This window comes from Schistocerca serialis, chromosome 7 (genome assembly GCF_023864345.2).
Source record: "Schistocerca serialis cubense isolate TAMUIC-IGC-003099 chromosome 7, iqSchSeri2.2, whole genome shotgun sequence".
Lineage (NCBI taxonomy): Eukaryota > Metazoa > Arthropoda > Insecta > Orthoptera > Acrididae > Schistocerca > Schistocerca serialis.
Genome location: NC_064644.1, coordinates 129,121,078 through 129,697,793, shown reverse-complemented (window position 1 = coordinate 129,697,793; position 576,716 = coordinate 129,121,078). Strand labels below are relative to the sequence as shown.

Here is a 576,716-nt window from a genome sequence, read left to right as displayed (position 1 = left end):
CTTGCTCCTGATAAAGAAGTGTGGCAACATGCCCTACAACTGCCAAACCCATCGTTGTCGGAAGTTCTAAGCATTGCTCAATCCTTTGAAGTGTCTCATGCTGCTGGCGCGCAAATAGACGCGTGGTGTGATGTAGGCGCTGTACAGTCAACTTTCGACACGGACAATTTGCCTGTTTTACAGGAGAACGAAGATGTGGTGGCGGTTCACTCGCGTAAACAAAGTCGCGTTGGGCCACAACGCTCACAGCGAAAACAGCAACCACAGAAGCAGGTTCGTTCCGCACTTCCTTCTTGTCCACGTTGTTTTGTACAGCATGACAGGGCTGCGTGTCCAAAACTTTGGGCCACGTGTAATTCATGTAGGAAAAAAGGCCACATTGCTTCTGTGTGTCAGTGCCCTAAAGTTCCTGTCGACGAGGACGAGGCATCGGACATGGATGTTAACTGTGTGCTTTCTCAAACAAATAAGTTGTTGGTTACTGTTCGTGTTCTGGATAAAGACATTCGCGTGTAAGTGGACACTGGCTCTGCAGTAACTCTCATTAATTCTCGCACGTATTTGGAGTTGGGCTCCCCTCCCTTGTCTCCAGTTACGCGAAATCTGAGAACTTATAATAAACAGAAAATTCCTATCATTGGCCAGTTTGATGCTTCCACTGCCTACAAGTCTGTTGTTAGGCCCCTCACGTTTTATGTGGTGGATCATGCGGGCACTGAAAACCTGCTCGGTTATGATGCTTTCCAGTTGTTCGGGTTCTCCATTGATGATGATGTGCACCTCATATCTGAGGATATTCCATATCAGCAGCTGGATGGATTGTGTTCTGAATTTTTGTCCGTGTTCTCTGCTGGTCTGGGTCGTGCCAAGGATTTTGAAGCCCACATTACTCTTAAACCTACAGCTCGCCCTAAGTTTTTCCGGGCACGCCCTATTCCGGTGGCGTTGCGTGCACTTGTCAAGGCTGAGATAGACAGGTTAACAGCTTCAGGGATTCTCCTTCCTGTTACCTCCAGCAAATGGGCATCGCCAATCGTGGTGGTTTCTAAACCAAACGGGAGTCTGCGATTGTGTGGTGATTTTAAAGCCACTGTCAACGCTCGGAGCCTCATTGACACTTATCCTCTTCCCCGTCCTGAGGAGTTATTTACCAAGCTCGCTTGGGGCCAGTTCTTTTCCAAACTGGACTTATCAGAGGCGTACCATCAGTTGCCGTTGGATGCTTCTTCCAAGGAATTTCTCGTCATCAACACTCCTTGTGGGTTGTATCAGTACCAGCGGTTACCATTTGGTGTCGCTAGCGCGCCGGCCATTTTTCAGCGATTTTTGGAACAGCTCACGGCTTCCGTTCCCGGCTGCATAAACTATCTGGATGACATTGTTGTCACGGGGGCCTCCACTGAGGAGCACCTTCGCAATTTGCGTTCACTGTTTCGGGTTTTGCATTCGGCTGGGTTGAGGTGCAATCTGGACAAGTCACAGTTCTTCCAACCCTCCATTGTGTATCTTGGTTTCCACTTGTCCCGTGAGGGTATACGTCCTCTACGTCAGCACGTTGCGGCCATTAACACTCTACCCCGGCCGTCTACGGTCAAAGAACTTCATGCGTTTCTAGGCAAGATTGCTTATTATCACAAATTCATTCCATCTGCGGCGGCGATAGCTCATCCTCTGCATCAGCTGTTACGCAAAAACATCCCTTTCTGTTGGTCCGACGAGTGTGAGCAGGCTTCTGTCCGCCTGAAGGCTCATTTGCAGTCGGCGCCTTCTCTTGCCACATTCCGTCCGGGTCAGCACTTGGTTCTGGCGACTGACGCGTCACAGTATGGCCTAGGGGCTGTTCTTGCCCATCGGTATGAGGATGGGTTGGAACGACCCATCGCCTATGCTTCCAAGACCCTCAACGATGCGCAACGGCATTACTCTCAAATTGAAAAGGAGGTGCTTGCTATCATTTATGCTCTAAAAAAGTTCAGCGTTTTTTTTGTATGGTTCTAAGTTTCACCTCATCACCGACCACAAGCCGCTGGTCTCTCTGTTCAGCCCATCGGCGTCGCTTCCGGATAAGGCAGTTCACCGCCTGCAACGTTGGGCCTTATACTTGTCTCGTTTTCACTATGAGATTCACTATCGCCCCACGGCCCAGCACGCCAATGCTGACGCATTGTCGCGATTGCCGATGGGCCCCGACCCGGTTTTCGATCGTGATGAACTACTCTGTTTCCACATTGATGAGGAAGAACGTCATGCGGTCAAGGGTTTTCCACTTACAGGTTCGCAGGTTGCGTTGGCTACTGCGCGGGACCCGGTCCTGCATCAGGTGATCGGTTGTGTTCAACAGGGTTGGCCGGACAGGACCACGGGCCGGGCATCGGATCCCCTTTGCAACTACCATGCCTTCGTCTGTCTGTTCGTGATGGTGTTGTTCTTCTGGCCACGGATGGCGCATCTCCACGGGTCGTGGTGCCAGCCTCTCTTCGCAAAGATGTCCTCAAACTGTTGCATGAAGGCCATTGGGGTATTTCTCGGACTAAGTCCCTGGCCCGCAGGCACGTTTATTGGTCCGGTATTGATTCGGACATCGCCCACATGGTTGCTGCATGTGGTCAGTGTGCTCAACAACTGGCTGCACCTCGTACAATGCCCTCTCCGTGGCCTGATCCGGCGCAGCCATGGGAACGGGTGCACACTGACTTTGCCGGCCCCTTCCTCGGTACTTATTGGCTACTCTTGATTGACACCTTCTCGAAGTTTCCGTTTGTTGTTTGATGTCCGTCGCCCACCACTGCGGCGACGACGCTGGCTTTGTCCAAAATCTTTGCGCTAGAAGGTCTTCCATCCACGATCGTCATGTACATTGGTCCTCAGTTCTCTTCGCAGGCCTTCCGTGATTTTTGTACTGGACAAGGGATTCATCATGTTACAGCACCGCCCTTCCATCCGCAATCGAATGGGGAGGTCGAGTGCCTTGTCCGCACTTTCAAAAGCCAGATGAAAAAATTCCTTAGTGATTTTTCCACAGATGACGCTCTGCTGCAATTTCTGAATTCTTATCGCTTCACACCTCTGGGTGATCGCAGCCCTGCTGAACTCTTGCATGGCCGCCAACCGCGCACTCTACTGCACCTGCTTCACCCTGTCAGGCCTTGTGCTGTGTCCCCTAGTGCGGGAAAATACTCGGTAGGCGCCGACGTGTGGGCACGAGGGTATGGATCTCGCCCTAAATGGATTCCAGGGGTGGTCAAGGCTCTTCGCAGCCGCCGGCTTTGTGAAATACGTACGGACGACAGCATGGTTGTTCGCCATTACGACCAGATGTGCCCACGAGTGGTGGCCACGCCAGTGCCACCGCCCCTTCCTTCGCCCCGCCCCTTCCTTTGCCTCCACCAGCCTGAGAAGCCAGTCCTGTTGCTGCTGCCGATCTACCGTACGTGTTGACACAGCCGACGTCGTTACCGCTTTCGAGTACGCCGGAACCGGCCCCAGTCGCGACGCCGCCTTCTCCGGGACCCATCTCGCTGGAGCACACCCCCAGGTCCACGACACCTATGGATGCTGCTCCGGAGTTTTCACCCATCATCTCGTCCAGGAGGCATGTTCCACGCACGAGCTGCCATCCTGGACATTTTCGGCTATACTCTCGTGTCTCTCTGCGGGATCTTCTCGGGGCCTCACAAGAGGCCATGGATGTCTCCGCACTGTCCATGTCTCCAAGGAAGTGAGTGTTTTTTTTTTCAAGGGGGGAAAAGTGTTGTGACAGTGCCACGACATTTAACAGTGCTGCCACGACAGTACGCGCAAACGGCGATAGAGGCGCTCTGCAACTCGGCAGAGCGCGGGAGGGCCACCTAGCTACAAACGACGCCGGCCGTATGTCACGGTACGGCAGTTGAATAAGAGATACTGAGTTGTTATCATGTAACCAGCTATTGTTTCTAAGTGAGTGCGTTTGAATATCTACGCAATTATTGGTGATTAAAGGTTATAACAATTAACATCTTCGGAAATGGAAGATTAATGAATTAACAATTAAAATTAATATAAATAATTATGTCACACCAGAAAATGTATAATTAAGATCTGCACATAATATAAAGTTGTTTGAATTAACAATAAAATTAATATCAATAATCATGTCACACCAAAAAATGTGTAATTAAGATCTGCGCATAATTTGCATAAAACAGAAATTAGATACTAAGATCTGCACATAGTAATGGGAAGGATAGAAATGGAAAGTGGTTCCATTTCAATATCCCCTGAAGAGCTTTAACGGAAAACTCTTCTACGACCAGCAAGTGGATTGTATGTGAAATTTGGGAAAGTAAGCAAAATTCCAGTACCCATGGTAGACAAATGAGAGTCAATGAAATGATATATTTGTGAGTTTTAAACCCTACTTTCAAAATGCAGACTGAATCGTGTGCAGCACATTGTCAAACGTAAACCGTAAAAGACAATTGTAAAATGGTGTTAAGCATTTATTAATGTAGAAATACAAATGTGCAAGCGCAAAATCATACATAAAAGTTTTAAATGGTGCAAAGCATCAGTGAAATTAATAAATGAAGTAGATGAGAGTCGCGTCGTGTGAAGCACAATTACAAGCATAAATTACAAAACTGTATTAAATGGTTTTAAGCACCTGAACAAAAGTAACCAAAATGCTAAAGTTACGAAAAACTAGTAAAATGGCATGAAAAAGTTTGTTCTACAATTCTATAAGGAAATTGGCATAGCAAAACACTATAAATTTTTCCATACAGTGGTGTGAGGCAATGAAACATATTTTATCAAAGTTGACAGTGAATATTTACTAGAATTAATGTAACAGAATTTAATAAGTATAAGCTACCATGTAAATTACTTACTGAGGTTTTCTTTTTACATTAATTCAATTTTGGCAGAGACCAAGTCTCTTGCAGAGAGGTGTCTGCTCTCAAATTTGGTCCTTTAAATTCGCTAGTCTCAGGTATCTTACTGACTATTCAGTTCCTGAAACTAGTTTTATTAGGTTCCATTCCACTTGAATATATTGCATACACAATCATTTAAATCAGAGTCTTTATAACTTAAACATTACACGTTCTCTATTTATCATGTATTGTCTCTCAGATACAATGAACGTTTCTTTATATTTGCATAATGTTTTTAGTTCTGGCATGAAATCAGACAGACTACTTTTAAGCCAAATCCAGCTACAGTATATATACAAAACATAGAAAATACGCTAAACAAGATAAATGAAAATGGCACAAAATACAAATAAGAAAAATAATCGTAGGATAGTTCTCCTTCTGACATGTCCCCCTCAGTAGTTATGGGAAAGTCAAATCCAGATATGGTATCGAATAGCCAAGTCAAGGTAATCTCAATGCCCCGAATCTAAATAGCTTGCTCAACTTATCTTGACAAACATTTCACGTTAACGGTTTGGACAACGTAAATGTGTCAAAATATCCACGGGTGTGCTGCCGGTCTATAGTGTCCAACGGGCACAATATTTCGGCGATCATACATGTCGCCATCATCAGGTGAACTGACGGACTGAGCTCCTGTGAACGTGCCGGCACGGAGATCCGTACGTTATGGCTGCTCAGAGGGAACTGGGTTCGGTCGCGGCGGCGGCCGATTTAAATACCCTCCGCCCGCAGCGCGCTCCCTCCGCCGTCCGCGTCCCGCGCCACGGTCGCGCGGTGGAACAGATTGCGACGGCGTCTGAGATGACGTCGGAGTGATGGCTCTGTCCGCCGTGGTCGTCACAACTATACGTTTGCTCGATTTACTCTTTATTAACCCAATCGCTGGTTCCCAAGCCTTGCTAAGATTATAGCCACAGTCACGGTTTATGAGGTCGTCATTGGTGCGAATTTCGATGGCCTCTCTAACAACGCTGTCCCAGTATCTCGACATCTGTACCAGAATCCTCGTGCGGTCATATTCCATGGCGTGTTTTTCCGACAAACAATGTTCAGCGACCGCCGACTTGCTCGGATACATCAGGCGAGTGTGCCTCTGGTGTTCACGGCATCGATCCTCGACGGTACGCATCGTCTGACCAATATACGACTTGCCACATTGACACGGAATCTGGTACATGCTGGCCTTCCTCAAACCGAGGTCATCTTTGGCGCTCCCCACCAGTGCACGAGTTTTATTTGGAGGACAAAACACAGTTCCGACCCGGTGTTTCTTCAGAATGCGAGCGATTTTCCCCGAGAGTGCGCCTGTGTATGGAATAAATGCAGTGCCTACCTCCTCCTTCGTGACTTCATCCATCTCAGGAGGTTGTGCTGCAGTGGTTGGGCGGAGAGCACGTTGAATCTGCCACTCTGAGTACCCATTTTTTCGAAATATTCAGATTCAACGTGCTCTCCGCCCAACCACTGCAGCACAACCTCCTGAGATGGATGAAGTCACGAAGGAGGAGGTAGGCACTGCATTTATTCCATACACAGGCGCACTCTCGGGGAAAATCGCTCGCATTCTGAAGAAACACCGGGTCGGAACTGTGTTTTGTCCTCCAAATAAAACTCGTGCACTGGTGGGGAGCGCCAAAGATGACCTCGGTTTGAGGAAGGCCGGCGTGTACCAGATTCCGTGTCAATGTGGCAAGTCGTATATTGGTCAGACGATGCGTACCGTCGAGGATCGATGCCGTGAACACCAGAGGCACACTCGCCTGATGTATCCGAGCAAGTCGGCGGCCGCTAAATGTTGTTTGTCGGAAAATCACGCCATGGAATATGACCGCACGAGGATTCTGGTACAGACGTCGAGATACTGGGACAACGTTGTTAGAGAGGCCATCGAAATTCGCACCGATGACGACCTCATAAACCGTGACTGTGGCTATAATCTTAGCAAGGCTTGGGAACCAGCGATCGGGTTAATAAAGAGTAAATCGAGCCAACGTGTAGTTGTGACGACCACAGCGGACAGAGCCATCACTCCGACGTCATCTCAGACGCCGTCGCAATCTGTTCCACCGCGTGACTGTGGCGCGGGGCGCGGACGGCGAAGGGAGCGCGCCACGGGCAGAGGGTATTTAAATCGGCCGCCGCCGTGACCGAACCCAGTTCCCTCTGAGCAGCGATAGCGTACGGATCTCCGTACCGGCACGTTCACAGGAGCTCAGTCCGTCAGTTCACCTGATGATGGCGACATGTATGATCGCCGAAATATTGTGCCCGTTGGACACTATAGACTGGCAGCACACCTGTGGATATTTTGACTATCAAATACGCCGGGAGAAACTCAAGAATCACAACGTAAATGTGGGTTTACTATAAGCATTGTAGTTAGTGTGAGTGTGGATTTAGAATCGATAACCACAACATTGTTCCCATCATGTGTTAAAACTGTTAATATCACAGCATGTTTGTGCTAATTGCACAGTGCCAAGTAAGGTTTTATCTTCTTTCGGAGTCTCAGGATACACACCGTCATCTTGAGGTTTCATGAAGAATAAGTTGTACATAGATGCAATAGGTGTGTTAACTGTATGACACAGCAACAATAAGTTACCCTGTACAATGTAAGAGAAATTTATTAAAGTAGTAAGACAAAATCATCAAAATAACTTAACCTGTTTTTTCCCAGTAATATTATCCAAGTTATGTCACTGAAATTGTACAGTCTAAGTCCAAGTGTCAATTTTTATTTTCAATCTCAGTAGTGTTAAACTCATTCCTCTAAGGAAACCATCTCCTCCAACTCACAATATCTCTCATATGTACTATGCAAAGTTAAAATCATATAACCTAAACACATAAAAAATCATTAAGTTAAAACTACACCCCCCCCCCCCCCCCCCCACCTGTTGATAAGGGTGAAACAATATGCAATACGTTGCCATACACAAATGAACCAATCCTAACAAGTTAAAAAAAACTCAAGTGATATCAACCAATGTAACATGTTCATTCAAAAATGTATATCACAAATATTGAAAAGGCTGGTCGTTCACTGACCAAATCATCCAAAAATCCTAAAGCTTTACAAGGCACCCACCAGAGTGATGGTATCAAGCGAAGTCACCAATTCGAAACTTCGCAGAACCAATTCATTCCCCTATCTGCTGCTGTCACCCCTGGATCGAGCATGAAAAACACCTTCAGAGTCAAAATTCCTGATAGCTTTGTCAAATGTCATAAGCTGATGTATAAATGTAAAACAATTTCTTCATCAATCAACATTCTCAAATTCTCAATCCAATTTGTCTCAGTACCGAAAAGTACTTTTCAAATGTATCACTCACAGGTTTTCAAAAGACAAAATTCACCACTTTCAAATGTATGCAAAACAACAACAGAAAATCAGATGTATCAATCTGTATATGAGTGATGTGCTACTGAAGTGTAACTTTATGATACACTACTGGTCATTAAAATTGCTACACCATGAAGATGACGTTCTACAGACGCGAAATTTAACCGACAGGAAGAAGATGCTGCGATATGCAAATGATTAGCTTTTCAGAGCATTCACACAAGGTTGGCACCAGCGGCGACACCTACAACGTGCTGACATGAGGAAAGTTTCCAACCAATTTCTCATACACAAACAGCAGTTGACTGGCGTTGGCTGGTGAAATGTTGTTGTGATGCCTCGTGTAAGGAGAAGAAATGCGTACCACCATGTTTCTGACTTCGATAAATGTCGGATTGTAGCCTATTGCGATTGCGGTTTATCATATCGCGACATTGCTGCTCGCGTTGGTCGAGATCCAATGACTGCTAGCAGAATATGGAATCAGTGGGTTCAGGAGGGTAATACGGAACACTGTGCTGGATCCCAACTTCCTCGTATCACTAGCAGTCGAGATGACATGCATTTATCCGCATGGCTGTAACGGATTGTGCAGCCACATCTCGATCCCTGAGTCAACAGATGGGGACGTTTGCAAGACAACAATCATCTGCATGAACAGTTCGATGACGTATGGAGCAGCATGGACAATCAGCTCGGAAACCATGGCTGCGGTTACCATTGACGGGGCATCACAGACAGGATGGTATACTCAAAGACGAACCTGGGTGCACGAATGGCAAAAGTCATTTTTTCGGATGAATCCAGGTTCTGTTTACAGCATCATGATGGTCGCATCCACGTTTGGCGACATCGTGGTGAACGTACATTGGAAGTGTGTATTCGTCATTGCCATACTGGCTTATCACCTGGTGTGATGGTATGGGGTGCCATTGGTTACACGTCTTGGTCACCTCTTGTTCGCATTGATGGCACTTTGAACAGTGGACGTTACATTTCAGATGTGTTACGACCCGTAGCTCTATCCTTCATACGATCCCTGCGAAACCCTACATTTTAGCAGGATAATGCACGACTGCATGTTGCAGGTCCCGTACGGGCCTTTCTGGATACAGAAAATGTTTGACTGCTGCCCTGGCCAGCACATTCTCCAGATCTCTCACCAATTGAAAACTCCTGGTCAATGGTGGTTGAGCAACTGGCTCATCACAATATGCCAGTCACTACCCTTGATAAACTGTGGTATCGTGTTGAAGCTGCATGGGCAGCTGTACCTGTACACGCTATCCAAGCTCTGTTTGACTCAGTGCCCAGGCATATCAAGGCCGTTATTACGGCCAAAGGGGGTTGTTCTGGGTACTGATTTCTCAGGATCTATGCACCCAAATTGCGTGAAAATGCAATCACATGTCAGTTCTAGTATAATATATTTGTCCAATGAATACCCGTTTATCATCTGCATTTCTTCTTGGTGTAGCAATTTTAGTGGCCAGTAGTGTACATATGGTTTAAGCTGCACTGTGTTTCTCAATCAAAACACTTTCCTGGATCTAGGATAGATGAATCTGTATGCATTGGGATGTGGCATTTCACAAATTTCAAGAGGACGTAAACTTTTGATCTCCTTATTTATAGCTTTTGATTTCTCATAACTTTTCATTAACACCAGATCACCAACTTTGTACTGAATCACCTTAACATTTTTGTCATACCTTAACTTCTTCTTGCTGTGATACATCTCCATATTTCTCCTTGCAATATCTTCTCTCTTATCAGGAGACAACTCAGAACACTTGGGAAATGTTGCTAGTTCATTCAATAAATTTGTTGGTTTCTTATTGTAATGTATCGTGTAAGGAGAAAATCCAGTAGTTATGTGTTGCAGATGGTTGAGAATATCCTAAAATTGTGTTACATATGAGTACCAATCTGAATGATCTTGGAAACAGTAAGTCCTACAAAGTCGACCAATCTCACACATGTATCTGTCAGTAAGATTGCAAGATGTTGAGTAAATGGAAATGCAAATATGATATACTGATCTGCCATAAACTGTTTCCATATATGTGAGATGAACTGGCTTCTATTGTTGGACAATATAGCTTTAGGTTTGCCAGCATTGGTGAAATAATCATTTTCAAAGCACTGTATAATTTTTGTACTGGTAGCCTTTTTCAATGGGTAAAATTTAACTAATTTACTAAACAAATAAACCACAACAAAGATATAACTGTATCCTTCTTTGGAACGAGGTAATTGTCCAAAGAAGTCATCTCCAAATAACTCAGATTTACCTTTGGGTATAATGCTATTTAAAAAATCTTTAAGGCACTGATTTGTTACCTTTACTCTCTGGCATCTGTCACAAGAAGCTAGCCAACATTTTACTCTCCTGGATATATTATGAAAATAAACATTTTCTTGTAGCTTTTGAGTGCATTTCATAATACCACAGTGGACAAAACTCTCATGTATAAACTTGATGAGTAAGTCTATGTGCTGTTAGGGCCAACATAGCTTCCAGATATCAGAGTTTGGTCTGTGTCTCCTGAACAAAATACCCATGTGCACCTGGTAATACTGTCCAACTTTATCCTCACCTTTCTTACTGAGTAAGCTTTTCACTAGTTCCAAGTCCTCATCTTGGTTTTGGTGCCTCTGTAATTGTTCACAAATTTTTCTAATTTCTCTCTCACATTTCACTCCCTTAATGAACATAATTCTAAAGTTCTTGTTCTTCTGAATCTCAATATTCTCCTGATCATTACCAACTGACAACCTAGATAAGGCATCAGCAACAGAATTTTGCTCACCGTTGATATGGGAAATAGTGTAATAAAATTGCTGAAGAAATAATGCCCAACGAGTGATTCGGTTATGGTACAGCTTACATTCCAGTAAATAGCTCAGAGCTTTGTGATCAGAGAATACGATGACTTTATGTCCAGTGAGATGGTTCCTAAATTTCTTGAAACCCCACAAAATAGCAAGAAACTCTTTCTCAGTGACTGTGTAATTCCTTTCGTGTTTAAGTAAACTCCTGCTTGCAAAACTTATTGCATATTGTTCCATCTGACCATCAACTTCTTTCTGCTGAAAAATATAGGCACCAAGCCCATAATCACAACTATCTGCCATAAGGCAAAATGGTAAGGAAAGATCAGGCCTACATAGAATCTGACTATTGCAAAGCTGTTTTTTGATTTCATCAAAAACTGTTTGACATTCTGTGGACCATTCCCATAATGTGTTCTTTTTCAATAAATGAAGTAAATATGGTTCATTCAGAACTTGTGATCTTATGTATTTATGATAGAAGTTACATAATCCATAGAAGGATCTCAGTTCCTCTTTATTCCTGAGTCTGGGAAAACTGGCAATAGCTTTAATTTTATCTACATTGGGCAGAAATCCTTCCTCACTGATGGTGCGACCCAAGAGGTTCGAAGATTTAAGCCCAAATCTACATTTAGCTAATTTGAGGGTCATACCTCCTTTTCTGAATTTCATTGCTACCTTCTTAATTGTCTTGATGTGTTCATTCCATGCACTACTCATTATGAGAATGTCATCAACATAAATAACCAGCGTGGATAGTATCTCACTACCTAACACTAAATCCAAGGCTCTTATAAATTCTGCAACTGGAACATTGAGACATAACTTTTTCCAGAGAATAAAAAGGTAGTGTATTTTCTGGAACTAGGATCAAGAGTGATCTGATGGAAGTCTAATGTCAGATCCAAACAAATAAAGTACCTGGCACCTTGTAACTTATTTAATAATTCTTCCATTGACTCTGGGTGATCTGTTTCCCTTTCCAAATATTTGTTTAGATGTCTGGAATCAAGTACAAGCCTGACTCCACCATCTTTTATGGATACGACAACAAGAGGGTTGTTGTACTGGCTTATGCTTCTTTCAATAGTTCCACACTCTTGCTACTTTTGGAGTTCCCTCTCCACAATCTGTTTCTTATATGTAGGTACTGAGTATGGACTTATGAAGGGCTGATGCCACTTCAGCTGAAGCTTACAAGAATAATTCTCAACTTTACCTGGCTTTTCACTGAAAATATCTTCAAACACCCAAAAATCTTTGAACTCTCTCCGTACACTTTCAAGTTCAGATTTTTTGTACTCAGTAAGCCTATCAGTCTCATTGACCTTATCACTAACCAAATGTTCAAAGTCCTTAACAGTAACATCAACACCCGTAAGATCATCTAAAACTCCTTTCTTTACTTCTACCTCATAGCCACACACTTTGTTAGTTGTAGAATCAGCAGTTCTTAGATATAGCTTAGTATGACCAGAAATTTGAACTTTGTTCTCACAACAGTCAATTCCATACTGAACCTCTGAATTAATCCAGTCAAAACACATATTATACTTTAAGATCCAATCTATTCGCAGGTGTATCTCATCGTTGATATCACTGATGATCAGACAACCTTGCTCAAACACAGGTTTTCCTATATGGAAGGTAATTAATGCTTCTTTATTAACCACTTTGCTGTACTTACCAGTTGCACCTTTGATTTTAACTCCTGAGATAGGAAACTCAATGTAGTCAGGATTATTCTGTACTCTAAATTTATCAGATATGATTGAAATTGCACTGCCAGTGTCAGACACAAACCTGTCCAGTTACCCACCAATATCTCTATGTATGGGCTACCCGTATAATTATGTTGTTCTGTAACATTATCTTCTCTCAATAAAACATTCTCAACCTCCTTAAAGTCTAAGTCACATAACTGGTTTACACTATTGTTGGACATTTGTATAGGATGAATGGGTATCTCTATGTTAAGGACATCTTTACTTAATTCATTTGATTGACAATTGAAGATGGGATTGGTGCGAGCAGTTAACTGACTGTTCACATCAAGTTGATGATCATTCATATTATCTGTTGCAACCTCCCCACAGTTTCTGAAGTGTTCGTTAATTCTACTGTCAGTTTCAGTATGTTGACTACTTTTGTCCTGGTTTGCTACAATGCCACTTACATCAGTTGGAATTAGTTGGCTTTTCTGCATTGAATAACTGGTATGGTTATTATTGAATATTTCTAAGTACACCACTTGAAAGGCCTCAAGTGAAGGAAGTATTGGTTTTCCTGGTTGTGGGAGTTGTGGTTATTGTTCCTATTACCATTCCAATTATTGTGATTGTTGTGGTTACTGTTGTTGTGGTGGTTCCTTCTGTGTCTGTTATGAAAGTTCTGCTGGTTATGATTATCAGAACCACCATTATGGTTACCATTTCTGTTATGTGAATTTTTGTATCTGTCTTCCTCATCTAAGCTTTTTCTAATTTATCAACATGCCTTAAGAAATTATTAATTGTGTCATCAGGACTGCAGGCTAGGCCCCATTGAGCTCTTCTGGGCAAACGTCTTCTTAAAGCACCTATAAGTATTAAATCATCTAGCGGTTTGTCAAGATGAGCAAGCTTGCGCAGCTGTCTTTCACAGAATTCCCTCATCAATATATTACCAGGCCTGTAATGGCTACCATTTAAAAATGCACTTTTAATGCTGGCCTGTTTGTCTGCAGACCAGAATTTGTTTAAGAATAGCTGCTCAAATTCTTTAAATGTAATTTTAGCTTGAATATGCTAACTGGCTCAAGACAGGGCTTCACCATCAAGAAACTGTTTTGCTAATTTTATTTTAGCCGAGTCAGACAAGCCAGCACGAAAGCTATCTCTACACTGACAGATAAAATCAATGAGATGCACCTTAAAATCCCTGGGAAAATATTTAAGCAATAAGTTGCAGGATGCTACAAAGTTACCGTTAACTTGTAGGTGCACCATAGTTGATTCTACATTGTTCAGACGAGATTCGAAAGTTTGAATATTTTGAGAAACAACACTTATTTTATGGTTAACATTTGAAAAATGTCCCTGCATTTGATTATCATTCAGTTTTAGTCTTTCCTCAATAAAGGAGCTTTCTTGCTCGATGTATTGATTGATAACCTTAAACTCTGCATTGTGTCTATCGAGTTCTTAACATGAGATTCTGCATTTTACAACCTGTCAGTAACTGTTTGAAAATCTATGGCAGTAGATTCGCATAGCTGACTGATTTCTAACATATTCATTAGAGTCTTTAATATCTTGTTAATTGTTCTAACAGATTCATTCAGGTAGCAATAGTATGATTTAAACCTTCAAATTTGCTATCAATATCCTCTCTCAGGTCTTTAACATCCTTTTGTAGACCTTGTTGCAGATCCTTGTTATTTTGTTTTAATAGTTCTGCTAAGTTTGCTAGTAAACCAGATTCTTGCTCTCTTGATCCGAATCCCAAAAATGGTGGGCTTTCCAATGATAGCTGCCAGTTTGGTGTCGACATGTGGGTTAGTTGTAATGGAGTAGATGTTTCTCCTGTAATGTCTATATTCTCGGAGCTAGAGGGGTGATGGTTATGGGAGGGCACAATATACACAACAGCAAATCCTAACCCCAAACTTTGTCACATGCATTTAACACCTTAGCCTCCGATATAGTCACTCGCAAACTCTATGAAAAGGAATTGAACAGAAAGTTAGTTACTGAAAAATATCATACTCATCTTTTGTGTGACAGTCCTGTGATGATTTGGTCACCCTTCACTTATTAAGTTCTTTTATTCGCAAATCCATGTGCAAATTTTGTACATGGCAACACACTATTATCTGCAAACATACAAACATATTAAAGACCACCTTTGTGCAATCCCAGCACCTCCAACACATTGAAATGTTCCTGCTAGCTTGGGAAGCATTCCAATTACTATTGGTGTGTTGAGAGGGTCTCTCACGTTAAGGATTACACTGAATAGCAACATTTGCACTTACAGAATTCACCCAATTATCCCCTTCCTTGTTTCCACTCCAGCACTACACAGCCTCCTATTCCACCAATGCATCCATTAATCTTTTTAATTTCCTCTACTTCTCTTACTTACTGCCCCTGCCCCCTCCGTCAGACTTCCTGACTGCATCTAACACCCCTGTCCTGTCCTCACCACTTTCCTGCATGCTTCCTGCATGCTCCCACAAGCAGCACTACACAGTGCCCCACCCCTACCCTTTTATCCCACCACTTCCATGACTCAGCTGCCTCCTTACCCCCACCACTCACAGGTTGCTTCTCCCATCAGACGCTTTTGCTCACACTTTCGCCTCAATGTCCAGAGACAGAGGTCAAAGGCATGCGTGCACATGAGCACTTGCACTTACACACACTTGCACTCGTGCTCGCATTTGTGTGTGTGTGGCTTTGTGCTTGCATGAATGTGTGTGTGTTTCCTACTTTAGAAGAAGGTCTTTTGGTTGAAAGCTCAAATGTGTGGATGTGTGGCAATCGTGTTGTTGTGCTTGTCTACAGCTCAACATCTCCTCTATATGATATTGCAGTGCCTGTGTTATTCTGATTATGATGCAAAGTTCCTTTGGACATGCATGCATGCACTGTGGCAACCACAGCTGCTACGAGACACACCAAATAAATTTGCAGTTGTGAATAAGGACTACAATCCATCAACTGGAGAATGGAATGACAACAAATTTCTTCCAGACCGGCACTCGAACCTGGATTTCCCACTTATCGCGAGCTGTCTTACCATTTGGCTATCAGTGCATGACCCATGGCCAGACCCAAACTTCTATATGTCGTCAGCCTTGTGTCTGCGATCTGTACTCGTACATCCATTGTGTATATTCATGTACAGGTCAAAGTTACTTGCCCAATATCGGCAGATAATTATGTTATTGCAGTGCCTGTGTTATTCTGATTATGATCCAAAGTTCCTTTGTACATGCATGTATATCCAAAGGAAAGGGCACTGTGGTGACCACAGCCATTACAAAACACAACAAATGAATTCGCAATTGCAAATAAGGACTACCATCAGCTGTAGAATGGAATGACAACAATGAAAATTTGTGCCGGCCCGGGACTCAAACCCGGAATTCCCATTTGTCAAGAGTGGTCACCTTACCATTTGGCTACCCGTGCATGATTCACAGCGAGACCCAAACTTCCAAATGTCATCAACCATGCGTCCACAGCCTGTACTCCTTTATCGGCTATGTATATTCCCATACAGGTCAGACGTTTTACTAGAAAGTCGCTTGCCCAGTATTGGCAGTTATATGTGATAGTGCAGTGCCTGTGTTATTCTGACTGTGATGCAATGTTCCTCTGGACATGCACATATGCAATTATGATCCACAAAAAATGCAAGTAACTAATTAAAGAAATTAAAATAGAATGGAAAAATAGTCACAACAGGTTCAAATAATTGTGTAAGGTGCTTCCAGCATTACTAGGTTATTTGCAACTACACACCATCTAGTGTACAGTGGAGAAGGTTCATTGCAATTGTAAAAAGAATGGACTTGTGGCAGATACTGCTGATGTTACTGGGAATTCAACTCACAATCACTGCAGATGGACATGAAACATCACTATAACAGCATTTGAAAAATAAAGGCATTTGGTGAGCACATTGGTTTTCTATTCTTTTCAAGCAATTTGAGTATCAGATGTTTGAAATATTGTAATTATTGCTGGTAACATATGGATAACCCAGTGTAATATAAAATTTTAGCTCTTTTTCTTTGTTCCAGGAAGCCTCCTAAATGCCAACCAACAATTTTCTCTATATATTTCTTTCAAACAACTTATTAAACTCTGCATACATTATTTTGAAATAACATAGCTTATTACTTCTAACAGCAGACAATGAAAAAGAATGCTGCATATATTCAGCAACTGGACCACATAACTCCTCAGACATAGAAAACTCGCAGACATTCACATAAACATTACTCTCAGACACATGGCCATTATCATCTCTTGCCGCTTGTATTAATGTGTGTGTTTTTTCTATACCTAGCAAGTGACTTTGTCCAACAATGGAAACTCCAGGTAGGAATATAAAAAATGTAGGAAAAGATAGATTGCTACTTGCCATACAGATGGCACATTAAGTTGGAGATAGGCACAATTGAAAGACACTTACAAATAAGCTTTTGGCCATAGCCTTCACCAGAAAAAGAGAAATACACACTATCTACTCACACAAGCAAGCACATCTCATGCACACATGACCACCAACTCTGGCAGCTTGGGCCAGAATGCAATATCAAATGGGATGGAAGCAGCAGTTGGGAGGTGGCAGGGAAGGGGGAGTGAAAATGGAAATGAGCGTACGGCATTGTGGTCCAGGAGTCCCGCATTTGGGGAAGTTCGGTCGCCAAGGGCAAGTACTTCCTGCATTTGATACCACATTGAGCGACATGCGTGTCAGAGACGGGTATGAAATGATGATGATGACAACTCAACACCTAGTCCCTGAGAGGAGAAAATCTCCTGCCCGAGCGTGGAATCGATCCCAGGCCCCTTGGAATGGCATTCCGCTGCGCTGACCACTCAACTAATGGGGGTGGATGGAAGAGGGAGTGATAGCAATGTATGGGTGGGGGGAGAGACGAATTGTACGTGGCAGTGTGTGCAGGGACTAGAATGTTAACAGGCATAGAATCAGGGGTTGTGGGGCAGGGAGGTGGGGAAATCGGAGCAAAAAAAAGAGGAATCGTAAGAGATAGGTGGGTGCATTGGCAGAGGGCAGCAAACAAAGATGATGGGGAAGGCAAATAGGGAGGTCATAGAACCGAGAAGGTGGAAACTTTTGGATCGAGGGTGTGCGGAATATTTTACCACATGTTCAGGCCAGGATTATTACGGGAGCGGAAAATGTGCCATAAGGATAACTTCCAAGTGCAGAGTTCAGAAAAGCTGATGGTCAAGGGGAAATTCAGATGGCTTGGGTAATGAAGCAGCCATCGAAACTGAGCCTGTTGTGATCAGCTGCTGTGCCACAGGATGGTCTACTTTGCTCTTAGCCTCAGTTTGGTGATGGTTGTTCATTATGGTGAACAGCTGATTGGTAGTCATACCAACATACAAAGTAATGACTGCAACAGAGCTGGTAAATGACATGGCTGCTTCCACAGGTGCCCCAGTCCATGGTGGGGTAAGATAAACCTGTGACAGGGCTGCGATAGGAAGCGATGGTTAGGTGTATGGGGCAGGTCTTGCACCTGGGTCTTCCACAGGAATATTATCTTTGTGGTAAGGAGTTGAGATTGGGACTCTGATGGGGATGAACTTGGATGTTGTGGAGGTTGGGTAAGTGATGGAACAACACTTTAGGAGGGGTGGAAAGAATCTAGGGTCAGATACTGGTTCTTGGGGGCTGATGGGAAGATTGGATTTGTGAGGGGAAATGGCATGGGAGATCTATTTGTGGACTAGGTCTGGGGCGGGGGAAGGGGGGATTTGCCTGTGTGTGGAGGTTTTGGTGAGATATTCAGCATACTGGGCATTTGTCACTGCAGATACGCTGTCCATGGGTGGCCAGGCTCTATGGGATTTTTTGATGTGAAATGAATAACAGCTGTCAAAATGCAGGTACTGTTGGCTGTTGGTGGGCTTAATGTGGGCAGAGGTGCAGATGGAGCCGCCAGACAGGAAGAGGTCAACGTCTAAGAAGGTGGCACACTGGGTTGAGGAGAACTAGGTGAAATGGGTGGGAGAGAAAGTGTTGAGGTTGTGGTAGGGGGAAAGTACGATGTCTTGAATGAAGGTAGGGTCTCTTGGCCATGAGTCCAGATCATGAAGATATCATCAATGAATCTGAACCAGAGCAGGGGTTTGGTGTTTTGAGAGGCTAAGAGGTCTCCTCTAGTTGGCCCATAAACAGATTGGAGCAGGAGGGTGCCATGCGTGTACCCATGGCTGTGCCACGAATTTGTTTGTATACCTTCCCTTCAAAGGAAAACTAATTGTGGATTAGGGTAAATTTTAGTAATGTGTATGAGGAATGAGGAAGTGGGTTTGGAGCCTGAAGGACATTGGGAAAGGTAGTATTCAACAGCAATAAGACGAGAGATTTTGGTGTCTAGGGAGCTGGCATCAACAGTGATGAGTACAGATGCAGTAGTTAAAGGAGTGGGGATGGTGGAGAGTTGGTGAAGTGGTTGATATCTTTGATGTGGGATGCTAAATTACATGAAACTGGTTGGAGGTGTTGGCCAATGAGGACGAAAATTCTTTCAGATGGGGCATAATAACCATGCACAATGGGGCATCCAGGATTGTTGGGTTTGTGGATTTTGGGGAGCATGTAGAAAGCACATGTGCAAGGTGTCATAGGTGGAAGGAGGAAATGAATTCAGGGGAGAGATCATGGGGAGGGCCTAAGGCTTTATGTGGGGATTGGAAGTTGTGTTGGACTTCTGGGATAGGATCACTCTGACTGTGTTTATAGGTGAAGGAGTCTGGTAATTGGCAGAGGTCTTCCACCAGGTAGTCACTGTGATTCATAAAAGCAGTGGTGGAACCTTTGTCTGCAGGTAGGATGATTCGGTCAGGATTTGTTTTGAGATAGTGTATGGCTATTATTCCTTCTACTGAATGGATGTTGTTCTGAGAAAGGGACCTGAGGAAGTATGGTGAAGCTGAGTTGGAGTAAAGAATTCCTGGAAGGTGACCGGCAGTGGGTGGTTGGTAGGAGGGGGGGAGAGGATCATGGTTGGGTGTTGGTATGAACTGAGAGAGGCAGGTTTAATGTTAGACTTAGGTTGGCTTTGGTTAGAGTGGCACAGACGTGTTTCCATTGCAGGCATTGGGAGAAGAACAGTAGGTCACTGCAATGGAAACTCTGTAACTTTGTAATGCTACACATTCATAGATTAAAACTATGCAAAATAATGTCATTGAAACTATTATCTACACAGATGTGGCAGCTAGAGAGGTTTCTCTCATACCCCGTGTATACCAATGATCCCAACAGATTTACTCATTCACTTTATGCTACTGTAGTAAAAACCAGCTGTGAGAAAGAAAATGAAACCAAACATTTCACAGCACAGCATTTTCTCCCTTGCAATCAGTTTTAATAGAAAACCTGTACAATGTTATTTAAAAAAAAATCAGTCAAGAACTTTGAGACTTTTGCTAATAACATTTCCCCTTTATATGTAAGTATAGATTATCATTTCCTTTGGTAGAAACAAACACATAAATGAGTAGAAGATGAGTTATCTAGAAGATGAGTTATCGACAATTATGGTAAAACTTAAGTTATTGATGAGAAACAGTGTTTGAAACAGAAGAATCTCAAACCTACACACGGTCGCCAAAGGAAGCTGCTACCACTTGCATGTGCGAGTCATGACTGAAAACAACGAGCATGATAGGGAAAAGTGGAACATACTGAGCTGTGCTCTATTTTAGCTTCAACTTGTGAAATAGTAATAATCCTGAGTTTAGATTGTCTTGTATTATTTTTATACATATTTACAAGTGACAAAAATTTCACTAGTAGTGGTATATCATACTTTTTATTGGATGAGTAATTAGAATAACAAAGGGGAAATTAATGGTGCTTTTAATTCCTCTACCACTTTCTAATGTCACTTAAGAAAGAGGGACACAAGAAACAGTCATAACTACATAAATTGTAGCAACAGTAAGCATTTTAACATGTATAACTTGTAAGTCAGCAATTCTTCTAGAACACAATGCCTTCTAGAGAAAGGGTGCAACATTATTTTAGAATCAACTATATTGAAATATTCTTCACAGGATATAATTCCAGCATACATGTTTGATGTTCAGGTGACGTAAGTAGTGCACACTTATGTTTGAAGTCCTTCCATCTTTCAGCAAATATCTGCTGCTGTTCCACTGGAGCCTTGCAATTGTTCACTGAAAAAAGATTGAGTCATAAAATATTCAACCTCACTTGTGGAAGGTACATTTTAGTAGTACAATAAATTCGTTATATTTGATCTTGCTTTAGCAGCAGTAGTAGTTTTTGCATATTCTTACTTCATGTCTGTTGTACTTTACATTGTTTAAGAATTCTGCCACTGAATATAAGCAGTGATCTAATAAGAATGCCCTTAGGAATTTGTGAAACAGAGAAAATGAAGAAATAACTTTAATTGTATGTGGCAGACTATTGTACATTTGTATTGCACTATTTGTACTGGAGTTTATAGGCTGTTGTCCGTACTGACTGAACATGGAGGTTTTTTTTGGCCTGGTATTATGTTCATGTACTTTACATGTTTTATTTATCTCTTTGATATTTTTCCTCACATATTTACAATTTTCCAGAATAAAAAGACTGGGGAGAGGGGGGGATGGAAGACTTTTAAAAGGAGACCTACATGAGTCAGTATGTTTTGCATGGTGCATTGCTCTTACAGCTCTTTTTTGGGTCTGGAAGATTACTGAGCTAGCAGCTTTGCCACCACAGAATATAATTCCATACTGCAGAATACTGTGGAACTGGGCAAGTTATGCAACTCTAACAGCGTGGAAGCTTGCCTTGTGTGCAAGTAAGTGTAGGCTGCAGCATACTTTTTTCATTGTTGTATTCATTTATGTTATATGTGTCTGCCATCTAAAATAATTTTGATGCCTTATGCCTAAAAATTTTGTTTCCAGTTAGGGTGTAATTCCACTGGTGTTCATTGTCACAGAAGTGTTGCAGGCCTCCTCCTTCAAGCAGAAACTAAGTACAGTTGTTTTGGAAGTGTTTATTATTAGTTTATTTCCTCCAAACCAGTCATTTAGCTAGTCTGTAGATTTATTTATGTTTCCTTTTAGCTGTGTTTGGGTTTCCCCTGTAAGAAGTATGCTTGGGTCATCTGCAAACAAAATATTTAGGTGTGATTCTATGCTTACATCTACATAATTTATATACAGAAGGAAAAGAATAGGCCCGAGAATGGATCCTTGAGGGACTCCAGTTTTAATTATGCCTGCATCTGAAAAATATGTTCTAGTACTATCATTTAGTTCATATGTTATTATTACAGTACTTTTTGTTTTCAGTTTGTAAGGTATGAGGAGAACCATTATAATGCGGATCCTCTTATTCCATACTTTTGGAGTTTTTCCAACAGGATTGCTCAGATCTAAGAAAATACCAGCAGCATTTTGTTTATTATCCAGTGCTTCTAGATCAATTTCTAAGAAATTATATATGGGACTGGTTGTAGTTGACTGGAATACTCTCTTTCAAATTCTAAAGGCGGCAGGGATAAAATACAGGGAGCGAAAGGCTATTTACAATTTGTACAAAAACCAGATGGCAGTTATAAGAGTCGAGGAGCATGAAAGGGAAGCAGTGGTTGGGCAGGGAGTGAGGCAGGGTTGTAGCCTCTCCCCGATGTTATTCAATCTGTATATTGAGGTCCGCCGATGACGTTGTAATTCTATCAGAGACAGCAAAGGACTTGGAAGAGCAGTTGAATGGAATGGACAGTGTCTTGAAAGGAGGATATAAGATGAACATCAACAAAAGCAAAACGAGGATAATGGAATGCAGTCGAATTAAGTCGGGTGATGCTGATGGAATTAGATTAGGAAATGAGACAGTTAAAGTAGTAAAGGAGTTTTGCCATTTGGGGAGCAAAATAACTGATGATGATTGAAGCAGAGAAGATATAAAATGTAGACTGGCAATGGCGAGGAAAGTGTTTCTGAAGAAGAGAAATTTGTTAACATGGAGTATAGATTTAAGTGTCAGGAAGTCATTTCTGAAAGTATTTGTTTGGAGTGTAGCCATGTATGGAAGTGAAACATGGATGATAAACAGTTTGGACAAGAAGAGAATAGAAGCTTTCGAAATGTGGTGCTACAGAGGAATGCTGAAGATTAGATGGGTAGATCACATAAGTAATGAGGAGGTATTGAATAGAATTGGAGAGAAGAGGAGTTTGTGGCACAACTTGACAAGAAGAAGGGACCGGTTGGTAGGACATGTTCTGAGGCATCAAGGGATCACAAATTTAGCATTGGAGGGCAGCGTGGAGGGTAAAAATCGTAGAGGGAGACCAAGAGATGAATACACTAAGCAGATTCAGAAGGATGTAGGTCGCAGTAAGTACTGAGAGATGAAGAAGCTTGCACAGGATAGGGTAGCATGGAGAGCTGCATCAAACCAGTCTCAGGACTGAAGACCACAACAACAACAAACAACTACTTTGGTTATAGATTTATTTTTCTGAAAACCATGTTGGGCATTTCTTATCCAGAAATTCCATTAACCTATTATATGTTATTCTTTCAAATTATATATATATATATATATATATATATATATATATATATATATATATATATATATATAAACAAAGATGATGTGACTTACCAAATGAAAGTGCTGGCAGGTCGACAGACACACAAACAAACACAAACATACACACACACATATCCATCCACACATATACAGACACAAGCAGACATATTTAAAGACAAAGAGGTTGGGCAGAGATGTCAGTCGAGGCAGAAGTGCAGAGGCAAAGATGTTGTTGAATGAATATCAACAACATCTTTGCCTCTGCACTTCTGCCTCGACTGACATCTCTGCCCAAACTCTTTGTCTTTAAATATGGAACTTGCTCTTCAATATATCCTCTCTTCCCATTATCCACCAGGCCTCAGTCTCTGCTAATTTCAAGTTGCCGCCACTCATACCTCACCTGTCATTCAACAACATCTTTGCCTCTGCACATCTGCCTCGACTGACATCTCTGCCCAAACTCTTTGTCTTTAAATATGTCTGCAGGTAAGTCTTTCCGCTCCTGGGGTTGGAATGACTCCTTACCCTCTCCCTTAAAACCCACATCCTTTCGTCTTTCCCTCTCCTTCCCTCTTTCCTGATGAGGCAACAGTTTGTTGCGAAAGCTTGAATTTTGTGTGTATGTTTGTGTTTGTTTGTGTGTCTGTCGACCTGCCAGCACTTTCATTTGGTAAGTCACATCAACTTTGTTTTTAGATATATATTTCCTACGTGGAATATATAGGCGGGATAAAATAGTATAGCAGATTACGGTAAAAAGGAGAAGGTGAATACAAAGTGAAACTACTGGCAAAAACAAAAAGAGGAAAATAAGACGACAGAAAAGATTTCGAAATGCAACAGTGACAATAACAAACGTAATTGTTGGATTCAAATTAATGATATCAGTATAATAGAGGGAAACATTCCCACCTTCCTGATGAAGCAACCGTGGGTTGCAAAAGCTTGATATTTGTGTGTGTGTTTGTGTGTTTTTTATTGTCTCCTATCAACATACCAACACTTTCTGACTGAAGATTATTGTCTGCTTTAGGTTCACTACCACTAACAAGTACACAAACATAAAACAGTGTCTGTATATGTGTGGATGGATATGTGTGTGTGTGCGCGAGTGTATACCCGTCCCTTTTTCCCCCTAAGGTAAGTCTTTCCGCTCCCGGGGTTGGAATGACTCCTTACCCTCTCCCTTAAAACCCACATCCTTTCGTCTTTACCTCTCCTTCCCTCTTTCCTGATGAGGCAACAGTTTGTTGCGAAAGCTTGAATTTTGTGTGTATGTTTGTGTTTGTTTGTGTGTCTATCGACCTGCCAGCACTTTCGTTCGGTAAGTCATCTCATCTTTGTTTTTTTATATATATATATATGTATGTATATGTATATGTATATGTATATATATGTATATGTATAAAAAAAATTGTAATTTGGAAACAGATACCTATGAAGTAGTGAAGCAACTTCAGTCACTTAATAAACCCAAGTCTAACCTGTCCAGATTCTGTAACAATTCAGTTCCTTTTGGAATCTGCTGATGATATAGCTCCCTTTTTGCCCCTAAGGTAAGTCTTTCTGCTCCCGGCACTGGAATGATTCCTTACCCTCTCCCTTAAAACTCACATCCTTTCGTCTTTCCCTCTCCTTCCCTCTTTCCTGATGAAGCAATCGTGGGTTGCAAAAGCTTGATATTTGTGTGTGTGTTTGTGTGTTTTTTATTGTCTCCTATCAACATACCAACACTTTCTGACTGAAGATTATTGTCTGCTTTAGGTTCACTACCACTAACAAGTACACAAACATAAATCAGATTAGTCTGAAATACAGTATTACATGTGCCATATTCTTTCACAGTACTAGTCCAATCCGTTATTTTATCCAAAGGCACTGCTTTCTGATCGCTATAAAAAGGGCGGTACGCCATTTCTAGTTACAGTTGATTCTGAGTCTGTTGACGGTAAAGTAGTTTTCAGACAGTCTTTACTAACAGAGGTTGATGTTCTTTAGTATTGTGTTTGTGAGGAGAAATTTGCTTCAGGTGAGGAAATGCATATTCATGTTTATTTTAAGACTTCAAATATGTATTTGTTGTCTGATAGGAGAATGAAATTAGAGTGGTTATTTGGACTTATTGTAGATTTATTTGACATTCAGTCATGTAAGAGTAGGAAAACTGCTCTCATATATATTACTAAATATGATCCAGAGCCATGTACTAATTGTAAGGCTTACAGTTATTGCCAAAAAAAGAAGGAATGTTAGACTAATTGAGGTACCAATGTTAAAAAGAAAGTTGTGTAAGCTATAACGAGCAAGAATCAGTATTTTAAACTTACAACAAATATTGATGCTTTTGTAACAAGCAAAACATTAAATTCCCAAAGCAATCATGAAAATAAATCTACATCTACATCTGCATCTATACTCTGCAACAACTGTCAGATGCATGACAGGGGGTACTTCCCATTGTACCAGTTATTATGGTTTCTTCTCATTCCATTCACATATGAAATGCAGGAAGAGTGACTGTTTGAATGCTTCTGTGCATGCAATAATTATTCTAATCTTATGATCTCTATGTGAGCAATATTAATGGATTTTAGTATATTCCTAGAGTCATCATTTAAAGCCGGTTCTTGAAATTTCAATAATAAGTTTTCTTGGGATAATTTATGTCTATCTTCAAGTAGAGTTCCTTTCTACACAGTTCTTACAGAAGGGTGTGAAGTTTAAGTGGACAGGGGAGTGGGGGAGTACCAGGAAGCATTTGACAAGTTGAAGGAAATGCTGACATTGAGTCTGATTCTTGTTTTTCCAGGTTTTGAGAAGGAGCTTATTCTGGCATGCGACACATATAATCAGACACTGCGGTGTGTTCATAGCCAGTAACTTGAGGGGAAGGAGCATCCTGTGGCCTACGTATCAAGACAACAGAATGCAGTAGAAAGGAATCACTCAATGACAGAGAGGGAAACGTGTAGTGTGGTTTATGAGGTTGCATATTTTAAGTGTTATCTCTATGGGCAAAAATTTCATGTGGTAACAGACCTCGCCACTTTTAAATGGCTGCTGGAACTGAAATATCCATCTAATAGAATTGCAAGGTAGGCTTTAAAGCTTAGTAAGTTTGACTGTGGCATCTTACACAAGACAGGGAAAAAGTGTGATAATATGGACGCACTAAGTAAAAAGGAGGCAATGGTGAAAGTCCTGGGTCATGATCCTGCAGCATGGTAGAAAATACAGGACACTTATGGTGATTGTAAGTGGTACTGGACACAGGCACAGTTTAGCACACATGATGGTCTTTTGTGCAGATAAATGAGGTTAGGACAACAATTAGTGGTGACAGCAAAGCTAAAGGAGAAAGTATAAGGGAAGTGCATGATGATGTATTGTCTGGTAACAGTGGATGTAGGTAGATGAATAGGAGAGTGCCAGGGAGGTATTGGTGGAAGGGAACAATGAATTATGTAGACCAGTATGAGAGAAGCTATATATAGTGTGTGCAAAGGGGTTATTTGAGCCAGAAGCAGATACAACTGTAGATATTGCCAGAAACATCAAGCCATTTTCTGTGTTGGAGACTGATATCATGGTACTGTTCAGTTGAACACCAGCAGGGAACATATTCATTCTAATAATAATAGACCATGTTTCATGGTATGTAGAAATGGTAGCCATGCTGAATCAGCAGGCTTGATAGTCATGCAAGTGTTGTTGAACAACTGGATTTTGAAGTTTGGTGTACTCAAAATGATAATGCTGACCAGGGCACCAATTTTATGTCAGATCTATTGAAAGAACTTTGTTGATTGCTGAAGGTAAAGAAGTTGTGGATGAGCATGCTGCATCTGCAGGCAAATGGGAGGACAGAATGTGTGCGGAGAATGGTTGGTAAGATGCTGGGTTACTATATGAACTCACATCATCAGGACTGGGATGAATATCTGGGGTATGTCATCTGTGCTTACAATCCAAAAGTCCACATGAATAACAGGTTGTCTCCATAAGAGATAGTATAAGGATGGAAAATGCCTTTCCCATTTGATTTGATAAAGGTGGGAAAGGAAAGAAATGGTGAATCAGTGCATGAGTTCATGATAATGGTTCGGGACATGTGGAAATAAGTGCAAAAAGCAAATGGAAAAGCAGGAGGAGGCAGTGAGATGGATGGCGAGTTTGTCATGATACAGAGTGGGGTAATGGGAGATGCTGTCGAGCCCATATATGCCAAAAGGGGAGACCAAGAAATTCATCACCTGGTATCAAGGGTGACATGAGGTAGCAGAAGCCATATCACCTGTCAACATTAAACTTCAATTGCCCACTAATCAACTGTGCACACTGGGCATCTGTGGTTGTTTAATGGATGTGCAGATGGAATTCTGGCTATTTTGGAAGGAAAAAAGGGGAAGCAGAAAAGGTAGAGCAAAGGGAGAAACAGTAAGATGTGATTGAACCAGAGCGTGAAGTGCCATATGTGTTGCGATTTAGGAGGTAGTAGGAAGTATGTGTAATTTTTTTCTATTAGCTAGTAGTGACTGACCATTCCATTCTGTTGTAATTTAGTTATGTGTTTGACTTTATGTCTGTTATAGAGACTGCTAGGGGCAGCAGTCTTTCGAAAATGGAGGAAGGGCGAAGGTGATTCCTGTCCTCTGGTTACCAAAAATGGCAACCTTGGCCCTGGTGCATCTCGTCATCCTCATCGGGGTGAATGCAGAATGATCAATGAATGCGATATCAGGGAATTGAACTGTAAAGAAATTGGCAGAGGAGAATAAAGCAATGGAGGCATGGCATGTGACACAAATATAGAGTTTGGAAGGGGTAGTCCTGAACAATGCATGGCTACTTTGTAAGTTGGCACAAAAGGTGGAGAAGTGTGCTAAAATATCAGAAGACATCATGAACCAAAATCTAGGAGCATTAGAGGGATGCTTGGAAGTGCATTATACCAGGATCATGTTGATAAGACTTTTGCAGGTAGTAGCTGACAGTCTGTGGGATGTGCAGGGAGTAGTGACTAGCCTGGAGGAAGCTTTGAATCACACTTTATATGGGCAGCTGAGCACTAATTTGTTTCTACCAGACCAGTACTTGCTGGGATTATACAAAGTGCAGCAATAACTGCCATCAGAGTTAAGTTTGGTAATGGAACATAGCAAGCAATACCTACCATTTTACTACCACATGGCACTGGCAGAAGTAAAGATTGACCAAGCACAACAATGGTAATTTGGAAACAGATATCTTCGAAGTAGTGAAGCAACTTCAGTCACTTAATAAAGCCAAGTCTAACCTATCCAGATTCTGTAACAATTCAGTTCCTTTCGGAATCTGCTGATGACATAGCTCTATTTTTAGTAACCATATACAATGACTCACTAGATGAAAGACTAGAATTTGAAGAGGTCACTCCAATCTGTAAGAAAGGAAAGACAGTTAATCTGTTAAATATCCCATGTCACTCACATTGATTTGTAGTAGGATTTATGAACATTTACCGTGTTCCAGAATTATGAAATATCTCCAAGGAAATGATCTATGGATGCGTAACTAACACAGATTTGGACAATGTTACGGTATATTGATAATTTTCACTTATGGACCGTCTGACAGCAACTGAATAAAACACAATTTTAGTGCCATACACGTAATTTGTGTTTAATTCAGTTGCTGTCAGACGGTCCATAAGTGAAAATTATCAATATACCGTAGTATTATGTGCAACTGAGGAGGACAGGACCTCAAAAGTTGGACAATGTTGTTTCTGTAAAACATAACTGGATTTTTTTTTGCCTGAAGTAGTGAGAGCTGTCAACAAGGAATCTGAAGTTGAGTCTATATTTCTAGATTTCCAGAAAACTTCCCTCACAATGATCTTCTAATCTTCTAATCTTTGTGTGAGTATGCAGTATCATCTCATTTGTGTGACTTGATTCAATATTGCCTCTTTAATAAAGTCACAGCTCATAGTAATTGATGGGAAGTCATCTAGTGAAACAAAAGTGATAACTGAGGGTCCCCAAGGAAATGTTTTAGTCTCTCTTCTGTTCTTAATCCATATAGACAGTTTAGGAGACAATCTGAACAGTCAGATTGTTTGCAGGTCGTTCTGTCATTTACCACATAGTAAAGTCATTATAAGTTCAGAACACATTGTAAAATGTTTTAGATACGATATCTGCATAGTGTGGACTGTGGCAGTGGACCTTATACAATAATCCATACTAGCTGGCCTTAAAACCCCCACCAAAACCAAATGAACCCTGGTTACAATCTATCACAAAGCACCTCCTGTCCTACATAAAATACAGTAATCACCTCCTGAAACGTCTAAATCCACTCCTATCTCCCACCTGGAACTCTCTTTGTCATGACTGATGTGCACTTTACTTTACACAGACATCCCTCATACACTCACCCTCTCAACACTAGAACACTATTTCTTCAGTGGCCACCTGAAAGACTTCCTAAAATCTGATTTATTGTTACCAAAGCCAAATTCATCCTCAGCCACAACTACTTCACTTGTGATGGTTAGACTTCCAAACAATCAGGGGAACTGCTGTGGGAACCAGTGTGATCCTGCCCTATGATAACCTTTTCGTGGGAGGCATTCCTCCAGACTCCGAAGTTGGGCTCTTGGGCTTGGTACTAATTTATCAGTGACATCTTTGTGGTCTGGACTCATGGTGAAGAAGAACTCCACTTCTTGCAACAATGTAACTGCTTTTCTCAACTCATATTCACCTGCTCCTTTTCCAAACTCAGTGCCACACATGAACTCCACCTCACTGAAGTCCACACCCAATCTCAGTCCATATGAAATCAACCAATAAGCAACAATAAATACACTTTGACATAATTACCACTTTCACATCATTCATTTCCTTACAGCTTAGGTATCAATGACAAATGCACCTCCTCCACCACCAAATTCCTCAACTCTTACACCAACAACCTCTCCCAGGGGCTCTATTCTGTATCGTTCATACCGATCAGCACAATGTGTTAGCATGTGTAGTGATGTCATTTTCAGTTCATGACTTCCGTATATTTAAGGAATGAAAGATGAAATTGCTGTGTGTGAAACAACTGACAGTGACGTATGTATTTTTTATTGTCACAAATAATTTAACATTTTTTTCTGAATATGTAGCAATTTCTGAATGTGTGGTCACACAGGAATCTAAGAGCACAACTTAAATTATTGCAAATGAAACTAGCAGCAACCGTCTTTATACTCTTTATTGTTGCAAGTATAAATTAGCCATTGGATCATTAACAATAGTAGACAGAGATGAAAGATCCCTGCCATAATACACTCCTGGAAATTGAAATAAGAACACCGTGAATTCATTGTCCCAGGAAGGGGAAACTTTATTGACACATTCCTGAGGTCAGATACATCACATGATCACACTGACAGAACCACAGGCACATAGACACAGGCAACAGAGCATGCACAATGTCGGCACTAGTACAGTGTATATCCACCTTTCGCAGCAATGCAGGCTGCTATTCTCCCATGGAGACGATCGTAGAGATGCTGGATGTAGTCCTGTGGAACGGCTTGCCATGCCATTTCCACCTGGCGCCTCAGTTGGACCAGCGTTTGTGCTGGACGTGCAGACCGCGTGAGATGACGCTTCATCCAGTCCCAAACATGCTCAATGGGGGACAGATCCGGAGATCTTGCTGGCCAGGGTAGTTGCCTTACACCTTCTAGAGCACGTTGGGTGGCACGGGATACATGCGGACGTGCATTGTCCTGTTGGAACAGCAAGTTCCCTTGCCGGTCTAGGAATGGTAGAACGATGGGTTCGATGACGGTTTGGATGTACCGTGCACTATTCAGTGTCCCCTCGACGATCACCAGTGGTGTACGGCCAGTGTAGGAGATCGCTCCCCACACCATGATGCCGGGTGTTGGCCCTGTGTGCCTCGGTCGTATGCAGTCCTGATTGTGGCGCTCACCTGCACGACGCCAAACACGCATACGACCATCATTGGCACCAAGGCAGAAGCGACTCTCATCGCTGAAGACGACACGTCTCCATTCGTCCCTCCATTCACGCCTGTCGCGACACCACTGGAGGCGGGCTGCACGATGTTGGGGCATGAGCGGAAGACGGCCTAACGGTGTGCGGGACCGTAGCCCAGCTTCATGGAGACGGTTGCGAATGGTCCTCGCCGATACCCCAGGAGCAACAGTGTCCCTAATTTGCTGGGAAGTGGCGGTGCGGTCCCCTACGGCACTGCGTAGGATCCTACGGTCTTGGCGTGCATCCGTGCGTCGCTGCGGTCCGGTCCCAGGTCGATGGGCACGTGCACCTTCCGCCGACCACTGGCGACAACATCGATGTACTGTGGAGACCTCATGCCCCACGTGTTGAGCAATTCGGCGGTACGTCCACCCGGCCTCCCGCATGCCCACTATACGCCCTCGCTCAAAGTCCGTAAACTGCACATACGGTTCACGTCCACACTGTCGTGGCATGCTACCAGTGTTAAAGACTGCGATGGAGCTCCGTATGCCACGGCAAACTGGCTGACACTGATGGCGGCGGTGCACAAATGCTGCGCAGCTAGCGCCATTCGACGGCCAACACCGCGGTTCCTGGTGTGTCCGCTGTGCCGTGCGTGTGATCATTGCTTGTACAGCCCTCCCGCAGTGTCCGGAGCAAGTATGGTGGGTCTGACACACCGATGTCAATGTGTTCTTTTTTCCATTTCCAGGAGTGTATTTTTAGACTATGCCACCATATATGAAACATTTAGATTCATCAGATGTATGTTATAAACTACAAGGAACTTCAATAGCTGCACTTGCCATACACTCTCAAAAAGGTGTTTTTTAAATTTTGTTTTTATGAACCAAATCATTGATATATCACATAGGGAAATAGGCTACTTCATCATTTGGGTCTCCAGGAGTGAGTTACAACCACATTCTATGCATCTTCTTATCCTTTGACACTCTCTTAAGGTATTTTTTGGGTTCATGGAGGTATGTTCCGTCTGTGCAGCTAATAAAAGAAGTGAAATGTGTGTGGCAATAAAGAAACTGCCTTCAATTAGTTGCATAGATGGAATGCACCTCCATGAAATATGAAGCAATAAGGAATGATGGAAAACTGAAAAAAATGGCGAATTTTTTGGGTGTTTATATAGATGTATTTTACAATGTGGTACTACACTCTGTTCCTTACTCATATTCTGAAACATAAAATCCAAAACAAGATGTCAATGTGAATGAGAATGAAATGACGTAATGTGACATTTATGACAGTTTATAGAATGCAGTCAATATCCTATCATTATCATACATTCATGGAAGCTCATGGTCAGCAAAATCTTAACGGAATTACATACTCTAACCACACGTTTTGGTACTGTGAAGAATAGCTTGACTGTATCGGCTGCTAGACGCTTTGGGTTCACGCCGCTGTGGCGCTGCAGTGCTCATGTGCAGATCTGAGGCAGATTGCTTTTGATTGGTTGGCACAAGGAGAACTGACAACAGTGTCTCACTTCCAAAATGCTTACAGAATAATGCTGGAGCTTTCCTTCAGAAACAAGACCATTCGGTGTACTTGCGTACTGAACTGATCAGCCAATTGGCGGAAAGATACAGAATAGGGCCCCCGGCCTTCCCTCTTAATCTTAAGACATTCCTCAGCCCTTATACCTACATTATTTTGAAGAGGCAGTGATTTACAACTTCTAGAAATTTTTGGAATACCATGATTTCCTCACAGCTGTATTATCACTGCATTAAACAACCAGTTTTGATTTAAAATGAACCATCATCAGGTATAATGTGACACCATAATGTGATATATGACAGACCATACACCAAACTTCCTAGACACGCAGTTATCCCCATTTCAAAATCTTCTTTATGAAGCCATCCAGTACTACCCCTCCAGCCTCACTGCCAGACACCAAGTCATGCCCTGGTACCTGGAAAGTTCTCAATGGAGAAAACATTGGGAAAATTGTCTTGAACTAAAAGGAAAGTAAATTATTTTCATCAAAAATAATTTCATATGCTCAGAAAGCACTTTCAGGCGGCTGAAGGGTTATTGTCACGACGTCAAAAGTAGATTTACATAACATATTATGAAGTTAACAAATGTAACCAAATTAATCATCAGACAGATTACATAGGGACTGGAGGTGTATGTTGTTTATTATATCATAATTTCTATTTAATACGTGAAGTGTCATATGATTCTGAAGCACTCTCAGTAGTCCTTTGGCCAATGTTTGTTTGATGAGTTTTCTGTCATTTCACAGACACAAGAGGCTGGCATTGTTGAAGCAATTACTGCTGGGGAACTGAGGGGGTGGGGGGCAACTCCTCTTGCTACTCGCAATGCTTGTTTGCTGCAGTATGGGAATCCAGGATCTGTTCATCTTGAGGTTTTTTTTCTTTCTTGTTGAAGCTATTGTCATGTTTGAGTATTTCTATAGCTTCCCAGAGCAAGCTCTTCTCTACAGCAGAGAAGTTATCACTGAAGAGAAGAGCTATCAGACCTGTTCAGTGGCCATGAGATCAATGCCAATCCACCATCAGCAATGGAGGATGGAGCTTTGACAATGCCAGCCATTTGTGCTGATGAAATGCCAGAAAAATCATGAAACATACATTGGCTGAAGAGCCTGAGTCAGAAACCAACAGGAAATTTGTCAACTGGCCACAAAAGTCTTAACAATTTTACTTTTGGCTGTGTTTGAGGGTAGCTTGTTACTGCCGTGATATCAAAAGCAGATTCAAGTATGGAATAAGCACTCTTTTTAAGTGCATAGGGCCGGGTAAAAGTTATAGACTGTGCTCTTGCGCCATCTTGCATTCTGCTTGCTTACATTTATTAACTTTATACTTCCATACTTGAATCTGCTATTGTTTTCATGGCACTAACAGGCTAACCTCAAACTAACTTTTATCTGCCCGTATGCACTTCAAAAACAGTTATTTTTTATGTATAAGTGAAAATGCCACTTACCTTTAAGGTAGAAACCAATGTACAAAGCAACAGATGTAGCTGGATTCATAAAAGGATATTTTGGGCGCAGAGATCCAACAGAAATAATACACTGACTTACAATGTCTGCTGCAAACTGTTGCAGGAAACCAAGAATTGGGAACAACTGGACCTATAATTACAAAGTTTATTTTGAAGCAAGTGTGTGGCATATTTTTACAATTTTGTAATTATAATTTAGGTGATATTTGTGCAAAGGGAGACAGTGATTTCATTGTTTAATGGGAAAATAATGTTAATCACACTGTCCATTCAGTAGCACTGCCACACATCCATATAAACTAGCTCACCAGTACAGTAAAATAACTGCCAATTGCAGAGACATACAAATTTGCACAAAATTAAAATTTTACTTTAAGAAAAAGAGTGGACGTTAGGCTTTTTGCTGAAAAAGTGTAGGAAGTGGGTTTTATTAAGTTATATCAATTAAGGCAAAGGTAATGATTACAGCAGTACACTAATCTTTTCTGACAATTACTGACACTTTAACTGCAGGAAAATCTTAGTGCATATGACATATGAAAATTAGTGTCACTGTTGTATGTCAAATTAAATTTCATATCCTGCACTTCTACAGTCAATGCAGTCAACTGTCCTTGTATAACACACAGTAGATTATTACCAAAGTCCAAATGTCAACATAGTTCTATTGAGATATTGTGCCCTTCCTTAATTTATTTGTTTGAGATATGGTTCACATTTTTCTTGAAGGCAAAACTGCACACCGTTTTATCAAAAGCTATTTTATTACAGGAAAAACACTTGAAAGGTAGCTGATGTTATATGAACACATTCATGTAAACAGACATACAATGCAAATATTACACAAAACCCTATTGCAGAGGACACATATTTCCTTCTGTATTATATTCTTGAACACTACGTACACACTGATGTTTTTCTCAGTGCAAACATATTATTACCAATTAATTTACCAACCAGTTTGTTTCATGCATGGATGAAAATTTAGTCATAACATTCCAAGTGTCATCATTGGCTTTATCCACACTATATAACAGTAACTACTGTTACAGAAGGAAATCATTCCTATAAGATCGGTAGTTGGATGTACCAGTGCAACATTATATTAAATGATGGAATATTTGAAATAAATATGTTAATCCTGCCTCTGCTAAACTTCTGACTTTACCACAGAAAATTAATTTCCAGGATGCAGATATTATGGCCAGCTTAATTAGGGGTTTTGCAAGCGCCAATTTTTGAATCACTGGAGCTAAAATGTGTGAAATTTTGATGAGTGTTCTTCTCAACTATAAGTATTCTCCTACATCAAATAATTTTCTGTTTGATGATGATATTCTGATGCAAAATGAACAAATCTAATAATTTTGCTTTCTATTGGACATGGATAACAAATTTGTGCAATAGATGCAATGGACAAAAAAAGTTCAAGATTTCTTCATACACCTAAACTCTATCTACTATATAAAAAAAAAAAAAAAAAAAAAAAGAAGAAGAAGAAGAAGAAGAAGAAGGCTAGCTAGTTTAGTTATTGTGGCAGTAAAGAAATCAGTATACAGAGTGCTGGGTCTACGCTTATATGCAACAGTCTCTATCTACATATCTGAAGTTGTCTTTTTTTGTCACACAGAAATGACAGTCTAAGGATTTAAGGTCCATGGAACTCAGGGGATGAGACAGAAGGTGGGCATTGCCAAAAAATACTGTATGTGAAAATAATTTTATAGAAGTATGGGTGATCAGTTCAACAAATCAAATATGCGTTTCACCAAAGAATGTCCATATTTCTGGAATAGATTAAGACCATGCACAAAAATACAAAAGACACCCATCTGCACTGTAATGCACTGTCTCTGAGAATATGAGTACTCTTTTAGAGAAATGTGGCCCAAAATAATTCAGTCCCATCAGAAAGGTAAAGCACCTACTTTACAATGTTAAAGATGATCAAGACCTCTGAAACTAGACTGTTCAATATATTTTGTGCTAATTTAGCATGTTGCATTTGGAACAAATTAATATAACACTTGAGGAAAACAACAAGGAACATTATAAACTATTAAAATTATATAAAATTTCATCTATGTCACTAAATCTAAATGGACCACTACATTACCTGTTTTGCCTGTATATCTGGATTATTTAGTTTTATTGAGTGCATGTCCTCACTGATATATTTCTGTGGATGTCTCATGAATGTACGTAAGTATTCTTCAGTGGCGAGTAAAAATGTTCTGTCTTTATATTCAACAGCCAAATGAGGCTGTCCTTTAACAAGCACTCTATGCCTTGAAAGCAAAACAAAGTTGGATTATTGTAGCATTCACCTAACTTTTATCTGATGTTCACACACTAATTTATGGTCTAGAGAGTATGTCATAACTTTGGGGTCAACATTTTACTGATGGTAGAAGATCTAAAATTTGAGATGAGGAACTAATTACGGAAGATGAACATTTGGTTTTTCTTTTACAGACAACTTTCACCTTAACCTCACAGCAACTAGTGAAAGTGATGACTGACAGTTTCAGTGTATTGTGTCAAAGGAAAATTCATACAACTAACTAGTGCCCATTGCACAATGATTATATAGGCATGACCACCACATAATTGGCTGAGTATAGGAATGGGCATAGAAGAACTGTCCACCTTGAGAACATACAGTGCCCAGTAGCTCAAAATGCTCTACAGCATATCTCAAGTGGTCTGAGTGCTCACTACGACATATGAGCTATTCAGATCCCCCACCTGATACTAATTTTCCTTAAGTCTAGAGATGGAAACCTGCCCTTCTACACACCCTTGCATGCCAACACCCTCCTGGGATTAATATTCATTAAACACATCCCCCTCCCTTTTTCATATATATCTACTTTATTGTGACTCCCTCTCTCTTTCCTAATTGTGCTATTCATTTCTGTTCCCCCTAACTTACCTTTACTTCTAACAGTGGAAGCTTGAGGTTGGAATATCAACAAGATAAGGAGAAGGATAGAGTGCTACTCACCATAAAGATGACACATTGAGTTGCAGACAAAAGACAAAAAGACTGTTACAATTTAGCTTTCAGCTAGAGCATTTCTTCAGAAAGGAAAACACACACATATTCGTTCACATAAGCAAGCATGCCTCTCAGACACATGACCACCCACCATCTCTGACAAATTGGACTGGAATGCAACTGAGACATTGAATGGAAACAGCAATTTTGAGCAGTCAGGGAAAGAGAAGGGTAGCAGAGTGCAGGAGGAGAAAGAGATGAGTGCTGTCTGGCAGTGTGCAGGGACTAGATGGAAGCATGGCAGTGTGCAGGGACTAGATGGAAGCATGATGACTGCCAGGCATGGTGTCAGGAGTCTGCAGGGCAGGGAGGAGAGACATGGAGTGGAGAAGCATAGGACCAGGGAAGGGGAAAGACAGGTGGGTGCAATGGTAGAGGATGGCAGACAATGAGGTTGAGGGGACATGAATGGGGAGGAGGTGATAAGGACAGAGGGGGCAGTAACAATTGGATCGAGGGTATGGGGACAGTAGACTACCTTAGGTTGTGGCCATGATAATTTCCGGCTCAAGGAATGTGTTGTAAGGATATTTCCATCTGCTCAGTTCAGAAAAGTTAGTGGTGGAGGGGAGGATGCAGATAGCCCAAATTGTGAAGAAGCCATTGTAATAAAGCATATTATGCTAAGCTGCATATTGTACCACAAAGTGGTGAACTTTGCTATTGGCCACTGTTTGGCAGTGACTTCATACTGGAGGACAGCTGCTTGGTAGTCATACCATTATAAAAAGCTGTGCAACAATTACAGGAGAGCTGGTGTACATTGATCAGCCAGAACATTATGACCATCTACCTAATAGCCAATATGTCCACCTTTGGCATGGATAATAACAGTGATGCATTGTGTCATGGCAGCCCTGAGGCCTCAGTAGATTGCTGGAAGGAGGTGGCACCTCATCTGCATGCACAAGTCACCTAATTCCTGTAAATTCTAGGCAGGGAGCGGGGGGGGGGGGGGGGGGGGGGGGGGCCATGAGCTCTGATGCCACATTCAATCCTTCAATCACATCCCAGATGCTTTCAATCAGGTTCAGATCTAACAAGTTGGGGGCCAGCACATTAACTGGAACTTGCCACTGTGTTCCTTGAACCACTCCATCACATTTCTGGCCTTGTCACGTGGCACATCATCTTGTTGAAAAATGCCACTGCCATCAAGAAACATGATTGTCACATAGGGGTGTACGTGGTCTCCACCCAATGTACGGTACTCCTTGGCTGTCGTGGTACCTCACACGAGCTCCACTGTACCCACTGATGCCCACATGAATGTTCCCCAGAGCATATTGGAGTCACCACCAGCTTGCCTCTGTCCCGCAGTACAGTTGTCAAGGAGCTGTTCCCCTTGAATATGATGGATTTGTGCCCTCTCATCATTATGACAAATAAGGTATCAGGATTCATCAGACCAAGCAATGTTCTGCTACTGCGCCAATGGTCATGTGCCCATTTCAGTCATAGTTGCCGATATCATGGTATTAACATTGGCACAAGCATGAGTCATTGGCTGCAGAGGCCCATCATCAGGGGTGTTTGGTGCACTGTGTGTTCAGTCATACTTGTACTCTTTAAGTCTAAGTTAGTTCCAACACAGTTCACCATCTGTGCTGTTTTACCAGTCTGGTCAGACTCAAATAGACTGTGTACCTTCCCCATTCTACACACAGACAACACACTCACTGATAATATGTGCACTGCGCATGTGTCTGACTAGCAGTCATTCCTCACCAGGTGATGCTGCTATTACCTGGTTGGGTTTTTATTGATAGTAGGTTGGTCATCGTAATGATCTGGCTGGTCAGTATATGACATGGCTTTCACAGGCGGCGTGGCCACTGATGGGGTAGAACAGTCCTGTGGCAGGAGTGGAATAGAAAGTGTGGCATGAGGGATGGCATGCCCATGGTCTTTCTGTTATTGAACACTACCTCCCCTAACATCCTCCAGACTCCAAACCCATTACCTCATTCCTTATACAACTTACTAACTTTGTCCTAACACACAACTACTTCTCCTTTGAAGAGAAGCTATGCAAACAAATCTGTGGCATGGCTATTGACACCCACATGGCACCCTCCTGTGCCAACCTGTTTATGGGCCATCTAGAGAAAACCTTCATATCCTTCTGAAACCCCAAATCCCTGGTCTGGTTCAGGTTCGTTGGTGATAACATCATGATCTGGGCTCAGCACCACCCTATCCTCATTCTTCACAATCTCCCATGCATTTCACTTGCTTCTTCTCAACCCAGCATGCCAGCATCCTACATGTTGACCTCCTCCTCTCTGAAGGCTCCATCCATGCCTCTGTCCACATTAAACCCACCAACCACCGACATTACCAGCATTTCAACAGGTGTCATCCCTTCCACACCAAAAAAACCCTCCCACACAGCTTGGATGGCATATTTAAAGTGACAAGAACTCCCAGACCTAGTCTGCAAACAGATCTTCAGTGCCATTCCCTACATACCACCAATCTTTCCAAAAACCTCAAGAACCAGCTGCAAAGGAGTGCCCCCTATGTCATCCAGTAACACACCAGACTAGGACAAGTGAACCACATCCTATGTCAGGGCTTTAATTACCTATCAGCACATCCTGAAATGAGTGACATCCTACCCAAGATCCTTCCCACCCCTCCTAAAGTGGTGTTCCATTGACCACCCAACCTCAACATCATCCTAGTCCATTTCCATGCCACTCCCAATCCAAAACCCTTTCCACAGAGATCATATCACTGTGAAAGACCCAGGTGCAATACTTTCCCAGTACACTCACCTGGCACTTCTGATTCCAGTTCTGTTACAGGCTTATCCTACCCCATCAGAGACGAGGCCACTTGCAAAAGCAGCCATGTCCTATACCAGCTCTGCTGCAATCATTGCAGAGCTTTTTGTGTTGGTGTGACTACCAAAAAGCTGTTGACCAGGATGAATGATCACTGACAAACTGTGGTGAAGGGCAAAGTTGACCACCCTTTGGCACAATATGCAGATGAGCATAACATGCTTGATTTCAATGGTTGCTTCACAATGTAGTGATGCAAGGGGCACCAAATTTGTTATAAAAGTCAGTACATTACTCAATGGACTGTATTTTTCAGTACAGGTATTTCATTAATTCCAAGCAAGTGTCAGTTCGTGATGTCAACGTCTAGATACAAGTTGACTGTAATCTGAATCCATTTTAGCAAACTAATAATTTCTCTTAGGCGATAAAATTTTAATACAAGTTCTTGAAGTTTATTCAGAATTGGAAATGTTTAATTAGTAATTACATGCCATTATTTATTTGTTTAATAAAAAGGTGTTTTGAATTTTATATGCATAAAAAAGTGTGAATTTATGTGTGACTTTTACTCTGAGTTGAGTTATCACTTAGAGTGCTAAAAGTGTGTGTGTACAGTTTGTTGACCCATGTGGTGAATTTTATTTTGTGATCTTGACCCAAATGGAGAGTAAATCCAGTTTCATTTAAACTTTACATGAGATAGACACATCACGTTATTACAAATGAGTCATTTAGCCATTGGGGAAAACTGAAACCTTCATGCTTGATTTGAAATATGTTACATGCCAGTGCATGATAGAGCTGTCCAGTAAATAGCATACAATAGTTGTAAATGCATTTGGACTTAATGCACAAAGTTGGAAATTAATTTTGAGACAAGTGCTGATTTTGACAAAAAATGAACTGAAAGTTTATTCAAAATATCGAGGTCCAAATTTAATTCAGACATGTATCACCTTGTTGATTACATTGCCTAGCAACACTGTAAAGCAGCTTAATTAATTCATTAGAACAATTTGCGACGTAGTAGGGCCCATTATACACACAAAATGTTACATGAAGTTTGCTGACGGCATGAGAGTATTGAAACATTAACAGCCCAGTTAGACTCACTTAAAACATGCATTCTCCAGATGAATTTGGAATTACACATGCATACAAAAATATGTAACTCGTCTATAAAAAATTGTAACTGCAAAAATAATTGCTTGATTTCATTTACTTCAAAGTGTAGAAGATCTGTAAATGAAGGGAACAATTTCCATGAAATGAGCCTCAAGTAATTAACAAGATATGTAAATGCATTATTGTAATTATGTATTTGAGGAATTATACTCAAATAGTATCACAAATATGACCCAACATAAAACTGTACTTGCTGTTCTGTAGTAACATACATTTATATATGTATTTTCAGTTTTTATATATTAATTTTAATTGTTAGTTAATCAAAAAATGATCCTAAACCATGCTGAGTATTGTTCAAGGTTGTTTGGAATATATATATAGGGGTAGTCAGTCATATTGGCATAGGGTGTCAGTACTTTGTGTGTATTTGGACGGAAAGCATGTAGCTTGTTGAGCATGATTCATTTCATTATTGTATGTATGTTAAAACTTATTTCATATTTGTCAAGATGCTTTTATTTACTTTGAGGTCATAGTAAATATTCTGCTGTAATTTATACTGGATTAAATATTCATTTAACTTTATAGTTAAATCCTACAGTCACTGTTTTCCAGGAGTTGTGCTGCAACAGATCACCAGCAATGATCAGTACTTTAACTTAAATCAAAATTAATTCATAGTAATGTTTTAGTATGAGAGTGTTTTTCTTTCCATAAATGCCAATTAACTGGCAGTTTCAAAAATTAAATTATTAACTATTGTGTAACTTCATTGATTGACCTACACCACTATGGAACTTGTTGTATCATGTCTCTTCACACGAGATCTCAAGAACCTGGGATAAACAAGAAGAAGGAAAAGACTAAAGAAGAGGCATCGGTATAACAACTCAGATGCTCCCTTCCATCACCAGCTTTTCTGAACAGTGCAGGTGGGAGTTATACTTGCAACACATTCTCTGCTACTGAAATTATCCAGCCTCAACCTGTGGTAACTTGTTGTTCACACACCCTCCACAAAACAGTTTCTGCCCCCACTGTCCAATCAACTCCTCCCCATTCATGTACCATCACTCTCACAGTATGCTGCCCTCTACCAAAGTATCTGCCCATCCCCCCCTCCCCCCCCCCCCCCCCCATGCCCACCTCTCTGCCAAACAGAATCCCAACAACACTGTGTGTGGCAGTCTGCAGGCCTCCATCTAGTCCCTGCATGCTCCACCAGACAGCACTCTTCTCTATCCTCACCACGCTATGCCTTCCCCGTCCCTACCTCCTCCAGACTGCTGCTTTCAGTTCACTGAGACAATTGCATTTTTCTGGATATGATGGTCATGTGTGCATAAGGTGTACTGGCTTATGTGACTAAGTGTGTGTGTGTGTGTGTGTGTGTGTGTGTGTGTGTGTGTGTGTGTGTGTGTGTATTTCCTTTTCTGAAGAAGGCTTTAGCTGAAAGCTAAATTATATCAGTATTTTTGCTGTGCCTGTCTTCAACTAGATGTGTCATCTTTATGATGAGTAGCAATCTATTATTTTAGTTGCAGGTTTCCTACAAGTATTTATACCACTTTCCTTCTGTCAGACATGTTTTTAATCACAAATATATAAAATATATATATAAAACAAAGTCAACAAACATGTATTGCTTGCTTATTGTTATTTATAAGCCAAACACAGAAATGCACACCAAAGATATGATTTAGTATTACAAAGATAATCATAAGAGGCAGTCAAATCAAAACTGAACACCCACCATAACACACTATTTGCATGACAGTTGGCTGCATTTTTTTTATGGTTCAGTATTGTCATTCATGTGGCAGGGGAATGGCTTAGTGCTACATCAAAGGGCAAAAAGTTGTTAGGTTATGACCTTGATTGTTGATGGACTGGTATACTTTGTTCATCCAGTTGTTCACATGGTGGCAAGCAAAGAAGAGCGGAGAAGTATGTTTCATTTTGAGGTGGCTGACAGTACCGATGTACATAAAATTCATTGTTGCATGTCCACTATGTATGGTGAACACTGTGTGCTCTGGATGTGTGTGCAAAAGTGGAAGAGATTCTGCAAAGGGCACACATCACTACAAGACTATCTGTGCCCAGTACAGGCCATCAAGCCATTACTCCTGATGTGAAGGGAGGTAACCAAATGGTGGTGATGATGCTGGTGATGGTGGTGGTGGGGGGGGGGGGGGGGGTTGGTAATGGGGTGGCAAAAGAAAGGGCATCCTTCCACCCCTTAAACTAACCTTGTCAAAACTGTTAACAGCCATGCTGAACCTGCATCAATGCAGGACAAAGTCACCAAAAAAGAAGACAAAGCTGAGAATTTAACATGAAACTTAGCACTACAACACATAGGTGTACAGTGTATCAATCAAATAGTACCTTCAGTTTTAATATTTTTATACATACCTAGCATAAAGTTAAACAAAATTAGTATCTAACACTCCAGAATGACACCACTACAAATTTAATTCTTGTAGCCTGAAGAGCCAAAGAAACTGGTACACATGCCACACAGAAGTGGCATGGTCTCGACTAATGTCTGAAGTAGTGCTGGAGGGAAATGACACCATGAATCCTGCAGGACTGTCCAAATCCATAAGAGTACAAGGTGGTGGAGATCTCTTCCTAACAGTGTGTTGCAAGGCATTCCAGATATGCTCAAAATGTTCATGTCTGGGGAGTCTGGCGCAAGCTGAAGTGTTTAAACTCAGAAGAGTGTTCCTGGAGCCACTTTGTAGCAGTTCTGGTTCTTTTGGATGTCACATTGTCCTGCTGGAATTGCCCAAGTCCATCGGAATGCACAATGGACGTGAATGGATGCAGGTAATCAGACACGATGTATATGTACATGTCACCTGTCAGAGTCAAATCTAGACATATCACAGGTCCCATATCTATCCAACTGCACACTCCTCACACCATTACAGAGCCTCCACCAGTTTGAACAATCTCCTGCTGACATGCAGGGTCCATGGATTCATGAGGTTGTCTCCTTATCCACACACGTCCAACGCTCAATACAGTTTGAAATGAGATTCTGAGACTCACCCAACCAGGCAACATGTTTCCAGTCATCAACAATCCAACATCAGTGTTGTTGGGTCCAGGTAAGGCATAAAACTTTTTGCTGTGCAGTCATCAAGGATACACAAGTGGGCATTCAGCTCCGCATATCAATGATGTCTCGTTGAATGATTTGCACACTGACACTTTTTGATAGGCCAGCATTGAAATCTGCAGCAATTTGTGGAAGGGTTGCACTTCTGTTATGTTGAATGTTTCTCTTCAGTCGTTCTTGCAGGATCTTTTTCTGGCCAAAGCAGTGTCAGAGGTTTGATGTTGTACCAGATTCCTGATATTCACTTTACACTCATGTGGGAAAATCCCCACTTCGTCACTACCTCGGAGATGCTGTGTCCCATCATTCATGCACTGACTATAATGCCACATTCAGAATTGCTTAACTTTTGATTATTATAAACCCAAATGTAATCATTGATGTAACAAATTATCAATATGCCTGTCTTTATATGATACCACCTGACATAAATCATCAATCTGCACCTAGCTACGAACTGATTTAAACCTCCACGTCAAAAATCGTGGGTGGCATTGAATTTGACAACACCACTAAATTCAAAATTTTGCATGTAGCAACTGATCCACAAAAATCTATGACTGAATATGTGTATATATCTCTTTGTGTGAACTTGTTTGTATAATCAGTCAATACTATGTGGAAGTATGATATGGAGAATGTGACTGCTGAATTTGTTGTCAAACTACCAATGAATTATTTTTGCACTTTATAATACCTATAATATTTGGTCATGAATTTGTTTTTCTATCATTTCTGTCTTGAGGGAAAGTGAGCTGGGTAGATGAAATTTCTAATGAAGTGCTCTACCAGCTGAGCTACCCAAGCATGACTCATGACCTATCTTCACGACTTTACTTCCGCCAATACCTCCTCTCCTACCTTCCAAACTTCACAGAAGTTCTCCTGTGAAACTTCATTGTGGAAACATCTCCCAGGCTGTGGCTAAGCCATGTCTCTGCAATAACCGTTCTTCCAGTAGTGCTACTCCTGCAAGTTTGACAGGAGAACTTCTGTGAAGTTTGCAAGGTAGGAGACAAAGTGCTGGCAGAAGTAAAGTTGTGAAGATGGGTTGTGAGTCATGCTTGGGTAGCTCGGTTGGTAGAGCACTTGCCCGCAAAAGGCAAAGGTCCCGAGTTTGAGTCTCGGTTCAAGATACAGTTTTAGTCTGCCAGAAAGTTTCAAATCAGTGCACACTCCACTGCAAGGTGAAAATTTCACTCCGGGATTATCATTATTAATTTATTTTGTGATGACGCAGTGACACAATAATATCGGTTCCCTGTGCAGTAGAGTGAACAATAATATCTGTCATGAGACATTATCTGTTGAACTTTTGACCAGTGTAGACCATGATGTAAATAAAGTAAGGATTTGCCTACCACACTCAGTGTACCATTTGTTATGTATGCACTCCCACTGATACCACATTTCCTACAGAGGTGACACTGTATACCACACCGTATCATGGTTTTGTGCAAATCTGCCGCACTGGCTCGGGACTTGACAGTGCTGCCACTGTTTGCCACATCATCTCACCATGTCGATGACAGCACTGAGGATATTTCACAAACAGAGTAACAATGTAATGTGAACAATATATGTGACTCCCCCTTTGCCTATCCTGCTCCCCTCCCTCTCAGGTCTATGGTATGATCCTGCACAGTCCTTTTTTACAATTAATAAAAAGAGCCTTATGATATACCGAATTATCTGAACAATTAACCGTACAAGACGGTCAGGACCAGTATATGGAAATAACTTAAGGCATGTTTACATGATGATACTACTTTACAGAACAAAGTTTTGAAACTGTGCTACCAGCTGCAGTACATATGCAGCACTTGCTTGCACAAGTCGCTGATGAAACTGAACAGTTTTGTTCCACCTGGTTTTGTGGCAACACAAAACCAACATGTTAACAGTTAGGCTGCCAGCAATATTTAAAACACAGCATGCAATAGCCTCTGTGTGTCTGGAAAAGATTAGGTGTGGTTGTGTCCAGAACTGGAACAAATGCATTTCTATAATCAATTACAGATGAAAGGTAACCTGACTCTTTATTTGCTTATTTCCATAATGATATTAATTTCTTGCTTGTGATTGTTTATTACTTAAGCACAACTACCACAACTGAGTAACAACTAACTGCTTTGTCATAACATCAGCCTTATATAGAGTTTTGACTATACAGTTTTCAGTTTTATTATGATTAATGTTTTATGTCAGTTACAGTGAAAAAAGATTAATATAAATAAATTCACATGTGACATCAATATCAATACAAAATAAATAAATATTTTTGTTTAACTGTTTTGACAATTGCAAAGCTTTTCTATGCCTAATTTTGTAAAATAAATTCATTTTTAATCGCTCTTGCAACATTTAAGTTGTAATTAAAAAAGAACAGTACTTCAACTCCTGATAATAGTGTTAACTCTAATTCTAACTTACTTTCAGTCTATGAACAAAAAGTTTTTCCAATATGTACTGAAGACTAGTAAACTGAAAATTGTTTATGCTATGAACAATCAATTACATTATTACATAGGTTTCTATTACATTATTTTCTTTAGTGGACTGATTATTATTCCTAGTGTTACTATACAATGATTAGTACAGGTTGAAAACTAAGACATGACCATACATATATGTTTACATAACAAAATTACGGTGTAGAAGGATGTTTGTTGAAGAAACGTATCATATACTACAACCAGTTGGTTTCAGTATTACATTACAACATATTAGTGACTTCTATAATACTCGCAAATAACTGCTGCTGTTTTGTACAATAGATAAAAAGTAATGTCTCTGCCTAACTACTACAAAGCAATCAGTGTATTTTGCTCAAAAATTATTTCCATCACAAAATGGTCAAAAAATTGTTGTAAGTGTGTGAATAGACTTAAAACTTTTAATTCTGAAAGCATGTAAAAAATTGTGTATCTAAATCAAATATAAAAATTACGTTATTACTAGTTTTAATTTTGAGCCATCTGCAATTGGGCCAAACTGTTGTGAAGCTCACACAAAATTTTACCACTCTCTAATGAAAATTTCCTTAATCTTTGAAGTTTTTGTATCTTGAGCTCAAACTTTGCAGAACTTAGTCTGATTATACAGGGTGGTCCATTGATAGTGACAGGCCAAATATCTCAGGAAATAAGCATCAAAAGAAAAAAACTACAAAGAACAAAACTCGTCTAGCTTGAAGGAGGAAACCAGATGGCACTATGGTTGGCCCACTAGATGGTGCTGCCATAGGTCAAACAAATATCAACTGCATTTTTTTAAAATGGGAAACCCCATTTTTTATTACATATTTGTGTAGTATGTAAAGAAATATGAATGTTTTAGTTGGACCACTTTTTTCGCTTTGTGACAGATGGCGCTGTAATAGTCACAAACGTATAAGTATGTGGTATCACGTAACATTCCACCAGTGCAGACAGTATTTGCTTCAAGATACATTACCCATGTTAAAATGGACCATTTACCAATTGTGGAAAAGGTTGATATCATTTTGATGTATGGCTATTGTGATCAAAATGCCCAACGGGCGTGTGCTATGTATGCTGCTCGGTATTCTGGATGACATCATCCAAGTGTCCAGACTGTTCGCCAGATAGTTACGTTATTTAAGGAAACAGGAAGTGTTCAGCCATATGTGAATGTCAGCCATGACCTGCAACAAATGATGATGCCCAAGTAGGTGTTTTAGCTGCTGTCATGGCTAATCCGCACATTAGTATCAGACAAATTGCACCAGAATCAGGAATCTCAAAAATGTCGGTGTTGAGAATGCTACATCAACTTTGATTACACCTGTACCATGTTTCTATGCACCAGGAACTGCATGGTTACAACTTTGAATGTCATATACAGTTCTGCCACTGGGCACAAGAGAAATTACGGGACAATGACAAATTTTTTGCATGCCTTTTATTTAACGACGAAGTGTCATTCACCAACAGCGGTAACGTAAACCAGTATAATATGCACTATTGGGCAATGGAAAATCCACAATGGCTGTGACAAGTGGAACATCAGCGACCTTGGCAGGTTAATGTATGGTGTGGCATTATGGGAGGAAGGATAATTGGTCCTCATTTTATCGATGGCAATCTAAATGGTGCAATGTATGCTGATTTCCTACGTAATGTTCTACCAATGTTACTACAAGATGTTTCACTGCATGGCAGAATGGCGATGTACTTCCAACGTGATGGATGTGTCCAGCACATAGCTCGCGTGTGGTTGAAGCGGTATTGAATAGCATATTTCATGATAGGTGGATTGGTCGTCGAAGCACCATACCATGGCTCGCACGTTCACCAGATCTGACATCCTCGGATTTCTTTCTGTGGGGAATGTTGAAGGATATTTGCTATCGTGATCCACCGACAATGCCTGACAACATGCGTCAGCACATTGTCAATGCATGTGCGAACATTACGGAAGGTGAACTACTCACTGTTGAGAGGAATATCGTTACACGTATTGCCAAATGCATTGAGGTTGACGGACATCATTTTGAGCATCTACTGCATTACTGTGGTATTTACAGGTAATCACGCTGTAACAGCATGCGTTCTCAGAAATGATAAGTTCACAAAGGTACATGTATCACATTGGATCAACCGAAATAAAATGTTCAAACACACTTACGTTATGTATTTCAATTTAAAAAACCTACCTGTTACCAACTGTTCATCTAAAATTGTGAGCCATATGTTTGTGACTATTACCACAAAGTGAGAAAATTGGTCCACCTAAAACATTCATATTTCTTTATGTACTACATGAATATGTAATAAAAAATGGGGGATACTATTTAAAAAAAAAAAAACCACAGTTGATATCCATCTGACCTGTGGCAGTGCCATTTAGTGGGCCAACCATAGCGCCATCTGGTTTCCCCCTTCAAGCTAGACAAGTTTCGTTCTTCGTAGTTTTTTCGTTTGACGCTTATTTTGTGAGATATTTGGCTCGGTCACTATCAATGGACCACCCTGTAAAGTGAACATCTGTGTAAAATTTAGTGCCAATTGGGGATAGTTAAGTGGAACTGATTCCTAAAATTTATCCAGTTGATGTGGAATTACCCTTTACTATCTTGATTTTCCCTCATGACCTCTCCTATCTACATCAAACCCCACTAATATTCCCTTGTGTCAGTCATACAGCTTTCATTTAAAGGTTATGTGGTGACTATTGATAAGTTAAAAGTGTGTTTTATCTGTGAACAACTTTCTTTGGTTGAGTCTGATGACGGCGTTCTCACGCGCTGTAACACTCATGTTTTCTGCTGAATTGTGTCTAGTTATTCAGTATTTAATAAATCTATTTCCACTGAAATTTGTATTATTAGTGATGTAAGTTACCTTAAATGAATTAATAACCACATTATTATCCTGGTCGTGCCTTTATGTGTGGGTCTTACGTCTTTCCTATACAGCATCTCCAATTTCTGCAGCTGTCCAATTATTTCTAGCCCCACTTCCATGCTGCTTCTTCCTGCCTTAATCCTATCCTTCTTCATTTTCACATAACTCAAAATGTACATTTACACACCATATAAAGTGAAGGCCACAGGCCTTCATGAAATTCACGTAAAATTCAATATTATTTACGCAAAATGATGTCATTCTTATAGGAAAACAGCATCTCATATTAATAAATACAGAAATACATCGTTTATTTTATCAGTCACACCACACAAGTGCAGAACTACAGATCTACTCACAGACACAAATTTGCTCAAGAATATTTTTGAAGCCCAAACAACTTCTCTGCAAAAGATTGATGTGGAATCTGAAAGCATCAAATGTTTGTTACTTCATTTTTATTTTTATTATTATTCTAATATTAAAGTCAGTCAGAACTGGTCCTTTTGTTAACGTATTAATATAACTTTAATGTTTTGTCTGCAAAAGTATATTGATTCTTGCACAGGATATTTTTTCAATTAAGTGTCTGTTTATTGGATTATAACTCAATACAGTTAGAGCAAAATTACATAAGAGAAATTTTTATTCAAAGAAAGGAAAGCAGGAAGATCAGAGTTTTCAATCCTGGCAATACCGATGGCTTCAAAAATGATGTACAACCTCAAACCTCAAATTGCATAAGAATTTGGAAGGAAATTGTGTGTCCCTTTCAAAAAAAGTCTTCAGGGCAGTATCCAATACAGTTGATTTTGTGGTTTTGATTAGTATAAGGGAAGGGCTTCTACCATGGGCATTTTTTTGAACCATCATACAATATCTGGGTTTTTGATGTGCTTATTTAACCATTTTATGACTTGTCTTATTTTCCATTAAATGAGTCAGAAACAATCAGTTTATTAAAAGGTTGTAACAAAGAGCTAATTTTTCAAAATGCTGTATTTGGCTCAAGGGGTATTGGAGTCTTTTAGCATGTAATGGGACACCCTTTTCTAACATTACCTTTGTTCTATAGAAATAACCGATTCCATTTACACTATTGATTCTTGTATAGGTGAACTTTATATCAACTGTTTAACTGAATGAACTTCATATGATTTTGTATACAATGTGTTATGTTTTGGGCTAAAATATGTAAAAAGAGATTGATTTGTTAGAACTCTATATGTACAGTTAAAATTACTCTTCTTTCTGAAATATTTGAAATTACGAAATTTCTGGCATACTTAAAATTCATATTATTAATTGCACAATCTAACGTGAATTATTAAATTTATTTCTTGATTTGTCTATAAAATAATGTTATATCTTGGAGGGTATTCTTTTTTTGACAAGAAAGTTTGTAAACTCTTTTGTTTTGTAAACTCTTTGAAAACTGTTAGTACTGCAGAACGTAAGTAGTGGTGGGCATGCCTCTGATGGAAGTAGACGTTTTTCTACGTTTGTCAACAACAATGTAATGATGATGATTATTATTTTTTTTTTAAATTTGCAAAATGTAAAGATGGTGTGATATTTAATAATGTGACAAAGAATGTAATTCAAGAAATGTACAGGCAAATCTTCATCAATTATTCAGTTCAACAGGAACGCACAACATTATAAAAATTACAGCTTCAAGACTGTACCCCTGGACACAATAACTGGAGCCAACAACAAGAGGAGAAAATGAAGATAAGTAAAAAGTTCTTCTTTCATGTATCTTATGCCTCTTGAAGCTTTCGAAACTTTTATAGACAGAGAATTTTAATAGAGATGTGTGGGAGGGTAAGATTACAAGTGTGGGCATCAGCCATGGTCTGTGGACTGATAATGAATTTTTGTCTGTTTCAGAAGAAGAAAGGACAATTATTTTTGTGGGAGGTTTTTATGTAAATGAACTTCAATCACTCGACAAAAGAAGAGTCTAGAGCTCCCCAGCAAAGTCATAACAACTGTGACGAGATAATATCAACAATGACTGACCAGATGAGTTGAAAGAGGACTTGACAACTACGATGAAGGACATCAGAAAAGATAAGTAAAAACCATTTGTGAAATTAAATTTTCTTGGTGGACTCGTGATTGCTAGGAAAATGAATAGAGATGAGGGTAGTGATGAAGTGAAAGCTGTAGGGCCCAGCCAAGACATGTTTAAGCCAAGTGAAAGTGTAGTCAGCAAAGAAAGAGTTAAAACTGATATTTTGCAGTTGATTTTAACAAAATTAGAGGAAATGAAAACAGAACAGTCTGAAAACAATAGCAAAATGGACAGGGTGCAACACCAAATAGACCAACTTGGTAATCAGGTTTCGGTATTAAAATATGGGTTGTCAGATGGATTAAAAAGTGTGAATGAAAAAGTTTATGTCTTATAAAGTAAATTTATTGTTTTGGAAAATAAGTTATTTGCACAGTCTTCACAACAGGAGAAGAAATTTAATGATGTCAGAGTTCAACAGAAGATTGAAGAGGAAAAAATGGAACAGAACTTTAGTACTTTAGGTCAAAAAATATTAAATGTTGAAAACAATATGCGAAGTAATGTAGATGTTTTAGATTGAAAAATTTCATTACGTCAGGATACTTATATTCTTAAAAATTATTATTCAAACAATGGTATTGCATGGTCCAACATTCCAATCAAAAGTTTTCAGTCAGACAATTTACATCCAGTGGATTTTCTAGACCAATGTAGATGTAGTTCTGTGTCAGGCATGAGTGATGATCAATTAAGTTTGTTAAAAGGTGCCTTGAAGGTGAAGCTCTTTCTTGGGTAAATCTAAATTTAAGTCAGTCAGAAACATACCAAAGTTTCGAATTAAGTTTTTTAAATAAATTTTGGTCAGAAGCTGAGCAGGGGAGAATTAAAAGTGAATTTTTGAATGTTCCTAATTATAGGAATAGGGACAATACACTGAAAGAGTTTTGTAAGAATCAACTCAAGAAATTAACACACCTTGACAGGCCATTTGATGAAATTACATTGATTGATGCCCTTGTACCGTTGATAGGTCACATTGAAAATGTAAAGCATGATTTTTGAACTCTAACTGCTCTGACAAGTCACCATGTTAATGTTCCAGTCAGCCTTTATATGTTGTACAGTGTACATGTGTATCTTTCTTTGTGCTGAAATGTACGTATGTGTAGACATTTACGGGAATAGTTTGTTGCGTATACAGTTATCCGTATTCCCATTTCCCATATTGATGACTATGAAGTTTCTATGTCTTCTGTGACTTCCACACTGGCTGTGTGGAATCAACAGATTTTACGTTCAACACCATGGCTGCCCCACTCAATGTTTTATATGGGGATTTGGAGGCTCAGCTACTACTACCAGGCCACTCCAATCCCCTGCCAATGGTTTTTTCGCTACTAACAGACAGTGATTCATGATCCGCAATGAAGTTAAGCTCAAACTATGCAGATCTACAATGGCCAAGTGTTACGCCATTACCTCAAACAATGGACTCAGGTTTCGTGTCGCCGGACTGTATATGCCAACATTTGGAAGATGAAGTGAACAATTTCCAGAATCGTGTAATGATCAATTGCTCTTGTAGTGTTCAAAGGGACTCAAATTTGCACACATGCTTTGATCCTCTACGCATTGCAATGCCGGTTACAGTAGTGTCATGTGTAATGCTGCCATTCATGCAAAATGCACACATGGTCAACTGCTATCAAGCTATGCCAGTTTTGCCTTCCTCACAATTTAATAGTGGACATTTTTATACATCAAGTTTGCCAGGCTCAACCACCACATGTTGCCCAGTTTCTCGACCAGTTGCATTCAAGCACACCCGACGGTGCTTCGCCATCCAGGAACATTGTACCACGACAATGTGACGCCCAGAAGGTTTCACCAATGATTTATGGTCCTACCACATGGGGTGCGTTTCCGATGTGCACAGAAAACTCTCGCTGCTGTTGCCACACCAGGTAGCAACCACCCCCTCCTACCCCCATCCCCCATCCCCCCTCTCTCTCTCCCTCACTCACGGGAGGCCCTGATTCTGACCATGCAGCCGCACGCTCTTTCCACAGTACCGTCTGTGCCTGCCGTGCCGGCCTTCCACATCACTTCTGAGGTGGACAATTTAAGTACTGTGCCTTTAACCTCCAGCCCAGTTTACAGGGCTACCTCACGTGCTGCACATCCTTTCGTTCCCATGGTACCAACTGTGCCGGCCGCATCGTGCTTCCGTGACACAGCAGGGACATTGCAACTGGCCGTTGTTCAGGATGTGTTTGCTATATCACGCCCACCCCAGCAGTGCCGGGTTACAGGACAGACTATCCCACCATGGGACAGCAGGCCTTCCAAGATATTCCGAAACCTCCCTCATCCCCCCTGCAACTGCAATCCACAGTTCCTTCACATGATCGACTTTCATCAGCAAACACCAGCACGGTCACTCATCAGGCTAGTTCAAAAACATTCATTTGCGTATGACGATTCATGTTCAGTGATCTCTGCACCTGCCACATACCCACTATGTGCAGTGCCATGTGTTTCAGACAGTGCTTCTAATGACAGTCGTGCACACGATGCAAACGCACCCACCATGCAGGTAGCTGCCCCGTGTGTTGGTAAATATTCCCCTTCTCTCGGGTGCCAACCATGTGACTCGGTGGCCATCACCCTTCCCCGGGTGACACCAACGCCTCTCTCACCCGCAACTGTTACTCAAGGCAAAGCTAACAACAGACAGTCACTGCGCATCCCGATCTGCTCCGTGCTGCGTGCGCAGCTGACCTCTCCAAAAAAGCGCCCCCACGGTCACGTAATAGGCATGTAACTTTCGTGCTGCCTTTTCCCACTCGCCCTAATGGCTACACCTCATCGCACCCCTCTCCTCCCAAAACTTCACATCAGGATGTTACTCAGCCTTGTGTGCAGTTCTTAGTCTCTTCCGTCAATGACGGAATGACACACAAGTTAATTACCACTGCTGGCCCTCCTATTAGGCACAAGGTTAGATGCCTCAACCCCATTAAGTTGCGTGTGGCCCGGTAGCAAACTAACGAACTTCTGGAGGCAGGCATTGTACAGGGATCGGACAGCAATTGGTCTTCACTGATTCACCTCGTCACCAAACACGGCGGTTGTTTTCAAATGTGTGGTGATTACAGATGCTTAAATGCTCATACTGTCATGGACAATTACCCAGTGCTGAACATGAATTATTTCACCCACATGTTATTGGGTGCCACAATCTTCAGTGTGATTGCCTGTAAACGGGCCTATCACCAGATTCCTGTAGCGCCAGAAGACATTCCAAAGACTGCTATCATCATGCCACTCAGCTTGTTCCAATACAACTTCATGCCATTCGGCTTAAAGAATGCGGCACAAATGTGGCAACGTTTCATTAACTCAATCATATGACAGTGCAAGTTCTGCTTTGTATACCAGAATGACATCCTCATTTTCAGCAAGTCGACTGAAGACCACAAAGATCACTTATCCCAGGTCCTCCAGACCTTGAACACCAATGGTGTCGAGATCAACAAATATAAATTCCAATTTTGCCAGTCTTCTGTGACATTTTTGGGTTACACCATCTCCACAGACGGAATACAGCCTCTCAGATCCCCCGTGCAGGCTATCATGTCATTGCCACACCCAGTTATGTACAAAGAACTCTGATGTTTCCTGGGTACTACAAATTACTACAGCTGACATCTACCTTCTGCCACCACCATGCAGGCCCCACTGACGGACTCGCTGTCTGGCAAACAGACTTCGGGCCTTAAGCCAGTCCGTTGGACTGAACCTATGCTAGAGGCCTTCAGGGCTCTAAAGACAGTGTTAGCTCACGCCGTCATACTCGCCAACTCCAATCTGTCTGCCGAGTTGTTCATCACTAAGGACGCCTGTGACATCGCAGTCAGGGCAGTATTACAGTAACACAAAGGCAACACGCCTTCACCCCTTCATTTCTTCACAAAAAAAACTGTCTACAGCACAAAAGAAATATTCCGCTTTTGATAGAGAACTTCTGGTGATCTATGAAGCTGTCAAACACTTTCGCCCTGACATTGAGGGCCATTCTTTCTTCATCCTTACTGACCACAAACCTCTGGCAGATGCCTTCTGCAACCCTCCCAAGGACCCACCCTCTCAGCGTATCTGCCACTTCGACCTGGTCTCTCAATTTACTACAGACATACGCTACATCAAAGGCACGGAAAACATTCCTGCTGATTTCCCTTCACGAATCAATACTGCCTCACGCATCGTCGATTTATCCAACCTAGCCGCTCTCCAGGCCTCTGATGAGGAATTTCAAGCTTTCCTCATGGATCTTCAGACATCACTCGTGTTTATCAAAGCAAGTTCCCCAGTGTTTCAGACAAAGTGTGGTGTAGCTCATCTACTGGCACTCTGTGGCCATTGCTCGCTCCCACATTGCACTGACAAGCCTTTGACGCCTTGCATAACCTCACCCACCCTGGCATTCATGCCACCACATGCCTTGTCACCAAGCATTTTGTTTGGAAAAATGTTAAGCAGGACTGTCAAACCTGGGCACGCAACTGCACTTCCTGCCAACGCAACAAAATCGGACACCACACCTCCCCCCCCCCTCCCGCCCCCTCCCCCCCTCCTGGCAAGTTTCACATTCGTCAAGGACGTATTTGTCATGTACATATCGATATTATCGGCCCTCTGTCACTGTCTGGGGGCCACAGATATATTCTCTCCACAATCGACCACATGTCTCGTTGGGTGGAAGCTGTTCCTATACCCAACATCACAGCAGAAACTGTGGCCAAGGGATTCGCCTCATCATGGATCACTAGGTTCGGTTGCCTGTCCACCATTACCACCGACCAGGCTCAACAGTTCGAGTCTGCACTTTTCACGATCCTATGTAACCTTTGCTGTATTAAAAAAAATCCATACAACAGCCTACCACCCACAAAACAATGGTTTAGTGGAATGATGGCACTGCACCCTTACAATAGCACTCAGGTGCCATGACTGCCTCTGGCCTGAGGCACTTCCTTGGGTGTTACTCAGTCTCCGTTTGGCCTTTAAACCTGACTTACAGGGAACCATCTGCCTCAAGCACCTGAGGATTTCCCCACTTCCCCAGACTTTATTAGTAGAATGCACACGCACTTAAGACATGTACGGCTACACCCGCCTGTCAGTCATTCCCTGCCTGACACTTACGTGCCAACCGCACTCAACACATGCTCCCATGTTATGCTCAGGGATGAATCTGTTACACAACCCCTATAACCACCATACCTCAGCCTCTTCGAAGTACTCTGGATGGGTGAGGCAACGTTCAACATTATGGTTAAACATTGCCCGCAGCCCATTTTGCTACACAGGCTCAAGCCTGCTTTCGTGGACTCCAATGCCACTCTGCCATCCCAGTCGGACCATCCGGAATTTTCCATTGCCGAGCCTGATAATGAGTTAGCTCATCCAATGGTAGTTTCTTCTCCTTCTGATGATTCATCACTGCAGTTGGCGGGTTCCCCAAGCATGTCGTCATCAACCCCATGCACAGGTTTTGATCACGTTTCGTCTACTGGAGAAACTTGCTCCCCGACTTTCAACCTGTGCTGGAATGTACCACCTAACCACGTCAACGATGTGTTGATTGTTGCTTTCGACAACCATGTGCTCATGTCCCTTACAGACAGTGCAGACTCAACACTCAATGAGGAACTAAATATCAAGATAGCGCATAGCCTGTCTCTCCCCTGAGAATTCAATCCATCAATAGTTCATGCGTTCATCTCCTCGGATGGCTTGATCTGCATTAGGGGCTGGCACACTCGCACACCGCACCCCATGATAAAGTTCTGGTCAGCCTTTGTACCTTGTACAGTGTACACATGTATCTTTCTTTGTGCTGAAAAAAAAAAAAAAAAAAAAAAAGAAAATATATATATATATATATAATAGAGGGAAACATTCCATGTGGGAAAAATATATCTAAAAACAAAGATGAGCACGAAAGTGCTGGCAGGTCGATAGACACACAAACAAACACAAACATACACACAAAATTCAAGCTTTCGCAACAAACGGTTGCTTCATCAGGAAAGAGGGAAGGAGAGGGAAAGACGAAAGGATGTGGGTTTTAAGGGAGAGGGTAAGGAGTCATTCCAATCCCAGGAGCGGAAAGACTTACCTTAGGGGGAAAAAAGGACAGGTATACACTCGCGCACACACACACACACATATCCATCCGTACATACACAGACACAAGCAGACATTTGTAAAGGCAAAGAGTTTGGGCAGAGCTGTCAGTTGAGGCAGAAGTACAGAGGCAAAGATGTTGTTGAAAGACAGGTGAGGTATGAGCGGCGGCAAATTGAAATTAGCGGAGATTGAGGCCTGGCGGATAACGAGAAGAGAGGATATACTGAAGGGCAAGTTCCCATCTCCGGAGTTCTGACAGGTTTGTGTTAGTGGGAAGTATCCAGATAACCCGGACGGTGTAACACTGTGCCAAGATGTGCTAGCCACGCACCAAGGCATGTTTAGCAACAGGGTGATCCTCATTACCAACAAACGCAATCTGCCTGTGTTCATTCATGCAAATGGACAGTTTGTTGCTGGTCATTCCCACATAGAAAGCTTCACAGTGTAGGCAGGTCAGTTGGTAAATCACGTGGGTGCTTTCACACGTGGTTGGAGGGTGCATGGGACAGGTTTTACACCGGGGGCGGTTACAAGGGTAGGAACCAGAGGGTAGGGAAGGTGGTTTGGGGATTTCACCACCACCTACTCCAGTCCTGTAACCCAGAAGGTGTACGATCAAAGGCAGACATTTATGGGAACAGTTTGTTGCATATACAGTTATCCGTATTCCCGTTTCCCATACACTAAAAATGAGATTACCAGAAAGGTTGCAGTGGGATCTAATATATGGACCTGACAATTGCCTTGAACAATTTTTACATGTTGACAGGCTGGACAGGGAAGTAGAAAAAAGCATGTTTCCATAACATTTGTAACGATAGAGGTACAATGGTAACAGCTGCAGAAACAGAGATAATGATAATTTCTATCTGGGTCAAAATGATATCAAAGACAGAAACTTTGAACATGAGCAGAATAGCAACAATGGGGGTAGCCATGGGTGGTCAGAAGCTGAACAGGGGAGAATTAAAAGTGAATTTTTGAATGTTCATAGTTATGGGAATAGGGACAGCACACCAAAATAGTTTTGCAAAAATCAACTTTAGAAATTAACAAACCTTGGCAGGCCAATTGATGAAATGACATTGATTGATGCACAAAAAAGGAGATTACCAGAAAGATTGCAGTGGGATCTAGTACATGGACCTGACAATTGCCTTGAACAATTTTTATGATATGTTGACAATCTGGATAGGGCAGTAGAAAGAAACATGTTACCATAACAATTGTAATGATAGAGATCAGAATGGTAACAACTAAGAAACAGAGATAATGGTAATTTCTATCAGGGTCAGAATGGTAACAGAGGCAGAAACTTTGAACATCAGAAGAATAGGAACAATGGGGATAACCGTGGGTAATTTAATAGGAGAAACAATCATAGAGGAAACTATTCAGGAAACAGCAGTCCGCCTCATTGAAGGTCGACAGTTTTTTGACACAAGAACATGACCCCCAATTTACACTTACAAATAGACAATAATAAAAATATTAATAATGTGGTATAGGTATCTGAAGTTGACCAGAAGGAATATCAGATTTCTCATTTATGTTTTGAGCAAGAGTTTTGGAATACTATGTTTAATTATAGTAATGTAGATACTAACCCTAAACCAGAAAGTGAGAGTAACAAGAATTTTGATGCAGTGTGTACTACTGATTTCTTCTCTTGGTCAGAAAACAGTGTTATTGATGTATGTAAAACAGATGATGACTGTATTGGATCTGAATTAGGTGGTATTTTTGATGTAGATGTGAATGAGAGCTATGAATGACTGAGGTTGGTAAGTCTGAGACTGGTAGCTTATTGCAAATGAATGTAGGTGAGGTGTGTGACTTTAATGGAGATGAGACTTGTGGTGTTAATGATATTACTGATGAAATAATTTTGGAAGAATGTGATGATGATGATGAGTACCAGGTATTTGTGGTGTTTCAGAATAATGAAGTTTCAGAGTTATTTGCAAATATAGGTAAGGTAAGTGATGCATGTGATGATGTGAGTGAGAATCATGGAATAGCAGTCCATGCAAAGCAGTTTTTCATTAATGTCAAGCAAATTAATGATCCAAACAGTAAAGGTGAGTTATCTGTAAGTGTAGAGAATAAAGGTGAAAACGTTTTGAAATTTATTTGGAACCAACTTGATGATAAATATATCTATAAACAAAGATGATGTGACTTACCAAATGAAAGTGCTGGCAGGTCGACAGACACACAAACAAACACAAACATACACAGTGTGTGTGTGTGTGTGTGTGTGTGTGTGTGTGTGTGTGTGTGTGTGTGTATGTTTGTGTTTGTGTGTATGTTTGTGTTTGTGTTTGTTTGTGTTTGTTTGTGTGTCTGTCGACCTGCCAGCACTTTCATTTGGTAAGTCACATCATCTTTGTTTTTAGATATATATTTCCTACGTGGAATGTTTCCCTCTATTATAATCACAACTTGATGATAACATAGATAAATGTGCATTCTGGAATAAGTTGCTTGTGGTTTGTCAAAATTTGTATCCAAATTGGTGGAATGAAGTGAAAGAAGATCTAAGTAGGAAAAGTAATTTTGATAGTAATAGATTTTGTGTTGCTTCTGTAACAAGTGATGTTAGTTGTGCTATGGAACCAATGCAGTGTATTCAATCATTACCTGCCTGACAACATATGTAAACATAGTAATGCAATGATACAAATAGAGTTGATAAAAGTCTGTAAAAACAGTGTAGATGTAGCATTTGATGAAATTGAAAGTGATCTTTTACATGAAGTGTCCAGTAACAATGATGATGATTCAGATTTTGGATGTCCTTACATTAAGGTTAAGATTGATCAGTGGGAAGGGAACTGTTTGATTGATACAGGTAGTCCAATTTGTGGTATACCTGAACAATTTAGAGACAAGATTAAATAAAGTAAGAATTTTGTGGAAATGCCCATTGTGTGTGTAAAGGTAAGAGGAGCTACAGATAAGCAAAACAAATTGGTAAAATCTCAGGTACGTTTAACATTATGCATAGAGGACAAGATATATGAACGTGGATGCATAATGATACCTTACCTAGAAGAAAATACTCACTATGTCTGTAGATTTTTAAGACTATCTAATTGTGTTTTGTTTGCCATGAATGTAATATATAAGAGCATGTTGGGTAAGAAAAGAGGAAAGAGGACAGAACAGTATTATAAGGTACACAAAGGTATTTTATTCAGGAAACATAAGACTGAGTCAGAGGAATGGATGTTATGTTGGGCAGAACAGTGTGTTGATACTTTAATTACTTATAAACATGAGAGTTTTGGTCATTGTGGATCAACCAAATGCATACAAATAATTCAGGAAAACATCTATTTTTATAACATAGGTAGGAGAATCAAGAAGAAGATTGTCAGCTGTGACAGATGTCAAAGGGTGTAGGTAAGTAACCAAACAAGTAGAGGACAAATACAAAACATACTGGCTAATAGTAAGCTTGATCTTGTGTCTGTGGATATTTATGGATTTTTACCTAAGTCTAAGAATTGATTTTGTTATGTTCTTGTGGTGGTCGATGTATTTTCGAAGTTCATGAAGCTGTTTCCTCTTAAGAAAGCTACAAGTAAGCAAATCATCTCTAAGTTGAAAAACACATATTTTTGTTGAGTGGGTATTCGTAAAACAATTTTTCTGATAATGGTTCTCAGTTTATATCACAAGCTTGGAAAGATTTTGTTGATCACACAGAAGTAGGACATATTCTAACTTCGGTGTAACATCCTTCGAGAAGCTCTGCAGAGAGATGTACTAGAGATATTGGAAGACTGCTTAGAACATATTGTAGAAAGAATCATACCAGTTGGATAGATTATGTCAGTGATTCTGAGGATATTTTGAACAGCTTACAAGATTCTTCAACAGGTTTTTCACCATTCGCAATCATATTTAATAACAAACCAGCTAATTTTATATCTGAAAATGTTGAGCTTCCGCCGTGTAAAATTCGAAAAAAAAGAGGAAGGGGAAGATGAAGGGGAAGAGGAAGAGGAAGAGGAAGAGGAAGAAGAAGAAGAAGAAGAAGAAGAAGAAGAAAACGGGATAGGAGTAAGCAGAGACATGATGGTAAAGGTAGATTTTCTAAGTTTGAGGTAGGAGATCTTTTGATGGTGAAAGCCAAAGAGAACTCTAGTGTTGACATCAGAGATAATGAAATTTTTCGGTATTTACATTGAACCATTTGAAATTCTTGAAAACCCACATCCTAATGCATATAGACTTGTGTATCCAAAATCTAAGAAGTTGTCTGGATTACACAATATTACTGAACTGAAAGTGTATAGAAATGATCCATAAGTATTTGATTTTTGTTTGTTTGTTCTTTTTCCATTGTCACGAATTTAGTGTGTAAGATCATGTAGTTTTTAGAGTTCTATCTTATCCATTGACTGACTTTAAAATATATGTATAAGCATAAGACTAGATAACGGTGTCTTGTTTGTCTGGAAGTTAGTATGTAAGATGATGTGATTTTTAGAATTCTGCCTTACTTGTTGGCTGAGTTAAAATCTATGATGCAAAATATAATTATGTTCTGCATTAGATTTGTGCTTTAGAATTTGATACATATATGCCATAAAACTAAATTAGATTCTTTTGCTGTTTTGATATGGGACGAAGTTTGTAATCTGTACTGCAAAAATTAGGAATAGTATCTGAACATATCTGTGTGTAATACCTTTATAGTCCATTCCTTTTCAACGCATTTAACTCTGAATATTAGTTTCATATGTCAACAATTTTTAGTCGCACCTGACATAAATCCCACATAACTGATTTTGAAAAATGACTCAATGAAAGCATATGTCGTGTGATGTGAAGGAGGAACTGAACAGCATCTATAGTACAAAAAGCAATGTTTCAGGATCTGATGTGAATGCTAGACAGGAAGTTACCTACCCGTTGGAGCATGTGATGGGAACTCCAAGTAGGAAACTGAAAGATGTGGGTGGATCCCCACACTGCTGTATGGCTGTGCCCTGCTAGTCAACTTGCAAGAGATCATGGGTGCTGGGTAATGTACTTGAACGTCTGTCAACGGGACCTCTGTTGTGACTGATATTAGTGAATTGTTAGTCAAGACTGCTAAAGACAGTGTTATTCAGCATAAATGCATGTTTTTTCAAGTACAATACATTATGTAACTTTAAATCAGTATGTAATTTTTTTATCATTTGTAAGTGAATCTTCTAGGTCTTTATATATGTAGGTTGGTTTGTATGGACAATTAGAAAATAGTGTGGAAGACATTCACTAATGTAGACAATCTAACAAGATGTATTCATGTCTGCCTTCATATATTGATTTTGGTTCTCAAACTACTGGATTGTATCAACATTCAAGCTAATTATAACTTTGTTTACCTCTGTTTATCCTGAATATTGCAATATTGTATCTGACTGAAATTTGAGTTGTGGACAGATTCCTGCTTAGCTCTGTTTCGGGTACCACTGGTCATCACAACTGTGTGTGTGTGTGTGTGTGTGTGTGTGTGTGTGTGTGTGTGTGTTTGTACTCAAGGAGAACATACAACCACTGATTGAGGCTAGATGCTTCTTATAATTACTCTTTCCATATGAGATGATTATGAACTTTATTAATTTTGTTGTGTTGAAGCACTTAATGCTGGTTTTTATCCGGTGTGGTTTGGATTCATGGGTCAATCCCTACATCATAAACTTAGGCCCTAATATTTTCCCATTATTTTGTTCTTTCATGAGTCAACATATCCTTGAATACTCTGGTTTATGTGGTTGATTGATTCCTACTCATGGTTGAGTATATTCTTCTGGTCTGGACTCATCGTTGTTTCTCGAGTTGGCTCACTTGTCGTACACTTAGGATCTGAAATTTTTTCTCTTCTCTTTTGAAGATTTTGAAGGCTTCATTGTATAGATGTTAAATTAAAATTTATAATTCTAGTAATTTTCCTTGTCTCTGTAATTGTTTCTGTAGTTTACTGGTGTAATGTTGTAGTTTTGACCTTGCATTATTTGTCTTGTGACAGTATGTTTCACAGATCTGAAAATCTGAATACCATATCCTCATATATGGATATATTATGATTTTTATAGTAGATATTTTTCTTATGTTTTCTGTAATATGTTAGGTATTAGATACTTCTATGCATCTATACTCTATCCTGGATATCAGTTTGTACACTGTTTGGCAAATCTTACAGTCTGTCACAAAATATTGTAAACATACTGTCTCTGAATTTTATAAGGGGGATATTGTAATGGGACACCCTTCTCTAACATTATCATTTTTTGAATAGAAATAACCGATATCATTTATGCTATCGATTCTTGTATATCAGCTGTTTAACTGAATGACTATCATATGATTTTGTATATGATGTGTTATGTTTCAGCTAAAATATGTAAAAAGAAATTAATTTGTTGGTGCTCTCTATGTACAGTTAAAATTACTCTTCTTTTAGAAATATTTGAAATTACAAAATTTCTGGCATACTTAAAATTCATATTATTAATTGCACAACCTAATGTGAATTATTAAATTTATTTCTGGATTTGTTTATAAAATAATGTTATATCTTGGTAGGGATTCCTTTTTGGTCAAGAAAGTTTGTAAACTCTTTTGTTTTGTAAACTCTTTGGAATACTGTTAGTACTGCAGAATGTAAGTAGTGGTGGGCATGCCGCTGATGGAAGTACACTTTTTCTAAATTTTGTCAACAACAATGTAATGATTGTTTTTTTTTAATGTGGAAAATGTAAAGATGGTGCGTTATTTAATAATGTCACAAAGAAAGAAATTCAAGAAACGTATAGGACATCTTTATCAATTACTCAGTTCAACAGGAACCCACAAAATTACAAAAATTACAGCCTCAATAATGTAGCCCTAGACACAATAACTAGAGCCAACAACAAGAAGAGAAAATGAACATAAGTAAAAAGTTCTTTTTTTGTATAGCTTACACCTCTTGATGATTTCAAAACTTTTATAGACAGAGAATTTTAATAGTGATGCATTGGAGAGTAATATTACAAGCATGAGCCACATTTTAAAATAAGTGAGCAAATCATATATTACAATCAGACTTTATTGAACATAAACACAGGGCTAATAAACCAAACATCCAAAGAAACACAAATAAGAGTAATTTTTCTGATTAACAAATTAGGCCTAGATATTCATGTTAATAAACATCAAAAAGCAAGAAATTACTTTCATTGTTTTAATCCTATGTAGCATTTCTATATTTTTAATCTCTGTTGCTATACTGAAATGCCCATTACAGAGTACCCTGAGTTATGATCATGATGCATTATCATCAACTGGCTCAAGGTACAGCTTTCCTCCTACTTCAATAAATGGTTAACATAACCTAAAATAATAAAATGGCAGGAAAATTCACAGCATGATTATTAAGATAATTGTCTATCATAACGTAAATGGTTAATAATTATGACAGACAATGATATTAGTATATACTTATAAATGGTTAATTGTTAATAACGCATGGTGCATGCATTATCACTAAGCGTGTTGTCCATGTGTAGAATGGGGAAGGTGCGCGATCTATCTGAGTTTGACCAAAAGCAGATTGTGATGGCCTGGAGTCTTGGCATGAGAATTTTAGAAACTGCATGACTTGTGCTGTGGTGATTGTCTTTAGGATGTGGTGAAACCAAATCCAAATGTCATGGAGTTGGGTGGCCACCATCATTACACATGCCAGACATCATAAGCTGGGCAGACTGGTAAAACAGGACAGGCAGTGAACTGTGGCAGAACTAATATCAGACTTTAATGCTGGGTAGAGTACAAATGTGTCCAAACCCACAGTCCACCGAACACTTCTAATGATGGGCTTCTGCACCCGACCACCCATGCATGTGCCAATGTTGACACCATGATATTGGCAACTATGACCGAAATTGGCGACCATCAGTACTGGACACTAGCACAGTGACAGAACATTGCATGGTCTAATGAATCCCTATACCTTCTTCACCATGCCGATGAGAGGACGCGAATCTGTCATCTTCCATGGGAACAGCTTCTTGACAACTGTACTGTGGGATGGAGACAAGCTGGTGGTGGCTCCATTATGGTCTGGGAATTATTCACATTGGCATCCATGGGCTCAATGGAGCTTGTGCAAGGGGCCAAGATGGCCAAGGAGTATTGTACATTGATCGCAGACCATGTACACCCCCTCATGATGATAATGTTTCTCAGTGGCTGTGGTATTTTTCAACAAGACAATGCGCCATGTGACAGTTCCAGATTTGTTATGGAGTGGCTCAAGGAACATGGAATGGTTCAAGGAACAGTAGCAAGTTCCAATTGAGTGGTGGCCCCCCTACTCGCCAGATCTGAACTCAATTGAACACATGTCAGATATGACTGAATGTGGCATCAGAGCTCATTAACCCCTTCTGGGGATTTACAGGAATTAGGTGACTTGTAAGTGCAGATGTGGTGCCAACTCCCTGAAGTAACCTACCCAGGCCTCACTGCTGCCATGGCATGATGCACTGCTGCCAAAGGTGAACATAATGGCTATTAGGTAGGTGGTTATAACTTTCTGACTGATCAGTGTACATAGAGCTGGAATCCTATTGCGTAAAGAAACAAAGAACTTGCTTTTGGGTGACACAAATGATGATATACAGGGTGAACATTAACAAAACCAACAAACTGCAGGGACACATTCCTGACTGGAAATGGGGGAAAAAATCCTATCAACACATGTCTGGAAATGCATCGTCACCATGGTAGGTAGCACTGACAAATGAAAGTTCCTGTGACAATGTGTCCTGTGTTCCTTGTGTGTTACAGCCTCTGTGTTTGATGTGTCATACTGTAATTAGCAGAATGGGTTGGTCCTCGTATCAGGAAAAGCTGAGATGGTGTTTATGTACAGCCAAACAGATGGAACTCAAGAGGCAGCACAGTTTTCAGACACATGAATGCGCAGGAAGATGCCACACTATGCATACACCAGATTTGGAGGACTGGGTTCCTCAGGATACTGACGTGGACCCTATCACAAGCTCCAGGCAAATGGCCTGCTGACCTGCATAAATCAAAATATGATTATGTGTATCCTGCATGACAACTGCTACTGTCCCTGTCACCTGCAATGAATACCAGGATTATCAGCAGTGGATTTTCCTTTATGGGAAGGATTTTGTTGATGGATTTTTCACCAGACCATCACAATGCTCAGGGTTCTATCATCAGTTCTCTTTACTGATGAAGCAACGGTCCATGTGGCTGCCCCCGTTGGAGGTTTGAGTCCTCCCTTGGGCATGGGTGTGTGTGTGTTGTCCATAGCATAAGTTAGTTTAAGTTAGATTAAGTAGTTTGGTCCCATAAGACCTTACCACAAATTTTTGATGAAGCAACTTTACCAGGACTGACATTTGTTGTTTTTGCATAATCATTCTGTGGACTACAGTCAATCATTGGGGAATTGCTCAGGCATCTTGTCAGCATCGGTTCAGCATCAATGTGAGGGCATTATTGGCAACCACATACTTGCACCGATTATTATACCACAACACTCTGATGGAGGAATGTTCCTGGACTTCTGGTGGAATAGTCTACCTGGGCTGCTTGAAAATGTGCCTTTGGCAATAAGACAGGTTAAGCGGTTTCTGCATGATAGAGCACCACCCAACTTCCACATTAAAATTTGCCAACACCTCAACAACATATTAGGACATGGAGGGCCTGTAGCATGGCCTGCTAGATCACTTGATTTAAACCCCCTGGACTTTTACCTCTTGGGGGCATCTGAAAAGCACTGTGTACGCTGAACCAGCTCCTGATGTGCATCCCTTCAGCAGTATGTGCATGAAATCTGTGGCACTCTACATCTACATGTACACCTATATTCTGCAAACCACCATGATGTGCATGGCAGAGGGTACATCCCAATGTGAGAGTTATTAGGGTTTCTTTGTGTTCCATTCATGTATAGGGAATGTGAAGAATGATTATTTGAATGCCTCTGTGCATGCAGTAATTATTCTAATCTTACACAATCCCTGTGTAAATGATACATAGGGGGTTATAGTATATCCCTTGAGTAATCATATAAAGCTGGTTCTTGAACTTTGTTAACAGACTTTCTCCAGATAGTTTACATCTGTCTTCAAGAGTCTGCTATATTAGTTCCTTCAGTATTTCTGTGACACTCTCCCATGAATTAAACAAACCTGTGAACATTCATACTGCTCTTCTCCATATACATTCAATATACCCTGTTAGTCCTATGTCATATGAGTCCCACACACTTGAGCAATATTCCAGGATTGGTCACACAAGTGATTTTTAAGCAATCTCTTTTGTAGATAGATTGCAGTTCCCCAGTATTCTACCAATAAACTGAAGTCTATGGTATTTCCACACATTTACTGATTTCAACAGCAACTCATTGATGTTATAGGATACCATGTCTTTTTGTTTTGTGAAGTGCAAAATTTCACATCTCAGAAAATTGAGAGCAAGTTGCCAATATCTGCAGCATGTTGAAGTCTTATCAAGATCTTACTGAATATTTATGTATCTTCTCTCAGATAGTACTTCATTATAGATAACTACACCATCTGCAAAAAGCTTGATTTTACTATTAATATTGTCTCAAAGGTCATTAATATACAATATGAACAGCAAGAGTCCCAACTCACTTCCGTGAGGCACACCTGAAGTTACTTCTACACCTGATGAAGACTCTCCATCCAAGATTACATGCTGTGTCTTCTCTACGAAAAAGTCTTTTGTGGCGGCGTTCGTAGCAACAAACAATTCGCTGTAGCAACACAGTAGTGAACTCCGTGTCTACAGAAATCTGTCTAGTTCGAGTCGGAGTGGCTAGGTCAGCGTCGGCTGACGACAGACAACAACTCTGCTGCGATGAACACACGACTGACTAGCAAGTACACAATTTGGAGGCGAGTATACAACTGAGTGGCGAATACAGAACTGTCCTAGCGCTCGCGACTCCAGCGCTTAAGAACCCAGAAGCCAGCGGTGGCGCGCGCAGACTTGCGGCGATTTGCTGTCTCGCTGGCGCTGCTTATGCGGACGGCGTCCGGACTTTGATACTGCCAACGTTTTGGCAGCGGGCTCGGGTGGCATTACTGGCTAGGATATAACACTCCTCCCCCCCAAATCGCCGCACCGTCGGTGAGTAATGACGTGGTGAGCGTCGACGGCGGGGGAGGGGTCTGGCCGCAGGCGTAGCAGAAGAGACCGCGGCGGAGACTGTTGTCGGTGGCAGTCCCCGGTCCGCACCCCAGCATTGGCTGCGCGGGGCCTCGGGAAACACCGACTGAAAACAGAGGTCAGGGTGCACGCCTGTGACCACGGGCGCAGCTTCTGGTACTGGACGCGACAGGGCATCGGGACCCACGAAGAGAGGCAGCGTCTCCTGACGCTGCGTCGACGGCTGCTGAGTGGGCGCCGGACAAGGCGCTGCGGTGTCAGACCCCTTGGGGGAGCCCAAGGAAAGCGGCTGCAGGGCAGGCTGCACAGCCACCGCTTGGGAAGGCGGCCCGGCTGAGGGGTCGACGTCCATCAGCTCCGAAGGCGGTGGCGACTGAAGAGGGACCGCAGGCGCTGGAGCGACCACCTGGGGCGCTCCCGGATGAAGCTGCGCGGGAGGCATCAACGGGACGGGCTGTCGGCGTGGTAGTGGCGATGGCTGCTGCTGCTGCCCTGGGGGCGGCAGCGAAGTCGGAAGGCGTGGCTGGAACCCGCCGCGGACCAAATCTGTGGACAAAGAACGAGCGGCAGAATCCGGGCGGCCAGTGTGGCGCAACTAGTTCTGATGCCTCCTGTGCACCCCAGTAGCACCTTGAACAGTATAAAAACCGCGACCCTGGACACTTATCACGGTACCACGTTCCCAACGACGGCAACCGTGATAAACTCTGAAAAAAACGGCGTCGTTGCGCTGAAAACGCGTGCGATGCTCAGAAGCGGCGGGTCGATCCGGGGGGTGCAACAACCATAGTAGGGTGCAATGATGACGGCCGTGGAGAAGCTCCGCAGGCAAAGGGCCGTCGCGTGGCGTGGTCCGGTACGACGACAGGAATGTGATGAAGGCCTGCTGACGAGAGTGCGTAGCACGAAGGCGGTCCATATGATCCTTGAATGTACGTACAAAACGTTCTGCTGCACCATTCGATTGAGGGTGGAACGGTGGAGTAAGAACATGGCGAATGCCATTGGCAGAACAAAAACTTTCAAATTCAGCAGAGGTAAATTGTGGACCATTGTCAGACACTAAAACTTCTGGAAGACCCTCAATACAAAAAATTGAAGTCAACGCCTGTATAGTTTGGGCAGACGTTGTAGACTGCATGGGCACAACAAACGGAAAATTGCTAAATGCATCTATCACGATGAGCCAACGAGAATGCCAATATGGACCAGCGAAATCAATATGTACTCGCTGCCAGGGACCGGCAGGGCGTGCCCACTCAAAATAGCGTTGAGGCGGAGCAGCTTGGTGTTCGGCACACGTCGAACAATCTGTAGACATCTGCGTAATCTGCTTATCAATGCCGATCCATGTACAATGACGGCGGGCAAGCTGCTTGGTGCGGACCACTCCCCAATGACCTTGATGCAACAAGTCGAGGACCTTGGATTGGAGCACTTGGGGAACCACTACACGAAGCTGGTCATTCTCGGTGCGTAACAGCAAAACTCCATGCGAGACAGACAACAGATGACGTTGCGGATAATAGCGACGAACCACAGGATCCGATATGTCCTTTGCCTTGGACGGCCAACCATGTTGAACAAAACGTAATAGTAAACTCAGATGAGGATCCGTAGCTGTCTCACGTGCCACCTGACGATAATTAATCGGGAAATCCCGGAGGGATTGATGCTCATCGGCGTCAATCTGATGGCAAGAGTCGTCAGAGGAATCGAAGACATCATCCGCAGCAATCGGCAATCTAGAAAGCGCGTCAGCGTTTGCATGCTGAGCTGTAGGGCGATACAGTATCTCATACTGGTATTGTGATAACAAAGGAGCCCAATGTTGTAGTCTCTGAGCTGTCCGCTGAGGAACTGGTTTAGACGGATGAAACAGTGACGTCAGGGGCTTGTGATCTGTTACTAAATAGAATGGTCTACCATAGAGGTAGTGATGGAATTTTGTGACACCGAACACAATAGCCAACGCTTCCTTGTCCAATTGGCTATAATTACACTGAGCTTTGTTTAGCAATTTAGATGCGAACGCAATAGGACGTTCGGTGTTACCGACTCGGTGAGACAACACAGCACCGAGGCCGAAAGAAGAGGCATCACAAGCTAACACCAGAGGCTTGTTAGGGTCGTAATGGACCAGACAACAATCATTCAATAAAGCCTCTTTAAGCTGCTGAAAGGCTGATTGGCAATCAGCTGACCACACAAACGGAACATTCTTACGGCGGAGACGATGCATCGGTGCAGCAATCTGTGATGCATTAGGTATAAACCTAATATAATACGTCAATTTGCCGAGAACTGCTTGCAAGTCATGCAGATTGCGAGGGGCGGGCAAATCACGAATAGCTGCTAAATGTGACTGGGAGGGATGAATGCCTTGAGCATTAATAACATGTCCCAGATACTCCATCTCCGTAAGGAAAAATGAACATTTATCGATGTTGCAACGTAGGCCTGCCTGAGACAACACTGTAAACAAACACTCCAAATTACGGAAATGTTCAGCAGGCGTCCGACCGGACACAACAATATCGTCTAAATAGTTGCAACACAATGGCACATTAGCCAGAAGTTGTGACAAAAAACGCTGAAAAACAGCTGGAGCTGACGCACAACCAAAAGGCAAACGCAGAAAACGGAACAACCCCAACGACGTGTTTATGACAAAATACTGTTGTGATTGCTCGTCGAGGGGCAATTGCAAATATGCTTCACGGAGATCAATTTTGGAAAAGAAACGAGCTTCCCCTAACTTATCCATCAGCTCGTCCGGTCTAGGCAATGGAAAAGAATCAATGACAGTCTGAGGATTAACTGTCGACTTAAAATCAGCACACAAACGTAACTTGCCAGACGGTTTCTTTATAATAACTAAGGGAGAAGCCCACTGGCTCGCTGAAACGGGTTGAATAACACCGTTGTTTTGCCAACGACGAAGTTCATCTTCTACAGGTGCCCGGAGGGCGTGAGGCACTGGACGAGCACGACAAAATCGAGGCTGAGCATTATCTTTTAACGTAATATGAGCGGCAAAGTTCGCAGCACAACCTAGTTCGTCTTTAAATATGTCACTGTATCGTTTACACAAATCGGTTATGCTGTCTTGAGGAACAACAACAGAATTAATTTGCAACACATTGTCTTGGATAGACAGGCCAAACAAGTCAAAACAGTCTAATCCGAAAATGTTTACACTGTCTGTAGCGCGGAGCACTGTGAATGAAACTGTTTTTGTATTGCCACGGAATGTGGCTGGCACGCTACATACACCTAACACAGGAATTTGTTCGCCACTATAAGTAGCCAAAGAATGTTTTGCCGCTGAAAGTTTAGGGCGGCCGATAGCCGCATACGTAGCACTATTTATGAGAGTCACAGACGCACCAGTGTCTAATTGAAAATTGAAGGTCTTATCCTGGATGCGTAGCTTCACAAATAGTTTATTACACTGTCTCTGGATCGGTGCAGTGGAGGCGGAAGACACAAAATCAGCGCGTTTACCGCGTGTTCACTGCTTACGACAACTCGTGGGTTGGGCGGGTGGAACAACAACTCCCGCTTCACTTGCAGTCTGTACATTACTTTTTACAGCGTTTAAATTACGCTTGGGTCGCATAGCAGAGGGCTGGGTGGGTGGCTTATTGCGAACAAGTTTATTACCCACACGAACCGTGGAAGAGTCTTTAAACACGACCTTCTGGGCGGGCTGGCTTTGAAGAACATGAATATCCATGGGCTGGGCAGCACTAGAATTGTTCTTGCGTTTACGCAAACAAACAGTCTGGATGTGTCCTTTCCTTTGACAAAAGTGACAAACCGTGTTTCTTAACGGGCAACGTTCATGAGGATGAACAAGAACACACTTAGGGCAAGACTTAACTCTATCATTTTGCACACGCGGCTGACGAATGTGTTAAACATGACGCGGCCGGCTAGTGTTTACAGTCTGACTCTGCCGGTGGGGCCGCGGGCGTGACATGACTTGCTTAGCACAGGCAATTTGAGAAATACATGGCTGATCTAACTCACACTCAGCATAGTCAAAAGTATCTTGGGCTTCAATGATGTTCATCACAGTCTCTAATGACGGGTCAGGCAACTTTAAGATAGCAGCACGAATACGAGAATCTGCAATGTTTTGAGTAATAGCGTCTTGTAACATGACATCACTGTAGGAAGCTCCACACACACAATTAAATCGGCACTGACGGGTGAGGCCCCGTAAATCTGTTAACCACTGTTTATTAGATTGATGTGGCAGTTTCTTTAATCTGAAGAACTTGAATCTGGCTGCTGCCACATGAACTCGCGACTCGAAATACTCAGCAAGCTTATTAACAACAACGTCATAGTCTAAAGCTTCTGGCTTGGATTCCGGGAACAACTTACAAAGTAGTCGATAGACTTCCACGCCTGCAGTGGAAATTAAATAAAGCTGCCGCTCAGCACCTGTGATTTTGTAGACTGTCATGTGCGCCTGCAACTGCGCGAAATATTCTCGCCATTCTTCTCGTGATGCATCAAAAGCACAGAAAGGTGGTGCTGCCTGTGCTTGTTCCTTTTGTGTAGGAGGATTAGCCACTTGTTTGACGATTGCTTCCACCAGACTTTGTATTTGCTGACTCTGTAACAAGATCAACTGTTGTAATTCGGCAGACATAGTGAACACAAATTAAACCAGCCCCCAAAATTTTATCGCTATAATTAGTATAACCAGAAACAAGTTGAACCAGCCCTGCACACGAGTTCGGAAGTCCTCGTCGCCAGTTTTGTGGCGGCGTTCGTAGCGACAAACAATTCGCTGTAGAAACGGCTTACGAAGTCACCGCCACACTTTTAATAGCGGGCCGACCGGTCCGCTGGAACAGTGAACAGAAAGATGAAAACCCAAACACTCTGATTAAATAAAAGTCGGTACTTATCTTTATTAACGAAGATATAGCAACACAGTAGTGAACTCCATGTCTACAGAAATCTGTCTAGTTCGAGTCGGAGCGGCTAGGTCAGCGTCGGCTGACAACAAACAACAACTCTGCTGCGATGAACACACGACTGACTAGCAAGTACACAATTCGGTGGCGAGTATACAACTGAGCTCAGAATACCTTATAAGATTCTACAACAAGTTGATGTCAAGGATATTGGATGGTAGTTTTATGGGTCCCTTCTACTACCCTTCATGTAGATGGGTGTGACCTGTGTCTGTTTCCAAGAACTGGGCATGGTTTTTTGTTTGAGAGATCTATGGTAGATTATATTGAGAAGAGCAGCTAACTCAGACACAAATTCTGTATAGAATCTGTCATGGACTCCTTTGGGGCCAGGAGCTTCCTTCAATTTTGATGGTTTCAGTTGTTTCTCAACACCATTGACACTCATACTTATTTCATTCATCTTTTCAGTTGTACAAGGATTAAATTGGGGCAGTTCTCCTGGGTTTTCCTTTGTAAATGAACATTTGAAAGTGGAGTTAAGAAATTTGGCTTTTGCTTTGCTGCTCACAATTTCAGTTCCTGTCTCATTCGCCAGGGACTGGAAACTAACTTTGGTTCCAGTCACAGCCTGTACATATGACCAGAATTTCTTTGCTTTTTGTGAACTGTCATTTGACAATATTCTGCTACAGTAGTCATTGAAGGCATCATAAATTGCTCTCAAGACAGCCAAACATGTTCTATTCAGCATCTTTCCATCTATAGCTCTATGCTTTGTTTTACACCTTTTATATAGTAATTTCTGTTTCTTTAGAAGTTTCTTTACAGTTACTGTATACCATGGAGCCTCCCTCCTATTATGAACAGTTCCACTGCATGTATGTCTATCCAGCATGTGGTCAACTATTCCTTTAAACTTGATTCAGTGTTCCTCTATATGCTCCTGACCTGTGTTGAAAATTTCAAGTTCCTCATTGAGATACAACATTACTGATTTTTTTTATCTACACATACACATCTTTTTGCTTGTTTTAGTTGCCATTTGTACTTTGATAATTATTGTTGCCACAACCGCATCATGGTCACTGATACCAGTTTCGATGTGAATATCCTCAAAGAGGTCATTAGATCCTATATATTTCCACTATTCTTATATATCTATATATTTCTTAACTTTCTGTTCTAGGTGTTGCATTGAGTAAAGTTTCACAAGATGACTTACCATGTCCACTACTAAAAAAAATATAATTTCCCCAATAAACTGTCGGATGGTCATAGTCTCCACTGATGATTACAGTACGACTGAGGAACTTATGTACCAGTGAACTGAGGTTTCTCTGAAGTTTTGATTACATCACAAGATGAGTCTGGTGTGTGGTAGAAGGAACCAATTATCATTTTATGCCCAACCCTGATACAGAGTCTTGCCCAAACAATTTCCCATGCAGCTTCAATTTTTATCTCAGTGGATTTGAGTTTTTTTTCACAGTAGCAACAAATACACCATCTCTATTTCCCATTTGCCTATCCTTTTGATATACACTTAAATTTTCCTCAAAAATCTCACTGCTATCAATTTCAGTTCCCAGCCAGCTTTCTGTACCTAGTATTATGTAAGCTTCACTGCTTTTCATGAACACTTCAAACTCTGGCACTTTGTTGTGAATGCTTCAGCAGTTTACCACTATAATTTTAATACTCTCACCTGTGGGAGGCATTTGTTGTGATATTACACTGACACTTCTGGATTTCCTACAGCTATCACTATGTGGATTGGATGGAAAGTCACCTAATCTAAAAAAAAACCCTTGTATACATGTCAGATAATCAGCTACCTGAATGGCAGCATCTGATGTGTAGTGCACATCTGACCCATTTAGGGGGACCCTACAAGTTCTCAACTGTACAGCGCAAGTCCAGGAAGTCACAGCCTAACTTGTCACCTAACGTTCAAAATCTCTGGTTTGGTCCTTCCACTTGATTCAGGACCAAAAGGCCATGATCAGTTCTGGGGACAATGCTGCAAATTGTGAACTTTGTTGAAACTCCATGCACAATGCTGGTCTTCTGAACTTTCTCTACCAGTTGCAGGACTGACCGAAGTATGATCTCATAACCCAAATGACAGGCGTAATTTGTTCCAATATGTGCTACAATCTGCAGTTGGTTGGACCTCGTTCCCTCACCAGCTGCTGGAGTAGCCTCTTCAACATGTTGAACAAGGCCTCCAAGCCTACGCATTGAGTACACACGGGGTCCTCTGCTGTCCCTTGTGATTTCCCCAAAGGGGTACCATTATTCCTCATACATTTGAACTGCCAACAGTTAATACGGCCCTACACTTTTGCACTTGCTTCCTCTTGACAACAGACAAAACAGGTTTCTTCGGAACAGGTGAAGTGAGCCACACACAGATGAAGCGGGCCTCACAGTGTCATTTTCAGTTTCTGTAAAAGACAGCACCTCAAACTTGTTGGTTAGGGGATTGGTACAACACCCTGAAAATTGACACAAAGAAAGCAAAAGTATTGGCACTAGGAGGAAATAAAGAAATTAAAATTATGCTGAATGGAGAAATATTAGAACAGGTGCAAAATGTTAAGTATCTTGGAAGCAGGATAGACACTGACTGGAAGTGCAACACAGAAATTAAAACAAGGATAGCAATGGAAAAAGAGGCATTTTATAAGAAAAGGAGACCATAGACATAAATTAAAGGAAACTTTTCTGGAGTAGTCTGGACAGAGAACTCAGGAAAAGACTCATAAATGTCTTGTATGGAGTGTTCTTCTGTTTGGCACTGAAACATGGACTTTGAGGAAGAAAGACAAAGAAAGACTGGTGGCTTTTGAGATGTGAACATGGCGGAGTATGGAAAGAATAAGTTGGATGGACAGAGTAAAACATGAAGAGGTACTGAGCAGAGTGGGAGAGAAAAGACAGTTACTAGATGTAATAAAAAGAAGAAAAAGAAATTGGATTGGGCATATATTAAGAAAGAATGACAGTCTGATAAAAACAGTTTTAGAAAGTTATGTAGAAGGGAAAAGGAAGTGAGGAAGGAAGAGATTTCAGATACTGGATGACGTGATGGATGGTACAACATACAATAGCCTTAAGAAGGAACCAATGGTTTGCAGAAAATGGAGAGGCAAAGGACCTGCTAATATAGCAGGAAACTGATGGTGATGACAACATCCTGAGTCCTCCCTGGTCCCTGTCCATCCAATACAGGATGTCTAGATGTACCATAACATGCCACTCACAGTCAAGTGGATGGGTAATGACAGATCCTGAACTTTCTGCAGAGGACACAGGAGACGACATTACTTGAGGTACAGTTATCACAGGCTCATGACTCTTGGGAGTTCTTCCAACTCACACTATTTGAAGAGAGGCCAGAACATGCATCATCCTGTTACAAGTGTTTATAATGTAACTCATTCAGTGTATATAGTATTCTCTATAATGATGGGAATTACAAAAAATGCTGAATGAATCGAACAGGGTACCAGTTCTGATAAATCCATGATGCAATGTGTGAACATGTTACACTGCCTCACATAGAGGCCACTTCAAACATCTGTTGTGACATGGATGTGATGCAGCTCTTTATTGTGTTCTGGGACAATTTTTTTTTTGTTGCACACAAACCATCCATTTCTGGATACATGTTCATAGGACGTTTTTTCCTCCAGATCCAGTCAGGAGTCCATCCCTGCAGTTTGTCAGTTTTACTGATATTCAACCTGTATGTAGGAAATTGAAATAACTGCTTCTTGCTCCTGTAACAACAGCTGGCTGTACTCAAATCTTTGTAGGAAACCTTTGGTGTGAAAAAGACTGTCGTTAGAGAACAAAGGCGGAGCTACAAGATTGTATCGAGATACATGCCAGCTCGAGGTACAGGACTCTCTCCTACTCCCGTGAGCAACAAACATTAAAATTTTTGAAAACTATTACACTCACTGTTATGTCACTACTATAGGTCAAAAGCAAAAGCAGATAGAACACTGTTTTGTGATATCACATACATTGCTGATTTTAATGAAACTGTTATCAATCATCCTGTTACAAGTGTTACATAATGTAACTCATTCAGTGTATATAGTATTCTCTATAATGATGGGCATTACAAAAAAATGCTGAATGAATCGAACAGGGTACCAGTTCTAATAAAAGTGTGTCATTCCATCAATAGAGAAGGAAGCTGACAAAGAAAATCTAGTGAAAGAAGTAATTGGGCAAGATTCCTATCCACCAGAGAACATCTCCATTATACAGTGGGTGGCTATTTATATTTACATTAATTATATTGGGAGTACTGGTGAAAATCCTTCCTTAATATTTCAAAAAATGAAATAGGAATGGGAAAAATTATTTTGTCACACTGTGTGTGCACTTTCACATGCCATACTAGGTCTTGTAGAGTACACTCATAAAAAGTTCAGTTTTTTAACTGGCAATTTTAAAAACTATTTTAAATCATCACATTATTGTAAGAGACTCTTTAGAACACATGTAGATACAGCATTTTCTTCTCCTTAAGGAGAATTAAAAGAAGAGGAAAACAAAACTGTGAATAAAGCCATAAAGTACATACTCTAACTGAAACATGGAAATTACTTTATCTTCATGTGCATGCACATCACATAATATCTTACTGAAATCGTGTAATATCTTACGGAAGATTTTGGCAGTAAGTTACAACACAGTAGCCATCCTTAAAAATGTCTTTCTTGATGTTCATGACATTAGGTAACTCAGCAAACACAGAAAATGGAACATCTGTTGGCACATTAGCTTTACTGATAGGCTGCACGTAGAGGTATGGTTTTTTGTTGAAGGTCTTTTGGTGTGCCATGCACACCCAATAGAAAAACCCCTGCAATAGATAACCAATTTTTGCAGTGTACCAAAAGTACATAAAATGATGACACAAATTAAATTCATATTTTTAATTAAAAGTAATGCTTCTAAATGAAATCCATTCTGTGAAATCCTTAATACTATTGTTTGAATGGTGCTTTGCACACTGATTTAAAAAAAAGGAAGACTTGGAGATGTAATGAAGCCCAGTATGACAATGTTACAAAGTTAATTATGATAAAAATAACTTCTTACAATATGAAGGCAAATAAGCTATTAACTGCATATCTGATAGCATCTGTCAACACTGTGTTGTAACATCCCTAAAGGAAATTTAGCATGTTGTGTTGTTATACAGAAATCTAATGTTCTACAGTTGCACCAAAAAAGAAATACACATAATTTTAATTTACAGTTGTTGAAATTGTTGAGTTAACTTATCCCTTATTGTCAAAAGAAAAATCCTGGACTTATAGAAGGTTGTTACACAGGCATTCAAGCCTTCCTTCTTGAAGAGAGCAAGAAAGATTGGACTTCTCATTCATTGATTAACTTCTGCATTCTTGAACAATGATGGTTTATGTCAAGGCAACACTTCTGTTTGTCACTAAATATAAACCACATGCAGTTGTCAGCCATGTTGTGGCTCAGTCTGGCTAAATGGAAAAGAAAGAAAAGAGGAAGTACATGTTTCTATCTATGGAAATCAGATATACCTCCTAATCTCCTTCTCCTCTCCATCTCTGCCCATCTCCTCCTCTCCCTCTCTGTCCATCACCTCTTCCCTCACTCTCCATCCATCGTCTCCTCCCTCTCTCACCATCTCCTCCTGCCTCCTCTCTCTGTGTTCATTACCTTCTCCATCCTTTTCCTGTCCATCTTCTCCTCCCCCTTCTCTCCCAATCTTCTCTTCCATCCTCTCTCTGACCTTGGGCATTGTTTATTGCTATTGAAAATTCAGATTCTGCAGTAGTATTCCTGTCATAACCTGATAAACCATAAATACAACTTTCCTGTTTGCTAACATTATTTCACCATCATATGTTTGACATGTATATTAAAAACATATAGGCTTTAAAAATATACAGCCTATATCTGGCTGAATGTTCATAAGAGTTTTTGAAGTAAACCAGTCAAGAATGTTTAGAGAGTTGTGGTAGTAATGTTTCATCCTTAGATATTACATATTTATTTATATATTAAATGTATTTAAAAATATGTATGTAAAAAACATGCATGGATTCAAATGCAATCTTGTATTAAAAATTTGAAGCAATCAGTGAAGAACTTTTCGAGATTTAAGATTTAAAACACATGAACATTTACATTTTTGTACAGGTTTCCACATACAAGGGTAGGAACTTAAATAGTAGCAACTATTTATTCACAACTGATACAAAAGAGTTACATGTTTGCACCTGTTACTGTCCTTCAAAGTAGTCACCAGCATTGTGTAGAACCTGTTGCCAGTGATGTGGAAGTCGTAGGATACTGTTAGCAGAGTCTATTCTGTTGATGGTGCAAATGGAGCAGTCTACTGCCTGTCGAATCTCTGGAACAATTCTGAAGCGAATTCCACGAAGTGATTCCTTCATGTTCAGAATCAAATCAAAGTCACAAAGACTTAAGTTCGGGGAGTATGGTGGATGGTACAGTACTTCCCAGTCCCATTGACCGAACAGAGCAGCCATAGCTTGCACTGTATACGCCCGTGCATTGTTGTACAAAACGATGGGTAGGTTGCGCAGGAAGTGTCGCCTTTTCTTTCTCAAAGCTGGTCGCAGGTGATGCTCCAAAAATGAGCAATAATATGACTTAAGTCTTGTGACTTTGATTTGATTCTGAAGATGAAGGAACCACTACGTGGCATTCGCTTCAGAACTGTTCCAGATATTTGACAGGCAGTAGACTGCTCCATTTGCACCATCAACAGAACAGGCTCTGCTAATGGTATACTACGACTTCCACATCACTGGCAACAGGTTCTACACAATGCTGTGACTACTTTGAAGGACAGTAACAGGTGCAAACATGTAGCTCTTTTATATCGGTTGTGAATAAATTGATGACACTATTTAAGTTCCAGCCCTCATAATTATTATGTATATATTTATATATTTGTATACTTACAAGGTGGTGCACAAAATATCCAAGAACTTCATGGTAAAAATCAGAAAACTCTATTTATGTTTTAGTGATCACCGTCACCTTCAAAGCAGACAGCTCAGACATGTACACAACAATCCCAGTGTTGTTCCCACTTTTGGGAGCATTTATGGAAGTCTGCAGGGTGAAGGGTGTTCAGGATCTGTTGCGATTCCACTTGGTTGTCTTCAATCAAATCAAAAAATTGACATTAAATGAAATTTTTGTCATTGGGAACAGGGAAATGTTGGATGGGACTAGGTTTGGTGAGTAGTCAGGGTGGGGACTGTTGGCATGTTGTTTTTGGCCAGGAATTCTTCCACAATGAGCAATATGTGCATGGGTGCACTGTCATGGTGCACCAAACCACATAGTTTTTACACAACTCTGGCCATTTGTGCTGAACACTTTCCCTCAGTCGCCTGAAAGCCTCATAGTAAAACTGCCCATTGAACAGTCTGACCAGGTGGAACAAACTCCTTATGCACTATTCCGCAAACGTTAGTTGCTGGGAACTTGTCGATCTTTTATTGGCCTTGGAGAAAATGACATTTCATTGTGATGATTGCTGCTTCATTTCAAGGTCATGACCACAGACCCAAGATTCACCACCTGTTATGACTATGGATAAGAATTCTAGACATCCTGGAACTCATTGTTGCAGCTCAGTGAATGTCTGAATCTTGAGGTTTTATTGGTCAATGCTGAGAAGACAAAGGACAAAGCTTGTTGCAATTCATCTCATATTGAGTTCATTGGCTAGAATTCATTGACATGTACCGTAAGACAGCCCATGTATATTACAAATATCGTAAATTGTCTGCCTTTTGTTTCTGTGGATCACATCACACACTTTCATGATCATTTCCAGTGTTACACATGTTGATGGATGGCCAGAATATTTGACATCTTAAACAGATTTGCGGCCTTCCTTGAAGCACTTGAACCCCCAAATGTTCTTGTCTTACTCAGAGCACTGTCACTAAATGCCTCTGACAGGACACGATGGGTTTCAGCTGCAGTTTTCTTCAACTTGAAACAGAATTTGATGCAAATTTGTTGCTCATTCATGTTATTCATTTCACAGTTTGCAGAAACACTGACACTTGTCCTGATGCGCACCATTACACCTCACAACTGCATGTGCCAAAGACGACACAACTTGTGCCGCATTAGCTAAGACATTTACCTCGATACATCTGTCATACTGCTATTCGTTTGACCAGTACAATGAAATTCTCAGATATTTTGGGTAACACCTTGTATATGACACTCCTGTAGATGCACATATTTGAAGGAAACATCATGTAAAAATTTCAAAGCAGTTGGTGAAGAACTTTAGGAGAAACACAATTTTGAACAACCATTTACACTTTCATTTATATAGGTGTAAATATATGTTAAAAAACAAAGAAGCTGTGACTTACCAAATGAGAAAGCACTGGTGGATAGACACAATAAAAAACACACAAACACACACTCAAATATCAAGCTTTCGCAACCCACTGTTGCTTCATCAGGAAAGAGGGAAGGAGAGGGAAAGATGAAAGGATGTGGGTTTTAAGGAGGAGGGTAAGGAGTCATTCGAATCCCGGGAGCGGAAAGACTTACCTTAGGGGGAAAAGGGAAAAGGTATACACTCGCACACACACACACACACACACACACACACACACACACACACACACACACACACACACACGCATATCCATCCACACACATACAGACACAGGCAGACATGGTGTAAATATATGTTTGTTCAAAATATAAAATCTTTAAATTTTTTGCACTGATTGCTTTGAAATTGTGATACAACATTGCATTCAAGCATGCACATGTTTTTGTATACCTACTGGAGGGCAATACAGTGTAGATGTGCATGACATGTTGTTAGCAAAAAATCATGTCAGTTTGTTCAAAATCGTAATTCTCTGAAAGCTCTTCACTGACTTCTTTGAAATATTGACACATTGGTGAATTTAAATATGCACTTGACTATAGGGTGAATATTAATAAAACCACTAAACTGCAGGGACAGAGTCCTGAATGAAAATGGAGGAAGAAAGGTCTTATGAACATGTGTCAGGAAATGCATTATTGCCATGGTAGATGGTACTGACAGATGACAGTTCCTCTGACCATGTGCCATGTGATCTTTGTGTGTTTCAGGCTATGTGATTTACGCAGCATACTGTAAGCAGCAGAACGGTCTTGTTGGGAACAAGCTGAGATGGTGGCTGTATACAGCCAACCAGATGGAAACAGTTGAGAGGCAGCATGAATATACCGAAACAAGTACCACATCACACAACATTTGAAGACCCTTTTGGGTGTTTGTGTGACAATGGGCCCTTTTCTACAGGATATTAAGATGAACCCTAATACAAGCTCCAGGGAAGTGGCCTGCCAACATGATGTAAAACCAAGTACAATTATGTGTATCCTTCATAACATTCACTGCTATCCCTACCGCTTTGAACATATTTTGTGACCAAGCAAGGTGGCACAGTGGTTAGCTCAATGGACTCGCATTCTGAAGGATGGTGCTTTAAACCCCTATCGGTCATTCTGATTTAGGTTATCTGTGATTTCCCTAATTTGCTTCAGGCAAATGCTGGGATGGTTTCTTTCAAAGGGCACAGCTGACTTCCTTCCCCATCCTTCCCTAATCCAATGGGATGGATGACCTTGCTGTTTGGTCCTCTCCCGCAAATCAGCCAACCAACAATCTGTTGTGATGTGGATGCGATGCAGCCCTGTACTGTGTTACAGGAAGATTTGTTGTCATTACACACACACCATCCGTTTCTGGACACATTTTCATAGGACCTGTTTTCCTCCATTTCCAGTCAGTATTCCATTCCTGAAGTTTGTCAGTTTTATTAATGTTCACCCTACATACATGGTGTTTCCATAAGAGTATGCAAAAATTTAACAGGACATAGAGGATGCTCCACTGAACAGTGTGAAGTGGGGAACCTGGGGTTGGAAAAGCCAGCTTAAGGAGATGACAGGAATAGAATCACATTACTGTGTACTTTTTTATTTACATTACCGTCACTGACACAATGAACATATCACTTGCATTGTACCTTACAAAATATTCTGAAACTGATGTCAATCAACCTCAATGCAAGCATGAGATTGGAAAAACAAGATTTTGATGCCTCCTGACAAATATCCCTGGTGTGTTTCAAATCACATGACAGGCAGCTACAATTCAAGCAACTAATTCCATCTCTGTAACCACTTATGTCTCTATATAAATGACTTCAGATATCCCATAGGATATCATCAAGGGGATTCAGGTCAGATGACGTTGCGGGCCATGGAATAGGACCTTCCCATCCAATCCAGTGACCAGGAAATACTGTACCAGTACTGCTCCATCATATTGTACGTTACGTCTCTGAATAGCATTGAGTAATGAATGGGTCTTTCATTGATTCATAGCACATTCTGTTGTGGGACAATATAAATACGATACAACAGAGTCACCTTATGGACAAACAAAGTAAAAAAGAACCTTCATCATGACATCCTGATAATCAGTCTCTTCCTGCTTGTTTCTCTGCAGAAAATAAAAAAATTACATGTAAATAAACAGCACAGTACATATAAACTTGTACCCATGTTAGTTGTAAACAAGCTGGAAAACAGTAATGTTAGACAAAGCAGTAGACAAGTTTACTTTCATATCCCCTTAAGCTGGCTCCTCCAACCCAGTTACCCTACCTACACCATTTCATTCCAAATATGCATGGGTTTACATTACATTTTTATTTATATAGATTAATAATTTAGTGTGGTTCAATGACATAATGCAAGTCTTTCAATTGGGTGCCACTTGAGTGACTTGCATGACCCTAACCTAGCCTAGTAACTCTCCAGAGGGTTGGGAGCTAAATGTGTTGTTCCTGGTGAACCTCCACACCATAGAGAGGTGAAAGCAGACTAAAAAACTTCCATAATTTTGCTGATTTGACACATGCAAGCATTTTACCACTAGACCACCAGGCTTGATGTAGTTGGAATGTTAAGGGCATCCATCATAAGGGATGCCCTAACATGTTCAGCTATGTTAGACAATAATATCTTTGATTACATTTGCAACTTTTTATGGTGATTCTCTCATCTGGTGATTGTCCTGAGTCACCCAGAATCTTTCAAATGCATAATTTCTTTTTTTTTTCAGTGCTGTGAACAGCTTCATATAGTTTATTTTCAATGGCCCATGTTGCAATATTTTTATCTATTTATTCATTTTTTGTTAGGTTCTGCAGGATTATTTGAGCTGGGGCAACTTGGTCATGTAATGAATTCAAGCTAATGCAATGTTGATTGTAAAATATATTAATAACAGTATTTAAAAAAATTAATAAAATATGAAAAAAATTGTGAGGTTATATGCAAATAAATGGTACATTACAGAGAAAAGTTCTCAGCTACTGTAAAAAACTCATGTAGAAAATAGAAGGAGTGTGCCCCAAGGAAACTTTTCAGCTTGGGTTTGAGTACTTGGAGTTTATCTTTCAATGTTTTTCAGTTTTGCTGGAAGCCTATTGTAAATGAAACCTACTGAATAGTGCACAGGTTTCTGTGCAATGCTTAAGGAAGTGTTATCCATGTGCATAGTGTTTTTCCATATGGTTGTCACTGAATGATATTTTCATTTTCTTCTGAATAACTGCTGTGAACAGCAAAGTCCATGATGGGATATGTATATATAAATGGATGACACAGCTAGAATTCCAATATACCTGAACAATGACCTGCATAAAGTATGCAAACCAACACAACTGATCAGTGTGACCACCCTCTCATGAGCTAAGAATGTTTTTGATGAGTGCACAGAGCTGGCCCATAACATAATACCATATGAAATAAAAGAATGAAAGCAAGTGTGTTTTAGCATCAGAGAATGTGAAGATCATTCTTACAGTGAGCCTAGCATCTTCAGTTTCTACACATATTTAATATGATACTTCTTCCAAGAAAGAATTTCATTTTCTCTCAGTCCTAAGAATTTGAAATGATTGACTTCACTGACTGTCTGACCAAGACAGAACAGTAATATTTCACTTTTACAAGAGTTCTATGTTAGAAACTGTGTTCATTCCATCACAGTTAAGACTGAACCATGGACCTAGGACCTCACTGTTGGTGGGGAGGCTTGCATGCCTCAGCGATACAGATAGCTGTGCAGTATGTGCAAGCTAAACAGAGGGGTATCTATTGTGAGGCCAGAAAAATGTGTGGCTCCTGAAGAGGGGCAGCAGCCTATTCAGTAGTTTCAGGGGCAACAGTCGGGATGATTGACGAATCTGGCCTCGCAACATCAACCAAAATGTCCTTGCTGTGCTGGTATTGCAAATGACTGAAAGCAAGGGGAAATTACAGCTGTAATTTTTCCCAAGCACATGCAGCTTTATTGTATGGTTACATGATGATGACATCCTCTTGGGTAAAATATTCCGGATGTAAAATAGGCCTCCATTTGGACCTCCAGACAGGGACTATGCAGGAAGACGTTATTATCAGCAGAAACAAAACTGGCATTCTACAGACTGGAGTGTGGAATGTTAGATCCCTTAATCAGGCAGGTACATTAGAAAATTTAAAAATGGAAATGGATAGGTTATAGTTAGATATAGTGGGAATTAGTGAAGTTCGGCAGCAGGAGGAACAAGAGTTCTAGTCAGGTGAATACAGGGTTATAAATACAAAATCAAATAGGGGTAATGCAGGAGTAGGTTTAATATTGAATTAAAAAAATTGGAACCCAGATAAGCTACTAAGAACAGTGTAGTGAATGCATTATTGTAGCCAAGATAGACATGAAGCCCAAGCCTGCCACAATATTACAAGTTTATATGCCAACTAGCTCTGCAGATGATGAAGAGATTGAAGAAATGTATGATGTGATAAAAGAAATTCTTCAGATAGTTAAGGGAGGTGAAAATTTAATAGTCATGGGGGACAGGAATTTGATAGAAGGAAAAGGAAAAGAAGGAAAAGGAGTAGGTGAATATGGACTGGGGGTAAGGAATGAAAGAGTTAAGCTGCCTGGTAAAATTTTGCACAGAGCATAACTTAATCATAGCTAACACTTGGTTCAAGAATCATGAAAGAAGGTTGTATATGTGGAAGAGGTCTGGACACACTGGAAGATTTCAGATCATTTATATAATGATAAGACAGAGATTTAGGTACCAGGTTTTAAATTGTAAGACATTTCCAGGGGCAGATGTGGACTCTGGCCACAATTTACTGGTTATAAACTGTAGACTAAAACTGAAGAAACTGCAAAAAGATAGGAATTTAAGAAGGTGGGATCTGGATAAATTGAAAGAACCAGCGGCTGTAGACAGTTTCAGAGAGAACATTAGGGAATGACAGACAAGAATGGGGGAAAGAGATAAGTAGCAGAAGAATGAGTAGCTTTGAGAAATGAAATAGTGAAGCCAACAGAGGATCGAGTAGGTAAAAAAACAACGACTAGTAGAAATCCATGGATAACAGAAGAGATACTGAATTTAATTGAAGAAAGGAGAAAATGTAAAAATGCAGTAAATGAAGTGGCCAAAAGAAATACAAATGTCTCAAAAATGAGACTGACAGGAAGTGCAAAGTGGCTATGCAGGAATGGCTAGAGGACAAATGTAAGGATGTAGAAACATTATCACTAGTGGTAAGATAGATACAGAATACAGGAAAATTAAAGAGACCTCTGGAGGAAAGAGAACCACTTGTATGAATATCAAGGGCTCAGATGGAAAACCAGTCTTAAGCAAAGAAGGGAAAGAAGAAAGGTGGAAGGAGTATACAGAGGGTCTATACAGAGGTGATGTACTTGAGGGCAGTATTATGGAAATGGAAGAGGACATAGATGAAGATGAAATGAGAGATATGATACTGCATGAAGAGTTTGACAGATCACTGAAAGACTCAAGTTGAAACAAGGACCCAGGAGTAGACAACATTCCATTAGAACTACTGACAGCCTTCGGAGAGCCAGTCCTGACGAAACTCTACCATCTGGTGAGCAAGATGTATGAGACAGGCAAAATACCCTCAGACTTCAAGAATGATGTAATAATTCCAACCCCAAAGAAAGAGGTGTTGACAGGTGTGAAAATTACCGAACTATCAGTTTAATAAGTCACAGCTGCAACATATTAAAACAAAATTCTTTACAGGCGAATGGAAAAACTGGTAAAGGCCAACATTAGGGAAGATCAGTTTGGATTACATAGAAATGTTGGAACATGCAAGGCAATGCTGACCCCACAACTTATCTTAGAAGATAGATTAAGGAAAGGCAAATCTTTGTTTCTAGTATTTGTATACTTAGAGAAAACTCTCTTTCAAATTCTGAAAGTGTCAGGGATACAATACAGGATGTGAAAGGCTATTTACAGTTTGTACAGAAACCACAGAAACCAAATGGCACTTATAAGAGTTGAGAGGCACAAAAGGGGGCAGTGTTGTAGGCCATCTCCAATGTTATCCAATCTGTATATTGAGCAAGCAGTAAAGGAAACAAAAGAAAAATTTCGAGTAGGAATTAAAATCCATGGAGAAGAAATAAAAACATTGAGGTTTAGCTGATGGCACTGTAATTCTGTTGGAAACAGCAAAGGACCCAGAAGAGCAGCTGAATGGAATGGACAGTGTCTTGAAAGGAGGATATAAGATTAACATCAACAAAAGCAAAATGAGGATTATGGAATGCAGTCGAATTATATCAGGTGATGCTGAGGGAATTAGATTAGAAAATGAGACACTTAAGTAGTAGATGAGTTTTGCTATTTGGGAAGCAAAATAACTGATGATTGTCAAAGTAGAGAGAATATAAAATGTAGACTGGCAATGGCAAGTAAAAAGTGTTTCTGAAGAAGAGAAATTTGTTAACATTGAGTATAGATTTAAGTGTCCGGAAGTCTTTTCTGAAAGTATTTGTATGGAGTGTAGCCATGTATGAAAGTGAAACGTGGACAATAAATAGTTTAGACAAGAAGAGAATAGAAGCTTTCAAAATGTGGTGTTACAGAAGAATGCTGAAGATTAGAAGGGTAGACCATGTAACTAATGACGCAGTACTGAACAGAATTGGGGAGAAGAGGAATTTGTGGCACAACTTGACTAGAAGTAGGGATCGGTTGGTGGGACATGTTCTGAGGCATCAAGGGATCACCATTTAGTATTGGGGGGCAGTGTGGAGGTTGGAAACCATAGAGGGAGACCAAGAGATCAATACACTAAGCAGATTCAGGAGGATGTAGGTTGCAGTAGTTAGTTGGAGATGAAGAAGCTTGTGCAGGATAGAGTAGCATGGAGGGCTGCATCAAACAAGTCTCTGGACTGAAGACCACAACAACAACGACATTTCACTCCACCATGTGACTGTAGCCTCATACCACTGAAATGATGAGTGAAATAAGTATTTGTATCAGTCATGTTGAGAAACAGTTGAAATCATTATAACTGAACAGAGCTCCAGGGACCAATGGAATCCATGTCAGATTCTGAATTTGTGGATGAGTCCCTCTTCCAATTATAGTCTGTCATAGATCCTTCAAACATAAAACTGTGCCCACATATTGAAAGGAAGCACAGATCACACCAATTTACAAGGAGAGTAATAGAAGTGGTCCACAAAACTACTGTCCAATAACCTTGACATAAATTTGTTGTAGAAACTTAGAACATATTTTGAACTCAAACATAGTAAGGTATCTTGAACAGAATGGCTTCCTCCCTGCCAACAGTATGGATTCCAAATACATTGATCATGTGAACAGATCCAGATAAGGGGAGAGGCAAACTGAGGTACTTACCTTGGGTGGCAATTTCAAGGGGTGCCAAATTCATATTCTTGAAGAAGAAAAAAAAAAAAAAAAAAAAAACAAAAAAAAAAAAAAAACGTTTCACAAAGCGGGGTGGCAAACTGAGGTACTTGCCTCAGGTTGCAATTTCAGGGGGGTGCCAAAGTCATATTCTTGAAGAAAAAACTATTTCACAAAGCACCTAGAATCCAGATGTTGATCTATTGATTATTCGTATGATTTTGAAACACATTCCTGTTGGTTTTTTAATATTTTTGAGCACATTCTAAGTTGATATCTGAACTAATCATAAGTTAATCTTTGAATGCATGCATAGTGTACATGATGTCTCACATCTAGAAATAAAAAACTTTCATGCAGACAAAAGGGGATGGGGCTATGCGATCTGAGCCAAATAAGCCTGAATGAGTGAATGCCAATCTCTGTTTGTTTCTGTAGTTGTTTGGGTGTTATAATTATTAGCAAAATCCACAAATTCAGACTACCATAGTGGAAATAAATGACTAAAAGGAATTACAGGTAAGGAAGGTTACATGTTAATCATTTAAGTGTAGCCAAGAAAATGAAATTTTGACAGAAAATTTTTACCAGAGCGCTATACTACTAAGGGCCAGTTGTACAGTTCTGCTTATCAGCCACTTAAGTTCTATATCAGAATAGTGGGGAAAACGCATTGTACGAAAACATAATAATGTCTAACAAGACAATAAACATGAGAAAACTAAACTAGTGATTCTGGCAGGGTTAGTTAAGTTAACAAGAGAATAAGTTTTGAAAATGGCAGGAGTAGTTATAGAATTAGTGATGACAAAATTGTTTGTTAGAATGAGGAAGGAGAAGAAATGGGGATATCACACAATTTATATGGAAGGATATGACCATTTCAAATTTATATAAAAATTTTCTACTGTATACTACTTTTTGGTCTCATGCTTGAGAAACTGGAGCATATGAATGAAATATGAAAACTATTTCCTAACATAAAACTCTTTGCTTGTAACAGGCTCAATAGGCATTTGATATTGGTACTTCATGAATTACATTCTGTCGTTTTATTTATATAAATGAGATAGATAAAAATGACAATTTGTGCCAAAACAGTCTCACTTATTTGGCTTGTGTTAAAATTGCTGCAATATTGGAAAGGCCTATTTCATTTTATCTAGCAGACAGTGACAAAATAGACGTAAGCAAATTGAGACACCACATCAGTCTTGGATACTATTTGTATTAACAGCTTTTTCAGTATTAGACAGTGACATTTTGATTTTTCATGTAGCAAAATGTTTGACAAACTTTGATGAGGTAACAGATTCTTTTGCAGAAAGGAAAGCATGCCATGTTAAGCTGTAACGAGATTAGAGAGAAAAAAATGCTGGGACCTGAGGATCAAAGAAATGTGTACTGTCTTGCCTGTCTCTTATCTTAACTGGTTTTATGTTTCCTATATTTAATTTTATGTCATGCAAAAGAGAAAGTTATTAGTTAATCGGCAATAGAGAGTGCAAATTTTCTGAAGAGTTCTTGTTCTGCTGGTCACATATAATCCTGCCCAGTATCAATTGCAAGTTTTTCTTAAGGGGGATGTCAGACTGGCCAACTGGGAGCAGGAGTGCTACCACAGAACATTTTACTTTCCACAGTCCTGAATATAGGTTTGATGGCTTCCATTACAAAATTTATCCGTCTGAATACCACAGTTATGTGTGATTGAAGAATGCCGTGTGAAGAGGCATGGCACTTCACATTTGCACACACAAGACCAAATAAGTCATACATTTCCTTGAACATGTATATTTTGTATATCAAACTCTTCAGAATGATGAACATATTTTTGAATTTTTGAAAATGATGAACATATTTTTGTAAAATCAATTTTTTTTTTAAATTTTTGACATCCTATCTTAAATGCTTGAGTGGGGGGGGGGGGGGTGGAGGGGGGAGGGCCCTTGTGTGGTGCCACTATCAAGTCTTTGCCCTGGTTCGGAAGTATCCTAGATCCGGGGCTGCATGTGAAGCTCAACCCACACTTATCTCATTTGACACACTGAAAGCTGTGGATCGAGGCATTGAGGTAGATGCAGTAATTCTTGATTTCCTAAATCTATTTGACTCAGTACCACATCTGCACTTATTGTCAAAAGTATAATCACATGCGTTATCAAGCAAAATTTGTGATTTTATTGAGGATTTTTTGGTCAGAAGGACACTATGTTATCTTGAATGGAGGATCATTGTCAGATGTGGAAGTAACTTCAGGTGAGCCCCAAGGAAGTATGTTGGGACCCTTGCTGTTCATCTTGTATATTAATGACCTTGCAGACAATGTTAATAGTAATGTCAGACTTTTTGCAGATGATGCAGTTATCTACAACAAGGTAATATCTGAAAGAAGAGATACTGATAAGATTTCAAAGTTGTGCAAAGACTGGCAATACTTAGAAATGTCAAATTGTACACTTCACAAAATGGATCATGGGTAAATCAGCTGATAGGACTTCAGCTTGCTGGTAGAATACTGGGAAATGTAATCAGTCTACAAAGGAGATTGATTACAAATCACTCATGTGACCCAATCTAGAATATTACACAGGTATGTGGGACCTGTATCAAACAGAACTAACAGGAGATATTGAACATATACAGAGAAGAGCAGGACAAATAGTCACAGACTTATTTGCTCTAACCAAGTATCTAGAACCAGCTTTAAATGATGACTTCAGGAATATACTACACACATCGCAAATGAAAGACATTTATTTTAACATACATGCAAAAATGTCTTTCACAGTACATTATAACAAGAAGTCAACAATGGGTGCTTTAGAGCTTACAAACATGACAGTCTGCATCACTGACATTTACTCCTCGTATTTAAATCTCCCCCCCCCTCCATGAGCCATGGATCTAGCTGTTGGTGGGGAGGCTTGCGTGCCTCAGCGATACAGATAGCCTTACCGTAGGTGCAACTGCAATGGAGGTGTATCTGTTGAGAGGCTAGACAAACGTGTGATACCTGAAGAGGGACAGCAACCTTTTCAGTAGTTGCCGCGGCAACAATCTGGATGATTGACTGACCTGGGCTTGTAACATTAAACAAAACGGCATTGCAGTGCTAGAACTGTGAACAGCCATAATTTTTCCTGAGGGCATGTAGCTTTACTGTATGGTTAAATGATTTTCTGGCATCCTCTTGGGTAAAATATTCTGGAGGTAAAATTGTCCCCCATTCAGATCTCCAGACTGGGATTACTCAGGAGGATGTTGTTACCAGGAGAAACAAAACAGAGTGTGGAATGTCAGATCCCTTAATCGGGCAGGCTAGTTAGAAAATTTAAAAAGGGAAATGGGTAGGTTAAAGTTAGATATAGGTGGAATTAGTGAAGTTTGGTGGCTGGAGGAACAAGATTTCTGGTCAGGTGAATACAGGGTTATAAACACAAAATCGAATTGGGGTAATGCAAGAGTAGGTTTAATAATGAATATAAAAATAGGAGCATGGGTAAGCTACTATGAACAGCATAGTGAACACATTATTGTGGCCAAGATAAACATGAAGCCCATGTTTACCACAGCATTACAAGTTCATATGTCAACTAGCTCCACAGGTGATGAAGAGATTGAAGAAGTCTGTGATGAGATTTAGTATTGGAAAGCAGTGGGGTGGGTAAAATCGAGGAGGCTAAAAGTTGGGAGACCAAGAGATGAATACACTAAGCAGATTCAGAAGGATGTAGATTGTTATAGGTACTTGGAGATAAAAAGGATTACACAGGATAGAGTAGCATGCAGAGCTGCATCAAACCAATCTCTGGACTGAAGACCACAACAACAAGAACTTTTAAATGTAAAGGAGATGTGGTAGTACTTGGAGATTTCAATATTGGTTTCCTAACTCATAGAAGTGGGATGATGGACTTGAAAATTTTGATAGACATGTACAGCCTTGTTCCAGTGCTCAATTTACCCATCAGAGTAACTCCAAGTTCAACCACCTTAATTTGTAACATTTTTGTAGACCAAAGGACAATGGAACTCTTTAAACAGCAAAGGATCATCAGGTGTTGATAATACTTCCAATAAACTTCAAAAAGTCTGCTCAGACCAGTTATACAGTATTTTGAGACACATATTTAACACTTCGGAGATGAACCTGAATGTAGCTTGGGCCACAACTTTGTGCTAAAAAGACCATGCCAGAGTACTGGTTGGGCTGTGATTTCAATATGTAAGCCAACAGTTGTTGAAAACTGGACTCATTTCATATCAGAACAATATACGGAGATCTCGCTACCTCTCCCTTTACTGGTGCTGCCTTCTGTTGTCAATTTCTAGAATTTTTTCAAAAGAAATATTATCGAATGTAAGAGCTACTGTATTGAATGGCTGAGCCAATATGGTTGCATTGACATAATTTCATACATGCTTTTATAAGGTATCACAGTTTGCTGTAAATATGGTACAAGAAATTCTGGATGCTCAAGAGGAAGAAATTACTCAATAACTCACAAAAAAACTGCTTTCTTGGGAGGAAACTACACTTTCAGTCATCATTATTTTAAAATTTGTTATCTATCAAAGAATTAAAGTAAATACAAAAACTAAATCTTGAAGCTTGGTCCTTTTTTTAGTATTTATAATGCTTGAAGATACATCAATTACATATTTGCCAGTAGTGCTTTAAATAATGGCATAATTGGCCGGTTCCCTAGGCCCAATATTCTTTTAGGTGTCCAGTCTCCAAATTGTTAATATTTCTATGTATAAGGGCCTCTTCCCAGAAGCAATGAAGCTTGCTATAGTGAAGCCTCCACACAAAAGGGGAGACACAACACAACTCACAAACTATTGTCCCATCTCTCTCCTGAACACATTCACAGAAGACCTTGTGAAACAACTGCATTTGAGAATAATGAGGCATCTCAACATTTCTGACACCATCTGTGAAAGACAATTTTGTTTCAGAAAAGGTATGTCTGCAACTATTTTCTTTCTCGAATGAAGTACTACGTGGATCACAAAATACTTCTCAATAGAGCATGCCACTAAGGCATCTCAGGGGCAGTGGCAAGAATGGCTAAAATTCTATGTCTAAGACAGGAAGTAGAAGATAGTTTTTGATGAGAGCAGCAAAGCAGCTGAGGGGTAGAGTCCAACTGGGACATTGTACTCCATAGACTCCTACAGGAATCTGTCCTGGGTCCTTTACTGTTTCTCATATGTGGTATATACACCGAAGCACCAAAGAAACTGGTACAGGCATGCGTATGTAAATACAGAGATACGTAAAAAGCAGAATATGGTGCTGAGGTCGGCAATGCCTTATTAGACAACAATTGTCTGGTTCAGTTGTTAGATTGGTTAATGCTGCTAGAAAGGCTGCTTATCAAGATTTAAGTGAGTTTGAATATGGTGGTATAGTTGGCGCTTGTGCAATGGGACACAGCATCTCCGAGGTAGCAATCAAGTGGGGATTTTCCTATACGATCATTTCACAAGTGTACCATGAATATCAGGAATCTGATAAAACATCAGATCTCTGATAACTGCTGTGGCTGAAAAAGATCCTGCAAGAACAGGACCAATGACAACTGAAGAGAATCATTCAACAAGACAGAAATGCAACCCTCCACAAATTGCTGGAGATTTCAATGCTGCGCCATCAGTAAGTGTCAGCATGAGAACCATTCAATGAAACATCATCGGCATGGGCTTTCAGAGCCAAAGGCCGACTCGTGTACCCTCGACGCCTGAGCAACGCAAATCTCTATGGCTCGCCTAGGCCTGTCAACTCCAACATTGGACTGTTGATGACTGGAAATATGTTGCCTGGTTGGACAAGTGTCATTTCAAATTGCATCAAGCGGATGTTTGTGTATGAGTATGGAGGCAACCTCATGAATCCATGGACCCAGTATGTCAGCAGGGGACTGTTCAAGCTGGTGGAGGCTCTGTAATGGTGTGAGGCTCATGCAGTTGGAGTGATATGGGACACCTGGTACATCTAGATATGACTCTGACAAGTGGCATGTATGAAGGCATGCTGCCTGATCACTTGCATCCATTCATGTCCATTGTGCATTCTGATGGACTTGGGCAATTGCAGCAGGACAGTGAGACACCCCACACATTCATAATTGCTACAGAGTGGCTCTCCACAGACATGAATGTTATTGAACATATTTGGGATGACTTGCAATTATGTGCATACAAAACATGTATGTTCACCATGCCTGCTGATGATACTATCATTGTCATAAGAGGCTGACGCCAACAAATTAACAGGAGCACTCAAAGTAAACTCACTAACAGTAAACATGAGCATAACTAATTGTATCCAATCCAGCTCCAATCATAAAATCCCTGAGGAGTTACCTGTTGTATACGGCAGTCAGCAAATGCAAAGGGTATACTGTACCTCATTCTCAGGCCTCCACATTTAATTATAACAAATTGTACGTAGGCTGTGCTCACAGTGGTTCTGATATTGGTGGATTCACCTGATGGCTGACATCAGCTGGAGATGGCCAATTTTGTCAAATCAGTATACTACTATATTTGCGGTCACACTATTGCTGATCTTATCGCCTGAACATACAGACATTGGATGAAAATTGGTGAAATTCAAATCACTTTGTTTTCTCTGGTCAAACTGACTGGACTGATGTTCTTACACATGAAATATGGAGCATGAGAAACTGATAAGTTTAATCCAAGAAAGAGTGAGTTCGTGGCGGGATTAGCTGGGATGTCATCTCTTTCAGACTATAAAAAGGATGTCATCAGCTTGAAGAGATGAGAGTACTGGGAGGTTACAAGGGATACTGTAATAATATAACTAATTTGCTGGATGTGGTAATGTTTACTGTGGAAGAACAGTTGGGGTGTAGCAAGCACAAGTTAAAATATTTATGGAGTCACTTTCTTGATAAAGAGAGGAGGCAGCATATAACAGTTTCACATTGAATTACTTAGTTACATAATTGCCTATGTCTCAGTGCATAACTTGGTACATATGTTAATAATGTAAGGTGTGCTTGTCTTGCTAATCATTGGATTTGCTGGGTATCTGATCACTGAAATAGGAGTACTCCATAAACATAAGAGCTCTTCAAAATAGTTCAAAACTCAAATTTAAAGCATAGTACCAGGGATAATATTTTGGATATTAAAGAACATGTTTTATATAAAAATTAAGTTGTAAGAATGTTTGAGAACCTCTGCATAATAAGTTATTGTCTTTTATTGTGAAGGTACTGTTCAGTTTTCGATCTACATAGAGCAAAATGAGTATTTTGTATGCCACACCTTTTAGGCAAAGACATGATTAAACAAAAGAAGAGGGGTGAAACTGCCAAAAAGTGGAGTGCCCTTAAATATGTAAATAATCTGATGATTGTCTACAAAATAATATAAGGTATTTAGTTTTACGTATTTTAATATTGTAACATTGTAAATGCATGATGGCCATGTTTAGAAATAATATATTTGACTAATGTAGTGTCACATGACCGGACACAGGACAGAGGATAGAGGACAAGGGTCGAGGTCTTTTTGATCGTGGTCTGTTGGTGCAGTAAGGTCGATGCGGCTAAGAGCCGCCGACATAGTATCACAGTATACATAGAGAGGCTGTGACACACTGTTCAGTGCACCCGGTGGTGGCACATTATACTATTATCTGTCATGCTTTTGGAAGTCATAGTGACTAAAATGAGGAAGGATTGCTGCATGCAACTGGCATTCAGAAATGGGTCTTGTAGCATCTATTTGCTAGCTGTGTGGAATGATATTTATCTTGACCTCCATAGTTATGAAAGTGTTGTTAAGGATTTGATGGCAGTTAAATATTTGTGACAAACAAGACTATAAATGTGACTGCTGCTCGTTTCATTCACAGAAATTCAAGTTATGCACTTAGATTCCTTCCTATTCACACCCTTAGAAATCACAACAGTTTCAGAAATAAACAGCCAAGTGTTTGTGACATGCAAAATACAAACATTATAGCTGCTCATTTCACTCACAGCAATTAGATTAGCTTTCTGCCTAACCACTCCCTTTGAAATCATGAAATATTCTGAAAAATATTTGTGACAAGAATGAATATAAATGTCATCATTTGTTGTTTCACTTGCAGCAGTCCCGAAATCACAGAAACTCATTGCTGATAGAGCAGTCTCTTATATGCACATAACATCAAACATTGCAGATTATAATTCCGATACTTGAACAAGAAAGCACCAGAGTGTGTTATAAAAGCAAAGATGACAAAAAAGAAGAAAAATAGTATTTACCAGGACACGAACATACTTCCTTCGACTCCCTACTGTACATCTCTAACAGCACAATCATAGTGATCAGTTATAGTTTAGAAAATCATTGTTGTTCATCTTAGAATATTCTAAGGACCTTTACAGATGAAGTATCCATGTATCCTTAACTGACATTTAATTATGACAAATTGTACTTAGGCTGTGCTCACATCAGCTGGAGATGGCCAATTTTGTTCAAATCAGTACACCACTACATTTGCTGTCACACTATAGCTGATCTTATCATCTGAACATACAGACTTTGGATGACAATTGGTGAAATTCAAATCAGTTTGTTTTCTCTGGCCAAACTGACCAATGTTCTTACACACGAAATATAAAGCATGAGAAACTGATAAGTTCATTCCAAGAAAGAGTGAGTTTGTGGCATCCTGAGAATGAAAATATCACAATCAGGATATCATTCAGGATCTATGGACTGAAATTGCAGGTTTATTTGAACTCTCAAATTGGCAAAATCTTTATTGGAAATTTTAGACACAGATTGTAACCTCAAAAATAATTTGTTCAAGTGAAAAGGGTGGCATATCCTACTTGTTTATAGCTACCGTAGCTGATCTTTTTTTGTGGTAGGTTGTCATTAACTGTCTACAAATTATTATTACTTCTCAATGACGTTTTGTGCCAGTAGGGTAGTGATTCTGTCAATATGAATTGGTCTGCAAATGTGCTGTACGATATATATTTCACTTTTAAGTGCTTTAGGTTTTCAGAGTATCTTATGCTAAACTTTGTGCTTGTCTTTCACTCAAGTGCTAAATGTCACTCATTGAATGTTAAATTACGTACATCTGCACAACTTTACATAAATAAAATGAAACAGAGTATTTATTACTTGCTTTTCAAGATCACCACAAATTATCTCAAGTATGTAACAGAAAATTTCTCCCATCAACTAATGTATTTGTAAAATAGTCTGGTTATTCCAATAACTGAGGACAAAGTGTATGGTACTTGCCACATTCTTAATGAGACAAGAAAGTTCACTCACCTGAATTCAGCATCTTTTTAATTGGCAGAAGCCACTATGCAGCACTTGTATCCAAGCACAAATGTGTAGTGGTATCCATACCACCCTAAGAGGTTAAGATCTAACCTACTTCATACATACAATAGATTCTAACCTAACCTAACATTCTTGACCCTGCCAAAAACTGATGAAGGAGATCGGATGTACTACAACCACACTGTCGGCCGATGTTATCTGGCAACCTCTGGTGACGTTGTCTGCTGGCCGTTGTCAGTGCCACTGTGAACGCAGCCTAAGAGTGACATGTTTGTGATAAATCTTCAATGTGCCATTGCTCTGAAACAGTGTGCTCTCATAACACCCATGCTATATTATGGAAACAATAAAACATGATGAATCCTCTTATAATTATCGAGCATGGAACATCAGGTCACCGATTTCCAATTTCAAATAAATGCCAGTCGAAAGCAGTTGTGGCTTCCTCATTTTAGTCATCGTCATTCTGTGGCTGTTTTAGAAATGAGACAGTACATGCGTGAACTTGCAAGATATGCAACTGATGAATTTCTTTTTGAAATCATGCCTAAAGGTTGTGTAGTGGGTAAATGCATGTGCAAAAGCAGTAAAACTGTGAATATATCTCATTTCATGTGCATAATGCTTAAAAATATAATATGTTGGTTGTTTTGTTCATTTGTCCTATATGCCAGGACAAAACGAACTTTCATGTGTTTAACTTTTATGTGAATTTATTATTTTAGGCTAGGTTTTGTAATTTCCTTATGGACTATCATGTACCATGCTCCTTTATTTTAACTTCCAAAAACATGGTGGAGAGTTGTTCAGTTTGCTTCACCCTGATTGCGATGTTACCTCTCTACGGTATTTGTATCAGCTGCTTGTGCAATTAGGAATGTGTGTTTTTGGAGACATCAGGCACAAAGTCCACTAATGTTGGGTACATCCAGTCTGTTATGTGCTATGGAGTCATCTTCTAGGGTAATCCACCCACATCAAACAAAATGTTCTTTCTGCAGAAACAGGTTGCCCAGACTACATGCAGAGTAGCCCCAAGAACCTTATGCTATAATCTCTTTAACAAACTTGGGACATTTACTACAACTTCCCAATATATTTATTTCATTATGAGCTTCATGATTGAAATCCTGTATACTGTGAAAGCAATGAAATGTGCTATGATCTTAATTCAACAAAGAAGTCTGACACCACTGTGATCTAACTTGGGTACAGAAAGGTGTACAGTATTCAAATATTAAAGCATTTAATTCATTTCCAAATAACACAACAAAATGTCCATGTGGACACTTTGCAAAAAGTGAAGTGCACCAACTCGGAAGGCCCTGGAATGTTGACAGAAAGCATCATTCTGTTGCAGGATAATGCCTGCCCACAGGATACTGAGGTTGTTCTGACTATGCTGCAGAAGTTTGAATGGGAAGACCATACACATCTTCCATACAGCCCTGATCTCTCCCTAAGCAGTTTTAATATTTTTGGAACACTGAGGAAATGGCTTTGGATGATAAGGTGCACACCTGAGTGCAATCACGGTTCTGTAGGCAACTGCAAACAGTTTTCCATGAAGACACTGACCATCTTGTCTGACAGTGGGACAAATGTGTTAATGGCTCTGGTGATTATTTTTGAAATAATGAACAGTATATTTAATTCTTTCCATCTATCTCATTTTCATTTGACAGTCTGTAATACACAACTGACAGATGCAGTTTGCAGAAATATATGACTATTTGCAATTATACTGTGGTAGACAAGAAAGTATCAGTGTTGAGTGGCTCTGAAAGGATACAGTATGACTTAGGAAGAATTTCTATTTGGTCTGATGAATGGCAACTTTCTCTGAATGTAGAAAAATGCAAGTTAATGCAGATGGGGAGGAAAAACAATATTTCAATGTTTTAATAAGGTATTAGTGATGTGCTGCTTGAAACGGTCATATCTAGGCATAATGCTCAAAGTAACATGAACAGGAATGAGCACGTAAGCTTGGTAGTACAGGAAGTGAATGGTTGACTACAGTTTATTGGGAGAATTTTAGGAAAGTGTAACTCATCTATAAAGGAGACTGCACATAGAACAGTGCTGTGACCCATTCTTAAATACTGCTAAAGTGTTGGGATCTTCACCAGGTTGAATTAAAGGAGGACAGTGAAGCAATTCAGAGGTGCGCTGCTAGATTTGTTAGCAGCAGATTTCATCAACATGCAAGTATTATGGAGATACTTTGTGAACTCAAATGGGAATATCTGGAAAGGAGGTGATGTTTTTACAAAATAAAAATGAGAAAATTTAGAAAACCAACATTTTCAGCTGATTGCAGAAAAATTTTACGGCTCCCAACATACATTTTGCATAAGGACTGCAAACACAAAGTAAGAGGAATCAGGACTCGTACAAAGTCATAATATAGACGGTCATGTTTCCCTTTCTCCGTTTGTGAATGCAGCAAAAGAGAAAATAAATAGTAGTGGTACAAAGTACCCTCTGCCATATACCATATGGTGAGCTGCAGAGTATGCATTAAGATCATGTTACCATCTGCCACACATGATATGGTGATTTTCAGACTATATAAGAAGATTTAGGTGTAGAATGAATGATGTTGGTCATTGTGCTAGAAATGATGATATTCCACATGCACTGAACATTGGCCACAGTCCAGAATTTGCACTGTCCATGAATCTCTAAACCATCACATACATAGTATGTGATTGTTGGGTGCCATGTTACTGACAGAAAAAAAAAGAAAAACAGGAGTATTCTGAATTGCTCAAATCACATTTGAGGTTATTTTGATGGGGAAGCCTAAGACTTCCACAGTTAAATAGTAACTGTTGATGAGCCATGGGATCATCACTAATAACTATACAGCAACTGGTAGTCCATGTTGCAGAAACACCTGTCTTCACCTACAGAAGAAAAAGTTCAAAAGCAAAGTTTCTGCAGGAAAGTATATGATGAGAGTGATTTAGTATATAGAAATTCCATGGCTGATGACTTTCACTCCTAAAGGTCAAACAGTGAGTAGCAACAACTACTGTGAGTTACTGAGATTCAAAATCCAAAATCAAAACAAAAAGGAGAGTGAAGCTTTCAAATGCTTCAAGATGATTCCCAAGTGTTTACAGTCGGAAAAGCAATCTGGTACATTCAAATCTTGGTTTTGAGTGTCTAGAGCATACACTATAGAGTCATGACCTACTGCCACATGATTTTTCCAGTGAAGAAGTGACTGTGTGAAAGTAAGTTTTCATTAGGTGACAATGTTGTGGAGGAAGTGTAAGGGTGTGTATGATTCCACAAAGCTTCTTCTAGGAAAGTATTAGGAAGTTTGTAAAGAGATGGACAAAGTGCACAGAGGTTGAGCAATGTTATGTGGGAGTTACATGGCTATACTCCTGTAAGTTATCTGAACAGAAATGATGTTGCTTTCAATGTTGTTTTCCACAAAGAAGTATTTTTTTAAAATAAATTGTCTTTACTGTTTTACTTGCCCTCATATTCGCTTCTTGCCCTTGTTAGAAACAAAGGCTGTTAATCTAAACTCACCTGCACTGATTCCCCTTTACATAAGTCCATAACTCAACTCACTTTTGATCTTACTGGATTTAATGTTCCTGCTTTGTTACTCTAAACACTCCACTTCCTTGAGAGTCTAATGTATCCTTCTGGTAAATTTAACATTTTATTGAATGTATACCTACTTCTTACCTTGCATTCCAATCAAATCTTTGCTTCTCCATATTATTTTATTACAACTTTTTTCTTGCAGAGGTGTGAGATCTGGGCTTTGGCATGAAGAATTTATCATTACCTACCAATACTTAGATGATAATATTTTAGCTCTCTATATTTCCTCTCTCATCCATGTTACTACTACATTTATCACACATTAGGTTTTCATCTGAGGCTCTTAGTATTTTGCTCGCTTTATAGAAGAAAAGAAAAAAGAGAACTGAGAGGAAATATTACATTACACATCTGCTGTGTCAACCAAGTGGCTGCTTCTGGAAGTTAGTGCATACTTCTACAAGTCTCTGTCTCTGTTTTAAGTCAAGAAACCTTCAGTTGAATTTGTTGTGTAGTAAGTGAAGTTTTTGACATACGCTCCCCACATGAATGCAACTCTTAGAACTTCTAAAATGTCTTGGAACAATGTTACAAATAAACATTTAAATTGGAATTCCCACAAGGAAAGGCTAGATAAGAATAGTCTTGGACTCCAAGTGAGAACATAAATGGTGCTGACTTAAACCATTCTTGCAATTGGCTTCACACTGTAGTTTTAATTGTGCTTAGCGTGGCCTCTGGCCTGTTCCTTATGATGGGTGATTGCTTTGGGTTACACAACAAGCTCATAGTTACTTTCTTACCCTCTTGTGATGCTATATCCCTAGGTGAAACCGTGATGCATCTAATTTTGGAACTGTAAACGAATAGCTACCTCTTCCTCCAATTTTGTAGGTAATGTGGCCAAAAAAGGCTGAGTTTCACACTTACGTAGCAGAGGAATGTCCTGCTAACTCTGTGGCATCAATAATACATTTACTAAGGTAACCTCACTTGGCCCATACTTGACTGCTGTGTAGCCATAGATTGTTGAGAACATGTGTAAATGCACCTCCTTTTTCTATGTTTGGAAATAAAATGTAAAATAAATGGTGTCACTAGCCTGCAGACAAGCACTGCACATAAAATTGTATGAATGTGCTTTAAGTAAAATCAAACAGTAAATTTATGATAATAATTGAAATTATTATCTTAAGACATGTGGTTTTGTAGCATAATAACTAAGCATACTGAGATTATACAGAGTTTTAGTTATTTTAAAATTATGTGACATAGTGACTTACAAGCTCAACATGCATTTAGATATCATAGGTTATTTAAGTTTTATCTCACTATGAGTCCAACAAACAAGTATTTAATCAAATGAATTAGAAAAAGCTATAGCTCCATCATTGTTATATTCAAATAATTGCCTATGCAACTGAAGAATAATATTAATCCAGTTCAGCTTATATTAAATGATCCAACTACTGTTTCCTGCCTGAAAATTCTCAGCCCTCCCAATTTCCTTTCAGTCCTTTTGCTGATATCTTATTCAGTTCATCTATATCACTTGGAGGAGGAAAGTTTAGTTATATTCAAGGCATCAAAGTCATGAACCTATTTCCAATACTGCTATTAGTACTCAAACAATTAATGCTTTAGATCTTTCATTTGCAAGAAATTGCCAAATTAATACTATATCACCAATCACAAACACAACATTTTTGTTACTGAAATTACATTATATTCAAGAAGTCCTCCTCTGTCATTTTGAATGCTGCCCATTACTAGAGCTTCATCAGACTGCAAGCAAACTGGACAGTAGTTCTTAAAATGACTATTTCGCCGCACTCCAAATTCATAAGTTGATATACAGCTATGTTCCAGAGATAAGGCTGAACCTGAAAAGTATGGACAATTAAAGTAAAATTCAGGTTTAGACATGCAGTAGCTTGAAAACTCATACACAATTTATTTCTTTATTCACAATTTTAGTAGAAGTGGTTATTACATTATTAAACTGTGGATATTTTGCTTGTGTAGTTATGTTGTCTAACTCTAACAAGAGCATAAATAACTTACAAATGACATAACTAATAAGAGGCTTTACCAGAATGAACAAAATTCATGAACACTTCTAAGGTGGCAGATTTTGTCAGGGAACATGGTTTTTTTCTGGTTTTGTTTAATACAATTTCATGTTTTGCAAGGCACCTGTAAAGTGACCGATAGTATTTTCCACTTACTGATATTGTTGCAAATGAGAATTCTGTGTTACATGTTTCTCAGACATGATAATGTTTGATGGTAGAGGGGTGCTTGCTGTTTATTGTTCCTTTTGTTTTTTATATTTGTTAATATCTATTGTTAATCCATTACTCTGAAAGTAGCAGTGTATTTTAATTTATTTTTCTGTGCACATAAACATAAGACAACTTATTTTTACATTTTACTTATCTCTACATTTAAAAGTCAATTTGTCACAGGTTATGGGCACGGACAAGGAAAATTTAAAATGTCTTCATTGTATGGGTGTATATTTTTGGTTAATCATATTGGAAAAACAAGATGTTGAATGAAACACAGCAGTGGGTTCCATCTGGATCCTTCCCACCAACACAAGTTTTTCTGAACAGTGCAGGTGGAAACTCTCCCTGCAATATGTCTTACGTTGTCATAAATCTCCTGGCCTCAACCTCTTTACCCATTATCCACTTCCCTGTTCCCATTCCAGCACTGCACAGCCCCCTATTCCACCAACACACCCTCAGACTTTTTACTTCTCTCCTTGCCCCTCCCCCTCCCCCCCCCCCCCTCCTCCTGCCCTCTGTCTAACCTCCTGACTGCAGCAAGCTGCCCAACCCCTCTCCGCCTCATTCCTGTATGCTCCCACAAGCAGCACTTTACACCACCCAGATGCCTCTCTCATTATGCCACTGCTGGTCACAGCCTTGCTTCAGCAGCCAGAAACCTTGGTCGTGTGTGTGTGTGTGTGTGTGTGTGTGTGTGTGTGTGTGTGTGTGTGAGTTGTGTTTGCGCACATGTGTTGTCTGTTTTCAACGAAGACCTTACTGGCAAAAGTTCACCTTCTGACAGTTTTTTGTTGTGCCTGTCTGTGACTCAGCATTTCTGTTATATGGTGATTAGCAACTATCCTTTTCATAATATTGTGACTGGACATATATATCTTTATACTTGTTTCAGTGACCCTTTGTACTTTCTTAATCATTGTCACTATAACTGCCTCAAAGAGCTCAGGTGTATTTGTTGCCATTAGATCCAATATGTTTCCACCATGAGTTGGGTTCTGAACTATCTGTTCTAGATAATTTTCAGAGAAGGCATTGAGTAATGTTTTACAGGATGTCTTGTCATGCCCACCACTAACAAAACTGTAATATTTCCAGTTCACTGTTGAATGATTACAGTCTCCACTGGTGATTAGAATAAGACTGGTGAATTTGAATACAATCAAACTGAAGTTTTTGCTAACTTTTTCAGTTACATCAAGAGGTGAGTCTGGTGGGTGATAGAAGGATCCATTTACAATTTTATGCCCACCATGAATACTCACTATTGCCCAAACAATCTTGCATGCAGCTTCAGTATCTATTTTGGTGGGTTTGAATTCCTTGTCTACTGTGACAAATATACCACCTCCATTTCCTATTAGCCTGTCCTTTCTATATAGACTTAAATTTTCCCCCAAAATTTCATTGCTATCAACTTCACATTTAACCATACATTTAACCATTTTTATGTTCCTAGTATTATGTGAGTTTAATCACTTTTCAGGAGCATTTCAAATTCTCAAATTCTGCCAATTTGCAGCAAATACACTCCTGGAAATTGAAATAAGAACACCGTGAATTCATTGTCACAGGAAGGGGAAACTTTATTGACACATTCCTGGGGTCAGATACATCACATGATCACACTGACAGAACCACAGGCACATAGACACAGGCAACAGAGCATTAGTACAGTGTATATCCACCTTTCACAGCAATGCAGGCTGCTATTCTCCCATGGAGACGATCGTAGAGATGCTGGATGTAGTCCTGTGGAACGGCTTGCCATGCCATTTCCACCTGGCGCCTCAGTTGGACCAGCGTTCGTGCTGGACGTGCAGACCGCGTGAGACGACGCTTCATCCAGTCCCAAACATGCTCAATGGGGGACAGATCTGGAGATCTTGCTGGCCAGGGTAGTTGCCTTACACCTTCTAGAGCACGTTGGGTGGCACGGGATACATGCGGACGTGCATTGTCCCCGAACAGCAAGTTCCCTTGCCGGTCTAGGAATGGTAGAACGATGGGTTCGATGACGGTTTGGATGTACCGTGCACTATTCAGTGTCCCCTCGACGATCACCAGTGGTGTACGGCCAGTGTAGGAGATCGCTCCCCACACCATGATGCCGGGTGTTGGCCCTGTGTGCCTCGGTCGTATGCAGTCCTGATTGTGGCGCTCACCTGCACGGCGCCAAACACACATACGGCCATCATTGGCACCAAGGCAGAAGCGACTCTCATCGCTGAAGACGACACGTCTCCATTCATCCCTCCATTCACGCCTGTCGCAACACCACTGGAGGCGGGCTGCACGATGTTGGGGCGTGAGCGGAAGATGGCCTAACGGTGTGCGGGACCGTAGCCCAGCTTCATGGAGACGGTTGCGAATGGTCCTCGCCGATACCCCAGGAGCAACAGTGTCCCTAATTTGCTGGGAAGTGGCGGTGCGGTCCCCTACGGCACTGCGTAGGATCCTACGGTCTTGGCGTGCATCCGTGCGTCGCTGCGGTCCGGTCCCAGGTCGACGGGCACGTGCACCTTCCGCCGACCACTGGCGACAACATCGATGTACTGTGGAGACCTCACGCCCCACGTGTTGAGCAGTTCGGCGGTACGTCCACCCGGCCTCCCGCATGCCCACTATACGCCCTCGCTCAAAGTCCGTCAACTGCACATACGGTTCACGTCCACGCTGTTGTGGCATGCTACCAGTGTTAAAGACTGCGATGGAGCTCCGTATGCCACGGCAAACTGGCTGACACTGACGGCGGCGGTGCACAAATGCTGCGCAGCTAGCGCCATTCGACGGCCAACACCGCGGTTCCTGGTGTGTCCGCTGTGCCGTGCGTGTGATCATTGCTTGTACAGCCCTCTCGCAGTGTCCGGAGCAAGTATGGTGGGTCTGACACACCGGTGTCAGTGTGTTCTTTTTTCCATTTCCAGGAGTGTACTTTGAGAGTTAACTACCAGGATTTTACTACTCTTATTAGTGGATTATGGATTAGTGTGGGGGGGGGGGGGGGAGGGGGGGAGAGGAGGCATTCATTTAGAACTTACACTAACACTTCCGGGCCTCCTACAGCTGTCATTGTCAGTACTGGATGGATTCTTTCCCCCTGTTATGGCCCCCCAATACCTTCAATAGCATTATTTAGATGCCATGTGCATAGTATCCAAAATCTTGAACTTTAACTTAGGGCTTAGTAAATTTAACTTTATTATTCATTGCATTCATTTGGTTGCTTAGCATTACATTTATTTGGTTGGTTAGATTTCATCGATGCGACTAGTTTATCTAAAAACTGTGCTAATTACAAAATACCAGTACTATAAAACTTTGTTATCATTATTCATATGTAAACATATATAGAATAACATCCTGATAAAGTAAATAAAAAATAAATATAAATAATTGAAGCAATTACAGATAATGTTGAAAACATGTTAGTAACTTTTGCACTCAGTTTCAGAGCAATTAGCAGTCATAGTTAAAACATTTTACTGAAATAGAATAATGCATTTTTGCAATCTAGACAGTGCAAATTAATCTTATTTCACTAGTCAGTTGTTCAGAAATGGAAATCTTTAACTGTAACTAATGCAGGTACAGCAAGCAACAAAAGCTGAATGTAGCTTTAGTTACGGTAATGTGATAAAAGAGAGGCTGTTGGAAGCCACTTTAGTCAGCCTGCAGAAGGTTATTAATGTGCCAGATCTATGTCTAATGACAACAGGAAATCTACTGCAGATCCTTTGATGTCAGCTGTAAATTAAAAAAATATGTCGCCTTTTATCTAAATTTGAAAGTTTATACAGTGGCTGATTTTCAGTGATTGACTGTGAACTTGTAAGTAATTTCATAAACTGCGTTGATCTTCAATAATGCTTATGGTGACAATAGGATCAGACTGTCAACTTTTTGTTATTTCCCAATTATACTTACTGTGAACACCTTTTTTGAGACAATATGACTGTTATATTTCAAGGAAAATGTAATTAGAGAACATGATAATGGTTTACATGTCACACATAAACTTTTAGATGACTGCAGTGTTAAATTACTGCACTTGAACAATCACATTTAGGGCATCAACAGAGTGTAGTATGTGACTAAACATTTTTCTGTTTATAAATTACAACTGATGAAACTTGATCCAGCCATAAATAGTAGATTATTTAATATCAAAGTGTAGTTAAAGCATTTTGGATTGCAAACCTGATGTAGACCACATCATTTGAAATAACCTGCTTTTGACAATCACTTTTTGGCAATATTCTATGGAGGTGCAGCTACAAGAGGAGTATTAGTGCAGGTAAATAGGGTTAAGTTACAACCAGTCCCAGCTCTCAACCCTATGGAGCAGATCCAGATAGTCACAGCCTAGCTTGTCACAGAAACCTCGCAGTCTCTGGGTCAATCCTTCCACAATAAATGCACCTAGTGTTCCTCCCTGTCCCTTGTTGCCATTACCCTAAGGTGTATGATTATTTATTGTGCATTTGTACTTCCAATGATTAATGGACCCGATCCCCTTGTGTTTGCCTTCTCTTGACATAGCACAAAGCAGGTTTAATGGACCAGTTTTTCTCCCTTTTCAATTAATTTTAATGATTTCAATGTTCTTCAGTGAATAGAAATTTTTGTCATGAGAAAACTCTTAAATGTGAGCTTACAATCGTATCCTGGTAATGACTCCTTAACATTTAGAATGTATATTAGAGGGTGCTGCATACTTGTTTGCATAATACTGGAGGATGCAACTGTAACATGAAAACCTTCACTCCCTCTTGCATTCAATGCCTGGGTACTACTTGTTCTTTTAAAAAAGTTCATCTTGTCTACCATAAAATTCAGTAGAGAGTAGAGATACTCGAATAACACAGTAGGTATACCCTTCTTGTTAAATGGAGATCCACAGAAATGTGTGTTCCAATCCATTAGTGCCCAGAGTTATTAAGTTTGGTTTTTCTGCTTAAAAATGTTGTGTCATAACTTCAGTTTAATTTTGTTATAATTTCAGTTTAATTTTCACTTGTACAGTCATGAACCCAGAAGGCAACTAAAGTTACCAATGGGCACTTAAGGTACCATAGCAGATGAAATACATTTCCAAATTTTTTACAATGTTTGTTTTTTGAACTGTTTTATTACACATTCTTGCTTTATTTATTTTTTAAAAAGATACTTAAACAGACTAAACAGTTTTGAATTATTAGAAAAATTATCATCTGAATCTTAGTTTTGAGCTACTTCAAAATTTGTGAAACCCCTCAAAACAAACTGGATGAAGTAGTACCTGGCATTTCACACACATATACAAGTCCAACCATGAAAACACAGGGTGGAATGTAATAATATTATGAGGAGGAAAGTTGCTACTCACCATATAGAGGAGATGCTGAGTCGCAGATAGGCACAACAAAAAGACTCTGCCTGAGACTGCAGTCATGTGTGTGAGTTGCATTTTCATCTATGTGTGTGTGTGGGCATTTGTGTGCCTATTGTTGACAAAGGCCAGTGTCCGAAAGTTTAATTGTGAGAGTCTTTTTATTGTGCCTCTCTGTGACTCAGCATTTCCACTATAGGTGAGTTGTGACTTTCCTTCTCATAGTATTATTATCTATGAAAGTCCAATTCTTGTATACCTGGCATCTGCAATACTTAGATTGTCATTTGAAGATGAGATGATCTTTGCTGTCTTGCCTTATATCATCTAATGAAAGGAATCATTATGATGGGCCAGGTTTTGATCTTGAGGTTCATGGGTTTTCAAAATTTGAAGAACAACTTGCCTTTGAAACTGAAGATACAGCAGAGCTTTTCACAGCCTCTAATATAACAACCATCCCTGTACACAGCATATGTCAAAACTCCACACAAACAGAGATCACCACAATTTTTTTTATCCTCATTTTTGTCATGTACATAGCTGTGAACTGAACATTCACATCAACCCTTCCCATATGCAGATCATATTGTTTCACAGCATCAGGTATATTTATTGTTACTCTATTTCTTTCCATTCTGCTAAATCTTTCCACACTTTGTAAAGATTCTATCTAATCACAGTTTGAAAGAACTGCATTGTCATTACATCTCACTGCTGTCATCTGGCTGTTAGATACTAAAATACATTTTCCTCTCTTTCGTTTTCAGACTCATTCTTCAATGGCAAATTCAGTTGCTTTTCAACCTTGTTCACTCGCATTGTCCCTGTGCCATCCATGTTTCTTCTACACAGTTCTTCCAGCAATGAAACTGACATAAACAAATTGCCAAAGTGGACTTTTGTTCTACCTGGAATATTTCCGTACTGAATCAAGTCAATCACTACATCCCCACCCTCACCAAGATCAGTTTTAGGTATTTTCGTATGTGTGCCCAGTAAGGTTCTGCATGTATAATGTAACCATCATTTGCCAATACCCACAGCTTGAAACCAAATCTAACTGGCCTGCCTTTGATAAACTGTCTAGCCCCATGCCTCCCATAATATGATACAATATTCTCATCATTACACACTGCACTGTCAGAGGGAATGTGCTTGAAAGCATCATTGAGAAAGTTGAACAATGGCCTTACTTTATAAAATCCATCTTCATTTATGTTTGTGTGGTCATTCAAGTGTATACATCATAAGATTTCTACAAATCTGTTTTGCCTCATAGATTCGAAAACTAAAGCTACTTTGCAATCAGGTTCCTCCTGCCAATAAATTCTTCTATTTTGCAATTTATGAAAACCTGAGAGAATCAGTATTCCAAGGACAGTGTATAACTCATCACAGGGAACATTCAGATTATGACTACCTTTCGGCGCAGCATATAAATTTGTCTCAGAAATGATAACATTTATTAATTCCTCAGATAAACTCCTTTTAAAAGAATCCAGCAAAGATTTTATTGTATTTTTGAAAGAAAATCTAATAAATGCAGGCCATAAGACTCATTCACTTCTTTTAATTTGGTCCCAAGTTGAGGTGATGGGTTTTATGTGTGATTTGGTCCTCAAGTGTTTGAATGGGATTGGAGCCTCTGTAGAATTGTCAATATCTTCTACTGCTTCTTGTTCTTGGCTTACTCCCCTCACTGTTAAGTTTTTACTTAGCTTTCCACTCTTGTTTCCCTTTGTATTTATAACAGTTGATGTGACTGGAGTCTCTGCGTAAACCTCATTTTCTACCTTCCTTAGCCCTAGACTTACTCCACTCACTGCAAAATTATGACTAGACGTGCACTTCCTATTTTATTCAGTATTTTCAGTAGGAACTGTAGTCTGGATGTCTGCAGAGTTCTCAATTTCTTCTTCTAGTTTACTTCCATCACTCACTACAAAAATTTACCTTGACGTGTCCCTTTTTCCCTTTGTATTTGCAACATACTCATTTTCCTCAAACTGAACTTGTGCCTATGCCCTTAGTATATGTGCAGGGAGATGATATGGTTTTCCTTGAACTTCATCACCTGATAAATCAGGATCTTCATCAGTATCTCCACATTGTACTTCATAAGGAGGAATGATACCAACTGGCCATATTATTCTGTTTTGATCTGCTTCAAAAAAAATTATTATTTTGTCCAAATGTGACTGATCCTTGATGTTCTGGATACTGGCATTTTGACCATATGTGGGGATCTTGCTAGCAATATATCTCAATGCCAAACAGACAGTTCATAGAGACACATGCCATGACTGGATAACCATTCTCCTTTTCATAGATGGCAACATGATATGGTTGCTTGAGAGGTAACACATGAGGTTGCAGAATGGCTGTGACATACTGTTGTGTCATCAATCTTCTCTCAATCATTCCCAGCCATAACCAGAAATTGTTTCCCAGGCTCCCGGTATAGTGATATCAGCAGTAACCATAATGCTTCTCCCAAACATTGGAAGAACGGGACATCTCCCCGGGTCACCACCGTACTTACTGGCAATGGCCATCAGGGCTGTGCAGAACCATTATTCATGGCTGAACACAATGTGGTGCCATTCATTAGCATCCATGCTTCCTGGTCGTGACACTACTCTAGAAGCAGCCATTTGTACTGTAGTGTTAATAGCAGCCTACAAATGGGGTGGTAATTCGCTGAGGACGCAGGAAGCACCTGGCATACTACTGTGCCACCAGAGTTCCCTCAGTCACTACCAGCCATGACCTGAAATCTACTCAATGGATCTCAACATCATGATGCTAGGAGTACCATTGCTATGACTCCCCAAACCACCGGAAGAATGGCACCTCTCCACAGGTCAGCATCACGCTCACCAATGATGGTCATGTGGGGTAAAGCAGAACTATCATTTATAGCTAAACACTATGTGACAGCATTCATCAACAGTCCATGCTTCCGAATCATGGCAACACTCCAACCGCAGTTGTCTGTCTTGTGGTGTTACAGGTAGCTTGTGCATTGGGCAGTGATTCCATTGTCTGGCTACTGCTAGTCTCCTAGCAGTGGTTGGTGATGGCACAGAATGTTACACGTACTTGTTCTAAGATAGGAGGTGCATATGTAAAAGGGCTAGGTGTGCTCTGTGCACAACCTGGTGAATCTCCCTTGTGGTGGTCAGACGTGGTCAGCAAGAACCTTGACAAGTATGCCTGCATTCACATTCCCATGCAGTCCAACATCAGGCTACTGTCACATCTGAATACCCAGCAAATCTGGATACTACATGATTCAATCATATGTCCAAATGGAACCCCACAATTAGGCCCCTTTCAAGCTGTGTCAGGTGCTGATAATGCTATACCACACATATACGTGGCATCTTTGCTTCCTTCACAGTGATCACTCAACATCTTATGCTGTTCATGCCATTTATGTACCCTACTTGGTCTAATTACGACACTGAATATGAACAACACTAATGCACTCTGGTGACCAGTCTACTTGTCACAGAGAATTACAGATGTAATCACTTACATATCTGCCATGGGTGTGTATATGTACGAAATTACATTGGCTTCTGACCATGTATTCTGGGTACTTCAGTGTGTTTTGTCAAACTGTGTGATATAAGTCTGACTGACATTCAAACTTACATGAACATGGATAAATTGAAAAGGTACAATATCCAGACATTGATGGTAAGAACTTTCAGTTATGGAATTATCAGCTGAATATTAATTTTCATGCAGAAAAAGTTCTTGATATGGTGGAGTGCATGAAACCAAGGCCAAATGAGGATGGTGGTAGTCAAAAAGCTTGGGATAACTTAAATACAAAGGTGATGCTTATCTAACTATGGTGATGGTATATGACCAACTGAAATATGTAATGATGTGTGCAAAGGAAGCTGAAATGTGGGCTACACTAAAGAACATTCATGAACCTCAGTCTAAAGTTAATTAAAAGGCCTTAAAGCAAAAGTATTTTGATTATAGAATGTTGCCAACAGATACAATCAGGCAGCACATAACTAAGACAGAGTCTTTGGTACAAGTGTTAGCTGATATTGGGGAACCTATTACAGAAGTTGACAAAAAGGCTACAATTTTGGGAAATCTGTCAGCAAAATTTGGAATTTTTTTGACTCTGTCAGACTCATGTTCTGAAGATCAATTAATGTTCGGTAATTTGACTTCAGATGTAATTATAAATGTTAGACTGAAGCAAGATGGAATAAATATGTTCACAACACCTTTAACTTTTATTACTCATATTACTGGTAATACCCAGCAGTAAAATTGAACCAAAGTTCCTTATACAATCACTAGGAATGAGAAATACTACTAGATAACAGACCCTGTAAGATGAAGAAACTGCAATGCACTTTGAGAGGTTCTAGATAACAGATCCTATAAGATGAAGAAACTGCAATGCACTTCGAGAGGAAAGTTTAGTAAAACTATTTATGTTCAATAAACATTATGCAATTGACACAAACCTTCTAATGTTTCACCTTTATTGTTCAGTGATTTGAGACATTGGAGAAACTCAACCTGAACCACATCATTGTATAAATGAGGTCCAAGGAGGCATTTTTAAGTCTTGATAAAATTCTGAATCTTTAACTGTGGAAATCATTAGAATATAATATTGCCAAACAGGAAATAAATATCATGTGATTTAATATGTTCAAATGTTGCAGGAACAGAAATAATAAAATAACAGTGTGGAGGACAGTAAAAGCATGATTTCAAAGGACATATACTTTGTTAGACAATGAACAGACTGGCATTGTTGATGGGGGGGATGTGCACATGAAGCTCAGTACCATAAAAAGTGATTTTTCTTATAAAAAAGGTAATTTTTTATTTTGATTTGCATGTGAAGAGCAAGAATTAAAATAACTATTTCTGAGCCAAAGATAGAATCTGAAGTAGTGGAGGGGAGTGAAGAGGTATTGGGCATGAAAGGATTAGATAAAACAATTAAGCAAGAAGAGGAAAGGTTTGAACCACCTGGACACATAGATGACAATGTGAAAAATATGTTGGCATGGGTGGTTCAGCTTATAAAAAACATAGAACAAAAATGAGTAACATTAAAAACAATTACTGAGGAATGAGTTCTGGAGTAAGTTTAAAATTTGTGAAACTATTAAACAATGGGGTTCATAAACTTGGGCAGAGAATAGGGAATGTGGATTTGAGAGTTTAAGTTGTGGAAACAAAAGTGGAAGAAGGAGAGTATAGTCTGAATAACAGTATCTAATAAATAATAGAAATAATTAGAATGGACAGAAATGATGATCAGCTTAACACTGAGATTGATTATGTTGAAATAAAAAAAAAAAAAACATCAAAATTTGATCATAACTGTTAAAGCTATTGTCAAAATGGAATGCATTCCTGCTGTAAAAGATGAACCCTTACCTGAATTGTTAAAAGCAGACAAACTTTCAACATTAGTTACTAAAAACTTTTTGTTTTGGAATGTGTGACTTGCAAATGATCTGTGTGGAAATAAGCATCTGATTTTTTCTACACTGTATCTGTTTTAGAAAGAGTATTAATATTTTGAAATCAATTGCAACTTTATTGGTGACTAATGTACCAGAATGAGTTTTGGTTTTGTAACCAGTTCAGGAAATGTTATAGACATGTTGCATCTCTGGACCAGAGTGCCCCACCTTTGTGACTTTTGCTTCTTTCGACTGCTTTGTTCTAGACTTCACTTTCAGCACGTAACTTGTTCTGCTGCCATGTTTGTTATGTATCAGTGATTAATAAATGCAGTTTTGATACTTAGTGTGTGTATCTCCGACCAATCCTACGCTACAACCACAGTGGTGACCCCGACACTGTTGTCATCTCATCGTGAGTTATTTTGTGCTTGTTTTCACCCTTTATGAACTTCATGTGCCAGCCCACATTGTTTTCACTGCAATGGATCTACCAGTGTCTTTCGGTGCAAGTGCAATGGGTCCCATTAACTATGCTTGCAACCATGAATCGACAAGTGTATCTACTTCAAATTTGGTTAAAAGTGAACAATTATTTATGCCCAAACACACCAGTGGCCACCTAACCTTAACCTGCACAACATGGCCACCGCCTAGTGTGGCAGGACAACAACAGCCACAACATGGACTGTGCATGCCAGGGTGGATGACCTTCCAGTTAAGTACATTGTGGTTTATCCTTCATCTATATCGTTACCTTCAGGATGGTTTGACATGCTGCTGAAGTTCCAGAACTGTGCATTGAACATTTCTGTGCACGGGGTAGCACATTCTAATATGCATAGTGTCGCATCACCAGCCCCTTCCCACAGGCCGTCTCGGTGACACCAGTCACCTTGACCATGCTGGCTTCCATGACAGTCGCACCGTGGTTGCACCACACTTTTGTAATGGCACCAGCCATTCCACATTCCACCCATGCTGGTTACTGGGCCGCCCCCCCCCCCCATCTATGCCCCCCCCTCCCCCCGCTGCAACTTCACTGCAACCATCTCCTCGCCGCTGTTGCAGTGGCACACGCTGTTGCAACGGCACAGGGTGTTACACATGCTCCATATTCTTCATCGGGCTCGCAGAACGGACACACTGTGCCGATTTATATGCCCGCTCCCTGTGCAATGTGTGCTGCATGCAGCCACTGTCCCACACAGACCTCTGGCAATGCACCGTTCACCCTGACTGCACTTCCGGCGTCGCAGGCATCCTGCTCTGCTCCTACCAATCTCCGTCTGCCGATGTTGCATCAACATGCGATACCCAGCAGGTTTCCTAAGCTACCTACTTTGCAAAAAGATAACCCAATGACTTGGTTCACCTTAGTGGATCACCTACTGGACATCCACAGCATTTCGGGTAATGATGCCCCTTTTGTCTACCTGGTGAGCCATCTCCACACTCATATGGACCTCATCAGTGCCTTGCTTTTCTCACTGCCTGCCCCACACAAATATTCAACAGTGATAGCACTGCTTATTGAGCATCTTTCTCTATTTCCGGTGGAGGCTATCCACCACATTATTTATGACAAGCACCTCAACGACTGCACCCTTTCGCATATTTGACGGTGCCTACGTGCATTAATCGATCATTACCTGACGCCATGTTCTGGACATTGTGGATGGTCAAGGTGCCTTCAGATCTGCAACTTCATCTACTGTCTAATGTCACCAACCCACTAGAGATTTATTTATGCATCATGGATCAGGCTTACGCTGTCATTCGTCTCCAACACCCCCTGTCACAAACGACATCTCCATCACCCTCAATTGGCATGCCTGCACCTCTGGTTCCATGCACTCCCAGCAGAGGCCAGCACGCTTGCCTCAGCACCTCAGCTGCCAGTCAGGAGCTGCCCGCTAGTGGCCTATAGGAGGTAATGCCAGCGGGTTCCCGACAGCCACCGACCTCACCCATGCAGCAACCCGATCGGCTATCGGCCCCGATGCAGTCAACTGCGGCCCTCTCCTCCACCGCACCGCACCGCCCCGCCCCGCCAATTGGCCTACCCACTGTGTTGGTTCCACACTACTTACAGGGATGCCGTCCACAACTGCTGCATGCTTTTCACCTACCCGAATGAGGCTGGTGGGCACGTTTAGGCACTACATCCCACCACGTTCCTTCACGGCACCTATCGTCTGTGAGCCGTGGCTGCCTCGTGTTATGCTTTGCTTTAAATCTTGGTTGCTATTCTGTGATTAGTCTCCCGCAGTTATCGCAGTTATACTGTTATCCCTCTCTCCACAAGTGGCAGCAGCAGCATGTATCGATATTCGCACCCTTGTACTATCTTTGACATCACGCTTATAGTTTCCAGTTTCCGGCTGTGCCGTGTGCAGGCAGTTGGTTGGTTGGCGTGGAGAAGTGAGGAAGTCTATGTGGTGCATGTCTGGCCAGCGCCGCTGGTGGGGTCCATGCGTAGTTGGAGTGTGAAGGGCTGTTCCCATTGCTATGAGGTCCGTGGCTCACCGATCCTGGACACAACAGTGGAGTCTTCACTTAATCTACCAACCAACCCCAACTGTTCACATTGTGTTGTTTGAATTTTGTTGTGGGCCATTGGGATATTCCAGTGAGCAACAATGTGTGTTTTCAAGTTGGCAAAATTTTAGCCACCCTCCTGTGGAGTTTAACTTAACTTTATTATTTTGGAACTGAAATGCACCAGCACAGTCTTCTGTCTTGTGGCTGTTAATGTTCCAGTTACCTGCCCTGGCCATTAATGTAACTTCCGGCAGCGTATGTTCCTCGTTGTGTTGTGGTTGTCCAGCATGGTGTGTAGTTTGATAGCCGAATGTGTAATTTGTTGTGGGCACCGCTACCTTCTCCGTTGTTCCACTGAACTCCCTGTTGTGTGCTGGGCGGGTGGAGCAGAAGTTATCCTGTCACTTGGTCCATTGACTGTCTGTCGGTTGGGTTGCCGTCAGAGTGAGAATTGTTGGGCCGACTGCCTGTGTCACCTAAGCGAGCGTTTGAATTCCAGGCTGATCATAGGAAACTTCTGAGTGTCGTTTGATGTGCTGCCTTTTCTTATTTATCCTTGTTGTTTGTTTATGTATGGCTTCTAGCCAATTTTAAATTAAAGTTGTTTTGCCCTTACAGCATGAGATTAAATCAGGCTGAAGGCCCAAACCAAGAAATTTTAGGATAAGGCCTTCTGCCTTTTAAAGTTCAAATTCCTGTTTTTGAATCTTAAGTTATTGGCCTTCAGCTGATTTTAAATTAAAGTTGTTTTGCCCTTAAGGCATGAGATTGTTTGGGCCTTCAGCCTAATTTAGAGATATGTTTTAAGGTGAAGCCTTCTGCCTTTTAAAATTCAAAGTCTTGTTTTTGAGTCTTAAGTGATTGTCCTTCAGCCGGTTTTAAATTAAAGATGTTTTGCCCTTGAGGCATGAGATTGAATGGCGCATTTAGCCGGGAATTAAGTTCTAAAATTAATGTTCGCCTTGCTCTGTTTTAATGTTTACTTTACTCTTGTAATGTTTGTCAAATGAATAAAGTAGTATGTTTGAGTGCAACTGACAGCCACTCATTTTGGCCCCTTTCCACAAATTAAACTCTCTGTCCTGTCCTGAAGGTATACCAGGGGATCTCACTGGTAGCAGAGCGTGGTTTTGCTTGTGCTTGCCATTTCAGTTGCTGTCAGTTTCACTCTTGTTCTGTTTTAGTGTTCTATGGCACCATACTGTTTTGGCTGTTACTTGTTTCAGGTGCTTATCATAATGGCAGTCAGACAGTGGCCGGGGATCGGCCTGCTCAGAAAGGACCACCTAGTTTACACGTTGGCAATAAGGGGCCAGCCGATTGAGGGCAGTGTTCTGGAATTAGTAGCCCGTTTTCATGCTGCTGTTCTTCATCCTGTTGATATCACGTCGGCGTTGGTGGGTGAGACAGGAATGGCAATTGAATTTTTGCTTGAGGCTGTTAGAGGCCTTGAGCACACTATTTGCTGTTTTGGAGGGAACCCAACCTAGTGACAGTCAGCTGGAAAGGGTGCGGGCACAACTTATGCTTTTAACTAATTGGACAGTGGATTTAGGCATGTTAGCTTTAGAAGATCATCACAGAAAATTAACTGTTGAGTTGGGAACTTTGGTGAGTGCATTACAGTTTAAGCTTACATGTTTGGAGTTGGATGGGAGGAGGATTGAAGACTGGGACTGGCGCTGTCAGGGAGAGGGTGAGATCCAGCCTGAGTCAAGCCTCTGTCAAGTTGGATGCTGTATTTGCCAAGTTATCTAATCCATTGGCCTATTTCTTCCGAGATATTACTGAATTGTTTGTGGAGTGGCTTGATCAGTTGGAAAAATTATTATGGTTATTGGTTCGCTTAGAACAACAAGCAGCTACCTTTCGCGCCTACACCCTGTAATTTTGTGGTTGTTGTACCCATTAGCTAGAGGTGAGCAGCAGAACCTCCTGTCATGAGCCATAGCAGAAGGCTTTTCCTTGCAGCAATAAAGGGAGCTCGCAATTAGGCAGAGATTGACCTCTGGAATTTGTAAACAGCTTGACTGTCATTACATTTGGGAAGTAGGTGAGGAGGAGTTACATCAGTTTGTCGATAGAGTTCAGACAGCCTCTTTGGCCTTGTTAATTGATTTACCTGAACAAGAGTTGGTCTCTATCAGTGTTAAGGGAATGCACACGGTGAATAAGTCGCATTTTGTCTTCTGTAAGCAGCCTTCAAACTGGGAAAAGCTCCATGATATGGCCATAGCAGCATCCATGTTACCACTTGAGAACAATGTATGTCACGAGGTTAAGGGGTAGGTCATCGGCGCTGATTCTTGAGTATCTACATCCGCTGAAACTATCAGAAGGGAACCCCAGTGCTGTTTCAGGTGCAGCAGCACAGCTCATTTGGTGCAGTCTTGTGTTCAGTCTTGTGCACCCAGAGCCAATAGATTGTGCCAGGCTGGGCTGTGAACTCTATCGAGCATTCAGACCTTGGCGTACTCAAGTGGTCGCTCCTTTATCACTACCCTTGCCCTACTTTTGTTCTCAGGTAGTTGGCGAGCCGATTTGTGTTCTTTTGGATTCTGGTAGTTCCTTTTCATCATTGAGCTTCAAGTGGTTTTGGAATTTGGGCATCTTACAAAACTTCGGTCAGCCCCTTTGATGGTGCAGAGATGTTGGGTGGCCAATGGCCAAGTGTTGCCTCTGCATGGTTGGCTCCAGGGGAGTATATTGGTCAGCGATTTTTCGTGGCCTATTTCTTTAGCCTTGGTTAAGGAACTGCCAGTTTATCTAATTCTGGGGTTTGATTTCATCAATAAAACTGGGTTGGTCTTGGATTATTCTGGGCACATCTTTTCCTTTAAGTTCGCTCCTGAGGAGAAGTTTGGCCTTTGCGAATGTGCTAAACCTATTGTGCATCGAACTGTCGGTATGTTGGCTGTTGAGGCTGTAGCTAATGAGTTTGATCTGGCCTATCTATTGCCCCATCAGGCTTCTCAGTTACGCAATTTGTTGCACAGTTTTCCCCAGCTCCTGAGTGATAACTTGGGTGTTACTAACATTCTTGATTATTATATCCATCTGTCCGACAATATTCCAGTTAGGCAGTCACCATATCGCCTCTCACCCCATAAGGTGAAGATACTCAAGGCTAAACTATCTCAGATGCTCTGACAAGGAGTGATTAGGCCTTCTACATCTGCTTATGCTTCCCCAACATTTCTTGTACCTAAAGATCAGGGGCGCAATTTCAGACCTGTGGTTGACTACTGCTGTTTAAACACTAAAGCTAAAGTTGTCCTTGAATTGGTACCCCTAACTGATCTGCATAATTCTTTTACTTGGTTTGCCAGTGCTAACTGGTTTACAGTCCTTGATTTGAATCAGGCCTATTATCAGATTCCCTTGGCTGGAGAATGTAAACATGTTAGCGAATTTTGTACTGATTGGAACTAAAACAGTTTAACAGAGTTCCTTTTGGGCTAGCGACTGGTGCAGCTGTGCTTACTCGTTTGCTGGATAATGTCCTTGGCAACTTGAAGTTAGTCTGTGTGTATAATTATTTGGATGACTTAGTTATCTATAGCCGTTCATTTCAGGACCATTTGGAGCATATCCAGCAAGTTCTTTTAAGATTACAGGGAGCCAGGCTGACCATTAAGCCTAGTAAGATGAAGCTAGCCAAGCAGCAGGTATCTTTCTTAGGTCATATAGTGTCAGGTCAGAGTATTTGCATTGACCAAGAGTGAACTAAAGCCATACGGGCTCTGCCTCCACCTACTGATAAGTGGGGGATTGCTAAATTCATAGGCATGGTGAACTATTTAGGCGTTTCGTTCCCAATTTTGCTCAGTTGGCGGCACCCTTAAATCAGTTACGCCGGAATGGTGCACATTTTGAATGGGGACCCACAAAGGAGGCTGCCTTTGAGCACATTAAGGCAGCAATAGCCAATCCTCTGGTTAATGGAGTACCTGACTTAAATAAAGGGTTTGTTGTTCAAACTGACGCTTGTAATGCTGGTATTTCAACTGTGGTCCTTCAGGAGTTTGAGGGGCAGAGACAGCTGTTAGCCTACACGTCTCATCGGTTAACTGATGCTGAACTTAAGTACTCTGCCTACGAGTGTGAGGCTTTGGCCATTTTATTTGCATTAGAGAAGTATCACTTCTACCTTGAACATCGGGTTTTGCAGTTAGAAACCGACAATCAGGCTTTGAGCTGGGTGTTGGCTAGGCCATGTAAAACTGGTTGTATTGCCAGGTGGGGGGGCACATATTTCAGCATTTCAGTTTCAAGTGAAACATGTGAGAGACTCTGAAAATATCCTTGCGGATGTCCTCAGCCAGATGTTCACCGAAATTACACCTAGTAAGGGAAACTAGCAGGTAGAGGGAGACAGTTGTAATTGTGTGGTGTTGGGTGAAATTCCCATCTTGTTTGAGGATGTTGCTCAGCATCAGGATCAGGACCCTGTTTGGGCCCCAATTAAGCAAAGTGTGTTGGCAGGAAAACTGTCGGATGAGTATGTTGTTAGGAGTGGTATTCTCTGTAAGAGGGTGGGCGATGATAAGCAGTACAAGATCTGTTTGCCTGTAGCTTTGGTGCACCTGGTTTTTCATTATTTTCATTATTCATTGATGGGTGGCAACTTAGGAAGTTATAAGACTCTCCAAAGAATCAAGGAGCATTTAACTTGGTCCTCCATGGACCGGGATGTGAGAGAGATGATATCCCAATGTCACTTGTGTAATGTAGCTAAACCCAAGAATGCTCTTCAACAGGGTTTGTTGAGTTCTGAACAAGAGTCGTGTTCTATGTACAAGCTCTACATTCATTATTTAGGACCTTTACCTCATACAAAGAAGGGTCATCGATATGTGCTAGTTATTATTGATGCGTTCTCTAGATTTACTTGGCTTCTCCCAAGCCGTAACGTTACCGCTGCCACCACTATTTCTCATTTAACTAACGTCTTCAGTGTTTTTGGCCCACCTAAGCAGCTTGTTAGTGATAATGCTCCTGCTTTTCTTTCGGCTCCTTTCAAGGCCTTCTCCTTTCAATGCCTTCTGTTTTCAGAATGGTGTCAAGCATATCACGACCACCCCGTATTATCCACAGGGGTCCTTTGCAGAGGGAGCTAACTGAAATCTTAAGTCCGCGTTGATTGTTTATCATCAGAAAACGCATAGTAAATGGGACTCCAGTCTTCCTTGGCTTAGTTTTGCCTTTAATACCACCAGTCATGAAGCTTTGCGAGCTACACTCGCCTCCTTGATCCTTTCCTATCCCGTTAATTCCACTCTTTCGAACTTGTGTGGAATTTGAGATCTTATTCCAGCAGATATTAGTCCTCTAGTTATCAAGGAAAACTGGAACTGGGCGAGACGTAATATATTCAGAGCCCATAGTAAACAAGCTGAGCATTATAATCGTAATTGAGAAACCTTTAAGGGGAAGCCAGGGGATCAAGTCAATGTCTGCAATTTCCCAGGTAGGCAGGTGTGTGGCGGGAATCTTAGTAAATTTACTCCCAATTTTCTGGGGCCTTGCACCATCATGCACATTTTAAGCCCAGTGAATCTGTTGGTCAAGGATAACTGTTCGGGTAAGCGGTATCGGGTTCACCTTAGCCAAGTTTAGTTCAGGTAGCTCAGGGATTGAGTCACCCCCTCCCTGTGAGGAGTTTAAGAGGGGAGGTTGAGCCGTGGCTGGCTCATGTTATGCTTTGCATTAAATCTTGGTTGCTATTCTGTGATTAGTCTCCCACGGTTATTGCAATTATGCTGTTATCCTCTCTCTCCATGAGTGGCAGCAGCAGCGTATATTGATATTCGCACCCTTGTACTATCTTTGGCCTCACACTTATAGCTTCCGGCTGTGCCGTGTGTGGGCAGTTGGTCGCTTGGCGTGGAGCAGTGAGAAAGTCTCTGTGGCATGTGTCTGGCCAGTGCCGCTGGTGGGGTCCAGGCAGGGTCAGAGTGTGAGGGGCTGTTCCCATTCCATTGCTATGAGGTCCATGGCTCACTGATCCCAGACATGAAAGTGGAGTCTTTATTTAATCTCCCAGCAAGCCCCAACTGTTCATATTGTGTCATTTGATTTTCGTTGTGGGCTGTTGGGACATTCCCGCAAGCAACAAAATGTGTTTTCAAATTGGCAAAATTCTAGCCGCCCTCCTGTGGAATTTAACTTAACTTGATTATTTTGGAATTGAAATGCACCAGCACAGTCTTCTGCCTTGTGGCTGTGAACATTCTGGTTACCTGCCATGGCCATTAATGTAACTTCAGGCAGCATATGTTCCTTGTCATTCTGTGGCTGTCCAGCATGATGTGTAGTTTGACAGCCGAATGTGTCATTCATTGTGGGCGCCGATATCTTCTCCGTTGTTCCATTGAACTCCCTGTTGTGTGCTGGTTGGGTGGAGCAGAAGTTATCCTGTCACTTGGTCCATTGACTGTCTGTCAGTTGGGTTGCCGTCGGAGTGAGAATTGTTGGGCCGACTGCCTGTGTCACCTAAGCGAGCGTTGATGTTTGAATTCCAGGCTGATCATAGGAAACTTCTGAGTGCCGTTTGATGTGCTGCCTTTTCTTATTTGTCCTTGTTGTTTGTTTATGTATGGCTTCTAGCCAATTTTAAATTAAAGTTGTTTTGCCCTTACAGCATGAGATTAAATCAGGCTGAAGGCCCAAACCAAGAAATTTTAGGATAAGGCCTTCTGCCTTTTAAAGTTCAAATTCCTGTTTTTGAATCTTAAGTTATTGGCCTTCAGCTGATTTTAAATTAAAGTTGTTTTGCCCTTAAGGCATGAGATTGTTTGGGCCTTCAGCCTAATTTAGAGATATGTTTTAAGGTGAAGCCTTCTGCCTTTTAAAATTCAAAGTCTTGTTTTTGAGTCTTAAGTGATTGTCCTTCAGCCGGTTTTAAATTAAAGATGTTTTGCCCTTGAGGCATGAGATTGAATGGCGCATTTAGCCGGGAATTAAGTTCTAAAATTAATGTTCGCCTTGCTCTGTTTTAATGTTTTCTTTACTCTTGTAATGTTTGTCAAATGAATAAAGTAGTATGTTCAAGTGCAACTGAAAGTCACTCATTTTGGCCCCTTTCCACAAATTAAACTATCTGTCCTGTCCTGTGGGTATTGCAGGGGATCTCAGTCTGATGCTGCACCACTCGCTTGAGGGACACAACACATCTATGCCACAGACATGTCAATGGGCATCCACTTTCTCATTGACACTGGTGCCGTCGTTTGTGTAATCCTGACCAAGCACACTCCCAACACACTATCACCTTCTACTCTCGCTTTAATCACAGCCAGTTGTTCTACTACTGCAGTCTGTGGCTCCAACAAGATGCCGCTTCACCTATCACCAGTTCACATCTACCCTTGGACCTTCCATGTTGCTGACATGGATGAACCCACGATTGGGTTGGATTTACTACACCATTACAAAACTTTCATTAAACCTGTAGGCTGCCTTGCTCCACCAGGCATCTGGCTCTACAGTTCCATGCTCACACGAGTTCAGCACTAATTCACTCTCTGCCTCCTTGGCTATGCTTTCCACATGTGCGTCCCTGATCGAGCGCATTACTACACGGCTCTGACCTGTCGGACATGTACTATAAAATGACAAACTATGCACCCAGAATGATGCCTCATACACCCGTATTGCCTCTATCTCTGCTGAATTGTCACACGTACAGCATACCATACATAGCCTATCTGCAGACCCGCAACGAGGCTGTCCATCACATGTCTCTACAGTGCTTCTCACCAATATGCTCCTGTGCCAAGCATTCCACCACCTGATGTGGTTTTCTCACCACCGCAGACAAATCTACAACATGCATCTGCATGCTCTGCTCCTGCATCACATCTTCCATTGCGGACTTCAGCCAATGCCCCACTTATGCTGTCCCTGCTCACCAAGGTCAGTGAACCGACACTACCTGTGAATATCTTCTTGACCCCTATTGCCGACCCTACTACGCAAGTCTCAGCCATCAGTAATGGCACTTGTCATAGGATTCGAACCACCGATGGCCCACCTGTTCATTATAAGGCCAGATGCCTTAACACTTCCAAACTTCTGCACATGAAGGAGATTGTTCAGGATCTGTTGGCGTTGGGCATCCTCTGCCCCTCCGATAGCAACAGGTCTTCACCTATTCACCTTGTTCCCAAAAAGGACGGCACCTTACGCATGTGCGGAGACTACAGGTCCCTTAATGCTCACACCGTAATCAATAACTACCCCATCCTAAATATCCAGGATTTTTTGCAATTACTCCATGGTTCTTGGTTTTTCTCCATTTTAGATTTTTCCAAGGCGTATCATCAGATCCTTTTGCATACACTGGATATTCTGAAGACATCCATCATCACACCCTTCAGCCCATTTGAATACTGTTACATGCCTTATGGATTGAAAAATGCTGCACAAGCATGGCAGCGGTTCGTTGATTCCATTTTGCACCCTCTGCCATTTGCTTATGCTCACTTAGATGATTATATTGATCATTTTCTCCTCTGCTGAGGTGCATCAAGTTCACCACAATGCAATCCGTTTGGCCCTTGCTGCCAATGACATGGTGATAAACCACAATAAATCTCAACTGTGTTCCACATCAGTTACCTTGCTAGGCCATACTGTCTCTGCCACAGGCCTCTGACCAATGAGTTCTCCTGTTATAACCATACTTGATCTTCCTCTCCCCGAACCTTATGCTCAGCTCCATCATTTTCTGGGTATGGCAAACTTTTACTGCCGCCATATTTCCCAAGCTGCCTCCATTCAAATGGCCCTCATCGACACTCTCTCTGGCAAAAACACTACTGGGACATGCAAGTTGGAGTGGACCAAACCCATGCTCGATGCTTTTGGTAACCTTAAAACTGCTCTCACCAAAGCCGTCACAATCGCCCACCTTGGCCATGAGGCCAATCACAACTGATGCCAGTGACTCAGCTGTGGGTGCTGTTTTACAACAGCACACCGCCGACTCCACCCAACCCCTCTGCTTCTTTTCCAAAAAACTGACTAAGAGCCAGCGCAAGTGGTTGGCTTTCGACTGTAAGCTCCTGGCTGTGTACAAGGTGATTAAAAATTTCCATAGTGACATCGAGGGGTGACCTTTCACTATCAATACAGATCACATGCCATTCGTGGATGCTATTTGTAATCCGGCCAATGAAGTTCTGCTGAGGCATTTCCGCCATATGGACTGCATCTCTCAGCACTCTTCCAATGTGTGCTATATCCACAGTGCGGGGAATGTTGTGGTAGACTATCTTTCCCGCATCTGCATGCTAACCACACCATTGAATCTGGAGAAGCTTGCCAGACTACAAGCCGATGATGATGATATGCGGTGAATAATATCAAACAACAAATCATCCCTCAGCCGCATACTACCTGGGTCAACGATCCCTGTCCCTTGTGACACCTCTATGGGCACACTCCACCCCCTGGTCCCTACTGCCCCTCGTCATAGGGTCTTTACTGCCTTGCATGGCTTAGCCCACCCTGGCACGTGAGCCACGACGCAGCTGGTTACCGTGCACTTCGTCTGGCCTGGCATGAAGCACAATTATCACACTTGGAGTGGTGTGTGTGTCCCATGCCAGTGCAGCAAGGTCGGCAGGCATGCCCAACCTCCATTGGGCAAATTTTACATTCCAAAGGGGCATTCTTGGCACATCCATATTGATGTCGTTGGTCCACTCCCCCCTTCTGAGGGCTACAGATACATCTTATTGAGCATCAACTGTGTGACCTGCTGGGTCGAGGCGGTCCCACTTATTGACATCACGGCTGAGACCATTGCCCGTTCTTTCATCTCAGAGTGGGTTGTTCACTTCGGCTGTCCCCTGTCTCTCATGACTGACCAGGGACGCCAGTTTGAGTCTGCCCTCTTTGAACGACTCAGCAGCATAGCCAAATTTCGCACAACGGATTACCACTTGCAGATGAATGGCCTGGTCGAGTGGTGGCACCACAGACTCAAGACCACACTAATGTGCCATGGCAGTCTATGGTCGGAGGCCCTCCTGTGGGTCCTGCTGAGTATTCGCTTTGTCCATAAAGAAGATCTGAACACCTTGCTCTCTTAGACTCTATACGGCAAACCCCTCCTTCTTTTTGCTCCAAGTTCGTCAAGGATTGACCATCAGCTGCAACCGAGAATCTTCCCGCCCTGGTCAAGTGGGTTCGTATGCATGTCACTCACCTCTGCACCCCCCTGTGTTCATCCACGAGGGCCTAGCTTCGTGCGACTTTGTGATGCTGTGTGACGACACTGTGCGAGCAGCCCTGCAGCCACCTCATTCGGGCCCTCACTGCATGGTACATCACGGAATGAACACGTTCATCATCCACCTACATGGATGGCCACAGACAGTGTCTGTTAATCCACTGAAACTGGTGTGGTCGCTCACCGAGCTGTCACCTGATGCTGCCGACCTAACTTTGGCTGGCGCCTCTGTGCCTGTGTAGCCGTTGGAACCATGGGACTCCTGCACCGCTGACACTTACACCCCAACTTCCTGCACCGGCTGCCACCTACAACTGCTGTGCTGGCGCCAAGATTACGAATTCATGTAATGAAGCTTCCCTCACCATGCTCCACACTGCTCTGTGGCGTCTCTGGCACAGAGTGCCCTATCTTTATGACTTTTGCTTCTTTGCACTGCTTTGTTCTAGACTTCACTTTTGGTGCATAACTTGTTCTACTGCCATGTTTGTTATGTATCAGTGAATAATAAATGCATATTCAATACTTAGTGTGTGTTATCTCAAACTGATGTTACATGATAACCACAAACAAATTTGTGGAAATATTATGAATAGTACAAATTTATGCATAACATCTAACTTTGATGAGAAATTGTGCAATTTCAACTTGTAAAATTGAATGACTGCTAAGAAATTATATGGAATTATTTTGAAATAAGACTGTAATAATGGTAATAATGTAGCAAATTCACATTGAATGCTTCATTTTGACAAAAGAATTGTAGTTTTGTACTGATGCTTGTTTCAGAAGAGAGAGTAATTGTAACCTGAGAAAGTAATGCTATGTCAATTTGTATGCAAAGGTCAAGTAATTCTACAGTAAGAAAGCAAATTGAAAGAGACAATTAACATTAAAATATGAAAGAAAAGTACCAAAGTTTGTGACAATTAAGAAACAAAAGAAGTCACTTGATAAATTAATTTGTAGTAATGAAGTGTAATGATGTACAAAAATTTGTTTTCATATTATTTTGCTGCCTTACTTTATCTGCAATGTGGATATTTAATTTTGTTATGTTGTGAGTAACATAAGGACTGTCCTGGATTTAATATTTAGTTAGTAATAAATGAAAGAATACAGAAGTTATTAAAGATAGTATTGGAGGCAGAGACCGAAATGAAAGTCTTTGTTATGAGTAACAGCTAATTTCAGTCATAACATACATAATAAGAAGTATTTATTAAAGATTGTAAAAAAACAGTGCTATAAAAAATCAGAGTATTAACTGAATATAAACTTAATAACAAACTACTATTATATTCTCTTGTGAATTATATTATGTTGACAAGATACTGATAATGTAGTTCAAAATGTTATGTGTAGTAACATAATGAGGAATTGAATGTTATATAACTAAATGCTTTTTCTGTAAGGTGAACTTTACTGCTATAGATGAGGTTTTGAAGTGGTATTATGAGAGAACAGGATTAATGGTGACAATGTGTTAGGCCTTTATGGTGATGATGATGAATATGTTTTATATGAGTAATGTTGAGGTGTAGGTTGAAGAAGTAGTGGTTAGGAATTCAATGTCATCTTGAGGTGTATGTTGAAGAAGCAATGGTTAGGAATGCTATGTCATCTATGGTAGTAAATTAATTTCATAAAATCATGTGGTATGATGTATTGATAAAGTATTTGTAAATTGGTTAATGTGCATCTACGAGAAGAGGTAAATTAAATCTTGAGATTAGTCAGTTTTGCAAATATGACTGTGCAGAGATCTTCTACCTATAAATCTATCAGTGTTACCTTTTTCTATTCATACATTTAGGTCTACAACTTTGTTGCCATCATTTTTTCTCAAAGTTCATGGCTGTATTGTGAAAAACTTACAAAAAACTTAGGATTCAAAGTATCGGCCATAGCTTGCCACTACTTTCTGTCATGTTTTGGGCAGCATATGTATCCTACAGTGGAAGTCTGGGTGTCTTTTGAGATGATTCATGAATCAATCCAATTTTGCACTTTTTCATGAGACTGGTAGTGCTGGTCAGCCAGGTCGTGTGCCACTGGCTGCAAAAGGTGGTAGTCAGAGGGAGCAATGTCTGCAGAATACAGCAGTTGGGTGGAACTTACTATTTCAATGTTTCAAAGTATGTGTTGACGGGTTCTGTGACATGGGTTTGAGCATTGTAATGCTGAAAAATCACCTTTTCATGTGTAACACTGTATTATGGCCTTGTCTTTCAATGCTCAGCTCAAAGGCAATTGCTTTCGATAAAAATTGCCTAAGATTGTTCCCGTCAGTTTCAGTAACAATGAAAATCTTCTCTCTTCCCCCTCCATGCTGGCCTTTGGTGTCAAAATCCCCACTGTTGCAGTGTTGAAACCATTCTCTGCATGTCATTTCAATAATAGGTACCTCACCACAGGTCTTACCCAGCATTTTATGAGCCTTGGCCGCATATTTCTTCGTACTGAAGAAGAAAATTAAAATTTCCTGCAAACAAGGAGAACTGGGCTCTTAAGTTGGCAAATTCAACTGCGAGTAATTTTATGATCCAATCACAAATAGACTAATATTTTAATGGTATTATGTTTATGGATGCCTAAGCTTGTTGCGTGACACTTGCAACCAACCACATGCACAATCATTTGCCACTACTATCATCTACTGCAAAATGGCAGAAATTGTAGAACTAATACCTTTTCAGTATTTGAAAAATAGTAAAATCATTTTATGCATTTTTCTTATGTGAATCTTTTGTTATTCAATAGCCTTATCAATAATTTAAATATGTTAGTAACATGTTATATTTTGAATCAGCCTTCAGTATAGTCACAAAATGATTTTGCTGATATTCTTATAATTTTATGTCTATGACAAGTCCTGATGTTTCTGCCCTTTTTCTGTGAGTGCATAGGCATCTACATGTCAAATTTTGCATCTTCTCAGTAGTCAAAGTGGAGCTTCACACAATTTTTCAGTGATGGGGTTTCTAACATTCCTGAAGAGGCATTGTCCATTCTGCCAATCCGGGTTGTGAATTTGCATATGTGAGCAGTTGGCAACTGATGCAACTCAGCTATATTTTTAAGTCCACCCCTTTTATATTCTTACCCTCTTGGCATACCACAGAAGCCTACCTTTATTTCTCCTTCTATTGAAGATGCATGGTTTGGCTAAATGCCTCCAACAGTACTGGATTTTGTACCTTTATTTCCATCCACTTTGCTTGTTGCAGAGACCAATCAATAATGCTGGGATAGCTGTATGTGTTGTCACTCTACTTAAGGAATTCAGTCAGACACACCAGCCCCAGATTGAATCTGCCTGACAAGTTAACAATCATAGTACCCTCATCCCATCTCAATTACTTGATTCGCAAACATGTACAAAATGTTCACACACTTTCAGATGGATTACATTACATGCAGACACTTGGGGTGCACAAATTCTGTACCAGAGAAGGTGAGTGGATGATGGGGAGGGGTGGCTTGGACGAGATTTTTCAAATCTCATCCAATACAGCTGCCAACAATCAGTCTTTCCTTCTCATCCTGTATGTTAAGTCTCCCCTGACCCACTGTTCTGGGTGACTTCCCAAAATCTATCCCTTTTCCTAGACCTCTCCAGTCCTTTCCCTTCACCCTTCTTCCTTCCCCTTCAACCCTTCTGTCTGAAGAAGGAGGCATTGGCTCTGAAAGCTTGCCAATTACAACAGTCTTTTATGTGTGTGTTCTGTCACCGCTTGGTGAGTAAATTTTTTTATCTATCCAATTAAATAATTTTGTCAATAATTGATTGCTTTCATTGTTACAAAAATAAAAACTGATGAAGAATATGCCACATGCCAAAATGAGAAATTCATATGCTGGCCCTTGCAATCTACAATTTGGGTATACTATGATGATTTCATTCATATCTAGATACTATGTAAGCAAATTATAACAATGCAAAAAATTTAATTTCTTGTTTAAATATTTTGACTTTTTTCTGAGACTTACATTGTTGTTTGGATATATATATCCATCTAGTAGGAATTTTCTTATGTACAGGATTGAGATGGTGACCTTTTTTTATTTTCAAAGAATATTTATGGAATGTGTATTTACATCTTAAACTAATCACCTTACTTTTAAAAGCTAACTCAGAAACCTGTAAGGGCTATGCTTAATCTCATTGATAGGATAACCTCAGGTGTTTAGACCTATTTACCTATGTATGACTATTAAGATCACCTGAAACTAATTTAATGACGTTTTTATAGCTGACATAAGCAAAAAATCATGAAGAACACTGAAGTATGGAACGTAATTCCAATAAAAGAGCCATTGAAACTACCAAGTGAAAATATGGCGAGTAAACTCTTAGCAATTAATGTTGTGTACTACTACCAAAGACACTGAATCACCAAATTAAATTAATATGAGGTCACACTTCTAATGGACAACAAACACTTCATAAAAGAAACAATAATCATAATGCTAAAATAAGGACAATAATGTATGTGATGTTTATGTAAGATGAACTGTTTTGTACTTTTGTAAAATAATTTTTTTTTATGTATAATCAAACACTTATAAGAGACACTGAAGTGCAAGGTGTTGAAAGACTTTATTCATTCTCCTAATTTCTTAAGAAACTTTGCATCAGGTGATTCTATGCTTTGTCCTGTTTGATTTAATTTGTGTATAAGGATATTTTATGTTACTTGTGTTATTATTATAACTGCCAAACAAAATTTTGGTTTAAAGCAAAATATAATATTATTTTGGAATGCAGTTCACTACAGTACTAATTTTTATAAGATTTTATGTACTTAAGGGATTGATGTTGCTTCATTAAATGCAGATGTTTGTGCTTTAGGGAACTGCAGTATCTTGTGAAAGACTATAAGTTTGGACTGTTTCCTGATTGAGATACAGGTTTTTCATTTAATGTAACATAATCAAATGAAATACACTTTTCTAAATCAAATTATATTTGTACAGTAATTCATTCACTTGCTTTTGTGTATAATTACCAACCATTTTCTTACATCATTTATTAAGTATGTCAGTCTTTCAAAATAGGTGACACACACACACACACACACACACACACACACACACACATACTTGTTTCAACTTGAGACAGCTAAATATCTATGAAAAAAAAAAAAAAAAAAAAATTCTAGGTGAAAAGATAATATTAGTAAAGGTGACATCTATATGTAATACAACTGACAACTCCTAGCCATCCCTCCTACATGGAGGGGGGCAACTTTTTATTTTCAAATGTGAGTGCCCCCACATTTTTATTGTATGTTCAGATAATATTCCAAAAAAATATGTAGAGTTTACATAAACCATTGTTTCCCATTTCTGGCAGATGACACTGTAATTGACAACTATCAAATGTGCTTATTTTTTCAACTAAGAAACAATCCATTCAATATAAAATTCATGTAGACCTTTTGGTACCAACAGTTGATATTTTTACTCAAAATTTACTATAGTGTCATAAAGTTGGCTGTACAGTACAATATGGTTAGCTGTTCCAGTGTCTTGTTAGAAACTATGTTTAGCATGATCCAGGAGTAACAATGTGGATGTAAAAGTTTTCTGTTCCCATTTGAATGCTTGATATCAGTGAGTTCCTTGCTTCTCACCATTGGGGTGCTTGATCTCAGTGATATCCATGGAAGGTACACCACTCACTATCACTTCCTGCATGTTTTATCTTGTTACATTGGTTGTGGTTTTATTCTGCTGGCAGCAGCTAGCAGCCAGCAAGAGAGTTATGGTGGTTGAATGGAAACACACACTGAAACCAGACACTCTGATGGCAGTGTTCAAGGGCAGCCCCTGAAATCAAGCATTCTGATGTTTTGACAACTCTCCAAAATCAACCTTGTAAGGAACAGAAAACTAAATTATCATACAAGTAGCTTATCTGCCAGGAATGTCCAGTTCTAGCCATATTAATTTGTTCTGTACAGTCACACCTGCAACACTCAAGTAATCTTTGAACATCAGTGCTAACCACTGGAACACAGAAGTTTACATTTCCATCATAAATTAAATATAGAATCAAATGTGTTTGTTCTTAATTGCAAAAACAGGTGCACTTGATATATGTTGATTACAGTGTGATCTACCCTGAATGGGAAACAATGGTTTTAGTAGATTATACATATTTTTTGGCACACAATTTGAATTTGCAATAAAAATAGGGGGTGAGGAGGAGGGTGGGGGAGAGAGGAGTGTGTGTTCATTTCAGAAACCACAAAGTTGATGCTGCCCATGCAGTGGGGTGGTTAGGAAGTGGGCAGCTGTGGCACAGCCAGATGTCTCCTAGTTACTAATATTAACTTTTCACCTAGGACATTCTTTCATACACTGCATTATTTTTGAGATATTTAGTTGTATCAAGCTAAAACAAAACATCTTGTATATTTGAACATGAGGTCATTCACATTTTTACTTCAGGTTGCTAGTTATAAAAGATCCTGCCATATTCTACATATGAAATAAAGAGGCAATTCATTGAAAATTTTGTAATTCCAATTGTATCTAATAAGTGATTTTGTTTATTACATTAAATTTCATAAAATTTATTATTTCATTTGTTTACTTGTATGTCATGTTTGTCCAATATATATGCTAGCATTATTTTGTATTAATTATTATTTAATAGTCATGGGTGACTGGAATTCGGTAGTAGGAAAAGGGAGAGAAGGAAACGTAGTAGGTGAATATGGATTGGGGGTAAGAAATGAAAGAGTAAGCCGCCTGGTAGAATTTTGCACAGAGCACAACTTAATCATAGCTAACACTTGGTTCAAGAATCATAAAAGAAGGTTGTATACATGGAAGAAGCCTGGAAATACTGACGGATTTCAGATTGATTATATAATGGTGAGACAGAGATTTAGGAACCAGGTTTTAAATTGTAAGACATTTCCAGGGGCAGATGTGGACTCTGACCACAATCTATTGGTTATGGACTGTAGATTAAAACTGAAGAAACTGCAAAAAGGTGGGAATTTAAGGAGATGGGACCTGATTAAACTGACTAAACCAGAGGTTGTACAGAGTTTCAGGGAGAGCGTAAGAGAACAAATGGCAGGAATGGGGGAAAGAAATACAGTAGAAGAAGAATGGGTAGCTTTGAGGGATGAAGTAGTGAAGGCAGCAGAGGATCAAGCAGGTAAATAGACGAGGGCTAGTAGAAATCCTTGGGTAACAGAAGAAATATTGAATTTATTAGATGAAAGGAGAAAATATAAAATGCAGTAAATGAAGCAGGCAAAAAGGACTACAAATGTCACAAAAATGAGATCGACAGGAAGTGCAAAATGGCTAAGCAGGGATGACTAGAGGGTAAATGTAAGGATGTAGAGGCTTATCTCACTAGGGTTTAAGATAGATACTGCCTACAAGAAAATTAAAGAAACCTTTGGAGAAAAGAGAACCACTTGCATGAGTATTAAGAGCTCAGATGGAAACCCAGTTCTAAGCAAAGAAGGGAAAGCAGAAAGGTGGAAGGAGTATATAGAGGATTGATACAAGGGTGATGTACTTGAGGACAATATTATGGAAAAGGAAGAGGATGTAGATGAAGATGAAATGGAAGATGTGATACTGCGTGAAGAGTTTGACAGAGCACTGAAAGACCTGAATCGAAACAAGGCCCGGGGAGTAGACAACATTCCATTAGAACTACTGACGGCCTTGGGAGAGCCAGTCCTGACAAAACTCTACCATCTGGTGAGCAAGATGTATGAGACAGGTGAAATACCCTCAGACTTCAAGAAGAATGTAATAATTCCAATCCCAAAGAAAGCAGGTGTTGACAGATGTGAAAATTATCAAACTATCAGTTTAATAAGTCACAGCTGCAAAATACTAACGTGAATTCTTTACAGACAAATGGAAAAACTAGTAGAAGCTGACCTAGGGGAGGATCAGTTTGGATTCCGTAAAAATATTGGAACACATGAGGCAATACTGACCCTACGACTTATCTTAGAAGCTAGATTAAGGAAAGGCAAACCTACGTTTCTAGCATTTGTAGACTTAGAGAAAGCTTTTGACAATGCTGACTGGAATACTCTCTGGCAAATTCTGAAGGTGGCAGGGGTAAAATATAGGGAGCGAAAGGCTATTTACAATTTGTACAGAAACCAGATGGCAGTTATAAGAGTCAAGGGGCACGAAAGCGAAGCAGCGGTTGGGAAGGGAGTGAGACAGGGTTGTATCCTGTCCCCAATGTTATTCAATCTGTATATTGAGCAAGCAGTAAAGGAAACAAAAGAAAAATTCGGAGTAGGTATTAAAATCCATGGAGAAGAAATAAAAACTTTGAGGTTAGCCAATGACATTGTAATTCTGTCAGAGACAGCAAAGGACTTGGAAGAGCAGTTGAATGGAATGGATAGTGTCTTGAAAGGAGGATATAAGATGAACATCAACAAAAGCAAAATGAGGATAATGGAATGTAGTCGAATTAAGTTGGGTGATGCTGAGGGTATTAGATTAGGAAATGAGACACTTAAAGTAGTAAAGGAGTTTTGCTATTTGGGGAGCAAAATAACTGATGAGGGTCAAAATAGAGACGATATAAAATGTAGACTGGCAATGGGAAGGAAAGCATTTCTGAAGAAGAGAAATTTGTTAACAGCGAGTATAGATTTAAGTGTCAGGAAGGACTTTCTGAAAGTATTTGTATGGAGTGTAGCCATGTATGGAAGTGAAACAGGGACAATAAATAGTTTAGACAAGAAGAGAATAGAAGCTTTCAAAATATGGTGCTACAGAAGAAAGCTGAATATTAGATGGGTAGATCACATCACTGACCTTACGACTTATCTTAGAAGAAAGATTAAGGAAAGGCAAACCTACGTTTCTAGCATTTGTAGACTTAGAGAAAGCTTTTGACAATGTTGACTGGAATACTCTCTTTCAAATTCTAAAGGTGGCAGGGGTAAAATACAGGGAGCGAAAGGCTATTTACAATTTGTACAGAAACCAGATGGCAGTTATAAGAGTCGAGGGGCATGAAAGGGAAGCAGTGGTTGGGAAGGGAGTAAGACAGGGTTGTAGCCTCTCCCCGATGTTGTTCAATCTGTATATTGAGCAAGCAGTAAAGGAAACAAAAGAAAAATTCGGAGTAGGTATTAAAATTCATGGAGAAGAAATAAAAACTTTGAGCTTCGCCGATGACATTGTAATTCTGTCAGAGACAGCAAAGGACTTGGAAGAACAGTTGAATGGAATGGACAGTGTCTTGAAAGGAGGATATAAGATGAACATCAACAAAAGCAAAACAAGGATAATGGAATGTAGTCGAATTAAGTCGGGTGATGCTGAGGGAATTAGATTAGGAAATGAGGCACTTAAAGTAGTAAAGGAGTTTTGCTATTTGGGGAGCAAAATAACTGATGATGGTCAAAGTAGAGAGGATATAAAATGTAGGCTGACAATGGCAAGGGAAGCGTTTCTGAAGAAGAGAAATTTGTTAACATCCAGTATTGATTTAAGTGTCAGGAAGTCATTTCTGAAAGTATTTGTATGGAGTGTAACCATGTATGGAAGTGAAACATGGACGATAAATAGTTTGGACAAGAAGAGAATAGAAGCTTTCGAAATGTGGTGCTACAGAAGAATACTGAAGATTAGATGGGTAGATCACATAACTAATGAGGAAGTATTGAATAGGACTTGGGAGAAGAGACGTTTGTGGCACAACTTGACCAGAAGAAGGGATCGGTTGGTAGGACATGTTCTGAGGCATCAAGGGATCACCAATTTAGTATTGGAGGGCAGCGTGGAGGGTAAAAATCGTAGAGGGAGACCAAGAGATGAATACACTAAGCATATTCAGAAGGATGTAGGTTGCAGTAGGTACTGGGAGATGAAAAAGCTTGCACAGGACAGAGTAGCATGGAGAGCTGCATCAAACCAGTCTCAGGACTGAAGACCACAACAACAACAAGATCACATAACTAATGAGGTGGTGTTGAAGAGGATTGGGGGAAGAGAAGTTTGTGGCAAAACTTGACTAGAAGAAGGGATTGGTTGGTAGGACATGTTCTGAGGCATCAAGGGATCACCAATTTAGTATTGGAGGGCAGCGTGGAGGGTAAAAATCGGAGAGGGAGACCAGGAGATGAATACACCAAGCAGATTCAGAAGGATGTAGGTTGCAGTAGGTACTGGGAGATGAAGAAGCTTGCACAGGATAGGGTAGCATGGAGAGCTGCATCACACCAGTCTCAGGACTGAAGACCACAACAACAACAACAATTTTGTATTCACTAATTAAGCCACAATTAAGAAAAATTAGGTTGGCATTGTTGTTTCTCACTATTTTGTATAATCCTATATATTGTATGCACCAGATTGGGCATAAAATATGAAAGCTTTTTTGTATAGTTATTCACAATAGCTTCCAACTTTTATTTGTTAATTTTATAAGTTTGTACCATAGTTCTGTTAACTTCATCATTAAGAATATATAAATAGGGGGAGCAGAAGGCTCAGAAAAGGTCAGTTGGAGACACTTGACAGACACGACCACTGTGTACCACGTCACCTACGGTTTTGTGACTATGTAGCCTGTTATGTGGAGTGGGCTCCCACCAAGAACAAGTTGTGCAGCTTTTCATTAATAATCCACTATAAAATGACTTGGTACCTGGATTATTTCATGGAATTCAGGTAATTAGATCCAGTTTGTTGATAAAATGGACTGGGATGACAGCAGTGGCACAAAGCTGATTACTCCGATTTACACCAAACTAAGATATGTATAAGCAACTAACTAAACTTTATATGTCACTGCAGAACTAATTACTAAAGTTAAATGTTTGGAAACTGTTCTAGCAGTAAACATATGAATTTTGCCAAAGTTATTTTAGAGTGGTGGAGGCCAGAGTGATCAATAAAAGGTACCCCCATGATCACACATTCTTGATGTCATTGGAATACAAGTATAGCACCAAACTTTTCAAATTCTCTGTTTAATCAAATAATGTTTCAATGATTATTTTTGTTGTATTGTTACACATAGAAATTTACCAGTTTTGCTTTTTTAGTGTATGTGTTAATACATTATTAATCTTGTGAAGAATGTTACTAATTTTATTAACATTATTTTTCAATGGAAACTGAGGAGCTACTTGATTGAGAAGTGGCGGCTCTGGTCTCGTAAACTGGCATATGGCTGGGAGAGCAGTGTGCTGACCCACATGCTCCTCCATGTCCACATCCAGTGATACCTGTGGGCTGAAGATGACACAGCGGCCAGTTGGTACCATTGGGCCTTCCAAGACCTGTTCGGACAGAGTTTAGTTCTTTTTTTTCAGTCTTTTATTATTTGAAAGTAACCATGCACACATCTAGGATGAATGATTGCAAGTTTACAAGTCTAGATGTTATTATTTTGCGCTATTGAGATAACGGTTTTGAAAATTGTAGCTTAGGAAGTAAAACAAAATTTTCCAAAATAATAACTAATGTCTGTTCAGTTTACCATATTATGCTAAATTTTGGAAAGATATTTAAAATTATTATAATCATTTCATGATTATTTCTGTAATTTTTAGAAGAGAAATTGATAAACATTTGTGACATAAACTATTAATAACTTATAAATTTCTGTAAAGGAAAAAAAATCAATCTCTAAAGATAAGTATCTTTGTATTGCTAGTTTTGCATATTTGTTGCACTTTTGATCTTTGTACTGTTTGGATAATAAGTTGCCATATGTACTTGTCACGAATTAATGAGTGTCGGTTGGCTTCAAATGAAGTTGGAGGTGGCGCATATGCATAATAACTAGTTGCTCAGTATTTTCCAGAGCCATGAGGTGCAGAACTGACTAATGCCTTTTGTGGGGCAATGGCCAGGCAAAGATTCAATAGAATGATACATGTTATACATGTGAGTGGACCAGTTGTGATAGGTGGAAGCTCGAATCTTGGCTAGTACCCATGACAACATGGTGGACATTGAGTCTCAATACTTATGCAACAAGCATCTGAGAGCAGATCCTGCAACATGTAGTACACTATTCGAGATATGAAATGTAAAGTCCATAGCAGCATGACATAGCTGTTTCAGCAAGTGCTCAGGACCCAGCTCTGGCATTGTTGCCTCCAAGATAAGTGGTTAAGCTGATGAGAGACTATGAGGTGTGGAGCTATTGTCTTGGTCTCGTTAGCCAGTGATCACAGTAGATAGGTGTCCACATGGAAGAATTGAGAGCCTTAGGTGGAAGCAGACAGAGGCACAAGAAGAGAGAACTTCGCTGCAATGGCTGATGACTACAGCACGATAGACACATATGGAATGGGGCTGGACTGCTAAAACTGATGTGTGATGCAGGACCGCTACTCAGTTCCCCGTGCCATCCCTCACAACTCACAGGAGAGTGGAGCATCTTGAAGGTAAGAAGAGAACTGCATACAAGGTTATGCCAATAGAAGCCTAGCTGTCATCTTGGTCCCATTAATCATTGACTGTATGGCTGTAGTGGACAGATTTCCCTGTCACATGGCAGAACTGATAGCTTTGGGTGGAAGCTGACAGAGGTATATGAAGAGAGAACCTCACAACATTAGCAGGTGGCCATAGTTAGCACATATTGGCACATATGGAATGGTGCCAGACAGCTAAAATCAATGTGCGATGAAGAGCCACCACAATGGATCAAAAATGTTCAGAACATCTATGAATTTTATTACTCATGTTAAACCAGCAGTAAAATTGAATGAAAACATCCTTCTGCAACCAACAGTAATGAGAAATACTTCTAGACAACAGAGTCTACAAGGTGAAGAAATTGTAATGGGCTCTTCATGGTTTAAGACATAATTGTGTAAATAAGGTCTGAGGAGACACTTTTAAGTTTTGTTTCAATTCTGTATCTTTTAAGTGGGACAGCATTAAAATGCAAAGATTGGTTTGACACATTTGAGCTGGTTCAGCCTGATGACTCTTACGTCAGATTGGAGACAACAGAATTGTTAAAGCAGAAGGCATTGGATCAATTTAAGTATCCTTTCTAGGTGAGGAAAATGGCAACCTCATACTCTGGAAAACATATACATTCCTAAGCCAAACAAAAAATTATATTCAGGGGGCACAGTCACAAAAAGAGCAGTAAAAGTTATTTTTGACAACAAGAAAATGGAAGTTTGCAATTCAGGTCTAGTTGCAGCAGGAATGAAGAAGGACAATAGGTGTCAAATGTTGTTTCAACATCTAGATGTACTACCAGCAGATTCTGTTCTTTGAATTCCATGATCACCTGGAACATGAGACTTGGTCACATCTATTTCAGAGGTCTGAAGAATAAGTCTGATGTGAGTTTAGTTCCTGGTTTTAAAATAAAGAATGACAAAGATCTTCATTGTGAATCATGTCAATATGGTAAGATGAAGAGAAAATCATTTTGTTCAATTTTGGAATTGGGATCAAAAGTTCCTGATGAGTTTATACATACAGATTTGAGTGGATGGATGAAATAATTGTGTCTGTAAGGTGCATATTTGCACATACAGAGTGTTCAGGAATTCCCATTATGAACTTCTAGCACCTGCAGAGGGGACTGAACACATAATATTTTGAATAGGTACCCATTTCCTGAAATGTACCATTTCCTTTCTATTATGGTTTCAATTCAGATGTGTAACACGTCCATGTTCACTGAAACTAAAAAGTCTCAGAGTTGCTTGTCCTGGTATGCAACAGGGTAGACAGGATGACGTGTACCATATAGATGTTACCTGATGTCACTTAACATCTGCCTTGCCTGTACAAGCAGAAGGAGATCTGATGGCAAGAGTTCTGTCCACTGCACTTGAAATTGAAGGGACACGATGTGGGATAGAGTGAGTGCACCAGAACATGCTTCATAGGTAAAATTTCTGTAACAATGCTGAGGGTCACCACTTGCTATAAATCATCAGTATTGTTCTACATGTATGGTATAATGGATTCTTTTTTGTTTTGAAATAATGTGAACATGTAATATTTAAGTGTTAAACAAATGTGCTTAAGTGGTAAATGGATGTTTCGTTATGTTTCCTTTCAAATTGTTACCTAATAATTGTACTGCATCATCCCTAATGCAGTTCCTCAAGCAGAAGTGGAGGAGTTAAACATCTGAACAGAAACCATTGTAGAACGGAAACAGTAAATTTCCGGACATGTATTTTGTGTCCAAAATATTATGTACTCACGCCCTTATAAGTCCTAGAAATTTGTAACAGGAATTCCTGAACACCTTGTGTTTTTGAAGAATGACTGCACTTCATACAAATTTATGTATTTTCTTAAATGTAAGGATGATACTATCCCTGTGTTTATGGAATTTCAGAGCCTTACTGAAAGGATTACAGGAAAAATAACTGGAGTTCTGATACATGATGGCAGAACTGAATTCATATAAAAAAAAATCATTACTGTCTCTTTAACACCTGTTCTTGGCAACAGAGAATTATAGTGAAAATTTATTTCATTATTGTTTAATAAAACCATTGTTTAGCTCATATTATGTAAGTTTATTTTCTCCTTGTTTAAGTAAACTAAGATTAAACTGTGATTTTGATCATACTTGACTTACCTTGGTAACATAAGGAAACCTATTATTTTCATGTGTACAAAGTGTGCCACGCGCCCGCTCGTGTTATGAAAAACGGTGCGCCCACTCGAGGGTTAAATCAGTGACTATGTAAGGTGAACACTACTGTTATGCTATATGTAAAATGGTTTGGAAAACCTCCATCTTTAAAACACATGAGAAAGTATGGATGGCAGCATCTGAATGCATTACTGATCAGTTTAGACAAAAATTGGGTAGTAAATCAGAAAAACTGCTACAATGGATGTGGTACAAATTATCATCTCTATAATCTTGAGCAGAAGAAAATTACAACCTCCTGCATTGACTCTTTCAATAAAGAATAAAACCCATGGCTTAAACGTGAACAAAGATATGCTGAATTTTACCTACGGGGGCCCTGCTACAAAAGATGTTCAAGAGGAATCTGAAGAATATGATAGTGATCAACGAAATAGACAACTCTGAGAGATCTATGTAATCTGCAAGTATCTGCTCATTTTCAGGATCATGATATAGCCTGTTCTGCCACTATCATTGAACCTTAAATTTTTGAAGAAGCAAATGCATTACAAGAGTCATGAAAGTGGAAGGAAGGAAGCTTACAGTTTAATGTCCCACCAACATCGATGTCATTAGAGATACAGCACAAGTTATGAATGTCTCAAGGATTTGGAAGAAAATTGGCCATACTGTTTCAAAGGAAATATTCTGGCAATTGCCTGCAGTGATACGGGGAGATCACAGGTTGTTGATTTGAACCCTCATGCTCCCAAACATGTGCCCTGTGTGCTAGCCACTGCACCACCTCACTTAGTATCAGAGTGGAAGCAAGCAATGGAAAATGAAATGGCATATTTGAAGAAGAGCAGACATTGGGATCTGATACCATTATCACACAACTGCAATTTACATGTAAATAGATCTATTGTGTGAAGCAGAATTCTGACGGAAAAACTGATCATTTTATAGCTACATTCTCAACAAAAGTGTGTCTGCTATGAGAAGCCATAAATTATGAAAAGACTTTCTCTCCTGTAGTCTGATATGACTCAATCAGTTTTATTTAGTAATAACAGCATCATGAGATTTCAACATCAGGCAGTTTGATGTTAAGACTGCATTCCTTTTGAGGATGTGAAAGAAGTAGTTTTGCAGAGCAACAGAATTGCTTTGTTCCACAGGAATCAAATTTTGTTTACACATTGAAGAAGAGGCCACATGGACTCCGTCACATCACTGTTAAACTGAAGATATTTACAATTTTTAACAGCTTCTGGATTTGAGAATTGAACAGAGACAGATGCATTTTCTGTGCTTGAACAGATCACCTGGATGTCTACATGACACTTTATGTGGATAATGGATCATCAACAGTTCTCTGATACATGTAGGAAAACTTTTTTTATAATGCTGAGATCAACATTTTAAATTACTATGGGCAATGGAAATTAATTTTGGGGATTGGACATTGAACACAGTCATTCTGCAAACAAGAGCAAACCAATCATTTACTACTTCAGAAGTTCATCATGGATGATTTGCAGCTGAATTCCACTCATTTTGATCCTGAAACTGTGTTGCACAGTAGAAAATCTCATGCAATCTAACACATTGTAAAGGTGATGGGCAACAAGCCCTATCGACACACACTCAATAACTTGAGGCTTGCAGCAACTGTTACGCAGCCAGACATCAATTTCACTGTGAGCATCATAAGTAGGTTTTTACATAATCTAGGTCCTGAATACTGGCATGCTGTTAAAAGTACTGTTAAGTACCTGCAGAGGACCAAGGACCTGAACAAAAATTACTCTACTGGCTGCTGGTCTTTTCTTGTGCTGATTATGCTGGTGACTACGATGGTCACTGGTCACCAACCAGCTATCTGAGCTTGATAGCACCTGGGCTTGTGTAATGGCGTTCACATCAGCAGAAATGTGTGACCAGAATAAATAATGAGGCTGAATACACAACAGGTTCAGTTGCTGCTACAGAAGATGTTTTGGTTATGTGGTTTTCTCAACAAACTTGGTTTTCAGTTAGAAAAACAAACTGGGCTCTGTGCCAATAATCAAAATGCTATTCTTTTGGTTAAAAATACAGAGTTGGTGAAGCTTTACTGAACTTCGAAATTTGATTCTATTTTCAATCTGAGATACTTTTAATAGTTTCCACAACAAAACTCTGTCTCAAAATCTGCTAGAAAATCCAAAAAGATTCTGGTTAGTTGTAAAGTACACCAGTGGCAAGACACAATAAATACCTTCACTGTATGATAGGGATGGTAATGTTACAAATGACAGCATCATCACAGCAAAGTTACAGAACAGTTTTCTGAAATTCCTTCATGGAGTAAATACTACAGAATTCGAATCACGAACTGCTATCATGATAAATAACTTACAAGGGGAGGCCGCCAATTGTGAAATTCAGATTCGATTCATACTGCGCATAATAAAAGCTCATGACCAGAGGTGTAATGTGGCAAAGCACCAAGATGCACTTCTCAGCCATTGTCGAGAAAATCGACATTTAAAAGAAACCATTGCGGGGAAATACTCTCTACGATTAATAATTTTCTACAGCGTCGTGGCGTAGCGTTAAGCACTCGGGATCGTAATCCGAAGGTCGCCGGATCGAATCTCACGCTATGCAACCTTTCTTTTAGTATTTGTAATTCAAATGTATACACACACCCACCCACCCACCCACACCCACACACACACACACACACACACACACACACACACACACACACACACACACACACACACATATATATATATATATATATATATATATATATATATAATATATATATATATGTCTTTAAATATGTCTGCTTGTGTCTGTGTATGTGTGGATGGATATGTGTGTGTGTGTGCGAGTGTATACCCGTCCTTTTTTCCCCCTAAGGTAAGTCTTTCCGCTCCCAGGATTGGAATGACTCCTTACCCTCTCCCTTGAAACCCACATCCTTTCGTCTTTCCCTCTCCTTCCTTCTTTCCTGATGAGGCAAGAGTTTGTTGTGAAAGCTTGAATTTTGTGTGTATGTTTGTGTTTGTTTGTGTGTCTGTCGACCTGCCAGCACTTTCATTTGGTAAGTCACATCATCTTTGTTTTTAGATATATTTTTCCTACGTGGAATGTTTCCCTCTATATTATATGGTTATAATAGAGGGAAACATTCCATGTAGGAAAAATATATCTAAAAACAAAGATGATATATATATATATATATATAAAATTCCTGGCAATCAGTTGCAACAATTATGCATATAACAAGTTGTTGAAAGTCGTTTGTCGTGGAAAAACTGGCGACTTCGAAGATCATTATGTTTTTTGCAAACAAAGTTGTATTTCACAAATGTTATTAATTGTCTTCATAGTATTTACCACGTATAGTTAACGGAAGACGTAGAAACGATTCCGAAACAAAGACGTATAGTGTAAGTCAAACGTTCGAATTAGAATAGAGACCCCACGAACACACATTTGCTGTGGCAGGTATGAAATATAAACTCCGTTACTCACTCATTACACTTGAAGGACAGATGTTGAATGGACCGAATCGAGCTGCCGCATAACAGCGTAGTTGCCTGCTAACTTCGAAAGAAGGTAGATGCGGTCCCTAGCGCAACTTATAACATCGTCGAAAGTCAGTGCGTACGTGAGAGCTTTGGTACATCCTGTTAAACAAACGGAAAAATGGAGGCGGTACAATTGGAGAGCGATCCGGGCCCTTCGCATGAAAGTGATGTGATCGAAGAAGATTCTATACACAGTGAAGTGGTGAAACAACAATTGAAAGATGCGTTGGTGTATTTTGAAAGCCTCCTTCGTAACAGTAATCACATCACAGCAGAACCGTCATCATCAATCAACGAAGAAGCCATGGTAATTGGGGAAGAAATGTTCCAGAATACGCTGAAAATGCTCGCCGAAAAAACCCTCATTCATGATGAGGAAATGATAGACATTAATGGAATCGACAATAATAATGCCTACGAATACATTGAAACGAGTCCCATTGCCAACGAATCATCAGACGAATACGAGCCGGACGATAAGAAAAAAAAGGGTACGACTATATTTCTCTGGATTACAAAATTAGAGCTGTCAATCTGGCCAAAGAACATCCAGGCTGGAGTCTCAAAACTCTACAAAAACAGGGGTGCTCTCGTTTGACAAATATGGGCTATTTATCCAGGTTGGAAGAGCAAATCAAACGTGGCGGTAGCAAATATGATAAATATTGTACCTTTGATTCATGGGTGCATGATCGCTTTGTATAAGCTCGACAAAACTTCCAGCAAGTTACTACCAGAAACCTGCAGCAGTGGGCCTTGGGCGCTGCAACTCAGTTCCCAGGTTTCAACTTCAAAGCTTCAAAAACATGGGTCACCGAATTTAAAAAGAAGCATCGGATTCGGCAACGGAAAATCACAAAATTTGTTTCCCGGAAAGAGACGGCTACCCAAGACGAAATTTTGGCCACAGCGGACACATTTCGGATCCAGACGCGAATGTTGATAACTAACTTCGACAAAGATTTCATAATTAATACTGATCAAACAGGTACGTAAAGAGCGGTTCACAAATGTCATATGACATGATGATAGAATATGATAATCTGATATATGATAGACAACACAGATTTCGTATATTTCTTATATAAACGATATTTTTATATTTTGTTTGTCAGGGTGCCAGTACCAGTCCACGTTCTACAGAACTCTCGCCGAAAAGGGTCAAAAGCTGTCCTGGTAACCCCACACGACATGAACAAGGTGACGCATTCATATACGGCACAATATTCAATCACGATGTCTGGATGAGTCTTGCGTCTTGTTTTCGTATGCCTACAAGAGTCCACAGGTACGTTTGGACCCAGAGTACAGAAGATAGTTGACGAGTATGCCAAGAAGTATACCAACATTGTTATTACATGCTCCAAATCCGGTAAACTAACAACAGGTTTGTTCATGGACTTCTTGCGTAATGTTTTGCAACCATACGTACAAAAGAAAGAATTTCTCCTTCTGATCGACTCTTGGGGTGGGCAAACGAACCCAGCGTTATACGATGAGATGTTCCAGGATGATAAGAAGTTACCAACATGCACTATAAAAGTCATTCCTCCAAAGTGCACTCGTCTCGTCCAACCGTGTGATGTGTATTTTTACCGGCAGGTAAAAAATTTGATCAAGCGCCTTCAAAATTGTGCTTTTTTAATCGAGTGAAACCGTGACATCAACTCCAAAGACACTTGTATAAAAATTCAATCCATCGTCCACCACCAATTGTCTTCTCCGATTTTTGTCGATATGATACAATAGGGATGGTATGCATCAAACCTGACGAACGATAGAACAATTTTTCAGAATGTCGATCAGGTGTGTTTCCCAACAGATAATTTAAAAAACAATTGTTCTTGTAAAAACGCATCATTTATCAGATGTGCTCGATGTTGTGCTGTTTTATGCTTTCCATGTTTCTATGATAACTATCACTCCGGTTCGTGCGATACTCCAGTTACTTCTGGTCACTTATTGTTAATTATGTGTGCGAGTGTATACCGAACTTTTCAATAAATTGTATCCACTTTAATATTATTTGTGATATTGTGTTTTATTTCAAGTATATATATACATTTGAATTACAAAAAACAAATAACAAAAAAAAAAGTTGCATGGCGCGAGATTCGATCCGGCGACCTTCGGATTACGAATCTGAGTGCTTACCGCTGCGCCACGATGCTGTAGAAAATTATTAATCATAGAGAGTATTTCACCGCAACGGTTTCTTTTAACTGTCAATTTTCTCGACAACGGCTGAGAAGTGCATCTTGGTGCTTTGCCACATTACACCTCTGGCCATGAGCTTTTATTACGCGCAGTATGAATCGGATCTGAATTTCACAATTGGTGGCCTCCCCTTGTTAGAACTAGATATCCTAGTGAAGCAACTCAAATCACTTGATAAAGGCAAGTCTCCCAGTCCAGATTGTATAGCAGTTAGATTTATGTCAGAGTATGCTGATATTATAGTTCCATACGTAGCAGTCATATACAACCTCTTGCTCGATGAAAGATCCTTACCATTTTACAACACTTATTTACAATGATCACATTACTGCACTGAATTTGTACACAAGCCAGATTGTATTATTTTACATGATTACTAACACACACACACACACACACACACACACACACACACACACACACACACACACACACACACACATTCTAATAGGAAATTCATCAATGGAGTAGAAGGAGTTGGCTTACCAATAAATCATTTAGGCTCCTCTGGTAGTTAAACTTTTTATTCCTGTTGACAAGTTATTGAAAATGTGTGTTCCTGAATAATGGACACAGACTAAAGTAAGTGACTTTAAATCTTTGTATGGATTATTCTTATTTCTAATGCTGATTCTACATCTACATCTGTACTCCATAAATCACTGTGATGTGCATGGCAGAGGGTACATCATTCTGCACCAGTTCTCAGGGTTTCTTCCTATTATAATCACATGAAACAACTGGTCTAAGATGGCGACGAGTGTAGTGATGCATAGTGAACGAGTGAATAAAAGTTATGTTCTGTCGTAAAAAAGGAATCCTGTGTAAACTGTAAAAGTGAAATCAAAAAACTAAACGAACGCATTTCAAGTTTACAAAAAATTGTAGATGTTTTAAGACGTGAGATTTCGTATATAACTAATGAAAACTGTGAGCTTAAGAAGTTGCGCCATATTCTAAATGATCAAACAATAAAGCCACAAAACGGGAACCTGGTGAGTTATGAGAAGTGGAAAGGAAGTGATAGACAGGCATCAAAGGCAGCAAATGAAATTATAATTACAGATAAAAACAGTTACAGTGTTCTGTCGAATAGTAGTGATGCCTGCAATAAGGATATGCAAAACGCTAGTGAAGTGATGCAAGACAGTGAAACAACATCCGAGTGGATAAAAGTGTCGCTAAAAGGTAATCCCTTGTCCACTAAAAGAATAACAAACTCTGTAAAATCTGTCACAATTTGCGATGAAATCAAATACGACGTTTTGCAACGAAGTGGAAATACAAATAAACAAAAACCGACGTGTGTGACAAAGAAGAAAGAATCAAAAGTCGACGTCTTTGGAGACAGTCACGCCAAAGGAATTTCTCAAGAACTGCAAGAAAATAGTAAATCAACAACAGTCACAGGCATGGTTAAACCAGGTGCTGGTTTCAAAGAAGTGACGGAAAACATCGTAAAATATAACTATGACAAGCAGGACGGTGTTGTAATCTGCGCAGGAGCTAAAGACATTTACGAAAACAATGCTATGAAAATGTATAAACAGCTCTTGAGTCTTTTGCTAGTACTGTCAAATAAAAATATTTTACTGGTGAACTTTACCCACAGGCATGATTTACCTGAATGGTCATGTGTGAATAAGGAAATTCACAGAATTAATGCGAAACTTAAAAGTAGTTGTAGGCTATTCAGCAATGTGAAATTAATTGACTCAAGCACACTTGACAGAGAATGTTTTACGAAACATGGGCTTCACCTTAACAGAAATGGAAAGGCCAGGTTAGGAAACTTAATAAGGGAAGCAATTAAATGCAATTACAAAGTGACAGCCACTGAACTGGGATGGTATAAATCTCCAATAGAAGAAACACCAGCAAAAACAGGAGCAGCACGCAAATGGACCATCCAAAAAACAGTAGCAACAGAGGAACCTATTACTGAACCAACAGCATGAAGAATCCTGTCAGCACCACCACCACATCCACTACCATTACCACCACCACCACCTCCGGCCACAGAAGCACCAGCAGCAACAACAGCAGCAGCAACTGAACCAACAACAACAGTAGCAGCAGCAACAAAACCATCAACAACAGTTGCAGCAACATAACACTGCCTAAGGAGGAGTCAAAGACAACGTACATCTACATCATTAAATAAGGATTTTTTATGGCTTCAGACAAAGAAATGGAAAAGATTGTGACAAATCAGCAAGGAAATTTGCAGATAAGTCACAACTACTATGGAAAAAGCAGCAAATTACCAGGTAATGACAAAAGAAAAAATACTTGCAAAACAGTCAGGATAATGTGTCAGAATATTCAATGCCTCAGAAACAAAGTATTAGATCTAGAAGTAGCTTTAAATAATCTTGCTGATGTCTCTTGTATTTGTTTATCTGAACACTGGTGCAAGGCTAGTGAATTAAGTCTCATAAATATAAGCAAGTTTAATTTAGCAACACATTATTGCCGAAGTGTTTTTAAAAATGGTGGGGTATGCATTTACTCTAGAGTAGGACTGCAGTTCAAAGTGAAAACAGAATTGGACCATCTAAATATAGAAAAACATTTTGAATCATGTGCCATAGAGCTAAAAACCGTGGAGAAGAGTGAAAAACTAGTTGTCATTACAGTATATAGACCTCCACTGGGTGACAAAAACATATTCTTCAAAAAAATAGAAGCAGCATTAAACACTTTTTATAGTAATGAAGTGAAATTATTTTTATGTGGAGATTTTAATATTAACCTGTTAATTGAAAGTGATGAAAAAAGACAGCTTTTGAGTATACTCAGCAGCTTCCACATGAAACCACTCTTTACAGATGCCACCAGAATAACAGAACTGTCATCTTCTCTTTTAGACAATATTTTCTCAAATATGGAGAATGGTATCACTGAGCCACTGAACATAAACTTAGGTCTTTCGGATCACAATACACTATTAACATACATAAATTACTCTATCCCCAAGGCAGTAAAATATAAGTGGGGATACAAAAGGCACTTCTATACAGAAAAAGTAAATACTTTCATCCAGTTGTTAGCTAATGAAACCTGGGAAGATGTCTTTGCACAAACTACAACCGAGGAATCTTTCAATGCTTTTTCTAGTACATTCATGTCCCTATTTGAGATGTGTTTCCCAAAAAAGCTCACAAAGATCAATGTCATGCCTAGGAACACAAGCCAGTGGATAACACCTGCTATTAGAGTATCTAGTCAAACACTAAAACATATCAGTCAACACAAAAAAGATAACAAAGATGAACACTTCACAGATTATGTTAAGACATACAAGAAAATTTACAGGAAGGTGATCAAAAAAGCCAAGACAATGCACAATGACAGTGTAATTGCTGGGTCAGCAAACAAATCAAAAGCTATATGGAATGTAGTAAAAAAAGAAATAGGCCCAAGCAAAAATGTTAGAAATCCAGATGACTTTGTTTTAAAAGATGATCAAGGTGTGCTAGTCAGAAATCATACTTTAGCAAATTACGTTAATGACTACTTCATAAATAGTCCAATCAATCTGCATAAAAATTGTCCTAAGATTAGTAGAACATCAATCCCAGAAGAACAAAGTGTGAATTCATTATTGCTACCCCCCACAAACAAATTGGAAGTTAATCAAATAATAAAAACAATGAAGAATAAAATGTACTCAGGGATTGACGAGATACCTTGCTCAGTCATGATGAGATGTGCTAGTGTCATATCAGACCCACTCTCACACATCATAAACATATTATTTTCAGAAGGTGTCTTTCAACAACGATTAAAAATTGCAAAAGTAAAACCATTGTATCAAAAGGGCAATATACATGAAGTGGGAAACTATAGACCAATAGCTTTATTATCGGTATTTTCAAAAGTAATAGAGACAGTCATGAAAAACAGAATTACAAATTACCTCGAGAAATTCAATCTATTGTCTGTAAACCAACACGGCTTCCGCAAAGGAATGAGTACAGAGTCAGCCATCACCCAATTCATTGAAAATATTGTAACGGGGCTAGATAAGAACAACAGTACAATAGGAATAAATTTGGACCTCTCAAAGGCATTCGATACTGTCCATGATATCCTGCTAGACAAATTAGAATATGTCGGTATATGAGGAGTAGCTAAAAAGTGGTTTCAGTCATATCTCCATAATAGGAAACAGGTAGTAGAAATTGCAACAACAAACAGTAAAAACCAAAGTATTGTTTACAGATCGGATATTCAGACTGTGCCAATAGGGGTACCGCAGGGGAGTGTTCTAGGACCTCTCCTATTTCTTCTTTACATAAATGATATCAAGATTCCAGTAAATGGTACTCATATAACCCTGTTTGTGGATGACACAAATATTGTAGTAACTGACATAAACTGGGCATTGCCAACATCTGCAACCAGAGTTATAGAATATTTGCAAAATTGGTTTGAAGTGAACAAATTAACCATAAATATCTCTAAAACTAATTATATCCATTACAGGAAAGCAAAGTCACTCTCTGATCTAGATCTCAGAATACAAAATAAAGAAATTGTGAGAGTTGCTACCACAAAATTCTTAGGTGTACATACAGATGAAAATTTAGACTGGAAATCCCATATCCTGTATCTCTCACATAAGTTAAGCTCTGCTTGCTTTGCTTTACGCGTTATTAGCTTTGTGTGTAGTAGGGAATGTAGCAGAGCTGTTTACTTTGCTTATATACATTCTGCTATTACCTATGGCCTCATCTTCTGGGGTCATAGTAAGAAAAATCTCAAAACCATCTTCATTCTACAAAAACGAGCTGTTAGAATAATTACCAACAGTTCAAGGCTAATTCCTTCAAAGAAATTATTTAAACAGCTGAATATTCTACCCCTACTGTGCCTCTATATACAGAAAAGCATAATTAATGTAAAACAAAATATTAACAATTTCCAATCCAACTCGGATCTACATACTTACAACACAAGAAAGTGCAATGACATCATATAAAAAGAGTTAACAAGGCTTTGGCGCAGAAACAAACAAACATACAAGGAAGTAGATTGTATAACAAACTACCGGTAAAGATAAAAGAAATAAAAAAATTGTCTTCATTTAAAGAAGCAGTATTCAAATTTTTAATGACCAACTGCTTTTATAGTGTAAAAGAATACCTGGAATAGCTCCATACTAAACAATTATATTTATGTACTCTGTGCCAATAGTAATTTTTATCTGACTGTTGCTATGATCTAAATAAATAATATGTACAAAAGTGCTAGAATTGTATGTGTTGTATCTAAATATCAACTGTGTATTCCATGTAAAAAGTCTTTCTCATACATCAATGTAAATAATCAAAGTTGTACATGCTATTTCAATGTGGTCTGATGTTACGTAGTCTACTATGCACATCTGTATTTTGTATAGTATTGTTCACCCTATATGTGTGTATATATATACTATGTATTTTTTTGACGAAATCCATGCAATGTAAATTGTCTCTGGATGAATAAACTACTACTACTACTACTACTACTACTACTATGGACCACAGGAAGAATGCTTGTTTGAATGCCTCTATGTGTGCAGTAATTACTCTAATCTTATCCTTATGATCCCTGTGTGAGTGATAAGTAGGGGATTTGTGAGTGATAAGTAGCGGATTGTAATATATTCCTAGAAACATCATTTAAAGGTGGTTCCTGAAACTTTGTTAATAGACCTTCTAGGGATCGTTTACATTTATCTTCAAGAGTATTCCAGTTCAGTTCTTTCAATATCTCTGTAACACTCTCCTATGAGTCATGCAATCCTGAGACCATTTGGTTGCCCTCCTATGTATTGCATGAAATGAGCTGTTGCTTTAATAAAGAGATATATTTGTAATGGAATAAATATACTGAAAGCAGTAGTTAATATCCCAAGCTCCCAAACCAGGCACCTGCGAGATGTTCTTGAGTTCACGCCACAAATAATTCTTACTAAACATTTCTATACCTGGAAAATTTTAGCTTGGCTTGATGAGTTACACCAAAAAATAATCCCATATGACATTATGAAATGAAAGTAAGCATAGTATGTCAGCTTTTTCATATTTACACACCCTATGTCTGACAAAATTTGCACTGCAAATAGAGATTTGTTTAGGTGCTTCAGCTGTTCTGTGATGTGCTCCTCCCAATTGAATTTATTACCAAGCTGTAATCCCAAGCATTAGTTAATATCCCAAGCTCCCAAACCAGGCATCTGGAGGATGTTCTTGAGTTCACACCATAAATAACATTTCTATACCTGGAAAACTTGAGCTTGGCTGGACGAGTTACCCCAAAAAATAATCCCATACGACACTATGAAATGAAAATTTAAAAAGGGAAGTGGATAGGTTAAAGTTAGATATAGTGGGAATTAGTGAAGTTCGGTGGCAGGAGGAACAAGACTTTTGGTCAGGTGAATACAGGGTTATAAATACAAAATCAAATAGGGGTAATGCAGGAGTAGGTTTAATAATGAATAGGAAAATAGGAATGCAGGTAAGCTACTACAAAAAACACACTGAACGCATTATTCTGGCCAAAATAGATACAAAGCCCACACCTACCACAATAGTACAAGTTTATATGCCAACTAGCTCTGCAGATGACGAAGAGATTGATGAAATGTATGATGAGATAAAAGAAATTATTCAGAAAGTGTAGGGAGATGAAAATTTAATAGCAATGGGTGACTGGAACATGACAGTAAGAAAAGTAAGAAAAGGAAACATAGTAGGTGAATATGGAATGGGAATAAGGAATGAAAGAGGAAGCCGCCTGGTAGAATTTTGCACAGAGCGTAACTTAATCATAGCTAACCCTTGGTTCAAGAATAATAAAAGAAGGTTGTATACATGGAACAAGCCTGGAGATACTGAAAGGTATCAGATATATTATATAATGGTAAGACAGAGATTCAGGAACCAGATTTTAAATTGTGAGACATTTCCAGGGGCAGATGTGGACTCTGACCACAATCTATTGGTTACGAACTGTAGATTAAAACTGAAGAAATTGCAAAAAGGTGGCAAATTGAGGAGATAGGACCTGGATAAACTGACTAAATCAGAGGTTGTACAGAGTTTCAGGGAGAGCATAAGGGAACAATTGACAGGAATGGGGAAAAGAAATTCAGTAGAAGAAGAATTGGTAGCTTTGAGAGATGAAATAGTGAAGGTAAAAAGATGAGGGCTAATATAAATCCTCGGGTAACAGAAGAGATATTGAATTTAATTGATGAAAGGAGAATATACAAAAATGCAGTAAATGAAGCAGGCAAAAAGGAATAAAAACGTCTCAAAAATGAGATCGACAGGAAGTGCAAAATGGCTAAGCAGGGATGGCTAGAGGACAAACGTAAGTATGTAGAAGCACATGTCACTAAGGGTAAGACAGATACTGCCTACAGGAAAATTAAAGAGACCTTTGGAGAAAAGAGGACGACTTGCATGAATATCAAGAGCACAGATGGAAACCCTGTTCTAAGCAAAGAAGGGAAAGAAGAAAGGTGGAAGGAGTATATAGAGGGTCTATAGAAGGGTGATTGTTCTTGAGGACAATATTACAGAAATTAAAGAGAATTTAGATGAAGATGAAATGGGAGATATGATATTACGTGAATAGTTTGACAGAGCACTGAAAGATCTAAGTCAAAACAATGCCCCGGGAGTAGACAACATCCAATTAGAACTAATGACAGCCTTGGGAGAGCCAGGCCTAACAAAGCTCTACCATTTAGTGAGGAAGATGTATGAGACAGGTAAAATACCCTCAGACTTCACGAAGAATATAATAATTCCAATCCCAAAGAAAGCAGGTGTTGACAGATGTGAAAATTACTGAACTATCAGTTTAATAACCCATGGCTGCAAAATACTAACACGAATTCCTTACAGAGGAATGGAAAAACTGGTAGAAACCAACCTCGGGGAAGATCAGTTTGGATTCCGCAGAAATGTTGGAACACGTGAGGCAATACTGACCATACGATTTATCTTAGAAAATAGATTAAGGATAGGCAAACCTACGTTTCTAGCATTTGTAGACTTACAGAAAGATTTTGACAATGTTGACTGGAATACTCTCTTTCAAATTCTAAAGGTGGCAGGGGTAAAATACAGGGAGCGAAAGGCTATTTACAATTTGTACAGAAACCAGATGGCAGTTATTAGAGTCGAGGGGCATGAAAGGGAAGCAGTGGTTGGGAAGGGAGTGAGACAGGGTTGTAGCCTATCCCCGATGTTAATCAATCTGTATATTGAGCAAGCAGTAAAGGAAACAAAAGAAAACTGCAGAGTAGGTATTAAAATCCATGGAGAAGAAATAAAAACTTTGAGGTTCGCTGATGACTTGACAATTCTGTCAGAGACAGCAAAGGACCTGGAAGAGCAGTTGAACGAATGGACAGTGTCTTGAAAGGAGGATATAAGATGAACATCAACAAAAGCAAAATGAGGATAATGGAATGTAGTTGAATTAAATTGGGTGATGCTGCCAGAATTAGATTAGGAAATGTGACACTTAAAGTGGTAAAGGAGTTTTGCTATTTGGGGAGCAAAATAACTGATGATGGTCGAAGTAGAGAGGATTTAAAATGTAGACTGGCAATGGCAAGGAAAGTGTTTCTGAAGAAGAGAAATTTGTTAACATTGAGTTTAGATTTAAATGTCAGGAAGTCATTTCTGAAAGTATTTGTATGGGGTGTAGCCATGTATGGAAGTGGAATGTGGACAATAAATAGTTTAGACAAGAAGAGAATAGAAGCTTTCGAAACGTGGTGCTACAGAAGAATGCTGAAGATTAGATGGGTAGATCACATAAGTAATGAGGAGGTATTGAATAGAATTGGAGAGAAGAGAAATTTGTGGCACAACTTGACTAGAAGAGGGGATCAGATGGTAGGGCATATTCTGTGGCATCAAGGGATCACCAATTTAGTATTGGAGGGCAGCATGGGGGGTAAAAATCGTAGAGGGAGGCCAAGGGATGAGTACACTAAACAGATTCAGGAGGATGTAGGTTGCAGTAGGTACTGGGAGATGAAGAAGCTTGCACAGGATAGAGTAGCATGGAGAGGTGCATCAAACAAGTGTCTGGACTGAAGACCACAACAACAACAACAACAACAACAATCCCAAGAATTTAATACAGTCACTTCCTCTATCTGTTTGTCATTATATTTTAGTGATATACTGGTGGGATACCTCTTACTAGTTCTGGATGGCATGCAGTGTATTTTTTTAAAGTATAAAGACGAAGAATAGGTCAGAAACCATTTATTATGGCTGCCAACTGTGGACTGCATTGCTTCCACCCCATACTGGCAGACGAAGAAATGCTTCCACTGACGAGCACAAAACAGTCACTATTTACAAAGTAATTGGTTTATTAATAGTGTCTGTAATCACTACTATCAGTTGGAGAGACAATATCATAGACTGCCAAGAGAGAGCAAAATTCTTTACATTTCATTGTGTTAGGCTTAGGACATTAAGTACCATGCATCAAATTGTATGAAAGTTAAGTACCATTTTGTAATATACTCTCAATAAGTGTTATTATTATTTCTTATTGGATTGCCACATTTCTGTTACAATGCTATCCTATCAAACAAGTATTTAATTAGCTAAGGTGCAATCAGCCAACTTCAAGGAACTATAGCAGGGAAACACTGAATTAATATTAGCATTCAGTTATTACAATCACAACAAAATCAGAAGTGATATCTGGTGTTCCTCAAAGAAGTGTATGAGCCCTCTCCTGTTATTAATGTATGTAAATGATTTAGGTGACAATCTGAACAGCAGTCTTGGATTGTGTCACAGATGACGCTGTCTTTTCCCGTCTAGTAAGGACATCAGAATATAAAAACCAAGATATTAGACAAGATATGTTTAAGGTGTAGAAAGTGGCAACTGATCCAACATGTGAGGTCATCCACATGAATACTGAAGGAAATCTGTTAAATTTTGATTACACAATAAATCACACAAATCTAAAGGCTGCCAGTTCAACTAAATACCTAACAATAACAACTATGAAAAATGTAATTGGAATGTTCACACAGATAATATTGTAGAGAAGGCAAGCTAAAGACTACATTTCATTAGAAGAACACAGAAGATGCAAGGAATCCACTAAAGAGACTGCCTACAGTACACTTATCCATCTTTGCTATAGTATTGGTGTGTGGTATGGGAGTCTTAGCAGATAAGATTGATGCAGGATATTGAAAAATTTCAAAGAAGGGCAACTCATTCTTCATTAAATGCAAATAGGGGAAAGAGAGTCACAGATTCGATATATGACTTGAGGTGGCAATCATCAGAACAAAGATATTTTCGTTGTGGTGAGATATTTTCATGAAATTTCAGTCTCCAGCTTTCTCCTCCAAATGTGAAAATATTTTGTTGACCCCAGCTACATAGGAAAAAATGAAAGATTTAATTGTTCAATTGTCCCACAACTGTATGAGTGTGGAACATTAAAGAAATAGTGTGTGTCTGATGAACCCCCTGCCAGGAACTTAATCGTAAATTGTGGAATATTCATGTAGACACAGAGCATTACAAACATACAAACACATAAACCATTAAATATATGTAGACATGTTGAAAATCATAAGACTGAAGTCTGTTGCATTTGTTCTGGCAAACAGTTGGCACATTTGTTAACAAAGTCTTTGATTTAAAATAAATTCCTGTCAATGGAGTCAATGGTCTCAAAAACAAACTCAGTATCACAAAAGCATCAGTATGATTAAAACAAGTGTGTTATATTGAGAGTTATTATCATTGATAACCTTGTTTTGATATTCTCTCATAATGTGAGCACACCAGATGGCACTTTTGTATGTTCACACTGAGGCATTGTAAAATGTGTCTTTAGATATTGTAACTATGTTATGGTTAGGTTCTAATAAAGTGCAATAGTATTGTTTAACACTAAGTTTATTTCACTTTGTGACTGTTGCCAAAACAAAATTATTTATATAATAAAATAAAAGCAAAGAAGTGCATTAGTGTACATGACCTGCTACGTGAAATTTCACACATGAAAGCAATGATGAATAGTGAGAATAATTTATTTAAAATTTCATTCATGAGTATTATCTCACCTTTGCCTATTCCTTGGAAATACTTATTGTAACTATTCATTACCACAAATATTTTCTTTTTTATGTCTTGATACGATTTCCATTTTGAATTATCTTCGGTAATGAATAGCAAATTTTTGTTCTCAAAACCAAGTCGTGCAAGATTCTTAGTTATGGCCTCTTTCCATGAGTTGTATTTATAATGCAGCAGTTCAGCAGAGTAAATGGGAGCCTCTCTGTATAAAGAACATATTCAAGCATTAATGCTTATATAACTTTAAAACAGTTAGTTGTAACACACACACACACACACACACACACACACACACACACACACACACACAGTGAATGAGTGAGAGAGAGAGAGAGAGAGAGAGAGAGAGAGAGAGAGAGAGAGAGAGAGAGATATGTGTGCAAGAAAAAATGTCCAAAGTTAGTGTTATTTTGTGATCTATCACATGTTATAAGCTTCGCCCAACAACCATCAGTACATGTTTGTTTGTCTTTCCTAATTTTTTGTTGTTGTTCCTATCCTGAAATTTCCAGTACAGTAATAACTATGACACAATTTCAAACTGTAACTGTTAGGGAAAGATACAAACTTAGGCAATATTTGATGGATAAGGAAGTTATCAGAAACACAATTCTAATTCTGACACTGAACTTTGGAAACTATGGTTTCCTTGATTTTCATGTCTTTTTTTTATTTATTTTTTTAGCAGCAGATCCTTACTTTCTTCAATAAATATTGATTAAGGTGTAAGAAGAGGATTTACTTTTCAATTTTTGAAGTAGGAACAAATAGGATAAAACTAACAGTAAATGTATGATCATACAAAGAGTAAGATGTACAATGCAATGGAAGAGCTTGAGAAAGCAAAATTGTAGTGTAAGCTGTAATGTAATGTACAGTGTAATTATAATTAAAGTTAAACTTTCAGACCACTGTAGAAATAACACCACTGGACAGAATGATGTCACATTGCAATGGCAGAAGAAAAATAAATAGTTTCAAAATGTAACAATAGATGGCACTGTAAGCATCATAATTTAATAGTGGTCAACTACAAATGACAAATGAATCATACAACAATGTCTAAGGTGTACTTTTGACATTAAACAAACTGTACTACTCAGTGTGCATGGGTGTACAGGTGTGATACCGTAAGCCCATATACCATGACAAGGTCATATCACATCGAATGGGAAAAATCAGTTTTTAACTGTCCTGAGGCCAAAAACTGCATAAAAAGAATCAATCAAAATCAAATTGGATTATTAATTTCCATGCAATTGGGGCAAACCTTGTTCAATATGCTGTCCACCATTTTCTGCAACATGTTGAAATTGAGAAACAGCATGTTCCACAACTGATAGAAGTGTTTCCTGGGTCACGTTCAGAATGTGTTACGCAATGCGTGCCTTCAATGCAAGTAAGTTTGCAATCAGAACAGTGAACACAGCATCTTTCAGATAGCCCCACAGCCAGAAGTCACACGGATTAAGACCAGGTGATCGAGATGGCCAGGATGTAGGGAAATGGCGACTGATAATTCTAGAATTTCTGAAATGGTGCTTCAGCAGCTGCTTAACTGGATTTGCAATGTGCGGAGGTGCATCATCTTGCTTAAAAAGGAGCCCATTCTAACACTTTGGACGACAATTTAAGTGTGAAATAGATATACTAACTCCAATTTCTTTTCCGAGATGACTTACTTGAGATGTTCGGCCAACCTTCTTTGCTGGTTAGCCTTCTGCTGGTATCTCTCTTTCACTTCTTCTCTAAAGTATGCTGCTAGGTACAGGAATTTCTTAAGACTCTGTCTACTTATAAAAATAAGAAGATGTACAAAGTTTCATTTGCATTAACTAACAACATATATTTAAACATCACACATGTTACAAAACCCACTCTTCACATTAAATATATACTGTTTAGTAAGTCTCTTGCATCTCCAAAGATCAGAAACAAACTAATTTACATATATGAGAAAGGTGGTTTAAACACCATGTCCATTCTCAACATGAGTCAGGTTACACTTCTTCCCTTCAACAAGGCTAAGACAAGAGTTTTTCTCAAGAGTACCTTCTCAACTGTTTTCGTTATTATATCAATGGTCACTGACACAATAGCACCGAATAATATAGAAGCTCCATGGTTCTCCCGTAAACTTTCACTAAAACTTCCATGGATCACCAGACAAGTACTTGTCATCGCCGTTCAACCACAGTGTCTACATTCTTCTCGCGACTGAATTTCAAACCTGCACACCCAAACATGTAATTCGCAGTAGGTAGGATTCTATCATCTCTCACTCACATCTAAAATATCGTGTTACTGAGATGATAGAAGGCTGAGTGGCTGTAGAATTTACGCAGAAATTCTCAAAACACTACATAATCCCCCCCCCCCCCCCCCCCCCCCCCCCTCCATGACCTCATCAGACCCACGATATTTTATACACAATCGTTATGTAAATATTTTCACTCATAACATTTCATATCATAACAATATACTTTTCTAATACATGTTTATACATACATCTTTCACTTCAACAACAGTCTTTTTTTTTCTCTCTAGAACAATCATTAGCTGAGTGTTTCTTTATTCTGTTCTTACTTTACTTTGATATCCAGACATGAGCCTTTATTCATGGTTCCGTCAGCTCCCCTAGTATTAGAAACTGTAAGAACTCTTTCCTTATTTTCAATCATAAACTTCAGGTGTTGATGACACATGAGTAATCTACTTTGCGTTCTCTCTCTCTCTCTCTCCTTCTTCTTCTTTTTTTTTTTTTAGTACTTTTCCTTCGTATATACTATTTTTGTAGTTTGGAGGAACTCTGGACAAAATGAAAGTGTTTTTTATTTTTTTTATTTTTTTATTTATACATGAAATGTAACAATGATAGTTGTGCATAGAATTCAAACTCTCCAGAATAATCTCTACAAAATTTGTTACTTTTGTCACGATACTGTCCCCTTCTCCTAGGATCAGTACCTATACCTCGCTTTTGGGTTGACCTTATGAGAGCACTTCCTCTTTCCATTGTGGTAGGTATGCCCCTTTATAAAACATTCCCAATTTTTAGGCCACAGGTTGTTCTATCTCCATGTAGGTACACCTGCCCTATATACTTAGCAAATGCCGGGTCCACCCCCCTTATCCTTTTTGAGTAGGCCTCATGGTTCATTATCCTAGTATATATTCCTATGTATACTATAATTAAGTATTCTCTGGTAAAAATAAAAATCTATTTTACACTTTGCATTCACTTTTTACTATTTCATTTATTCCCTAGAGTTCTTCTCTACTTCTCAACTTCTATACTCTTAGTAAATACTATGTCTGTATATACTATTCAAGACCCACTATCCTACAATTCGTCAGAGTATTTATTAAACTGAGGTTTCCTAATTATCAGCATTACTAATGCCACTCCTGCTTTCTTTTTTTCTTTCTTTGCTCACGTCTCTTCCTTGTCTATCTCTTGCTCATTATTGCTTTATAGTTATACCTCAACTCACATGCTTTTGTCCTCCTTCTTTGCGCATGAGTGCCACTATTCTTTCTTTACGTACACCTTTTCGTATATATATAAAAACACAGCTAGATATAGATATATATATAATAGAGGGAAACATTCCAAGTGGGAAAAATATATCTACAGGGCTATTACAAATGATTGAAGCGATATATATATATATATATATATATATATATATATATATATATATATATATATATATATATATATATATATATATATATATATATATATATAAAAAATATAAAAAAAAAAACAAAGCTTCCATGACTTACCAAACGGGAAAGCGCTGGTAGACAGACACAATAAAAAACACACAAACACACACACAGAATTTCAAGCTTTCGCAACCAACGGTTGCTTCATCAGGAAAGAGGGAAGGAGAGGGGAAGACGAAAGGATGTGGGTTTTAAGGGAGAGGGTAAGGAGTCATTCCAATCCCGGGAGTGGAAAGACTTACCTTAGGGGGAAAAAAGGACAGGTATACAATCGCACACACACACATATCCATCCACACATATACAGACACAAGCAGACATATTAAAAGGCAAAGAGTTTGGGCAGAGATGTCAGTCGAGGCGGAAGTGCAGAGGCAAAGATGTTGTTGAATGACAGGTGAGGTATGAGTGGCCGCCACTTGAAATTAGCGGAGGTTGAGGCCTGGTGGATAACGGGAAGAGAGGATATACTGAAGGGCAAGTTCCCATCTCCAGAGTTCGGATAGGTTGGTGTTAGTGGGAAGTATCCAGAGAACCTGGATGGTGTAACACTGTGCCAAGATGTGCTGGCCGTGCACCAAGGCATGTTTAGCCACAGGGTGATCCTCATTACCATCAAAATTCATGCAAATGGACAGTTTGTTGCTGGTCATTCCCACATAGAAAGCGTCACAGTGTAGGCAGGTCAGTTGGTAAATCACGTGGGTGCTTTCACATGTGGCTCTGCCTTTGATCGTGTACACCTTCTGGGTTACAGGACTGGAGTAGGTGGTGGTGGGAGGGTGCATGGGACAGGTTTTACACCGGGGGCAGTTACAAGGGTAGGAGCCAGAGGGTAGGGAAGGTGGTTTGTGGATTTCATAGGGATGAACCAAGAGGTTATGAAGGTTAGGTGGACAGCGGAAAGACACTCTTGGTGGAGTGGGGAGGATTTCATGAAGAATGGATCTCATTTCGGGGCAGGATTTGAGGAAGTCATATCCCTGCTGGAGAGCCACATTGAGAGTCTGATCCAGTCCCAGGAAGTATCCTGTCACAAGTGGGGCACTTTTGGGGTTCTTCTGAGAGAGGTTCTGGGTTTGAGGGTATGAGGAAGTGGCTCTGGTTATTTGCTTCTGTACCAGGAGGGTAGTTGCAGGATGCGAAAGCTGTTTTCAGGTTGTTGGTGTAATGGTTCAGGGATTCAGGACTGGAGCAAATTCGTTTGCCACGAAGGCCTAGGCTGTAGGGAAGGGACCGTTTGATATGGAATGGGTGGCAGCTGTCATAATGGAGGTACTGTTGCTTGTTGGTGGGTTTGATGTGGACGGATGTGTGAAGCTGGCCTTTGGACAGATGGAGGCCAACTTCAAGGAAAAGTGGCATGGGATTTTAAGTAGGACCAGGTGAATCTGATGGAACCAAAGGAGTTGAGGTTGGAGAGGAAATTCTGGAGTTCTTCTTCACTGTGAGTCCAGATCATGAAGATGTCATCAATAAATCTGTACCAAACTTTGGGTTGGCAGGCCTGGGTAACCAAGAAGGCTTCCTCTAAGTGACCCATAAAAAGGTTGGCATACAAGGGGGCCATCCTGGTTCCCATGGCTGTTCCCTTTAATTGTTGGTATGTCTGGCCTTCAGAAGTGAAGAAGTTGTGCGTCAGGACGAAGCTGGCTAAGGTGATGAGGAAAGAGGTTTTAGGTAAGGTGGCAGGTGATCGGCATGAAAGGAAGTGCTCCACTGCAGCGAGGCCCTGGACATGCGGGATATTTGTGTGTGGGGAAGTGGCCTCAGTGGTTTCAAGGATGGTTTCTGGCAGTAACAGACTGGGTAAGGATTCCAGGTGTTCGAGAAAGTGGTTGGTGTCTTTGATGAAGGATGGGAGACTGCATGTAATGGGTTGAAGGTGTTGATCTACATAGGCAGAGATACGTTCTGTGGGTGCTTGGTAACCAGTTACAATGGGGCGGCCGGGATGTTTGGGTTTGTGAATTTTAGGAAGTAGGTAGATGGTAGGAAGGTGTCGGTGGGGTCAGGAGGTTGATGGAGTCAGGTGAAAGGTTTTGTAGGGGGCCTAAGATTCTGAGGATTCCTTGGAGCTCCACCTGGACATCAGGAACAGGATTACCTTGGCAAACTTTGTATGTAGTGTTGTCTGAAAGCTGACGCAGTCCCTCAGCCACATACTCCCGACGATCAAGTACCACGGTCATGGAACCCTTGTCAGCCGAGGGAATGATGATGGATCTGTCAGCTTTCAGATCACGGATAGACTGGGCTTCGGCTGTGGTGATGTTGGGAGTAGGATTAAGGTTTTTCAAGAAAGATTGAGAGGCAAGGCTGGAAGTCAGAAATTCCTGGAAGGTTTGGAGAGGGTGATTTTGGGGAAGACGAGGTGGGTCCTGCTGTGATGGAAGACGGAACTGTTCCAGGCAGGGTTCAATTTGGATAGTGTCTTGGGGAGTTGGATCATTAGGAGTGGGATCAGGATTACTTCTCTTCATGGCAAAGTGATATTTCCAGCAGAGACTACGAGTGTAGGACAGTAAATCTTTGACAAGGGCAGTTTGGTTTGATCTGGGAGTGGGGCTGAAGGTGAGGCCTTTGGATAGGACAGAGGTTTCTGATTGGGAGAGAGGTTTGGAGGAAAGATTAACTACTGAATTGGGGTGTTGTGGTTCCAGATTGTGTTGACTAGAATTTTGAGGTGTTGGGGGGAGTGGAGCTGGAAGTGGGAGATTGAGTAGATGGGAGAGACTGGGTCTGTGTGCAATGAGAGGAGGTTGAGGTTTGTTGGAAAGGTTGTGGAGGGTGAGTGAGTTGCCTTTCCGGAGGTGGGAAACCAGGAGATTGGATAGTTTTTTGAGGTGGAAGGTGGCATGCTATTCTAATTTGCGGTTGGGCTGAAGGAGGATGCTCTGAACAGCCGGTGTGGATATGGGAGAGGAAAGATTGAGGACTTTGGTTAGGGATAGGAGTTGACGGCTGTGTTCATTGGCTGAGTCGATGTGTAGGTGAAGGATTAGGCGGGTGAGGGCTATGGATTGTGCAGTTTGGAACTGGAATAGGGACTGATGGAAAGAAGGGTTACAGCCAGAGATGGGAACTTTAAGTGTGAGGGCTTTGGGGGTAATGCCAAATGTCAGACAAGCCTGAGTAAATAAAATATGGGAGTGTAATCTGGCTAGGGTAAAGGCATGTTTGCGGAGGGAATGTAAATAAAATTTAATGGGGTTGTTGTAGGGATGTTGTGAGGGTGATATGGTATTAGAAGGTGGAAAGGGTAACATGAGGCTAAAGTGAAAATAAAAATATATAGGAAGAGATAAAGATGTGAAAAAAGTTGAAAAAGTGTTGGTTTGAGATGAGCTATGTTGATCATGTGCTGAACTAAGGTTGGTGAACAACGATGGGTACAAAGTTTAGGTAGTTGTGTTGCCACCAAAACACATTAAAGGGTGAAGAAATTCTGGAAAATTTCTAAAAAACTGCGTGTAAATGTATTCAAAGGACTGGTTATGTACTGGCAGATTATGAAAATGAGGCTAACAATTGTCTGACGAAGAAATAATAACGTGTTTTGGGGGCAACACAACTGCTTGTGTCTGTGTATGTGCAGTTGGATATGATTGTGTGTGTGAGTGTATACCTGTCCTTTCTTCCCCCTAAGGTAAGTCTTTCCACTCCCGGGATTGGAATGACCCATTACCCTCTCCCCTAAAACCCACATCCTTTCATCTTTCCCTCTTTTTTCCCTCTTTCCTAAGAAGCAACCGTTGGTTGCGAAAGCTGAATTTTGTGTGCTTTTTATATATATATATATATATATATATATATATATATATATATATATATATATAAAAAACAAAGATGATGTGACTTACCAAACGAAAGTGCTGGCAGGTCGATAGACGGATGGGTATACACTCGCACACACACACATATCCATCCACACACATACAGACACAAGCAGACATATTTTCAATATTTCCAATTTGTCTGCTTGTGTCTGTATATGTGTGGATGGATATGTGTGTATGTGCGAGTGTATACCCGTCCTTTTTTCCCCCTAAGGTAAGTCTTTCTGCTCCCGGGATTGGAATGACTCCTTACCCTCTCCCTTAAAACCCACATCCTTTCGTCTTTCCCTCTCCTTCCCTCTTTCCTGATGAGGCAACAGTTTGTTGTGAAAGCTTGAATTTTGTGTGTATGTATGTGTCTGTTTGTGTTTCTATCCAGGCTATATGCCCTTGGTGCCAGTTTTGAGGGGGCGCCAGATTCATATTCTTGCAGAAACAATCTTGTTTCACCAAGCGCCTAGCATCCTGGGTTACACAGGGGATTAGAAAGTCATCAGACACTCTCAGAAAGTTAAATAACTCAGCCAGGAAGAATGTAGTACTGAAAGCACATGTGAAATGTTATAGAAGCCTGTACAAGAAAGTAATAATTGCAGCTAAGAAGCTTGATAATGATACCTATATTGAGAAAGGTAACAACAAAATGAAGTCAACTTGGGAGGTAATAAATAAAAATATAGGTAGACACAAAAGAAAAGATAACAGCTTTGTCATTAAAAGTGGGGGTAAAACTGTTAAGGACCCACTTCAGATTGCCAACATATTTAATGAACATTTCACAAATATAGCCATAAATTTAATTAAAACTAAATGCAATTCCAATAGCAAGGTAAAAATCCCCATGAATGACATGACAATGTTCCTTTATCCAGTATCTGATTCAGAGGTACTAAATGCTATAAATAAGTTAAAAAATAAAATGTCATGTGGGTGTGATGGGATTCCTGACAAAGTCATTAAGCAAAGTGCAAGAAACATAGCCTCGCATCTCACTGAAATTATAAATGAATCTTTTAAGACAGGGGTGTTCCCATCAAAACTTAAAATGTCTACTATAAAGCCACTTTACAAGAATGGTGATAAATATGATGTTAGTAACTTTAGGCCTTTATCAATGTTGTCAGGTTTCTCAAAAATAATAGAAAGGATAATGTATCAGAGACTATACAAATTTCTTATTAAGAATAGAATATTGGTTAATGCGCAAAATGGTTTCCGTAAAAATAAATCAACTGAAACAGCTATCTTCAATTTTTTGCAACTTGTTCTAAATTCCATAAACAGAAAGGAATTAAATTGTGGATTGTTTTTAGACTTATCAAAGGCCTTTGATGTCATCGACCATAAGTTACTGCTTAGGAAGTTATATGCCTATGGGATACGTGGAGTTGCCCACAAATGGTTTGAATCATATCTGTCAGACAGGTATCAGAAGGTGGAGATAAGCCAGGCAGATAGGACATATTCATCAAGATTCGAGAGAGTTTTGTATGGAGTACCCCAGGGATCCATATTAGGGCCATTACTGTTTTTAATATTTATCAATGACCTACCAAGTCATCTATCTGAAGTAGAGGCAGTACTGTTTGCTGATGATACAAGTTTGTTTGTTAAAGAAAATAGTGAAGCTGACTTACAGGAAAAAGTCACATTAGCAACAGACGAAGCAGACAGATGGTTTAATGAAAACAGACTCATTGTGAATGCCAAAAAAACAACGTGGATCAACTTCAGACAAATTAAGTCAAACATGTTATATACTTAGAATGCTTAAAAGCTCATGTAATATTAAAACAGTGTTATGTGTTTATTTCTCATTCATGCACAGTTTATTAAGATACGGCGTACAGTTTTGGGGGAACATCAGTCTAACAAAACACTCATTTAGACTACAAAAGAAGGCAGTCAGAATAATAAAAGGTATAGGATATAAAGACTCTTGTAGGCAAGCTTTCAAAGAATTAAAAATCATGACACTACCATCTTTATACATATATGAAAGCATATGTTTCTTAAAAGAACACGAGGAATTTTCTACATTAAACAGAGAATTTCACAACTACGAAACAAGGAATAGGAATGATTTCCACAGAGAAATTCATAAAACAGCTATGTATCACAAAAGTGTACTATACCAACCCAAAATCCTCTACAGTGCTCTCCCCAAAGAACTAAAAATAATACCAAAACTGTACATATTTAAAAGAGAATTAAAAAACATGTTATTAAGCAATAGTTTTTACAGTATTGAAGAGTTTGTGAATCGTTGACAATAAAAGCGCAGTTAATATTTCCCTGACATACTAAATATGTGTAATTGCTCACATTTAAATACTTGCTGTTTCTATGAAAGTGTGAAACTGTTAATGTAAGAATGTAAATAATCTTTGATGTGAGAATTAGTAACTTTTTTTTTTTGTACGTTGTTATCCTACTTGTGTATTTTTATGTTAATGTTCTAAAAGTTCTATTAAAATTGTAATGTCTAAGTGACATGTAAATTCAATTACAAATTTTCATGTATATGTATTTTAAATTGTAATGTTATTGACAAGTCCTATATCATTTCGATGATGTACTACAAGGACGCTAATAAATTGAATTGAATTGAATTGGTCTAGTGATTATTCATATGATTTTGAAATGCATCCCTGTTGATTTTTGAACATTTTTGAACACATTCTAAGTAGATTTCTGAATGAATCATAAGCTGATTTTTGAATGTGTGCATACTGTTCATGATGTCTCTGCCAGGGGAATCCCCATCGCTTCTAGAAATAAAAAACTTTCCCACAGACAAAAGCTAGCTGAGCCAATAAACCTGAGTGGGTGAATGCCAATCATTGTTTGTTTATGTGATTGACAGGGTGTCCAAATGATCAGCATTGTTATAATTATAAGTGAAATCCATAAATTTAGACTACCAGAATGGAAATAAATGATTAATGGGAATAACAGATAAGAAAGATTACGTATGGTCTTCGCAGTGTATCCATGAAAATGAAATATTGATAGAAAGTTTTTGCCAGATTGCTACACTGCTAAGGGTTGTACTGTCTTCAGTTAGCAGCCACTTATGATCTATTCTTGGAATAGAGCAGAAAATGCATTGTACAATTCTGTAATAACGCCTAACCGGATAATAAATGCAGGATAACTAAACCAGTGATTCTGGCACGGTTAGTGAAGTTAACCAGAATAAGTTTTGACAATGGCAGGAATAGTTTCAGAATTAGTAATGATAAGATTTTTTTATTAGAATGAGAAAGAAGAAGAAACAGGACATTACACAAAATATATGGAAGAATATGACAAATCCAAATTTATAAAAAATTTGGTACACCTACTTTTCAATTTCATGTTTGAGAAACTGGAGCATATGAATGAACTGTGAAACTGTTTGATAACATAAAACTTTTTTCTTGTAGTAAGCATAGAAGGCATTTGATATTGGTACTTCATGAATTATATTCTGTCATGTTATTTATGTAAACATGGTAGAGCAAATTTACTATTTGTGCCTAAAAAGCCTCACTTATGTGGTTTGTATTACAACTGCCTATTTTGTTTTATCTAGCAGACTGTGACAAAATAGATGTAATCAAATCTAAAATCCTCACCAGTCTTGGATGCTATTCCTATTAACAGCTTTTTCAGCATTAGACAACAACCTTTTAGATTTTTCATGTAGCTAAACATCTGACAAACTTTGATGAGGTAATAGACTCTTTCACAGAAAGGAAACAGGCCATGCAAAGCTGTAGCAACATAAGAAAGAAAAAATGCTGGGACCAAAGGATTGAAGAAATGTGTACTGTCTCGCTTTTCTCTTGTCTTTATTGGTTTTCTGTTTGCTATAGATAATTTTATGTCACATAAAAGATAAAGTTGTTAGCTAATAGGTAATAAAGACCACAAATTTTCTGAAGAGTTTGTATCAGCCCAGTTACAAAATATTCCACCCAGTATTAATTGTGATTTTTTTAAGGGGGTTAGGATGTCAAGCCAGTCGACTGGGAGCAGAAGAGGCACCAAGGACATTTCCATTTCCACTGTCCTGAATATATGTCTGATGGTTTCCACCACATAATATACATGTTTGAATTCCACAGAGTGAATACACTGACATGTGATAGAAGAATGCTGTGTGAAAAGGTGTGGCACTGCACTTTGGCACACATAAGACCAAATAATGTGTCTTACGTTTCCTTGAACATACACACATCAAAAATTTTTTTACATCACCTCAGCTCCGAGAGTTCTGGAACTTGTAGAGAAAACTGGAATAGAGATCAACATAAACATCACTTCTGCCCTTTTTATTGTTCATGAAAACCACACATTGCATGTTGTACCACCATACAGCGAGACCATCATACGTAGGGATCCAGATTGCTGTACACATCGGTACCTCTAACACCCAGTAGCACATCCTCTTGCATTGATGCATGCCTGTATTTGTCATGGCATACTATCCACAAGTTCATCAAGGCACTGTTGGTCCAGATTGTCCCACTCCTCAACGGTGATTCAGTGTAGATCCCTCAGAGTGGTTGGTGGATCACGTCATCCATAAACATCTCTTTTCAGTCTATCCCAGGCATGTTCAATAGGATTCATGTGTGGAGAATATGCTGGCCATTCTAGTCGAGTGATGTCATTATCCTGAAGTAAGTCACTCATGAGATGTGCATGATGGGTACCTGGATGGGGGTGCGAATTGTCATTCATGAAGATGAATGCCTCACCAATATGCTGCCAATATGGTTGCACTATTGGTTGGAGGATGGCATTCACATGTCGTGCAGCCATTATGCCGCCTCCCATTACCAGCAGCAGCATATGCCGACCACACATAATGCCGCCCCAAAACAGCAGAGAACCTCCACCTTGTTGCACTCACTGGAAAGTGTGTCTAAGGTGTTCAGCCTGGCCGGGTTGGCTCCAAACATGTCTCTGACAATTGTCTGATTAAGGGCATATGCGATACTCATCGGTGAATAGAATGTGATGCCAATCCTGAGCGGTCCATTCGGCATGTTGTTAGGCACATCTGTACTGCATCGCATGGTGTCATGGTTGCAAAGATGGAACTTGCCTTGTATGTCGGGAGTGACATTGCACACCATGCAGCCTATTGCACACAGTTTGAGTCATAACATGACATGCTGTGGCTGCACAAAAAGCATTATTCAACATGGTGATGTTGCTGTCAGGGATCCTCTGAGCCATAATCTGTAGGCAGTGGTCATCCATTGCAGTAGTAGCCTTTGGGTGGCCTGAGCACGGCGTGTATCTTTGTATCTCCTCCATGTAAAAACAACATCACTTGACCATCTAGGCATGGTTGAACCACAGACAACAGGAGCCGTGTACCTCCTTCCCAGTGGAATGACCGGAACTGATCGACTGTCGGACCCCCTCTGTCTAATAGGCACTGCTCATGCATGGTTGTTTACATCTTTGGGTAGGTTTAGTGACACCTCTGAACAGTCAAACGGGACTGTGTCTGTGATACAATATCCACAGTCAACATCTATCTTCAGGAGTTATGGGAACTGGGGTGATGCAAAACTCTTTTGATGTGTGTATATGTTTTATATATCAAACTCTTCAGAAAGATGTGTGCTTCAAAATGAGTATATTTTTGTATAATTGACATTTTTTAAAATTTTTGACTTCCTATATCAAACACTTGATGGTGTGGGGGGAAGCAACTATCAAGTTTTTGCCCCGGTTGAAAAATAGTCTTTCAGAAAGCATAGTAGAAAAAAAATACATCCCAAGAGTGGCAATCCAGTTTCATATGAAACAGGATGTTGTGGAAACAAAGTGTGAACCACAACCAATGCTTTCACAAAATGATGAGAACACTCTGGTGAAATGGATAATAGACAGCTGCAATAAGAGTTTTCCCAGATGTGTGCAAGACATTATCCTGAACATAAAAATGTTTCTACAAATGGATGAGAGGGAAAATCCTTTCAAAAACAGTACACCTGGAGTTGTATGGTACCAAGCATTTCTTTGGAGAGACCCAGAGGTAATATATAGAATTAGTCAAGCTGTGATGGCAGCTAGTACCTGTGTGAGTAGGATATTTGTAATTGGTTCACACAAATTAGTCAATGCCTTAAGGATGAAGGTCTTTTTGATATATTACAGGATCCAACAAGGGTATTTAATGGTGATGAGATATCTTTTTTTTGTAAGTCCAACAGGCAGTTAAGTGCTGGGACAAAAGTGGGCTAAAATATGGACCAAACTGAAAGAGGAATGACTAAGACTTCAATTACGGTTATGTCTCCCTTCTCTGCATCAGGACTGATGGCCCTAGCAATGGTAATTATTTCATATCAAAGGATTCCTGCAGGTGTTCTGAATTCTGCTCCACATTCTTGGTGTATTGGTCACAGTTATTTTAACAATATGAGGCCTATTCAGAAAGTAACGTCTGACCAGGTGTGAAATGGAAACCACTGTGAACATCCAATGAAGCTTTGCACAGATATGTTGAGCAGTGTTTCTAGTATTAACATCAATTGTGTTACATCACTCTTTTCAGTTCTGAGAGCACAGTGACCACATAGAGATGCTTAGAAATAGTTTCTCCTGCCAAGTATGAAGGCCTGGTGGGAAATTTTACCTGATATCATGCAGCCTCCATGCGTTTCCTTCTTGAGGACAGTTCTTGCCCTGGCAATGAAGATACTCCAGCAGCATTTTTGATTGGGAAGTGTTTGATCACCCATAATACACTCCATAATTTGCTCCCTCTGAGTTTAATCTCTCCTCATATAAACCACTGGCTATGAAAAAAACATTTTGGCCAGCGTAGAGAATTGGCAGCAAGCTCAGGTGGCTGCCTTCTATGGCGAGGGTATTGGGAAATTGGTACAACACTATGACAAATGTCTAAGTTGGAACGGTGACTAGGTAGAGAAGTAGCTGGAAGGTGTAAAATGTTCAAATGTGTATGAATTCTTAAGGGACCAAACTGCTGAGGTCTTCAGTCCCTAGACCTACACAGTACTTGAACTAACTTATGCTAAGAAAGGACTCAAACCTACAGCAGGAGGGGCCGCGCAGTCCATGACATGGAGCCTCTAACCACGCGGCCACCCCGAGTGACTGAAAGGTGTAGCTAACTGTTGTAAATAAAACATTTTTTATTTTCACAGTGGTTTCCATTTCGTGGCCGAATGGACCTTACTTTCCGAATAGCCCTCGTACATTTTGTTGACGGCCACAAGAGTCACCTCACGTGCCAGATGATTTGTGCGCCCAGCTTGGTATTGTACTTGTAGCTCTTTATCCTAATGCCGCCTGTATTCTACAACCTGCAGATGTAGCAGAATTTAGGTCAGTTAAAGAGGGGTGGAGAAGAGGAGTTGTTGAATAGTGGAATAATCATCCTGACAAGACCTGATTAAGGATCAGTTTTGTCCGCTCTTGAAAGTTGTCTTAGACAAACATGTGAAACCAGAGAATGATTTCCAGGACTGCAGTCTTGTGCACTGCAATTCAGACCCAGTGAATTTTACAAAAAGTCTTGGCTATTCAAATATTGAATGCGTGACAACAAAAGCAAATGAAATGGGTGAAATACACCAATTAGATTTTGAAATTTTCAGTAATATAGTTGAAAATGAGTTATCACAAAAGTTTGCCAACACAGAAAATGAATGTACAGAGGAACACAGCAATGAATTTTACATTCTCTTTCATATGGGAATGAAGTATTTAATAAAAAAGCAGAAAAAATTTAGAGGAAAGAGAGAAGAGATGAAGAGAAGGACCCCATGGAACAAAATGCCAAAAAAAAGAGATGGATCTTCACAAGTATTTAGGCCTACTAATAACTGTCCAGAAATTAATGCAGGAAGTATGTAATCCTATAAGCAAGGCCTTTGTTATGTGTGTGCTAGAAATATCTGGCCACATAAAGAAGACTCACTAAAGTGCTCCATGTGTAACAAACTTTTTCATGAAAAGTGTGTCCCAAAAAGTCGTTTGGTATATATATCCGAAGTTAAAGAGGATACAGTGTGCAACCTGTGTTTCAAAGTGAATGACAGAGATTCAGACAATAGTTTAATAGGTGAAGAGAGTGAGTAAGTAACCATTTTTTTGCCTTTAATATCTTCATTTTGTTTAACCCAACAATAACTACACTCCTGGAAATTGAAATAAGAACACCATGAATTCATTGTCCCAGGAAGGGGAAACTTTATTGACACATTCCTGGGGTCAGATACATCACATGATCACACTGACAGAGCCACAGGCACATAGAAACAGGCAACAGAGCATGCACAATGTCGGCACTAGTACAGTGTATATCCACCTTTCGCAGCAATGCAGGCTGCTATTCTCCCATGGAGACGATCGTAGAGATGCTGGATGTAGTCCTGTGGAACGGCTTGCCATGCCATTTCCACCTGGTGCCTCAGTTGGACCTGCGTTCGTGCTGGACATGCAGACCGCGTGAGACGACGCTTCATCCAGTCCCAAACATGCTCAATGGGGGACAGATCCGGAGATCTTGCTGGCCAGGGTAGTTGCCTTAAACCTTCTAGAGCACGTTGGGTGGCACGGGATACATGCGGACGTGCATTGTCCTGTTGGAACAGCAAGTTCCCTTGGCGGTCTAGGAATGGTAGAACGATGGGTTCGATGACGGTTTGGATGTACCGTGCACTATTCAGTGTCCCCTCGACGATCACCAGTGGTGTACGGCCAGTGTAGGAGATCGCTCCCCACACCATGATGCCGGGTGTTGGCCCTGTGAGCCTCGGTCGTATGCAGTCCTGATTGTGGCGCTCACCTGCACGGCGCCAAACACGCATACGACCATCATTGGCACCAAGGCAGAAGCGACTCTCATCGCTGAAGACGACACGTCTCCATTCGTCCCTCCATTCACGCCTGTCGCGACACCACTGGAGGCGGGCTGCACGATGTTGGGGCGTCAGCGGAAGACGGCCTAACGGTGTGCGGGACCGTAGCCCAGCTTCATGGAGACGGTTGCAAATGGTCCTCGCCGATACCCCAGGAGCCACAGTGTCTCTAATTTGCTGGGAAGTGGCGGTGCGGTCCCCTACGGCACTGCGTAGGATCCTACGGTCTTGGCGTGCATCCGTGCGTTGCTGCGGTCCAGTCCCAGGTCGACGGGCACGTGCACCTTCCGCCGACCACTGGCGACAACATCGATGTACTGTGGAGACCTCACGCCCCAAGTGTTGAGCAATTCGGTGGTACGTCCACCCGGCCTCCCGCATGCCCACTATACGCCCTCGCTCAAAGTTCGTCAACTGCACATACGGTTCACGTCCACGCTGTCGCGGCATGCTACCAGTGTTAAAGACTGCGATGGAGCTCCGTATGCCACGGCAAACTGGCTGACACTGACGGCGGCGGTGCACAAATGCTGCGCAGCTAGCGCCATTCGACGGTCAACACCGCGGTTCCTGGTGTGTCCGCTGTGCCGTGCGTGTGATCATTGCTTGTACAGCCCTCTCGCAGTGTCCGGAGCAAGTATGGTGGGTCTGACACACCGGTGTCAATGTGTTCTTTTTTCCATTTCCAGGAGTGTATATAATGTAGTGCCAATTACTGTAACTTACCTGCTAACAACCGTGCTTTTTTGGATTGTTATTTCATTTAGTGAAAAATTTCTGTAAAAAGTTATAAAATCTTTGCTTAAAATAACTCAATATGTATACTAACCATAAAAGAACCACATAAACATTACAAATTTTCAACTGGAAAATAAATTTTCCTTGAAATAAAATCTTTAACCATGCCAACAACTGTGCCTTTTACCCATGATTGGGGGAATGGTGAATAGTAAATTGGGAAACTTGGGTGGATAATGTGCATAATTTTGCAGGATATTGGCCATATTGGGGAAAAAAATGATACAATTGAAACAGCATTTGGTCAAGAGATTGAGAAGGTACAAGATGGGCTGAGTAGCAATGTAAAGGATGTGTGCAGAGGCAAAATACACTTGATGGAGAGACTAATAAATCATTAAGAATTTGTCTGGCAGAATTGCAGGCTGTTAGAAAGAGTTCATAAAGACTAGACTTTCGAAATAGAAATCCACGCCAAGGCATGAGGCATCTTAGTGCGAGTAGCAGATTAAAGATGAACATGCTGAGCTAAATTCTCTAGCAGTGGTTTAGGACACCACTGTAATTAATGTACCATGAATTGAGATGAGAAATGCAGATTATTTTGCACATGAGAGAAGATATCATCATATTAATTTTCTAAAGGCATGTAGAGATTGATCTATGCCAGGAATGTTGGATGAAGCAAAGATAAAATAAGAAGCATTTGAAAACTATTTTCTAAACAACTCTTGGAGGGAAGCAAGCAAACATAACTTCATAATCACTTTTAAGCAGACTGAATTACAATAATGGCAGTGTTAGAGCATGGTAGTTTTGTTTGCATGAATTTGGAAAATTAAACACAGAAATTGGTTGTCAGGAATGTTGATGAAAATCACAACAATTAAAATATGGTAGCTGGATTTCCAGTGGAGTGCATAGCTCGATCAGTTTGATAGATGAATTTTCAGATTACATTGACAAGCTGGAACAGACACTAAAATTCAAATCAAAAAATTTTAATAACTGACAGGGAAATGGGAATAAGAATATAAACCAGAGTAACGATCAAAATCATAACTATCATAATAATAACTTCCATAGAAACAATAATAATGATTTTCAAGGCAGAAATAATAATAATGCAAATTTTCAGAATGGAGATCATGATAAGGATCAAAAATCTGAGAGACCAGTAATTCATGAATCACCAGACCACAATAAGAGGTCAGGAAACTGACACATGCTGTATTTTAGGTCTGAAATGGGAAAATAAATTGGCAAGAAAAAGGAAATGTAATGTTGACAATTTAGTTACACATGACCACACAGAAAATGCCGTAAACCTGACTCAAACATTGCATATGGAGGTAGCTAAGAAGGTAGACAAAATGTGGTAAGATTTGAAGTGGCGCAGCACAAAAGAGAACATACTGAGTTAGAGGAATGCACTTTTGAATTAGATAGTGGGATATGGTGCAGGAGAAGAATTATCTGGAAGTGAAATATGGAAAAAAAATTGAGATAGAAGTTAATCCAGAATTGCCAGAAATTGAATATATTGTGAATTCTGATGAGGTGTGGAGCAGTAGCAGCAATTTGTTAGAGAATAATGTTGGTGAAGGCAGCATAGCTATGATATAATCAGCTGGATATAATTTAGTGATTTATTTGTAGATGTAAGGGAACTTGTGTGTGGGGAATGTTATAATGCACAGGCAGATGTTGGTAACAATGTTATTGGAGGAGGCTGTAAGGTATTGGCAGAAGAAAGTGATGTATTGTAAAGAGAGATGAAGATGATGTTTCTGGTAGTAAAGTTAAGTCTGAGGATGCTGCAGGTATTTAAATCGATACTACTGAGGCAGCAACCAGTGCACTTATCATCATAGACAAAGGTGAGCTGGTGGTTTTAGATGAATTCATAAATTCTATGGGTGTATTAGAAATGGATCAGGGGCATATGCCCATAGGGTAAAGGAAACCTCTTGTTTTAGGAACTGACATTAACAAAGAATGGTGTATCAAGAAGGAAAGTGTTTACTCTATTAATGACTAAAGGTCATTTAGTAAAATATTGAAGGTCTTATTACCTCATATGTGCGCAAGAGAAATTTTTATAGTGGAAAGGGGAGTTAAAGGGAGAAAAAAATGAAACAGGCAAAAATTTTGCGAATAAAAATAAGAACAATAAACTGGTAATTTTTCCAGTCACTGGTGTCAAAATTAAAACTGGCCCTGGTGGCATTAGCAAACTGATCAAAAATAAAATTTTATAAAATTTTACATGTGGTTAATGTTATCTTAATACAAGATGTTTTATAATTAGTGGGATAATCAAAGAACTACATATTTTTTAAGTGAACAGAAACCCTTACTAAATGTGAAGCAAAGTACCTTGAGTTAGATTTACAAAGTAAAAGATGAAAAATAAAGTTCAAAGTTAAGTTAACAGGTGAACGAAAAATCATCCGTGTGGAATGAGAGAAGGTAGCTGTGAACCGGAATCCATAAGTGAGCAGATAAGACACAGTACTGAGCTAATTGAAAATATTTCAGCAGTATGAAAAAGATAAAGTGTGTGGTTTGTTGGCCTGATAAGGGGACGTTATCTCAAGCAAACCATGTACTGTGGTTGATTCTGAGTATTAAGTTAAGATGATGCCTCACAAGCTATCAAAGTAAAACCTGTAGCTATTGTTTTGGTAGATAGGGTGGATGTGTTGAAGCATGCTGTGACAAAGCAAGCTGGGATGATTATACTTCCCCTCTTGTTTTGCCATCTGCCTCCTTAAAATTCATTTTGTTATTAACTAATTACCATTAACACACGTGAGTATAATTTGCATTTTCATAAAAGAGAAAGGATGGCCCTTAGTTTTAAAGAATATAACACAAGATCTAATTTTGTGCTTAGTTTTATGTATGTAATTCATTTTCTAGTTTATGTTGATTATTCCTAGTCAGAATCTTTCATTATAGGGTGAAATCAGTAATTGTTTCATAACTTAAATTCTATTGTTGGCTTATAAACAAATATAAATTCTGTACTAAGTATAAACATTTGGAGGAACAACTAAGTATTCTTAAAGTGTCTATTTGGCTCTATTCAAAAACATGTTAGCAAAGCCAGACCTTAATTAATTCCAAAGTAATTAACAGTTTTGTCAAAAGTATTGTTTGTGTAACTAAATATGTTAATTTCATGATTTAAACAAATAATTTGGCTTAACGCCTGTAGTAGAAGGAACTTAAAAAAAAAATTTTTTTTCGATGTGTTCAGTTAATTTAATGAGCTAAGTTTTAATTGTAATTTCTGTAAATTTAACTTCGGACAATGTGTAGTTTCAGTGCCTTTATGGTGAGGATATGTAAGGGCCCAGTTTTTGGTCCCTAGGCAGACAGTTCACAGCCGAGTTTCAGACGAGAAACCTGTGATGATTAGAACAACAACAATATTCCAACTTAATTGTGAAATAAGTGTTACACAATTTGGCTGTGTGTCTGCTCCATACATACCTTTTGTTTTTCAAGAACTGTGAACTTTGTAGTTGGGTTTTTACTGCTCGTAGTAAACTATTGTAGCAGTATATGGAGGTTTGCCTCCAAAATATTAATGAGGCTTATGTAAAGTTAAAACAATAGTGTACTGGCCATATATAACTGTGTGTTATTGTGGGAGTTGTGAACAGTGAAAGTAAACTAGTGTGAAATGCAACTGTGCACCTCTCAGCTACATTATTTAAAGTAGTCAGTGTTGAACTTCCACACCCCATTTTTCAGCCAGTATCACAATGCAGTACATTGACACCGAGGACAACAAATGAAGAAATAAAGAAGGCAAACTGTCACAATGCAAGCACCACACATTCAATAGGGTCAAAATTTATGCGCTCACCTGAGGATGAACTTAATAGTGTAATGAGTACTGCCATGGGTTGCTCACTATATGAAGTGATGATGGGTTGTAAGCCAAAATTCTTCTTAATTGAAATTATTAATTTCCTGCAGAATAATGGCAGCTGAAAGATAAAAAGCAGTCAATGCTGGTCTGGGGTAAATGGCACCAGAAAGGAAAAGAGATATGATGGTTGACATAAGCCAATAAATTGTAACATTGGGGGACAAAGTGTTAGCAAAAACAAAGAGAAATTGAGTAATGTAGGTGGGGGAGATCAAAAAACTCTTTGAGATATATGAAGGACTATTCATTGTCACAGAATATCCACACTCAAATTCATAAAGGATTAAATATCCTAAATCTCAGATGCTATTGCTGTTACAGAATGTAAATGAGTTGTGACTGTACACAGAGAAATGAGACTTGTGTTACAAGTGTGAAAGTTTATGGACCCATAGGTAATCATCATTTTTACGTAGAACTTAAGATTTTTTATGGCATATGACTTGTTTGATGCATCTCTCCATGCTACTCTATCCTATGCAAGCTTCTTCATCTCGAAGTTCCTAATGCAACCTACATCCTTCTGAATCCGCTTAGTGTATTCATCTCTTGGTCTTCCTTTACAATTTTTACTCTCCACTCTGCCCTCCAGTACTAAATTGGTGATCCCTTGATGCCTCAGAAAATGTCTTACCAACTGATCCCTTCTTCTAGTCAAGTTATGCCACAAATTTCTCTTCTCCCCAATTGTATTCAATACCTCCTCATTAGTTATGTTATCTACCCATCTAATCTTCAGCATTCTTCTGTAGCACCACATTTTGAAAGCTTCTATTCTCTTCTTGTCCAAACTATTTATCGTCCATGTTTCACTTCCATACATGGCTACACTCCACACAAATACTTTCAGAAGTGACTTCCTGACACTTAAATCTATACTTGATGTTAACAAATTTCTCTTCTTCAGAAACACATTCCTTGCCTTTGCCAGTCTACATTTTATATCCTCTCTACTTCGACCATCATCAGTTATTTTGCTCCCCAAATAGCAAAATGGATTTACTACTTTTAAGCATCTCATTTCCTAATCTAAGTCCCGCAGCACCATCCGATTCAACTCGACTACATTCCTTTATCCTAGTTTGGCTTTTGTTGATGTTCATCTTATATCCTCCTTTCAAGACACTGTCCATTCCATTGAGCTGCTCTTCCAGGTCCTTTGCTGTCTCTCACAGAATTACAATGTCATCGGTGAACCTCAAAGCTTTTATTTCTTCTCCATGGATTTTAATACCTACTCCGAATTATTCTTTTGTTTCCTTTAATGCTTGCTCAATGTACGGATTGAATAACATCGGAGATAGGCTGCAACCCTGTCTCACTCCCTTCCCAGCCACTGCCTCCCCTTCATGCCCCTCGACTCTAATAACTGCCATCTGGTTTCTGTACAAGTTGTAAATAGCCATTCGCTCCCTGTATTTTACCCCTGCCACCTTCAGAATTTGAAAGAGAGTATTCCACTCAACATTGTCAAAAGCGTTCTCTAAGTCTACAAATGCTAGAAACATAGGTTTGCCTTTCCTTAATCTATTTTCTAAGATAAATTGTAGGGTCAGTATTGCCTCATGTGTTCCAATATTTCTACGGAATCTAAACTGATCTTTCCCAGTTTTTCCATTCCTCTGTAAAGAAGTCGTGTCAGTATTTTGCAGCTGTGGCTCACTAAACTGATAGTTCGATAATTTTCACATCTGTCAATACCTGATTTCTTTGGGATTGGAATTATTATATTATTATTGAAGTCTGAGGGTATTTCCCCTGTCTCACACATTTTGCTCACCAGATGGTAGAGTTTTGTCAGGGCTGGCTCTCCCAGGGCTATCAGTAGTTCTAATGGAATGTTGTCTACTCCCGGGGCCTTGTTTCGACTTAGGTCTTTCAGTGCTCTGTCAAACTCTTCACGCAGTATCATATCTCCCATTTCATCTTCTTCTACCTCCTCTTCCATTTCCATAATATTGTCCTCAAGAACATCACCCTTGTATAGACCCTCTATACACTCCTTCCACCTTTCTGCTTTCCCTTCTTTGCTTAGAACTGAGTTTCCATCTGAGCTCTTGATATTAATGCAAGTGGTTCTTTTTTCTCCAAAGATGTTTTTAATTTTCCTGTAAGCAGTATCTATCTTACCTCTAGTGATACATGCTTCTACATCCTTACATTTGTCCTCTAACCAACCCTACTTAGCCGTTTTGCACTTCCTGTCTATCTCATTTTTGAGACGTTTGTGTCTTTTTGCCTGCTTCATTTACTGCATTTTTGTATTTTCTCCTTTCATCAATTAAATTCAATATTTCTTCTGTTACCCAAAGATTTCTATTAGCCCGCATCTTTTTACCTACTTGACCTTCTGGGGCTTTCACTATTTCATCTCTCAAAGCTATCCATTCTTCTTCTACTGTATTTCTTTCCTCGTTCTTGTCAATCATTCCCTAATGCTCTCCCTGAAACTTTCTACAACCTCTGGTTCTTTCAATTTATCCAGGTCCCATCTCCTTAAATTCCCACCTTTTTGAAGTTTCTTCAGTTTTAATCTATAGTTCATAACCAGTAGATTGTGGTCAGAGTCCACATCTGCCCCTGGAAATGTCTTACAATTTAAAACCTGGTTCCTAAATCTCTGTCTTACCATTATATAATCTGTCTGACACCTTCCAGTATCTCCAGGCTTCTTCCATGTATACAACCTCCTTTTATGATTCTTGCACCAAGTGTTAGCTATGATTAAGTTATGCTCTTTGCAAAATTCTACCAGGCAGCTTTCACTTTCATTCCTTAACCTCATTCCATATTCACCTGCTACATTTCCTTCTCATCCTTTTCCTACTATCAGATTCCAGTCACCCATTACTATTAAATTTTCATCTCTCTTCACTATCTGAATAATTTCTTATATCTCATCATACATTTCATCAATCTCTTCATCATCTGGCATATAAACTTGTACTATTGTGGTAGGCATGAGCTTCATATCTATCTTGGCCACAATAATGCATTCACTATGCTTTTTGTAGTAGCTTACCTGCATTCCTACTTTTTTATTCTTTATTAAACCTACTCCTGCATTACCCCTATTTGATTTTGTATTTATAACCCTGTATTCACACGACCAGAAGTCTTGTTCATCCTGCCACCGAACTTCACTAATTCCCACTATATCTAACTTTAACCTATCCATTTCCCTTTTTAAATTTTCTAACCTACCTGCCCGATTAAGGGATCTGACATTCCATGCTCCGACTCGTACAACACCAGTTTTCTTTCTCCTGAAAACAACGTCCTCCTGAGTAGTCCCCGCCCGAGATCCGAATGGGGGACTATTTTACCTCCAGAATATTTTACCCAAGAGGACACCATCATCATTTAACCATACAGTAAAGCTGCATGCCCTCGGGAAAAATTACAGCTGTAGTTTCCCTTTGCTTTCAGCCGTTCACAGTACCAGCACAGCAGGGCCGTTTTCAATAGTGTTACAAGGCCAGATCAGTCAATCATCCAGAATGTTGCACCTGCAACTACTGAAAAAGCTGATGCCCCTCTTCAGCAACCACACATCTGTCTGGCCCCTCAACAGATACCCCTCCGTTGTGGTTGCACCTACAGTATGGCTATCTGTATTGCTGAGGCACGCAAGCCTCCCCACCAACGGCAAGGTCCATGGTTCATTTGGGGGGAGGGGGAGGGGGGGGTTATTTCAACTATTCCTAGTTAACATCTTTCATTATAGGACGAAGTCAGTAATTGTTCTTAACTGAAATTCTAGTGTTGACATATAAACAAATATAAATTCTATCATAATTACTAACATTTGAAAGACGAAATACTAGCAATCTTTAGGTATTTATTTGGCTCTATTCAAAAAAATGCTAGCAAAACCAGCCCTTCATTAATTCCAAAGGAATTAACATTTTTGTCAAAAGTAATGTTTCTGTACCAAAATTTGTTAATTTCATGATTTAAACAAATTTATTCAGCTTAACCCTCATACTAGAAGAAACTGTTAAAAGGAACCAATTTTTTGATCCATTCAGTTAATTTAATTAGTTAAGTTTTAATTGTAATTTCTGTAAATTTAACTTTAAACAATGTGCAGTTTGTAGTACATATTTATTGTGATTATATATAAGGGCTCAAATTTTGGTCATGAGACAGTCAGTCCACAGCCGAGTTTCAGGTGAGTAACCTGTACTGGTTAGAACAACAAAAATGCTGCAGTTTAACTGTGAAATATATGTTAAACAATTAGGTCATGCGAGAAAAACAGTGACAGTGTTTGCTCCATACATACCTGATTATTCTTCCAGAACTGTGCACTTTGTGGTTAGGTTTTTCTGCTCGTAGATGTTCAATAAGTAACTATTGTAGCAGTATGTGGAGTTTCACCTGCTAACTATTAATGAGGCTTTTTGATCTATTCAGTTAATTTAATTAGTTAAGTTTTAATTGTAATTTCTGTAAATTTAACTTTAAACAATGTGCAGTTTGTAGTACATATTTATTGTGATTATATATAAGGGCTCAAATTTTGGTCATGAGACAGTCAGTCCACAGCCGAGTTTCAGGTGAGCAACCTGTACTGGTTAGAACAACAAAAATGCTGCAGTTTAACTGTGAAATATATGTTAAACAATTAGGTCATGTGAGAAAAACAGTGACAGTGTTTGCTCCATACATACCTGATTATTCTTCCAGAGCTGTGAACTTTGTGATTAGGTTTTACTGCTCGTAGATGTTCAACAAGTAACTATTGTAGCAGTATGTGGAGTTTCACCTGCTAACTATTAATGAGGCTTTTTGATCTATTCAGTTAATTTAATTAGTTAAGTTTTAATTGTAATTTCTGTAAATTTAACTTTAAACAATGTGCAGTTTGTAGTACATATTTATTGTGATTATATATAAGGGCTCAAATTTTGGTCATGAGACAGTCAGTCCACAGCCGAGTTTCAGGTGAGCAACCTGTACTGGTTAGAACAACAAAAATGCTGCAGTTTAACTGTGAAATATATGTTAAATAATTAAGTCATGTGAGAAAAACAGTGACAGTGTTTGCTCCATACATACCTGATTATTCTTCCAGAGCTGTGAACTTTGTGATTAGGTTTTACTGCTCGTAGATGTTCAACAAGTAACTATTGTAGCAGTATGTGGAGTTTCACCTGCTAACTATTAATGAGGCTTTTTGATCTATTCAGTTAATTTAATTAGTTAAGTTTTAATTGTAATTTCTGTAAATTTAACTTTAAACAATGTGCAGTTTGTAGTACATATTTATTGTGATTATATATAAGGGCTCAAATTTTGGTCATGAGACAGTCAGTCCACAGCCGAGTTTCAGGTGAGCAACCTGTACTGGTTAGAACAACAAAAATGCTGCAGTTTAACTGTGAAATATATGTTAAACAATTAGGTCATGTGAGAAAAACAGTGACAGTGTTTGCTCCATACATACCTGATTATTCTTCCAGAGCTGTGAACTTTGTGATTAGGTTTTACTGCTCATAGATGTTCAACAAGTAACTATTGTAGCAGTATGTGGAGTTTCACCTGCTAACTATTAATGAGGCTTTTTGATCTATTCAGTTAATTTAATTAGTTAAGTTTTAATTGTAATTTCTGTAAATTTAACTTTAAACAATGTGCAGTTTGTAGTACATATTTATTGTGATTATATATAAGGGCTCAAATTTTGGTCATGAGACAGTCAGTCCACAGCCGAGTTTCAGGTGAGCAACCTGTACTGGTTAGAACAACAAAAATGCTGCAGTTTAACTGTGAAATATATGTTAAATAATTAAGTCATGTGAGAAAAACAGTGACAGTGTTTGCTCCATACATACCTGATTATTCTTCCAGAGCTGTGAACTTTGTGATTAGGTTTTACTGCTCGTAGATGTTCAACAAGTAACTATTGTAGCAGTATGTGGAGTTTCACCTGCTAACTATTAATGAGGCTTATTGCAAATTAAACAATAGTGCACTAGCCATTTAACTGTGTAATATTGGGGTTTGTGCAAAGTGAAAATTAAAGCATTGTAGAACGCAACTGTGCAACTGTCGGCTACATGATTTACAATAGTGTGTCTCGGAATCCACAACCCATTTTTCAGTCAGTATAGCAATGCAGTACATCAACACCGAGGACAACAATCATCAATCAACAAAGAATTAACAGCGGGTGAGACTGCTACAGTGGGCCTTCATCAACAATATACATAACAGTATAAAATATATTTAAAAACAAAGATGATGTGACTTACCATACGAAAGCGCTGGCAGGTCGATAGAAACACAAACAAACACAAACATACACACAAAATTCTAGCTTTCGCAACCAATGGTTGCTTCGTCAGGAAAGAAGGAAGGAGAGGGAAAGACGAAAGGATGTGGGTTTTAAGGGAGAGGGTAAGGAGTCATTCCAGTCCCGGGAGTGGAAAGACTTACCTTAGGGGGAAAAAAGTACAGGTATACACTCGCACACACACTTATCCATCCGCACATACACAGACACAAGCAGACATTTGTAAAGGCAAAGAGTTTGGGCAGAGATGTCAGTCGAGGCAGAAGTAAAGAGGCAAAGATGTTGTTGAAAGACAGGTGAGGTATGAGCACTGGCAACTTGAAATTAGCGGAGGTTGAGGCCTGGCGAATAATGAGAAGAGAGGATATACTGAAGGGCCAGCTTCATCCTGACCCACAACTTCTTCACTTTTGAAGGCCAGACATACCAACAATTAAAGGGAACAGCCATGGGTACCAGGATGGCCCCATTGTAGGCCAACCTATTCATGGGTCACTTAGAGGAAGCCTTCTTGGTTACCCAGGCCTGCCAACGCAAAGTTTGGTACAGATTTATTGATGACATCTTCATGATCTGGACTCACAGTGAAGAAGAACTCCAGAATTTCCTCTCCAACCTCAACTCCTTTGGTTCCATCAGATTCACCTGGTCCTACTCCAAATCCCATGCCACTTTCCTTGACATTGACCTCCATCTATCCAATGGCCAGTTTCACACGTCCGTCCACATCAAACCCACCAACAAGCAACAGAACCTCCATTATGACAGTTGCCACCCATTCCACATCAAACGATCCCTTCCCTACAGCCTAGGTCTTCATGGCAAACGAATCTACTCCAGTCCGGGATCCCTGAACCATTGCACCAACAACCTGAAAACAGCTTTCACATCCAGCAACTACCCTCCTGACCTGGTACAGAAGCAAATAACCAGAGCCACTTCCTCGTCTCCTCAAACCCAGAACCTCCCACGGAAGAACCACAAAAGTGCACCACTTGTGACAGGATACTTTCCGGGACTGGATCAGACTCTGAATGTGGCTCTCCAGCAGGGATACGACTTCCTCAAATCCTGCCCTGAAATGAGATCCATCCTTCATGAAATCCTCCCCGCTCCACCAAGAGTGTCTTTCCACTGTCCACCTAACCTTCGTTACCTCTTAGTTCATCCCCATGAAATCCCCAAACCACCTTCCTTACCCTCTGGCTCCTACCCTTGTAACCACCCCCGGTGTAAAACCTGTCCAATGCATCCTCCCACCACCACCTACTCCAGTCCTGTAACCCGGAAGGTGTACATGATCAAAGGCAGAGCCACGTGTGAAAGCACCCACGTGATTTACCAACTGACCTGCCTACACTGTGAAGCTTTCTATGTGGGAATGACCAGCAACAAACTGTCCATTCGCATGAATGGACACAGGCAGACAGTGTTTGTTGGTAATGAGGATCACCCTGTGGCTAAACATGCCTTGGTGCACGGCCAGCACATCTTGGCACAGTGTTACACCGTCCGGGTTATCTGGTTACTTCCCACTAACACCAACCTGTCAGAACTCCGGAGATGGGAACTTGCTCTTCAGTATATCCTCTCTTCTCGTTATCCGCCAGGCCTCAACCTCCGCTAATTTCAAGTTGCTGCCACTCATACCTCACCTGTCTTTCAACAACATCTCTGCCTCTTTACTTCCACCTCAACTGACATATCTGCCCAAACTCTTTGCCTTTGAATATGTCTGCTTGTGTCTGTGTATGTGCGGATGGATATGTGTGTGTGTGTGTGTGTGTGTGTGTGTGTGTGTGCGAGTGTATACCTGTCCTTTTTTCCCTCTAAGGTAAGTCTCCGCTCCCGGGACTGGAATGACTCCTTACCCTCTCCCTTAAAACCCACATCCATTCGTCTTTCCCTCTCCTTACTTCTTTCCTGATGAAGCAACCATTGGTTGCGAAAGCTAGAATTTTGTATGTATGTATGTGTTTGTTTGTGTTTCTATCAACCTGCCAGTGCTTTCGTATGGTAAGTCACATCATCTTTGTTTCTAAATATATTTTTCCCGCGTGGAATGTTTCCCATTATATAAAGTATGAAATATTATATATTTACATCAAGTACAAAATCTTATCATTCATATCTACTCAGCTTTATAACAAAAACTTTATCCCACTTAATTAGATTATAAAATTACATAAATACATATAGATAAAATAAAACTATTAAATACCAGTACTTTAGTTAAATAGGCATAGTAACATACGGCACAGAAGTCAGGTGCATAATTAGATGCATACATGGATAAAAGATGTTTAGTTTTATCTCAGAATGGTTTGATAATTATGAATTTTTGTTGAGAGAGTTATGAAGCAGACCTACAGATTTGAGCAAAATTACAGGTATTCATTAATGCTGTAGAAGCTGTTGTTTATTAGTAGATTTTTTAGTTCTTTTTTAAATGTATTAATGTTTGGTATTTTTTTGATGTTATCTGGCAATGCACTGTAAAGAATTTTAGGTTTGTAAACAGCACTGTTCTGATATTCTGATTTGCTGTGCACATCCTTATCATATGTTAAGTACATCACAGTTTGGTTACAGAAAAGAAAAGTAAACTATACATGCCATAGAACTCTTCGTGAGAGACATTTTAGCAGCATTTGAGGACCATGTTCACATACAGGTAACCTTATGTGATCTAAGAAATGCCTTTGACTGTGCTGACCACTTTTGATTTTGCTCACAAAACTTGAGTATTATGAAATATGTGACAAAAGTTTAAAACTCATCAAATCGTAGCTTAAAAAAAGGAAGCAAGTAGTGAGTTCAGAAAGTCGTCTGTCAAACACACTTGAGGTTCAACATGAAGTGCCACAGGGATATAAATTAGGACCACTTCTTGTACATATACACAACTTACCGGGACATACTACAGATGCAGCATCATCGTCTCAGTCAACAGCAGAACCACCATCAGAGACAACAACAGAGCTACTATCACAAGTGGTGGCAGCATCAGCATTGCCAGAATCAGAAATATAATCATCACATTAACAAGTGAAGAAGCAACAATAGAAGAACCAACAACATCAACAGAAGAAACAACAGCAGAAGAATCAATAGGAGGCACTCATAACAAGAGAAAAACTTCACCACCATGCCATCTTAAGGATTTTTAGTAGAAACTGAGAGGAAAAAAAAAACAAAACATTAAGATAAGTAATATACAAAAAGTTGTGTCTGGCCAGTTTAGAGTAGATAATTTTGATGACATCACATCTAGAACAGCAAATAATAATCTTATTATGCATTTGAATATTGGAGGTTTGTCAAGTACTTTGGTCACTAAGCTTCATGATTAAGAAATATTTCTAGAGAGAACAAAATGGTCTGTAAAGGTTATTTGCTTAAGTGAACATTAGCTTAAAGGTGAAAATACAAATTTATTGGACAAACTTACAGATTATGAAGTAGCAGTTAGCTTATGTAGAGACAGTGGGTATGGTGGTTCATGTATTCTGGTTCATTCATTAGTAAAATACCAAATTAAGCAAAATTTAAATAATTTAAATGAAGAACACACATGTGAGACATGAAGCATAGAACTTAAGGACTATAACATGCTGATTATTCAGCATATATGGTACCCATGCTTACTCAGTCTCCTGCAGTTTTCTGGCCAAACTTGAAAATTTACTCCACCAACTCAAAAATTGAAAAGTAATGTAAAAAAATTGTTTTTTGTGCTGATTTTAATATAGATGTGAGAAAAAATGGCAAATTTGCCTTTAAGATGATGGAGCTGATACCCACACATGGTTTTATTCTAAATTTTGTAGAAATGACAAGGGTAACTGCTTTGTCAGCATCCTGCGTAGATAACATTGCTAGTAGCTTAAACTACAGAGTAACAGAAAAATGTGCAGTAAGCTTAGGGATCTCAGACCACAGGGCTCCATTAGTGTCATTACCCTGTGTTAGCCCAAAGCACACAAATAAGAGAATCAGAAATTTTAGACGAGAAAATATAGAAAGGTTTGTCAAAAAATCAGCCTCATCTCATGGCCATTTACTGCTAAGTCCTCAGTAAATGAAAATTTAAATAACTTTCTGGAGGCCTTCTTGATGGTTTTCAATGAATGCTTTCTTTTTATAACTATACAAACGACACACCTAAGAAGGGTTCATGGATAACAAGGGGTGTTCAAATTTCAAGCTTGAGGAAAAGAGAACTTCATATGGAGGTGAAAGTCAATCTTTCGAGGAAGAATGTTTTCCCTACAGACTGAAGTATGCACAAATATGACCCATTTACAAAAAAGGCAGATACTGAAATGAGTAATTATTGACTAATCCATTGTTATCAACATTTTCCAAAATATTTGAAGAGCTGCTTGTAACCAGATAGTTAACTGTAATAATCTGCATAATATTATCCAGAACAATCAGCATGGTTTCCAAAGAGGACACTGCACTGTGCAAGGCATTAATGAACTTATTACAAAATTTAGCAGTAGTCTAGATAAAAATATGAATGTATCAGACATCTTTTGTGACTTGAGTAAAGCCTTTGACACAGTAGACCACAAATTACTACTTCGCAAGCTACAAGCATATGGTTTTAGTGAAAATTCATTCATGTGTATTCCTATTAAACAGGAAACAAAGAACAGTAATAGAAGAAACTGGTAATAGATTCTTCTCAAGTTGGAAAAGGAAAAGGTTTTGTCCTTGGGCCAATATTGTTCTTGTATTATATAAATGACCTGCTGATTAACATAAATTCAGACACTATTCTGTATGCGAATGACTCTACAGCAATAGTCTGTTGCAAGAAAAGTGAAAATTTAATTAGTCATCTTCAGCAGTCTCTGGGTGGGAAATAATGGTCTGGAATTAAATCTAACAAAGACTCAAATCATTCACTTTACCACAAAAAAAAACTGTACAGGATATACCAGAAATACCAAATGAGGGTAATCACCTAGCCACCCCAAACTGTACCAAATTTCTAGGTGTAATTCTGAACAAGAATTTATCATGGACAGACCATGTAGATGCCATGTGTCACTGTCTAAATAATCTAATATTTGCAATGAATGTTATAAGCTGTATAACAGAAACACCAGTCAAAAAAGTTGTATATCATGCATATTTTGTATCTGTGATTAGATATTGTATAATTTTTTGGGGATCAGAGAAAATAAACTTTCAGAGAGTCTTTAGGCTACAGAAAAAAATCATTAGAGCCATGGCAGGTGCAGAAAAAAGACAATCGTGCAAAACTACCACACTACATTGCCAAGCAGTACATAGTACGTCTCTCCCTGTGAAAGATTCCAGAGTTAGGACTTCCCCTCATTTGGATCTCTGGGAGGGGAACACATTGAGAGTACACATATTTGAAAGGAAGAAAGAGACAGTGAAGGAAGGAAAGATAAGGACTGGAACATGGAATGTGAGGACACTACTGCAAACAGGAAAGCTAGAGAATGCAAAACAGGGGATGAAATGGAACAGATTAGATGCCCTAGATGGGGAGAGAATGGGGAGATAGAAAATTGAGATTATAAGCTCTTTTACTCAGGGGAAATCAAGAATGCTGTAAATGGAGTAGGAATATTGATAGGGCAAAAGCTAAAAAATAAGGTAATCAAGGTACAATATATTGATGGAAGATTGATGATGATACAACTGAAGGGTAGTTCAAAAAGATTTGGTGTTAATACATGTATATAAGCCAACCTCCCAGCACAGAGATGAGGAATAAAAGAACTCATAGAGAAAGAAAATAGAAATGCCTGCATTATCATCATAGGGGACTGGAATGCAATGGTGGGTGAACGAAGAGATGAAGATACAGTAGGAAAATTTGGATTATGAATAAGAAATGAGAGTGGTGAACAAATAATTAGTTTCTGTAAAGAAAATTCATTAGCAATGGGCAACACATTATTTGAACACCACAAAAGGAGATGTCACAGATGTATATCAAATTTGAATGAGAAAGATATCAGTTGGACTACATCCTGATACAAGAAAGGTTTAGGAGCTGTCTGAGAAATGTAAAAACTTATCCAAGAGCGGATATAAATTCAGACGACAACCTAGTAGTAGGAGAAATACAAGTGAAGTTGAAAGTAGTCTGTAGAGGTAAAGCAAAAGAAAGAATAAACACAGAAAGACTCAAAGAGATAGTAAAGGCATCAGATTTGGAAAACAAATTTATGGAAAAATGGGAAAGAGGTAGTGTTGATGAAAGTGTTAATGACAAATGGATAACAATGAGGGAAGGACTTATGCACTCTGCCAAAGAAGTACCAGGAATTAGAGTATCCCAATGTACCAGGAAAGAATGGATAACAGTAAACATGTTGAAAAAGATGGAAGATCAGAGAAAGTGGGAAAATGTAGAAACTGAAGAAGGCAAAAAGAGGTATGGGAAACTGAATAATGAATTAAGAAGAGAAATTGAAGAAGCATGGGAAAAATGGATGAAACAGAAATGCAATGAAATGGAGAAAATGGAGAAAGAGGGAAGTATGAAATGATGTATAGATTGGCTAGTGAGATAGTTGTTAAACATAAAAGAAATAGGAATAACATGGAAATAGAAGAGTGAATGGTACTCTGGCAGAAGAACCACATGAGGGTTTGGGCAGATGGCAGGAATATATTGAATGTCTGTATAAGGTGAATGAAATACAAAGTGAAATTAAGGTTGAAGAGGAGCAAGATGTGCTGGAAGATGGAAAGGGATCCACCATCTTGGAAGCAGAAGCTGAAAAGGCGCTGAAGGAGATGAAGAATAGGAAGGCATGTGGAACTGATGATTTGCCAGCAGAACTGTTGAAGAGTCTGGGAAACAAGGCAAAAAAAAAGAAACAGCTACCTCTGTAAAGAGATATATGAAAAGGGGAATTGCCTGAGAACTTCCTTGCAACAGTTATGGTACAAATAGAGAAAAAGAGAAACACTAATAAATGTGAAGAGCATAGGACCATCAGTCTAATTTCTCATGCAGCTAAAGTGTTGCTGAGAGTGTTGAATAGAAGGCTGTATGGCAAGCTGGATAGAGCGATCACACAGGAGCAATTTGGATTTAGAAGAAGAAAAGGAACAAGAGATGCTGTTGGCCTGTTACAAATTAAAGGGGAAAGATATATGGAAAAAGGTAGAGAAATCTTTGCCGTTTTCAAGGATTTAGAAAAGGATTTTGACAGAATTCAGTTGAACAAGCTGATGGATATTTTGAGGAGGAAAGGAGTAGAATGGAAAGAGAGATGGCTGATACAGAATCTATATTTACACCTGAAAGTAAGGATAAGGATTGAAAATGAAATGTCAGAAGGAAGTATCATTGGACAAGGTGTGAGACAAGATTGTTGCCTTTCCCCACTGTTGTTTAATGCATACCTTGAAGAAATTATTGCGTAAGGCTTAGATGGGAAAAGAGGAATATGTATTGGTGGAAACAGAATCGAATGTATAAGACTTGCTGATGACATGGTATTAGTGGCAGAAAGTGAGCAGACAGTAAATAACATGGTGAAACATCTGAATGAAGCTTGTGTGGAATATGGGATGCAAATGAACACAGCTAAAAGAAAGAGTATGGTCATCAGTAAAAGACGCAGACTGTCCAGTATTAAAGTAGGACAATGTACCATTAGCCAAGTAAGTGCATTTAAATATCTTGGAAGCACAATTACTGAAGACTTGAGATGTCACCCGGAGGTGAAAACTCGAACTGCCATAGTGAAGGAGGCATTCAACAGAAAGAGGAGACTCTTATGTGGCAAATTAGATAAAAGTCTAAGGAAAAGGCTTGGCAAATGTTTTGTCTGGAGTGTGGCACTATATGGGGCAGAAATATGGATGCTGAGACAAGAGGATGAAAAAAGATTTGAAGCATTTCAGACGTGGATATGGAGGAGAATGGAGAGAATAAGCTGGATGGAAAGAGTGAGTAATGAAAGAGTATTGGAAATGGTTGGTGAGAGAAGATGCCTGCTGAAGGTTGTAAGAGAAAGGAAAAAGAACTGGTTGGGACATTCACTGAGAAGGGAGTGCTTGCTAGCAGATGCTTTGGAAAGACTGGCTTGTGGGAGAAGACTGAGAGGAAGAAGGAGATACAAGATGACAGATAACATAAAGGGAAGATGAAATTATGCAGACCTGAGGAGGATGGCAGAAGACCGGACAGCATGGAGAACTACCATGTGAAAACCTGCCTTTTGGCAGAATACTAATGATGATGATGATGATGATGATGATGATGTGCAGACTTCTGTTCAAGGCCCTTGATCTTATGGCTGTTCCTGGCCTCTATATCTATGAGACAATTAAGTTTTTTTTTAACAAAACCCACATATATTTGAGGATAACCTGTTTAAGCATGATCAACTCATAGGCTAAAACTGCTGGAGAAGACACCTTACTATATGAGTATCAGGCTGGGAAATAAAGTCTGTGAAAAATTTTAAAATTATGAATCGTAAGAATTTGGACATCATTTAAGAAAATACCTAGCAAGTAAATATTATTACAGTGTAGAAGAATTTATGACTGACTGTCACAAACAACTGTGCCTGATGTTACATTTTATTCTGTCATCCTAAAAAAGTACTTTAAGTAAATACTTACTCTTAATTTTACTTTGTTTTCAACATGATTATTTTAAATCATTTTGTAGTAGTAAAAATTACAAAATACCTTTAATTAATCTGTATACTTACAATTAGAAAGTAGCTTTAAACTGATGAGTCACCTATATCCCAATCATCTGATTGTATCTGACATGTTATCTGACAATAAAGTTTATCTTCTATTCTATTCTATTCTATTCTATTCTATATGCATGCAGATGATACAACTTTTCTGTCTGTAAACCATTTATTTCATAACCCTGCTAGAAGTATAAATTTGGCAACACAAAATGCAGTATCATGGTTTAATGTGACTGGTCTACTAATAGATGAGAAAAAGTCCCAGGTTATGTGGTTCAGTCTATCAAAGACTGTAAAAATAGAAAAACAAAATGCAAAATTTTTAGGTATCATACTTGACAATAAACTAAGGTGGAACTCTCATGTTGAACACATAGTGGTTAGGCTGTCAAGAGTTATATATCTGCTGAAGAGACTGAATGTGTAAGTACAGCACGTTTCACTTTTTTCAATCTGTTTTAAGGCATGGGTTAATACTCCAGTGAATCAGCAAAAAAATAAATGAAATTTTGGTGATCCAGAAGAAAGCAATCAGAGTAACAGCAAAGGAGGATAACAGGAGACACTGTAAAACATTGTTCACTACATACAGAATGTTAACAGTTATTAATCTATGTATTTTTGACAATGTTAACTCTATACTGGCTGAACTACCAAATTTAGGTTAAAAAATCAAAGCCATGACTACAATACAAGGATATACACTTCTCTGCTCTTGCCACAAAGTAGATTAACAAAAACTCACAATAGCCATAACTACATGGCAATTGAAATATATAACAAATTGTCTAAACATGCCACAAGCATGCCAATCAAAGTATTTAATGAAAAATCACACAACTTTTATTCATTATAAGAATTTTTTAGATTAGATTAGATTAATACTTGTTCCATAGATCATGAATATGACACTTCGTAATGATGTGGAACATGTCAGGTTAATAAAAGATGCCTGTACAAGATATTACATTACACAAAATATTGCATGACACTTAATTTATATCTAAAAATTCAGCCAATGAGTAGAAGGAGTTGTCATTTAGAAATTCTTTTAATTTATTTTTAAATGTTAGTTGGCTATCTGTCAGGCTTTTGATGCTGTTTGCTAGGTGACCAAAGACTTTTGTGGCAGTGTAATTTACCCCTTTCTGTGCCAAAGTCAGATTTAACCCTGCATATTGAAGATCAACCTTTCTCCTGGTGTTATAGCTATGCACACTGCTATTACTTTTGAACTGGTTTGGATTATTAACAACAAATTTCATAAGTGAATATATATACTGTGAGGTTACTGTGAGGATCCCTAGATCCTTAAATAGATGTCTGCAGGATGACCATGGGTGGGCTCCAGCAATTATTATGATTACACGTTTTTGAGCAATGAATACTTTTCTACTCAACAATGAATTACCCCAGAATATGATGCCATACGAAAGCAGTGGATGAAAGTAGGCATAGTAAGCTAATTTACTGAGATTCTTATCACCAAAATTTGCAATAACCCTAATAGCATACGTAGCTGAACTCAGACGTTTCAGCAGACCATCAATGTGTTGCTTCCAGTTTAACCTCTCATCAATGGACACACCTAAAATTTTGAAAATTCTACCTTATCTACAGACTTCTGTTCAAAGTCTATATTTATTACTGGAGTTGTGCCATTTACTGTGTGGAACTGTATATACTGTGTTTTATCAAAATTTATTGAGAGTCCATTTGCTGAGAACCACTTAATAATTTTGTGAAAAACATCATTCACAATTACATCACTTAGTTCTTGGTTTCTGGATGTTATTACTATGCTTATATCATCAGCAAAAAGAACTAACTTTGCATCTTCATCAATGTGGAATGGTAAGTCATTAATGTATATCAAGAACAGTAAAGGACCTAAGACCGAACCCTGTGGGACCCCGTACTTGATAGCCCCCCAGTTTGAGGAATCAGCTGTTGTTTTAACATTACATGAACCACTTATTTCAACTTTCTACATTCTTCCAGTTAAGTATGAATTAAACCTTAAACCATTTGTGCACTGCCCCCCTCAAACCATAATGATTTAGCTTATCTAAAAGAATTCCATGATTTACACAATCAAAGGCCTTTGAGAGATCACAAAAAATACCAATGGGTGATGTACGGTTATTCAGAGCATTTAATATTTAATCAGTGAAAGTGTATATAGCATTTTCTGTTGAAAAGCCTTTCTGAAAACCAAACTGACATTTTGTTAGTACTTTATTTTTACAAGTATGGGAGGCTACTCTTGAATACATTACTTTCTCAAAACTTTTGATAGAGCTGTCAGAAGAGAGATTGGGCGGTATATGTTGACATCCAACGTATCCCCCTTTTTATGCAATGGTTTTACAATGGCATATTTCAGTCTATTGGGGAAAACACCCTGCTCCAAAGAGCTATTACATACGTGGCTGAGAATCCTACTTATCTGTGGGGAACAAGCTTTAAGTACCTTGCAGGAAATGCCATCAATTCTGTAAGAGCTTTTACTTTTCAGTGAGTTTATTATTTTACTGATTTCAGAGGGAGAGGTTGGTGGAATTACAGTTGTTTCTAACTGCACAGATATGGCCTCTTCTATTAGTAGTCTTGCCTCTTCTAGTGAAGATCTAGATTCTATTTTCTCCACAACATTTAAAATATGATTATTGAAAATATTTTCAATTTCTGATTGTTTGTTAGTACACTTGTCATTCAGTTTTATGGCACTAAAGTCTTCCTGTGCCCTTGGTTGCCTTGTTTCCCTTTCAATAACATTCCAAATTGCTTTAATTTTATTATCAGAGTTACTGATCTCAGACATGATACACATGCTTCTGGACTTTTTAATAACTTTTATTAGTACCACACAATAGTTTTTATAATATTGAACAATTTCAGGGTCAGTACTCCCTCTTGCTGTTAGATACAGTTCTTTTTTACAGTTGCAAGATATTCGTATTCCTTTAGTTAGCCAAGGTTTTTTATATGTTTTCTTGGAATTTTGTTTAACTATTTTCTTGGGAAAACAATTTTCAAATACCCTTAAAAATGTATCGTGAAATAAGTTATACTTCAAGTTTGCATCGGGTTCCTTATACACTTCATCCCAGTCTAGCTCCTGTATGCTTTCCCTAAAGTTTACAATATTTATATTGTTAACTGAACACACTGCTTTGAGAGTCTGATTTGATATACTGCATGGAGCTATGTCATGTATTGTAACTAGCTGTGCACCTTGATCTGAAAGACTATTCTCAACAGGATAAGCATTTATGTCCTTAAACTTATCTTGGTCTATAAAAAAGTTATCTATCACTGTACTGCTGTTCTTTGTTATCCGAGTAGGAAAATCAATGACGGAGCTCAAATTGAAAGAATTGAGTAATACTACAAGGTCATTCTTCCTATTACACTCTATCAGGGAATCAACACTGAAATTCCCACAAATGATAATTTGCTTCCCCCTGTCTGACAGATAGCACAACAAAGCATCCAAGTTTTCTAGAAATAGCTGGAATTTCCCTGAGGGGGACCTATACACTGTTACAGTTATGAGAGTGCCATCATTTAGTTTAAGTTCAGTGGCACATGCTTCCATATGTTGCTCTACACAAAATTTTTTAGTTTCTAATTTTTTTACACTGTGGAAGCTTTTGACATACATGGCAACTCCTCCTCTCATCATATTATCTCTACTTACATGTGCAGCTAATTTGTACCCATTGATGCTAACCTTTTGCATATCAACTTCAATCAAAGAATGGAAAATGCAGGATGGAATGTAACAATATTATGAAAGCTGCTATATCAACTTAAATATGTAAAAATTAATGATATGGTTATAATAGAGGGAAACATTCCACGTAGGAAATTTATATCTAAAAACAAAGATGATGTGACTTACCAAATGAAAGTACTGGCAGATCGACAGACACACAAACAAACACAAACATACACACAAAATTCAAGCTTTCGCAACAAACTGTTGCCTCATCAGGAAAGAGGGAAGGAGAGGGAAAGACGAAAGGATGTGGGTTTTAAGGGAGAGGATAAGGAGTCATTCCAATCCCGGGAGCGGAAAGACTTACCTTAGGGGGAAAAAAGGACGGGTATACACTCGCACACACACACATATCCATCCACACATATACAGACACAAGCAGCCATAAGCTACATCTTCAGAAGAAGGAAGGACTTTAAGGAACATGAAAGCTGCACAACTGAAATAATAGGAATTGTGATATATGTAGGTAAAAAAGAAAATGAAGTTGCACATATGAAAGACATTTGTTAACATTTAAGTTATTCCTGCTATGTGCTTTCATCTGTTTCTTTTCTGGTGTTATATTTTTACACCAGTCTTGCTTAGCCATGTAAGCAGAAGACTAAGATTCAATTAAATTGTTCTGTAATTTATGTGTCTTTGGTTTGTGTATCCAATTTTGCCAACGTGAGTATTTCACCACATGTTCAGTATACTTTAAAAAGCCTGATGAGATAGAAGAGTCACTTGTTGCTGCAGCATCGAGCATATTCATAATGACTGAGCATGGATGGACTGAAAATGAAATAAATATATACAATTTACAGGCTTATACCTAGGCAAAGGTCCCGAGTTTGAGTCTCGGTCCGGTACACAGTTTTAATCTGCCAGGAAGTTTCATATCAGCACACATTCCACTGCAGAGTGAAAATCTCATTCTGGAAACATCCCTCAGGCTGTGGCTAAGCCATACCTCCACAATATCTGTTCTTCCAGGAGTGCTAGTTTTGCAAGGTTCACAGGAGAGCTTCTGTGAAGTTAAGAAGGTAGGAGTTGAGGTACTGGCAGAATTGAAACTGTGAGGATGGGTCGTGAGCCGTGCTTGGGTAGCTCAGATGTTAGAGCACTTACCTGTGATAGGCAAAGGTCCCAAGTTCAAGTCTTGGTCAAGCATACAGTTTTAATCTGTCAGGAAGTTTCATAAATACGTATAACACCTACTCATGTTATAAAAAATGGCACACCCACTTAAGGGTTAAGTAACCTCAGTAGCATTAACTTCGCTGTCATGAAAATATCTCACACCTATTTGCTATAATCCACTGGCTGTCTACTACACAAAAATGAAATATTGTCAAATAGACTGAATTTACAAGTGCAGTAAATTTTGTACCATAATTTTACTGGAGATATGCCAAATTATAAATATGTCACAAACAAAAGTATTACATATTACTGATCACAAATTTTCAGTTGGTCCCTCTGTGATCAATGGAAGTTGGCTGACTTTGCACTGCTCTGGAATGTTTAAACTCATTTAAGACCTTAGCTATGTAACAGTAGTGGGTGCTGTAACAAGTAACTGCTGTGAATACAGTGTTGATCTGCATGCGATGTTGTGAATAGTGATTATTAATATTGTTTACAGAAATGAGTGAAGAGGCTATGCCTGGTCCTCCTAGCAACTCACCATCAACTCATTTTGTGATGCATTAATCAATTACATGATCGTTTGTTTTATAAGCTATAAGCTGGCTGCTCTGAGAGAAGAATGTGGGGCACGTCTCAGCAAACAATGAGCTACAAGCTGACCACAAGCTTCTGCTGTCAGTATTGTCCACTCAGTGTCCAAGTCAAATTGTGTGACCAGCATTAAAATTGAACAAAAACATCTACCTGTATAAGTTGGCACTGAGTTTCTTCAAGTTCTTTTCACTTGTCCTGCTACCGTACTGAAGTATAATAAATATGTATGGTATTATTCCTAAATTTTCTAAAAGTTGTGACTCTTCTTCTGTATTTGGGAAACCATCCAACACAAAACCTTGTGTTGCACCCCTGAAAGAAACAATTTCCTCACTGAAATGTGGTATATCTGTTGCATATTGAATTTTAGTTACTTCTAAAAGTTAAAAGATCTATTATAATAAGATTCAGAGTGTTTCTTAGAAATTGTCTATAGTGTACCTTCCTATTTACAACTTAACAAGTACAAGGAAAGGCAATAATTCACAATACACAATATACAATATACCTGAGAAATGAACAAATGCATAAAAAACATGTTTTCAAGTCAACCAAACTTAAGAGACTGAAAGAAGCCACTGTCATTAATATTTAATCAGGTACAGCACACCAAATGCCTCATTTTTATTAGCAATATTGCTGCAGGCTTCTGAGTCTAGTTAATTACACACCCAAGCTCAAGACAAGTTTGAAGTGACTATAATAGAAAAACCTTAACCAGGCAAATTGAGATTCTAATTGATGAATGAAGCAGTGAGATGTTACAGAAGAGCTACATGATTATGAGCTATGATCTGTTATTTCATTTTGAAAGTTATAGTTTAAAAGCAACACATCTCTCCACTTCTGGAGCTTCTAATACTTTTTTAACATGAGCTTATTGAGAACATGATACACTACCTTGGAACCATTGTTGCTACTTCAATACTTGGAACTAGAAGGTAAGAAGGAACATGAGCTCCAGATCGAAGTTTCTCTTCTATGGCAATTGATAATGATGATGCAGGTATCTCTTCCAAAGTGTATCTCAGTGACTGTCCAGGTGTAACAACTTTCACACCAAACTCCCTTGACAATTCTTCAGCCACTAATAAGAAGCAAATATGGTGAAAAAATCATTTATTATCAATAAGTTGAAACAATGTATGTGGTTGACCAATGATGTATCAAAGTAATATACTTTTTTACATTATAATGCTTTCATAATGTTTATAATGGCTGAAAGAAAATATTTGTATGCAATTGTGTTGTCATATTCGTACAAAATTAACAATTGATTGAGAAGGAATAGCGAAGGAAAAGTAAGTTGTTTGTGATAAGAATAATGCAGGGTGAGAAAAGTATCCTCTCTCAATTGTTGTTATAGTTCACACACTCCAAATCTCAGCATAAAAGACACATTTACCTTTGAAATCTTGTTTGAATGTAGACAGCTATATTGTCTGTTATTCATTCTACTATTTGAAATAACCACAAATAATAACCCCTTCTTTTTTTACTGGTGTGTCTCTTTTCGTCTTTAAATAGTTTCAAATCTCTTTCATACATTCTTTCATAAGGTTCTATACATCACACTAAGAAGGAGAACTTTCAGGTGTGTGAAATGAGGTATACAATAATAAAAGACAAATCACACAAATTCAGCCTCTAAACTGTATTAACAACAAACTATTATTATACTGTTTAGTGTTGTTCATGCTTATTACAAATAATTTTAATCAAGTGAATTTAACAGGATGCCAATACTTTTAAAAAATCCGCTGCTTTCTTACTTCATCTCCTGTTGGTAGCTTAATATTGATTACACTGTTATTTTGAAAGAAAATGGTTACCAACATCTTAAAATAAACAGTTATTTTTACAATACATCAGTGTTTGTCACAAAGCTGTACAATGAACACTGCTACTCACCATGTAGCTAACAGGAAATTTCAGTTTTTGAATCTAGAGATTCAGATAATTTTTGCAATGAGTGGTTATGAAGTATGTTTCTAATTTTCATTTGAATTGTTTCAGCAGGACTCGAGCCATGCAAGACCAATACCATTAAATTCATAACACTTCAGTTTGGCAAGTAGAATTTTGCTACTCAAAGAATTAAAAGTTTTAGAAAATCAAAGAATGCACCAATGGGATAGTGAGCAAACTGAGAGACAGTTAATAAGTTTTTTGCTCAAGTAAATGAGTCAGTAGTCTACCATAAGCCTCTTTCTTAAACTTTTTTGGGAAGAGTTGAAGAAGAGAGATAAGTCTGTGATTACTTGCAGTTTGCTTATCCCCAGCTTTACAAATACATATTTTTTTCTGTTTGTCAAGAAATGTGTGTTTAGTCATCAGATGACTACAAAATTAAGTGAAGGGTAATCCTATCAAGCAAGCACAGTTGATGTTATGCTAGTAACACCATAACATCTACATGAATTACTATTTTTAGTAAGAAAATGAATTTTGCAATATCTTTGAATGCTGAAACAAATGTCTGTTGGTTGCTTACAGTATAATGTGCTTACAGTACTTTCAATGCTTACAGTACAGCACTAGGAAATATAATTGATCTAATATTTGGTTGTTTATTAGGTTTTCCTAGATAGCTTGCCATATGTTATTAAGTGTGGCTGAAATTTCTCCATGCCCCTCCCTCATCTCTACCTCTATCTGTAGGAGTGCCAAGAGTGCCCCAGTCATGCAGTAATTTTCTCCCTATAGTAAGCCATTTATGTACCAAGTATGGTTGAAATTGTCCCAGCATTTGAGATTTATGCTTTACAGGCCACCTCTTTCTACTATACCTCTTTCTACATACATAAGAGTTAAATATCATTGGGACTGTCATCAACTCAGCAACCTTGCATGTTATGGATTCATTTCTAATTTTAAATAATTTTATATGCTCTCCTTCACATCCTCACTCCGCATCTAAGGAAGCTTGGGGTGTCTTATCTCAATGGTGTGTGAGGTATGGATGTAAAATTACAGGACTGGTGCTGCCACTGAGACAGAAAGATGAGCGACCAATAGCTATGAACTATGAAGCCTTCTCAGACAAGTGAAGCATCTCTAGCATTTATGGAATGATCAGTGTGGTTGTGACCTACATTTGTGTAAGAGATGTTATTTTATTTTGCCAGAAAAATGATAAGGGTAATAAAAGTGCAATAAATTGTTGTGAAGTTTCATATGAATCTTTGAAAAACTGCTGCCACTGGTACCTACCTTTTACAGAAAGAAGTGTAGGACAAAGAATGTTTAACAGGTACACAAGTTTTTGAGTGGTTCACGTGTTTCAAAGACGACCAAGAAGATACTGAAAATGATTCATGCTCGAAGTTCTACAACATCAAGAAGGAATGAAAATATTGAAAAAGTATAAGATGCATCTTTTTCTTTGAAAAATTGCTACCAAAATCCAGGTGCATCTTATACTCAAAATTAATTAAAAAAATGTTTACTGTTTGATTTAAAATTCCCACCAGTCTTAAAAATGGCCATGTATTCAGTGTCGTGAGAAACCTGTCTCCATCTGGCAACATTGGATTCAGCAGGCAGCAGCAGTGCACCGATGCAACGAACATGACTTGCAGGGATTCACAAGCTTCCTAGCACTGTCCTCCCACTCTGCTATCATAAAGCCAGCACACTGTCTAGCCTATGATGCTAAGATGTATATTAGGTTTTTTTCTTTTCTTGCTGTTATTCCTATAAAAATTTTGATTATAGAATCCTTTACCTGAGCACAATCTAATATAGATTAATTTCCCCTGTGAAACCTATTTATTCAGGATAACCAATTTGTTGTTGAAAATGATGTAATTCAAAAGTACAGTATTTCAAAGTTTTCAATCTTGAGGGCATCCATAAAAATCTATTGAAATAATAAATAGATTCAGAAAAGTACATTAGCCTATCTCTAAACTGTAGAACAGATTTTGCTCATTTCAAAGACATGTTTATTTTAGCTTAAACCTAATTAATTCAGGAGATATAATTAATTGCAGATTTCAACCAGCCTAAACTTTCAGTTGATATTGTGACCAAACCACTACAAATTTCTGGAATATGCACAGTTCTGTCATACACTACCAGTTTTTCTTGAAACAAAGTCTTGATAAGTATGTAACTTGCTCCAGTATTTCAGTATTCTCTACACTGTTTGCTCTAGTGTCTTTGTTTGAACTATCCTTGGGATTATTCGAGGATATGAGCAGAGATTATTAGACACTGTGAAAGACTTAACAAGTAACTCTCATAAATGTGACATTGTACCTTAATGAACTATTATCATCATTCCGTGTGCCTTGAACACAATTTGTAGATTTGCTATAGATAATTAACTCTTGATTCTCATCATTTTGGCACAATATAATTTAAAGTTATCCATGAAATGTGAGTACATCATAAATATTTTTGATCTATAATGAGGCCTGGTCTTTAGTGATAGGCATCAAATTATGTGAATAAATACGTGATTTCATATGAACATCTGAAAAGAGCTACTGGATGTAACTTTTTATTTATGAAGAGATATAGTCCTAGCATGAACATTTTAACTTCAAGAAACAATATTACACTAGGTACAGTGCTTGTTTGCTGACTTGCAAGCACAAAGGACAGCATTTAGAAGAGACTTTTAATGTAAAGTAGCACAACTGTGTTTACATATGCTTCTTTAGACAAATGAGGAGCAGTACAAAAACTGATATAGTGTTACGAATGAGTGAGTGCTGAGAGCATAATGTAACAAAGTGACTTTAGTGGGATGTTATTGGAAGTTTACATTGATGACTCATTGCAGAAGGATCACTTTGCTAAGACACATTAGAGAGGAATTTATAAAACATTCAAGTGACTGTTAGTGGAGTATACACTCTGCAGAGAACAAAAATGTGACTGAGTAAAATGTACAATGACTGGTAAAAAAATTTTGGAACAAAGTGACTATTTTCAAATATAACTGGAGCTGGATTGTGAGGTACAACAACAGAAGAGGACATGGAAATTATGAATAACTGGCTAGTCTATAGATAATGGAGCAGCTCAGAGAGCAGCCATATTGAAAATTCAACCAATCCCATGTTTGGTGTGATACAGCAGGTGGCGTATCAGATGATACCAAATAGTACCAAATGGCTTGTGACAAAGCAAGCTGGGATAATTTTACTTCCTCTTGTTTTGCCATCTGCCTACTTAAATTTGTTTTTTTATTTTTTTCAATTTCAACTAATTACCATTAACATAAGTGAGTATAATCTGCATTTTCATAAAAGAGAAAGGTTTGCCCTCAGTTTTAAAGAATATAACAACAGATCTAATGTTGTGCTTAGTTTTATGTATGTAATTGATTTTCGAGTTTATTTTAACTATTCCTAGTTAGTATCTTTTATTATAGGGTGAAATCAGTAATTGATTCGTAACTTAAATTCTATCATTGGCATATAAACAAATATAAATTCTGTACTCATTATAAACATTTGGAAGACGAAGTACTAGTAAAGTATCTATTTGGCTCTAGTTGGAAACATGTTAGCAAAGCCAGACCTTACTTAATTGCAAAGTAATTAATAGTTTTGTCAAAAGTATTCTTTGTGTAATGATATACATTAATTATATCAATATAATAGAAGGAAACATTCCACATGGGAAAAATTATATATAAAAACAAAGATGAGGTGACTTACCAAACGAAAGCGCTGGCAGGTCGATAGACACACAAACAAACACAAACATACACACAAAATTCAAGCTTTCGCAACAAACTGTTGCCTCATCAGGAAAGAGGGAAGGAGAGGGGAAGACGAAAGGAAGTGGGGCACTTCCTTTCGTCTTCCCCTCTCCTTCCCTCTTTCCTGATGAGGCAACAGTTTGTTGCGAAAGCTTGAATTTTGTGTGTATGTTTGTGTTTGTTTGTGTGTCTATCGACCTGCCAGCGCTTTCATTCGGTAAGTCACCTCATCTTTGTTTTTAGATATACATTAATTTCATCATATAAACATCAGAACTTCTTTCATTGTCTACCTCAGTACCATTTAAAAGTTCTGTCTTAATGAGAAAATTAGGTACAATCACTACTCTATTGTCCTGATTTCCTCCATCATCAACAAGAATTTTCTCACCATTAACACTTTTTTTCCTTATCAGCCACTTTTATAGAGTTAAAGTGGGACACTGAGTTAAACAAGATACTGAAATAGTTCTTCAATACATCTACCTGATGAGTGTAGGAACGCCACCTCTGGAGTCTGTTATGGTTCGCCTGCTTTTTTTTCGTCATTTGTTGTCCTCAGTGTCAACCTACTGCATTGCTACACTGGCTGAAAGATGGGGCTTGTAATTTGGACACTGGCTATGGTAAATAATGTAGCTGACAGCTGCACAGTTGCGTTTCACAGATCACAGATGTTTTACTTTCACTTTTCACAACACCCCCCTCATAAACAGATTTAGTATGGCCAGTGCACTACTGTTTAACTTTCCATAAACCTCATTAATAGTTTGCAGGTGAACATCCATATACTGCTACAATAGTTTCCTGTTGAACATCTACTAGCAGTAAAAACATAACCACACAGTTTACAGCCTTTCAAATAAATTGAACAGTCACTGCCATTGCTGTAACACTAATTTCACTGTTAAGTTGATGCAGTGTTGTCATTCTAACCAACACAGGTTCCTCATCCGAAACTCGACCATGGACTGACTGTCTCGTGGCCAAAAATCGGGCCCTTACATATTCTCACATATCCTGAAACTACACACTGTTTGAAGTTAAATGTACAGAAATTACAATTAAAACTTAACTCATTAAACTAACTGAATACATTGAAAAATTCTGTCTTTTTAACTGTTTCTTCTGCTACAAGTGACATATATATGCATTTGTGCACTTTACTACTGCCATATGTATGCATTTGTGCACTTTAAATATGAAGAAGCATACCTGTGTTTTATAAAAACAGTGTCCTAATGTACTGCAGCCATAGTGGCATCATCAAATATTGAATGCAAGATCAGCACCAGCATCGTCAAATATATATAAATAACAGCATACGCATGAGTCATGTTGTCAGTAGCACTACTGTTCAAAACAAGCTGCCCTACAGTAGCCACAATATGTTTGTGTTGCAAGTTCACCAGATGTCAGTAGTGCTTTTCATTATGGTCTGTTTATTGTTTTTAAGCCGTAAACAATCTGCAAGTGTATTTATGTTTTTCCCATATTTTTTGCTGCAGATCTGAAGATGGTCATTATAGACCGAAACCGGTAATCTGTGAACAAAAAGTTTGTGACCATAGACATAAATTAAAGGAAATTTATTCTATATATGGGTCACTGTTTTATTTGTGACAGTGCTGCAGCTTGTGAAGCCTATGAATTGGCTTATGTGAAATCAGGTAAGCTGTTTGGATTGAAAAATGTATTTGATTTAAGACCTTATGTGATTCCTGTAAGACCTATGACACTAAAGAAACTAACCAAGGTTGAGCTCAGTAATGTTGGTGACATTAATTTTACTGATAGAACAAAAGAATTATGAAAGAGTCACAATGTCATTTAGGTGGAGGATACACTGCTCTTTAGTGAATACACCAATTGGTGATTGGTGCCTCCTCAGCTGGCTGAGATCATTTGTCTCTTTTCTGATCTACTCATCTATAACTGTCCTTTAAAACTATTTATAATTACACATTTCTTCAAACACACACACACACACACACACACACACACACACACACACACACACACACACACACACACATATGCACAAACATGCACACTTTGACTGAATCACTTTTAATATCTTAATTACTTTTAATTTGAATGTTTTCCTGGTAAACCCTGTCTTTCAGGTAGCCCCACAACCAGAAATCACAGAAAGTGAGATCAGGTGATCATACCAGCCAAGAATTTGTAAACAACTGGCTAATAATTTGATCATTTCCAAATGTGTTTCAGAGAAGCAGGTGAACTTCACAAGAGATGTGCCGTGGGGCCCCATCTTGCATGAAAACTGTTGAGTTCAATGCATCTCTCTCATGTACAGCAGGTATGACATGCAGGCGAAGCATATCGCAATATTGCTGCACGTCTTTGGTCCTTGAGTACTAACTGTTCAAAAATGAATGAGCCAATGATGATTGTGATCTTAAAGTTGCACCATATGGTGACACATTCACCATACAGAGGAACTTCATGCACAATGAGTGGACGTGAAGATCTCCACACCCAGCAACTGTGTGTGTTCACCTCACCTGTCAGATAAAAATGAGCTTTGTCTGTCCATAGGATGGTCCAGGGCCAGCCCTCATCAACTTCTATCCTTGCGAGAAAGTGGAGAGTGAAGTCAGCATGTCATTATAAGTTCTGTGGTGCAAGATGCTGTATGATATGGATCTTGTATGGATACTATATACTATTTGAGAATGGTTAGAAGCACCTTCCGTAGAGTGGACCACGGGATGTTCAATAGTTGTGAAACAGCAAATGCACTGCCTGATAATCGGAAATTGAGTGTCTGCCACAGCAACAGTAATTTCATTAGTCACCTATGATGCAACCAATCATAAACCTCTTCCTGGAGTGAAGCCGAATTCTCCAGCTGATTCGAACTTTTTCATCATGCTCTGCACAATTTGTGGAGAAAGAGGACCCTTCCATAATCCTTTCAGTTAGCAATATTTCCGAAATGCAGCCACAGCATTACTGTTGTTTTGATAATAAGAGCTTCACCAATAACGCTCTGTTCCTTCTGTCCAAGCTCACGTCAACAGGTAAACAAGTGCACTGTGACTGGTCAGGTGAGTATGCATCACGATGACTGATCACAGCACCTGGTGGCCATAGTTGGAACTAGATGGTGGCACTGTGATTCATGGAAATCATGCACCCAATACTTTGGACATTAATGCTATGAAGTTTGGTACCCATATGGTAATTAGTTTCCATGTTATAACATGTTAAAAAGCGACAGTAGTGATAATTTTTTTAACAGATACCCAAAAAAGAAAGCAAAATAATAAAACTGGCAGAAATGTATCTATATATCTACATCCGGATTCCGCTTCAGCTACTGCTGGGTCTGGGTGCTGACAAGTCCTCTCCATTTGGCTTAGTCCTCCCACCACTTTTCTTCCTCCACTTGCTGCCAGATCACACCTCTCCTTTCCACAGATATTCTCACTCCCATTTTCCACCATGTTCTTGGGTGACCTCTAGGTCTGTTTCCATCCATCTTTAGTTCTACCATAATTTTGGGAAGTGTCTGCCCATGCATCCTCTTAACATGCCCATACCATCTTAATCTCTTTTTTTTCAATTTCTTCTCTCATAATTTCTTGTTTAAGATTCTTTCTAATCTCTACAGTCCTTTTTAATCCATACCTTTTCATTATTTCCTTCCACGCATCAAGTTGTAACTGTACATCTACCTCTTTATCACCCCATATTACCACATCATCTGCAAAAATCATCTTTTTGTCTTTTTCGTTCACTATATCTTTAACTGCCCTATTCATTCCCTCCATCACAACATTAAAGGTGCAGGAGATAGAATACTTCCTTGCTTAAGTCCTTGTCTTATTTCAAAGTATTCAGAGTTCCCAAATGGTGTTCTAATTCTATAATTGTGTCCTCTGTACATTGTCTTTATTGCATTAATGTATCCATCTTCTATATCTATCTTCTTTATTTCTTCCCAGAGTCATTCCCTGTTAACTGAGTCATATGCCTTTTCTATGTCTATAAAAACCATTATCATCCTTTTGTTATACTCCAAACTTTTTTCCAACAGTTGACGGTTAGAAAATATCAGGTCGGTCATGCTTCTTCCTTTCATTAACCCATGCTGTTCTTCACTCAGCTCCTTTTCTATCTTTTCACTTATTTGATTTAGTAAAATTCCTTCAAAAATCTTGGCTGTATGACTCATAAGTGTTATGCCTCTGTAGTTTTTACAAATTCTTTTATTGGCTTTCTCCACACTGTACTCTATACAGCCACTGCATTCCCACTGGACCCGCTGCTATTATCATGTCCACTGATACTTTATCAGGTCCTGGGGCTTCCTCCCCTCCCCCCCCCCCCCCCCCCCCATTCATCTTTTTCACAACTACTTCCATTTCTTCCAGTGTAATTGGTCCTAGTTCTGCTTCCCAACATCTCTCAATTTCTCCATTATTTGTTGTTTCCTCATGTACCTGCTCCTCAGAGTTTAACAGTTTCCTAAAATGTTCTTTCCAGAGATTTTTTATATTCCCTGGATCTTCAATCACAGTATCGTCCTCTGTTTCCATCTTTACTGGTACTTCAAAAGTTTTCCTATTATTTTTCATCATTTTATACAACATTTTCTTATTGCTCTTCACATCTTCTTCATGTTTTTTTGTATACTCTTCCCATGCCTTTTTCTTTGCTGTTTCCAGTATTTCTTTGCACTTCTTCTTTTCCCCTATTTATCTTTTATGGTCTTCGTCATTTCTAGTTCTCCACTACTTTCTCCATGCTCCATTTTTTTCTTCTAACTGCTTGGATTGTGTTATCATCCCACCAACTTGTCTGTCTTACTTTTTCCTTTCCAGATGTTCTACCACATACTTTTTGTGCTGCTTCAACTAAAGTGTCTTTGAATAAACTCCTTTCTTTTTCTACATTGCAGAAAACTTCTTTTGGAAATTTTTGTGTCATTAATTCTCTACACTTCTCAGCACTTTCACTCTCCTTCAGTTTCCAATCGTGTATCCTCATCACTTTCTTCTGTTTTCTATTTTTCACACACTGATTCATTCTCCATTACCCAACCAGTAATTTATGGTCTCCATCTGCACTCACACTTATAATTACCTTACATCTGTTACTTTCTCTCCCCATTCCCTATCTACTCTTGGTTTTTCCATCCCAATTTTATCTGTTGATAACATGACTTTCTCTCTTTGTAAACCAGCTGTTTGCTGTTTTCATTCCATTCCTCTGGCACACATCCAGGAGTCTTTCCCCTTCTTCATTTCTGGATCCATATCCAAAACATCCCAACACTTACTCAAATCCCTTTCTGTCTTTGCCTACCTGTGCATTAAAATCTCTCTATATGGGTTTCTAACTCATTTTCAAAGCCCATCTTCTCTTCTTCACTACATCCCACTTGAGGTGCACAAATCTGGATTACTTTTAGTGTTTCTTTTTGTAATCTCAGGTTTAAGATTATGATCTTGTCTGATATATATCTCACAGTTTCAATACAGCTTTGTACATTACTATTCACCATCACTGCCACACTATTTCTTCCAAACCTGTTACTCCCACTCCACTACAGTTTTCCTCCTCCTCTCAAATTCTTCTCACCTTTTCCCTTCCACATTGTTTCACTTAATCCCAATATATCTGACTTTCTCTCTGTTAGTACATCTGTCATTTCTTCCATTTTTCCATTGAGAGTTAATATATTAAGAGTGCCAATATTTAGCTTATTTTTTAGTCCATTTGGTTTCATCACCTTGTACTGATGAATATCATCAGGTCTCACATCATTCGCACCAGTACTTGTAAAAGCAGTGGGGTCAAATCCTGAGTGGTTTGTTCTGAGGCTCGTCTGTTTTTTGAAAGCAATATATGAAGACTTTCCTACTGGCTTGCTAGGCCTAATGCAAGAAACGATTTTCTGTTGGGGTTGTGTCCCTTAGCCTTTGGAGTTTCTCCTCCACCACAGGGCAGTGGTTCTCTTCTCATTTAATCCTGAGAAAGGAGGGTTGCCTCATGGGATTGGGTCCCTGCCTGAACTTAGCCATCCTAGCACTCAGGCCTACTGAAGTGTAGGATGCCCACCCCTGCAACGTGGATGCATCAGACAGGAATTAACCCAGTGGAGGAATAGGGAAGGGGACCCTACCTCCCTGGAGTGAGGTTAATGATTGTGTATGGTGCCACAATGTATCTATAACATCAGGGATTCCTATCGTTGAAAAAATTACTGAACTTCTTACAAAAAAAGAAAAGAAATTAACTCGATGTGGGTTAATAAAACATGGAGGTGGATTTTAACCATTATTATTGGCTGCATTATCATATTTAACTGCTGCTACTACAGTAGCTGGTACAGTAGCAGAAACAACAATAGGTAAAAAGAGATCACATATTAGAAGAACAAATAAGACATAATTTAGCAATGGAAAAGAAAGCTGGCATCGGTGTGAAAAAATCAAGAACAAAAAGTTTCCACAAACTAATTCGAAAATATAGTAAACCTTTATACGTTTTGATAAAGAGAATCTTAGAATTAAAAATTAAACATTTTACACATGTTTTATGACAGGTGATGTACCTGTTAAATCTAAAAAAATGAACCGGCATAGTAAATTTATTTCTGATAATGCTGACAATCATTGAATTCTTTTATTATATGGCCAAAAATATAAATTTTATTTTTGGTTCAGTTGAGGGGAGTTTACTGAAAGAATTGGTAAATCATTTGGGAAAAAATGTTTTATAACGTCGAAAAAATAAAAAATTTTGGTGAATTTATTTATAGTCATTTATGTTTATTCATATCAAAATACTTTCAGACAATATGAATTACAAGATTTTTAAATTCAATAAATAACACATTTTTGGCAATAAAATAAAATATCAAGAATTAGAAAATTTAGAACTTAAATTAACAACAAAACAAGATTTCTGAGAAGAATTCATTCCGAAAAATAAATAATATTTATAAGGAATGAGAAGAATAGAACCAACATAAGAAACAATCAAAAATTGATAAAAAAATAAAAAATAAAATGAACAACAGAATTAAATTTTAATAAAGAATTAGAAAAAATAAAAAAGGAATAGCTCCAAAAATAGAGAATGTAATTAAAAAATCTCAAAATAAATGAGTTAAGATTATTATAACAACTAAAATTTATATTGATTAGAAGATTAGTAATTGTAAAAAATTCAGTAATTGTCTATGATGCTGTTTCTGAAAAATATTAGGAAAAAGAATTAAGTAATGTTGTTACTAAAGCAGAATGTACAAGTATTGTAACACAAGTCATTAATTAGGTCATGAAAACATATCTTAATGAAAAGATTAATCAGATTCATAAATACAACCAACAACTGAAAAAAATACTTTACCAAAAAAGAATTAGAAAGCTTTTGTAGATTATTTTCCATAAATGGATTTAACTCCATGCATAAACCGAATAAATAATCTTCAAAATAAATTACGTGACAAACAAATAAATGACTTTTCATTCATGAAAGAGTGAACTAAAATTTCAGCATCTTCAGTATACCTTCAATCATAAGAAAATCATTGTTATAGGCAAAAATAAATATAAAAATTTACCATTTAATGATTTAGATATGCCAATAAGGCTGATAAGTTATATAGAATAAATAATAGCAATTATTTATTGGTGGTACACAATTCATTTGTTTTACATGTAAGATTAATCAATCCTATTAAAAATGTACCAGTAATTTAAAAACAATTTTATTAGGTGAAGTCATCTAAATTTCTTGTCTATATCAATGAATAACCCTACTCACCATTCAGGAAATCATATTTGGTGTCTAAAATATAAAAAAAATTACTGACACATATCATCCAGATAGAGCAACAACAAAAAAGGAAGACAAGGAATTTGTTCAATCTGTAAAGCCAAAAAAGTAAATCTCTCAAAAAAATGTAGGTAATGGGATGCAGTCTGAAGACCCACCCTTTACAAGATAATAATGTTCATGAAGAAATAATATGTGCAAAAAGAAGAAATGTTATTATATTTGGACTAGATTATTTATGGCAAGTTGATTTAGTAAAAAAGTATTTTAGAAATTTAGTAGAAATCTGAAAAATAAATAAAACCTATATATATTTATTAACTGTAATTTATGTTTTTTTTCAAAATATTCTTGGACTACTCCAATTAAAGATATAACTAGCAAAAATGTAATTACGCTTTTGAAAAAAGAACTACAAAAAATTTACATACAAATAATGAAAAAGAATTTTTTTTATAAAGATTTCCTAGAACTTACAAAAAATATAATATTAATCACTATTCAACCTTTACAGCATTAAAAGCATCTGTTGTTGAAAGATTTAATAGAACACTAAAAAAAGAATCATGGAAAAAAATTGCTCTTCAAGAAAATAATAAATATAGGTTAATGCAATTTCTAATTAATTGAGGAATGTAATAATACAAAACATTTGATTATAAAAAAGTGTTCCTCATTTACAACAATAAAAATAAACCAAATTTCTTAAATAGGAGATAAAATTAGAATAAGTAAATTAAGAGGAATTTTTGAAAAAGAAGACACAGCTTATTGGTTAACAGAAATTTTTTAAATTAAAAGCATTAGTTATTCCAATCCAGTTACATATAAGTCGAGAAGAAGTGAAGGAAATTTTTATGAACGAGAACTACAAAAACGAATTTTTCAGATAGGCTTATATATCTTGCAAAAAAAATTTTAAAGAAGAAATCCGATTAAGTTTCATTTAAATGGTTAGGATTTGATAATTCCGATAATAGTTGGCTACCAAAAAATAATGTTATAATATATTTAAAAACTTTAATATTTATAAATGTTAAAAATTTTGTTCTTTATAAAAAAGAGGTATAAATTAATATAAATATTGGAATAGGCTGTTCGTCCTAATCACACTCAATAATCTTTGGGTTTCAAAATTATTCAAGCTGATGGTTCAGATTATCCAATATGTGATGGAAAATGCAATACAATATTAATCAAAAAATGGAAAATCCAGGATGAGGCCAAAAATCACATAAAAAGCATCAATCACAGCAGTTTTTAATTGTCCTGAGGCCAAAAACTGCATAAAAAGCATCAGTCAAATTCAAATTGGATTATTAATTTCCATGTGACTGTTGCAAAACATATTCAATATGCTGTCCACCGTTTTTTGCAACAAACTGAAATCAAGAAACAGCATGTTTCACAACTGATCAAAGTGTTTCCAGAGTTATGCTCAGAATGTGTTGCAGAATGTGTGCCTTCAATGCAGCTAAGTTTGCAATCAGAAGACTGAACACAACATCTTTCACATAGCCCCACAGCCAGAAAGCACACAGATTAAGATCAGGTGATCAGGACAGCCAGGCTGTAGGGAAATAGCAGCTGATAATTCTAGCATTTCCGAAATGGCATTTCAGCAGCTGCTTAACTGGATTTGCAATGTGTGGAGGTTGCATTAAAATGATCCCATCCAAATATCCATGCTGTTGGAGAGCTAGAATGACATGGTTGTGGAAAAGACACTCATAGTGCTTACCAGTGACGATACATGTAACAGGACTGGAAGCACCTCTCTCTTCAAAAACATATGGCCCTATGATAAATGATGCTATAAATCTGCACCACACAGTGATCTTTCCAGGATGAAGTGGTGCTGGTTGATTTGCGTGTGGATTTTCTGTTGCCCATATTCAACAATTCTGTGTGTTGTGGAAGTGGGTTTCATCTGTCCACAAAATCTTCCACGGCTGGTCATTGTCCACTTCCATGTAAGCAAGAAATTCTAAAGCAAAAGTCTCTCTTGCTGGCAGGTCAACAGGAAGCAACTTGTGCACATGGGTAATTTTGAATGGACAGCAAAGAAGGGTGTTTTGTAGGTTTATTATGCACTGTACGTATGGATATGTCCAATGTTTGGGCAATTCTCCGTGCACTACATGTTTGCACACCATCACTCATCTCCTCCTGCATTGCTGTGGCCACTGCTTCCACTGACATTGAATCAATTCATTTCCTTCCTGTACCTGGTTGCACCCCAAAAGAACCTGTGTTTTTGAATTTTGCGAATCATTTTCTCCAGGCCCATGGCAGTCATCGGACCAACACCTATTTTCAAATCCTTCAGAGTCAGGAACTTCTGCAGAGCGATGTATGCACAGTCATCATTCTTGTAATACAGTTTTACAAGCACAGCATGATGCTGCATTGAGACACATAAAGCACCATCTATTGACCAAGAAATCAGTCACAGTAGCGGAAATTTGGCAGTAGTCCTACCTGTGGCAAATTTCATCTACTAACAAGCATTCAGGTCTGAGTGGGAGCATTATTGTGATGCAGTTTCCATGATAGGTTTTGCCTCAATTCTGGTCATTTTCTTTGGATTACTTCACAAAAATGGCCTTACTGATTGTATGACTGTAAGGCAGGAACTCATGATGCACCATCCAATTGTAATTGAAAAAAAAAACAGGTAGAAGAAACTTCACATGTGATCAAGAATGTTGATTTTTTTCAGTCTTCATGTTTCAGGCAGTTTCCAATGGGATGACTGGATCATGGTTTCAATGTTATACATGTACACCCATGTTTAGTCACCTTTTATAATCTCCATTAGAGATTCTGGGTTGCTGTCAACTTCATTCAGTAATTCCTCAGCATTATCTATATGATGCTGGTCTTCGCCAAAATTCAACAAATTTGGAACAAACTTTTCAGTTACACATTTCATGCCCAAAATATCCAAAATCACAGCGTGGTATGAGCCAATGGATAAGCTGACATGAACAACAACTTCTCGGATGGTGATATGGTGAATTTCCAGAACCATTTTCTTTACTTATTCCACATTGTCATCAGTAGTTGATGTGCTAGGGAGACCAAAGTGGTTGTCATCTTCAACATCTTCTCAAACCCTCATTAAACTGTTTATACCACTTGTAAACTGCTGTCTCACTTAAAGCAGATTTGCCAAAAGCCACAGTCAACATTTTGAATGTGGTGCTGCATTTTATTCCATTATCCAAGCAAACTTTCATACAAATTCTTTGAACGATCCTTTTTATAAAGAAAAATTCACCAAGCACTTTAAAGCACTGTCAACAATAAGCCAAATATTCAAAAGAGCTGAAAATGTAAAAGTTCATCAAGAACATGTGTAGCAGCACGATTAAAAAAAATTGGATGCATAAAGACGGCGAAATTAAAACCCTTTGTATGTGTCCAGTGCTGTCAGAACTTCTGGCATGCGCCTCTCTGCTACCATGTCAGGAGAAGCTGAGACAATCATTACCATGTTGATACAGGATGAGGCTCCAGACATTGTTACACTGTATATGTGGATACATGGCTTGCAGCAAGCAAGCAATTTTCTAACTTTAAGTATGTGGTATGGCTGTTTGATTGTGTTCAACTGACGGAACAGTATGTCTGTCCCCTTAGATGTTTGTTGTGCAGTGCTGCTAAGATCCAGCGTGGTGTTATGTCTTCCCTCACAAACCTGTCTATTTCAGTTGTGGGGATGTGAGGAGATATTCCACAAGCTTGAAAAACCATGGTCCAGCTGTTGTCAAATTCCAACACATGTTGGTACACATTTCTCCTTCTTGCATGGGGTGTAACATTATCTCATCATAAACAACAAAAATGCAAAACCAGTTTTTGAAAGAGAAATCTTGAGCATAATCTTTCCTTTATATACAGAATGTAGATGGCATTACTCCTACTTGCTTTGTGCAGTTGTGCAGAAATGCTAATCTTTTGCATACACAAGCATGTAGTATACTTCTTACCAATTTGAAATTTTTAGCATGCCACCTTCATGGTTGTACTATTTTAAGAAACCAGCAGTCTACATTCTTATCACAGTGTACACAGAAGGGATAGTTATAAAGTTTTAATCATTTTGAAAAGGTAAAGCTGCAATCAGGAAATATTGTAAAGGTGTTACATCTTCTCTATGTATTCACCATTCGATGTGTTTTCTTTTGCACTGAAGACCTTGGTGGCAGAAGTCCACAAGTTGGCTGTTCAGGACATCTTCCCCCTAATTCTAGTCTGAAAATTTGGTGCACCATCTCTCCAAGAAGACATTGTCATTTTGCGCTGGGAACCTACCACAGGCAAGCATTTCCTAGTGTTCGTGATTTGGACCATCCACAAAAATAAAACACATCACATCTCATTAAGAGTGTTTTGTGTGGTATAGATAAAGGCAGTAAGATGTGGGTGTGGGACTACCTGGCCTACCAAAGGAGTAAATTGGAATGCTACACCCAGCCCTTTTTGGGGACATTTCCTGACAGTTGCTAAAGATTTGTGTACATTCGTATTGACTTGGTGGGGCCACTATCTCCATCAGATGGATTGTGCTAGCTGTTTACAGCTGTTGGTTTATACAAGTATTTGGCAGAAGCCATTCCTGTCACTGATATTTTAGCCAAGACAATGGCAAAGCCTTTCTTGTGCACACTGTCAGGTTACAGGTAGATAATTTGAGTCAGTTCTACGCCAACATTTAGCTAAGCTGTGGAGGGTGAACCACCATAAAATCACCAGCTACAACCCGCAAAGTAATTGAATAGTGGAAAGATGGCACTGAACCTGGAAGGCAACTACATTGTGTCACAGGGACAAATGTTTACATACAATACCATTGGTTTTACTGGGTTTACACATTGTTTACAAGCCAGACATTGGCATGTCTGTTGCAGAAATGTTATACTGCAAGGAAACCTGCATTCCAGTTGATTTAATGATGTCTACAGCTGTAGGAACTAACACATTGCCAATATTTATCAATCAGTTATGACAAGAGATGACTCAAAAGGGCACAGCTCCAAGAAACAGACATGAAACCTGACTAACTTTGTCCGATCAGATGTTTGTTATCAAGCCACTGTTGTGGCCACTGATGGGCCTCATGAGGTTGTTATGCAGAGACAAACATATAATGGAAATATGCCACAATGGAAAACTCATAGTGGTTTCAATAGACATGGTCAAGGTAGCATATATGCCATCTGGAAATTCCCTAGCCACCAACCAAATGATAACAAAAGCACCAACTACTCCAAAACAAAACCAATGTCAAACTTGCTTCCACCAACACCTCAACAAACAACTATGCAACAGCAAACACTGCAAATGCAAACCCAAGCAGGATGTCAAGTGAGTTTTAAACATCCATACATCCTGAGCACTGAACAGTTTAGGCAGGGAGGCCATTTGGTAGATGATGATGATGCTTGGTTTGTGGGGCACACAACTGCACGGTCATTAGCGCCCATACAAAGTCCCAATTTATACACAGTTCAATTTTTTTCACAGTCCAATCTAGCCACTGTCACGAATGATGAGGATGATGATGAAATGATAAGACAACACAAACACCCAGTCACCAGGCAGAGAAAATCCCCAACCCGCCTGAGAATCGAACCAGGGGTAGGTAGGTAGGTAGAGGTATGCCACTAGACCACGAGCTGTGGACGTGATGGATGATGGTGAATTGATATGGCAGTACTGAAAGCTGAGAGGTTACAACACATTGAAGTACTGCTGTGCTGCTGACATCTTTAATTGTTTACTCTTAGTTTTCTTCTGGAGAGAAGATTAGATGCAGTATTCATTGTTTCACAGCAAGTTATGAATTTTAATAATTAATAAACAATTCAGTATTCCGTAATGTTCTTTTTAGCCTGCATTTAATACAATAAATAAATAGTACTTAATGCTCTACATAAAAAACAAGGATCAAAATAATTTATGGCACTTGAGAATTTTATAAGTGTACTCATGTAAATATTAATATGAGGCATTTCTGGAAAGTAAGTACCTCATTGGAAAAGAACTCATAAAAACATTTTTTTTCAAACCAAAATTTATCTTTAGAAGAAAGAGCATTTCTTAAACTATTTTTCTACCTAGTTGCCACCATTTTTCAGTCATTTGCCTTAGCAGGAGACCAACTTTTCCATACCCACTTCGTAGATAGATGCCTCCAGTGAAGGCAGCTGTTGCTGAATACTATTTTTTGCTTTTCTGCTTGTTGAGTTCCTTTCCAGAGGTGAAATCATCAATATATATATATATGTGCTGGCAGGTCGACAGACACACAAACACCCACAAACATACACACAAAATTCAAGCTTTCGCAACAAACTGTTGCCTCATCAGGAAAGAGGGAAGGAGAGATAAAGACGAAAGGATGTGGGTTTTAAGGGAGAGAGTAAGGAGTCATTCCAATCCTGGGAGTGGAAAGACTTACCTTAGGGGGAAAAAAGACGGGTGTACACTCGCACACACACACATATCCATCCACACGTATACAGACACAAGCAGACATATTTAAAGATAAAGAGTTTGGGCAGAGATGTCAGTCGAGGCAGAAGTGCAGAGGCAAAGACGTTGTTGAATGACAGGTGAGGTATGAGTGGCGGCAACTTGATGGCAATAAGTGGCGGCAATTTCCGCTAATTTCAAGTTGCCGCCACTCATACCTCACCTGTCATTCAACAACATCTTTGCCTCTGCACTTCTGCCTCGACTGACATCTCTGCCCAAACTCTTTGTCTTTAAATATGTCTGCTTGTGTCTGTATATCTGTGGATGGATATGTGTGTGTGTGCGAGTGTACACCCGTCCTTTTTTCACCCTAAGGTAAGTCTTTCCGCTCCTGGGGTTGGAATGACTCCTTACCCTCTCCCTTAAAACCCACATCCTTTCGTCTTTCCCTCTCCTTCCCTCTTTCCTGATGAGGCAACAGTTTGTTGCGAAAGCTTGAATTTTGTGTGTATGTTTGTGTTTGTTTGTGTGTCTGTTGACCTGCCAGCACTTTCATTTGGTAAGTCACATCATCTTTATATATATATATATATTAGGTGGACAGCGGAAAGACACTCTTGGTGGAGTGGGGAGGATTTCATGAAGGATGGTTCTCATTTCAGGGCAGGATCTGAGGAAGTCGTATCCCTGCTGGAGAGCCACATTCAGAGTCTGATCCAGTCCCGGAAAGTATCCTGTCACAAGTGGGGCACTTTTGTGGTTCTTCTGTGGGAGGTTCTGGGTTTGAGAGGATGAGGAAGTGGCTCTGGTTATTTGCTTCTGTACCAGGCCGGGAGGGTAGTTGCGGGATGCGAAAGCTGTTGTCAGGTTGTTGGTAATGGTTCAGGGATTCCAGACTGGAGCAGATTCGTTTGCCACGATGACCTAGGCTGTAGGGAAGGGACCGTTTGATGTGGAATGGGTGGCAGCTGTCATAATGGAGGTACTGTTGCTTGTTGGTGGGTTTGATGTGGATGGACGTGTGAAGCTGGCCATTGGACAGATGGACGTCAACGTCAAGGAAAGTGGCATGGGATTTGGAGTAGGACCAGGTGAATCTGATGGAACCAAAGGAGTTGAGGTTGGAGAGGAAATTCTGGAGTTCTTCTTCACTGTGAGTCCAGATCATGAAGATGCCATCAATAAATCAGTACCAAACTTTGGGTTGGCAGGCCTGGGTAACCAAGAAGGCTTCCTCTAAGCGACCCATGAATAGGTTGGTGTACGAGGGGGCCATCCTGGTAGCCATGGTTGTTCCCTTTAATTGTTGGTATGTCTGGCCTTCAAAAGTGAAGAAGTTGTGGGTCAGGATGAAGCTGGCTAAGGTGATGAGGAAAGAGGTTTTAGGTAGGGTGGCAGGTGATCGGCGTGAAAGGAAGTGCTCCATCGCAGCGAGGCCCTGGACGTGTGGGATATTTGTGTATAAGGAAGTGGCATCAATGGTTACAAGGATGGTTTCTGGGGGTAACAGATTGGGTAAGGATTCCAGGTGTTCGAGAAAGTGGTTGGTGTCTTTGATGAAGGATGGGAGACTGCATGTAATGGGTTGAAGGTGTCTACATAGGCAGAGATACGTTCTGTGGGTGCTTGGTAACCAGTTACAATGCGGCGGCCGGGATGTTTGGGTTTGTGAATTTTAGGAAGTAGGTAGAAGGTAGGAAGGTTTCGGTGGGGTCAGGAGGTTGATGGAGTCAGGTGAAAGGTTTTGTAGGGAGCCTAAGGTTCTGAGGATTCCTTGAAGCTCTGCCTGGACATCAGGAATGGGATTACCTTGGCAAACTTTGTATGTGGTGTTGTCTGAAAGCTGACACAGTCCCTCAGCCACATACTCCCGACGATCAAGTACCACGGTCGTGGAACCCTTGTCCGCCGGAAGAATGACGATGGATATGTCAGCCTTCAGATCACGGATAGCGCAGTTGTGGCTGTCTTCCCTGGTCACATCTTTCTATGAATAGGGCATAGAAAAGTCAGTTTCTCGCAAAGACAAATGTCTGAACAATGGTGGCAACTATGTAGAAAATATGTTTAAGACGTGCTCTTCCTCATAAACACAAATTTTGGTTTGATGAAAAGTCTTTATGATTTTTTTCCAAAGTTATACTAACTTTGTGTACATGTCTCATATTAATGTTTAATGTGTCATCAATTTGGAGCTCATTAGGGACAGAGAACTATCTTAGTTGGGCAAACATGGGAAGGGAAGTCTGTGTTCTTCAGAAGTGATACATAGAAAACACATAAAGCCTAAATCAGAGTGGGCAGATATCATTCAAATATTCAAATATTGTGTTCTTTAAACGCATTATGAAGCCCATCCCCCCCCCCCCCCCCCTGTCAGCAGGAAAATTTAAAATTTGTTTGTATGAACCTTAGTGTTACCCAGAATTTACTTGTGTCATGCTAAATATTTTAATAAATTGTAAAGGTGACTTGTAAGGTATGTTTTTACTTTGCTTTTGCGGTATGTTTCTGCTTTGTAATGTGCCAATGCTTAGACACCTATATCACTTTATTTGACATATGACAGGGAGAATAGTAAGCAGATCATTATTTAGCAGCAAAATGCATGTAATACATTTGACAGTTTCACAGTCTCTTTTCCATTACAAAACATGAAATGCGATTATGCCATCACAAAAATTGACAATGTTTTCATATCCAGTTATACCTGGCTACATTCATGCTGTATATATATATATTTAAAAAAAATGTGAAGTTACTTTCAAAACTTTCCAGAATTTTTTTGAAATGATCTCATCACTACTTACACTTTGATTTTCCAGATTTTGGAGGTCCTATAATTGCCAATTTTATAGGTAAGTTTGGAATATAGCTTTCTTGGTTTATGTACTTCATTGGGTCTTTCATAAACAAATCACAGTTTTCTTTGCTAGCTAAAGAAAAGAAGAAATTGAGAAACATATCAAGTCATGGTGGATCTTTAAAAATTATACTTATTATTTATAAAAAGGAATGGAAAACAAGAATGTAAATTTTCCAGGAAACTTCTCAGAAAAATACTATACAAAGACCATAAAAGAAAAAAATATATTTTTGTAACTGTGTTCATGTGTAGCAAAAAACATTAGTCACTGTATTAAAAATGTAATATAGATACATCATTTTTGTAATGGGTGAAAAGTACAGTGTTCTTAATAGAAGTGCAATTGTAATGACATCATCATTCATTATTTATTCAGTGTAATGCTTTGAAATTTTCTTGAAATATAAATAACACTGCAAGTTTACCATGATGAGTTACACAATACCATGTAAATTTTAAGTGACTCTTTACAAGTTGTTCACTATAATTCAACAAGACTGAAATCTTTGCTTTTAACTCTAAAGAAGATTCTGAGGGGAATAATACCCCAGTTTATGTGCTTGCTGCAATTGGGATAGGCCAGAGTCACTGGAAAACAGTGTCATCAGAAGCAGACATCACTACTTTAATGTGCAGACTGTAGACGCATTTAATCATAGAAGGCAAGGTACAGAAAAATTGCTAATGTGCCTCATTTGGGCCATGCTGCACTCAGCTGTTGAGATCATGAAGAATGTAGGCAGATTATCAATTACATTATGGATCTGTGAGCAACTGCCTGCAGTTCATTTATTAACAATTGGAGCATTCTAAGCCTTGCACCTGCAGTTAGGGATAAGCTGCAGCCTTGCTTCCATATGTGGCAGACATTCAAATACATTACATCATCATGACTGATTTACAGGAAGTTATTCACCAACACTAGATGTAGGATGATAGCCATAAGGCAGCTGAAATGGGACACACATTGAGACTACACACTATTTTGTGAGTGTGCTGAGTAGTTCATTAATAAATTGTTTGTCACCAAAATAAGTGAGTGCTTGGAGAGTGGGAAGAGCAATTTGTTTGATATGATTCAAAACATTATAAAAAGAGTGATTAATGGATTTTCTAGGATGAATACTATGTATGACTGAAATGGATCAAAACAATAAAAGAGATACAAGAGGATGTGGACACAGGGTTAGCCTCTATGGAAACAAGGTTTGATAACATGCATATAAAGTTTTCAGAAATGGAGATATTAAATTAACCCCATGGAATACTGTATAAGAACTTAAGGTTTACAACATGGAGCGTTCAGTAACTGTGTATCAATCTGGACCATTATACAAGAATCAGTAAAATTAAATAATGTGAGTAGGGAAAACTGCAATCATGTGAAAGACATTCATGGTAATTTTAATTGTAGATTAACACATGCTAACACATTTATAACAGGTTGACAGTCTCTGTGCGTAGTGGGACTGTATTGGTGACTAGCATTTACCTTCAGGAAGTGAGAAGTTTAGTGCTACCAGTACACATAAACAACAGTACATAAAACTGCTCTAGCGTTTGGAAATATTATCTTGGGCCTCTTACACTTTATGATCCTCCTACTCTTTCTGATGTCTACCTCTTTATCACTGTTTCCCTTCACTCACATCACAGGTGGACTTCTCTCATTCTAGCGACCTGACTGACAATATCTTCCTCTTTAACATCCTCGACCTAAACTCCCCATCACCTACTTGTGGCTCCAAGGAAGGAACTAATAATTTTAAAAGCTATTGTGCTTTAATGTACTTTTGTATGTGTACATAATTACAAACAGCACATTTTCAGGACTGAGTGACTGCGTACATATTTTAACCACATGAAATATAAATATAGACTTACTAACCCATGATTACAGCTATAAAGAGCTACATCTTGTACTAGATGAATTCAGTCTGACTCCACTCATTCATGAGACAGCTACAGAAATTGGCAACAGCAAAAAATGTCTGGATAACATTATAACAAACAAGAGCAATCTTCCCTACAAAACAGCTGTTTTAAAGCTAGCTATACATGACCACCAGGCATTTACAATTGGAGGCCTATTTTTGTCACTAAAAAGAAAAACTACATGAGCAAAGAATCATGTATGAGGGTCATTTCAAACTAAATTGAACAGGCTGCTGATGCTGACTGAATCAAAATTTCATATGAATACAATGGGAGATGGGGATTACTAGACACTGTCTACACCTGAGTAGGAGAGGGAAGACAGGCTGGCTCAGCTTCTTACTCAAAATGTGTGGTGGCCTCCTTTACACAGAGTAAGATCCCAGTGATTAATGTTGTCAGGTACCTTGTTTTGGTTAGAATCAGAACACTGTTACGAAAGGAGTTAAAATAAGGGAAAAGCCCAACAAAATGCTTAAGAATGACCAGAAAAGTAAAGCTAGCTTACTTAATTAGAATTTTAGAGGATTCAGTAATAAAGTAGAACAGTCTTGTGAGTGTCTACAAGACTGAGAGTTCTGAAACAATACATGGTCTGTTCAAAAAAATTATGAAGCCTTCATAATCTTGCACCAATGATGTGTTGAAGTGAAATGTGGTTGGTGTCACTGCTGGAAGTTTCACTGTTGTACGTCTGTTAGGTTTTGTTATACTAAGTAAACTGTTGCGTCACACAGTTCATGAATTTTGAGATGGCAGAGTTAGAGGAGCAATGTGTCTGCATAAAAAGAAAAATTTTACAGAGACACACCAAATGATGTCAAAAACCTACAGTCATGAGAGCTTAAGCCATACTTGGTGTTACGAATGGCTGACATTGTTTAAAAATGGCCGGTTGGAAATTCAAATGGCCCCCGTTCAGGCCATCCTTTGACGTCTGCTGATGACACTCATGTCAGAAATGTCAACAAAATTATGCATGCCAATCAAAGACCAACTGTCCAGAAGAGTGCAGAAGATTGTAACATTTCAGTTGGATCATGTCACAAAATCCTGACACAGCAGCTTGGAGTGTCTCATCTTGCTGTCAAGTTTTTTCCATGGCTCACAACTCAAGACCAGAAAGACCTTTGACTAGTAATCTGTGAAGAGCTTTTGGAACATGAAAATGAGGACAAGATGTTTTTTAATAGAACCATAATTGGTGATGAGATGTGGTTCTAGGGTTAAGATGTTGAGGCCAAGGTTCCATCTTCACAATGGGTCAGGAAAGATTCTTCATGACCAAAAAAAAGCTCATCAGGTTAGGTCAAATGTCAGAGTCCTGCTAATAGTTTACTGATGATGGTATTGAGTTGTTTTGTGACTCCTGCAAGGACATATGAGAAGGAAAGATCCTGAAATGGGGTGAGACAATTCATGGCTCTTGCATCGCAATAATGCACCCACACATTCACCCCTGTTGGTGCATGACTGTTGCATAGAAAATGAAATCACTGTGCTGCCTCATCATCTGTACTCTCCAGACTTACCATTGCTGCCTATTTTTTATTTCCATTGTTGAACACCCCCACTGAAAGGACAAAAATTTGCAACAATAGATGAGATAAAAGAACATTTGCAGATGGTGCTTCATGCAATCTGGCAAGAGGCATACCAAGACTGCTTCTGGAAGTGGAAACAGCATTGTGAGCAGCATATAAATTGTGGAGGAGAGTATTTCGAAGGAGATCATGTGCAATGGGTAAAAGTGAAGCTTAGAAAATTTTTGTGGACAAAGTTCTGGAATTTCTTGAACAGACATCATAGACATCCTGTGCCTGTCTCAGCACCACATAACTACAAGGTTATACAAGTTGAATATAATACATTACCTTCTAGTTTATTACTCATGTTGGACTAATATTGGAAAAGGAGGGGTTGTTATATATATTGAGGCAGAGCACACTGGGAAATTTTGAACTGTTTATGAAATGCAGACATGGATTCCTTACTATGTTGTCTATCAGACAGCAGTAATCAGTTAATGGTCTAAGGTGATTTCAATGTAGGTTTTCTAAAGGGCTCTAATAGGAAAAATGAAGTTTCAAGCTTATAAGGATCCTCCAATTTTATCTCAGTAACTAAATTTCCATTTTGGTCAGATAAAGACAGTAGGAATCCAACTGATAATATTTTCTTTGATGAAGATCAAAGCAAGATAACAACTGTATACTCAGTAACAAATGTCCTCTCTGACTATGATGTACAATTAGTTAAGGTAAGAAAGATAGTACTTTCCAGTGTAAACACTCCTCAGTGGAAATCAGTGTGTGAATGACTCCAGGACAAATGTTATTAAATATAGTTTATAAGAAACGATCTTGAATGAAATTTATAAGGAGCAAAGTACTGAAATAAAATTTAAACTATTCCATGATGAATTCATATCATTATATGACAATAGCTTCCTACATAAGATAACAGAAAGGACAGTTATGCACACCTTAAAACCAATAGGCTCATCATAAATTCTGAAAAAACTGTGGCAGTTAACTTCCACACCACACAAAACCGTCATCCTGCAAACTCTGTCTTCACTATTGAAGGAAAAAATATGTCAAAGGTCAGTCACAAAATCTGTAGGCATTCATGTTCAGGCAAATCTGTAGTACGACGTGCACCTAAACAATTTAAATAACAGAATACAAGCTTCTCATCAGTGCTGACAATGTACCATTGTGATATAAAGTCAGTACTTCTGTACAGAATAATTTTTTGGGGAATCCCACAAATTCTACAAAAATATTTAAAATACAGAAAAAGATTAACAGGGTGATAAAAATAGCTAAATGCAAGGATTCCTATAAACCCCTTTTTAAAACTATCAAAATATTGCCTCTGCCTTGCTTGTATATATACAAAATGCTAATTTTTGCAAAAGGGAGCATCTTCAAAAAGGGAAATCTCTTCAGTCACAACTATGATATACACACTCATGAAACTAGGCAGAAGGTGAACCTACATATGAACACAGTAAATACAAACTTATGCAGAATAGGAGTGTATCATACTGGAGCTATGTTATATAACCATTTGCCTTCTTACCTAAAATGCTTACTAACATTGAATGTATTTAAAATAAAGTTTAAACAGTTCTTGCTTGACCACTGCTTCTATTCTTCGTCTGAATTTATGGAACATCATAATAAGTAAACCTCATTTATCAAATTTTACTTATTGTCAATTCATAATATAGTTTACATTGTGTTTATCATGTTATCTCACTTAATAACTGCTATTGTCACATGGAGAATCAATGTAGTCCACCAACCTACATTATTACGCATTTTGATTATGTCAACAATGTAGTCAAAATAACAACTGTATTGTAAATTAACTAGGTTTACCACTGTCCTTGCCGGCCACGGTGGTCTCGCAGTTCTAGGCGCGCAGTCCGGAACCGTGCGACCGCTATGGTCGCAGGTTCGAATCCTGCCTCGGGCATGGATGTGTGTGATGTCCTTAGGTTAGTTAGGTTTAAGTAGTTCTAAGTTCTAGGAGACTGATGACCACAGCAGTTGAGTCCCATAGTGCTCAGAGCCATTTTGAACCACTGTCCTATATCACATGTACAAACAATGTACTAAAATGATTCTTGGACAAATACAAAAATATTAAGGTTTTTTCACAATACTTTTCATATATGGAGTGTTGGAAAATTTATTATTAAAGTACCTCCTTATGTGCTGTAACTAATCTAATCTTGCCCTCACAATCTCTGTAGGAAAGGGAAAGGGATTGTAGCATAGTCTAGACTCATCATTTTAAGCTGATTCCTGAAACTTTGTAAGTAGGCTTTCTCGGGATACTTTACATCTATCTTCAACAGTCTACAAGTTCAGCTTCTTCACCACTGCTGTGACACTCTTCCATGGATCAAACAAACCTGTGTCCATTTGTACTGTCCTTCACTGTATACATTCAATATTTCCTATGTGTCCCACACACTTGAGCCATATCCCAGGATGCTTTACATGAGTAATTTGTATGTAGTTTACTTTGTAAACTTTTTGCATTTCCCCACTATTTTACCAAGAAACTTAGGTCTGCTAGATGCTTCGCCCATGACGTAGCCTATGACATCATTCCACTTCATATCCCTCCAAAGTTTTACACCCACATATTTGCATGAATTGACAATTGTAACTGTGAATCATTGATATTATAATCATACGCTACTACATTTTTTAATTTGTGAAGCACACACTTTTACATTTCTGAAAATCTAAAGCAAGCCACCAGTCTTTGCCCCACTTAGAAATATTATCATCTGAAATTAGTCAGAGGTTACAATCAATATTGTGCAAAAGATCTTTAGCATACAAAATGATCAGTAAGTGTCCTAAACACCCCTGGGGCACACCTGAGGTCACATCTACATCTGTTGATGACTCTCCATCCAAGATAACTTAGTGTGTCCTCCTTACCAAAAAATCCACAACCCAGTCATAACTATTGCTTGGTACCTCAAATGAACAAACTTTGACAATAAGTGTATATATGATTCCAAGTCAAATGCTTTATGGGAATCAATATACATTCCATCAACCTAACCACCTTGATCCAAGGCTTTCAGTGTGTCCTGTGAGAAAAGTGTGAGTTGGGCGCCACATGATTGTCTTTTTCGTAAATCATGCTGGTTGGCATGGATGAAGTCATACTATTCAAGATTTCTTATTATGTTTGAGCACAGAATATGATCTAAGGCTCTACAACAAATAATGTCAAGGATATTGGATGCTAGTTTTGTGGATCACTTCTACAATTCTTCTTGTAAACAGGTGTTACCTGCTCTTTCTTCCAACTTCTGGACACTATCTTTTATTCAAGGTATCTGAGTTAGATATAGATAAAATAAGTGCTAATTCTGTCACATATTTAGTGTAGAATTTGATAGGGATTCCATCAACCCTGGAGCTTCATTCTGTTTTTTTTTTTTTTTTTTTTTTTTTTTTTTTTTTTTTTTTTTTTTTTTTTTTAACCTGAGACGCCAATTCACTAAAAGCTCCTGTCTTGTCCTGAATGTCTCAAGTTCCTCACTGAGATATGAAACTAATGCTTTTTTATCTCATTTACTGAATGTATATATCTCTACACTTGTTTCAGTTGGCCTTTATACTTTGGTAATCATCGTTGCTACAACCAGCGCATTATGGTCACTGATATCAGTTTTGATGTGGACAATCTCAAAGAGGTCAGGTACACGTGTTGCCATTTGGTCTAATACATTTCCATCATGAGTGGGGTTTCGAATCATTGTAGCATTACATGGGTAATCGTCTGAGTAGCCCACAAAATCTTTAAGCAGTAACCTTGTCGGTATGTCCATTAAAGTCAGATATACTTTGTGTCACATGAGAGTAGGAGAATCAAAACAGGTACTAATGTGTGACGTCATCCCAAGTCGAGATTTTTTTGTAGTGCAATCTTTGCTGAGCGATTGACACTGTACAAGAATCAATAGGTAATGAGTTTTTTTTGACATAGCAGATCACAATGCTGCATTATGCATGATTTTTTTCTTTGAAAAAGATAATATCTTCTTAGTTGTTCAAGTGCGCAGACAAGTTGTAATCGAGCACGGGTCTTCTTTAATTTTAAATAATTGACCTAAAACTGATAATCCATAATCTGGAGTTGGTTTGGAAAACATTCTAGAGAGCCATGGCCAAACTTTCTTATAAATATATTGCATGTGGACTTTGAAATAACGACACGAATTTTGAGATACACAGTAGGCTATCGCACGTTATAGTCGCATGAAGGATTAATTGATACTCCCCATATATTCTTGACATTAACTTGGTAATAATTATTAAACTATTATTGGAGGTTACAGTAGTTGTTCTTGGTGCTTACAGTAAATGGGGTTTGATTTACTGTTTGAATACAACATATATTTACTGTTTTAATATGACATATATTAATCATGGAGTAGTTAATTGATTGATACTTTGGTTAGCAACGAATAAACAGATTCTAATGGAATTACCAGAACGATCATTCCAATCATTGGTGACCTCTACACACACACTAGAAAACTAACTATGCTCGTTTTGAATGACATTTGGAATGGATGAGTTTTGTTTCAGCTCCTTTGGAACAATAAACTTCATCTGAAGTTGAAACTTTATAAACTGTGTCGTGTTCCTTCAGTTCAGTAGATCTATAAAAATTATAGTCTACACTACAATTTTCACCCTTTGGAAAAGAGAGCACTTACCTTTTTTAGAGAAATGTTTCAGCTTTAGTCATCAATCTTCCCAAAATGAAGATAAGGGTGACACTCACAAACAGCACTATGTCATTGTGATCAACCACATATGTACCCCCTTCTCCCTCCCTTTTGTTGAAAAGCCTGGGTTGTAGCCATGGTACAATGAAGGAAAAATGAAGAGGGCATGGACAGCCGAGGAGAAAAGAAGAAAATGATGATGAGAGAGCAAGAGAGAGAAAGAAGGAGAGGGGAGGTCACATCTGGCGCCCAACAAGTTGGCCTGAGTATATTGCAGCACAGGAGACATCTGGCCACAATGTCTAACTTCTCAGGGACCGACCAAATAAGTACTCGTTAATGAAATGCAAGACCCGCAGGTATGAGTAGAGTAGTGAATTGAAACCCATTATTGTATTCTTTTGTGTGTGTTGTCACAACATCAGTAGCAGCAGTGTGTTGGGAGATTTAATTTGTGAAAATGCTTACTTGAAGAAAAAGAGATTTGAATAAGAGTAAGAAAAACATGGGCGTAGGGAGTAGTGATAATGAAACTGAACCTGTGCCACGGGGTGAGGCATTTCAGGAATTAAATGTGGGACAGATATTGCATGAGCTAAGAGAGGGGAGCCATGAAATATCAGATGTGGGAGAGATAGAACCATAAGCACCGTGTTTGGGTGAAAGTGATGTGCATGATACTGAAACAGATAGGGAGACAGGTGCCGCAGCCAGTGGCCCAAGTGAAGTAAATGTGCCCACCAACATGGTAATGGACAGGGACACTAAGATATTTGATTTGTTGGTGGCACTAAACACAGACATGATTTCACTGAAAACAGATATGAGTTCATTGAAAATGGATGTGGGTTCACTGAACACAGACATGGGTTCACTGAAAATGGAAATGGGTTCCCTAAATGAGAAGTTTGAGGAATTACAACTTAATTGGGAAGGACAATTAAATGCTAAGTTCAAAGAATTTGAAACAAAAGTATCTAATATGAAGATGGTATCTGTTTTTTTCATACATGTCCAAAAGAACAGATACCATCTCCATATAGTTAAGGCTAACTGGCCATTGACCTTCTTCCTCTATGCTGGATGCACACACATTGCCTGAACTCTTACGGGACTGGGTAAGATTGTCTGCGGTGAGTAATGACTCTAATGGGCAGGGGCATAATGAATGTAGTGTGTGGACATTAAGTTGGGAATGTGGGTCTCATGGGGAGTGGGCAAGGAATAAATCCCTGCAGTTGCACTGTCCTCTGTGCCCTGGGTGCCTCAGATGGATAGAGCGTCTGCCATGTAAGCAGGAAATCCCAGGTTCGAGTCCCGGTCATGGCACACATTTTCAGCTGTCCCCGTTGATGTATATCAACGCCTGTCAACAGCATAGGGTCTTGATTTAATTATTATATCAAAGGTATCCAAGGATTCAATGAATTACATTTTGAACTTGTGGGGAAAATCAATGAAATAGGCAATAAATGTGATATTATTTCTCAAGTGCATATCGATTTATCAAATAGAGTCAGTAATTGTGAAAGTAGTTGTCTGAAAACTGGTGTACAGATCGAGAATCTGTCTGCAAAAATAACAGATTTCAAAACAACAAAAAAACTTGTAAGGGTATTGGCAAGTATTTAAAGGAACAAACTTCAAAATTGGAGGAAGATCTTAACGAATGGACTGAGGTTAAAAATAATTGTGAATTGAATTGTGAATTGTGGTTTACTAGTCTCATAATGTACATAATCTAAATCATTTGATTCAGGTACAGGAGACACGTCAAAATTTTGGTAAAGTTTTACCATATACATACAACACCGGATTTTAACAAATGGTACTATAACAATAATGCAATATAAAAATACACATACAATAAAAAACTAACAATTACAACTGATTTTAACAAATGGTATCATAATAATAATACAATTTTGTTACACATACAATAAAAGACTAACAATTAATTACCCCTTGCCTCTATGAATTCTTCTACTGAATAGTGGCATTTCTCCCACAGAATCTGCTGTAGCCTTATTTTTAGACTCTCTGGCTCTATATTAAATATATTTTTGCCCATTAGCTTGTTATATATTGTCTTCCCCACATGCTGTGGAGTTCGTGCATATAATTTCAAATGATGTGTGGGTAACATAAAATTATTTTTATTTCTTGTGTTGTATGTGTGGTTAAAATGATTTTCCTCAAATAATGTTTTTCTGCTGTGTACGAAGATTATAATTTCATAATTGTTTATGGAGGAAACTGTTAGGATTTGCAGGTTCTGAAATAATGGGCGACAAGATTCTGTTTGTTGTGCACTACACATGTATCTTATAATTTTCTTTTGCAGTTTCAGTATTCGAGATACACTACTTGCATTTCCTCAGAAAATGATACCATACCTAATGACAGATTCAAAATAACTATGATATGCTATTTTTCGTGTACTCATGTCAGTAAAGGTTGCTAGTATTTGCGTTGCAAATGCAAAGCTGCTTAATTTATTTGATAGGAACTCAATATGTGTACTCCAGTTTAAGTTGTTGTCCACATTTAGTGCTAGGAATTTGACTGTGTTAACTTCTTCCATAAGATGATTGTGATGGTGTATTTTAAGATCCACACATTCCAAATGTTTGGTTTTGAAATGTACCATATACGTTTTTGCAATGTTCAGTTTCAAACCATTCAATTCAATTTTTATTATCACATAACATGCCCTATACAATCAAAGATTGTGACATAGGTGACTTGTCAGTTTTACACTATATATAACAATACTAAAAATAGACAATAAACTGATAATATATATGGTGTAACATCTTAAAAGAGGTATTTTAATTACAATTATAATGCATTGTTGCCATTCATGAAATCTTCTACACTATAGTAACAAAATCTTTCAGATACTTTTCCAGGTCTCTTTTGGTACCTTTTACATTTGGGTCATCCATATATTTCCATATTTTATTTACAAATTCCATGCCCATATAGTATGGGATTTTTCATACGATTTTAAATGGTGGGTAGGTAACATGTAGCTTGTTCTATGTTTAGTATCATATTGATGCAAGAAGAAGTTGCCCTCAAAAAGTTGTGGGTTTCTTTTTGTGAAAGTGAGAATTTCATAGATGTATATGCTTGGAATGCTCATTAGATCCAGTTTTACAAATAAAGGTTTGCAATGTTGCTTTGGTTTTGCTCCCACTATTGCTCAGATGATTCTTTTTTGTAGTCTAAAAGCTCTAAGTAAATTTGTTTTTTCAGACCCCCAGAAAATTATGCTATACCTAATGACTGAAACAAAATATGCATTATATACGGTATTTCTTACAGCTAAATCAGTAATACTATACAAGATATTCATAATATATACAAGGCTATTCAGTCAACCCAGTATGTTGTACACATGGTGACTCCATAACAGGTTTTTATTGACTAACATGCCAAGGAATTTGACACAGTCTGCAGTCTCTAATTTTTTGTCCCTATACCTTATTTCACTTATAGACTGTGCAGATTGTTTTGTGGTAAAATGAACAATTTCCGTTTTTGTAAAATTTAATGTCGAGTTATAGTTTTTTAACCCATGCCTCCACTTTCCCAAGTGTTTGTTCAATATGACGAATTAGGTCTACCTCATTTTTACAACAGACTACAGCTGTTGAGTCATCTGCATAGAGGATAGTATCAGACTGGACCTGACATGGCATATCATTAATATAATATAGAAAAAGCAGTGGCCCTAATATTGAACCTTGTGGAACACCTAACTGAGTGTTTTTCAAGCCAGAGAGAAATTTCTTGCCGTTGATGTTAATAAGTACTCTTTGTTTTCTGTTTGCCAAGCATGATGACATCCAAATGAGAGATTTGCCTTGAAAACCATAGCGTGCCAATTTTTGGAGAAGAAAGGTCATGATTTACTGTGTCGAAGGCTTTGGACAGGTCACAAAAGATGCCTGACACACACATTCTATCATCAAGACATCTGCTGACTTTTGTGACTAATTCATTTATTGCATGGATTGTGCTGGAGCCTTTTCTGAAACCATATTGATTGCCTAAGATAATTCTGTTAGATGAATTGTGATTTTCGATCTGATCACATGCAGCTCTTTCAAATATTTTTGAGAAAATTGGTAACAGTGAGATTGGCCTATAGTTGCCCAATTCATCTTGTTTGCTTTTTTTATGTATGGGCCGAACTTCTGCATATTTTAATCGATCTGGGAAACATCCCTCATCAAAAGATTGGTTGATTATGAAGGAGAGTGGATATGCAATACTGTGACAGACTATTTTTATTATTTCAGTGGGGACCTCATCCCACCCCGCAGATTTTGAATTTTTTAGGGACATTATGATTTTGATGACATCTGAGATGGAAACATGAGAAAACTTAAAACATGTGCAATTGATATCTGCCATTTAACTGGAACCAGTTTTCTAAAGTACCCATTGTGCTCACAATGAAGCTCTGAATTTTTCCTGCATCATCTTCAATTAAAACAGAAGTATCATCAGCAAACAGAACTGATGGGGAATTTATACTTATGGGCAAGTTATTTACATAGAATAGGAACAGGATTGGGCCCGAAATGGAGCCCTGAGGCGCACCTTCTGATACTGTACTCCATTTAGAATAATATATCACTGCATTTGATGTGACACTTACCCTTTGCTTTCTGTTGTGCAAGTATGATGTGAGCCATTTCAGAGATTTGTCCTTAATCCCATATTTGTTTAATTTCTAGATAAGCAAGTCATGGTTCACCGAGTCAAATGCTTTTGAAAGATCACAGAAGATACCCGCGACTTTACTCCTCTGATCCAATGATTTGCATATCTTCTCAGTAAAGTTATTTACTGCATCCAGTGTGTTTTTTCCTTGTTGGAATCCAAATTGGTTACTTACAATAATATCATTTCTTATGATAAAATTTTTGATCTTATTTGCAGCTACTTTCTCTAACAATTTTGACAGGATTGGGAGAATAGAAATAGTGCGATAGTTTCCTATAACTTTCCTCAACCCTTTCTTGAACAGAGGTCTCAGGAAAGCACCCCTGTTCAAAAGATTAGTTGATTATTTTAGCTAGCAGGAGTGCTATTATGTCATATTCTGCTTTAATCACTTTACTTGGTGTCCCATCCCACCCAGCAGAATTTTTATTTTTTAATGACAATATAACATTTTTCACATCCTTTATTGTGACTTTTTTAAAGTCTGTGAGATACTCAGCTTCTTGGTCTAGTCCAAAGGGATTTACATTACTCTGATATCCTGCTACAACTTCTGACTTTGCTACATTTATGAAGAATTCATTTAAACTGTCTGATATTTGAGCTGGGTTTACAACAACATTATCATCTACTTGTATCTTAGTTATTGCATTACAACTGACTTTAACACCTAACCCTGATTTGACAACATACCACACTGCCTTTGTCTTACTATTATGTTGTAAAATAAACTTATTGTTTGTCATTTGTTTTGCTGCCTTTACAACTTTTTTGAATATGGTTTTATAATGTTCACATAAACAGCAAAATGTCTGTTTTTGTTATATTTCAGTTCATTATGTAGTTGCCTCTTTCTGGCACTAGAAATTTTTATACCCTGAGTTACCCATTTAATTGTCCTAGTCGTTTTGTTACATTTGGTTTTAAGTGGAAAAGTTTCATTAAATATTTCAAGAAAGCTACCAATAAATTTATTTAAGTTAGTTCTACTTGAGATACAGCTGTCATAAGGCCATTCAACCTCTCTTAACTTATTGCTAAATATAGTAAGGTTTTTTTCATTGAAGTTCCTTTTCATGTGGCTCTTGTTACATGAAATTTTTTTGTAGAATGTTGGTAGTTCAATGGATAATGCAGAGTGGTCAGAGATTCCTAAATCTAAGCAAAATTTAAAACATCTTCAAACACATAATTTGTTAAAATATAATATATACAGTTCGCTGACTGTGCATTTATTCTAGTGGGTTGCATGAAGTTTGCTTTGAAGCCAAAGTTTTTTATTAAGTCATTCAATTTGGACACATCATTGCTGTCAGCTATGATATTATATTGAAATCAGCAGCTGTTATAATATTTTTTCCTTTTTTCTTTATTAAGATTTTCAAGAAGGCACTTAAATTTGAGCAGGAAAGCTTCAATTGTAGTTTTGTCTGGTACTCTGCAAATAGAAACTACTAAGACATTTAGGTCCCTTAACTCAATACAACAGCTTTCAAATATACATTCTTCATTCAAATGATTAAAATCGTTCCTTATTTCATATTTCATGTCAGAATGAGTAAGTATCCAAGAACCTCCATGTGATTTCTCTTGTCTACAAAAACTGTTAGCTAATTCGAAATTTTCGCTTTTATTAAGAATTTTAATATTACCACACGTAAGCCAATGTTCATTGAGACAGATAACTGTAATATTTTTAAATCCTGAGAGAATAATTAGTAAGTCGTCAAGTTTATGATTTTGAAAAGTGGGCACTGAGACCGTTTATATTCAAATGCATTATACATGGACACTCTTTTTTATTTATGGGTTCAGGCAAAGGCCTACTCTTTCTTGGGTACTGTTTTGGTCTTTCTGTTTTTATTAGCAAACACTGTTTCCCATCCCCATCATTACTTACAAGTTTCCCTTATTATTCAGAATTTTACATGTATCAGCGAACATTTTACTGAGAATTCTGGATCCTAGCTTGTTTAAATGAAGACCATCTTTACCCAAGCATTTATTGTTTAAGAACTTGTTCGGATTTATAAACACAGCTCCTAGATTGTTACAGATTTCGTTTACATCATGGTTTATTCTGTCTATGTATTGATCACTGATGGATCGTCTGTATACAATACCACTCACTACAATTCTAGATGTTTTGTAGAGATTACTGGCTGAGTGAATTAAGTTTTTTGTTTCACTTACAATTTCCTCTTCAGTGTGGTTGAGGAGAAATTTAATAATGCCCGCAATGTGAAATGATCTGAGCGTATCGAAAGGAGACAGTCGGAACATGACGAACTTGTCAGATTGTTTACTGATGAATTTCAGGCAATTAAAGAAGGAGTAATTGAAGAATTGCCGAAGGAGCAAAGGGAGACTAATTTTAAAATGTCCGAGTTAGGTCGGAGGTCATCTAAAAGTGTTTAGACTGACGATAATTGTTCAGTTGACAAACTGAAAAATGGTAGACACTGTAGTGAGAGTAAATGTAACTATGGCGCCATGGTACCTGACAAATTCTATGAAGATTATGAGACTGAACATGATCAGTTTGTTCAGAGAGGGTATCTATCGTCTCTAAAAGTTGAAACCAGCATATTTAAGAGCAGGCAGTTTCCAACCTTTTCATCAGAAAAGGGCAACATCCATCCAAAAATTTTCATAAATAACTTCAAGCATATTTTTCCACATAGTTGGTCAGAACAAGATAAGATTCAGTTCATCGTATCCAAAATCACAGGTAAAGCAGCACTGTGGGCTGCAGAAGCAAGTGAGAAGTATAGAACTTGCTCAGAATTTAAGCAGCTTTTCCTGTCAAAATATTGGTCCAAGAGCAAATAGGAACAGTTGCATAAAGAAGTGTACCAACCCAAATGTTATAACAGCGAGTGAGGCTCACTGCAACAGTATTTTGAAAAAAAAAAAAAAAAAAAAAAAAAAAAAAAAAACATTAACAAAAGGAGATACTGGAGTGAGCCTGTCTCACATCACGAAGTAATACGCATTCTAAAGGGAAGGTTGCCAATTCATATTCGCAAAAAACTGATTAATGTTCCTGATTGTGATGTGGATCAATTTTTGTCTGTAGTTGATTCTTTTGATATGATTTTGGAAGATGCCAAAGTTTGGAATAATAACCAATGATCTGCTACACAGCGTAATGATGTGGGTATTAATAATCATGGTGGTGGTTGTAATGACGACAACACAGATAGGAATGCTAAGCCTACACTACCAGAAAGAAAGCAAATGATGTCTTATGACTATCATAAAACTAACAATGAAAGAGATCAATATAAATATGATGCTTATTATATTAAGAAAAAGAATGGGAATATTCGTAATCACGTAAATCATATCAATATGGGAAAGCCTAGTCATAAACGCAGACATGATAGGTATCCGGAAGAAGATCCTGATAGGATACAACCATGGGCAGATCATCTGCAAGGAGCCGCACCAGCATCACAACCACAAGGACCAATACCAATGAATAACAGACCACTGGAATTATGGAGGGAACCAATACTGAACTCTGAACACATTCGTATACTTCAAGTTCATGAACCACCGATGAAGGCAGCTACTGAGAGGTAAAACTAAAACTGGTCTCCATAAGCCTTCCTAGAATGACTGGGGATGAAAAGGAGGGCAGGCATCATTTTTCAACAGATGTATTGGGACATAATAATGATTTGGACTTAAGGGAAGAGTTGAGTGAAGAAGTGCCAAACATTTCCAATAAATGTGGGTGAATTTTACAACTTGTGATGCAAGCAGTAATAAATGGTATTGATAGAGAAATCTTGATCGACACAGGTACAACAATTAGCGTAATGATGCAAGGTTGTTATAAACAGATCAGCCAAGAAGGGAGAGTGTTGACATTTACTGTTACTGGATGCACTGTATCCGGCATATTTGGAGTGAAAAGACAGAGAGTCTCAAAACAGGCACGAGTTGACATTATAATGCGAGGGGCTTCTATAGAAAATACCTTCCTGATCGTTTCAAAAATGGCCGTACCTTGTGTTTGGGGTCCCGATTTTTTGTGTAGAGCTGGAGCAGCAATTATTTTAAAGGAAGGAACGTGTACGTTGGACTCCAGAAGCGAGGTTGTAACCATTTCTATGATGAAGGGCCAACTAGTCCTGGAGCAATGTTGTATACAGCTAATGGTTAGCTATATTGGTGTTAAGTGCAATATTTCAAATGAAATTTATTTTATCGAATCTTCTGAAGAAGAGATAGATCAAGACACAATACAAGACAAAGTCTCTGAATCCGAGTATCTGACGTCAGATCAGAGGGAAAACTTACTCTGCTTGTTAACTAATTATGCAACAGTATTTAGTAAACTTCCAGGAATCATCAAGGTGCTCAAGTTTGATATTCAAACATATCCTCATGAAGCTTTTTGTCACACTTTCTACTCTGTTCCGTGGTCTAAGAGAGAGGCAGTAAAAAAAGAAATCACTAAGATGTTGGAGTCGGGAATAATAGAGCCCTCTAATTCTCCATATTCGAGCCCTCTCTTGGCTGTCTTAAAGTCAAATGGTGATGTAAGACTGGTTCTTGATGCCAGCAAAATTAACAAAATTATTGTTCCATTACAAATGAGACCAGAGAATTTAGAAGAACTTAATGGAGCCCACTTTTTGACATCCCTGGATATGAGGAGTTCACTTTGACAGACGAGAATCTCACCTGAATCATGGAAGTACACTGCTTTTATCTTTCTTAGGAGAAGCTATCAATTCACAGTTATGCCATTCAGCTTAAACAACAGTGGAGGAGTGTTTATTTCTGCATTAGATACCGTACTAGGATGAGATCTACTTTGACTACGACATGGGAGGAACATCTTGATTTGTTAGAGGAAGTATTCATGAAGTTCTCAGAGTACAGAGTGACGGTGAATTTGCCGAAGTCAACATTCACCAAGAATCAACTAAAGTTTCTCAGACACATAATTATGCCAGACAGAATTATGCCCGACCCCAAGAAAATGAAGGACATCAAAGAGTGTCCATATCCTTGGAGTAAAAAATAATTAAAGTCTGTTTTGGTCCTTGCTTCATTCTTCCGTCAATTTCTGCCTGACCAAATAATTAGCCTAGATTATTGCTATGCACAATTCCTGCACCATCCGAAACTTGAACAAGACTTTTGTATTGCAACAGATGCCTCAGAAACAGGCTTAGGCACCACATTGCTTCAAACAGATGTTCCACATGACCTGAACACCATTAAAATTATAGGGTTTGCAAGCAGAACACTGTCTAAATGTGAGAGAGCATACTGAACCATGGAATTAGAAGTTTTAGCTGTAATTTGGGCACTCAAGAAGTTCAGATATTTTGTTTATGGCAAGAGGATTATGATATACTGTGATCATAAGGCTTTATCCTTATCTTGATGGGTCAAATGTTTCATTCAAGGTTAACCTGATGGGATATTTTGTTACAAGAACACAACATTTCGGTGCAATACATAAGGGGAAAAGACAACGTAATTTCTGATGCTTTATCTCAGTTACCAAAAGGGAGACTGAATGAAGAACATGAGGAGCTATCTTTAAATTTTAAAATAATGGATATATCAGTAAATTATTCTGAAGGTAGCAGAACTGTGTCAAAAGCTGCCACAGTTGCAAGAAGAAGACCTATTTTGGAAGACTATTAGGGATAAAGTTAAACATAAAAATCCTACTAATGCTAAATATAAATATACTTTACAGTCTGAGGTATTATTTAGGAAAGAAAACAACAATGATAGCTGTAACATTTGTGTCCCAAAAGATTATATAGAACCATTACTTTGGTATACTCACCTGAAGTGGGGACACTTTGGGCCTTCTAAATGCAAAGCTAAGTTGGATCAATATTGCTAGTATCTGGGCCTAGAATGGCTAGCAAATAATATTCTGAAGAAATGCAAAACATGTCAAAAGACCAAACCCAAAAACTATTGCAGAGGGATCGAAAAACATCCCATAATACCTCAGCAACCTATAACGCAAATAGCTTGCGATGTGTGTGGTCCGTGTACGACTGCACAAGGGAGATTTAAGTATATACTGGCCTGTTACGACATTTTTTTTCAAAATATGTCAAATTATATCTTTTGCAGAGCAAAATGTATGGACAATGTTAAGGAAGTTCATCATCAACTTCATTACTGACTATGGAAAACCAAAAATGATTCTGACTGGTAATGCAGCATATTATACTAGTGGATTGTGGAAAAAGACTATGAAGGAACACAATATCAAACATATATACATATCACGGTTCTATCCTTGTAAGAATATGATTGAGAGACTATTTTGGGAATTAAATCAATTTATGCATGCGCATACACCACAGCGACACTACCAATGGATTGATTGGTTGCCAAAATTCGAAAGGATCTACAATGACATGGTTCTACTGGATATTCACCAAATCAAATAATGTATGGAAGAAACAAATCTCAAGACTGGTTAGGAAAGATGATCATACACAAGGAGACATTCTGCAAAAAGTTTATGAGAACCTCCAACATCAGGCTAAACTATGGAAAGCAAAATTTGACAGAAGTGTAAAGAAAGTGATCACATATACAGTTGGTGATAAAATACTATTAAGAAATCATCAAAAACCATCCAGAAAGAAGAAACTTAACAAAAAGTGGCAGTATTTATATAGAGGGACATACAAGGTAATGCAGATACCACATGAAGGCAGTTACATATTAGCTGATTGTGACTCAGATACCATAAAGGGACTGTTTCACTATAGAGAAATTAAGAAGTACTTTCAGTAAGGATAGATAGACAGTAATATGGAAATAAACTGCAAAAAAGAAGAATAAAGATGGAATTTGATACTGGGACACCATTAGTGGAATGGAGCCACACAAGTAGGCCAAAAGCATATCATGAATGCTATTGTATATTAGTAGTATACAGATAAGAAGACACATACATAGTAGAAATCATTTGTGTGTGTGTGTGTGTGTGTGTCTATATATATATATATATATATATATATATATATATATATATATATATATATATTGAAAGGAGACTGAATGAAGAAACTCATGAGGAAAAGAAAACAGATTTTCTGTTATATATACGAGGGCAGTTCAATAAGTAATGCAACACACTTTTTTTCTCGGCCAATTTTGGTTGAAAAAACCGGAAATTTCTTGTGGAATGTTTTCAAACATTCCCGCTTCATCTCGTATAGTTTCATTGACTTCCGACAGGTGGCAGCGCTGTACGGAGCTGTTAAAATGGCGTCTGTAATGGATGTGCGTTGCAAACAACGGGCAGTGATCGAGTTTCTTTTGGCGGAAAACCAGGGCATCTCAGATATTCATAGACGCTTGCAGAATGTCTACGGTGATCTGGCAGTGGACAAAAGCACGGTGAGTCATTGGGCAAAGCGTGTGTCATCATCGCCGCAAGGTCAAGCAAGACTGTCTGATCTCCCGCGTGCGGGCCGGCTGTGCACAGCTGTGACTCCTGCAATGGCGGAGCGTGCGAACACAGTCGTTCGAGATGATCGACAGATCACCAGCAGACAACTCAGTGCTCAACTTGACATCTCTGTTGGTAGTGCTGTCACAATTGTTCACCAGTTGGGATATTCAAAGGTTTGTTCCCGCTGGGTCCCTCGTTGTCTAACCGCACACCATAAAGAGCAAATGAGAACCATCTGTGCGGAATTGCTTGCTCGTCATGTGGCTGAGGGTGACAATTTCTTGTCAAAGATTGTTACAGGCGATGAAACATGGGTTCATCACTTCGAACCTGAAACAAAACAGCAATCAATGGAGTGGCGCCACACCCACTCCCCTACCAAGAAAAAGTTTAAAGCCATACCCTCAGCCGGTAAAGTCATGGTTACAGTCTTCTGGCACACTGAAGGGGTTATTCTGTTCGATGCCCTTCCCCATGGTCAAACGATCAACTCTGAAGTGTATTGTGCTACTCTTCAGAAATTGAAGAAACGACTTCAGCGTGTTCGTAGGTACAAAAATCTGAACGAACTTCTCCTTCTTCATGACAACGCAAGACCTCACACAAGTCTTCGCACCCGAGAGGAGCTCACAAAACTTCAGTGGACTGTTCTTCCTCATGCACCCTACAGCGCCGATCTCGCACCGTCGGATTTCCATATGTTTGGCCCAATGAAGGACGCAATCCGTGGGAGGCACTACGCGGATGATGAAGAAGTTATTGATGCAGTACGACATTGGCTCCGACATCGACCAGTGGAATGGTACCGTGCAGGCATACAGGCCCTCATTTCAAGGTGGCGTAAGGCCGTAGCATTGAATGGAGATTACGTTGAAAAATAGTGTTGTGTAGCTAAAAGATTGGGGAATAACCTGGTGTATTTCAATGCTGAATAAAATAACCCCTGTTTCAGAAAAAAAATGTGTTGCATTACTTATTGAACTGTATATGGAAAAAAGAAAGGAGATCATCAGCGACAAGAAGATGACCTGCAAAAGATCACATTGGAGAATTCATTGTCAACTACAGTGAATCTGGACACAAAATGTATTAAGATATTTTTATGACTGTTATTGTAAAATAATCATCAGTAAGGTGCGAAATGGGAGGACGAGCATCATGTAAACACGAGAATGATGGAAATACTGGAATGGTTCACTGACGTAATTTAGGACAGTGGAAGGTACAGTGCTGAAATGCATTAATAACAAGGATATCTTTTATTGAATTAATTTCAGAAATCATTCACCATATAATTGTAAAGGAAAATTAGAGCAGATTACTTTAGCACAAGCAACAACTTGTTGATAAACATTAAGTGTCAAAGAGCCAATACTGACACCAAAGAGAGTAGAAGATGCACTATTTGGAAACAGAGATGACCCTATCATCTAAACTATTAGATAACCCAGCGTTATAAGCGGCCTGTTTAAAATTTGGAATCGCCGATCGATGAGCAGCAGTACCAGGGTCTTCAAATGACGAAGAGCTGAAGAAGATGACCGAGCTGAATTTAATAGCCTGAACAGTTCAGTGGCAGCCGCTGCCTTGGTCATTTTTTCCATCAGAACTGGCTGCAATCCATGCATTATGCAGTTAGTTATAAAAAGGGCTTCTCAACTAATAATGTGAAATTAGTGCAGTGAAGTAAAATTGTGATATTTTATTATGAAAAATTACCTAAAAATTTGGACGGATTTCATGACATTTGTGGTTTATTTAATGGGTAAATCCTGTTAGGCCCCACATTTTATCAACACTGTAAACATTGATGAACAGTGTCCATAACTTGTGGTATGAGTCTGGAAATGACTGGTTCAGAAGCTACAGTACACAACACCATGTCGCCATCGCTCAGAGATACCTCCAATATCTGGGACCTCTTCAAAGATATTGAGGTTTGGGAGGATGTGTAGCATTACATGGGTAATCATCCAACTAGCCCACGAAATCTTTAAGCAATAATCTTGTCGGAATGTCCATTAAAGCCAGTATGCTTTGTGTCACATGAGAGTAGGAGAGTCAAAACAGGTAGTAATGTGTGACATCATCCCAAGTCGAGATTTTTTTGTAGTGCAATCTTTGCTGAGTAATTGACACTGTACAAGAATCAATAAGTAACGAGTATTTTTTTTTGACATAGCAGATCACAATGCTGCATTATGCATGACTTTTTTTCCTTTGAAAAAGATAATAACTTCTTAGTTGTTCAAGTGCGCAAACAAGTTGTAATTGAGTGCGGGTCTTCTTTAATTTTAAAGAATTGACCTAAAACTGATAATCCATAATCTGGAGTTGGTTTGGAAAACATTCTAGAGAGACATGGCCAAACTTTCTTATAAATATATTGTGCATGGACTTTGAAGTAATGACACGAATTTTGGGATACACAGTAGGTTATCGTGCATTATAGTCGCATGAAGGATTAATTGATACTCCCCGTAATTTCTTGACATTAACTTGGTAATAATTATTAAAGAATTATTGGAGGGTATAGTAGTCAATCTTGATACTTACAGTAAATGGGGTTTGATTTACTGTTTGAATACAAGATATATTTACTGTTTGAATACGACATATATTAATCACGAAATAGTCAATTGATTGATACATTGGTTAGTAACCAATGAACACATTCTAATGGAATTACCGGAGGATTCATTCCAATCATTGGTGACCACTACACACACACTAGAAAACTAACTACCCTCGTTTTGAATGACATTTGGAATGGATGAGTTTTGTTTCAGCTCCTTTGGAACAATAAACTTCATCCAAAGTTGAAACTTTATAAACTGTGTTGTGTTCCTTCAATTCAGTAGATCAATAAAAATTATAGTCTACACTACAATTTTCACCCTTTGAAAAAGAGAGCACTTACCTTTTTAGATAAATGTTTCAGCTTTAGTCATCAATCTTCCCAAAATGGAAATAATGGTGACGACACTCACGCATATCACTACATCATCATGACCAACCACATATGCGCCCCCTTCTCCCTCCCTTTTGTTAAAAACCTGATATATAGCCATGGTATGATGAAGGAAGAAGGATGAGGGTTTGGACAGCCTCTACATCTACATCTACATCCACACTCCGCAAGCCACCTGATGGTGTGTGGTGGAGGGTACCCTGAGTACCTCTATCGGTTCTCCCTTCTATTCCAGCCTCGTATTGTTCGTGGAAAGAAGGATTGCTGGTATGCTTCTGTGTGGGCTCTAATCTCTCTGATTTTATCCTCATGGTCTCTTTGCAAGATATACGTAGGAGGGAGCAATATACTGCTTAACTCTTCAGTGAAGCTATGTTCTCGAAACTTTAACAAAAGCCCATACCGAGCTACTGAGCGTCTCTCCTGCAGAGTCTTCCACTGGAGTTTATCTATCATCTCCGTAATGCTTTCGCAATTACTAAATGATCCTGTAACAAAGCGCGTTGCTCTCTGTTGGATCTTCTCTATCTCTTCTATCAACCCCATCTGGTACTGATCCCACACTGCTGAGCAGTATTCAAGCAGTGGGCGAACAAGCGTACTGTAACCTACTTCCTTTGTTTTCGGATTGCATTTCCTTAGGATTCTTCCAATGAATCTGTCTGGCATCTTCTTTACCGACGATCAGCTTTATATGATCATTCCATTTTAAATCACTCCTAATGCATACTCCCAGATAATTTACGGAATTAACTGCTTCCAGTTGCTGACCTGCTATTTTGTAGCTAAATGATAAGGAATCTATCTTTCTATGTATTCGCAGCACATTACACTTGTCTACATTGAGATTCAATTGCCATTCCCTGCACCATGCGTCAATTTGCTGCAGATCCTCCTGTATTTCAGTACAATTTTCCATTGTTACAACCTCTCGATACACCACAGCATCATCTGCAAAAAGCCTCAGTGAACTTCCGATGTCATCCACCCAGTCATTTATGTATATTGTGAATAGCAATGGTCCTATGACACTCCCCTGCGGCACACCTGAAATCACTCTTACTTCTGAAGACTTCTCTCCACTGAGAATGACATGCTGCGTTCTGTTATCTAGGAACTCCTCAATCCAATCACATAATTGGTCTGATAGTCCATATGCTCTTACTTTGTTCATTAAACGACTGTGGGGAACTGTATCGAACGCCTTGTGGTAGTCAAGAAATACGGCATCTACCTGGGAACCCGTGTCTATGGCCCTCTGAGTCTCGTGGACGAATAGCGCGAGCTGGGTTTCACATGACCGTCTTTTTCGAAACCCATGCTGATTCCTACAGAGTAGATTTCTAGTCCCCAGAAAAGTCATTATACTCGAACATAATACGTGTTCCAAAATTCTACAACTGATTGACGTTAGAGTTACAGGTCTATAGTTCTGCACATCTGTTCGACGTCCCTTCTTGAAAATGGGGATGACCTGTGCCCTTTTCCAATCCTTTGGTATGCTATGCTCTTCTAGAGACCTACGGTACACTGCTGCAAGAAGGGGGGCAAGTTCCTTCGCGTACTCTGTGTAAAATCGAACTGGCATCCCATCAGGTCCAGCGGCCTTTCCTCTTCTGAGCGATTTTAATTGTTTCTCTACCCCTCTGTTTTCTATTTCGATAGCTACCATTTTGTCATCTGTGCGACAATCTAGAAAAGGAACTACAGTGTAGTCTTCCTCTGTGAAACAACTTTGGAAAAAGACATTTAGTATTTCGGCCTTTAGTCTGTCATCCTCTGTTTCAGTACCATTTTGGTCACAGAATGTCTGGACATTTTGTTTTGATCCACCTACCACTTTGGCATAAGACCAAAATTTATTAGGATTTTCTGCGAAGTCAGTACATAGAACTTTACTTTCGAATTCATTGAATGCCTCTCGCATAGCCCTCCTCACACTACATTTCGCTTCGCGTAATTTTTGTTTGTCTGCAAGGCTTTGGCTATGTTTATGTTTGCTGTGAAGTTCCCTTTGCTTCTGTAGCAGTTTTCTAACTCGGTTGTTGTACCACGGCGGCTCTTTTCCATCTCTTATGATCTTGCTTGGCACATACTCATCTAACGCATAATGTACGATGGTTTTGAACTTTGTCCACTGATCCTCAACACTATCTGTACTTGAGACAAAACTTTTGTGTTGAGCCATCAGGTACTCTGAAGTCTGCTTTTTGTCACTTTTGCTAAACAGAAAAATCTTCCTACCATTTTTAATATTTCTATTTACGGCTGAAATCATCGATGCCGTAAGCGCTTTATGATCGCCGATTCCCTGTTCTGCATTAACTGTTTCAAATAGTTCGGGTCTGTTTGTCACCAGAAGGTAGTTTTCAGATAAAGCACTTAAAAAATTTCACTGGATTCTTTGTCCCTGCCACCCGTTATGAACGTTTGAGTCTCCCAGTCTATATCCGGCAAATTAAAATCTCCACCCAGAACTATAACATGGTGGGGAAATCTACTAGAAATATTTTCCAAATTATTCTTCAGGTGCTCAGCCACTACAGCTGCTGAGCCAGGGGGCCTATAGAGACATCCAATTGCCATGTCTGAGCCTGCTTTAACCGTGACCTTCACTCAAATCATTTCACATTTCGGATCTCCGTCAATTTCCTTCGATACTATTGCACTTCTTATCGCTATAAACATGCCTCCCCCTTCACTGTCCAGCCTGTCTCTGCGGTATAGCCAAGGAGAAAAGAAGAAGACGATGGCGACGGAGCAAGAGAGAGGGGAGATCACACCATCTATTCTAGATAGTTCCATGGGAGGTATTCAGTAATGTTTCACAGGATGTCTTATCATGCTCACCACTGACAAAATTGTAATTTCCCAATTAATTGTTGGATGATTATAATCTCCACCAGTGGGTATATTATGATTGGGAAACTTAAGTATAGGTGAAGTGAGGTTTTGTCTAAAGTTTTCAGTTACATCAAGAGGTGAGCTTGTTTGTCGATAGGATACAATTACAGTTTTATGTCAACCCCTGATGTGAGTATTGTCCAAACAATCTCAACATGCAGCTTCAATTTCTATCTCAGTCGTTTTGAAAGTCTTGGCTAGTGTGACAAATACATCACCTACATTTCCCATCCTTTTAATATATATTTAAATTTTCCCCAAAAATCTCACTGCATCAACTTCAGTTTGTAACCAGATTTCTGTACCTAGCATTACATGAGCTTCACTGTTTTTCAGGAGTGGTTCAAACTCTGGTGCTTTATTGTGAATGATTCAGCAGTTAACTACAAGGATTTTAACTCTCTTACCTGTGCAGGGCATTCCTTTTGACCTTACACTTACATTTTTGAGTTCTTAAGTTGCTGTTATCTGCACCGGATGGAGAGTCAACTAAGCTAGGAAACCTTTGTGTGCAGCCCACTCACAGAGAGCCACCTGGGTAGTGGCACCTGGTGCTTGGTGCCCACCTGAACCAATTAGATCGATGTACCATTTTCAAGCCCCATGGTGCATGAGTCTTTGAAGTCTCTGGTTCAATCTTTCCACTGATGCAAGAATCTTTGAAGTCTCTGGTGTAATTCATTCACTCGACTCAGAACCAGGGACCACAATTAGTTCAGGGCCAATGCTGAAAATTGTGAACATCATTACAACTCTATGCACAGAGCTTGTCTTCTCAACCTTCCCTGCTAGTCACTGGAATTATCCAAGTATGACCTTGGAGCCCAAGTGACAAGCATTGTTTGTTCCAACATGCATTACTGTCTGAAGCTGGATGCACCCTGTTCCCTCAATGGCAGCCGGAATACCTCATTCCACATGAATGGGACTCCCAGGCATACACACTAAGTGCATCTGGTGTTCCTTCCTGCCCCTTACTGCCATTTCCCTAACGGTACCATTACTTGCTGTATATTGGAACTGTCAATGATTAATAGACTCCTACCCTTTTGTGTTTGCCTCCTCTTGATACAGGGCCAACCCAATTTCCCAACACGTGAAGTGAGTCCCACTGGCTCAGTTTCAGTTTCAATGAAAGACAGCACCTTGAACATGTTAGTTATGGGTCCTCCTTGCTCTCTGTCTACCCTGAAAAAGGATGTCTAGACCTACCATCAACACACTACTCACAGCCAAGTGGACAAATAATGTCAGGTCCCAAACATCCTGCATCCTGCAGGAGACACGGTTGCTCTTATCATAGTTTGTAGGATGGGGGTGGGGGGGAGACAAGGTTTTCCATGCTGTAGTTTTTACGGGTGGGTGAAACTAGATCTGGCATTATGGAGTATTTTTAATATTTTTCAAGATGAATGGCAAATTTTAAGTAGCCATACAAAAGTTCCAGTTCTGACCCTGTTAAGAACCTGCATAATACCATGTTTCAAATGATTTATCAAAGAAAAAAATCTGATTACACTATAATTTTTCTATTTCCTGACAGCTGGGGGGGGGGGGGGGGGGAATTTGTGGACTGGGTTTGAGGGTAGTGCATGTCTGTGAAAGACCTCATGAGATTTTCGGCATACTGGGCAAGGGAATTCTCATCATTGCAAATAAGCTGCTCCCAGGTGGCTAGGTTGTATGGGAAAGATTTTTTGGAGTGGATGGGATGACAGCTGTGGAGGTGGAGGTCAATGTCAAGGAAAGTGGCATGCTGGGTAGAGGAGATGAGGATAGGGTGCCTTGACCATCAGTCCAGAACATGAAGATATCATCAGTAAAGCTGAACCAGACAAGGGGTTTGCCATTTTGGAAGGTAAGAAATGTTTCATTTAGAAGGTCCTTAGAAAGTTGGTATGTCAGAGTGCCTTGTAGTGCCTAGAAGCTCCTGTATTTTCCATTGGACAATACAAAGTAGGGTAGATTGATACTCACCCCATTGAGGACATGATGACTGGACCACAGGCACAATGAAAAAAGTCAGCTTTATATTATTACCTATCAGACTGTATTTCACCATATATAGACAAAACACAGACATATTCACATGTGCATAGCTCACAAAAACATGGCCAATGTCATCTCCGCGCACCAAGGCCCAACTGAGACTGAGGTGAGAAGTGACCTCTCCTGGGGCAGACAGTGGGGATACAAAAGAGGAGTTGGGTGAGGAGGAGAAGGAATAGCAAGGTAAAGGTGGGGGAAGGTGTTGCACTGTTGCTTGTGGAAGTGTCTGCAGGGATGGGTTGGTGGGCTGCTAGTTGCAGAATAAGGAGGGGGTGCTGTGGGAGTGAAAGGGGAGTAAAGAGAAGCAGAGATAGGGGAAAGAACTGTGCAATTGCATTTGGGGGAGCAAGTGAAGGACAGGGAATAGTGAAGGTCAAAGCCAGGGGAGTTATAAAAATAAAATATATTTTGCAAAGAGAGTTCAAAGAAGCTAATGTTGATGAGAGAAATCCAGTCAGGCAGTATTAGCAGACTGAGACACATGCAGCAACAGGGAAGTAACCTTTTTTGTGACATTTAGGAGTTCGCAAGCAGGAGTGAATTTTATTATACCATCTGCATGCTTTAATAGTTTAATTTCTTGAGTTTGTGCGTGTAAATTTAATATCTAATAGCCACAGTTCTCGCGTTTTCATTTGCATCGGAAAGTAAACCAATTTTGTGACATATTACAAGTTCCTGTTCAGGGGAAAATTATTTAGGTTCACCTGAGTGCTTTGGCAGTTAGGTTTTTGAATATCTACATATTACTAGACATAGTTCATGCGTTTTCATCAGGGTATACAGTAGAGTTGCACAGCACGTGCTGATAGTCCGTTTATCTGCATAGTTTAGTTTTCCATGGTATTTAGTATGGACAGGGACTGCGATTGTTGTGTGCAGATGCGAGCCAAGTTGGTGACACTTTGCTCTCAGCTTCAGGCTGTGATGACTTCAGTTACACAGCTTGAGGCTGCAGTGGATGGGCACAACTGTTGTGGGCCGGCCATGGGGATCCAATGGACATCCAGCACGTCAGAGACCTCTGATCGGTCCTCACCGGTGGCCAACCCAGTTACTGCTCGCACTGAGGCTGACCCCTCACCTGTGTTCGAGGGAGAGGTCACCCCAGGGTAAAGCAGGTGGCAAAAGACTTCCCAGGTGGCTGCACGTAAGGCCTCCCCAATTTGTCCAACAAACAAGTTCCAGGTGCTGTCTGTGGCTGACACTGTTGCTGAGCCAGACGCTGTCGCCTCTCCTGTTTTGGAGGAAACCACACAGCCTGCAAGATCCAGGCAATCACAGAGGGTGGGATTATTGGTAGTTGGGAGCTCCAACATTAGGCACATTATGTGGCCTGTTAGGGACTTGGCTGACAAGATGGATAAGAAAACCAATGTGCACTCAGTGTGCATAGTGGGTGGAGTCATTCCAGATGTGGAAAGGGTCCTCCCGGATATCATGAAGAGCACAGTGTGCAGCCAACTGCAGGTGGTTGCTCATGTTAGTACCAATGATGTGTGTCACTTTGGATCAGAAGAGATTCTCTCTGGTTTCGAGGAGCTAACAGATATGGTAAAGGATGCCACGCTTGCTTGCAAGATGATAGCAGAGCTGACCATTTACAGCATAGTCGACAGGACCGATTGTGGACCTCTTCTACATAGCTGAGTGGAGGGTCTGAATCAGAGGCTCAGACGGTTCTGTGACTGTGTAGGCTGCAGATTCCTCGACTTGTGCCAAGGGGTGGTTGGGTTTCGGGTTCCGCTGAATAGGTCAAGTGTCCACTATATGCAGGAGGCAGCTATACGGGTAGCAGGGGCTGTGTGGCATGGACTTGGTGGTTTTTTAGGTTAGAGGGTCTTGGGAAAACACAAGAAGGGCTTCCGCCACAAAGGGCACTGGCTGAACACAGGAAGAATGTAGATACAGGAACCACTGGTATAACAGTTTTAAATTGCTTTAGTTGTGTTGGGAAAGTACCAGAGCTCCAAGCACTATCAGAAAACACTGATACTCCAATCATTAAAGACACCACAGAGCTGGCTAAAGCTGGATACAAGCTCAGCTGAAATTTCTGCAAAGAACCTAATGGTATTCCAAAAGGATAGGCGGTGGCGTGTTTGTTGCTGTCAGAAGTAGTTTAACTTGTTGCGAAATTGAAGTAGATACTTCCTGTGAGTTAGTATGGGCAGAGATCATTGTTGGCAACCGGAATAAAATAATAATTTGATCCTTTTACTGACCTCCCAATTCAGATGATACAGTTCCTGAAACCCCCCCATGAACCATGGACCTTGCCGTTGGTGGGGAGGCTTGCGTGCCTCAGCGATGCAGATAGCGGTACCGTAGGTGCAACCACAACGGAGGGGTATCTGTTGAGAGGCCAGACAAACATGTGGTTCCTGAAGAGGGGCAGCAGCCTTTTCAGTAGTTGCAAGGGCAACAATCTGGATGATTGACTGATCTGGCCTTGTAACAATAACCAAAACGGCCTTGCTGTGCTGGTACTGCGAACGGCTGAAAGCAAGGGGAAACTACAGCCGTAATTTTTCCCGAGGGCATGCAGCTGTACTGTATGATTAAATGATGATAGCGTCCTCTTGGGTAAAATATTCCGGAGGTAAAATAGTCCCCCATTCGGATCTCCGGGCGGGGACTACTCAAGAGGATGTCGTTATCGGGAGAAAGAAAACTGGCGTTCTACGGATCGGAGCGTGGAATGTCAGATTCCTTAATCGGGCAGGTAGGTTAGAAAATTTAAAAAGGGAAATGGATAGGTTGAAGTTAGATATAGTGGGAATTAGTGAAGTTTGGTGGCAGGAGGAACAAGACTTCTGTTCAGGTGACTACAGGGTTATAAACACAAAATCAAATAGGGGTAATGCAGGAGTAGGTTTAATAATGAATAGGAAAATAGGAATGCGGGTAAGCTACTAAAACAGCATAGTGAACGCATTATTGTGGCCAAGATAGATACGAAGCCCACACCTACTACAGTAGTACAAGTTTATATGCCAACTAGCTCTGCAGATGATGAAGAAATTGAAGAAATGTATGATGAGATAAAAGAAATTATTCAGATTGTGAAGGGAGACGAAAATTTAATAGTCATGGGTGACTGGAATTCGAATGTAGGAAAAGGGAGAGAAGGAAACATAGTAGGTGAATATGGATTGGGGCTAAGAAATGAAAGAGGAAGCCGCCTGGTAGAATTTTGCACAGAGCACAACATAATCATAGCTAACACTTGGTTTAAGAATCATGAAAGAAGGTTGTATACATGGAAGAACCCTGGAGATACTAAAAGGTATCAGATAGATTATATAATGGTAAGACAGAGATTTAGGAACCAGGTTTTAAATTGTAAGACATTTCCAGGGGCAGATGTGGACTCTGACCACAATCTATTGGTTATGACCTGTAGATTAAAACTGAAGAAACTGCAAAAAGGTGGGAATTTAAGGAGATGGGACCTGGATAAACTGAAAGAACCAGAGGTTGTACAGAGTATCAGGGAGAGCATAAGGGAACAATTGACAGGAATGGGGGAAAGAAATACAGTAGAAGAAGAATGGGTAGCTGTGAGGGATGAAGTAGCGAAGGCAGCAGAGGATCAAGTAGGTAAAAAGACGAGGGCTAGTAGAAATCCTTGGGTAACAGAAGAAATATTGAATTTAATTGATGAAAGGAGAAAATATAAAAATGCAGTAAATGAAGCAGGCAAAAAGGAATACAAACATGTCAAAAATGAGATCGACAGGAAGTGCAAAATGGCTAAGCAGGGATGGCTAGAGGACAAATGTAAGGATGTAGAGGCCTATCTCACTAGGGGTAAGATAGATACTGCCTACAGGAAAATTAAAGAGACCTTTGGAGATGAGAGAACGACTTGTATGAATATCAAGAGCTCAGATGGAAACCCAGTTCTAAGCAAAGAAGGGAAAGCAGAAAGGTGGAAGGAGTATATTGAGGGTCTATACAATATTATGGAAATGGATGAGGATGTAGATGAAGATGAAATGGGAGATATGATACTGCGTGAAGAGTTTGACAGAGCACTGAAAGACCTGAGTCGAAACAGGGCCCCCGGAGTAGACAACATTCCACTGGAACTACTGACGGCCTTGGGAGAGCCAGTACTGACAAAACTCTACCATCTGGTGAGCAAGATGTATGAGACAGGCGAAATACCCTCAGACTTCAAGAAGAATATAATAATTCCAATCCCAAAGATAGCAGGTGTTGACAGATGTGAAAATTACCGAACGATCAGTTTAATAAGTCACAGCTGCAAAATATTAACATGAATTCTTTACAGACAAATGGAAAAACTAGTAGAAGTCAACCTCAGGGAAGATCAGTTTGGATTCCGTAGAAACACTGGAACACATGAGGCAATACTCACCTTACGACTAATCTTAGAAGAAAGATTAAGGAAAGGTAAACCTACGTTTCTAGCATTTGTAGACTTAAGAGAAAGCTTTTGACAATGTTGACTGGATTACTCTCTTTCAAATTCTAAAGGTGGCAGGGGTAAAATACAGGGAGCGAAAGGATTTTTACAATTTGTACAGAAATGAGATGGCAGTTATAAGAGTCAAGGGACATGAAAGGGAAGCAGTGGTTGGGAAGGGAGTGAGACAGGGTTGTAGCCTCTCCCCGATGTTGTTCAATCTGTATATTGAGCAAGCAGTAAAGGAAACAAAAGAAAAATTCAGAGTAGGTATTAAAATTCATGGAGAAGAAATAAAAGCTTTGAGGTTCGCCGATGACATTGCAATTCTGTCAGAGACAGCAAAGGACTTGGAAGAGCAGTTGAATGGAATGGACAGTGTCTTGAAAGGAGGATATAAGATGAACATCAACAAAAGCAAAACAAGGATAATGGAATGTAGTCTAATTAAGTCAGGTGATGCTGAGGGAATTAGATTAGAAAATGAGACACTTAAAGTAGTAAAGGAGTTTTGCTATTTGGGGAGCAAAATAACTGATGATGGTCGAAGTAGAGAGGATATAAAATGTAGACTGGCAATGGCAAGGAAAGCGTTTCTGAAGAAGAGAAATTTGTTAACATCGAGTATAGATTTAAGTGTCAGGAAGTCGTTTCTGAAAGTATTTGTATGGAGTGTAGCCATGTATGGAAGTGAAACATGGACGATAAATAGTTTGGACAAGAAGAGAATAGAAGCTTTCGAAATGTGGTGCTACAGAAGAATGCTGAAGATTAGATGGGTAGATCACATAACTAATGAGGAAGTATGGAATAGGATTGGGGAGAAGAGAAGTTTATGGCACAACTTGACCAGAAGAAGGGATCGGTTGGTAGGACATGATCTGAGGCATCAAGGGATCACCAATTTAGTATTGGAGGGCAGTGTGGAGGGTAAAAATCATAGAGGGAGACCAAGAAATGAATACACTAAGCAGATTCAGAGGGATGTAGGTTGCAGTAGGTACTGGGAGATGAAGAAGCTTGCACAGGATAGAGTAGCATGGAGAGCTGCATCAAACCAGTCTCAGGACTGAAGACCACAACAACAACAACAACAACAGTTCCTGAAAGGTCCAAAGAAAACTTGAGTTTGATTTCAAACATGTACCTGACTCATACAATAATAGTTGGTGGTGACTTTAATTTACCTTTGATATGCTGGCAAAAATAAATGTTTAATTCCAGAGGTATGCATAAAATATCATCCAAAATTGTGCTAAATGCATTATCTGAAAATGATTTTGAGCAGTTAGTTCATGAGCACACACGAATAGTAAACGGTTGTGAAAATACACTTGACTTCTTAGCAACAAATAATCCTGAGTTGATAATGAGCACCAAAACCGATTCAGGGGTTAGTGAACACAGGGTTGTCGTAGTGAGATTGAATATTGTAATCCCAAAATCCTCAAAAAATAAGCGAAAAATATACCTATTAAAAACAGCAGATAAAATTTCACTTGACACCTTCCTGAGAGACAATCACCACTAATTCGAAATAAATTAACAAACAACAGAGCTGATCCTCCTTGGAACACAAAACGGGCTAGAACACTGTTGCAGAAGCAATGAAACAAACATGCTCAAGATTGGCAATCTTTAACAGAAGCTCAAAATTTAGTGCGGACTTCAATGCAAGATGCTTATAACAGTTGCCACAATGAAACTCTGTCTTGAAACCTGGCAGAAAATCCAAAGAGATTCTGGTCATATGTAAAGTATGTTAGAAGTAAGAAACAATCAATGCCTTCCTTGTGTGATAGCAATGGAGATGCTACCGAAGACAGTGCTGCCAAATCAGAGTTATTAATCACAACCTTCCAAAATGCCTTCATAAAAGAAGATGAAGTAAATATTCCAGAATTCGAATCAAGAACAGCTGCCAAGATGAGGAACATGGAAGTAAATATCCTCGGAGTAGTGAAGCATCTTAAATCACTTAATAAAAGCAAGTCTTCTGGTCTGGACTGTATACCAATTAGGTTACTTTCAGAGAATGCTGATGCATTAACTCCATACTTAACAATCATATACTACCATTTGCTCGACGAAAGATCTATACGCAAAGACTGGAAAGTTGCACAGGTCACACCAATATTCAAGAAAGGTAGTAGGAGAAATCCACTAAATTACAGGCCCATACCTTTAACATCAACATGCAGCAGGATTTTGGAACATATATTGTGTTTGAACATTATGAATTACCTTGAAGAAAACCGTCTATTGACACACAGTCAACATGGGTTTAGAAAACATCGTTCCTGTGAAACACAACAAGATCTTTATTCACATGAAGTGTTGAGTGCTATTGACAAGGGATTTCAGACTGATTCCATATTTCTGGATTTCCAAAAGGTTTTTGACACTATACCATCAAAGCGGCTTGTAGTGAAAATGCATAATTATGGAATATCGCCTCAGTTATGTGACTGGATTTGTGATTTCCTGTCAGACAGGTCACAGTTCATAGTAACTGGCTGGAAGTCATCAAGTAAAACAGAAGTGATTTCTGGCGTTCCCCGAGGTAGTGTTATAGGCCCTTTGCTGTTTCTTAACTATATAAACGATTTGGGAGACAATCTGAGCAGCCGCCTTTGGCTGTTTGCAGATGATGCTGTTATTTATCGACCAATGAAATCATCAGAAGATCAAAACAAATTGCAAAACGATTTAGAAAAGATATCTGAATGGTGCGACAAGTGGCAGTTGACCCTAAATAATGAAAAGTGTGAGGTCATCCACATGAGTGCTAAAAGGAACTTGTTAAACTTCAGTTATTTGATAAATCAGTCTTATCTAAAAGCCATAAATTCAACTAAATACCTAGGTACTACAATTACGAACAACTGAAGTTGGAAGGAACACATAGAAAATGTTGTGGGGAAGGCTAACCAAAGACTGCATTTTATTGGCAGGACACTTAGGAAATGTAACAGACCTACTAAGGAGACTGCCTACACTATGCTTGTCCATCCTCTTTTAGAATACTGCTGCATGGCGTGGGATCCTTACCAGACAGGACTGATGGATATATCAAAAAAGTTTAAAGAAAGGCAGCATGTTTTGTATTATGGTGAAATATGGGAGAGAATGCCACAGAAATGATACAGGATTTGAGCTGGACATCAGGCGTTTTTCGTTGTGACGGAATCTTCTCACTTAATTCCAATCACCAACTTTCTACCCGGAATGCAAAAATATTTTGTTGACACCAACCTACATAGGAAGAAATGATCACCATGATAAAATAAGGTAAATCAGAACTCGTACGGAAAGATATAGGTGTTCATTCTTTCTGCGTGCTATACGAGATTGGGATAATAGAGAATTATGAAGGTGATTTGATGAACCCTCTGCCAGGCACTTAAATGGGATTTGCAGAGTATCCATGTAGATGTAGATGATCTAGCCCTTGAAGCAGTTGCTGAAGTCGAGTACATTTTGTTGAGTAGCATGCTCAGTGACTGGATGGTACAACTGCCTTAAGACCACAGTCTGGCAGTGACCATTCCTTCAAGTAGATAGCTTGTTGGTGGTTGATCATGTTCACAAAGAATGAAGCACTGTGGTTGCAGCTAAACCAGTAAATCAAACGGATGCTTTCACAGTTGGTCATACATTTGATGTTGCAGGTGATATCTGTAAGAGAGTTGGAGTGGGTGGTAGTGGAAGAACATGTGGGACAAGTCGTGCATCTCGATATATTATAGGGATATGAGTCGTGAGGTAAGGGTTGGGAAAAGGGATAGAATAGGAGTAGACAAGGATACTGCATAGGTTTGGATGCAAGACCTGCCTTCCATCCTCCCCACATACCCGCATAGCACATTCCCTTTCTCTGCTTCTCTCCTCTTCCCTTTGACCCCCACAGCACCTCCTTCCCATTCTGTGTCCAGTAACCCAACATCTTGTTCCTGTCAAGTCCATGCGCACTCCCAAAGGCAGCACTCCAGGTATCCTTCTTGTTGTAACCGCAACCAGAACGGTCGTAGGGTGGCTGGGAAAGCACGGCGGGACCAAACGTAGAGCAGCCCGCGAAAAAACAAACGAACGAAATGGACCGACACAAAACAACAACAGATGATGGAGAGAGACCTTACGATGACAACACGCAAGAAGCAATGGGGTGACAGAGACACCCAAACGAATCCAAGACGTCCACTAGTAATGAAAACAAAGAACGGTAAACACGCTGTCTGTTGTCGAGGCGATATGTCAAGACGCACTCAATAATTAGACTTACTGACTGAGGAAGAGACAGGCGCTTAAATACATGATCAGGGGCACCACTATTGGTCACTGGGACCACGTGTTCCACTATGGCACCCTCACACTAAATGTCAGCCAGGCTTACGGTGCAATGGTGCAGAGATCTCTAGGGGTTTTCAACGTCCATGACATCACGCCCGGATTCAAATTCCGCTACACACAGTACCAGATCCCTCCACCCTGAAACTTACGCATAGGGGCGGAAACGCCCTGCATGGTGCTGAGTTGGGTGGCAGTGGGGAGAAGAGCCGGGCTCATCTACCGCCATTGGTGGTGGGGAAGGGATGCCCAAGGTAACCGTGACAACCGACCTAGAGTCAAGGGTGGGTGGAGGGAGCCGCCAATCCACCCGGGGTCAGGAAGGGCTGGTGGCAGGCCTGTGGGGAGATAGCAACCAGGGGCAGGGGCAGCGACTTGAGGACCACGTCCGTACCCGAAGGAGGTAGGGGAGGAGGTGGTGACGCGAGTCCCATGGTGGTATGCGGGCAGAGCTGAGTATGATGGCGATACTCCAACCCTTTTTGATGTCTGCACTGATGTCACATGCCACCCATGGGCCGCGACGACAGTGGCGGACGTTCAACCCACCTTGAGCCCGTACACACGAGTCCACACAGCCATGCCCGGGACATAATTCTGCGAGGGCCTGGACTGGGGGTGGGGAAGATGGCATCAGCAAATGGAGCAGGGTCCATGGCTGTTGCCCATGAAGGAGCTCTGCTGGACTGTGACCATCAATTGGTGTAGTGGAATAGGTGCTCAAAAACTGGATGAGGGCCGACGTGGTTGGAGATGTGTCGACCACCTTTGTCAGCTGTTGTTTAAAAGTGTGGACAAGCCTCTCTGATGCTCCATTGGATGAAGGGTGGAAAGGGGGCCTATGGATATGTTAGATGCTGTTGGCCTGACAGAAGTCATGGAAGGAGGATGCCGTGAATTGGGGACCACTATCAGGGACCAACATGTGTGGCAGGCCCTCAATAGCGAGAATCTGAGCCAGGGCCATGAGTGTAGCCTCCGTGGTGGTGGATGCCATGCAGATGACATATGGGTACTTGGAGCATGCTTCAATGATAAGTAACCACATGGACTCCAAAAATGAGCCTGCAAAATCAATATGGATGTGATCCCAGGGCCGGAGAGGCACAGGCCAGGGTGCAAATGACTGAGGGGCGGTTCCCTAGTGACGCGCACACACAGTTCACCCATGGACCATGTGGTCAATATCACCATCGATACCGAGCCAATACACGTGCCGGCGAGCCTAAACTTTCATATGGGACACACCCCAGTGCCCGCAGTGTAACAAACTGAACACCCGAAGCCACAAATCCTGAGGGATTGCCACCCGATCGGCATTCGACTCCGTGGCTAACAGAAGGACATCATTGACCACGGAGAGCCTGTGGGACAGGTGGCGCCAGATGCTGAAATCAGACTGCATCTGATGAGTAACATAGGAGGGCCACCTGTCGACCACATAGTGTCGCGGCGGGTAGCCGTGGCAATGTTAGCAGCCATAAGAGGCAGACTGTACAGTGCATCCTGGCAAGTGGAATCAATGTGAAAGCAGAGTACCTCCTGTTGGTCAAAGGCAGGATCAGGGCCTGCTGGGGGATGTGACAAAGCATCCGTGTTAGCATAGTGGGCTTATACCAGAATGTGTAAGCGTAATTTCGTAAAAACAACGCCCAGCGCTGGAGACGTTGAGCCATTCACTCTGGAAGGTAAACGTGGGGTCCAAAAAGCAGAACCAAGGGTTTATGGTCCATCATGAAGGTGAAGTTTGCCCCAAAGAGATAGGTGTGAAATTTTTGGACGGCGAACACGATCGTCAGGGCCTCATTTTCAATCTGGGAGTAATTCCGTTGTGCGGGGGTCAATGTTTTAGAAGCATAAGCGATGGGCTGTTCGGAGTGATTGGCATCCTGATGCACGAGGATGGCCCCAGTGCCATTTGCCAAAGCATCAGCCGCTACAACCAAGGGATGGTCCAGAGAGAAGGGAGTAAGACAAGGGGCGGTCTTCAGCATCGCCTTTAAATGGAGAAAAGCCTGGTCACAGGCAGGAGTCCAATCAAAAAGTACCTCTTTGCGATGCAAGTGATTGAGGGGTTGAGCAACGGAGGCAGTCTGGGGAAAGAAATTTAAGTAATAAGTAACCTTGTCCAAAAACACCTGGAGTTCAGATAAGTCCTTGTGATGAGGAAGGGCCTCAATGGCCACGACATTATGACCCGAAGGGTGAATGCCATCTTTGCTAAGCCAGTGACCTAAGTATGCCACTTCTGGTTGAAAAAAACAACACTTGTCCAGCCGACAGCATAAACCTGCTGATTTCATAGTGTGAAATAAGGTGCAGAGGTTTTGCAAATGTTCCTGGCGGGAACACCCAGTGACCAAGAAGTCATCCAGATAATTCACACAGGCAGGGATAGGCTGTGCAAGCTGCTCCAGGAACCACTGGAAAATGGCCAGGCCAAAGAGACACCAATGGGAAGGCGCTTGTACTTATAAAATCCGAAAGGTGTGTTGAGAACCATGATGTTCTGAGATTCGGCATCCAAGGGTAACTGGTGGTATGCCTCAGCCAGGTCGATCTTTGAGCATTGCCAGTAGCCCCAAAGTCCCTACTCAGCTGAAGGAACCCATTGGGTTTCTGTTTGACCACCAATGGTGTCACCCAGGCACTGTAAATCACAGGCTCCAGAACGCCAGCGGCCTGGAGCCGATCAAGTTCCTACTTGACTGCCGGCCGTAAGGCCATTGGAAGGGGCCGGGCCTGGAAAAAGTGAGGCTGCACATCTGGCCATAGGGTGATGTGTGCCTGAAAATTGGAAGCACATCCTAGATCCGTTGCAAACAACGATGCAAAAGCGGATCACAGATCATCCAAGTCCTGAAAAGGAACAGCCATGGAAACGACCCTAACTTCAGAAATTGAAAAGTCAAACAGTTGAAACACATCAAGGCCAAAAATATTCTAAGCCAGTGGATGGTCGACAACACAGAGTAAGGAGCTGGAGAACACGCTTGTATGTCGCCTGATGACAAACTTCCATGAAGGCGAATGGAACCATCTCCATAGGCAACCAAATGATGAGAGGGAGGTGGCATCTCAGGAGAACTCAGCCGGGTATATGTCACCATATTAATCAGGGAGATGGTGGCCCCAGTGTCAACCTGAAAACTGACATCCTCAGTGAAAAGGCGGAGCATGAGGAAAAGCTTCCGCGCTGACAGGTCATCCTGTCGGATGACCGATTGCAGAGTATGGATGGTATCTTGAGGCCCAGGAGGGGTAGGACTGGACTGAGTTGAGCGACTATGACAAACAGAATGGATGTGACACGTATTCCAGTGGTGGGTACAATCAGTTCGAGAATGTGCAGTAAATCACTGTGGGCAAGAGGGAAGTGGGCCAAGCGACTGATGACGAGGGGCAACTGGAGGCGCTGATGCCATAGAGATGTCAGACAATGAGGAATCCTGACAGCACTGGCCTATGCCGGCCGGGCCACGTCGATGTCATGAAGGTGGAACCCGCTGTGATGCATCGATCGCCACCACCTGTGGCTGTGCCACAAGGTGCTCAGTAGCCACTTGAGCAATTTCAAAGGAGTGGACAATGCAGAGAATCTCTCCCAAGGAGGAGTTATCGAGTTTCAACACCATAGTACAGACCTCAGGATTGGGAGCCAGCTGAACCACCACATTCCAGATCAGGGAGTATGCATATGAAGCCATACTCTGCTGATTGGTGCACATAAAATCACAACAGTTGAGACGCTGCTAGTCCATGACCCAGGAATGATACGATTGACCATGCTGTTAATGGTACTGGTGGAACTCCAGCCGAGAGGTGCCCACATGGTAGTGTTGGGAATAATAGTTTGCCACCAAAAGGCATATCACCTGGAAAGAGAGGGCCACAGGATCTGACAATGGTGCCAACTTGTAGAGAAGAAAGAATGTGTCTGGAGAGGCCCAAGACAAAAACAACGACCACTGTAATGAGTCGTCTGTGACTTGAAAAGCTGTGAAATGCTGTTTCAGCCAATGTAAGTAGGTTTCCCAGTCCTCTTTAGCGTTATTAAAAGGTGGGAACAACGGCGGATGTGGGAAAGTATTGGATACCTGAGGCCTCGGAATCTTTTGTGGTAATGCATCCCGGGCATCGACTTTGTCCATTAACAACCACAGCGACTGTTGTAAGATGTCTAATGGGAGCTGCTGCTGCTGCATGAGCTGCTGCTGTTGCTCCAGAAGACAGACCAACTTCACCTCCATGCTAACAACTAGCACTGTTTACCTCACCACCAAAAATGTTGTAACCATGACTGGAACGGTTGCGGGGTGGCCGAGAAAGAGCGGTGGGACCAAATGGAGAGAGGCCCATGAACAAACAAACAAACAGAATGGACAGACACAAAACAATGATTGACGATAGAGAGAGACCTTATGACAACAACATGCAAGAAGCAATGGGGTGACAGAGACAACCAAATGAATCGAAGACGTCCATTAGTAACAAAAACAAAAACGGTAAACATGCTGTCTGTTGTCGAGGCGATATGTCAAGACGCACGCAATGATTAGACTCCCTGGCTGAGCGAGAGGCAGGCGCTTAAATACACAATTGGAGGTGCCATTATTGGCAGCTGAGACAACGTGTTCCACTGTGGCGCCCTCACACTAAATGTGGACCAGGAGGCGTGCGCCGCCACGGCTTATAGCGCGATGGTGCAGAAACCTCTAGGGGTCTTCAATGTCTATGATGTCTGGCACGGATTCAAATTCCGCGACGCATGGTACCAGACCTCTACCTACTCACATCATGCCTCTTCTATACCCCCATTGCCCACCCCAGCAGAGATGGCTGTTCACCGCAACTGGGCCTCAGTGTCTGGAGACAAAAGTGCCAATGTGTGTGAGTTATACTTGCAAGAATATGTGTGTACGTGTGTGAGTTATGCCTGCAAGAATGTGTGTGTATGTGTGTGAGTGTATGTGTGTTTTGTCTGTATCTGATAAAGAACTAAGTCTAACAGATCATAATACCAAGTAGTCTTGTTTCATTGCTGTCAGCCACTCCATTTTCTCTCTATGTACTGAGTAGAAACCTATTCTGTCTCATATAGCTGATTTAAATGTTACATTAGTTTAGATATAACTTGTAGTTTCATATTTTTTCCATGACATTCCTACAACAGCTTGCTGCAAATGTGTAGCTATTAAATTGAGGCATTTTAATTCTATTCCTTCCATGGTGTTCCTTGACATAGTAAATGTGCATAGCTTGTAATCCAATGTCATTTATGTCAGGATTTAGAAGCTCAAATTTGATTCGCAGATGACTCCTGTCATTTTGATTCGAACACTCATTGTTTTGTCACATGCATTTATTTTTGTTTTACTCTACTTTGTTAGCACATAACGTCTCTTAATAACCTTTAACTGTTTCTAAATTTGTTATTAAGTACACAGGTGCTGGAAATCTTTAAACAGTTATTACTTCTAAGATTGGCACTACTGATCTCAGTCTGTGCTTTCCTCTTTTATGAATGATACCAGAAAATAATCATCACTCAGAACAGTTGCTCTCCTTCTTTTAGCGTACTTACTTTGAGATGTTTCTGTAGGCAGGGAAACTTTCACGCAGGGTTACACATCATTGATGTACAAGGTAAACTATGTGTCTTTGCTCTTTATATGCTTCCTTGCTCAAATAAAATTTCACAACTGACTTGGAGTTGTGTAGCTTCACTGACAGCAGTTTTCGTACTTGTTTCTCCAAATAACATGCGCTTCTTGTCCATGAGAGGTATGATTGCTGTAGCATCACACTGCACATTTGAGAGCTTAATTACTATTTCTAAAAATCTTTGTTGTCATAAAGTTTTTCCCTAGAGATGAAGGCTGTGTGTAGTGTCCAATCTTTCTCCAAATTGCTTTTGCCTGCAGTCATTGCATTTTCAAACTGCTTTTATATATTTGGTATTTCTATATTTGCATTTTTCTACTTCTTTGTTTATGCAGGATAATTCTGCCCAAATTTTGACAATGTGGCAATGGGAACGAGAACTCTGGTTTTACACATCAGAAGAGATTATTCAAAATTTTCTATATTAATTTGAATATCATTCAGCTGTATGAAAGATTATCCTTTTACTTATTATAATTGTTGATACTCTCTCTCTTTATGGATCACATTTTAAAAGCAACTACCTACAACAGTAAAGATACATGAGATAGGTTACATGATTTTTATATTTTTTAAGAAGACTACAATATATAAAATGCTTAACTCACATGTAAAGTAAATATATTTTCGATGTATTACAGGAAACATCAAGTCCTTTTCATTTTGTGGAGTATACATTTGGACTGGAATATCTCCTTTAAATATCTGAAACAAAATTCAGATTTTAATTGCCATTAGGGAAATGACTGTATTGTGTAGCATGAGTATAGATAAGAAACACATGTGCTTAAAACATACACAGATACACACACATGAGAATAATAAAAGAGATGCTACAGTATTATGAAAAATAGAAGGAGAATTGTACATAGTATATAACCCAATAATGAGAGACAAATTACATACTGAAACATGAAAATCTGAAAGTAAAATGGTTCACATGGCTCTGAGCTCTATGGGACTTAACAGCTGTGGTCATCAGTCCCCTAGAACTTAGAACTACTTAAACCTATCTAACCTAAGGACATCACACACATCCATGCCCGAGGCAGGATTCGAACCTGCGACCGTAGCAGTCGCGCGGTTCCGGACTGCGCGCCTAGAACCGCGAGACCACCGTGGCAGGCAATCTGAAAGTAACCTAAAGGTGGGGAAATATTTGAAAACAGAGTTTTATGACTAGAAATACAGGTTATGTCAAAGTAATGTATACACAATTTCAGCTGTCATGGAAAACTTACTTTACCAGCTATGAGGTTTTATGAGGGAAAGTAATTTTATGTTTCCTCAACAGATGGCATCAACCTAAGAGTGAAATCCAATAAATTGCTGGAGACTAATATAAAGATGGAGGAAGTATGTTGAGCTTTTAAAAGCAGATGTAGATTATTTTGGTGGTCCTGGAAGTTTAAGTATGTTGCTGTGATTTGGACACTGTGGATACATGAATATGGAATTGGTCTGCCTGGAGGGTTAAGTATTACATATCTGTAACACAAATTCAGGTTCCTTGGAACAGTGCATCATATGCAGAAGGAATGATGATGTTGAGGATGAATGGCTTCGAGTGATGAAATCTTTCATGTGTAAATGCTATTTGTGTGTAATGCATTTTGAAGAGAATTAGTTGTGTTATTTCAATCCATAGCATGTATACCAGCTAAATGACAAAAACTGCAAGGTGTTTTTTGAGTATGAGTTCAGGGGACGGTTATAAATTAAGTGAGATTCATACTTAACAATGTTTGGCCGTATTAAGCACGATTTAAACTTGTCAACTGGTGTAACTGTATGTACTGGTCTGAAGATAATCCCACACTAGTGTTAAAATGCGGTGAATTTGCCTAGTTTGAATGTATGGTGCAGTTTGTCTCCTTGGGGATTCATGGGAGCTTTCCATTTTGAAGGTACTGTAACTGAACAAAAAGGCCTAACCATGGCCATAATTATACTTTCCTCTCCATTTGAAAATTATATACATCAATGACAAGTTTTGCTATGATTGAAGATGCCATTCCAAAAACTTCAGCTCCAGCTGAATCCTCCAAAAGATTGCTACTAACTGCCAACTAACTGCTACAGTTATGAGGCTACTCAAAAATAAAGTAAAAAATGAAATTAAAAAAGAAGTTGTTATAATATTAATTTTCAACATATGCCTCTTCCCTTGCCATGCAGTCATAGCTGCTTTTATGAGCTACCAGACTCATTTGCAGAATTAACTGGAACCATCCATTTACACACAGAGCAAACTAAGAAGTCAGTGTTTTATGTACTTATTAATGAAAATATTTTTGGCTGCCAATAGAGCTTTATGTAATCCCCTCGAAAACAACTGTAGCACACTATCATTCTGTAGGCTCTTCTAGAAGTGTAAGGAATTTTTATTATATGTGTCAGCCACCAGTAGTGTACAAATTATTATTAAAATTATTTAAAATCCAACTTTGCAACTATTAAAAAGTCTTTTAAGTTTTCCATATATGTTCCACATTACTGGTTTAAAACATTACCAGTGGCCTGGACTGAAAGATATTTATTCTTCAGTTAGGTCTATAGGTCTCAAAACAGTTTGTTGCCAAAGATATCAAAGCATGATTTTTACTCATATAATTTTTGTCTAAAATGAAAAGATCATGATGAAATAAAAGTGCAGATTTTAGTAATTCCACAGACTGATTTTAAATGTGCTAAATAACTATGAAGTATTTACAGGTACTTTGATCACACAAATGAAGAATATAGATTCCTGTCCCCCTATCTGAACTAGACAACAGCAGAATTTAACGTGAAATCTTGAATTGTACATTCAACTTTTCTTCCTCAAAGGAAAATCATGATTTTCCTTGTTACCATTCAATTTCCATAAAACTGTAAAAATGAATAGTATATTTTGCAAAAGGTGAGTTACACAGGAAACTAACAGAGACTAACTCAAATTTTTAGACAATCTGCAATCTATTACAGAACACTTCCAGAAAAATACAAGCTATTTTAGAGTAAACAATTCAGTCTAAGTCCAGTTCATGCAACAACAGAGTTCTGCCAATGACAATCAGGACCAAAATATAAACAACATTTAAGTTAGTCACTGTCTTCACCCATTCATCCCCTTCCCATTCCCATTGCAGCACTACACTGCCATCGTTTGACCATCACACCCAGTCATTTTACTTCTCTCCCTCTCCTTTTCTGCTACTTCCCCCCCCCCCCCCCTCCCCACCTCTCCAGTGCCAACACCATCTAATTGTTCGCCACCCCCACCATATTATCTATCCCCCTCCCCACCCCGGCCTCCTCCTCACTTCCACCCAGCCACCACTCCCATCATGCATCGGTGATGCTGCGCACATTATGGTTTCAGTTGCCAGAGACTGTGGTCGTGTGTGAGAGTTGCATTTGCATGTGTGTGTGTGTTTGTGTGCGTGTTGTCTATTGTTGACAAAGACCTTAATGGCCAAAAGCTTTATTTGTGACAGTCTTTTTGTTGTGCCTATCTGTGACTCAGCATCTCTGCTATATAGTGAGTAGTGACTTCTCTTTTCACAATTTTGTTACATTCCATCCTGGATTTTCCATTTTTTGATTTTCAACATTTAACAAACTAATATGCCAATCAGCACACACTTCACTGATTGAATTACAAACTTCTCAGTCTAGTCCTGGGCTGGTTTATATGTAGAAGTCTGACATGGTCTCATCAGAGTGTACAGTGAGAAGGGCAGCGAGTCAATACCCATGGGTGCCACTGCGAAAGGCCAGGCAAGATGAGGTGCAATGAAAGTTACATCAGTTGCCACAGAACAAGAAGGTTCACTGACATCAAAGGAACAGGTGGAAACTGACCTCGGTAGTAACAGCAAAGTTGATTTTGGTGGGAAAATGTAATACCATAGGCAGAGGTTATGGTATACGTGTTACATTTGTGTGGAATGGAGATCATCCTACAGATCCAGACTGGATGGGCCACATTTGTGGGTTCCCACAAGAAGCACCCACCCTTACGGAAAAGGCCTAAACAATGATGTGGGATGGTGGAGATCACAGCATGTCTGAATGAGAGTACCCACAAATCTGCTAAAGAAAACCACAGAAGGTATTAGGTTCAATGTCAGTCATCATTTCTTTGTGAGTGGTGGCTGCATCACAATCTTCCAGTTTTTTGAGTCAATTGTCCAAGAGGCAAAATATATCAGGGACATCTGATATGGCAGAATGGGGCAGTATATAATGAACAGATTGATGCAGGAATTTTGAAAATTGCATTACTCATATAATTCCTGGAATTTATGAAGCAAACTGAAGTAAATTCAGTTTTCTACCTTTGTAACAGTATTATTCAGACAAAACAGATAAAATGGTGTTTAATTGGTAAACCTATTATGTACTTTCAATGAATAAGAATGAATGCTGTACTGTAAAGACCTTGGCAGTTATCTTGAAAACTAAATGAACACACTTACTGCTACATTTATTATTTTTGTGGAACTATTTGAAATGCATTAAATAACATACATTGAAATTCCAGTAAAAACATGCTAGAAACAAATACTTTTACATAATATTGAAGTAATTATGGGTTTTACATGAAGAATTGTTTAGGCAATTAAAACTACACATTTACATGAGTCAAAGAATGTATTTTCATTGAATTATTATCACACAGAAATGTTCACACAAAAACAAATTTGGAATTATTAATCAGGTATCCAAATACTCAAATAACAATGTAAATGTTTGGTATTCATTATTTTATAATTATAAAAGAAGCATGGTAGTAACCATGCATGCCTCAGTGTTGTAACAGATTCTGTGGTGTCAAGCTCATATTACGTGATGCTACAAGGTGTACAACTTTGCTTCTGCTGTTTGCCAATAGGTGGCAAAAACGGTAAGTAGCGGTCGAAAGAAATACATCACAGATGTCAGGCAGTTAGCTTGGATTTCAGTGAACATAACCTCATTCAAACATTAGTCGATTTGTGTCTGCATCATAAAGATGTTCTTGATTGAAAATGTCATTTTACGAGCCTAATTCTCGTCATTTGCAGGAGGTGTTACTGTTTTGTTTCAGTATGAAGAAAACAGCGGCTGAGTCTCATCAAATGCTCTCAAGTATGTATGGTAAGGACACTGTCAGTGAAAGAAGGTGTTTTCAATGGTACAAGAATGGTGATTTTAACTTTGTAGACCGGCACAGCGATGGAAGAGAGAATGTTTTCAAAGATGCAGATTTGGGGTCATTGATGAGTGAAGACTCACATCAAACTCAAGAAGAATTGGCATGATTAGTAGGAGTGACACAGTAAGCCATTTCAAAATGTCCCAAGGCTATGGGCATGATTCAGAAAGAAGGAACTGAGGTCCCGTGTGAGCTGAAACCAAGAGACGTTGAACGGCGTTTGTGTGTTTGTGAACACTTGCTTTAGAGGCAAAAATGGGAGGGATTTCTGCATTGCATTGTGACCATAGACAAGAAATGGGTTCATTACGATAACCCTAAACGCAAAAAATCATGGGGATATCCAGGCCATGCTTCCACGTTGACGGACAAACCGAATATTCATGGCTCCAAGATCATGCTCTGCACTTGATGGGCCCAGTTCAGCATCATGTACTATGAGGTGTTAAAACCAAGTGAAAAAATCACAGGTGATCGTTATCTAACGCAATTAATGTGTTTGAGCAGAGCATTGAAGACAAATGGCTACAATACAGTGAGAGACATGATAAAGTGATTTTACAGCACGACAACGCTCGAACCCACATTGCAAAAGAGGCCAAAATGTACTTGGAAACATTAAAATGGGAAGTCCTACCCTGGGAAGTCCTACCCCACCCACCATATTCTCCAGACATTGCTCCCTCTGACTATCACCTGTTTAGATCAATGGCTCATGGCCAGGCTGACCAACACTTCCGATCTCATGAAGAAGTCACAAATCGGATCGATTCGTGGATTGCTTCAAAAGATGAACAATTTTTTTGACGCAGGATTTGTACATTGTCCAAAATATGGGAGAAAGTAGTGGCCAGCAATGGAAAATACTTTGAATGATACATGTGTAACCAATTTGTTTCATTAAAGCCTCAAATGTTGGGGGAAAAAGCGGTGGAAGCAAAGTTGTACACCTTGTACAATTTTCTAATAAATGTTTTGAAGTTAAATTCTCAGTTTTGCTTGGATCATTTCATAGTCAACACATCCCAAATTGCCTGAAAAGAACTGGCCCAAAGGCAACATATTTAATGGAGGAGCTGCAAAATCAAAAGTTGCACTGCCTTTCATTTCGACAATGGAGCCGGCCGGTGTGGCCGAGTGGTTAGGCGCTACAGTCTGGAACCACGTGACTGCTACAGTCACAGGTTCGAATCCTGCCTCGGGCATGGATGTGCGTGATGTCCTTAGGTTAGTTAGGTTTAAGTAGTTCTAAGTTCTAGGGGACTGATGACCTCAGCTGTTAAGTCCCATAGTGCTCAGAGCCATTTGAACCTTTTTTTTTTTTTTTTTTTTTCGACAATGGATACCAAGATAAATTTTGGGTTGTTTCATTCAAACTGGGAACATTCAGACAGTTGCATCAAAGAACTATAGCATGGGTTGTATTTTAGTGCTTTTGTTGGTTCATGAACTGTAAATTCAAATGGGTGGAAAGAGTTTACCATAAAATATTATCCACTTTGGGGTCAGCTACCACAAGAAACTTAATTGGACAAGTTACTTGGAATATGAGAGAGTAAAAAAGCAAGTTTTTCTGTATTCTAGAAATCAGAAGTAGGCTACTGCACTTCAGATTAGAAGAGGCCTATAGTACCCAGTAAATTATTTACTTATTACTTATCTCAACATAACAAAAGCAATCCAAAGTAGGGATGGCTTGTCAGAAATAGTCAGATATGTACAGACAGTTCTTCTAAGCACAGTGTCACCAGTTCGTGATAGTACATAAGGTTATAATTATCAGCCTCATTGTTGATCAGCACTGATTTTGCAATCACAACTCTTGACACTGTTACATAAAAGCCGCTTGGTGAATATCTCCCACAAAGAATTTCATGTTGCAACATATTTGTTAGCAGAGTATAATAAAATAGATACATACATTCATCTACACCAGCACTAAGCATCTAGACTAACAAAAAGACACATAACCCATCTTTTCATATTGTCAGATTCCCACACAGTCAGAGGAATGAATCCACCTTCTTTCATGGAACCCCTTTCCTCAATTCTACAAGTTTTATTGTGGTGGATATGTCGTTGAACTTTCTTTACATTGTTAACAAATGACACATTGCATATAAGGCAATCTTTGGATACTAATTACAGTATTACCCTTAGAAAGGCTTCCTAACAAGATTGTGATGGAGTAAGGTAACAGTTGATATCGCAGAAATTTCAAGACATCTGTACACAAAACAACATCTAATAAGGCTCTTCAGTTCTGTATCATCATAAAGTAACTGAGATATATGGGAGTGGTTCCCAAACTCAAAAAACCCAAAATAATGGAAGTGGCATAAACCAAGGCAGAATTAATGTGCAGCCTTACCACTTATTAGACTACAGTAACAAATGGGAAGAACCCTGCAGAAATACTGCATGGCTAACAAATCCTGGACCCCAAGCCCTAACACCATCTCAGTTCAGACTGGCTGGAAAGTATAAGTGCACTCATTAAAAAGGGTGCACTCTGGATGTCACAGTAGAGGCCCATCTCATTCAGTTGCTGTATACAGTAGATATGCCAGAAGGCATCCATTGATGGCACCAAAACCAACTCCGTCTGCAGCAGACCAAGACTTGTGCCACCAGGTAGGATGCTGGCTGACACCCAAACAGCAACATCACGATTTGGTTGCACCAGCACTCAAACCATACTGCTCGCACAGGTGGGCCTAGGGAAAAGTTTCCAAGAGAGTGAATTTGTCCATATCAGTATGCACTCCCAGCAGGCTAATTCCCACCTAAACCATGCCCATATCACAACATCTTTCTTATTATGGTTCAGACTGTGCAGACTACTAGGTAGAAAATACACACATACACACACATGTTGTACCATCACACCACTGTACTAACTTCACAATCTGAGACACAATGGGCAAGCTACCTGCCTACAGAATAATGGAGGCCTTGCTGAAGTATTGTTGGCACTGCATGGTGCAAGGGCCCAGTCCACAGCAATGGTGTCTGGGATTACTCCATGCCAGGGTCAAGCACTGTGCCACTTTGTCAACTACATGACCAGAGGCCCTGTCATAAAAAAGCTGGGCCAAGCAACTGTATATACTCGCCACCCAGATCAAGCAGTATTCTGTCTTCAACTGCTGCCTATGCTTAGACCTACTCCACACTAATCAACTGTCTCATATGGGCCACTTTGCTTCATCTACGTCTATCTGCGCTCATTAACTAGCTGCCGCTGGACCTTGAAATGGAACTGTTCAATGTACCATTTTTTTTTAATGCGCATCTTTGTTGTGAACTTTGAATGTGGTATCTTTCAAACTGTGAACAAGAATGGATGTTAGGAAGTTGCATTGTATTTTGAACAGTGTCTGTAGATCAGTTATGGAGTAACATGTTGGAGTACGTCTGTCAATCAATAATGGAATATGGATTTGATGATCATTAAAAACTGATGTGAAGAAACTAACCTGCATCATTATATTATTTCCAAGCAACAACCCAAGCCAAATATATTATAGTAAGCAGAATTTGTGTCTATTTTAGATGAACAGCCAAATGAGAAAGTCAGCATCAATGAGTACAAAGTTGAGAAGAAACAGTGAACTATAACTGTTTAACCTGCACTTCCTCATACTAATTTATATTTATTACACAAATACATGTATTTTAATAGATAGCAAAGTTTTCTACTCAGTATGCATGTGACAGTGCACACTGCCTAATATGTTCCAAAATGCCATGAATAAAAACAGGATTCTTCCAGATCTCATACCTTGGATTCTATTTATGATAGAAAGGTAGGATCAGGTGTTTTGGATAGCTCTGGGCTAGGGACCATTTGTATACCAAACAGAACGATCGACTTAGTGTACTAAATTACAGTACAGGGTCAAAGCATGATTATTACACACCTCCTTCTGCTTAGGCAAATGGAGAAAATCAGTTGGCTCTTTCTGAATTTCATGCAGTTTGTGGGTCTTAAAGGGCTTGTGGAGGCACTACTGTTCATGGGTGGTTCCATAGAAAATCCCAAAAAAGTTTTTTTTGCTATTTCTTCCTACCAAAACCGGATTGCAGATATCAAGAAGGCTAAGCAAAACAAATGACTGAAATTTTTGCAATACATTCCTCAGATATCGATTTCAAACCGTCTTTAAAATTTTATTGATATCTTTATCTGTTTCCAAAATACAAAGAGTCAAAGTTAACTTATTGTGCGCATAAAATACGCGAGTAAAATCTGGTATAAGGCAAAATCTAAACAATAAATAACAGCAGCAAATTGCTCAAATTTTAATGATATATTCTCTAGGCAATTATCCAGAAGTGACTTTTCCTGTTTTCAAAAATCTTCATTAGTTCATGGGCATTTCCTTATTAAAAAAACTTGAAAAAGCATTTTTTTACCATTTTTTTCATCCAAAAACCAAGCCATGGACTGCAACACGGCTAAGCATAGCAAAGGGGTGTAATTTTTATGATATATTCCTCAGATACAAATCTAGAAAAATCTTGGAAATTTTACCAGTGTATTTACCAATTTCTGACATACTGAGGTTCAAATTTATCCTACCACTGCACATAAAATACTCATGTAAACTAAGGTGCAAGGTGAAAATGCAGTTTAAAAGGTGACATAACACAGAAGAATATGATGGGAACCCAATGTGATCTACATTGCTGACACACTGTGAGTACTTTATCTGTGACTTCAACACAGACTTCAGTTTGATCTTAGCAACCATGTTGTTGAGTTGTGTATCTTTATGTGTGCATGTATTTGTTCAATAAAATTTAAATCTACCATACCATGTTGTACCTCACTTGTATCATACACACACCATGCCAGACTCCCACAATGGTGACCCTGATGTTCACAACAACTTTGTATGAATTACTTTTCACACAAATATTGTTGCTACACTAGGGCAACGTGACCTCGGTGTACATGATGTGTTTTTAAATTTGTGTGTCATGACAACGGCTTCCGTTCTAGACATTGCACTGCTACTCTACTGACTTTTCCACTGTCTTTAGACATCAATTGTCCAAGCAAAGTGCTCAAGTACAGTGATTTAACATATGAAACTAGTCCTGAATGACTGAAAGTAACAAACAATCTAGTGTGGAACCTAATCACCGTACCCTACTTGCAAAAATACTATGCAATAATTAGAATAGACTGTAACATTCTGGCTGCAAAGATTTGCATTCATTTGTCATGGACAGCACACCTTACACACCATGCATGAACTTGTTTGATTTGCACTTCCTGCTACCAGTTACTCAGATTTCAGACATGACCATGGAACATACCCATTTCATCTCTGCCAATTTATTTCTAACATGTTGTGTTGCAAATCAAAAATCATGGATGACTGACATAATATTCACATTTTTGACTATAATGCTGGCCACACTGCACCACAGCAACAGCCTCGGCATGCTTCCTTTCACTTATCAACCGAGCCCAACTGACTTCGTCTTATTGCTCCTGACTGTGACAGCACTGCGTCTGTCCTGACTGATGACTTACATACATCAACAAATCCCTACCTTCGTAAGACATGCGCCACACCTCCACCTGTGCACAACACCCTCATCCATGTTGTGCTAAGGACTGTACAGAATTCTGCCAAGCATGCTCCCCTTGTGCCTGAGAGGAACATCCAAGCCTGTGCAGAACGCTGCCAAACGCACCACGCTTGTGGCTGTGCAGATTGTCACTATCCTTTTCACACCCTGACCTGTATGGAACATCACCAAGTGCACTGTATTCTCACCTGCACACAGCATGGTCAATCATACTTGTGACTGATTGTGCTGTACTCTGGCAGAATCACTTCAGCCAGCACTTTGGATCATACACCCCTGCTGCAGCTCAGCACAGTGATCTGCAGCCTGTGAAAATAAATGAGCCTACACTGTGCAACCACCCCTCATGTGCTGCCACGTCTGTGTGGGAACAGTTCAACGACACTTTGTGAAAGTGTCACCTATCTTGTAACTACTTGATAGTGCCCACAACAGATTCACCTATCCAAGAAGACTATTCTAATCACCACAACACTCCACAGGGCAGTGAATCTTCTCTACAGCACTGGTAACAACTGCTACTGAACTTCACATTTCCAATTGGGCACATAAATGTGTTCTGTGGAGGTATCACCCCCCACTCATCCTGCTTCTGACAAACTACCTTCCAGCAGATATAAATTCTGACATCAAATTATTACGACTTCGTGGCTCGTTGACAATGGATGAACTCAAGGCATTTGCGGCTGCATGAAGCTGCCGCTTTGTCAATCACAGCACATTGATCCACGACCCAGAACCCACTACTGTCTCCATCTCACTGCTTTACAAGGACATTCTCTTTTCAGGACATCATAAAACCAGATCTAGTGATGGACTTTTTTCACCAGTTCCACCTTTCCTCAGCTGTACAACTTGTACATTGACAGGGGCCACTGCATCCCAAGATCTTTCACCCTATTGTCTCTAACCCTACCCAGAAGACAATTGTACAACAACTGTCAACACACCCAAGCAGAGTGCCTCATCAGCAGAGGTGTTCTTGGTGTTTTACTAAAGCTACATTGACTGTCGTGCATCATAAGGTGCCTTCCATATGAAGAAAATGTTGCAGCCACAATGTAATAACAACACATCCAATGCCCTCACAGCAGCATTCAAGCTGCTCACTGCCTTGACAAACAATCATCATGTCAATGGGAGTGGGTGTGCACACATGACCCTGGTTCCACCAACCAGTGATGCCTACCTGACGTCCAAGCATGCCGCCTCTCCACTCTGCCCAGCATCTGTGCCATCACTGTCCAGGCATACAATGAAACACACAACTGTTTACTGTATCCTGTTCTTCTCCCTGCCACCAAGCTACTCCACCTTGCATTCGGGAGGACGACGGTTCCATCCCGCGTCCGGCCGTCCTGATTTAGGTTTTCCGTGATTTCCCTAAATCACTCCAGGCAAATGCCGGGATGGTTCCTCTGAAAGGGCACTGCTGACTTCCTTCCCCATCCTTCCCTAATCCGATGAGACCGATGACCACGTTGTCTGGTCTCCTTCCCCAAACCAACCAACCAACCAACCTACTCCACCTTGGATACCTTTAGGTATGGCTCTCCAGCCATACTGCATACTTCTGCCACATCCCTCCATGGCTCACCAGAACACAGCTCAATCATCATCCACTGCCAATCTTCACATGACAACACTGACTAAGTTCACGTGGTTCCACATTTGATGACCACACACCCACCACAGGTTGACAGTGCTGTACACTGCCACATTCAGGACACATCAGAGGAATTGAATATAATATGAAGCCATTTCAACCACTGTCAGTAACCTCCAATTTCACTGACAACTTTGGCACCTCTTCCCGACACGAGTTCAATGCAACAATGTGGGCTCTATGGGTCTGTCTATGCTGAATTCAATCACGACCTGTGCACCACCTATGTCCCATGTGGGCACACTGGACACCTCTCACGTCAGCCATAGCTATACCGCCTGTTCAGTGCTCATACCGTGCCCACTACAGCTTCCAGAAATGGCCCACTCATGTCTCAAAAGAGCCAGCCACAACACGATTGTTCAGGCACATCCATGCAGCATCATCTATGAGCAATGTTCCAGCCATGCTAGGTTCCTACCCCAGTCATGACATAGTTGGTCATGCACATCTGTATGAAGATGAATCAACAGTGCACTCTCTCTCCCCCCCCCCCCCCCCCCCCCCGTGCTCTGCTCTACTGGAGTGGGTGTGGGAGTGTGGCAGTCTCTGTGGGGGACACCCGCTGTGATAAACATCACTGATGTATTCTGAGTGCAATATCTGTGACTTGACCAGAGATTTCAGTTTGATGTTAGCATCCATGTTGTACAGTTGTGTGTCTTTACCTGCGTACCACACTTTTATGAGCTCTATATTTTACATTATTACATGATTAGTTACAACCCATATTTTTACTGTATTTTTTCCAAAGAAGCATTTGTTGATTTCTTTTATCTTTCGTGACCTCAAAATTCTTTTACAAAATAATATTTCTACTGTCAAAATTGACATTTGGTACAATTGTTTTAATTTTGAAATTACATTCATTTATCAGTTAATATTGAGATTCGATAGTTGCCTGTACATGATTTATTGTTGAACTAAAATCATGAACAATCATGATTTCTTCAAACAGCATTAATTCAACACAGCTATAAATTTAGTTTTATAACCACAAAGTATCCAGCACTTGTGTGCTTTTTCCATACATTATTAATTTGCATATCTATGTAAAAGAAATAAAAAAAAACAAAGTGAAAATCACTTTTTCCCATTAAAAGATGATACTCTTCTACTCAACATCACATTAAAACACCAAACTCCCAAAAGACAAGCATTTTGTTGTCAAATTTATTGTTATGAGAGACATGGTTCTCTGCCGAAGATGGGATTGACGAACTACAGCAGAGGAAGAACCTGGTGGTGATACAATAGCTTCTTTATGACTTCTTCACTAATTTGTACAGTTTGGATTCCACCATGCAATAGGTCACAAGTTGCTACAGATGGGCATCAGAATGAACAAAACAAATGTTTAATTAATCCAGCCAACTCAAACAGTCACTCAAATGCATTTCCATCATCAAGTAATATTCTGGTGCTGTAGTAGAAGGTGAGGTAACGGCTTGAGGTGCAGGAACGCAAGCTGCTTACACAGACGAATGCCGACAGGTGTATTGAGTTGATGGTGCAGGTGCGGACACCACACATGGCCAAATTTTGACTATGACATAGAGCAAGGCTGTGATATCTTGTACTCTGTGGTAGGCTGCAGCAGCCCAGTGGCAGGGGGATGGTACTTCCTGGGGTCAAAGTCTGGATTGAAGGGCAGTGGCAGGCAGCTGGTGCAGTGTTGGCTACTTGGGCTGGCAGACGGGTGGAGGTCCGTGGGTCATGGCCCAGCAGTGGGAGAGTTATAAGAAGGACTTCAAGGCTACATCAGTAGGCTTGTAGCAATGACTTGAAACATAGTAGACATATTGTATGGCCCTGCCATGCCAAGCATTTCGTACTTTTCTAGGCTGGGGTTTAAATGCATCTTCTCACTGCTGAATTCATGGAAGGGATGGCATTTTGTTAACACTCAAAATCATCTGGGACAGGGCAATGGCCAAGGCATTGTGTAACTGGCAGTATGTCAGCTATAGTATCTTCCTAGAGGCTAGTCTGTGTCCCAGGTCATTTGCATGTAAAGCATGGTGACAAAGAATCAGGCACACAGTGAGGAGTATTTCTGTCAGCAGCACACTGACTGCAGCTGCTTGTGTTCCAGCTACAGTACTTGCACTGTCTACAGGTCCCATTATGTCTTTACCCCTACACATATCCTCCATTCTATACTCTTTCATTCTCTGGTATTCTGACCATTACTCCATCCAAATCACTCCAAAATTTTTCCTTCTCGTCCTCCGAACATCCCGCTTGGGGTGCATAGGCTGTCAGCACTGTTACCATTTCTCTGCCAAACATCATCTTAACATACATGATCCTATCATTTACTCTGATGACTTCACATACCTCTTCTTGAAGGTCTCTGTGCAAAATAACTCCAACTCCATTTCTTGATTCTGGGCTTGCACTACTATAAAGTGGCTTATAGCCTTCAGCTAAGATCTTTGCCTTATTGCCCTTCCACCTTGTCTCTTGCACACACAAAGCCTTTATCTTCCTCCTCTGAATCGTGTCTACTATCTCTCTTCCCTTTCCCGTCATCGTTCCCTAGTTTAGAGTTCCCACTCTGATCTTGAACACCTTTGGATCCTTCGCAAAACGCCTCCCCCAGAGATATGAATGGGAGGCTATTACTCCGGAACATTTATCTTGAGAAGCATCCATCATTCCTCTTGTTTTGGCAATGTTTTTACAGCCAGATGCCCTTCCTGCCGCCAACCCTCTTCCCTTGTTAGAGGGGTGGAGGCTTGCTAGTTTTGGTCTGCCCTGGGTATTTTATTTCCCCAGTACTCACCATATCTGGTGAGGCTTCCCCTATCTGCCACCCAGGGAGGTGCCTGATGGGAGACTACAAACTCCAGAGAATGAAAGAGGGGATCTAAATGGTCATGTTGGAGGAAGAAAAGGTGGGGAAGAGAGGTGGCATAGAGGATGGGGGTATGGCGAGAGAAATGAGGAAGGAAATAAGATAGTGGAGTTTGCAGTGACTTTTGATCTAGTGATTATGAATACCTACTTCTAAAGAAAAAGAGAAAAACTAATAGCATACAGGAGTGGTGAAAATAAAAGCCAAATTGATTACATATTATGTAGAAGGAAAAATAGTGGGGAGGTGTGAGATATTAAGGTCATATACGGTGAAGGAATAGCAACACAACATATGTTGATTGTAGCAGATTGTGAGATGAAAGTATGTAAAAAGACAGAGGCACATAAATAAATGTGAAAGGAAAATTAATTGGTGGAGGTTAAAGGATAAAAATTTTAGAGAGGAGTTTAGTGAAAAAGTACTGGAAAAGGTAAAATTGGCAGAGAGTGTGCAGGAGTGATGGAAAATAAATAGTGCTGTTATAAGGAAAACTGGGGAAGAAGTGTTTGGATTAACTTTTGGGAGAGGGGTGCCAAAAGATAAGGAAGCATGGAGGTGGAATGAAGAGGTGCAGAAGGTTGTGAAGGAAAAGAAAGATGGTAAGAGGAAGTGGCATATGTCCGTAAGTGCTGAGGATGGGCAAGCATACAAAAGTGCACAGAAGGAGGCAAAGCGAGCCATGGCTAAAGCTAAAGCTGAATCAGTAAGGGAGGCATATGAACAACTACAGAAAAGTCAGGATATAAGACAACTGATACGGATAGGCAAATCAAGAGATAAAGCTTCTAAGGATCTAACAGCAATAAAACAAATGAAAGATGAAACAGGAATAATTCTGCATGACCATGGAAAAATAATCCAAAGGTGGTTAAATTATTTTGAGAAATTGCTGAATGAAGAAAATTTAAGAGTGAAAACTGAGGAAGGAGGGGCAAATGAAGGATTAATGATGGATGTAAGTAGAGATGAAGTCAAACGGGCAATTGGAAAGATGAAAAATGGGAAGGCAGTTGGCCCAGCCCAGATCCCCATTGAGGTATGGAAGTGTCTTGGTAAAAAGGGAATTGAGCTCCTTTGGGATTTAATGAAGAAGACTTGGTGACAGGAGGAGATGCATGACGAGTGGAGAACTAGTGCACTGATCACAGTATTTAAGGGGAAAAGTGATGTGCAGGATTGCAGTAACTATAGAGGTATTAAACTGATGGCACATACAATGAAAATTTGGGAAAGAGTTATAGAAGCAAGATTACATAAGGAGACTGTGGTGTGTGAAGAACAGTTTGGGTTCATGCCTGGAAGAGGAACGACTGATGCAATACATGCTTTAAGGCGGATAGTGGAGAGACACGGGGAGCTACGAGCCGACCTACATATGGCTTTCATTGATTTGGAGAAAGTATATGACAGAGTCCCAAGAGACGAAATATGGAGAAGCATGAGAGAGCAGTGCATGCCAGAGAAGTATGTGAGGTTAGTGAAGGAAATGTACAGAGGAGCAATGACACAGGCAAGAAGTAGTGTGGGCATGACAAAGGTGTTTCCAGTAAAAGTAGGGTTACATCAAGGGTCTGCACTTAGTCCCTACCTCTTTGACCTGATTATGGATGTGCTGGTGAAAGATGTGAAGAAGGAAGCACTGTGGAATATGATGTTTGCATATGATGTGGTTCTTTGTGAGCAGAGCATCGACAGACTTGAGGAAAAGCTGGAGGATTGGAAGAAGGCACTAGAAGAAGAAAATTAGCAGAACAAAGTCAGAATATTTAGCACTGAAGGATGTGCAGATGAGGTCTTGCAAGATCCAGGATGATGAGCTGAAATCAGTCTGCAAATTTTAAACTTAAATACCTGAGGTCATACTTACAGAGGGACGGAGGACTGGAAAGCGAGATACAACACCGAATGAATTGCGGTTGGAACAACTGGAGGAAAATGAGTGAAGTCTTGTGTGAGAAGAAGATGAGCACTGGGTTGAAAGGGAAAGTGAACAAGTCGGTGATAAGGCCTGGTATGATATACGGGGCAGAGACATGGCCAGTCACAGGAGCCCAGGAAAGGAAGATGGAAGTGGCGGAAATGAGGATGCTGAGGTGGATGTGTGGAGTAACAAGGAAGGACAGGATTAGAAATGAATTTGTTAGAGGAGCTGTGAAAGTGGGACCCATGGGGAAAAAGATACAAGAGAGCAGACTAAGGTGGTATGGACACTTACAGAGAAAAGGGTAAGAGTATATCGGAAACAGAATTGAAGATATAAAGGTTGAAGGAGCGAGAAGGAGAGGAAGACTGAAGGTGAGGTGGAAGGATAAGATATCCAGGGACCTAAGGGAGAAAGGATGGAAGAAGGAAGAGGAAATGGATAGAGTACTATTGAGGAGAAGGTTCCAGAAGAGCAATGCCGACCCTATATGACGTGGGACAAGGCAACGGTAAAGAAGAAAGAAGAAGAAGAAGAAGAAGAAGATATTCTCCATCCTACAGGGTGTCCCACATAAAACCAGTATGTCTCGTGACTGGGATTTAAGTAACAATGAACTAACTAAAAATTATAGAGAACATAATGTTAAAAAGCATGTAGTTGCCTGTTTATAAGAGATTCTGAAGTGGTGACCATGGGCATCCAGACATTACTGACTCTGTATAATGGTATTACCAGCAACACACTGTGGTTCTGCAGGTATGATGTTGTTAATTTATCTAGTAATATTCCATTTAAAATCATCTATTGTGTGAGGATTTTCAGCATACACTATGCTTTTTTGTGTGCCCCATAAATAAAAATCACACAATGTTAAGTCCAGGGACTTTGGAGGGCCAGAGGCATCTACTGAAATGTCTGTCTTTGGGGAACACTTTTGTGATGTGGGACATACTTTGACTGAATGTGTGAGCAGTTGCTCTAACTTGTTGGAATACTGCATACAGCTTCTCTGCATCCATTAATTGTGCATAGAACGAGTTAAAGATCTCTAGATATCTGACACTGCCTAAGATGTAACTGAAAAATAGTCGGCCAGTAATGCACACTTTGGACAATACACACCAACCACCTACCTTCCATGAGTGGACATGCACTTCATGCAGAATATGTGGGTTGTCCTGCAACCAGTATATGTAATTCTGGAAGTTTACATAACCTGACAAATGAAACCAGGCCTCATCTGGCATGAAGTAAAGCAAGGGATCCAAGTATACTTTAGAAACTGATGTTGACAGCCAGTTACAATAATGAACTCCTTTTCCCTGATCCTCAACTTTCAACTCTTGCACCATACTCATATGATAGGCTTTTAATTTCTTATCTTCTAGTACTTGATGACACAATGTACAAGATACACCAACCCACTGTCATAACCTCCTTGCTGACTTGCAGGGATTTCTTGTAACACCCACACAAATTCTGTCTACAGTTTCAGGGGTCCTCCCTGTCACTTGCCTATTTCTCTGCACATTCTGAATGGATCCTACAGTCCTTCATTTCTTATACAGATCTTGAATAGCACTTGTTGGGAGTTTCCCACCAGGATACTATGCTTGAGACATTTCTTTACATTCCTTGATGGAGCCTCTCTTTAAGTAACACTCCACAATATCAGTTCACTATTATAATGCAAACTACCCCATTTCTGTAACACCTCACCTCAGCAATATGAGCTTCTCACAACAACTGACACATGAACACACAGCTGCACTCAAATTTCTGATAAAATGCAGTGTAGCCAACTTTCAAGAGTGTGTTGCCACTTCACAAGCAATTTGACTAGAGATGGTTAACTGGTACGTGAGGCAGACTGGTTTTATGTGCGACCCGCTGTACAAAGGAAATTTTCCCTCAAATTTTGCTTAAACATGAGCACTGTTTCATTTACAACTATTCATGTTCTATTTTTCTACCTTCGCTCAATGGTATCACTATATCATTTGCACTATCTTTGCTTTTATTCTTGGCGGTACCTTATGGCTCCACTACATAGTTGGGTACAGGTATAAGAGTGGTTCCCTAGTACAATGACCTAATTTGCTCTCATCTACTTCTTGTATCTTCTTCTACAAGTTTACACTAAAACCTATTACATATCGTTAACGACTAACAAGAAAAATAGATGTGACTACGTAGGCTTTCCCGGCGTAATAAGTCTTGAAAGTCTTTTCGGGTTTGCTGCCGGATCCTAAAATCAACTTGACTCGATATTTCGGTGATCCAACTGTTCGCCATCTTCAGGAAATGCTGCTTCTGCTGATGAGTCCCGCTGAGAACTGACGCAAGATTGCAATTCAACGTCCTATATAGGCCACCGTTCAGTATACGGCGCATGCGCCGCCCATCACGGTTTCTGACTTCCAAAACAGGGAGGTGGCGCCGCCCTTAGTGATATATCGTTGCCAGCAGTGTTTCACTAAGGGCGGCGCCACCTCCTGTTTTGGAAGTCAGAAACCTTGATGGGCGGCGCATGCGTCGTGTACTGAACGGTGGCCTATATAGGACATCGAATTGCAATCTTGCGTCAGTTCTCAGCGGGACTCATGAGCAGAAGCAGCATTTGCTGAAGATGGCGAACAGTTGGATCGCCGAAATATCGAGTCAAGTTGATTTTAGGATCCGGCAGCAAACCCGAAAAGACCTTCAAGAAAAATAGATGTACCATGGGCTAAGTCTTTGATTAACCTATGGGGAACAAATCTGACCAATGTGAACAGAATAGCAGAAACATTGCCCATTGTTTTGGTGAAACTGACCTGGGTGAACTTTGTGGTTTGTGCACTGTCTTTTTGTTCCATTTTCTTATACCTTAGCAATTCAGAAAAGTTAATTTACAGCAGCAGGAGATCCATGGTAACCTCGCTTTGCTCATGGTTTCAATACATAGTGACTTGAGAATCTGTCCAAACTCATGTAAACTATTATCCTTTCCACTCTTTTTTTATCCTTTAATAACTCCTCTCACTCTGAAAGACTTATCCAGTGACTCCTCTTCAACAGCTCTCTGATACCCCTGATGCAGCTACAAGCACTATACCAGTCTCGTCTTTGCTGTAGAATAAGCCTAACATTTTCCCAGCCAATGGTGCTGTCTCAGCCACTCCTGTGCTGAATATTAATCCAATAATTCCTTAACTACAGGGACTATATCAGCCCCATCAGTGTCATACAATAAATAAATCTTTCTAATACCTTTACTTCCACAAATCTGACAGACTTTCCGACTATGTCACTTCTTTTGCTTGGTAAGCTATTGCTGGTTGTTTTAGTGCTATCATGAACATTGCTCCTTGGGGACATGGGGCAGTTTAAATGAAGATGTCATGGCCAATAATGCCATGTAGAGCTTCCTGAAGAGATGAAAACTTAGGCTTCCAAGGTCAGCTAGATGAGCTATGTACTTTCAACAGTTGACCTGTAAATGCAGCACATTAAGGGATAGGGATAGGGGGCTTGAGAAGGGATCACCTCCTTTAGTTGAGTCAATATATTTAAGAATAAAGCGAAAATTCAGTGAACCTGCACAGAATTATGAAGGATGGAGAACAGTGATGACCGGTTGGGTCTTGTTAAGCAGTACTTGCATTCTAAATGACTTCCCCAGAAGGAAACATATTATAAGTGACATTGCGGCATGCTTTTTCATTGTATGAAAGGTTATGTGACAGACTGGAACCTTTTTATTCTGTATCACCTTGCAGATACGTTGATAGATATTATAAAGTGTATCAAAACTACCTGGGAGGCAGCAGTGTTTAACAGTGTATGTTGGATGGTCAGAAGGAGTTGCAGCAACTAAGAGCAGTGAATTGGCTATTGACAGCAAACACAACAAATGTATCTCTGAGACTGGAGATCTTCTACAGTTCTGTTCTAGTCTGTTGTTGATGTACATACGAGGGCTATCCACAAAGTACATTACGTTTTGGAATTAAAAATAAATAAAGTATTGGACACTTTTTTATTATATACACATGAAAGCCACACTTAAATACTACTTTTCTACATAGTTGCCATTTAAATTAAGGCACTTATCGTAGCGATGGACGAGCTTGGAAACTCCTTCGTCGTAAAATTCGGCTGCCTGCGCCTTCAACCACGTGGTTACCTCTTCTTGAAGCTGTGTGTCGTCATCAAAATGCTGCATAGCCAACCACTTCTTCATTGCTGGGAATAAGTGGAAGTCGCTCGGTGCCAGGTCAGGACTGTACAGCAGATGAGGAAACAACTCCCACTTAAAAGATTCGAGAACTTCACGAGTGGCACTTGCCGTGTGGACCCGGGCGTTGTCGTGAATCGGCAAGATCTTTGAGCCCAACTTTCCCCTGCGCTTGTTTTGTATTGCTCTTCTGAGGTTGTGCAGAGTTTGGCAATACCTTTGAGAGTTTATTGTAGTGCCTCTTTCCAGGAAATCCACAAAAATCACACCTTTTCTGTCCCAAAAGAGGTAACCACGTGGTTGAAGGTGCAGGTGGCCGAATTTTATGATGAAGGAATTTCCAAGCTCATCCATTGCTAAGATAAGTGCCTTAATTTAAATGACAACTATGTAGAAAAGTAGTATTTAAGTGTGGCTTTCATGTGTATATAATAAAAAAAATTTCCAATACTTTATTTATTTTTAATTCCAAAACGTAATGTACTTTGTGGATAGGACTCGTATTTATTCCATTATGTCTGTTACATCTTGATAATAAATTAACTTCATACAAGAGTTCGGTGTTCTGTTCTATGACAGCTGCATATAGTAATGTCAACTCACAGTGTATCTGTGCCAGTTATTAGTTTCAGAGAGTACGTGCCACATCAATACCAATTCAAGAGCTGATTCAGAATGAAGAAGCTACTGATTCAGAATGAAGAAGCTACTGATTCTTGACAGCTGATAGCTGTAGATCTGCTTGGTCTACTCCCAGTATCTAGGAGAGAGTGCTTCTATGTTCTACATCTACATCTACATATATACTCCGCAAGCCACCCAACGGTGTGTGGCGGAGGGCATTTTACGTGCCACTGTCATTACCTCCCTTTCCTGTTCCAGTCGCGTATGGTTCGCGGGAAGAACGACTGTCTGAAAGCCTCCGTGCGTGCTCTAATCTCTCTAATTTTACATTCATGATCTCCTCGGGAGGTATAAGTAGGGGGAAGCAATATATTCGATACCTCATCCAGAAACGCACCCTCTCGAAACCTGGCGAGCAAGCTACACCGTGATGCAGAGCGCCTCTCTTGCAGAGTCTGCCACTTGAGTTTGTTAAACATCTCCGTAACGCTATCATGGTTACCAAATAACCCTGTGACGAAATGCGCCACTCTTCTTTGGATCTTCTCTATCTCCTCTGTCAACCCGATCTGGTACGGATCCCACACTGATGAGCAATACTCAAGTATAGGTCGAACGAGTGTTTTGTAAGCCACCTCCTTTGTTGATGGACTACATTTTCTAAGGACTCTCCCAATGAATCTCAACCTGGTACCCGCCTTACCAACAATTAATTTTATATGATCATTCCACTTCAAATCGTTCCGCACGCATACTCCCAGATATTTCACAGAAGTAACTGCTACCAGTGTTTGTTCCGCTATCATATAATCATACAATAAAGGATCCTTCTTTCTATGTATTCGCAATACATTACATTTGTCTATGTTAAGGGTCAGTTGCCACTCCCTGCACCAAGTGCCTATCTGCTGCAGATCTTCCTGCATTTCGCTACAATTTTCTAATGCTGCAACTTCTCTGTATACTACAGCATCATCCGCGAAAAGCCGCATGGAACTTCCGACACTATCTACTAGAACATTTATATATATTGTGAAAAGCAATGGTCCCATAACACTCCCCTGTGGCATGCCAGAAGTTACTTTAATGTCTGTAGACGTCTCTCCATTGAGAACAACATGTTGTGTTCTGTTTGCTAAAAACTCTTCAATCCAGCCACACAGCTGGTCTGATATTCCGTAGACTCTTACTTTGTTTATCAGGCGACAGTGTGGAACTGTATCGAACGCCTTCCGGAAGTCAAGAAAAATAGCATCTACCTGGGAGCCCGTATCTAATATTTTCTGGGTCTCATGAACAAATAAAGTGAGTTGGGTCTCACACGATCGCTGTTTCCGGAATCCACGTTGATTCCTACATAGTAGATTCTGGGTTTCCAAAAACGACATGATACTTGAGCAAAAAACATGTTCTAAAATTCTACAACAGATCAACGTCAGAGATATAGGTCTATAGTTTTGCGCATCTGCTCGACGACCCTTCTTGAAGACTGGGACTACCTGTGCTCTTTTCCAATCATTTTGAACCTTCCGTTCCTCTAGAGACTTGCGGTACACGGCTGTTAGAAGGGGGGCAAGTTCTTTCGAGTACTCTGTGTAGGATCGAATTGGTATCCCGTCAGGTCCAGTGGACTTTCCTCTGTTGAGTGATTCCAGTTGCTTTTCTATTCCTTGGACACTTATTTTGATGTCAGCAATTTTTTCGTTTGTGCGAGGATTTAGAGAAGGAACTGCAGTGTGGTCTTCCTCTGTGACACAGCTTTGGAAAAAGGTGTTTAGTATTTCAGCTTTACACGTGTCATCCTCTGTTTCAATGCCATCATCATCCCGGAGTGTCTGGATATGCTGTTTCGAGCTACTTCCTGATTTACTGATGTTCGTAGTGCTGGATAGTTATTCTAAATATGTAATATTTTATTGTATTTGGAGGGAAAGGACAAAAGTGCTAGTGGACAAGCTAGACAAAGACTAGTTCATTATAATATGGAAACCAAAGACATTACTATTAGATAATGGTCTGCAATTGACAACAAAGAAATTTAAGAACTGTGTGAATTATAATGGCATTAAACACAATAGAATCTTTAACAGGCCTCTTCACTCAGTTGGCACCAATGATAGAAAAAGCAGCTAACAAAGCAAATATAGGCATTCACTAACAATGTGTCCATTTGTGTGATAGTAGAAAAAGAGCAAGTGGCTGTTATAAACAATATGTGTTACTTAAATTTTGTTCTTTTTCGACAGGTTGTCTAGTTCAATGATCTTGCTTCCTTCAAGAGGAATGGGTTGTTGCTTTCATATATGTGCAATGACATGCAATAATGAACCCAGAACTCAGATTTCACTTTGATTTCTTTTTAATGTGCTCTGATTATTCACTTGAAAGTACTCAAAACAAATTACACAATTTGGAGAAAACATTTATAAAAATCAATATTCAGTACAGCTCATTATGATTGCTCACATCCCATTCCACGAACTGCACAATACCAGGCCATCAGACAACTACTGCTGACGTGTTACTGCTTGCTATATACACAAATCAACAAGTGCAATGAAACATAAAGTCACAGCTCAGAGATCATAAAATACATCAAACTTTTGTGTTACAAAGATATGTGTAAAGTATTGATATGTTCGATATTACTTCCAAAAAGGTACATATAAATTTAACATTTAAATACTGAAAGCAATAATTATATGAAAGAATGACTGTTGTATTAACAGTGCATCAAGAATGTAAATACTTTAGCATTTGATGTATCATAATATACAATATTTCATGAAAAATGAGATGTGCTGAGCAGTTCCACCAGAATCACATTGTACAGCATTCCCTCCAAAAACTAAAAATGCTAAGACACCACATTTTATTAGGCAGTGGCACCCTACCAGCTCCAACAGGTGCTACATATTTTGATCTCTATTACAATAAGACACTTTTATTACCATACTTCAAATTCTATTACACACTTATCAAACAATGTAAAGTACAGGATGGAACAACAACAATATTACATGAAGGGTAGGTCACTACACGTGATACAGAGGATCTGCTGAGTTACACAGAGGCACAATGACAAGACCGCTATACATTTTAGATTTTGGCCAAAAGGCATTCTCCCAACGTAGACAACACAACTCACACAGACATGACCATTGTTCCTGGTCACAGTGGCCTTACTGCTGGCAGCAACTGTGCTGCATGGGAACAGGGTGGGTGGTAGGAAGAAAGAAGAGGCATGGGGTGGGGATGTAGAGGGATAGAAGGGTAGGGATGGGGGATGGTAAGTGCTACTCGAGGGAGCATGCAGAGACATGGTGGGAACAGGGCAGGGCTGCTAGGTGAAGTCAGGATGTCTGTGCGTGGAGGGGGGAGGGGGGGGGGGGTGAAGTGAAAGAAGTAGAAAATGAGAAAAAGACTAGTGGGCACATTGACATTGGCAGAATAGAAGGCTTTGTAGTGGTGCAGTGGGAACAGGGAATGGGACAGGCAGATGAAGTACAGGGACTATAGCTCTGATAAGGCATACTGATAGGTGCACTGATATGCTGATACTGCTCTTGTGCCTTGTCTCATGTAGCAGTCTCTCTCCAATGTTAAAAAATGGCAATGCTGAGCATCCATAACTGTCTAGTTCAAGTGGCAATAGTGTGTCAGTAGCAAGATGGTGTGTAGGTTTTCGTGCAGTTTATGTCATCTATTCTTAACTGAATTTTAACTTTTGGCAAAAAGTGTAAATCTGGTATTATTTGCACTATTTATTTATTGCGTGGACATGTCTGTATAAGATGAAAATGGAAAAGCAGTAAGAAAGAGAGATTTTTCTGTGCCATATGGTCAGTTTACAAATAACTCCTACAGGATGCACTTCGACCTTAGAAAGACTGTGACTGAAACATAACTGAGACTCGGTGGCATAGCAAATCCATAATCCACAATATCTATAAACATTTAAAACATTTGGTAGACAATGATGGTGAAGTGTTAGTATCAACAAGAACACTCATTAGGAAAGATCTGGAGAAGGTAGACCTAATCAATAGTGATGATCTCAAGAAATGTAGTGATATGTGCTACCAAAAGAAACAATCATTCTAGCATACAGGCTATTTATCTTGCAGCTTGTGACATTGGCTTAGGAACTATCCAGTGCATGTGTAATGAGGAAAAAACTTCTCCCAGGAAAAATATTGAACAACACAGCTCTTGAACCAAACTAAATTGCTTTGATAAAGACAGTGTCAGGTGGACAGTCTATGAATTTTATGTCAATAGTGAATATCCAACACCAGAAAAATTAAGAAAAAAGTTAATTGAAAAGATAAATTTTACTGGCTCTGCTAGATCTGTGGGATGCATATTAAACTATACAGGATTCAAATACAAGCATCAGAATGATGATAGACAATTTTCACTTGAATGTATTGGCACAGTGGCCTCCAGAAATAAATTTTTGCATACAATGAATTCACTGCATATTTCAGGAGAAATACCACATATACTCAATCTGAATAAACCTTAGATTAGTCGAAAACATTTGAGCCAAAGTGAGGCCTTAAGATATCAGTTGGGAAAGAGGCCGAACTGGCTGTTGTGCATATGGCAACAGTGACAGCTGGTTTTCTTAAAGAAAGTAAATTAGTTAACAGATGTAGCAAAACAAACAAATCAGAATATTGTCGTCTGGGAGTGAACACAGCCAAGTTTAAAAATAGGTTTGAAACTAGTTTTTTGAAGTTATTGAAAGAATGTTTCAACATTATCATGGAGAATGCCAAGTATCATTCACTAGTCATGAAATGAGCTCCAAAAATGTAACACAAAAAGTTGACATACCCGCTTGGCTAACTATGAAAAATATTGCCTCCTCATCTACATGCACAAGAACAGATCTGTTCAACAATGTTTCTTTAAACAAAAAAATACCCTATTTATGAGCTAGATATACTGGTAAATGAAAGGCACTGAGTGTACATTTACCAACTCCTCATTGCCTCCTAGCAGAACATGACTGAGCTCATTTGGACCCAAGTCAAGTGAGAAGTAGCCACAGAAAACAACAGGTTTAAAATTGCATATGTTGAGTGCTTACTTCACAAGATCTGGGAAAACACCACAGCTGAACAGTGGCAGAAATGTGTTTAGAATTCAGAAAATCTACAAAAAGAAGATTTTGGGAAATAACTCACCCAAGCCACTGTAATCAAGCCTATAACCATCACCTGCAGCAACCAGAGACTATGAAAGCAATGAAGAAGAAGACAAACAAGAAAAATGCAATGAGAAGGAGGACACAAGTGAAGACAATTGAGATAGAACATCTAAGACAATGTACAATTTTCACTCAATTTACTGAGTGGTTATTACATCAACATTTTGTAAATAATAATGTAATAAAATATTGCATTGCAAACAAATTGTACTGTTAGTGTCTGGTATTCACCCACAACCAAAACCCATATATATTTATATCAGATAGGATTCCATAGGGAACAGGTTTGCTCAGCAACTGTACAATGAACAGGAAAACAGGTAGGTATTTACAGCAATCAGTCACATAGTAATCTAGTTTTATTGTATATCTGAATTTCAGTTATGTTATAGCTAACATCAGTGTGTTTAGAATATGTCATATAGAGTAATTATGAACTTTCATCAGTGTACTAATTTGCTCGAAATTCCAGTAGTTCTATTTTTTACCATGATATGTATTCTGGCATTTTACACACTGTAGATTACAAATAAGGAACTGAATGACAAGGATTTTAAAACTTTTTTAAATTCAAATAATACATCCTTAAAATAACTACATAATGATATAACAGACAAAGCCTAATCAGTATTTCATCACAAAAACATAATTATATTGATTTTTACCACTGCAGAAACAATTACAATAAGTAACAGAGCTGTATGTGACTACTGAGGACATATGACTCGTGCTGTGGCAATAAGACACTCAAAGCCACCTGCTAGTATGCTTGAACAGAGCTATAGCAAAGGATGAGGCCAGGGGAGTTACAGGAAAGTAGGATATATTTTGGGGAGAGTTCCCATCTGTGCAATTCAGATAAGTTTTTATTTTGGCTGGAGCCACAGTTTTGTTAAATTTTTTTGAATGACACTACTGCCATTTATAGTAATTTTTATTTTATTGTTACACTATCCAGATTTCAGTCTTAGGCCATTTTCAAGTACAAAAACTAATTTTTCATATGAATCAGCTGTCTTTTGACATATAAGTTTTTGTATTTGAAAATGGCATAAGACCAAAATCTGGATGAAAAAAAAAATTATTACAGTCAAATGGTGGCAGTATTGTTCAAAAAATTCATATAAGCTAGTGATGGTAGAAAGGACCCAGATAGTGCAGACTGTGAAACAGTCACCGAAGTGAAGCACACTGCATTGGGCAGCATGTTCAACAACTGAGTGGTCCAGTTATCTCTTGGACAAACAGCTTGTTAGCTGTCATGTTTGCTACGTTCTCCCATAATGATATCCTTCATCTTTTGCTCTTTGATCTGCTATCAGTCAGACTTTATTATGAAAAGGATAGTTGGTACTCATCATGTATCAGAGATTCTCAGCAACAGGGAGGTCCACTTGTTTGTTGGCCACAGTTTTTCAGTGGCCATTCATGCAGACAGACAGCTCGTTGGTTGCCATCCCCACATAGAATGCAGCACAGTGGTTGCAGCTTAGCTTGCAGATCATATGACTGGTTTCACAGGTAGCCCCACCTCTGATGGGATGGGTGATGTTTGTGGCCAGACTGGAGTAGGTGGTGGTGGAAGGATGTATGGGATAGGTCTTGCATCTAGCTCTATTGATTTGATTTGATTTGATTTTTTATTGGTCCAGTTTTATCATCAGCACAAAATGTACAATTGATATTGGACATGTCAATGATAAGTTACAATAATACACAGTATTAGCAAAATAGTATGCAAATTAAAAATAGGTACCTATTACAATTAATTTTTTATGTATTCAGAAATACTCTGACAGAATAGAAACAGTGCTTTATTAGAAATGCCTTTAGTTTAGCTTTAAATATTGGATGAGTTGCATTTTTTATTTCCTCTGATATCTTATTGTGTAGTATTACACAAATGTTAATTATGCTCCTCTGATAGGTGGTTGTTCTGTGGTATTTTTGATGTATATTTGATTTGGTACTATAACTGTGTACATTTTTGTTCTGTAGCAGTTAGCCTGTTTTCAGGAGGTAGTCCCTAGTGAACAAGATAGAATCATAAATGAATAAACTTGGAACATTTAGAACACCAAGCTCAATAAAATGGGATTTACATGTCTCCATCTTTTTAAGGCCACAAATTATTCTTAGAGCTCTTTTTGCATTCTAAAAACCTTTACAATGTGAGTTGAGTATCCACAGAAAATGATTCCATATCGGACTAGTGAGTGGAACTGTGCTTAAAATGTCTGCAGTATTGTTGTTTTGCTTGTTGTAGCCTTTAAAATCCTTAGGCCATAGCACACAGGTGATAGTTTTCTAGACAAGTTATTTGTATGTGTGTCCCACTTTAAATCTTGCTGTACCCATAGACCCAAACATTTTGTGATGCTTACATTTTCCAGAGGATCATTTTTTTAAATTGTGCTTGAATAGACTTTTGATTAGTTGGAGGAATTAAATGAAAATAGAAACATACAGTTTTTTCAGTAATAATAATAATAATAATGTCATGTGACTAGGGCCTCCTGTCGGGTATACCATTCGCTGGGTGCAAGTCTTTCGATTTGATGCGACTTCGGCATCTTGTGCATTGATGGGGATGAAATGATGATGATTAGGACAACACAACACCCAGTCCCTGAGCCAAGAAAATCTCCAACCCAGCCGGGAATCGAACCCAGGCCTTAGGTTTGACATTCTGTCGCGCAGACCACTCAGATACTGGGGGCGGAATTTTCAGTGTTTATAATGAGTTTGCTTTTTGTGAACCACTCAGAAAGTCTTTTCATAGAACTTTCTGCTGTGGACTGCAAAGTTTCTGGTCTGGATCCAGTGAGCAAATAGGATAGTTTTTTTGGGACTCACATATTCAACTAAGTAGTCCACATAAATCAAGAAGAGTAGTGGACCTAAGATTGAGCCCAGTGGTACACAATATTTCGTTGGTAATTCGCTAGAAAGAAAGGAGTTGTTTCTTGCTTTATTCATTTTGTTGAATTCATACTGGAATGATACTTTCTGCCTGCGGTTTTTAGGTATGAACACAACCAGCTATGTGCTACACCTCTTACTCCTCATCTTTCCAATTTTTCGAGCAGAATGTTATGGTCCAGGGCGTCAAAGGCTTTTGACAGATCTAGAAAAATACCTGCAGCTAATTTATGTTGATCAAGGGATTTTAAAATGCAGTCTAAGAATTCGAAAATAGCTATCTGTGTAATTTAGACTTTCTAAAACCATATTGTTGTACTGTAAGAGGTGCATATTTATTTATGAAACTTAAAAGACTGTCATAGAAGAGTTTTTCTAGAATTTTTGAGAAGGAACTTAACTGTGACATGGGTCAGTAGTTTGATATTTTTTCAGAAGAAGAACATTTTTTTAGCAGTGGTGAAACTTTTGCTATTTTAAAATATCTGGGAATACACCAGTTTTTAAAGAGAGGTTGAAACTTTTTCCCAAGGGGTTTGCTATGTGGTGGGCATGTGTTTTTATTATGAAATCAGGTACTTCATCAAGACCACTTGACATTTTATTGCTTAATGATTTAATTTCACTTATAATTTCATTGGGGTTTGTTTCATAAACATACATAGAAGTAGTCGAGATCACTGACTTGCTGGAGAAACTTGGGACTGGTCCTTGACAGTGTACTTGAATGACGTCTTCAGCTTATGAAGTGAAGTATTCATTGAATTTTTTCACAACTGAATTTGGGTCTGTGACTTTTGAGCCTTATAGTGTTAATGATATGTTCTTTTTCTTTGGCGCTGAACTGCAAGTTTCTTTCTTTATAACTCTCCACGTGGATCTCATTTTGTTAGACGAATTTCTTATCAAATTGTCATTCCACACAATATTTGCATCTTTGACTACTCTACCATATATTATTTTGTAGGCTTTTGAATAATCCGTGAATTCATGGGTTACTCTATATTTCTTACAACAGTACTGCAGAAATCTCTTTCTCTCACTGGAAATTTTTATGCCTTTAGTTACCCATTGCTTATTATTGTTAGGTTTTACTGTTTTTACTACTTTTGGAAATGCTACATTAAAATAGTGAAGAAAGATCCTCTGAAAACTCACTCACATGCTATCAACATTGTTCTGAGTGGTGATGCTTTTCCAGTTTTCCTTCGACAGTAAGAGATTACAGGGATATGAGCCATGAGAAAAGGGGTTGGAAGAAGGGGTTGTGTAGGAATGATCGAGTATATTGTGTAGGTTCAGTGGGTGGCAGAATACGAGTGTGGGAGAAATGAGAAGGATAGTGGGCAGGACGTCTCTCATTTCAGGGCTTGATGAGAGGTAGTTGAAACCTGGCTGAGAATGTAATTCAGTTGCTCCAGTTCTGGGTGTACTGAGTTATGAGGGGAATGCTCCTCTGTGGCCAGACAGTGAGACTTTGGCAGATGGTGGGTGACTGAAATGATAAAGCATGGGAGATTTGGTTTTGTACAGGTTGGGAGAACAATTACGGTCTGTAAATGCCTCAGTGAGATCCTCAGTATATTTTGAGAGGGACTGCTCATCACTGCAAATGCGATGACCACAGGTGGCTCCATTGCATGACAGGGACTCCTTGGTGTGGAATGGGCAGCAGCTGTCGAAGTGGAGATATTGTTGGTGGTTAGTAGGTTTGATATGGACAGAGGTAGTGATGTAGCCATCTTTGAGGTGGAGGTCAACATCTAGGAAGGTGGCTTGTTGGGTTGAGTAGGACTAGGTGAAGGAAATGGATGAGAATTTGTTGAGGTTCTGGAGGAATGTGGATAGGGTGTCCTCACCCTTGATCTAGATTGCAGTGATGTCATGAGTGACTCTAATATTGTTACAGTCCATCCTGGATTTTCCATTGTTTGATTCAGTCAGACTTTGCATGATGAAAAGAATTATTTGATTATTGCAGAACTGTATCATGTTGTTGTTGTGGTTTTCAGTCCTGAGACTGGTTTGATGCAGCTCTCCATGCTACTCTATCCTGTGCAAGCTTCTTCATCTCCCAGTACTTGCTGCAACCTACGTCCTTCTGAATTTGCTTAGTGTGTTCATCTCTTGGTCACTTCTTCTTGTCAAGTTGTGCCACAAACTCCTCTTCTCCCCAATTTTATTCAATACCTCCTCATTAGTTATGTGATCTACCCATCTAATCTTCAGCATTCTTCTGTAGCACCACATTTCGAAAGCTTCTATTCTCTTCTTGTCTAAACTATTTATTGTCCACATTTCACTTCCATACATGGCTACACTCCATACAAATACTTTCAGAAACGACTTCCTGACATTTAAATCTATACTCCATGTTAACAAATTTTTCTTCTTCAGAAACGCTTTCCTTGCCATTGCCAGTCTACATATTATATCTTCTCTACTTCGACCATCATCAGTTATTTTGCTCCCCAAATAGCAAAACTCCTTTACTACTTTAAGTGTCTCATTTCCTAATCTAATTCCCTTAGCGTCACCCGATTTAATTCGATTACATTCCATTATCCTCATTTTGCTTTTGTTGATGTTCATCTTATACCCTCCTTTCAAGACACTGTCCTCTCCATTCAACTACTCTTCCAAGTCCTTTGCTGTCTCTGACAGAATTACAATGTCATCAGCGAACCTCAAATTTTTAGTTCTTCTCCATGGATTTTAACACCTACTCTGAACTTTTCTTTTGTTTTCTTTATTGCTTACTCAATATACAGATTGAATAACATCGGGAAGAGGCTACAACCCTGTCACACTCCCTTCCTAACCACTACTTCCCTTTCATACCCCTCGGCTCTTATAACTGCCATCCGCCTTCTGTACAAATTGTAAATATCCTTTCGTTCCCAGTATTTTACCCCTGCCACCTTCAGAATTTGAAAGAGAGTATTCCAGTCAACATTGTCAAAAGCTTTCCCTAAGTCTACAAATGCTAGACACGTAGGTTTGCCTTTCCTTAATCTATCTTCTAAGATAAGTCGTAGGGTCAGTATTTCCTGACGTGTTCCAACATTTCTACGGAATCCAAACTGATCTTCCCTGAGGTTGGATTCTATCAGTTTCCCCATTTGTCTGTAAGGAATTCGCATTAGTATTTTGCAGCTGTGAGTTATTAAACTGATAGTTCGGTAATTTTCACATCTGTCAACACCTGCTGTGTTTGGGATTGGAATTATTATATTCTTCTGGGGGAATTAGATTAGGAAATGAGGCACTTAAAGTAGTAAAGGAGTTTTGCTATTTGGGGAGCAAAACAACTGATGATGGTCGAAGTAGAGAGGATATAAAATGTAGGCTGGCAATGGCAAGGAAAGCGTTTCTGAAGAAGAGAAATTTGTTAACATCGAGTATTGATTTAAGTGTCAGGAAGTCATTTCTGAAAGTATTCGTATGGAGTGTAGCCATGTATGGAAGTGAAACATGGACGATAAATAGTTTGGACAAGAACAGAATAGAAGCTTTCGAAATGTGGTGCTACAGAAGAATGCTGAAGATTAGATGGGAGTATTGAATAGGATTGGGGAGAAGAGAAGTTTGTGGCACAACTTGACCAGAAGAAGGGATCGGTTGGTAGGACATGTTCTGAGGCATCAAGGGATCACCAATTTAGTATTGGAGGGCAGCGTGGAGGGTAAAAATCGTAGAGGGAGACCAAGAGATGAATACAGTAAGCAGATTCAGAAGGATGTAGGTTGCAGTAGGTACTGGGAGATGAAAAAGCTTGCACAGGATAGAGTAGCATGGAGAGCTGCATCAAACCAGTCTCAGGACTGAAGACCACAACAACAACATATTCTTCTTGAAGTCTGAGGGTATTTCGCCTGTCTCATACATCTTGCTCACCAGATGGTAGAGTTTTGTCAGGACTGGCTCTCCTAAGGCTGTCAGTAGTTCTAATGGAATGTTGTCTACTCCGGGGGCCTTGTTTCGACTCAAGTCTTTCAGTGCTCTGTCAAACTCTTCACTCCATATCTTCCATTTTGTCTTCATCTACATCCTCTTCTATTTCCATAATATTGTACACAAGTACATCACCCTTGTATAGACCCTCTATATACTCTTTCCACCTTTCTGCTTTCCCCTCTTTGCTTAGAACTGGGTTTCCATCAAAGCTCTTGATATTCATGCAAGTGGTTGTCCTTTCTCCAAAGGTCTCTTTAATTTTCCTGTAGGCAGTGTCTATCTTAGCCCTAGTGAGATAGGCCTCTGCATCCTTACATTTGTCCTCTAGCCATCCCTGCTTAGCCATTTTGCACTTCCTGTCAATATCATTTTTGAGACGTTTGTATTCCTTTTTGCCTGCTTCATTTACTGCATTTTTATATTTTCTCCTTTCAACAATTAAATTCAATATTTCTTCTGTTACTCAAGGGTTTCTGCTAGCCCTCATCTTTTTACCTGTTTGATCCTCTGCTGCCTTCACTATTTCATCCCTCAAAGCTACCCATTCTTCTTCTACTGCATTTCTTTCCCCCATTCTCGTCAGTTGTTCCCTTATGCTCTTCCTGAAACTCTGTACAACCTCTGGTTCTTTCAGTTTGTCCAGGTCCCATCTCCTTAAATTCCCACCTTTTTGCAGTTTCTTCAGTTTTAATCTACAGTTCATAACCAATAGAATGTGGTCAGAGTCCACATCTGCCCCTGGAAATGTCTTACAATATAAAACCTGGTTCCTAAATCTCTGTCTTACCATTATACAATCTATCTGAAACCTGTCAGTATCTCCAGGGTTCTTCTATGTATACAACCTTCTTTTATGATTCTTAAACCAAGTGTTATCTATGATTAAGTTATGCTCTGTGCAAAATTCTACCAGGCGGCATCCTCTTTCATTTCTTAGCCCCAGTCCGTATTCACCTACAATGTTTCCTTCTCTCCCTTTTCCTACTCTTGAATTCCAGTCATGCATAACTATTAAATTTTCATCTCCCTTCACTACCTGAATAATAAGAAGATAGCCAGCAAAAATTAAAGTCCATGAGTAGTCCATGTTCAGTGCAGAAGTAGTCAACAGCGGCCATTACAGTGAGTATTTCATCAAGCAAATACACAAGAGAATAAGTCTAGTGTGGAACAGATGCATGGTTATAGCTGATCAGTGATCACAGGGTCTCAACAGTGACATGACATGGGTGTCAGGGACGTAGCCTCTTCCTACAGTCCTTCTTGCAGAGACAGTTTGTAGGCTGCAGTGTCATCAATAGTGAGGGCTGGTGGTATGAACTGAGTCTCTGACAGCTCCATGTGACTGTCGAAGTCTGTTAAAACACTTCCCCCCCCCCCCCCCCCCCTCGTTCCTACGGATATGGCACATAGGGGCTGAAGGGGCCCAACTCATGTCAGCTCCCCCTTAGGCGCAGGGACACCACAGCTAGAGCTGCATCTGGGAATGCCATCACTGGAGCTGTATCCAGAAATGCCACTACTGACTACTGGAGCTGAAGCTGAAAGTTCCTGCATCTCCAGCTTGTTGAGCTTCTTGCTGCATGAGGGCCCTCACTGTGGAGTCCATGCCACTTATGGAAGGAAGATTGGTTGCTGCAGGCATTGGAACAGAAGAAGGCAGAGGTGCTGGAACCCAGACAATGACCAATGGGTCATCAGGGGCCTGGCATTAGTGGCAGGGGGAGGAGATGCCTGTAGTTTACGAGGACAGGGACACAGTTATATGGACCATAGGGGCATGAAAGTATTCTGCTCTGCAACTGGTTCTGGTGGCATCTCCAGAAGTGACCCTCTGTGGAGACCTCATAAATCTGGTGGCCATGATGACCCCAGATGGCAGCCACTACTCGGGTTGGATGGCATGTAAACAATTGGGTTCACACCAAGGTGCTGGTCTGATATCTGGGACAGACTGGGGCACGGACAGATGAGGGCCCACGTGTAAGAGCAGAGAGAGAGGGGTGCAAGATTGCCGTCCATGGGGCAGTTCAGCCAGGCTCTTTCCAGCAACTGGACTGACCCTTTAGGTAGCCAATAACAAGATGAGACATTGTCTAATTGTATGTATTGTGCCAGCGCCCCCATCTTTTTTCTGAAAGTCTGCACCATCCACTCTACTCTTCTCTGGGTTGGGGGTAATATGGTGTGATAAGGAGGTGTTGAATGGCAGGAACTTTGCAGAAATTGGAATACTGGGCAGAGGTGAACTAGGGACCAGTGCCTGATGTGGTGACCCATCCATGGCCCACAATGATAAAGAAATCCAGAAGGGACTTGATCACATTTCCTATTACTGTGGAACCCACGGTGCAGATATACAGTAATTTTGAGTTGAGTCTGCCACAATCAGCCATGTTGGAGACAAAGCCTTTGTAGAGGGACTCCCAAGTGCCTGACAGGGGCCAAGATGAGAACACTTTTGGGGGTGCAGAGCACACACAGTGCAAGAGAGGCCTATGGTCTCAACATCCTTGTCGATAGCTTGCCAGTATGCATGGTAGCATGCCAAGTGTTCATATGGGATATGGCTCAGTGATCTGCATGTAGGAACACAAGAACCCTGGGCACAGAGCTGGGGGAATAATGACCTGAGGCCATTCATGTTCCCTTTTCAGCAGGAGTACACCATCAGGGCAGGAGAGCCAGTTTTGCAAGGAAATGATTGTTTTGAGTCAATTATGTTCCTTCATTGAGACAGTTGGCAGCCACACATGCTGAACCCACTTAGTCCTGGTACTGAAAATAGGATCTGCTATTGTCTGGGCTGCAATCCATATAGCATCAAGGGAAAAGTCATGCAGGGCCAACGTAGAATCTGAACCCAGCTAAAAGATAACTACTTCCTCGGTGTCAAATTCTGGATTGGGCCCCACAGGAAGCTGGCTCAAAGTACCTGTGTTAGTGTTCTGATTGGTCGGTTTATAGAGGATATCCTAGGTGTAGGTTGATGAAAAGACTGCCCAGCGTTGCAGGCTTTGTGCTGTCCTGTCTGGGATGCTAGAACATGATCCAGACAACACAAGTAATGGTTTTTGGTCAGTCAGAAGCTGGAATTTGAAGCCATAAAGATATGTGTGAAATTTCTTAGCTCTGTAAATGATGGCCACCATCTCTTTTTCAATATGGGAGTAATTGTGTTGGGCAACATTGAGTGTGTTGGACATGAATGCAATAGGATGTTCAGAGCCCTCTGCCTCCCTGTGGGACAGCACAGCCCCATCCCATGCTGCGAGGCATTTGTGGCAGGAAGAAGAGATGTCCCCAGTGAAAGCAGAATGAGGCACAGTGCCAACTGAAGGGCCCATTTATGTGTGGAAAAAGCTATGTCACTCTCTGGACACCACCAGAATGGAAATCCTATTTTATGCTATGAGCTGAGAGGATAGGAAATTTCAGTGACATAGGGAATGAATGGCTTTAATAGCTAATTTTTTCCATAAAGGATTGCGGTTCTTTGATATTCTGGTTCCTGGACACATTTTCTATGGCATGGAAATGCTGCTTAGTAGGACAGATGCCATGTTTGCTAAAGATAAAACCTAGAAACTCAATGGACTGTTGGCAAGATTACATTTTTGGAGGTTTCATTTGAGGATAGTCTTGGTTAATCAAGAAAACAAAGACTGTAAAATCTGATGGTGTTCATCAGTTGATGCCCCTGCCACTATGATGTCATCAAAATAAATGCAGCACGAAAGGATGTTCTGTATCAGCTGCTCTGGGTTATGCTAGAAGACTGCTGAAGCTCTGGAAATACTAAAGGGCAGTCTGTTGTATCTCTAGAGGCCAAAGAGTGTGTTGAGCACCAACAGATCCCAAGATTCTGGGTGCTGACAAATTGACCTTAGAATAACAGACACTGTTTTGTAACTTGGAAAACAGGTCTTCTGGGCAGGGAAAGGGAATCTGTCAAAGATGACCTTAGCATTAATGGCCTTAAAATCACTGCATGGGCAGAGAGACCCATTGGTTTTTTCACCATTTCATAATTGGCTTCATGGGAGATTGGTAATCACTTCGAGGGACTTCAGTCTGTTCAATTCTGTCCTACTCACATCCCTCAGGACATGTGGTATCTGGCAGGCCTGCAAGAACAGAGGCACAGACCCCTCTTTCAAAAGCATTTTGACTACTACATCCACAGCTTGTCCTAAACTGGCTGTGAACAGATCTAAATATGAGCCATGTGTCATAAATGGCACAAAGTGGGATCACTGTGGAACACAAAACACACATTCTCCAAAATTTTTTGAAGGCATCAAAGATATTTTCTGTATTGCCAGAAATAACAACCAAAAAGGAAAGTTCTGTAGCAAAACACGTTTCATATATATGTCATGGACACTATACACTGTCAACTCTCCAATGAGAAGGCTTCAGCTAAGGAGAACCTATGACAACATAAGTAGTACTGTTCATAACTGAAGAGGATGTGCCAATATCCATTTGGAAAGGGATTTCCAAACCATTCACTTGTAACATAATTACTAGTTTGACATTTTGATCTCTAGCAAGATGAGTCAATATTTCAATAGATTGCCCTGCTTTGGTAGGGGAACTCTGATGAGATCCCACGATGGACAAGATTGTAGAACCAGACTCCACATCGTACCCATGGTTCCAGTAGTCAGATGACTGGTGTGCACTAGTAAAGTGACGCCTAATGACACATGAAAAACAAGTAGTTGAGCGACCTGGTAGAGGGAGTAAGAGTGTCTGTGGAGACACTGAGGACAAGAAGGTACATGATGCAGATGGAGTCTGTCAAAAAGGAGAACCCAGAAAAGACTCTGAAACTGAGTTACAAGAGAGAGACCGTTCGGAGACCCTATAAGTGTCTCTACCCTCTTTGTATGCCTTGAGACTATTGTGCTGGCATGACATAACATGTTTACTGGACTGTCTGACATGAGCACGTGTTTTCCCATTGTGCCAAGGGGAAGTGTTTACTGTTACACCAGTTGTGACGGTGGACACAGTGGACTGAACCTCTCATGAAGTTTGGTTTCCTGTGTCAATTTGAACGCCTGAACAATTTTACAGACTTCATCTAAGGGCAGATCAACATGCCATAAAGACTGAGAGTGAACTTCCTTGTCAGGCAAAAGTTGGAGAATAAAGTCCCGAATCAAGTTGTTGACATACAACTGTCGACACCAAACTTCGAAGCACACAAAAGTACAGTGGTGACTAACATTCTGACGGTCAGTGACTCAGTCTTTGTAGGTTTGTTTATAATGTCAGTAAAATTAAAATCTAGCAAATACCACACAGGATTGACACACGTACTACTCTGACAGCAAATTACAAAGTTCAGCGAAAGACAAACTGTCAGGGTGTCACATGGAGGATAGCACATGGAGCAAATCCAACACACTGTGCGAAGACCAAGACAGAAAACATGACTGTTGCTGAACTGAATTGGGTAACTTGTAGGCAGTGAAGTAATGGTGGGAGTGTCAGAAATATGTTTCCCAGTCATCAACACCATCCAGAAATGAAGAAAATGCTGGAGCAGCCGAAGCCGTCTCATTAAAATCTACATCTACATCTGTTTTCTGCAAGACACTGCGAGGCACACACAGAGGGTGCAACCCATTGTACCATTTATTAGGATTTCTTCCTGTTCTAATCACATATGGAGAGCAGAAAGAATGACTATTTAAGTGTCTCTGTGCATGCAGCAATTATTCTAATCTTATATTCATGATCCCTGTGTGAGCAACATGAAGGGGGTTGTAGTATATTTTTAGAGTAATCATTTAAAGCCAGTTTTGTTAATAGAATTTCTCAGGATAGTTTACATCTATTTTCAAGGTGTTGCAGTTCAGTTCCTTCAGTATCTCTATGACACTCTCACATGGGTTAAACAAATCTGTGGCCATTTGTGCTGCCTTTTTCTGTATAAGTTCAATAACCCCTGTTAGTCCTATCTGGTACAGGTCCCACACACTTGAGCAATATTCTAGAACCAGTCGCATGAGTGATTTGCAAGCAATCTTCTTTGTAGACTGATTTCACTTCCGCAGTATTCTACCAACAAACTGAAGTCTATCATCTGCTTTACCCATGGCAGAATCCATGTTATCATTCCATTTCATATCACTATAGAGTGTTACACTGCATTTGTATGAGTTGGCTGATTCCAACAGTGACTCACTGATATTACCATCATAGGATACTATATGTTTTTTTATGTGAAATGAAAAATTTTACATTTCTGAACATTTAAAGCAACTTGCCAATCTCTGCACTGCTTTGAAATCTTATCAAGATCTGACTGAATATTTATGCAGCTTCTTTCAGACAGTACCTCATTATACACTGAAGAGTCAAAGAAACTGTTACACCTGCCTAATATCATGTAGGGCCCCCGCAAGCATGCAGAAGTGCTGCAACACAACGTGGCATGGACTCGACTAATGTCTGAAGTAGTGCTGGAGGGAACTGACACCATGATTCCTGCAGGGCTGTCCATAAATCTGTAGGAGTACAAGGAGGTCGAGATCTCTTCTGAACAGCACGTTGCAAGGCATCCCAATATGCTCAATAAAGTTCACATCGGGGGAGTTTCGTAGCCAGCGAAAGTGTTTAAACTCAGAAAAGTGTTGTTGGAGCCACTCTGTAGCAATTCTGAATGGGTGGGGTGTTGCACTGTCCTCCTGGAATTGCCCAAGTCTGTCGGAGTGCACAATGGACATGAATGGATGTAGGTGATCAGACAGGATGCTTATGTACCTGTCACCTGTCAGAGTAATATCTAGATGTATCAGGTGTCCCATATCACTCCAACTGCACACTCTCCACACCATTATGGAGCCTCCACCAGCTTGAACAGTCTCCTGCTGACATACAGGGTCCATGGATTCATGATGTTGTCTCCATATTCACACACATTAATCCAATCGATACAATCTGAAATGAAACTTGTCCAACCAGGCAACATGTTTCCAGTTATCAAACGTTGAATATCAGTGTTGGCACACCCATGTGAGGCATAAAGCCTTGTGTCATGCAGTCATCAAGCGTACATGAGGGAGCCTTTGGCTCTGAATGCCCATATCAATGATGTTTCATTGAATGGTTCATACGCTGACACTTGTTGATGGCCCAGCATTGGAATCTGCAGCAATTTGTGGGGTTGCGCTTCTGTCGTTGCTGGCCCAGTTCTTGCAGGAGCTTTTTCTGACCGCAGCAATGTCAGAAAGTTGATGATTTACCGGATTCCTGATATTCACAGTACACTTACGAAATGGTGATATGGGAAAATCACCACTTCGTCGCTACCTCGGAGATGCTGTGCCCCATCGCTTGTGCATTGACTATAGCCCCACATTCAAACTCACTTAAATCTTAATAACATGCCATTGTAGCAGCAGTAACCATTTTAACAACTGCACCGGAAACTTGTTGTCTTATATAGGCATTAACGACTGCAGCACCGTATTCTGTCTGTTTATATATCTCTGTATTCAAATACACATGCCTATACCAGTTTCTTTGGCACTTCAGTGTAGATAACCACATCATCAGCCAAAAGCCTGATTTTACTATTAATATTGTCTGCAAGGTCATTAATATACAATATGAACAGCGAGGGTTCCTGGTAGACAATGCCGTTATATATTGCCGAAGTAAGGCCAGCTGCTGTTGTTATGGTTTCAATAATTGCTGACAGAGAAGTCATTTCTCCTTCTGTTGTTGGAGCCACTGCTTCCTAAATTATGTGTGCATATTGTCCAATGTATTGATTCACTGATAGTTCAATAAGACTCATTGCCACTATAGAAGTCTGAAGCTATGAGCATAATTTGTTTAGCTTATTACATTGGAAGCAAAATTGGGGAGCAAAAAAACTGATGATGGTCAAAGTAGAGAGGAAGAGACTGGCAATGGCAAGGAAAGCGTTTCTCAAGAAGAGAAATTTTTTAAAATCGAGTATAGATTTAAGTGCAGGAAGTCTTTCCTGAAAGTATTTGTACTGGGTGTAGCCATGTACAGAAGTGAAACATTGATGATAAATAGTTTAGACAAGAAGAGAATAGAGGATTTCAAAATGGGGTGCTACAGAAGAATGCTAAAGATTAGATGGACAGATCATGTAACTATTGAGGAGGTACTGAACAGAATTTGGGAGGAGAGGAATTTGTGGCACAACTTGACTAGAAGAAGGGATTGGTTGGTAGCACATTTTCTGAGGCATCAAGGGATCACCAATTTAGTACTGGAGGGCAGCATGGAGGGCAAAAATTGTAAAGGAAGACCAAGAGATGACTACACTGATCAGATTCAGAAGGATGTAGGTTGCAGTAGGTACTTCGAGATGAAGAAGCTTGCACAGGATAGGGTAGCACGGAGAGCTGCATCAAACAAGTCTCTGGACTGAAGACCACAACAACAACAACAACCTTATATTGACAGAGTATAAACACATGGTAACGACAGTAACATATAAATCTGAGATCACACAAACAGAAGATAGCCAGCCAGTATGAAAGTCCATGGATAGTCCTAGATCAAACAAAAGTAATCAACGGTTAGCAACTGGCAAAGTGAGCATTCCATCCAGTGAGTACAAGAGAGAATGAGTCCTTTGGAAGACAGCATATGGTTATAGGTGATCGGTGGTCACAAGGTCCTACCAGGTGACCATGACATGATGTGATCTCCAGGAGCTTGGCCTCTTCCCAGAGTGCTTCTTGCAGAGACAGCTTGTAGATTGTGGCCCTACCAGTATTGAAGACTAGAGGTTGGGATCGATCTCTGACAGCACCGACAGCTTCATGTTGCTGTTGGAGTCTGTTACTACAGTTCTTATACCACTTCTGTTGACATATTTTTGTTTTTGGATCTCTTTTTTTATTAATAATTCATATTCAATAGTCACACAAAATAACGTTTCCTATTTAAGCAGTATTTCATTACAATTTACACACATCAAAAAAAGGTTTTGCATCATTCCAGTTCCCAGAACTCCTGAAGTCAGACGTTGACTGAGGATACTGTATCACAGACACAGTCTGTTTGACTATTCAGAGATTCACTTAACCTGCCCAAAGATGTAAACAACCATGCATGAGCAGTGCCTATTAGAGGGAGGGGGGTCTGAAGGCCAATCAGTTCCAGGCATTCCACCGGGAAGGTAGTACATGGCTCGAGTTGTTTGTAGTTCAACCATGCCTAGATGGTCAATACTGTGGTTATTTTGTGCCAGGAAGGGCACTCAACAAGGGAAGTGTTCAGGCATCTCAGAGTGAACCAAAGTGATGTTGTTCGGACATGGAGAAGATACAGAGAGACAGGAACTGTCAATGACATGTCTCATTCGTGCTGCCCAAGGGCTACTACTGCAGTGGATGACCGCTACCTATGGATTACAACTTGGAGGAACCCTGACAGCAACGCCATCATGTTGAATAGTGCTTTTTGTGCAGCCACAGGACTTCATGTTACGACTCAAACTGTGCGCAATAGGCTGCATGATCCACAACTTCACTCCCGACATCCATGGAGAGGTGAATTTTTGCAACCATGACAACATACCAAATGGACCACTCAGGATTGGCATCACGTTCTCTTCACTGATGAGTGTTGCATATGCCTTCAACCAGACAATCGTCGGAGACATGTTTGGAGGCTACCCAGTCAGGCTGAATGCCTTAGACACACTGTCCAGCGAATGAAGGAAGATGGAGGTTCCTGTGTTGTTTTGGGGTGGCATTATGTGGGGCAGACATATGCCACAGGTGGTCATGGAAGGCACCGTAACAGATGTACAACATGTGAATGCCATCCTTCAACCAACAGTGCAACCATATCGGCAGCATATTGGTGAGGCATTTGTCTTCATGGATGACAATTTGCGCTCCCATCGTGCACATCTTGTGAATGACTTTCTTCAGTACAGTGACATCGCTCAACTAGAGTGGCCAGCATGTTCTCCAGACATGAACGCTTTTCAACATGCCTGTGATAGATTGAAAATGGCTGTTTATGGATGATGTGACCCACCTACCACTCTCAGGGATCTACACCTAATCGCCATTGAGAAGTGGGATAATTTGGAGCAACAGTGCCTTGATGAACTTGTGGTTAATATGTCACGATGAATACAGGCATGCATCAGTGAAAGAGGACATGCTACTGGGTATTAGAGGTACCAGTGTGTACAGCAATCTGGACCACAACCTCTGAAGGTCTCACTATATGGCGATACAACATGCAATGTGTGGTTTTCATGAGCAATAAAAAGAGCAGAAATGATGTTTATCATGATCTCTATTCCAGTTTTCTGCACAGATTCCAGAACTCTCAGAACCGAGGTGATGCAAAATATTTTTTGATGTGTGTAATATTCACAGGATACCTTTTAGACTGTTAATGCTAATGGTAAATTTCGTTCTTATGGAAACATTTTCTTTACAGAAGTATTTGTGATTCACTACTCATGCGAATTCTATGAATGTGAAATTTCCAGGTTGCTAATAGTTGTTTGCTTCTAGATTGTCATAGCTCAGTAGAAGCTCTCATGCTTCTCTTTTCAACAAATGTTTTACTTTTTCAATTAAAAAAAGAGCATATTTCAGAAGTTATTCATATTCACAACTTATATATTCTGTAAGTTCAAATCTTAAAAGTAATTATTTCAAAATCTCAGTACTATAGTCTGGCAGTCCTGATTTTTGTGTTTCCAAAAACGCATCTCTTCACTGAAATAATATGTTACCTGGTAGTTATTCTAATCACAAAATTACACTTTCTCAAAACTTTTAGTGAACTTTGGGAATTCCGTTTCACAACTAACTGATATCCCATAAAATAATACCGATAATTTTGCATTTTTCCAATTACACAGCTGAATTTATTTCTCACATAACTGCCCATTGTATCTCTGTCTCTCCTAATTTTTTTGTTTTGGTAATATTTGACATGTAATAAATCTGCAGGTTATCATTTTGATACTCCCGTATTATGCTTAACTATAAATAGTCATCACATACAAAGCCTCTAGTCAGTCCACACTGTGTAATCCAAATGAGAACATTATGTAATTTTCAATGAGTTCATGTTTGATATTCAGATTATAGCCATCTATATGACTGTGTATTAATAAATAGGAAGAGTTATGAAATCAATTGCTGTGCTAGTGCTGAGTACATTATACAACAAATTTTCAGTAAGACCATTAACAGCACGAGGATGCTCTAAGTTGAAAGACCAAGAGACTTCAGAGGCATAGTAACAGTAGTAACATAGTAAAGACTGTCTGGCATAGTGTGCCCTTAGCCTTCATATATACACAAGGATAAAGGGGACAGATAACTAATCAAGAGCAGAGTTAGGACACATGGTACCCACAATTATCTAAAGTTTGCATGAGCTGCTACTTATGATGGTGCTGATACCATTAGTACCTTCACCAGTCTCATTTCTGACACCAAATGTAATGGTCAGCCATTGTAGTATGTGAGATGGGAGCCATTCTTCCGGTCAGTCAGTCTTGTTTATATGTCTTTTGACCTTGCGAAGTATCTATTCATTTGTAACCTTTACTCCTTAAATTATTTATATTCTACCAGGACCGCCCATTATCATATCATGTTGTAGGTACATTTATAATAAAGCAAGTTACAGGTTTCAGTTTATTGTTCAAACAGCGCAAAATTGCAATTAGCCTGTGATAGAGGCTGCTTACAAATCACTCAAATGGCTGTTAGTGGCAAACTGTTCAAATCTGCAGGACTCTATTAGGTCAGATTAACAAGGAATGTTTAACGTGCACCAAAAATGGAAGAAGAAATAGTTATGATATGCGTCAAATATCTCAGTATTCCAAGAACTGTTTTTCAGGAAGGAATCAATGAATATTCCTCAGATCTCCATATCTGGCTTTCATAAAGATTATGAAGATAACATGAGACTAATAACAACACACAAAGAAAAATGTAAGATATCGCTTGTTCTACTCTTCTTCCATTATGTCTGTAAAAATATAACAATCATTCTATATGTATTAAGCAGATTATCACCATGTCTTAATTCTGAAACACTAAGGATTGTGTATTAGGGATTAGTGTATCCTTTCATGTCTTACTGAATAGTACTGTAGGCTGGGATATGCCAAACTAATATGAAAAGAGTTTTCATATTGCAGAAACGAGCCTCGAGGATCACAGCAAAAGTAAAACCAGGAACTTCTTGCAAACCCCTATATTAGATACAATATTCTCACAGTTTATGCTACGTATATACTAGAAACTATATGCTAGTGAAAGAAGACACTAAGATCAAAAAAAGAAACACAAATAGTCAGAACTGTGAAACAAGGAATAGAAAAGATTTCCATTTGGTTAACAGATGATTAATTTTAACAGCAAAATGCCTCTATGTCAAAGGAGCTGCTTTTAATAACTTGTTACCAAATGAAGTTAAGACATTGACAGGGGATACTTTTAAAAAGTGAGTCAAGCAGTGGCTTATCCAAAAATGCCCTTATAACTTAAATTTATCATAAATTACAATGTAATAAGAAATAATACAAACTAAAAAAATTGTAATTTTAAAAACTTTATACTTATTTGAAAACACACATGCATGTAAAATTATGTGTTACAAGCAATAAACTGAATTGAATTGAATCAATGGAATAGGAAGACACATGAATAGTTGTACAATACAAATTACTACTTGCCATGCACTTTAGGTTTAATTTGTAGAGTATAAATGAAGATGTATGTAGTTACACCCAATATTGACTTTATTACAAAATTATGGAGGATATGAGAGAATCCTTGATAACAGACCGCATCATTGAAGTAAAGTAGAAATGCTTAGCATTTTCATGACTGAACTCATGTGCAGTTCCTCAGAACAGGAAATACCTCTAGGCTTTCTTTTCTTTTTTACTTTTTCTCTTTCAGTTTCCCTCTATCATGTCTCAAAATAACACTGTAGGAAAAGGAATCTGAACTGTAAAAGTGCAGTATGTGTTTTTTGTGAAAACTTAAGTCTCAGCTGCACAGCTTCTTTATGTTTGAGTTCATGTAATGACACAACAATGTAAATATGATTCATGTGACAAATTATAACCAATATATCAGTTCATTTTGGTTGACCAGTTGTGCCCAGTCTGTGGCTTCATATCTGTTTCAAGATTATTTGCAGCATATTAGCCAACTTTCTGATTCCTTCATTTATTTACACAAAGTAGTGACATTTACCAGATAATGATTATTAAAAATAGTGAAGAAGTGGAGTTCAGTGAGTGATGATCACAATCTTAGATTCACTTCAAAAAGTCAAGGTCACTACTGTTCATCACATAAAACTATTTAAAACGATATTGTAGTGAAGATTGTATGAGCTTACAATGGATAATGAATATATGTTTTGGAAGAAAATAGCCACAGTAAAAAAAAACAGACACAAATGCTGCTTGCATTATTGAAATACATAGTGCAGAATGTTAATTTCAGAGTGAATATCTGAAAATAAGTGCTAACTGTAAGGGAATACTACTACTCAAAACTTTTAGAGAGAAATTCTTTGTACTAATATCATGTCTTGCCTTACCCTTGTTGCATAAGTAAGCAAGTAATTATGAATGGATGATAAATATTTATTTGTCAGTAATTATTTATGTTCCTGTAGACTTATATTTATGTTTCTGGTTTCCCCTGAAATGTATGCAACAGCAATTAGTGAGCCGTAGGCCATTTCATTAAAATGTTGTTAGAGCCAGCTACTGCTGGCTGCTGCCATCCACTGTAGAAGGGTGTGAAATGGTAATCAAAGAGAAAAAAACAAGAAAGGAATATTGATGATGCTTACAACTGTTTATAGCCACTGTAAAAATCTAAAATAGCAAAGTAATTTACAAAATGTAGTTATTTCAGATACATCCAGTTGAAAACATTCAATTATTACCTGGATTTGCTTTGCAGATTCAGTTTATTGAGATGCTCTAATAAACATTTGCCTCACATTTATTAAATCTTAATGGAAAAATATTTTTTTTACTAAAAACTAATTTAGAGGAAGCAGCCTGGGGAAAAAAGGGTAATCAGTGTCAAAAGGGATTCAGAGGCAACTGATTTCATTGGAGCAGTGAGGTTCTACTGACATTTGAGTTATACGGACAGGGTGCAAAAGTTGATGACTTAATATCTTTTGGCAATAGTAATCAAAAACTATAACTTTGCAATAAATTTCCATTTCATAAACCCCTTGAAACCTTTTTTCATTGCGTAAATAAGCCAGTGTTATCGATACTTGAAGCACATGCAAATGCAACTCACACACACATGACCACAGTCTCTGGCAGTTGAAGCCAGAATACAAGCAGCAACAGCAGTGCATGATGGGAGAGGCAACTGGGTGGGAGTAAGGAGTTGGCTGGGGAGGGGAGAGGACAGATAGTGGGGTAGGGGTGAGTGACCCTAAAGTGCTGCTGTGGAGAGAGAGAGAGAGTAGGGCAGATATGTGCAGTCGGGAGGTTAGATGGAGAGCTGTGGAGAGGGGTGGGGGTGGGGGCAGGGGGGGGGGGGGGAGTGGTGGAAAAGGAGGGAATTAAAAAGCCTGGTTGTGTTTGTGGAATAGAGGGCTGTGTGGTGCTGGAATAGGAACGGGGAAGGGGATAGATAGGTGAGGACAATGACTAACGAAGTTTGGGACTAGGAGGATTATGGGTACATAGGATATATTGCAGGGTGAGTTCCCCCATGTGCAGTTAAGAAAAGCTGGTGTTGGTGGGAAGGATCCATATGGCACAGGCTGTGAAGCAGTCATTGAAATGAAGAATGTTGTGTTGGGTGGCGTTCTCAGCAACAGGGTGGTCCAGTCATTTCTTGGCCACAGTTTGCTGCTGCTGGTCATAGTCTGGCTTCAGCTGCCAGAGACTGTGGTCATATGTGTGTGAGTTGCATTTGCTTGCACACATGTGCGCAAGCATGTGCGGCCATGCCCCTGTGTGTGTGTGTGTGTGTGTGTGTGTGTGTGTGTGTGTGTCCTGCTGTCTATTTTTGACAAAGGCCTTGGCTTGTGACAGTCTTTTTTTTTTGTGCCTATCTGCAATTCAATATCTCTGCTATTTTGTGAGTAGCAGCTATCCTTTTCATAATATTGTGATAGACTTTGATAGCAATACACTCACAACACAGGCTTGGTGGACTGCTGAAAGAGAAATAGTTACAAGTATCTTTGTGCATAAACAAAAATTTCCTATTTTTCTCACCAGTCTTGTCCTCCCTGACCTTATACAAGAATGAATCAAATATTAACTGGAGTTTTTCTTATAAATTTATTTAAGCTTCAGAAAATTTTATACATATGAACTTATTTTGCTATATAGTCTCCAGAATGGAAAACACATTTTCCCCAGAAGATAGGCAGTTCCTCGATCCCATTTCTGTAAAATGAATATAGCGGTGACAGCAGTCAGTTACGCATGGACATTTGGAAAGCACCACTGTCATCAAATCTATGTCTTCTGACTGCTTCCTTTAGTGTTCCAAACAAATGAAAATCACAGGGCAATAAGTCTGGACTGTAGAGATGATGTTCTTGTGTGATAGAGAAAACTACAATATTTTGTTGCATTGATGATAAACTTTGTGTTTTATGGTGAGAATGAAGCAGCCACTTTGCAGACACTTTTTGAAATACAGGATTGTTAGTAACGATCGTTTGAGCACTACAGTAGCTTATACCAACCCCAATAGCAATTTCAGCAACTGTTATTCGGTGCTCATCTTCAATAAGCTGGCTAACAATATCAATATTCTCCTAAAACAATGGAAGCTCCAGGTAGGAATATCAACAATGTAGAAAAAGGTACATTGCCAATTACTGTAAAGAAGATATGTTAAGTTTCAGACAGGCACAATTTAAACATTCTTACATAAAGCTTTTGGCCACAGCCTTCATCAACAAAGGAGAAACACACACCTTCATACACACAAGCAAGCACACCTCATGCACTCATGACACCAATTTTGGCTGTTCAGCATGGAGTGCCAGTGCATTCTGATCCAAGCTGCTGGAGTTGGCAGTCACGTGTTCATGAGGTGTGGTTGCTTGTGTGTATGAATGATGTGTGTTTCCCTTTTGCTGATGAAGGCTGAGGCAGAAGGATTTATGTGTCTTTTAATTGTGCCTATTTGCAAATTAATTTAACTGCTTTACTGTACAAAGCAAGCTATTGGGACTGAAAGCTTTATGTGTCTTTTAATTGTGCCTGTCTGCAACTTCATGTATCTGCTTTACAGTAAGAAGCAAGCTATCTTTTCCTACATTGCTGATATTCTCCTCAGTTATACCGGTTCTCAGGCGATGTCAGTCAGCTTGTTCTCAACTGTTTCTTGTCCTCGTAAAAACTCTTTATGCCATGAGAACACTTGATTCTTTTTCAGGCTGTTGTCACAAAGCTGTGCCTAAAGTCTTTTCAAAATTTTGGATGGTTTTACAGCCTCTGTTGCTAAAAACTTCATTATGGTGCTGCACAATAGATGACGTTATCTCTTGCTCTGACATAGCGATTCTGACTAAGGAAACTGTATTACAATATTCTAGCTGTGGAGAACAGCCTCTGGAAATGAAGGCAACAATGACCAGAGACTGTGCCAATCTCTGTTTACAAAAAGATGTGGAAAACAAAAATTCCAGTTCATACATGTTTCACCATTGTGTGTGTCTGTACGGTGTCCCATGAGTCAAAATGCACCGATATGACAGGAATGGTCATTCGAAGCAAAGAACTTCATATGGACCTATGCCATATTATGAATGATTTGTGTGACAGAACACATTTAATGTACATTATTATTTATTTTCTCTATTATTCAATGCATTGTCAGTTTACCATATCTGTGCATGTACCACAGTTGACAAACATCACAAGATGTGTTTTACAAAGTATGAATTGAAAAATATGTATTGTCACAACATTCCCCTCTATGCATTACCAAGCATGTCACATTACAGCTGTTATACAGTATATAATAAATTTTCAAAAATATCCCATTTGTCAACTTGAGTGCATCTGTGCGCACTTTGGAGAACATGTTGTGCTGCTTCTCTGAGTGCCTCTGCATTTCCCCTAATGAGGGCAGCAGTGCCCGTGATGTGACCAATTAGTTCATTTCACAAATTCACCTTTAATTTGTACACCTCACCTCAGACTTTTCCAAACCCATAAACAAAAATCTAATGGCATTAGGTCTGACAATCTTTGTGGCGAATTAAATGTGCTACCCTGACCAATCCAACAATTAGGGTAAGTGTGTTAGGGTGTGTATGATGTTTCCTCACATATCTGGTAAAATATAGAGGGACTTCAGCATGCTGGAAGTACATTGCAGTCTATGTAGGCAAAGGAACTTTCTCAAGGTGTTCAAATTATGAATTTTCCAAAAAATGCAAGTGATTCTGTCCTGTCATTTGCCTTTCCTCTAAAATGTGTGGGCCCATCAACGCATTACTTTATGAGACATTGATCAAAAAATTAACCTGGAAATAGGTTTGCACAGTAGTGTGTGGATTTTCCTGTGAACATCAACGGTTAGTACATGTTTCATTGATTGTATTCCATATAGAAGTTGCTTCACAGTGAATAGTAATAACAGAAGCAAATGACAATTATACTCGTATATGAAGGTGGTATCAGTTCTTTTGGACATGTCTGAAACGTACTATCAGAGACCGTGCAGTGCTCTAGAATGAAATAACTAAATCGAGACCCTACACTGCTGAAGGGTGTTGATATACATCAACGGGGACAGTTGAAAATGTGTGTTCCGACCAGGACTCAAACCCCGGATCTTTAAGTTGGAAATGTGGGTCTCACGGGGGAAGGGGGGCATGCAAGGAATAAGTACCTGCAGTCGCCCTATCCTCTGTGCAATCGGTGGAGCAGATGGATAGAGTGTCTGCCATTGAAGCAGGAGATCCCGGGTTCAAGTCCTGATCGGTGCACACATTTTCAACTGTCCCCGTTGATGTAAATCAACGCCTGTCAGCAACATAGGGTCTTGATTTAATTATCATTTCAAATTACAATTGTTATTTAACCACTGACAAAATTCAAATCATGTACCATTGTTACTAGTGTGAAGACTGTGAACATTCTGTATGTGAAATGGTACCAGGTTTTAGCTTCTAATGTTTGCCATACATGTGTTGGTGTGACATTGATACATGCAGAAAGTCACCTTATACTGGTGACAGGGCTCTGCTGCACCATTTCAACAATGTGTTGTTGTTCCCGCACACATTGTTGAAATATATGTTCAAAACAAAAATGGGAACTTGGAAGAATGCCTGTTTCATACAATGTGCTGTAAACTCTGGAGAACATTCTACAGCCAGGAATTTGACATGTCAGAAAATCCTCACATATTCTTCAACAACAGCAGAAGACTACCATTGCAGTAGCTGTGCACATTCACCATATTTACATATTATTCATTAGTGTATATGTGTGGCACTTTAGCCAGGGCATAAACAAAGCAAATGGATGATTTTCTCTGATGAACTTCCAATTCCTTGAACTACTTTACACAACACACCATGGACAACTGCACATTCAACAGACTAGTTTAATGGCAGAAAGACATCATGAGCAAAGACACAGAAACCAAAAATTAGATTTATCTAGAATAAAATGTTAAAGAGGTTAGGTGGGCAAGACACATATGTGCGTGTCACTAGCCCAAAGACAAATGTACATTAAATGTATTCTACCTTGGAAACAAGTTGGAGTAGGGCATAAGTCGATATGAAGTTTTTGCTCCAAATGAGCATTCCTGTCACATCCCCGAATACTGACCACTCCTCCTGGGACACCCTTCAATCTGGAATGTACTAACAACTACATTAAAAGTACAGACTGATACTTGCTATATAGACAAGGTTCATACCTTCATAACTCACACAAGCATCGCACTAAGGCCAAACTGCAACTGCCTATGAGATGGGAGACGATTTTTGATGGGGTTGGTAGTGGGGGTACAGAAGAGGAGTGGAAGGGATAGAAGAGTAGGGTTGGGGGAAAATACTAGTGCTGCTTGTGGGAATGTGCAGGGATATAGTGGGGACAGGATAGTTGGTTGCTAAGTGGAATGGTCATGCCTGTGTAAAATGCAGTGCAGTGGTTGCAGTGCAGTGCTTGTAGCTAAGCTGGTAGATCATGTGGTTGCTTTCACATATGGCACTGCAATTGATGGGGTGGGAGACACCTGAGGCTGTACTGGAGTACATAGTAGTTTGCAGATATACAGGACAAGTGTTGCATCTACAGGGTACCACAAACTCAGGGTACATAGGGAATTCTAATAAATCTAATAAATGTTCTATAAATAATAACAAATATAAATCCAGGTTGAATAGTGGTTCTGTCTAAAGAAGAATGAGTGGAGTTGGTACTCTTTAAGTGGATGAGGAGGATGGCCGTATCGCAAAATTGTGGAAGACTTTAACCTTCGACATCCCCATTGTCAGCCAATTTGTTTAACAGCTGTCAGGTAATTAATCACCAAGTTTAAAGTAACAGGACAAATCACATTCCAGATAACCAAAAACTTCTGATGAAAAGAAAGAGGATGTCTTGGCCAAGGTTTAGCTAGCTCAGAGATTGCTACATCAAACATCCATGGAGTTGACTGTTCCAAGGTCAACCATCCACAAAATCCTGGTCAAGGATAGGTTTTGTCCATAAAAGTTACAGATATTGCATCACTTACATGAAGATGACCCCAATAGATGTGTGGAGATGTATTAAGGGTTTGCAGATAAATTGGATGGAAATATCAATTTTATTAAAGACTGTGTGTTGTTCAGCGATGAACAAACAAAATCCTTGATACTGGTCTCAAGGCAACCCACATTGTATGAGTCTATCCAAACAGCAGGGCTGCCAAAAGGTGATGGTGTTGTGTGGTTTCTGGAAAGCTCAAGTGCTAGGATGTTTATCTTTGATGTACATGTAAGAGATCAGAGACAAATTAATGCCTCAAATTGAGCATTTGGGTCAGGGATGTCCAGACTGGTTTCAGCTGGATGAGGCCCCTGCCCATTTTACTGCAGCTGTTGGAGATTGGCTGAATGACAATTTTCCTCACTGGACTGGGAGGTCATGTGGAGTGGTCCCCTTGCTCGCTAGCCCTTGCTACCCTTGATTTCTTTTCCTGAGGTACATTGAAAGAGAAAGCTTACCCAATGAAGATCACAAATTTAAACCACCTGACAGAACGCATTACAAATCAGTGAGCTAAAATCGATGGTAATTCAGACCTGTTCCATGGAGTTCATCTTACTCTTGCACAGCACATCAAATTATTCATTGAAAAGCATACAGGTCATGTTGAAAATATTATTTAATAATATTAAAGTGACTAAAATGTCCCACCTGAACTGGACACCACTGGCCAAACTTGCTGAGGAAGTAGTAGCCACATGACAGCAGGTTTTCAGCATTGTCTACAGATATTCTGAAGACACTTTCAAACACAGATGGTCTGAAAGAAATTGAGAACAGGCATTTATTCAACAATGTTGGCCACCATATGAGTCATGCAATACATGCGGCCCATGCTAGTACCTTTATCTATTTGTATCACAGACAGCATTTATTTGAATGGATAGTGCACCATGACAGGTAATTCATGAAAAGTCTAGGTACCATAGGAGAGCGACTGTTCAACTACTCAAATAAATATGGTATATTATTAAAAATCTGGTTATTGTAAGGTAACCTAACTGCAACAGCTCACACATAAACAAAATAAAAAATAATGACTGTGGCACCAACCAACCACTGTCAATCCTCCAGGAAATCTCATAAATGCTGCCATCACATGATGTACAATTAGTGTTCTGCTGCACATTAAATTTGTAAGGCACTTAATTATTTATTAGCTACCAATTTTTTCATGTCTTTCCAGCAATCCATTGTTATAATAATATTTCTGGGTGACACTAACAACACTAAAAATAATAATTTCTAGCTGGTCTTGCGGAATGTGCAATTTAGTGTCCATTACATAAAACATAAAATACTGGAAAATAACACATGGTCCATGTCTATGTACTGGCAGAAGAGCTAAAAACTTCCCCGTTCTTTTGTAATGAAATGATGTTTTTAGCATGTTGAATCCCATAAACAATTCTGGATGTCGAAAACGCTATCCTGCTTTGCCCATTCTTACCTGGCACTTTCAAACATAGCAGCTGATGAGTGTGTGAATATTATTCCTGGACAGATACAAAGAGCAACACATTCATCTCTTCTATGTGTGAGGAAACATTAGAGAATTACATAAATACAGTACAATGTCCTTCCCTTATCTGAGGATAAGCTGTAGCATTTCTGCACTAGAAGCTTATACAGCAATTTTTGCACAGATTCGAGCTTCATACTAACTATTTTCCAAACTTTTAGTTTAATATAGACAAAAAGTTTTAAATGCTCAGAGCTTTGAAATTTCTCTGTGCCAAACGCTGCAATTGAGCAAGAAATATAAATTTTCTAGATTATGCTGCATATGAATCAAGAAAAGAAAAAAAAACTTTAAATATTTGCAAAGGAGCAATTCTTAATGATCTTGAAATTTTAAATAATGTTCCAGTTCCAAAAGTCATGATACCAAAATTTATCATTGTTATTTATTGAATGATGGAACAACTTCCAGACATTCATCTAGGGGGAGAACAGTTTAGGTGCCAGAGATATATAAGAACGTGAAAAGCAATACTATCCCTCAAATTTATCTTAGAAGGTGACTGGAGAGTGGCAGGCACACATTTGCACGTTTACAAGAAGCTTAGGGTAAAGTGGACTGAAATTCTGTAGGTGTCATAAATAAAATACAACTGGGACTGAAAGATTATCTGCAACTTGTACAGAAACCCCAAGGTAGTTATAAAGCATGGAAAAACATGAAGCCCCCAGAAAGGGAGGAGGAAACAAAATGCAACTTCACGGGTTGGGAAAGTGTTCAATGTTATTTGAGTGTTTAGACAACTGAGTCAAATTTACAAACAAGTTGGTGGTATAAGCCCTCTAAGCAGTATGACATTGCACCACCTCTGGCCTGTATGTATGACTAATTTAATTGGGAAGGGTGTCACAAAGCTGTTGTATCTTCTCATGCTCTTGCAGATACTGACGCTAGGACAGAGGTGACACCGAAGCCTGGTCCCTCTCAGGTCTTGTTAGGACAGACCTGTGCATCTAGCTGACCTTGTGAGTACTACAACATCATGCAGAACAGTTCATAGAGACACATTCCATGTGTGGACAAGCACTGTCCCGTTGAAAAATGGCACTGAGATACTACTGCATGAGAGGTAACACATGAAGATGCATGATGTCGATGTTGTAGCCGTGTGCCGGCAGAGTTTCCTCTATCACAACCATGACCTGAATTCACACCCCATGGCTCACATGATAACACTTGTAGTAACACCACTGCTCCTCTCCAAAACATTGGAGGACTGGGACACCTCTCCAGGTCACCTCCATGTTCACAGACAATGATCATCCATGGTAATGCAGAATCATGATGCATCGCTGAATACAATGTGAGCCGTTCATCAGCAGACCATGCTTCCCAGTTGTGACATCTCTTTAAATGAAGTCATTTGTGTTGTAGTGTTAACAGCAGTCTACATACGAGATGGTAATTCCTTAAGGACGGAGGATATCCATTACATACCAATGTGCTATCCAGTTCCCTCAATCACTACTAGCTGTGACCTGAAGTCATGCCCAAAGGGCCACCATACCATGTTTCATGAGTAACACTGCTATGCCTCTTCAAAACATTGGAAGGATGTGATCTCTCTCCAGCATGACATCCTACTTGCTGCTGAAGGTCTCTTGTGGTAGTGCAGAACCGCAAATCATTGGTGATGCCACTAATCAGCAGTCCATGCTTCCCAGTCATCCCACCACTCCAAACAAAGCTGTTTGTGTTGTTGTGTTACAGCCTGACTTATGTATGGGGGAGTGCCGGCCAGGGTGGCCAAGCGGTTCTAGGCGCTACAGTCTGGAACCGCGCGACCGTTGCGGTCGCAGGTTCGAATCCTGCCTCGGGCATGGATGTGTGTGATGTCCTTAGGTTAGTTAGGTTTAAGTAGTTCTAAGTTCTAGGGGACTGATAACCTCAGAAGTTAAGTCCCATAGTGCTCAGAGCCATGTATGGGAGAGTAGTTGCCTAGTGGGGCTGCTGCAATTTTCTGAGCAATGGTGCAAGATGACACAGAGCATTGCATGGAGTTTATTACTTATTCTTGAATGGAGGGGAATAAATGTTAAGGGGTTACTATTTGCTAGGTACACAGTATGGTGATTCTCACTTGTGGTGGCCAAACATGGTTGACTGGGAACTAGGCAAAGAGTCCACCTGCCCTCACATTCCAGTGCAGTCGAAAAGAGGGCCCCTATCACACCTGAATGCCATACAAATAAGAATGTACCAAGATTCAAGCAACCAGTCAAATACAGAACATTACTGAGCTTCCTTTCAAACTCTGCCAGGCACTGATAATGCTGTGTCAGAATTATGTGGCATCTCTGTGTCCTTCAGTGATCATTCCACATCAGACACTGTTCACATCACCCTACTAGGTCTGGTACTAAACATGACTAACACTAATCCACGGTGGTGGCCATCCTACCTGTTGCAAACTATTGCAACTCAAATCATTCAGATAACTGCCAATGGTGTGTGTGTGTGTGTGTGTGTGTGTGTGTGTGTGTGTGTGTGTGTGTGCGTGTGTGTGCGTGTGTGTGTGTGTGCATGCACATACATGAGAGACAGACAGAGAGAGAGAGATAGAGAGAGAGAGAGAGAGAGAGAGAGAGAGAAAAAGAGAGAGAGAGAGAGAGGGGGGGAGAGTATGCACGCATGTGCGCGTGTGCACAAAGTTACATAGACAATAAACATCCAACCGTGTCTTCTGGGTACTTGGGTGCTTCACTTTTTTTGGTCAGGCGGTAAACAACAGACAAAGAACATGAAAGGGAGGCAGTAGTTAAGATGGGAGTGAGACAGGGTTGTAGCCTATCATCCCATGTAAGTCAATTTGTTAGTTAAGATGGGAGTGAGACAGGGTTGTAGCCTATCATCCCATGTAAGTCAATTTGTGCATAAATCAGTCAGTAATAGGAACCAAAGATAAATTTGGAAAGAGACTTATAGTTCATGGTGAATAAAAAAGTTTCGAGGTATGATAATGACACTGAAATTTTGCCAGAGAAGGCAAATGACTTGGAACGTCAGTTGAACAGGATTGATAGTGTCTCAGTAAGATTATAATGTGAATGTCAACAAAAGTAAACAATGGCACTGGAAGGTAATTAAATTACATGACATGCTGATGGAATTAAATTAGAAAATGGAAGACTGAAAGTAGTAGATGAGTTTTCCTGTTGGGTCAGAAAAATAACTGATGATGGTCAATGTAGGAGGATGCAGACTGGCAATTCCAAAAAGAATGTCTCTGAAAACATCAAATTCAAATTTAAGGTCTCAAAAAGTTTTTCCTGAAAGTATCTGAAACATAACAGCCCATTTTTGTAAGATTTCAAAGCTAATCTGGATTGTATGATTGATTGCTAAGTCATTAGGTGGGCCCTACATATCTAATTTCACCATTTGTGCTCTGCAATGTGATGTTCAACAACTTCATGGCAAGGTATTGGCTAATATTATGACTATCTATTAGACTTTTCATTTACAAACAATTGGAGACCATAAGAAGCACCAAATACATTGTATTTTATAATGTTATATCAACAAAAATAATCAACTTTTGAAAACATAATGTAATTGGAAGGATAAAAAAAATCTACTCAGCAAGTGGCGACAGTAGAACACACATATAAAAAAGGTATTATGTATAAAAGCTGTTGGAGCCAGTGGTGCGTTATTCTGACAGAAGGGATGAAAGGGAAGGAAGAGGAATGAAGAAAAAGGACTGTTGAGCTATAAAAAAGGGGTAGAGTTTGGAAAAGTCACCCAGGAGACAGGAGAAACTTACAGAATGGGATGAGGAGAAAGATTAAATGTTGGGACTGCTCTGTGCAAGATTTGAAAACCTGTGAGCTTTAGGGTGGAAGATAGGATAATATGCAAGACAGAGATTACTACTAAAACATCATGCATGAGTCAATAAGAACAAAAATAAAAGTGCACTGTATGTGATACAGAGGTGGCACAGGGACAGCGAAAAATAGAAGGTAAGAAAATGAAGGATGTAGGAAACTAAAACAAAGTGAAAAAAAGGAATAGTTACTGTGAAGAAATGATGAGACCAAAGAAATTAACAATTAAGGCCAGGTGGTTGTTGAGGACCAAGGATTTGTTGTAATGCCAATTCCCACCTGTGGAGCTCTGAGAAACTGGTGCCTTGGGAAGAATCCAGATTGCATGTCTCATGAAACAGACACCAAGGTCATGACCATCATGTTGTAGTGCATGATCTGCAACAGGATATTGTGGATTGTCAGTATATACTCTCTGCCTATGCCCATTCATCCTAATATTTTCCTGTGTGACCATCATTCCTTCTTATGTAACCCTGTGTCAGTCTTGTTGTCATCTATGTTGTTCAAATTGTCATCTATTTTTTACCTTATGTGCTACTCCACTCTTTTATTTATCTGTACCACTTAGGTTAAACAACACTTTGCCCCTACATCTTTTCTAGTACTGATTCCTGTGGACATATAGGGGTTTATTGTTATTTATGAATTTGCATATAACAATTCTACTGTTGTCTACGAATTTGTCTACAACAATTTGTTTACAGTTCACTACATTGCAGGGGCCCCTCCCAATCATCTCTTGCCAATTTATTTGCAAATTTGACAGCTGCTTTCTTTCCCACTCTCCACTTTCCTTGTTTATAAGTAATTATTCCACATTTTTATGTATTTGTTTTTTGCCTGACTGCTCTGATCAGCTTTTACTGCCTCTCCTGCATTACTTTACCTGCCAAACACAGTATTTACATTTCCTACTATGACTTCCTCTTTCTGTTTACCCAGTTTTTAAAATTTTGTATCTTTTCACCCCTTTCCCTATTGTTTTTTTTTCTTTTGCAATAATTTTTTTGTATTACATAGGCCACTTATCTGGCAAGAAATTCTCACCCACTCATTACCTCTTGTTTATTATTGTCTGTTTTTTCACAATTTTAATACAAATTTTTATGATTTTTCGATCCTTTTCCTTGCTTTTCCTTGCTTTCATTTTACTCTCTTTTTCCACCCTCCTCTTGTGCTTTTGCCTCTCCTACCACCTCTAACACTCGAAATCCTCATCTCTTGCCATGGTGAATCCTGTCACATCCTACATCTGTTCTTTTTGAAAACATGCTTTTGCACTGTCAAAACTGAGGTCCCATATTCCATTTCTTGAAGCCTGCTTGCCTTTGGTGTTACTCCCAAGGGTATAGTATTGTAAGTCCCAGTTTCTGGATATAATGCTACTCTACACCTGCCTACTTTACAGATTCAAATACAGCAATTTCTCAAACTTACCTTGCTAATTTTTGACCTATAGTCTCATCTGCCAGATTCCACTCCATCAGACATCTCTCCTTCTACAAAATCCTACAGTTGTCTGCTCCCATGTCTCCTTGGATAGTATCATCTGGCAAGCTAACTTCAAACTGCAACAGCATGCCAGACTTCATCTCAAAAAGCTATTCCACCTCCTTCTAAGCTGCCCAACAGTGGTGTTTCCCTTCCTGCCCCTCTGCAGATCCCTAAACAGCCACACCATCAACTACCACTTCTCTTCTGCAAACTAAGTTAGGTCAACCTCCTTAACATCCCCCAGCCTTCACCACTGCCTTCCCATCCCCTCCTGAATTATCTGTATTACTCAAAGGTCTCACTTTCAACCCTAAACCTGTGTTGAATCATACTGCTTTGGTAAAGGACCTACTTTCCTTCACACATAATGTCAACTGGAAATATCAATTTACAATTCAATCCCAAAACCTTTTGAACAGCAAATCCTGGCTTGAACAGTTATGATCAAGATTCCAACTTGATCGACCACTACTACCTCAAAATCATCCCTTACAAGCCCTCCAAGAATTTCTCACATCCAGCATTGGTTCATAATGCTCCCTCAGGTCCATACAACATTACTGTAACCTGACCTCTGCAGAACTCCAAGCTCTTTGTTCCCCAAAAGCTGATGACTCCATCATTACGCAGACAAGGGATCAACGACTGTGGTACTTGATTGACAGGAAGGTCAGGAAGGTCTGAATGAAGGTCTATGCCAGCTGTCTTGACACCTCTACATACAGCATCTGCCATCAAGATCCCATCCTTGTGATACAAACTGATCATTAGTCCCTCTTTAAAACCTCAGGCCCCTCAGAAGGACTAAGACTTCAATCCACAGAACTTCTTACCCCACCCAAACCATGCATGCCCACCTTTTACCTTCTTCCTTAGATCCACAAACCCCATCACCATGGCCATCCAATAGTTTCTGGCTTCAAAACACCCACTGAACATACATCAATCTTGGCTGACATACACCTGTAGCCCACAGTACAAAGACTTCCCTCCAATATTAAAGACACCAACCATTTCCTATATCATCTGAAATTTGTGTCTGTGCCACTCCCATCATACACATTGCTTGTCACATTGATTCCACCTCCCTATACACCAACATTCCCCAAGCACATGGCCAGTCTGCTACTGAACATTTCCTCAGCCAGCACCCACCTGATTCTAAACCTATAACATCCTTCCTGCTCACCTTAATCAATTTTAAACTTATCAGCAACTACTTCATCTTTGAGAGGCAGACACACAAACAAATCAGTGGTAAGGTCATGGGAACCAGGATGGTTCCTTCCTATACTAACCTTTTCATGGTTCACTCAGAGAGGGCCTTCTTGGGACCCATAAGACTCAGCCCCAGTTTCGTTTAGGTATACTGATGACATCTTTGGCATGTGGACTCACAGTGAGACTGACATGTTAAAATTCCTGGAATCTCTAAATGCATCCTCCTGATTATATTTCACATGGTCCTATTCAGAATCCAATGTAACTTTCCTTGATGTTGATCTCATCCTAACCTAAGGCCAGTTACACACTTTTGCCCACATTAAACCTACTAACAAACAACATTACTTATATTTTGATAGCTAACATTCTTTCCATCTCAAATGTTCCCTTCCATACAGCCTTGGTATTTTAGGCAAATGTATCTGTTCAGATGATGACTCTTTATAGCATTACACCACCATTCTCACCTCAACCTTCACTAGATGTAATTACCCCACCAGCCTGGTTCACAAACAGATTTCCTGGGCCATCACTTTTAATCCTGGTACTGTTGATGCCTCTAAAAACCTACATAGGAGGAGACTACTTGTCATTCAGTATTATCCTGGTCTAGAATGTACTAATCAGCTGCTTCAACAAAGCCATGACTTCCTAAAATGAGGTCCATCAGGTCTAAAATTTTGCCCACCACACCTAGAATAGCTTTCTGTCATCCTCCCAATCCCTGCAGTATTCTTGTTAGACCCTGTGCTTCTTCTGCACCCATCTCCGTACTATGGCTCCTACCACTGTGACCATCCCCACTGCAAGACTTACCCAATGCTCCCTCCCACCATGACCTATACCAGCCATGCAACTGTAAAACATATATTCTCAAAGGAAGAGCCACCTGTGATATGACATGTGATATACCAGTGGTTTTGTAGACAATATTTGGCCTTTTATACTGGTTTGACTACCACAAAGTTATCAGTTAGGATAAATGGGCATAAGAGAGTGTATAGTGGTAACACACAAAATCCTGTTGCAAAGCGTGCTCTAGAACATGACAGTCATGATCTTGGTGCCTGTTTCATGACACATGCAATCTGGATTCTTCCCCCAGACACAAGTTTTTCAGCGCTATGCAGGTGGGAACTTGTGGTACAGCATGTGGTCAGTTTTCAACACCCACCTGGCCTTAATTTACTTTAATTACTCTGGTCTCAGTTTTTCTTGTATTGTATTGTATTTATTGGTCCAGTAAATCTTACATGTACAGTACAGCACATCAGATATTGGACAGGTCAAAGTATATCTTACAATTAAAACACTTTAGAAACTAGAAAATTATGTTCACAAAATTTTACAGCACTTCATATACTGGGAAAGTCAATGTGTAAGTTGTAATTAAACCACATTAGAGAGACTATTCCTTTCTTCACTCTGTTTGAGTTTTCTACTCTTTCATTTTCCAACCCATTTATTTTTCACTTCTCCCCCCTCCCCCCCCCCCCCCCCTCCCCCCCACTCCATCACAAACAATTCACTTAGATTTTTGCTCTTATTGACTCATGTATCAATGTTTTAGCAGTAATCTCTGTCTTGCAAAAGCTTGTAAATGTGATACATTTTTTATATGTGTGTTCTCCTGCCACTGCTTGCTGAGTAGATTTTTTTATCTACCCAATTTTATAATGTTAGGAATTTGTAACACCCCTATTTGTTTTACTGCCAACTAGCTGTACTATAGAGTCTACCAGAAAAATGTATACACTCCTTTTCAGGCTCCAAGATATCGATATTGTCATTGGATTTGAGTTACAAGTGTGTTGTAGTATGATCTTTGACTCAACAGATGTTAGTACTTTCATCGCAGTACTGAGAAAACAAGATGGCTGGAGCATGCTTGACATTTGAGCAATGAAAATATATTGTGACTTGGTTTTTCAAGTTTGATAATGCCATTGAAGTGCAACGTCAGTGGAGGTGAGGGTTTGAAACACAACCGCCAACCCACCGAACAATTAAATGCAAGATTGGCAAGTTTGAATTGCATGGAATGATTTATGATATTTACAAAGGAAGATCAGGAACACAGTGTACAGCTACAAGTCCTGCTTCGTCAGCTTTTGTGTTGGAAATATTTGTTAATTCTCCGCAGAAGTCTGCTACACAATGTGGACGTGAAGTGGGGGTTAGCAGTACAAGTGTACAAAAAATTCTGAAAGCTGTAAAGTGGAAAGCTTACATTCCATGATTACTGTACATGATTAATGATGATGATCCTGATTGCTGAATGCAATTTTGCAAATGGTATCAGCAAATAGTAAATGATGATGAACAATTTGTAATGAAGGTACTGTGGAGTGATGGGGCACAATTTAAACTTAATGGAACCATGAGTTGGCATAACAGTGTTTACTGGGCACTGGAAAATCCACATGTTTATATGGATAGAGTGGTCAATCTATCAGGGGTTCAAGTGTGGTGCAGACTATCATCTAGGGGCTTTGTAGGACCCTCTTTCTTTGATGCTACTGTCACTGGAGAAGTGTAGCTGGAAAAGTTATGCACATCAATTTTGCCAGGTATACGTGCACTTTATGGAGCAATGAAGGGGGCTTCTACCAACAGGATGGGGTGCCACCATGCTACCACATAGCCGTACGAGTTTTTGGGATGACAGTTTTCCGGGGCACTGGATTGGATGAAGAAGGCCTATTGAATTCCATTCACAGTCACCAGAACTACCGGTAACCCCTATGGACTTTTACTTGTGGGGAACTGTGAAAGATAGCGTCTATCGTCGTACACACTGGAGGAGCTTCGCCAGGGGCTTACAGTGACATATGCAGCGATCTCCACTGTAACACTGACTGATGTAGTTGCGGCGACTGCTTGTCGTTCTGTTATGTGTATAGCTGCCAATGGTGAACATTTTGAACATTTAAAATAACCATGTTCCAAACTAAAGGTTGTACAACAGGTGAGATCAATTATTAAATGCAAAATAAACACATAAGTAATACTTTTCAATACTTAAACTGTGTATACATTTTTTCTGGCAGACTCTGCGTTGTTTAGCAAAACAGCATTTAATTACTTCATAATTACTGTAATTCACAATACAAAAGTAACTGACAATGTAAATAAAATGTTTATTTAGGTTACTGGATTATATATTGAGATTCCATCTACACTAAAAAATAAGATACCCATATTTGAAACTCGAAATATGGTAGGAATACATCAGATATATAGTTTCAGTGCAATTAACAAAAACGTGATCAGAATTGTTTATTTGAATCATTTCACTTAATTTTCTTGAAAGCAACAAATATATATTTGACTCTGTGTCCTATTTCATGTACTACAATTGTCATATCTGAATGATAACATTTTCTGTAATTCTGAACAACTTCAGTGGTTGTAATTAACAAAATTACTACGTGCAACATTGTTCTAATTGTTAGTGAGAGTATGTAAGACCCATGAGTAATCATGCAGGAGAGTCAGTACAATGTAAGATTTTGAGCTGTACTGTGATGTAATGTCAAATAAATTTGTATACTCCTGAACCTTTCTTTGTCTTTTCACTTTATTAGAGAACCGTGCTGTTCTTGGCCCATTATCACTTAAGAAATTTACCCGGGAGGTTCAACTGCAGCAGAGCAAAACAGGAGTTAATTTTCAAGCTAATATTTTTTTTGAATAATCTGAAATACACTCATCCACTTCAAAATTAACATTTGTAAAGACTTTTAGTCTGATTTACTTTTATTTAACAAATACTATACCCAGCAAGGCAGTTATATTGCATATTTAACTGAAGTTCAGCCTTATATGTAAATTAAATGTGGACAATAAACAGTACAGATATGAGCAGAAGTAGCATTTAAAATGTGATGTCACATAAGGATGGTGAAGATATGATGAGCAGAATATCTAACAAATCAATACGGCACTAAATTTGGGAGAAAAGTTTTATGGCACAACTTGACTGAAAGAAATGACACGCTGATAGGATGCATCATGGAATCATAATTTAGTAAGGGATGGAACAAAGTGTGGTGGGTAAAAACTGTAGGAGGACACCAAGGCTTAAATAAAGTAAGTAGATTCATGTGGGTGTATATTACAGTGCTAAGGCAGGGATGAAAAGACTTAAGGGAGAGCAAGTGTGGAGAGTCACATCAAACCAATCAATATCACAACAACATCAAATATTTCGTAACATGAATCTCTTTATTGAGCAACAAATACTCCAAAGAGTTCTCATCTCATAAGAAATACTCTGAAAAAGGTTGCTACTCAATTTATTTGCTAAAAAGTCTTTTTGTGCCTTCTACTTTCAATTTTTGTTGATATTTACTTGACCACAGCAAGTTATTTTTATATCAGACATTCTTAATAATTTGTTCTGAAGCCTGCATAAGCTACACTATGGTATCTTTACACATTATGTGCAGCTGTAGTAGAAGATGTACAGGAATATTATCAACACTGTGTAAGAGCTTAAAAGAACTGATTTGAATTTTAACATGAAATTAACTACATTCAATACTAAGTAAATATGTATAATCAGTGTGCACAGTTACTCACGTCCTCAACTTGACTTTAGAAATAGCTGCCAGGCTATTCAAAATAACAACCTCAAGTGGTGGTGCTGCATTGATTTCAATCCATGATATGTTCTCCTCTGTTGCAAAATCCTGTAACAATTGATAACAAGATAATTGGTATGAAGATTAATTTAGCAACTTGTGTACTTTATGCATGTTTTCTACTAGTGAATAAATGAGATTACAATGTTCACAACTATTCAATAGCTACTGTGCACTCACCCTCCCCCCCCCCCTCCCCACTTGCTCCACGCCTCCACACACCCCCCCCCCCCCCCTCCCCGTCTCTTTTCAGCCCTCTGCCCTCTACCATTCCAAGATATTTTGATAATCAAATAAAAATCTGTTTAATGCCTCACAAGTTGTCATGACAAAAAATGCAAAGAACAAAAAAGGCCGTGTAACATAATGACCAAATTGTGAAATAGGATATTATTACAATGTGAATATTATAAATTAATAAATTTGTTTAGAACTGCTATGGAAATACATTTTAATGCCACAGAAGTATAGGGTTAAGAGAAAATTGCATTATTAATTTTCACTATATATGTACCAAAATATTTAATATGCATTAGAATGTTGTCAAATACTTGTATCCATGGGCTTGATCCCTTTCTGTACTAACTCTGAATCTTTTGAAATATCTGTGAAGAATACATTTAGATTTTCTATATTTCTTTCTTGTTGGAAAGAACAATATCAGTTACATTATTATCAAGAATCTGTCAAATTATTTGGTTTTTTAAAGATGTGTTTGCAAGTTGTTTAGAGGAAGCAAGCCTATGTGTACCTGAGCATTAGTCTTGGGAATCTGAAATGATGCATGTTTAATACAACCATTTAACATGCTATTGTCAACCTTCATTATTTTGCTGCCACAAATATAGAATCGTGATTGTATGATAAGTGTGTACAAATTTATTAGCTTTTACAGTTGGCAAAGGATTTCTTATTCTTATTATTACAGATATAGTGTCTCCAACCAGTTAACCTGTGATGTAATAGTTTTCACTTAAAATTAATTAATACAGAAGAGATCAGGATCTGAGGATATTGTAATTGATAAAGTCATTTTTGAAAGAGCCTTACTCCAAATTTTGACAAAATGAGTTAAGAACGGTACTAAATTCTACATACAGAGATACACCTTTGTGCATGAAAAGTGATTTATTCAGTACATTGTAAACATGCTTTTGTGACCTCATTTTTGAAGGGCCTTTACTTCTGAAATACTGCATTTTCAATGGTGATAATCATTGCACACTATCTGCTGAATGCTTAAAGCACCACGCATTACATTTTGCTCTTTGTAGTTTAAATGATCTTATTTTTGAACAGTGCAGTGAGCTGTAAAATGACATGACGTATTGAGCTGGAATGTAATGAAGTACCAAGACTCTTTGATGGAATGTAACAATATAATGAAAAGCATAGTTGTTACTCACCATATAGCAGAGATGCTGAGTCACAGAAAGGCACAATAAAAAGATTGTTGGAAAGTTAGCTTTTGGCCAACAAGACCTTTATCAAAAATAGACAACATACCACCTCCCCCCCCCCCCCCCCCCCCCACACAAACAAACACTCACTCACACAAATGCAACTCAAACACACATGACCACAGTCTCTGGGAGCTGGGGCTGGACTCTGAGCAGAAGTGCATTGTAGGAGAGGCAATGGGGTGGGGTTAAGGAGCCAGCTGGGGCAGGGAGGGGGAAGGATAGCATTGTAGGGGTCGGGGAGAGTAAAGTGCTACTAGGAGTGTGCAGCGATGTACGTATGTACTTTTATGTCTTTTTTCCACCACTATGGATCTTTACTCCTTCCATCTGTCTCAGTACAGAAAAGTTTCCTTATTCCTAGCCAGAACCCAGACCCACATACTGTCCCTGCATTGCTGCTTGGCTCATGGCATCCCCACAAATGACCTTTCCACCTAAAAAAAACCCTCCAATCTGCTCGTTTTCTCCTCCTGCCCTGGACTACCACTGTCCACCACCTGTACAACAACCTCAGAACCTCCCACATGTTCCCTCATAGCTGACAAACCTTGTCTTGCAGACCTACTACATTTACCGCACCCTCCAAAACTCCCTCCCAACACCACACAGAATCCAGAACCTAAACAAACCCGAAACACGGTCATGAATCTTTCCTCCTCCCACAGAAGTATCAGTCCTTTCAAATGCCTCGCCCTTTGCCTCCACCCAAAATTCAAACATGCAGGACTTGTTAAAGACTTTCCCTCTTCTCCCAGTCCCTACAGCAGAAACATTTTTCACAACCAGCCCTACCAATCAGACTCAAAGACCAATGTTGAACCCCGCCTGACTCAGTTCACTCCTTGATCCAAGCATGATCCACCCCCACTGCCCCCAAATCACCCCCTGTTAACTTTCCAGAATTTTTAACTTCCAACTTTCCCTCACCGCCATTCCCCAAATCACTCAACATGCAAACTAACCCTACATCCACAGAAAGAGCTACAATCCACCACCTTAAAACTGATCTCAATCTTATAATCCTACCTACTGCCAATGGCTCTACCACTGTTGGTTTGAACAGCAAGGATTACCTGGCAGAAGGGCTCCACCAGCTGTAAGATTCATCCACCTCAATCACCACCACAGTAACCCCATTCCAGAAATCCAACAGGATCTCCAGTGCCTCCTCAAATCCTTAGCCCTTCCCAGAACCTCTCCCCAGAGTCCACCTTTCTCCTCACCCCTACCACTCCCCACCTTCTACATGCTTCCTTAAGTCCATAAACTCAACCAACCAGGACACCACCTTGTCGCTTGTTACTGTGCCCCCACTGAGAGAATATCTGATATCATAGCACAACACCTTCAGCCTATTACCCACAACCTACCCTCCTATATAAAAGATACAAACAGTTTCTTCCACTGACTCTCCACTGCTCCTGTACCTTTACCACACGGTGTCCTGCTCATCACTATTGATGACACATCCCTTTACACTAACATCCCTGATGCTCATGGCCTTACCACTATTGAACACTGTCATTCCCAATGCTTGACAGATTCGAAATCTACCACATCCTTCGTAGCCAAGACCAACTATATCCTCGCCCAGCTTTGCTTCCCCTTTGAGGGCATTACCTACAAACAAATCCAGGGTACACCTATGGCAACCTACATGACAGCATCCAATGCCATCCTATCCATGGGCAGTCTATACGAATCTGTCCTAAACACCCAGAATCCCTAACCCCTCACTTAGTTCAGATTCATTGATGAAATCTTCGTGATATTGGTAAAGGGTGAGGATACCCTATCCGCATTCCTCCAGAACCTCAACACCTTCTCCCCATTTGCTACACCTAGTCCTACTCAACACATCAAACCACCTTTGCGATGTTGACCTCCACTTCAAAGATGACTACATCCATACCTCTGTCCATATCAGATCTACCAATCACCAGCAATACCTCCACTCTGACAGATGTCACCCTTTCCATACCAAGAAGACCCTTACACACAACCTAGCCACTCTCGGCCGTCACATCTGTAGTGATGAGCAGTCCCTCTCAAAATATACCAAGGGTCCCACTGAGGCCTTTAAAGGTCATAATTACCCTCCCAGCCTTGTACAAAAACAGATCTCCCATACCTTATCTCAAAAGTCACCCACAACATCCCAAAGTCCAACTGTCTGTCCACAGAGGAGCATTCCCCCCATGACTCAATGCCACCCAGGACTGGAATGACTGAGTTACATTCTCTGCCATGGTTTCAGGGTTTTGATTACCTCTCGTCACGCCCTGGAATGAGAAATGTCCTATCCACCATCCTTTCCACCCCTCCCAGACATATTTAAATATGTCTGCTTGTGTCTGTATATGTGTGGATGGATATGTGTGTGTGTGCGAGTGTATACCCGTCCTTTTTTCCCCCTAAGGTAAGTCTTTCCGCTCCCGGGATTGGAATGACTCCTTACCCTCTCCCTTAAAATCCACTTCATTTCGTCCTTCCCTCTCCTTTCCTCTTTCCTGATGAGGCAACAGTTTGTTGCTAAAGCTTGAATTTTGTGTGTATGTATGTGTCTGTTTGTGTTTCTATCGACCTGTCAGCGCTTTCATATGGTAAGTCACATCATCTTTGTTTTTTTTTTATATATATATATATATATATATATATATATATATATATATATAAAAAGAAAGATGATGAAACTTACCAAACAAAAGCGCTGGCAGGTCGATAGACACCCAAAAAAACACAAACATACACACAAAATTCTAGCTTTCGCAACCAATGGTTGCCTCGTCAGGAAAGAGGGAAGGAGAGGAAAGACAAAAGGATATGGGTTTTAAGGGAGAGGGTAAGGAGTCATTCCAATCCCGGGAGCGGAAAGACTTACCTTAGGGGGAAAAAAGGACAGGTATACACTCGCACACACACACATATCCATCCACACATACACAGACACAAGCAGACATTTGTAAAGGCAAAGAGTTTGGGCATTTTTTGGGCAGAGATGTCAGTCGGGGCGGATGTACAGAGGCAAAGATGAAGTTGAAAGACAGGTGATGTATGAGCGGCGGCAAATTGAAATTAGAAATTAGCGGAGATTGAGACTTGGCGGATAGCGAGAAGAAAGGATATGCTGAAGGGCAAGTTCCCATCTCCGGAGTTCTGACAGGTTGGTGTTAGTGGGAAGTATCCAGATAACCCGGACGGTGTAACACTGTGCCAAGATGTGCTGGCCGTGCACCAAGGCATGTTTAGCCACAGGGTGATCCTCATTACCAACAAACACTGTCTGCCTGTGTCCATTCATGCGAATGGACAGTTTGTTGCTGGTCATTCCCACATAGAACGCTTCACAGTGTAGGCAGGTCAGTTGGTAAATCACGTGGGTGCTTTCACACGTGGCTCTGCCTTTGATCGTGTACACCTTCCGGGTTACAGGACTGGAATAGGTGGTGGTGGGAGGGTGCATGGGACAGGTTTTACACCGGGGGCGGTTACAGGGGTAGGAGCCAGAGGGTAGGGAAGGTGGTTTGGGGATTTCATAGGGATGAACTAAGAGGTTGCGAAGGTTAGGTGGACGGCGGAAAGACACTCTTGGTGGAGTGGGGAGGATTTCATGAAGGATGGATCTCATTTCAGGGCAGGATTTGAGGAAGTCGTATCCCTGCTGGAGAGCCACATTCAGAATCTGATCCAGTCCCGGAAAGTATCCTGTCACAAGTGGGGCACTTTTGGGGTTCTTCTGTGGAAGGTTCCGGGTTTGAGGAGATGAGGATGTGGCTCTGGTTATTTGCTTCTGTACCAGGTCGGGAGGGTAGTTACGGGATGCAAAAGCTGTTTTCAGGTTGTTGGTGTAATGGTTCAAGGATTCCGGACTGGAGCAGATTCGTTTGCCACGAAGACCTAGGCTGTAGGGAAGGGACCGTTTGATGTGGAATGGGTGGCAGCTGTCATAATGGAGGTACTGTTGCTTGTTGGTGGGTTTAATGTGGACGGACGTGTGAAGCTGGCCATTGGACAGGTGGAGGTCAACGTCAAGGAAAGTGGCATGGGATTTGGAGTAGGACCAGGTGAATCTGATGGAACCAAAGGAGTTGAGGTTGGAGAGGAAATTCTGGAGTTCTTCTTCACTGTGAGTCCAGATCACGAAAATGTCATCAATAAATCTGTACCAAACTTCGGGTTGGCAGGCCTGGGTAACCAGGAAGGCTTCCTCTAAGCGACCCATGAATAGGTTGGCATACGAGGGGGCCATCCTGGTACCCATGGCTGTTCCCTTTAATTGTTGGTATGTCTGGCCTTCAAAAGTGAAGAAGTTGTGGGTCAGGATGAAGCTGGCTAAGGTAATGAGGAAAGAGGTTTTAGGTAGGGCGGCAGGTGATCGGCGTGAAAGGAAGTGCTCCATCGCAGCGAGGCCCTGGACATGCGGAATATTTGTGTATAAGGAAGTGGCATCAATGGTTACAAGGATGGTTTCCGGGGGTAACAGACTGGGTAGGGATTCCAGGCGTTTGAGAAAGTGGTTGGTGTCTTTGATGAAGGATGGGAGACTGCATGTAATGGGTTGAAGGTGTTGATCTACGTAGGCAGAGATGCGTTCGGTGGGGGCTTGGTAACCAGCTACAATGGGACGGCCGGGATGATTGGGTTTGTGAATTTTGGGAAGAAGGCAGAAGGTAGGGGTGCGGGGTGTTGGTGGGGTCAGGAGGTTGATGGAGTCGGGTGAAAGGTTTTGTAGGGGGCCTAAGGTTCTGAGGATTCCTTGAAGCTCCGCCTGGACATCAGGAATGGGATTGCCTTGGCAAACTTTGTAAGTAGTGTTGTCTGAAAGCTGACGCAGTCCCTCAGCCACATACTCCCGACGATCAAGTACCACAGTTGTGGAACCCTTGTCCGCCGGAAGAATGACGATGGATCGGTCAGCCTTCAGATCACGGATAGCCTGGGCTTCAGCAGTGGTGATGTTGGGAGTAGGATTAAGGTTTTTTAAAAAGGATTGAGAGGCAAGGCTGGAAGTCAGAAATTCCTGGAAGGTTAGGAGAGGGTGATTTTGAGGAAGAGGAGGTGGGTCCCGCTGTGACGGAGGATGGAACTGTTCCAGGCATGGTTCAATTTGGATAGTGTCTTGGGGAGTTGGATCCTTAGGAGTAGGATTAGGATCATTTTTCTTCTTGGCAAAGTGATATTTCCAGCAGAGAGTACGGGTGTAGGACAGTAAATCTTTGACGAGGGCTGTTTGGTTAAATCTGGGAGTGGGGCTGAAGGTGAGGCCTTTGGATAGGACAGAGGTTTCGGATTGGGAGAGAGGTTTGGAGGAAAGGTTAACTACTGAATTGGGGTGTTGTGGTTCCAGATTGCGTTGATTGGAATTTTGAGGTTTTGGAGGGAGTGGAGCTGGAAGTGGGAGATTGAGTAGATGGGAGAGACTGGGTTTGTGTGCAATGAGAGGAGGTTGAGGTTTGCTGGAAAGGTTGTGAAGGGTGAGTGAGTTGCCTTTCCGGAGGTGGGAAACCAGGAGATTGGATAGTTTTTTAAGGTGGAGGGTGGCATGCTGCTCTAATTTGCGGTTGGCCTGTAGGAGGATGCTCTGAACAACAGGTGTGGATGTGGGAGAGGAAAGATTGAGGATTTTTATAAAGGATAGGAGTTGATGGGCGTGTTGATTGGCTGAGTGGATGTGTAGGTGAAGGATTAGGTGGGTGAGGGCAATGGATTGTTTGGTTTGGAACTGGTATAGGGACTGATGGAAAGAAGGGTTGCAGCCAGAGATGGGAACTTTAAGTGTGAGGCCTTTGGGGGTGATGCCAAATGTCAGACAAGCCTGAGAAAATAAAATATGGGAGTGTAATCTGTCTAGGGCGAAGGCATGTTTGCGGAGGGAATGTAAATAAAACTTAATGGGGTCGTTGTGAAGGTGTTGTGAGGGTGACATGGTACTAGAAGGTGGAAAGTGGAACACGAGGCTGAAATGAAAATGAGAATAAATATGAAAAAATATATGGGGAGAGATAAAGGTAAAATTAGAAAGCAAATGGAGATATGGTGTGAAAAAAGGCGAAAAAGGGTTGGTTAGGGCTGGGCTATGTTGATCCTGTGGTGAACTTGTGTAGGTAGATAATGATGTGCATAAAGGTTAGGTGGTTGTGTTGCCGCCAAAACACGTTAGAGGGTGGAGAAATTCGGGAAAATTTCGAAAAAACTACGTGAGGATGTATTAAAAGGAGTGGTTTGGTGGTGGCAGATTATGGAAATGAAGCTAACAATTGCTTGATGAAGAAATAATGACGTTAAAACCTGTGGGAAGCGGCTAAAAATGATCGGTGATGTGAGAAAAACGGAAATGGAAATAAAGCAAAAGTTATTAAAACTGCCGAAAGGGTTGTTTAATAGCTGAAAGGAACTGTTTGTGGACTGGAAACGGTGGATTTTATAGCAGCAAAGCGGAAAAAAAATTTTTTTGGTTATGGTTTGGTTTTCCCTCTTTCCTGACGAGGCAACCATTGGTTGCGAAAGCTAGAATTTTGTGTGTATGTTTGTGTTTGTTTGGGTGTCTATCGACCTGCCAGCGCTTTTGTTTGGTAAGTTTCATCATCTTTCTTTTTAGATATATTTTTCCCACGTGGAATGTTTCCCTCTATTATATTCATATATATATATATATATATATATATATATATATATATATATATATTGTTGTAATTATTATGTTGCATGTACTGTATGCTGCATGAGAGAGATGTGGAGACATCATAGCCATCTCCTAGCATGAATGTGGATCACACATGTTGCTATGAGTCAGTGATATCACACTAGAAAGATCCAGTTGAAAAACAGCAACAGGCATAATTATTATAATAATTTTAAGAAGTTAAAGAACCACTCCTTGATCTGTAGGAAATGCTGTACATAAGTTTTATCAAGGGTGTGAACTCAAAGACAGCAATTTGGAACACAGAGACACATATTATTCTATATGTTAATGTTAACAGAATGGGAGATACAGTATGCACTGTATTTTGATTCTCAAGCCAGCTGCAGTGTTTGAGTATTTTTTGAAGAACATCGTGTATAGTCATATTAGAACAGTTTTTATTATAAAAGCTAATGCCTGGAAAAGGAAGACTGTTTTTTGTTTGGTAGGTCGAAAAGTGGTGGTGCCATGTATGACTAGCTTTCTCTTATGGTGAGTGAGCTTAGATTGGGAATATTAAAGAAGTTGTAGGATTATTAGATTCTTGTTTCACTCCACTAATTGTTTGCCAACTACTGTACAATAAAGCTCCAGTAGTCTGACAACTTATTTCACACTTGTAGCTAGAAATAACATTGCTTGTCAACTTATCAGTTTCAGTTTATATAATTATATGAAGGTGATAATAACATGAATAGAGTTCAACAAAATCATTAAATTATGCAATCAGATCAAAAAATAAATTTTAAGCAATAATTAATCTAAGACCTTTTATATGTTGTTGCGGCTGAACAACAAAAGTAATTTTTTTGGTGAAACTGGCTGTGTTGCAACATCTCTATGTCAAAGACCTGGCAATTAGCCACACAAAGCTTTAAAGAGAATGCATTGCACTCTGCATACCTCATAACTGAGACTGAAGGGTTTCTTTGAATCCGTAATATTGATCCAGCTCTGATTATTGTAGTCCCACAGATAACATTAATAACATTATATTGCAGTCATACTGGACCAAAATTCTTAATAGCCAATGTGCCATTTTTTCCATTTGTCACAATGGCTGCTTTAAGTAGTCAGCAATAAGAAAAGAAGACAACAGTATCCGATATACTTTATAAGAAAGCTGACAGAAGATATGTCAATAACTACCAGTGTTTTAATACTGACATAATTTTCCAAATTTTTTGGGAAATTCATATGTTCTAGGAGTGTGTCCCACCTGAGCAAATATAACATCTTCACTAAATCATGCTATAGATTTCTGAACAGTGTCTCAGCTGAAAATAGCATTTACATTTTCACTCTCCAAATTTTACAGGTATTAAATAACAACAATAGCACCAGTGCTATTTTTTGTGTCCCATCTGAGACATGTGACTCTATGGATCACAATATTCTCATAAACTAAGGTTTTATAGAGCTGATGGAATAGCTATTCAATGGATAACGTCACAGTTAATAAAAATAATACTGATAGTTGTACTTAATTATAAAAGCAGGGGAGATTAGTGTGACTGCAGAGAAATCATTTATGGGGTTAAATAAGGCTGAATATTAGGTCCACTATTGTTTCTGATATATGTGAGTCACCTTATGCCTACAATACAACAAGCTGAATTAGTTCCTTTTTGCAGATGGCACTAGTATTGCAATCAGTCCAAACACACATACAGCAATAGAAGAAATGGTAAATATTCTTAAAAGTATTTTTGAGTGGTTTGCTGCAAGTCGTTTCACTCGCAAATTCAGAAGAACAGGATATTCAGTTGTGCATGTCTAGAAGAACTTCTCCAACAATAAATGTAACACATCTTGAGGAAATAATAACTAGGGTGGAAACTCTAAAATACTTGAGTGCTGTTTTGATGAAAATTTTAAAAAAGAAAAATTATGAGACTCCTAACACAATTTATTTCAGCAACATGTGTGCTAAGAATATTTGCAAATCTTGGTGAGAGAAAAATCTGTAAATTAACACATTTTACACATTGTCAGTCACTAACATCAATGGAATAAAGTTTTGGGGCAACTCAACATTAAGAAAGAAATTCTTCATTCCCTAAAAAAGTGCTGTAAGACTAACATTTGGTGCACAACCATGGCTATCTTGTAGACATCTGTTTAAAGGGTAAGGCATTTTGATTACTGCTTCCCAGTATATTCATTCCCTAATGAAGTTTGTTGTAAATAACTCATTACAGTTAACAAGGAACAATGATGTAAATAATTACAATACCAGACAAAAAATGGTATTCATTATTCCACATCAAGGTTGTCTTTAGCAATAAAAGGGATGAGCAATAATGCCACCAAAATGTTTGATTACTTTTCCAATGATACAAAATATCTGTCAGATGGCAAAGTTAAAGTTGAAAACAGACTGAAAAAGTCCTTTCTCGTCAACTCCTTCTATTTAGTGGAAGGTTTCATATTTTTGTAATGAGTAAAAGGTGGTGGGTAGGAGTAGTGAGAATATGTGCTGCAAATAAAAATGCATTACAATCACAAACCGAAAAACCAAGGATCGAGTGAAATAGTATAAATGTGACAGAAGGAAAGGATATACAAGGCAAGTTTATGTTAATTATTCAAGAGAAAGTTGGAAACATCAATAATCTGCAGAAAAAAACAGGCTGTAAATAAATTTATGCTTTCTGAAATTAAAGAATTTAATGATTTGCTTAAGAGTTGGACAGACAAAGAAAAAACATAATTTGTGAGTGTTTAAATAAATGGAGATGCTTATGGGTGGGCAGCAGATGTCACAGCTTCATTTAAATCCAGAGCTAATAGAGAGCATCATGACTGATACAGGGATTAGTGATCACAAGGTCGTTGTAGCTAGGCTCAATACTATTTCTTCCAAATCCACCAGAAACAAATCCAAAATAATTTTATTTCAAAAAGCAGATAAAGTGTCACTAGAGGCCTTCCTAAGAGACAATCTCCATTCCTTCCGAGCTGACTATGCAAATGTAGACGAGATGTGGCTCAAACTCAAAGGTATAGTAGCAACAGCAATTGAGAGATTCGTACCTCATAAATTGGTAAGAGATGGAACTGATCCCCCATGGTACACAAAACAGGTCCGAACGCTGTTGCAGAGGAAACGGAAAAAGCATGCGAAGTTCAGAAGAACGTGAAATCTTGAAGATTGGCTAAAATTTACAGAAGCACGAAATTTGGCACGGACTTCAATGTGAGATGCCTTTAATAGGTTCCACAACAAAACATTGTCTCAAAATTTGCTAGAAAATCTGAAGAAATTCTGGTCGTATGTAAAGTACACAAGCGGCAAGACGCAGTCAATACCTTCGCTGCGCAGTGCCGATGGTACTGTTACCGACGACTGTGCCGCTAAAGCGGAGTTATTGAACGCAGTTTTCCGAAATTCCTTCACCAGGGAAGATGAACGGAATATTCCAGAATTTGAAACACGAACAGCTGCTAGCATGAGTTTCTTAGAAGTAGATACCTTAGGGGTTGCGAAGCAACTCAAATCGCTTGATACGGGCAAGTCTTCAGGTCCAGATTGTATACCGATTAGGTTCCTTTCAGATTACGCTGATACTATAGCTCCCTACTTAGCAATCATATACAACCACTCGCTCACCGATAGATCTGTACCTACAGATTGGAAAATTGCGCAGGTCACACCAGTTTTTAAGAAGGGTAGTAGGAGTAATCCATCGAACTACAGACCTATATCATTGACGTCGGTTTGCAGTAGGGTTTTGGAGCATATACTGTATTCAAACATTATGAATCACCTCGAAGGGAACGATCTATTGATATGTAATCGGCATGGTTTCAGAAAACATCGTTCTTGCGCAACACAGCTAGTTCTTTATTTGCACGAAGTAATGGCCACTATCGACAGGGGATCTCAAGTTGATTCCGTATTTCTAGATTTCCAGAAAGCTCTTGACACCGTTCCTCACAAGCGACTTCTAACCAAGCTGCAGGCCTATGGGGTATCATCTCAGTTGTGCGACTGGATTCGTGATTTCCTGTCAGGAAGGTCGCAGTTCATAGTAATAGATGGCAAATCATTGAGTAAAACTGAAGTGATATCAGGTGTTCCCCAGGGAAGCGTCCTGGGACCTCTGCTGTTCCTGATCTGTATAAATGACCTGGGCGACAATCTGAGCAGTTCTCTTAGGTTTTTCACAGTTGATGCTGTAATTTACCGTCTAGTAAGGTCATCCGAAGACCAGTATCAGTTGCAAAGTGATTTAGAAAAGATTGCTGTATGGTGTGGCAGGTGGGAGTTGATGCTAAATAACGAAAAGTGTGAGGTGACCCACATGAGTTCTGAAACAAATCCGTTGGAATTCGATTACTCGATAACTAGTACAATTCTCAAGGCTGTCAATTCAACTAAGTACCTGGGTGTTAAAGTTACGAACAACTTCAGTTGGAAAGACCACATAGATAATATTGTGGGGAAGGCAAGCCAAAAGTTGCGTTTCATTGACAGGACACTTAGAAGATGCAACAAGTCCACTAAAGAGACAGCTTACACTACACTCGTTCGTCCTCTGTTAGAATATTGCTACACGGTGTGGGATCCTTACCAGGTGGGATTGACAGAGGACATTGAAAGGGTGCAAAAAAAGGGCAGCTCATTTTGTATTATCACGTAATAGGGGAGAGAGTGTGGCAGATATGATATGTGAGTTGGGATGGAAGTCATTAAAGCAAAGACGTTTTTCGTCGCGGCGAGATCTATTTACGACATTTCAGTCACCAACTTTCTCTTCCGGATGTGAAAATATTTTGTTGAGCCCAACCTACATAGGTAGGAATGATCATCAAAATAAAATAAGAGAAATCAGAGTTCGAACAGAAAGGTTTAGGTGTTCGTTTTTCCCGCGCACTGTTTGGGAGTGGAATGGTAGAGAGATAGTATGATTGTGGTTCGATGAACCCTCTGCCAAGCACTTAAATGTGAATTGCAGAGTAATCATGTAGATGTAGATGTAGATGTAATTCTTAAGAGGAGTTTATGGTATCATTTTTTGAAGAATACTGTTCTGGTGATATGCAACAAAACACTTTGAGCGAATTTTTGTCACAACTGTATTAATAAGATTAAATACATGAATGAGGAGTTAGGTTGTGAATCAGTAATAACAGAATCGGAAAACAAGCTTTCCCAGACAATAACAGAATGGGAACTTCTTTTGCCAACCTCTAAAAATAAATAGATGATTTACTGAGATCTGTTGGGAAAGTAGAGGAGGCAAACAGACAGGAAATGAAAAAGTAAGGAATCCTGACTCAAAGTATACAGGAGGGGATATCAGATGAACAGAATAAACAGAACAGGACTGGAAGAAAATGGAAATCACATACTACGATGGGCAATAACTCAAAATTACAGAAATCTTCAGAGAAATAGTTACATAAACAACCAGGAAGCCAAATATTGCTCTAGTTTGGGCTTGTACTTGGGCTAAAGTTATTACAGAGCATTACAGAGTCATCAATAACTCTGTTCGACCTGTCTGCTTGTTTGTAATGGTTTCTAATTCAAGTGGATTTTCATCACTGTAAACTTTTCATTCATCATTAGATGTCCATTGCGAAAAATCTTATAAAGAGTGATTCAAGGGTGCCATGAAAAAATAATCACATATCAGAAAATAATTAATGTGTCTTATCTTGTTGTCAGTTAAAGAATAATTAATAAAACAGGTATTATATGGTAGTGGTAATGACACAGTGGGTAGTAATAGTAACTAAAATAATGAAGATTTAATTAGTGATGAGGAAAAGAGGAAGAAGAAGAGCTATATGGATTTATGTATGACAATCTTGGTAATATACTGAATAGGTAAAAGATATGTTATATAAGTGACTATAGTAAATATGAGAAATAAAAAGAAGAGGAAACCTATGCACTGTTTCATTTAATTGCAACAGCATACTGTAAGACTGGAAATCAGTATGAGTTTTCCAAGGGAGAAAATTAATAAGGATTTGTCACACAAGGTAAGACCAATGTTGAATGGTAAGAAGTATAGGATCCCACAATATCAATATAAACAAAGATGGATAGACACACAAACAAACACAAACATACACACAAAATTCAAGCTTTCGCAACAAACTGTTGCCTCATCAGGAAAGAGGGAAGGAGAGGGGAAGACGAAAGGAAGTGGGTTTTAAGGGAGAGGGTAAGGAGTCATTCCAATCCCGGGAGCGGAAAGACTTACCTTAGGGGGAAAAAAGGACAGGTATACACTCGCACACACGCACATATCCATCCACACATACAGACACAAGCAGACATATATATATATATATATATATATATATATATATATATATATATATATATATATATATATATATATATATATATATATATATATTGGTCTTTAAATATGTCTGCTTGTGTCTGTATGTGTGGATGGATATGTGCGTGTGTGCGAGTGTATACCTGTCCTTTTTTCCCCCTAAGGTAAGTCTTTCCGCTCCCGGGATTGGAATGACTCCTTACCCTCTCCCTTAAAACGCACTTCCTTTCGTCTTCCCCTCTCCTTCCCTCTTTCCTGATGAGGCAACAGTTTGTTGCGAAAGCTTGAATTTTGTGTGTATGTTTGTGTTTGTTTGTGTGTCTATCGACCTGCCAGCGCTTTCGTTCGGTAAGTCACCTCATCTTTGTTTTTATATATAATTTTTCCCACGTGGAATGTTTCCTTCTATTATATATATATATATACACACACACACATACACACGCACATACACACACACACACACACACACACACACACACACACACACACACACACACATATATAGTGGTGGACCCTAGTTAAGTGTTTACTGAATAAGGGCAGTGATTTGAATGGAGTACTCCCTGATTCTTTTAAGATTGCAGAGGGTATGTTTGTAAGGCCTGTTTCAGGGAAGTAAACAGTTGAGCATACTTGGAACAGATTTTTTTCTGTGCATGGGATATGGAGATTGATTTTGTTGAGTGATTAATTGAAGCAAGTACCATTTCCCTAGAAAATGAATATGAAAGAGTGAAATGACACAGTCACCTTTGAGATATATTGCAACAATGAGTCATATGAACAGATCTGAAAGAGATTGAAATACTAGCAGATAGAAAGGAAAAGGAGCTGAGGTGTACTTAACAGTCAAAGACACATTTTAGAAGAGATTTTAAGGCTAATAGCACTCTATTTTCAAACACACCAGGACCAGTAAAACAGATTTAGTGTAAATTGGAATTAAAACCTCATGAACCTTACTTGGAAAAAAGGCAACGGACAATATGCTGGAATGGGTATAAATGAAAGACCTAACAGTAGATTCAATATTCCTTAATAATAACTGGTAAAAAGAATGGTGGCACCAGTATGGTATCAGATGCTGGAAAGTTAAATGAAGTAGTAAAGATGGATAATGACAGACCTGCCACAATTGATAAAATTCTGCAAAAATTTCATGCTTTTTATTTCTATCATCTTGGGATGTAAAATATGGTTATTGCAATATTAAATTATCCAAACAGACTAGGCCATATACAGCATTTTTGTACAAAGGAAAGTGTTAACAGGGCATTGTGGTACCTTTTGGGTTAAATCTATCTGTCTGTGAGTTTATGAAGGCTATTGCAATTTTTTTAATTTTGTTTACTTATTTATTTATTTTTGGAGAGATATTTAATAGAGTAACACTGTATATGGATAATATTTTAATAGCTAGTTCTAATTGACACGATCACTGCAAAACTAAGTACAGTTCAGAGGGATGGAATGAACTGAAAGAAATTTGTGAAAGCAGAAATTTCATTATTAGGCCATATAATTAATGAAAATACAATACAGTCAGACCTGGGGCAATTAAAAGCCATTAAAAATATCCCCCCTCCAAAGAATAAAAAGTAATTTAAGGTGGTGCTTAGATTGTTTAGATTTTATATGAAACTAGCAACCTGGCCTGGGTTCACACTTTTAGCATTAAGTATTTATGACCAGGTGATTTTTGTGACATAGTATATTTTGTTTGCAGGCCACTGTGTAGAGTTATGAATAAATTTCAGAGAACAATTTTAAATAAATGACTCTCAACACTTTCATATAACTTACACAATGCCAGGAAAGTTGTCTCGAGGCACGAGTGTTTTATGTTCAATACTGAGTCGACGTTTGGAGTGATGTCTCATGCCAATGAAGAGAGCACATTGTGATATAAGTAATATGTCTGGAACCAATGTAAATATTGTATGGAGATTGTGTGTGTGTGTGTGTGTGTGTGTGTGTGTGTGTGTGTGTGTGTGTGTGTGTGTGTGTTTGTGTGTGTGAAAGAGTGAGAGTGGCTGACTCAGGTTGCACAAACAAAAGAAACAGGAATGATGTACATGTTTAGCTTGCATTGCAGCACTCCTCTTGTGAAGCTTAGTACTGTGCACACTGTGATGCATTGCTTAAACTCATTCTTTGTGGACTCTTTATGGGAAAATCATGAGCACACCTAGGTTTGGATCGAGGTAGGTAGGAAGCTGACAGAGGAATCATCTGATCATCTGCTACACTGCTGAAAGAATATACTGTATGTAAATGAAGCAAAGTCACTGAGGTAGTTTTTTGGAAAATGTTTTACTTGTAGCACAACAAAATAAAGCACCATATATTTTGGATTCACATAACTGCTCTTAAATGATTGCAGATAAATTATTGGTTAAAAATATTTGATTATTTCAAATTGCATGTCTCACATCAAAGCTGATGAGATGGTTTTATTTCCCTCACTGGTCATACTTATTACAATATTTCAAAGTTGATTGATTCACTGCCCAATCTTTGAAGAAGTTGCAATGAATTAAGGTTGTGAATTGTGATTCCTAATCTGAGGGAAACAGAAATTGGCAGTCTGATATTGCCGTCTCAAAATGCATTTCTTCGCATTACTGAGAGGCAAATGTTAGATTAAAAGGCAGCGAGACCCCAGAACCTTTCAGTTTCCAGCCATATGCTCTGCTACCAAACTATAACACTAGATGCAAGTTAGATCCTCCTGGCTGTGTTCTCGAGCCACTGCTGCTCTCTCAAGTTAAGTTGGCTGTTCACTAGGTGACAATTCCATTTTTTTCACAACTTAAATTTAATTCATCGTAACTCATACACTTTGTTAAAAATATTTATAAATTATATACAAAAACCTTCCTCACAAATCAATGTATCTATTACTCAAAACTGAACACAAGTCCCTACAGCAGTTTCTAAAATTAGCTCACATATACAGACATACACGAGCAAAAGACTTCAAATATATATATGGTAGAAACAGAAAAAGGAATAATTCATAAAACAGTTGCATTTGGTAACAGAATTTTCATAAACATGAAAAACATTATCGTATATCAGACCTAGAAGCGCTCCCTATAAGACATGGATTTCAGAAATGTGAAGGATATATACTGGGACACAAAACACTAGTATCCACTGATCATAGAGCTCTGCCTCTCATCTGCTTCTCACAACATTGTAGACTGAAGCACTTTAAACTGACTAGGTGTGCCTCATTTTCACAAAAATTTGGTGTTGAAATCCAGTACATTAAGGATAAAGATAATATAAGAGCAGATTCTTTATCAGTATGACTCAAAGGAAGAGAAAAGATATGTACAGGATGCAGTAGTGATCACTCAGAATTATTTTACTCAGAGGGTGTGAAAGATGAACAATTAATGAGAAAATTTATATATACAGATTGAGGATGCAAATTTTAGAAAAAGTAGACACCATCACAACTTGAATTATTTTCCAAAAATAAAGCAGTGTCATACCATTAATGTATGTTTGTTATTTATGAGAAAATCTTTTGATAACGAGGAATGGAATCTGTGTTTCCCAGACAGCATGTTGATAAACTGATTAAATCATGGAAGTTATTGTCTTTATGCACTTCAAAAATACAGTGTCAGAAAAAAAAAACTCCAACACCCTCAAGGACTGTGTGCATACTAAGGTGCTGTAGTGTTAGTTATTCATTTGTCACCCTCATTGACAATCAGATGGCACTGACTGAGTGCCCTCTGTTCTGACTCCGCAGGCAGTAACTGTGCTAGAGGTGAACAGTGTTTGCAATGTTAATAGTAGTGTACAACCATGCTCCGCTGATGAGTACATACTCCTACTGAGATGTTTCTGCCAATTGAAGGGATTGTGTCATGGGCCTGTGGGAAGTTGGACATACATGTCAACAGATTGTTGTACATTGGAGGTGTGTCCCTGCTATCAACAGTGGTCAGTGGAATGTATCCACACCTATGGACTAGATTCTGGACACCCATGTCGTACAGATGCTTGTTGAGATGGATGGACTGTGCAAGCAATGGTGGTCGACAAAACATCACACAACAATGAAAGCTGGGCCCATGTTCCACCTACTGTGTCATCAGGTACCATTGGGAACTATCTGTTTGCAGCAGGATTAAGATTACCTGTGCATCTGACCAGGCTACAAGTGACACCACAATACTGCCACACATGGCTACTTTGTTGTTGTGAGAGAGTTGACTGGAGAGTGGAATGTCTCTCTGTTGACCTCATTGATGAGAGCAGGTTCTGTTGGTATGTGTGCATTGGTCCACAAAACCCAGGTCCCATCCCATGCTTGAAAGTACAGGGGAGGGGGGAATGACAACATGTGTTCACATTTGGTGTTTCTCCAGGGAAAGTAAACAGTATCCACAACATTACACTGGCTGTTATTCCCATGATACCGTCAGTTCTGTAACAGGAAGAAGATATGCTTTTTCAGAATGACAATCCATGTTCACATATGGCTGCAGAACACTCTTCATGGTGTACAACAACTGCCCTGGCCAGCAAGATCACTAGACCTCCCACCAAAATTATATTAATGGGACATGATGAAGTAGGAACTTACGCATTCTACACAGCCTACAAGAACCACCACCAAAGAGCAACAAAAGTTGAAAGATGCTTGGGACAATCATCACCGTATGCCATTCAGCACCTTTCTGATTGAATGCATGTGAGAATACAGGCCTGTATTGCCACCAGACGAGGGGTACACTGTGGATTGATGCAACTGTTGGGTCTCTTTACTGTGATGTGTGTTTTATTTGATTGCATATGCTCCTACACTGATGAAATAGCTGTCACTCAAGTTGTCAATAAAATGACCTTGTCCTTGAAGTGCTGCTCTTTTCAAGATGTTTAGAAGCAAAATTACAATAAAATGTTGTAGCATTACATGAGTATGTCAAATATAGTCGGATCTACTTTGCGTCACGTGAGTGTAGGGGAGTCAAAACAAGTAGTGATCCATGACGTCATATCAACTTGAGAGTTTTTATACCTGTAATTCATTTCTAAATTTTATTGATTATTTGCAGAGTAAAGAATTTAATTATGTACAACATTTAATAGGTAGTTAGTTTTAATGAGATAGATATAAATATGTTTTGAAAAAGCAAATCACCTTGTTGCATTATCCATGATATGTTTTCTCTTTGTAAGAACAAAAACTTCGAGGTTGTTCGAGTGCATGATCAAGTAGTCGTCGAGTGCGGATCTCCTGTACCTTTCATGAATGGGCATAGAATTGTTAATTTACAGCCTGGAGTTGATTTAAAAATTATTCTAGGGAACCATGGCCCGACTTTGGTGCAAACAAATCACGTGCGAATTCTCGAATATTGGCGCGAAGTTTAAGATACACGGTTGGATATCAGGCATTATCATCACATGTAGGAATCAGTAACATTAACCACAATTTACAGAGATTAGCTTGATAATAACTATCAGAGACTTATATGAGTGGCATAGTAATCGTCTTGATGCTTAAAGCAAGCAAGAAGCGATTTGCTGTCAGGATATGACAAATATTAATCATTGCATAGTCAGCTTGTTGATACATTACTTAGCAACTCATAAACAAACAGTGACAGAATTACTGAAACGATCTTTTAAGTATCAATGACCACTACACACATATCAGAGACTAATTACTCTAACAGTCAGTGGCTTCTGGATTGGATGAGTTTTTTTTATTTCAGCTAATTGGTATTAATAAGCTTCTTTTGAGGTTGAAACTTCATCAATGGTGTCGCACTCATTCAGTTTAGTAGAACAATAGATAATACTAGCTACGCTACTATTTATAGTTTTTAAAGAAAAGAGAGCACACACCAGGGTTTTTTTTTTTTTTTTTTTTTTTTGAGAAATGTTCGTACTTCAGTCATCACTCTTCTCAAACAAGAGGCACGAGTGATGCTCCCTCACAGCACTACAGTATTGTGAACCAACACACACATGTGCCCCCTTCTCACTACATTTCTGCATGGAAAACCCCGGTACAAAGAAGGAAGAAACAAGAGGAAAGATCAGTGAAAGAAACGGGGGAAAGAGAGAAGGGGAGGTCACGATCTGATATTTACATAAGTTGTGGAGAAGAGTTAAGAAAAGACTGTTCGGTGGTGACAAGTATCAGAGCATGAAAGCAACAACCATTCCATCAAAAGGTTTAATGCAATCCATAAGACACAATGATCCATAGGAAGCAATTGCAATTGATTTATTAGGGCCATTACATACCTCTACAGGGAGGGGAGACTGCAAACATGCACTTGTACAGCTGGATACATACCCTAAATATGTAAAATTATAGCCAATAAAAAAGTTTATAAGAACAACAGTGGAAAAGATTGAAAATAGCCTTTTTTAATAATGGAGGGATTTTTAATGCATTATTGTTGGACAATGGAACATGATTCATTCCAGGAAGGTTTATGAATGTATGATGATTTATAAAATCAAACATATAAAGATTTCAACCTACTGTCCACAAGGCAGTATACGAGAGTAATGAATGACATTAGCTGATTATGTTGCACATACTGCAGTAAAAAACGCAGCCCAGTCACATACAGAGTTTTGATGACATAGTAAACAACTTATGGAATAAATCTACTATCTTTGATCTTTGAGAATGAATGTTTGGGAAATACTTACAAATATTATTGGGGAAGTAACAGAATTTTCAGTGTTAATTGAAAAAAAACTAAAGAAAAAAAATGATAATAAATGAAAAGCACCTGTTTGCTTTTGGTCTACAATTGTAGAACAAAAGCAAACAGGTGCTTTTCATTTATTATTATAATGTTGTTCTACCAAGAACCGACGGAAGATTCTGTTAATATGATAAAAAAAAATGAGATCGGAAAACAGACAATGAAAAAGATAACTATAGAGAGGAAAAGAAGGCATAATGGGGGTAAAGGGAGATGAACTAGTTCCAAAGTATGACATTAAGCGTCAGTCAAAACCACAGAAAAGTCCAGTAGAGTGACTAAAGAGATGCATATATTTTTACACGTACACCTTTTAATTATTTCAAGATTGCCCATGACAATGCATTTAAGCTGGTGTATCAAAAAATCTAGCAGATTGTATTACTTGAAGAATATTACTAATTTAAAACAAAATATAATCTCTATAAAACGCTTAAGAATTAAAAAGTAAGACACTGAACCATTATGGAAATTTGTAAAAATTAATTTTGTTAATACATTTGAAAAAATATAGGTTAAACCTTACACAGAAAATTACAGCAACCAACCACTTTCTATAATTTTATAAAAAGTGGCTGGTTGCTGTAATCTTCTGTGTAAGTGTCAACCTATATTTTGAACACAGCCACAGGCTCAATATATCAGTTTTTGACAAAACAGCAGTTGAAAAAATTCTGTAAGTAAATACAGTGAGTAGGTAGGGGGCTACTACTCTTTAGTGAATACAGTAGTTGGTGAGAACTGCCTCACCAGCTGGTAAATCCTTTTTTTCTTTTCTTGGTTCCCTCTCTTCTATCTCTATCCTGTTGGTACAATGTAAGAGAAAAGTAATTATTGCTATTATGCTAAATTATTATTCAGAGTTTTATATCATTAATTTCACTGTACAGTAATGTTAATGTGACCATCTTTAAAAAGGTTGAATAAACACATTTTGCAGGTGGACCTGTGGTTCTACATCTACATGGATGCTCTGCATATCACATTTAAGTACCTGGCAGAGGGTTCATTAAATCACTTTCACAATTCCTTATTATTCCAATATCGTATAGCGCACGGAAAGAATGAACACCTATATCTTTTTGTACGAGCTCTGATTTCCCTTATTTTATCATGGTGATTGTTTCTCCCTATGTAGGTTGGTGTCAACAAAATATTTTCACATTCAGAGGAGAAAGTTGGTGACTGGAATTTCATGAGAAGATTCCGTCGCAATGAGAAACGCCTTTCTTTACGGATTTCCAGCAAAATCGTGTATCATTTCTGTGACACTCTCTCCCATATTTCACAGTAATAAAAAATGTGCTGCCCTTCTTTGAACTTTTTCAGTGTACTCTGTCAGCCCTATCTGGTAAGGATCTCACACCACACAGCAGTATTCTAAAAGAGTATGGACAAGCATAGTGTAGGCTTTCTCCTTAGTGGATCTGTTACATTTTCTAAGTGCCCTGCCAATAAAACGCAGTCTTTGGTTAGCCTTGTGGACAACATTTTCTATGTGTTCCTTCCAATTTAAGTTGTTCGTAATTGTAATACCTAGGTATTTAGTTGAATTTACGGCTTTTAGATTAGACTGATTTATCATGTAAGTGAGTTTAATGAATTCCTTTCAGCACTCATGTGGATGACCCCACACTTTTCTTTATTTAGGGTCCACTGCCAATTTTTTTCACCATTCAGATATATTTTCTAAATTATTTTGCAATTTGTTTTGATCTTCTGATGATCTTATTAGTCGATAAACGACAGCATCATCTGCAGACAAACTAAGACACTGCTCAGATTGTCTCGCAAATCATTTATATATGTAATGAACACCAAAGGGCCAATAACACTACCTAAGGGAACGCCAGAAATCACTTCTGTTTTACTCAATGACTTCCCTTCGATTACTACAAACTGTGACCTCTCTGATAGAAAATCATGAATCTAGTTACATAACATTCCATAAGCATGCAATTTCACTACAAGCCGCTTGTGTAGTACAGTGTCAAAAGCCTTATGGAATTCCATAAATATGGAATTGATCTGAAATCCCTTGTCAATAGCACTCCACACTTCATGTGAATAAAGAGCTAGTTGGGTTTCACAAGAATGATGTTTTCTAAACCCATGTTGACTTTATGTCAATGGACCATTTTCTTCGAGGTAATTCATAACGTTTGAACACAATATGTGTTCCAAAATCCTGCTGCATATCAATGATAATGGGGGTGGGTGAATGGTTGTATATGATTGTTAAGTATGGAGCTAATGCATCAGCATGCTCTGAAAGGAAACCTAACTGGTACACAGTCTGGACCAGAAGACTTGCTTTTATTAAGTGATTTAAGTTGCTTCACTACTCCAAGGATATTTACTTCTACATTATTTATGTTGGCAGCTGTTCTTGATTCGAATTCTGGAATATTTAATTCATCTTCTATTGTGAAGGCATTTTGGAGGCTGAGTTTAGTAACTCTGCTTTGGCAGCACTGTCTTTGATGGTATCTCCATTGTTATCATGCAGAGAAGGCATTGATTATTTCTTGCCGCTAACATACTTCTCATGTGATCAGAATCTCTTTGGATTTTCTGCTTGGTTTTGAGACAAAGTTTCATTGTGGAAACTGTTATAAGCATCTCACATTGAAGTCCACACTAAATTTTGAGCTTCTGTAAAAGATTGCCAATCTGGGGGATTTTGCATCTGTGTAAATTTGGCATGTCTGTTATTTTGTGTCTGCAACAGTGTTCTAATCTGTTTTACATACCAAGGAGGATCAGCTCCGTCATTTGTTAATTTATTTAGTATAAATCTCTCAATTGCTGCCGATAATATTTCTTTGAATTCAAGCCACATCTGGTCTCTATATTATTAATTAGGAAGGAGTGGAGATTGTCTCTCAGGAAGGCATCAAGTGAATTTTTATTTTCTTTTTAGAATAGGTATATTTTTGGTTTATTTTTGGAGGATTTGAAGGTTACAAAATTCAGTCTCACTACGACAACCCTGTACACACTAATCCCTGTATCTGTTTTGATTCTCATTATTAACTCAGGATTATTTGTTGCTAAGAGGTCAAGTGTGTTTTCACAACCATTTACTATTCATGTGGGCTCATGAACTAGAATCTTGAAATAATTTTCAGAGATTTTTTTATGTTTACCTCCAGAATTAAACATGTATTTTTGCCAACATATCGAGGGTAAATTAAAGTCATCACTAACTATAATCATATGAGTCGGGTACATGTTTGAAATCAAACTCAAGTTTTCTTTGAACCTTTCAGCAACTGTATCATCTGCATTGGGAGGTCAGTAAAAGGATCCAATTATTATTTTATTCCAGTTGCCAACAATGACCTCTGCCCAAACTAATTCACAGGAACTATCTACTTCAATTTTGCAACAAGATAAACTTCTAACAGCAACAAACATGCAACCACCAACCATGTTTAGTTTATCCTTTTGGAACACCGTTAGGTTCTTTGTAAAAATTTTGGCTGATCTTATCTGCAGCTTTAGCCAGCTTTCAATGGCTATACCAATTTGAGCATCAGAGCTATCTATTAGTACTTGGAGCTCTGGTACTTTCCCAACACAGATACAACAATTTACAATTGTTATACTGATGGTTCCTGATCTACGTCCTTCCTGTGTTCAGCCTGCAACCTTTGTGACTGAAGCCCTTCTTGTGATTTCCTGAGACCCTCTAACCTAAAAAACCACCCAGTCCATGACACACAGCCACTGCTACCAGTGTAGCTGCATCCTGCGAATAGTGGACACCTGATCTATTCAGCGGAACCTGAAACCCAACCACTCTTTGGCGCAAGTCAAGGAATCTGCAGCCTACATGGTCACAGAACCATCTGAGCCTTTGATTCAGATCCTCCACTTGGCTCTGTACCAGAGGTATGCAATTGGTCCTGTCGACTACGCTGCAAATGGTCAGCTCTGCTTTCATCTTGCAAGCAAGACTGGCAGCCTTTACCACTTCTGTCAGCCACTTGAAACCAGAGAGAATCTCTTCTGATCTAAAGTGACATACATAATTGATTTCAACGTGAGGAACTACTTGTTGTTGGCTGCACCCTGTGCTCTTCATGGCATCCGTAAGGACCCATTCCATATCTGGAATGACTTCACCCGGTATGCAGATGAAGTGCACATTGGTTTTCTTTCCATACTTGGCAGCCATTTCCCTAAGAGACCCCATAACGCACCTAATGCTGAAGCTCCCAACTATCAATAATCCCACCCTCTGTGATTGTCTGGATTTTGCAGGCTGAGAGGTTTCCTCTGAAACAGGACAGGCGACAGCATCTGGCTCAGCAACAGTGTCAGTCACAGACAGCACATGGAACCTCTTTGCCAGACAAACCAGGGAGGCCTTACATGCAACTGCCTGGGAAGTCTTTCGTCACCTGCTATGCCCCGGGGTGGACTCCCACTTGACCACAGGTGAGGAGTCAACCTCAGTGCGAGCAATAACTGGGCTGGCCACCGGTGCGGACCAAATGGAAGACTCAGACATGCTGGACATCTGATGGATCCCCACAGCTAGCCCACAACAGTGGTGCCCATCCACTGCAGCCTCAAGCTGTGTAACCAAGGCCATCACCGCCTGGAACTGACAGCGAAGTGTCACCAACTTGGCTTGCAACTGCACACAAAAATCACAGTCCCTGTCAATACTAAAGATCATGGAAAACTAAACTATACAGATAAACGGACTATCAGTTATCATGGATGATTAGTTGAGAGATAACACACTTAATACTGAATACACAGTTACTGGTCACTCACTCACACATACAACAAATGTGGGAGTTGAACATGTTACACACCAAAAGTTCACGCGAGAACATTCTAGTTCAAAGAAGGAAGGTGCCAAAGATAGGGCACCCTGTGCCAGAGATGCCACAGAGACCCCTCCCCCACCCCTCCATCCCCTCCTCACAGTAGTGCAGAGCACAGCAGAGAGAAGGCTCAAGAGATGAAGTTGTAATCTTGGTGCCAATGCGGCGGATGTAGGTGGCAGCTGGCGGAGGAAGTGGGGGCAGCGTTGTTGGTGGAGCTGCAGCCTAGTGGTTCCCACAGCTGCATGTGAGAGGTGACAGTGGATGGAGATGAATTGGCTGAAGGCAGGACGGATGCATTGGGGGGTAGGTCATCGTTACAGGACCACACCGATTTAAGCCTATTACCTGAGACTGTCTGTGGCCGTCTGTGGAGGTGGATGACGAATGTGTTGGTACTGTGACTTAGCACATGGTGAGGGCCCGAATAGGGTCACTGAAGGGCTGACCGCACAGTGTCGTCCTGCAGCATAAGAAAGTCACGTGTAGCTACATCCTACATCCTTATGGTCGAACACAGGTGGTCGGGGAGGGGGGGGGGTGTAGGGTGGGGGGCAGAGAGGGTGCAGAGGTGCATGACATGCATGCAGACATGCTGACCCTGGATGGGGAGATCCTCAGATGTGGAAGAAGGTGAATCCTCGGTGAATTCATTGGGGAGAAGGAGAGGCTCGCCTTGAGTGTTTGGTGCCACCGCTCGATGATACTGTTCGACTGCGGGTGGTATGCTGTGGTACGAAACATGGCAACACCACAGAGTTGTCTAAAGAGTACGGACTCAAATTGACATCTCTGGTTGGTGGTGAGAAACAGGGGACAGCAGAAGTGAGTAACCCACACCGAGACAAAGGGAGACTGGGATCAACCCAGCAGGTGACACAGTCAATGATCAATACGATATATCAGTAGCCCTGGGATGGGGAATGGGACCAACAACATCGATATGGATGTGCTCGAAACGCACCTTCAGGATGGCAAACTTGCCTGGAGGAAGCTGAGTGTGCCTGCTGACCTTGTTGTACTGGCACAGAATGCACACACGGCTACAAGTGCGACAGTCTTGCTTGACGCCAGGCCAGACGAAGTGCACTGTAACCAGCTGCATCGTAGCTCATGGTCCAGGGTGAGCTAAGCCATGCAAGGAGGTAAAGACTCTATGGCAAAGGGTTGCAGGGACCAGGTGGTGAAATGTGCCTGAAGAGGTGTCACAAAGGACAGGGACCAATAAAACAGGTAGTGTATGGGGGTGGATAGAGAGATATGAGCTGTTGTCTGATTTTATTCGCTGATTTGATTCCCTGTATATCATTGATGACGGCTTGTAGTCGGGGGAGTTCCTCCAGACTCAGTGGTGCAGTTAGCACACAGATGCAGGGAAGGTAGTCTGCCACAACGTTCTCCGTGCCGCAGATATAGCATGCATTGGAAGAGTGCTGACAGGTATAGTCCATATGGCAGAAACGCCTGGGTGGAAAGCCCTTAGCTGGATTATGACTAGTGTCCATAAGTGGTTTGTGATCAGTATAGATCATCATGGGTCATCGCTCAAGGTCACTATGAAAATGTTTAATCGCCTCGTACACAGGAGTAGCTCACAGTCAAATGGTGACCACTTGCACTGGCTCTTAGTCAGTTTCTTGAAAAAGAAGTGGAGGGGCTGGGTGGAGTAGGCAGTGTGCTGCTGTAAAACAGCCCCCACAGCTGAGTCACTGGCATCAGTCATGATCAAGACATGGGCCTCAGGGTCAGGGTGGGCGAGTGTGACAGCTTTTGCGAGGGCAGTTTTAAGGTTACCAAAAGTGTTGAGCATTGGTTGGGTCCACTCCATCTTCCATTTTCCAGTCGTGTTTATGCTAGAAAGAGATCAGTGAGGGCCATTTGGACAGAGGCAGCTTGAGGAATATGGCAGTGGTAAAAGTTTTGTCATACCCAGAAAATGACGGATCTGAGCATAATGGCGAGGGAGAGGAAGTTCAGGTACAATTTCGACACAAGAACTTGTGGGTTGGAGGCCATCGGCAGAGACGTAATGGCCGACGATGGTAACAGATGTGGAACAAGGTTGAGATTTATCATGGTTGATCAACATGCCATTGGCAGCAAGGGCCAAACAGTTTGCATCAGACTGAACTTGATGCTCCTCAGTGGAGGAAGAAAAGACAAGGATATCGTCTATGTAAGTGTAGGTGAAAGGCAGAGGGAGCAAAATGGAATCAATGAACTGCTGCCAAGTCTGCGCCTCATTTTTCAGTACATAAGTCATGTAACAGTATTCAAATAGGCCGAAGGGTGTGATGGTGGCCATCTTCAGAATATCCAGTGGATGCATAGGAATCTGGTGATACATATTAGAACAATCCAATATGGTGAAAAAGGGAGAACCATGAAGCAATTGTGTGAAATCTTGGATATGTGGTATGGGATAGATATGAATAATCGGGTGAGCATTAAGGGACTTGTAGTCCCCACACATGCATAAGGTGTCGCCATTTTTAGGAACAAGGTGAATAGGGGAAGACCAGTTGCTATCGGACAGGCAGAGGACGCTCAAAGCCAACAGGTCCTGAACGATCTCCTTGGTGCGCAGAAGTTTGGAAGCATTAAGGTGGCTGACCTTGTGATGAACAGATGGGCCATCGCTGGTGCGAATCTCATGGCAAAAGCCATTACTAATAGCCGATAATCACATAGGGAAGTCGGCATGAGGGGTCATGAAGATATCCAAAGGCAACAATGGTTCAATGACCTTGATGGACTGGGACAATGTAGGCAGGGCATAGGCTGCAGCTGGTGATGGAAGGCTCGATCCAGGAGTGAAGTGGCGCGAAGGATCAGAAGAGATGCATGCAGCCGTGCCTTGGAAATTCGGCTGAGGTGATGTGAAAAAAACAGCAGGTGGTGGAGGGCTTGACACTGGAGCAGGTTGGCGAGAAGACTCTGTAGGGGCATGTGCTGGGCCGACTCACTGTGGGGCTGCAGATAGGTGATGTATCGTACGCTCTGCATGTGACAATTTAGCAGAGGCAGAGATCATCCTGGGTGTGGAGTTTGCCAATCAGAGAGCCGTGTGGTTATGCACTCTACCAGGGAAGCACACGTGGAAAGTGTAGCCAAGGAGGTGGAGAGTGAAGTGGTGCTGAACTTGAGTGTGCATGGAACTATAGCGCCAGACACTTATCAGAGAGTAGCGGCCTGCAGGTCTGGTGAAAGTTCGTAATGGTGTAGAAGATCCAACCTGATCAGGGGTTCATCCACGTTGGGAGGTCCAAGGGAAGGTGTGAACTGGTGGGCGGTGAAGTGACATCTTGATGGAGCCTTGGACCACAATGGGAGAACAGTTGGTGGCAATCAAGGAGAGGGTAGAGGGGGATAGCACATCGACAGCATGCTTGGCCGGGATGACGCTAACGTCAGAGACAGTGTTGACGAGAAAGTGGATGCTGGTCGAGATATCTGTGGCATAGAGGTGTCATGTCGCGGAAGCAGGTGGTGCAGCATCAGAAGATAGGTGCTGTGAAGGTATGTGGTGGGACATGGTACCTAAACATGGCCACCAGTCTCGTTTGGGTAGGTACACGACACAGGGCAGTTGTGGGCGGTGTCCCCATAAGTAGCATGGAACCAGCACAGTGGGTAAACCGGTTGGCCTGCTGCCACGGTGCGGGTGGGGGTTTTGACTGACTGCGGTGGGGCCAGAAGCCTATCGGGCCACTGCTCGAACAAGGTCAGCTGCTGTTGAGAACCCGTTGGCAGCACATCCCATAGGCTGCTAGGTGGCAGCTACTGACAGGCTGCAGCAGCGCTGAGGTGAGAGTGCCAGCATCTCCTAACCGAGCATGGAACCAGTGGCACAGTTGTGCCAACTGAGGATGGTGGAGATGTCATTCGTGACAGGCAGTGACATGTGATGAATAATAGTGAAGCCTGATCCGCCATGCACAATCAAATCTCGAGTGAGTCAGCGACGTGTGACAGTAGATGAAGCTGCAGATCTGAAGGTGTTTTGACCATCCACATCGTCCAAAGTGCAGTGTCAGACAATGCTTGGTCATTGATTAAAGCACGTAGACACTGCCAAAGTTGTGAAGGGGTGCAGTCTTCACGATGTTCCTCATGAATAATGAGATGGATAGCCTCTGCCAGAGGGTGAGAAAGGCGCTTGATAAGCAGTGATTTAGTGGTTGAATATTTATGTCAGGCAGTTGATGAGAGGAGCAAGTTGCTGATATGGTCCGTATGTGCCTGGAGATTTCTCATCAGGCAGACAAAATGGGAACCATCATCAGAAGTACTGTGGATGACCAGGAGGTGGTCCACTAAGGCAAACCAAGTTTTTGGATTGTCTTTTTGCAATGCAGGTAGCATAGGGAACCTGCCTGGTAGCACATGTTGAGGCAGCACCAGCAGATGGAGATAGGTGTGGGCAGAGCAGGATGCCTCCGACACCAAAAGTGCAGTAGAGGTGAGTGGTGCGTCCCCAGAGGTCTGGGTGGGGTGGTGGCCACAAGCAGCACATGATACAGAGTGGGCGGAGGAGGCAACATGGGTATAAATTGGCGAGGTGTGTCCAACCAGCAAGCCTGACGAGGAGCCCGACACGAGTGTATCAGCTGGTGCTGTAGCAACAGTGGGCAGGGTGTGGGTATGGTGGAGCCGTGGGGGTGGCAGACTCAGTAACTGGTGTGGATGGAATGGCTGGCGCCATTATGAAAGTGAGTGGAAGGCGAACGTGGTGCAATCACAGTGCGACGGTTGTCGAAAATAGCGCTGTCGAGGCGACTGGCACCACCGAAACGGTGTGCAGGGGTGGGGGTGCTGCAACACTATGTAAATGAGTATGTGCTATCCCATGTATAGACATGTTCGATTCACAGTTCTGAAAATTTGCAGGTACATCAAGCGATCCCGAAGGTAATAATGAACATGAAGGATGAACCACAATGTCTTTAACTGAAAGGTCCTCTAAGTTATGGTTATGTGGTGGGCACTGTCCATATTGTGGCCATTGTACTGCCACACTGAACAGTGGCCGTGTTGAGGTGGGTAAGGTTAGATACTGCTGGCATGACTGGGCATAAATAACTGTTCACTTTTAACCAAGTTCAAACGAGGTACACTTGTCCACTCGTGGTTGCAATTAGCAGAGTTGATGGGGCCTGTTACTCTTGCTCCGAAAGTCATAGGTAGATCCACTGTAGCGGAAACAATGCAGTCCGGCACATGATGTTAATGAATGATGAAAACAAGCACAAATAATGCTGCAAGAGATGTTGACGGTGTTGGGGTCACCACTGTGGTTATCACGGAAGGTTACTTGAGATATAACACACTTAATAGTGAATACACATTTATTGGTCATTCGTACATATAACAAATGTGGCAGTTGAACATGTTATGCATTGAAAGTTCACACAATAACATACTAGTTCAAAGAAGGAGGGTGCCAAAGTTAGGGCACTCTGCACCAGAGACAACACAGACCAATATGAGATATGCAGGAAGAGAGACAATGGGGTTTTGGAAGGTACTGTCAGAGATGTGCAGCCATACTGATTCCAGTCCTGTGGCCTACTGCATGACATTATTCGTTTGGGGATTCATGGTGCAAACAGCCTGATTGTGGTGGTCCCACAGATTCTCAATTGGGTTTAATGCTTTACACATCAGACACTTAGAACAATATTGGATCTAGGACCTTTTACCTGTTATTCTGGGCAACTTTTCCAAAATCTACACCTTGTCCTAGACCTATGCAGTCCTTTTCCTTTACCCCTCTTCCTTCCCCTTCAACTCTTCTGCCTGAAGAATGAACCACTGGCTCTGAAAGTTTGCCTAATTATAACCTCCTTTAATGTGTGTGTTCTGCCGCCACTTGGTAAATAGATTTTTTAATCTATTCAATTACATTGTAAACACCTTGTCCTAGACCTATGCAGTCCTTTTCCTTTACCCCTCTTCCTTCCTCTTCAACTCTTCTGCCTGAAGAATGAACCACTGGCTCTGAAAGTTTGCCTAATTATAACCTCCTTTAATGTGTGTGTTCTGCCGCCACTTGGTAAGTAGATTTTTTAATCTATTCAATTACATTGTAAACTCCATGTAGGGGTGGACATGATCCACAAAAAAAGATGCATACTTGTGTTGATCCACTGTGCCTCCTAGAATGATGAGATTACCCAGGGAAAGCTAAAGAAACATTCCCCAGACCATAATTCCCCTCATCTGGCCTGGACTCTTCCAACGGTTGTTACAGGGTGTTTTCTTTCAGAAGTTTCACACCCTACACAGCAACGACCATCTGTTTGATGGAGTACCTGAAAAGGCAACCTGCCACCACTCAGTGGACATCCAGTTCTGGTACAGACAAGCCAATTCAGCCTTCACTGCTAATGTCTCTATTGAACTTGTTGTCACATTGTCTACTTTCAACTGCTTCCATGAGCACAGCATCCCAAGTATTCTTGTATGTTTAACAGGTTGTGCTTGGCTGCCATTGAGTTTTCCATATAACTGTATTTAAGGTGATGATGATGATAGACTGGCCCACAAAACTTTTGCCGCACTCACAAAGGATATTTTAAATTCCTGGCATTCTCAGGCTGAGATACCTTTAATTTTCCTTGGTGACTGAAAGACTGATCTGACTTCTTGCCTGTTTAGGACTCAACATATCTTACTATTTGTTGCCCCACAGAATGGAAGCTGCACTATGTATTGGTCCTCTTGCATTGTTTTAACAGTGTTGTGTCTTGGTTTCCTTGACAGCACTGAGCTAATATCACGGACAGAATACTCATCAGATAGTTAATCACAGAGAAGAAGAGGTCTTTATCTGAAATAATACTAACTCTGTGTAGTAAGGTGCTCAGCATAGCTCTCTTCTGAGAGGATGGCAAAAGCTAGTTCATTGAGATACAGGTCTGTATGTGTCAGTTTTCTGTACACAGAATGGCCAAGTCATCCATCGTTTGAAAAAAGTATCCAGGAATGTTAACTTTGTGTGCTTCTCCAATTTCACAGTAAAGCTTATGTTAGGATGTACATCATTCAAATGGTCAACAAACTGATGCAGCGTCTCACTGACATGTGGCCAGATTAAAAACATATCACCTACATACTGATGACGCAGGATGGACGGAAAGGAGCACTGTTCAACAGTCGTTATTCAAAATCTTCCACAAAAAATTTAGCTATGGCTGCTGACAATGGTGTACCCATGGCTGTCTAATCACATCAATTTCCACCCTAAAAAAAGTAAGTAGTCTTTAAAGTGTGCCAAAATAATTTCAAAATTTCAGGGAAGAATGAGTGACGAACAATTTTAATGTATTTCCACTGGTACCTTTGTGAACAGGGAGTCTGTGTCGAGGTTGACCATGACTTCGTTTCAGCCTATCCTCATCTGCTTTATGATGTCAACATTATTATGAAAAGGAAAGACTGCTAATCACTGTAAAACTGGCATGCTGATGACATGTTGAGATGCAGATAGGCAAAATGCAAATACTGCTACAAATTGAGCTTTCGAACAAGACCTCCTTCAGAAAAGCAAACACACACATTCACAAAAGCAGGCACATCACACACATGTGACCACTGTCTCTGCTTGCTGCAGCCAGAATGCAAGTCTCATGTTGAATGGAAGCAGCAATGCAGAATGGAGTGGGAAGGGGGAGAGATATGATGGTATTGGCAGGGGAGGGGGGGGGGGGGGAGGGGGAAGAAGAGCACTGTCTCGCTGAGAATTCAAGGACTACAGAGCAGCAGGACAAAGCTGCCAGTCATAGCATCAGGAGTCTGTGGTGAGGGAAGGGTGGAGGGGGGAGGGGGGGGGGATCGAGAGTGGAAAATGAGAGGAGAAGGGAAGGGGAATGATTAGTGGGTGTGTTGACAGAGCAGCACACAATGTGAGGGGACATGCATTGGGAGGAGATGATGCAACAGAAGGGCAAAAACTGTTAGGTGGGGGGTCTTGAGGCCAGGATAATTTCAGAGTGGAGAATACATTGTAATGATAACTCCTATCTGTGCAGTTCAAGAAGTTGGTAATGGAGGGGAGGATACAAACGGTCTAGGTTGTGAAGCAGCCATTAAAATCAAGAGTGTTATGCTCAGCTGCATGATGTGCCAGAGGGTGGTTCACTCTGCTCTTTGGTACAGCTTGGCAGTAGTCATTCAACCTGGTGGACAGCTGATTGGTAGTCATACCAGTATAGAAAGCTGTGCCGCAATTGCGTCAGAGCTGGTGTATGTCAGGGCTGATTTCAGAGGTGCCCCAGATTATGATTGGTAGGATAAGCCTGTAACAGGACTGAAATAGGAAGTGGTAGGTTGGTGGTTTGGTCAGATCTTGCAACTGGGTTTTCTACATTGATACAATGAATGTGGAAAGGGGTTGGGATTAGGTGTGGCATATGGATGGACTGGGATGTTGTGAAGGTTGGGTGGGAAATGGAACACCGCTTTAGGAGGGGTGGGAAGGATCTTAGGTAGGATGTCCCTCACATCAGGGCATGGAAATAGAAAATCAAAGCCCTGACAAAGAATGTTGTTCAGTTGTTCCAGTCCAGAGTGGTATTGGGTTATGAATGGGGCACTCCTTTGTACCTGTTTTTCCCCAAAGGATGTGTGTGTTTCCTTTTCTGAAGAAGGCCCTGGCTGAAAGCTCATTGATTAACAGTTTTTTTTTGTGCCTCTCTGCAACTCAATATGCCATCTTTATGGTGAGTAGCAATATATTATTTTCATAATATTGTTGATATTACAACTAGACTTCCCATTGCTATGATATGAACAAGTATTTCTGAGTTATTAATATGATGTCTCCAGATGGCATCTTTGTGTAATTTAGACAGACCATATAACCTCAATAGCCTACGTGCTCTTGGCTTAAATTAGCACTCATGTCTTCCTACCAAGTGAAAATGTGGGATCCGATAACCTGCAGTACTGATGATAACCATAGCATTCCTCTGTCAGTTTGCAGGACAATTAACTCTTCATCCTTCTCCAACAATTTCAGTCCTTGTTCCACCACACCACTCTGTCCATTTTGGACTTAAGGGACTTGTCTGTCGCTAAAATCTGGCTCATAGCAAGCCTGATCTCATCTGCTGCTTCTTGAGGAAGATACCACAACACCTGTTCTGCATCACTGATAATCTCAGCCAGTGGTAGTTTTTATGGAGCTGGAGCAAAGTCAGTCCTTTATTGAGAACCAAAATGGTGGCTTCATCAAGTTCCTTGTTGGTGAAGTTGATGACAGTGCAGCAAATGCTACTATAGCCAACACTTCCTTTTTCACTGTTAAGGTGCTCAAATTTATCAGCCTGTTTCGCCATTGTCTTGTTGAAATTAGCTCGTTCATGTGCAACTGAAGTCATGTCTCACAATTTTGAGTTCCTAGGTGAGAGAGCTGCAAACAGAAGGTGCGGCAAATAAATAAGAAGTAAGCATTAGAGTCAAGTTCACACCTAATATGATGTGTCCTCTCCTTGACAATAGTATGGGTTGTCTTTGAAGAAATTCTGTTCACTGTGGCAGTCCAGATGTGGTGTTTGATGACTGCAAATTTCAGTATAATGTTCTTGACATGGCAGCATTGTAGAAAAGTCAAATTACTCAGCAGCTGTGACTGTTCCAGGTGCAGCTTTCCCAACTGATGAATGCTGCATGCTATGTCATTCGCACAGAGGATATTAATATGGCTACAAAGGCTTTTTCAATGAAGTTCTTGCATAGAATGTTGCCAAGCTCTCAATGAAAGCCTATATCATCACCTCCAGGTCCTAAATCTGGCAGTCATGAAATTGGTGAGGATCACACTTTTAGGCCTAGATGGCGGCATCAAATTGAGTGGATTATACCATGATGACAACTTGAAAAATACTGAGGTGGTGCTCTAACATTTTTGACAATTAAGAGTGTGTGAAGTGTATATGCAAACTTCACACTTCTCTTATACGAGTTGACTTACTTGGTGTATACAGCCGATCTTCTTCTCTGTATAGCCGGCTTCTGGACATTTTTTATGATTAAGAGTGTGTGCGACAGTGGAAGGCAGAGTTTACACGGAAATTCTCAAAACACTACATATTCCCCCCTTCAGATTGGACACGTGATATTTTATACATAATCATTATGTACATAACATCACTCACAACAACATTTCATATCATAACAATATACTTTTCGCATACATGTTTCTACATACCTCTTTCACTTCAACAACAATCTTTTTTTTTTTTCTCTAGAACAATCTTTAGCTGAGCGTTCCTTCATTCTGTTATTATTTCACCTTGACATCAATACCTGAACATTTTTTCATGTTTTTAGTCATCTTTTATAATGTTGAAGAATTGTGAGGACTCTTTCCTTATTTCCAATTGTAAATTGCAGGTATTCATGACACTTGAGTATTCTATTATTTATATCCTTTGTACTACCTTTTCTTTGTATGTACTAGTTTCATTATCTGTTGTAGTTTGGAGGAACTCTGGGCAAAATGAAAGTGTTCTTTTGACACTCATGAACTTACATAAAACATAATAATGCTCATTGTGCATAGAATTCAAACTTTCCAGAATAATCCCTACAAAATTTTGTGACTTGTCGTAACATTGTCCCTTTCCCTAGGATCAGTACCTGCACCGTGCTTGTGGGTTCACCATATGAGAGCACTTCCTCTTTCCATTTTTGGGTAGGTACGCCCCACTATAAAACACTCCTATTTTTTCAGGTCACAGGTCTTTCCTATCTCCAAATAGGTACGCCTGCCCCATATACTTAGGAAATTCTGTGTATGCCACCCTTATCCTGTCTGAGTAGGTCTCATGGTTCATTAGCCCAGTATACATTCCTATGTATACTATAATTTAGTATTTTCTGGTATAGTTACAAATGTATTCAACACTTCACATATTCTTCTTAATACTTCATCTAATCCCTAGAGTTCTCCTCTACTTACCAACTTCTATACTTCCAGTAGATACCATGTCTGTATACACTATTCAATAGATAATTTGCTTACTTAGGATATTCCAGTCCCACTAGCCTACAATTCGTCACTTTATCAGAGTATTTATTATACTGACTTTTTTCTAAGATGACTACCATGACCAATTCCACTCTTACTTGTGGGTTTTTTTCCCCTTCTTATGTGTATATGTGTATTCAATGTAGAATCGTCCTAGTTTTTAGATATACATATATATCTGTGTGTGTGTTGAAAGATAAGATGTAGGTTATTAGAAACCACGGAAAGCAGGAAGGACTTCTTTGATAGAAGTGGAGGAATATGGAAAGAGGGAAAAATAGATAGGTCCTCAAATGAGAAGTAAGAAAGGAAATAAATGGAAATGGTTGCTAAGATTGAAGAAGAGAAAGAAGATAGCCCCAAAGACAGGAAAATATTCCCACCCAGTTTCCCCCAGGATCCCTACCTCGTAGATGCTTCAGTGGGACACTGGAGGAGGTTTGGTGTTAAATCGTCTCCTACAGAACGGACATTCCCACCTTCACTTTTGAGGTCTCGAAGGAAATATTAGCAACCCTATGGAAATGGCAAGTGAGGAAGAAGCAGGCACACTTGTTTGTGAGGGTTGTTTGAAACATGTGATGTGTGTTTTGTGTTAGTCATGATTTATGTGTTCTCGTAAACCATGCTTTATCCACAATACCCCCCCCCCCCTTTCAAAACTGATACAAACCCTACCATCTACATCACATCTCATAAAAGGTATAAAATATTCTACACAAAATATAAAATTATACACTAAAGTCTAACAGTCATTCAGTTCATCACACTATATTATATTTTACACAAACATAAATTCTTATTCCATTTATTTCATGTCTAGAGATCACTTTCTTTCTTATTCTGTGATTCTCCTAAGTTGTAGTCATATCCAGTTTTCTAGGAGATAAGATTATAGGATAGTTTACAATTTTAGTATAGATTACAGAATAGTTTAAGATTTGAAGGGAATTCGGTATGGGAAAACTATTTTGGAAGAAACACCAAAAACAACTCAGGATCTGACGGTCGTCCTTGGGGGATATGTGACTCCGCCCAGGTCCCATGGATCTGATATTAAATTTTCTTGTGCACTGGCAGACCAGTATTTCTCTTTAAACTTCTTTTGAAAGTCTCCCCACTGTAAATCAGTCACCCACATGTTCCTGATGTTACTCTCTTTGTAACTTTTCTTTCTATAATTTCTTAGACTTGTTCTTAGATTTGTACTTACATTTACGATATCAGATCTTGCTATTTTCTCTTTAAAGCTTCTTTCTACATTATCCACTTGTGTACTTACACCTGTAATTTGCGATTGGATCATCAGCATTAACTTATCTTGCTTTTCAACACTCTCTTTTAAAGCATACAATCTCTGCTTTACAGCATCAAACTTAACATTGCATACATTTTCAAATGACCCTAACTTTTCATTGATTTCTGAGCTTGAGCTTGATTCTGAGCTTTCCATCAATATCAGATTCTAACTTTTTAGCTACATCTTGTAATTGATCATTCTGCTTCAGACTAAAGTCAGTGAACAGTTTATTTACATGAATGTCCAATGAATTGGTTAATTCTTTCTTTAAGTCTAGTTTAAAATCCTCTACTTTACTATTTAAGGTGTTAAATTCAGTATTTAAAGCATCCATGCCTTTGCATAGATTACTAAATTCTCTGCTTTGTGAGTCCATCTTGGCATTTAACAAACCTAGATTTGCCGCCTGACTATTTAAGACTTCCCTTTGAGCATTGAAAGTTGCACTCTGGGCATCTAGTTTAGAATTTAATTGCAGACTCTGAGCATTTAAAGCTTCATTTAATTGAGCATTTACTGAGTCTAACTTATGATTCTGAGCTTTGATTAGATTTACTAACTCAGACCAGTCAGGCCCTTCTTTAATAGTTCTCATAGCCATGGCTTGTTCTGATGTCTTTCTAACTTTCTGATTGGGATCCATGATTTTACAAGCTTTAGACCTTGTGAGCATTTAAAAATTACCTTTAAGTATAATAACTACACTAATAAAGTTCATTAAATAGTTTTATCACGTCTTGCTAAGGTACTTAAGTTCTGTTTTGTACTCACCCGGCATAGAATCAGGGCTGCATCGATGAGTGGATGTGTAACTACCACCGGTGAACAGCAACTGGTGCCTGCAGCGTCGGATGTTGGTTTCTGCGTCCACATCCCCGCAATGTGTGTGAGATTGGTATACTCCCTTCTTAATCAGAGTGATCTCGGCATATATCTTCTTAAAGAAATGCACTGGATCTTCTTCACTATTTCTCAATTCAAATTTTTTCTTTTTTGAATACTCGGTCATGTTCCGAAGTCTCAGAGCAAAATCTTTATTGCATTTGGTTTGGTTGCTATGGCAACATACAACATACACCTTTCTCATTTTTGGTTTTAAAATTCCTGTTTTTCAAGTCCTGTCATGGTCACCACATTCTAACATTTTTGACGACTAAAGTGTGTGAAGTGCATGTGCTAACTTCCCACTTCTCTTATACGAGTCGACTTACTTGGTGTATACAGCCGATCTTCTTCTCTCGATAGCCAGTTTCTGGAATCTCTACAAACTTCTTCTCTGAAGAATGATCCTAGTTACAGGAACTTTAAAGACTCTCACACCACTTGCGAAATAATTTGATACTCGAAGAATACTTTTCAATAACTATTGGTATATTTGAGATTCATGAGAACAAAATTCACACTTTGCACATAAACATTTAACTTATTGTAAGTATCTTGTATCATCTCACATTAGAAACAGATTAAAGTCCATTAAGAAAAGAGTTTGCTTTACGACCATGTCTCTACTGCAGACATATCGTAAAATATGTTTTGCCTCCAGCAAGTCCAAGATAAGAGTTTTTCACAATTCTGAATCTCAATTGTTCTTTTTTCACTAACACTACAAACAGCACAGAAGTTCCTTGGTTCTTCCATGTGCTTTCACTACAACTTGTCGGTGCCGTTCAACCGCCACGTCGACCTTTTGCTCACAACTGATTTCACACCTGCACACACAGAGACGTGACACACAGTAGGTAGGGTTCCTTTCTCCCACTCACATCTAAAATATTGTGTGTTTGTGATGGTGGAAGGCCGAGTGGTTCTAGAATTTATGCAGAAATTCTCAAAACACTACAGTGCAGACTGGTTGCATTTACAAATTTTCTTTTTTGCTCCAATAATTAATGTGGCATCCTTTGTAAATCACTAAAAACTGTGAAGTTATGCATTAACATCACGTGGTGAGAGTATAGAATAGCTGGACATGGCCTGGAAGTGGGGAGTCAGACTGTGAATTCATGCGAGCACAGACTATGTTAGCAGTAATAGTGAAAGCCTATGTTAAGATATTGTACCACAATACCATCAGAACTATCAAGAACTAAAGTAATGTAAAGACAATGGGGGTAGCAAAATTAAGTACTGCAATAAGGGTATGTGTTTGTAATTAAGCAGTTAGCAATTATTAGATGTATATATTTTGAGACTGTGTTATTGATTAATATCTGGCACCATCAATATTATAAATTTGGTGGGAATGACTGCCAATAAATGACAATTCAGTGTGCCAGTGTATTTAATTAATGTGCACACCTCATAATATTCCAATGCACTTCCACCACTTAGAATTTTAAATTCACAGTTGGCATAGACAAGGAGGAGGAGGAAATTGGCTTGGTAAAGAACACACACAACGAGAATTTTTCAGGTGGTAGTAGAAACTATTGATTCACATCTGTTTTTAAAACAAAATAAGGAAAATAAAATTAAAAAAAAAAAAAACTTTGTAAAAGTCAGCACATAGCTATACACACATATCAATGCGCAATGTGAATGTAAAATGTGCCATTCCATATCTGTATGCAAATGATCCATGGAAATGAAACAACCTAATAAAAAATAAATCTTTGAATATTACTCAATAAATTTTTTTATAAATATCAGACATGTTAAATTTCATAAATTCTGCTTTGTATTTAAAATGCAGTTAGTGATCTTTTTAAAATTGCTGCAGACAATAGCTTCAAAACTGAAACGTAGTTACCAGAGGTGTGTTTTATACTCGTTTGCTTGTTCAATGCAAATCTCTGATGTTTAAGCACTGGTTCTATTAAAAGTACCCTTAATACATTATGAAGTAGGTCATTTAATGCAGCTATGCAAAACTGGAGCCTTATAAAGCCAAAGCAACAGGCCTCACAATATTTTTAAAGTACTTTCTCACAATATCTTGCATATAAAATTGATGTTTTCAAGGACAGACATATGTTAAAGCAGGCCTGCCTTGAATGAAGTATTGTGGAAATCATAAACTTACTAGATATGTGGTGTATCAAACCTAGAAAAATTTGATGCCAACTTATTTTTGCTCTGAATATTCATGTGTGTATAATTTGAGAAACTTTGAGCTTATTCTGGTGGAGGTAATATTGAGCATTGATTGAATTTAACATTGCATTTCAAGCCTGGAACATTATCCCACTGTTATTGCGTGTGGTGCATGTAAATCTACATGGCAAGTGAACTATGAATGAGTATTTTAATCAATGTTAGATGAAAAGTTGTTTATCGGCTAGTGCTATTATGACATACATCATAAGACTGAATCATTTTTGAGCACTCTCTGTCATATATGTACATATGTACTTGCAAAGCTGTATCCATCAAATATGTGGGTTGTTAGGGTGTAATCAAGTGCTGATATATAAAGAAAAATAATTCCTTTACACTTTATTATTTGTATGAGTATCACACTGGATGTGAAATAATGTTTGCTGTGGAGTATGTACAATAGGTTGTGTACTATAAGGACCTGAGAGCTTCAATAGCTCCAAAACAGGAGAGACTGGAGAACCTGCTGCACTTCTGGAATGGGGTCACTGTGGCAGTGATCGTAGGTGAATGTTTCTGATGGCTGAAAGAGTCCTTCTGCCAGGTAATCCTTGTAGTTGAAAACAACAGTGATGGAGCCTTTGTCCACAGGTAGGATTATAAGGTCGGTATAAGTTTTCAGATGGTGGACTGCAGTTCTTTCAGCAGATGTAAGGTTAATTTGCATGTTGAGGGATTTGGGGAATGATGGTCAGACAAGGTTCTAGGTTAAGAAATCCTGGAAAGTTAACATGGGGTGATTTGGGGGCAGTGGATGTGGATCATGGTTGGATGGAGGAGTGAACTGAGTCATGCAGGGTTCAACACTGGTCTTTGCTTGAGTCTGATTGGTAGGATTGGTGTTTGCACCATAGGAAGTGGGAGAAGGAGAGAAGGTCTTCAAGTCCTGCATGATTGAATTTGGAAGTGAGGAAAACAGTGAGGCCTTTGGAAAGGACTGATATTTCTGCAAGGATAAACCTTTGGGAGGAAAGGTTTATGACTGTGTTTTGGGTCTGTTTAAGTTCTGGACTCTGTGTGGTGGTGGGAGGGTGTTTTGGAGGGTGAGGTAGATGTAGTAGGTCTGTGAGACAGCGTTTATCAGCTATGAGGGGACGTGGGGGAGGTTTGGAGGTTGTTGCAGAGGTGGTGGACAGCGGCACCAAGGCGGGAGTAGGAAGTGAGCAGGGTGGAGAGTTTTTTGAGGTGGCATTGTGCATGTTGCTCTAGTTCCTGGAGGTCAAGAGTTTCAGTATGTGTTATGGGACCCAGGAAGTCGGGTTGCATAGCAGGAGAATTTTATGGATGGAGAGAAGATATAGCAAGGAGGTTTGGGCTTGTTGATATGGTTTTGCAGAACTATGTTGGTAGTCCTAAGGATTGGTGGAAACTGAACAGATGGAGGTCACTGTGGAAGGAAGGTTGGCAGTCAGAGTGGCAGCTTGCATCCGTGCATGTACATGTCTGTTGTCTATTTTTGACAAAAGCCCTGTTGGCCGAAAGCTTATTTTGTGACAATCTTCTTCTTGTGCTTATCTGTGACTCAGCAGTTCCACTATATGGTGCGTAGTAACTATCCTTTTCCTAATACTGTTATATTCCATCCTGTATTTTTCATTGTATCATTTACATGTGGTATGTACATATATATTTCGAAATGTTTTCTAAGCTGAATTTCATTTAGATTTATTGTTTAGTTTATTATTTTTAATCCGCTGATCTTCTAAAGTGTGTAGTTTTCATGAAAGTATTACTAATCAAAATACAGTGAAATGCTGTTTTTGCACTTTTAAAGGGACTTCCAAGAAATGGTGTAAAATGTGGAAAAATGTAAAATGTTGGGAATAATGTTTTAAGATGCAACTATTATGTATAGGAAACGTCCTTGCATTCTCGCACTTTGTGTATGATACATATACACAATGGGCATCAAAATACTTGTCGGGAACTTATTTATTATCTAATAAAAACTGCTGGTGGTAACTGGAACTGGTAACAGTTTGGGAAACAGAAACATCTGACTCACTTTCATACATCATAATCTATATTTTTTGAAAGCCTGCAGCTGTCATTCATTATTTAAATAATGAAACACTGCAACAATTATGTATCTTTTAATGAATAGCATGATGTGTTTCGCAAATTTTTTTCACTGTCAGGTGCAAATATTTACATAAGTGTTTTGTGTGGTGTTAGCATATGTGTCGTTCTGCATCCCTTGCAATATAGTTATCTTTTTGAGGTTATCAGGTACTGTGCCTTCTCAGTTACATAGAAAACCACACACACGCAAACTATCATGTACAAAACACCACACACACAAACTATCACTCACATTGTCTGCTTGTGTGTTGTTGTTGTTGTTGTTGTTGTCTTCATTCCTGAGACTGGTTTGATGCAGCTCTCCATGCTACTCTATCCTGTGCAAGCTTCTTCATCTCCCAGTTCTTACTGCAACCTATATCCTTCTGAATCTGTTTAGTGTATTTATCTCTTGGTCTCCCTCTAGGATTTTTACCCTCCATGCTGCCCTCCAATGCTAAATTTGTGATCCCTTGATGCCTCAGAACATGTCCTACCAACCGGTCCCTTCTTCTTGTCAAGTTGTGCCACAAACTCCTCTTCTCCCCAGTTCTATTCAATACCTCCTCATTAGTTATGTGATTTACCCACCTAATCTTCAGCATTCTTCTGTAGCACCACATTTTGAAAGCTTCTATTCTCGTCTTGTCCAAACTATTTATCGTCCATGTTTTACTTCCATACATGGCTACACTCCATACAAAATACTGCTTGTGTAACATCACAAAAAATATATACGTAAATACTGCACTTGACAATGAGAATAAATTCTTGAAATACATTTTGCTCAGCTGAAAAAATATGTAACTTGTGCTGTGTTTAAACCAACAGGCTTAGAATAAAAACCAATAACATCTGAGCAACTCAAAGTGAGTGAAGGAGTCGACTACTGCTACTAGTAGCCAAACAATGAAACAAACTAAATATAGTTTGACAAGGTATCACTACCATCACAACAATCACAAAACTGTGCTGCACAGCAAAGACAATTTGGAAATGGTTGTGATTGGTGATGTCATTTTTATTCGAATGAACCTAGTGACACCCATCAGCCACAACATCAAGTCGAGCTTGGCAGCGGCAGGAGATACTGCATGAATTGTTCCAACTTTTACTCATTTACCAATTCAAACCTGGTGAGCAGAGTGCTCGGGTGTCAAAAAACGTAACTATGTAACGTTTGTAAACACTGCTTGACAGCCAACGCCATGCCAGCATCATTTTTTTGTCCATGCAGGATACAGTGGCCGATGCGCAGTGACCAGTTCTCATCCAAAGCACTGGGCGAGTTCATTGGTTTGTTCAGAAGGGGAGGCTGTCAAGCATTTGCCACCTTTCTGCTGGTCAGTAATGACAGAGGTGCATACCCTGTGATTTTTCTAAAACATTTTTAAAGAAACTCATCATCATCATCTTCATTTCCCCTCTATCCAACATCTGGTCAGGTTGGGGTATCCATGGTACTTCACCACTTTACTCGGTCTTTCCACCGTTCTTCTTCCACAATTTGGTTCCATAGCAGCTTTCTCCTCCTTAAACTTATCTTTATTTTATCAGTTCATCTTGCTCTCTGTCTTCCTCTTGGCCTCCTTCCCTCACTCTTGAACTCCATCATTCTTCTTGGTATTCTTCCCTTTCCCATCCTCTTCACATGCTCAAACCATTTTAATCTATTCTTTTCAATTTTCTCAGTCAACTTCTCCTTTCCTTCTTAACATCTTCATTTTTCACTCTGTCTCTCCTCATCTTCCCTAGCATACTTCTCAGAAACTTCATTTCACTGGATTTTATCCTGCCCTCCTCTCTTCTAGTCATAGTCCAAGTCTCTGAGCTGTAAATTAGTATGGGTGTGAAGTAAGTCTTGTACAGCACCAGCTTGCACCTCACTGGCACTCCCCTTCCCCACTGCAAGCCCCTCACATACTGTTAGAATGTACTACTCTGTTGTATTCTTTTGCTAATTTCTGTCTCCAAATGAGCATTCCCCATTAGGACACTTCCCAAATATGTAAAGTAGTCAACTATTTCAATATCCCATCCCTTGATATGAATTTGTCCCTTGCCCTTACCACCTTCTCTGCACTAAATTTCATTCCATATTTCTTGACCTTATCATTTAGGATGTCTATTCATTTTTGTACCTCCTTACTGCTTGTTCCCCACACCACAATACCATCAGAAAATACACTCCTGGAAATGGAAAAAAGAACACATTGACACCGGTGTGTCAGACCCACCATACTTGCTCCGGACACTGCGAGAGGGCTGTACAAGCAATGATCACACCCACGGCACAGCGGACACACCAGGAACCGCGGTGTTGGCCGTCGAATGGCGCTAGCTGCGCAGCATTTGTGCACCGCCGCCGTCAGTGTCAGCCAGTTTGCCGTGGCATACGGAGCTCCATCGCAGTCTTTAATACTGGTAGCGTGCCGCGACAGCGTGGACGTGAACTGTATGTGCAGTTGACGGACTTTGAGCGAGGGCGTATAGTGGGCATGCAGGAGGCCGGGTGGACGTACCGCCGAATTGCTCAACACGTGGGGCGTGAGGTCTCCACAGTACATCGATGTTGTCGCCAGTGGTCGGCGGAAGGTGCACGTGCCCGTCGACCTGGGACCGGACCGCAGCGACGCACGGATGCACGCCAAGACCGTAGGATCCTACGCAGTGCCGTAGGGGACCGCACCGCCACTTCCCAGCAAATTAGGGACACTGTTGCTCCTGGGGTATCGGCGAGGACCATTCGCAACCATCTCCATGAAGCTGGGCTACGGTCCCGCACACCGTTAGGCTGTCTTCCGCTCACGCCCCAACATCGTGCAGCCCGCCTTCAGTGGTGTCGCGACAGGCGTGAATGGAGGGACGAATGGAGATGTGTCGTCTTCAGCGATGAGAGTCGCTTCTGCCTTGGTGCCAATGATGGTCGTATGCGTGTTTGGCGCCATGCAGGTGAGCGCCACAATCAGGACTGCATACGACCGAGGCACACAGGGCCAACACCCGGCATCATGGTGTGGGGAGCGATCTCCTACACTGGCCGTACACCACTGGTGATCGTCGAGGGGACACTGAATAGTGCACGGTACATCCAAACCGTCATCGAACCCATCGTTCTACCATTCCTAGACCGGCAAGGGAACTTGCTGTTCCAACAGGACAATGCACGTCCGCATGCATCCCGTGCCACCCAACGTGCTCTAGAAGGTGTAAGTCAACTACCCTGGCCAGCAAGATCTCCGGATCTGTCCCCCATTGAGCATGTTTGGAACTGGATGAAGCGTCGTCTCACGCAGTCTGCACGTCCAGCACGAACGCTGGTCCAACTGAGGCGCCAGGTGGAAATGGCATGGCAAGCCGTTCCACAGGACTACATCCAGCATCTCTACGATCGTCTCCATGGGAGAATAGCAGCCTGCATTGCTGCAAAAGGTGGATATACACTGTACTAGTGCCGACATTGTGCATGCTCTGTTGCCTGTGTCTATGTGCCTGTGGTTCTGTCAGTGTAATCATGTGATGTATCTGACCCCAGGAATGTGTCAATAAAGTTTCCCCTTCCTGGGACAATGAATTCACGGTGTTCTTATTTCAATTTCCAGGAGTGTAGTAACAGCTTCATCTCCCTTCCTCTGTGGGCTTCTTTCATCTCTTTGACTATTTCATCTATCACCATTATAAATAGTAGTGGTGATATCACACTTCCATGTCTTAGTCCCTTGTCTCAGAGAAACTATTTGGTAAAAATATTTCATTTTTGCTTTACTTGTAGCTTTTCATGTCACGCTCATTGTGATGTGTCCATAATTTCATTAGTGGTCACAGTTATTACGATATTTACATGGAAGTAAGTCACTGGAAGAAATTCAAAAAAGTTTGTATGGAAAAATAGGGGCCACTATGGTTTTGTGTTTGGTGCACATAATATGTTGCTGCATATGAAATTTAGCTAATGTACCAAATTTTTCTTTAGACTTGGGTGGAGGTCTCTGTCTGTCACAAATCTCGAGAAAATTGGTCTGACATAGTGCACTCATTTGTGATCATGCTGCACCAGTGATAAAAACAACGGTGAAATATCCATAACACTGCTCATATTTCATGAGCAGTTTGAGATATCAAAATGATGCTTTGGCAAATGATATCATGCAAAGAGGAGAGTATTTTTCCATATGGTTATTGTGCAATACTTTATTATCTGCCATGTTATTCCACTAACTACAGACTTTTTTGGCGAAAGAATGTTGTTTTTTAGGGCCATCGATAGATGGTGAAATGAGAAATTCTATGGGTTTTGAAACAACATGAGTGAAGTCATCACTTGTTTATTTTGAACCAAGGCTGTGCTTTTCCATAAGATGCTAACCTTACTTTTCCTCAGTACCTCACTTAACATATTTGATAAACCACCGTTTCAGAATTCTCTCGCAATTGCATCTGCACAACATGTTAGTGAGGTGAGACTATTTAATTTCTGCTGTATTTTGGAAAAAGAAGCAAATTTTAACATGGAAGGAAGTGAAATGTGTAGGTTTTAGTCAAAATTTGCTACTCGTGACATTTCCCTGAAAGTTACAAATGGTTAACAAGCCAAGAAAAAATAATTTGCTGCATTTTCTGTGGAATTCTTTTTAGATACTAACCAAAGAAGAGATGGCAGATATTTTTGAATGATCACCATGCAAGTGTGGCCATGAAGAAGCCCCACTTAATATTTACAAAAAATGTGAGCATAGGCACTTGGCATTTTCCCTACAGTGCCTGTCTGCAGCCCCCACCACTAACTCTCTCCATATGCATATCCTGCCATCTGCACATCTACCAGCCATGGTATTCTGCATGCACCATAAGTCAGTATTTTATCCACAAATATTTTTTCATAAGGCATAAATTGTGGGAAATTTATACATATGTTAATGCAAAACCGGGTGCGAATTAACATTGCAGACAGGAAATTTGATGGGAGCAATAAAAATTTCATTAACAGTGGGAAAATGTTAATTCCAGGAACATAAAAACAGGGGTGTAATGTATATGTATAACTGAGCTTTTTACCTCAGTACAACTCAGCAAATACTGTGCGATGTAATAGGTATTTGTGAGCTTAGTGACACCAATCATCACAAAAATTGGAATTCTCACTTTCCAAAAATGTTGTTCAAATTCTGTGAAACTAACTAAATTACAAGGTAATTAACAGTAAAGTTTAGAAGCAGTCCCATTGTCCATTGCAGATATTGTCTCTTGGTTGTCAGATAACGATCTTTTACATTTTACTTTTGTTGGCCTGATTTTTATGCACAAGGTGTCAAACTTCATCAACTGATTAAACTATTAATCATGATTTTTTGCATAGTTTACTGTAATTTTCAATATGGCATTTCTACTTGTAAATACAGTACTCCACATGCAGATGCGTAAAATGGTTCCTTAACTTTTTCTAACTTGTAGACTAGCAAATATTTCACAAACCAAATTTTTATCAATACTTATGTTCCATCCTCAGTAGCAAAGTTGAACTTAGCAGTTTTTCAAATAATTGTGTAGTTTCTGAAACTACAATTTGTGCACATGACATTCTTTAAATACTCAAACTTCAACTAAAATAGTCAGCCTGTGGCTGTCAAGCATAATATCTAAGTGAAAGTTACACTTGAATGTGAACATGCTAATATCTTTGTGAGAGACCTGATCAACTGAGTAAATCAGAAACATCTACTCCCAGTAACTACATGTGTAACGTCTAAGTAACAAGTATGCATAACATCTATGTGCCAATTCCTTATAACTGTGAAATTATAAATTCAAATAGCTATCATTTAACATTTTGATTTGTATAGTGGTTGATTTGCCAGCTGAGTCTTTCACTGATGTGACTTTGTTGAAAACATTATTGTGCCCACTGTTCTTTTTATTATTCTACCTCTGTGTCAGGCTTTTATTAAGGCATTGATTAGTGTGCCGCTCCATGGAGACGGTGCTGGTATATCTGGAGATAGTAGTGTGGAGATCTTCACCACTATAAGTAGTGCAAATCATTCGCACAATCCCTGAAAACAGTTTTCATCTATTTCATCAAGACATAAAACTATAGGCTGTGAGGACTTGACAGGATATGTAGGTAGGGTAGTGTTCCACAATTATCACAGTCCAGTTTGTTTGTATGTGCAGAAAAATTGTTGCATTTCATCATTAAACCTTTGTACTGAATTTTTGAACTGAATTATATGTGTGGCTACAATTGATGTTATACAGGGTGGAGCAGAGAAAACACAAGATTTTTGAAACTGCTAGCTCTCAGTGGAGAATGAAGTACTGACTTTGGCTGACCCCTGGTACACTGATCTGACAGCTTAGTTTTAGCTGCTATGAAGCACTGGAACACAGAGCATTTATAAATAATGGCTCTTTGGTCACAGCTCAAAGTCATTTCCACCACAATTTACATGACATACATTGTGGTGCAATTCCAGATTGAAACACCCTGTCCCAGGGGTGAAGCATTTAGTAGTACTGGATCTGTGATGAAGAAAAAAAACCACCTGGTCTTCCCCATTCAGTCCAAACTCCAGAAAATGCTCACAGAGCAAGAAGGGCAGTTCTTGCTGGCCTGAAATGATTGATCAACAACATGCTGTAGTGCTGGATATGTCATATAATCTTCTTCATCACGTCTTACATGATGATCCTAAATTTTACCCATCCAAAATAATAACCTGCCACCAGCTATGTGAAATGAATTTTGGGCAATATAAAGAATTTTGTGGCATAAGGGATGCCATTTAATGGGAGATGCAGATGTCCAAACAAGGATGAATGACAGTGAAAATTTCCAGCTTAATGGCTATATTACTATCTGGAACTGTCAGTACTGGTGCGAGGTCAGGGTTGTCACATGTTTCCCCAAGTGGAATTCACTGATATTTCCCTGATTTCCAGACAAGTCTTAGCATTTATCCCTGATAAATTTTGAGATCTCAATGGTAAGTAAAGACATAAGCTGACCAAAAAAAAGTAATAACTTTTGCATTTCTATCCCATGTGAGTAAAAATCTTAAGTACTAATATCAACATCTTTTGTACTGAACTGTTTTTAGATGGAGAAGACAAGCTAAATAGTTTATGTGTTTCATTAAGACCACAAAACACATTTGGCAACAAAAATATGAATTTCCTCGGAGTCGCAAGAAAGATTTAAAATACCTTCACTGATTCCAGTGGCTTGAAAGAAATGTATAAGGTGGGGAAGAGTTGTGTAAACCAACACTATAGATGACTGCCAATAAAATGTTGGTTCTACTATGTTCATTATTGTCAGTTATTACCCACTGTGTTATGTCTATTATTTTACCAGTAATGTGTGACTTTTCTTTCAAGAAATATATGACTACATAACATACAAACTGCCAGTGACTGCCACAATTTTCTTCTTCTTATCATTCATACTTTCTATTATATAAACTACTTTCAAAGTGCCAAAATGTACTAGAATACATAAAATGTCTATAAGACACCGCACTGAACAATGTACTTGGAGTGAGACATTTGCAATTCCTGAAGTCCTTCACCCATGGACTCTGGCCTACCAAGGAGCACCACAGTCCCAGGTCCATGGATAAGCCATGAAAATCCACCACATTATGCCACACACAAACATATCTGGCCTGTGGGTAGATCAGTGAGAGTAGATCTGACAGGCAGGGCTATCACGTTAGTGGGAAACAACAGACTTTAGATCAGCAGAAATGGCCTGCAGTTTTGTCTGTCATGGAAGTCCACTAGTGTGCACAGCTATTCATGAGTCACAGACACCATGTTGATGAAATGAGACTGCAGTGGTCAATCCATGCAACTGAAAACTTGCACAAATATTCTGAGAATCAGTATTAATTAAAATAGGTAGCAACTCACCATAAAGATGATCACTGAGCTGCAGACAGGCATATAGAATAGATAACCACACTCTCACAATTAAATTTTTGGCCACAGCATTTGTCAGAAAATGAGAGCACATACACAATCATGCAGTCTCTCAGACACAACTCATGTAAACTTGACCACCATTTCTGACTGCAGATATCTGAGAATCAGATCCAAACAAACCACTCCTCACAGCTCCCTGCCTCTCATAGGCAGCTGCCAGGCTAGTGGCAAGAACTGGTGGCAGCACTGGTTGCAAGCTGAGGGGTGTGGTAAGAGGGAGAGAAGCAGTAAGAATGAGGGAGTAGGGAAATGGCGCCCAGCCAGCGATGGAGCATGATTTCTCATACACAAACCACTTCGTCTACTGAGACAAAAATAAATGAGATTTGTCCAGTTTATTTATTTGTTTATTTTTTATATTCGCCTGATTTCCCTGACATGTTTTAAATTCCCTGATTTCCAGGATTTACGACAACCCTGGAGGTGTCGGGGAACCCATATGAGTTACACCAAAAATCTCTCTGCAGCTTTATGGGAGATACAGATGTGGTAACAGTGATGAATGACAAAGAGCTACTTCTGGCCGGATGGCTATGTTAATGTACAAAACTGTTGGTGCTAGGCATTGTAAAGGCTACCCAGCCACTGACTTTCATCTGTGCAAATGCGCACAGGTTGCCCGAACTCTTACAGGAATCGTCACCTTAGGGGGCATGAGTAATGAGTGGATGGGCAAATATCTATTAGATAAATTACGTATGTAGATTGTGAAGAGCTGGGAATGTGGGTCTCATGGGAAGTGTACAAGGGATAAGCCCTTGCAGTTGCGCTATCCATCTGTGTCCTTGGTGGCTCAGGTGGATAGTGTGTCTGCCATGTAAGCAGGAGATCCTGTGTTCGAATCCCGGTTGGGGCACACATTTTCAGCTGTCCCCATTGAGGTATATCAACAACATCTGTTAGCAGCTGAGGGTTTCAATTAATTATCATTTAAAGAATTTAGTAATCTATGTGAAGGCATGGGTGCGCTTATGACTGAATTTGACGCCTTAATATTAGAGCAGAGAATTTAAAAATAGATTTAAAGAATTAATTGACTAATTCCTAGATCATTAATGTAAATAAAACGTAGGCTAAGGTGAAAATAAAAAAATAAAAATATATACGGAGAGATAAAGGTATGAAAAAAGTCGAAAAAGTGTTGGTTTGAGATGAGCTATGTTGATCCTGTGCTGAACTTAGGTTGGTGAACAACGATGGGTACAAAGATTAGGTAGTTGTGTTGCCTCCAAAACACTTTAAAGGGTGGGGAAATTCAGGAAAATTACGAAAAAACTGCGTGTAAATGTATTCAAAGGACTGGTTATGTACTGGCAGATTATGAAAATGAGGCTAACAATTGTCTGATGAATAAATAATAACGTTTAAACCTGTGGGAAGCTCACCCTCCACAACCTTTCCAACAAACCTCAACCTCCTCTCATTGCACACAAACCCAGTCTCTCCCATCTACTCAATCTCCCACTTCCAGCTCCACTCCCCCCAACACCTCAAAATTCTAGTCAACACAATCTGGAACCACAACACCCCAATTCAGTAGTTAACCTTTCCTCCAAACCTCTCTCCCAATCCGAAACCTCTGTCCTATCCAAACGCCTCACCTTCAGCCCCACTCCCAGACTCAACCAAACTGCCCTTGTCAAAGATTTACTGTCCTACACTCATAGTCTGTGCTGGAAATATCACTTTGCCATGAAGAAAAATAATTCTGATCCCACTCCTAATGATCCAACTCCCCAAGACACTATCCAAATTGAACCCTGCCTGGAACAGTTCCATCGTCCATCACAGCGGGACCCACCCCCTCTTCCTCAAAATCACCCTCTCCAAACCTTCCAGGAATTTCTCACTTCCAGCCTTGCCTCTCAATCTTTCTTGAAAAACCTTAATCCTACTCCCAACATCACCACAGCCAAAGCCCAGGCTATCCGTGATCTGAAAGCTGACCAATCCATCATCATTCTTCCGGCTGACAAGGGTTCCACGACCGTGGTACTTGATCGTCGGGAGTATGTGGCTGAGGGACTGCGTCAGCTTTCAGACAACACTACATACAAAGTTTGCCAAGGTAATCCTGTTCCTGATGTCCAGGCAGAGCTTCAAGGAATCCTCGGAACCTTAGGCCCCCTACAAAACCTTTTACCTGACTCCATCGACCTCCTGACCCCACCGACACCTTCCTACCTTCTACCTACTTCCTAAAATTCACAAACCCAAACATCCCGGCCGCCCCATTGTAACTGGTTACCAAGCCCCCACAGAACATATCTCTGCCTACGTAGATCAACACCTTCAACTCAATACATGCAGTCTCCCATCCTTCATCAAGGACACCAACCACTTTCTCGAACGCCTGGAATCCTTACCCAGACTGTTACCACCGGAAACCATCCTTGTAACCATTGATGCCACTTCCCTATACACAAATATCCCACATGTCCAGGGCCTCGCTGCAATGGGGCATTTCCTTTCACGCCGATCACCTGCCACCCTACCTAAAACCTCTTTCCTCATTACCTTAGCCAGCTTCATCCTGACTCACAACTTCTTCACTTTTGAAGGTCACACTTACCAACAATTAAAGGGAACAGCCATGGGTACCAGGATGGCCCCCTCGTATGCCAACCTATTTATGGATCACTTAGAGGAAGCCTTCTTGGTTACCCAAGCCTGCCAACCCGAAGTTTGGTACAGATTTATTGATGACATCTTCATGATCTGGACTCACAGTGAAGAAGAACTCCAGAATTTCCTCTCCAACCTCAATTCCTTTGGTTCCATCAGATTCACCTGGTCCTACTCCAAATCCCATGCCACTTTCCTTGACGTTGGCTTCCATCTGTCCAATGGCCAGCTTCACACATCCGTCCACATCAAACCCACCAACAAGCAACAGTACCTCCATTATGACAGCTGCCACCCATTCCACATCAAACGGTCTCTTCCCTACAGCCTAGGCCTTCGTGGCAAACGAATCTGCTCCAGTCCTGAATCCCTGAACCATTACACCAACATCCTGAAAACAGCTTTCGCATCCTGCAACTACCATCCTGACCTGGTAGAGAAGCAAATAACCAGAGCCACTTCCTCATCCCCTCAAAACCAGAACCTCTCACAGAAGAACCCCAAAAGTGCCCCACTTGTGACAGGATACTTCCCGGGACTGGATCAGACTCTGAATGTGGCTCTCCAGCAGGGATACAACTTCCTCAAATCCTGTCCCAAAATGAGATCCATCCTTCATGAAATCCTCCCCACTCCACCAAGAGTGTCTTTCCGCCGTCCACCTAACTTTCGTAACCTCTTGGTTCATCCCTATGAAATCCCAAAACCACCTTCCCTACCCTCTGGCTCCTACCCTTGTAACTGCCCCCGGTGTAAAACCTGTCCCATGCACCCTCCCACCACCACCTACTCCAGTCCTGTAACCCGGAAGGTGTACACGATCAAAGGCAGAGCCACGTGTGAAAGCACCCACGTGATTTACCAACTGACCTGCCTACACTGTGACGCTTTCTATGTGGGAATGACCAGCAACAAACTGTCCAATCGCATGAATAGACACAGGCAGACAGTGTTTGTTGGTAATGAGGATCACCCTGTGGCTAAACATGCCTTGGTGCACGACCAGCACATCTTGGCACAGTGTTACACCGTCCGGGTTATCTGGATACTTCCCACTAACACCAACCTATCCAAACTCCGGAGATGGGAACTTACCCTTCAATATATCCTCTCTTCCCGTTATCCACCAGGCCTCAATTTCTGCTAATTTCAAGTTGCCGCCACTCATACCTCACCTGTCATTCAACAACATCTTTGCCTCTGCACTTCCGCCTCGACTGTCATCTTTGCCCAAACTCTTTGCCTTTAAATACGTCTGCTTGTGTCTGTATATGTGTGGATGGATATGCGTGTGTGTGCGAGTGTATACCTGTCCTTTTTTCCCCCAAAGGTAAGTCTTTCCGCTCCCGGGATTGGGATGACTCCTTACCCTCTCCCTTAAAACCCACATCCTTTCATCTTTTCCTCTCCTTCCCTCTTTCCTGACGAAGCAACCATGGGTTGTGAAAGCTTGAAATTTTGTGTGTGTGTTTGTAATTGTTTCTATCAATGTACCAATGCTTTTGTTTGATAAGTTACAGAATCTTTGTTTTTTTATGAATGATGTTACTTGCATAATGATTATGTATAAAATATGTAGTGAGCCGAGAATTTCAGCATAAATTCTAAAACCACTTAGCCTTCCGCCATCTCAAACACACAATATTCTAGACAGGAAATATTCTAGACAATATTTTAGAGGAAGAACCATGGAGTTTTTTTGCAGTTCTGAGCCTATTGTGTCATTGACTATTGTTATGTGAAAGAAGATGAAAAAGTAATCTTGGGAATTATTAATCCAACCTTGTTAGAGGCAAGACCTTTTTTATGGTTCATGTAAAGTAGAGTCATGGTTATTAAGACAATCCTTTTATAACTGTAATTAAATTTCTTCAGATGTTGGATGGAGTGAATGGCTTACTGGAAGTCATATATGTATGTGGAAAGTATGAATTTTATTCTGTATGGAGTTCAAATATACTGTTGGTTAATGAAATTTAAAGTTTGTGTATCTACTTATTTCACAAGTAGAGAGAGAGGCTTAAATATTCCAATACCTAGCATCATTCTATGGAGACGAAGTCAAGAGAGTTTTCCAGCAGCCAACTAGCCAACAAAGAAGATCAGCTGCGAATCTCAAGTAAGTCACCTCATATGAAAGAAGTGGGAAGTTTGTACATCTACTTCTCGCTTTAAATCACTGTCAAAAATGTTAGACAGCAGATGATTCTCACACAACATATGAAATCTGTGTCTATGCAGATAAATGTTTTCAACTGAGTGAACATGATAATTATTGTGCACCTTATCTGAAATCTCTTTGGTAATCTTGCATTCCCAAAGGTAAAGTGAAGTCTTGGGGTCACGCAACAGAATTAGGTGTTTCCTTGTCTTTGCACTGTCCTGCATCCATTTGCATTACCATTTATGGAATTTTGAGCATTTTTTTCTGGTTTAATCAATGTAACATGAACAATGTCAAAATTTTCTTCATACTCTAATCCAGTTGTCATTATAACTTGCAGGTTCACCAGTTTTCTTCTTGTCTTTCATATGCCAATGTCTTGCCTTTACACATTTATAACATTATTGTTGAAGTCACATACAATTGTTGCACTTCATGAAAACTTTACCTACCATATCTCTCTGCTACAACACAGGCCATTTTCAAAATAAAATATTTATTTGAAAACTTCAAAAGTCCAAAAGGCTGAACAATCCTTCCAAGATCCAAAGTACAGCAAGCATACCTCAACAATCTATGAGTTTCTATAATGTCGTCTGACAACATTTAAGGAATATTAATGTGTAACAACATTGAAAAACACTGATACTTTCATATCAAGGAATAGTTCTTCACAGCACTAACCTGCAATTTTTCAATGTCAGAACTGTCTAGTTCAAACCATTCAGAAATCTGGCCTGAAATTCGTGTTTTTGCATCTGATTTTGATTCCCAATTATGCTCCAATATAGGTTCTGGGAATTCTGCTGTAGCAAGTTCTTCAATTACATCTTCAATAGTTTCTGATGTTGCATCATCAAATGGGGATGGTTCACTGAGTGGGTTCCAGGATACTGTACGACCTGCGAATTTCAAATGGAATCAAACACTTGGAGTGCACTAAAATATGTAGTAATGATCTATTTCAGAAGTATCTAGCTGTTGACTTCAATTTCTACAAAAATATCTAAACTCTATGGCTGTTATTACCATTCACACAAATGGGTAAGATAAATAATTATGCAGCATAAATCACAAGAACAAGGAATATGTTTGCAATTGTTAAATTTATTTGGAGACTATATGTACCAGTAACAGGAAGCAATTCCTGAGGAGATGGTAATAATAGTAATAATAACAACAACAATAATAATAAACATATTATTGCTATTCATGTTATTATCCTCCTGTTCAAATATATTACTTCTAATTGCTATGAAAATACATACAACAAAGTACTGAATACTCTGCTGACCTGTGCAGTGGAGCACATGGATTTAGTAAGAATATAACTCAACATTAAACACAGAAAAAACACACATGGTATCCTCTGCATATTCACGTATGGGTTTAGTGTTCTCATATTGCAGGATCCAATGATGTACACTATACATCATTTAATTATAATAAGTACGATTTCATTGGTCAATGAAGCACATACATACATACATACAAACATACACACATATATCTAGTTGATTCCCGGTACACACATGTTTATGGTTTCACATCACAACCACAGACTGCTCCCAAAGAGCTTGGAAAACAAAAATGTTGATACCCGACTTGGTCGATAGTCAGCACATTAGCCAGCCAACCCCCCACCCCCAGAGTGCGAAGCACGAAGATAAATATGAGGGCAAATATGTAAAAGAAGCACCCGGGTGGGCAGGGGAGTGGGGTGGGGGTGGGGGAACAGGATATTTAACATAAAACAATACGTCACATTAGTAAATTAAGTTCTCAAGCCAGCGAAGGGGGCGGATGGCCCTTCCCAACTGGCGAATGCTCGTACCGCAGTGGAGAAATCCAGGGAGGGGATGGTAGATTGTGAGGATCCAGGCTACCAAACCTGGATGCTGTTGTGGTACGAACCATTTTGACTGTTGACGGGTCAGTACTAACAGGCAAGGGGTTAGATTGGAGAAAGTGAAGAAAGTGAATGTGGATCAAGTTGTCATTGGGGAAGCTGACTCGTTTGTAGAATACAAGCACATTATCAGGATACACAACAAAAAACACTTTAGAACCACAAATGAAATCAGTGTACGCATTAACATTTTCAGTGGTGGTGGTGAAAGAAATCTCCACACGAATCGTTGTCAGCAACGTCACACTTTCTGAGGCTGGCCCCTGATACATCATTAAATCTTAATAAAGGAGAGGCAGGGTGGCTGCCTATAGGAGAAGGAGTCATCACATGTGACACTCTGTAAGTGATGTCACACACACACCTGTAGCACTGTCACATGACTGGGGGTAGGTAACGTCACATGTGCGGGAATGGTCATCACTCACCCATGAACCGTTGATAGATACCTCATGCGAGGTAGGTGTAGCAGGAGGTGGGGGCTGACTGGGTGTATCGAGCAGTTGTCCTACAGACCACACTGGTTTGAGGTGGCAGACCGATACGGTTTGAGGTGTGCAATTAATGAGCACATCAATCATGTTGTTACACTGTGAGACGACCTTGACTAACTCTGCTGGGAGTGTGAGGGGTTCTCTGTATAGTACTTCTGCCAGAGACCCACCAAGGACTTCTCTGTATGCGGCCTGAAAGCCTAACATTACTCATGGTAGGGCATCAGCTCACTCGCCTCCATGGCACATTAGTGAACCTTAAAGTTTTCGGTGCCAGCATTTGACAAGCCCATTGCTCTGGGGATGGTTGTTTCACCCCGCACAGTTCCTGAAGCTGACGGAAGAGGGTGAACTTGAACTGGCGGCTCTGGTCAGTGGTGATAGATGCTGGGCAGCCAAAGTGCGAGATCCACATTAATAAAAGGGCTTGGTCCACCACATCATCTGTGATAGTAGTGAAGGGAATTACCTTCACCCAGTGGGTAAACCTGTTGATGGTGGATAGTATGTAATGAAAGGGGCCCGAGGGGGTATGGGCCCGATGATATCGATGTGTATGTGTTGAAATCTTTGTTTTGCTAGATTCAACGTATCCATGGGGGGCTGTGCATGATGTCCTACTTTTGCACACTGATAAGCCACACATTCTTGTGGCCAAGTGCAGCATCATTTAATCACTCTGGGCCAAATGAAATGTTTGGATCAGACATGCAGTGGTGCATATGCTAGGGTGTGCAAATAGTGAATACTATTAAAAAATGTCCAGGCAGAGAGGTGCAAGAATCACCGGACTGATGTGTCCTGTTGAAATGTCACACAAGATGGGTGGCAAGAACCCGGGAAGTGTCTTAGCTCGAGTTTGAGCCTTGTTTTAGTATCAAAACGCAATGCAGCAAGTTCAGTATCATCTGTTTGCAATCTAGGGAGTTTGCTGAAGTTCAGTTGTAAAGATAATACTGACACACAAGATAAAAAATCAGCAATGACGCTGTCTGCCCATCTGATGTAATGCACGTCAGTCATAAATTGACCTATGAGGTCCATATGATGGAAACGCCTCAGGGATGAGTCCTTGCCTGGGTTGCGGAAATCATATATGAGTGGTTTGTGGTCAGTAAATACCACGAGATGGTGACCTTTGATATTGTCTTGGAAATGTTTGACAGCAGCGTAAATAGCAAATAGTTCCTGGTCAAAGGTCAACCATTTGCACTGAGAAGCAAACAGTTTGTGGGAGAAAAATCTGAGCGGTTGTACAACATAACCCTGTAACCTCCCCCTCACTTATCGACCTTAATGACAGTGAAAAATTAAACCACGTGTACCTAATGGAAATTTGGGAAAAAGCAATCGTCACCGAAGTTAATCTGTCGGTAAAGAGGGAGGAAAGTGTTACATCTAAATGAAAGGAAAAATGCAAATGAAACTGGTGGAAATTAATTTTCAAAAGGGGTAAAGTTAATGAAGATAGTAAATGTGCGGCCGTTACGTTAACAATTAACTAGTGGTAATTAGATATTTGAGATTTGGGGGAAATTACGGTCCCCAGTCCTAAGGACAATTACTATAGTAACTGAAAAAGAAAGGTAATTACACATATAATTAGCACTAGAAGCGTGGCAACTGAAGGTTGACACGTGTAGTGTGAAAACTGAAAGTTTGTCAGAAGTAGTAACTTTCGCTGCACTCTGACTTAATTTAGCAAAAGAATTAATAAAACCGGAAAACTGAAAGTTAATTTAGTGACTGAAATTAATAAGAAGCTTTCTTTCTTAAGCACATCGAAATTCAGCAAAATACGGTTAGTCTTGGACTTCCTCAACAATCATTTCAAAAGCTACTTGAATCTACGCAATTTAGAAATAAGAGATTTAGCTTTGAACTTGAATTAAATGATTCTGAACAATTAACAATAGTAAGATTTAGTACGTACCAAGCTGAGCTGCAGTCACAGGTAAGCTAAAATACGGTAACTAAACTCGCACTCTTAATTTGTGCTTGCGTAATCTAAATATTGTAGCCAGCTATGAATACTTAAACTGAACTTTGAAATTAAAGCAGTGAAATGGAATGATTGTACTTTAATGCTGGCATCTGAATTTCAACGAGACTTGGGTTGATTTCGGAAAAGGAAGGGACCCTGCTTGGTAATGCAATTGGGACAATGAGCAACAAAGGTTCATGCTAAGTTGCTGAAATTTTGCGAGGCAAATGGAACAATTTGAAAAGCTGAGGTCTGCCATACAGTTCTAAAACTTTACGTGCTTCCAGTCTTCCTTGTTGGTTGATTGAAGGTTTGAAGCCGTCGATCGAGGAGGTGGCGACAGTCACTCATTGTCGGCCGTCGCTGTTGCAGAAGCTGGATGTTGGTGCGCCTTCTTCTCAACCCGATCACCAGACGAAACGGGCTCTTGATGTGCGCCAGCTAATGCTTCCCGTCCGCGACACCATGTCAGAAACTATTATCGCAAGTCGAGCGCAATTACATGCTGCCAAACCCCGAAAGCGCGGCAACTCGTGGGAGCTACACACAACACACCTGCTCCACCCACTACTCCAGCCAGACTTCCAAAGATCCTACACACTTTGATTCTTCACACGACCCATCGATGTAATCGTTCGATAGCAGTTTTCCCTAGGCAAGACCCAGCTTAAAAATACAAATAATATTTACGAAACAAACCAATTATACATCAACATAAATGCATAAATATATATATATACAAACAGTAAAACAATTACAATATATAAAGAGACAGAAATGTCATATCTTGAGGTAACAAACCAAGGAAAAAAAATTATAGTACAATAGATGGAAATAGGAGGATATGCATTTCCGGCGTTACACGTGCCCCACATTGTCTGAGGATGTTTGTGTAACGTAAACAGACTCAGAAAATGTCCCAAAAAATAAACTGCGGAAATGCATATGCTCAAAACATCAAAAAAGTTTAGCATTCGTCTAATTAACCATAAACCAATTTTTTAGACAATAATAATTGAGTGGAGACACTCCTAATCTTATTCCACTCTGTCATCTTGCACAAAATAAAACAGGTTGACAACATATCAAAATTCATAGAAAACATAGAAAATGGTTTAGCTATTCCAAAATCATTAAAATTTGTAACACTATAAGAAATGGAATACTATTTGCAAAATTAATTAGAGTGCATAGTCATAAAAACAGGTAGATCAAAATATGCAAATAAATTATTAATTACATAGAATACACATTTTATATAACCTTTTCATAATTAATACTCTCGCCATGAGAGTCCACTTAATGCTAAACAAGGAAATAATATTCAGCAGATCGAAAAAACCATAAATATTGACAGTAGAATTCTTTCAGCTGTCCAGGAAGAAAAACAATTCCGCCCACCGTACTCGCAAGTACAAAGAATGCCGACAGCGGCACAAGAGCCGACAGCGGCACAAGAGCCGACAGTGGCTCCGCCTCGCCAGTATTGTTGCGCCCGCCTGTGCGGCACGCTTGATCTCACTCGCCTGCGTAACGGCATTTCCAGAATGTCCGTTTCACTGAATTCTTTAGGAAAAACTCACTCCCGAGCAATCTCAAGGAGTCCCTTAATACTATCACAGTGGATAACTCAACACTGTCCATCATCTCACGCATGTACTAGCCTGAAACTTAAAACAGCGTCTAAGTACATCGGCAATGACTAATAAAACACACATGCATGAAATCTGACAGCTAGTTACAAAAGCATATTTACATTCCTTAATCTACTGTGACTCAGCTGAAAACTTAAACTAGCAGCTTGGATTTTTCAGTTGGTTAAAACGTCTAATCAAAAATTAATTACTTGTTAATTACAAGTTCTTTAATGACCTCTAGGTCAGGCAAAAGCATCGCAACATGGCACATCCTTAAATCTTACACTCTATATTACATACTGTACAAATTACCCATTGTGTGGTATTAATCGATCCTAGGTTGGTACAATTTCAAGTCTACAATGTTCCGTATACCTAATAGTTTTCCAGAGCTTGGATACTCTGAGCAATAAGCATTTGTGTGAGGTATACCAATGACTTTATATGGTCCATTATAAACAAACTTAAATTTAGAGATTTCATTGTCTATCTCGCTCGATTTCTCATGAGCTTTTACAAGTACTAAGTCTCCGATTGCAAACTTAGCAAAACGCGCTTTAGCGTCATGACGATGTGTGCGAGCATCGGCTTTTAGCTTCATTACTTCTCGCAAATGATCTTTTTTCACACCAATACTAACGTTAATCCGTGGAGGGAATTTGATTATCTCTTCTACTAAACTTTTACTTCTGTCATCCAACAGGATTTCCTCTGGAGAAAATCCCGTCGATTCATGTCTCAAGGTGTTCATAATTCTCTTAAATTCTGCTTCATATTTGCCCCATGCCCTATGGTTGTGATGGCAATAGGTACGGGAAAGTCGGCCTCGTCTTTGTTCGTGTGTTACGTTTGACACACCGTCTACAATACTTTCCAATTCACTTTCTACATTATTGTCAATGCCGAGATTCTTCACATTACAGTAGTTCAGATTCATACCTACGTCAATACCATCCGGCCAGTTAACAATGTGTATAGGCTGGTATTGCCTATGCACACCGTCTCCTGCCTCGTCAAAACTAACTACTATTGTTTTATCTTGTGTGGTACATGTCAAAGTTTTGTTTTTGCAATTAATCACTGCACAGTACTTTAATAGCCAATCTAACCCAATAATTACTTCCGTAATTAAGTCTGGCACGACGACAAACTCTTGTTCAAATCGTGCCCCACATACCTCGAAGTTGACAAAAATCTGTTTTGTGACCGGTTTACTGGCCTTCCCAGTAGCATCGATAATTTTCACTCCTGTTACTGGCATAACTACAATACCAGGTCTGTCTTTCAGTAACTCAAATATTTTCTCGGATACAGCACTCAATTCTGCACCGGTGTCAATCAACACGTTTAGTTGTAGGTTGTGCATATTAACAGACACTACTATCTGTCTACACCTGTCCTCGACTGTTTCTTTATTTTCCCACAGTAAATCCTCGTCTATATCCAGGTCATTCCAGAAAAAACCATCCGGCTTTGATCCTAAATCCGGCTTATCTAGCGGCTTTTTCAGCCTCTGTTCACATACAGTTTTAATTTCAACACGTTTGTTCTGAGGCTTAGTCTGTAGCTTCGCCTCCAATACCGAAACCTTTTCCTGTAACTCGTCAACTAGTGAGTGTTGCTTTGGTAGCAATTCACTAATTGTCACCTTCATTGATTCCTCTTTGGCCAGATTGATCTCATCTGCCAATCTACCTGGAGGAATGTGCCCGGTAGTATCGGCAATTACTTCCTCTGGATCTGCGCAACCCACACTGCTACCGTCTGACCGTATAATGTCAGCTCTAACCTCATATACGCTGTAATCTATGTGCTTTTCTACCAATAGTGTCCGGCTATCACTAAAATTTTCGTAATCTTTCTCCTTAATACTCTCGCAATGTTTAAACTGGAGGTTTGTGTCGGATGGGTCGGCTACTTCTACCACTATAACTTTCGGTAAAGTCTGCCGGTTAGGGCCAGAACTTTCCGTTACTACTTCAACATCTAACTCCTGCAGGACGAAACACGACGAATCTTGCTCGTGCTCCCCATTAACATCAACTATTTCTGGTAAAGTCTGCCGGTTAGGGCCAGAACTTTCAATCACTTCACAAGTACTATCTTCCTGTGGGACGAGACGCGGCAAATTCTGCCCGCGCTCTTCATAAATACTTCTCCCGTACAGGCCCCTATAATCTCTTAGTTCGTCGTATAAGCGACCGAACTGCCTTAACCAGACCTCATCCCTCTCTGCATCCCCTCGCTCGATGATGGACGTTTTATCCGACATCTGATCTTCTCTCAACACTTGCGAATCATTCTTAAACTCAATCTCCAGTTCCGCTGTGGATGTTACAGCTGCCACTTTATAATCGATTTCCGGAACACTGCTTAAATTGTTCTCACTGACAGTGAATGTATTTTCTACTGCCGTGTCTACAGCTGATCTACTACTTGTGGGCGCACGCCTTTCTCCTAACACTGGCACACTCTCCCGCTGTTGATTATTCCATACGGAATTTTCATAACGACGACACCTGGGTTTTCTCCTGTTATTGGGCCGCCAAAATTTCTCCACGCCCGGTCAGCCCCTCACCGGCGCGGCTAATGGTTTCCCTGTCTCGTCCCAGCAGATACGCTCCCTGGATACTGCTGAGGCGGCTGGTCACACCCTCTGGCGTTATTACTATTCTGCGCAGCCCGTATCACGCTAGTGTGATACTGGATTCCGTCATACCTGTTATTATTCGCATTGTACCGATTGTCATTACGGCCCGAACCATTATTGTTATTGCTGCCAAGATTGCGGTATGCATTATTCCCATAGTCATCATTGTTGTGTTTGCTGTGGTACCCGTTGTTGTTACCACGGCCTCTACCAGTATTGCGATTATTGTGCCAATTGTTCTCGTCCTCAACTCTTTCCAGGAAATCATTGATTGTCCTGTAATTGCTTCCTACGTAGCGTTTTGTATCATCTGGAAGCTTCTTGTAGAGTTCCCAGACTATTTCGGATTCCGTGCGGCTATCACGCAAATATTCCAACTTGCGGATCCAGCCCTCACAAAACTCCTTCATCGAACCGTGCGAATTCGCATCGAAAGGCCTCGATACGACAAATTCATGCCAGACACTTTGCTGTTTTTGCTCTGACCAGTATTCAGCCAGAAACAAATTTTTAAATTCGTCAAAAGTCAGGTTCGTAATGTTGAGGTTTAAGCCCCAACGCTTGGCATCACCAGCCAACACATCAATAATCGCATTAATTTTTCTCTCATTACTTCATTGTCTGGGTAAAAGTCTTTCACAATTCTTAATTAAATCCGTTGTGTGTATACCGCCTTTTTTCAAGGGGTCGAACTGCTCCTCTTTCGTCAACAATTCCGAACTATGTGCATAGATTGGCACATAGCTCTGTTTTTCGTCAAGTTTCTTTTCTAATTCCGACACTCTCGTAATTACTTGGCAAGTGGTTGTCGCAAGCATTTCTACTTCCCTTTTTTTTTCTTCGCAGGTATTAGCCTGTTTCGTCACTTTGGTATCTGCTTCGGAAACTAAAGCCTTTAAAGTTTCCACCTTCTTTTGATCCTCTTTTTTCACTAATTGAATTTGTTCCGTCACCTTATTCTTGATGATCGGAGCAACTAATTCTCCTACACTTTTCTTGATTCTGCTAATTTCGGAATTAAAACGAGTATTTATGCTCGCAACTTCCGCCTGAACGCCTATCATTTCCTGTTTAAGACTACCGATTTCGGTATTAATTACAACAATATCTTCTTTGATTTTATCAACTTTTGTGTTAACAACTCCAACATTGTTGATAACAACGTTAATAGCTTTGTTCTGATTGTCTAGCATCCGTTCAAATTTTTCAGACTGAGCTTCTTGCTTGGCAGCCCGAGCTTCTTGCTTGGCAGCCTGAGCTTCTTGTTTGGCAGCCTGAGCTTCTTGCTTGGCAGCCTGATCTTCTTGCTTGGCCGATTGACTCTTGATTTCGTTTATCAAAACATTCAATAAATCAGTTAAATTCCCGGAAACTACCGGTTTTACTTCCGTAGCGGCTTCCTCTTTAATTGTCCCCCCGTATTCGTCATCAAGGGATTCAGATTTGATTTTCACTTCCGATTCCGAAACATTTTTTAAAGTTTGGAATTCCATTTCTGCTCTTTGTTGCATTTTGGCGGTCGCGTCTTTCATGCTAGCCGCCTGCCCCTGAGCAATGGGTACCGCGGTGCGCGTTTCCCACTGTTCGACCGATTGTTCCGTATCCAAGTCTACCAAATTTTGGCAATTGTTGCCTTCACTCATTTTAATAATTTTCAATATAAATGCCAAATCTCAAATATAATTAGGATTACTCCCACTACTTATTCTCGCTGATGTAACGGCCTGTATGTAACCAGTACTTTGTTACGAGATTTGCACCATACAAAATTCGTGTCCAGAACAACCTCAAAACTGAAGATTGTCCTGTCACCAGGTCGCCACGTGTAACCTCCCCCTCACTTATCGACCTTAATGACAGTGAAAAATTAAACCGCATGTACCTAATGGAAATTTGGGAAAAAGCAATCGTCACCGAAGTTAATCTGTCAGTAAAGAGGGAGGAAAGGGTTACATGTAAATGAAAGGAAAAATGCAAATGAAACTGGTGGAAATTAATTTTCAAAAGGGGTAAAGTTAATGAAGATAGTAAATGTGCGGCCATTACGTTAACAATTAACTAGCGGTAATTAGATATTTGAGATTTGGGGGAAATTACGGTCCCCAGTCCTAAGGACAATTACTATAGTAACTGAAAAAGAAAGGTAATTACACATATAATTAGCACTAGAAGCGTGGCAACTGAAGGTTGACACGTGTAGTGTGAAAACTGAAAGTTTGTCAGAAGTAGTAACTTTCTCTGCACTCTGACTTAATTTAGCAAAAGAATTAATAAAACCCGAAAACTGAAAGTTAATTTAGTGACTGAAATTAATAAGAAGCTTTCTTTCTTAAGCACATCGAAATTCAGTAAAATACGGTTAGTCTTGGACTATCTCAACAATCATTTCAAAAGCTACTTGAATCTACGCAATTTAGAAATAAGAGATTTAGCTTTGAACTTGAATTAAATGATTCTGAACAATTAACAATAGTAAGATTTAGTACGTACCAAGCTGAGCTGCAGTCACAGGTAAGCTAAAATACGGTAACTAAACTCGCACTCTTAATTTGTGCTTGCGTAATCTAAATATTGTAGCCAGCTATGAATACTTAAACTGAACTTTGAAATTAAAGCAGTGAAATGGAATGATTGTACTTTAATGCTGGCATCTGAATTTCAACGAGACTCGGGTTGATTTCAGAAAAGGAAGGGACCCTGCTTGGTAATGCAATTGGGACAATGAGCAACAAAGGTTCATGCTAAGTTGCTGAAATTTTGCGAGGCAAATGGAACAATTTGAAAAGCTGAGGTCTGCCATACAGTTCTAAAACTTTACGTGCTTCCAGTCTTCCTTGTTGGTTGATTGAAGGTTTGAAGCCGTCGATCGAGGAGGTGGCGACAGTCACTCATTGTCGGCCGTCGCTGTTGCAGAAGCTGGATGTTGGTGCGCCTTCTTCTCAACCCGATCACCAGACGAAACGGGCTCTTGATGTGCGCCAGCTAATGCTTCCCGTCCGCGACACCATGTCAGAAACTATTATCGCAAGTCGAGCGCAATTACATGCTGCCAAACCCCGAAAGCGCGGCAACTCGCGGGAGCTACACACAACACACCTGCTCCACCCGCTACTCCAGCCAGACTCCCTCTGCCCGCGCTCCATGCGGCAGAGTTAACACTACCAAAGATCCTACACACTTTGATTCTTCACACGACCCATCGATGTAATCGTTCGATAGCAGTCTTCCCTAGGCAAGACCCAGCGTAAAAATACAAATAATATTTACGAAACAAACCAATTATACATCGACATAAATGCATATATATATATATATATATATATATATATATATATATATATATATATATATATATATATATATATATATGTACAAACAGTAAAACAATTACAATATATAAAGAGACAGAAATGTCATATCTTGAGGTAACAAACCAACGAAAAAAAATTATAGTACAATAGATAGAAATAGGAGGATATGCATTTCCGGCGTTACAACCCACAGATTGCTGAAATATTGCCCCCACTGCTGTATCACTTGCATCTGTAGTAAGCAAGATGGGAGCATCAGGGATGGCAGTGAGTGAGAGTAATGGCTCTCTGTGAGGCTGACTTGAGGTTACCAAATGCACATTGGATGTCTGGGGTCCAGAGATCCTGAAGTGGTGGTATTTGTGACGACATCTCTCAGTGGGGCTTCTATGTCGGCAGCTTGGGGAATGTGTTTGTGGCAGTAATTTACAGTTCATAGGAAGTGACAGAGGCCCTGAAAGTCTTTGGGCAAAGGCACCATACTAATAGCCTCGACCCGTTCGGGTGGAGGGTGGATGCCATCAGCAGAAACCATGTGACCCAGAAAAGTGACACTAGTGCGGCAAAGCTGTGACTTAGCAACTTAGTATTGTTCACCATGTCACTGTTTGCTTGTTAAGAGTTGTAACACCATATTTAAGTGGAGATCATGTTCCACGAGAGAAGAAGAAAAAATTAACAAGTCATCCAAGTCTGCATATGGAAAGCCCAGGTTCCCAGCAAATGAGTCAATGAACCATTGCCACATCTGTGCGGTGTTTTTAAGGCCAAAAGGCATAAATAGATACTCAAAAAATCTGAACGGGGTGATGATGGCAGTTTTTTCAATGTCCTGGGGTGCCACTGGCAGTTGGTGGTAAGCCTTGTCGGAGTCGATTACACTGAAAATTTGCACCCCGTGCAGTTGGGAAGCAAAATCTTGAATTTTAGGGATGGGATAATTATCTGAAATTGTTCTGGTGTTAAGCACTCGATAGTCTCTGCAGAGATGGAAAGTGTCATCTTTCTTAGGCACCAAATGAATGGGTGCCGACCAACTACTAGAACATGGGCAAATAGTCTTACAGTCTAAAAGTACCCGAATAATCACTATGGCGTGTTTAAGTTTGTCTGGGTTTAAACGCCTAGCCGTTGTGCACACCAGTGGACCTACCACGGTATTGATTCTAAGGACAGGACCATTATTGATTGCAAGTATGACTAACCTGTAATGCACACACTTGTGTGTCCCAGGCCGGTGGATCAACAGCAGTGACAGTAATCCACTGGTACTCCCTGTCGTGGAGCTCGGTGGGGTACTTGATCGTGTCACGAACACAGCTTCTGTCTGGCAGTAGAAAAGTCATGCGGCATCGGCAGCAGGTGCAAGGTGGTGGTGTGGGGCCTGTGGGCGTGGCCATGCAACCTGCTTACGAGCATCCGTGAGCTAGGCTTGTACGGTGGCAATGCGTAAGCGTAAGGCCTCGTTGTTGTCCCAAAGCTCGTTACTGTGTGATTTAAGAGAGAGCACTGTAATGGCGGCTTCAACTAGCTTGCACAATAGAGTAGCACTCTTGGATGAGAGGGAAGAAATATTGGAACCAGTGGTACAGTCTACCAAGTTAAAGATCAGTGTACCTCACTGTAGGTTAGTTGAAAGAGCACGGGCTATGAGAAAATCTACCCCAAGTACGGGTTCATCCACATCAGTGATAATGAATGCCACTATAAGGGAGTGTTAATGTCCTACAGTTGAGGGTTTAAATTAGTAATGACATGAGATGGAAAAAGAATTATTGGCGGCTCAAAGTGGGGGGCAAGACTGATGCTCAAATTTAATAACTGCATACAAAGAAGTGATACTGGCCTCGGCCCCCATGTTGACTAGAAATGAAAGACAAGACACTGCGTCTTTCACATACAAGTGTTCTGGAGCATGAGGTGAAGAAATATTATGAGAAAGGTGTCTGTGAGATGTAATGGGACCCATAGCGCCTGAATGGGGTTGTGGGATTAGTTTGGAAATGGGGAACAACATTTCTTAGCTGCATCCACAAAGTGGGAATGGAAATAACCCCAAGTAGAGCAGTGTGTAGCATTGTCCGTCAGGCAGCCTCGTGCCACAGTGGCAGTAAGGGGGATCGTGTTTGCATATTCCTCCAACAGCAGTGCTGCAGTAGATCTGGTAAGCGAGGAGTTACAGTGGTGACTGCCAGGCAGCATTGGGTCCGTGTGCATGCGCGGAGAGAATTGTGCACATTCTGGCATGAGGTCCCCCGGGGGGTCACGGGGGTGACAAGATGTTGTAAACCTCGTTTGCAATCTTCAATTTAGCATCCAGTGAGGCCGAAGTTAGATGGAAAAGAAGAATTTGAACTCCTGGAGGAAGTTTAAGCAACCAGATGGTCCAAATTGTAGCATCCAGCATATGATTTGTGTCAATCATAGCACGGAGTTTCCTCTGTAGATCTGGATGTACACTCAAGGATGGTGTGTCTGGTGAATGCATATTTGTCTGCAGAGGGAGGTGAAGCCACAATATCACAGATCAGGTCCAGTGCATCATGGAGGTGACACAGTAAGCAAAAGAACTTAGAATTGTTGTTGGCAACACCCTACAGCTGCAGGACATGGTCGGCCAAGGCAAACCACATGAGTGGGTGATCCTTATGAAGGGGCAGTAGTTTAGGCCAATGGATGGGGTCATCTTGGCGTAACAGTTTGTCGAAAAGCGTCTCTCCCTGTCCGTAGCTCTGCACCATAACTGGCTCGGGTGCAGTAGTGGTGTACCATTTCATGATACCGTCAGTGGCATGAGACATGGTAGGTGCAGATGGCTCGACCGTGGTTGAGAAATCGAGTCGGGCATTTGACGGAGTAACGCCAACAGGCGTAGAGTGGACTGGCATGGAAGAGTTGACTGTAAAGGTGTATTAAAGTTGTTGAAGTCATCTAACATTTGTGGAACACCCACAGCAGGTGCAGCAGGAGTGGTGTGTGCCATCGGTAACACTCATAAAGCGGACACTGGTAATGTGGGGGGATGGGGAGGGGCTGTTGCATAATTTGGAGTTCCGGGATGAACATGAAATTTCCTGACCTGTGCGTCCAGCTCGATTTGTAACATCACTGACCTGGGTGGAAAGTTCACACTGGCACTTTCGAAATTTGTAAACATAGTCATTGGTGTTTGGGCAAATTATCAGCCATTGTTGAGCACTTGGTGTTTGTGGAAAGTTCACATTCAACGTAAAATGTTCACATGTGAAGTTTTGTGAATGAAAAATGTTCTGTTGGTACAGAGCATTGCCGCATGATAGCTGATTCCTGTAGGATAACGAAAAGTTATTGATCATACCTGATGGTGTCACATGTGAGTGTGGAACTGTAGAAACACTGTCCTGTTGACTTACAGCTAGTTGGTGTGTTTGGAAACTGTGTCAAACTGTTGTGAACACGAGGTGGATAATTGGAAAATGATACCAGGGCATCCATTGGAAAACCTAGTTGGCTGGTGTGCGGTGCAGCAGGTGGGAAGCAGCCCATTGTGTGCTGCATGATGGAATGAGAGTTCATTGTAGCACTCGCAAATAAATTCGGGATCACCAGTATGGGTTCAGTGTTGTCGGATTGTAGGGTCCAATGATATACACTGTACACGATATAGTAAGTATGATTTTATTGGTCTGAAGCACATACATACATGTATCTAGTTGATTCCTGGTACACATGTGTTTACAGTTTTGCATCGTGACCACAGACTGCTCCCAAAGAGCTTGGAAAACACAGATGTTGATACACGAGTTGGTTGATAGTAGCCACACATTCTTATACTACAGAAATAAACTCAATATAAAAACTTTTTTGGAATGAAGTGCAGGGGGAGTGTAGAGTAACATTCAGAAACCCTGCAAATGTTATGTCAGTCTCATTCATCGGTTATAAACTGTTGACACTAAAAATAAAAATATGAAGCATTTTGTCATATCTGTGTAATGTGACATTTTTTATCTTTGTTATGCAAGTGCAGTTGGATCTGTGGATTGGTGAAACTGAAAGTGTCTTTGCTGTTTGTTGTAGTTTGTCTACCTCTGATTGAGTAAATCTTTTGTAGTCTGTTTGAAATAAGTAATCTTAACAGTTTACGGACCCAAGCATGTGAGAAAAGCTACCAAATATTTCGTTTTTTTCGTGGATAAATTTTTGTGAAATAAGGTGAATTGCCTTTTTTCATTGTGTTCAACAAAAATGGCAGTCGGCATTGGTGTTACTTCACCCAGTCTTCCTGGTCACTGTTCTTGGGTTGTGTCTGCAAGACATGGCAGTTGTTGACAATAAATGTCAGCAATGATGATTACACATCAGAAAAGCTATTCCTTGTACACCATACCATTGCTGTTCCACCAGATGCACAGTATTAACTTTTGCTGACACAAGCAGCTCTTTACATGGGGAGTTGCTGCTTTGTTTGGGCTTAACCATTCCTTTCTTTTCCTTATGTTAGCATAAAGACACAATTTCTTATCACCAATAATGTTAGTGGATAGGAGCCTGTGTTGTTCATGAGTTGATTAATGATGAGCAAGCAGATATGCACATACGGACACCCACTGATTTTTGTGATTCTGGCTTACAGCATGCAGTATCCATACACCTGATTTTTGAACCTTCCTTATTGCATGCAACTGTCACATAAAGGTCGAATGATCACAGATCATCACATTTACTAGTTCTTGAGTACACTGACATGGATCATTATGGATTAATGTATTTAAACAATCTTCAAACGCCAAATGTTTCTTGAACGTGGCGAGTCACTAAGGACAAAATAATCCTCCTTAAAATGAGGAAACCATTTTCTTGTTGTGCTCTATCCAACGGTACTATCCCTATACATGGGACAAATGTTTCTTGCTGCCTCCACTGTTCTTGCCACTCTATTGAAGTCAAAAAGAAGAATATGTCAGAAATGTTCCAATTTCTCCACTTGACGCTCCATTTTCTAGTGTCCACAAGTGTCCACAACTCTGCTCACCATCTTCAAATGACAAAATGACAATATGTAAACTTAAGTAGCAACAATGAGCTACAAACTAAAAATTGTAATCTAACTCATAGCAACTGGTATGCCAACATACAAAATAAGAAAGCTATGAACTTATGAACCTACCTAATAAAAATACATGTTCCAGTGCTTTTTCCAATCTTGCAAACACTTCTGGAACTCACTTTCCTTTATGGGGTTCAGCTCCTCTAGTGATTCTGTTTTTATCTTAGCTATAGTGTAAAAAGAATGTCCTTTCATAGTTCTCTTCAGACTCAGGAATAGAAAGAAGTGGTGTCCATGCTGGCAAAAACAGATGTTAAGGCAACACAGCGGTTTGTTTTTTGCCAAAAAATCACAAACAAACATTGAGGTGTGCATGGAACCATAATTGTGATGGAATTTCCATGACTGGTTTTGCCACACTTCTGGTCTTTTTCTTCTGACTGCTTCACACTAACAGCACTTAACTTCCAGGTAGTATTCCTTCTTGACTGTATCACCACAAAAAAGCAAGAACTCATGATGTGCTATCCCATTATAATCAAAGAAATCAGTAAGAAAAACCTTCTCATGTGATCAATCATGTCGAACTGGGCCTTCATTTTAATATCATACCCATATACCCATGTTTTTCCATTTGTTACAATATTTTTTAGAAGTTCTGGAAAAATTTCAGAACAAACTTTGCTGCTACACATTTCACGCCAAAAACATCTGAAAAAATTGCTTGAGATGAGCCAAAGGATATGCAAGCACCATGAGCAGCCTCTCTGATAGTGATTTGGTGATTCTGCTGAATCATTTTCTTTACTTCCTCCACATCGTCATCAGTAATTATGTGCTAGGATGTCCAGGGCAGTCATTATTTTCAACATATTCTTCACCTTGTTTGAAATATTTGTATCAATTGTACCCTCTTGCCTTGCTCACAGTAGATTCACCAAAAGCCACATCAACGTTTTGAATGCAGTGCTGCATTTTATTCCATTTTGAAGCAAAATTTAATGCACATTAAGTCTTCTCAGAACGGACAAATACAGGTCCTGTATGGTTTTCAGGGGGATCTAAAACCATTCTTCTTGCAAAATAATGACAACTTCAGGTGATGATGAGGGATGTGGATAGTGATCACACAGCCTTCTCCCTGGAGTAGGTCATAAAGGCACAAACTGTTGAGATATGGTGACCAGGGTTGTCAGGGGGGATGTGACAATTCATCCTCGTGCTCACAAAATCACTGCTGGTGATGTGAGCTGTGGAAAACAGGGATCCTGTCATCTTGGAACATGGCACCACCATTGGGGAACAAATGTTTTATCATGAAATGGACCTGGTGAGCCAAAATTGTCACATGGTCTTTGGCAGTAATGTGATCTTGCACAGTAAGCATGTAGCCCATGAAATACCATTATATTGCTGCCCAAATCATCAGCAAAACCCCATCATGTTTCACCCTTGGGACATAAACTCAAATAGAAATTTGAAACAGTGCAAAAAAGAGCCTTCCAATGAAATGGCTTTCTTCCAAATTGATACTGTACTGGTTTTATGGCTTCACCACCACATTTTTCTTTTATGGGCATTTCCATCACTAATGATTTTGGAATTCCAGCTCACCCTGCAGTTCCCTGCTCATGGAGCTGACTTTAGTTGTTTTGCTGCTGACAGGATTTGTGAGTGTGACATTTGTTTCTGCAGAGACTTTTGCAACTGTCAGCCTCTTTGTTTCTCATCAGAATCCTCTTCAATGACCTTCCATCAAGATCAAACAATACACAGTTTCATCTAAATTGTGACACAACAGATAATGCTTTCCCTGTATGTGCTATAAATTTTTTATATGGTGCCTCTTGAAACACCAAACACTGTGGCTACCTTGATTGTGGAAGCACCCACCACTGATCTCCAACGTAATGCACTCTCAAGTACACAGAACATGGTTATGACCTTGGCAGAGACTTGCAATGCATTGAGGACATTGCACAATGCTGTTTGTAGTCAAATACAACAGTGCGACCCCCAGCCTTGGCCAGTATCTACACTTATATTCAAGTATGCATATCTCACAGTGTTTCCATATTTTTGTCCACCCCTTGTACACTAAAGATTTTGTGACTTATTCCAGAACCACAAAGACCAATTCACTTGGAATCTGTGGAAGGTACATCAGCATTTAAGTTTTTCTTTGTAAGTATTCTTTTTTTCTGATAAGTTCCACACCCTGGAGTATCTCCTCACTAAGGACCTATTGGAATGAATGGCAAATCTAATATCAATTGGTGTGCTGTGTCACTGAATTGGACAGTGTGTAATCTCAAATCAACAACACCTGGAAAGTGGCAGAGCAAACTGTTACCAAGAATAAAACCAAAATCCTGTTCCCTTTTTCTTAGTGCCTTCACCACAAAATCATAATTCTTCCATTGATCTCTATTTCAAAGAGGCAGATGCCCAATGGATTAATTGTCTCTGTGCCCAGTCCACTGATGCAACAGTGAAACAGTGTCAATAACTGCTTATCATTAGGATGGGAGGAGGGGGATAGAAGCTGTCAACTCACCTGAGCACCTACATCCACCAAAACTCTGATTTGTCCCTAATGTTAAGTTGGGTTTTCTGATTTTAACGGGGGCTCTATGTGGTGAGAACATTGGCACCCATGCCATTCTCCAGACCAAACCTTCCATTACTTCAGAAACTTCGAAATCTTTCCTGGCATCAATTCGACATGATGTAGAATTCACTGCATTTGGGGCTTACATGGCTGACCTCTCTACAAAAAATAGAACAATGGGACACAATGACAGTTGTTGCTTTTTATGCCCCAATTGCTAACAACTGCAAACACAATGCAGAAATTGTTGCCACAAGAAGAAAAGTGAGAGGAAATGCAGTGCATATACAGTCAGCAGAAGCTTCAAGATCTCCTAGTCTTTGTTCCAATAGTGCAGTACTGTAGCTTTTATCAGTGTTTTATTCTGTGATTCCCTTAGCTAATATTTCCAAACTGTTGGCATTTTTCACAATCTATTGACTTAATATAAGTCTGAGCATCTCTCAACAACTCCAAAGTGCCACATTCAACTAAAACTCATTGAGCCACCAACACATTCAGCTGACATCATGAACATTTTGCAGAAATCCAGCCACATTCTCAGAGCCTTGCCTGAGAATGAAGGAATGAATTAACAGCAGGACTGGACTGCATCACACAAGGAAAACTGTCAACACACTTTGCATAATCATTCAATATTGCCCAAACATCTGAATCTATTTCCTGAGCAGATGGCAGCACTTGCAGCTGTTCTTGTAACTCAATATTTCAAAGAGAAAAGACTGCTACTTGCTCTTTTAGCATTCTAATTGAAGTACGACTGCTGCCTTCTACTCCACTTGTAGTGCCTCAAGAATTTCGGTGTAAATTCTAGAAACACTTGGCCTTCCACCATCTCAAACACCCAATATTTTAGGTACGATTGCGGGAGAGTGAGAACATTTCTACCGATCCTTCTGTTTCTATGTGCAGGTCGGAAGTTTGTTATTAGAAGACTGTAAGAGGGGCGAGTCACTGACGATGACAAGTGTTTGCTGCCAGTGCCACAGAAGATGAAAACCCAAGGAATAATTATGTAGTATTCTTTGGTGTGTTAGTGTCTGTGTTGATTGTAAAAAAGACTAATGAACAATTGAATATAGATTTCTATGCACATTCATGTCTTGGACTCGGAGAAGTCAAAACGAATGTTCATATTTTCATATGGTTTTCAAACCAAATCTTGTGTCTCAGTGTACTTAATTATTTCTAAAGCTTGAGATTCGAGTGAGATGACAAAGATATTTATATGTCTAAGAAGAGAATTTTGTTCTGCATAGCAGTTCTAGTACATTGTTAATCAATGAGAACATTGACACTTAAGTTCCTATATGTGATCAAGAGTACAGAAGTAAGAAGACATTATTTTCTGTCATCTGAAAAACGTTAGAACGTGGCGACCTAAGTGACAGGACCCAAAGAAAATGGGAATTTAACAACAAAAATGGAAAGACGATATTAGGCATTGCCATAGCAACCAGACCTAACAAGATACGAGAACTGTTTCCAGAAATCATATTGAGTCCAATAAACAAATGGAACAAAGTTGTGAGTGTAACACGGTGAAAGACATGAGAAAGAAATAGTGGAGAAAACTGGAGAGAAGACCTCAACTTTTTGACTAAGAAGATTGGATGTGGAGAGCAAGCAGTCTTCACACACGTACATTGTGCAGATGCCGATGCAGTAACCAGCCACTGACAATGACTGCACCAGCTGCTGCTGACTCCTTGTACACTCACCAATGACGAAGCTGGAACCAACATTCGATGCTGCCGGTGCCAGTGCAGTCCACCAGTGCTGATTACACATTCACCAACCAACGCAGCTAGAACTCTATGCCTAATACTCATTTGGTAAAAGTTGAGGGAGCAGTTGAATGATAAACTGTTATTATAGTTATACTCAGAGGTGATTTTTTTAATGATAACAAGAATTAAGAGTAAAATGAATATGGATCAAGAATTGCAACTAGCAGAACCAGTCACAGCTATAAGAATGACTAGGGAAACGCTATACTTGTCTGAATTAGAGAATTTAATTAAAGTCCAACGAGCAGATTTAGCAGCTGTAAACGCTCAAATTACGAATTTAAGTGAAAAATTAAATGCTCAGAATGAAGCTCTAAGGAGAGAAATAGGTTTTGTACATTCTAGATTAGATGCTAAGTTAGATGACCAGAGAACAGAGTTAAATGCACAAAATTCTTCATTGAGAGATGAAATGAGTGCAAATTTAAGTAAAAATTTAGAAACAGTTTCAAATGCGCAGTCTTAAGTTAGATTCAGTGAATACCCAATTAAATATTAAATTAGATGCTCAGATGGTAATTTTAAGTAACCAGAGTGAAATATAGTTTTATTAGAGACTGAATTTGAGTCTTTAAATAATAAGGTAGAAAATCTGAAGTTAGATTTAAAGAGTGAACTTGCTAGTTCTTTGAATACTAAAGTAAATCAACTATTTACTGAATTGAGCCAGAGATAGGATGAGCAACTTCAAGATTTAAATAAAAAATTAGAATTTGATGTTGAAGATAAATATAATAATGTAGAATCTGAATTTAGTGAAAAATTAAAATTTTGTGAAAATGTATGTAATGTTAAATTTAATTCTGAAAGACAGGAAATGAATACTTTGAAAGAGCACACAGATCGACCTAAGGAAGTAATGCCGATTATTCAATTGAAAATCCCATGTGTTACTACAGGCATTGTTAGTTCATGAGTAGATAATATATGAGGAAGTTTTCAAGGGAAAACTGCCAACTTTGACATTATAAATGTAAGTAGTTTGGGGGAACCATCTGAACTAATTAAAGATCGAGAAGATACCGAGAGTATACTCTCTGGAAACATTTTGATGGGTACTTTTTTGGGACTTAATGATGCAAGCAAGGTTATGGATGACTTGTGCAAAGAATTCAAACATGTCCATGACAAAGTAGAAAATGGAATAACTTTACCTATGTTGTGTTTCCCAGTAAATTGGTAACTGTTTTGTAGTGGGGAGGCTTTCACACAAAATTTAAAGAGAAGTATTGGACTGTAAGTAATCGAGTGAGGTTAGGGTTAGATCCATGGGATCCGGGTGGAACCCACCTGTGTCCCAGGGACGCTAATATTCTGTGTTAATAGGTGGAGTGGCGACCGACGAATCCCTAGTTGTTTTCGGTGATTCTTCAAATTCAGTTTTCCTGCACCAAATTCCTCTCAATTCTTCAACTAGTCTGTAATCTATTCCTCAATTCTTAAACTGTCCTATAATGTTAGTAATTAGGAAACTTGATATGGCTACAAGATTGAGACCTGTTTAAGAGAATCACAGATAAACAGTGATCGCTAAACATGGAATGAAACAAATAGAATATAGTACTAGTATAAAGATAATATCATGGTACTATTCAAGCAGAGTGATATCTAGATGACTTAAACTGAACAGAATATTTTATGTGTGCATAAAATATAGTGTAAAGTGATTAGCTAAACAACTATTTGATTGCAGTGTATAATTTTCTATTTTTATAGAATATTTTGTACTTTTGTGAGATGTAATGTAAATGGGAGGGTTTGTATCACTTTTGGAAGGGATGGGTAGTGTAAGTACAAGCATGACTAACACTAATCGCGCACCCCACCTTTCAGACAACCGTCGCAGACAAGTGTGACTGATTCTTCACCATTTGTCGTTCCATAGATGTCGCTAAGATTTTTCTTTGGGGGCTTCGAAGGTGAAGGTGAGAATGTCCATTCTGTAGGAGACATTTAACATCATATCTCCTCAGGCTTCTCACACAAGTACCGGTGAAGTAGGGATCCTGGGGAAGGGGGACGGGAAGGGTTTTCCTGTCTTTGGGGCTATTTTCTTCCTCTTCTTTGATCTTAGCAACTGTTTCTACTTTTTCCTTTCTTACTTATCATCTGAGTGCCAGTCTATCTTTCCCTTTTTCCATATGCATATACTTCTATCACTGAAGTCTTTCCTATTTTCCATGGTTTCCAAAACTTTCAACTTATCTCGTATAAATAGGCCAAGGAATCAGGATACACAAACACACATTTACATACACACAAAGACATACTTAAACACAAACAAGAAAATTAAGAATTTAAATCTGAAGTGATGCCAGAACTGCCAAGGGATGTAGAGGAATAAAGATATATGTACATCTGAGTAGATGCACGTATTACATTGTTGATATGTCATGATTCTTCATCATTATTTTTTGTCACACTCATAAATATATTTACATGTATATAAAGACCAGAGAATAACAATCAATGCATGTGCTGTGTTAGTCCTTTGAGAAAAGGCATAGTATCTACTGGGAGTTGGTAAATACAGGTAGACATTGCATCTACTATGTGTGGGCATGATATCTGTCTATATAGTAGGAGTGAGGAGTGAAAGAGGACTCTAGGGTATTAGATGAAGTATTAGAAAGTGGAATAGAAGTGTAAAGCAGATTTGTAATTTTACCAGAGAATATATAAGAATAGTATTCATAAAGATGTATGCTAGAGCAATGAACCAGGAGACCTACTCAAGAAGAATACGGAGGGTGCACTCGACTTTTATTGGATGAGAAAAAGGGCAGATAGGCAGACCTATGAAAGGCTGACCTATACTGCAAGGACAGGGGCAGCAAGAAGGGGATTGACCTGTACATAGGAGGATACGAATTGCCCAGAGTTCCTCCAGACTATGAGAATCTGTAGATAATGAAATGGGTAAGTACTAAAGAAAGAAAAATAAAAACACTACAGAATGGTAGTGTAAAGAGCAACCACAACTAACGGTCTGTGACACCTGGAGTTTACGATAGGAAATTGAGACAGACTCCTAACGAATCCTTAGGAAAACTTATCAGACTAGCATTAAATGTCTGAGTTTGAGATCAACTCAGTGTAAGAGTAGAACGAAGGAAAAATTAGTTAAAGTTTTCTCTAAATAAGTACAAAGAGCTGTGTTGCAATGTATACTGTTAGAATTGTGTGTGATATAAGTTTACCTAATGATTTTATAAAATATCGTGAGTTCGATTTAAGGGGGGAAGGGGGGGAATATGTAGTGCTTTGAGAATTTTGGAGGAAATTCTAGAATCACTTGGCCTTCCACTGCTTCGAACACCCAGTATTTTGGATATGAGTAGGAGAAACGAATCAGCCAACTGCACATAGTTTATTTGTATGTGCAGGTCAAAAAGAACAGCCACAAGGAAAAAGATGGACATGGTGGCCAAATGGCTGCAGACAAGTTCTTGCTGTACGGTCCATTGAGTTTCGTGTATGGGCAGAGAAAGACAAGAAAAGTTTATGTAGTATTCTGTGCTCTTTAATGTCTGTGATGATTGTAAAAAGACTAGTGGACAGTTGAATAGTAGTCTCCTAAGGACACTCATGTATTGGACTTGTTTGAGATTAGAGACGTTTAAATTATTTCATGTCTTGACTATGAATGAAAAAAGACATACATATGCTATTTGAATATGTGTAAATGATTCTTATGTTCAAAGAATGAGTTAGCTTGCTGAAGTTATTGTATTTGAACATTGAAAATATATTGTGATTGAAATGAAAAGTATTCTACAAGTACACAAATTATTTCAAGAATAGAAAAGTAGTTAGTAAATTCCTTTGACCAGCACCATATCGTGGAGAAGAAGCTTTCAGGAGATCGTCGCAGCAGATTAACCAGAGAAGAAGATTGGCTACACACAATGGGCAAGTTAAGTGAATTGAGAGACGTGTGAGTCTTGCACCCCAGCACCACGCTGTCTCTTGACATCATCTAGAGAATGTTAGAAAAGACCCTTCTGTTAGACTGTCTAGATGGGCATTGAGGCTAAGCAAGTTCAAGTATGAAGCCATACAAATGCTTGATTGAAAACATGCAAACACAGATAGTTTAAGCCAAAATGTAGCAGTGATACAAGCACTGGGTCATGACCTTGCACAATGGCAAGCAGTGCAACAGGCTCACACAGAATGTAAACAGTATGCATCACAGATGCTAGTCACTGTGTAAGACGACAAGCTTGGGACCACGTGTAGTAGTGCCAGTGAAGCTAAAAGAGGAAGTGCTGAAAGAAGCACATGACCACATATTTTCACAACATGGGGGTTTAGACCAACGCCTAGGTGAGTAGCAGAATGCTACTGGTGGGAACCTAGGAAAGAAGATGTGGATTGGTTGATGAGGGATTGTGTATAATGTTTGCACTGGGTTGATATAAGCCACAGGTTAACATCTTTGCAGAAGTTGGATTATTGGGCTGGCTGTCATTGGACCATGTAACAGACTCTAGGAATTGACTTGTGTTATTATTGATTGTTTTTCTAGATATGTGGAAATGATTGTAATTCCTAACCAACAGACAGCAATGGTACCACAAGCACTGGTCAACAGCTGAGTGCTCAAATTTGGAGTGCCAAAAGCTAAGATCACTGATCAGGGATAATCTTATGTCAGATTTCTTAAAGCAGCTGTGTAATTTCCTAAATTCTAAAAAGTTAAAGTCCATCGCACTTTCAGACTAATGGTAGGACAGAACGGGTACATTACAATGTTGGAAGGATGTTGAGTCATTATGTGACAGTATATCATAATGGTTCAGACATGTGGTTATCTTTCATTGTGAGTATTTATAACTGAAAACTCCATTCTGCTAAAGTATCATCAGCATTAAGGTAGTTTGCAGGAGCATATGTGTTATAATTAGGTTTAACTTAATGCGGTTACCATCATTCGAATTCAGCACTGTTTCCAGAGCACTCAGAAATCAGGGGTTTCTAGTGTATGCTTCTCTTCTCTGTATGTGCTTCTTGGTGCAGTTTGAGAGGGGCACAAAGTACTTCCCTGTGACAAGTAAGTAGTGTGACGGTAGTGTCATTCTATATATTGTATGTGTGTGTTTTCTTTTATACAGTTAACAACAGTGATGATGTGTGCATTTTAATTCAGCCAACAACCCATGTTCTTGTGTTAATATTCACTGAACACGAAATAATTGCAACAGGTTATGGGCCCAGTGCTTAGGTGTAGTGAGTGTGTACACGATGTACATGAAGTGTAAAAAACAACATATCTGGCAATCTTCCTTACCTGACAATGAAGAAAAGAATTCAGAATGACAGAACCATCAGAGAAGACTGATTGTCTGTACAGCAAGAACTATTTCACCTGGTCAATTTGTGTTTGTTCACTGATACAAAATTGTGAGGCATGGGATGCCATAGGACCTGGATTTGGAACATATTAGGGGAAGTAATCACAAAGCAGACAGCAACAGCTGATCCACACAGCAACGAGATGACATCAGACAATACAAATATGGTGTAGTTGTGCTTCCCCGAACTATCAACAGATGACGACTGGTAGAAGACAATGTGGTTGACAGAGCAGCTGTTCAAGGAAATGGGAGTCAAACCCGGGTTGGAGAAGAAGATGGATATGATACTGAAAGCAATGTATTTATCACTGGTGATGTGTGTGGGGAGTGTGATACCATGTTGGAAAGTGAAATTTCTAATGCAAATAGTGAATTACGGTTACGACAGTCTTCGTGTCTAGCAAAACGTGTGGTTCATGTTTCTTTGCATATTTTTTTGCTGTCATGTGCCAAGTGAATCCATCTGATACAATATCAGTAGAAGAGGCTTTAGCCTCAGTTCACAGGGATAAGTGGTGTACAGCCATGGAGTCAGAGATGATTAACCTAAAATGCTACAATACACGGCAACTTGTCAACAGATAAAAAGCTGATTGCGTTACAGGAAGTAAGTGGGTGTTTACTACAAAGGGAAACAGAGAAGGTGAGATTATAAAATTTAAAGCAAAGTTAGTAGCTCTGGGTTATAGCCAGATATTTGGAGTATATGTTGTTATTGGGAAAGCTACAGCCCAGTAATGAGACAAAGTAGCTTGAGGATTCTGATATTTATTTAGTAGCTCTGGGTTATAGCCAGATATTTGGAGTATATGTTGTTATTGGGAAAGCTACAGCCAAGTAATGAGACAAAGTAGCTTGAGGATTCTGATATTTATTTATTTATTTTATTTATTTATTTCTTGTTCTGTAGATCCAGTTAGTGAGTCAATCACAAGGATATAGAACGTGTCAAATTGTACAGGTTTCAATTTAAACTTACAATAAATACAAGGGCAATTCAATGCCAAATTGTACATAGTTTAAGTAAGACATACTATAAATACAGTAACAGATACAATGTCAGCTAGACAACATAACAACCATTTAACAGAAAAAGGAGTTTCAAATAAAGGTTTTAAAGATAAGAGCACAAGGCCTCAAGAGTAACTGCAGTGCTTAGGGGATGGAAAATCAAACACATTGATGTAGAAACTGCTTATCTCAATAGCCCCCATAAGTGATATTGTTTTCATGGAGCAACCAAAATTGTTTAGTGTGAGAAATATGGTGTGTTTATTTAACAAGAGTTTGTACGGGCTTCATTGAGCACGTAAGGATTGGAATGATTTATTTTGCTCTCTGATGAAAAAGTTAGCTTTGAAACAATGTGAAAAGGGTCCTTGTGTATTCTTCTCTAATAATTTGATCATTGGGGTTCATCCTGATGATGCTGTTGTAGTAGATGAGAAAGAGAGGCCTGAAAAATTCAAGAATGTTTTGAAATCTCATATTAGCATTGATAACATGACATTTATTTTGGGACTTGAGAGTGAGCGGTCTCAAGGACAAGTGAAATTAACGCAGACCACTTACATTCAGCAGACACTGAGGGAGTTTTAAATGCATGATTGCAAGGGCATAGCTATACCATGTAATGATAACCATTTTGGTGAAGATGAGAATGACAATTCATTTGATGAAAAATTGTACTAAAAGGCAGTGGGCTGTTTGTTGCATATATATAAATGTTCTCAACCTGATACTGCCTTCACTATAGGAAGGTTGACTCAGTTCAACTCTAAGCCAAGTGATTCTCAATGGGCCACAGTAAAAAGGGTGTTCCATTACCTGCATCAGACTAAAGATTTGAGCTTATGTTTCAATGTCATTTGTTTTGATCCTAGTGCATTCAGTGATACTGACAGAGCAAATGATTCAGTTGATAGTAAATCTGTAACAGGATAAACAATTTAGTTAGCTGGAGCAGCAATCAGCTGGAAGAGTAAAAGGCAATCCATTGCAGTCATCTCCACAGTAGAAGCTGAATACATTGCAATGTTCGAGACAGGCAAGGAGGTGGGATGGTTTGTAATTTTTAAAATGAGATCAACTGTTCTGAAATTGTTAGACTACCTCTTCAGGTCAATGTTGCCAACACAGGTGACATTGAGATTACCAAGAAAAAAGGGTGCATCAAAAAGGACCAAACATTTCAGAGTGCTCTATCGTAAAGTCATGCAGACTATCTTGGACGGATTTCTTAAGTTTCAGTATGTATCAACTGATGGAAATGCTGCAGAGGTCTTACTGGTACTAAAATTAAGAGATTCAGAGACATGTTAGGATTAAAATAAGTATCATATCATGTTGGACTATATGCCTGAGAAATTTTGTCTCATTTTTGTGAAACTGATAAGTTATTCTCTTACAATGCCCACCGAGGGGGAGTGTTGGTGGGTTTACTTAATGCTGTAATCATCATTCAAATTCAATGCTGTTTCCACAGCACTCAGAAGCTAAGGCTTTCTAGTGTATGCTTCTCTTCTCTGTATGTGCTTTTCTGGTGCAGTTTGAGAGGGGTACGAAATACATCTCTGTGAGTAGCATGTAGTATTACTGTAGGGCCATTCTGTATATTGTATGTGTGTATTTTCTGTAATACATTTATGAAAAGTGATGATGGGTGCATTTTAATTCAATCACCCACCCACATCCATGTGTCAATACTCGTTGCACATGTAAAAATTACAACAGTATGCCATTGCTGTTTGGCAAAGTAGGGCCAAGATTTGGCAAGGATGGGGAATCTGTCATGGAATTTGCTAAAATAGAGAGGAAAATATGGAATCTTGTTCAGGCAGTGAACACCAGAGCCTTAAAATGCCAGGACTAACTGGGAAATAGGGTGGGCAGATTACCACACTATAAAGTTTATCAGTGGGTAATGTTATTGAACCCATACATTCTGAAAGGCAAGACCAAGAATTCTGAAATTCGTTACCAGGTGACATATCAGGTAGTTGAAACAACATTGCTGGTAAACTTCAAACTTCAGTACAGATTCATACAACTATTGTTCATGTTTGACATCTGCAGAGACTTCAAGATGCTCCAGATGCATTGATGCAAGTGACATCAAGTTTTGAGCGTAAAGCCATGTGTAGTGGACAGAACGGGAAGTATGCAAGCCTTGCAAAACCTTTATAGGAGATTCCGTTCAGATTAAGATCAAAAAAGTTGGAGAGAGTAGTTTACATTTGTGTTAGGATGTATGTATTTTTCAGATGCTTATGTGACTAGTGTGTCAGTTTAGGATGACACTAGGAGGAAGGATTTTTTTTTTTTTTGTTTCATGTTATATGTAGTGTTATACTTCTGTCTACATGTGTGTGTACGCTAGTTTTTTTTAAGGCTGAGTTTCCTTTTTGTTTGACTACAAGATTGCGTATCTTTCAAAGGGAGGAAGGAAGTGATGGGGGTTCCCTGTTCCTAGGTTGCCAGCAACTGAAGTAAAGGTGAGGGGAGTCTTTATCTTGGTAGTGTTGCACCTCTTAACCAAGATTGGTGTTGGTGTGCAGTGGATGCTACTATTGGAGAATGTAATACTTTTCACAATGAGACAGGATGTAGAACTCACAAGCCATCATTGAGCACTGAAGCTGACCCTGAATGCATAATGTGATGAGATGTTTAGATGATGTGTTTATGGCATTACAGACGCAGATGGAAGAAAACAAAGAGTGAGTGCAGTAAGTGTCACAAGTCATACCAGCAATTGTGAAGCCAAGTGCAGCAGATAGTGGAAGTAATGCCATACATGGTATGGAGACTTAAGCAAAGTTGGTTGGATGTGGGGGATAGGCTACTGAAAACAGATTTAGCAAATGCAGATGTTGGTGACATCCAGAAACTGAATGGTACGACAGCAAGAGTAACTAATGTAGAAAGCAGGAATAAGGCCACCATGGAATGCTATGCTACACAGTTAATCTGTTTGGAACAAGTGGTATTGAACAACACATGAGCATTAAGAAGGTTAGCTATGGAGTCAACACAGCTTCTAAAACTGACAGTAAATACTATGAACAATGACCTGGAAGTTGTACAGACTCAGATGGATACTTTGGATAAGAGAACAACAGTAGTAAGATTGCTTCAGTCTTTAGCTGATAGCTTGTAGGTTAATCAGGTAGTGGTAATGGATTTGCAGGAAGCACTATTACATGCAGCACATCGGCAGCTGAGTCTGGCTCTGTTAATACTGGAGGAGTTCTTAGCAGGCCTGCAGAAAGTGCAGAAGGAAATGCTGCTGGGATGTGAACTTGTAATTGAACTGGGCAAGTAAAATCCTCCACTGGATTACCACATAGCAGTGGTCAACTTTAGGATGGATCTAGCACTGTTATATATACTAATATGATTTACAATTAGCAATGAGCAAGCCAGATTCAAATGTTATACCGCACAAGCATACTCATTAAGTTGGGGAACCTTAGGGAAGTTTATCTGAGCAAAGACACAGATGGTACTGTTGATGACAGAAGATGGTGGTAGTCACATGGCAATGTCACAAACTGCACTTGAACATTGTCAGAGGGAGAGGGTTGCCATCTGCCTGATCCAGGTGGTACATACTGGTACGTCCAAGATGCAGTTGTACTTATGTAAAGAAGAAGGTCAGAACTGTCCATGTGATGTCCTACAGCTGCAGCCCTATTTCCAGCAAACTGGTTTACACTGGTTTTATTCTGTATACAGTGCCAAAGCTATAGTAGCAAACTGCTACAAACCATGTAGGCTTTGGGGAGTTGAATGTTTGGAACTGTATGAGAAAGGAATAATTATTAACAGGACACACTGTGACATAACAGGACAGACAATTTACCTCAGCCTATGTTATAGGGGAAACCAAGCTGAACATAATACAGTACAGACAACATTGTTAGTTGGTTGGTTGATTTAAAAGAGGGGGGGAAGGGACCAAACTGCTAGGTCATCAGTCCCTCATTCCAATTAAAATAATTCCACAAGGTTGAGAGTAAAACAAACAAGACATACAAAACAAAGCTGGAAGAAAGGAACATCCACAAGAATAACAGAAGAGCAACAAACACTAAAATGGAAGAAAGTGGACAAGAAAACCACATAGAGACATAAGAAACTGGTAGAAGGGATAAAAACAAGATAGCAGATGACCTGGCTGGCCAACCATGAGAATAAAAAGAATAAGCCAGCCACTCTGCGACACATTAAAACCTCCAGCCTAAAAGCACTAGGGTGGAAAACACAAAGGGTCAAAGGATATTCGCTAAGACTTAGATCGAATGATAAAGCCCACCCTCACGTATAAAATGTAAAACTGAATTAGCCAATGAGGCATTGTCAGCTAAAATTAATGGTAACGAGTCCGGTAACTGAAGATTCCATCTCAGGGCAGCCAAAGAAGGACACCTCAACAAGATATGGGCCACTGTAAGCCAGGCACTACACCAACACTGAGGTGTGTGTTCACGGTGCAGGAGGTAGCTGAAGGTCGCCCATGTGTGGCCAATGGGGAGCCGGCAGAGAACCACAGAGTCCCTGCGAGAGGACTGTCACACATTCATTGTCTCCTTAATGGCGCATAGTTTGTTGTGCATACCCAGATTATGCCATTCTGTCTCCCAAAGCTAAAAAGCCTTGCGGCCTAATAAGGAATGCAGGTCAGTTACAGGAATACTGATCTCCATAAGCAGTTTCTGCGTAACCTGTTTGGCCGGCCTGTCAGCTAGTTCATTTCCTGGGTTTCCAATGTGTCTCGGGGTCCAGACAAACACCACTGAACAGCTGGACAGTTCCAGAGCATAGATGGACTCCTGGATGGCCACTATCAGTGGATGATGAGGGTAGCACTGGTTGATAGCTTGTGGGTTGCTCAAGGAGTCAGTACACAAAAGAAATGACTCACTAGGGCACAAACAGATGTGTTCAAGAGCACGAGATATAGTCACCAGCTCTGCAGTGAAAACACTGCAGCCCTCTGGCAAGGAGTGCTGTGCAATGTGTCCTCCATGAACATATGCAAAGCCTACATGACCATCAGTCAATGAGATTTCAGTGTAAACCATTTCATGTCCTCAGTGCATATTGACAATCGAGAGAAGTGGCAGTGGAGAGCTGCAGGGTTAACTGAGTTCTTAGGGCCATGTGAAAGGTCCAGGCAAAGCTTCAGCCAAGGTTTACACCATGGAGGTGTACCAGAATGGACCTCGAGCAGAGGTGGTCAAGGGAAGGACTCCAGTTCGGACAGGAGGGAGTGGACGTAAAGCACAATCCTAAGCCCTGACCTGGGCCACCGATGCAGGAGATGAAACGCCATGGGTGGGAAAAGGAGACGGTAATTCAGATGCTCATGAGAACTACCAATGTGTGCTACATAACTGGTGAGCAGTTGTGCATGTCGGATCTGCAATGGAGGGATGAACAGCCTCCACCAGGATGCTGGTCACCAAACTCGTTCTAATAGCTACTGTCACTAGGCAAATGCTGCAGTGGCGCACTGGGTTGAGTAATCACAATGCTGAGGGTGCTGCTGAACTATAAAGCAGACACCCATAGTCAAGGTGGGATTGAACAAGGGCTCTGTAGAGCTGCAGCAGCATAGAGTGATCTGCACCCCAGTTGGAGTTGCTCAGGTAGTGGAGGGCATTGAGGTGCTGCCAGCACTTCTGCTTAAGCTGACGAAGGTAAGATAGCCAAGTCAATTGGGTGTTGAAACCAGTCCTAAGAACTGATATGTCTCCACTACAGTGCACGGATCGTAATTAAGGTAAAGTTCTGGTTCCGGATGAACAGTACGACGCCGACAGAAGTGGACGACACATGACTTTGTGGCTGAAAACTGGAAGCCATGAGCTAGAGCCCATGACTGCACCTTGTGGATGGCACTCTGTAGGAGCCACTCAGCAACACAAGTACTGGAGCAACAGTACAAAATGAAGAAGTCATCTGCATACAGAGAAGGTGAGACGGACGGCCCTACAGCTGCTGCTAGGCCATTAATGGCCACTAAAAATTGAGATACACTCAATACAGAGCCCTGCGGGACCCCATTCTCCTGGATATGGGGGGAACTATGGGAGGCACCACCTTGGATATGGAAAGTATGGAGCGACAGGAAATTATGAATAAAAATCGGGAGCAGGCCCTGGAGACCCCATCATATACTGTGGCAAGGATATGATGTTGCCAGGTCGTGTTGTAAGCTTTTTGTAAACTCAAAAAGATAGCAACCAGGTTTTCACATCTGGAAAAGGCTGTTCAGATGGTAGGCTAGAGGAGCATGAGATTATTAGTGATAGAGTGACTCTGGCAGAAACCGCCCTGGCATGGAGCCAGTAGGCCATGTGACTCCAACTGCCAACACCACATACATTCTAGAAGCTTACAAAGAACATTGGTGAGGCTGACTGGCAGGTAGCTATCCACATCAAGCGGATTTTTACCAGGTTTGAGTACAGGAATGATGATGTTCTCCGACCATGGAGATGGAAAGATGCAATCGCACCAGATCTGGTTGAAGATGACGAGGACATGCCAGTTGTAGTCGGACAAGAAATGTTTAAATATCTGACTGTGGATCCGATCTGCCCCAGGAGCTGTGTTGGGGCAATGTGCAAGGGCACTGAGGAACTCCCACTCTGTAAATGGGGCGTTACAAGGTTCACTGTGGCATGTATTGGAAGAGAGGACTTCCCCTTCCATCTGCCATTTGAGGGTGCAAAAGGGTGGAGGATGATTTTACAATGCAGAGGCTTGAGCACAGTGCTCAGCAAAGTGCTTGGCAATTGTGTTTGTGTCAGTAGATAACACACCATCGATGTTAACGCCAGGGACACCGGTTGGTGTCTGCTACCCAAAAACACATCTGATCTTTGTCCAGACTTGGGAAGGTGACATATGGCACCCAATGGTCAAGATGTACCTCTCCCAACACCCCAACACTCCTGTTTCCATATTTTTATAAGCTGGTGAATGCCAGCACGCAGCCATTTAAAAGCTACTAGGTGCTCCAGAGAAGGGCGCTGCTTATTTGCTTTAGAACCTGTGAATGCTCTTTAATGGCCTCAGCAATTTCCAGCAACCAGCAAGGTATTGTCTTTTACTGGGGTCATCCTAAGGAACAAGGGGCCGCCTTCTCCACTGCACAAAAGATCGTTTTAGTGATCTGCTCAACCACCACATTGATGGCACAATGTGGGGGAGATTAAATCATGACACCAGAGGTAAAAGCTTCCCAGTCTGCCTTGTTTAGAGCCCATCTGGGTAGACGCCCATGGGCATGATGCTGAGGGAGTGACAGGAAGATGGGGAAATGGTCACTATCACACAAGTCATCATGGACTCTCCAGTGGACAGATGGGAGAAGTCCTGGGCTTCAAAGTGATAAATCAATGGCCGAATAAGTGCCACGAACCACACTGAAATGTGTAGGAGCCCCAGTATTTAGGAGGCAGAGGTCGAGCTGAGACAGTAAAGTTTCAACCTCTCTACCTTGGCCAGTAAGCATGGTGCCACCCCACAAGGGGTTATGGGTGTTAAAGTCTCCCAGAAGTAGGGAAGGTTTAGGGAGTTGATGAATCAGTGTAGTCAAGATGTTCATGGGTACCACACCATCTGGAGGAAGATATACATTGCAGACAGTTATTTCCTGTCTCGTCCTTATCCTAATAGCCACAGCTTCAAGAGGAGTGTGAAGAGGCACAGGTTCACTACACACTGAGTTCAGGTCATAGACGCAAACTTAACCTGACACTCTATTATATTCCCTACGGTCCGTGTAATATCCCCTATAGCCACAGAGGGCAGGGTCCACATTGTCAGAAAACAGGTTCCCTGGAGGGCAATGCAAAAAGCAAGTGTAAAGCTTAACAGTTGCCGTAGCTCAGCCAGGTGGTGGAAAAAACCTCAGCAATTCCACTGGAGGATGACATTATTGTGAGGCTGGGAAGGTATGAAATGCTCAATGAGGCAGTTTACGCCTCAGGGTCACCTGCTGCCACCGACTTAGTTCCTGAGCAGTTGATATCCATTGTGTTGGAGGGCACAGTGAGATCTAGGTCCTCAGCGGTTGCCAGAATCTCCACCTCATCCTCAGACGTAGAGCTTGTAGTTAGTGGTGGTGTGGGTGCCACCACTATTTCCTTGTTCTTGGGGGGTCTTCTTTTTGGATTTCTCATGCTGTTCCTTGGATTTCTCTGCCTGGGAGGACTGCTTTGATTCAGTCTCCAGGACTGAGGATGACCGTGAAGCCCTACGACCAGCTACCTGTGGCTGCTTCAGCCACTGGTGGGTGTCCACTTTGCCACTGGTAGGAACCTGCGAAGGGAGTGACCAAGGGACCCCTTCCTAGTGAGATGAGTCAAAGAAGACTTATGCTTCTCTGGCTGAGAAGTGGGGACTGATGTCCCCAATGGGTGGGGGTTGTTCCTTCCAAAGTAGGTGGTGCAGGAGCAACATGAATAAAAGTGCCCCCCCTCCATCAAGGGGGCAAGTGGAGTCCAACTGCACTGGGAGCCAACTGTAAGTGGCACAACGGATGAGGCTGGAACAGTAGTTATAGCAGCAACATAGGATGATTTCATGCAAATGGGATGGAACCTTTCAAATTTCCTCTTAGCCTCAGTGTAGGTCAGTCAGTCCTGAGTCCTGTATTCCGTGATTTTTTTTTCTTTCCATAAAATCCTGAAGTCTGGCAAGTCTTCACATATTTTTGGATTTTGTCATGCACTTTATGTTCATTAGTGATCTAGGCTGGTTAATGGGGATTCCAGTGTCTTTAAACTTGAAACATCTTGTTCGTCATGAAGAAATACCATACTTCATATATGCAGCTGTCTCCGGAGAATCACACCATAAATCATAAAAACAAGTTTTTTTAATGACAATCAATTTCATAAGTCTCTAGTTTCAAAGCACATGTTTCTGTACCATTCTAAAGTCATAATATTTACTCAATTGTGGTAAAATCAATTGCACATTTGTTTGCAGAAATAACCTATAGATTTTGTAAACCATTCCACCATTTAGTCAACATTTTCTACAACAGCTACAGATGAAATCTAAGAATTGATATTTTTTCCAAATAACTGTGTCTATACCCATCCTGTAAAATCTTGCTGTGATTTAAGACACCATTTCCTGGGACAGTCACAAACAGTACCTACTGATATCTTTGCAAGTAGGATAAAAGGTGATGAGCTCACTTTCTGTAGATTTTGCTGCGTTCTCCGCTGGTGTAGTTACTGGAGTTTCTGAAGGAACTGTGCTTCCTTTGCTCATAGCTGCGGTGCTTTTCCTGTTCATTTCATAAACAGCATCTGCATACGTTTCCTGAAGAAAAGAAATGCATGTAACAAATTAAAAAGATATTCTCTACAGATCTGGCGATATGTCCATGAAAGTGACATGCTTTTGTGGACTGTGTCAAGTGAATCTAATATGCTAATGGTAGCATCATACAAACAAACATGATACATAGAGAAGACTACTAATAATATACTTACCAGCATGGATGATGTGTACTATTCAGCTGATGAGTCAAGAACAGAAATCTAAATGTATCAAAATGATTTTGTGCATTGTGTCAAATGAATGTAAATCACTAATGGCAGTATCAAACTAACAAACATGATATGCAGTAGTGACTACTAACAATATACTAACAGCAAGAGGAATGTCTACTTCTCGGCTGCTGAATCAAGAATGGATCAAAATATACATAAATTTAAAAATGTGTTTGAAACTAAAGATTTTTTATTTCGTTAATGAAGTAATCTATATTTTATAATCTGTTATTACCAGACAGACCATCTTCAGATATATCACTAGGACAAAGAAAAAGATAAACATTATATGTTCCCTGTTATCTAAGCCATTTATAGTAATGGGGGCCATACATAAAAAAAATACAGAACTGAATAAGGTTACCTAAAATAGAGGACTGTTGCTGCCACCATCAGAAGCTCATGTATGCCACTACAAATGAGAAGACACAAAAAGCTCCATGATATGTATGACAGCATATTCAAGACTTGGCATTACTATTATGATAAAATGTAGTGCCAAATCAAGTACATATCCATGTGTGCTACTGTGTTGCTGGTACATTAACTACAAATGTTAAAAAATGCAACATACACTTAACAGAACATCTGGCAGCCCAACTGAAATCTTCACTTGGAAAATGTTCAGGAAGAGGGGAAAATTGGTTGCAGTCTATCCTCAGTGTTATTCAATTTTTGTACTAAGCAGGCTGTGGAGAAAATCTAGGAGTAATATGAAAGGGGGATTCAAGTTCAGGGAGAACAAATAAAACCATTGAGATTTGACTATGATATTGCAATTCTATCAGAGATGGAGAAGGGCTTACAAGATTAATGAAACAGAGTGGACAGCATCTTTAAAAGAATGTTATATGATGAACATCAACAAAAGTAAAGCAGTGATAATGGAATGTAGTTGATTTAAATGTTGGCAGGGAAGAAGTTATATCAGGAAATGAGATACTAAATATAGAAAATAATTTTTTTTGTTTGTCCAACAAAATAACTGACAATGCTGATTATAAGGTTTTGAGAATGCATTACAGCAGTGTTTTAAACGCCCCTGGCTGAAATAGAAATACCAAACAAATACTGGCCATAGGAAGAAAAGGAATTCTGAAAAAGAAAGAAATTGGTTAATATCAAATATAGATTTAAGTGCCTGACAGCCTTTTTTGGAGATGTTTCTCCAAAGTTTAGCCATGCACAGAAGTGAAATTTGGATAATAAGCACGCCAGATAAGATGAGAATAGAAGTTTTTGAAATATGGTGCTACAGAAGAATGTTGAAAATTAGAGAGGTAGATTGTATTACTAATGAAGAGATACCGAATCAAGGGAGAAAACAAGTTTATGTTGGAACTTAACTAAAAGAATGGATGTAGCCTATAGTAATGGAAGGAAATGTGAGAGGTAGAAATCATAGAGGGAGACAAGGCTTGACTACAGTATGTATGTTCAAATGAATGTAGGTCATGTTAGCTATGCTAATATGAAGACATTTGCTCAGTACTGACTGGCATGCAGTGCTGCATCAAATCTGCCTTTGGACTGAAACCAACAGCAACAACAACAACAACAACATGAAAAGTCCCACAGATTTTCTTGAAAATATCTTTCTTTCATCCCCATTTATGATGAACACCTTCGCGGGGTGGAAAAGGGTCATAAGGTTCAATGTACTTCTAATGCACATCTTGACCCGCTACTCTATGAAGTGAATTTTCATTGCCATTTACAACTAGGCTAAACATGTTTTTGCTATTCACGCATAATTTGGCTCTTGTCATATGTCACTATTATCCCTACTGTCTGAAAGTAGAATATTGTTGCACATCCTCTTCAATATTAGAAACCACAATCCATAAGGGGTGAGCTGAGCATAAAAAAATCTCTGTACACTACAACTGTACTGTTACTGATCTGTGTGGGTTGCCTAAAATAATGAAAGGTATTCCATCTGTGCAGATGGCTTATGTGGAGTGCCTCCTCTCATAATAGTACAATATGAAGAAGAGCAATGTCTGGTACATTTTTACTATCAGCAACTTAATTCATATTACTACTTGACAACAACAATCAATCATGGATTTTATACCATTTGATGGCATTGTTTTTACATCACCTTATATGCTGTTGTAAATACTTTGTGAAACATGAACATCTGTTGACCAAAACTGGCTATATAGAAAGAAATTTTTATCACAAGGTCTTGGTAGTGAATCATGTTTTACAACTAGACACTACAGTGAGCTCCAGGTCCATTGTATGATACCTGACAATACAGCATTCATCTCAGAAGCTTCCTTATTTGTCAGAATGAAAGGTGCATACATGCAGCAGCTATTTTGTAATAAACTCCACAGGCATAAAATGCCAGTACACAAATAAATTTCCACCATTTGAAACTGTAATTGTTTAAATTACATCAACACAAGTAACATCTTGCACAAGTGTAATAAATACACTGAGTCATGCCCCTAAGGTTAACTTTATAGGGTAACAAAGATTTCCGTAATAGTACTACTGCCTTGCAGATTCATGTGTTAGAACAAGTAGAATTGTTGTACATAATGGATGAAGTTATCTTTATTGAGGGCAGGAGGGGTGAGGGTGAGGGGGGGGGGGGTGAGAGACAGAGAGAGAGAGAGAGAGAGAGAGAGAGAAAGAAAGAGAGAGAGAGAACTGTATTTGTTTTAGGGACAAATAGATTTTAATCAAGTGATTCGCTTTCATTCGGTAGTATTAAAGGAAGAATCATGGAACCAGTGGAATCCGATATGTAGTAAAACTAGCAAAATCATAGAGAAGCTAGATGTTCACAGAAAATAATAGGAACAATGGTAGAAGCTCACAAAATTGTGGCTGTAAAAGTATAAAAATAATCGAAATTCCTGGATGGAAAATTACACAAATAAGGGAAAGGTCACCACTCACCTATATCAGATTGATGTGTTGTGCACAGAAACATGCAACAGAAAACAGCATTCACACTAGATTTCAAGTTCTTGCTCTTTTTCTAGTAAAAATAAAAACATTCAGACACACAAACACACTGACACTTAAATGTACACTCCCGCAGTCCCAGTGAGGCTGATTATTGATTATCAATTATCGAGAGCTGTTGTATGGACAGATGCTGGTGGGCAGTGGGTCGGCTGCACAAAAAGGTGAGAGGATTTTAAAGGGTAGAGCATATAAGACATGGGAGGAAGAAGATTTAGGGGGGATGGGAGGGGATGAAAAGAGAGGTAGGTGGAGGGGATGAAAGGAGAGGTAGATGAGATGATGAAGGAGACAAGGAGGGAAGAGAGAAAGGGAGAGGAGGGAAAGGGAGGAGGGAGAGGGGGAGTGAAAGAATGCCTACAAGGATTGGGGGGGGGGGGGGGGAGGGAAGGAGTAGTTGGAGAAGACAGTACAAGATCTGGACAGGAAATGAGTGGTGTGGATGGTAAGAAGAGAGAAGGGGAAAGGCAGTGTGAGGCAGTGAGGAACAAGTTAATTGAGGCTTATGCCAGGGGGGTTGCAAGAGTGCAAGCTATGCTGGAGAGACAATTATCTGCATAGTTCAGAGAAACTTGTGCTGGGAGGGAGTACCCAAATAGCTCATGTAGTGAAGCAGCTGTTGAAGTCATTTGTGTTGTGGAGCACTGCACATCCAGCACAGGGATGGTCAAGTTTGTGGTTTGCCATAGTTCAGAGGTGGCCATTCATGCGAGCAGACAGGTGATTACTTGTCAGAGCCACATAGAATGTTGTATAGTAACTGCACAATAGCTGACATATAACATGGCTGCTTTCACACGTCCCTCCATTTTATTGAGTGGTGAAAGTATACAGGCTCGTTCACTACCTATTTTTCACGTGGCTCATCTGCAAAGGAGGTTGGTAGTGAACGGTTGCATTTGCACCCCTACTATTGAGTCATATATTGGCTAGCTTTTGAACAACAGTGAATTGAACTATACATGTTCAGACTGAAACTTATTTATTCAAAAGAAACACTTTAACCTTGTGGCCATGCATTTTTAAGTTCACAAATAAATCTGATCTGTATAAATAATAATAATAATTGGTGCAATTCATACACTGTTTATTGTCTCGCACCTACACAATTTTGCGTTGTTCCTTCACGTACACTGGCGTCCATGCTTACACTCGCGGCACTTTGCCACTCCCAACTTACCACAACAATGGCCAAAGACTAAAGACCCGAATTTTCCCGCTCATATCCACAGTCCTGAGTTGGGTCATGTGACACTACATTAGTCAAAATAATCCCTAAACATGGCAACAATTCGTTTACAATTTTTATAAGATTTAAATACTTAAACCTAAATACATTATAAAATTTTATACACATTTATCACCACAATTTTGTAATTCTTTGTAATCAAAAGAAAGACAAAACACTATGCAATGGAACTACAATGCCCATCAAAACACAAAACAAGTATTTTCCGGTCCATTTTGCCCAACATATTAATCCTGCTGCTGTGCTTTAAATTTAAATTACTAACTACTTGAAAGAGCTCCATATTATCCCCTTTTACCTTACAGTAGGACAGGCCTGTGATGGGACTGGTTGCACCAATATGTTGGTGGACCACCATCATTCAGAATCCATGACTAGGGTCCACTCTTACAGTTTACTCATAGTTCCTCATAACACTGACCTAATTCATTACCACACAGCATGGCCAGACTTGCCGCCTGTGTTCCGCACATGGGACCACCTTTTGCTCGTTGTTATAGCACTCTAATTTGCTGCTCAAGAAAGCGAGTTATTCCTGTCAACTACAGTGTACCAATAAATGAAAATAAAATTAACAAATAAAATGTACAAAATATGTGGAATGTCACAACACCACTAACGTTTCCCAGAAACTGGCAACAATTTCTGTTAAAGTTTTGCATTATGAACAGTTTTATTTAATAACTTCAATGACATTTAAATATATTTGTCATCCCAGACACAGATTCTTTGTCATAATGGAAATTTATTATTGTTGTTAAGAATTGTTCTGTAGACCTCTAATAAAGCATTGTGCTTTTTTAATCTACGTAAAATTTGTGTCATTCCTAAATACCCAAACAGGTTATGGGCCCAGATGTGCTACAGTGTAACTGTTTAAAGAAACTGAATAAACACAAGTTGTAAGTTTCACATGTAAATGAAGTGTAAATTTTGAAATCTCCATATTGTGACTTCTGTATGTCAGTGTAACTTTTGGAGTGAAGTTCGACTATGGATATGACAAGAGTAATAAGAATTGGTGTGGTGTGTGAACTGTAAGACCTTTGGTACACACACCATCAGATTATTTGACTTGTTGCTCTAACGAAGTAGGCGAGTGTCAGCAATATGTCTCGTGGTCTTATCGTGGTGTGTTTATCTTCTGCCGTTAGGTCAGACGATAGAAATGCCACTTACACGCTTAGAGTAGCAGATTGATGGTGACCAACTTTAAACAGAACTTGATTAATTTTCAAACACATTTATTAAAATAATAACAAGCATAAAAATAACTTAACTTGGTTCTGGATGCTATTTACAAGTGATTATCTGAAGTTCCTTTGGTCTTGGTATGTTAATCTTATTCTCACATATCTCTGATACTTGACAAAGTGTCTATACATTTCTCTTCATGGCTATATATGGGAATATGATAATCTTATTAGGCGCAGACTGCAGACTAATGCAGACTCTCTCGTCAGAGGTCTGTACACTCGTTATAATACCTCGAGCATTCAGGAATCACTGAGCAAGTGTGATCCGTGAGGAGAAAAGGTTCTACGTTAGCAGCAATCTCATTGGCTGTGTTACATATTAATACGCGGATCGGCGGAAGCAGAATTTGGTCTGTCTCTAAGACAGCGCCATCTCGTAGTGTGGAGACGGATGAGCACTGTGCCTGTGCTGTTGTGCTAGCGGGGCGCGCTCTAGTGGGAAAGTTGTGTACGTGCTGACTATGTACACAACAACTGGTTTACTGGAAGGGCAACCAAATTTGAATACATGGAAATACAATGTAAATGTCTGTCTAGGTAGTATTCTTGGACTGCTTGATGTTATTGAAGGTAGGTTAGTTAAATCTATAGAATATGCAGAAGATGCTACTGCTCAAGTAAAAGTGAAATATAAGAACACACTAAATAATTGTCTTAAGACTGACAGCAAAGCTTCAATTGTTATTGACCACAAATATGACAGAAAAAACATTGCAGAAAATATTCCAACAAAAAGTATGGGCAGAATTGCATAAATTATTTGGTGATATTTCTGAAGATAAAGTTTATGACCTTTGTTTATGATTTTTTGACATGTGAAAAATTCTAGTGGTGATGTAGAAACTCATATATCAAAGCTGAAAAATGTGTGGAATGATTTGAAGCAAGAATGCCCGCGAAAGGCAAAGGTCCCGAGTTCAAGTCTCGGTCGGGCACACAGTTGTAATCTGCCAGGAAGTTTGTTGTTATGTCATCTGAGTGTGATACTCATTGCTGGTTGTACAAGTTACTCATAGCTGGTTTGTACAAGTCATATCACCAATACTGGAAATTTTTTTAAGATATTTTAACCATTTTCTATGACACATACAGTTACATCAGCATATAGTGATAACGTTGATGCTGTTGGCAAGGGCACAATAGAAATGGAAGCAGCAGTGAATGAAAGTGCCACAAAATCACTGCGAGTGATGTATGGTACATACTAAAAATTAAAAAGATACTGTCATGCGTCGTAGCAGCGCAGCACAAGACAAAAATCCAAAAAGTATATTTTTGCCCATAACATAAAGGTGTCATTTTAAAATTGGTGAAGTCATAAACTAGATAGCCTTTCATTATCATTATGGAAGGCTGTTTAAATTAATGATGAGAAGATTTCCTCCTGAAGGAAATGAAATCAGTCAATAAAATTTACCACAATTGTACCTTGAAAGCTTTGGACATCAAACTAAGTGACATGTCAAGTTGTTAATCTCCAAGATCTTAGGCATAAACATGGGACTGGACTCTGAGCTCTCTGAAGACATCAGCTTCCATTTGGCATCCGTAAGAGAGCTTCTGAACTGGGAGAGCTGATTCACGCACATGTTGTGGTCCTTTTGAAAAAGTCCAGTTATGGGTATTGCTACTTTGTATGTTATTCAAAGGTGATTACAGTAAATTTTGAACAGTTTACTTCATCAGGGAAAAATCAGAAATTCCTAATAAACTAAGACAGTTTATAACTGATCCAATGAGTGTTGGGCATACAATTAAAAACCTCTTAAGCGATAATGGAGAAGAGTTCAACAATAAACAGACAAGGCAGATTTTATAGGAGGAGGGCATAATCCAAAATTTTACTATGAGGGCATAATCCAACATTTTACTATGCAATACACTCCACAGCAAAATGGATACGGTGAAAGAGAAAATCGTACTCTTGCTGGAATGGTGAGGGCTATCATGCATGCTCATGGAAACATTCCTCAGTCATTTTGGGCTGAAATGATAAATTCTTCAGCATACACCCTGAATTGTACAGAACCTTCCAATATTTTACGAATATCTCCATACAAAACATGGTATTGAAAGCAGCCTGACATGAAGCACCTATGTATAATATAGTATAAATGTTATGTCCAGATTCCAAAACAATTAAAGATGGAAATGGATCGAAAAGCAGAAAAAGGGATTCTGATTGGCTACGAGCATGATGATGGTTATCATATCTGATGATTGGATCATGGGATGTTATTTTTGAAGAGAAAATTATGCAAAAGGAAATTCCAGTAGTTTCTGTGAATTTTGATCTCCCTCATCGGAAGTCTCAAGAGTCATCCTACAAAATTAAGAGCAAAGTGAATTTTAATTTTCCAAGAGAAAGTGAGTTTGATAATTATGATGATTTACAGGATGAAAGAGAAGAGAAATTAGAACAAAATGATTTTACTTTTGTATGGAGCCACAATCATATAAAAAATTCTGAAAGATATAACCACCATTTGACTGTACAAAGTGTATGATTAACGGAGCATGGCAAAGTAATTTCAAATTTTTTAAGAACAAAATGAGTTTGATAATAATGATGATTTACAGATGAAACTGAAGAGAGATTAAAAGAATCATATGATGGAAGAATTAGGCCACAACTGCGTGAACATTTAACACTAAAACGTCCAAAAAGACTTCAAGACTATGTAATGCAGTTAATGACCTTTGAGGAACCAGAATCTTATTGTGGCGCCACAAATTCAAGTCGAACAGATGATTGAAAAGCAGCATTGGATGAAGAAATGGCAGCACATCAAGAAAATGGAACTTGGACTTTGGCGGAGTTACCACCTGGAAAGAGGGCAATTCAGTGTAAGTAGATCTATAAACTGAAGATGAGGCTAATGGATCAGTTGACAGATTCAAATCAAGATTGGTTATAAGAGCAATTTCTCATAGAAAGGGACTGATCATGAAGAAACTTTCAGCTTTGTGGCAAAGATGTAAACTATTCAAACAATACTCACCATCACAGCCAAACAGAAGGTGAATGTTGCACAAATAGATGTGACTGCTGCCTTTCTTTATGATCACCTGAAGGAAATGGTATTTATGACACAACCTGAAGGTTATAATGATGGTTCTAGAAAAGCTTGTCAATTAACAGAAAGCTTATATGGCCTGAAACAGGAACCCCTCTGCTGGAATGAGAGATTCACTACTTATGTAATGGAATTAGGACTTAAGGGAAGTGAAGTTGATCCTGCCTGTTTATGAGACATAAATGTTCTTACAAGATTTTCTTTGTACTCTACGTTGATGACTTATTGATTGTGGCAAATAATGACAGTGAACTTAAGGAGTTTATTGGAGATCTTGAAAGAGAATTCAAAATAGAATCAAAGTCAGCATCATATTTCTTAGGCTTGTATATTGATAGAAAAGAAGATGGGTCAACTCAAGTTAGTCAGTCACACAACATCAAGAAGTTTTTGGAGCACTTTGCCATGAGTGACTGCAGAGCTGCAACAACTCCAATTATCAAGGACAACAGCATGGAAGAGAACCCTTTCAACACTGAATATCCTTACAGACAAGCATTTGGATCCTTGAGGTGTCTGATGCGTAGGACAAGACCAGACATAGCATATGATGTTGGAATTATATCAAGATGTCTTGAAAATCCAACAGAGCTTGATGTAATAAGGGTAAAAAAAATTTTTCACTATTTCAGGGGCCAATATGATTATGGACTTACTTGAATGTTACAGTGTTGCCATTCGTGGAGGTGATTTAGGGTCTGGAAGATCTACCTCAGCTGTTCTCTACCTATACTTTAGTGCACCTGCCAGTTGCATGAGTCAGTGACAAACTTCAGTTGCATTTATGTTACAGAAGTTGAAGTTATAGCAGCTAGTGAAGCAGCATGAGAAATGGTCTGGATGAAGAGATTTTAACTGAACTTTACCAGTTGAAGGCTTCGAAACCTTGCCTACAATAGACAATGAAGAATCTGTTCAAGTCACTTCTTTTTTTTGAGAATTACTTACAGCTGGGTGAAAGTACCATTTCAAGAGTAGATACAGAACATCAGCTTGCAGATTTATTAATAAAACATTATTTGCTGCCTGACTAAGACACTGGTGCAAAAATATGAGAGTTTGTAAGTTATTAAATAAGGGAGAGTGCTTTGCATTGTGAACAGTTTCATTTAATAACTTCACTGACATTTAAATATCTCTGTCTCATCACACACACATTGTTTTGTATTCTTTGCTGCAATGGAAATTTATTAGCACTGTTAAGCGTTGCACTGTAGACTTCTAATACACAAGTGTTTTTTCTTTTATCTGTGAAAAACTTGTTCATTCCTAAATAACCAAATAATTCCAGCCATAAGAGAGAACAAATGAAAGAGCAACACAGAATTGCCAGGGGTTTTTGTCAGTACTAACTGCGGCAGTGTTGGGCACAGCCCCATATGTAACATATTTGCTGGAAAATAGCACACTGTGAAATAGACTTTTGAACATATTCAAACCACTCAAGAAACATGTACATCCAGTTGTATTTGCATGATCATTTTGTCATATTTTGCCTAGACGTTGGACAGATTACTAGTAGATATGTTTCTTATGTGGTTACATACACAGAGACACAGCACTGTCGGCTACTGAAGCAGCTGAAAATTATCATACATACCAAGAATTTGAAAAATTCTTCTTAGAAAACACTGACCACAAGGAATTCAGGAGGAGCTATGAACTGCATCAATGACAAATAGGGAATCATTGAAATATACTTTAAAAAGTAAAATATTGGGACATAAATATGTAACAACCAGATTTATGTATCAAAAAACAAAGATTCTATAACTTACCAAACGAAAGCATTGGTACATTGATAGAAACAATAACAAACACAAACACACACACAAATTTCAAGCTTTCGCAACCCATGGTTCCTTCATCAGGAAAGAGGGAAGGAGAGGGAAAGATGAAAGGATGTGGGTTTTAAGGGAGAGGGTAAGGAGTCATTCCAATCCCAGGAGTGGAAAGACTTACCTTGGGGGGAAAAAAGGACAGGTATACACTCGCACACACACACATATCCATCTGCACATAACAGACACAAGCAGACATATGTAAAGGCAAAGAGTTTGGGTAGAGATGTCAGTCGAGGCGGAAGTACAGAGGCAAAGATGTTATTGAATGACAGGTGAGGTATGAGCAGCGGCAACTTGAAATTAGCGGAGGTTGAGGCATGGTGGATAATGGGAAGAGAGGATACATTGAAGGGCAAGTTCCCATCTCCGGAGTTTGGATAGGTTGGTGTCAGTGGGAAGTATCCAGATAACCCGGACAGTGTAACACTGTGCCAAGATGTGCTGGCCGTGCACCGAGGCATGTTTAGCCACAGGGTGATCCTCATTACCAGCAAACACTGTCTGCCTGTGTCCGTTCATGCGAATGGACAGTTTGTTGCTGGTCATTCCCACATAGAAAGCTTCACAGTGTAGGCAGGTCAGTTGGTAAATCACGTGGGTGCTGTCACATGTAGCTCTGCCTTTGATCGTGTACACCTTCCAGGTTACAGGACTGGAGTAGGTGGTGGTGGGAGGGTGCATGGGACAGGTTTTACACCGGGGGCGGTTACAAGGGTAGGAGCCAGAGAGTAGGGAAGGTGGTTTGGGGATTTCATAGGGATGAACCAAGAGGTCATGAAGGTTAGGTGGACAGCGGACTGCTTGTGTCTGTTATGTGTGGATGGATATGTGTGTGTATGAGTGTGTATATCTGTCCCTTTTTCCCCCCAAGGTAAGTCTTTCCGCTCCCAGGATTGGAAAGGCTCCTTACCTTCTCCCTTAAAACCCACATCCTTTCGTCTTTCCCTCTCCTTCCCTCTTTCCTGATGAAGCAACCATGGGTTGCGAAAGCTTGAAATTTGTGTGTGTGTTTGTGTTGTTATTGTTTCTATCAATGTAAGTTACAGAATCTTTGTTTTTAGATATATTTTTCCCACGTGGAATGTTTCCCTCTATTATATTCACAACCAGATTTCTTACATGTCTTCTAAAGATAGTTACTTCATTTATATAGATAAAGAATAGTTGAAAACTGAATCATTGAAATCAAACTCAAGTGATATGAAAATGACACACCATGGCTGGAAGAAACAAAGGAAGAGTAAAGTGGTCTGAATATTGTTAACATGTTAGGTACAAACATGCAAGAGTGCAAACATCCAACAGCCACTTGCAGTTAGGAAATACACCAACTTCTAAGCAGTATTATGAAAGTTGCTTGATTGGAAAATTATGGATGAAAGTTAAAGTTCTTGCTGGAGTCTCCTTCTTGTTGTCAGTAGACAATGAGGAAGAGTAGAAGCTAGAAATAGTAATGAGGCTTTAATAGATGCAGTAAGATATATGCAGTATTTCTTGACTTTTGAAAGGCACTTGACTCAGTATCACATCCACACTTATTATTGAAAATGTGATAGTATGGGGTTCCAAGCAAAATTTGTGACTGAACAGAGGATTTCTTGATAAGGGGGATGTAGCATGATAGGAACCTTGTTGTTCATATTGTGTATCAATTATTTTGCTGTCAATATTAATATAAATCTTAGACTTCTGCAGATAATGCAGTTATCTATGATGAAACACTGTTTGAAAAGAGCTGTGTAATGTCACTTAACAAATCAAAATGTGTAAAGACTGGCAACTTGGTTGAATATTCAGAAAAGTCAAACTGTGGATTTCAGGAAATGAATAAAAAATAAAAAAGCAATTATCCTATGACTAAAATATTAATGAGTCACATTTGGAATAGTCAGCTCATACAAATACCTGGGTGTAACAGTTTATTAGCATATTAAATGCTACAGTCACACAGGCTCAGTTGTACATAAAGTGGTTGCCAAACTTCTATTCATTAATAGGACACTAGTCAAGAAAAGACACAGTCAATAAAATATTGCCTACAGACACACTGCTGAAATATGTGCAACACGTACCAATTATGTCTAACAGAGAATATTGAATGTGTACAAAGAAGGGTGGTAAAGTTGGTCAGAGGTTTGCTTGACTGAAAATAGGAATATACTACAATCCTCTCCATATTATTCTTGTAGGGACTATGAAGACAACATTATATGAATTACAGTATGCAGTATGCAACAGGCATTTAATTCTCACATCACCAGGTGGGAGAGTGGGTACTTGACACCCATCTTTTGAAAATATTACAATCTAGTCAGTCTTTTTAGATATTAAAATTTTGAAAAAGGTATTGTTTTTAATGAATTGTTCTACCAGATTCCAGAGATGTTTTACATTTTTTAGTTAAACCAAAAATGTAAGTTTTATAGTATAAGCCACTTTTCTCACTGAATGTCATATTTTATATTTTCAGGTTCAGAACTTTATCTACATATCAGTATTTTTTTTTAAAGTTTTGTGAGTATAACTTAACAAAAATTAATTAAATTCACGTTTTAAAATTTTTTGTGGTAGCCATAGTACAGATGGTAGTTCACACTATTGAAAGTGCCTTGGTATTGCTAAGAGTATGATAAGTTTCTGATACTGGCATGTTTTACCACAACTGGAATCAAGGAAGTTTACAGGATTTATTCTTGCAGGAACAAGTCATGATTTTCTTAAACTAATAAAATATATAATATGTGGATTAATTTTTAATTGCAGCTGCAAAATGGAATTATTGAAAAGAATACTAGAAGATTTTAGGTAACCCAGAGAGACAGCAAGTTTAAGGATGTCCACATTTGATAGGCAGGAGTTAAATTTTCTGGTGCATGTCATCATCCCAGAAGTAAATTTGATCCAATGAAAGTAAAGTAAGGGTGGTAACGAATTTTCCAATATCTCAAACTAAAAAGACATAAAAGAATTTCTTGGGTAGCAAATTTATTACATAAAATTTGGGTCAAATCATGTCCTAAAAAGTGAAGCTATGTGCAGTTTATACAGTTTACAAAGGAAAAATTCTGGATGGGAATCAGAATGTCAAAAATATTCTGAGGCAATCAAAATAAAGTGAAGTTGACATGTTATGCCATCCAAACACGTTGAAAATTTTGTGGGGGCAACATAAATGCTGGAACTGAAGCTTCTTTAATTTAAGTCTATGCATGAACCAAGGACTGAAGACACAACCCAATTGGTTTTGTAAGGCAAATGTTAATAGTTTGAGAAAAAGTTCAGTTATGGAACTTGAAGGCTTCATCACAGTTTGTGCATTCAAACATTTTCATTCTTATCTTGCCAGATATCAAACAGAAGTATAAAGTTCATAGAGTCCCAAGGTCTTTGTTGAACTATAACATGACACAATCATATTAGGCTCATTCATTAAAGTAAAAAATACTATCATTGATTGAGAAAAATACTAGAAGGAGCTCCAGTAAATACTACAGCAAAGAACTAAGTTATCTGGATGTATATATAGGTCTGAATGCAGAACATGTTTGAAAATGAAGTGTTTTTTTCCGAACGTAATATAAAAAGTGACAAATAATTTGTATTTTTGCAGATGTAACGTAGAAAAAATGAGAAATAATTTGTATAGATTCATAAAAAAGCAGAAAAATCTCTTTTTGCACACACATTGCATGGTGGCAATTTGCCATTGTAAAATATGCTGAGAAGTTAAGTGAATATTGCTACTTTCACAATCCGGACAGCTGAGTTCAAAAAGTATTGAGAATGTGCACATTGTGTGAGAAATAAAAGTCATCCAGTAGATATGGAACAGTCAAATTTCAACCAATAATACCAACTGAACTGCCACAGATTGTACGCATAGACATCTGTTATCCATCAGCATGTATAACGCCTTTGTGAAGTTCTTGAAAAAAATAATAATAATAATAATAATAATAATAATATATATAATAGAGGGAAACATTCCACGTAGGAAATAAAAACAAAGATGATGTGACTTACCAAATGAAAGTGCTGGCAGGTCGACAGACACACAAACCAACACAAACATACACACAAAATTCAAGCTTTCGCAACAAACTGTTGCCTCATCAGCAAAGAGGGAAGGAGAGGGAAAGACGAAAGGAAGTGGATTTTAATGGAGAGGGTAAGGAGTCATTCCAATCCCGGGAGCAGAAAGACTAACCTTCATTTGGTAAGTCACATCATCTTTGTTGTTAGATATATTTTTCCTACGTGGAATGTCTCCCTCTATTATAACCATATCATTAATTTGAACCCAACAATAACCTTTATTATTGTCGCTGTTGCTTTTCGAAATCTTTCCTGTCGTCTTTTTCTCTTTATTTTCTCTTTCTGTTTTTACCAGTAGTCTCACTTTGTATTCACCTTCCCCATATTACCGTAATCTATTATACAATTTTATCCTGCCTATATATACTCAATAATACGTAACCCACTTCCAAACCATAACCAAAAAAATTTTATTTTCCGCTTTCAACACTACCGCTGCCATAAAATCCACCGTTTCTAGTTCAATAACAGCTGCTTTCACGTATTAAACAACCATTTCGGCTAGTTCTAATAACTTTCACTTTATTTCCACTTTAAAAATACTGCCCAAACTCTTTGTCTTTAAATATGTCTGCTTGTGTCTGTATATGTGTGGATGGATATGTGTGTGTGTGCGAGTGTATACCCATCCTTTTTTCCCCCTAAGGTAAGTCTTTCCGCTCCCGGGATTGGAATGACTCCTTACCCTCTCCCTTAAAACCCACATCCTTTCGTCTTTCCCTCTCCTTCCCTCTTTCCTGATGAGGCAACAGTTTGTTGCGAAAGCTTGAATTTTGTGTGTATGTTTGTGTTCGTTTGTGTGTCTGTCGACCTGCCAGCACTTTCATTTGGTAAGTCACATCATCTTTGTTGTTAGATGATGTAACTTACCATACAAAAGCGCTGGCAGGTCGATAGAAACACAAACAGACACATACGTACACACAAAATTCAAGCTTTCACAACAAACTGTTGCCTCATCAAGAAAGAGGGAAGGAGAGGGAAAGACGAAAGGAAGTGGGTTTTAAGGGAAAGGGTAAGGAGTCATTCCAATCCCGGGAGCGGAAAGACTTACCTTAGGGGAAAAAAAGGATGGGTATACACTCGCACACACACACATATCCATCCACACATATACAGACACAAGCAGACATATTTAAAGACAAAGAGTTTGGGCAGAGATGTCAGTCGAGGCGGAAGTGCAGAGGCAAAGATGATGTTGAATGACAGGTGAGGTATGAGTGGCGGCAACTTGAAATTAGCGGAGATTGAGGCCTGGTGGGTAACGGGAAGAGAGGATATATTAAAGAGCAAGTTCCCATCTCCGGAGTTTGGATAGGTTGGTGTTGGTGGGAAGTATCCAGATAACCCGGACGGTGTAACACTGTGCCAAGTGTGCTGGCCATGCACCAAGGCATGTTTAGCCACAGGGTGATCCTCATTACCATCAAACACTGTCTGCTTGTGTCCATTCATGCGAATGGACAGTTTGTTGCTGGTCATTCCCACATAGGATGCATCACAGTGTAGGCAGGTCAGTTGGTAAATCACGTGGGTGCTTTCACATGTGGCTCTGCCTTTGATCGTGTACACCTTCCGGGTTACAGGACTGGAGTAGGTGGTGGTGGGAGGGTGCATGGGACAGGTTTTACACCGGGGGCGGTTACAAGGGTAGGAGCCAGAGGGTAGGGAAGGTGGTTTGGGGATTTCATAGGGATGAACTAACAGGTTACGAAGGTTAGGTGGACGGCGGAAAGACACTCTTGGTTGAGTGGGGAGGATTTCATGAAGGATGGATCTCATATCAGGGCAGGATTTGAGGAAGTCGTATCCCTGCTGGAGAGCCACATTTAGAGTCTGGTCCAGTCCTGGAAAGTATCCTGTCACAAGTGGGCCACTTTTGTGGTTTTTCTGTGGGGGATACTGGGTTTGAGGGAATGAGGAAGTGGCTCTGGTTATTTGCTTCTGTACCAGGTCGGGAGAGTAGTTGCGGGATGAGAGAGCTGTTGTCAGGTTGTTGGTGTAATGGTTCAGGGATTCCGGACTGGAGCAGATTCGTTTGCCATGAAGACCTAGGCTGTAGGGTAGGAACCGTTTGATGTGGAATGGGTGGCAGCTGTCATAATGGAGGTACTGTTGCTTGTTGGTGGGTTTGATGTGGACGGACGTGTGATGCTGGCCATTGGACAGGTGGAGGTCAACGTCAAGGAAAGTGGCATGGGATTTGGAGTAGGACCAGGTGAAACTGATGGAACCAAAAGAGGTTGGAGAGGAAATTCTGGAGTTCTTCTTCACTGTGAGTCCAGATCATGAAGATGTCATCAATAAATCTGTACCTAACTTTGGGTTGGCAGGCCTGGGTAACCAAGAAGGCTTCCTCTAAGCGACCCATGAATAGGTTGGCGTACGAGGGGGCCATCCTGGTACCCATGGCTGTTCCCTTTAATTGTTGGTATGTCTGGCCTTCAAAAGTGAAGAAGTTGTGGGTCAGGATGAAGCTAGCTAAGGTGATGAGGAAAGTGGTTTTAGGTAGGGTGGCAGGTGATCGGCGTGAAAGGAAATGATTCATCGCAGCAAGGCCCTGGACGTGCGGAATATTTGTGTATAAGGAAGTGGCATCAATGGTTACAAGAATGGTTTCCGGGGGTAACACATTTGGTAAGGATTCCAGGCGTTCGAGAAAGTGGTTGGTGTCTTTGATGAAGGATGGGAGACTGCATGTAATGGGTTGAAGGTGTTGATCTACGTAGGCAGGGATACGTTCTGTGGGGGCTTGGCAACCAGCTACATTGAGGCGGCCGGGATGATTGGGTTTGTGGATTTTAGGAAGAAGGTAGAAGGTAGGGGTGCGGGGTGTCGGTGGGGTCAGGAGGTTGATGGAGTCAGGTGAAAGGTTTTGCAGGGGGCCTAAGGTTCTGAGGATTCCTTGAAGCTCCGCCTGGACATCGGGAATGGGGTTACCTTGGCAAACTTTGTATGTGGCGTTGTCTGAAAGCTGACACAGTCCCTCAGCCACATACTCCCGACGATCAAGTACCACGGTCGTGGAACCCTTGTCTGCCGGAAAAATGACGATGGATCGGTCAGCCTTCAGATCACGGATAGCCTGGGCTTCAGCAGTGGTGATGTTGGGAGTAGGATTAAGGTTTTTTAAGAAGGATTGAGATGCAAGGCTGGAAGTCAGAAATTCCTGGAAGGTTTGGAGAGGGTGATTTTGAGGAAGAGGAGGTGGGTCCCGCTGCGATGGAGGATGGAACTGTTCCAGGCAGGGTTCAATTTGGATGGTGTCTTGGCGAGTTGGATCATTAGGACTAGGATTAGGATCATTTTTCTTCGTGGCAAAGTGATATTGGTTGAATCTGGGAGTGGGGCTGAAGGTGAGGCCTTTGGATAGGACAGAGGTTTCGGATTGGGAGAGAGGTTTGGAGGAAAGGTTAACTACTGAATTAGGGTGTTGTGGTGCCAGATTGTGTTGACTGGAATTTTGAGGTTTTGGAGGGAGTGGAGCTGGAAGTGGGAGATTGAGTAGATGGGAGAGACTGGGTTTGTGTGCAATGAGAGGAGGTTGAGGTTTGCTGGAAAGGTTGTGAAGGGTGAGTGAGTTGCCTTTCCGGAGGTGGGAAACCAGGAGATTGGATAGTTTTTTGAGGTGGAAGGTGGCATGCTGTTCTAATTTGCGGTTGGCCTGTAGGAGGATGCTCTGAACAGCCGGTGTGGATGTGGGAGAGGAAAGATTAAGGACTTTTATTAAGGATAGGAGTTGACGGGTGTGTTCATAGGCTGAGTTGATGTGTAGGTGAAGGATTAGGTGGGTGAGGGCAATGGATTGTTCAGTTTGGAACTGGTATAGGGACTGATGGAAAGAAGGGTTGCAGCCAGAGATGGGAACTTTAAGTGTGAGGCCTTTGGGGGTAATGCCAAATGTCAGACAAGCCTGAGAAAATAGAATATGGGAGCGTAATCTGGCTAGGGCGAAGGCATGTTTGCGGAGGGAATGTAAATAAAACTTAATGGGGTCATTGTGGGGGTGTTGTGAGGGTGACATGGTATTAGAAGGTGGAAAGTGTAAAATGAGGAAATGAAAATGAAAATAAAAATATATTGGGAGGGATAAAGGTGGACTGGAAAGTAACTGGAGATCTGGTGTGAAAAAAGGCGAAAAGGTGTTGTTTACAGCTGGGCTATGTTGGACTTGGGTTGGTAGAAAAAGATGTGCACAAAGGTTAGGTGGTTGTGTTGCCGCCAAAACACGTTAGAGAACGGAGAAATTCGGGAAAATTTCGAAAACACTGCGTGAAATATATTAAAAGGAATGGTTTTGTGGTGGCAGATTATGAAAATGAGGCTATCAATTATCTGACGAAGAAATATTGTCATTAGAACCTGTGGGAAGCGGCTAAAAATTATCAGTGATGTGGGAAAAACGGAAATGGAAATAAAGCGAAAGTTATTAGAACTAGCCGAAATGGTTGTTTAAAAGGTGAAAGGAACTGTTTGTGAACTAGAAATGGGGGATTTTATAGCGGCGGTAGTGTTGAAAGCGGCAAAAAAAATTTTTTGGTTATGGGTTGGAAGTGGGTTACGTATTGTTGAGTATATATAGGCGGGATAAAATTGTATAGCAGATTACGGTAAAAAGGAGAAGGTGAATACAAAGTGAAACTACTGGCAAAAACAGAAAGAGAAAATAAGACGACAGAAAAGATTTCGAAATGCGACAGTGACAATAGCAAACGTAATTGTTGGGTTCAAATTAATGATATCAATATAATAGAGGGAAACATTCCACGCGGGAAAAACGTATTTAAAACCAAAGATGATGTGACTTACCATACGAAAGCGCTGTCAGGTCGATAGAAACACAAACAGACACATACACACAAAATTCAAGCTTTCGCAACAAACTGTTGCCTCATCAGGAAAGAGGGAAGGAGAGGGAAAGACGAAAGGAAGTGGGTTTTAAGGGAGAGGGTAAGGAGTCATTCCAATCCCGGGAGCGGAAAGACTTACCTTAGGGGGAAAAAAGGACGGGTATACACTCCCACACATACACATATCCATCCACACATATACAGACACAAGCAGACTTATTTAAAGACAAAGAGTTTGGGCAGAGATGTCAGTCGAGGCGGAAGTGCAGAGGCAAAGATGATGTTGAATGACAGGTGAGGTATGAGTGGCGGCAACTATATGAATATGTCTGCTTGTGTTTGTATATGTGTGGATGGATATGTGTGTGTGTGCGAGTGTATACCCGTCCTTTTTCCCCCTAAGGTAAGTCTTTCCGTTCTTGGGATTGGAATGACTCCTTACCCTCTCCTTTAAAATCCACATCCTTTCGTCTTTCCCTCTCCTTCCCTCTTTTCTGATGAGGCAACAGTTTGTTGCGAAAGCTTGAATTTTGTGTGTATATTTGTGTTTGTTTGTGTGTCTATCAACCTGCCAGCGCTTTCATTCGGTAAGTCACAACATCTGTGTTACGCTACCTGCTCATCTGTAGTAAAACATATTAAGGTGAAACAACATTATGAAAAGGATAGTTTACTATTTACCACATAGAAGAGGCTTTAGGTTGCAAACAGGCAGAATGAAAAAGTCTGCTACTCATTTAAGTTTTCATACAAAAAAGATGTTCTTCAGAAACAGAAAATACACACACACAAGCAGAACTCAAACTCACATGGCCACTGTCTATGACTGGCATGGCCACAGCTGCTGGAACAATGGGGAGTAGCAAGTAATTCTTTTCTACACATCAAGTAGACTATTAAATGCAGTGGGAAGATTAACAGCAACAGTTTGATGAAGGACATTACTTCACCTGAGTTCAGTGGAAAAATTTCACAAAGAAAAATGACAACTAGCAATTCATAATCTCAAAATTTCATCCAGAAGCCAACCAAACAGGAACACTCCATGAGTTAACTTGATGTATGCATTATATGTATCCAGAATGTAAAATATCTAGTTTTACAATACTGAAGAGTTTGAGGACATAATGAATCAACTTCCACATATGTCAATCAACTCTATGCCACACCAATTGCTTTCCAAGAAAAAGAAAAAAAAGCTGTGACAGACAATTATCCACATACATGTTAGTCAATCTGCAAACAGGAAAAAGTAAATTAAGGCTTTACTAATTTAACAGCAAAGGCAGTTCAGAGGGAGGTATAACACATTAAAGATGTAACACGGCAGACAGTGTGCACTGCAAAAGACACACCATCCAATGTCATCACTGATTTCCAAAAAGATAAAAAAAAGAAAAGAAAAGAAACAGCATTCGTATTTAGGACCATAAGTGATAGTAACAATCCACAAAGAAAAGCATATTTCTGGTGCCTTCCAAACTGACACAAAATAAAATGACTTAACTGTTACTATGACTAAAAGAAATGTTACAGGTAACATATCTAAAGATAAAAATCAAAAACTACTCACCATGCAGCAGCAGGAGAAAACACATATAAAGGTACTGAAATCTGCAAGCTTTCACAGCCAGTGATTCCTTCGACAAAAAGGTTGAAGTGAAAAGAGAGATGAAGAGAAAAGATTAATGAGACTTAGCAAATGAGGAGAGTTCAGCAAAGCTGCCCAGAACCTTGGGCCAAGTGAGACTGACCAAATGGGATGAGAAGGAAAGAATGATCATTGGGTACTGCATCTGATGAGATTTGGAAACCTGAGAGCTTGTAGGTGGAATAATTAGTAATACACAAGACACAGATTAGCAACAAAGCACCATATGCGAGTTAATGTGTGGAAAGTTATGTTTGTGTTATGTGCGAGAGGAGGGAGGGGGTGAGGGCTAGGTAAAATAGGCAGGCCAGAAAATAAAAGACACACAAAGAACAGTTACTGAGAAAAAATCCTGAGACCAAAGAAATTAATGTAAATTAAGGCCAGGTGGTGGTGAGAACCAAAGACATTTGTAACACAAATTCCCACCTGTGGAGTACTGAGAAACTGGTATCTGGGGGAAGAATGCAGATGGAATGTATGGTGAAACAGGCACATCTATTATGTAGTAGAGCATGCTCTGCAACAGGATATTGTGTGTTTGCAGTATACTCCCTCTGCCTATGTCCATTCATACAAACTGATAACATGGTGATAGCCATGTCAATTTAAAAGGCCAAACAGAGTTAAGTTGCTGAATGTTGCTTACACAAAGTCAAACCCTAATTCACACCATAAGCAGAGGCAGCCTCTAGGGTAGTGGCACTCTGCCACAGCACCTCTTGTATGACAAAAGAAAGGAAGAGAAGTTTATATGAACGGCAGATAACATACTGTTTCCACGAATATGTTCTGTGACTTGAAGAGGGGGGTTTAGCAGTATGTGCACGCTGTTCTGGTAGTTTTCCGAAGCTTGTAGTCAGCTCTAGATTGACACTTTCTATGCCCATGTGGTGCTGATGAGGTCAACACCAGAATCAATCTGAGTATTGTCTTTGAACTAAGCTAAACATTATCTTTGTGCAGTGCCTCCATGTCAGTTCTGTGTAAGCCTTGCTTGTGTAAAGGGGTGAATAAATGAACTATTGCAAAATGGGAGTATTGTTTGGTGTAACCAACCCCAACTTCTCCCTCACTGGTGACCCCGAGTTGTAACGTCTTCCGTTTTCACTCTTTTACTGTGTCTGCAGCCTCCGCGTTGGTTATGTTCACATGTATTACTTCGACACAGCATTCGAACAATGACTTCGGCCCAACGCCTAACACCGGATTATGTGATCGACATGCATCGTGTTGTGGGTGATGTACACCCACCAGGACTGCAACACGATGCCTCTCACTTGATGATTACACCAATTTTGCCGGACGTTTTCGAGCCTGGAACAATAAGTGAGGTTAGGAGTGTGCATGACTCCGGCTATCTGATGCCTTTGTTCCCACCACATGTGCCCTCCCTCATCGACGATGCAGTTACCTCTTACGGATCTCTGTGCAGTGCAGGACCAATGCTGATTTCTGCAAATGCTTCATTGGACAACTTATCACTGCCAGGACAACGATTTGCCACACCGCAATCCATGCAGTACCACTTCGTATTCCTGCCACGTGGCCAGAACTGCTTTGTTCACAGGTCAACATCCTCAGCATCTAACCACACCCACACCTGCCTCAGCTAAGCATCAGCACATGCCTTCCTGCTTCAATACCTTGGCCTGCAACAGGAACAATAACTTGTTATCTGTGCCTGACCTCTAGCTCCGTTCCACTGCTATGCCTCAGTGTTTTGTGCCATGACAGTCACCTTATCCGCACACCGTTTTGAGTGGAGTGACTACGAACAGTGAACATTCACACATTCTGACCGACATTCAACATCATTTTCCACACTGTGTTTCTGGACAGCCGGCACCAGTCGAGCTTCCGCTACCATTCTCGGCACATCCTGGTGCCTCATCCGCGTCGGTCTTCCGCGGGACATCAATCTGATCACAACCGCAATGTGTTGAGCTTCTGCAACCGCAGTCGACACATTACGGTGTCTCACCCATGTCGGCCTTCTGTGTCATGATGGATCCCGCTCAACCACAACGCATCACCTTCACTCTGCCACCCGACCAGGTGTCATCGCCACATCCCCACGAGGCACACTCTCCTGGAATACTACAGCAACAACAGATGGTTTCAGGCAGTGCCCCAACGAATTCAACTCAACCTGTTCTTCTGAACATTCTACAACGCTTACCAATGCTGCCGCCATTTAATCCCAACAGAGCAACAACCTGGTTCAAAATTGTGGACGAAGTGTTCAACCATTACAAACTCGATGAGTCAGCCAGATTTCTGTGCCACATCACCCACCTGCACGACCAGGAGGACTTGATTGCTGACCTGATTGATTCCCCGGACTCATCTACCCGGTAAACTCTAGCCAAAGAGACAGTTCTACGTCAGTTTGCACGCTCAACTGAGGCAGCAATACGGCAAGTGCTCCATGTCGAGCAACTAGGTCACAACAAACCTTCCAAACTCTGGAGATGGCTATGCGCCCTGGTCAGCACCGATCTACTCTCTGACACAGCTCTCCTCGCCATCTGGTCAGATAAACTATCTCCTCATATCCTCTTTGCTCAGGCTCAGAGGCCTCCCGAACCTGCCGAGCAAACAGTGACAATTGCTGACAAGCTACACGATGCATCACTGCTCTATTTTGCTAGCCACTGCCTACCTGACAAGTCTCAGGTTCAGGCTTATTGTCCTGTGGCCGGATGCGGCTGGGGCCACACTGTGCCGACCGTTCTGCTTGCTCCGGAAAGCAGTAAACAAGCTATTGGGGCATCACCAGCTCCGCCCATGGTCACGCACCCTCCTGCAACTGAGCCTGCTGCTACCACCGAACCTTGGCCACTGCCACTGGCAACGATTTTCCACAGGAAATGCAAACGCACCACCCATACTGTTACTTCCACACACGGTTTGGTGAGGCGGCACAGAACTGCAGACCACCCTGCTACTTCCCAAACTGCCCGCCCTCCCCAGAGTTACATTCTGTCTGGGAACGACCAGATAGTTGTAAACGACTTTACATTAAAGACATTTCTTTGGGATACCTTTTCCTAGTGGACACAGGCGCCGATGTTTCACTGCTGCCCACGTCCTTAGCGTCGTCGAACATCCACCCTCATCATACTTCACTGCAAGCCGTGAATTCAATTTAACTACAATGCTCAGGTTCAACTTCACACGTCGTCTCACTCTCCGCAAACTGCAAACTCGAGTGCACCATTTTAGTGTGCGAAATTGACGAACTTATACTAGGCATTGACTTCTTGCGACACCACAAACTTTTACTGGACCTAGTGTGAAACACCTTGTTTCATCACCCGTCCAAGGCTCACTTCGCCTGTGCTCTGTCGAGCAAACCCCCCGAGGTAAATTGATCCGAGCTCATCTCATCCGTACATGCTCATTTCTGTCAATGACATTACAAGAAACCACGCATAAGTGCCTTGTCGAGCTTGAACACGTTGCTCACCTATGCAAGGAAAGCTTCTAGCTCTTGCTGCGGCTCCATGAAACTCAGCTCCAGCTTTCCTATGCAGCAAAGGAATTACAGACACTGCAGCAAGGACAAAGCAAGGTCAGTAAGTGGGCCAAATCTGCTTGCAGTCCCAGCAATCAAGCCTCCATGTGCTTACCTCCCGCTACCCCTTGCAACTGTACTATCAAGTCTACCAAATGTGTACTGACAGTTCCACAGGACCACACCCCTCTAACACGACAGCATCTGACACTCGGTCAGACACTAGTGCACATGCGCGACGAGCATCATGTGTTCCCGAACTGACAGCTCCTACCCCTTCCCTCGCAGACAGCACCTCAAACTATGCAACTTCGGCTCCTGTGCACCACCGTGCAACCGCCACTGACAACACAAACAGTGCACTTGTGCCTAGTGCTTCGCCCGAAACCATGCTGCCATAGGCCGTGCCCTCGGACAATGGACTCACTAACGCTTCACGAGCTCTACCGAGCTCACCTGACCACGGTGCCACTGCTTCGGGCCGGCGGCCGTCTTGGCACGTGACTCCCATCGGATCCGCCGAGTGGCTCCAAACACCACCACCACGTCTCGCCTGCCGTGCCCGCCACACATTGTAAACAAACTGCCCCCCGTGCCACCGGCAACATTTCAGTCGTCACCAATGGCATGGTTCACAAGCTTCGTCTCACGCCAGGCCCCCCGATCTTCAGTAAACCATGTCAACTTTGTTCCAAGCGCCTCTCCGACCTTAAAAAACAGATTTCTGAACTACTAAGCTCCAGCGTCATTGATCCCTCTGCCAGTAGCTTTTCTACGCCCATTCATATGACACCCTAGAAAGATGGGCCCTGGCGCATGTGCGGAGACTACCATTGATGAAACGCACAAACAATTATGGACACCTACCCCATACTCTACATTACAGACTTTACCAGTTCCCTCGCCGGTGCGACCACGTTCTCTGTCACTGATTGCAAATGGGCCTACCACCAGATCCCCATGGCTCCTGAAGACATCGAGAAGACAGCAATCACCACCCTAATTGGGTTATTTCAGTTTCCATTCATGTCCTTCGGTCTGAAAAATGCAACCCAGACCTGGCAACGCTTCATCAACAAAGTGCTATTCAAACTAAAATTCTGCTTTGCATATCTTGATAACATTCTTGTGTTCAGCTCCTCCATCAAGGACAACATTCAACATGTGCAAACTGCTATGAACACTCTTGCAGCAGCAGGCATCGAGACCAACCAGGACAAATTGCAGCTACATCAACCCCCCTGACAATTTTCTTGGTTTTCGGGTCTCTGCCAATGGCATTTCACCACCCCCCTGAGAAAGTACAAACAATACTAAACATACCCAGACCTTCGTCATTCTAAGAGCTCCGGCGCTTTCTGGGGATGGATAATTATTATCACCAACATCTACCTCGGGCTGCAGAGATTCAGGCTCCACTGACGGACGCCTTGGCAGGCACCAAGACTTCTGGATCTCGGCCCGTTCCATGGACCCCTGCTATGACTGCCTCTTTCACTGCCCTCAAAAATCTTCTTGCCGAGGCCTGCATCATCGTGCTTCCTCATCCCAATGCGCAGCTTTTCATCACCACAGATGCGAGCGATAATGCCATCAGTGCTGTCCTTAGCCAGACTGTCGACGGCCAAACTTCGCCTTTGCAGTTTTTCTCGCACAAGCTCACCAAGGCGCAACAGAAATATTCCACGTTTGACAGAGGTCTATGAAGCGATCAAGCATTTTAAGACTGACATTGAGGGATGCCCTTTCTAAGTTTTAACAGACCACAAACCCTTGGCTGCGGCCATTACAAACCCACCAGCTGACCCGCCTTCTCACCGCTTCAGGTACATGGACTTCATATCTCAGTTCACCACCAATGTCAGATACATAAAGGGTGCTGACAATATAGTTGCTGATTTCCTTTCACCTGACACCGTTCATTCGCTGTTAGACCTCTCTGAACTGCCTAACCTCCAACCCACCAACAAGGACACGCAAAAACTGATGTCAGACCATACCTCTTCACTACACTTCGTCTGCACCACCTTCCCTGGCATTTCTGGTGAGATCTGGTGTGATGACAGTACGGGCACATTATGCCCCCTCATCCCAACCACGCTCCATCAAGCTGTCTTCAATGCACTGCATAATTTATCCCACCATGGTGTTCGTACGTCCGCCCGCCTCGTAGCGGAGTGCTTTGTGTGGAGAAATGTCAACAAGGTCTGCCAGCAATGGGCATGCTCCTGCGTCATGTTCCAATGCTGCAAAGTACACAAGCACACTTCACCCCCTCCCACCCTCTGCGCCTTTTCGATCCCTCCTGGGCGTTTCCAGCGTATTCATATTGATATTGTCGGTCCTCTTCCCCCTCTAACGGCTTTCATTATGTTCTCTCGTCTATCGACTGAACAACTTGCTGGGTCAAGGTTGTCTCCCTCCCCAATATCATGGCAGAAACTGTTGCTCGAGCTTTCGTCGAGTCATGGGTATCACGTTACAGATGTCCAGCTATCATCACCAGTGACCAGGGCAGACAATTTGAGTCGGCCCTGTTCGACAAGATTTGTAACATTTGTGGCATCCGGCGCATCCATACCACAGCATATCATCCGCAAAGTAACGGGCTAGTTGAGTGCTGGCACCGCACTTTCAAGGCAGCTCTTCGATGCCACGACTCTCTATGGATGGAGGCCCTTCTCCTTGTGCTACTCGGCATTCATGTGATCTATAAGGCAGACCTCAATGGCACAATAGCAGAGTTCGTATATGGCCAGAACATTGTTCTCCCTGGCGAACTTGTGAGCCCTTCCGCTTCTCTCCCTCAGTCTGACTTACCTTCCTTCGTGGACTGCGTCAGACGCCACTTCATCAACCTCCACATCCCTCCGCCTGCCAGCCATTCCCGCGCTAAGGTTCACGTCCCAAAATCTCTGAACAATTGCAAGTACGTCATGCTCCGAGATGACACTGTCCGTGCTCCCCTCCAACCCTCATATACCGCCCCATACAGAGTTCTCTGGCGTTCATCCAACACCTATGACATCCAGATGAAAGATTCAGCTGTTACAGTCTCTCTCAACAGACTCAAGCCTGCTCATGTCGAGCCTGCTCCTACCCCCCTTCAAGCCACGACCACGCCACTCACTGTCATGGCTCATGACACTCCGATCACTCCCTCCACGTCGGACTTACACACTCGGTTGAGTGACTTCCAGCTCCAATCCTTGAGCTCTTCTCAGATCTCACCCTCCACTCCAGTCTCATGCACTCCATCGAGTGGCCATATGCTCCTCACATTGACCTTATCTATGATCACACCCTTGCCGCCAGGCCCTTTGCCGGTCCCTTTGACCTCTCCCCCATCTCCTGCCTTGCCCTGTCGAGGTTTCTCACACACCCCTATCTTGAACGTGCCTTCGCTCGAGGTGTTTGTACCTGTTCCCCTGGACATAATCCATGACATCTCTATAATACTACGTGATGATACACTGTTTGTCATGTGTTTTCCTTCATCCAATGTTCATGACACACCCTCCGCCATTCCCTGCCACCTGGTAAAATGTGTTCCCCTCTCGCTCAAAGTCAACCTGGACATGCTTCGTGTGTTTGCCACACCCTCTGGAGACATTGTCATCGTCCTTCCGTTCCACCCGCAAACTGCCAGCCCACTTGTCACCGCACGACCAGCATGCCTAGTACAACGCTCAGTGCACTTCAACGACTTCCAGGTTTGGTGGCCAAACCTTCCTTCACGACATCTACCAACACAGCTCCCCGACGACGCTGTTTAGCTGACCATGGTCTGGCTCCTGTGGAACACCCCTGCTGACACCATAGACCCCCCCCCATCCCCCCGCCTCTCAAGAGTATTCTGTACTGGGGGGGGGGGTTATGTGGTGCCGATGAGGTCAACACCAGAATCGATCTGAGTATCGTCTTTAAGCTAAACATTATCTGTGCAGTGCCGCCATGTCAGTTCTGTGTAACCCTTGCTTGTGTAAAGAGGTGAATAAATGAACTATTGCAAAATGGGAGTATTGTTTGGTGTAACCGACCCGAACTTCACCCTCACCCGTAACCACTGTGCAAAAGGCTAGGGGTGTCGGTTTCTAAAGATTTCTTGGATTAGCACCGAGATTACTCTGACTCAGAGCTTTACATTGCATCTGCTAGAGGTCAGTAGAGTACTGAACTTGCAGAGGCATGATTCTGCCCCCTGGTGACAAAGGTAGAATACATTCCAGTCACAAACATCCATTTATGTAGTGTTACAGTCTTGCTGTGAGTTAATACTAATGCATTGGGGAATGCAAATTAATGCTTAATTTAATCTAAAACAGAAATAATGCACATAAATATTGTTATAAATATAAAGTTTTGAATACAATTATGCCATAAGATTTTGAAACGAACACTGAAGAGGCATTATTTCAGTATTTGTATATTTCACAGCAAAGCTGTGTGTAGAGTCTTTTCTTTAATTGAAAATTCAGTTGACTGTGAAACTTACAAATATGAATAAAATCAGTGTGTTATTAAAACTCAATTTACCAACAGGGCTCACAGTGAAAAAATTCAGATAAAAACACAAGGTAGGCCACTCCTGAATATGAATTTTCAGCAGCGAACAAAAAACACAGATCTGCAAAAACATATTTTTTGAAAGTTGTTTGAAATTTGATAACTGACTTTTATGTACCTTTCAGCACTCATTTAAAAAAAATGCAATCCATTTTTTTCTATCACATCAGGTTTTCTCACAATAAAAGTGAGTATTTTTGGGTATAATAAAATTTAAGCAACTTATATTTTTCCAACAATGTAAAATTTTATTTTATTTATAAATCATGTCCTAAACTACATTTCCAGTACACTTCCATTTCTCTTTAAGCTCATAAGTCCCTATTATAATGCTTTTGCTTTCTGTCGAAGCTTCTTTTAATGCTTTTCTAGCTGTGGACTCATTGAGGATCATCTCTTTTTATCATCCAGCAGTAGTCCGCTATGATGTTGATGTTCCATCTTACTTGATATCTTCTTTCCATTTCTTTGATGACTTGGTGGAATCTTTTACCCTGCTCTTCACTTACATCATGAAGGTTTGTAGGGAAGTAGTCAAGATGTGAGTGGAGAAAATGAATTTTAACAGCCCAACTTCTTAAAGTTGTTGAGCACGTCTGCGACAGTTGTCTTGTAGTTTGGGTCTCTTTTGCTTCCTAGGAACCTGGTAACAACTAATTTAAAAGATGTCCATGCTGCCTTTTCTTTTGTTTCCATTTTGACCACAAAGTTGGGATCTGTCATTAGTTTTCTAATGTCTGGTCTGGCAAAGATTCCTTCCTTTAGGTTTGCCCCAGATAAACCAGAAAACTGTCCACAAAGATATCTGAAACACTCCCCTTATTTTGGTAATGACTTAATAAATTGTTTCATCAGCCCCAACTTAATGTGAAGTGGTGGAAGTAACATCTTTTTGGGATGCACAAGGCTTTTCCTCTCAACATTTTTAACCCCTACCTGTAAGGTTTCACTCAAGCACCAAGCTTCTTTTTTTGCATAGTGTTGCTTTCTGTCTCTACTGTCCCATTCACAAAGAAAGCAAGGGAAATTTATATAGCCACTCTGTTGACCAAGCAGCATTGAAATCACTTTTAAATCACTACATAGTGTACATTTTTCGTCTGTATAGCAGAGTTTGTTTAAAACCACTTCAAGGTTTTTGTAACATTCTTTTAAGTTAACAGAGTATCCAACTGATATAGAAGCATACTTAATGCCATTATGTAGAAGTACTACTTTAAGGCTTCTTTTTGAAGAATCAATAAAAAGTCTCCACTCATCAGGAGCATATTCTATTTTGAAACATGTCATAAGTCCAAAAACATCACTGCAAAACACCAGGTCACCTTCTTGAGAGAAGAAAGATACAAACTCCTTTTCCCTCAATAAATACCAAGAAAAGTGGAGCCAATATATGTTTATCTTTCAATCTAGATCCTAAAACCTCTGCTGATTCTTTAGAAAGGCCTAGGTCTCTAACTAAATCGTTCAGTTCAGATTGTGAGAATGAAATGGGATCGGTTGTGCCAGGATCATGTCTTCTTCACTATCATCTTACTGAGCCAATGGCTTGTGATCATCTATATCATCCAAAGAATCTGGGGGAGAGGGTATTGGTACTTGAGGTCCATGAGGAACAGGGTGAATGGCTGATTGAATGTTAGGATAAGAAATATCCTTTTTGTTTTTCAAATTGGAACCTTGTATGTTGCAAAATCAAAAATAGAAGTCATCATCACTATGATTTTTGGGCTCCCTCCAAACCATTGGTATTCCAAAATGTAAGGACTGCTTTTTACATTGAAACCATTCCTCTGTTCTTTAACACACACTGAACAAACTTTGTGTGGGGCCCAAGGCTTATCTTGATCACCTAACTTTATACCAAAATAGGCAAAATATACTTTTTCAACAAAATCTTTGCTGCTCTTTAACAGTATAGTTACCACAAATGTAGCAGAAGCAATCTGGCGAGTTTATACATCATCTGACAGCCATTGTCCATTTCCACAAAACAACTTCACAACACAAGAAAACAGTCACTACTTTAAAGCACTAGTAACAACAACATGTGAACAGCACAGAGTGAAGAGGTACCGTGAATTTAAGGACAATAGCAGAAGCTCACTGCTTGGTGATGACGGGCGAAGGGGCAGCACGACAGGCAGGTACTGACATGAAAATACTGCTGGTTACCTCTAATTACTATTTATTTCACATATATCTAGTATAAAACAGCTAAATAACAGTTTATGGAGATCCTAAAAAACAAAATTCAAACTCACTAGAGTGCTGAAATATCGAAAAAACCTAAAACTAGACCAGCAGTTTGTGAAATAACTGTACGTGATGGAATTTTTTCATTATTTTTCCCAACATCAGCTTTAAAAAGACTGTAAAAGTCACTTAATAAATTTGAAACAATTTTTATGTTGCAGACATGTGAAATTTATGCTGACAAATGGATTTGTGGCTGTGGTATTGTTTTCTATTTTCCTTGCCTGTTATTCGAGTGAAATGCTCATTGCTTTAAGACCAGAACAACAGATATTGGGCATAATGACTGAGTGCCTTAGGGATGGTATCCTGTGGAAAGCCATTCATGTGTAAAATTGAAAATGTCAACTCAAGAGGGATAGATTTATTTGCCAACAAGAAGGAGCAATGAATGGGTTTTCAATACTGCTCCTTGTTGATCCACACCTCATTATTTTACATACAAATGGCGCTAATGTCAGCCTATGAGCAGTGAAGAAGTGTGAAGTAAATATGTGCACATGCATGGGTGCATTTGGGTGTGCAAGAGAGATTTTCAGAGTTGCTGTTATGTTTTATTTCTCATGCATGTATGAAAAAAATATGGCCAAAGCAACCACCTCTCTCTCTCTCTCTCTCTCTCTCTCTCTCCCTCCCTACCTCCCTCCCCCACCCCTCCCCCACACCTTTCCCACTCTCTCTCTCTCTTGTGTGCATGTGTGAAATCTTATTCGAATATCTCCTATCACATTCTCCAAAAATGCGATATATAAATTCCTACAGTGCATAAGAAGAGCACCATTGAAATAAATTTTTATTTCTGTTTCCTTATACACTTTGTTTGATACAGTATATTATGAAGTATATGAATTATTGACGACAGCCTAATACAATTGATGCTACTGAACAAAGGTGGTAAACTTCTTTCTCTTCTTCTTCTTCCTTTTTTTTCTTTTTGCAGCACCAACAGAATGCCTCAGCAGCCACCAATGTACATAAATAATAGTGGGAGCATTTCATGCAAGTCAAATGATTTGTGTCTTGTTGAGTCCTCAAACACGAAACACCTGTGTAAGCTGCCATGGCTCTCTGCACCATGACTGAGGTGTCTAAGTGGCAGATGCCACCCAGTAGAATCCAGCAACTGTCAAACCAACCTTAGCTGCTATATACGAGAATTTTGGGGGCTGCTTCACTGTTGGTTTTCTAGGGTAGGACCTTTTTACAGCACTTGACAAAACGTGTGTTGAGATCAGCTTAAAATTCATGACATCCCATGCTCAGCTACAACTGAGGACAGGGAAGGAAACATGATGGATCTGAGTTGAAGACCTTGTAACAAATGCAGTGGTAAGGTCTGATTTCTGTCATGGCAGCGGGGTATGTAATGTTTAAAATTCTCTTGATGTAAGTAAGATCTTGTGCATGTATAATAAAAAAGGCTGAACTACACAACAGAGATTAATAGAGTAACAGTTGTGTACACTCTTTAAATGACCTACACATGTAAATAATTTTTCACACTGTTCCTGTGTGGCAAAGATATTGTATGGAGGTATGATTATCTGAGTAAGATAGTGAAAGAGTACACTATCAATTTATTTATGTACCTCATTTTTTTTTTTTTTTCATTGATCCTGGTGTCTGTCAGTCTCATGAGCTGGTGCAATAAAGATGTATGTGATTATACTGCATCAGTATTGTATTAAGTAAAGATTATAAAATGCAAAAATTGCAAGTTTTCATTCTACTACCATGCTACATCCTAATTTCCTTCCCCTGATGTGACCTGCGTTTTTAAATGGACCTCTTCGGAGATGAAGTCAACATGAAGAGAGAATAGCCACCGCAGTCACACTGGCATTATTGCACATTACTGGGAACAAAAGGTAAATTACCATGCCACACATCAAAAATTAAAAGAGATTAACACTTGCTGAATGTTTTTAAACTGCCACAGTGTTCTTAACAAACACACATCTACGCACGCGGGTGTTTCTGGGCAGACACGTTTGGTGTGGCTTAAGGATAATTACTGCAGATCTGGACAATTCATACCACCTTTCTTGCCAAACCACTATATCTGGAAATCTCTATTAGGATATCACTATCAGGAGAAATAGTTGGCATGTTTATAATAATTTAAAATAATTATATAATTTTGTAAATTTTTTATTATACTAGGTGTTGTCTTTCTTTGTTTCATGAATGGAATACAACGTTATTGCAATGAGGAGGGAAATCACACAAGGTACAAAGATTAAACATAATCAGTTGGAGAACCCTGGAAGGAGCAAGAAATTCAATGAGAAGGTACGAAAATTTATGATCCATTGCATGCATTACTGCACTTAGGCGTCCCTGCCAATACCTTCCCTAGTCCAGTTCCCAAACTGAAGCATTCTCATAAAATCCAGAAACATTTGGGCAGAAAATTAATTTTAGTGAGAGAAATGAGTGCATATAATTGAGATATGATGACAGTGTATTTTGATATGTTAGTAAGGCACTAACTGAACAGGTTTCATAGTGATTTTCTATTACAAATAGAATATTTCATTTTCAATAGTAGTCATTTATTTTGTAATTTTGTTAAGGTACCAAAGAATGAGTACACACAATAGGCACATTGTTGCCAGTCCATTGCCGGATAGCCATGCACAATACGTCTCTGAAATGGATGCAGCAACAAATGAAATCGAAACTGAAAATGTTGGTTGCAGTGACGACGACCAATCACATTTTTCAATTAACATGGACACAGGTGATAGTAACATTATCATCCAAAATGACAATGATGACAGTAGATGAGACAGTTTCAAATTTTCTCCAGGAAGTATTTTTTTACCTGGTAAAGTGTAACACACAACAGCATGACTTATTAAATCACTCTTTGTCTATCACACTAATGTCTAATCCAAACGTGACTGGACAGGATGCGCTGCACACACCAGAAAGCTTAATCGCAATGCAAATATTACAACAGTTACTTAAAGAAAGCTTTAATGAATTTAAGAGTGAGTTTAAGGAAAAGCAAAAACAAACAGTCAAACAAAGTACCCATGAAAAATTTAATGATTTTTCGAAACAACAAAATGAAAAATTTAATGATTTTACCAAAGAACAGACAAATACACAAAAGATGTTACTTGAACAGCAAAAGCAAACTCTTGATGCTTTCAAAACTGACACACAACAACTCAATGACTTGGCAAAAGATTTGTGTGCTGATTTTTCAAATGAATTATCAGATAAACCCGTAAGTATGGGTAAAGATCTAAAACACAACTGCTCACTCATTTGCCACAAGACACAAATAATTTAAGCCAAAAAGTGTCATCAGCAGGCAAGACACAAATACAATTCACAAAAAAGGTGAAGACGTCATCTGTGGCTCTGACAAAAATGCAACAGGAGCAGACACAATTTTGCCAGAATATTAATAAACTCGCAGGTACAATTGATGTGTTGTAAACAGTGCACAAAGGTCTACCTCAACAGGTGCAAGACCTGTTATTGCAACTAAGTAGCATAAGTTTAAATACTCAGTTCATGAGAAAGGAGCAAGAAAGGATAAATAAAGACATTAAGGAAGTAAAGCATAGAGCTGACGTTAAGTGTCCTAGATCAAGGCAGTACCTTGGTGCAGAAGATAGTCCCGAACACAAGAGTTATGCAGATGTGATCAAAGAAGCAATGAAGGCACAGAAGGCAGAACTAAGAGCTGAAATAGATCAGTAGTTGAAAGCAGTGGAGGAAAAATAATGGACTAACATTGTCCTCTTGAAAGGAAAGGGTACATTCAGCCCCAAGCTATCAGGTGTCAACAGACAGGACAAATAATCTGAACATCTATCCACACTTGTACCATAACATGTCAGGTGAAAAGATCACAACCATAACATGCAGCAGGTGCAGCTAACTTCTGCCCCTGTCATGCAGAGGTATTTGGAATATGATCCAATACATCAAAAGCACTGCCATGCCATCAATGGACAATACTGCATGCCTTTCTACTTTGCTCATGTGTGAGGGCTTGTTACGATATACACAGCTTCCTACCTTTTTCTTCTGAAGGTAAGCGAACAGAACCAGTCATGTTCATAAGAGCCTTCTGGAACATTCTGTCAAGGAATTGGACTGAAGTGCAGAATATATGCTTTGTGGTAGGCTATACACAGGGTGATGTCTTGCTGTGGACCAATGAGATGGCATAAAAACGTCATATCTATGAACTGTTTGAAAAGGCATTCCTAGACAAGCTCTGGTCCATCGCAGTACAAAAGAGTTTGAGGCATGAAATGTTTAACCCAGTGCTACTGAGCAGTAAACTCAGAGGGCTCAAAAGATACTTTGAGAAATATCTAAATAAAATCTGTTACTGGACAAACCCGATAGCACCCATAGATGTCCTAGAAATGTTGAAAAGCCAACTGCCAGCTAACATACATAAGAAATTAATTACCATTGCTGAGCATGATGTTGTTGTTGTTGTGGTCTTCAGTCCTGAGACCGGTTTGATGCAGCTCTCCATGCTACTCTATCCTGTGCAAGCTTCTTCATCTCCCAGTACCTACTGCAACCTACATCCTTCTGAATCTGCTTAGTGTATTCATCTCTTGGTCTCCCTCTACAATTTTTACCCTCCATGCTGCCCTCCAATGCTAAATTTGTGATCCCTTGATGCCTCAAAACATGTCCTACCAACCGATCCCTTCTTCTAGTCAAGTTGTGCCACAAACTCCTCTTCTCCCCAATCCTATTCAATACCTCCTCATTAGTTACGTGATCTACCCACCTTATCTTCAGCATTCTTCTGTAGCACCACATTTCGAAAGCTTCTATTCTCTTCTTGTCCAAACTGGTTATCATCCATGTTTCACTTCCATACATGGCTACACTCCATACAAATACTTTCAGAAACGATTTCCTGACACTTAAATCTATACTCGACGTTAACAAATTTCTCTTCTTCAGAAACGCTTTCCTTGCCATTGCCAGTCTACATTTTATATCCTCTCTACTTCGTACATCATCAGTTATTTTGCTCCCCAAATAGCAAAACTCCTTTACTACTTTAAGTGTCTCATTTCCTAATCTAATCCCCTCAGCATCACCCGATTTAATTTGACTACATTCCATTATCCTCGTTTTGCTTTTGTTGATGTTCATCTTATATCCTCCTTTCAAGACACTGTCCATTCCGTTCAACTGCTCTTCCAAGTCCTTTGCTGTCTCTGGCAGAATTACAATGTCATCGGCGAACCTCAAAGTTTTTACTTCTTCTCCATGAATTTTAATACCTACTGAGCATGATATAGAGAATTTAATCTCTGTTCTTGATTTCATTTATCTTATCTCCAAAGACATGCACAACCACAAAGTCACAGAGCATAGACAGACCCCACAAGAACTAATGAACAACATGGTGGGAATGGCAATAACAACCAATATGGTTGGCAGCCATATCTCCCTCACAGCAATAGCAACAGGAACAAAGTTGGTAACAGAAAGGGACAAAAATTCAAGTGATGATACAAAAACAACCAAGGCCAGAATATCAGTCAGTCAGGATTTAATGGCCAGATAGGTTCTAATCAGCAAATGCACAACGTGCCGCTGACCAAGGGCAATGGCCCAAATGGCTACTGGCACTGCAACCAGTATACAAAATTGCCCACTGATGCCTGACTATAATCAGTAAAACAAAATTGTGTTTAGAATAGTGGCCAGGGGCAACACAATTTTGAATCGAGAGCTGCACAAGATACTAACTGAAAAAACCAGACACATAATGTGCACATAGTTGAGGTTCCCCTAACGAGGAAGTCAGCACTCAGGGTAATTTGGTAAACTTGAACTGGTCTTGAGAGGCCCCGTTCAATGACCAGTAATACACGAGTGGCCATGGAATTAGTTAAAAGCTGTTTTCTTAGATATGAAAACTGTGGTAATATGAAAGATGATCTGGGTCAGGAAGACATTAGCAATTGTGTAGATGAAAATGAAGACACAGTAAAGACAGTAACCAGTGCACAAATACTTGGTTTAAGGGTACCCGTAATACTGGACACTGGAGCTACAATGAATATAATTTCACAAGGTCTGTTTGACCAATTACAAAAATGAAGGCACATACTGATGCTTCCAGTCCAAAACTGTAAAATCCATACAGCTTTTTGAGGTAAGTCTAAAGGAATAAAATTGCAGGCATAGATTCCTATTCAAACTGATAGATTCTCTTTACAATGCATCTTTCTTATGATTGAAAAGCTAGTAGTAAACTACCTCATCATCAGGGACACCTTTAGGACGTAGCAAGCACAAATTGAGATTGGTAAGGGGAAGTGTCATTTCGTTATGAATGACCAACAATATTCAGCAGACCTAGTCAAGTCAAACGACAGAGAAAGCAAACCAGAAAACACTGATGACGTTCAAATACAATTCTTCTACAATTTTTTGGTCCTGTCCTCCTCAGTTGCGCGTAATACTACGGTATGTTGATGATTTTCACTTATGGACCGTCTGACAGCAACTGGGACAAAAAAAAAAAAAAAAAAAAAAAAAAAAAAAAATTCCACAATACAAAAGAACTCACAAGCTGAAAACTTACAAACACACTCAACAAACACACACAATGACAACACCACACAGAAAAGAACCAGATGGTACACCATTACCTACACACATAAACTAACACACAGAGTTGCAAACATCCTAAAGAGACAGGGCCAGGGCTTCAAAATAGCATATAAGCCTGGGCAAACCCTTCAATCACACCTAAGCCAGCCAGCTACCAAGAGGGACAAATTCCAACAATCAGGAATATATAAACTTGAATGTCAAAGTTGTGAGGCAGTATACATAGGCATGACATGCAGAAATTTTGAAACAAGATACAAAGAACATATCAGATGTTGGAAGTATGAAACAAACCATTCCACATTTGCAGAGCATTTAAAACACTACAACCATCATCCTACAAACATGGAACAAGAAATGAAAATAATGAGAATAAGCAACCATGACAAACATCTTATACAAATGCAAGAAAACTTCCACATCCAGAAAGCCATAGCAGAAAACAAACATGTGATAAATGAACAAACACACATCAACACAGGCTCCTTACTACACTTAATAAAGGAAATGATAACATAAAACAAAAGTATATAACACCAAAATACACACACACCCACACACACACACACACACACCCACCCACACACATACACAGTCCCCCTAAAAAAAAAAAAAAAAAAAAAAAAAAAAAAAAAAAAAAAAAAACACACCAAAACACACACACACACATACACAGGACATAAACAAAAATAAGTAATTAAATGCAATTAAATTAAATTAAATTAATATGACACCAAAACACACACGCACACACACACACACATACACACACACACACACACACACTCACACACACACAAGCGCACACACAAATGCATACATGAACAGACCACAGATACTTCGATAGTTACACTCATAAGTTTGGCAGTAATATTCGATCTTTGGCAAAAACATTTGACAGTCGGCAACAGAAACCAAAACATTGCATTAAAACAAGCGTTCAGTGCATAGTGCTGTGGAATGCAGAAAAAACAGCAAATTGGCGCTCATAGGAAGAAGAACAAGACCAAAAATGCAACAGGAGCATAATATGTAAGAAACTGTCTACGCAACCTGTAAGTACAGTTCAAAACATTACTACTTAATAGGAAATACCAACCACCAGAACTGTTTATAACCTATAGGCACATTGACAAAAATGTAAATAAAATAGCTAACATATGTACACATTACAGGCCACTGATGATGCCTTGCAGAAAATAAAGGCGAAACGCGTTTGGCACTAAAATTGTGTTTTATTCAGTTGCTGTCAGACGGTCCATAAGTGAAAATCATCAACATACCGTACAATTCTTCTACTCTGCTGTCACATCTGTAAACACACAGGGAACTGAGCAATCACAGGAAGAGGAAGCAGGCTCTGAGATTGTGCTTGCCAAGGTGAGTGGATCAGCATGTCTTACATAAGGACAAATGGAAGAACTGCTGGAGCTTTTAATACATTATGTTCATGTTTTTGTATGTCTCCCTGGCATAGCAAAGGATGAAATACAAAATGGAGGTGTATCCACAAGAAACCTTGTGCTTTTCATCTTACCCTATCCCATGGGCCAAGGAGGAGGCTGTGAGGAACGAGATCAGTAGAACGCTAAACTGGGAAGTAATGTGACTATCCTTATCTTCCTACCATAGCCCCATTTAGGCCGTTAGCAAATCAGATGGTAGGGTCTGCCTCATTCTCAACACATGAGAAATATATTACATTATTGTGACTGTCAGGACTCAGCCTGACAATCTAGAAGAACAACCTCTAACATTCCGTAATGTTAAATACCCCACCATAACAGATCCCTGAGGCCCTTACTGGCAAATTGCACTACATGAAGACAACCGAAAGTACACTGCCCTTGTATGCGGAGGCAGAAGCAATGAGTTCCGTGTACTCCCTTTCACTTTAAACATCCATGTAGGTGTATTTATTTCTGCTTTAGATTGAATCTTAGGACCTGTATTGTTAAGTAGATTCACTGTGTATGAAGATGGTTTACCTATTGCTACCCCCCCCCCCCCCCCCCCCCCCCCATGTGGTCAGAACACTTAAGGCTCTTGTAAAGGCTTTCAGATGTCAAGTCACAGCCAAACTAATGGAGACGCACTTCATTAAGGAAAGGGTTAAAATCCTTGGACAAATAATATCAGCTCTAGGCATACTTCCAGACCATAAGAAGCTCGATGCTATCAGACACCATCCTGTACCTCAAAACAAAGAACAGTTGAAGGGATATCTCAGATTAGCATCTTTCTTCAGATAATTTGTACCACACTAGCTTTTAAATAGTGATGTTCTACTGAAACTTCTGCTGAAGAACCACCCCTGGTTATGGGCCAAGCAATGCCAAACTGATTTTGACAACATCAAAAAAGCTCTTTTGGATTCCAACATCTTACATCATCTTGAAATGACCCAGAATTTTTTTCCATGTACAGGTGCATCCTCCCAAGAGCTGCATGCTTGTTTATTCCAAATCAGAGCTTTCCCCCAACATAATTAGTTTTGTTAGCAGGACCCTATCTGAAGCTGAACGAGCATATTATGTGACAAAATTTAAAGCTCTCATGGTAATATGGTTATTAAAAAGTTCGAATATTAGTTGCAGGGAAAGCATACCAAGGTGTATTGCAATCATCAGTCTTTGTTCTTCCTTCTCACTTGCAAACACTTGCACAGGAGGATAAATAGGTGGTGATTGTATTTACAGGAATTTGATTTTGAGATTGTGTATATGAAAGATAATCAAAATGTAACTAATGATGCCTTGTTGAGGCTTCCACAAGGTTTAGATGATTTCCTGGAATTCATGGAGAACAATTCAGAAATAAGGGTTTTGTTGTTGAAAGATTAAATGCAACAGCCATACTACGTTAGGATGTGTAAAAGCATGGAGTAACTACAGCAGAAAGATCCCAGATGGCAAAAGCTAAAGCTAAAACTGCTGCAGATCAATGATGACACATTGAAAATTTTGTTATGGTTATCAAGGTGTACTACTTCACTGACATCAACCCAGAGCAGAGCCAGTGGTGTGTTTGTTTACCACAGGATCACGTTACACACGTTACACAATCACAATGTTTGGGGCCACTAGGGTGTCTACAAATGGCTTAGTAAGATAGGCACTTACTGTTACTATGCAAATTTAAGACAAAAATATCTCCACATAGTATGGAAATGTGTTGAGAGTCAGAAGGCTAAGCATACAAATAAGTCAGAACTAAATGAGCTATGCCTGATATTGCCTAAAGACCCTTGGAGGTGTGCCCTTGGATTCAGCTGGGCTGTATCTGCAAGGGAAAGAAGATGTATGATATGTTTTTGCATGATATGACCTTTTCTCCAAGTATGTCAAATTGTATGCTGTGTGATCAGTGACTGCAAGCATCATCATCATCAGAAGAATTACAACGGATCATCTACCCAGAGTAGGCAAGCTGGAAATACTGATGATGGGCAACATGTCATACTTTATAGGCACCCATGGAAAGAGTTCACAAACACTTGCAACATTAAACATACATATGTATCCAGGTTTCACCCATAATCAAGACCATGGGAAGGACATTTAAGGAATTTAACAGATTTATCAGGACTTACACCTCTCACACAAGGTGGATCAAATACATTAATCCACTCCAACAGGTTGTTAACAATCTGCCACATAGCTCAATGAGTTTTACACTACAAAATTGCTGTTTGACAAAAGACAAGTAGATGACTGGGGAAAACCTCCACCCAGTGTCCCTAGGAAGTAAATATCACATGAGGAGAAAATACCGTAGGCATTGGTTAGCATAGAAGAAAAGCCAGGACAACAAGCATTCCACAGGATCCCACCAAAATTGAGAAAATATGGTAAGTTGAACTGAAAGTGGCGACCACTGTTTACAAGGACATTTGTTATATCAAAAATACCTCATCCAAAAGCTGTCGGGCAATCCATAGATGTTTTAGTGAGTGTGTAAGGAGGAACCATGGAGTTTATATGTAGCTCTGTACTTATTCTGTCATTGACTACTGTTATTAAAACAAGGACAGTTGAGAAAGCATTCTTGAAAACTCTTGACACAACCTTGTTAGAGGCAAGACCTTTTTTATGATTCATGTTACGGAATGTCAGGGTATCTGAGCCAACTTTCTTTTAACTGTAACTCTATTTGTTTCTAATGTCTGACTGTACGAGAGACTTGCAGGAATTACATAGTCATGTGGAAAGTGAGATTTTTATTGTATATGGAGGTCAAATACATCATTAGATGACAAAAAGTAAAGTTTGTATGTCTACCTATTTCATAAGTAGAAAGAGTCTAAAAATTCCTGTACCTAGCATTATTTGAAGGAGAAGAAGTCAAGGGAGTTTCCAGCAGCCAGCTATTCAGTAAAGAAGAGTGGCTGCAAATTCCAAGTAAGTCATCTCGTAAAGAAGTGGAAGGTGGTTTGGGGGAATAAGCTGATATAACCCAGATCTACACTCACACTTTAAGACATCAAAACGTTAGAAGCTTTACATCAGTTTGTGCTCTAAACAGAATTTGACATTGAGCAAGCATGGCTTGGAAGAATGTATATAAGCATATATAAGAGATGGCTTACTGTACCATTGAATATACTTATTACAATTGATGTTTAGTGTTAAGGAAAGATTTCATTTTTTGCCAATTTCATGTGTGTCCCCTCATTAGGTTGTAAATTTTACTTATCTAAGATTCTTATTGTATGTTTATGGGCCAGAGAGCTCAGTAAAATTACTCTCACCAAGCGTGATAAATTGTTTAATTTGGCACTGTAGTGACGCAGCAAATGTAAGTAGTGAAATGCAGTGAGGACAGACTGCACACACATAGGTGCTACATTTAACATTGACATTAACAGCCTCCACACATGGGCACAGCACAGCATAAGCTGACTGATCACTGTCAGTCGACACAATCTACACTTTGAGAAACCTTATAATATGAGTCCTTATGAGTTTACTAGTAAGGAAATAAAACATCTACACTACATAAATAAAATAAGATTAATAAATTAGGGCGAACTAAACTAAGGAACACACACACACACACACACATACACATGATAAAGTAAACACTGTCCACAGAAAACTAGCTGCACACATTTATACAAGTGACTATTTACACACTACACGAAAGGGGATATCTACATGAGAAATACAGGAACACAAACTAAGTCTTGAATATAATGCAAGAGATAGGATTGTGTGCTGCCTACAACAACACTCTTCTTTGCAGGTGAAAAGAGGTAAGTCAAAATGACAACCACAGTGCAAGCACGTGCGTCCTTACAACTCTTAAGAAAATTGATGAAGAATGAGCTGTGTACTGACAGAAATTGAATATATGAATACTGAAAGTGTGATGCATTAGCATCCAGTAACCAACTATTCACTTAGTTTTAAGTTAGTATTTAAGTGTCCTTCCAGCGAACGATGCAGAGTCATATCTTTGGTAAAATAGTGAACACCGTAGTTACGTGTTTTGCACCAAAGCATAAGGGCCATACCAAAAATAAATAATTATAGATATAAAAGTATGTGCGAGTGTGATGATGCAATTGTGTGTATGAAAAAGTTACAGTACTGCCAGAATTTATCAGTCAGTTGTAAAGATGAAGTCTACATCTACATCTATACTCTGCAAACCACCTTGAGGTGCATGGCAGGGCTACGTTATTAAGGTTTCTTCCTGTTCCATTCATGTGTGGAGCACAGGAAGAATGACTGATTGAATGCCTCTTTGTGTGCAGTAAACATTCTGATCTTATCCTCATGATCCCTATGTTAAAGATATGTAGGGTGTTGCAATATATTTATGCAGTATCATTTAAAGTCAGTTCTTGAAACTTTGTTAGTAGACTTTCTCAGTCTTGATGAGTCTGCCAGTTCAGTTCCTTCAGTATCTCTGTGACACTCTCCCATGGATTAAACAAACCTGTGACCATTCATGCTGCCCTTCTGTGTATACATTCAATATTCCCTGTTAGTCCCATCTGGTATGGGTCTCACACACTTGAGCAATATTGGAGAATCAGTCACACAACTGATTTGCAAGCAATCTCTTTTGCAGACTGACTCCAGTACTCTACAAATAAACTGAAGTCTACCACCTGATTTAACCATGACTGAATTTATATGATCATTCCATTTCGTTCCCCTGTAAAGGCTTGCGCCCAGGTATTTGTAGGAGTTGGCCAATTCCAACAGTGACTCGTTGATATTACAGTCACAGGATACTACATTTTTTTTCATTTCATGTAGTGCAAAATTTTACATTTCTGAACATTTAGAGCAAGTTGGTAATCTCTGCACCACATTGAAATCTTATCACGATCTGACTGAATATTTATGCAGCTTCTCCCAGATAGTGCTTCAAAATATATAACTGCATCATTTGCAAAAAGTTTGAGGTTACTATTAGTATTGTCTGCAGGATCACTAATATACAAGATGAACAGTAAGTGTCCCAACACATTTCACTGGGGCACACCCAATGTTACTTCTTCATCTGACGATGACTCTCCACCTGACAATCACTCTCCATACAAGACGACACACTGAGTCCTCACTACCAAAAAATCCTCAATCCAGTCACAAATTTCACTTGATATCCTGTTTGATCATACTTTTGACAATAAGTGTAATTGCAGTGTTGAGCCAAATTCTTTCTGGAAATCACGAAACAATGCATCTCCCTGGTTGCCATGATTCAAAGCTTTCATGTGAGAAAAAGGTGATTTGGGTTTCACATGATCAGTGTTGTCAAAATACATGATGATTGGCACAGAGAAGGTCATTTTATTCAAGATACCCCTTCATGTATGAGTTCAGAGTAAGTTCTAACATTATACAACAAATCGATGTTAAGGATACTGGATGGTAGTTTTGTGGATCACTTCTACTACCCTTCTTGTAGACTGGTGTGACCCACGCCTTTTTCCAAGAACCAACACAGTTTTATGTTCAAGGGATCTATGATAGATTATAGTCAGAAGAAGGGTTAATTTAGCCACAAATTCAGTATAGAATCTGACAGGATATTCCATCAGGGCCTGGAGCTTTGTTCAGCTTAAACTATTTCAGCTGTTTCTCAACACCACTGACACTAATACTTATTTCATTCATCTTTTCAGTGGTACGAGGGTTAAATTGGGACAGTTCACCTGGATTTTCCTTTGTAAAGGAACATTTGAAAATGGAATTAAGCATTTCAGCTTTTGCTTTGCTACCTTCAATTTCAGTGCCTGTCTCATTCAATAGGGACTGGACACTAAATTTGGTGCCACTAACAGCCTTTACATATGACCAGAATTTCTTTGGGTTCTGTGAAATGTCATTTGACAATATTCTGCTGCAGTAGTCACTGAAGGCATCATGCATTGCTCTCTTGACAGCCAAATGCATTACATTCAGCACCATTCTATCTCTGGCCCTACACTTTGTTTTACACTTATTATGCAGTAATCTTTGTTTCTTTAGAAGTTTCTTTACAGTGACTGTATGCCATGCAGGTTCCCTCCCTTTACGTACTGTTCTACTGGGTGTATACCTACCAAGTGCGTGGTAAACTATTCTTTTAAACTTGAGCCAGAATTCCTCTACATGTTCCTGAGCTGTGCTGAAAGTTTCAAGTCCCTCATTGAGATAAGACACTACTGATATTTTATCTAGTTTACCAAACTAATAATTTTTCTGCTTATTTTAGTTGTACTTTGTATTTTGGTAATCATTGTTGCCTCAACTGCATCATGGTCAATGATAACAGTTTTGATGTGGACATCCTCAAAGAGGATGTCATTACATCCAATATATTTCCATCATGAATGGGCTTCCTAATTATCTGTTCTAGGTAGTTTTCAGAGAAGGCATTTAATATGTCTTATCATGCCTACCATTAACAAAACAAATTTTTTTCATTTATTTATTTATTTACATCGTAATGATGGCTTTTGCAAACGTCAGACTTAATACTATGGTTATATTTACACTTATAAAATACTCTATATTCTGTAGCTGTTGCTTCTTATGCCTATTTTTTACATTTATCACATTACAACTGATATGCTAATGCCTCATGCTACAATCACTATCTTAAAATTCGTTGAAACAACATAAACATTTTTCTATTAGAAAAGATTTTAATTTTGTTTTAAAAACATTTCCCGTGTACATTCTTAGATAGTTTGGTAGCTTGTTATACCAAATCAAACCACTGATATATGGACTTCTATCGGTCATTTGTAAGTTGTTGTGTTACAGAAATAGTTACACATTGTTATAGTGTTGGTATCATGTACATTATTGCCCTTGATAGCTTCTGTTGGTTGACTTAAAAAAAATACAACTATTTTGAAGATGTACAGAGAATATATTGTCAGATATTTGTGCTGCATAAATACTTCACGACATGAATCTCTATGCCCTTCCCATGTATATGTCTTATTGCTCTTTTCTGTAGTAGTAGTATTCTTTTTAAATGTACATCAGCTGCACAGCCCCACAGTTCAATTCCGTAATTGAGAAAGGGGTAAAGTGTTCCATAATATACTAATTTCAGTGCTTGGCTAGGAACTATTTTTGCGAGCTGGCTGAGGAGATACATGGCACTACTGACTTTTCCGCATACAAAATTAATGTGGTATTGCCACCGCAAATTTTCATCAACATACACACCCAGGAATTTACAGTTACCATTTTCAGTTGCAGAGATATTACACACACTATTCATATTGTTGTGGTGAGAACTGCCTGTTTTAAATGTCAGTAGTTGAGATTTGGTAACATTCACCTTGAGTCCCTGATCATTGAAGTATTTCGTTACTTCTGTTACACCACTAGTAGCAAGAGATTCTAGCTCATTAGATTCACTCCCATAAAATAACATTGAAGTGTCATCTGCATAGCTTACAATATGAGAGTTAATGGGTTGTGCAATGTCGTTAACATAAATAAGGAAGAGAAAGGCGCCAAGGATTGAGCATTGTGGTACACCTTGTAATACAGATTCACTGGTGAACTGGGAGTTCATGGCTTTATTATCTAGTTTGTATGACAATTTAGTGCTTTGTTTACGATTAAGCAGGTATGTGGTTAGAAGATTCACAGTTTGATCTCCAATACTATAAGATTTAGTTGTTGGATGATTAAAAGATTCTGAGTCTTGTCCAAACAATCTCACAAGCTGCTTCAATTTCTCTCTTAGTGGGTTTGAGTTCCTCGTGGCAAATACACTGCCTCCATTCCCCATTTGCTATCCTTTTGATATACACTTAAATTTTCCCCAAAAATGCCACTGATATCAGCTTCAGATTTCAACCATCTTTCTGTATCTAGTATCATGTGAGCTTCACTGCTTTTCATGAGAGCTTCAAACTCTGGCACCTAGTTATGAATGCTTTGGCATTTACCATTGTTGTTGTTGTTGTTGTGGTCTTCAGTCCTGAGACTGGTTTGATGCAGCTCTCCATGCCACTCTACCCTGTGCAAGCTTTTTCATCTCCCAGTACCTACTGCAACCTACATCCTTCTGAATCTGCTTAGTGTATTCATCTCTTGGTCTCCCTCTATGATTTTTACCCTCCACGCTGCCCTCCAATACTAAATTGGTGATCCCTTGATGCCTCAGAACATGTCCTACCAACCGATCCCTTCTTCTGGTCAAGTTGTGCCACAAACTTCTCTTCTCCCCAATCCTATTCAATACTTCCTCATTAGTTATGTAATCTACCCATCTAATCTTCAGCATTCTTCTGTAGCACCACATTTCGAAAGCTTCTATTCTCTTCTTGTCCAAACTATTTATCGTCCATGTTTCACTTCCATACATGGCTACACTCCGTACGAATACTTTCAGAAATGACTTCCTGACACTTAAATCAATACTGGATGTTAACAAATTTCTCTTCTTCAGAAACGCTTTCCTTGCCATTGCCAGCCTACATTTTATATCCTCTCTACTTCGACCATCATCAGTTATTTTGCTCCCCAAATAGCAAAACTCCTTTACTACTTTAAGTGCCTCATTTCCTAATCTAATTCCCTCAGCATCACCTGACTTAATTCGACTACATTCCATTATCCTTGTTTTGCTTTTGTTGATGTTCATCTTATATCCTCCTTTTAAGACACTGTCCATTCCATTCAACTGCTCTTCCAAGTCCTTTGCTGTCTCTGACAGAATTACAATGTCATCGGCGAACCTCAAAGTTTTTATTTCTTCTCCATGAATTTTAATACCTACCCCGAATTTTTCTTTTGTTTCCTTTACTGCTTGTTCAATATACAGATTTACCATTATGATTTTAATTCTGTCACCTGTGGGAGGCATTTCTTTCGGTCATACAATGATACTTCTGGGTTTCCTACATCTACCATTCTCTGGATTGGATGGACAGTCACCAAATCTAAAAAACCTTTGTATGCAACCCACACACAGTCTGCTACCTGAGTAGCAGCCTCTGATGTGCAGTACGCAGCTGACCTATTTAGGGAGACCCTACAGTTGTCAATCTATGGCACAAGTCCAGGAAGTTGCAACCTAGTTTGTCACAGAACCTTCAAAGTCTCTGGTTCAGTCCTTCCACACGACTCAGAACCAAAGGGGCATTATCAGTTCTGGGGACAATGGTGCAAACTGTTAGCTTCACTGAAACTCCACATGCAAGGCTGGTCTTCTCAGTCTTCTCTGCCGGTCACTGGAATGACCTAAGAATGACCTCTGAGACCAGATGTGCACCACAGTCTGCAGTTTGTTGCATTCTTTTTCCTCAATGGCTGCCAGAATATCCTCTTCAATCTATTGAATGAGGCCTCCAGGCATACATACTGTCCTTTCCTGTTCCTTGTTGCCATTTCCTTAAAGGGTAAAATCGCTCACCGTATGTTTGAAATGACAATGATTAATAGACCTCTACACTTTTGCGTTTGTCTCCTCTTGACACAAGACAAAACAGGTTTCCCCAAAACAGGTGAAGTGAAACCCACCAGCTCAGTTACAGTTTCAATGAAAGATAGCACTTCAAACTTGTTGGTTAGGGGGACCGATACAACACCCTGAGTCCTCCCAGTTCTCCATCCGCCCTGTACAGGATACTTAGATCTACCATTGGTACACCACTTGCAGTCAAGTGGATGAGTAATGACAGATTCTCTACTTTCTGCGGAGGAGACAGGATCCACAGGAGAAGATAGTACTTGAGGTACCTCTGCTACAGGTATCACAGTTACAAGATTCTAAAGAGCTCTTCTAAAACACCAATTCGCAGCAGCTGCCAGTCGTTTGACAGTAGTCAGGGCAATTTTGAGCTGCTTATGAATGTCAACCAACTCATCCCATGTTTGAGAACAGCATTCACACTGGGGCTGGATTTTGGGCAGTGCAATGTGTTATAAGACAGAGAACAAATAATTTTACATTAAAATTGAATGCTTCTTCCTGCCCATAACATTTACTGTAGACCAGTAAACACATCCTAGTAAACCTGTCAGAGGTGTAGCTAAGCGTAGTTATGTAGGCTTATAATGATTTCATGTTATGAAGTTTTCCTTCCTCCACATGTGTAACAAAGAACACTCACATCAGACGTGGTATATGAACACAAAACTTATACACATCATGTGATAATGTTATAAGCAGATATGTTTTCAATACTGGAAAACGAGACTGAAAAAGTGACAATCTGAGTAATGTTAAAGTAAGATTTTTCACAAATTAACATTCAAAAGGATAATGCCCAAGAGCAAAATGTGCTAAAAATGAAAATGTAAAAACTGAAAGACATTATGTGACATAAACTCACAGGAGAGGTACATAACATTAACTGTCTTGCATGTATAATTTCTGCACAGTGTTTATGTGAATTTTTGTATAATATTTATATAAAGAAACATAAATGCCATATGAAAATGTATATCTAAAGAGTAAGAAATGTGTAAACCCGGCATGTCAATATATCCTAAAATGTAAATACCTAGATTATTGTAAATATGATCAAATGTAAAAACTGTGACACAATGTAAAGCTGATATGTTTTCCAGGACTGCAAATGTGCTACGAACATTTTGTGAAGGTCTAAAACTCATAATTCCATATGTGTTCCCATGAAAAATGCATGCTAGTGCTGGGCAATAATGAGTATTTGTATTCTCAGTGGACTCAGGTACCAACAAGACATTCTACTGCAGTGTTTCAATTACTGAAACGTGGATTATGAGAGGAACAAATTCCTGGGCTATAAATGATGGAGATCCTCACCACAACATCAATGGTTTCACTGTGCACAAGCCTCAGCACACCACATTGCAGCAGTGGGATGAACACTTTTATTGACTTTGGGTAAACAATTGAAATTGTAGCACAGTCATGTACAGCTCAACTTAACTGCAGCATTAACAAACTCAAGTGTACAAGCTGCATACATTACGTAATCAGTGCTGTTTGTTGCATTGTAAAATGTTAATTACATCCGGAGATATTGTAACCTAAAGTAGATGCTTGAGTACCACTCCTCCGCTGTTCGATCATGTGTATCAGAGAGCACTGAATTACGTAGGGATCCAAAGGGAACGGTGATGGAGCTTAGGTACAGAAGAGCCTGCAACAGCACATACGTCCACATGCTAACACCTTTTTATTGGTCTTTTTCACTGACGCACATGTACATTACCATGAGGGGTGAGGTACACGTACACACGTGGTTTCCGTTTTCAATTACGGAGTGGAATAGAGTGTGTCCAGACATGTCAGGCCAATAGATGTTCAATGTGGTGGCCATCATTTGCTGCACACAATTGCAATCTCTGGCGTAATGAATGTAGTACACACCACAGTAAATCTGGTGTAATGTCACCGCAGGCTGCCACAATACGTTGTTTCATATCCTCTGGGGTTGTAGGCACATCACGGTACACATTCTCCTTTAACGTACCCCACAGAAAGAAGTCCAGAGATGTAAGATCAGGAGAATGGGCTGTCCAATTTATGCATCCTCCACATCCTATGAAATGCCCATCGAACATCCTGTCAAGGGTCAGCCTAGTGTTAATTGCGGAATGTGCAGGTACACCATCATGCTGACACCACATATGTCGACGCATTTCCAGTGGGACATTTTCGAGCAACGTTGGCAGATCATTCTGTAAAAACGTGATGCATGTTTGGGTCCCTACAATGAAGTGAGGACCAATGAGGTGGTCGCCAATGATTCCGCACCATACATTTACAGTCCACGGTCACTGTCGCTCTACCTGTCTGAGCCAGCGAGGATTGTCCATGGACCAGTAATGCATGTTCCATAGATTCACTGCCCCGTGGTTTGTGAAATCCACTTCATCAGTAGACAGGTACAACTGCAACGCATTCTCTGTTAATGCCCATTGACAGAATTGCACTCGATGATTAAAGTCATCACCATGTAATTGCTGATGTAGCGACACATGAAACGGGTGAAAGCGGTGACGATGCAGTATGCGCATGACACTACTTTGACTCAGTCCACCAGCTCTTGCAATGTCCCGTGTACTCATGTGTGGGTTCATGGCAACAGCAGCTAACAGACAAACTGCACCCGCTTCTCCTGTGACGGGCCTGTTACGGACCCATTTGCATGCTACGACCGTACCTGTTGCATACAGTTGGTGGTAGATGTTTTGCAATGTGGGGCATGTTGGATGCTCTCTGTCCGGGTACCGTTCTGCATACACCCTGCAGGCTTCAGCTGCATTTTGTCAACACTCGCCATAGATGAGTATCATCTCCGCCTTTTCAGAGTTCGAATACACCATGGTCACAGTTCCTACAACACTATAATATCACAGACGTCTGGTAACTCGGAGTACTACAGTTGGTCTGTGTGCAGAGATGAATGCAGAATAACAATAGCAGCAAGCGCTACATGCGGACACTGCGACAGCTAGACCAAACCACAACAGTGCACTACAGCCACACTCGTAAAAACGGTCATCATCATAAACATGTCTCTGCAGATGCTGCTCGCCGACCGTGGCCCGTGTTTGTTACAACACGCAACTGAACGTCGGAGGTTTCAAGCGTCAACTTTAGGTTACAATATCTCCGGATGTAATCAACATTTTACAATGCAACAAATGGCACTGATTACGTATTTGCTTATATGTTCAGATGTGCTAACAAAACTAACGTGGCTCCATTTAAAAAAAACGTAGGTTTGTGTTAAAAAACATACTTCCGTGCATTTTTGCAAGGTTTGTATTAAACAATTACACTAGCCCCTCTCCTCACGTTTGGTCTGTAGTATCGGTTCGTCAGTATTTGATGTGGTTTACGAAATATATCCAGCGGTAACGTTAGGTGACTCACCCTGTATATATAACCTCTTGGTTCATCCCTATGAAATCCCCAAACCACCTTCCCTACCCTCTGGCTCCTACCCTTGTAACCGCCCCCGGTGTAAAACCTGTCCCATGCACCCTCCCACCACCACCTACTCCAGTCCTGTAACCCGGAAGGTGTACACGACCAAAGGCAGAGCCACGTGTGAAAGCAGCCACGTGATTTACCAACTGACCTGACTACACTGTGAAGCTTTCTATGTGGGAATGACCAGCAACAAACTGTCCATTTGCATGAATGGACACAGGCAGACAGTGTTTGTTGGTAATGAGGATCACCCTGTGGCTAAACGTACCTTGGTGCACGGCCAGCACATCTTGGCACAGTGTTACACTGTCCAGGTTATCTGGATACTTCCCACTAACACCAACCTGTCAGAACTCCGGAGATGGGAACTTGCCCTTCAGCATATCCTCTCTTCTCGTTACCCACCAGGCCTCAACCTCTGCTAATTTCAAGTTGCCGCTGCTCATACCTCACCTGTCATTTAACAGCATCTTTGCCTCTGTAGTTCCGCCTCAACTGACATCTCTGCCCAAACTCTTTGCCTATACAAATGTCTGCTTGTGTCTGTGTATGTGCGGATGGATATGTGTGTGTGTGTGTGAGTGTATACCTGTCCTTTTTTCCCCCTAAGGTAAGTCTTTCCGCTCCCGGGATTGGAATGACTCCTTACCCTCTCCCTTAAAACCCACTTCCTTTCGTCTTCCCCTCTCCTTCCCTCTTTCCTGATGAGGCAACAGTTTGTTGCGAAAGCTTGAACTTTGTGTGTATGTTTGTGTTTGTTTGTGTGTCTATCAACCTGCCAGCACTTTCGTTTGGTAAGTCACCTCATCTTTGTTTTTTTTTATATATATATATATATATATATATATATATATATATATATATATATATATATATATATATATATATATATATATATATATATATATATATATATATATATATATATATCTGCTTAAATATGTCTGCTTGTGTCTGTATGTGTGTAGATTGATATGTGTGTGTGTGCTAGTGTATACCCGTCCTTTTTCCCCCTAAGGTAAGTCTTTCCGCTCCCGGGATTGGAATGACTCCTTACCCTCTCCCTTAAAACCCACTTCCTTTCGTCTTCCCCTCTCCTTCCCTCTTTCCTGATGAGGCAACAGTCTGTTGCGAAAGCTTGAATTTTGTGTGTATGTTTGTGTGTCTATCGACCTGCCAGCACTTTTGTTCGGTAAGTCACCTCATCTTATATCTAAAAACAAAGATGATGTGACTTACCAAATGAAAGTGCGGGCAGGTCGACAGACACACAAACATACACACAAAATTTTGTGTTTGTGTTTGTTTGTGTGTCTGTCGACCTGCCAGCACTTTCATTTGGTAAGTCACATCATCTTTGTTTTAAAGATGTGCACTAAAAAGTAAAAGAGATTAACATGCATTTAAAGTTTTTAAACTGCCACAACATCCTTAACACGCACCCATCTACGCCTGCATGGGTTTCTGGGCAGACAGATTTGGTACAGTTTAACAATAATTACTGCAGATCTGGACAATTCACATTACCTCTCTGCTCAACCACTGTACAGTACTTTCGTAATGCTGTTGATGCCTTAAAAAATCTTATAACATGTAGGAAATGGATGAACTAGTACGTTAGCACTGAAATCATCTTTATTAACTCTCAGAATACTGAATGAAGCACTGCACATTAAATTGTATTGCATGTTCAGAAGACTGAAGTAAGAGGAACAAAAAGAAAAAGGAGGCATACACTATAAAACATTGTGCAGCTATTGTGAGTTGTTTGTCATAGATGAAGGTTCTTATGTCTTAGAAAACTGTTTGGTCATTTGTTTGAATACTGAAATAGACTACCAATATGCTTTCTGGATGCAGACTGTTTTTCTACATTCTATGCACGTTACATTGCCGTTGGAAGCCTCCAAAAAATCTGCAAATCTGAACAAGGTTAGTGGTAACCCTGGTTGATCCACTGTCTTTTGTCAAATTGTCATAACTTTTCTAGCAGTAGTTGCTGGGTGACAACATAATATGCTGCTCACAGGCCAACAAAGGCCACATGTGTAACAGTGTTAGATTATCTAGTCCATCTTTTACCAGGGCAAAATCCATCTTGCTATAGTATTACTAGAGGATCAAAGAAAGACATAATTTGATTGAGAATCAGTATTTCCAGCAATTTGTAGATGTAACACAAAAATTTTACAGACCTAAAATATTTTGGGTCATTGCCTTCTTTTCCATGCTTCAGCACTGTAAGCACTCTGGACTTGACATACATTCAAAAGGTTAGTGAAGACTTGTAAAAACACTCCTCTAATCTTAAGTCAAAATTTGTAATTTGCCCATATTGGATGCCATCTTGGCCTTTTGACTTCCCTATTTTGTACAATTTAACAGCTTTTTTCTGTTTTGACATACTGAGTGCTACTGTGAGAGTGTTGTTTTTTCTTGGTTATTTCTTCATATTTTTAGTCCTTGTATTTTTTCTTTTCATTCAAGACTAACTAGTGGGCAATCTAGTTATTCAGGACTAACTAATGGGCAATTTAGTTTGCTCTTGTATTAGAATATCCAATGAAAATATTCCACTAAGACGTAAGGCAAGTGTCATTGTATTACTCATCTTAGGTTTTCGCTACATTAGTAATATCACATTAGGGTTAATTGGTCTGCCATAACTTCCACTAACACCTTCGTGATTTTTAACTTGATTCTCTTCCTTTTCCTTCTTATTATGCCCACCCACCATCTACAATGTTACACAGTACTTCATTTTTGCCTTCCTCCAGTCAATGCTCTTCATCTCAATCATTTTTCTATAATGTTCAGTATCACTTTTCTGCAGTAACATTCCTGTAGTTCACTAATAGAAGTGGCACAGTTGTTAATGAACTGACTTCCATTTCAAAGTGGCAGGATTCAAATTTGTATCCAGCCTTGCAGATTTAGGTTTTCTGTGCGTTACTGGAACTGAACAGCATTAATTCCAGAATCAGTTCTTGGGAAAAGATACAACTGATTTCCATCTCAATTCTTGTCCTATCAAAGCTTGTGTTTGATCACTGATGACCTTGTGATCAACAGCATGTTAAACTCTAACCCTGCTTTTTTTCTTTGCTAAATTTTTATTTCCTTCCTTTCATTTCCCTTCAATGATTCTCATTTTAAGCTCAGCAAAAAGACAGTAATTCTTATTTAATATTTCTCTGCATATGGACCTCCACTGTGCACCAATCAGTGAAAAACATGTTTATCCAATACACGTAGAAGCAAAAAGGCATGAATTCTCTCTATATTTTCAATTCCTCACAACTGAGTCCTTGACCACTAATAAACTTTCACATGAGTTCTGATGCAACACAAATTAATTTTGTGCAGTCAACTCAGGGCACGCCACATAAAGAAAAATACATGTACAACTAAAATTAATTTTCAAAAGAAAGAGATTTACACATAAAACATGTTTTGTTGTAGATTTCAATTCCATATGCAAACAAATTACTCACCAGTAAGTGTTTTCTAGCTCTATATTCATCAAATAATTGCTCTCTCCGTTCTTCTTTTGCATCTTGCCATTCCTTCATTATACCTGCATCTGAAACACAAGAAACATCACTCAGGAAATTTATATGAGGTTGTGTGGTGGCTGGAAAGGAAAGGATAAACTTTAAAGTATAAGAGGTAAAAATTTTTTATTTACAAAATATTGTAACTATTTACAATACTTGTTCATAAACAACATTTTCCACTTAGTTATCGGGGGTATATATATGTATAAAATTTTTGAATTTCCTACTCAAGAGCAAGCTACATACAGTTGACCATAAGAGAAGCAGGAGTCTTTGAGGTTATGCTGCAATATTTTAAAGTTTGTCCTCGTGCTTTGTTAATTGTAAGACGGTAGGCGAATTTGATTGGAAATTGCAGTCTTTTAAATTGGAATGGCACTTCAGTAGAGATAAGTGGTATTCTGTGGATAAATATAGTGTGAACGCTTTGTATTTTCCAGTCATAAGTTCAGCTTTGATGACATTATTTTATAGCTGTTTGACGATCATCCTTGTTTCATTACATAGTTTTGGTGAGCTGAGACTTCTGAGCAGTACGGTATGAGAGACACTTTTAAGTCGAAGGCAGTGTTTCCTGGTACTTGCAAAGCATTTAGAAATTCTGTAGGGAAGTTCACACTTTCTTCAACATTTACCATCGTGTCAATTGATTTGTATATTCTCTCTTCATGGGGAATTTTTGTTTGAATATTAAAGTTGATATTGTTAACAATATTATTTTTAGTTGCCAAAATTGCACTTTCAAATAGCCAGTCCAAGTTGATATAGTTGTGAACAATTTTTGGATAGATTTGGTCAATGAGTTCATTTTCTGCAGTCATTACATTGCAGAAATCACTGTTGAGTTTAATGAGGCCACTCATCTGGTCAGTAGGATATGTGCCTTCACTTATTTGTAAAAGTTGATGAGCGAAGTGTAGCGTTGTTTCATCTTTTGATAGTTCCACTCTCCTATTTTTTGTTGGTTGCAGTATTTATATGTGTAGCAAGAGATGCAATTTTTTTTAAGCAGGCATTGATCTCATTTGCTAGTGTTGACTTGTGGGTAGCTGGAAGCATTTCTCAAAAATCTTGTGAGAGGTTCCTCGTAAGTCTTGGTAATGTTCTGTCCATGGATTTGAGTGACTTTTTAAGTGCCACTGTGCATTTGTTCTAGAAAATAATTTTAGCTTGCTTTAGTAGAAGTTCACCCCATCCACATGCTCTTGGAGATTTTACATACCGGGAATTGTTCTTTGGCTATATTCAACATTAGTTGAAGAGCACAATAGGCAGTTCATTCTCCTTCCATATGTGTGGTTGCAATGCTGGATGATGCCAGTGCAAGTGCGAGATGTTGCTTAACACAAATCTCCGCCAGCAACATGTTTTCCCAGCGCCACCTGGTGCATCCAAGTACATAATTCTGCCAGTGTTGCTGTCAGTCCGGTCCATGATAACATCATAAATTTCCTTTTGATTGTCACTGAGAGGTGGTCTGCTGTGAGCAATGTATTGAAGTAGTTTCACCTTTACACCTGGGCTTTGTCTAAAATATAAATCAAATCAACTTTTTTTAACAAATTCACTACATACACTTTACACAATATTCACACTTTATTTTTGATTTAGTCAGTCACTGTATCACTTTCACTACTTACACTTCAGTGTTTGTTTTAGTCAGCCACTGTACTACTTTTTTGGTTCCTTCCTTTACCACTGATAAGAAACTGACGTCTTGCGTTATATACCCCTACCAAATTCCAGAACATACTAAAAAGTTTTCAAACAGTACACAATGTTCCAGGACATTTTACAATGTTCAAGAGTGTTCTGGAATGTTCTGCAATGATGTGCAATGTTCTGATGTGTTCCCAAACACTCTGGAATCTACACAAATGTTCCATACTATTCCTGAACTTTCAGGAACTTTTGGAATCATTGTGAAATATTCTGAAATGTTGTGGAATGCTGTTCAATGTCCTGGAATGTTCACAAATAACCTTGAATGTTCTGGAATGTTATAGAAATTCCTAGAAGGTGAAATTTTGCAGCCCTCATATCTTCAAAAGTATGACCTTCAGGTAAAAATGGGAACTTTCATGGATAGGGGACAGAGGGTTACCACACTACATAACTCCCTTGATCATACTGGACTCATTTCTGAGTTTCAGTGGCATGCATATTATACACTTACTTTTATTATTATTATTATTATTATTTTCGATTATTCCCATTTAAGAGAGTGTTTGAACTTCAATTCCTTTATGATGATTGTTTATGTTTTTTCTGAGCCCAAATTTTCTTCATGTGTTCACTCTGTTGTTTCTTTCGCTCTGCTGTCCATTTGTCCTGGTCTCTTCTGTTTTGTGGTGCCAAATTTATGTTTTTTGATGATGTTCCTGAATTCAGTTCTATTTCTGCATTGTTTACTGTTATGTGTGCTTGTCTGAGGTCCTCTTAAACTTCTTTTATCCATTTTGTTTTTCCCCTGCGTGAGTTGATGACTTTGAGAATTCGCTTTGAAATTCTGTTTTCATTCATCCTGTGGATATGTCCATAGAACTGCATTCTTCTTTTCCTTATTGTATCCGTAATCTTGTCTGTGTATTTATATAATTCTGATGTTGGTCTCTTCCTCCAGATTCCTTGCTCTTGTATCGGGCCAAAAATTTTCCTGAGAATTTTCCTTTCTTGTTTCTCTATTTCTTTGATTTTAGTTTGCCCACCTATTTGTGTTGTTTCAGATGCATACAGTGCCTCCGGAAGTACAACAGTGTTGTAGTGCCTCAATTTTGCGTTAATGGATATGGACTTTTTGTTATAATAGTTCCACTTACTTTTGTAATACATATTGATTAACATTTTTATAAATGATAGTCCCAAAGAAGTCCTATCTTGACAGTAGCCACAACTTACATTATTTTGGAAATTTCATTGAATTAAACCAATGAAATATAGTTAGTACATGACTTGAAATTTCTCTTCAAGAATTTCAGAACTGACTGTTGAGACCGACTTACTGGTAAAATGTTTGTACATCATCATCATCATCATCATTTAAGACTGATTATGCCTTTCAGCGTTCAGTCTGGAGCATAGCCCCCCTTATAAAATTCTTCCATGATCCCCTATTCAGTGCTAACATTGGTGCCTCTTCTGATGTTAAAGCTATTACTTCAAAATCATTCTTAACCGAGTCCAGGTACCTTCTCCTTGGTCTGCCCTGACTCCTCCTACCCTCTACTGCTGAACCCATGAGTCTCTTGGGTAACCTTGCTTCTCCCATGCGTGTAACATGACCCCACCATCTAGGCCTGTTCGCCCTGACTGCTACATCTATAGAGTTCATTCCCAGTTTTTCTTTGATTTCCTCATTGTGGACACCCTCCTGCCATTGTTCCCATCTACTAGTACCTGCAATCATCCTAGCTACTTTCATATCCGTAACCTCAACCTTATTGATAAGGTAACCTGAATCCACCCAGCTTTCACTCCCGTACAACAAAGTTGGTCAAAAGATTGAACGGTGCACAGATAACTTAGTCTTGGTACTGACTTCCTTCTTGCAGAAGACAGTAGATCGTAGCTGAGCGCTCACTGCATTAGCCTTGCTACACCTCGCTTCCAGTTCTTTCACTATGTTGCCATCCTGTGAGAATATGCATCCTAAGTACTTGAAACCGTCCACCTGTTCTAACTTTGTTCCTCCTATTTGGCACTCAATCCGTTTATATTTCTTTCCCACTGACATTACTTTCGTTTTGGAGATGCTAATCTTCATACCATAGTCCTTACATTTCTGATCTATCTCTGAAATATTACTCTGCAAACTTTCAATCGAATCTGCCATCACAACTAAGTCATCCGCATATGCAAGACTGCTTATTTTGTGTTCACATATCTTAATCTCACCCAGCCAGTCTATTGTTTTCAACATATGATCCATAAATAATATGAACAACAGTGGAGACAGGTTGCAGCCTTGTCTTACCCCTGAAACAACTCTGAACCATGAACTCAGTTTACCGTCAACTCTAACTGCTGCCTGACTATCCACGTAAAGACCTTTAATTGCTTGCAAAAGTTTGCCTCCTATTCCATAATCTCGTAGAACAGACAATAACTTCCTCCTAGGAACCCGGTCATATGCCTTTTCTAGATCTATAAAGCATAGATACAATTCCCTGTTCCACTCATAACACTTCTCCAGTATTTGTCGTAAGCTAAAGATCTGGTCCTGACAACTTCTAAGAGGCCTAAACCCACACTGATTTTCATCCAATTGCTCCTCAACTAATACTCGCACTTTCCTTTCAACAATACCTGAGAAGATTTTACCCACAACGGTGATTAAAGAGATACCTCTGTAGTTGTTACAATCTTTTCTATTTCCATGTTTAAAGACTGGTGTGATTACTGCTTTTGTCCAGTCTGATGGAACCTGTCCTGACTCCCAGCCCATTTCGATTATCCTGTGTAGCCATTTAAGACCTGACATTCCACTGTACTTGATGAGTTCCGACTTAATTTCATCCACCCCAGCTGCTTTATTGCACTGCAATCTATTGACCATTTTCTCCACTTCCTCAAACGTGATCCTATTTCCATCATCTTTCCTATCCCATTCTACCTCGAAATCTGTAACATTACTGATCGTATTTTCACCTACATTGAGCAACTCTTCAAAATATTCCCTCCATCTGCCCAAGGCATCCACAGGATTCACCAGCAGTTTTCCTGACCTGTCCAAAATACTTGTCATTTCCTTCTTACCTCCCTTTCGAAGACTGCTAATTACACTCCAGAATGGTTTTCCAGCAGCTTGACCCAATGTCTCCAACCTGTTTCCAAAGTCTTCCCACAATTTCTTCTTGGATGCTGCAATTATCTGTTTGGCTTTGTTTCTTTCTTCAACATAACTTTCTCTGTCTACCTGAGTTCTAGTATGTAGCCATTTTTGATACGCCTTCTTTTTCCTTTTACAGGCTGCCTTGACTGTGTCATTCCACCAAGCTGTTTGTTCCTCCTACTATTACACACTACTGTTCCAAGACATTCTTTAGCCACTTCTAGTACTGTGTCCCTGTACCTTGTCCATTCCATTTCCAATGACTGTAATTGACTACATTCAACTAACTGGTACCTTTCTGAGATCGCTGTTATGTACTTGTGCCTGATTTCCTTATCCTGAAGTTTCTCCACTCTTATCCTCCTACATATGGACCTGACCTCCTGCACTTTCGGCCTTGCAATCCCAATTTCACTGCAGATTAAATAATGATCAGTGTCATCAAAGAATCCCCTGAATACACGTGTGTCCCTCACAGCCTTCCTGAATTCCTGATCTGTTATTATATAGTCAATGACAGATCTGGTTCCCCTGCTTTCCTAAGTATACTGGTGAATGTTCTTATGTTTAAAAAAGGAGTTTGTGATTACTAAGCCCATACTGGCACAGAAATCCAAGAGTTGCTGCCCGTTCCTGTTGGCCTCCATATCCTCTCCAAATTTACCCATAACGTTTTCATACCCTTCTATTCGATTTCCAATCCTGGCGTTAAAATCACCCATGAGCAGAACACTGCCCTGTCCTTTACTCTAACAACTACATCACTGAGTGCTTCATAAAAACTATCCATCTTATCTTGATCAGTCCCTTCACAATGCGAATATACTGACACAATCCTAATTTTCTTGCTAGACACTGTCAAATCTATCCACATCAGTCGTTCGTTTACATACCTTATTGCAACTACGCTGGGTTCTATTTCTTTCCTGATGTAAAGCCCTACACCCCATTGTGCTATTCCTGCTTTGACTCCTGACAAGTAGACCTTGTATTCTCCCACTTCTTCTTCTTTCTCACCCCTTACCCGAATGTCACTAACAGCTAAAACGTCCAGCCCCCTCTTACTTGCAGCCTCTGCCAGCTCTACCTTCTTCCAAGAGTAGCCCCCATTGATATTAATAGCTCCCCATCTCATTACCATTTGTTTGCCAAGTCGTATCTTAGTAGTCCCTGGTTTGTCAGTTAGAGGTGGGACTCCATCACCTCCAAAGGTCCGAGGCATTTTGCTCTGATTGTTGCCAGCATCATATTTAAAGTACCAGGGAAGCAGGTTGCTAGCCTTACTTGCTCCGAGTCCCATTGGGTTTTACCCCTAACGGCTGATTGACTAACCGGTGGATTTGGTAGTCTTTGCCGTATGAGCACAAAGGTGACCACGACTCAGAATATGTCCGAGATTCCCAGGCTTATTCCAAAGTAACTGGTATCCCGACTGTCGGGACCACTTACTTGGCCACTCATACGTTGCCCATGGTTCATGAACTAGGACATGACTACAGGAACCCACACCATGAACCACATGTTTGTACAAGAATGGTTAATTATCTGGTAAAATGTTGTTCCACTGAACAAATGTTTGGCAAAGGATAGACTACAGGATGCTAGAGGGCTATTGATATGATAATCCCAATTGGCGCATTTTTGAGAAGCCTGAAGATGCCAAATTAAAGTCAATCTAGACAGATGACAACACACAAAAGCAATAAATTTTTGTCTAAGTTGTGGAAAATTATGTGAAGTTGACTGTGTGTGTAACAACCAGGTTCAATGGCTAACTAGTACATGCTGGTGTCACATAACTATGGAACAACTGATCACCCTGTAAAACAAAGTCAACTTGGAAATGTTTTTTCTATGACCACCTGGCCACCCATACACAAAAGCATTGTGAATTGTGGTTTATTAGTCTCATAACATACATAACCTAAATCATTTGATTCAGGTACAGGAGACACGTCAAAATTTTGGTAAAGTTTTACAATTTACATATTACACCTGATTTTAGCAAATGGTACCATAACAATAATGCAATATAAAAATACACATACAATAAAAAAACTAACAATTAATTACAACAACTGATTTTATTAAATAGTATCATAATAATAATATAATTTTGTTACACTTACAATAAAATACTAACAATTAATTACCCCTTGCTCAAATTATCATGTCATCCTCTATGAATTCTTCTACTGAATAGTAGCATTTCTCCCACAGAATCTGCTGTAGCCTTATTTTTAGACTCTCTGACTTCATATTAAATATATTTTTGCCCATTAGCTAGTTATATATTGTCATTCTTCCTCTTCTTCTTCTTCTTCTTCTTCTCGTGTTACGGCCTCTGTAGGACTATGGGTAGCCCCTTCGTGGACTGCATTTTCCTCTTCTTCTCCCAGAACCTCTTCATTCTTTCTCTTCTCCTCTCCCGCTCTTCTTCCAAGATCTTCAGTTTCTGTTTCTCCAGGCGGTTCCACTGGTGACATTCTAATCTTTTCCTGTATTCTTCTCTGTCATTGATCTCCGGTATATTTCTCGGTGTATATTTGTTCCTCAAATTTTCCTTTCCTTCGACCTTGATCCCCAATTCCAACCAGTCCTTCCGATGTTCAACTATCCACTAGGTTCCTGTCTTTCCCCTTGTCCTCCCTGTTGTTTCCCACACTCTCTTCATCATTCTGTCCATACTCATCCTAACTACATGCCCAGCAAACCTTGCCCTTTTGAGTCTGATTTCCCCAGATATTGTTCTCACATTCCAGTACAATTCTTCCCTAGGTCTTCGCATCCACCTCTCTCCACCTCTTTTGGGACCTAGTATTTTTCTCAGTATTTTCCTCTCTTCTTTCTCTAGTTGCTCTGCCCCATTTCTTCCTAGTGTCATCGTCTCATTGTCATCCCCATATACTGTAGAGTTTGTGCATACAATTTCAAATGGTGTGTGGGTAACATAAAATTATTTTTACTTCTTGTGTTGTATGTGTGGTTAAAATGATTTTCCTCAAATAGTTTTTGTCTGCTGTGTACAAAGACTATAATTTCATAAATGTATATGGAGGGAACTGTTAAGATTTGCAGGTTCTGAAATAATGGGTAACAAGATTTTGTTTGTTGTGCACTACACATGTATCTTATAATTTTCTTTTGCAGTTTCAGTATTCGAGATACACTACTTGAATATCCCCAGAAAATGATACCATACCTAGCACTACTTGAATTTCCCCAGAAAATGATACCATACCTAGTGACAGATTCAAAATAACTATGATATGCCATTTTTCGTGTACTCATGTCAGTAGAGTTTGCTGGTATTTGCATGGCAAATTCAAAGCTGCTTAGTTTATTTGATAGGAACTCAATATGTGTACTCCAGTTTAAGTTGTTGTCCACATTTAGTCCTAGGAATTTGACTGTGTTAACTTCTTCCATAGGATGATTGTGATGATGTATTTTAAGATCCAAACATTTCAAATGTTTGGTTTTGAAATGTACCATATTGGTTTTTGCAATGTTCAGTTTCAAGCCATTTAACTGGAACCAGTTTTCTAGAGTACCCATTGTGCTCACAATGGAGCTCTGAATTTTTCCTGCATCATCTTCAATTAAAACAGAAGTGTCACCCACAAACAGAACTGACGGGGAATTTATATTTATGGGCAAGTCATTTACATAGAATAGGAACAGGATTGGCCCCAAAATGGAACCTTGAGTCACATCTTGTGATACTGTAATCCATTTAGAGTAATAATTCACTGCATTTGATGTGACACTTACCCTTTGCTTTCTGTTGTGCAAGTATGATGTGAGCCAGTTCAGAGCTTTGTCCTTAATCTCATATTTGTTTAATTTCTAGATAAGCAACGAGTCAAATGCTTTTGAAAGATCACAGAAGATACCTGCAACTTTACTCCTCTGATCCAATGATTTGCATATCTTCTCAATAAAGTTATTTACTGCATCCAGTGTGTTTTTTCCTTGTTGGAATCCAAATTGGTTACTTACAATAATATAATTTTTTATGATAAAATTTTTGATCTAATTTGCAGCTACTTTCTCTAAAACTTTTGACAGGATTGGGAGAATAGAAATAGGGCAATAGTTTCCCATATCTTCCCTTGACCCTTTCTTGAACAGAGGTCTCACTTTGGCATATTTTAACACATCAGGAAAGCACCCCTGTTCAAAAGATAGGTTGATTATTTTAGCTAGTGGGGGTGCTATTATGTCACATACTGCTTTACCTAATCACTTTACTTGATGTCCCATCCCACCCAGCAGAATTTTTATTTTTTAATGACAATATAACATTTTTCACATCCTTTATTGTGACTTTTTTAAAATCTGTGAGATACTCAGCATCTTGCTCGAGTCCAAAGGGATTTACTTTACTCTGATATCCTGCTACATCAACTTCTGACTTTGCTATATTTATGAAGAATTCATTTAAACACTCTGATATTTGAGCTGGGTTTACAACAACATTATCATCTACTTTAATCTTAGTTATTTAATTACTACTGACTTTAACACCTAACTCTGATTTGACAACAGACCACACTGCCTATGTCTTACTATTATGCTGTAAAAAAACTTATTGTTTGCCATTTGTTTTGCTGCCTTTACACCTTTTTTGAATATGGCTTTATAATGTTTCACATACACAGCAAAATGTCTGTTTTTGTTATATTTCAGTTCATTATGTAGTTGCCTCTTTCTGGCACTAGAAATTTTTATACCATGTGTTATCCATTTAATCTTCCTAGTCGTTTTGTTACATTTGGTTTTAAGCGGAAAAGTTTCATTAAATATTTCAAGAAAGCTACCAAGATATTTGTTAAAGTTAGTACTACTTGAGACACAGCTGTCATAAGGCCATTCAACCTCTCTTAACTTATTGCTAGATATAGTTAGGTTTTTTTTTTTCATTGAAGTAGTTAAATATGGTCTATATCAGCAGATGTCGGAATGTGCTTCAACAAAACAATGACTTGTTTATCATGATGAGCATGGTAATTGGATTCTCAATAACTGGGAAAATGTTTCATGGTGCTGTATTCATTGTTTTATTTCAGTCCATAGACAGAGGTGAGCAATTTGCTGTGAACCACGTAAATCCATCTTGCACAATGTCCATAATGCTGTCTTGATAAAATGTATAGAATTGAGAATGCTTCAATGGAAGGAGCTTTGATACCTGGTGCTAACAGAGGAATAATTGTATCAAAATCTTTTTATGTAATGAATACATATGACAGTATTTTGCTTTTTCAGAATTGTGATATTTGAGGAAAACTGCACTTGGACTGTTTGACATACCCTCTCTGGTAACATTTCACAAAGTCTGGTGTGAACCTTTATCATCTTATGTATACTGCCATAATTATAAAATTGAACCAGCTGAGCACTTGTGCATTTTCATGGAAAAACACACCAAGTTACTCAGCATGTTCTTATCTCAATGTAGATATTGAATAGTACTCTGCAAGTAGAGTTTTTAACAATATCTCAAGGATTTCAGTATCTGTCTACAACTTACAGAAAACAAAAAAATATACAAATAGGGTACTACATATTTTCCTGTTAGATTCCCCAGACATTAGCTAAATTTATAGTTTATATGCTGCTATTTACACAATTTCATGTATGGAAATGTTTAATTTAGGTGCATTTGCAGCAACAGCAATATCAACGTGTGCATACCAAGAAGAAAATGCTATAGTAACAATGCAGTCTAACAAAGATAAGTTTTAAAAAATGAAAATTTATGGATGGAATAACACCAATATGGGAAGGATACATTACTACTCATCACATGGTGGAAGCAGTGGTGATTGCTGACAGGCACATGAAAAATACTTGTTGTAGTCATTGTTGTTGTGATTTCAGTCCAGAGACAGGTTTGATGCAGCTCTGCTACTCATCCTGTGCAAGCTTCTTCATCTCCCAGTACCTACTGCAACCTACATCCTTATGAATCTGTTTAGTGTACTCATCTCTTGGTCTCCCTCTACGATTTTTACCCTTCACGCTGCTCTCCAATACAAAATTGGTGATCCCTTGATGCCTCAGAACATGTCCTACCAAGCAATCCCCTCTTCTAGTCAAGTTGTGCCACAAATTTCTCTTCTCCCCAATTCTATTCAATACCTCCTCATTTGTTATGTGATCAACTCATCTAACCTTCAGCATTCTTCTGTAGCATCACATTTCGAAAACTTCTATTATCTTCATGTCTATATTATTTATTGTCCATGTTTCACTTCCATACATGGCTACACTCCATATAAATATGTTCATAAACGACTTCCTGATGCTTAAATCTATACTCGATGTCAGCAAATTTCTCTTCTTCAGAAGTGCTTTCCTTGCCATGCCAGTCTACGTTTTATATCCTCTCTACTTCGACCATCATCAGTTATTTTGCTCCCCAAATAGCAAAAATCATTTACTACTTTAATCGTCTCATTTCCTAATCTAATTCCCTCAGCATCACCCGATTTAATTCGACTGCATTCCATTATCCTCATTTTGCTTTCATTGATGTTCGTCTTATATCAGCCTTTCAAGATACTGTCCATTCCGTTCAACTGCTCTTCCAAGTCCTTTGCTGTCTCTGATAGAATTACAATGTTATCAGCAAACCTCAAAGTTTTTATTTCTTCTCCATGCATTTTAATTCCTACTCCGAATTTTTCTATTGTTTCCTTTACTGCTTGCTCAATATACAGATTGAATAACATTGGGGATAGGCCACAACCCTGTCTCACTCCCTTCCCAACCACTGTTTCCCTTTCATACCGATCGACTCTTATAAATGCCATCTGGTTTCTGTACAAATTGTAAATAGCCTTTCGCTCCCTGCATTTTACCTCTGCCACCTTCAGAATTTGAAACAGAGTATTCCACTCAACATTGTCAAAATCTTTCTCTAAGTCTACAAATGGTAGAAACATAGGTTTGCCTTTCCATAATCGATTTTCTAAGATATGTCGTAGGGTCAGTATTGCCTCCTGTGTTCCAACATTTCTACAGAATCCATACTGATCTTCCCCGAGGTCGGCTTCTATCAGTTTTTCCATTCATCTGTAAAGAATTCTTGTTGATATTTTGCAGCCATGGCTTATTAAACTGATAGTTCAGTAATTTTCAACTCTGTCAACAGCTGCTTTCTTTGGAATTGGAATTATTATATTCTTCTCGAAGTCTGAGGGTATTTCGCCTGTCTCATACATCTTGCTCACAAGATGGTAAAGTTTTGTCAGAGCTGGCTCTGCCAAGGCTATCAGTAGTTCTAATGGAATGTTGTCTACTCCCAGGGCCTTGTTTCAACTTAGGTCTTTCTTCACGCAGTATCATATCTCCCATTTCATCTTCATCTACATCCTCTTCCATTTCCATAATATTGTCGTCAAGAACATCACCCTTGTGTTGACCCGCTATATACTCCTTCCACCTTTCTGCTTTCCCTTCTTTGCTTAGAACTGGGTTTCCATCTGAGCTCTTGATATTCATACAAGTGGTTCTTTTTTCTCCAAAGGTCTCTTTAATTTTCCTGTAGGCAGTATCTATCTTATCCCTAGTGACATACACCTCTACACCCTTACATTTGTCCTCTAGCCATCCCTGCTTAGCCATTTTGCACTTCCTGTCAATTCATTTCTGAAACATTTGTACTCCTTTTTGCCTGCTTCATTTACTGCATTTTTGTATTTTCTCCTTTCATCAATTAAATTCAATATCTCTTCTGTTACCCAAGGATTTCTATTAGCCCTCATCTTTTTACCTACTTGATCCCTTGCTGCCTTCACTATTTCATATCTCAAAGCTACCCATTCTTCTTCTACTGTATTTCTTTCCCCCATTCTTGTCAATCATACGCTAATGCTCTCCCTGAAACTCTCTACAACCTCTGGTTCTGTCAGTTTATCCAGGTCCCATCTCCTTAAATTCCCACCTTTTTGCAGTTTCTTCAATTTTAATCTACAGTTCATAACCAATATATTGTGGTCAAAGTCCACATCTGCCCCTGGAAATGTCTTACAATTTAAAACCTGGCTCCTAAATCTCTGTCTTACCATTATATAATCTATCTGAAACCTTCCAGTATCTCCATGCTTCTTCCATGTATACAACTCTCTTTCATGATTCTTGAACCAAGTGTTATCTATGATTAAGTTATGCTCTGTGCAAAATTCTACCAGGCGGCTTCCCCTTCATTCCTTACCCCATTCCACATTCACCTACAATGTTTTCTTCTCTTTCTTTTCCTACTATCGAATTCCAGTTGCCCATGACCATTAAATTTTTGTCTCCCTTCACTATCTGAATAATTTTTTATTAAAACTTATTAAGACTTATAAAATAGAAAGGTTTCAGATACAGTTCCTCTTACAAAATAGAAGACACACACACACGTGTTCATACAAACACAGCTCACACACACATTGCCTCTGTCTCTGAGGACTGGAGCTCAAATGCAACTGTATCTGGACTAAGCAGAAATCTGCTGGGGTGGGTGGATGTGGATTACAGAGAAGACATGGAGTGGGAGCGTGGACCGAGGAAGATCTTTGCTGTCTGTGGGAGCATGTGTGAAGTGCTGGAGCGAGAGCAAGGAATGGGATGGGTGTATGGAGGTCAGGGACTGGCAAAGACTGAGGCCAGGCAGGTCACGGGAATGAAGTACATGTTGTAGGGAGAGTTCTTACTTGGACACTTCATTTCAGAAAAGCTGTTGTTGGTAGGAAGAACCCACATGTTTCAGGCTATGAAGCAGCCATTAAAGTGGAGTATATTGAGTTGGGCAGCTTGTCCAGCAACTGGGTGGTCCAGCTGCATCTTGGCCACAGTTTTGCAGTGACCATTCATGCAGACACATGGCTTCTTGGTTGCCACACCCATGTAGAAAGGGGCACAGTTGTTGCAGCTTAGTTTGTAGACCAGATGCTTCTTTTACAGATAGCCCTGCCTCTGAGGGAACAGGATGTGCCTGTGAAAGGACTGGAGTAACTGGTAATGGGAGGATGTACGGTACAGGTTTTGCATTTAGTTCTATACTGGGATATGAGCTTTGAGTCAAGGGGCTGCAAGGAGAAGAGTAGGGATGGACAAGGATATTGCTTAGGTTTGGTAAGGGGCAGAATAGTGATGGAAAAGGATACTTTGTAGGGTTGTTGGGTGGTGAAATACCACTGTGGGAGGGGTGGAGAAGATTGTGTGCAAGATACTGTGCATTTCAGGGAACAAGGAGACATAGTCAAAATCCTGGCAGAGAAAGTTATTCAGTTGCTCTTGTCCTGGTTGATACTGAGTCGTAAGGGGAGTGCTCCTAAGTGGTCAAGCAATGAGTAAATAGGTGATAGGTCACTGAAAAGACAAAGCACAAGGAGATCTGTTTCTGGACAAGGCTGAGCGGGTAATTTTGGTTTGTGAAGGCCTCAAGTGAGACCATGGGCATGTTTGGAGTGGGACTGCTCATTGCTGCAGATGCTCAACCACTGATGGCTAGGCTGTATGGAAGGGCCTTCTTGGTTTGGAATGGGTGGCAGCAGTCGAAGTGGAGGTATTTTCGGTGGTTAGTAGTGTGATACGGATGGAGGTACTAATGTAGTCATCCTTAAGGTGGAGGTCAATACTGATGAAGGTAGCTCGTTGTTTTGAGAAGGACAGAGAAATGCAAATAGGGGAGAAGTTGATAAAATTCTAGAGGAATATGAATGGGGTGTCCCCACCCTCCACCCAGGTCACATAGATGTTATCAGTGAATCTGAACCAGCTGAGAGTTTTGTGGTACTGGGTGATTAGAAAGGATTCCTCTAGATAGACCATGAATAGGGTGCCTTAGGGTGGTGCCGTTTGGGTGCCCATTGCTGTACCACAGATTTGTTGGTGGGGATCCCTTCAAAGGATAACTCAACCCAACAAACCACCTTTATTGATTCTGAGCTCCACCTCAAGGATGGCTACATCAGCATCTCCACCCACATCAAACCTGCCAAACACCAACAATACCTCCACTTCAATAGATCCAGCCATCCCATATCAAGAAGACCCTTCCATACAGGTTAGCCATCAGCGATTGTTGCATCCATAGTGATGAGCAAGCCACCTCAAAATAGGCCAAGGGTCTCACTGAGGCCCTCACAGAGCAAAATTACCCTTCCAACCTTGTCCAGAAACAGATCTCCTATACCCTGTCTCTACAGTCACCTACTCCTTCCACATACCCTCTGTCTGGCCACAAAGGAAAACTCCTCTTGTCAATCAGGACTGGAGTGACTGAAACACAATCTCTGCTAGTTATCTACTACCTCTCATCATATTCTGAAATGGGGAAAATCATACCCACTATCTTCCCCAACCCTCTCATATGGATAGTCTGCCGGCCACAACAAATATGGCAGCCAGTGCAAAAGTATGTCATGCATCACTTCAGAAAAATGTAAATATTGCCAGTAAAAAGAAATCGTGTGCAAATTGTAAGGATGAAATATCGAAACTACATGAACAAGTATCCAGTCTACAGTTTATTATCAGTACACTAAAAATGGAAATTACTAAACTTCAAACACCGAAATGTGAACTGCTGATAAAGAAAAGTGTGCCGAAAATTCTGCCAGAAATAACGCCCTTTTCTGATGAGTGGTCTCAAGTGATCAAGAACAAAGTTAAAAAAGTGTTGCAAGAAGAAAACAGTACTATTAAGATTAAAATCAAGGATTCAGAAGCACAAATACCTCATAATGTGCAAAATACAGTGAAAAACCGTAACCATGTTTCGTGTGAAAATTCGCAATCTGTTAGGCCTCAAACAACTACTACAAAAGGAAATAAAGTTCTTGTTTTAAGTGACAGTCATAGCAGAAACTGTGGGGGTATACTACAAGATGAATTAGCCAAAAAATTCAGTGTGCAAAGCATTATAAAACTTTGGGTGCCAATTAAGGGAGTTGTGAAAAATGCAGACAAATTAACTGATAACTTCTCCGTCAACGATACTTTAATCATTATTGGTGGCACAAATGACACTGATAAACCTCTGGAAGAATTGCAGAGGAACATGAAAGATTCTTTGGAATACATAGTTAAACTCACACAAAAAACAAATGTAATAATTTATCCAAAACTGCTTAGACATGATGCACAAAGTCTAAATGGAAAAATCAAAGCTACAAACCACATTATGCTATAAAAAATCAACATTGCCACAGGTGTGTGTAGGAAGAGATTATCTGTGAATTTCGAAATCGAATGCCTGAAAAGAAATGAATATACAACTCATGGTTTACATCAAAACAAACAAGGAAAGATTAGCATTTGTAATAGGCTTGCTTCTTTCATACACATGGTGAAAACTGAAAAACCAAGTACCGGTACAGGGAAAAAGCATATGCAAAAAGACAATCAGATAGAAAGTGCCAGTCTCAAAGTGAAAGTGCCAGTCTCAAAGTGAAAGTGCCACCCACAATAAAGAATAGACAGTATGGACCATTTTATAACAAAAAATAAGACCGATGAAAGTCATAACAACACACTTACTTGGTCAAATTTCAAGTCATCAAATGCAGCAACACTGGCTATTAATGGACAGATCAGTGAAAAAGGACAGAAAAAAAGTGAAAATTGGGAACACTTCGACAGAAGAAAGGCAGGAACCCACAAACGGTGAACCAGCAAGCCACACGGCAAACATCATGAATACCATTCCAGGAAAACATGAGGAATTTTTTCCACTAAGTACACTAGCTCTAATAGTGAGGTAAGTGGTCAAGCAAAAAATGATTCCCTTCCTGTCCGTAAGTTTAAATTACTCCACCAAAATGTTCAGTCACTTCCGAGTAAACTAAATTAAACAGAAATAATATTAAATGATCTAAACAATATTTCTGTACTATGCTTTACAGAACACTGGCTGAATCAAGATATGTTAGAGCAGACATCCCTTCCTCAGTTCAAGCATGTTTTGTAGGAAAATATCGAGTCATGTGGGTACTTTAATATATGTTAAAGAAAATATTGAATTCAATGCTGTAACTAAATACCATAAACTGTCCTGTGAAAAAGATATAGAACTCTCTACTTCTGAACTACCAAGGCAAAATACAGTTATTATTTGTGTATACAGATCACCAGATGGAGACAAAAAAGTGTTTTACAATCACATGTAGGAACACTTGGAAGAAATTCACTCCCCTAAGAAAAATATAATTATATGTGGTGTTACAATCACATGTAGGATCACTTGGAAGAAATTCACTCCCCTAAGAAAAATATAATTATATGTGGTGACTTTAATGCTGATTTCTCAAAATCCAATAAATTCAGGGATGACATTATAAATTTACTACAATCATTCAACATCAGTCCAATGGTATCTGAACCAACTCAAGAAACACCTACTTCTGCATCTATTATTGATCAGATATTGTTAAATATGTGCAAATATGCCTATAACACACAAGTTGTAAACATGGGTTTTAGCAATCTCTATGCTCAAATTCTTGCAATGAATGTTTCAGGACACCAAATTTCCAGTAAAATACAACACACTGTAAGGAATTTCAGTATAAAAAACGTGTAATATTTTTGTTCCATCCTAGAGGGTGAAAGTTGGAAAGATGTATATGAAGGTAATGGGACCGATGAGAAATATGATAAGTTTATGGCTACATTCAAACTTTTTTTGGAATGGCTTTTTCCCAAAAAAAAAAAAAAAAAAAAAAAAAAAAAAAAAAAAAAAAAAAAAAAAAAAAAAAAAAGTGTTCAACTCTACTCAAAAAATAAACAAGTGGATTACAAAAAGGATAAGGATATCATGTCAAAATAAAAGAAAACTGTATGAATAGTCCAAGCATAATACCAGTCCTGACTTCATTGCATATTTCAAAAGATACAAAAGAATACTTACACGAGTTACTTCAAAAGCAAAAAACTAGAAAATGACAAAATATTGTGTGATTCCAAGGATAAAACTAAAGCAACCTGGCGCAATTATAAGGAAAGAAATGGGTACCAGACCAGTTAATCACAGTAATATAGAGCTGATCATGAATAAAAATAAACTAACTGAGCACAAACATCTTGCTAGTGCTTTCAAAAATTATTTCTCAAAGATAGCATAACAGTTAATAAATACACACCATGACAAACAGTCACTCAGATCAAAAAATTCCTTCAAAACATTATTCCTGTTTCCAACAACACCTGAGGAACTGTCAAGAATCCTAAAAGAATTGCCTAATAAATATTCAGTGCATGTTGATGAGATACCAGATGCTATTATCAAAGCTAGTGCAATATTTATTGTGGAACCACTAAGAGACATAGTAAATTCATCTTTTGAGAATGGTGTATTTCCAAATAATCTAAAAACTGCAAAAGTAACACCTTTGCATAAAACAGGTGCAAAAAGTGATATTGCTAATTACAGACCACTTTCAGTTTTGTCAGGCTTCAGAAAAATTATGGAAAAAATGTTCTTTAGAAGATTAACAGTTTTCTTAAATAAAGAGAGGCTGATAAGTGACTCCCAACATGGGTTCAGAGCTGGAAAGTCAACTCAGTCAGCAATTTTTGCCTTCTTAAATGAACTATTAAAAGCAGTGGATGATAAACAACACGTATCTGGGATATTTCTGGATCTAAGTAAAGCCTTTGATGTAACTGATCATGGCATTTTCTTGCGTAAATTAAGTAATTATGGAATTAGAGGCCAGTCTGAAAAGTGGATCCAGTCGTACATCAGTAATCATCAGCAGATTACACAAAGATAGTGAAACACAAAAAAATTCTAGTTTTTACAGTGATACGCAGAAAATCAAGTATGGAGTCCCACAAGGGTCAGTTCTAGGACCTGTCCTATTTCTACTGTATGTTAATGACTTGGCTAGTAAAATACATGATGGAACCACTGTACTGCTTGCAGATGACACTAATATTCTAATTAAATCATAGAATGAGGAAAATCTGCAGGAGGCTGCAGTATCAGTTATGCGTACTTTAACACACTGGTTCAAGACCAATAGACTCATCATAAATTCTGAAAAAACTGTGGCAGTTAACTTTCATACCACACAAAATCTCCATCCTGCAAACCCTGTTTTCACAGTCGAAGGAAAAAATGTGTTGCAGGTCAGTCATAGAAAATCTCTAGGTGTACATTTTCAGGCAGATCTGAAGTGGGAGGTACACCTAAACAATTTAAATAAGAGACTGAAATCACTAGCATATGCTGTTAGGATCCTCATTCAAAATACAAGCTGCTCATCAGTGCTGACAATGTATCACTGCAGTATACAGTCGCTACTTATGTACGGAATAATTTTTTGGGGGAATTCCACAAATAGTACAAAAACATTTAAAATAGAGAAAAAGATTATCAGGGTAATAAAAAAAAGCTAAATGTAAGGATTCATGTAGACTCTTTTTTAGAACTCTGAAAATATTGCCACTGCCTTGCTTGTATATATACGAAATACTAATTCTCACAAAAAGGAGCATCTTAAAAAAGGAAAATCTCTTCAAACTATGATATACACACATACGAAATTAGACAGAAGATGAACCTAAGCAGGAACACAGTAAATACAAACTTATACAAAAGAGGGGTGTATCATTCTGGAGCTATGTTATATAACCAAATGCCTTCTTACCTAAAATGCATACCAACATTAAATGCATTTAAAATAAAGTTAAAACAGTTCTTGCTTGACCACTGCTTCTATTCCCTGTCTGAGTTTACCTCATATACCAAATTTCACTAATCGTCAATCATAATATAGTTTACACTGTGCTTATCAAGTCATCTCACTTAATAACTGCTATTATCACATGTAGAAGCAATGTAGTACACCAACCTACATTATTATGCATTTTTATTGTCTCAACAATGCAGTCAAAATAGATACTGTATTGTAAACTAACTAGGTTTACCACTGTCCTATATCACATGTACAAACAATGTATGAAACTGATTCTTGGACCAATAAATAAATAAGAACCTACAAAATGTCCTTGTCCATCCACACTCCACCCCTGCTCCCAACCTCTTGCCTCATATCCCTATAACAGACATAGATGCAAAACCAATCCCGTACATCCTCCCACTATCACCTTCTCCAGTTCTGTCACAATCATCTCCCGCCCCATTAATGGCAGGGATACCTTTGAAAGCACCCATGTGATCTGCAAACTAATCTGCAACCACTGTGCCACTTTCAGTGTGGGAATTGCAGTCAACTATCTGTTAGTACACATGAATAACGACTTCCAAACTGTGGCCAAGAAACAGGTGGACCACCAAGTTGCTCAACACAGTGCCCAACACAGTGTGCTAAACTTTAATTATTGCTTCACAGACTGTGCAATCTGTATTCTTCCTAACAACACCAGCTTTTTCCAAATTGTGCAGATGGGAACTCCCCCTACAACATATCCTTCATTCCTGTAAAGCCCCAACTCCAACTTTCAGTAGTTTCTGTTCCACATACATCTATACCCTTCCTGCTCCCACTCCAGCGCAACACATGCCTTCTGTCCCACAAACACTCCTACCAGTTTTTTCCCCTTCTCTACATCTCTCCTCTTTCCCTCCACATTCCGTCCACTGGCATGTCTTCTAACATTGCACCTAGTAGCCCTATCCTGTCCCAACCAAGACCCTGAACATGCCCACAAGGCAGCACAGCACATTCCCCCATCCTTACCTTGCTATCCCTCCAACCCGCCCCTTGCCTCCTCCTACTCCCCCCCCCCCCCCCTCCGCCCCACCTAACCCCCCTCCCCCCCCCCTCTCCACCCCATCCACTCAAGCAAACTGCTGCTCACATTAAACACAGTTGCGATTCCAGTGCTTGATGACAGCAGACCTGAGTGCAAGTTGCGTGTGTGCTTCCCGTTTTTAAAGACTTTGTCAGAAAGCTTAATATTTTAGCAGCCTTTTTCTTTGCACCTGTCTTTGACTCAATGCCTCCTTTATGTGGTGAGTAGTTTTAGCTTCACCAAAAATACAAGCACACTTGTGCAACTACTAATTTTGTGTCACTTCAGTATTCACAAAACTATTAGTTAAATATAACCTAACGGACACATTATTACAATTTGTCTTGACTGTGTAGTGGCTGCAAACTAAACCAACCTTGCTTTTCACAAAAGTGAGTATTTTGATCAATCATAAACTATATCTTCATTCATCACCAATTGGATAAAAAATCCTGCTCTTGCAATGTGAGAATCATCTTTCATAAATAAATTTATCTTTAGGGATCATTTTTCATTTTCTCTTGAAATATTGCAACATATTTAAGTTTAAAAGCTTCATTTTAGGTAGATAACACAGTTGTAACTAATTAATTCTCATTTACAAACTACATTATCAAAAATATAAATTTATAAATCCTACAGTTGTTACCTTTTCATGGGTAATGATCTTTATGCAAATACCTAAATCAAAACAGTACTCTGAGACTCGAAAAGTGTGCTAGCTGTCACCAAACAGTAAAACAATACAGCAGACATCGAAAGTGTGACAGTTTCAGTCTAGTTATATCCAATACCTTCGAAACACTGGGTACTGTGGAAAGAAGCAGTCAGACCAACCAAAATATTCAAAAACAACCACATAGTACAGAGCGTAAGGTGTAAGCAAAAACCAGAAAGAAAGGTTTTATGGACGCCAAGAAGGTCTATTGGGGAAAAGGTACTAGGGGTGGGAATGCCAATAAAAGCACAGAACTCTTTTGGAGTTAATTACCAGATACTTAGTGTGTAGTGATTCAAGAATTTCTGTGTAAATTCTAGAAGCACTCAGTTTTCAACTGCCCCGAACACACAATATTCTGGATATGAGTGTGGGATGGTAGAATCCTACCTACAGTGCATCAAATGTTTGTGTGTGCAGGTTTAAAATCAGTCGCAGTAAGAAAGTAGATGCGGCTGACGAACGGCACCTACACGTACCTGTCGGGCAATCCATAGATGTTTTAGTAAGTGTATAAGGAAGAACCATGGAGTTTATATGCAGTTCTGTGCTTACTGTGTCATTCACTATTGTTATTAAAACAAGGACAGTTGAAAAAGAACCCTTGAAAACTCTTGACCTTGAAAACTCTTGCCATAGGCAAGACTTATTTTCTGATTCATGTTAAGAAAAGTTATGGTATCTAAGCCAACTCCTTTTAACTGTAATTCCATTTGTTTATGACGTTCAGCCGTATGAGAGGCTTACAGGAAGTTGAATATTTATGTGGAAAGTGAGAGTTTTATTGTGTATGGAAGTCAAATACATCATTAATTGACAAAAAGTAAAGTTTGTATGTCTACCTATGTCATATGTAGAAAGAGTCTGAAAATTCCTGTACCTAGTGTTATTCTATGGAGAAAAACTCAAGAGGGTTTCCAGCAGCCAGCTATCCAGTAAATAAGAGTAGCTGTAAGTTCCAAGTAAGTCATCTCGTAAAGAAGTGGAAAGTGGTTAGGGGGAATAAGCCAATACAATGCACATCCACACTCACACTTTAAGTCCTTAGAATGTGGTGACCGTGACACAACCAAGAACACAGGAAATGTGGCGACCGTGACACAACCAAGAACACAGGAAATTTAAGTCAAAAACAAGAGAAGAGGCTGTTACAAGTTGCCATAGCAGCCAAACATAATTAGACAAGGGAATTACTCTGAGAAATTGGAATATGTTCAAGTATCCAATGGAGCAAAATTTAAATAGAAAAAGGATGAAGAAATTAAAAATTCACAATGATAAAACAGCAAAGAATATTTCAACATACTTGTCTCAGAAGAAATACGCATATAACACTTCAACCAAGAAGACACAGAGCAGTGAGTTTACAGCTCTCACACACATCACGGAGACGCAGACGCAGAAACCAACATACGCTTGATGCCACCGACACCAGCTGCTGCTCACCAGTGCTGACTCTGGTGGTTTCCAGTGATTAGGTGGAACAGTGTGGTGTTGTTCTGCAAGATTCACGCTCCCTGTTGATTATTAAACTTGTGCGAAGTTGCTTTGATAATCTCCTTTTCAGGACAGCCGGCTGCAATGGTCTGCCCCACTTCCTCTCTGAAGATAAGATGCTGTTTTGGAGGAATTTTCTCTACTCTTAAAATAACTCCACACACTTGAGATACTTTGAACTCAATCCCATTATATTTTCACAACACAAAGCAGTTTTCACATACAGGAGTCATTTTTTGTAAGTCAGATACTATAACATATTCTTTACCATAAATACAGTACTATAAATCTCCCAAAGTTCTAGTTAGTGCACCATCTGGACCTAACAAAACTAAGTGAATAATTAAGATAAGTGTATTTTCTTTTTCTTTCAACAACATTCAACTGTTCTTAATAATGACTGACGTTGCACCGTCACGGAGTACAGTGCGCTTGCTCCTGGGCATGTAACGTCTGAGGCAAGCACTGCAGATACCTGCCCATGCTGATCAACCACCTAATACATGCCAGTCCTGCACACACATAATCATGGCAAAGTAGACACAGTATCACTTTCATACACTCGTCTTTAAAATAACGCATATTCGAGATGGTGGAAATACAAGTGTCTCTAGAATTTGCCCTGAAATTATCGAGGCACTTCATATCCCTACCCTTAGCTTGAACGCACGATATTTTATACACGTTCTCAATGTACAACAATATCTTGTGCATATAACATTAATTTATGTTTCAATCAGTTTGCATGACATTCCTTTTAACTATTATGTACTTAATATAGCCCCCCCCCCTCTTTTTCCTTTCTACTACACCTATAAAACTTGAACATTTTGATCAATGTTGGAGTTAGCTCTTTAAAAAATCTAAAATTTGTGAGAACAAGAATCTTTCTGTTTCCTTTCCAACCACAAATTCCAGGTGCAGATAACTCATGAATATTCTGTTGCTTTGTTCTTACATCCTGTACTACCTTTTCTCAGTATGTACTTAATCATTACTTAGTGTAATCTGGTGGAACTCTGGGTAAAATAAAAGTGTTCCCTTCTTGGACATTTGTAAACCTGACAAGGCTAGTGGAATAGAGAACTCAAACTTACCAGAATAATCTCTGTCAAATTGTGTGACTTCTGTCACGATACTGTCCTTCCCTTTAGGAACAGTACCTATAGCTTATATGGGTTGATCCTTGTAGTACCTTCTCTCTTTCCGTTTTGGTAGGTACGCACCTTTTAAAATCCTAATCTACAGTACAGGTTGATCCCCTTCTTTGTGCCCCTGCCTGCACAGTATAGGTCAGTCTCTCTTTGGTCTGCCTACCTGCCCTTTTTTGCATTCAATAAATGCTGGGTTTACCTTTCTCCTCCTTCCTGAGTAGGCTTCATGGATCATTGCCCTAGCATACATCTGTATGTACACTATAATAAAATACCTCCAAGAAAAATTAAAACTCTGTGGTACCCCTTACACTCACTTCACAATATGCTTAGTCACAACATTAGCTGACAATCCACCATCAGTCATGGCAGAACCACTACCACCACCACCACCACCACCAGCAGCAGCAGCAGCAGCAGCAGATGAATCAGCATCATCACTAATCCCAGTAACAAGACCAAATACTAACAGGGTGAGTAAACGGAAAACAGTGCTTCCCTCCAATCTAAATGATTTTTTAGTGGTAGGGGGAAGGGGGAGGAAGGTCTCAAGGTAAACAGACTCAAGCACAGATCAGACAATTGTAATGTCCTTCACTGGAATGTACAGTGTTTATCTAATAAGTTGGAAGTAGTGGAAGATGTCATAGAGACTTATCACTTAGATGTAGTCTGTCGCGTAGAACACTGGTTAAAGCATGATGAAATAGATCTATACTGCCCTGGGGGCTACACTTTAGCTGACAAATATTGTAGAACTAATAAAAATCATGGCAGGTGTGTTATATTTCTAAAAAAAGGGATTAAATATGAACCAATAGCAAAAGTTAAAGCATTATCTCTAGAAATGTTATGTGAAATTGCAGCTGTTAGGTTAACAGATTTAAATTTAATAGTTGTAGCTTTGTACTCAACTAAGACTGAAGGAAATTCAGCAGATTATTTTGTTAACAAGTTAGTGTCTTTGTGCGAGACAGTCTGTAAGTGTAAGTGTAGGATACTAATCTGTGGAGATTTCAATTTGAATTTTCAGTTGTCCACTATCTATAACTCATATGCAAATAATTTATTAAATTCTTTTGGTCTTTATATTACAACCACTGAAATAACAAGGCCACATAATAAAGATACTGGTACCTGTATTGGCAATATAGTTGTATCGAATGAGTTAATGCATCTCAAGTCAAGGGTAATTAAGACCTGGGTATCTGACCACTGGCCACTACTTCTTAGAACAGATGTAACAAGAAATTGTAACACTGACTCAGTGCACATGGCAGAAAAGAAAGTATGTGTGGTCAATTATGATAATCTAAATATGTTTAAGTCTCATATTAATAAAAGTAATTGGTTGCAGGTTTATTGAGAACATGCAATAGATAGCAAGGTGGAAGAACTCATATCTACTCTTTCTGTATATGCTAAGATGTCCTTTCCCATTAAGTTACTAAATAATGAAAAGTCACTTAGAGCAAATAAGGTCAAGGATGAAAAGGTGTTGAAGATCAAGAGGGAGTGTGATCAATATTATGACTGGTATAGAAGTACAGGTTCTCAAGTATTTAAAGACATGCTCACAGTGAAAAAGAAAAGATTAAGACAGGCCTTAAAGGAAGCTAGGTGTAAAAAAATGAAGATATAATACTAACATCTGAAAATAAGACACATGCAATGTGGAATATCATTAACAGTCAGTGCAACAGGAAAATTACTTCACAGGCTGAAAGCAGTAATCTGAATGCAGCACAGTTAAATACATTCTTCACTGAGAAGGTGCAAGAAATAATAAAGGTGATTGGCACTTCCAATATAGCCACTGACCATAAATACTACCTGAGAAACACCACAAAGCCTGAAAGTACATTTAGTTTTAAACTGGTCAAGGTACAGGATGTTACTAATATACTGAGGAAAATGAAGAACAGCTTTAGTAATGATGTTTATGGTTTAAGTTCAGCCATGTTAAAGTGTGATTCAGTTCAACTGCCAGAATTGATAACACATGTAGTAAATACATGTATTTTGGAGGCTCAGTTCCCAAAGGCACTAAAGTTTGTTAAAGTCACTCCAATACACAATAAAGGCAGCCTCTCAAGTTGTGATAATTTTAGGCCTGTTTCAATTGTGCCAATCTTGTCTAAAGTGATAGAAGCTATATTAAATAATCAAATAGCAAAATACTTTGAAGAAAACAAAATCTTCACTGATAGTCAATTTGGTTTCAGATCAGGGTTAGGAACTGTTAAATCTGCCTTATCACTTTTAACACAGTGTGTGAAGCAACTAGAAAGCAAGCTAGTGGTTCAGAATAAACTCTTTGATTTATCAAAAGCTTTCAACACTGCATCTCATGAAATCTTATTGAACAAACTGCAATTCTATGGCTTTACAGGAAGTGCTCTGGAATTGATAAAATCTTATCTAAGTAATAGAGTGCAGAAGGGGTTTTTTAATGGTGCAGAATCAGATTACTTACCTGTGGGCATGGGTGTCCCACAAGGTTCTGTACTTGGCAAAATTCTATTTATTATTTATATTAATGACTTACCATGTAACATAGTTGGGCCATCAACTAGGTCTTACTTATTTGCAGATGATCTTGCAGTCTGTATAACTTCAGAAACAGCACAGAAGGTGAAATATGAAGCAGACCAGTGCACTTTCAAAGTTGAAAATTGGTGTAAAGCTAATTCCCTTTGAGTCAACCGAAAAAAATACAAGACCCGTGTGTATCGTGGAATAATAACACTGAACTCGAGCAGAGCTCAAATGCTGTTAATTTCCTTGGAATCTCAATTGATTCAAAATTATCCTGGGGTAGCCATATAGAAAAAGTGGGAAACAGCATTAGCAAAGGAATATTTGCTCTAAGGAAGCTGTGTCTTTGTCTAAATATGCCAGTACTTAAAGTGGTTTATTTTGCTTTAGTACACAGTCACATTTCCTATGGTACAATGCTGTGGGGACATCAAAGCAAGGCAACTAATGTCTTCAAACTTCAAAAGAAGGCAATAAGACTGATATGTAGCTTGGCACCCAGAGCCCACTGTAGGCCAAGCTTTAAAAAATTACAGATTATGACCCTGCCATCAATATTTATACTACAGTGTGTAATGCATATTAAGAAAAACTATCCAAGTTATCAACAGTATGACATGCGACATAATTATAACACAAGAAACAAGCAGGACCTAGTTTCTTTCCGATGTAACTATAAAAAAACACGAAAGTGCTTCTTATACAAGTCTATAAAATTTTTTAATGCCATACCCTAACATATCAGGGATCTTCCAATTCAACGGTTCAAACAAGAAGTAAAAGAATTTCTTCTTGAGCTAAGCATTTATGAAACTGATGAATTTTTAAGGGAGGCAAAGAATATGGTATGACTACACTTTGTGATCAGTTTTTATATGCTTCTATACAGGGTGTTACAAAAAGGTACGGCCAAACTTTCAGGAAACATTCCTCACACACAAAGAAAGAAAATATGTTATGTGGACATGTGTCTGGAAGCGCTTACTTTCCATGTTAGAGCTCATTTTATTACTTCTCTTCAAATCACATTAATCATGGAATGGAAACACACAGCAACAGAACGTACCAACGTGACTTCAAACACTTTGTTACAGGAAATGTTCAAAATATCCTCCATTAGCGAGGATACATGCATCCACCCTCCGTCGCATGGAATCCCTGACGCGCTGATGCAGCCCTGGAGAATGGCGTATTGTATCACAGCCGTCCACAATACGAGCACGAAGAGTATCTACATTTGGTACCGAGGTTGCGTAGACAAGAGCTTTCAAATGCCCCCATAAATGAAAGTCAAGAGGGCTGAGGTCAGGAGAGCATGGAGGCCATGAAATTGGTCCTCCTCTACCACTCCATCTGTCACCGAATCTGTTGTTGAGAAGCGTATGAACACTTCTACTGAAATGTACAGGAGCTCCATCATGCATGAACCACATGTTGTGTCGTACTTGTAATGGCACATGTTCTAGCAGCACAGGTAGAGTATCCCGTATGAAATCATGATAACGTGCTCCATTGAGCGTAGGTAGGAGAACATGTGGCCCAATCAAGACATAACCAACAATGCCTGCCCAAACGTTCACAGAAAATCTGTGTTGATGATGTGATTGCACAATTGTGTGTGGATTCTCGTCAGCCCACACATGCTGATTGTGAAAATTGACAATTTGATCACGTTGAAATGAAGCCTCATCCGTAAAGAGAACATTTGCACTGAAATGAGGATTGACACATTGTTGGATGAACCATCCAAAGAAGTGTATCCGTGGAGGCCAATCAGCTGCTGATAGTGCCTGCACACACTGTACATGGTACGGAAACAACTGGTTCTCCCGTAGCACTCTCCATACAATGAGCTCTAACATGGAAATTAAGCGTTTCCGGACACATGTCCACATAACATCTTTTCTTTAGTTGTAAGTTTGGCCGTACCTTTTTGTAACACCCTGTATATGAGTAAGTCTGTAATTGGTTAAATTTAATATGCAATATCAATTTGTACCAGAAGTTTTTCTGTTTTGTTTTTGTGTGAAAGTACCATAATTATTTGTGTAATATTTATATTGTGTAATATTTTTGTTGTTTTTGTAATTATTTGTGTAACATTTATACTATGTAATATTGACTTTTGTAATGCTGCAGATGATCTCTGAGGTCTCTACAACAATAATCAATCGATCAGTCAATCAATCAATACTTCCTTTAACCCCTTAGAGTCCTCCATTACTCTTCCAGTCCGAGGTTTACCATAGACACCACACTTGGAAGTATCTACTTGTCCCACTGTCCTACAATTCATCAGAATAGTTGTTAGACTGACATCCAATCCAAAAATATTTCTGTACACTTAAGTATAGAATGTAGTATGTTCACAATGAACCACAAAGTGTATCTCCTTCTCCCATGTACACATGCTAATGTAATACTGTCATAATAACCATGAATACTCTTAGTCCTTATATATATATATATATATATATATATATATATATATATATATATATGGTTATAATAGAGGGAAACATTCCACATAGGAAAAATATATCAAAAAACAAAGATGTAGTGACTTACCAAATGAAAGTGCTGGCAGCTTTGTGTGTCTGTCGACCTGCCAGCACTTTCATTTGGTAAGTCACTACATCTTTGTTTTTTGATATATATATATATATATATATATATATATATATATATATATATATATATATATATATATATAAAAAAACAAAGATGATGTGACTTACCAAATGAAAGGGCACAAATCAGCCTAAGGAATTAATATATATAAAAACAAAGATGAGGTGACTTACCGAACAAAAGCGCTGGCAGGTCGATAGACACACAAACAAACACAAACATACACACAAAATTCAAGCTTTCGCAACAAACTGTTGCCTCATCAGGAAAGAGGGAAGGAGAGGGGAAGACGAAAGGAAGTGGGTTTTAAAGGAGAGGGTAAGGAGTCATTCCAATCCCGGGAGCGGAAAGACTTACCTTAGGGGGAAAAAAGGACAGGTATACACTCGCACACACGCACATATCCATCCACACATACAGACACAAGCAGACATATTTAAAGACAAAGAGTTTGGGCAGAGATGTCAGTCAAGGCAGAAGTGTAGAGGCAAAGAAGTTGTTGAAAGACAGGTGAGGTATGAGTGGCGGCAACTTGAAATTAGCGGAGATTGAGGCCTGGCGGATGACGAGAAGAGAGGATATACTGAAGGGCAAGTTCCCATCTCCGGAGTTCGGATAGGTTGGTGTTGGTGGGAAGTATCCAGATAACCCGGACGGTGTAACACTGTGCCAAGATGTGCTGGCCGTGCACCAAGGCATGTTTAGCCACAGGGTGATCCTCATTACCAACAAACACTGTCTGCCTGTGTCCATTCATGCGAATGGACAGTTTGTTGCTGGTCATTCCCACATAGAATGCGTCACAGTGTAGGCAGGTCAGTTGGTAAATCACGTGGGTGCTTTCACACGTGGCTCTGCCTTTGATCGTGTACACCTTCCGGGTTACAGGACTGGAGTAGGTGGTGGTGGGAGGGTGCATGGGACAGGTTTTGCATCGGGGGCGGTTACAAGGATAGGAGCCAGAGGGTAGGGAAGGTGGTTTGGGGATTTCATAGGGATGAACTAACAGGTTACGAAGGTTAGGTGGACGGCGGAAAGACACTCTTGGCGGAGTGGGGAGGATTTCATGAAGGATGGATCTCATTTCAGGGCAGGATTTGAGGAAGTCGTATCCCTGCTGGAGAGCCACATTCAGAGTCTGGTCCAGTCCCGGAAAGTATCCTGTCACAAGTGGGGCACTTTTGTGGTTCTTCTGTGGGGGATTCTGGGTTTGAGGGGACGAGGAAGTGGCTCTGGTTATTTGCTTCTGTACCAGGTCGGGAGGGTAGTTGCGGGATGCGAAAGCTGTTTTCAGGTTGTTGGTATAATGATTCAGGGATTCCGGACTGGAGCAAATTCGTTTGCCACGAAGACCTAGGCTGTAGGGAAGGGACCGTTTGATGTGGAATGGGTGGCAGCTGTCATAATGGAGGTACTGTTGCTTGTTGGTGGGTTTGATGTGGACGGACGTGTGAAGTTGGCCATTGGACAGGTGGAGGTCAACGTCAAGGAAAGTGGCATGGGATTTGGAGTAGGACCAGGTGAAACTGATGGAACCAAAGGAGTTGAGGTTGGAGAGGAAATTCTGGAGTTCTTCTTCACTGTGAGTCCAGATCATGAAGATGTCATCAATAAATCTGTACCAAACTTTGGGTTGGCAGACTTGGGTAACCAAGAAGGCTTCCTCTAAGCGACCCATGAATAGGTTGGCGTACGAGGGGGCCATCCTGGTACCCATGGCTGTTCCCTTTAATTGTTGGTATGTCTGGCCTTCAAAAGTGAAGAAGTTGTGGGTCAGGATGAAGCTGGCTAAGGTGATGAGGAAAGAGGTTTTAGGTAGGGTGGCAGGTGATCGGCGTGAAAGGAAATGCTCCATCGCAGCGAGGCCCTGGACGTGTGGAATATTTGTGTATAAGGACGTGGCATCAATGGTTACAAGGATGGTTTCCGGGGGTAACAGATTGGGTAAGGATTCCAGGCGTTCAAGGAAGTGGTTGGTGTCCTTGATGAAGGATGGGAGACTGCATGTAATGGGTTGAAGGTGTTGATCTACGTAGGCAGAGATACGTTCTGTGGGGGCTTGGTAACCAGCTACAATGGGGCGGCCGGGATGATTGGGTTTGTGGATTTTAGGAAGAAGGTAGAAGGTAGGGGTGCGGGGTGTCGGTGGGGTCAGGAGGTTGATGGAGTCAGGTGAAAGGTTTTGCAGGGGGCCTAAGGTTCTGAGGATTCCTTGAAGCTCCGCCTGGACATCGGGAATGGGGTTACCTTGGCAAACTTTGTATGTGGTGTTGTCTGAAAGCTGACGCAGTCCCTCAGCCACATACTCCCGACGATCAAGTACCACGGTCGTGGAACCCTTGTCTGCCGGAAGAATGACGATGGATCGGTCAGCCTTCAGATCACGGATAGCCTGGGCTTCAGCAGTGGTGATGTTGGGTGTAGGATTAAGGTTTTTTAAGAAGGATTGAGATGCAAGGCTGGAAGTCAGAAATTCCTGGAAGGTTTGGAGAGGGTGATTTTGAGGAAGAGGAGGTGGGTCCCGCTGTGACGGAGGACGGAACTGTTGCAGGCAGGGTTCAATTTGGATGGTGTCTTGAGGAGTCGGATCATTAGGAGTAGGATTAGGATCATTTTTCTTCGTAGCAAAGTGGTACTTCCAGCAGAGAGTACGAGTGTAGGACAGTAAATCTTTGACGAGGGCTGTTTGGTTGAATCTGGGAGTGGGGCTGAAGGTGAGGCCTTTGGATAGGACAGAGGTTTCGGATTGGGAGAGAGGTTTGGAGGAAAGGTTAACTACTGAATTAGGGTGTTGTGGTTCCAGATTGTGTTGATCGGAATTTTGAGGTTTTGGAGGGAGTGGAGCTGGAAGTGGGAGATTGAGTAGATGGGAGAGACTGGGTTTGTGTGCAATGAGAGGAGGTTGAGGTTTGCTGGAAAGGTTGTGAAGGGTGAGTGAGTTGCCTTTCCGGAGGTGGGAAACCAGGAGATTGGATAGTTTTTTGAGGTGGAGGGTGGCATGCTGTTCTAATTTACGGTTGGCCTGTAGGAGGATGCTCTGGACAGCCGGTGTGGATGTGGGAGAGGAAAGATTAAGGACTTTTATTAAGGATAGGGGTTGACGGGTGTGTTCATTGGCTGAGTTGATGTGTAGGTGAAGGATTAGGTGGGTGAGGGCAATGGATTGTTCAGTTTGGAACTGGTATAGGGACTGATGGAAGGAAGGGTTGCAGCCAGAGATGGGAACTTTAAGTGTGAGGCCTTTGGGGGTGATGCCAAATGTCAGACAAGCCTGAGAAAATAGACTATGGGAGTGTAATCTGGCTAGGGCGAAGGCATGTTTGCGGAGGGAATGTAAATAAAACTTAATGGGGTCATTGTGGGGGTGTTGTGAGGGTGACATGGTATTAGAAGGTGGAAAGTGTAACATGAGGTGAAATGAAAATGAAAATAAAAATATATGGGGAGGGATAAAGGTGAACTGGAAAGAAACAGGAGATCTGGAATGAAAAAAGGCGAAAAGGTGTTGGTTACAGCTGGGCTATGTTAGACTTGGGTTGGTAGACAACGATGTGCATAAAGGTTAGGTGGTTGTGTTGCCGCCAAAACACGTTGAAGGACGCAGAAATTCGGGAAAATTTCGAAAAAACTGCGTGTAGTATATTAAAAGGAGTGGTATTGTGGTGGCAGATTATGGAAATGAGACTAACAATTGTCTGACGAAGAAATAATCGCGTTAAAACCTGTGGGAAGCGGCTAAAAATGATCAGTGGTGTGGGAAAAACGGAAATGGAAATAAAGCGAAAGTTATTAGAACTGGCCGAAATGGTTGTTTAAAAGGTGAAAGGAGCTGTTTGTGAACTAGAAACGGTGGATATTATAGCGGCGGTAGTGCTGAAAGCGGCAAAAAATTTTTTTGGTTATGGTTTGGAAGTGGGTTACGTATATATATAGGCGGGATAAAATAGTATAGCAGATTACGGTAAAAAGGAGAAGGTGAATACAAAGTGAAACTACTGGCAAAAACAGAAAGAGGAAAATAAGACGACAGAAAAGATTTCGAAATGCAACAGTGACAATAACAAACGTAAAACCTTCTACCTTCTTCCTAAAATCCACAAACCCAATCATCCCGGCCGCCCCATTGTAGCTGGTTACCAAGCCCCCACAGAACGTATCTCTGCCTACGTAGATCAACACCTTCAACCCATTACATGCAGTCTCGCATCCTTCATCAAGGACACCAACCACTTCCTTGAACGCCTGGAATCCTTACCCAATCTGTTACCCCCGGAAACCATCCTTGTAACCATTGATGCCACGTCCTTATACACAAATATTCCACACGTCCAGGGCCTCGCTGCGATGGAGCATTTCCTTTCACGCCGATCACCTGCCACCCTACCTAAAACCTCTTTCCTCATCACCTTAGCCAGCTTCATCCTGACCCACAACTTCTTCACTTTTGAAGGCCAGACATACCAACAATTAAAGGGAACAGCCATGGGTACCAGGATGGCCCCCTCATACGCCAACCTATTCATGGGTCGCTTAGAGGAAGCCTTCTTGGTTACCCAAGTCTGCCAACCCAAAGTTTGGTACAGATTTATTGATGACATCTTCATGATCTGGACTCACAGTGAAGAAGAACTCCAGAATTTCCTCTCCAACCTCAACTCCTTTGGTTCCATCAGTTTCACCTGGTCCTACTCCAAATCCCACGCCACTTTCCTTGACGTTGACCTCCACCTGTCCAATGGCCAACTTCACACGTCCGTCCACATCAAACCCACCAACAAGCAACAGTACCTCCATTATGACAGCTGCCACCCATTCCACATCAAACGGTCCCTTCCCTACAGCCTAGGTCTTCGTGGCAAACGAATCTGCTCCAGTCCGGAATCCCTGAATCATTATACCAACAACCTGAAAACAGCTTTCGCATCCCGCAACTACCCTCCCGACCTGGTACAGAAGCAAATAACTAGAGCCACCTCCTCGTCCCCTCAAACCCAGAATCCCCCACAGAAGAACCACAAAAGTGCCCCACTTGTGACAGGATACTTTCCGGGACTGGACCAGACTCTGAATGTGGCTCTCCAGCAGGGATACGACTTCCTCAAATCCTGCCCTGAAATGAGATCCATCCTTCATGAAATCCTCCCCACTCCGCCAAGAGTGTCTTTCCGCCGTCCACCTAACCTTCGTAACCTGTTAGTTCATCCCTATGAAATCCCCAAACCACCTTCCCTACCCTCTGGCTCCTATCCTTGTAACCGCCCCCGATGCAAAACCTGTCCCATGCACCCTCCCACCACCACCTACTCCAGTCCTGTAACCCGGAAGGTGTACACGATCAAAGGCAGAGCCACGTGTGAAAGCACCCACGTGATTTACCAACTGACCTGCCTACACTGTGACGCATTCTATGTGGGAATGAATAGCAACAAACTGTCCATTCGCATGAATGGACACAGGCAGACAGTGTTTGTTGGTAATGAGGATCACCCTGTGGCTAAACATGCCTTGGTGCACGGCCAGCACATCTTGGCACAGTGTTACACCGTCCGGGTTATCTAGATACTTCCCACCAACACCAACCTATCCCAACTCCGGAGATGGGAACTTGCCCTTCAGTATATCCTCTCTTCTCGTCATCCGCCAGGCCTCAATCTCTGCTAATTTCAAGTTGCCGCCACTCATACCTCACCTGTCTTTCAACAACTTCTTTGCCTCTACACTTCTGCCTCGACTGACATCTCTGCCCAAACTCTTTGTCTTTAAATATGTCTGCTTGTGTCTGTATGTGTGGATGGATATGTGCGTGTGTGCGAGTGTATACCTGTCCTTTTTTCCCCCTAAGGTAAGTCTTTCCGCTCCCGGGATTGGAATGACTCCTTACCCTCTCCTTTAAAACCCACTTCCTTTCGTCTTCCCCTCTCCTTCCCTCTTTCCTGATGAGGCAACAGTTTGTTGCGAAAGCTTGAATTTTGTGTGTATGTTTGTGTTTGTTTGTGTGTCTATCGACCTGCCAGCGCTTTTGTTCGGTAAGTCACCTCATCTTTGTTTTTATATATAATTTTTCCCACGTGGAATGTTTCCTTCCATTATATTGATATCATTAATTTGAATCCAACAATTACGTTTGTTATTGTCACTGTTGCATTTCAAAATCTTTTCTGTCATCTTATTTTCCTCTTTCTGTTTTTGCCAGTAGTTTCACTTTGTATTCACCTTCTCCTTTTTACCGTAATCTGCTATACTATTTTATCCCGCCTATATATATACGTAACCCACTTCCAAACCATAACCAAAAAAATTTTTTGCCGCTTTCAGCACTACCGCCGCTATAATATCCACCGTTTCTAGTTCACAAACAGCTCCTTTCACCTTTTAAACAACCATTTCGGCCAGTTCTAATAACTTTCGCTTTATTTCCATTTCCGTTTTTCCCACACCACTGATCATTTTTAGCCGCTTCCCACAGGTTTTAACGCGATTATTTCTTCGTCAGACAATTGTTAGTCTCATTTTCATAATCTGCCACCACAATACCACTCCTTTTAATATACTACACGCAGTTTTTTCGAAATTTTCCCGAATTTCTGCGTCCTTCAACGTGTTTTGGCGGCAACACAACCACCTAACCTTTATGCACATCGTTGTCTACCAACCCAAGTCCAACATAGCCCAGCTGTAACCAACACCTTTTCGCCTTTTTTCATTCCAGATCTCCTGTTTCTTTCCAGTTCACCTTTATCCCTCCCCATATATTTTTATTTTCATTTTCATTTCACCTCATGTTACACTTTCCACCTTCTAATACAATGTCACCCTCACAACACCCCCACAATGACCCCATTAAGTTTTATTTACATTCCCTCCGCAAACATGCCTTCGCCCTAGCCAGATTACACTCCCATAGTCTATTTTCTCAGGCTTGTCTGACATTTGGCATCACCCCCAAAGGCCTCACACTTAAAGTTCCCATCTCTGGCTGCAACCCTTCCTTCCATCAGTCCCTATACCAGTTCCAAACTGAACAATCCATTGCCCTCACCCACCTAATCCTTCACCTACACATCAACTCAGCCAATGAACACACCTGTCAACTCCTATCCTTAATAAAAGTCCTTAATCTTTCCTCTCCCACATCCACACCGGCTGTCCAGAGCATCCTCCTACAGGCCAACCGTAAATTAGAACAGCATGCCACCCTCCACCTCAAAAAACTATCCAATCTCCTGGTTTCCCACCTCCGGAAAGGCAACTCACTCACCCTTCACAACCTTTCCAGCAAACCTCAACCTCCTCTCATTGCACACAAACCCAGTCTCTCCCATCTACTCAATCTCCCACTTCCAGCTCCACTCCCTCCAAAACCTCAAAATTCCGATCAACACAATCTGGAACCACAACACCCTAATTCAGTAGTTAACCTTTCCTCCAAACCTCTCTCCCAATCCGAAACCTCTGTCCTATCCAAAGGCCTCACCTTCAGCCCCACTCCCAGATTCAACCAAACAGCCCTCGTCAAAGATTTACTGTCCTACACTCGTACTCTCTGCTGGAAGTATCACTTTGCTACGAAGAAAAATGATCCTAATCCTACTCCTAATGATCCGACTCCTCAAGACACCATCCAAATTGAACCCTGCCTGCAACAGTTCCGTCCTCCGTCACAGTGGGACCCACCTCCTCTTCCTCAAAATCACCCTCTCCAAACCTTCCAGGAATTTCTGACTTCCAGCCTTGCATCTCAATCCTTCTTAAAAAACCTTAATCCTACACCCAACATCACCACTGCTGAAGCCCAGGCTATCCGTGATCTGAAGGCTGACCGATCCATCGTCATTCTTCCGGCGGACAAGGGTTCCACGACCGTGGTACTTGATCGTTGGGAGTATGTGGCTGAGGGACTGCGTCAGCTTTCAGACAACACCACATACAAAGATTGCCAAGGTAACCCCATTCCCGATGTCCAGGCGGAGCTTCAAGGAATCCTCAGAACCTTAGGCCCCCTGCAAAACCTTTCACCTGACTCCATCAACCTCCTGATCCCACCGACACCCCGCACCCCTACCTTCTACCGTCTTCCTAAAATCCACAAACCCAATCATCCCGGCCGCCCCATTGTAGCTGGTTACCAAGCCCCCACAGAACGTATCTCTGCCTACGTAGATCAACACCTTCAACCCATTACATGCAGTCTCCCATCCTTCATCAAGGACACCAACCACTTCCTTGAACGCCTGGAATCCTTACCCAATCTGTTACCCCCGGAAACCATCCTTGTAACCATTGATGCCACGTCCTTATACACAAATATTCCGCACGTCCAGGGCCTCGCTGCGATGGAGCATTTCCTTTCACGCCGATCACCTGCCACCCTACCTAAAACCTCTTTCCTCATCACCTTAGCCAGCTTCATCCTGACCCACAACTTCTTCACTTTTGAAGGCCAGACATACCAACAATTAAAGGGAACAGCCATGGGTACCAGGATGGCCCCCTCGTACGCCAACCTATTCATGGGTCGCTTAGAGGAAGCCTTCTTGGTTACCCAAGTCTGCCAACCCAAAGTTTGGTACAGATTTATTGATGACATCTTCATGATCTGGACTCACAGTGAAGAAGAACTCTAGAATTTCCTCTCCAACCTCAACTCCTTTGGTTCCATCAGTTTCACCTGGTCCTACTCCAAATCCCATGCCACTTTCCTTGACGTTGACCTCCACCTGTCCAATGGCCAACTTCACACGTCCGTCCACATCAAACCCACCAACAAGCAACAGTACCTCCATTATGACAGCTGCCACCCATTCCACATCAAACGGTCCCTTCCCTACAGCCTAGGTCTTCGTGGCAAACGAATCTGCTCCAGTCCGGAATCCCTGAATCATTATACCAACAACCTGAAAACAGCTTTCGCATCCCGCAACTACCCTCCCGACCTGGTACAGAAGCAAATAACCAGAGCCACTTCCTCGTCCCCTCAAACCCAGAATCCCCCACAGAAGAACCACAAAAGTGCCCCACTTGTGACAGGATACTTTCCGGGACTGGACCAGACTCTGAATGTGGCTCTCCAGCAGGGATACGACTTCCTCAAATCCTGCCCTGAAATGAGATCCATCCTTCATGAAATCCTCCCCACTCCGCCAAGAGTGTCTTTCCGCCGTCCACCTAACCTTCGTAACCTGTTAGTTCATCCCTATGAAATCCCCAAACCACCTTCCCTACCCTCTGGCTCCTATCCTTGTAACCGCCCCCGATGCAAAACCTGTCCCATGCACCCTCCCACCACCACCTACTCCAGTCCTGTAACCCGGAAGGTGTACACGATCAAAGGCAGAGCCACGTGTGAAAGCACCCACGTGATTTACCAACTGACCTGCATACACTGTGACGCATTCTATGTGGGAATGACCAGCAACAAACTGTCCATTCGCATGAATGGACACAGGCAGACAGTGTTTGTTGGTAATGAGGATCACCCTGTGGCTAAACATGCCTTGGTGCACGGCCAGCACATCTTGGCACAGTGTTACACCGTCCGGGTTATCTGGATACTTCCCACCAACACCAACCTATCCGAACTCCGGAGATGGGAACTTGCCCTTCAGTATATCCTCTCTTCTCGTCATCCGCCAGGCCTCAATCTCCGCTAATTTCAAGTTGCCGCCACTCATACCTCACCTGTCTTTCAACAACTTCTTTGCCTCTACACTTCTGCCTCGACTGACATCTCTGCCCAAACTCTTTGTCTTTAAATATGTCTGCTTGTGTCTGTATGTGTGGATGGATATGTGCGTGTGTGCGAGTGTATACCTGTCCTTTTTTCCCCCTAAGGTAAGTCTTTCCGCTCCCGGGATTGGAATGACTCCTTACCCTCTCCTTTAAAACCCACTTCCTTTCGTCTTCCCCTCTCCTTCCCTCTTTCCTGATGAGGCAACAGTTTGTTGCGAAAGCTTGAATTTTGTGTGTATGTTTGTGTTTGTTTGTGTGTCTATCGACCTGCCAGCGCTTTTGTTCGGTAAGTCACCTCATCTTTGTTTTTATATATAATTTTTCCCACGTGGAATGTTTCCTTCCATTATATTGATATCATTAATTTGAATCCAACAATTACGTTTGTTATTGTCACTGTTGCATTTCGAAATCTTTTCTGTCGTCTTATTTTCCTCTTTCTGTTTTTGCCAGTAGTTTCACTTTGTATTCACCTTCTCCTTTTTACCGTAATCTGCTATACTATTTTATCCCGCCTATATATATACGTAACCCACTTCCAAACCATAACCAAAAAAATTTTTTGCCGCTTTCAGCACTACCGCCGCTATAATATCCACCGTTTCTAGTTCACAAACAGCTCCTTTCACCTTTTAAACAACCATTTCGGCCAGTTCTAATAACTTTCGCTTTATTTCCATTTCCGTTTTTCCCACACCACTGATCATTTTTAGCCGCTTCCCACAGGTTTTAACGCGATTATTTCTTCGTCAGACAATTGTTAGTCTCATTTTCATAATCTGCCACCACAATACCACTCCTTTTAATATACTACACGCAGTTTTTTCGAAATTTTCCCGAATTTCTGCGTCCTTTAACGTGTTTTGGCGGCAACACAACCACCTAACCTTTATGCACATCGTTGTCTACCAACCCAAGTCCAACATAGCCCAGCTGTAACCAACACCTTTTCGCCTTTTTTCATTCCAGATCTCCTGTTTCTTTCCAGTTCACCTTTATCCCTCCCCATATATTTTTATTTTCATTTTCATCTCACCTCATGTTACACTTTCCACCTTCTAATACCATGTCACCCTCACAACACCCCCACAATGACCCCATTAAGTTTTATTTACATTCCCTCCGCAAACATGCCTTCGCCCTAGCCAGATTACACTCCCATATTCTATTTTCTCAGGCTTGTCTGACATTTGGCATCACCCCCAAAGGCCTCACACTTAAAGTTCCCATCTCTGGCTGCAACCCTTCCTTCCATCAGTCCCTATACCAGTTCCAAACTGAACAATCCATTGCCCTCACCCACCTAATCCTTCACCTACACATCAACTCAGCCAATGAACACACCTGTCAACTCCTATCCTTAATAAAAGTCCTTAATCTTTCCTCTCCCACATCCACACCGGCTGTCCAGAGCATCCTCCTACAGGCCAACCGTAAATTAGAACAGCATGCCACCCTCCACCTCAAAAAACTATCCAATCTCCTGGTTTCCCACCTCCGGAAAGGCAACTCACTCACCCTTCACAACCTTTCCAGCAAACCTCAACCTCCTCTCATTGCACACAAACCCAGTCTCTCCCATCTACTCAATCTCCCACTTCCAGCTCCACTCCCTCCAAAACCTCAAAATTCCGATCAACACAATCTGGAACCACAACACCCTAATTCAGTAGTTAACCTTTCCTCCAAACCTCTCTCCCAATCCGAAACCTCTGTCCTATCCAAAGGCCTCACCTTCAGCCCCACTCCCAGATTCAACCAAACAGCCCTCGTCAAAGATTTACTGTCCTACACTCGTACTCTCTGCTGGAAGTATCACTTTGCTACGAAGAAAAATGATCCTAATCCTACTCCTAATGATCCGACTCCTCAAGACACCATCCAAATTGAACCCTGCCTGCAACAGTTCCGTCCTCCGTCACAGCGGGACCCACCTCCTCTTCCTCAAAATCACCCTCTCCAAACCTTCCAGGAATTTCTGACTTCCAGCCTTGCATCTCAATCCTTCTTAAAAAACCTTAATCCTACACCCAACATCACCACTGCTGAAGCCCAGGCTATCCGTGATCTGAAGGCTGACCGATCCATCGTCATTCTTCCGGCGGACAAGGGTTCCACGACCGTGGTACTTGATCGTTGGGAGTATGTGGCTGAGGGACTGCGTCAGCTTTCAGACAACACCACATACAAAGATTGCCAAGGTAACCCCATTCCCGATGTCCAGGCGGAGCTTCAAGGAATCCTCAGAACCTTAGGCCCCCTGCAAAACCTTTCACCTGACTCCATCAACCTCCTGATCCCACCGACACCCCGCACCCCTACCTTCTACCGTCTTCCTAAAATCCACAAACCCAATCATCCCGGCCGCCCCATTGTAGCTGGTTACCAAGCCCCCACAGAACGTATCTCTGCCTACGTAGATCAACACCTTCAACCCATTACATGCAGTCTCCCATCCTTCATCAAGGACACCAACCACTTCCTTGAACGCCTGGAATCCTTACCCAATCTGTTACCCCCGGAAACCATTCTTGTAACCATTGATGCCACGTCCTTATACACAAATATTCCGCACGTCCAGGGCCTCGCTGCGATGGAGCATTTCCTTTCACGCCGATCACCTGCCACCCTACCTAAAACCTCTTTCCTCATCACCTTAGCCAGCTTCATCCTGACCCACAACTTCTTCACTTTTGAAGGCCAGACATACCAACAATTAAAGGGAACAGCCATGGGTACCAGGATGGCCCCCTCGTACGCCAACCTATTCATGGGTCGCTTAGAGGAAGCCTTCTTGGTTACCCAAGTCTGCCAACCCAAAGTTTGGTACAGATTTATTGATGACATCTTCATGATCTGGACTCACAGTGAAGAAGAACTCCAGAATTTCCTCTCCAACCTCAACTCCTTTGGTTCCATCAGTTTCATCTGGTCCTACTCCAAATCCCATGCCACTTTCCTTGACGTTGACCTCCACCTGTCCAATGGCCAACTTCACACGTCCGTCCACATCAAACCCACCAACAAGCAACAGTACCTCCATTATGACAGCTGCCACCCATTCCACATCAAACGGTCCCTTCCCTACAGCCTAGGTCTTCGTGGCAAACGAATCTGCTCCAGTCCGGAATCCCTGAATCATTATACCAACAACCTGAAAACAGCTTTCGCATCCCGCAACTACCCTCCCGACCTGGTACAGAAGCAAATAACCAGAGCCACTTCCTCGTCCCCTCAAACCCAGAATCCCCCACAGAAGAACCACAAAAGTGCCCCACTTGTGACAGGATACTTTCCGGGACTGGACCAGACTCTGAATGTGGCTCTCCAGCAGGGATACGACTTCCTCAAATCCTGCCCTGAAATGAGATCCATCCTTCATGAAATCCTCCCCACTCCGCCAAAAGTGTCTTTCCGCCGTCCACCTAACCTTCGTAACCTGTTAGTTCATCCCTATGAAATCCCCAAACCACCTTCCCTACCCTCTGGCTCCTATCCTTGCAACCGCCCCCGATGCAAAACCTGTCCCATGCACCCTCCCACCACCACCTACTCCAGTCCTGTAACCCGGAAGGTGTACACGATCAAAGGCAGAGCCACGTGTGAAAGCACCCACGTGATTTACCAACTGACCTGCCTACACTGTGACGCATTCTATGTGGGAATGACCAGCAACAAACTGTCCATTCGCATGAATGGACACAGGCAGACAGTGTTTGTTGGTAATGAGGATCACCCTGTGGCTAAACATGCCTTGGTGCACGGCCAGCACATCTTGGCACAGTGTTACACCGTCCGGGTTATCTGGATACTTCCAACCAACACCAACCTATCCGAACTCCGGAGATGGGAACTTGCCCTTCAGTATATCCTCTCTTCTCGTCATCCGCCAGGCCTCAATCTCCGCTAATTTCAAGTTGCCGCCACTCATACCTCACCTGTCTTTCAACAACTTCTTTGCCTCTACACTTCTGCCTCGACTGACATCTCTGCCCAAACTCTTTGTCTTTAAATATGTCTGCTTGTGTCTGTATGTGTGGATGGATATGTGCGTGTGTGCGAGTGTATACCTGTCCTTTTTTCCCCCTAAGGTAAGTCTTTCCGCTCCCGGGATTGGAATGACTCCTTACCCTCTCCTTTAAAACCCACTTCCTTTCGTCTTCCCCTCTCCTTCCCTCTTTCCTGATGAGGCAACAGTTTGTTGCGAAAGCTTGAATTTTGTGTGTATGTTTGTGTTTGTTTGTGTGTCTATCGACCTGCCAGCGCTTTTGTTCGGTAAGTCACCTCATCTTTGTTTTTATATATAATTTTTCCCACGTGGAATGTTTCCTTCCATTATATTGATATCATTAATTTGAATCCAACAATTACGTTTGTTATTGTCACTGTTGCATTTCGAAATCTTTTCTGTCGTCTTATTTTCCTCTTTCTGTTTTTGCCAGTAGTTTCACTTTGTATTCACCTTCTCCTTTTTACCGTAATCTGCTATACTATTTTATCCCGCCTATATATATACGTAACCCACTTCCAAACCATAACCAAAAAAATTTTTTGCCGCTTTCAGCACTACCGCCGCTATAATATCCACCGTTTCTAGTTCACAAACAGCTCCTTTCACCTTTTAAACAACCATTTCGGCCAGTTCTAATAACTTTCGCTTTATTTCCATTTCCGTTTTTCCCACACCACTGATCATTTTTAGCCGCTTCCCACAGGTTTTAACGCGATTACTTCTTCGTCAGACAATTGTTAGTCTCATTTTCATAATCTGCCACCACAATACCACTCCTTTTAATATACTACACGCAGTTTTTTCGAAATTTTCCCGAATTTCTGCGTCCTTTAACGTGTTTTGGCGGCAACACAACCACCTAACCTTTATGCACATCGTTGTCTACCAACCCAAGTCCAACATAGCCCAGCTGTAACCAACACCCTTTCGCCTTTTTTCATTCCAGATCTCCTGTTTCTTTCCAGTTCACCTTTATCCCTCCCCATATATTTTTATTTTCATTTTCATTTCACCTCATGTTACACTTTCCACCTTCTAATACCATGTCACCCTCACAACACCCCCACAATGACCCCATTAAGTTTTATTTACATTCCCTCCGCAAACATGCCTTCGCCCTAGCCAGATTACACTCCCATATTCTATTTTCTCAGGCTTGTCTGACATTTGGCATCACCCCCAAAGGCCTCACACTTAAAGTTCCCATCTCTGGCTGCAACCCTTCCTTCCATCAGTCCCTATACCAGTTCCAAACTGAACAATCCATTGCCCTCACCCACCTAATCCTTCACCTACACATCAACTCAGCCAATGAACACACCTGTCAACTCCTATCCTTAATAAAAGTCCTTAATCTTTCCTCTCCCACATCCACACCGGCTGTCCAGAGCATCCTCCTACAGGCCAACCGTAAATTAGAACAGCATGCCACCCTCCACCTCAAAAAACTATCCAATCTCCTGGTTTCCCACCTCCGGAAAGGCAACTCACTCACCCTTCACAACCTTTCCAGCAAACCTCAACCTCCTCTCATTGCACACAAACCCAGTCTCTCCCATCTACTCAATCTCCCACTTCCAGCTCCACTCCCTCCAAAACCTCAAAATTCCGATCAACACAATCTGGAACCACAACACCCTAATTCAGTAGTTAACCTTTCCTCCAAACCTCTCTCCCAATCCGAAACCTCTGTCCTATCCAAAGGCCTCACCTTCAGCCCCACTCCCAGATTCAACCAAACAGCCCTCGTCAAAGATTTACTGTCCTACACTCGTACTCTCTGCTGGAAGTATCACTTTGCTACGAAGAAAAATGATCCTAATCCTACTCCTAATGATCCGATTCCTCAAGACACCATCCAAATTGAACCCTGCCTGCAACAGTTCCGTCCTCCGTCACAGCGGGACCCACCTCCTCTTCCTCAAAATCACCCTCTCCAAACCTTCCAGGAATTTCTGACTTCCAGCCTTGCATCTCAATCCTTCTTAAAAAACCTTAATCCTACACCCAACATCACCACTGCTGAAGCCCAGGCTATCCGTGATCTGAAGGCTGACCGATCCATCGTCATTCTTCCGGCGGACAAGGGTTCCACGACCGTGGTACTTGATCGTCGGGGGTATGTGGCTGAGGGACTGCGTCAGCTTTCAGACAACACCACATACAAAGTTTGCCAAGGTAACCCCATTCCCGATGTCCAGGCGGAGCTTCAAGGAATCCTCAGAACCTTAGGCCCCCTGCAAAACCTTTCACCTGACTCCATCAACCTCCTGACCCCACCGACACCCCGCACCCCTACCTTCTACCTTCTTCCTAAAATCCACAAACCCAATCATCCCGGCCGCCCCATTGTAGCTGGTTACCAAGCCCCCACAGAACGTATCTCTGCCTACGTAGATCAACACCTTCAACCCATTACATGCAGTCTCCCATCCTTCATCAAGGACACCAACCACTTCCTTGAACGCCTGGAATCCTTACCCAATCTGTTACCCCCGGAAACCATCCTTGTAACCATTGATGCCACGTCCTTATACACAAATATTCCGCAAGTCCAGGGCCTCGCTGCGATGGAGCATTTCCTTTCACGCCGATCACCTGCCACCCTACCTAAAACCTCTTTCCTCATCACCTTAGCCAGCTTCATCCTGACCCACAACTTCTTCACTTTTGAAGGCCAGACATACCAACAATTAAAGGGAACAGCCATGGGTACCAGGATGGCCCCCTCGTACGCCAACCTATTCATGGGTCGCTTAGAGGAAGCCTTCTTGGTTACCCAAGTCTGCCAACCCAAAGTTTGGTACAGATTTATTGATGACATCTTCATGATCTGGACTCACAGTGAAGAAGAACTCCAGAATTTCCTCTCCAACCTCAACTCCTTTGGTTCCATCAGTTTCACCTGGTCCTACTCCAAATCCCATGCCACTTTCCTTGACGTTGACCTCCACCTGTCCAATGGCCAACTTCACACGTCCGTCCACATCAAACCCACCACCAAGCAACAGTACCTCCATTATGACAGCTGCCACCCATTCCACATCAAACGGTCCCTTCCCTACAGCCTAGGTCTTCGTGGCAAACGAATCTGCTCCAGTCCGGAATCCCTGAATCATTATACCAACAACCTGAAAACAGCTTTCGCATCCCGCAACTACCCTCCCGACCTGGTACAGAAGCAAATAACCAGAGCCACTTCCTCGTCCCCTCAAACCCAGAATCCCCCACAGAAGAACCACAAAAGTGCCCCACTTGTGACAGGATACTTTCCGGGACTGGACCAGACTCTGAATGTGGCTCTCCAGCAGGGATACGACTTCCTCAAATCCTGCCCTGAAATGAGATCCACCCTTCATGAAATCCTCCCCACTCCGCCAAGAGTGTCTTTCTGCCGTCCACCTAACCTTCGTAACCTGTTAGTTCATCCCTATGAAATCCCCAAACCACCTTCCCTACCCTCTGGCTCCTATCCTTGTAACCGCCCCCGATGCAAAACCTGTCCCATGCACCCTCCCACCACCACCTACTCCAGTCCTGTAACCCGGAAGGTGTACACGATCAAAGGCAGAGCCACGTGTGAAAGCACCCACGTGATTTACCAACTGACCTGCCTACACTGTGACGCATTCTATGTGGGAATGACCAGCAACAAACTGTCCATTCGCATGAATGGACACAGGCAGACAGTGTTTGTTGGTAATGAGGATCACCCTGTGGCTAAACATGCCTTGGTGCACGGCCAGCACATCTTGGCACAGTGTTACACCGTCCGGGTTATCTGGATACTTCCAACCAACACCAACCTATCCGAACTCCGGAGATGGGAACTTGCCCTTCAGTATATCCTCTCTTCTCGTCATCCGCCAGGCCTCAATCTCCGCTAATTTCAAGTTGCCGCCACTCATACCTCACCTGTCTTTCAACAACTTCTTTGCCTCTACACTTCTGCCTCGACTGACATCTCTGCCCAAACTCTTTGTCTTTAAATATGTCTGCTTGTGTCTGTATGTGTGGATGGATATGTGCGTGTGTGTGAGTGTATACCTGTCCTTTTTTCCCCCTAAGGTAAGTCTTTCTGCTCCCGGGATTGGAATGACTCCTTACCCTCTCCTTTAAAACCCACTTCTTTTCGTCTTCCCCTCTCCTTCCCTCTTTCCTGATGAGGCAACAGTTTGTTGCGAAAGCTTGAATTTTGTGTGTATGTTTGTGTTTGTTTGTGTGTCTATCGACCTGCCAGCGCTTTTGTTCGGTAAGTCACCTCATCTTTGTTTTTATATATAATTTTTCCCACGTGGAATGTTTCCTTCCATTATATTAAGGAATTAATATTGATTATTCAATCGATAATTCCAGGTGTTAGTATACGAGCTGTCAGTTCACAAGTAAATAATGTAACACAAAGTCTTAAAGAAAAATTAGCCAACATTCACTGGATGAAGGTAAGCACTCTGGCAGAACCTTAAGGGATAATTATAGATCAAGAAATTTCCGAGAGTATAATCTTCGGAAACATTGTGACTGTTGCTTTTTCCAAACCAAATGATGCTAACAAGGTTATGGATGAAGAATTCAAACTTGTCTATGACAGATTAGAACATAGAATAACTTTACTTAATGTCATGATTCCTAGTAAAAGGGTAATCGTTTTGCTGTGGGGAGACTTTCACACAAAATTTAACGAGAAGTACTGGTATGCACTTGCTCAAATGAGGTTAATATCAGAGCCGTGGGATCCAGGCGGAGTCGCATCTGTTCTCCAGGGGCGTTAACATTCTGTGTTAATGGCCGGAGTGATGACCATCGGTCCTTGAGTTTTGTCGGCCTTGCTTCCACATTATCTTTCCTACACCGAATTCCCTCCAAATCTTCAACTATTCTGTAATCTATTCATAACCCCTTACGCTATCCTATCATGTTAGTATTTAAGTGATTGAATATGACTACAACATTGTGACTAATTTAAGAGAATCGCAAGTAAACAGTGATCTCTAAACATAAAATGGAATGATGAGAATAATATTCTGGTAGAAAGTATAATATAATGGTACTGTGTAAACAGAGTGACATTAAGACAGAGGGAACAGAATAGAGTATTGTGTTTAAGAATAATATAATATGAACTTACTGCTGAATTAAATATTTGATTATAGTGTATAATGTTCTATTTTTATAGAATACTTTATACCTTTTGTGAAATGTGATGTGAATGGGGAGGGTTTATATAAACTTTGGAAGGGGTGGGTAGTGTAGGCACAAACATGACTAACACTACACACACACCCCACCTTTCAGACAACCCTTGCAGACAAGCGTGACTGATTCTTCACCATTTGCTGTTTCATAGGAGTTGCTAAGTTCTTTCTTTGGGGACTTAAAAGGTGAAGGTGAGAATGTCCGTTCTGTAGGAGACATATAACATCATACCTCCTCCGGCTTCTCACTCAAGTACCAGAGAAGTAGAGATCCTGGGGAAGGGGGGTGGGAAGGATTTCTTGTCTTTGGGGTTATCTTCTTTCAATTCTTTGATCTTAGCAACCATTTCTATTTTTTCATTTCTTACTTCTCATCTGAGTACCGGTCTATCTTTCCCTCTGTGCATATGCATACACTTCTGTCACTGAAGTCCTTCTCAATTTCCGTGGTTTTCTATAACCTTTAACTTATTTTACATAAGCTGGCTGAAGAGTCAAGCAACACGACTTCCTGTATGCATACACACAATGAAACACAAAGACACAAACAGAAAAGATAACGTGAGAACCGTCATGTGTTGGAGGGGGAAAATTGTGCAATAATGATGGGTATGCACAAACTGTTATTTGAGGTGACAGTCCCACACCACATACAGGTATCTACAGGGATAAATTTATCCTCTCAAACCCAGAACCTCCCACAGAAGAACCCCAAAAGTGCCCCACTTGTGACAGGATACTTTCCGGGACTGGATCAGATTCTGAAAGTGGCTCTCCAGCAGGGATACGACTTTCTCAAATCCTGCCCTGAAATGAGATCCATCCTTCATGAAATCCTCCCCACTCCACCAAGAGTGTCTTTCCGCCGTCCACCTAACCTTCGTAACCTCTTAGTTCATCCCTATGAAATCCCCAAACCACCTTCCCTACCCTCTGGCTCCTACCCTTGTAACCGCCCCCGGTGTAAAACCTGTCCCATTCACCCTCCCACCACCACCTACTCCAGTCCTGTAACCCGGAAGGTGTACACGATCAAAAGCAGAGCCACGTGTGAAAGCACCCACGTGATCTACCAACTGACCTGCCTACACTGTGACGCATTCTATGTGGGAATGACCAGCAACAAACTGTCCATTCGCATGAGTGGACACAGGCAGACTGTGTTTGTTGGTAATGAGGATCACCCTGTGGCTAAACATACCTTGGTGCACGGCCAGCACATCTTGGCACAGTGTTACACCGTCCGGGTTATCTGGATACTTCCCACTAACACCAACCTATTCGAACTCCCCCTCCAACACATGACGGTTCTCATGTTATCTTTTCTGTTTGTGTCTTTGTGTTTCATTGTGTGTATGCATACAGGAAGTCGTGTAGCTTGACTCTTCAGCCAGCTTATGTAAAATAAGTTAAAGGTTATAGAAAACCACGGAAATTGAGAAGGACTTCTTTGACAGAAGTGTATGCATATGCACAGAGGGAAAGATAGACCGGTACTCAGATGAGAAGTAAGAAATGAAAAAATAGAAATGGTTGCTAAGATCAAAGAATTGAAAGAAGATAGCCCCAAAGACAAGAAATCCTTCCCACCCCCCTTCCCCAGGATCTCTACTTCTCTGGTACTTGAGTGAGAAGCCGGAGGAGGTATGATGTTATATGTCTCCTACAGAACGGACATTCTCACCTTCACCTTTGAAGTCCCCAAAGAAAGAACTTAGCAACTCCTATGAAACAGCAAATGGTGAAGAATCAGTCACGCTTGTCTGCAAGGGTTGTCTGAAAGGTGGGGTGTGTGTGTAGTGTTAGTCATGTTTGTGCCTACACTACCCACCCCTTCCAAAGTTTATATAAACCCTCCCCATTCACATCACATTTCACAAAAGGTATAAAGTATTCTATAAAAATAGAACATTATACACTATAATCAAATATTTAATTCAGCAGTAAGTTCATATTATATTATTCTTGAACACAACACTCTATTCTGTTCCCTCTGTCTTAATGTCACTCTGTTTACACAGTACCATTATATTATACTTTCTACCAGAATATTATTCTCATCATTCCATTTTATGTTTAGAGATCACTGTTTACTTGCGATTCTCTTAAATTAGTCACAATGTTGTAGTCATATTCAATCACTTAAATACTAACACGATAGGATAGCTTAAGGGGTTATGAATAGATTACAGAATAGTTGAAGATTTGGAGGGAATTCGGTGTAGGAAAGATAATGTGGAAGCAAGGCCGAAAAAACTCAAGGACCGATGGTCATCACTCCGGCCATTAACACAGAATGTTAACGCCCCTGGGGAACAGATGTGACTCCGCCTGGATCCCACGGCTCTGATATTAACCTCATTTGAGCAAGTGCATACCAGTACTTCTCGTTAAATTTTGTGTGAAAGTCTCCCCACAGCAAAACGATTACCCTTTTACTAGGAATCATGACATTAAGTAAAGTTATTCTATGTTCTAATCTGTCATAGACAAGTTTGAATTCTTCATCCATAACCTTGTTAGCATCATTTGGTTTGGAAAAAGCAACAGTCACAATGTTTCCGAAGATTATACTCTCGGAAATTTCTTGATCTATAATTATCCCTTAAGGTTCTGCCAGAGTGCTTACCTTCATCCAGTGAATGTTGGCTAATTTTTCTTTAAGACTTTGTGTTACATTATTTACTTGTGAACTGACAGCTCGTATACTAACACCTGGAATTTTCGATTGAATAATCAATATTAATTCCTTAGGCTGATTTGTGCCCTCTTCCAAAGAATTCATTTCCCTTCTTACAGAATTAAATTTAACATTAACAATACCAGAGAAGGAAAGGTGCTACTCACTATATAGCAGAGATGCTGAATCGTGTTAGGCACAACAAAAAGTTCCACACAATTTTTGTTGTGCCTATCGCGACTCAGCATCTCCGCTATATGGTGAGTAGCAACTTTCCTTCTCTGGTATTGTTATATTCCATCCTGGATTTTCCATTGTTTGATTTAAATTTAACATTACCCATATTTTCACAAGATTCTAATTTTTTATTAGGATTATGTTCTTTATTATTACATTTGGTGTCAATTTCAGTTCCCAAAGTAACTATGCCTTCACATCAATTACTAGATTCTTTGCTTTGAGGATCTATTTTGATGTGCAACAAACCTACAGTTGTTGAATTCTGTAATTGTTCCTCCTGTCTTTGGTTAAATTCAGTAAATGGTTGATTGATATGAGTATTTAAATAACTGGATAATTCATTCTTTAAATCTACCTTCAGATTCTCTGCTTTATTATTCAGAGTGTCAAATTCAGTCTTTAGCAGACTTATATTTGTTGCTTGATGGTTTAAGATTTACCTTTGGCTACTTTGAGCCACACTCTGAGCATCTAATTTGATGTTCAATTGTGTATTTACTGAATCTAACTTAAGACCTTGAGCATTTAAAGTTTCATCCAATTCCTTTCTTAAAGTAACACTGAGTTCCTGCCTTAAAGAAACACTTTGATCACTTAGTTCTTGTCTTAAAGAAACAATTTGATCGTTTAGTTCTTGTCTTAAGGAAACACTTTGATCACTTAGTTCTTGTCTTAAAGAAGCTGAATCTGCATCTAATCTAGCATTTAATTGTATACTCTGATCACTTAGTTCCTGTCTTAAAAAAAAACACTTTGCTCACTTAGTTCTTGTCTTAAAGAAGCTGAATCTGCATCTAATCTAGCATTTAATTGTTTACTCTGGACTTTGATTAAATTTATTACTTCAGCCATATCTGGCATGTCCTTACTCACTGTTATGGCCATGGCTGGTTCTCCAGTTTCTGTAGGTTGTTGTTCCTGCTCCATAGTTTTAATCTTTTTTGACCTTGTGATCATTAAAAAACATTCACCTCTGAGAATAATGACCACACTACTTTACATTCAAATAGTTATTATCTTCAACTCACCCGGCATAGAGTTTTGTAGAATCAACACTGGTAAATAGCACAAGTGCCGACAGCGTCAAACATTGGTCGCGGCACCGATGTTGACAAGTGGACATGAGTCAGCAACTCAAATGGCAGCCATTGCAGTCACTGGTGGGCTACTGCGTCAGCAACTGGTTACTGCATCAGTGTTACCTGGTTACTGCGTCAATGTTGGTGGCTGGTTACTGCGTCAGTGTCGGCTGATTACTGTATTGAAGTTGGCTGGTTACTGTGCATGTGAGGATTGCTTCCTTCCCACATCTAAATCTTCTTAAACAAATTCTGCAGACCAATTTCATCATCTTGTTATTATGGGTTGCTATGGCAACTCTCAACTTTTTCTTATCTGAATTTTATCCAAAAAATTCCTCCTTTTCGTGTCCTGATCACTTTGGTTGCCACGTTCTGGTGGTTCGTCAGACATGTGGCAAAAAATAATGTCTTCTTATTTTCCATAATCTGATGGTCACATATACAAAGTTTACCATTGACATACTCATCAATTAGTGACATAGTCTACTCAAATTACAATAAGTTTCTCTATGCTGACTTAAAAATAAAACTTCCAGAGACCCATTCAATAACATTTTTGAGAAAGTTGGTTTAATAACCATTCCTTTTCTCCCAAAATTGTAAATATGCATCTTGACTAGAGTCCAACAACAGTGACTCATGAAAGTAAGTGAATAATTAAGATCAGTGTCTTTTCGTTTTCTTTCAACAACATTCAATGTTCCTAATAATGACTGATGTCTCACCGTCATGGAGAACTGCGCACTTGCTCCTTGAGCTGGGTGTGTAACTTCTGAGGCAAGCACTGCGGATACCTGCCTGTGCTGATCAACCGCCCAATACATGCCAGTCCTCCACACATATAATCGTGGCGCAGTAGACACAGTTCCACTTTCACACACTCGTCTTTAAAATAGCACGTGTATGAGTTGGTGGAAACACAAGTGTCTCTAGAATATTTATGTGGAAAGTGAGAATTTTATTGTGTATGGAGGTCATATACATTGTTTATTGATGAAAAGTAAAGTTCGTATGTCTACTTATTTCATAAGCTGAAAGAGTCTAGAAATTCCTGTACACAGCATTATTCTACGGAGAAGTAGTCAATAGGGTTTCCAGCAGCCACCTAGCCAGTAAAAAAGAGTGGCTGCCAGTCCCAAGTAAGTCATTTCGTAAAGAAGTGGAAGGTGGTTTGGGGAAATAAGCCGGTATAATGCACATTCACACTCACACTTAAAGTCATTAGAATGTTAGAACATGGCGACTGTGACAGGACCAAGAAAACAGGAAATTTAAGTCAAAAACAAGAGAAGCTGCTGTTACGTGTTGCCATAGCAACCAAACATAATTAGACAAGGGAATTACTCTGAGATATTGGAATATGTTCAAGTATCCAATGGAGTAAAATTTAAATAGAAAAACATTGAACAAATGAAAAATTCACAACAATAAAACAGCAAAGAAGATTTCAACATATTTGTCTCAGAAGAAATACACATATAACGCTTCAACCAATAAGACCCAGAGTGGGGAGTATACAATTCTCACACACATTGCAGGGATGCAGACGCAGAAACCGACATACACCTGACGACACCGACACCAGCTGCTGACCTGCCTCCACATCCTCTCACCTACACAACATGAATTCTATGGTGGGTGAGCATGAAACAAAACTTGATTACTTTAGTATGAAGTGATATGAGATACAGTTGAGTGAACTTTTACTGTGTAATTATCATATTTAAAGTTAGTTTTAAATGCTTACATGAGCTAAGGCGTATAAAAGTATGAAAAATATACAACAGTTTGGGGAAATGTAAGACCCAGCTGTGGCCATGAAAATTAGCAAAGAAGTGCCTGACTGGGCTGAGTTGATAAATTTCATCTAAGCTCAGAGTCTTAAGTTAAACTCATTAAGTCCTCAATTAAAAACCCAGAGTGAAGCTTTAAATGCTCAGAGTGCGACACTGAGTAAAGAACTAAATTCATTAAATTCTCATTTAAATGCTCAGAGCACAACTCTTAGTAAAGAACTAGACTTAGTAAATTCTCAATTAAATGCTCAGAGTGAAACTCTAAATATTCAAATGACAAATTTAGGTTTGTTCAACGCCAAAGTCAACTCCTAAAGCAAAGAACTTAGTAATCTATGAGAAGGCATGGGTGCTTTGAAGACTGAGTTCGACGCTATAAGTAATAAAGTAGAGAATTTAAAAGTAGTTTTAAAGAATGAGTTGACAAATTCTTTGACCACTCATATAAATTATATGTTTACTGACCTTAGTCAGAAACAGAATGATACTTTTCAAGATTTATCAAAAATGTTAGAACTTAAAATTGAGAACAAATGTAATAATGTAGTATACAAACTTACTGACAAGTTAGGATCTATTCAAAACATGTACAATATTAAGTATAATGATGTAAGGCAGTGGTTGAATACTTTGAAAGAGAGTGTAGATAAGCAGAATGAATTAAGGACAGTCATTCAGTTGCAAATTACGAGATGGGTAGATAATGTAGAAAGGAATTTCAAAGAGAAAATAGCTAACTCTGATATTATAAATGTAATTAGTTTGGAGGAACAATTTGGAGAAATTATAGAATGAAAGGTTACCAAGAGAATAACACCTGGAAATGTATCGCCTATTCCTTCTTCCAAACTTAGTGATACCAGTGACTGTGGAGAGAAATTAAGCTGATCCAAGAAAAAGTAGAAAAAAGGGTAACTTCACCTAATGTTATATTAACTAGTGAAGTGGTGACTGATTTGCAATGGGGAGCTAATTCAGGGTTATCTTGACAGTTCCCTAAATTTAAGCCAGACGGAGAGGTACATCCGACCCATTTCTTAAAAAGATTTAACCAAGCATTACCAAAAAATTGGTTAAGAGTCCAAGAAGATTGAATTTGCTGTGGGGTACCATCTAGGGGAAGCCTCAGAATGGGGTACAGCAAGTACTGAGAATTTTTTTTCTTGGGGAGACTTTCAAAAGAAATTTAAAGAGAAGTACTGGTCTACCAGAGCTCAAGAAAAGTTAATATCAGATCTGTGGGGCCCAAAATATTATAATAATACTTGGGGTACTACACAGAAATATTTCAATTGGCATTTAACACATGAGAAAAGGAAGGGAAATACAATGTAAAGGATGTAAAATTGTATATCCCCCAGGGAAATTAACATTGTGAGTTAACGGGCAGAGTAATGACCGTCGGATCCAGAGTTGTTTTCGGTGTTTTTTCCAAAACAGTTTTCCTGCACCAAATTCCTTTAAAATCTAGAACTATCCTGTCTTCTTATTGGTTAGAAAACTGGATATGACTGTAAAATAGAGAACAACTTAAGAGAATCACAGGAAAAAAGTGATATCTAGATGAAATAAACTGAATAGGGTATTATATTTATGGAAAATATAATATGATGTGACTAGCTGAACAACTGTTATACTGTAGTGTATAGATTTTCTTTTTTGTACAGAGTATTTCATACCTTTTATGAGATGTGATATAGATGTGAGGGTTTGTATAAATTTTGAAATGGGTGGGTATTGTAGCTAAAAGCATTATTTACAAGAACAGATAAATCATGACTGACACACACACACATCACACCTTTCAAACAACCATCACAAACAAGTATGCCTGATTTTTCATCATTTGCCATTTCAATAGGGTTGAAGGGTTTCCTTTCTTTGGGGCTATCTTCTTTTTCTTCTTTGATCCTAGCATCCACATCTATTTTTTCTTTTCTTACTTCTCATTTGAGGACCTGTCTATTTTTTCCCTCTTTTCATATTCACAAACTTCTATTGCTGAAGTCCTTCCTTATTTTATAGAAACCTAAATCTTATCTTTAGATAAGAAGGCCGAAAAATCAGACTATGCGAACACACATCCACATATACACAAATATACACTTCTACACAAACATTAGATTACATGAGACAAAGCCAGTCACAATGTGAGAACCGCCAGGTGTTGTAGGGGAAAATGTATGTACATATGGAGATCTGCACCTATATATAGGAAGCTACGATGGTTCTACATCGAATGTACATAAGAAGATGTGCAAATAAACAAAGAACATTAGCAGTTCTACAGAGAGATTAGAATAGGCACAATGAACTCATGAGCAAGGAGAGACAAAAGCATATATAAAGTAGTAATGAGTAATGGATAAATAAGAAAGAGGCATGAGCAAAGAAAGAAAATGAAAGTTAGAAACAAATTAGTCATGTTGATCATTAAGAAAATTCAGTGTAATAAGTACTCTGATGAATTGAAGGATAATGGGACATAAATAGTATATGTAAACATAGTATCAATTGAAAATATATAAGTTGATAAATAGAGAAGGACTCTGGGAGTAAATGATATATTAAAGAATGAATGCATAGTTTAAAATAGATTTACATCTTTATCAGAAGATACTTAATTATGGTATACATAGAAATGTATACTATGGTAATGAACCATGAGGTCTACTCAGAATGGATAAGGGGGGCGTACTCGGCATTCACTAAGTGTAAAGGGCAGGCGTACCTACGTGGAGATAGGACGATCTGTGGCCTAAAAAACAATGATGTTTTTTAAGGGGCATACCTACCAGAATTGAAAAAGGAAGTGCTCTCGTAAGGTCAACCCACAAGCAAGGAATAGGTGCTGATCCTAGGAGAAGTCACAAATTTTATAAGGATTATTCTGGGAAGTCTGAATTCTATGAACGATTAGCATTATTATGTTTCATGGAACTAAACGAGTGTCAAAAGAACACTTTCATTTTGTCTAGAGTTCCTCCAAGCTACAACTAATGAAAATGTTACATACTAGGAAAAAGATAGTACAAAAGACAGGAACAAAAAATAGATTACTCATGTGTCATAAACACCTGAAGTTTACAACTGAAAAAGAGAAATAAAGAAAAGAAAAAGAGTCCTCACAATTCCTAAATATTAGTAAAGCTGACTAAAACCACGAGTAAATGCTCATGTCTTAATAACAAAGTAAAATAAGAAAAGAGTAGAAAACAATAAGTGAAAGATGGTTCATGAGAGGACAGAGAATTGTTATTGAAAGGAAAGATATGTATATAGACATATGTAAAAAATGTATACTGTTAAGATATGAAACGTGATATTATTTGCATAATGATTATGTATAAAACATCGCATGTTCAATCTGAAGGGGGGGAATATGTAGTGATTCGAGAATTTCTGTGTAAATTCTAGAACCACTCAGCCTTCTACCACCTCGAACACACGATATTCTGGATATGAGTGTGGTATGGTAGAATACCATCTACTGTGGGTCACATGTTTGTGTGTGCAGGTTTAAAATCAGTTGCGGGAAGAAATTTGGCATGGTGGACGAATGGCACCAAAAAGTACCTGTCGGGCAAGTCATAAATGTTTTAGTGAGTGTGTAAGGAAGAACCATGGAGTTTATATGCAGCTCTGTGCTTATTGTGTCATTGACTGTTGTTATAAAAACAAGGACAGATGAAAAAAACCTTGAAAACTCTTGATGTAAGCTTGCTATAGGCAAGAATTATTTTCTGATTCATGTTAAGAAAAGTTATGGTATCTAAGCCAACTTTCTTTTAACTGTAACTCCATTTGTTTCTGATGTTCGGCTGTATGAGAGACTTACAGGAAGTTAAATATTTATGTGGAAAGAGAGAGTTTTGTTGTGTATGGAGGTCAAATACACTGTTAACTGACAAAATGTAAAGTTTGAAGTTTGTATGTCTACTTATTTCATAAGTAGAAAGAGTTTAAAAATACTGTACGTAGTGTTATTCTACGGAGAAGAAGTCAAGATGGTTTCCAGTAAAGCCAGTAAAGAAGAGTGGCTGCAAGTTCCAAGTAAGGCACCTTGTAAAGAAGTGGAAGGTGGTTTGGGGGAATAAACCAATATAACCCAGATACACACTCACACTTTAAGTCGTTAGAACATTAGAAGTGTTTGCCACATGATGCCGCACTTGTCCCTGTCAAAGCCACCTCCCGCTATACTAACACTTCCAATACTCTTGGTCTTGCTGCACCCCCACCTCCATTACAATTATGGCTACATGATTATCTCCATCCACATCAAACCCACCAACCACCAACACTACCTCCACTTTGGCAGCTGCCATTTATTCCATCCTAAGAAGACCCTTAAATATAACCTATCCACTAGTGATTGTCAAATCTGCCTTGATAATCAGACCCCCTCAAAAGATGCCAAGGGTCTCACTGAGGGCTTCACAGACCAAAATTACCTTCCCAATATTGTTCAGAAACATATGTCCCATGCCTTCTCTACCCCATCACCTACTATCTCTCAATTACCTGTTGTCCATCCACAAAAGTGCAACCCTCTTGTGAATCACAAGGGAATGATACAATAAGACATGTTGAAACTAACCCTGAAAAACAATCAAAGAAATAAATGCACTGCAAGTATTTTGCAAAAAATGTTGAAGTTACACATTTTTGCTGCACGAAGAACAGCTTATAACAGTGGTTTGTACAGCTCTGCTGAGCTAGCGTGCGACTCAGGAAATCACTCTGTGTAGTGGAATTATCCAGAGTTCACAGATATCAATTTTAAGCACCTAAAGCCTGGTTTACAATGGAGTGAATGGAAGCAAACACGTGTAAATGAGCATTTGTAGAAAATTCACTACCATTTCCTTGTATATGGGTAGAATACTGTCCCTCTGATAAACCTGAAATGAGAGAGAGGTATCAGAAATTTCTTGAGAAATGCTTTCCACAGTCAAAAAAATTTTGAATCGAGAGGTTGAATTGCACTAGAAGTTGCAGGTGGAATTCAAATTACATCTAAAGATTTTTCATCATCCTCCACACAAACAAACACCTGATTATGTCCTCATCATGAATCCAACAAAAGCAATGAATTAATTTCTGTGGATGGTAGCAACACATTTCGAATGAAATGTTGAAAATTATTCTTTCCCATTTTTCCAGATTTTGATGCATTGATTACAAGATTTTTGCAACTAAACTGTCCATTTTTTATTTTTGGTCCTAATTTGTCTCGCGCTTCTTGAAGACAGATATAAAGCTGCAGAAACAGTAAACCACTCATACTTGTCACTGGCATTATCATATACAGGGTGTTACAAAAAGGTACAGCCAAACTTCCTGGAAACATTCCTCACACACAAATAAAGAAAAGATGTTATGTGGACATGTGTCTGGAAATGATTAATTTCCATGTTAGAGCTCATTTTAGTTTGGGCCCCATGTTCTTCCACCTACGCTTAATGGACCACGTTATCATGATTTCATACGGGATACTCTACCTGTGCTGCTAGAACATGTGCATTTACAAGTACGACACAACATGTGGTTCATGCACGATGGAGCTCCTGCACGTTTCAGTAGAAGTGTTCATATGCTTCTCAACAACAGATTCGGTGACCAATGGATTGGTAGAGGCAGACCAATTCCATGGCCTCCACGCTCTCCTGACCTCAACCCTCTTGACTTTCATTTATGGGGGCATTTGAAAGCTCTTGTCTACGCAACCCCGGTACCAAATGTAGAGACTCTTTGTGCTCGTATTGTGGACGGCTGTGATACAATACACCATTCTCCAGGGTTGCATCAGAGCATCAGGGATTCCATGCGACGGAGGGTGGATGCATGTATCCTTGCTCACGGAGGACATTTTGAACATTTCCTGTAACAAAGTGTTTGAAGTCATGCTGGTAAGTTCTATTGCTGTGTGTTTCCATTCCATGATTAATGTGATTTGAAGAGAAGTAATAAAACGAGCTCTAACGTGGAAAGTAAGCATTTCTGGACACATGTCAACATAACATATTTTCTTTCTTTGTGTGTGAGGAATGTTTCCTGAAAGTTTGGCTGTACCTTTTTGTAACACCCTGTATAATTGTGTCATTGCATTCATTGATTGGGCAACCAACTCCATCTTTTTTTCACCCTGAAATGATAAAGTGCAGTGTGCACACAATTCTTTCATGAAACCTAACTGATTAGCATTATAAACAGCAATTGCAATGATAACAGTAAGTTTCGTCTTTATGTCAGCTATGAATTCCCTTATAGCATTGTCTATCACTGGCAGCTGCTCTACATCTTTATGTGACATAAACTTGATAATTTTGCAACTTCCTATTCTGTACCATTTCTTGAACCTGCATAGCCCAAAAGCCAGGTTGACAAAGCCCGGAAGTTAGCAATGTTCATGTCAAGTGCAATTCAGAGGGCCCAGTCTTGTAGATCTCAATTGGTAATGATGCATAGACCCTCAGGGGCAGTTCTAAATCTTTTGAACAGTTTTTCTTTCACATGGCTTTGGGTTTCCATTTGGCGCATATTTCTTACTTCATGTAATCCATTCTTCCACTTGTACAGTTCATGCTCCGATTTTACAAAACGAAAATGCATTTGCACACTCCGTAGCTTTAAGCATTTTCTACCTCCTTCGTTTAACCAATATTTCATTGCCTTTTCTTTGTCGCTGAAAGCTGTTGCAGTATGTGTGTTTATTTTTTTCTTTTCCTCCCAGGCTTGATAGGTATTATCCTTCAGAACTGTTACTGGCACAACTGACGTCGTCCAAATCACAATTCATGGAAACATCGCTGCAACAAAAAACATCTTGGTTTTAATGATTAACACCCCAACTTGCTATCACATCCATGATACTATCTCCCCTATTTTGCAATAATACAAGAGGTGCTCTTCCTTGAACTTTTTTGTTATCCTCCATCAATGTGTGTGTGTGTACTCACCTGGTGTTTTTATCTGCCACTTCATACAAAGCGTTTATGTAACTTTACTGATTTTTTTGATGTGTACATCCCCTATTCAGCACCCACTTTCTTTTTCTCTTGTTTCCTATCTCATTCTTCATCCTTTGAAATGATTATTCCAAAAGTTACAGCCTTGACACAAAATGACGATGTGAGCAATGTTCCAGGATGGGCTGTTGATAGTAGAAGCTCTTCTAATACATGCACCAAAATATTAATATCTATGCACTGAGGACACACTGATTATATGTTTCTTTAACTTTTTTACACTGATACCTCTTTCTGCCACAATTTGCTTCAATTTTTCTTGTCTCTTCTCCCACAGATCCATATAAATACGGAAAATTCTTTTCTTGAGAGTATTTTCTGGTACCTGAGAAATATAAAAGTTGAGAGTTAAAACAAGTGGAATTAGTACATTGACATCACATACCATAATTTAAATCACTGTGGCATTTGGCATTTTATTGTGAACAGCAACAAAAAATAATTTATTTGACTACATAAATTTTAGAGAAATAAATGAAAAATCACAAGACATCCTGAAATGGCACGCAGAACTACAGGAACTTTCTAAAATTGCTGACTGAAATGTAACTTAATGAGAATCTGTCCTCAAGAGGTAATCAAGGGAAGTTAATAAACAAAATAGCTTTTTAGAACTGGAGATGGTACCACAAGTAGCTCTAGACACTGCCAAAAAGGACAGTTCACTTGGCAGATAGTTTGTTTGCAGCATTAAAATGTTAGAGAAACATGCAGAGTAGCTGGGAGACAAAGAGGCACTATATATATTAGGCAAGAATCATGCTGATTACTGCCAGAAAAATGGTGTCAGACTGTGGCAACAGGCTCCAACCAACACATATGTTTTGAAGAAACTCAAACAAATCAACATCAAGACACATATTATCAATTAGTTTGCTGGTATATAAAACTTTTTGCATTTCCTCTCATGAGATGGATGTAATTGCAAAATATGAGCAATGGAAAATCTGCTTGCACATAAACCAGTACCACTTCATTCTGCAAAGATAACTGTGGTTTGGGCTGATAACTATTGTTCATTGTAAGGCCATATTCTTTTGGGGGCAGTTGGGTTCTGCAGATCCTGTTACCTTTACTGCCGCTGGTAAACACTATGAGGGTCTTTCGAACACAAACTTTATTCCAACCCTTCAAAAACTTGGATGCATGAGTAGGATCATTTCTATGTAAGATGGCACTCCTTTGTACACTACACAATCAGCAGAGCTGTTGCTGTAGACTAATTTTGGAAACGCTAGAATTATAGGCCATTATTTCCCAATAGCCTGGCCATCCAGATAATCTGATCTTAATCCGTGTGACTTCTGGTCATGCGCTTATCCGAAAGATGTTGTGCTCAGTGCTCCGATTACAAATGTAGCTGAACTGATGGCATACACTGTGTGACGCCTTCTGAAAATGATCCCTGAGACATGCTGATAAGATGTGGAACATGCTGTTTGTTGATTTTAACTTGCATCAGAAAATGGTGAACAAAGTTTAACATGTCTTGCACCAGTCTCACGACAGTTAAAAACTGATTTCATTGATGCTTTTTATGCAGTTTTTGTCCTTTGGACAATTAAAAACCAGTGTCATTGTTGCTTTTTATGCAGTTTTGGCCTCAGAGCAATTAAAATCTGACTTTCCCCATCCAATATGGTATTATTGCCTTAGTAGAAGAGCTTACCTGACTAACAGTGCCACAACTGTTAGATGCCAAACTTGTGCACATGCACATTGCACAGAACACTTGGTTTAATGTGCCATTCACATCATAGCCATCATATTGAAATTCGTCTGTTATTTGTAGCTAATGATGCGTATGACACCATGTAATGGGAAAATTTTCATTTTTTTAACATTTCCCCCCTTTTCAGTTATACTCCATTCATTCAAAGTTGATGTAATTCTGTGCAGCATTTTGAAACTGGAACTCTAATCAGCCTATGTTTCTAAATCATATGACGTTGATACACGAGGCATGTCAACAGTTTGTGATAAAACTTGAACCCAATAAAAGTATAATATATGCTAACACCAGTAACGCAATATTAATGCATTTTTGTTATGAAAACATTAAAGCAAAATTTAAAGGATAGACTTGAAACCAAGGCACTTATCATTGCATATAAGACAGTCAATGAGTCAGAGATAGGGAGTGACAAACCAAATTAGTAACAAAAGAAATACAGTTAGGTAAAGAAGTAATAATGAAGTGGAATATTTAAACAAAAGAAAACATAAGCACAAAAATTGACCAGGCAAAAGAAGAGGGGTGTAGCAGATGAAAATAAAACAGTAATTATTACTGGCAGGTTTGTGATCATCATACTATGAGAAACAACAAGTTTAATACAATTGCATATAAGCTATGCATAAACAAATATAGTTTAATACATTTGATTTTCTTTAACAAGGCAAATTTTAATCAGTGTGCATCTTATGTAGCCTTGAAATATATCTTAATTAAAAATAAAAGATAAGTTCTTGTTTGGTAGAGAAGCCTATAATAATTGGTGGTAAGGTGGATTTCAATCGCACCCTTTGCATATACTTACAGACAAATACAGAAATGCATCTGGAAAAAAACCATGTCTTCTGATGTAGTCTGCATCTCCACTTCGAAGTGGGTAGCCAGCATAAAAGAATCCTGCTGAAGAACCAGGATCACTCTGCCACCATGGGGCAACAAGCACATTTAATATGTGATCTGGGAGGTCTCTCCCATACAACAAGTAATTTCGAACATTTTCTACATCTTCAGAAATCTGATAATCCTCTTCAACTGGATATTCTTCACTGAAATTTTTCATATTGCTGTCTCAAAAATTTGGTGATTCTACTAATCCATCAATATTTTAAAATCTACAGAAGCTATATTACCCTAAATTAAAACTGTGAGAAGTAAATATTTAAAGTGCTTAAATAAACCCAGAAACAAAAAATACAGAAAAATGATAAAATTAGCCACTGTCATTAATTATTGTATGCTTTTGGTACAGCTCTGTTCTTTCACATGTTAACTCCGATAGTACCAACTTTCATGTACACTCCTGGAAATTGAAATAAGAACACCGTGAATTCATTGTCCCAGGAAGGGGAAACTTTATTGACACATTCCTGGGGTCAGATACCTCACATGATCACACTGACAGAACCACAGGCACATAGACACAGGCAACAGAGCATGCACAATGTCGGCACTAGTACAGTGTATATCCACCTTTCGCAGCAATGCAGGCTGCTATTCTCCCATGGAGACGATCGTAGAGATGCTGGATGTAGTCCTGTGGAACGGCTTGCCATGCCATTTCCACCTGGCGCCTCAGTTGGACCAGTGTTCGTGCTGGACGTGCAGGCTGCGTCAGACGACGCTTCACCCAGTCCCAAACATGCTCAATGGGGGACAGATCCGGAGATCTTGCTGGGCAGGGTAGTTGACTTACACCTTCTAGAGCACGTTGGGTGGCACGGGATACATGCGGACCTGCATTGTCCTGTTGGAACAGCAAGTTCCCTTGCCAGTCTAGGAATGGTAGAACGATGGGTTCGATGACGGTTTGGATGTACCGTGCACTATTCAGTGTCCCCTCGACGTTCACCAGTGGTGTACGGCCAGTGTAGGAGATCGCTTCCTACACCATGAAGCCGGGTGTTGGCCCTGTGTGCCTCAGTCGTATGCAGTCCTGATTGTGGCGCTCACCTGCACGGCGCCAAACACGCATACGACCATCATTGGCACCAAGGCAGAAGCGACTCTCATCGCTGAAGACGACACGTCTCCATTCGTCCCTCCATTCACGCCTGTCGCGACACCACTGGAGGCGGGCTGCACGATGTTGGGGCGTGAGCGGAAGAAGGCCTAACGGCATGCGGGACCGTAGCCCAGCTTCATGGAGACGGTTGCGAATGGTCCTCACCGATACCCCAGGAGCAAGTGTCCCTAATTTGCTGGGAAGTGGCGGTGCGGTCCCCTACGGCACTGCGTAGGATCCTACGGTCTTGGCGTGCATCCGTGCGTCGCTGCGGCCCGGTCCCAGGTCGACGGGCACGTGCACCTTCCGCCGACCACTGGCGACAACATCGATGTACTGTGGAGACCTCACGCCCCACGTGTTGAGCAATTCGGCGGTACGTCCACCCGGCCTCCCGCATGCCCACTATACGCCCTCACTCAAAGTCCGTCAACTGCACATACGGTTCACGTCCACGCTGTCGCGGCATGCTACCAGTGTTAAAGACTGCGATGGAGCTCTGTATACCACGGCAAACTGGCTGACACTGACGGCGGCGGTGCACAAATGCTGCGCAGCTAGCGCCATTCGACGGCCAACACCGCGGTTCCTGGTGTGTCCGCTGTGCCGTGCGAGTGATCATTGCTTGTACAGCCCTCTCGCAGTGTCCGGAGCAAGTATGGTGGGTCTGACACACCGGTGTCAATGTGTTCTTTTTTCCATTTCCAGGAGTGTAGAATAAAGGGACCAGTGTTAATAATTGATACATGAACTGAAATAATTTCATAGTAATTCCAACCTTGCACTAACCTTTTGATCTGATATAACCTGAGCGGCCTAGGTATCAATACCACTGTTAATTTATTTGCAAATACCTTCTTATTTGACCCTGTAAGAATGAGTGAATTCCATACCAGATGTTTTCACTATAGATAAATTTGAGATGGCTACTAGAAATCAGGTTATTAGTGTTACCAGCAATTAGTGCTAACAACTAGATCCTGGAAGTGTTATTGTGAAATAAAATGTATTGTGGTGCATAGTGACAACCCATTCTCAGGCAGATATGTGAAATTATAATGATAGTGCTTTGGGGCTAGAAAGTTAGATTACTAATAAGTGGCTTTACAGATCATTAACTTTTTCTGTGATATGATTACATAATAAATGGTAATGATCAAAAGTCAACAGAGTAACATTTATTTATTAAAGGAACAATACAAACAATGAGATTTGACAATATGAACCATGGGTTAACTACTTACTCGTATATTTGCTTCCAATCGCTTCTGTCTCAATTGAAGTACCACTTAGATTAATAACAATGAAGATGATCAATTTTTGACAATATAATGTAATTGGATTGATAAAAAAAATCTACTCACCAAGCAGCAGCAGGAGAACATATGTATATAAAAGGTTTTTCTACACCTCTCCGGTTCCTTTTCCATCACCCTTTAGGCCTTCTGCTGGAAGAAGGAGCCAACAGCTCTGATAGCTAGGTGTGTTCTCCTGCTGCTGCTTGATGAGGAGATTTTTCTTATCTATCCAATTACATTACTTAGAATAATTAAAATTTAGCTCATTGACCCCCTTATCAGCAGGGTCCTCAACCAGATTCCATAACTGGTTTGCGTGAGCTGGGATGGAACTGCCCTTTAAATACATTAACTGTGACTGTATCCTTATGTTATCAAGGGTCAGTCTTCAGAGACAAAAATTATAAGTCCTATGAACAAGACAGCTTTTCATAGCCACAATAATATCTAGATAAGGTTACATCAATTTTTTATCATTATTTAAAACCATAACAATGCAGAATGACCTTTATGATGATATTGTGTATCAGATGGTAGAAAAATGCACTTTACCTGAACATTGTAACATTTTAGGAGATTAATGAACCGCAACTCACTGTCAAAATTAATCTTATATTGGTTTCCAAACTGAGTTGTGTCCTGTTGAGCATAACATTTTTTTTAGTATGGAAACATAGAAGGGCACAAAACCATTCCTAATATATGTAGTTTCTTCCTCTACTCTCAATTTCGCGTAATATACTTGTTCTGTGTATATATGAAATCTCCTTAATTTTATCCAAGCTTTATTTCTTATAGTTTTATAATTCAGTGAATAATTTTCATGCTGCTGATAAAATTTCAGGCTGATAAAATCATGTGCACTGCAAAACCGGACCCTACTAATAATTTTTTTGTTTTAGGATTGACATATTTTGCTTGAAAACCCTTAATTTTCTCTTTCTAAAGAGCATCTTATATTACCTGAAACTATGAATTTCAAAATTTATCACCAATCAAAACTCTTGTCATCATAAGTATTCCAGATTTTTTTAATCTTAAAGTCCAATACTTTAAAAATTTTATAAAACCTACTGCTATAATCTTGTAGACATAATTTGTTTCCAAAAATGTGCAATTTTACTGTACCTGAATAACATGATAGTTAGTCAAATATTCCAATTAGGACATTTTAGTTTCCTGAAAATACTTGGCAGGCCCTTGTGATTGCCTATTATTTTTTGTGTCTGTATTCTATACTTTACCTGTTTTTTAGATTACTATCAAAAACATAGTAACTTCATTTTTTAATATTATAAGATACTTCCTGAAACATTCACACAAACACGGCCACTGTCTCTGGACACTAAGGTCCAAGTTGGGTCGTTGCACACAGAAACAATGGCCATGTTTATGTGAGTAGTACTTGTGTGAATGTGTGTGTATTTTCTAGTTCAGAAGATGAGCTTTGTGTGAAAGCTTAAAGATTTTTAGCATTCTTTCTTTGTGCCTCTCAGAGACTCGACGCTTTCTTCATGTTGTGAGCAGTCATCTGTCTGTTCCATATTGTTGTTATTCCATTGGACTTTCCATTTTCTGATAACTTGGAAACTATTAGAGTTGCTCATTGTGGTTTATTGTAACATGCTTAGCAGATCTCAAAGTTTTTTTTTCTTTTTCTTTTTTTTTCTATTATGCCATAATTTCAATGTGTGCCTCACTCATTGTTCATAGAACATCAAGACAATATTTGAGTTTTGTTCATGTACATGTCAGCTCTGTAGCATCAAAAGTTCTGAGTACTTCATTGAGTCATGCATGAAGAGTAGTATTGTCATTGACTGGTGTTTTGTACAAACGACTTTTGATGTAACCCAACAAAAACAAGTCTAACATCATGTAATGAGAGAAAATATGGAGAAAGGAGGAGTTGCCATATATGTCAAAAGTTATCATTGTGCAAAAAGTATAGAAACAAAAAAGTTTTGTGTAGAGAAACATATAGAAGCATGTGCCTGTGACCTTAAATCAAATAAAGGCACATTTATAATTGTAACTGTATATAGGTCCCCATCAGGAAATTTTCATCTATTTCTGAAAAATTTGGACTCCTTGTTGTGCTATCTGTCAGACAGGGGGAAGCAAATTATTATTTGTGGGGACTTCAATGTAGATTCTCTGAAAGAGGGTAATAGGAAAAATGACCTTGAAGTATTACTCGGTTCTTTCAATTTGACACCCGTTATTGATTTTCCTACTCGGGTGGTAAAAGATAGCAGCTCACTGATAGATAACTTCTTTATAGACCAAGATAAGTTTAACCAGATAAATGCTCAGCCTGTTGAGAATGGTCTTTCTGATCATGGTGCACAGCTAGTTACAATATATGACATAGCTCCATTCAGCAATACTAAACAGTCCTCCAAAGTAGTACGTTCAGTCAACGATTTAACAATTGCAAATTTCAGGGAAAGCCTACAGCAGTTAGACTGGGATGAGGTGTACCGTGAACCTGATGCCAATTTAAAATATAATTTATTTCATGACATTTTTGTAAATGCATTTGAAAACTGCTTCCCCAAGAAAATAGTTAAATATACTCGTAAGAAACCTTGTAACAAGCAATGGCTTACTAAGGGTATAAAAATATCTTGTAACCGGAAAAGGGAAATGTATCTGACAGCAAGAAAGAGTAGTGACCCAGAAACTATCAAAAATTATAAAAACTACTGTGTTATATTAAGAAAAGTTATTAAAAAATCCAGGAGTATGTGTATCATGTCTGAAATCAGCAACTCTGATAATAAAATTAAAACAATTTTGAATATTATTAAAAGAGAAACAGGTCAACCAAGAGCAGAGGAAGACAGTATTACCATCAAATTGAATGAAAACTTTATGAACAAAAAGCCAGAAGTTGAAAATATTTTTAATAATCATTTTCTAAATGTTGTGGATATAGTAGGATCCAGGTGTTCATTAGAAGATGCTAGGCTGTTAATGGAAGAGGCCATACCTATGCAATTTGATACAATTGAAATCTCACCCACTTCTCCCTCTGAAATTAGGAAAATAATAAACTTGCTTAAAAGCAAAAACTCACATGGAATTGATGGCATTTCCAGCAAAATACTAAAAGCTTGTTCTCAACAGATAAGTAAGATTCTCAGCCACCTGTGTAATAGCTCTCTGGAACAGGGCATTTTCCCTGATAGACTGAAATATGCTATTGTTATACCTTTGCATAAAAAGGGGGATAGATCTGATGTCAACAATTACCGTCCAATCTCCCTTCTAACAGCTTTATCCAAAATTTTTGAGAAAGTAATGTATTCAAGAGTAGCTTCACATATCTGTAAAAATGAAGTACTAACAAAATGTCAGTTTGGTTTCCAGAAAGGTTTTTCAACAGAAAATGCCATATATGCTTTCACCAGTCAAATTTTGAATGATCTGAATAACCGAACACCTCCCATTGGGATTTTTTGTGACCTCTCAAAGGCTTTTGATTGTGTAAATCATGAAATTCTGCTATACAAGCTCAAGTATTGTGGCATGAGTGGGACAGTGCACAAATGGTTTAATTTGTACCTAACTGGAAGAGTGCAGAAAGTTGAAATAAGTAGTTCTCGTAACATGCAAAGATCAGCACATTCCTCAAACTGGGGAACTATCAAGAATGGGGTTCCACAAGGGTCAGTCTTGGGTCCTTTGTTGTTCTTATTATATATTAATGACTTGCCATTCTATATTCATGAAGAGGCAAAGTTAGTTCTCTTTGCTGATGATACAAGTATAGTAATCACACCTGAGAAACAAGAATTAACTGATGAAATTGTCAATACTATCTTTCAGAAAATTACTAAGTGGTTCCTTGTAAACGGACTCTCATTGAATTTTGATAAGACACAGTACATACAGTTCCGTACAGTGAATGGTATGACGCCATTAATAAATATAGACCTTAATCAGAAGCATATAGCTAAGGTAGAATATTCCAAATTTTTAGGTGTGTCCATTGATGAGAGATTAAATTGGAAGAAACACATTGATGATCTGCTGAAACGTTTGAGTTCAGCTACTTATGCAATAAGGGTCATTGCAAATTTTGGTGATAAACATCTTAGTAAATTAGCTTACTACGCCTATTTTCACTCATTGCTTTCATATGGCATCATATTTTGGGGTAATTCATCACTGAGGAATAAAGTATTTATTGCACAGAAGCGTGTAATCAGAATAATAGCTGGAGTCCACTCAAGATCATCCTGCAGACATTTATTTAAGGATCTAGGGATATTCACAGTAGCTTCTCAGTATACATACTCTCTCATGAAATTTGTTATTAACAACCAAACCCAATTCAAAAGTAATAGCAGTGTGCATAACTACAATACTAGAAGAAAGGACGATCTTCACTATTCAAATTAAATCTAACTTTGGCACAGAAGGGGGGGGGGGAATTATACTGGCACTAAAGTCTTTGGTCACTTACCAAATAGTATCAAAAGTCTGACAGATAACCAACAAGTATTTAAGAAGAAATTAAAAGAATTTCTGAATGACAACTCCTTCTACTCCATAGAGGAATTTTTAGATATAAATTAAGAAAAAAAATAAAATAAAATAAAATAAAATAAAAATAAAAAAACTCAAAAAAATAAAGTTGTTATATTAACTTAAGTATGTTGTTAAATTAACCTAATTATGTCATGTATTGGAAAATTTGACTCGTTCCACATCATTACGAAATATCGTATTCATGATCCATGGAACTAGTATTAATCTAATCTAATCTAATCATGACAGTGAGAGAGTGCAGTGGCCATGTGATGGGACCTCATAAACCATCCATTTCACTGGAAACTTTGCTGGAAGAGTTTGGCCTGAGCCAGTGAGGTGTATGCATCACTGCCACTGCACGCTATGCTTTCTTGGCCAAAGAGAGTTTAGGAAGAAGTTCTGTGGTGTGGCCATTGCAAGAAGCAAATTGGCATGCGTTGTTTTTTTAACAATGCAAGCAGATTGTTGTGTTCTGCACAACCACAGCATGGGAAAGAAGTCTACGCAGAAGAAACCTACTGCCATGAGGGGACCATCAGTTGTGTAACTCACTGAGTCTATCAACAAAGCCGAGAAGAACCGGGAAGATGAGTCACGCGCTGTCCCCCATTTGTATGTCAAATGCAGAGGCATGTGGACAGAACTGTTTGACTTAATGATGAGCTGTGCCAAGAACAAGGTGGTCTAGGAGTCTGTCAATTCAGACTTCCTAATCTGCATTCTGGCAGCAAACTTGTCTGATCACAGGGCGATTAAGAGCACTGTGGATGCCCATATTGCTGAGATGCTGCCAGTGCATGAGTAGACACCTCCTGCTGGAGGGAAAAAGATGGCGAATGCACTTCTAAGGGGGGGGGGGGGGGGGTGCCTTGGTGCTGTGATGAGGCAGCAGTCCAATAAGGGGTGCTGTAAGCAGATTTCAGTAATGCAGCTGCAAGGTTATGCAACCAGACCAATAAGAAGAGCCCGACGATCATGACTGTGTAAACGGCCGATGGTGATGGTGGCATTTTCGCATTGCGGAAGCTGCTGGGCTTCCCTGTCACGACAGCTCTTCCATCTGGCATGGACCCTCAGCCCCATTGCTTCAATTGCCAGGGTGAGGGCCCTGTCACCAAGTATTGGCACAACACGATGCACTGTGGTGCTCTGGCAAGCAAGACAGCTTCGCCTGCAACCGTGGTGTTGGCGACTTGTGCCTGGTGCGGCGGGTTGCACACTGCCAGCTGGCGTGGTTGTCTGGCTTTTTCCAAGACACAGCCATGCCAAAGGTGGTGAGGCAGCCGCAGCCACATCAATGCAGTGGAAATGAAGACAACGGCAGTGGCTCAGCTTAGACACAGCACAGAAACAGCTCCTCCCACCAACTGCAGAGACAACCACGCAGGATGCAGCTCACACCCCTGAGAGGAACAGCGGCATTGACTTCCGCACTGCCATGAAGGAAGCCACAGCAGTCCTCAAAGCCATCATGGTAGCAGAGAGGGCTGCTTTTGCAGAAGCTGTGGCTGCAGAGAAGGATGAGGCCTTGAGGCAACTGTGTGCAGCCCTTTCCCCAGGCCTACAATCAGCAGAATAGGTTTGAACTCCAGTGAATGCTTCTGCACCCTCAAAGAAGAGCATTTGGGTGCCTGTCCCTGTGACCACCCCAGCAGCGCCGCAGGAAAGGGCACCCAGAAGACATCCGTCATCCTAATGGCAATGGCAGCAACGCCTAAAGCTATGGGGTTGACCAGTGTGAAGGAAAGAGTAGACAAAACGGCAGTATATATCGCCCATTCACAAGAGAAATGACTGCAGCTCTATGAAGTGCAGCATGCCAAGGAAGCAGAACTGCTCGAGGAGCAGCTGTGGAAAGACTGTGCCATGCAGTAACAGGAGACACTAACCAACAGAGAGCTGCCACCATTCACCATCAGTCTGATGATGCTGTGCCAAGTCACTAATGACACAGTGCAGCAGAGGGCTCAAGGCAGCACACCGTGCTGCCGCACTGGACTCCTTTCACTCTCATGACCTATGGCACTGACGCGGTATCCACTTGCATGATACCCACTATGAATATAACCTACCCTTGTATGATGTATTTCAGTCAGCAAGACATCCGCTACTGCTCTTACTATCCGACCCAATACTGCAGAGGTTTTTTTCCCTCAGCTGTTACCTTGGCACTTTTTTCCAATGCACATTCAAACTCTAATGTGGGGGTGCACCATCATGCTGGATGATGATGGATGGTTGCAGCTCTTCATTCTGTTCAGGCATGTCCTGGTACGCACTTCTACTTATTGTTTCCTCTGCAAATAAGAATGGGCCTATCACCCTCCTGTGCACTAGGCCTCATCAAACATTAATCTACATGCTATCACTGATGTGTTCATGTGTGTTGTATGTGTTTCCGAGCTGCAAATCCTAAAGCTGAAACCAGGCCTTTCAGGTAATGAATGTCAGCACCTATGGAGGGCAGCGCAGAACCATACAGTGGATCCTGCACAGGCTGATCATTTGGCTCCAATGCTTGGACCATTAGCACTTTGTGCACAATGTACAGACAGTTGATTGTGCTTCCTGCAAGTCACGTCATGCATGACAAATTGGCTTCTGGGGTCTGCATTGATATGCAGCATGCACTATGTTGAGATGTTTTTGAGATACAGGGGGACATTCACCTCAAGGGAGGTCTTTGATACTGTTTACCTTTTTTAATTTTTTGAACAGTCTCAATATGCTTGTTTTTGTCGGTGGTGCTCTCCCATACTGATGTCAACAATTCAGCCATATCACTGCCACAAATTTGAATTCTGCATTCTAGATGACACATTTTGCGGGGGATTGGAATGACTCCTTACCCTCTCCCTTAAAACCCACATCCTTTCATCTTTCCCTCTCCTTCCCTCTTTCCTGATGAAGCAACCGTTGGTTGCAAAAGCTTGAATTTTGTGTGTATGTTTGTGTTTGTTTGTGTGTCTATCAACCTGCCAGCACTTTCGTTTGGTAAGTCACATCATCTTTGTTTTTAGATACATAAATAAATCAGTAATACATACACTGTAAATTTATTTGATCTCGATAGTTTCAACAGAAATCATGGATATGATTGCTGAAATAAGAAATAGGCTAACTGACTTCTGTAAGGAAGTACAGTTAATTTTTCCAATTGCCTGAACATTACTTAGTAAATTCATATATGTGATTTCTACACACTGTTAAAATACAGTTTTTTGTAGAATAAATGCATTCATTTAACTGTCAACTCATCTTGAAATAACAACCCAATGAATGAAATTAATCACAATTCACTGGTCACTACATCACCAAAGTTGATAATTACTCCTACAGAAACAGTATCTCAACTTAAGTTACAATTTCTATAATAGAGGGAAACATTCCACGTGGGAAAAATATATCTAAAAACAAAGATGATGTGACTTACCAAACGAAAGCGCTGGCAGGTCGATAGACACACAAACAAACACAAACATACACACAAAATTCAAGCTTTCGCAACAAACTGTTGCCTCATCAGGAAAGAGGAAAGGAGAGGGAAAGACGAAAGGATGTGGGTTTTAAGGGAGAGGGTAAGAAGTCATTCCAATCCCGGGAGCTGAAAGACTTATCTTAGGGGGAAAAAAGGACGGGTATACACTCACACACACACATATCCATCCACACATATACAGACACAAGCAGACATATTTAAAGACAAAGAGTTTGGGCAGAGATGTCAGTCGAGGCGGAAGTGCAGAGGCAAAGATGTTGTTGAATGATAGGTGAGGTATGAGTGGTGGCAACTTGAAATTAGCGGAGATTGAGGCCTGGTGGGTAACGGGAAGAGAGGATATATTGAAAAGCAAGTTCCCATCTCCAGAGTTCGGATAGGTTGGTGATGGTGAGAAGTATCCAGATAACCCGGACTGTGTAACACTGTGCCAAGATGTGCTGGCCGTGCACCAAGGCATGTTTAGCCACAGGGTGATCCTCATTACCAACAAACACTGTCTGCCTGTGTCCATTCATGTGAATGGACAGTTTGTTGCTGGTCATTCCCACATCAAACCACCTTCCCTACCCTCTGGCTCCTATCCTTGTAACTGCCCCCGGTGTAAAACCTGTCCCATGCACCCTCCCACCATCACCTACTCCAGTCCTGTAACCCGGAAGGTGTACACGATCAAAGGCAGAGCCACGTGTGAAAGCACCCACGTGATTTACCAACTGACCTGCCTACACTGTGATGCATTCTATGTAGGAATGACCAGCAACAAACTGTCCATTCGCATGAATGGACACAGGCAGACAGTGTTTGTTGGTAATGAGGATCACCCTGTGGCTAAACATGCCTTGGTGCACGGCCAGCACATCTTGGCACAGTGTTACACTGTCCGCGTTATCTGGATACTTCCCACCAACACCAACCTATCTGAACTCCGGAGATGGGAACTTGCTCTTCAATATATCCTCTCTTCCGGTTACCCACCAGGCCTCAATCTCCGCTAATTTCAAGTTGCCGCCACTCATACCTCACCTATCATTCAACAACATCTTTGCCTCTGCACTTCTGTCTCAACTGACATCTCTGCCCGAACTCTTTGTCTTTAAATATGTCTGCTTGTGTCTGTATATGTGTGGATGGATATGTGTGTGTGTGTGCGAGTGTATACCCGTCCTTTTTTCCCCCTAAGGTAAGTCTTTCCACTCCCGGGATTGGAATGACTCCTTACCCTCTCCCTTAAAACCCACATCCTTTCGTCTTTCCCTCTCCTTCCCTCTTTCCTGATGAGGCAACAGTTTGTTGTGAAAGCTTGAATTTTGTGTGTATGTTTGTGTTTGTTTGTGTGTCTATCGACCTGCCAGCACTTTCATTTGGTAAGTCACATCATCTTTGTTTTTATTTCCTACGTGGAATGTTTCGCTCTATTATAATCACAACTTTGTTTTTAGATATAAGTTACTATTTCCATGGACACTTAAGGATTTAAGGGCTTCCTTCTCCCTGTATTATTTTATGTTGATAAACTACACTAATCAGAACTTTTAATAATACAAACTTTTAATAACTTTTAATAATAAACTTTTAATAATACAAAAATTGATAACATTTTTTATGTCCATACATTTTGAATCTGTCCATTAGCACAACACTAGTAAAGCAGAAAAGAACATTATGTTTCACTTTCAGGACAACTTCATCACCGTTTGGCTCCATGGAACATGCATAAATAAATAAAATAAGTATAATTAATTATTTTCTTTGATGATACTACTTTTCTCAGTTTGGTAATACAACAGTCATTTGTAAAAGAATCTAAATATGCATCTTGATTGATTTAAAATAATATAACATTTACATATTGTTAGAAAGGGAACTGACCAATGCACCTACTTTGTGAAACACCAACTGTAAATTGTAACTATGTAAGGAAATTGGCAGCATTACATAAATTACTTGAACAGGCTAGTGTTACTGCCTGCATCCCGCTCTCTAGGAAAGAGTTAAATCTAAGATATGGTAAGACAGATATTTCATTGACTCATTAAAGAAATATCTCTAACAGGCATAATCAAAGGTGAAAGACTGGTAGGTACTTACAGATATCTGTTGAATGGCTGTTTTTCACAGACATACTTAACAATACCAAGTTTTAATCTCTCTCAATAGCTCTCAGAATACTACAAATCACATTACCACTACTTTTCAGTGTTCTATCAGATCTGACCTAATTATATGCAATATTGTAAAATATGTTACAACAAGAAAACAACTTACTATCCTTCAACTAAGTCCTCATATTTTCTTCCGATTTTTTTCATTTCACCAGGTGTTATTTTCTGATCTATATCCTCTAAAAGGTCACCACTTAGGACTCCAAAGATAGTGGAGAGTGTTTTAGCAACAGTGGACTTCCCACTTCCTACAACACCTGTAAATTTATAATTTTAGATATCACTTACTTTTCTTTGCACTCTGATATCAATGGTTAAATGAAAGTAAAGATCAAATATTTTGTGAATCTGTCATGAATTAATTTTGCTAATCACAAAATAAGTTACTAAGCATCAACGTCCCAGACAGTAAAAATATGAGGGTGAATCAAATACAAACCAAAATTTTTGTTTTAGATGCCTTTTTGTACACAGAGAGCAGCACAATGTCTCATCATTGTTGCTTTCATTTCCAGTGGTTTTTCTCAAGAGGTAGAATGTTTCTTTAGTCAGAATCAAAAAACCACAGCATGAGGTGTGCAATGCATTATAATCACATTTCTTACAACAGAGGGTGTAAAAACATCCAAAATTTTGAAAAGACTTATGATGCAGTTAGGGGATAACACCCTGAAAAAGACTCAAGTGTATGCATGGCACAAACAGCTTTTACAAGGATAAGTAACAGTTGAGATGAGAAGCAATTGAGAATGCAGCTCACCAATATTGCCTGAGGACCAGTATGACTAAAGATGATATTAGCATTGTTAGCCAGCTAATTGAAGAGGAGCTAACAGCTGCTGAAATTGCTACTTAGGTTGCCATAAGCTATGGCAGTGCTCAGGCAATCATTAATGACAACCTTGCAGTCCAGAAAGGGCCTGTAATGTGAGTCCTCATCATCCCCTTGCAGAGCACAAATTTTATAGTCTCGAGGTGTGCAAACAGCTACTGATATACTGCCAAACTGAAGAGGAACATTTTTGGATGGGATCATAACTGATGTTGGGATGTGGGTGCACCACTACACCTCAGAACTGAAAAAAAGCAGCATGGAATGGTGCAAAAAGGATGAATCTTGTAATGGAACTGACAAATAGACATCATTTTATTTTATTATACATTAAAGTCGTGTAAAAAAAGCTTTTGCTTAAGATAATACTAAGTTAGGTGTTGCGATCAATAATCGGTATTGGAATTGTATGTTCTTTGTAGCTTATGACCGTGATCTTTGGTCTACAACGGGTTTTCGGCCACTTGAGTGTTGGCCGCGGTTTAGTGTAGTTGTGTATCTAGTTTTGACAATAAAAGTGTGTTTTTGATACAAAGAAACTGTGGAATACTGCGTCATGATTTCGATAGTCCAGTGATAATTAAAAAACCTGCACCTTTTCTTGGACCCAGAGCAGCAAAGGAATCATCGCCTAGACAATGAGAAGCCGCATGGACAATGCAGACTCACCGGCAGCAACAAAGGAGACATCATGGCCAGCTCCACTGAAGTACTATACAGCCATTAGCCACACCGTAACGGTGTCCTTATGGAGATAACTTTTCCTGCACAGTAGAGCGGGTTCGTGACAACTGGGGGCACTTTGCGGGGATTAAGACATTTATATGTACTGGATTGAAGAAATCTGTTTTGCAGAAGTCTAATGACCACGTGGTACAAAGAAGTGCTACACATGGAAGTCAAGGGAGATGAAACGAAACAGTAAAGTGGACTGACCACGCGAGTGAGGACCCAGACTGAAAAGATAAGTACATTTGTGTAGTGCTGTTTATTCCTTTTATTATTTTGTGTGTGAAATTTCACAAAAATGACCATTGTGAAAGAGGAAAGTGGTGCTGAATCCGAGCAGGATTGTGAAAATTTGTTAGTCTTTGGGGACGTAGATATGCCGATAAAAACGGAAGATGAGTCAGTCAAAGAAGCGGATCACAGTCTTAATTAATCTGAACGTGAGATGTCAGACATTAAATCACTGTAACAAATGATGGAACAATCGTTAGCTTTAAATCAGACTGTTGCAGCCTGCTTACAAGTTAATGAAGAACAATTGCAAAGCATGAATCAGACTGTTGCGGACAGTTTTTGGGTTATAAATCAGAAAGTGTCGCGTCTAGAGGGAGCTATGAACAAAAAATATGATAATGTCTTACTTTGGGGTAATAAACTTTGCAACAGTATATCAAAGATAGACAAGAAACTTAGTAAGGCAGAATCAAAGATTTTGGCGGTAGAATCTAAAGTGGGAGAAGTAAAATCTAGCCTGAGTAACAAAACTGAGTCTGTAAAAAATTAACTGGTCACAGACAGAGAGAGAAATGCAAAGTGTTTTGTTAATGTTAATAGTCAAATAGATACAGTTTGTGTAAATGTAAAACCTATGGCAGTAGATCTTGAAAGTAGAGTAGATTTGAAACTAAATGTTGTGAATGATAAAGAGGAAAAAGTAGTAACACAGTAAAACTCCACGAGATTGAAACTAAGACAGACGTTAGTGAATTAAAAAGTACAGTATCAGAGTTAAACCAGAAGTTTGAAATATATAGCAATGATGTAGCGAACAAAAATTTTCCTATGAACACATGTACCTTATTATCCAATATTCCAGTTAAAAACTTTTCTAATGAGTGTAGTCTGCATCCTGTTGACTTTCTGCAGAGTTGTAGAGACAATTTTTTGCCCAATATGAGTGAAAGTTTCAAAATTAAGTTTGTTAAAAAAATTTTGGAGGGGGAATCTTTGTCATGGGCCAATCAACATTTTTCTATGGACATGTCTTATGCAGAATTTGAAATTGAGTTCTTAAAACAGTTCTGGTCTGAAACTGAATAAGCCAGGATAAAGAGCAAGTTCCTGAATGGGCCAAATTATAGAGAAACACAGGGGACTATGAAACAGTTTTGTAAGAATCATCCGAAGAAACTTGTACATTTGAGTAAACCCTTTGATGAGCTCACACAGATAGATGCTTTAAAGAGAAGGTTGCCAACAGATGTGCAATGGGACCTAGTGTATCGACCAGATGACAACATTGAACAATTTCTAAACTATGTGGACAAACTAGAGAGGATTATAGACAAAGTGGGGAAACCAAAAAGCTATTTCAATCACGCACAAAGAGGTGGGGATCATAGTTGGGGAAACACTAATTTTAACAGGAGGGAAAACAGTAGGCCCAACAACCATAGTTTTCATCATAGGGAACAAAATAGTCACAACATTAATAATAATTTCCATTCAAGAGGACAATCTGGGAACAATTGGAACAGAAGTAATTACAGGGATTCTGAAAAGAGGAATTGGCATGAACATAGTGACACCAGGAGTCAAAATGCTATGGGAAGTCATGAAGTAAAAAACTAGCATGCGCTCCTTTGTTGGTCCACAAGGTAGGGGCGAAAAGCATAGATAATAGATGGACCAATAATAGTGACTATGTTGCACCAAGAGATAAGTCTCAAGTAATGAGTAGTTATCTTATGAATGTGTACTACTCTCTAAACACAGTACCTGTTAAGAATGAACACATTGGTTGTAATAAAGAGCCAGAGAAAATAAATGACTTAGTTGAATTTTATGAATGGGCAGAAGCTTGTAGTTTGTCAGAGGACCAGCAGGTTAACGATTTAAACGATTTAGGAATTGATGCACTGATGAAGGAACCAGGTGAGCAAATTGTTGACACTGATTTAATGAGCAAAGAATTAAGTATACTTGGGTATGAAAGCAACGTTTTAAGTTTTTGGGAGAGAGAGGTTGATGATTGTAGTATTTGGGAAAATGAAGATTCAATGATACATGATGATGGTGAAAAATATTTTGTTTGCTTGAAAGAGGAAATGGAGGCATTAGGTGTTGTGGGAGAAACTGATATGCATGTTGTAGATGTACCCAAGGATGTTATTAACAGTTTAAGTGGTGTTAATGCCAGTGTCACAACCAATAGGCTCTGTAATCCAACATCTTATGAAGGAACCTGGGCAGTTGATAAAGATTCCCTGAACAGTAAAACTGACTGTGCAAGTAGGCTACCATTTGCAATGAACAAAGGTGAATTATTTCTTTATAATACGTGGCTAAATAGTGATGCAATTAAAAATGATAGCAATTTTAGAAAAATGATTCTTAATATGTCTCAAATTTTATATCTTGGTTGGTGGCAAAACACTAAACATATTATTGTTGAACAACTGAAGGATAAATACCTTAGTGGTGAACAATGTTATATGGGTGAAAATATTTGGATCAATGAAATTATCAATGCAAGCGACAGTGCTAATGATGTATGTGTTAATGTAATGACCGTAGATAATAAAGGTGACAGTAATATAGGTACTTGTAAGTCAGAAAGTCATTGTTTCAGTGAAATTCAAAATGATTTATTGTATGAATATGTTCAGCCTGAAAAAGATGATGACATAGGTAGTCTGTTCATTAGAGTAAAAGTTGGTATCTGGGAAGGCAAGTGCCTTATAGACACAGGGAGTCAGGTGTCAGGAATATCTGAAATTCTAAGCAAAAAGCTGAAGTTCAAGAAAGATTACATTGAAATGCCAGTCATTGCGGTGAAAATAAGAGGGGCTACAGGAAAACATAGTAAAACTGTGAAAAGACAAACTTTGTTATCTTTTGCTATTGAGGGAGTCACATTTACACATGGGTGCCTATTTATACCAGGCCTCAGTGAGGACTGTATTCTCGAGATGTCATGGACTCGGAGCGTAGATGCAAGATTTGACTGGGGAGGACAAAAACTTGTCATAACAACACCAAATGGGGGATGTATCTCCACCAAGTTTGTCAGATCAAATACGGTTTTGTGTAATGATGAATTTAACACTATAAATCTTGTAAAGGAGAAAAGATATGTTGACAAACACATAGCAGGGCTAGATTTAAGTGAAGTAGATTTCAACACCCTGGTAAACACTAAAGATTTCAGAAGCTAGTGGTCTAAATGATGAGCAAAAACTTTGTTATGGGAATACAGTGATGTCTTTAGCAACATTCCAGGGAAAGTTAGGGGTTACGAATGTACTTTGCTAGTAAGACCACATGACCCATTTTTCATAAAACTATATGGTGTGCCCATAGCAAAACGTACAGCAGTTGAGAAACAATTACATAAGATGGAAGTGTGTGGCATTATTGAAAGGAGTATCAGTGATTATAATAACCCACTGATAGTTGTGTCAAAGAGGGATGGGGGAGTGAGAATAGTTCTTGACTCCAGGCCTTTAAACAAGATCTTATACGGGGAAACAGACCACCTTGAAAACATTGATGAGCTGTTGCACAAGTTCAAGGACATATACTAACAAGTGCAGCAAGCTGTTATTATACAGGCCTACTGAACAATTAAATGCTGCGAGTGTGATGTTTAAGTCTGCCAATGATGAAAACAGCAACCTCAAAAAAGTGAGTTTAACTTGTAAATCTACAGGGAAGAAACTTAATGTCAATCCAGTGCCAAATAAAAGTGAAATATGTATATTAGGAGATAGCCATGCCAAAGGAGTAGCCAGTATAATGATAGCTATGCAATCTCGCTACAAAATTACTAGTTTTGTGAAATCAGGTGCACCTCTTGGCGAGATTGTGAAAAACTGTGAAAAGCTAACAAAAAATTCCTCTGTCTGTGTCATAATAGGTGGTGCAAACGATGTTTATCGTAATGAAAGCCATCATGCAACAAGAGCACTCAAAGAAACTTTGGAAAAACTCTCACATATAAAAGTTTTCGTGCTTAGTGTTCCACATAGGCATGACTTAATAAGTAGCTCGTGTGTTAACCTAGAAATTAACAAAGTCAACAGGAAAATAAGAAAACTCTGCTGCAGTTTCCCACAGGCTACCTTTATTGACGCAAACAGCATGGAGAGAGCTCACTTTACAAAGCATGGTATGCACAGGTACACACAGGGAAAGGAAGCTATGTGCAAACAATTGTTAAATTCTATTAACTGCAACACAGTGGAAGGTCGTGCTGTAATCCCTCTACCACTATGCTTAATAACAAAAACGAAGAAAATGAATGGATCAGAAGTTTCAGTACCTAGATGCTCAGATGATTCTGTTTCTTCACCAAACAGAGATAACTCAATGGTTACATGTACTGCAGAAGAAGAAAAGGCAGCATTTCCACTCTGTGAACCTACAGCAACACCACTTGTGCACCTGCCTACATGCAGTTCGTCAAAAATATCACTGCCAGCAGAAACACCAGCTGCAACAGCAGTACAACCCCTGGAGCCTACAGCAACAGCAATCTTATCCCCACCTGCAAGCAAGTCAATAGCTTCATCATCTCCAAGGGAATTGACAGCATCAGCTCAAGGTAAATCAACAAGCAAGTCATCAGTTTCATCATCTTCAGTAAAGAAGGAAGCATCTACTGAAGAAAAATCGACATCATCACAGAGAACAGGAGGTAAACGTAAAGTTGTGTGTCCTCCTCATCTGAAGGATTTTTTAACCACAAGCACGAGAAAGAAGAAACCACCAAAATAGGTAATAATCCAAACAACTTCTCCATTTTTCATCAAAACATAAGGGGAATAAGAAGCAAACTAGATCAATTAGAAGTTAACATAAATAACAAAAACTTTATGAACAATGCTCAGATCTTATGTTTCTCAGAACACCATATTACAGAAGGAATTGAAATGTTACATATAGACAGTTATAGCCTTGCCACCTACTACTGTAGAGATAGCATGAGAAAAGGTGGAGTAGTAATTTTCATTAAGAATAATTTAACTTTTAGATCTGTAGATGTAAGGAAATATTGCAGTGACCAACAGTTTGAAGTGTGTGCAATAGAAGTGACATTAAACAGTTCCAAATTAATAGTAGTTACAGTGTACAGGGCACCAGGAACCAATTTCACAGTCTTTATGGTTCAGTTAGAATTGTTACTATCAACCTTATTTTCTAAAAATAATGACATTATCTTACTTGGGGACTTTAATGTCAACTTCGCAATGGAATGCAACAACAAAGTAGAGCTCCAGAATTTGCTGAGTTCCTACAATCTTACATCAGTGGTTGACTTTCCTACTAGGATGTAAATTTATACCAGAACTTCACTGTCACTGCAATAGTAAATGGCATATCAGACCATGATGGACAGCTCCTCACTCTACATGACTACAGACCTGTCAAGAAAGCAGTCCCATCCTGGAAGGCAATCAGACTTATGAACAAAGAGACCCTGGAATTTTTTAACCATAAGCTGCAGCATGAAGATTGGAATTCAGTTCGCAGAGTAGATGATGTTGATACAAAGTTCAACATATTCATAAATGAATTCCTATCCCACTTTGAAGAAGCTTTTCCTAAAAAGTTTGTTAGGAACAATATTTCCTCGTCCTTAAAGAAGCCATGGATCACAAAGGGTATTCGAGTGTCATGTAAATATAAGAGAGAACTTTATGTTGCAACCAGAGGGTCAAGGGACAGAGAATTAATCAGCCATTATAACATGTATTGTAAAATCCTAAAGAAAGTTATTCAGACATCAAAAGCACTGTATTATGTAAAAGAAATTGATAACTCCAATAATAAAATGAAGACTGTCTGGCAAATAGTTAACAAGGAGACAGGGAACAATAAAAAAAGAGCTGTAGAAAACTTCATAATCAAACATGAAGGGAATCTTGTGCAAAATCCTGAGATCATAGCTGAAATCTTTAATAAACACTTCCTGTCAGTGTCTGAGCAAATAGGCTGCAAGGGTTCTGTGAATGATGCCCTGACCTTTTTGCGAAATGCTTTCCCTAACAAAATCATCCAAATGCATATTAGACCTGTTACAGTATCAGAAATTGAAAGAACAATTGCCTCCATGAAAACCAAGAACTCCTGTGGAGTAGACAATATTTCTAGCAAATTGTTAAAGCAGTGTTGTACTTCTGTAAGCAATATACTGTGTCATATTTTCAATGCCTCTTTGCAGCAAGGAATTGTTCCTGATAGACTAAAGTATGCTATCGTGAAGCCTCTCTTTAAGAAAGGGGAGAAAACTGATGTTAAAAATTTCAGACCAATATCTCTCCTGACTGTGTTTTCAAAGGTACTAGAAAATCTCATGTATTCTAGAATTTTAGAACACCTACATAAATTCAATATTCTCAGCAAACATCAGTTTGGTTTCCGGAAAGGTCTGTCAACTGAACAAGCAATATATGCTTTTATAGATAAGGTTTTGGAATCTCTAAATGAGAAAATGGTGACAACAGGGTTATTTTGTGATTTATGTAAAGCCTTTGACACTGTGAACCACCAAATACTGTTACTGAAGGCAGACCTTCTAGGAATAAGTGGTGTAGCAAATAACTGGCTTCAGTCATACCTGACAGAGAGGAAACAGAAAGTAGTCTTAGATAAGTCAGACAATTTGTGTGGTGGAATGATTTCATCGGAATGGAGAGACATAAATTGTGGAGTTCCACAGGGCTCTATTCTTGGTCCATTACTGTTCCTGTTATTTATAAATGATTTACCTTATTCTTCAATGATTCAGTGCAATTTTACCATCTTTGCAGATGATACTAACATAATGGTTAATGGTCTTAAATGTGAAAATGTTCAAGAGTCTGTTAATACTATTCTTATAGATTTAATGAAATGGTTTACTGCAAATGGTCTTTCACTTAACCTGAGTAAGACTAATTATATTCAGTTCACCCCAACTGCCAAAACTGAGGAAGAAATGACTGTTAAATATGCCACACAGGTCATAGAAAGAGTGGAAGTAACAAAGTTTCTAGGCGTGAAGATTGACTGTAGAGTAAACTGGTCCCATCACATTTTAGATCTTTACAAGAGACTCAGCTCTTCAGTTTTTGCAATGCGAATCATCTCTGTCAGTGCAAACTTAAGCATTAAAAAAGCTGCATACTATGGTTACTTCCATTCTTTGATGGCATATGGAATTATTTTCTGGGGAAATCAACCTCTTGCAAAGAAAATATTCATTGCTCAGAAGCGTGTTGTAAGAGTGATGTCTGGTGTAGATCCTAGATGCAGCTGCAGAAGCCTATTCCGGAATCTGGGAATTCTTACAACTACTTCTCAATATATATACTCACTTATGTGTTTCATAAGTAAAAACACTGATTTATACAAATGTAACAGTGAATACCATCAGTATAACACAAGGAGGAAACATGATTTCCACACTGAAGGTAAAAATTTGAAGATTGTGCAGAAGGGTGTACAGTCCTCTGGTATAAAGATATTTAATGCTCTTCCTCCAGAAATCAAATGTGAAATTGCCAACAAATCTACATTTAAAGAGCTTCTGAGGCAATTTCTTTTAGCCATGTCATTTTACAGTTTGGAAGAGTTTATGAAACACAGTGAGAAACGGCCTTAAAATAAGATGTATTATCATATAAATTGAACATTAAGCTGAACATTCTTGTCACATATGTAACTCTTTTAGTGTTAACTGCTTATATTTAACAGTCTGGGTTATATGACCCTTTCAGGTTTAATTTACTTTGTTTTATACCTGTAATCTGTAGGTCTAAGGATTCTCATTCCATTATATTGTGTTATGGATCATTGTAGTGGTTAAGTAACTTTATATTCTTTACCTGTAAACATAGTGTACAAGTACTTGTCATTGACAATGTAAAAATTGACACACACTACATCCATGTGAAATTGTCACAGTTGGATCCATGGTGTAAGAAATAAATAAATAATAAATAAATAAATAAATAAAATTAATGTCAAGTCTAGACTTAACCTCAGGCTTTCACCGAGTACCCCTGGCACCCAAATCTAGGAAATACACTGCTTTTCTTTACAATGGCCATTGCTATCAGTATTGTGTAGTCCCTTTTGGCTTGAACTCATCAGTAGCAGAATTCATTAGAGCTTAAGACCATGTGCTTGGGCAGGAACTTGTTTCCAAATTAGTGATTTATGTAGATGACATTTTAGTAACTGGACAAGATTGGAATGAGCATGTTGGGCTTTTAAGACAGGCGTGTGAGAAACTTAGAATTGCGGGAATGACACTAAAACTAGAAAAGTGCAAATTTGCAGTACCTGAGTTAAAATATTTGGGACATGCCATAACAGAAAAGGGAATTTTGGCTGATTCAAACAAAATTAAAGCTATTGCAGAGTTTCCTATACCCCATAACAGAAAACAACTGAAATCATTTTATGGGCTATGTGGCTTCTGCAGAAAATTTGTAAGTAAACAAAGCTTAAACACACCCTGTCTAAGTAACTTGTTAAAGAAGGACACTGTTTGGATATGGAGTGAAGATTGTCAAGAGGCTTTCGACAAAATAAAAAAGGAACTGAATAACCAGAACCTGTTACACAGACCAGATTTCAATTTACCTTTCTGTTTACATACTGACAGCAGTGATTATGGGCTAGGTGCTGAATTACTTCAAGTAAAAGAAGTCAATGGGGAGACAGTTCATGCTACAATTGCATTTGCAAGCAGAATGTTACTGAAGCATGAAAAGAACTATACAGTAACAGAAAAAGAGCTATTAGCCATACAGTGGCCATTTTCAAAATTCAGGACCTATTTACTTGGACATAAGGTAATAGTGTACTCTGATCATAAAGCCTTAAGCTATATACAGGAATGCAAGCTCTATCATCATAGGCTTCCAAGATGGGCATTGTATTTACAATAATTCAACTTTGAAATTAAGTATGTTAAAGGCACTGACAACATAGTTGCGGATGCTCTATCAAGGCTACCAGTAGGAGGAGAAACAGAAATTTTTGATCAGAATGAAGAAAAACAGTTTAAAATGAGGTATATTAAAGGGGTCACAGATGAAAAAGTTGTTAGATCATTGTGTGATAAAATCAGGAGGAGCCAGAACCATGATGCAAATTGGAAATTAGTAAAGAGCTGTTTAGGGAAAAAGAACTATGAAAAATTAGACAATTACTATAAGGTGTTTAAAGGTACTCTGTTTCGGAGAACTGACGAAGACTCGGACAATTGGAAACTATGCTGGCCTGAGGAGGAAGCTGAGAGGTTAATTAGGTATACTCATGAGAGCTATGGTCATTGTGGCATACAGAAGTGTATGCAGAAATTACAAGAAAACATATACTTCTACAATATGGCCAAGAAAGTTAGAAAAGAAGTGTCAACTTGTGCTAAGTGCCAACGAGTCAAAGTAAGTAACAGAAAATGTCAAGGTGAAATGCAAAACATTATTCCTGCACAACCTCTAGACTTAGTCGCTGTTGATTTCTATGGGCCGCTTCCAAGGAGTAGGAGTGGCCACTGCTACATTTTTGTCATGGTGGATGTATTTTCTAAACTAATCAAGTTGTATCCTGTCAGAAAAGCCACAGGTAAAGAGATAGTTACAAAAGTTGAAAAAGACTATTTCCTAAATGTTGGGAAACCAAAAGCAATCTTGTCAGATAACAGTTCTCAGTTTTTGTCAAAAGTTTGGAAAGCTTTTGTTGATAAATCAGGAATCAAACATGTTCAAATATCTGTATATAATCCGTCGTCAAACCCAGCTGGGAGGTATATGCGCGAGAATGGTCATTTATGTCATACATATTGCAGTCATAAACATCCTACATGGTATGACCATGTACGAGACTTCGAAGATGTTATGAATAGCTTGCAGCACACTTCCACAGGATTTTCAACTTATGAAATTATGTTCCATCTAAAACCAGACAACATTATCACTGAACTCGTAGAATTTCCACCATGCACAATGATGACTATGCATGAACGTTAAGCCATAGTCAAAGAAACAATGATAAAGCAGGGGGAAATTAGAAAAAGATGCCATGATGGCAAGATCAAAGCAACCAAGTTTAAAGGAGGAGATTATGTTTTAGTAAAATCACATGAGAAATCAAAGATTCTAACTTCTGAAATAAAGAAATTCTTTGATATATACATGGGTCCATTCGAGATTGTAGAGCATCCACACCCAAATGCATACTGGTTGGTGTATCCTAAATCCAGGAAAGTTCTCAGGCTAAGGAATATTGCTTTGTTGAAATTGTATAAACGGAAGGGATAAGACTAGTCTGAGAAAGTTAAAAGGTGACTCAACAAAAGTTTTTCACTGGAAATTTTGAAATTGTGTATATAAAAAATTGTCTGATTTTGATACAGTTTTGTGCCCTTGAAAATGTTTATTATTTGTTTAATGTGTATTCACTGTATGAAGGGTTTGCAATGAATTTTCTGTGTAATATGCTAGCCATGTTAGTTTTTGATATTTCTGTGTGTTTATGCAATTTGATTGATGTTTGATAATTTGTGTAATTTTAGTTTGTGTGACTCTCACACCACACTTGTTAAGACATCATTTAAAATGCAAGCCACTAATCAGCACTAAATCTGTCTTGCAACAATTAAGTTTATTTAAATTTTTTTAATCTTAAAGGCAGAGTCCTAATTACTACACACTTAAGTGCTTGAAATGTCCAACTCTACAAGGAGACAATCATTTTCAGTAAACCACATGAATTACTGTATATTTCTCTCTCAACCACTGCAAATGCATAGGCAGTAATATTTTTTAATTTTGATAGATACGTACCATCCCAAAACTTTCATCCATGATTCTACCTTTGCACTTTTACTGTGAATATGAACCCTTGTAACAAACTGCCTGTAACTTTACTTTTGAAAACAATTTAATTTTTTTATCCTTGGAGTAATGTCTTTGTGATAAGATATTTTACACCCAATATGTTAAAGCATTTGTATTACATGTTTATTGAATTTATTAGTATTTAAAGAATCTTTTTTTGGACCAGTTCATATCTGTGTAGTATTACTCAGACAGATACTGTAAACTTCTCCCACTAGATAAACATTACCAGAAGGTTAACTATGTATCCTAACCATGTACTTACATATAAACATTATGTAACCAAAAGGTGATCTCTGTATGTGATTTTTAGATAACATGGCATTATAGTCAATGAAGCGATACAAACAGCTAAGCTTTGGAAACAGACGCACTGCAGGACAAGCAGAAATCAGACCTTTTAACGGACATCACCTATATGCAGATGGACAATGTGGGACAGACTGTGAGTAGTGTGAAAAGTGGGCAACAAAAGAAAATAAAACAAACCTGCAGTTAAAAGTTACAGTCTTTCAATGGTTTCATGTGAAGTGCTACAACATTATGGACTCTTCTAAGTGAAAATTGTGAATCTTCTTTTGTATTTCATTTACTCTGAGGTTAAAAATTGTATGTTTTCCTTTACTTAGTACAACAATTTCAGTATTAGCATAATTAAAAGGAAACAGTCCTATTAAAAATTTTAATTTATTTAAAATCATATTCTTGGCAGTTCCATTATTCTGGTGTCAGAATTTTGTTCGCATTTTCATACTTACAAAATTCTTGGGGGGCTATTGTAATGGAACTGACAAATAGACATCATTTTATTTTATTATACACTAAAGTCGTGTTAAAAAAGCTTTTGCTTAAGATAATACTAAGTTAGGTGTTGCGATCAATAATCGATATTGGAATTGTATGTTCTTTGTAGCTTATGACCGTGATCTTTGGTCTACAACGGTTTTTCGGACACTTGAGTGTTGGCCACGGTTGAGTGTAGTTGTGTATCTAGTTTTGACAATAAAAGTGTGTTTTTGATACAAAGAAACTGTGGAATACTGCGTCATGATTTCGATAGTCCAGTGATAATTAAAAAACCCGCACCTTTTCTTGGACCCAGAGCAGCAAAGGAATCATGGCCTAGACAATGAGAAGCCGCATGGACAACGCAGACTCACCAGCAGCAACAAAGGGGATATCATGGCCAGCTCTACTAAAGTACTATACAGCCATTAGCCGCACCGTAACGGTGTTCTTATGGAGATAACTTTTCCTGCACAGTAGAGCGGGTTCATGACAGTCTGCACCTGTAAAAGCCAAAAACTTTCTCTCTCTGTGTGGAAAGTTCTTGTAACAGTTCTTTTTCTTTTTTTTTTAAAAAAAAGGAGTTTTTCTCATTAGTTTTTATCACAAACTTCATATTGTGAACATTTCATACTACTGCCAACATTCAGACCAAATACAATGTGCATATCATCACAAAAGGCATGCATTTCCAGTCCAGGATATGATCATGCTTCATGATAATGCTCAGACTTGCACACAGTTGCCTGAACTCAACAAAAGATTCAGGAACTGTTCTGGGCTGCACTAGAACATCCTCCCTATAGTCTGGGCTTATTATGCAGTGTTTTTCATTTGTTTGGATCACTAAAGAAAGCAGTTGGAGGATGCAGATTTGATGACAATGGCACTGTGGGAGTGTTCATGCACAGCTGGCTGCTGTCACATCCACATTCGTTTTATGAAAATAGGATCAAAAACCTGCCTATCCACTGGGAAAAATGTGTTTCCCATTCATGAGACTAAATAGAAAATTAAGTCTGAGTGTATGACTTTTTCTGAAGCTTAAAAAACATATAAAAACAGTTCTGTTTTATATTCACTCTCGCAATTTGGTTGCAATTGCATTGAAGATAAATTGAAATAGAAGGAAAAATCAGAAGGGAATGAGTACATAAATACATGGTGGGAAGTCAAATGAATAATATTTCCTTTCTCCAAAATCTACATATATCCAAATGTACAAACAATTCCTTCATCAGGCAATACTAAAACTCAGTATTTGAGACCACCTCTTCTAGCTGTGTGGCAACTGCTAAAACAGAAATGAACTGCTTTCCTCCTAGTTCATAAAAACATTTTCTTTCTGCTTCTCATTTACCTGTTTCTTAATCTAGCTCTGTTCTCACTGTCTTTGCATCACCTGTGGACTGAAGCTGGCACAGTGCTTATTACTCTACTGCATTTGACTTCCTATTCTCCTTGACACCACTCCCTTCACCTATGTATCCCTTTGCCTTCAATTGTGTCACTCCCTCTCAACCTGGGATCTCCTTTTCAGCCTTCCCCATTCTATCCCCCTACCCATCCTGATGGGCACATCTAACAATCTCAAAAGCTAGATATAGAATTTTGAGCCTTTACACAAGTATATTAACAGTATAGCTACAAAAGCTTGGAATTTTATCTCCCACAACGTACATAATGATCAGCCCTCCCATCTCCTCAGAATTCCAGTTTCCTCAAGGAAATGTCCTTTTTAACATGTATAACTTGAGGACAATGGTATATAATGTTATATCCATTGTCACTGCACATGACACTGCAGCAATTTAATTCTCCCTGACTGGGCCAACAATTTAAGATATGGATACATGAAAGGTAGATGTTATGATCAATCTAGTGTTCTCAGCATAAGACAATGCTAAAGGACGTTTCAACATCAACAAATATCAGACAGGCCGTAAAAGCAGAAGGGGATACAAAAAAATACTGTGTCCAAGTTTGTCTACATCAGACATTTTTTAATTTCACTACGACTTTTTCACAAGCCATATGAGGTGACAGTAGGAGAAAATTAAAAAAATATGAAATATGTATTTTTAAAGGTGTTAATATAATGCACAGACCAAAAGACTTAGAGACAGAATGAACTACCTTTTGACAAGACTAGCATATGTAAAATGAAAATAGGAGAAACATGTTGGTCAGACAGGCAACATGTTATGTCACTACCATCAGGATTCCATCAGATTAACCATGACAAATGGATTGCTGAGCTTCATGTCTTTCTAAAACGTTCATGAATTAGCATGACTCTTCTGATTCAATAGACCCAATTAAGATTAAAGGCTGCTACCAATATCTAAAAACATAGACTTAATAGTCAAAAATATAAGTTGCTAGCAACATTTAAATAAGTAGAAATAATAGACAAAAATATATGCATTCATTATATAGGTGTGGTTTGATAAGTCTGGTAAATTTCCATGAAAGAACGGAACACTTTCGCTGCTCATTTGTGATTGGTAAGCTTAATTATTCCAAGGATCATACAAAGAAGTTTAACAATGTACACTGTACAGTTTATTGCTGACAGAAGTTGGAATTGAGATCACCACAAAGGAGACCAGTGACAAAATCCATGACATAGTATGAAAGACTACTGAACAAAAATTGCTGAGACTGGAAGCATCTAATCTGCAATTGAAAATGGAGACAACTGAGTTTTGCGTTGTTATTAAACATTCTAATTTGAAGTGTTGGACTGCCGCACAAATTAAAACAGAACTGGATGATGTTCATGTGGACTCTGTATCATCACTGAAGACCATTTAATTTTGGGTTAATGAATTTAAACATAGTCATACAAGCTGAAGACGAAGCTTGCT

The 576,716-nt window shown here is 39.9% G+C and overlaps 1 protein-coding gene across 1 annotated transcript; it reads right to left on the bottom strand.

Annotated features, from left to right (window-relative positions):
* Positions 1-104,809: 104,809 nt before the first annotated feature.
* On the bottom strand, positions 104,810-547,939 carry LOC126412926 (adenylate kinase 9-like). The gene is made up of 13 exons (XM_050082814.1): positions 547,685-547,939; positions 545,373-545,469; positions 484,189-484,277; positions 427,959-428,085; positions 391,645-391,862; positions 334,577-334,686; positions 322,571-322,679; positions 268,554-268,650; positions 225,106-225,231; positions 203,173-203,359; positions 202,423-202,584; positions 160,572-160,786; positions 104,810-105,003 (listed from the first exon to the last, which is right to left on the bottom strand). Exons 1-13 carry the CDS (start codon positions 547,937-547,939, stop codon positions 104,810-104,812), a joined length of 1,986 nt encoding a protein of 661 aa, XP_049938771.1.
* Positions 547,940-576,716: the final 28,777 nt, after the last annotated feature.

Coding starts and splice junctions, on each gene's coding strand:
- LOC126412926 (XM_050082814.1), bottom strand. CDS start 547,939: ATGAAAAATTTCAGTGAAGAATATCCAGTTGAAGAGGATTATCAGATT. Junction 545,470..547,684: donor ATGCATTTCTGTATTTGTCT/GTAAGTATATGC, acceptor TATATTTCTCAG/GTACCAGAAAATACTCTCAA. Junction 105,004..160,571: donor TTTCCAAGGAATAGGCAAAG/GTGAGATAATAC, acceptor CATACTTTTCAG/GTTCAGCCTTATCTCTGGAA.